This window comes from Strix uralensis, chromosome 7, assembly GCF_047716275.1.
Source record: "Strix uralensis isolate ZFMK-TIS-50842 chromosome 7, bStrUra1, whole genome shotgun sequence".
Lineage (NCBI taxonomy): Eukaryota > Metazoa > Chordata > Aves > Strigiformes > Strigidae > Strix > Strix uralensis.
Window position 1 is genome coordinate 15,201,051 of NC_133978.1, and position 445,047 is coordinate 15,646,097.

At 41.0% G+C, this 445,047-nt stretch overlaps 2 protein-coding genes across 14 annotated transcripts; both read right to left on the reverse strand.

The window, feature by feature from the left end:
- Window positions 1-27,590: 27,590 nt before the first annotated feature.
- PPIF (peptidylprolyl isomerase F) lies at window positions 27,591-35,530 on the reverse strand. 3 transcript variants are annotated; one of them, XM_074874524.1, is made up of 7 exons: window positions 33,792-33,822; window positions 32,852-32,940; window positions 32,046-32,181; window positions 31,405-31,507; window positions 30,594-30,690; window positions 29,717-29,792; window positions 27,591-29,296 (listed from the first exon to the last, which is right to left on the reverse strand). In XM_074874524.1, exons 4-7 carry the CDS (start codon window positions 31,468-31,470, stop codon window positions 29,161-29,163), a joined length of 375 nt encoding a protein of 124 aa, XP_074730625.1. In that variant the 5' UTR covers window positions 31,471-31,507; window positions 32,046-32,181; window positions 32,852-32,940; window positions 33,792-33,822; the 3' UTR covers window positions 27,591-29,160. The 3 variants fall into 3 exon arrangements, with proteins under 3 accessions (XP_074730625.1, XP_074730624.1, XP_074730626.1); XM_074874523.1 differs by lacking the exons at window positions 31,405-31,507; window positions 32,046-32,181 and adding an exon at window positions 35,263-35,530; XM_074874525.1 differs by lacking the exon at window positions 31,405-31,507 and having other exon boundaries at window positions 33,792-33,819.
- A 9,942-nt stretch (window positions 35,531-45,472) lies between these two features.
- Window positions 45,473-406,149, reverse strand: ZMIZ1 (zinc finger MIZ-type containing 1). 11 transcript variants are annotated; one of them, XR_012629622.1, is made up of 25 exons: window positions 405,516-405,629; window positions 354,918-355,045; window positions 282,692-282,774; window positions 256,410-256,590; window positions 211,706-211,815; window positions 191,656-191,769; window positions 178,566-178,671; window positions 98,695-98,839; window positions 82,903-83,017; window positions 80,448-80,665; window positions 78,837-79,035; window positions 77,557-77,847; window positions 75,228-75,410; window positions 72,864-73,038; window positions 71,391-71,577; window positions 67,830-68,040; window positions 66,504-66,609; window positions 65,780-65,940; window positions 65,397-65,464; window positions 63,525-63,593; window positions 62,748-62,995; window positions 59,583-59,746; window positions 53,544-53,792; window positions 46,972-49,914; window positions 45,473-46,149 (listed from the first exon to the last, which is right to left on the reverse strand). XR_012629622.1 is itself a non-coding variant. In XM_074874528.1 (24 exons), exons 5-24 carry the CDS (start codon window positions 211,763-211,765, stop codon window positions 49,807-49,809), a joined length of 3,177 nt encoding a protein of 1,058 aa, XP_074730629.1. In that variant the 5' UTR covers window positions 211,766-211,815; window positions 256,410-256,590; window positions 282,692-282,774; window positions 354,918-355,045; window positions 406,007-406,149; the 3' UTR covers window positions 45,473-49,806. The 11 variants fall into 11 exon arrangements, 10 of the variants coding, with proteins under 10 accessions (XP_074730629.1, XP_074730636.1, XP_074730631.1 ...); XM_074874528.1 differs by lacking the exon at window positions 405,516-405,629 and adding an exon at window positions 406,007-406,149 and having other exon boundaries at window positions 45,473-49,914; XM_074874535.1 differs by having other exon boundaries at window positions 45,473-49,914; window positions 71,391-71,532; window positions 77,557-77,829.
- Window positions 406,150-445,047: the final 38,898 nt, after the last annotated feature.

Below are 445,047 nucleotides of genomic sequence, written 5' to 3' on the forward strand. Positions count from 1 at the left end.
ATGAAATTAACTTTGGACTTTAGGTAGTCTGCCTCCAACATGAAAGATCCCCTTATTTAAAACAAACAGAAAATTTTTAATAGACACACCAGCACACAGTTCTTCTATGCCTGATCACCCATAGAAACATGGTGCATGTTTGCCACTTGGAGTTCTTTACCACAGTAACACCATTTATATCACATAGCAAGCTTGATTTCTGGGAAGATTTGAGTGCTCTTCTCATTCAGTCTTTATGAAAGAGCACAAGAACATGTGCATGCGTGTGTGCATGGGTATGCATTGAGGGGAGTGGTTGGCCAAGGAATTGTGCAATTCTGAAGTCTTGAAAAAAGAGACTATTTCATCAAATGATGAAAGGCATCCTCCCAGTTGTGCCCGATGGAAACAAAAAGCACATATTCAGAGCAAGTTGGTAAATTATTGTTTGAAAAACAAAACATACTGCTCTTCAATCTAAAGCTTGCCAATAGCACTGTTCCCGTATCAAACACGAGCCACAAAGCCAAACTCAAAACTGAAATACATCTTTCCACCAGAAGAACTGGGGGCTCCCCAAATGCCAACACCTCATATTTAGCACAGCACTGAGACCAGAAAAAATGCTGAGTAGACCAACTGCAAAGTCCTAGCTCCCTGTTAGCGAATTTTCTATGATTCCTCAAAGAAGTAACTTTTTCATATTTAAACCAAAATTAAATTAACACAAACAATATGGCATCAACAAAAGTGATCAAACTACTTTTCCTTCATTTCTCACTGCCAAGCACTTCACCTTCCTGCTCTACGTGAATGAGGTCAAGAGACAATGCCACACCCTGTTCATAACAGAAGGGCCAAATACTTCCTTTAAGAAAAATAATACATAGTCCATATAACATTGATACTTTGAAACAAAAAGCTGTTTCATTATTCTTCATGGAAAAACAAACAGTACACCAAGATTACTATTTTTAAAGTTAGTCACATCACATCAAAACTCCTATCTCAGATCCTCCCCATATATTAGCAGGCATAGAAACTATACCTTAAACACCAACCGGGAAGGACAAATAGTCTGCATGTTACATTTGTGTAGTCTTGCTCAGGGTCCCCATACATGGATCATTCACTGCTGTATAAAACAGTAAGTTAAAAAGGCTCCTCTTTTCTCCATAACCCTCTGAAGAAGGATGTACACGAGAGACATTGGCAAGAGAGGAACCGAAAACACCGAGGGCTGAATGCTGACAGTCAGGTCTTTCCACTAAGAAATCAAGAACCAACTCCTAACTGGAAGAACATATAAAAACCTTACTCTTGAAAAGCACGTAGTACATAGCTAGTTTGTGATCCTGAAAAAACAGGATACAATATTCAGCTTTGCTATTCTCTAGTATCCACCTCCTGAACTTCGAGAAACATCATTTGCAAACTCCTATCTCAGTAACACCAGCTATTGGGCCCACACACACTCACTGAGCACTTTTGTTTTACTGAAAATAATGCACTTGCTCTTCCTCACCATCCGTACCTCAAAAACGCTTCAGCCAATAACAAAACCCAGTAAACTGGCCTTGATACAACCTACCAAAACTGCAAAACCTCATTCAAACACCATAGATAAATAGCTCTTACATCCTTTTAGAAACTTAAGGAGACATTTTCAGTAACCGATCATGCTGAGAAACACTTACCTCAGTCAGCACTTACTGGATCTTTTTCCAAAGGACCAGAACTGAAGTTGAGGCAATCACGTTCATGAGGAGTGAGACGTCCCTGATTTGCAGCCTGGGTGAGCAGAGATGGCCAACACTGCTCTGTAAGAGAGCAGAACACCATCAGCCATCCCTGTTTAAAAGCACTGCCCAGGCATACGGCTCTGTGACTGGTGAGAAGACCACAGAGGCAGCAGCAACCCTGGGCATTCTTTGGAGACATTGCTTCTATGCCATGAACTTAGCTAAATAAAAATGCAGTAATCACTTTTTTTTCTTTTTTTAATAAAAGCTAAAAATGGAACTTGCATGCCCAGCTAACCCAACCAAAACCCATGCCTACAGGGAAGGCAAATCATAGCCAAAAACTTTATGGATGTTTTAAGTGGAGTAGGGTGCAAGCCAAAGACTTTCTTTTATTCTGTACTCTAGCCTCCTTTTCACCACCTGAGAATAGAAACTAGAATGCAGAACACCATAAGAAAGCTGTCTCTTACAAAATTTCTGAACACATCTAAGCAACAAGTATGGGAAAACTAACTCCAACCAGCTTTTCATAAGGTTTCCTTACAGATTTGCAATGTAACAAGAAGGTACAACTCAACTGACTTCCAAGGAGTCAGGCATATTTATGCTCCATTTGATTTCAGCCAGCAAAACTTAGAGAAGAAGCAATAATAAAAGAAAACACTGCAGAAGTAATAGGAAGTAAGACCTCAAAACTCACCATTTACAAATAAAACAGGGATAAACAGGCAAACACCACTACCACAAGAAAAAAAAAAAATCTTTGTTGAGTACCTTCAGATACAAATTCAGATAGCTGGCACCCACAGCCCCTGAAAAAGGCCTCATTTCCCTTCACCTCTCTTATATTGGCTGCTGGCCCTGATTGCTTGGGGCTCCAGCTGAGCTGGCCAGCTTGGGGGTGTGGGGCACCAACTTTCCCCAGGTGCAGGTGCTTCCCGCCTGACTGTGCCTGCTGCAGCACAAAACCCAACAGTACTACAAGAAAAAAGTGCAAAGACATAGGTGCCACCAACAGGAATCCTTATGGGCATCTGGGAGGCAAAGGACAGTTCAACTCACATCTAGGAGAGACATATAACTCATTTTAATATTCACAGTAACTGAACTCTCAACACGCTTAAAGTCTGAGGCAGCTGTAGAAATTTCATCAAGGAAATACTCAAAAGTAAGCTTCGCTGGACAGAAACTTGAATAACGCATGTTGAAATGAATCAATTCAAACTGCTTTCTAACATACCTTGCTAAAGTTTCTGAGTGTCTTGGACGATTGTTGAATACACAATGGTAATACCTTGCTCAGCTACTTGGTCTAAGGTGTGGTTACTTCTTTGGCCATTTGGCTACCCCATGTGTTTGCACTGCTTTAATTAACTGAGGTAAAAGTGTCTGAGTTAAATAAAGACAACCAGTACCCACTCGCACCAACATCTTTCAGGATTTGAAGGAACTGAACCAACTTCATTAAGCTAGTTTTCCATAGGGAGTTGAACAGCAATTCACTGATTCAGAGTAGCAAAAGCAAAACCAAACATGAGTAGTGGCTCACAGAGACCTTGACGCACAGTGAAAGACATTCAGAATAGTGCATATTCAATAAAAGATTTTAGCTGTAATAGTCAGGAATAAGCACATGGTGTGATCATAATCCATTAAAAAAAGGGTAAATTTGGAAGTAGGGACAGGAAACTAAAGAGAAAACATCATTATATGATCCTCATCACTCTAAAAGGATAAAACAGAAGTCAAAAAAATCAGGAGTGATGAAAGGAAAGAAACAGTTTCCCTGTGAAAGACACTTTGTGCACTGGGCATCTGTCTCCTGGAAAAGAGATCACTGAGACCGAATATGATAGTGGCCTATAACATAATAAATGACAGGAATAAGGGAGGAAATGCTCATTGCTTCTTACAATGCTTTCCTTCCAGAAGCAGTGAATTTTGGATAAAAATATCTGAGGTAACATAATTAAAACAAAAATTTCACACAGCAGACTGAAATTCATAGTCATAGGATATTCTAGCTGTCAAAAGAATAAATGAGATCAAAACCAATTACAAAAACCACATTAAAAAAAGAAAAATCCCGGAAGGGTTATTAACCACAAAGCTGCAACCCTGGCTTGGGAAGTCCCAAAGCACAGAAGTAGCCAGCAGCAAGAGACAACACCAACAGAAGGCTGATTGCCTATGTTTAGTACCTTTTCCCTCAGGAAAGAAGAAAGATTTCTCTCAGTTGTAGGAAAGAAGATACCAAAGTAGGTGCTGGTCTGACTGCTGGGTGGGTCTGAAAGGACTATTTTTTGCGTGACAGTAGGAGAGCTGCAATATATGAATATAAACATATTTTTAGCCCTGTATGTAAGGAAACACTTGCATGGCACTAATTAGGCACCTGATGACCATCAAGGCAGGCTCGGACAGACATGCCCAGAGAAATACCCATTAGTTCCCCAGCATTCATGCTTTGGAAGAAAACCTTATCACTCACCTACACTCACACTCAGCTGAGCTAATTGTCAGGAAACTAATTGAAACACCACCATAATTTGTAGTCTACAACTGAATATTGCACTACTGTAGCTAATTCAGTATCTTTTTTTTTTTTAATTCATTGCAGATATACTTTTGTTTGAAAAGCTGGTCCTAATTAGCTGTGTTTAAAGTTATTTTAAATGCATCCACGCACTACATTCCTCCTCACTGGGCCACACCACCCGCTCTTGCTCTCCAACTGGCAGAACAGGGTTTAGCCCTCGGTTAGCCTCACCATATGGTTTTCTGGGGTCTCAAAGGAATTTACTGAGTCAAGTAAAATTTCTAAGAGGTGTTTAAGCACCTCCTAGCATCCTAAAGGTCCAGTAAATGGGGCTCATATGGGTGAGGTCGTAGGCTCTGGCTGAGCCACGCACTGTGCTGCAATGAGAGGCGGTGAAGCCACACTGGGCTTCCACGATGGCTTTCAGCCATGCTATGCCATGCCCTTCTGCCCAGCACCAAGCCACAGTCGAGGACATCCCAAATTAACATGGTAGTTGGTTACCCCACACCCATGTTTCCCCATCTACTGATCTCAAATGATGTCTTTAACTCCAGAGGAACAGCTTCACACCCATGCTGTTCGGAGTCCTGAGGTGCTCTTGTACGAGTAAAAACACACAGGAGCTCTGGGAAAAGCACAAGATGTGCAGAGCTGGATTGAGAAACACTTTACAATTTATCTTTTCTGCCATAAGTATCTCTGCCCATCTCTCTACAAGGGAAGGAAATGTCAGTCTGAGGCAGACAGAAATATTCAGACCAAAGGAGTTACATCTGGAGGCTTTTGTGAAGTGAATGTAGCCAAGAGAAGAAAGTGAACTTTTTTCCCCTGATTTCCTTCCTACGTTGAGCCCTGTGCACTTCCTTGCAAGAATTTAGCACAACAAGAGGAGAAGGAGAGGCTCAAGTAAGGCTTTACAGTCCCAGGAAAGGTGAAGTTCAGTCTGAGGTATGTGTGGTTTGCTCCCTTAAGGACTGTACATGTGAAATATAGCTTAGATTTTTTTTTTTTTTTTTAAATGAGAATTTAATACACTTCATAAACCTGATCTTCTCTTCAACACCTTACCAGCAAACCTGGCAGATTTCAAACAGCTCTCTAAATAGGAAAAGTAGGGGAAACTTTTCACCTGAGTTCATTTTGTAAAGGTGGACAATACAGCTGGTAGTGTTTAACTTCTTTACAGTAATGGGCATATAAACCTGATTTTCACTACTAGCAGGTATTGTTTTCTTAACAGTTAAAAACTGCTTTTCTTTTAAGCCAAGTACTGCCTTGTCTATAGCATGTCACCAATCCCTTTCAGGGATACCCAAGGAAAAAAAGAAATCTGCTATTAATTCACTCCAAAGCTGTGCACTGTTCCCCAGGTCAAACAAGCAAACAAACAAAAATACCAATAACTAATCTTCTGAAAAACCCAGCTGGTTAAAATCTTTTCAGTGACTGGAATGAGACACATATGTTTAGATTATAAAGTTGATCAGCTTCAGCAGAGGCTTCTTCACCTATAGATTTAGTTTGTAAATGATTGTGCATGAAATAACAGGCACTGTAAACTTCAAGTCCCTAGCTGCCTCCTACCTCCTTGGTTTCTCTTGCCTTTCTCAACTCCCCCCTGTTGCCTGTATTTCACAGTTGTTGGTCTTTTGTGGCCTCTTTATTTCAAGCCTGAAGTTATATTACATGCTTTGCACCACTCCTGTTTTTTCAAAAGCAATATTTTGTATTACAATAACATGCTGTCCCCTCCCCACATCCTTAATAGCATTCTCATACACATCCCAACCAGCCCCTGCCCCACACCACCTGCAGCGTAGGCCAATGTCCTGGTGCTCTCAACTGCCAGGGGTACTTCTAAGAAAATTATTTCTTCTACAATGTTGAGTAATTTATTTCAACTTTTTTTAAAATGAGAAGCATTTATTCAGGAAGCATTGAAAGGGCCTTAAATTTGTTAGAAGGACATGGAGAAATAGCTAGGCCAACTACTCAGGCTTCAAGCAGTGCTGAACCCTGGCCACCTCCAGGTCAGGAGGGAGCAGGTGCATGACCACGGCTGTTTCACTGCCCTTGCAGGAAGCAAAGCAAGGTCTCTGTAATCAACCCATGATTGTGGTTTCTGATCTTTCTCACACAGTCCCGGTCACTGGGTCAGCAGAGAACCAAAAATGCCACATATGAGGCAGACAGCACTACTTTGCAAGGGGCAGGACCCGAGTTCTTCGTTGCCCTGTTAGTCTCCAGGCATGGCCACCTGCAGCTGGGTTACAGCCAAATAATCCTGACCTTTTCTTTTTCCCAGGGCTCCTTCTGTCGCTCCTCAGATAGCTCAATAGCTCTAGGAGGCCTTCTCATCAGGGATGAATCTGATTTTTCTACCCTGTGAATGGCCTGTTTGAAGTCCTCTTCATTTGTTTGGCCAGGTGGAGCCACTGAGTAGCTCTTCAGGTGGAAAGCACACTGATTAGGGGAGCACTTTGCTCCCCTGAACGTTAGGGGAGACAAGTGACATAGTGCAATGGTTTCGCAGTACAGCAAAAAAAAAATCCCAAACACAGTAAGCCGGGTGTGAAAATTATCTTCTTGATTTCTCCTTTTAGCACATTTGGTTGCCTAGTGAGAATGAGCCTGAGACGGAGTTAGCAGACGGGTCTGCAAGATCAGTGCTGGCAAATGTGGAAACTTTTGCAGCCTCTGGCTCTGGCCCCAACTCATCCCCACTTTCCATGAATGCCTAATTGAGACTGCCTGGCTTTTTCCGCAGAGGTGGGAGCCAGTTTCCAGGCAGGGCATATGGGTGTATTCTGTAAGTCTTTGCCTTGTAAAGTTTTAGTACCCAAAAAAGCCTCCCATCTCCAGTATGATTCAGTTGGCTGGCAAGGGAGTGGCTGACAGGCAGGGGTGATGGTTGTTGCTGTTGGCAGGAGAAACCAGAGGGGAGGAGTGGGGATGGAGAAGCTCACTTCTGAAGAAATTATGCCAACAGCAATCATCTCATTTTGTATGAGGCATGAAACCCTCTCAGGGAACTGTGCAAAAGTACCTGAAAGACAGAAAACTTACATGCAGATGCCACACAGGTACAACAGACAGAAGTGTAAGGGTGAGGGTGCAGCTGTTGTGGCTGTTCATCTCTCGATGATGCTTGGGCATTCATCATGGTGCAATCTGTGAGCAGGGCACCATCAACTACTCCATCCCCCAGCTAAGTGTGGGCCGGAGAGCACCTGCATCAGCCATGGGACTTACTGGGCACTCAGACCTTCCTCAGCCTCTGGACCACAGCAGCACTTGAGGCAGCCTCTGGCCACCTCTGCTCCCATTTCTGCAGCCATAGCACCGTGCTGTAGGTTCAGAGGGGCAGTTCCCAAAAGGAGAGGCATGCCTATGTACCACTGTGCCTGACAGTGGCTCCCACGCCAGCACTGGCCTGAGCTGCTGTTTCCATACACAGAACAGCAAAGAGCCATGCAAGGCCACGGTTCAGCATCCAGAGAAGGACGGGGCTGCCCACACCACGAGCTTTGCCCCACACTGATTTCCTGTAGGTGACTGAGTCAATATTAACTTACGCCCAGACTAGATAGGCAGCAATCAGATAGCACACAGCTAGGAAGCTGTCTGGGCTCCCCAACACGCCATGTTCACACTATTCCTTTCTCAGTGGGCCAGACCCTGCACCTGCCAAACATAATGTGAAGGACAGAGCATCCTGGCCTATCATAGGTGTTGGGGGTTTATATTAATCACATGGAAATCATTTTGGACAATTAATCATACAGATGAAAGGCCAACTGGCTGCACATGTTGTGTGGGGCATGACCTAAAAGCAATCCCAGTGACTGAGATGATGTAGTGTGAAAGCTGGATTAAACAGGTCAAGTAAATTTGGAGCAGCTAAAATAAACCAAACTCTCTTCCAAAACATATGTTGTGCTTGACACATAATATTGCTGTACTGTGGTAGCATGTCCCAAACATGCCAAAACTGTGATACGTTTGTTCCAGGGTCACAGTGCCAGAGGGAGAGAGCAAGGATGGTTACTTTGGAAAAAAGCCGGTCAGAAAGTAGTTCTGAGAAAGTCGCAAGCACTCCTGAATGAGCTGCCTGATAAGGCTTTGTGCATCTTCCCTGCAGCCAGCTTGCCCAAATACCCTGAGTCCTAGGAAGGGATCCTGGCTCACACTGAGCAATCAAACGTGAATGAATGTTCTGGGCTTTTGCTCCCCTCTATAAACATTTTCCAGCTAGTGGTAAGCTGTTTTGAAAGCCCCCAGCAGTTTGGCTGTAAGATGGAGACATTTTACAACATCTGGGAATGATTCACAAATCACTTCCCCACATACACCTGTATTGAAACCCATTTGCGGCCAGTTTGTTGTGGAAAGCCAGCCCGCACTGCCCATCCAGAGCCGGGGCAGGGAGGACATCACCACTGGCCAGGCTGGCCAGTTCCAGCCCAAGCGTGGTTTGCAGGAGTCTGCAGCATGGGAAGCAGGCATGGTTAACGGTGTGAAAAGCTCACCAGTCCTCTGTGCTGACCTCACTTTGAGCCATCATCAGTAACACACACAGTGCAAAATGCTTTATTGGAGTGATACAGCCATGTAGGAAAATAAAACAGCCCTCAACCACTGATGGGCTGATTATCCAGGCTGTGTATTAATCATGTTGGGAACACAGGGAGTCCAAAGTGAGTTGCAAAAGGGCTTGGATGAACTGCAGCTCTTTCCCATCACACAGTCCTCCGTGGCCACTCCTGCCCAGGTCGGTGCTGCTTGGTCTTCTATAGTGCTCTTATTTTATTTTCTTCCCATTTAATTGCCATATGCTTTGTATTATCTTTGTTTTTACTTTATCTTGGTCAACCCAATCCATCTGCTACACCAGATAATCAAGAGTTGTCAGCAGTAAGCCATTAGATAGTAAAACACAGCACTTGAAAGATAGGAAATGTTAAGGGTTGATGCTTCAAATTCTTCCTTGTATGGAGCCCTGCAACATGTAAAGGGTTTTATCCATCTTGAACTCATCAGTGGAAAAGTGTTTTTAGCTTGTGTGTGTGGTTTCAGCGTTGTCCTTTTGAACGGCTGTTTTTCAGTATCATTATTAATTGCCAAAGCCCTGCCTCATTTGCTGGGGCCACGATGGAACATGCATGTGGCATGAAGTTCCCAGAGCAAGAGAAAGTGGTAAGGGCACGCTGCCCAGAGATAGCTAGAAACACATTCCTTTTTTTCTTAATTTCTCCTTAAGAATTTGCAAAGGGACCAAAGTTCATGAGTTTGCAATTAATGTTCTATATATGAAGCATATAAATCCACGGAAAACTTTGTGAATGAAGGGCAAACTAACGGGCGTAGTTAGAAAAGCTGACTTAGACATGATTCCCACCTGACCACATGTGAGCTGAGGGAAGGAGAGTGTGTGGTACAACACGCTGTCACTGCTGGCATTTATGTTTGCCACACTGAGTGGCCGGTTGGGTACTCTTGGGTACCCAAGCAACCTGCTTGAAGGCAGAAGGGAGGGAAAAGGGAAAGTCAACAGATGGAGAAATTCTGAACCCCAACTTAGTGTGATTATTGCTGGAACTCACAGATATCCTCTGGAAATAGGGAAGAGAGGGTGTGAGTCTTTGAACTATAGATCCCTGGGACACCAAGCTGGAGAAACTGTACTTGGGTAAGAGGGGAAAGAAATCTACTGTTGATAATCAAAGTTTTGGGTTCTGTGCTTAATTTTCTATACCTGTCTTCTTCTATACTTATTTTCTAAAAAATCTTGACTTGAAGGCTTACTAAAAAACCATTTGCTTTGTTTTAGGGTCGGCCCCATTTACCTGGCAGCACAGTATAGAGCAAAGCAAGGCCTGCAGCCAGCCTGGTGACCATGGGGGTATTTGGGCTGTGCCTGGGAATGTGCCCTGATGGTCTGCAGAAGATCAGAAAGGAGTTTTTGCTAGCCTTTGGAGGCATGATCCTTGGCTGACACAGGCATCCTGGATGTAAAGAGTGGTGACAGTAAAGCATGACAGATAAAACCCAAAGCCTTGCCAGGTTTGTCATGCATTTCTTAATGATTTATAAAGCCAGTGTGGGGTTGACTGTAGCATAACAATCCACTGCTCTTCTAAAGTTACACATGTATTTGAAACCGTTCCTTAAAAATAAATGAGATGGTCAGCTTCAGTGCATCTAAAACCTCAGTACACCAAGCCTTGTTGGCCATCGACTGTGAAGGGCAGGTACAGCCCCTCTTTCTGAGCCCTGTGGACTGGTCATACACTGGAAAGGAGGCTGTGCAGGTTTCACCAACATCAGGGTGAACCCAGCCAGGCTGACTGCTCCTTGGGTATGCCATTGTGCATCCAGGATGAGATGGAAAGGACACAGTGAAATGCTGATGGCTTCCGAGAAACTCTGCCTGCCACCTCCATGACCAGTCCAGGGATTCATCTTCTGGCTTAGGAGCAACTCACTGGCATGCACGCACAGCAATTCCCACAAGTCCCAAACCCCCCAGACCCCAGGGTTGTGCCAGCAGCTTGTGCTGGTGCTGGGGGGCTCTGCCGCTCCCCAGCTGCCTTGTTCCAGTCACTGGTGCCACGGCATGCCCCACACCACTGACTGCAGCGTTCATTCACTACAGCGTGCATTACGCTGCAGCACCAACAGCAAGCCCTGCTACATGTGCATGTGCTCACCAGGGCCTCTTTTATTTATGTCCAGAAGTCTCTTTTATAAAATCAAACAACTGAACAATGTCCATGCTGCATGGTTATCTTCTCAAGGATGTGGCAGATTGTTTCTGTGCTGTCGTGTCTCTTGAGAAGACTTTTGCCAGACAGCTATAGACTGAGAGAGCTAAGTGAAGACCTGATGCAGACATCCCCTTAAAAATATTCGTGTATTTAGTTTGCCAGAAATATAATGATTTTCAAGCTGAACCAGAGTTTTAAATACAATTCTGAACTTTTCTAAAGATGTTAGAGCTTTTCATCTTTCTGAAAAACAAATGGGGGCTGGTGGCTGAATACTGCAATTACACTGACAAGCTGCCAGGCTTACGCCAGGATAACATCTATCATTTCGGTACGACCGACATGACCAGAGAAGGAACGCTGCAGAGGGAGGTCAGGCCAAGGCTGAGCATACCGGTTTCTCCATCCCATCAGCTGTCTGCTGGCCAAGGAAAGAGGTCCAGTGGGGGAGTCAGGGGATATTTTCAAGCTCTCCTGTGCTGTGGAGAGGAGAAGAGGGAAACCTGTATGCTGGAGACTGGCAGAGCACTGGGAATTACCTTTGATGGCCGTCTTGTCATCTGGTCACTTTCCCAGCGGTCGAGGCACCAGCAAGGGTGGCTGGAAGCACAGCATCCCTGACAGCGGGCGAGGGCTCCCCACACACTCCTGGGGGCTGCTGGGGTCCCTGCAGCCCAGGTCCCCGCACAGCAAGGGGTCACGTCCTCAGGGTGGTCTCTCCTCACAGGCACTGAGGTGAGGCTGGTGAGGGAGGACCCAGCTCTGGGCAGTCAGGCAAGACAAAATCCCCCCCAGTCCTGCTTCGGCTTCCCACTCCCTTTGGTAGATGATTCCCGCCCGACAGGCCTTATAAGAGATCACTGCTTTGTGCCTGAGCATCTACAGCACTGACAAAGACCAGATTGCCACCACAGTTATTTCCTCTTGTGAGTAAAAGGGGAAACTGTGGTATCTCACACACCCCTGGGCAGAAATAGCTGACAAATATCAATTTCTTCATGGCAAAGACTACTGCTAAGGGTATCTGGGCCCCACTTTGAGATGTTAAACTACTAATTTCAGATGCTGCCCTGTGATGTGAAATGTATTTATAGCTGGAGCAATCAGGGTGTTTTGGGATAACTTGCCTTCATAAATAACCCCCTGGCCTAGACACTGACATCAGTTTTAGAGCTGCCACCCAGCTCCCAGAGCTCAGGGATGAGACCAAACCACAGCCCTACTCACTGGCCGGCTACTTGTGCAACACAAACACGCACAAATTAACATCTCCGGACATCTCCAGGAGCAATGGAAAATAATAATTCTTTTGGACAGGATGGATTTCCTGCTGAATTTAATAACAACAGTTGGAGACAACCGTCTGGATACTTGCTGCTTTGAGATAACCAGCCAGTAAAATAACTGTGGTGATTTTCCTTGCAGAAAATTCATATGTGACAGCCAGACATGTACTCTCTTATTTCTAGTCATCGGTGTGTATATTTATAGAACCCCCACCAGAAAAATGCTTAAGATGAAGGAATAAAACTCAAGACAGCTCACTATCAGCAAACTTGCTCTTTATGAGGTTTTTCAAAGCTACACCAAATTTCAGGGCTCTGGGTTGAAGCTTTCACAAGATCTGTGTTTGGCACCCAGTTCCCTTTGAATTCAGATGAAGCTGGGAGTCTAACTCACTTCAGGACCTTCAAAAACTCCAGTTTTTGTTTGCAGTGGCATAATAAAAGGAGAAGAGAGAGAGAGTGTAACTCCTCCAAGAACAGACAGAACAAGAGTAGAAAGAAATGATAAGGAGTGCTGGGAAGCCAAGATTCACATCAGGAAAGAGGGGTTTTAATGCAGTTGGAGGCTGAAAGGGAGCATTAAAACATCTATTCTGACAGCCCATATGCTACAAGTCATTAAATGTCAGACAGTTACTCTCATATTTAGTCTAATAACTCTTCTGGCACATCTTTGAAGAGAGTCTTGACTGGAAGACCTGCATCAATTGGTGGCTTGGTCCAAAGCTAATCATCCTCACCGGTCAGACATTGATCCTCATTTCCTATATTAATTTACACACCTCAGATTGCAGGTGTTGAGTCTTTTTGTGCTTTCATATGCTAAATTAAGTACCTGGTATTTTTTCCCACATTCCACTTATATAGTGTAATTAAGTCACTTGCAGTCCTTTCCTTCCCCCCCTTCCCCTTTTTATTTTACTTTAAGCTAAAAAGTCTCTTTTTAGAAGGGATTTTCTTCCAGTCCAAATAATTTCTGTGACTCTTTTCTGCGACTTGCCTAGTTTTTCAATGTCTTCTGAAAATGGTCCTTGAATCACACAGAGCATGCCTTTGTTTGCCTCTCCTTTTTAAAGATAGAACTTCCCCCTCTTCTGCTTCCTAACCCCAGCAATCACAGCGTCCCCTTTGCCACTGCACCATATGGGAACCTCATGCTGAGTTTTACTTCCACTGCAGCCCTTAACTCCTTCAAACATGCAGGTTTTAGGATGCAATACTCTATCTATACATGCTCCCACCGTGTTCTCAGTAGTATAGCTTTGTAGTTGGCTATATAAAAACCACTTTTGTAGACATGAACCCATCATGTCACTCCCATTGCTGTGGCTGACTTTCCTGGTATCATCGTTACCTGTTTATCATCATTCTGTCCACAATTTTACCAGGAGTGATTTTATACTGGTATTGATGAAAAGGATTGATCAGGAATCTGTTTAGAAGTCCCAATCCTTGCAAAATGCCACTGACTGCATCCACCCACTCACCCCACACACACATTTGGTGACTACTTCGGGAGAGCTATCAAGTATCAAATTCCAATTCATCTCTCGGATGCTTTATTGATGTTACAATTACTTTCTTCTCAAATCAGAAAGCCATGCTGTCCTAAGTCACGTGCGGCACAGAAGGTAAAGCACATTATGTCATACCCTTGGTTTTATCAGCCAAATCTATAATACCTTCCAGGACTGCAGCCTGGGTTCACCAGGTTTTAGGTGCAGCAGTGGTAGTATGGATGGAGGAGCTCAGGGAAGGGTTCAGGAGTCATGCTGGGCTGCACAGCCCAAGCCGCCACATTTGCCACTTCTGACAGGAGGGCCTCTCCATATTCTATGCACACCAGGACTGCCTAGACATGACAGCTAGAGATTGCCCTGATGTGAAGGTTTCGTATCTCACAGGCATGTCAAAGGCCCCTCTCACAAAGCACTTCCTTCCACTTCTCCAGTGCTGCTCAGCCAGCCCAAGCAGGCTATTGCTGGAGGCACCGATGTTTCAGGCAAGCAAATCACGCTCTAAGGTTCAGCTTTGCCAGTTATATCATACTTCTGTCATTAATGAGCATTTCTAATTAATCTTACTTGTTATTTGCATAAGTATATCAGCTACTGGAAAAAAAAATCCTGTCTTTGGGATTCTGTCACAAGCTCCTGCCCCTCCTGCCTGCCTGCTCCACCAGGAGGAGAGACAGGCAGCTGCCTGCAGTAGCACACTCCCTGTATACTTCCCAGTGCAACCGCAGTCTCTGCTCCTTTGCGATTGTAGGAAAGGAAAGCTGAGCTGTTTCTGCTGTCCTGTATCACTTTCTGGCAGTGGTACCAGAGCCATACGTCCCAGCAGTCCCTGGGCAGGGATGCATCAGCCTGTGTGTACCTCAGCATCGCCTAGTCCTTGCGGGACTCAGGGTGGAGGTCATCTCCCTGGGACACAGCTATATTTTGGGTGGGTGCGAGGGGCAGACAAGCCCATCTAGTCCTGGATATGTGACAAGTATGAGTTCATTAGGAGCGACTGCAGTTACAGCCCAGCCTTCCTCCTCCACCGAGACAAAATCCAGCAGCACAATGTGCTCTAAGACAAATGAACTGGCTTCTCCTAGAAAAGCTTCTAAAAACTAATGGTGTTTGAGGGAAAGCATAGCTTGAAGGAATTAAACTTGATTCCAACCTGACCACAATCCAGAGAGAAAATTAATTTCATTTTAAATACTAGTTTTTTTAATTTTTTTTGGTTACTGAAGCAGTGTTTAAGCTGGATCGTCATCTCTTTGACTGGGCCCTCACCCACTAGCATCAGAATGATTGCTTTTACAGCACTTTGGGTTTTTTTCTTACAAGGGTTACTTTTCCCTTGAACTGTCCTACGGTGAACTGCTGGATCAGATTATGGGGAAGAAAAAAAAACCTCTAGCAGAGGCCAGCAGTGAACCCCAATAACAGACCAGCATGTTTCCCTCAAAACCAAGCACTTCGGCCAGACCATTTAGAGACACCTTGGGACCATAAATGCTCTTTGGTCCATCTTTGGTACAAACTGATATCACTAAATGAGGTCAAGAGAAAACACTATTCTTGCAAATCAAGTGTTATAGGTGTCATTTTAATCACTGCAAACTCTTCCCTTCATTTTACAAAACCCATGCAGCTATTCAGTTCTATCTGTCAGTAGCTGCTTTTAGTTGAAACCATTCATTTATCACCAGAGATTCCTATCTCTCCCCAAACTACGGCCGCACCAGTAGCCTACGCAAGTGATGAAGCCAGTGGTGGCTTATCTGCGGGAAGGGCTGGCCAGCCCCACTCACCCTGGGGCTGCGTCCTCCGAGCCTGAGACTTAGTCACCGGTGTCTTACCAAGGGAAAAAAATGACAACATATAAACAGTGGGGAGATGCATTACCTCTTCTTAAACAAACTCTCTCTGTGGCAGTTGTAATCATAAAAAGTGGCCATAACTATGCGTTGTCCCAGCTGACCGTCTCTATTCTAACAGTGAGGGTAAACTGCAGGGACCTGGTGTGAGCGGTGCTCCAGTGGGGGTAAGGGCTGCCACAGACCCCCTCCCAGATCTTGGTGACTGTGCCACTGACAGGAAGACTGTGGAGACAGTAGCCTGATGGCCCAAAGCTCCCAGCATGTTGTTATGGTTAACAGGGAACGCAGTGGCATAGGCAGCTCATGGTTTGGCCACATTGCAGCCCGGAGGCTTGCTAACCCCTGGCAGCTACAGCAGGAACACAAAGCACAAAATACAGCTCCCTAGAATGCCAAGTCAGCAGTTTTCTTATCGGAGGAGACTGAAAAACTGGAATCTGAAATACACTGGGAGAGTTTCCCACTAAACATCAACTACCAGGCCTTTATTTATAATTTATAAAACTAATCATATTTCAAGTCTGTCCAAGTGAAAGAGGGTCTGCTTTGGGTTTTTAAGCTATGAATTTTGTTACCAAAAAACTGCTGTATTAAGCATGAATGCTGATTATTAAAAAGCAAAGCCAATAAAAATGATCCAGAGGACAACATTCCTTAATGGAGACCATAAAACACAAGGACAAGGGAAGGACAATTTGGAATGAAGTGATAGGAAATTAATACCTTTTACTGCCAGTTAGTCTTACAAACAGAACAAATCACATCAATGGACTTAAAAAAAAATAAAAGTAATATACTTTCGAACTCATCATTGATCATATATGCTTGGGAAGAGTTTCAAACAGGATTGGGTTTTAATCCTCGGACACTGCTAACCACACTGGGCATTTTGCCTTTAACGTTATTGGCTAAGGAGTTACTCCATGAACCTAATAGCTTTGTACGTCCAGGTGCAAGGATTTTTGTTCAGGTTGGGAACCAAGGAAGGAGAAATGAGAAGTTGTTTACTGCTGTGTTGGGCTTGGGCTTGTTTTAAACATCAGAGACCAGTTTTCAAAAGCTGCAGGTTCTGGATGCAGCCATTCAGACATAGTCAGGCAGAGGTTTGGTCTAGGTCCATTTCCAGTTTTAATAAACCAGTGGCTGTAATAAAGGACAAGGAACTTGAAAATGTGCAGGGCTAAGATATAATATTTTATAGTTCATCCTGCAAGGCAGAAAGTTGATATCTCACTAATGCATATTAGAGGTTGTTGGAGACTTTCCAAAAATAAAGGACCTAGCTTATTTTTTTGTTTTTATTCATTCTGCTCTATAGTCTGCGGTTTTGTTTTTTTCCATCTTTCCATTAGTCTGTGCCAGGTAGTAAAAAAATATGTGTAAAATACTGTCTGTCCTCATTTATGCTGATGGTCTGCTGGTAGCAATGAAGCCACCTCAACACTGGGACCCTAATACTGAGATGTCCCAGCTATAAGATTATAGGGAAAAAAGCTAAGAAATAACTGGCTATAAATTAAGCATTTCCCCAGGAGAAAAGAGTCTTGTCCTAATAAATTACATGGGATTGGAACAGGGTAAAAATTTCACTGATTATTGAAGATCTATATCAGCTTGAGGATCGCACCACATGGGCACAGGTCATTTTTCCTGGTGTTTTTCCTCCTCTGGGACCACTACCATTTCCCAGCACATCCCTCTGTTGTGACTAAACAGCAAGGAATGAGCCAGAGACACGTGGGGTGGGGACAGAATCAGCCTCAGCATCCCAATCAGCAGGGAACCAGCTTGCCAGGTAAACCATGTCAAATACAGACAAGATCAGAACTAGTTTATCATCCAGACTCATATTTCTGCCAGATTTTGAGAGAGTGACTGGAGAATACATGTTGAAGCTACGACTTTAGAGATGGGAACACTGAAATAATAAAATAAGGCGAAATTCAGGATAACAAATGACATCAGTGGAACAGGAACAATTTGGGGTCTTGTTAAGTCCAGGACCTTAGTCAGCAATGACACGCTGGGGCAATATTATTTTAACCCTTTGACTTCTTGATACAGAGTTCAGTCTGCTCTTTGAGGGGCCCTGCTCTCAAAGAACAACAGGGAACAAACCTGTGTTATCTGAAGGCTGTTAGCAGCCATTGAAAAACCATCAGCTTCATTCCTGAGGAACTGGAGCAGCTTCTGGGCAGATGAAGCCCAAATGCCCCAAAAGGGGGAAAAAAAGGAACTGAGTGCTTTTAGGTGGGATAATAATGACTGCAGCTGCAAAGTCCTACTGAAATCAAGGCAGGGCCCTTAGGCTGTAAGTCTAAGTTATATTTAAAGGCTTAGGAGGCAACACTGCCACATGTTAACTATTTCTGCAGAAGCCTGTCAGCTGAACAGGAACCACCAGCCCAGCTCCTCAGCCCAGCTCCAGCCAGCAGGAGGGATGGAAAGGCTCCCATGTGCCAGGTCCGCAGAGCCTCTCACTGTGAGCAAATGGGACGGCTCAGGCTCAGGTGGTGTGAAGAAACCTCTGAGCCAGTGCTGGCAGGAGGAATGGGGACATGGGGACAGTAAACTCTGCAGCCCTGCAGCAGTTGCAGGTAGCTGTGTGCTCTGTCCGTATCTCCTCCCCAGCTGCAGGCTCAGATACACAGCTGATTTCCCAGCTAACATATCAGTGCTCACATCTTTCCAATTCTGCGGCTCCTAAAACACATTGGTTTACCTCTTTTTTTTTTTTTTTCTGAAAGACTGTATCGATTCGTCTCCTATTGATATAAAATATTCTTTTCATCTGTATTCTAATGTACTGCGTCCACACTGAGCTGTTCTGGATTCAGAGTTGGTTTTGTTTCACTGGCCCACATGGCACTTTGCTGCATGTTACTGTGGTTTTGTCTTTCTTCAATCTCACACCCTTGCTCTTTCACCTGTATTTTGAGTTTAGAAAGAAAAGAAAAAAGAAAGTCAAAGGAATATGTTATTCTGCCTCCATCATATGGGATGCTGCCGTCGCACCTCAGGTGTAACAATGGCAGCAGAGGACATCCCTTCCTCTCCTGCTGGTGGGTGGAGGTGCCCCCTGCCACCCTGCTCCTCAGATGCCCTCCAAAACAGCTATGAAAGAAGAGGATATAAACCTCATTAACTGAGGCAGTAATTAAATAGGAGTAAAAATATCATCAGCAGCTGGGAAATGCTGCTGTGCTGCCTGCAGGTGAAGGTAACCGGCCCCCAGCTTCCCCCATACCCACTGCCTCCTCCATCTTTCTTGGGAATCACACCTTAACAGCAGAGAGAAGCATTAGCTGCAAACTTCAAAGGTCGCATCTTTGAGCATGGCCAAGAAGCAGGGTTGTAAAATTAGGGGCTGGCCACAGCTTTTGGGTTTGCACGCAGCAGGACCCCACAGGAAGGGCATGTCATCCAGCCATCAGGGTACAGTTTGGCCGCCCTCTCTTGTGAATTGTGCGCTGAACCAGATGCAGTTTTATAACTCTGCTTAAGGCCATCTGGGCCAGGATGGTTTCTGGAAAATTATTTCGTATTATTGTGAAGAGAAAAAAGCATTTGCTTTTATTTCAGCATGAAGGGAATGGTGTTGAAAAGGTGGAGAAAAACAAGATGTAATTATTTACCCTACTGTTCCACACCAATTTCTATGCATTTTCTAACTAACCATCATATAATCCTCCAGTTCATCCCAGAAATGAAGTCATCCTTACAACTAAAAGAAGTATCTACTTTTCCTTCGTTATGCACTCCTGCATCTGTGAGCATGAATACTATTTTCCAAAATCCAGGGGCATCAAACCACTTTTCCAGTGTTTCAAAACAACAGGAAAAGAAACAAAATAAAATCACTGGAAAAATGAACTGCCTTGCCTTGACCCAACGTGACTCAGTCAGTTCTAACAAGCAGTTTGTAACAACAGCTACCCCAGAGGTGCCCAATCCACCAGTGATCTCTCCTTTTGCTGTTTTGAGCCCTCGAGCTCTGTGTGGTCCTGTTTACCCTACAGTCAAAGGAAAGCATTTAACAGAGAGTGGGGTTTTTTCCCAATATATTAAATCCTTGCACTTCTTTTAGCTTCAGCAATCTGGGATTGATGCTTTCAGACAGACAGGCCAAATTTCCCACAGAGGGATGAGCCTGCAACCCCAAAGGATGCGGGAGCACTGCTCTGAGCCAGGGCAGCTGTGTCCACCTTCACCCTCCAAAGGTGGGTCAGTGACAAGAGCCCAAGAGCTGCAGCTGTGCCAGGAGACCTCTGCTCTGCACAGGCAGGAGGGAGCAGCACAGGTTGAAGGCAGATGCCCTGAGCTCCCCCGTCCTCCCCTGCTGAAGGCATAGCTGCTGCATGAGGGACAGAAACTGGTGATGGTCAGCAAACACTGCACACACCTGGAGTTCGGTTTCCCAGTCAACATCTGCCTTTACTGGTAGGTTTACTGGAAAGAAGATAGTATTAAGGCATGATTTCAGGCAGGTGATTCACAGGCAGTCAAGGGAATGACATGCTCTCACTGCAGACTTGGGGAGATAGTTTAGTACAGGGCAAGATCCAGATGGACATTAGAAAAAGTGCACCCTCAGGCACCTGAATGCCTGTGTAAGGAAAGCAAAGCAGCAGCACGTGTGTTCACAGTGCCCTGTGACAACATGCCTGGCTGCACCCGCTCCCAGTGGCAGCAGTGCCATCATTGCCACCATCATGTCCCCCTGCCCGTGCCACACTGCCTGGCCTCACCACCAGCCCAGCAGCTGGGGAGGGAAAGCCAGCAACAGCCACAACCTCCATCTCACGTCACCCCACAGGGACCAACACCTGCAGGGCCACCAGCCTGCAGCCCTGAATCCCACCCTGCCTTCAGAACCTCATGGCTGCTGTTGCCACAGCTGCAAGCACGCTGCTGTATCAGGAGGGGGTGTGGGGGACAGCTGCACTTTTGGAGAGAGGATCTAACACCGGCAGCTCTGCCATGCAGGGGCTGAGCACGCTCCCTCCTCACAGGGCACGACAAAGCTCTGCCTGCACCCCGCCAACCCAGGGATGCCACAGTCACGGCCAAATCTTCTGGCAGTGGGCTAACTTGCAGCATCCTTCAGGCTTCCTCTGTAGGGTGGAGGGAGTAGGTATCTCAGGGGACTGAGCCGCACAGCCTCATATCAGGGGCCAAGGAAGAGGTCTTTCTGCAGCTCCCTCGCTCTGAACAATCTGTTGCTTTACATCACCGACTGTGCACAGAGGAGAGCAGGTGATGGGAAGAGCAAGAAGGGAGGCATCCAAGCCAAAGTACTACTTTTTTGGGCAGCTTTGGGCCAGAAGCTGCTTGACCTGGTGTACGTACACTGTGCCCTGCAAAGTCAGCCCCAGCTCTTGATCCGAGGTCCTGCCACAGACCCAACAGCAATCTTAAAGACCGCCCTTGTCAACCACGGGTAATTAATGCTTACGGCGCCTGTCAGGGCAGCAATCTGCATTGTTTCCCCATTGTGCAGGGCCAGCCTATTGTTTGCATACACCAGTGAGTCAAGGGGCCAAGGGTTAGTGGGTTAACAGCTATGTAATGTCATGCTGCGCTCAGGGTGGGGGACACGGGCTCTAGCTCTGCGTTTGGGTGTAACTGCGTGCTGGCCCCAAGCTATAACCCTTTCACCCCTGCCCAGCCAGCCTGCCTTGGCTCCACTGCACGCTCCTCCCACAAGTTGTACAACCCTGTACCAAAAAAGAATCAGACCAAAAAATGCAAAGCTTGAGCTTCTGCTGTTTAAGCAAGGAAACGTTCTTTAAGAAATGCAGCAAAAATGTTTATAGGATCCTGGCGACATAAGCAAAGCATGTGACAGGCTGCGAGGCCAAGACTGCGTGCTGGCATCCCCCAGTTTTTAATGTACAGAATCACGCAGCTTTCTCCAAGGACACTTTGCACTTTGTTTGGCCTTGGCAACCATCAAGTTAATAGCAACGCTGCTTCCAAAAAAATAAAATCCTAACCAAACACTGACTTTTGGCAGGAAAAAAAAAAAAAAACTAAGACACTGCATCATTTGGAGCGTGCACTGTTTAGTACTAATACAAATTTATTGCTCCGGCAAAGCCTAAACACTAGCAGCTGCCGCCTGCTCCTCACACTCCTCTGCATCTCTGAGGACCACCTCGTGTCAGCTGTGCCAGTGGTGGGGTCGGAGAAGGAGCCCTCAGAGAGCCACGTGTGGGAGCCCAGCCCAGGGCTCCTCCTCAGGGCCAGGGTCCCAGCAGAGGCTGGCGCTGCAGCTGCCACACATCACCAACAGATCGCCTTTGGCTTGGCTGGGACAGCGGTTGTTATTAGAGAGACACCAGCGACACAAAAGCCTCTCTGGAGGAAACTGCAGCGAGTGGAGGATGAGGTAGGAGTGGAGGGGAAGAGAGTGAGCAGGAAAACCACAAGACACTTGCGCCTGCTAAAAATGATTTCCACCTAGTAATTTTAGCAGCTGTTGTGTTCCTCTGCCTACCTTCCTGGATGAATTTTAAGTAGGAGGTGAGTGAAAATGAGAATGGTGACAGAGTTTTTTCCCCAAAAAACTCTGTCTCTGCACATTTTTAACTTCTCTCTGACCCCATCTTAAAGACACAGTCAGTCATTTTCCTCAGTTATGTGGTTTTTGTCCTGGCTGGTAAAAAGAACCGGGAATTCACACCATTTCTCAGGGGTGGTTAAAAATAGTGACCTGTTGGAGGGGCACAAAGTCACAGCAGCACCCCTGGTACAGCCCTGCACCGCAGCACACGTGGCTGGACCTGCCCGCCTCAGATCTCCAGGTCCGAGATATGGATGCAAAAAGAAATGCAGCTTCCTAATAAATAATAAATTATATGAAGCCATTGCTTCTTCCCACCTGGTGAGGGATGGTTTCTGTCTGGCATGGGCCAGGGTGGACCTCAGCAATGCCCTGCCTCTGGGTGTCCTGAGGAACAGCAGCACAGAATGGTTGCTGTGCCTGCCCCCTCACCCTACACCCGCTTGCTTGCAGCTGCAGCGGCCACGTTTGGTGAGGATGGGGCGGAGGACAACTGGAGAAACCCTCTCTAAGCCCTGCGGTTAAGCAGGTGCTCTGCTGACATGCACACACATTGGAGCACTCACAGCAAGGGCTGCTGTTTGGTTGGAGGTACACTGACATTTACACACAAGCTATAACCTGTGTTTTAATCCTGAAAAATATATATGCATAGTGAACACGGACTAAGGTCAAGCAAAGTGCATAGCATGCTATCAAACCAGGTGAAGAACTGTCCCCTCACTGGGGACAAGTAGACCAGAGCAGCAGTTTTAGAGTTCGAAGTCCAGTTACCTACTTGTTTATGCTGCTCTTTTCCGGGGCCTTTGGGACCTGAACGTTTTGCTGAATTCTTGAGAGATAATAAAGTGTGCTGCTGAGTGAGTTTGCCTCCATTCTTCTCAAACTTCATCAATCCGAATTTTAGGTTTTTGTTCACTTAATCAGTTAATAAATAATGAGCAATTTGGAGTCAGTGTTAACCTCTGATACGGTTGCACTGAACTCAAGTCAAAAACACCAGCAGCATTTTACCTCCAGCTATGTCCCAGGATATTTCCATAACCACCAACAGAACAGGCAGCAGGTACTGACAACCTTCTGCAGCGAGGTCCCTCAAACCTTTCTCCATTTAGGCACGACATCTGAAGTCGAACAAGCCGGTCCACACTCAGATCCCCTGTAACAGAATCACCTCCCTCTCCTGTCACAGGGAGCTCTCCTGTCTCACGCAATTGCCTCCAAGTCCCTTCATCTTCCGCCATTTATAGCTCACAGTGAAGGTCCTCCTGCATCCCAGCTTTTAAATCACGCTCTTGCCAGTCCCTGACACCCTTGGCCTCAGCTCTGACAAAAGAAAAAAACCACCTCTTTGCTCCCATTTGCCTCCCAAAGCAGTGAGTCACCCGCTTCCCCAGGTGCAGCCTTTCTGTCCCACAGCTCCTCCAAGCCCACCTCTCCACCGCGCCAGGGCAGGATGGGTGACCTTGTGCAGGAGCAGAAGTTCCTTCTCTTGGAGGTTTTGGGAAGAATTAGAAAACACCGCTAATCTCTGTCCGCCTCTCTGTCCTCACCCAGGCTGGTTACTGCTTGGAAAGCAGTTTTGCTCATATGAAGCAATCTACACAGTCCCCTTCCACGAGGATGGAAATGATGTATAGGGGAGCAAGGCAGGGGCTCGGCCAGCCTGTGGCACAGCACAGTGAGGCCCTGATGTGGGGCTCCCAGGCCTCAACCAGTGCAAGGGGAAAGAGGTTACATGGGAGAGGTACTTGTGCTTTCACGGTGCTGTGGCTCTGTTTTCGCCCACCATCTGGCAGTTCACCCATGGCTAACATAGGATGCAGGCTCTGGGTGGCCACAGCACCCTGTGCAGCATCCCCTGGCAGACACACGGACCACTTGGAGGCAGGAGGGCATGGAAAAGGCTTATCCAGAGCTGTATTGGAAAAATCAGAGCACTGATAACTGGAGAAGTAACATCAAGGCTCAGGGCAATTGTTGCCAAGGTCCAGTTTTTAGTTCAACAGTGCAATAAATTGATGTTTTGGGCTGTGAAGATTTTGGTCCGAAACTCACCTGTGATCAGCTGGTTCATACCATGTCTTTAAACAGAGTCAGACTCAATACAAAAACTTGCAGTTCAAGATTTAAAAGTTTTTCACTTGAAAGTCAATGTCTTTTTAGCCTGGTTACTTCTAAATGGGGTAGAAAGTGTCTGTCCAACTACAAATTCTCAGCTAGCAGCAGGACATCCAGATTGTCCTTGAAATGGCATGTAAAATTATTTGTACTCTAAGTAATTAACTTCTGTGAGGTTCTGATTGCTGATATATTGCTACCAGCAGAGTATACGGCATTACAAAAGAGAACAACATTTTGTACCTCCGATGTCTTGACTTCAAAGCATATAAACTTTATAAACAAAGAGACATAGCCTCAGTCTAGCACCAAAGAAAGCAATTTATGTAAGCAGAAAGTCTGGAACAAATAATTAAAACATGAGACTAAACAAAAACATTTGTGAGTTTGTTGAAACAACTTTGAAATATAAACTCATTTTTTCTGTGTATATTTATTTGCACTTTACCTAAGGGTGCCCTCTGAGTGTGTGATTTCTCACTTGTGTTGCCTTTGGAAGTATGTCAGCGGTGGCCACCGTGGAGCTGGCTCCGCAGGCCCTTTTCCCGGCGTGGCCGTGCCTCACCCCGGAGGCAGCCTGGACGTGCCAACCTCTCTGCTAGGGCGCGGGCTTTTACCTCTAAACATCCAGGTGAAAACCTGCAGTAGCACACCCGCCAGCCCTCAGCTCCCCTCCAAACCACAACTCCATAGCAAATACCTTCCTTTCTCTTCCATGACTAGCAGAGTGGCGCAGGATTTCTAATCAGAAGTCCCGCCCAACTGTTTCAGGCGCTATACTCCAACACCGCCCCTCAGTAGCCACAGCGCGGGGCACTGCGCGGCGGCGCTCGGGAAGGCCGTTACTTCACCGAGGAGCGCTGTGACGGCGCAGGAGCTGCCGCGGCCGCTGAGGGGGTCGCAGGGTTTGCACCCAGCGAGACCCGCAGCGGCCGCCCCGGCGCTCCGCAGCCGGCCGAGAGGCGGCCCCAGCCCGCCCCGCCGCGCCCGCCGGCCCCGCGCCGCCGCCCGTCCGCCGCCGGGGCTGCGCGGGAGGCGGCGCCGCGCAAGCGGGGGCCACTGCCGTCCCGGCGGCGTCCCGGCACGCCACGAGCGATCGCGTGGTGCCACCTCGTGGGCAGCGGGACGAGCGCGAGCTCCCGGCTGCGGGAGCCCGGGGCCGCGCACAAACGCGGGGGGACGCGGGGAGCGCCCGCGGCTGCGGCGGGCGGCTCTGGGCAGAGCTTAGGAAAGCGCTGGAAGTGCTGGGGAAGGCCCCGTCTGTGACCCGTGACAGCAGCCGAGGACCAAAGCGAAGCGGGCAGTTACAATCTAACGCACCGGAGGAAAAATCATTTCCACACTGCTCATTAGCGGGGAGATCTTTCTCATAACAGAAAAGCCAAGGTTTGATCTCATCCCCCGCTAGGCCTTAAGCGCAGAGTGCCCAGCACCGCCGGCCCCTCAGCCGAGCGCCAGCTCTGCCCGCAGCAGCAGCACCCAGGGAACAAAGCCCTGGGCAGGGGATGAAAATACCACACGGTGCTTCAACCTGTACGGCACCAACCTTCCACACTTCTAATATATACATGGATAATGTTAGTTACTCTAGGATCACTCAGCTGCTTTAAAATAAACCATGTCCTGAACTGCTTTAAGATCATGGCTTTTACCAGCAGAAGACAAGGAAAGCATATCCATTTAACATCTAAATGTATTTTAAAAATCATTTCAGGCAGTTTCCCATCTCACAGTTGAAGTGGATTAACTTTAGAAGTCAAAGTCCTTTTCTGTACACAACAGAGCTATGAGGCAGAGTTTATTGTCGTAACATACATCATTTTGCTATGAAGTGGTACAAAATCCTGGAGTAAGGAAGTCACAACTGGCGACACTAACTCTTCCTGTTCTAGCCCATGATTTTGAAGCTGACAAACCCATCAAGCAAGGTTGCAAAAGGAGAACTCTCTTCTAGTAGCTGTTTGTGATACATGAAGGCTAATAGGAAAGAGACGGGCACTTAAGAACCTGTACAAAATCAGATCTCAGCAGAGAATTACTAGCAAAGGCTGATCTCTGTGTACTTACCCATGAACTGCAATCCCGACTTGGAGTTGCGTATCAAAGCACACAAGCTACCCAAGACCAACAGCCACAGGACTACAGAGGGGTGGTGTCAGCCACACAGGTCCTGCAACCCTTGCTGTGGTGTTCTGGGATGTCACTACCAGCTCTTAAAAGTCACTCAGGTATACTTACTACCAGCTGTAGTTGTGTATTTTCAGTATAGGAACACTCTTGCAATGCTGCAGGGTGCAAGACTCGTACTGGAATAGAGCTCTGTGCCTTTTTAAATAAAGGGAAGGGAAAAAAAAAAAAAGAAAACCCAGGAAGAACAGAACCCCAGAAAAATCCATTTTGAGGAAGATACTTTATAGAAGAAAACTTTAAGAGATTGACCTGTTTGTCAAAACACTGACAACGTTACACTGCTCTAAGCACCCAGGGAGCAAAGACTTTCTTCTGGCAGACACAAGTATGCAGAGGAGTGATGTCTGGAAACCAAAGCCAGCCCCATCAAGACACTGCAACGAGTTACTAATCACAGTGATTCTGCAGGTCTTAATATTTATCCTCTAGTCAAGACTGTGAGCCTTGATGGAAAGTTTTTGGCTTTTACATTTCAGAAGTTAGGGCATAAATGTGTCTGTAAAAGCCACAGCCATATGTAATACATCATTATAACATGCATAATACTATTACTTATTTAAGGCTTAACACAGTTCTGAGAAAATGGACTGGTTTGTGGCAAAGCATCTTCCATTGCCTTTTCAATCCACACATACCACTGACACAGAGGAAGATGCTAAATTCTTAAGGTCATCTCTGATCACACAAGGAAGGAGCTTTCCCTCACTTGTCCAGCAAAAAGATGGAATTACCAACTTTTTTGAAAAGAAATTCAGAAATTAAAAACACCCAGTAAATTTACACTTTCCCCATTATCTCTGCAAATTGATGGAATAAATCAGGGAAGAGTCACAAAACTTGAACTTCTATCTGTATACCAGATATTTTAGATTCACTAGCGAGAGGCAAAGCACAGCTTCTGAATACCACCACATCAACCCGTCGCGGACAGAATAGAACGGCCTGAGTAAACACAACAGGTTTCAGCTCCTCACGCTCCTACTTTCAAGTAAGCATGCAAAGTACATTTAAGAACAGACTTCTTTTTTGTGGTAGAACTGTGTTTAATTATTTTTCATATACAAATTAAGAGAACTCAAAAAAAAATCATTGTTCTATCAAACTGAAATAATCCAAACTAGCACAAATTAATATTTCAAAAATACTACAAAGAAAGATGAAACAGGTATAGTGGAAAGAATAAAAAGCTTTTCAATTCCATTTTCTGTGAAATTACACTCTGAATACTACCTCATACACACAAGAATGCAGCCCTTGGTGAAAAGAAAATCCAGTGCAGACCAGTTTTAAACCCACATATTATCAGAATGTAATGGAAGTAAATTCACATTTGAAGAGAGCCATCACATTTTATCTTTTTCTTCAGTAACATGATTATTGCACAGAAACAGTCAAGTGATTTTTCTCCCACAAGCATTAATACTTTACAGCTTTAATGATTCTAAAAGCATGGTTCCAGTATTTGTTGCTGCACAAGCACTCCCCACAAAACATACCGGTTTATAAAAACGTGTTTATCTGATCAGCTGAGTTCTTTCCTTCTTGTGCATCCACTCCAACACTAATGATTTTGCCGCACCACTTAGGCCTTGTCATTTTGTGGTGACCAATTTCGACTTCTGATGATGCATGAGAAGAAATCATAATCCAAGTAATACCCAAGGTGGGCTGACTTTGCAGGACCAACAGGACAAAAAAGCAATGAAACCTATTTCTCACTCAAGCAAGCTCAATCTAGTCTGATTACATTCTCAAAGTGCAAAAACAGGCTGTATCTATTGAGAACTGTGCTGTATTCCTCACAGAACCAGATCACAGAGTAGAACTGCACTTCAAGTAAGTTCACAGTTGCATAATAAAAGTCCCATGATCTTTTGGCTAATCTGTGGTCTTATTGCCCAGGTAGAGCTCTAGTAGTACGCTAACTCAACCTAAAGCAATTTACTTAACCCAAGAGTCAAATTGCTCCATTGAAGGAAGGTAGAGTTCAGTTTTAAACAGTGGTCTGAGACTACCAAAAAAAAAAGAGAGATTAAAACAGAATTAATTTTTAAAAACCCACATTAATTCTACTGCATAGACTTAAATTGAGACATGGAAAGAAAATGTCTGACAGTTGTGTTGCAGACAGCCTTGAGAGCACTAGTTAGTATTATTTATTCAAAGTGCTGAGACAAACAACAGAATAGGCATTTATTAGCACCGAAGGAAACATGGTATTTCTCAATCTGTATCTAATCTGCAACTATAGAACACTTAAGTTGTCAACTCCACAACCGATTCTAACACCTGAAACATGTGAATAGTAAGAACAGTATCAACACTGGAGTCATATATGCTCTGGGTGACCGTACTACTTCTTTCAAAATGCAATGGGACTCTACCAAATCAGTGTGACTACCAAGGTAGCTCAGTTAAAACATGTTTCAGTTATCGTTTTATGCTTTTAATCAATATTACTCAATGTAAGTATAAAAGCTGGACCAAGTTAAATAGAAAACACGGTTCCATAGGTGCTACTCATGGGATCAGAAATGTTTGATTCATTTTTCACAGCGTTGAAGTTGTCCTGAATGGTAGGGCAAAAGGCTAGGACAGTTGTCCACAGTCAGTAATGACAATCTTTTTGGAGGTCTTTCCACTCTTGGAACCAAAGCTCTCGATTTTTTTCACAACATCCATTCCCTCCTTTACATGCCCAAAAACAACATGTTTTCCATCTAGCCTGTAAAACAAACAAACAAAGGCAGTTTTACTTACAACAACATAAAGACTGAACTACACTAAGCTCAGTGAAGGGGTGTTAGCAGATCTTCATTGCTTTCACCTGCTGATCAAACTCTACAGCAAAGGCAGAACTGCTCTCCAAGTGACATGAAATACTTTTAGCTTTGGACCTTAAAGCATTATAGGGGATAGCAGCCTTGTTACCCTCACAGCCCTTCCTCCCTCAAGTAGCACAAAACAATTTATTTTCCATTGTGAGTCAAGTAATTTGGAAATTAAAAACAAAACCCCCAAAACAAACCAACCAAACAAAAAAACAACTACTCACAAACAAAAAAAAAATCACCCTAAGAAAATCCCAAACCCTCCGAATCCAGGCATCAATTCATCAGGTTAATATGCAGGGCTGCGAACCTACCAGTCAGTTTTTGCAGTGCAAATGAAGAACTGAGATCCATTTGTATTGGGTCCTGCATTGGCCATTGAAAGAACACCTAGAACAGCAGTAGCAGTTTATTAGATTGGTATAACAAGTATGTTGTGGAGAAGACGGTTTTCCTCTGCACATTTAGACTGAAGATGGACAGACAGAAGATGTGATGGTCTCACATTGTCTCCAAGCGACTTCTAATGCCAACTTGTTGTCTTTGACTATTCCCTCGAGCCCAGCCTCCCTTCTTTCCACAGCAAGAATGTTAATAATTTAATTAGTTGTACATGTCCTGAATGTGATTAACATCAGGTAACCTCTACTGTGGTTCAACAGCAGCAGTAGTTTCCTGTGATGAGGAAGTAACAATCCGAAAAAGAGAGACTATGGAATTCAATCAGATGTTCTTATGTATGGCTTTTCCTTTATTTTTTCTCAATTTAATCTGAGCTTAAAAGGACATGCCTCTTATCTAGTAAATAAGAAATCCCAGATTGCTTTGTTTCACTTCTGCAGTAATCACCTAAGTAAAAATTCAAGTCTATGACTTACAAAAGAGTAATTTCACCTTTGTAGAATTTTTAAGTAAAATACAAAAAAATCATAATTTATTTTGCCCAGTCCCTTTTATAGTAAGAGCAAGAGTGGCAATATCACCCATTACAGGCTGACTTGTATTTGTACAGCAGTCTACACAAATAAACATGTCAGAGACAATACATTGTTAAACTTCCTTGATATTTGTGTAACTACCAAGTGCCCCACACATCTAAAAAAACATGTATTTTTTTTAAATACATCTTCATAAACAATGCTTCATTATAGGTTATAGTCATCAGAAGGTGGAACGAATATGTTTATTTACCAGGTCCTACATGCTTAAGTAGGAAATTTTCATCTGGAAACCTACTGCCGTAAATGGATTTTCCACCAGTTCCATTATGATTTGTAAAGTCACCACCCTGAAACAGAAATGGCTGTTACCTTTACTATCACATAAGCATTATTTTACATCAGAAGCGATGCTATTGAAAATATATTCACTTGCTCTAATTTAAAAACTAACATCAGCACATTTTCTTCAGGTTAAGAATGAGTATGGTCACATGAGGATTTAAAACCATGTAACTAGATGAAGATGCAATCAAACTAAAAGTAGCTCCAGATATTGCTGATACTCTGCAAGTGGCATCCATAACGCCAACAACCACCCTTCTGTGTTAGCCGCCTTGCTCCCAAATGTATCAAATCGCAGTACTTTTAAGAAACACCTGAAAGGCCTCAAAACAAAATCACCCAAATTCATCACCATAGGCAAGACTTAAGAACTTTTTTTTGTTCCCTTTCTTTCTTTCTCCCAATAGGTATAAATACTGGCCAGGATCTCCATTATTACTACTTGCTATGTCTAGGTTTTGTTTAAGTGTTACACCTGAGCTATTTTAAACCTCCCTCAGCTACATGCTGTTTGCTGGGACAGATGTAGCCACCTGTCTTCGGTTAGACACACAAAACCCAACAAACAAAACCACCCAGCCATGGCGACTCCCAAAGGTGGCTCCTAACACGGCTTTCAGCAGTCTGCCATCTCCTCTCCCACAGGCAACACCACCCATGCCGGCAAGGAACTCGTACCTAACAAGTATTTCATGTGATGTTCATCCTTCCATTCTCACCTTGAGCAATCTATTACAGGTGGTGTTATGGCTACTCCTACGCAGTCCCAGAAGTATGCTCTGCATGCTGCATGCCGTGGGGAGGCATCTGAATCGCCAAGTCCTGGGTGTGATGACCTCCAATTAGGCTATACCAATTGCCTGAATCATATTAACACTGCATCTCAACAAGTGGAAAGGCCTCTACTGTTTCCTCTCACTTTAAAATATTTGAAACCTCTGACAGTATTTCCACTTTGGTAATGACTACTAAGTGATTCCTAAACATCAATTCATCATCTCACCATACCACCATATCCTCATTTCAGGTCCATTTGCAGGGACAAAACAGAGAGGCAAGAACAACAGACTTACACAGAACTTTACAAATTAGTGGTACAACTAAGACTAGGATTTCCATTTTTTTTATATTTATGTATTTCTGACTCCAGCAAGACTTCTAAACTTTGTTCCTTTGTCAGTATCACAAAACCCTAGTTTGCATTTCAAAGGCAAGAAAATAGGTCCTTTACAGCACACTTGTCTCCTTTCATTTCTCAGAAATAGGTCATAAGACTGTTCTGACAGCTGTATTTTTAGCTTAAAAAAAGTGAGGAAGGGGGACCATGGCAGTCATCGGTTAATAAATAAAGCACGCTTACTATAATCTTCATCTCAGATTTATTACAGAGCTATTCTACGACGCAATGGTGTTGAAATGTAGCTTCTTTTAAGGGAAGAGAGGACCACCAGGAATCATACAATCCAGTGCACTACAGCTGCTGAATTCCTGCTCATCTGCCAAGCACAGCAAAAAAAAAAAAGGCTTTCAAAAAGCTTTTCTGTTTGGTTTTTTGTTGTTGTTGCTGTTTAAGAAAAAATTGCTAACATGCATGAACTTTGATTCAGAATTTTGAAAGATTCATCCTTTAAATCAAAACAAAATCCATTTCAGGTACGTCATCCCAAAAATTGACCCAAACCCCTTTTGGTTCCCTCCTCCACTCCGTATTAGGGAGATGTTCAGAAAAAAAAATATTTTTTTTTTTAAAAACACATTCTCTATTGTGAACAGATTATTCTACTAGGAATAAAGAATGGACATGTTGTTTTCTCAGCTCTCTTAGAACACAAGGTTGATTGTCATTCTACCCACAAATACTTCTCCCAAGCAAGTGCCATATGCCCCACACTGAAGTACACTGCTATACAAAAGCAGAAAGCCTTAAGCCAGGTTTTTTTTAAGACAGTCTACACATAATTTACATTTATTTGTACAAAGGATGTGCTAAGCAACAGCCATAGCAAAAAGATGACAAATGCAAGTCACAGTCACTTCTTTATTCTGTAGTTAGCAAAGGTTAGAGCAGAGCCACTTAAAATGTTACTAATAGTCTTACTGGTTCAAAAAATATATAAATAACGTACAAATAAATTTAATAGCAGAAGTGAAAAAAAAAACCATTACCTGGCACATAAATGAAGGAATCACTCTGTGAAAAGTGGATCCTTTATACCCAAATCCTTTTTCACCAGTACAAAGAGCTCTAAAGTTTTCTGTGAAAACAAAGTGTAAAGTATTATGTTGCCATATATGATACATAACATAATTAAACTCAAGTAGATTAACTGCGTCCCAAGTTTATACACTTCAAAAATTTTATAGTATCTTTAAGGTATGATTGACCTATTAGTTGTTTCCATCCTTTAAAAAACCCTCCATTATAAAGCTAAGGAAACAAAGCTTGTTTTGCCTCAGAAGAGGGTACAAACACAATCCTTTACCATCTCATCTCCCTTTTATTTTGCTGTTATATCTTAACTCCAATCCCCCTGCCACCCCCAAACCACCACTCTGGAGTCAGAAGTTTCATTTTCTGACTTAAGCCTTTGTTCTCTAAAGTAACTGCAAAGATGGGAGTTTTTTTTAAGGATATTCATCTACTGGAAACTGAAACAAAAGTATTTTTTCAGAACTGCTAAACAGATGAGGAAGGAAGCACGTGATAGCACACAAAAACTTTGTAACATGAGTGCACTAACCAGCTAGCGACCAGGAAAACAAAACCCTACATGGTCTCTGGAAACTCTAAGACACCATCCCTTTGGTTTACCCTTTCCCATTTGCAAATTAATGTATTTCTAATCATATTTATTCACCACGGATAACCCAACATGGGGGGTTGTACTGTTGGCACAAATTACAAAATGAAACTTTGGAACAGCGACAAATTATAACTCCTCACTAGCACTGTTCTGACAAAGTTTGTATCGTATTTCTCCATTTAATAAATGGGGATGGAACATGGAAATAAGTTTCCAAAAAGTAAAAGAATGTTCTTGTTCCTGCAAATCGCAATCTAAACCTTAAATATATAAAGTATGAAATTCTGGAGATGCTGCCTCACCTGCTGTCTTAGGAACCACATCAGCTTTTAGCTGTTAAAGAAAAATAATCAAATCAGTAAGTCAGCCTTTTCATACATACACAGAAAAACTACATGGGAGGATGGTACAACTGAACCCTCTTCCCAAGGTAACGAGCTATGTGACATCACAAGCCACCCAAAATTCCAAGAACACCATAAGACTTTCCAAGCATTTGGCTGGTAATTAAAAATATCCCCTCAATGTAACTCTTGGCCAGTTGATGAAGAGCAACTTGAGCAGTGTCTAATGATTTCATCGATCAACACAATAATTTAGCAATAGCTAAGAAGAATCTTTACAATGGACCCTAAGGATCAAAGCCAGTTTGGATATAACCAGAGAGATCAAACTCTCCCCAGCACAGAGCCATCTGTTGAAATGCATTTATTCAGAGGCACGTGCCCAGCCCTAAGGACACATGGTATACCGCAATTGAAGTCTTGGCACTTATCGTGCTTTTCGTAGGTGCAGCGTGTACTGCAATCTTCCTGTTCAGGCCTTCTTTAAATGGCTGGGTATTTCAGAGACCGAATTTTTAATGATAAGAGCCAGTTGCTCACTGGCTGTTGAGCTAGCTGCCAGTTCAAACAGAGCTGTGCTAACCTTTCAATACACACCAAGCAGGAAGCTCAAAGAGGCAGCACCTCAGAAAACTGGCAACTAAGAATCAAACAATAAGCACCCAGGGAAAAAAAAAAAAAAAAGGAAAAAACCAGGACGAAGCTGGAAGAGCGGCTGAAGACCCAGGAGTATGCCAACCCCTGGGCGGCAAGGTGGGGGCCCTGCCCTTCACTGGGCAGCACGGGACCCCAGAGCCGTGACGGGCCTTCGGGCGCTTTGCCGCTGCTGGAACCGTGCTTGCTCCGCTCAAGCCAGCAGTATGCTGCACCACCAAGTTTATTCTTGTTCAGTACTTCAGCTTCCATGCTATGGTTCAAAGTCTTCTGCTGAGGCTCCCTGCCACTGCACGGCCCGGCCCCCACCTCATGGGCCGCAGCCGCCCCCCAGCAGCCACCCCCACAGGCCCGTCCGGCGGGGACGATGCCTTCAGTTACCGGCTGCGGACACGGGCGAGCCTCGTCGCGACGAGCCGAAGGCAGGTGCCCCAGTTCGGGCTCTCCCGACCCCTGCTCGCCTCCCGCCTGGGAGGGAGCCGCCTCACCGCCCTCTCGCCCCGGGAGCAGCGCCCCGAGGGCGGCCGGGCAGCGGCTCCGGCAGCCCGGCGAGGGCCGCCATCCTCCGGGCCCCTCTCGCGCCCCACACCGGGGGCGGCTGCGCCTTGCCCGCGGCCCCGGGAGCCGGCACCGGCCGCCGCGCCAGCCACCCCCGCCCGCGCCGGCCTGCCCTGACCTTGCCGCTCACCGGCCGCCATGCCCGGGCGTCCTGCCGCCCTCGGCCTCCCGGGCACCGTTCGGTGGGCCCCGGCGCCAGATGAGCTGCCGCCCCTACCTCCAGCACGACGCGTCCCAGCGGCTGGTTATCGGCGCCCACGTCCAAGTACACCACCGGGTTCGGCGGGCCGGCGCCGGCCGCGCAGTAACCGCGGGCACCGGCCGCTCGCAGGCGGGCGAGCCCCGGCGGTGGCAGCAGGTCCCCGGGCGGGCGAAGCAGGCGGCGGGCAGCGCTCAGCGCCAGCATGCCGCGGGCGGGCGGGCAGGCAGGCAGGCAGGCAGGCAGGCAGGCGGCGCGGCACACACCGGCACACACAGACACGCGGGCGCTGCCGCCGAGGCCTTTTATGGGCTCCGTCGCAGCGCCACAGCGCCCACTGGGGGCGGCGGGCGGCGCGCACGGCAAAATGGCGGTGGGGGCGCTGAGGGGCTGCTGCTGCGCCCGCCGGCGGCCGTCGGGGCTCAGGCGCGAGGTGCCGGCAGCCGGCTCCGGGCGGGGCGCGGGGAGGGAGCCGGTGCTTCCCCCTGACAACGGGCCGCTGCGGGCTCCGGCTGCCTTCACGGCTACCGAAAGGGACCCGCACCATCCTCGCCGCCTGCCATTTCACAACGATTTTTAGGGGCTGTTGTTTGTTTGGGTGTTGGTGGGGGTTTTGGCACATGTCATCACAGTCCCTTACCTCAGGGATCAACAGTGATGGGAAGTTTCTAAAATCTTGTAATTCCACGCGACACCTTTGGGCTTGTCCCGCAGGGAAGGCTGGGCTGCCACCACCACGGGCGTGGGATCACTGGGTGCAGCGGAGAAATGGGAGTCATGGGCTGCCCACACAGTGTTGTTCACCAACAGCACCCAGGGAATTACCTCATGACACATGACGAAACAGGTGCACCTGAGCCTGTGGCATCACCCTGGCATCGCAGACCCCCAGGGGTGCCCATGACATTGTTTCATAGCCTGACCTTGGCTTTGCCAGGAAGCCTGCCTGAGGGATTACAAAAGTATAGTCTAGGTTAAATGGTTTATAATGGGGAATACTGTTCATGTTTTATATGAAAATAACATTTTAGTTCTCCCAATTTACTTACATAAAATACTTAGTATGTATTTTACTTACATCAAAATACTTAGTATGTATTTTAGTTATATTCAGATGTTATTTTGAAATCCTCTCCAGTTGCCATCCTGATTCTGTATTTAAGAACTTTCAAAAGTTTCTCAAATTCTTAATGCCACAAAATGTCTTTGCTTTGCTCTTGATCTGTGAAGTCAAAGAAAGCTCTTCCATTAGCATACTAGCATCACGACAACTCTCATAAGCCAGTATACATTGTCTCTAAAAAACTAGTCCTGTTAGGATATTTTACAGTCTGCATACATTTTATTTCATCCGAATAACCGATGGTGCAGTTCCACACTGCTAGGTGAACCACAACCTACCATTACCGTATCAGCGCTTCTTCAACCAGCAGTCATATCACTGATGCAAGCCCACTGGTATCAGAGGCCTTTTTTTTTTTTTCATTGAAAATAAACAGCAAAATAAGTTCTGTTCTCCACAACAAGCTCATGCAAGTGCGCTACACTTACAGTGTTCTGCCCCATTGTCATGGTTTGGGCTCAGAGAGCACCTGAGCACCATGCAGCCACTCACTCCCCCCTTCCCCCCCCCAGCACTGGGAAGGAGAAAGTAAAGCAAAAGGCTCAGGAATCAAGATAAGGACAGGAAAAAAAAAAAAAACAACACATAAATTTAATACAGACACTAACAACAGCAACACGTAACAGAGTAGGACCATGAGAAGCATTACCACATCCTGAAAACACCTTCCCCCATCCCTCACTTCTTCCCGGGCTCAGCTTTGCTCCTGATATCTCTACCTGCTCCCCGCCAGCAGCACAGGGGGCAGGGAATGGGGGGTGCGGTCAGTCCTGCAGCTTCTTCCACCTCAGGGAGGGGGAACTTCTGGCATTCCTCCCCTGCTCCAGCGTGGTCCCCCTCTCACAGGGGACAGTCCTCTGCAAACCAGCTCCGACATCAGTCGCTCCCATGGGTGTGTGGGTCACCCCCACACGATGCAATCCTCCCAGTGCTGAACTACAACAGTGGGGTTTCTTCCCACGGGGTCCCGGCCTCCTTTGGCCACAGTCACCTGGGTCAGCATGGGGCCTCCACAGGCCGCACATGGGCATCTGTCCCAGCACAGACCCCCATAGGTGGTGGTGGTGGGGGGCCCTGCTGTCTCACCATGGGATACAGGGGTGTTCGGCACCAGCGCACCTCCCCTCCTTCTCCTCTGTTCTTCCACTGACCTCGGTGTTCGCACAGATGTTCTCACAACTTCTCCTCACTAGTCCCAGGTTCCCCTTCTTAAATACGTTATCTCAGAGGCACAGCTAATTGGCCTGGCCTTGGTGCAAAGGTGGGTCCGCCTTGGAGCCGGGGGAGCTTCAAGAAGCTTCTCACAGGGGCCATTGCTGTAGCCTCCTCCGCTGCTACCAAAACCCCCACCACTCACTCAAACCCAGGATACCCATTACACCTGAAGGAAAGGACACACAGGACGCCTGATGCTTTTCACTTATGATAAACCTTGCAGTTAACGGGAAACAACTGGTCAGCTGAGACTCTGCAAAATGAACTCTGCACATACATGACATTCTGTCTGCCTGCTCTGCTCTTTCAGCTTCCCAGATGGAAACAGGATTTCTATTAAGACATTTCCAGAAAGGATGCACAGTTTTATACAGATTATTTTAAGACGGTAAGGCATCAAAACTAAATAAGCATTCATCTACAGTACTGCAGGCTACCCTTGTTAAAAATTATAGCCCTTGAATGTGGGAAAATAGCTCCTAAAGTGATTCTTAAAAAAAAAAAAAAGAAAACCAAGGGTGATTCTAGCAGTTATGTGCCTGTAACTTTCACGTTCCTTGTATTATAAATTAAGTTATTCTTATGAAGGTTAGAGTAATAAACCGTGTAATACAGTATGACAGAATCACACAAAGACAGCCCCAACGTGAGGAACAGCAAACTTTCAATCCTGCTTAAGTTCTGTGTTGTCAAGCATCTAGAAGTGACTTAATCAGTGACATTCACTGAATCATCTGAAAGCTGTCAATCAAGGCACTGCTCTGACCACAGAGTTCAGGGCAGAACTACACAATGTACAATTACAGACCACTGAGAAATCCTAGATGAACACCATTTTTCACGCACACGTTCCAGAAAGAACTTCATGCCCATACTTCATGCCCATTAACTGGAAGGACATCAGGGATAAATTTAGCAAGTTAGGAGTTTTCAGATAGCAATTAAACAGCCGGTGGTATTGTAGGGATGACTATAGCATGTACCATGCTTTATAACCACAGAACCATATTAGACTATGCCAAAGGATCCATCTTGTCCCAAATCCTGTCTCAAAGGAATGCCTAAGGAAGAGTGAAAACAGGGGAGGGGTGTGTTGTAGGCCAGTATGCTTTCAACCTCCTACTGCTTCCACTTCAGAGAACTTCCCAAGTTCTCTGAAAGCAAAAGAAAATACCATCTTATTTCACACTTGCAGAATAGCTTTGAACTGTTTTGCTAAGAGTTCACTGGCGTCATTGGTAGAGCAAATAGTGCACTTTTCCTCATTTGCAGGCCTTGGTGAGAAGACAAAACAACTCACTTTCTTTCACAGTGGTGACTTTTTTTATTTGGGAATATGGACTGAATTATTCTCTCTAAGCTACTGAATCACTCATTATGGTCTACTCCTGCAGAGTCAGGTGAATTAAAACTCAAGCAGATAGTATGACTAGGAACTTGTGAGTTACAGAGGTCACTTTCCAAGAAGGACCGAAAAAATGCTGCAAAAACTCTGTCAAAGACCACCATGGATCACTACCAAATGAGGCTTAAAGCTAGCTCAGCAAACTGAAATTATTTTAGATGTGCTTTGGACACATCCGTTTGAAGATATATTCATCGTTGAAATGCTGCAACATCTGGCTAGGAGATAAGTACATTTGGCTAGAAAACGTGTGCACCTGGCATCCCTGTGCTATACACGGTAGGCAACAGAGTGTGGCAGCACAGACAAAAGTGTAGATGCTTCAGCAGAGCCGGCAGCGAGGTGGGTACCCACCCCACAAATTTCATCATTCTCTCTCCCTTCCCCCAATTTCAAAAGCCAATATAGAAGTTAGAGATGGATAAACAAGGAGGATCCTTTTGATATAATAGGTATTTTTAGAAACACACCTATTAAAGGACCCTTCTTATGTCCTAGCAGAGAAATTCCTGCATAGGAAAAAGAACCTTAAATGACAGAGTAACAGTATTTCATATTGATACATTGCTTACAATTTAAGTCTTCATAAACAAGACTATGAAGTAACTGAATAAATATTACCACCAATGTGCCAAGACAGACAGGAAGCAACAACAGCAGTTAAGAGACTCTTCTAATGAAACAGAAGGAATAAATGCTTAAAACATGACCTAAATTTGGTGATTTTGATTTCAAGAGGCTTGAAATGGTGTTAACCTCCCAGCAGACAGACACTGCACTGGTAAAAAGGCAATACACATTCCTGATTCTAACTGTCCGACTTGTTTGTGACACAGGAATGTAGGTCAATTGTATTATTCAATCTTGGATTGCTGCTGTTGGATTGATCTTGGCAGCTGTAGCAAGATCACATTTTGCAGCCTACCACCTGCTAGAATGCAACTACATACAACTCATCTTTGTGGCACACTTTGATACGCTCTTCATGGGGCTGTATGCTTAGACCAAGCAAATAAAAACTCAGATATAGGCAAACTACTAAGTGGATTTCACATGAACATCACTTGATACTGTGATACAGGGAATTACCATAGTATTGAATTTAACATCGATTTTAAGAACCCTTGCACATCTGGGACCTAGTTATCTCAAGGACTCTGCTAATCTGGACTGTTAGTAGAGGGAGAGGTCATCCAGGGACTCAGCTTGATTTTAAGTGGGGAGAGCAGGAATTTGCAGTGGGCATTCTCACCCTCCACCTGCAAGGCCTGGATGTGCTGCACTTCAAAACACTCAGCATAATTTTTTCTTCAAGGTTTTGGCCAAGCTAGAAGATGAGTTGAGAGATGGAAAGGATTTCTGTGATCTGTATCTGAGATATGCATTTATTTATGAATGGGGACTAGAGTGGGGGAGGTGGTGAAAGGCCTTGCCATTATACAAAGTGATTGCAGTGTGAAATTAAGTCGTACAAGAGCTCAAAGGGCATAGAGTAGCCACACAGGTACATTTAGAGATAAAAAGAAAAAAATGCTAATAAACATTTCCCCCAATCAAGGTTTCCTCTTAGGAACTTGTAGTAACCCAGCTCACAACGTGAACCTTCTCTCCAGCACACGCTGTACATAAAGGAGGAGTTTCCCCCCATGACTTCATACTAATTACCTACAAATAGTCATACAAGAAAAACCTCAATCCACTCATGCTCTTTACAGCTGTGATTAGCATTTTCGTTTCAGAAGTTCTGAGTGACATTGCTTGCTTGGAATTCATTACTCAATCTCCCTGCATAATGTATAGAAACTCACTGCTAATACGTCAGGTTACACAGCGCCTTTACGCAGTGCCCAGGGCACCCTGCAGCTGCCTGCAGCTTCCCAGAAGGTTGTCCATACACCACTACAGCTGGTCCATGAATGTTTACGGATAGATCACAACAGCCTGGTGAGGCTGTGGGACATTTTGAATGTCTGGTTTTGGGCTACAAGAAAAATGCAGCTATTATTCCCAGTGGACACACAAAGCTTCAGGATGTCCAGATTTGTCTGTGGGTGGGTGGGGAGATGCTTTGCGTACTTATGAAACAGTATTAAGATACAACAAAAGTTATGGGAGCCTTTCTATCTTATAAAACACAAATTTCAATTATAACAGAGGGATCAGTTCAGTTTATTTACCTGTGAAGTACCACCTCTGGTCTGAGGAACAAGGAATAAGGTAATAGTATCAGAAATACTTGTAGAATTGGTTAGTCATGCTACTTCATCTGGTATGAGTAAGACGAGTCTGAAGCTTGGGATGATCTTACTGAAGATGGAACTGCGCAGGAATTACTCATCAGAGGAGACTCTTAGCAGCTCCTTCCCGGGGAGTGGAAGTCAGCACCCCATTGCCCCCCACTCCATCCCAAGAGGCTGTCGCAACAACTACTTGCATGGAAACCTACATCTCTTTTCTCACCACTACCAGCTCCTGCCATGCCTCGTCTTTTCTCTTGCTGTGTGACTGCATTGACCAGGTCTTGTTTCTGTGATATAGCAAATGTATAACTGATAAAACCAAAACCGGAGGAGTACCGACACTTCCTACAATCACTGTCAAGAACACTAGAAAATGCAGCCAGGTGAAAGAAAGGAGAAGAACAGCACACATTTAGCATTTTAAGACTGATGGGGTGGTAATACGACATTCTAGGTTGAGGTGCATTTTAGAAGTTAATTTTACTTGCAACTCAAGTGGGAAATGGTTGCAGTGTTCACAGAGGCACGGGGCTGTGCGGGACCCATGGTCCCATGCAGCACATCACCATCAGCACCCCAGATTCCCAACTATATGTTTTTCATTCTCCATCCCTGCTATAGTACTTGATTTTTTGGAATTATTTTCTCATGGGTCTTCGGTTCAATTTGGTCCCTTTTCTGATCTTTTCCCCTCCCCAGTACTTAGCAGCTTTCTACACAATTATTTGCCTTACATTGTCATGTCTTCATGACCTTTCTTCTCTACACTGTTTCTCAAGAGCTCTGCTTTAATCAGCTGTCTGGTAAAGCCTTGGGTTTTCCTTGAATTTGTCTTGTGTGTAAATCTGAACGATGACTCTTTGAGGTAACAGCTGCCTCTGTACCTTGCATAAGATTAATTATCCTGTCTGTGTTAAACTAATTTCAACTGTAATCATAGTTCTGAGACATGTTTTTCAGTTGTACTTCACAACTGGAGTTGAAAGCTAAAAATAGTCAGATAGCAGCAGTTTGAACAAGAATCACCCAGAACTTAAAGGTCCACAGATGTAACAAGACTAAAAAAATTCCACCAGTTTTTCTAATGAACAATTCTGCTGGAACCAACCTCACAATATAGAATCTCTCAGATTCCTTTCTGGTTTTTTGCCATTTCCCTACCGAAAGGATTCCTTACCATCAGCATACATCAGCATTACTGCATTAGCTACTATGGAACGTTACAACATACTTATATGACATAATGGCACATGACAATCATCCGAATACACAATATCCCACCAACTGAGCTAACAAGTTGTCAGTGTAAATTAAGGTGTGTCACATTTACAATCGAAGAACATCATTTTTGGATAATTAAGTGTTTGGTGAAATACTTAAAAGCTCAAGGTAAGAATTTCTATTAGCATTCAGAGGAGTTCAGAGTCTAGGTTTCCTTAACTTTTGATTCTGTCTCAGTGTCACTCCCGCACATTTTACCAACAGTTATCAGTGGCAATATGAAAGTAATGCTACTTCCCAGAGGGACCATCATTCGTAATTTAGAAAGGAAAACTGCTAGCCAAATAGCATTTCTTGTGAAGCAACATACTCTGCATAAGTTTATGAACTGGGTATTTTCACACCAAGCAGACATACTCAATAAAAAGGGGAAAGAGCTTAATCTCATCTAGTCCACACACTTAGAAAAGAGGTTTTTAACAGAAGGATAGACTTAAATAGCAGAAAACCAGTTATTAGGATTCAGGCGAGGAGTTTCTGCAAATGCAGATGAACTACGTAGCAAACAAACCAGTTAAATCCATCTGTACCATGCTGTTTGCTAACGCCTATAGGAGTCATAACGTTATTGCTGTCCGCTTGCTTTACAAATGAAATTGCATAATTGATTAGGGTCCTTGCCGACTATTTTTATGTTCCCCTGGAAAATTCTGTAGACTGCTGGAGACAAGATATCTCAGCAGATTTCGGAGGTCTGTCTGATACAAGAAAAATCCCGTGTTCCTTTGAGAGAGAACAAATGTGAATAGTGCACTGACACAAAGACAGACATTAGGAGTAATATCCTACATAGAGTCAGTAGGATTTCAGTGACACAGAAAGTGGAAAACTGTAATAAGGTTACACGCTCGTGATAATTCAAACTGTAAAAAAGAAAGGTTCACGACTGGAAGTTCACAATACAGGAAGATTTGTACAGACTTGGAATTTAGACAGGTAAGAGGGAAGTGGGTTCTGGTTAAAAATACATACAAATAAAAGACTAGGTACACAAATGTAAAAATACGTTGATTAGTTTTAAAGGGAAACAGAGAAGGATAACAAAGGAGAACATTATATATAGCATATTAGGTGAGAATTGTACAACCGTTTTATATGCTGTCTAGCTTACTTCTTTAAAGGAAAGCAAGCAGCTCTATTTACACAGAGGAGTCCCATCCCTACTGCCCAAGCAGAAAACAAATGGGGGGTCCTTCTTCCATGTTTCTAATTGTTTTCAGTCTCTTGCTCCCATAAAAGGCATGATAAAGTGCATGGCAACAGAATACGAAGTGCACAACCGAATAGCGTGATTCCAAGATCCATACCGATTAGGAAGAGTAGAGAAAAAGTGTAGGGAAATAAGAGTGTTGTGAAGTTGTTCAACAATTGCTAAGTGCATTGATAAGCAGCGAAGTCGCACACAGGTACTCCTGTAGGTGCTGCCTGGAAGCACACGCAGAGTGCACAACGCACAGAACACGCTGCCAGCACGCGAGACGGGAGACACCAACATCAGCGGGATACACACATCATACCTATCCTGGGTCCTCAGGTGACATCTGGGAGAAACTGCACTTTCAGAATTGTCGTAGCCTCCTCAGACTTCAAAGTAAGCTTGAAAAATGTACAGCGCTTAAGGACATCACTTGAGCTCTTCATACTTTTCTCCATTCGTACAGTGCCAAAGTGGGTTTGCACAGTGTCTCGCTGACGCTTCTTGGGAGCTTCCAGGGAAACAGAACACCAAGAACAAAATAGTCATTAATTATTGGCTGGAATGGATAAATATTTTTTCTGTTTCACTACTGAATGCACTGTAACTCAGTTTTATTTTGTTATCCCAAAAGCCCATTTTAATGGGTAGTGCCAGCAAGGAAGGCAGAAGTTGAGAGTCAGAAACAAATGATTTTTCCCAATTTTGAGAAAACAAATCTCTAGTCTAGATTTATCTGTACATATAATATATACCCATCTGTATATATACTTGCGTGTATCTCAATCAACAATAAGGACTTGTGTCCTTGTGGAGCAATTGCTGTATCTCAGTTACATACCTGTATAGATACTCACATTGTGAAATGGTTGTTCCTATGTATTTGAATGCATTTCAAAGGTGGGTTTAGACTAAACACTTCCACAAATGCCACATGGAGATACTCAGTAATTTTCTATTAAAACAAATTCTCAGATGCAAAGTGATGGGCAACTGTGGTCACGGCTAAGGTTGGGCATAGAACTCTGCTGGGACAGGACCTGTGCATGCCACGGCTGTTGTTGATATGACCCCGTGTGTATTCCTTGTGTCACAATTCCATCTGCTCACAGTTAAACAGGCAGATGAATTAAGCAGACTTTGTAACTCAAAGGCTGCATTTTGAAATAAAGTCCTTCAACTTTAAAGATGGGGATCCATTAAAAAAACCCATCTCATTTTAGTCATCTTCCAAGGTCACTAATTTCACTCCCTCCACACGTGCCGACACCTCCTTTCCTGTTACTCATATCATGCAAAGATTTCATTTCAAAGTAATTACTTGTATAGGTGATACACAGTGCCTCATGTACTGAACTGCAAGTCACCAACACCTTGCTCAGCAGGGACTTTTTTTCTATGTGATCCCATGCCTACCAGTAAACTTGCATTCATAGTCTTTTATCCTGCCTCTCTTCCAGGGCAGTTCATGCTTTTCCCCTCCTGCACCAAGTCCTGCTCCCTCACAAGGTACATCCTGTGCAACTGACTTCCACAGTAACACAAACCAGGAGGGCAAAGCGGAAGTTGGTAGTTTCAAAAAGAAACTCAGAATTTACAAAGCAGCTGCCAATTAGCCAGACCTTAATTTTGCAAATTTATTTAGGAAAAAAAAAAAATTAACATGAGCAAATGAGAATACTTCAGTGTTACAACAGAGTATATAAATGTCTAGCAATAGTCAAATAATTTGATCTTTAAATACAAAATAACCACATGAACACCTAATATACAGGTTTCATCTGAATACATATTTATTAGATAAATATTAGGTTGTCACATCATCTAACTACATACAGTTTTGCAAGACTAAAAATCACAATTATTTTTTCTGACCAGTTTAAAGTATGAAATGATTGCATTGTACTGTACATACAATGTACAAACAAAGACAATGGCCATTTTTGCATGTTACTTCAGATTGTACTTTTTTTTTTTAATTCTCCTCTGATCGTGATATCAAAAATTGTACAAAGTATGAATTTGGTTACAATTTTTTTTTTAATCCCCTTATTTTTCTTCATTATTTCTGTAGCACCCTAAAAATACACAGGTGATAGACTAGTACACGTAAGCTAAATATTACATGTAGATAAAACAAAACAAAGGATCAGAGTATATTACAGAAGTGAAAGTGAAACAAATGCCGAGACTCCACGAACGCTAACAAACAGGATTCATTTTCCACATAAGATGGAGCTTCAAGCTTTTTTTTTCCTGCGAAATAAAAACAATGCACATTCCAAGGAAAATGAATGCATTTCTGTTAACATGTCTCTATTTGTCATTTACATATGTACAGCTGTCCCTTGAGTCTCCGCTGCAGACATTGGCGTGTATCTGTCAGTCCTATAATAATGTCTTGGCAGCAGAACTGTAGATCTCTGTGGGTTCTTTCCCAGATGAACTTCCATAGGGAAACAATTAAAAAGTAAACAAAGAAAAAAAAGAAGAATAAAAATACTACTGGAATTTCATATAATAATTAAGCTTTAAAAGAAATGACTGTGATTACCCTATTTGCTAGGTTTTCTTCTCTAAACTTTAATACGGCAGTGAACAGATAAAAAAATAACTAAATTTTCATTTAGAAGCTTTTTCATATGAACTCCACTATACAGTACCTGATTTTAGCTGACAGGTAAGTTTTAAAACTGTCTCAAATGTCCAACATTTGGGTGATGGGTAAAAATCGTATTTTCTCTCTTACGTTCTGCTTAGAAACCAAGCGTTTCTGTAAGCTTAAAAATGTCAACCGTCCACTTTAATTCTCTATTACTGTACAAAGCAGATGCAAACACTGCTCCAAACATATTGCTAATATCTATGGGGTTTTTTTTCCCTTTATTCTTTCCAACAGGTACTTTTAAATGATACATTTTAAATACTACCAGTTAGCAAAAGGTCAATCCTTAACATACCTGGTTTAAAATACTAATGTGTTTAAGAGAAAAATCATTTTAGGTGACTAACTTAGCTGCTCAGGAATCAATGGAGGGCGGAACATTAAATAGAATCAATTAAAAAACTCTGAGCAACCAGTTCCAACTAATAGTGAAAAATCTTCTTTATTCCCAAACCTATGGCTTAAGAAACTTCCCCCCCAAACAAAAACCCCAAACTCTAAGGGCATAAAGTCAGTTTATTATTAGCCACCCCTGCAAATGACTTCAATAAACAATGCAGCAAAAATACAGGGGGAAAATACTACAGTAAAATGGCTACAAACCACATCTGTAACTGAAGAACGGTCTTTCCTAGGAATTGTGTGATAGCAGCACCACACCACAACCATATTACCATGTATTACACCAAGGTATCTTTAACATTCTGCAGAGATCCTCTACAGGTTGTCAAGCCTACATAACAAAAAAGACACTTCTAAGCAGAATAAAATATACTATACTGTTTCCCTCCCCCACCCACCAACATCCCTAAGTGTTACCGTGCCCCAGCTGCAGAGACCGGAGCACCAACATAGTGATATAAACATGGTACCTTACATACTTGCTGTTTGCCTTAGTGCATCTTTACCTGTTCAGACAGCTGGTCCTAGGCGTTCCGCTCACTTGGGCAAACAGACAAAATCTCTGCCATTACCAGTCCACAATCACCCACAGTCAATGAACATCGGTCGGTTAGTTGGGGGTTTTTTTGCCCTAGGCAATCACTTATTATTATGTTTCCATGACAGAGCTGGGCCCTGATTGTCCAGGTACTGCCTGATGTATCAATTCATTCATCACATAAATGGATATGAAATTTGCGCTAATTTATCAAAAGAAAACAGGGGGGAAAAAAAAAAAAGAAAAAAACCAATTCCCTTATTCTGTTAAAGAACCCTCAATTTTCTTTTTTAAAAAAGGACCCATATTTTTCTTCAGACAAGGTATTTAAAAACACCAGCAAAAGTATAACCAGATCATGAAAATGTTGAATATTATCAAAGACGATACTAAAATATTCACAAAGATATTTACAATAGCAATTCTTAAAATAATTGATTTTGCATAATGAACAGCGCCTTTCTTAAAAAAACTTGAAACAGGAAAAATATAAGTGTGGGACCATCTCTACATAATGTTTGACAGATTCAATACTCCTACTGGAAAATAAAAGAACTAAACCGCCATTTCCTTTAATATCTACAGCAAGGTGCTGCTGACTAGCATATATATATCATGACGCATGTACAGCAGTAGTGGGAAACATTAACAAAAAGAGCAAAATAAAACAAAAACTGCAAAGAATTTACAAACATGACTTTGGTGAGGAAAGCAAATCCAGAGTCGTAAGCACAGAGCATGCCATTTACAGCCACTGCAAACTAAACACAGAGGGCTAGGAAACTATCTAGTCAAACTGGCAGGAACAAACAAAATTTTGCCTGGCACTTCAGTTTAAAACGTATTGTGGTGAGCAAACAAAGGGTGTTTGATTGGATTTGGGATGAGGAAAAGGAGTAGGGGCAAATTTGCTTTAGTAACAAAAAGAAACAAAACCAATAACTACAGTGGGCAAAAGCTGAAATGTTGCACCACAAGGGCAAAGTTGGCACACATGCACTTCTTACACAGCTACTGTACATCATTTATAAGAGAGAGAAAGAGAGAGAGAGAGACGAAGAGCACAGAAATGGGCACAGAAGCAATAGGAAGCTCATGCAGGAGCAGCAACCACACGAGAAGCACAGATCACAGGGGCAAGACAGTGATTGTGGCAGCAGGGTCTCTTGAGGGCAGTAGCAATCCTCCGACAGTTACTTATTCTCCCCATGCCCAGTCCTTCAGGAGAAAGAGCTCATCCCAGCAGCCAAAGTTTAAAAAAAGAAACTGAAGGAGGAGAAAAGAAAAAGGCTGAACTATCTGTACCAGTCACAAAAACAGAACGCAAAGCAAAACAAAAATGAAGCTGTAAGATGTCTGTTCAATGTCAATGCCCCTTCTCAAGCCGATTATTAAAAATAATTATGCAGATAGTGATGTTGCTCTCCCTCCATCCTGCAATGATTTCCTGGCTGCCTTCAACCCAGCTTGTCTTACTATGTATTGTGCAGTACAGACAGTGACACAGACACTCGGGGCACCGAAGGCTGTAGGTAATAATCAGGAACAGTTTGGTTTGCATCCCCCCTCCCTCTCTTTTCCATTCCATATGGCATATATGGCAAAAAGATCTATTACAGCAATCTCAACAGCTGGATGTTAACGCAGCCACAAACAGTACTGATTTGAAACCAAAACCACAAAAAAATATCCCTAGACATTGCAAACACTATTTTTTTAATTTTTCCTGGGTGTTTCCAATCTGTGTGTTGGCCAGAGGAATCCTCCGCAAAGAGGTGGTTAAGATTCCTGCACCTGCAGAAATACCAACACCCATGGCTGCAGCCTGGAGATTCTCAGGACTCTGTTACTGAAGTTGCATTAGCTAAACTGCTGGCTCCCTCTGATGGGCCTGTATGTCTTCCCTATCTTTGCCACTTGACTGTAGGATTTGTGCTTTTTTGAGCTTTGTATGTGTTTTCATTTTTCGTGTGTGGCCAGGACAATCACTCCAACGCAAACCTGTGGTTGGAGAAGGGCAGAGGGGAGGTGGGGTGGAGGGAGATACAGTTTCAAAAAAAATGGAAGAACACACATTGGAAGGACACTCTGAGACGGGTCAATTAAAGACGGTTCCTTTTTGTTGCCTTTTCTTCCCTTGCCAAGATTCATTTTTGCCAAGATACTTCACACTATGTTTATCACAGAACTCTCTCTCTAGAGGATGAACAACAAATGGGGTTTCCAATAGCTGCACAACTGTCTATGCTTCTTTGTCACATGTAGCATGGCAGACTCGGAGATTACTGCATTTATTTATTTTTTTGTATTTTTTCTCCCGTCACTTTCGCAGTCTTTGAAGCTGACAAAAGCAGTTCTGAGATGAAGAAAGCAGGGAGTGCACCATTGGATCAAGTTGTGAGTTTTTTCTTCTCTTGTGGAAAAGGAGTGTTAAGATTCCTCGCTGTGCAGCCACACAAGTGTGAACAAGTGAAAGGGATGGGAGAATACATATGGTTTCAGTTGTTCTCAAAGAGAGACAGAAGGTCATCATTGCTATTGCTTGGCAAATCGGGAGGATCCAGGTACGAAAGCAGCTCATCTGGATTTGTGAGTTCTGGAAGCAGCTATAAAATATAAAGATAAAAGGGAAATTACAGATAACAGAAACACAACTGAGAAAAAAGGGATTAAATGCCACACATTCCTGGAAACTGGCTTTCATATGAATATAAACAAATAAATTGGAAGGCAGTGACACAAACCTAACACCCTAAGATGATGCAGTATCCACTTGTTTGTGAGTCTGCATTACTCAGTTTTCACCTGTGAGTTACATTACCATCTCAATTAGGGTTTCTCAATAAACCTCCCCATCACAAAGTTCATCAATAAACAAAGTATATTTCCTGGCTAGTGATGCTGACAAAAACTCAGTAAGTGCTTGTTACGTTATGTTAGTTTCATATAAAGCACTGAATGAAAACCTGAAACATGCAGTTTGAGCAATACCTATTTGAGCTTTAACGTAGATCAACACAGACTGGTCTATCTGACTCGCACATATCGGTGTGGTGATCACCCGAAGCCTGCATCCCTACAGAAAGAGGCAGCCCTGTCCTTTCCGCACTCCCCAGCCACCCCCCAACCCCTCTGTGCACTGATGTAAGCTCTTGGGCAGTGAGCTGGAGCAGGGAACTTGTCCAGGGTTAAAACCAGCCCAGAAAGGAAAAAAAACCCCAAACAAACAAACTAGAAAAAAAACAACTGAGAAGGAGTATGGGGAGAGGAGTGGCAAGGCAGGTGGGCAAGTCCCTGTCCTTTCTGTGGCAGTAAGTTTACAGTGGTTGGAAGTACCTACTCGACTACAGCATCACATGCAATTCCAGACATTTTAAAGGGCCAGGGGCATAACAACCCATCCAACAAGATGCACTAATCTCCACAATATTTTAAAGTATCAAAAGGAACAGTTGTGCAGGTTTTATTTACATTTTTATTAATATTGTGTTTCAAATAGAAAAATTTGTTTTCCCAAACATCAGATTCTTTTTCATCTGCAGATAACAAGCAAATTGTAACTCCTGGGTTGTGTACCAGGCAATGTTTTCTACTTTATTCTGCATCTCGCCATATCCTAGTCAAAAGTAGAAGTGTCATATATAAAAAATGGCAGGGAAGAGTTTGTAACAAACTCCCTTTATATTCAGTGTTGTGTTAAAGCAAAGACAGGAAAACATAGGACTGCTTTAACAAACTTAATAGTACGTATGAGAAATTAATTTTAAGTTGTTCTGTTTTCAAATAATATAAAACTAAAAGCTTGACTGCATCACATTTAGCATGCAAATACTTATATGCTTCTGTTACTCCTGTGCAAATGCAGCTTCATCTTCTAATGTTATATGGATGAACATATTTTTCAATAAGCTAAACATGAAATGCAGGAAGAAGTTTATTATTTCCTAAGCAGTTTGAAAAAAATGCAATGTCAAGTTTACATAAACAGAATCTCCCAGAATGAATGCTCTTCTTAAAATACTGCCTCCTTTTATTCATGGTAAAAATGCTATTGTCATAGTACTAGACTAAAGATATAAGGCTTTTAAATGTATTTCACCTGCTACCGCAATTTTTCATGAACACCTAGTACAGAAGCCCAAAAGAGAATTGCGGCCCCATCAAATGAGTAAAAAGTAAAAAATGGTTGAATTTGTCCTACAATTTTACAACCTAATTCTTAAAAATCTAACATAACATCTCTAGACTCATTCTTGTATACAGGGGATTTAAAAAAAATGCTTTTTTAGAAAGGTGAAAGTTTTAAACGATATGCTCAGTATCTCTGAAGAGGAAGTCTTCTAAGTTTTGAGGGTGACCTTGGCTTGCCTTGGTCACAAGCGCCAGGCAGCACAACCTGCCTCCTGCCCAGCTGGTGTGAAAGGACACGCTGGGTGGCGAGAGTGCTGCGCTGGAGCAGAGCTAAGAGATGGAGGAGCAACGGGGGCAGAAGCTATGGGAACATGCTAGACTTAGGGGCAGAATTTGGAGAGGTGCACCCAGTGCTCCTGAAGCGAGTATTTGAGAGGTCTAACCAGTCATTTGAGTCTTGTGCCTCTGCTGTCAGAGGGGCAAGTGCAGATGACCTGTATCTATAGCTGTATCTATACAAGATATAGCCTCTAACCCAGGTTAAACCTTAAGACTGCATCACACAGACGTCCTAAAGAATTAACATGATGTTGTCAGTAGGGAGCGGACCAAGCTGCCCATGGTATGGTCCCTTGTTTTAGTTTGCTGCATGGGACTTTATTCAGCCTGGTTCCACAACACAGCCACTGAAAGTTAAACCAATTAAAATAATCCACCTGAGGATGACTGAGCTCACAGATATTTCAAAGAACTATATTCCCCACACTGTAGAGCACTTGCCTTCTCACTCAGCTAGGATAATTTCGGCCTCCCATAAGAATCCAGCATGCCTCCATCAGTGATAACCATGGTACTGTGATAAATGTCCAGGTTTTTTTACTTTGCTTTTCATCGAGGAATGAGTGTCTGACCCGTAACAGCATACTTTTATGTTTCTTAAATATTTGAAGAAAAAAATGACATTTTTATTTCACCTATTAATATTGCTCATACTGGGTCCTTAAGGGTTCAGAACTCTAATTGCCACATGAACTATCGTTCCCGAAGGATGTGCACGTGACTGCGTTGTGTGAAACAGCAGCAGCCTGGTTCAGATAGAAGTTACTCCACTGAGCACTGTTCCTGCAACTGGAGCATCCATCCCTCCCCTAACCCCTTTCCTCTCTGTGAGGCTACCTCATGTGTGACACGGAAGACGTAACTATACAGCAACAGTAATTACAGATATAAATCCGAGGCACAGAGGTGAGCATTTCTCGAAGAAAATTACACTGTGCAGCAGCAGACTTTGGAACAGACAGAAGATACACATACGGGAATGCACAACAAACAAAAATCCAATCCTAGCGCTAAGGAATTTGTATTTTGGGAGGTAGGCGGTTAACCAGAGAGATACCTCAGGTAATTCAGTTCCAACTCCGCTGAATGGATGGTAGAAGATGGAAGATTACTTTTGTCCTTAAAACTAGGTTTATCTTTTAATTGTGAGCTGCCTTCCATAGTGGCTAAGGAGGCAGAAATGGTGTACTGTGAGGAAGAACTTGTGCTGCTGAGCTACCCGCACAAGCGGGTGTGGATGGGCACAGCCTGTTTTTGGCCACAGGGAGCAGGGAGAGTGCCATGGGGTGGGCTGGTACAGATCCCCCTTGCACTGGCCAGGGCATGCTGCAGGGCTCTGCGTGCAGCTTGCTTGGCACAGCTCCACCACAGTCAGAACCACACACACCTGCGTCCTTCCTCTTATTCAGGCACTGCGATGGCTTCAGGGTCTAGATGAGTACACAGGAGCCCCGTCCAGCGATCAGAGAGAAGAGAGGAGATGGCTCCTCACCTGGTGCCTGAACTGTCGCTTGAAGAAATGCCTGCCTTGCTGCTAGGAAGAGGCTGTGGCTCGCACGCCATGCAGCTGCTCAAACCAGAACCATTCTCCCAGCAAGCCAGGAGCACCCTGACACCTCGGCTGCAGCATCTGCACCCATGTACCAAAGCATGAAAGGATGGCATGTGCTGTGGAAGCGGCTCCCCGTCCCCGCAACCCCCACCCTCCCGCCGCGATGCGAAGCACACGCTATGGCAGGCAGATGATAGTATGACACAGACTTACATCCAGCGAGGGCTCCGGCATGTCGGGTGCTCCCTGTCCACCAGCCTGACCCTCTAAGGCTGAGGAGGGATTAAAGGTCAGGTCACTGTGTGGATGGTTGCTAGAAGCGGCCGGGGGCGGCTGCCGGGACTGCTGGGTAGGAGGCCCGCTGTGATGTAATGGCTGCCCTGACTGGCTGCTGGGGTGAGGGACGTGCAAACCTTGCTGCATGGAAGTATGGGACTGATCAGTGCTGCCGGGATGAGGGATCTGCGGAGGAGGAAAAAAGCAGGAAAAGAAAGTGAGGCCACAAGGTACAGTGCTCGCGGTGCCTGACTCTGTAACCGCATGTTACAAAAAGAAGTAACTTAAATAAATTAAAAAAAGACACACACAACAAAAACCAAAACAAAACCAAAAAAGAAATAAAAAAGTGCAATTGGAAAAGAAAACTCCATATCCCAATGCTGGAGGAAGTGTTTCAGCTTTTTGAAGGTTATCTGGAAGGGGGAGATAAATCCATTGGATTTGTGCTGTTGTTTTGCTTCCTTGTGATGTGGGAAACTGTGCTTGAAGATGCAAAATGACCAACCCCACAGAGGAGGGAAGGAGGCTTACGGGTGTTGCTCAGCATTAGCAAGGCGATGCTTTTGCCCCAAAAAATTCATGAATGAAGAATTTGTTGAATAAGGATCCCTACACCAGGAAACTGATTAACTGAGAAAATGCATCATTTCTGCTCATCTCCCTTATTGGGTAGCTTCCTGACACCGCCTGCCTATTCGTGTTCCAGCTCATTACAAACGCCTTGCAAAGACCAGGTCTTCCCCACTCCTCCCCTCCTTTTCAGAATGCAACACCCCTTTTTAAGGGCTGAAGATTTTTCTCGCTGATATTCATGGGTTCTGATGGTTGACAAAAAAAGAAGTCAGCTCAGCTAGTGAGCTCCCCACCCATCAGCAGAGCTGCTGTAGGTGGCTGCATACCTGCTGACTGTGAAGTACAATGCATTAGCCTTAAACTAAGCTAATGATCACAGTTCTATTTTGTATTCATGCCATGGGTAAGTTCTCTAGCAAAAGCTCAGTACTTTGTATGTTTTCCGTAGAGAATAAACTACCAAACCACATGCATCTTGCAAATCCCATTATGGAAGAAGGGGGAAAATGTCTTTCTCACATGACAGAGAAGCAACAAAAATGCACAAGCCCAATTCTTCCTTCTGCTGCATGTCACTTTTAATGCTAGTGGATTCTCTGGGGCTTGACCTTGGTGCCATGAGAAAGAAGCGTCTGAATCCTTCAGAATCACATGTCTCATATTAATTGGGTATATGGAGAAGCAAAAAATGTAAACATTTTTTGAGGAATGCTACAGATTGCCACAAAGTGGAGCTGAAATAACAGATACATACGACAACAGCATGAAATTCATCCAGCCAAGCCAACAGAAACCAGCAAAATGCTATGTCAGCATTGACCCTTTCATATCACAGTAAACTGCAAGGTTATTTTAATCTTAGTCTTCAGTTTTGGAAAGCAAAAGGGCGATTATTATGAAACTTAATTAAAATGTTCCCACAAAACTTAAAAAAAAATACAGAAACAAGCATTTAAAAAAATACATTTCACCACTTGTGTGAAAACTGAAACCTGAATACTGATCCACTGGGACAGTCATACTCAACTACATGGAGGTCCTTTCCAATGCTTTGGCAGCATGAAGGTTGGTGGAAACAAGCAGGATTCTATCTACAACATGGCATTTGGGCCTCTTTCCCATATGAGAGTTTAAACGAAGTGTTAAAAAGTACTGATACACACACTCTTCTCTCCATTAGGGTCACAGTCTGACTACTTGGAAAGTATTCTGCAACATTATTTTTGTTACTTAGGGGTAAACTTGTACAAAATCTGCGCACAGACCACACCTCAATGTAAATGAATCTGCAGCCTAAAAACTGCAGAAGTCCAAGTGAAAGTAGATGTCTATCCAAATAGTACTTTCCTTCTTCTTTCATTGAGGACACGTGCAACAGAACGTGTGGAAATTAAGAAAGCTTAATAATAACAAAAAGTAAAAAGCAATTTAAGATGGTGTTGCTGAAGTGGGAAAGCAGTTTCCGGAAAAAAACACAACAAACCAGGATTATCTTGAATAGCGTCTTAAATTTATCCCTGAATGTACAAAGCAAGAGTCATCCTGGCATGTTTATATCAATAATTATTTAAACGAAGAGGCATTCATATGTTCTCAGACATATTTCAGAACAAATAAGCAGGTTAGAAATTCTACATTATGTTTATATAGGCAAGCATTTTATATATATAAATATTTAGTTGATAAGGCAGTATCTTGGGCCCTGAGATGACTCTTGGATAGGGAGCCGTTATTCACTGTAAGTCTGAGGGCCACCATAACCTTAAACAGCCATCGCAGGTTCAAAATCCATCTGACTTGGGCCACAAACTCCACCAGCCTACCTGTGAGAAAGGAAAATGCTCAGGACTTCAACATTGTTCTATTTGCATTCAGCTAATGATAAATTTGCCATGGTGCAAAAACATTCTAAGCAATACAGTTTGTTTATGTTCAGTTTATGTCTGCAACTCCCATAAAAACACTAACCCACAATATAAATGTAGAGTCTGACAAAGTTGCCTTTGCCTACATAGCAACATAGTTCCAGAGTTGTTTTAGGAGCATAAACTTTGGCACTCTTAAAACATTTACAATCTCTAAAAGACAAGCTTACAGCAGACACAACTACATCTTCAGCTTAGTAGCACAAAACAACACAACTCTTTACAAGCCCAACAGTGACCTCCAGGAGTGCCAAAATGTACAGCTGTAGAGCAACAGGACCTGCCAGATGTAGACAATACTCCTTTTATCTCAGGAGAAAATTGATGGTGAAAAAAACAGATCAGCAGGTTAAGTCGATGGCTTATATCTCTTTCCATTACTGGCATCATAGCTTTACCAACTCTTTTGCTGGGTTAGCTGGCAGAACCACTCACTGAAAGATGCCATCCTGCCCTGCTGCTGTTCTCAATCACTTTTCCCATACATGCTTTTGTCATCAGGTGCATCCTTGCAGACATGCAGTGAACTCAACTGGGGAACCGACATGGATAAAAGCTAAACTTTTTTTTCCCCTTCGCTCTGAATTAAGTTTTCAATCACATCAGTACCCGGATCCAGATCACTTCATGGCTGCAGTAACACTTACACTGTTGTGAGAGAGAGGTAAAGTGAAAATAGAAATAAGAGCAATGACTTTTTACAGTGGCACCAGCTCATCTCACCTCACCGTGTATATGAAACTATGGTGTGATCATCCATTGCTCAGTCATGTACCACTCCTTACACTGCAATAAGCACTAAGCTAGAGCTAACGCTGAACTCACCTTTGTCTAAAACTTGTTTACAATTTCTGAAAACAAACATGATCCGATTGTGGCAGCTATTTTGTAGCAATCTTGCACTGACATAGAAGCATCTGCTCTATAGTTCTCACACCACTTTACACCGGGGAAGAGGTATTACTTCTAGCCACATCTCAGGTCTCGGTTTTTTCTTCTTCCACAGGAGCAGAACAGCAGTGTTGAGAGAAGGTAGCTCTGATGATCCAGCCGTGGTTACCCAGCCCTACCTACACTGGACAAACACATCTGCATTTCCTGGAGTGATCTATGGAATATGTCTGGAGGGATCAATTTTCTCTGCCTACCATTATATAAGGGCCATCACATAAAACCTCATAATAGGAAAACTTAGGAACTTCCTCAGCAGCATTCAGCTCCAGTTAGAGATACACCTTGGGTCTAAAAGCACCAAACATCTGATCCTGGCTCACTTTGTAAACACAAAACGGTCAAAGTGAATAGTAGATGAAAACAAAATACACCTTAAACGTGTAAAAAGGAAAGACAGAAAGCCAGAGAAGAGCACAGGCAACGTCTTAAAACCTTAGTTCAATTATGCAATGTGATTTATAGTTATTTTCGTACAGAGATGTCTGTCTAAAGACATTCAGCTACACAATTTAGGAATGTGTTAATGGCATGCATTTCTCTAAAAGCAGTAATTTAAAGCTGCCTTTCCTGAGTGTCTGCTACAGACAAACAGTTCATTTTTTGAGAGAGAAGAAAGGAAGAAGGAGAAAAGGAGAGAAAAGCAGAGACTTTGTAATATTGAAAAAGCTGTGTGGGAGCACTAACAGTCCTCAAGACTATATGACTATGTTGACAAGGTCAATATAATTCACCTGTGCTTATAGACCTGAAAACTGGTCCTCATTAGAGAAAACCAGCCATTGACATAAACTAGGCGGAACCTGCTTTAGCACTGCTCTCCCTTCCCAAACAGTACAGCTTGTGTATCGTGATAGATGAGGGAGAAGTGAGGCAAAGGTCTACTTTAATTGCGAGCTATCATAAGCAAGTATCAGATTTACTACAGACTGGCCCACAGAACCAAAAAATCTATTAACATTTGCCCAAATACCCTCTTATAGCTCTGGAACATGCATAGCCTTGAGCAACTTTCACCTTTGCTATCATCTGTAAGCAGTCTCATTTTCAGAAAGCCACAGATTCTTCACTTTCATATTCAACCACTTCACGTCCTACCACTTCAGAAATTCCACTGGGGCAACTACTATAGCAAAGGTATAGCAGTTAACTGATGAAGTCAAGAAGTAGGTGTCAGATAATGGCAGGCAAAGAGTAATTCCCTGGGGCTTTGATTCAAAGGAAAGCAGCTGTGAGTGGTTCAGGTTGGTAGTATTTCCCCCTCACTACTATATTCTAATACTGTATGGTTGGTTCTGATGCAGGTAATTCAGACTGCTCTTTAAGCTGGGTATGTGGAATTCGCCAATGTAAAATTAAGTTTACAGCATGTTTGTTCTGTCCTTTATTAGCCTGTAAAGTGGCAAAGTCGTTACGGTTCCTGGACTCTTCCTTTGCAGACAGTCTTGTTACTTGGGCTCTCTCCAAGCTATACTAAGAACTCTCTCTCCACTCTCTTCCTACTTCTCACCATCCTCCTTGGAAAATCCACTGCCAGCTAGAGGAGACATTGACTGAGTAGGCTTTTGCTGGGCATCTGCTACCACATTTCCTCATTACATTCTGAAATTGTACTTTCTAGTATTCACTAAAGACATGGCACAGATGACTTGTGAAGTTAAACATCCTTCCTGTGCAGTAACAGCACACTGTAAAGCCCCTGCCCTGTAACTTAAATGAACATAAAAGGATCTATACACCCCAGCCCCCACCCCCCTTGAGTTAAAATAGATGACTAGCCATGCCTCAGAGCTAAATGCTGCTGGTAGCTTTTCTATCACCTAGCTGCTGCAGTACTGCATTTTCTGGAGATATATAAAGTTCTGTATATAAAACTCAGTGCTCTGAGCAAGCTGTTTTTCCAACGCACATTTCTGCCTCTCTATCTGAGACCTGAGGAACCTCCATTTTTTAGTCTCTTACATTGAAACACTCTCAAACCAGTGGCAGCATCTCTCCTTGAAATCTACAGGTTTGCCTTATTCCCAACAGCTTAAAGGTGCCTTTCATGATACTTGGGTAGAATTCCCCCTCAAAATGCTTTGATGTAAATTTTGCCCTCAGGGACAAAGACAGGGAAGATACTGCCCCTGCTCTGAAGTCAGTCAATGTCTTGCTATAACAAGCTGTCTGCTGAAGATGGATATTCACAGACCCTGCCGGCCTAGGGAATGAAGTCTAGTTTTTCTCAGGTGTCAGAGCAAAGCACAATGATTAACACAAGCACACTGAGCCAGGTTGTCTCTTTCAGATAAACAACCTTAAATGACAATTCAAAAAGCTCAGAAATGCTTCTCCGAAAACTCAAAAAGGCCAGAAACTAAAAATGGCATTTTTGCATTTCTCAGGACTACTCTATTTCACAAACTTCCAAAGTGAGGAATCCACAAAAAGTAAAAGCAGTTCACAAGGCAAGTCCGTTAGCTGGATGAGAGCTCCTTACCCCCCACAAAGGAAAATCTACGTCCACAGCACCATTACTTACAGATTCCTGCATGGGGTGACTGAGAGGTTTGTCGAGAGCTGCCATGCTGCTCGGCATGTCTGGGGGATGTGACAGCTGTGGCCCATGCATGAAGTCATTCATAGATGTGCCACCGGGATTCCCGTGTGGGAAGTCAAAATTGCCATGACCTTGGTAACTGTTGCCTAAAAGAGAAACAGATGTGATATGAAAGAAATTATTTGTTTCCCAACATTGATCTCTCAGTGTATCTTGTAAAAGCTGTGCGGCATGGCATCCTCCCTGCACAGCACAGGGCAACTGCAACACTGGACCTGACAACACTGCGCTCCCCACTGCTGGCGCGAGCTGGAGGAATAGGGAGGAAAAAACGGCATTCAGGTTTCAAATACTGGCCACTGCAATAGCTCATGTACATGTTGAAACTAATTGAAAACTGCTGACATTTTGAAAAACTACTGTCAAGTCACCACATAAACTTCACCAAGTCGAGAAGTGAAAAGCGTATTAAATTCTATGGAATATTTGCATCTGGATGCATCTCGGTGCAACTGAGACTGACTGCCCAAGTCCAAAATTATTTATAGGACACTTGTGTTATTTATGTCTATGGTTCTACACACTCAGTACGACTGAGCATTACTCCAGTTTCTGATGAAGCTGACAGAACTGTTATCAGGAAGATGTCACAGTACCAGTTCATAGCACATCTATTTTACCTCTTCTTCTGCAGTATAAACAGGCAACTTCCATTAAGATACTGCAGAAGAGGTCTTCATGTCTAATTGGGGTTCGTGATGTAATTCTCCTTGCTACCACAAACCCTAATAAAATTCACTTGACTGACTGCAAACACATCAATTTTCCCCTCTTGGATCTATTTTTCTCATTTTCAGAGTTACAAACTGGTTGCCTGTAGCTTGTGTTTCAGCATGTGGATACACACGCTTATAATGAAAAGTTAGTGAATTTATGAAATCTGCTTAACTTCAGCTGAAACTATATTCTCCAAAGCACCAAAAATTTCACACCAATTTGGAATAAATGGTCTGGATTTACCCACACACATCTACCATCTAGCAACAAGCCTGGAGCCCCCTGCTGATCTGCAGGACAACTACTGTATGACCACTGTCGGTATGTTTTAATCCATCCCACCTCAGCTGAGTGATCACTTGAATACTAAAGCAAGCATGTTTCCCAATACAGGGATTTTATTTTCCATATTTTTTCCATCCAGATCCCTCTGTTAACACTTCCAACTGAGATACCAACTCTGGTGGCTTATTTGCTATGAGCAGCAAAAACTGAACTAAAGCCACTCAGCTATTTCACATAAGCTGCTGAATTGGATGATACTGAGCTCTGAAATAATAGAATAGCTTTGGAGCTTGCACGGAGAGCCTGCAGTTCATCAGCTGAAGTACAGCAGCTTTAAATGTTCAAGTCAAGAAGGGAGTTTGACAAACTGAAGTAGCTGCATCATTTGCTCTTTAGCACAGCTTCACAAACAGAAGTTTAATCTCAGAGGAATAGAAGTCATTAGCCATGTAAGAGTATTTCTCAAAGAAGTCAGGACTTTGATCTATCATGTAAATACTGCAGAGCCTGACTAATTCTCATTTTGTTAATCTGCAAACTGGATGAGTCTCACCGAGTATAGCTGGTCTTGCCTTGCTTCTCAGGAAAGATTTAATAGCAGGGAGTTGGAATAAGGTCTTGTATTACTGAGTACTTGTTATATTTGCAAATTAAACTTCAGTATTCTTACTGTCAAACCCAAATAAACAAACATAAACCACAGTAGTAACACTACTACTACTTTGCTCTAGAGTACTGTTAGTCAGACGACATTACCTAATTCTAAACACCAAGTTTCAGTGCACATATTGATGGAGAATGAAAATGCAAGGCAGTATGCCCAGGGAGTTACAGCTGTGCAGCAACATGCCCTTCTTTAGGGTAAGAGTTCTGCCATATGCTGAGGGACAGAACATTTAGGATCATGCGGTGCTCTGCATTGATACGCCTATTGCAGGGGAAATAGGAGAGCGTGGGTTTCACCTGCCAGTGATTAGTCAGGGCTCCAAGAAGCGATGACTACCTCTGCTACAGGATCCACAGGGAAAGGCAAGGAAGTAACAGTCTAGGCAGCAATTGTTGCACAAACCCTAAACCCCACTTTATGTGACTACCCTGTCCATTCCTGATTATGAGCTAGAAAGATGATGAAGAATAGATGGCTCTGTTCTCACGCTCTGCTGCACTTCACTCCTACTAAACGAGTGAAAAATTTGTGATTCAGTGCTCTTGGCTTTGTTATAGTAATCATTCATCTGTTTGAAAACCTGAAAAGTTTTATCATCTGCCATCAGTTTTGCAGTCATTGAAGCAAATTAACCATATTTTGCATGCAATCTATATTTTTCTTCAAACGCCTGCAAAAAGCACATATATCACCTTGTAATCAATTTGGGGATTCTGATGGTGTGAACAGTTGGTCTTTTCCCAGAGCTGAACTGAGTCATATCATATTACTTGCAAAAGAAACAGTCTCTGGTTTCATATTTTCAGAATTGTCACTATAATTGAGTTATACACAATATACCAGTCATTTGAAAACATTATCTCCACTGCCTGTATTTAGTTCCCTGTTTCTCAGTCTGGCAACACATGGGTAGAGGAACTCAGAAGTAATTTTCTAATGCAAAGGTGTTCGCAAAGCAGTTAAAAGCTCTTTAAAAGTCATCCACCTTCTGGGTGGCCTACCAAATGTCACCCACCTGGCCCAAGTATCAGGGTTCATACTTTGTAACTTCTATAGCACTAGGAGCCTTCACTTGAATAAGAGTGGAACAGAAGGAAAATGGACAGAAAAAATGGAAGAAAGATGTATACTATGGCAGGCCATGAATATATAAGGTTACATACAATGTTTGTTGATTCAGGGAGGGCTGCACAGCAGTAAATATGACAAGCACCAATTTCCTTACTAAAATATATTTTCTTCTAAACAGATGAATCTTAAATGAAAAGACTGATGCAGAATTTCAGAATTGCAGCCATATATTTTGCTTTCCTTATGCATCTCTCTGAGAAGATGCACTGACATACCTGAATCACAAAGCTGACTGAACCACTCACTTCTAGAGTGACCACCTGGGTGCACAAAGCTGTAAAACTAACCTTGGTTACCATACTCAGTGGAGTTGTTGCCTCCTGGAGGAGGGGGTAGGGATGGGTAAGGTGATGGGCCAGGACCCAAAGCTGCAATCATCTCCATCACATTTGGCATGATCATCTGGCTTGGACTCATGGTCTTAAATCTTTTTGAGGGAATGCCGTCTGGGTCATCTTTGATGTGAATATCTGACTTTATTGGGACCGGCCTCCAACTGCAAGTTGGATCAATGGTAACTTCTTCAAACTCTGAGCTGTAAAATAATGTGAAAATTTTATCACATTAATTGATTATTTTTTTCAAAAAAAGCAATTCTGCTGAAGTTTATGTAAGAATATGGTAACAAATGTTCTGAAATGCTCTAGACTAATACCACCTCAAGATCTTTTGCTCCTCAAGTGTGTGCCGAAAGCAAGTTTTAAAAGAGGCAACTGTGAAAACACATTTCTGTGTTTATCCACACAATGAAATCCAAACATATCTATATGGTCTGCCACATGTGCATCAGAGGAACTACTTGGAAACATGAGAAAGCATTTAATCCTCCATTCTCACTCTTCTCTTTGCTTCATTGGTGAGGCTGCCATCAAGAGATAACCCAAACAAGATCTATTAAGTAGATGGAAACTGATTCACTGTATCAGTAACTCCACCAAGGAGGCATGAAATAGAATATTCAAGTTCAATCACGAAGACCTACTTTGGCGTGACTATCTCAGTAGTCATTAACATATCTCCTAGTTGCTTAGTCTTGGATATCAGAAATGAATAAGTTCACTTACTTTTGTATAGCGTTCAGAATACCCCACATATACTGGTCAACCTCCAAGCCCTCCAGCAGAGCAGTTTTACTAGAAAGGAAAAAAAAAATCCAACCTCATGTTAGAATATTGCTATACATGTGTTAAAAGAGGGATGGAAGAAGGACAGGTTATTGATGAAGTCAGCGGACTGAGATCCACCAACTTACTATCTGTAACACATAATTCAGTAATGACTCGGGGCAAATAGTTTTAGTTCTACATCTTCATTACCAGGATAATAGTACTCTACATCAAATAGATGAGATAAGGACACATCTACCTGTGTGTGCCCACAAGCTGTTCATGTCCTTCAAACAATTTTTTTAGTGAAATACATTGTGAATTTAAAGGCTTTTCAAACATAGCAGGTCTCTCCTGTGAACACCAACTGGCACTATTTTTTTTCCAAATTGGAAAGATATTACACAGTAATATGGCTTCAAAGTAACTACATATTACAGCTATTTTACTTAAGATCAGCACAGATGGGGACAGCACAAAACAAAACCGGAAATGATTTAGTCATGTAGGCACTTAGATCTGAATGAACGTGCTCAGACTCAGAGAAACAGGACAAAAATTTTGGCCTGGATGTATGAATACATAAATCAAGAAGCAAGACACCCAATTCTTGTGATATTAACTTATAAGATAGAAAATATTCAGGTAGTTCAGAGAAAGCACCTGCACTTTAGGATACATATCAATCACGGATAGTCATCGAAACAGGCTCATCTCAAGCCTGCAATATCCACAGAAGCAGACAGAAGGGACAATCTCCACTCTTGTTTATACCTAACATTGGCTGGCGCAGCAGGGATTGAACCTGGAGAGTTGCAGAGATAAAGTACAAGCTGCTATGGCTACAGCTGCTTGACCTTAAGAGCTCTGGCTCCTCAGCTGAGGCTGGAACAACCTTGTAACCCTGTGGACTGAGCACAGTAGGCTACAGACACTGAACTGCTCTGCAGACCTTCTGAGATTCTTTCTGCCTAGTTAAACATAAGAATGGGCAGTCTGTAACCACTTCAAAGCTTTTTGTTTCATTTCTTCTGCAGTATACTAGCTCTCTGGTCAAAACATAAGGTTGAAAGTATGCCATGGTATCCGTCTTTTCCTTTAAGTAATCACTCAAACTTTTGCTCCTCGGAAATATTTTACCTTTTTTAAAATCAGCCTTATTCTGGACTAGAATCCTTCTTACTTTCTGCTCTCACTTTGATTTGCACTTGATGTTGACTTTGACTTTGGAGGATCCAACTTCATTGCCTACCAAATTAATGTGAAATGTTGCAGTCTCCGAAACTCCCCCTCTCCTTGAACACTGTCATTAACTGCATATCTATGCGACTCAAAGCACAGTACCTGAGACAGTTGTTTGGCACCCTTAACTTAATGTTCAGCTACTACTTGAAGTTCAGTAATTTGGGCATTACAACATTAAAATTATACAAAAATAACTCTAGAAAAGACTGATAGTTGCTTATACTTCATAATCTAGAGGAAGACAAACTCCCAGTTCATTTATTTATGTAGGTATCTGTCTTAATGTAAATATTTGAGCTTCTTTTAAACTCTACACAACCCATTGATAGCCTGTAATGAAAGCCTGCAGATGATGTATTTTGTGAGAAAATACCTCTTATTATCTGTTTTTAAATTTCTAATAATCCAGGTGTTCCCTCAATTTATGAAATATTGCAAGAATTCTCATTGGAATTTATGCTATTATGTAAATGTAATATATATGCCTTATTTCACTTCCTTTTTCTTCCCTCAATGACCTTAAATATGATCTGAATTCGGTCAACTCATGTACAACTGCATTTCATGTAGTATGCTTGCACTTACTTGCATACCGGACACCTCCAAGTTCCTCTTTCACAGTTCAGTTGCAAGTAAGATTCCAGATCAAAGCACTAGGTATCAGAAAGAAACAGAGAAGAAGGAAAAAAAAAAAAAGAGGAAATCAAGGGAAAATATTATATTAACTGAATCAGTTGGATAAAAGTAAAACTGCCATGAAAAAAAGCCTACTAGCACAGAAAACTAAACCAAATAGCTTACTTTCTCCCTCTACATTAAACATATATATATATATATATATAGTTATTTAGGTTGACAGACACAAAGAAATCCCATTTCATTCGGCTCTCTCATACGATAACCAAGCTAAAGGTACTGTAGTAACACATGACTGAGGGAATATGGCCAGGCCACTGGCATTTACTCACCTGTACATGCTTGCAATCATGACCCCTTGCTGGGAGCTGAATCCGCCGGAATGTGATCGGACACTTCAGAGACACTTTAATAGCAGTTTGCTCTACTCCATCTTCCCCATTTAGTGTCGCGTTGCCAGAGGAAGCTGCTACGCTACTGAAGTTCCTCTTTACTGTTTAGAAAGAAGGTATGTGTATGTGTGAGAAAAATCAAGTGTACTGTAAACTCTAACATAGAAATCTGAAAGACCAACACTTCAACCTTCAAGGGCCAATTTAATGAGACAATTTACCCACATAGTGTATTCTGTGTAATTTAGAACATTCCTGAACAGACAAACCATCACACACATGCGTATCAGCTATACCCTTAATCAAATAAAGTGCCATACAAGCACTTAAAGCAGCCCTAAATAAATAAAGAATAATGTTTCTAAACAGGGCTTTTAGGTAAGTCAAAAACAAAGATGGAAGAAAATCCTGAAAGGTTCTCCTGGAATGGGAGAGTTCTCATTGGGAACTAAGCTTGTGTCCTTGGTACTCTGTTATCCCCACCCAAATAGCCCTCAACATCTGAGGATACCAAGGATTTAATCTATGCACACGATGTTCTGGAAATTCCTGACAAGTCCAGCTTAAGGTTTTCAATAAGCAAGTAAATCTTGTGTAGAAATAGCTGATCACAACTGAACATAGCCATTCTGGAAAGTCATCCCCCATGCAGAATGAAACTCACTCTTAGTGATACAATGTTCTGCTGGGAGGAGGCGTTTCTTTAGTAGACCTTGAAGTACAGAGCGAACTGATGGCCGGTGTACTAACTGCAACACGAACAAGTGTGACTGAAAGAAAATGCATTTTGTTACCAAGAGAACCAAACACACAGGGTAAATAACAGTGCTGAACAAAGCTGCATTCTTCCCTTGGACACGTGGCTTCTGCAAGAGCCTGATGCTTAAATACAAAAGCTCTGCTCTGGTTCTGCTCTGCTGCACACATGTGCTCCCTTAGGGATATTCTGCACGCTGCACAGTATGATGTTCCGTGCTCCAGGAGCATAATGTATACAAGGGCTTTAAAAAAAGCAATGATTTTCTTCATTTTCTCCTTCCTTAATATTCAGAATACGCAGGGCTGACGTATTCATCTCTGACATCAGGGTTTATTTTTAAAACCCTGGATTCTTTGACACAGTCTAGCCTACCTGCCTGCCCTCAGACTACATTGGAAGTCGCAAAAACGATTTGCTACTGATGTGTCTGGAACCAAGTGAATCTCCTTCCCCAATACAGAGCTCGTTGTGGATTCACAGGATGCTGCCCCTGCTCCTAGCCACCAGATAAATGACATTATGCGGAGAAACATCAGTGTGAAGTAAAGCAAAATGGGTGGATGGCTTCTTGTCAAAGTGCCTCACACTGCAACCTTGGGAGAGGTAGCAGCTTGCTTTCTTGTCAGTGACAACAGAACAGTCAAAAGCTCAGACTGTATGTGTGCAACAGTCTGCATTAAAAATATAGTACTCGACCCTGAGAGGAACTAAATCATGGAAAAAGAGAAAGGGGAAAGTTGCATCGTCTAGACTGCATCATGGAATATGAGTTTTTCATCTGAAAAGCTATTTGAAAAATCATCACCACCACCAATGATGATATTGATGATGTTCTCATGTCAAACCAAACACGGTACTCTAAGTAAATGAAATTAGTATTGGACAACAGACTGCATCACAATAATCTACTTCTACATTAATACACTTTAGCTGCCTTGTTACGCAAGCACATGCTAAATAGGTAGGAGATCAAACTCCCTTCCTCCCCTAGACCACAAGCCTTTTCAGAGACACTGGAAGGACACCACTACATTCTGCAATAATTCAGCAGCAAAAAATTCCATATTAGCACTCTGACTGTGTCAACATCATCAAACAAGCACCTTACCAGAAAAATGCATGGAAAAAAAAAAAGAGAGTAAGGCTCTTTCAGCTAAGGCAACATTTCCAAACTGTACTAAATAGCAAACTCAGCATCAGCAGCTGCAGCCGTGAGCTCAATGTACTTACACAACAACATGCTGTGACTGTAATTTGAATCGTGTTTCTTCCTGGCTGGCAGACGTGCTTTAGGTGCAGAGGTTTATGAGATGTCTTGTTGTCGCCACGTTCGATGGTAAGTGGGGTTGCATTAACGCTGACCTGGACTGAAGCTGGCCAGTTTGTGTTCATTTGTCTGTCTTCATGGTGATAGCACTTGAACTGTAATTCCAAATCAGACCTGTACAACAACCAATAAATCTTCCTTTAACTTTGCTTTCACATTGCAGAGGGAGGTTGTTTTGATGCTAGGAATGCTTTTTCTTTATCAGATTATTTTTCTACAATTATTGCCAGTAAAGGGTATTAACACACTTTCTTCATAAAAGCCCTTAACAGAAGCAAGTCACAATGAATTAATGATGCAAGCATGCCACAAAGTTGTTGTTAATGTTTTACACTTATAAAGGACTTTCCAAGGGAACATCTCAAACCACTTTGCAAAACTAGACCATGGAATGATCCTGCACAAGGAAAAATGTTAACAGCAGGTAGGTCCTTCCTGTGTGTTAAGAGTTAAGAACAAGAAAGTGATAGGCTGCAGTGGGTTGTGCTGGAAGCCTATGGATTCTTCACTACTTCAGAGCATTTAAAAAAGCATTTGAATGAACACTTGTTGGATAAAATACAGGTACAGCTAGTCCTGCCTTGGAACAGGTAAATCAACTAAAATAAAATGACTGCTGTATCTCAGCCCCTGTGTTTCTGTTTCTGTGATTCCAAATTAACACTGCTGTGGATTAAATCTACCAAATTTAGACCTTCTTTCAGAGCATGAATTACTTCCACCCCTCCACTAGTAACTTTCACACACTATTTAGCTCCTCAAAAATTAGTTTTGTAACACCTCCAAAAAAGGAAGGCTGAGATTAAGTTAATCACAAATTAAGTGGGTAGAGAATATAACTTCAGTTTCATACATGGATGTTAACCTTGTGTTAGGAATGAGTAATTTGAAGAAGAAATTTAAAAGAACATGAAGAACTGAAATGAAATGTCAGGATTCTGCTGTTCATGACAGCAAAAGACAGCTGAATGCTTATCTTTTATGCTTGAAAATTTAGGTGCTCATTTCTTCATCTTGCCTGAAGGAAAATATCTTTGTAAGATCCATGAGCAACAGCTCATTCAGGAGATCATCACCTTAACTGCCATTTTCTTTATACAAAAACAGAGATTTCAATTCTGACAACATCATCTTTTCTGGATTTCAAAATATCAAGATTTAGCACTGGATAAAAACGTGGGTTTTTTCTAAAAAGAAAGGTATAGAATACAAACTACCCAACCTTTCAACATAATCCATCTACATTAAGTCTTTCCAGGCTTCTTTTTCAACATTTTATTAACAATTTTTTGAAAGCTCCCTCTGCAAGATCCACAGGAGGGTCTCACCTCATGAGAACACACTGCAGTCACCCAAACCTGGAGGGAAACAAGGCTTGGTACCTCTGATATAAAAACCATGCAGATTAAGTGTGTTCCCGAGGACTCTAAGCAGGCCTGCTGAACGTCACAGAGCGGTGACAGAGCGCAAGAGACCCTCATGTTCTTAGCAGACAGTGTCTCCACCATGGGACGTTATTAATAACTGAGCAGTGCTAAGACTGAACCAGCTTCAAGGCGACATTTTCCCAGCCTTCAACCTTTCTGTTTCTCATAACCATGAAAAGTTCCCAGCGGGGAGAAAAATAGTTGCATTGCTATTCATTATGTGTGTACACGTGAGAGGTTTTGCCAAATATTTTAACTGGCAGACAAATATTAAGAATTGGCTCGATTCCACCATTCTCTATAAAACCAAAATCCATCCACACATGTGACTAATTCATTTTTCTGGAATCCATCCAACCCTGAGTTAAATGTGAAATGACTTCATTACAGGACCATCCGTTCTCCCCACTATTAACAAGCTTTTCAAAACAGCAGACCTGAGCACAGTTTACCTATGAGTCTTCATTAAAATAAGTTTAAATAAAGGCTATGTGTTTGGTGAGCTAAGGAAGAAAGAAAGAAGATATTAAGAAACAGCCTCATGCCTCAGTGCAGCACTATAAATCTACTGAATGAGCCAGCACAATCCCCAGTAGTGATTACTTATTAATAAGAACCGGCAAATAACTGCCAAAACTCCCTCTGCTGCGAGTACTCCACGATAATGAAATGCAAGTAAGCAATAACTGACCTCAAAGTTAGGTGTTAATTATTGGATGTGGTCTGCCTGCAATCTCTCTCCCTCCCAACCCCCAGGCCACCTCAGGGTAGGGGGGCACCGTGGCAGCAAGGAGTCCTGCATCACACCTCAGCTTTAGAGTCAGAGTCCATCCCTGTGGCAGAGAACTGAGCATGCCTCTCTGCCCACATCACGCCCTCCTGAAAATAGAAGTCTCAAGTGGATTCCAGTGAATGGGAAGATGATCCTCACAGGGAAAAAAGCTGAAACTACATGTTATCACTTCCATTAAGGTCAGGGGGTTTGTGGTCCAGGCTCAGGAATAAACTGAAAGTGAGGCAGGTATAATGGAAAATGTGCTTAAGATGATGCATTTTACCATCTCAGCTGCTACATTTGCGAAACAATCCCTGTACAAGATCCTGAGCATCTAACCAGCCTCCACAGTGCACAGAGACAGGCTCAAACAATTTAATCAGCAGCTGAGATAAACACTGAGATGTTTTCTGAGAAAAACAGAACGAGAAGACAAAAATATTCCGTGTTACTTGAAAATATACAAATAAAAAAAAAAATTTAAGGCTCCACTTGTCATTTGATCTAAAGCCCTTTCATGAGCATGGTGGAATCAGGACATAGCCTGGAATCACTCATGCAGATCTACATTAAATGCAGGAAGGTACCACCCAGGAAAACTATTGCTCTGTGATGGAAAGTAGTACTCTCTGTAAGTGAAAACCAGAAGCCTTTGTACGTGGAAAGCTATGCTCCGATATTTCTAACCTGTCCTTACTTGTGGAGTCACAGGAGAGGGAGATTCTAGGAAGTTAGTTTCTAAAGTCAGGAGGATTTAAGCACTTGTCTTTCCAAATGATACCAAGCCTCTAAATCATGTCCTTCATTAGTGTGTTATTTTTATTATCAGATACCCTGCACCATTTAATTTATGTATAAACTATAACAGCCCTGCACAGTTACTCCTGCAACTAACACTTCACAAGCCACAAAGCACCTAGGACTTCAGAGTCTCCCAAATGGAAGTTTGTACTGGTGTTGATTGTGCATGTCCCACACCTGTTCCACCCAGAGCTGAAAGGATGGAACAGTTGCGGTGATTTTTCAAACACTGCGTGCGGTATGCTATCAGCAAGGAGATGCAATACAGATAAGGAAGCATTTTAGAACATGTTGTCTCTGGAAAGTGACAGGTGAGACTGCCTGTGAGTTTAAAGGGCATTTTTCCTATTTAGGTCACAAGTTTTAAAGTGAAATTCATGGCAAACCTAAGTGAAGTTCAGCTGGCCTGCCACTCCTCCATTACTGGGTGCAAGACTTCCTCACAACAAGGCTGAGCTTACCTCCACATCAGCGTCTGATGAACAGTTGGCCGTAAGTGAAAGACATGGTTACTGACTGCCAGGTTGTGTTCCAGCCGGAAAGGCTCCAGTACAACACCATCTCTCACAGGAAACGTCAGACGCAGCTCATCATTGTGGTTGGCTGGGATCGAAGAGGGAGAGAAAGCGTGAACTTTCCCTTTAGCATCTGCAGTGCAATAATAATGTGTATATTTATACAGAATAGTAACAAATGACATAGTGATCTGCTACTGGGTCTAACTTAGCAGGTTCATACACACAAAAAAGGAAGTCACAAGTAACTACATCATCTAACCGATATAAGTGACATGGCTCAAACTGATAGAAATGACAAACCAAATTCTTCTATTCTCTAACATTAGAGCCTTAGCATTCCGGCCACAAACAGAAACCAGGCATGGCAAGAATTCCTGTTTTTTATTACTGGACAGGTTCTGTGTCCAGGCTTACTTTGCTGGCAGAAGACTGACAACAAATCTCTTAATCATGGCAAACTGTGACAATGCTTATTTTCCCCACTTTGAACTGGTATCAACATTACCCAATTAGTTCCGACAGTTTCATCACATGAAACTATCCCATGACCAAAGACACGGTATTCAATTACTATTTGATCTCACAAAATGAGGTTTTGTGGTAACTTACTGCTAATCTATGAAGTCCAAATATCTTTAAATGCTGTGTTCTTGCCCAAATAATACTGCAGGCCACCTTTGTCTACTTCATTTTTCAGCTATCCTGAACTCCAAGTACCAGTTGCAAAGTGCTAATGCAGCAGCAGTTATTTTACAGAAAACATAAAGCGTCTCCCAGTTCCCTAATAAATGATATCTCCTATTGTTCATCAGTCACTTCAAAACCTCAAATATCTTGTGCTAGTATACAGCCAGAGAGATCTTGTTATTCCTGCCCTGTTCCCAGCCAAATGTAGCTGTGATGTTGACTGGCTTTGAAAGGAACATATATCAATTTTTGGCATACTGCTGAATATTCTTAAGAAGCCTGTATGGATCACAATAGAGACACTGCTATAAATATTCACATTATATGCTATTCTGCGGTGATGTTCAATGAACGGCTTTGCCCTTGAACAAAACAGACCACAATGAAAGTTCATACAATAAACAAGCCTACCAAGCACACAACGCAACACAAAATCATGTGTTTTATCATCAGGAAGGTATTAAAGGAATACCTCAGGAGTAAAATCCTTACAAGTTTAACTTGGAAGAACTTTTCTGATACTCTATTTTAGAAGGGGATAGCAATCTTTCTCTTTCCTGTCCTCCACTGGCTCTAGTGAGCCTGCACCGTGCTTGTCACCTATCACAACTTAGCAATTCGAGCCTCTCCCAGTGCAGCAATCAGAGCTAGTTTCCAGACTCTGAAATGTATGTGGCAGAGAAGAGAGGGACTATAAATGACTGTGGGGGTATTCTGTTTGCTACTCACTTGGAGGTGGTGGTAAAGCATTGATATTTGGTTTAATGTCAGGTGGGAATGGTGGTTTGACATCCTGGTTAGGTGACAGGTACGGAGGAATATTGCTCCCTGGAGTCATAGGTGGCGTGGGGTTTCCTGGAACAGGTGAATGAGGGTAATTTGCCACAGGTACAGGCCTTGATGGCTAGAAAATAAATAACATCACATTGTTATTGTGGTCTGAAAATAAGAATAATAAGCCTTGTGAACGTACGGCTATCAAACACCAAAGACTACAAACAAGGTAGGGAGGCCCCAGAAGAACAAGAAACCACAGGACATCCCATGAGGCCTTTGGGGAAGAGGCAGACCAGGAGAGCAAAGCAGGAACTGAAACCAGCAGACCAGCCAGCTTAATCCAGGCAATGACCAGATACAAGAAAGGCTGCCAAGAGGCTTATCACGTTCCTCTGAATGCTCTATTTCCTAAAACCAACCAGCCATTCGCTTCGGTTTTTCCACACCACCCCAACCCACCCAGCACTTTGTATCTCTTTGGCTTCCTCCCAGAATAGCCCCAGTGCGCAAAAGCCTACAGGAAAAATGAAATACAAAGACACACGATTAGAATGTCTGTGTCCCTTTTACTTCCATCTATCCTTCTACCCCTGTACAACTCATCTACTCAGAATGAAAGCTCTGGAGGTCAGGGGATGTCTTTCATTCTGTGTACCTACAATTTGATGGTAGCAGTTAACAGAATAAACCAGAAACAATAATGTGCAGGAAGCTGCCATTAACCAAAAACTGCAACTGCATGGCACTCTCTTGTAATAGCTCATGCACCATAAACACATACAACGAGAGTGTCAGAAGATGAAAATCTTTACAGACAGCCAAAGTATCAGGACTTCAAATCCGATTCTCTATATAAATGCTGCACAGCTAGCCTAGGATACTCTAAAGTACATAAGACAGCTGCATTCTGAAATCTTAAGCATTTACATTTCCAAACATCTTTGCTTTTTTCTTTAACACATACAGTTACTATCTCCACAATCACTACAATCCAAAGGTTCAGGTCCTGTCTGTGGCAAGCTCGAATTTTTCCCCTAGCCAGGATAATCTCCCTTCTTAACAAGGTCTCTTATTTTCTAACTGTTTCCAGAACGGTTGATATTTAAGTACAAAATAGGGGATGCACTGGAAAGACCACAAATTCCCTGTTAGAACTATCCTGTAAGCAAAGAACTTAAACCGCCACCTAAAACAAACACATGTAAAATGTATTTTAAAATCTTTTACTTAAAAACTTTACAGAGATCTTCTGCTGTTATTTTAGCATAAGTGACTCCACTGGAATTACAGTAGTTGAGGATCTGTCTCCTCCTCGTGTTCCTCCTGGCAGTGTACTGCAAAAGCTGCCACGATGCAACAGGCATTCCTTTGGGTACCACAGTGGACAGTTTGGTTGCACACAGAACAGATGCTCTATAGTAAAGGGGGGAGGTGGTGGGGGGCATGTTTCCACTTTTTTCAATGGTGTTTTCTGTGTGAATCACACCGGAACAATTCTGGTTCAAGACCAATGCACATCTTGGATTCTTCCAGCCTACATTCAAAATCAGAATGTAGTCCAGAGACTTCAACAGCTAATGCTTTAAGAGCAGGTCAGACCATTGATGGTCCTCCCTATTTTTATACTCACTGGAGTACTCGTGGGCAAAAGGTCACTTTTGTACGCACTTCAGAGATATCAAACATCAGCAGGCCCTCAGTACAAACTCAGTTTGGATAATACTAAATGCTCAACATATATCCATAAAACAGGTTTTAGGCAACATTTTAACAATTCTAATTCTTGCCCAAAACAAGCAATACAGAGGGAAAAGAAGGAGAAAAGAGGAGGGAGGGGTAGGAGGAAGTCACGTAAACTTCAGTTCAAAGATGAATTCTACAGCTGGAACAGCTTTTAAGTTTGGGCTGGGTTAATCCAACAGTGACGACTGCAGGTCTGAAATTGGGATGCTGCAATGCGAAACGTTTATTACAAATTTCCAAAGTTGTTTTCTTGCAGGGTGCCATGAATAGGTGAAAATATTACACCTGAACTTCATTAGGTACTTCTTTTTACATGCTATGTTTAAAGCAAAACCAACATTTTCTTGTAAAAGCCTCTAATGAGCTGCAGTAACATTCAATTTTCTTTATGAACTGCTCTGAAGTTCCTATGCAATTTGGCTGACTGACTTGATCCTGAGATCCACAACATAAGTAAAAACACTGTGGTTTTTTTCTCTTTAATTACACAAAAGCAGTATCTACGAAGTCATTAATGTGACTTCATTCATAAATGTCTACCAGAACGCAACAAGATAATCTAAAAATTCTTACCTTGTAATACTGCCCCATGTTGACCGTTGGAGGAGGGTACTGCCCTGTGTTTTGCTGGCTTGGCATCCTCTGTCCAGGATAGTTGGGAGACGTAAGGGGTCTTGGAGGGTTGGGAGTGGGGTACTGACCAGGCTGGTTTGGAAACTGGCTATTTGGTCCATACTGCTGGTTTCCATAATTCGGCTATTTCATAACAGAGATGAAAGGAGACAAAGATCTGTTTCATGCAAGCTGACCAGAATTGATTATTAGCACACATTCAATAGCGGAATCAAAGCTAACAAAAAAACCCTCCAGGTGAATACTCCTCAACTTAGTGCCACTTATGCCTAAACCAGGCCCTGATGGCTGGAGGTGAACACTCACTCAAAAGCATAAAAGTCCTGCAAACCAAAGTGGGATAAGAATAACCATGTACTTTAACACACACATACACTCAAGCCTTGCAGCGCTGTCAAAGGGCACTGTTTTTGAAGAAACCAGAATTACAACCAGATGCAATGCTCGCAAAATCTCTTGTGTTTTTGCAAGTGCTACCAGCCCCATCCCTGGGGCTCCTTTTTCAGATGGAGAATGAAAGTACAAAAAGGAAAGTAACAAAAAAAAATAATCCCAGAATGGGCAGAGAATAGAAGCTGTGTTGTCCATGTTTGTCTTCTCAACACAACTGCTATGCTGGCCCTGTGCTACAGTGTTCAGCAATACCCTAACAACTGAAGAGAAGCTATTCTTAGACATAAACACCTTGCCAGTGCTAGCTAGTACTGTGCTGCAGTTTTGGAGTCAAAGTCATAAAAACTGGAACTTTAAAGGTCATAAAATGTCAATTTGAAAAATTAACTGACTAATAAGTTTCCGTAAACAAAGCTTTCAAAAACCAAACAAGCAAATAGCATCTACAGGATCTGCAGAACTCCAGACCAGCAAGCATGTAACATTTAGGTCACTGTTCAGCACTGACTTCTTGGGAACATGATCATATTCACTTACAATGGAAAACCTGCTTCTGAAGCAGCAAGAAGTGATTTACAGTCTTCTTTCAAATATGAAATCTGAAGATAAGAATTATCTGAACAAGCCACATTCTGTGTTTTCTTAATTGTAGAGTAAGTGGCAGTATTTACAGAGTGAAAAGCCTTCCCAGAGAAGCAACTCCTGCAAAAGCACATAACTTTTATTTCTGATCTTTTTTTTTAAAAATTAAAAAAAAAAAAAAAGTTTGCAGATCAGGAAATAAAGGTAGCTCAGTAATAAATGTTTGCTACATTTTCTCCACACCATGGTACTCTCTGCTGTATGTTTTCTATAAAGTCTTACTACCATTATTATAGTCAGGGCAATAGCATAAAAAAAGCTCTATATCTGGAGTTATAGCTATCGTTGTGGTCTCAATTTAATACAGAATTTTACCAGGAAATTATCTCTGAAGTTAGTAACTGGTGGCTAGATTTGTAAAGACATTTAGGTGCATACAGATGCTGAGAAAGAGTTGGTGAGCCTCTCAAAAGCTTCTATTGCCCAATTCACACCAATTTGCATAGTAAAACACTTTAGTGCTTTTTAAAAATCCAAAAGCTTGTCTGTCTACATCTTTGGTTGTCTAATTTTCTTTAAAATTTTGACCCTAAGTGTTTTGTCCAAGGTCATAATACAAGTCAATGGCAATGTAATTTTGTCTACAAAGCCACTCAGTTCTCATAACAGCATGGGAACTTAGACAGAAATACCACATTCCAAATAAACTTCTATTAGATAAACGCTGACACAGAGGGGATTTGAGTTCAACATGATTTATATTCACCTCAGTGCTCATGAAAATCAAGCCTCAAGAAGTTTGGAAAGCAATTGGTCCTTAAAATAAATGTTATTACTATTGGTGTTTATACAACGTATCTCTTTAGAACAATAAAACCATCCAAGAAAATGCAGATCACATATGCATTGGGCTCAAATAAAGTATTTCACCTTCAACATCTCTTTTAAGTTGTCACATTAAATAAATCCACTCCTGTGAAGGAAGTCTGTTTAAAGTCTATGAATTCGCCATCTAGCATGAGAATCTCAAAGGGACATTTTGAGGGCTCCGTCAACTTTGGGCCTTTCTCGGTTTTAATGACCGTCATCTTGACTAACGTAGCAAGGGCCAAGCTGAATACTTTAGAAGTTAAAAAGGAAGAGCTGCTGCCGCTCATATTTTAATGGCAGTATTCGTACCAAGGCTGGAACAAAGATGTACCTATTGTACAGGGATGCACACCACATATTACCCAGCACGTTGCAACTTTCAGTCAAAATAACAGTGTGAACAAAATAGAATTTATTTTATTACCTCTCCTGGGTACGGTCTCTTTATGCCCTGTATAGGCAAAGACTGGGGGCGTGGGCCTGGGTAGGCTTGCTGAGGCATCCTTTGCCCATGGGTGCTGAAGGGACTCATTCCAGGAGGCCGAGGCTGGTTCATGCCCATGGGTGGCCCACTCATGCTGGAAGGCGTCATTCCGGCTCCCATGCTTGCTGGGTTCATGTTGCCTGGCATAGAAGCGGGGCCACGAGGACCAGGCTGGTTCATAAACTGGTTGTTGTAAGCCTGAGTTGGACCCATCTGGAAAGAGGAACAAACCTTCAACGGAAGAAGAAGAAAAAAAAAAAAGAATAAAATGCGACATGCATTTAAAACGGGAGGAGGGAGCTGAACATGCTTTTGGGGGAGGGAAGAGGGGAGGATTTATGTCGCATTTTCCTTCAATGTCCTCCAACATTTGATGGGCAGTGATGTAATTTATAATAAAAATTGAATTGGAATTGTAGAAGGCATCAGAGAGAAAGACAGAAGTCTAAGGTGCACAATTAAATCATTTAAATTGGCTAGTCTATTACTATAAGATAACAGGTTAGGAAGTTGGCTGTGTAAATACAGCACAAGACTACAATTTCTAAGACATGCTTCTTTACATCACCTGGCATAAAAGGCCATATACTTCAAAACTCAGAGAGGTAAAAAAGCTCAGGAGGAAAAAACCTGAATTGATCAAACCCTTTTATTTTAAGAAAAAATTACTACATGAAGTCATGACATGCTGGAGGGTATGGATCACCAGAAATGCATGTCTCACATAGCTGTTCTCATAGACAACATTATTAAAAAGCAAATCTCTTTTCTACTGTCATTTCCTTGTTTGAAGGGAAAAAAACAACCAACTAACTGTAGTTGGTAAAATAAACAATTACCCAAGTGATACAAAACCTATTCCAAGATTCTGGAACATTTCAGCAGGTACTCAAATTTAGAGGTTCACACGGCTGGCAAAGGCAACAATAATATATCACATCAGATGCAGCCATAATTTTGGGTAATTTTCAATTTTTTTAAGGGGCAATCTCCAAACTACAAAACACACTTAGGCAGGATTTGTCAGGAAAAACATGGGAGACTGACTCATACCTACATACACACATTCCAGCAGCTTCTCACAAGCATTTGTAACCATGCTCATGCACAAAAAAAAAAAGAGTAGGCACCCTAATAAACAGGGGAGTGAGAAGGACAGCCCAATTCCATGTAATGGTCCAGCTCAGGCAGGTACGAAGATATAAGGGTTACTCTCTTACCGGTCCATACTGGTTCATGTCCTTATTCTGTGTTTCCTGAAGGGCTGCCACAGTGGCTGTAGCTGTAGCTGTTGCTGTAGCAGCTGCAGCCGCAACTGCAGCAGCAGCAGCAGCTGCAGCTGGCTGGGTGAAATCAGCTGGTGGCCTCGTGTGGGGGGGGATCCCCATTCCTGCAGGGGTATTTGGGCCTCCAGGGTAACTAACAGGGAAGAAAAGAAAGAAAGAAAGAGAGAGAGAGAATTAAGACACGCCTGGTGGATTTTGTTTTGAACGTTGGTGTGATCCTCATCTGGAACTGTTCTAAAATTACATATCAGTGCCTAAAGCCAGCAGGACGGGGAATTAGGTGTGTATATGAGATACTAGTGTTGCTCAGGTGCTGTCACTGGGATTGCAAGGCACCACTGTCAGTTGTTTTGGGGGCAGTGAACTGCTTTGCAGCTCTGTAGCTTACTGCAAAGTTGAACTGAAATCCTGAAAGGTAATGCATGCTCCATTTCCCAATAGTGTAGGGGCAGATTGCACAGCAGCATGAACAGAGAGCTTCCTCCACTACAGTGCATTCATCTGCCTCACTGGTGAATTATGCCAAGTGTTCCCAATGTTGTAAAAGCATTCCTCCCTAAACCTTAGCAGAAAGGCCAGGAGAGATGCAATGCAATCAGCTCTACTGGATCCCACACAATGCATTTTGCAGTTCCTACCCAGCTCTCCTATTGATCATAAGATAAATTAAGCTGAACCATGACCATGCCTTTCCCACTCCAAGACATCAGCTATCTTTATAAATATGGGCCAGTCAGTCTACTATGCCCATTTTAGAGATGTTATTACAAAGCTAAAGAAACCTTCTGACTTGTTCAAGGTCACTCAGTAGATCAGTGGCAGAGATGAAAGTTCCCTCAGTCCCAGGCTTATATTCTTCACACTAGACTGACTATGCTAACAACCTTTTCAGCAAGCTTTGCAGAGGGACCATAAATAGTGGTTTCAGTTAAGTGCACTTATCACCCTTGTTTACAAAGCACAGACACAGAAAGTCAAAATGTAACAAAACCCAGGCTATTAGTTTTGGCTTATTTTGCTAATCCAGCATTTACTTCCCTGAAATAAATACACAGCTTGACCATCTCTCTGAACAAACATCTTCACTCCCAATTCTTTTCTAATTCCTGCTGTGGAGGAAGTCTTTGGGCAGAAATATCCCATTGCATAGGAGCCTACTTTGACTAATACTCAAGCTTATTCCTCCATACGCACGTAGAAATTATACCATCAATACCTTTCACATCCTGGCCTTATTAAATGTTAATCATTCCTAAGCCTGTGGTCTGTTTAACAATCTCTCTTAATTAAAACTTTATTTTGGGGGTTTATTAGAGCTAATTGATTGACCTAAGCCATTTCCATTTACTGTGATGAATTTCATTGCAGTTTAGGGTAGCTGATTTCCAAAGCTGTAAAAGCAGTATGCACTTCAGTTAACCAGCATAAAATAGCTACTGAGACTTTATATAATTAAAATAAGCCCATGACACTTCTGCCAGGTCACTAAAACAAGCTTCATCAACTACTTACATCCATTTTCCACCTCAGACAAGTAAATCTTACCTGCCACCAAAGCCTCCACTTCCAGGATAATTGGGTCGCCCATACATGCCCTGCTGTATGTACGGCTGAGTGGAGCCTGCCTTGGCTGAAAATTGTTGCTGCTGTCCAGCAAACTGAGGGGAATTGATTCCAGGGTTGCTGGTAGTCATCCCAGAAGCCATGGGATTTCCTGCTGGGTTCATAGGGTTGTTAGCATTTGCCATTGGATTTCCCAGCACCTGTGAGTAGGAACATGAGAATAAGGGGCTGTACCTTGAACTACATCAAGCAAATTAAGTTTTCCTGCAATCGATAGATTAAAATATAACCACCCTGTCCTCTGAACTCTAATGAGCATACACCTTGTTCATGTCTAGATATACCCTCCTGGAGATTTCTCCTTTTGCCATTACCAAATAAACAAGAGTTTCTGATCTCTAATTATCCTTCACAGGAGATTTTTAACTAGATGGAACCCAAACTAACACTAAAAAAGTTGTGATAAAGATCTGCTAGAACCATGCTCTGTAGGTGACAAATTCATCCAATTAAGTACATGCTTTTTCTTTTTTTTGGACGTAGGACTTTAAAATAACTTGCAAATATTCAGTTCCACTGGCATACTGCAAAGAGTACTACAGATACAAAAACTGTGAAAGAATGCATTTCAGTGGCTTAACCTGTTCTTGAATCTAACTCTCTCTAAAGTGTACAGAAGTCTGACAGTTATTTTTATGGCTTCTTAGAAGAATCCTGTGTTCTGTTTTTAAAATGACTTGGTTTGCTTGTTTGAAGCATTTTTTTTTTCAATTGAACCAAAACTGTTATGATTTCCATTGAGATGTAAGTATGGCTGTTCATGGATCACCTGCACAGAAACCTGTCTCCTACTTGGGAAGAGATTTAGTGGTCATTATTTTTGCAGAAGATCAAGTCATCAGCTTTGGGAATTTCTGAAAGGGAACCAGTGAGGCCAACTCACTCCTCTTGCTCGGGGAGCATGAAGACTTACGGTAAACCTTGTCATTCATTTAAATCTGCTTTGAACTGCTACAACCAAGCTTCATGTTCCAGAGTTTCACCCTTCCCTTGCAGTGGTTCTGAAGAAGCATTTTCTTCTACCAAAGCACTTTTTTTCTTTTATTGCACATTCTTCTGAAGTATCATGAAGCGTTCAATTAACATTACAGTGTTCTTATTACAAAACAAAACTCTGAGTCTTTTTTTTTTTTTTCTTCTCCTCCTTTTGCCTTTTTACGTGTGAAAGATTTCCACAAGAAACTGTACTTCCATTTTCTGGCCAATGTATAGATCTATGTGTTTACTCAGGTTTTTCTCTCCCAGAAGGGGATACCTTTTCTTTTAAGGTGTTAAAGAGAAATCAACAATAATAAATCATGTTATAGAACCCATAACTGTTTCCTCTCTTTATTTTTTGAGGAAAGATTTTGCGACAACCAGTGCTTACATAACTGCCATGTGAGCATCTATATGACTTAGCCCCTGAATAACTTCTTTTTCAAATGTTTCAAACTATAGTAATTTTGGTTTCAATCTTCTCACCAAAATTAAAATATTTTTTTTTAAAAATCCACACAAAATTTTGTATTGGATCTAATGTCACTTGATTTGAAAAAGGTAGAAAATACAGGTTAGATTTATGTACCATTAGCACTCATTAAAGATGGCGATGTGTTTAGAGCACTTCAACTAGAGTGTAAGAAAAGGCTAGACTGAGAGCTTGATTTGTGCCACATCCCTTGGAGAGCACACTATCACAAATAATTAGCATCTCCTTCATTAAAGCTGCTTCTTTTTGTATAGCATAATTCAATATACATTGCAGAAGAAAAAGAGAGGTAAGACCGGAGAGAACCAAATGAAAATCCAGAAAGCATGGCTCTCACTTGGAAGCCAGGAGCTCATGCTTTTGGTCCAATGCATATTGAAGTATTTTTGCTAAGTAAGGCAGTATTAACAGAAGAGGCTGAAAAAAGCACAGCCTACAGTTGGTAGTTAGCACCTCAGCGTGGGGGTAGACACGGCACTGGATTTCACCAGCCCACAAGTACGACACAACCCCAGGTAAAATCAACAATAACTGTCATTTGGTGAATCTAGCTAGAATTTTTATATTTAATAAACAACTCTTCAAATTCAATCTGAAATTCCCTAAAGGTTTGGGATTACCCCAAAATCATGCTTTTAGTGTTGAAAGCATACAGTGCAAAATACGTGCTAAACCCAAGATTGACATTTGCATGCAGCTAAAGGAGCTACTGACTCAAGCTCTCCGACACCTCCTTTCCAATGCCACCAAAGAGGACAGGATAGGGAAGAAAACGCACCACGTACAGCAAAGAGAACATCAGACACTGTTATGGATCCCGAGAGGATTTTCCAAAAAGCTTTTCATTTTGCAAACATTAGTGAAAACCCTTATCTAGAGGGGAGGAAGCATAAAAACCAAGCTTACCTGGCTTTGAGAGGTGTTAGTCACACCCCATACTGTGGTGACCACTGATAAAGAGCCTGGAGGCTGGTTGGTATTTTGCTGCCAGGGAACAGAATCGTAGGGGAAAGACCCATCACTGCAAAAACAAGTGTTGAGGGGAGTGAGATTTTGGAAGTTTAAACAGTGGCAAGTTGCTGGCAGGAACAAAAGGATTAACACCTGACATTACCTTAACTCTCCTCTCCTCCTTCCATTATTAGCCTGATACTCTCAGAGGCATAAAGTTTCTTTAATAGCAACATAATCATATCAAAACCACACAGAACTAATGAATTCCTTAACTGTACTGAAGCACAGGGCTTTTACCATAAAGGTCTGTTACCAATGAAAGTAAAAATAAACTCGGGGCAGAGTTTCAAACAAGGACACTAAGCAAGTTGCTCAGAAGCACTTATTTTTTGCAATCCATCTCAAGCTCTTCAACAACCACTGCTTCAGCTGCCTCGTATCAATTCAATTAGATTTTGAGACCAGACTGCAGCTCCACTGTCTGCACTGGGTCCCCAAATGGCCAGAAAAGCCTTTAAAGGAATAGCAGTTCAACATCATTTTGAAAAGGAAATTGAAATTCAGATAGCGTTCTCCCACACGATGGATAAGCTGCATGCCAAAACCAGTATTAGCTAATCAGCATTCTAGAAAATCAACCGCAGATATACAACACATCTTTCAGATAAATATGTGGATGAGAGGATTGGGTTTTTCCATTAGCTTTGTCCACAGATACAAGCAAGTATTTCTCACAGTTCTTTTCATACAAAAGCACTGGTGGTTTCAAAATTAACACAGGATAGGTACGCATCTAGAGTAATTAATGAAATATGTTAAATCCAGTGAAAGTAACTATTAATCCCATAACTGTAAAATATATGCCACTTGAAATTTGCTCGTTCTCATACTATTAACTTGCAAATTAGATTTCTATTTGCATATATGTACAGATACACACACATGATCTTTCCACATCTAGATATATATACCATTTAGTACACACACACACACATACTGCTCTTTCATTTTTCAAATGCCATTGACTTGTACTTTTTATCGAGAACTGCATTTTTGCCTGGACTACCAGCTATCACTGGAATTCTATACAGGGCTACCTTGCCTAAAGAATCTATACAGGCTCTATGAGCGCTTTGTCCATGTGCTCCAAAGCCTGCACCATGAAGTGCCACACAATTAACTCATACAAGACATGTTGAGACAACCAACCCGCCCAAGTCCTAAAAAGGGCTCTGTGGCAGACCAGGGAGCTGACTCTCCCATGTCCCCTGACAGTACACTCCAGGCTTGGACCACTTTTCCTTCCTTTCGTGCTGGGAGCCAAAATCAAGGACTACCTATGTGGTTCATTCTTTAGCCTGTTCATAACACCTTGTGTTAATAATTTAGGAACAGGAATTGCATTGCACAAAGAAGTGCACACACATGTGATAAAAATTGCCTATGTCCCAAGCAACAAATAATCTAGTAACAGCAACAGCAACTGTGTAAGGTCAAATGAAACAGTGAATACATTTTACAAACAAGTAGGAAATTTCAAACAAATTCCATAATGCTGTGCCAGCACAACAGCACTGTATTAGAACATAACTGTGAATTTGAACTGACCTACTTGTTTCGAAATACCCAAATTGAATTAAGCAGTAAAATCACCAAAAAAAAAAAAAAATAGTTAGGGAAAATAATTATTTCCCCTAATAAATAATTAAGGAAAATTAATGGAAAATAGTAATTCTTTATAAGATGCTTGACATGTAATATTTACATTCATGGCATCCATATAAAATGATGTGTGAATAAGGGCATATTTACCACCTTGCAATCAGTAAGTCCTCGTAGCCCATTTTTCTTTAAAGTATTTTCTCTTAGAAGGCTGAAAATCTTGCCCCTCTCATTCAGAGGCTCAGACAATGGCTTCAGTGACTAATATTTGCCAGTGACGCAATGCATCAGCAAGTCCCCTCTACCAGCATGGAGACAAATGATGACTAACCCAGAATTTGTGACTGCTATGAAGCCTTCCTCTTTCTTCCTGCTCTGAACAATGCCTCCTACTTTACTTCCCTCTCTGACTGGGTTTGATGATGTCTGCTCTGTGATTTGTTTGGATATTTATGGCACATATGAGTGTTTGTATACTTCAATGACTACAAAGAAGCTCTCTCCATGACATAAGCAGTGAAAGGACTCACTGCAGCCATTCCTCACTATTCCCCACTGATGTGCTGTGGACAGGTAATAAAACCTGAGGGACAAGGCAAATATTTTGCAGGTGCATGAGTAAATAGGAAGAGTAATGACAGGCAGGAATCAAACCACAGAGTCACTGAAGGTTCTTCTAATGCAAATATGCCATATGATTTGTATGCATACTCAAACTTTGAGCTAGCGATGCCTTGGCCTGCTGCTAAGAAGTTGTAACTATTTCTTCACTTTCTTTTCCTCCAAAGCATGTTTCTCTTACCCGTTTCTCTCCTTTACAGTACACAAAAGAGATTTCATGCATTACTCATCCCTAATTTCCAATGGTAGTCAGAGCATTTGTTTAGTGGAAGGCTGCACTGGGTTCTCAAAGACTATACAATCATTTAATCTAATTACAAAGAAGAGTAAATCACTCAATTTTTACTGTTTTACAGTTTAGATGGGTGACACCTCAAGAAACTATATTGTTGACATATGATGAAAGCCACCAGCATAACACATGAAAGCCAGAAAAAAAAACCCAGGTACAGATTTGTTGAGAAATATTCACTGCACACATTGAATCACATGACTATCACATTATCCAACACAGGACTTCGCTTTAAATTGCAGACGTTAACTTCAGAAATTATGGCGACACTGATAATAGTGGTAGATGTGCCTTGCAGAACATCAACTTATATACCTTAATATATACACTCACTGTGCTAGACCTCACTTCACTCAAACATCACTTTAGTTACCCCAATGAGAAATACATGGCATTCACGTGGTTTGCACTCCCCAGTGTGGTACTCTGGCCCATCACCAATTACGTGCATGTTCGAGTATGACTTTTGCCATACTGGATACAATACCCACCCTTCCTCCATCACATGAAGGCTTCTTTGGTTTCAAGCAGTAGGAGATGCTGAAACACGTGCCACTCAACTAAGGGATTACTTGTCCCTCCACTTTACTCTTTCAACTTTCATTTCTGTACTTAGACAACCCAAAGGAATACTCCCACCATCAAAGGAAAATCCATGTAAGTACTGTAATGAAACGTGACCAATCCAATTCTCATTTGCAAAAGAGCAGTGGCTTTTCGCTGTTATTATACAGAGCTGTGAATTATCCTGAAATCCCTTTCTTTAAACTTGAAAATGGCAGCCAATAGAGACAGAAGCTTCAACCTCTCCAGACACAGCGAAATGCTGCCCATGACATTGTTCCCGTTGAACAGTACAAGGGTAATTAAGTCTCTCACTACACCCTGGAGGGCAGTGAGTCAGTTTGGGCTCAGCTGGAGTCCACTAAAAGAGTATTGACTAAATTTATAATAGTGTTAATGAACCTATACATACTACTGGTCAGCATTAAAGGCCAAACAGCAGAGGAAGCCATAGAGCAAAGAGGAAGAGATGGAGAGAAATTACTTCTCAAACTATGATGTAGTGAAACTGCAATCAAGGAATAAGAAGGAAGGATTTCTTAGCTGCTGGTACATGTACAGAAATCACCAATAATACAACACTCACGTCGGAGAGGTACATCGGTACTTAGGTCTAAACAGGTTCTCTTAATCCCAGTTCTAGGAAAACAGAATCAGGCAGATATCCAGCCTCTTTGCAATAGTTACAGACTTCATGTCAGACACAGACTGTTAGTTAATTCTAATAGAAGTTGCTTAATAAAAAGTGAGCTCCATATAGTAAATTAATACTAGTGAATTACTGTAATTTATATATGATCTGTGGCATTATTTGAAAATACTGTATTTTAAATATGTTTATGTTGTCATTAAAGCAATTGTATGTGTATCTGATACTCTGTTTACATGTCTTCATTGATTGAGGAAGGAGAGATTCAGATGGTTTAGTGAAGTACGCATCCCTAGAGCATTAGTACTTTACGTGTTGTGGAGGAGGGTAAAAACTGGAATTATATCTTCCCAGTGATTTTCCACATCGCTTGTTGAGAATGCCAGGTGTCTAAAGCACTACCTTTATAAAGCATTTATCTCTGCTTTAAACACTGAAATCCATCAACTACTGCAGAAAAGCACCAGGTATTGGCTTTATCAAAAAACCTTTTCACTTCAACCACTGGCATCAGGCTTCCCACAACTGGGCTTTCAGTGGCTAGTTTCTGTTGCTTACCCTCAAGCTGGCTTTACAGTTTTGCAGGGGTCTTTAATGTTTCTGAAGCACAGTCATCCCACCTGACAGGTAGCTGACACACAGTGGACTCTAAATCTACTGACTCTATTGTAACTTCTTCAGCTGATGCCAAGATGAGCAGGTAATTGCCAGGGTAACACTGACTCATTTCTCTCATGTGTTCTTTTGTCACCCATAGACACCTAGAGAGGAGAGCATCTGACGACCAGGAGTGAGGTGTCGGATATCTACCCAGGCAGTTACACATGGCTACTCACTCCTTTGCAGTTACACATGGCCAAAAATCAGAATGGTCCAAATACAGTCCAGAACTGGGCCTCCTGATCTGTTCTTGCCTGCCGGCACCTGTCTGTGTCTGCACTTTGCTCCGCCTCTGCAACTACCTCTGGGCACGCGTGTGCTCAGGGTGCCCAGCACCCCTTGGCTGTATTCTTGGTTGGAGCCTCTAGGTGACACTACTTTAATGCAAACTAAAACATAACAACTTCCAAACAAGGCTCCTTGCTCCTGCCTCACCCCTCTTTTCCCCCTAAAACCTCATCCGTCTGCAGCGGAAAAATATGACAAATCCCATAATCAGAACAGGAAATAAAGCTCTGGGTAACTGTAGCACCAATACATGTGCTTCATGCCCATACTGTCTCACAAGTTAGGCAGCTTAGCTTCTTTCATTCAGGTTTAGTTTTTGTTTTACTTGGATTTCTCGAATGAACACCACGCACGTACCTTTGATTATTAACACGGATTCAGTTAGCAATCCTTCCTGATTAGGGCACCACCATAAACTTATTTTAAGCATACCCTTATTTAAGAAAAAGGCTGTCTTGCATGGGTGCAGTGCAAATACTGAATTTGAACTGCCTTTTTGGTGTGTTCATGTTATGGAACAGGCATGAATTTCACCACATTTTTATAATTTTTCATATCAGTATAAACAAAACCTAGTAACTTCTTTAAAAATAAAATCACAAGAACAGATGAAATACTATTAGCAATTTCCTGGAACGCTAAAATGCTCCAGGAAGGACTTCCGCGATCTTTTTTCCCAATTCGTTAACCTAGGAATCCCTAACAATCCATTAATAAATAACAGATCATATGGATTTATTTTTTTTTTATTATTGCTGGTGAAATTTCCACCAAAAATATCCTTGGCCTTGACTACCAATCTGAAAAAGACAATGTGACACCTGAAAGCCAAAATTTGTTTCCACTTACTGGCAATCAAAAATATTTCCGAGATCTGCTTTTGTTTTCTTTTTAAAAACCCCAGACATTTAGAAGGAAATAACTAACTTCTCATTTTTCATTGAGATTTTTTTGCAGGGGAACAAAACCAATGTCTCACCATCTGAGATACATGCACCATCTTCATACGGCTAAAGTGTCTGGCCAAAGTGTTTCAACTTTAAATACTTGTAATTAGTTTTTAGTCTAGTTAACAGATATTAAAACACATTACTGTTAAAAAATTTTCATAACACAAAATTTAACCAACTTATCCCTTGATCTTTTGTGCTGTGTTTTCCATAGACTGTAGAAACCACTCTATACAATCCATTCTCTGTTCACATGAAGGAATATGGCAGAGCAAGGAGACACCCGTGGAGAAAAGACACTAAGACCACTTTACAGTCACCAAGGAAATATGAAGGCATATTTTAAAGAAAACACAGAGTAACTACCGTACATCACACACTGACATAAAGCACACTAAAAGCCCATATTGTGTACAGGTATCCTAAGGTGTTTACATTAAAGATGAGGAAAAAAAGACGGTGGTGTAGTAAGTTTGTATACTAATAGTCGCTTTGGATGGCTACCAGTAATTTACTTTTGACTGATGCTGCCTATGTGATGCATACCTTCCTCAAATACATTCCTCTATTTAGTAGTATTATTTGAAGAAGTTTAATTTGTATAGACATCAGTTAAGTCTCCATCATGTATTTCACTAAACAAACACATCAGACAGAGTCCCATCCAAATCACTGGATGTTTTTATGTAATGCAAAAGTGAAAAAAGCCAATTTGGAAGCATCCTGCAAGACTTTATTTCCCTTTACTTCATGGCGTGACTCCAAACATTCAGATCTTACAGAGAAAATATACAGCTCCCAAAATTATCCCTCCATAATTTCAAGTCCATTGTTTCCCTCCACTCTTTCGAACTAGATGAATATGTTCTCTAACCCTTTGGAAAGCTTAGATTCTCCCAACTCCAAATGCACAGAGGATCCACACCTAGTCCCTCCCTATCAATAAAGAATTACCTCAAGTGTTGCTTCAGTACTGGATGTTGGCTGCACTGGGCTATGAGCAATGCAAACTGAAGAGGAAGACTGAAAGCGTTTAGAAATTTCATAATTCACTGTAAAAAGAAGGAAGGCTGTTTTTTGGCAAACCATTTGAAAACACAGAAGCGTTCTGAACCCTTTCTAGGTGAGCAGATGCAGGTGAAGCAGTCAAAAGGTGAAAGCAGCAAGCCATTTATCAGCTCGGTGGTTTGGATGGCACCTGCAGCTAGCAGGTGGCTATCACCCCTCCCTGCCTCTGCTCTTTTAAATATCAGCACACGCATTTACAATAACCATTCATGCAGCCGCACACATACGCACAATACAGCCGCCTGCGTGGAGACTGAGACGGCAGAATCAAGCCAGCAGTTCAGCAGGTGATATGAAGTACCTCTGGAAGCGGAAAGCCCTTAACTTTTTCTTTATAGTCCTGACAAGGCCTGTGAGGCCTGGATGACTTATGACTGCACCGGGTGGGAAAGCTGCCTTCCATTTCACATTGGGTTGCTACAGGTCAGGCTGTGACATGCTTGCTGCTGCTTCCTGGCGCCTTACTCTACACACAGCCTCATCAGTTAGAAAGCCATGCCTGCAAAGTACCATGCTGCTCAGCAAGAGTTAGTGCATCTGAATCTAACCCCTGATACGAGAAAAATGCATCAGGCCAAATAATTAGATTAATGCAGAAGTTTCTGAACCTGCAAACACCCACACCCCCCTGCATACACACATAGTCCTGCTACATTATAGATTTCATATATGTCCCTGCACACGTGTGTGCGCATGCACGCAAAGATACAGAGATAACACAACTTATTTCTGTCCATGGGAAAAAACCGATCACAGCTATGCAGGTAAGAGACAAGAACGCTACTGAGACCCGCTCCTGCCTGAGAAGCAGCAGAAGGGGTTACCATCGTCTGACATTATGGGAGTACAGCATCCATCCGATCAAAGGAAAAAAGATTAAAGCATCACACCCAGTTCTATTGTCACACAAGTCGACCATGCAACGCATTACTACAGCCCAGATTACAGTTACAAAATCCACCGGTAACAGCCCTGTTATTAACATGCCACCTGTTACCTTTTTCAAAATGCTGAAATTATCTTATGACCGTTTTCAGCTTGACAAATGCAGTTTAATCTTTATTGCATCTCAGAGCACAGACCTGCTTCATCCATGTCTTATTTATCTCACGTGTGTCGGAATGCAACCCCGAGCCCTCAGTCCCCCCCTGCCACCAGGCATGCCTTCTGCTCTGCTTTATCAATATACCTGGGTTTCCATATCCGACTGCTCCTTTACAATAAAAAACACACCCACCCAGTATTCTACCATTGCCTGTTGCCTTGGTAATCCAAATGCCTGGGTACTCGCTGATTATCGGCGAATGAGACTCGCATTGTTCACACCGCAGCGCGTCTGCTATGTTAATGTGAGATAATGGCAGCCAGAAGACTCCTTTTGTTCCCAGCTTTGCTGTTTATTCATAGTGCCTGGAGGTCAGCGACTGCTACAACAACCGGGGAAGGAACCGCTGAAAGCGTGAGCAGATTCCACTTCTGCTTTTGCCTCTGAGACAGGGGGAACCACGAGCAGCCCCGCACAGCGAGAAGGGCACCGGGAGCTCTGCAGTCTGACTCACGCAAGGTGTAGCAGGCGGCTAGGAGGAAGATTTGATGGACTCGCACTTCCGAGATTTTAGATGAAGCTGATTTACGCTCCCCGACAACAGAAAAAACCGCTTTCTTCAAGAGGCGCGGCGGGAAGGGAGGGAGGGCGGGGAGGGGGGCAGCGCAGCCCCACCGCGGCTCCCTGGAAGCGAGCGGGGCTGGGGGCTCCGGGGCCGAGCGGGGAGCGGGGGCGAGCCCTGCCCAGCCCTGCCCAGCCGCGCCGCCGGCCACCAGCCTGCCGCGGGCAGCCGCCGGGGCCGGGGCCGGGGCCGGGGCCGGGGCGGCAGCGGCTCCCGCAGCGCCGGGGGCGCGACCGGGCCGAAACCGACGGGACGGGGCGGGAGCCGGCTGGCGGGGGGTACCGGGGGGCAGCCGCCGGGCCAGGCCGGGCAGGGCAGGGGGAGCCCGGGCAAAAACGACTTCGCCGGTGAAGGACGGCTGCGCTCCGGGCACATACAGGGCAGGTCTGAGAAACGTCTCCCCGAGCCGTCCCCGACACTCTGCCTGTCAAAGTTGTTTGGAAATGCTGTTGCTGACACAGTGACACGGGCAAACAAACCATCACATCGTATCTCCCCTGACGTGGTAAGTGGGAACGGAGAGCATAAACAGACCGTGGTACCTTCCCCGCATTCTCAGCCTGGTGGAGATGAGGACATGCAAGAAGATGCCCCGGCTGGTGTGCTATTCCTCACTCCTGGAACAGCCCTTTCACGGGAAGGAACCACCGAGTCCTGCTAAAGGCACTGTCAGTATCTAATTAATGTCACCAACCCATCTGCACAGGTTGTTGATGTGCTCTGTCTGTTGAGCAGGCTTTGTTGTCATCTCTAGCGAAAACCAGTCAGGAATTCTTTAGCAAGAATTTCTAACCCATTTTATTTTAGGGGCACCATTAGAAAAGCCCTCCATGACTGCAAAGAGTAATGACTATTTCCTTTTCTTCCCATTGCGATACTAAAGAGACTTGAGAGCCCAAGTGTATAGGAATAACGAATAAAAAAATGAAAAAATCGTTTATCAGGAATTCATTCCTTTTGTAATCTATTTACAGGGAAATCCTGTGGAGGGTCACATTTTCATCTAACTGAATGAATGACAGATACATGCAAAGAAAAGGCATCAAGAAAAAGATGAGGTTTTAGACAAAATACACACCTGTGTTCCTCTTCTCAAATTACCCAAAAAGAACAGAAATCTTTTAAAAAGACAAGGTATTTGCCATCATTTATGCCGGTAATAATTTTTTTTTTCACTCCACTGAAAATTGAAAACGTCGCCAGACTGTAAAACTCCCACCCTGCTTAGAAGCCATGTCACCTCCTGGCAGGCAGGCTGGAGCGCGATGCTAACAGCGTGGGTACCCAGCAAACAGCTACTCACACCTAACTCACCCTGTGCTGAACCACGGGCTGTCCCTCCCCCAGCCCTTCTGTGCGTGGAGGGACTGCTAAACCTCCCGCGTGGACCTGAGGCTGCCGTGGTGGAAGGGCACTGACTCAGTTCTGATGTTCCCTACCCAAAGGTACTCAGTCCAGTTAAGACTCCAGATGATTTTAATGAGTTTCGCGTCAAAGAGCTAGGCAAAGTATAGCTTCCAGTGCCACCACACAGTTATCATGCTGACAGTCAAAATTGGTAAAAACTAGGGGTGTTGCCACAGCTGACTGATTTTTAACTGCAGTGCCGTCAGAAATGAGTCGGTTTCATTGAGAATAAGTGACAGAAGGAACCTTCACAACACACTGGAAGAGGAAAATCACCTAGACTCAGCACGATTATCTGCTTTTGAGAGCAGCCCTCATGTAAAGACCATGATACTATTGTGATGATCCCTAAACAGTAAATTCCAATCAATGAGACATTTTCAGGAATTGGATGTTCAATATGGCCCAAACGTAAGAACGACAGCTGTCTTTTCAAAGGTCTTGGTTATTGTATTTTAAAAATCAGCATAGACAGGGCAAAACCTGAAGTCAGATTTTGCCTCAGTCAGCAGACATACTCATAATATTTGCTTAGTCTTTATCAGGATTTTCAAAAATATCAACAGACACTTTTTAAATAAAAAAAAAAAATCACAAAACAAAACCCTAAAACTTTTTATCTAGTATATACAATGCTTAGAGGAAAAAATTTAAAGTATGTAACACTTACGTGTACTTATCAGAAAAAAAATCACAAAAGTATAGTAGTTGTGTTGCTACATACTCTTATTGCAATAGTGCTTACTTTGACTCTAATCAATACAGAAGCCCTATTTTCACATCTCTGCAAGGTGCTGTACACACAATGAAAGATGATCACTATCCTATAACCTTTTACCAAGCATGTGAAGAATATATATTTGACGAGAAGTTAAGCTGCCCATTTATTGTTTTCAGAGATCATGTCTCTCAGTCTTTCCTGTTACAAGAATTGATTACTTCTCTCACCTAAAATGAAATGCAGATTTTTCACATGAAAATAATATGTTTAATTATTAACAGCTAATAGTTACACATTATCAGTTTTCAACTAGAGAGCACTAACCATTTCCTTTTAGTTTCAACGTTGTTTCAAGGTTTTCTTCCCCATCCTCCCCATATCCCCATATGTGCTGAAACTAGTATCAGTGGTTTCACTTAGAGGACAAGATGAGCAAACAAGTCTTGGGACAGTACTTTCGAGCGATTAGTTTTGTCTTTACCATGCTTAGAGCATCAGGGGCCTTACTTAATACTGTTCTGAACGAATCCTGAGGTTTTTTTTTTTCTCTAAGAAATGGCACTTCTGCAGAAACACTTTTGGATTCTGAACTTTCCCCTTAATTTCTTCTGATGGTGGATTTTAACATTTCTTGACTGAAAAGAAGACAGAAGAAAAAGAGAGGCTGCTCTTGCAGAATCAGAAGTGATACAGGTTGGTTTACTGCGTATATTCTCTTATATTAGGATTTACCATCTGTTCAGTCCCTAATTATATTTATTTCACAACTTCAACAAACAGAAAGATGGAAAGGCTTTGAAACAATCTTATCTTTCACCTGAAGAGTTTTGAATTCTTTTGCAAAGGCTGTTCCTGTATGCCACAGCCACACGCAGTAACGAAGTGATCCCTAACTTCAAAATGATATATAAAACACGCACACTGTGCTTGTTTTCATGAAAGTGTGCATATGCTGCACCTGACCTTACACTTTAACCATTTCTCTCATCCAGACATTTTTAAAGTGACTATTCACAGTTGGTCAAAACTGCCTATCATGGCAAAATTGAAAAGGCAGGAACCTTAGCAGAAACTCTTGACACTTTTTCTACTGGTACATTATAGACAGATCACTCCTGATTCTCAACAAACAATGTAAAAGACAGTCCTAATCACCCAGTACAAATTCAGACACAGAATTGCCATTTTCTTCCAAGAGCTCCTACCAACGCCGAAAGTTCAGCTCTTGGAAAAATTCAAACTAGAAGAAAAAAATGACAAAACAAACACTAAAAATAAGCACCCTTCGTAAAGCAAGTCTAACCAATAAAAGGTATTTATGGCGGTTGCCTGAACATAAAACAGTAATGATAATAAATAAAGCACCTATCGTAATATTGAATCACTACTTAATTTGATCTACTGTTTAATTTTCTCAAAACCTCTAGTGCTAAGTAACTTGTGATAAAAATAATTTTATCTTCATATTTTTCATCAAGCTTGACTGCCCTATACAGACATCACTACCTTTTGGTCACTTAACTGCAAGACAGCTGGCAATACAGAAGACCAAAATTTGGAGCAAGAGAGAAGACAACAAGAACCCAACGATGCTCATGACAACATACCAAACTGCAACTAACAGTTGACTATTTTCACATGTTTTTGTTGACAAAGTAAGCTTTACTAGAAGCTATGCAAGAAATGTGAAGCCTTCTAAGGTTTGCATGTGTCAGATCCACCTTAAACTGAACCAGGGTGCAGCTCCTGCTGGGACTGATGGAAACTGTACCCATTTCAAGATTCAATTTGATTCACATGTAAAGGTCCACCACTTAATGCAATGAAGCATCAAGTAGGAACTTGATCAAAGCAAAGAAAGGTGCATAATGACAATAATTTGTACTTACACAACAGCATTTGTCAAAGACCTTAAATTCATTTAGAAGTAAACAATCAGTCACCTTGAGTAGTATCTGTTATTACAGACATTATGTCAGATTGGAAAACTACAATACGAAGAAGTTACATTACTCCCTGCAAGCATGAAATTTCACTCCTAGCAGAAGGGCCAGCCCAAAGACTACCAGCTCTCCTTAAGTCCCCCGTAAATGCTTTAAATAGGACTTAAATTAGAAGTTATACAGGATTAAAGAGGTGGATAGGTCTCATACTGGTGGTTTGAGTCCAGAAGTGAAGATTACCCACATGAATCAGTAAAAAAGTCGAAAAATAAAATTAAAAAAATAGAAATAAAAATCAATTAATTTCACATTCAAGTTTGACCTATTATTACACTGCACTGACTTAAAGCAAAAAATAAAAAAGATCAGGATTTTTTTGAGAATCCAGTGCTCATGCTGTTCATAAAGCAGAGGAGTTTGCAGTCCAACCAACCGCCCTACATTAGGAAGTATTTAGCTGAATTTTTGTTTATATGCAACACTTGATCATTCTGTTAATGAAAAACTAAATTTAGAAAGAAATTAGCACAATAGAGTCCCTACTCTGAAAGCGTTTGTTGCATGTGTGCACATCCTTGTATGGTTTATATTCTGCTCTCTGTAAGTGCATTTGACCAAGAGTATCACTATCAAAGCCCTCCTTGATCTGTCTACTTCAGTTTTTTTCCACAATTCGATTAACTTTTTAAAAATAAAAGGTTGTCCCTAAAAATAGGCCAGACCTGAATTCCCTCCAGTGTATGTGCCCACAGTTTCTTAAATACATTTAGATTCTTGTCATACATTCTTGAGTCAGAATTTATTTTAAATAGCTGAGCCCTATTTCAACTCTGAGACTAAGCAGCTGTGGTTCTGTAGTGCCAGGTACATGGGGATTCTAGTCCCTGACTAGAATTCTGGGTAATTTTGTTGCTAGTAAAAGCAACAGCAGAAAAAGCTCTGTGTGAAGTACTCAGTATAGTCCCATGACAGGGGAAGGATTTTTTTTTGTCTAGTGATATTCAGAGGCTGACATATATCCTATCCCATATAGCTCTGTTAAGCTATGTAAGGTTCTTGAATATGCTCTTTGTTGTTCTAATTTCATATCTAATTTTTTTTACAAAACTTGGAAGTAGCTGGCTACATTAATTTCTTGTAGAAAATGCAAAGTATACTTTTTTTTTTGGTTTGAATTCACATAAAAACCTTGTGAATTAGAGATAAGACACTGTGAACTTTAATACTAAGCTTCTGACCCAAACGTAATCTAATGCAAATACAAATGTTGCTTCATCAACAGCTTTATCACTGAGATTGTACTTAATGGCTTTTCAGCTTTTGTTTAATTCAAACAAACAGAAAACTCACTTCTTCACCCCATACTTCACTACTGTCCTATAGACTGATTATAAAACATCCATGAAAATAAACAGTTCCAGCTGGAAAAAGAAGTCGGAGCACAAGATGTCTCATTCTAATGTACCACCTGAGAGATTTTGAGCAGTCACGGTTATGGCTAAATTACAGACAAGACAACAGCACACACTGAAGCAGTGATGCAGGTAGTCCAAATCCCTAAGAGGCTGCTGCAACTATTATAGATAAGAAGTTATGCCACAGAAATAATGTTTCTAGAGGGGCATCTCATAGGTAAACAGCAGTAATTTAGAACTGATGCCCAGTGTCTTCCTCAGTAAAGCATTTTGAGGGCAATACTCAAGAGAAACTTATAGGGACTGTTTGATACTGGGCAGGATACTGCAGTTCTACTGTTAGGTAGAATATTGGGTAAGCTGGTACTGCCAGAAATGCTGGTATTAAGGTATAGCAGAAGAAAGTATTTATTTTTTGACATGTGGCAGAGTTTCAGTGGAAAACTGCCGTGAAAGAAAAGAGTTGTGCCTATCTTATCTAGTAACGCAGCACACAGCCCCTATGAGATACAACAGTGCTTTCATCTTTATGGACTCTAGGGGAACAGAGGCTAAAAGGTCGGACAAGAATCAGGCATCTAAAAACTACAAAACTACACCTAGGAGAGAGTATACACTGCACCAAGCTTTCTCTGCAGACTGGCCACTAATTTCACCTTGGCTTCTGCAAAGCTTCTCCCAAGTGTAAAAATAAGTTATTTTAGAACAGAAGGTTTTCTGTTTTTTCTTTTTAAGTGTGTTTACAATCGATCGTTTCATAAACAACTGAAAAAAGAGGCAATCCCGGTACTCCGAAGACAGTGATACTATGTTATACTACAAGAAAGGACTTTATTCACAAGGGCTATAATAAAAGGCATAGCGTTTGCATGGTTTTCCCATAAATACAACAAAAGCAAGGAAAATACCCCCAACCCAAAACCAAAAGTGGTTTCCAGAAGAATTCACACATGCAAATGCACTGGTACAAAGATATCCCTATGCACCATTTTAACACAAAAGTTCAAGTTACTTACGCTGCCATGGAATCTAGGTACAAGGAATTTACCCTCATCCACACTCTTATAATCCTTTACTAACAAAAGTACCCTACAGTAGAATAACTTATACTATTTGTGATTTCTTTAATGCGATGCTGAGGGAAAGGAAGCCTTGAAAAAAACTCCTAGAAACGTAAAGCACAAAATGAATGTTTAATCCTGTCTACACTCGTCTTCAGCTTTTGCCTTGACCTAGGCTCTGCAGACAAGAACCACAAATACTGCTCCTCCATGTAATGTGGTAATCAAAGGCTTCACACCTTTAGCTTCTTCTAGGATCCTCTAATGCTCACATTTTCTTCAAATTAACGCAAGTGCTTTGTGATCCTCAACTAATATAAGGTGGTACAGGACATTCTCCCACCTATGGCTACACCCACGATACAATTGCTTTGTATACATTTCCAAGGACACTTACAAAACAGAACATCAGTGAAATGTTGTCAACCTCAAGAAAAGCCAGTTGTATTTAAATAAACAATAGGAAAACGTCTGGTGAGAGACACATTGTAGAAGTTTATCTCTATGGCACAACTTGAAGTTTGAAAGCAAGCTCACCTGATCTGAGCACAGATTTGAAGATGGAAGAGTCACTTCACTATGCACCAGACAATAGCAAAGACAAAACCCAAGTTTTAGTACTTGCTATAATTACAGATCCCCTGTTGTCTGTAGTGCTGTTAGCACATGAAACAGTGTAGCTATCTCTGTCAATGGGAACAAGCATTTCAATTAACAGATCTGTCAGGGGTACATCTGTAGAGACTGCTGCTCCAGTGCACTGGGCTGAGACTCACCTATGAGAGAGGGTGGGTTTCATGGAGCTCATAGAGTTCATGGGGGGTTGCATGGGTAGCTTCCCTGGAGGATCGTTCTGCCGGCTTTTCTGGTGGCGAAGCAGCAAGAGCCGTCCCAGTTCCTCACACCACGATGAAAGCAGCGCTGTGCAAACAGAACACAGTGACAGTAAGCGCACAACTGAAGAACCAGCACAGCTGAGTAAAAACACAAGCTACTGTAATGGGGAGTCACAATCTGAACAGACAAACCCCAGGAGTGAAAGGCTTGTCCACAAACCACAACTCACATTACTATCCTACAAAATTGAGTCTGTAATTGCCCTACACTATCATTGTAATGTTTTTACACAAGTTACAAACATTTTGCGCAGCCCAAGAGAACTTGTCTGAGCGAGCGGTACAGAAATGAAGAATTGGTGAGGCCCAAGGACATGGGATAGCTGCTGTGAGCGAAAAAAGACACAGAAAAATTAATTTCACACTAATAGAAACGCAACAAAAACATACAGAAGACATCATTCACAGAGGGGAGCAAAGAACAACAAGATCTCTTTTCTGTTATGCTATTTTTGTGCAAAATATTAATTGGAGAGTCATGAAGAGACCCCCATGTGCAGGAATTCATTTCCAAACTGCTATCAGCTACCAGTCTTGAATACATAAACAGAAGAATATGGCCAAACTCATGTTATGGATACAAAGTTAGGCACTTAAATCTATATTTGACCCAGCACAACCCCTAAATGTGTATTTCCATTATGTGCCTAATCTTCTGGTCAATGAGGGTAATTCTGTGCTTACAGGAAAATCACGCTTATGAACTATGAAGATGCAGAGACTTCCTAGAGGGACGAAAAGCTTGCAACTCCCTCTGAAGACATGAAAGGGGTCATTATCTCTGAAAACATGACCTCTTCGTTACGCACCCACACTCAGAAAATATCAACCTCTGTTACAGAAACCACCTAACTTTGCAGTAAGCAGTGCCTCAGAAAGTGACTGCGGGTGAAACCTGGCTCCCACGAGCACACCCAGCCAAGACAACCCACTGAAGCCTCCAGCGACACCCGACAGAGCCTCAAAGCTGCCTGTTCAATTTCAGCATCGGAAGTGGCTCTGGTAAAAAGTCACCAAGGTATGACACAGTGAAGAGTTTCACTGGAACGAAGTGCAGAATAATTGCAAAATTCTGCAGTTGAAGAAACATTCTCAAGTGGAAGCGCTTGGGGTTTTTCCTTCTTTAAAGTACAGTTTACAAAACCCTCAGAACAAGAAAATGCTTCATATTTAATTTTTAACTAAGTGCTTTCCTGAGGTGTTATGAACCAAACACAAATCAACAGATTGCACAAGTAGGTGAGAACCCAAAGACTACTCAAAAGCCAAGCTGCCACAGTGGTTTAGAGGAGGAGAGCTCTACATGTAATTTTAAGTTTAAAAGAGACAAGTGCGGAATTCTCTAAAATTGAGGCTTTTATTTTTACTTCTTATTTTTCTAATGGATGTCTTTTCACTAAATAACATAATCATAAGCAGTAGCAAACTATCATTTCAGGGTACACCACCTTCATTTTCCAGTAGCTACTCACAGGCACTGTTAACACATACTTAGAACAAATTCCAAAGAGACTAATTGTTAAGTCATATTTGTAGGGGAAAAGAAGGAACCTGCTTTGCCAAGAACACCCACAGATATGATTTTTCAATACAAGAAACAATTGGGATTTCTCAAGTTTAACGGCCACACAAGAAAAATGCTTAAAGCCCGGGCCATTCCTATGAATTAATCACACATTTGGACAAAGGAGAGGTAGTAATTTCATTGCATTTGTCAAGTGGAAGGTCAAGAGCGGTGTTTAGGGAGGCATTTTAGAGCTCTGCTGTGACAAAAAGGGGACACCGCTTCTTCATGTAACTAAATATGGTCACTCGGAAATTGTCAGCCTCACATGTAGCTTACAGAAAGCATTCCCCCGAGCTCTGTGAAATGTTCCAGCAACGAGTGTCAGTCTAAGCTGCTTCTCTATTAGCCAAGGAATCTGTCAACAAGCATTTGATCAAATTATACTCACCTTTTATCCCTGGCATATCATTACTAATGTGTCAGCGACAAAGGCCCCCCTCCCCCTTTTCCAGCCACCTGGATACAAATCCCTGCCTTGCAGGGTTTCTTCCCGCACACCACGGCCACTTGAGCTCTGAGAAACACAAACAAAGTGTTCTGCCGAACGCTAAATGCAGCCGTAGCAGAGTAATACTGGATGCTGAGCACTTCCACAGCCGAGTGTAATTACTATGGCGTCAAATGGAAATCGTCCATCTTAAACAAGGCTTTGATGGGAGGAGGGACCTGCTCCTTCTGTGCACCTATATACACTTGACAAATAAGATAAAAAGCAACAACCTGATGGGTCTGAGGGCATGAATCTGCAAACAGATATCAAACCTGCTTGGAAAAAAAGCAGAGTAACTCCCAGAAAAGGAATACGCCAATGAGATGGCATTGCTTTGGTGAGGTGAAGAAAAGATCTTAATGAGTTATTATCAGCAATATCCAATACACACATTTATAAAGGTGAAATGTAAGCTGTCAAAGAACAAAGAGGTCCTCAAGATAAGCTGGACAGTTTCATTCTACAAGTTATCTGGAGAGGACTCATGTTTTTAGAAACTAAGAGACTGCAGGTATAAAACGCAGCAAATTTACTCATCCCTATCACAGCATTCATTATGGAGAGGTTTAACCTTTCCTCCCCTGGGACATTTCGACTCATGTACCATGTATAATTGCTCTCTTCTCTGCATTGGTGTTTGTGCACAGAATGAAAACAGAGCTGTTTGTAGCCACCTTAGGAGTTACCAGTCCGCCTCTATCCAGCTCAGCAGGAGCAAGAACCCTCTAAAGGAGTCTGCTCTCCTCTGCTGGAAATGCTGGGGTGGCCCCTCTTCTCCCCATCTACCTCCACTGCTCTGCTCTCCACTTGGTAAGATGAATATATACCCCCCACACACATCTGGTACAGCTGGCTTCTGGAGAACATCACTTCCTGGGCTATTCAAGCAAGATGAAACAAACTCAAAATGAATTTACAGATTACACTATTCATCTTTAGTGTACTTAGTTACTGCTTTTTATGCTGACAGTATTAGGCACATCTCAACTCATTTACACTCAAAGCACGAGAAATTCAGTATCATACTATAATGAACAGATAAAGCAGCAAGCACAAAGGACAGCTACAGATGGTGCCAACAGTCAGTCTCTCCCTCTCATAGCACAGCCAAGCAGCTGCTTTTTCTCCCCCCTCCGCCCCTCCTCCTTGTACAACAGGAGCACAGATTTTGCAGATGGACCATCCACACCGTCTCTTGCAGTCTCTTGCTGCGGCAGTTTAATGATCAGATTTAAATCGTGTTCCTGTGCTGCATTGCTACAATGCCCCTTGCATATAATGATGTGGCTTTGCTGCTTAAGTTGAAGTCAACTGTTGCAACGGGGAGAAAACAAAAATCCTTAAACGTACACCCCCCATGCCCCTGTACGCAGCCCAGGTGTAAAATACAACCTGGTTAATACACCAGATTTCATGTTTTCAACCCCTGTTCAGTCACAGAGGGCTCTGCCAGCTCATGCCAAAAGATGCATAATAATGGCAGTTAAATGACGTGCTGACAGTTTAAGTGTATTCACACATTTATTTGGCTTAAAGGGGCACACTCTGGGATGATTGGTGCAATATTTGACCTACTTTTCTCCATTTGCAAACCCTGTATCATTCTTAATGGGATTGTGTTTTACTTTAAGTGTTGATGTATTTTCATAGGAATAAATCAATACTGATTTGCTAATGACGACTGCGTTAAGAAACCAACACAGAAATGAGCAGCCTCAGCTTTCACATTTGTGAAATAGAGAAAAACAGAAAGATTTAAAAATAAGAGAAATTTCAATTACAAGTAGCCCAAGGGGTTTCCCTAAGGAAGCGAGAGAAAAAAACCATTCAGAGATACTCAGCTTGCTGCTATCCAGTCCCATTTTTGTTTCTCCTTTCTCGGAAGAGGACCAGACGTTGCAAGAGTGTGTCTCAGCACAGAATGTGACCAACCTCTCCTTAAAATACTCATAAATACTCCCACACACCCAGAGCTGGCCACACTTTATGTCCTTCTGGATGCCTCCAATCGTTTTAAACACTCATTGAAAAAATCGTAAGATATCACAGTGTATCCACACTGGGATCCTGGGGACAAGGAGAGGGAAGAGGGCTGGAAGGCAAAGATTTATTTTTTTTCCCTTCAGCCCAAGTGACATTTCAAGCATTTCTCTGCAACCACGGAGCTAAGCTTCGCTTGGAAGAGAAAGGAAGCAATTGTTATTTAATCCCCCACCTCTAGGAGCCAGGTCTTTAAGAATGTGCCAAATATCACAAGATTTGCGACACAATTATTAGGACTGGCCACATCCCCCAGTATTGTTCCTTTCCTGCGAAGGCCCTTTTGTGCCTAAAACCTGCCAAGCAGTATAGAAACAAAGGCCTCCGCTGCCCACTCTGTGGCCACTTCCCATCCCTTGGAGCCGTGTGTGCCCAGCACCCAGCAGTAGTATCACAACTGCTTTGGAAGCGCTGGGCCCTTTCATTGGGAAAACCCAGAAGCTCGAGCTGGGGGAAGCCACAGATCATGCCCAGGCTGCCTGCACCGCTTCTTACTTCTTGATGACAAACGATGCCACTGTACTTGCAACAATTATGTGATGGATGCTGATGACGCACCTCGAAGGATAGTTTATAGCGATGGCATCAAATACTGGTACAACCTATTACTATCCCTTTTGGGCCAGGGAACAGAAAGGGGAAGGAAAACAGGCTAAGCGATCAATGCCACCCCACAGATTCACTAATGCATTTCATTAGCTGCATCCACACCAGCACCGACAGCTGCAATCCTGTAACTGACTGATTTAACTTTGCAGTGCAAAGTGCCATAGTAAGCATCTCTGAGTGAATGAGCCAGTGGGCTCCCTAGAAAGCAAAATACAGAGAAGCACGGTGCTAATCTATTTACCTATTATGATACCCTAGTATTAGTTACAGCTTATCACCTCAGTAAATCGCTGCCTCTTGTTAGGGAACGGGCTTAAAGGTGCAGCGAACTGTTATTTACAGGCAGACACTATATTTACAGCCACAAAGACAGGTGAGGAGGGGATAGGACAACAGCTCAGTAATTTCAATGCTGTCTGCTTCCCGGGAGACTGCTGGAGGAGCACAATAGGATTACCGCTTCCTTGCTGCAGTTAAGCTGCAGCAGATAGTTCAATAGGCAGACTGGCAGACCCGTATTTCTTACTCACTGCAATGAAAATATTAGAAAAAAAGGAGGAGTTTGATTTGGAGAACTATCTGTTCAGCACTGTCTCGCTAGTTTGGTTTTGTGTCTCAGAAGGAAATGCATCTGACTGAAAAGATATTTACAGCATAAGTAAGAAAACACAGCATTTTTTTCACAATCATATCCATTAAGTTTATATTACTCCTAGAAACAAATTCATATTTCTTACATGGAGAATTCCAGATAAGTGGAATACAGAGCTACTGAGGTCATTCTAGCCTCTTCTGTATAGACTGCAATTTAAATACAGTTTTTATAAATCATCCAGTGAGATAATTTGGTGGGGTGCAAAGGGAAGCAGTGAAGAGAAGGAAAGGAGTGGAAATAACTATTGTCTTGGTTGTTTAAGAATGTTATTCTTTTTAGACAGAAAAATGGAGCCTATATACTGTTTAGAAAAATATATTAAAAATGTTAACTACCTAATGCTCAATGCACAGTAATATCAGAAAAATAACTTCAATTGCACTAAAAGAATGGAATCTTTGTCCACAATTTTGGGAATCAGTAAATCAGATGTTTTCCTCATGTTTTAAAAGCCATTTTGCTTTTAAAGAGCTGGGAAATGGAGAGAGAGGGAGAAACTGGTCATCCCAAACTATTTCAAGGATTGATTTTACTGCAGCTCTCCTCACACACTCCAGCATAGCCTGGCGATGGCTGGCTACCCGGTCAGACAGTCAGGGCAGGAAAGCAAGGCCACAAAGGAAATAGGATGTAACTATTCAGAGTACACGTGGTTTGTCCCTCCTCTTCAGTTCTTTCAAGGTACCGCTACATGTCCTAAGCCTGCGACAGACAAGCCCTACCCCTGTCATTACACCAGCTTCTGCTCTGTATCTGCCTCAATGCTGAGAGCACAAAAGCAGTATATATAATGCCAATTACAAAGCAGAAGTAGTCATTTCTCAGCAGTCTGGCTGTTCAACGTGGACTCGCAGCGGTTCCCAGGGAGTCCACCCCTCCCTCCCAGGCCTACTGCTCTGCTCTGCTTGCCTGCAGATGCCCACTCAGCACGCAGGGGCCCGCGGCACAGAGCCAGTCCTTGCTCCCAGGTGTTTGCTCCCACCTCACCCCAGGAGGCTTACACCCCAGCTGGCTGCTTTTTTGAAGCAGCTGAGGACTGTGTTTGCTGTTCTCCATCAGGCAAAATCAGTGATGTTAGCTTAAACAGTTCAAGTAAACAAGTTAGATCAAACTCACTGATTTTACCTGAAGTAGAAGTACCAACACCAGCCTGCTCTACTAGTAGTGAGGAGAGCAAGTTGTATCTTTGGTACCACCTCCAAACGTACACAGGTTTAAAAAGCTCTAGTCCCAGCAACTGCACAGCAAAGTGAGTGGAACTGAATTCCCCAGCAGAGCTAAGGGGGCAGCTGGCTCAAACCTTGCTTTGGGAGGCATGAACTGCCCTGCTAATCACCACAGGAACACAAAGTCAACAGCCACGGTTCAACATTGTGAAACGGGGTATGATACATGTTTCTACCACTAGTAATGTCTTTTATCACCTATGTGTCCTTTATCCCCAATGCCTCCTTCCTTACTATAGCTACAGCTGTGTCCTACAGAAATACCCAGCTTTGACTCAGTAGAATCTATAATGCAGTTATGTATTATCATTAAAAAACCAAACACCATGCAGGTTTGTAGCAAAATAGACAACGTGGGGAATGCCTAATTAAACTGAATGTAATATCAAAATAATTAACAGAGCTTTTATTCAACAAAACCCATACTGCAAACCTGAGAGTTACCTAGCATGTGCTTTCAAGGCTGCTGCATGACAGCAACACCATGTACAAGTCTGGTCTTGAATATGCGTCCAGCTTGCCTTGGCATATCTTTAGCTTTTCACAAATACCTCTTAAGACACATACATATATATAGGCTTCACCACAACCTCTTGCCAACTGCAACAGTACATGCTGGAGACACAGATTTGAATCCTGCTATCCTTATCCCATTACTTCAGTGGAACCGGGATTCCCCAATTTCATTCTACACTTGCCAAAACTTGGCAGAACATCTTACCAGATTCACTACATTAACTTTGAAGTAATACATTACAAAACATAGCAACAATGGCTCAATTTGGCAAGCACAAAACACTCTGCATGGATCCAGATAAAATACGTAAGCATCTCATTTAGGCTTAGCTGTACCCACGTTGCTACATCTGAAAACATGCCCCATTATAAAGAGAAGACAAAGTTGGTGAAAGGCCACCAGCAAGTGAATCTTGGATACAGCTTTCCAAAGGAAATGCACTCCAATAGCATTAGAGTGCTTGTTTTCTTACTCATCCAATTGTTGGTTTCACTGCTTAGATTTCAAACAACAGTGTCTTTCACTACTGCTGTACGCTTTTATTTTGTAATGCCAGTTCTAGTCATCAACAGATTTCACACATAATACAGACATCTGAAAAATGGAAGTGACTCACTTTTAACCCATCTTTGGCTAGATTCAAACTGGTGACCTGCAGGTGAGAGGCTCAGTTTCACTTAATTCATCTTGAGCCCTCCAATTATTACTGTAAACAACTCCTGATCTAACACTACCACTAATACCCAAACGTGCTAGAAAAAAAGACCAGAGGCATTTAACCAGTTTGAACATAGGGAACCCATGCACAAACAGCACAGCGACGTAAGTCTGTAAAAGGGAAAATGTAGTTGCTATCTTCAAAACAGGAAAAGGAATAACAGCAGAATTGGAGGTCCAGTTTCCAGCTGGGGAAAAATAACCCAAACTGTTCGAAAGGACCAAGAATAAAGTAAAAAATTAGTAACAACCAAAATGAATTTGTCAGGAACAGATCACACCACCTATCTGTACTTTCTTTACACTAGCAGACAGGAGACCTTGAGCACAGATTAGTTAGATTTTAGTGTGACTTCAGTGCTGCTTTATGTATCATTCTTACAAATAAACAAGGGAAATTAGGTCTAGCTGAACACCACAAAAAATGGCTGGAAACTCAAGCTTACTATTAAAACTATTAAACCAACGGTCAGTAACAGAAACGAGCATTATCAGATGACTTTTTGCACTAGTTTGTTCTGGGTTTGAAATTACTGAATGCTTCATTTATGGGTATCCATGACGCAGATGGATAAAGGGCTAGAACATGTTCTGGGTCAATTTACAGCTGGCACCAGCTGGAAAGAAGCATCACTTCACTGCAGAAATTTGGTGTTGGAATCATCTTGAAAAGCGGGAGAAGTGGTCTGAAATTATGTCCAACAGGGACAAGTATAAAGTACGACACTGTGTACCTTCCCAACAACAGGGTGAGAACTATCTCCAAAGGCAGGAGTTCTCTGAAGCAGAGCTGAAGGCAGCAGCCGTGCAGAGTCTGAGCCGAGCTGTGCTGCCGGAGAAAAGTCAACCAGCCTCCTTGGCTGCACGAGTGGAAGCCAAGTCTGAAGGATGCACAGTTCTCCTTTCTCTCTACCCCATCAGAACGTACAGCCACGGAGGGGGAGAAAAGCCATCAGAATGATTAGGAAAAAACCTACCAATATAACCTGCAAGAAAAGATTGCATGGACTAAGGGTTTTGGTTTGTTGTTCTCTTGTTTGGTTGGGTGGTTGGTTCTTGGGTTTTTTTTTTTTAGAAGAGAGGAGATCAACAGCAGTATTCCGATATACTGAGTAACAAAGCATTATCCATATCCACAGTAGAAACACCAAAATATAATATACAGAGAGACAGAAAAGACACAGGTTAGGTATTAGGAGTATCCTAATGCTCCTAAATACCCTAAGGTGAGGCATCTCCATGAATGGAGATGCTGAGGAAAGGTCAGATAAAGATCTAGCAAGAACGGTATTAGGGATTCTTCAGGCAAGGGAGCATGGCATAGATGTCTTTTTGAAGCTTTTTACAAACAAATGAATCTGTGATTGTCAACACAGGATTTTCACTCAAACATTGGAAAAATTTAAATCTGTCTTGTATTTATAAGTATACCAAAGAGACAAGAAATGTAAAAAATACTTAACATCTCAGTTACAGAGTGGAGAGTTCCTGCAGAGACTGCTGAAGTGGCCATCCAGCTACATGGCTTGCTGGCTAAGTTTTAAAGATGAAAGAAAATAAGAGCAGGTGATGTGCTGAAGGTCACACCATTTGTGACAGAACGAGTCCCAGAACAGAGAGGATCATACACCTTCCTCTCTTTGCAAGGAAAAACCACAACCACCACATCAAGAGGTTACTGCTCTGTGCCCACAGTCTCTGTGCCTGCCAGGGAACATTTTCAAACAGCAACTGTAAAACATCTGGAGAGGCTTTCAAGAGGAAAAAAAAAAATGCAGAAACCACACAACCAAAATTTATTGCAGAAGCGTGTTTCCAAAGCTAACAGTGTGCAGCCAGAACTTCTGAGGAGGACCAAAAGCTATTTTAGGAAATTTGCTTCTTGGTTCTGCAGGCTCGCTCTGCTTTAGTTTTTCATTATTTTACATTTTTATGGGAAAATAATGTTTTATCAGGTGTCCTCAGAATTTTTTTTTATTTTTGCACAATTAGCATAATACAACTTTTGCCAACTTCTCTTTAAGTGTTAAAGGAAAAAAATGTTAGTTTTCAAAGCTGGGGGTTCCAGGACCATTTTTCACACTATACAAACTCTGTACTTGAACAGAACTGAGCTGAAAGCACTCTGACCCTATCCTTGCATCTTGTTTTTAATTCTGAAAGAAAATTACAACTGTGTATAAAATAATCTACGTGCTCAACATGAAAACAGTTAAGGACATCAGCAAATAGAAACTCAGCCTACAGGAGTTTTTAACTTATTTATGTTCGAACAATACAGAGCAGACAAATGTGTGCATGCACTGCAATTTCAAGGCAGAGATGTTTCTCATCTCACTGCCCTGTTAATGCATTTTCTAACAAAGTCATTACTTCTCTTTTTCCATGTGTGTCCCACCATACCCGAAAAACCCTGTCATCTTCCCTTTACTAGCAACCTGCTCTGCTCCTCTGGTACTAATCACCTTTTCTTCAGAACCACCTAATTAATTAACATTCAATTAACATACCGAAGTTAAATGCCACATAATCATTCCCAAGCTGCACTGGGAACTTGGTAAACTAATCTGAGCAAGAGAAGGGCTTCTGTACCCTGAAAGTTTGTTTCTTCTAGTGTGTCCATTGGGCTAATGGACATGTCTCACCTCAAACATGGTTTTATTAATGGAGCAGACTTTGTGAGCCATGGATGGTCTTGTTAAATCATTCTAATACCCTTTAGGGCACAATGTGCACTGTGCTTTTTTATTTAATTTATTACCAATAAAGCAGATCTAGCAAATCATCTATGCTCTGTTATGATTAGGACCACATAGAAAACTCAAGTTGGCATAAAATAAGAAACATCTAAATAACGCTACCCTGATCTTCAGATTATTTTGATTGTATTTTCATGATACAAAGTGTTCCGCGGCAATACTGCCTTCAGGTAGCCCCATCTTCTGTTGTCTGTGCCCATGCCCTGCTGTGGCTTGCATGCACCCAGCTGTGCTGCAGCACCTCTCTGCATGACCACCCTGTGAACCTGACCAGGAATCTGATTTGACCGGTTTTGTTTGTTTGTTTGTTTTTCTTCCCCCCACACATTTATTTGGTTTTGTTTTGTGTTTTTCCCCCAGTTAGATGAAATTTCCTGCTGCATCTCAGAGTCTGGCCCCAGCACCAAGGCTACAGCACTCCGCAGAGGCAGAAATCAGCCAGCTGTTTCTCTGCACAGGCGGTATCCGAAGACACAGCTCCAGCGCACATGAACATGCCTCAGTTCAATTAGCTGAGCTACAAGCACACAGCGGTTTTGAACAGGAGACTGCTTCATTTAAAAACCTAAGTATGAACATTAGTTTTAGACAGATTAGAAATTGCTGTTTCCTTGTCTTCAGGGGAATGTTTATGGTTTTACATAGGTAGAAATAGGTTATCTATGGAATACGGGAGAGGTAAAAAACTGAACATGGCTAATTGCTTTTTACATGCATCTAGGGAAGAAGCCAGTAGAAATCACAGCCTGCACTGATTTTTGAATACCTTTCTTTTCCCTATGTGGAAAAAAAAAAAAAGGGGGGGGGGGGGAAGAGGGAAAGGGTTATTCATGACTATCTCATCCTATAGACATTTTCAGAAGAGCTGCCTGCCTAAATTCTCACAGAGGGCATCTGGCCCCCTCTCCCTGCACGAATGCTATAATTTCAGGACTGGAGTGCTATAAGATAATGCCATCACTGCTCTTGCCATCTATAAATAACAACTGCATTTGGATCCAGCCAAGTCACGTGGAAAAGCTGGCCAGCAATACGTACATGTGTGTGAGCATGCATTTGGAAACCCAAATAATTCTAATAATCTTGCACAAAATAAGCTTTAGCTTTCCAAATTTAGCTCTGGTCCATGCACTCTGCGGCTCACGGAGGACTGCTAATTTTTTTTTTTTTTTTTTTTCCCAATACTGTTCTTCCCTTGGAAGCTGCTGACTAGGGCATTAGTGGGGTATTGTGCAAAACCGTATCATGTGCTGCTGCGCAGACAGGCTGCTCGGAGAGGCAGACAAGAATCAATTCCTCCGGCAGCTCTGCTAACCCTCCCTCCCCTCTCATTGACATCTTATCTCAGCCACTGAAAAGGCGACTGGGCCCGAGCGAGGCAGCCGCGGGCGGGGGGGGGCGAGGAGGCGAGCCAGCCACCACAGCAGGATGCCGCCCGCTGGAGCAGTTTTCCGATCCTGCGCGGAACTGCCGCGTGAGTCTTCCCAGCCTCCTGTGAGCGTGCCAGGCGGAGGACTGGGACAACAGAAAAAATAATACAGTCCTAATGACACACGGAACCAGGTTTTAGCACCATTTTTCTACAGCAAATCTGTTAGGGCAGTGCAAAAGGATGATTTAAAAAAAAAAAAAAAAAAAGAAAAATATTGAGATGCTTAAACAACCCCACAGCATTAGTAACAAACACAAATAGGAAACCATTTCAGATGAGTTGTATGTGACTCCTCAGGGCATTTTCTGGGAACATGACTACAATACAACCTGACATGACCAATAGAGTCTACAAAAAATGTTGTTTATCCAAGACTATAATACCCACAAGACATTATCAGGGGTAAGATTTTCATCTTCGAAAGGTAAAACTGAAGAGAGCATACACTGAGGAGGAAAGGAGAAAGGAAGAGGGAGGGCAGTGAGGGACCCAGAGGATTTCCCAAGACTTTAAGCCCTGTTAATTCTGCAGAGCTTTTCACAGGGACAGCGTTTCTATTTCACAGTCTGTAGAAAAGCAGCAGTTTATACCAGCACTGAGCAAACATCCTATCTAAATAGCAACCACGTTTATTTTATGTTTCCAGAACATGTGGATAAGAAAAATCAAAATGGACATCAAAACACTAAATATTACTGTAAAGCACACAGTAAGACGCTGTCCAGGCAGACAGAAAATAAAATTCTCAGTTCTTTGTCAGAACCATTTTGGATTAGCTCCTGCTCCTACTGAAGTTGGTGGAAAATACCATAAGCAATTTTAACGGCAGGAAGGCTGAATCTCTTATACTACATTTACACATGCATTATCAATCTGATCTTTTTTTAAAAAAAAATACACCATTTTTAAGTGTACTTTACAAAACATAATTTCTCCTTTATATGCTGATAAGTAATTTCATGTTAGTCTAGCAGATGACAATTTTAATTCCAGCGAAGTAAACTAAGAGATTATGTGGGAAAGTGGCTAGAACAGAGGGTTAAAAATGAGAAATGAGAGCAAAAGATAAGATAATATGTTAAAGATAAGGTTTCTGAAAGGTTAGGGAGATGCATTTATTGCCTACAGACTGAGCCTGGCTACTTACTGTCTGGGGACTATATAAATGGCCTTTCACAAACACGTAAGAACTGGCTCCTTCCATAAGGAACTTGAAAGAAATGCAATAAAAGTTCAAAACCAAGATGGCATGGGCAAAAATTTCTCAGGGAAATTAACACAGGAATGTTTTCTGGAAGGAGCTGGTTACTTGAAGGGCTTGAAAGAAAGAAGGGGTTTGCAGCCAAGTATTAGGAAATTTTCTCTAAGGGAATAGACTGAAGTAATTTTGAAAACATGAGGGTGGGGGAAGAGATGAGGACAATCCTCAAGAGCAACAGAAAGGAAGGGAACAAGGACGGAGGGAACAAGGAACAGACCTGAGGGCACTGGCTGACTGTTTAATGAGAAGGGAGAATAGGTAATTACGTAGGCTCCAAGAAGGTGTGATTTTTTTTTTTTTTCCCCTCTGCATACTTTTGGTCCTGTATTTTACTTTGAGTTTCTACTACATTTTCCTCCTGCTTAGAGCCCATATATATACCTCTCCACGGAAGAAACCCCCCCAAAAGATAAATTGTCCAAATTTGGCCATATTCAAATAGTATCTTCATGCAATACCCCATCTAATCTTGCCTACTGAAATATAAATCAATCTGCATTAACAACCTGCAGTTTGGTGCTATGAAAAATAGAAATTACAGTATTTCAAGATTTCATGTTTTGGATCATTTCATTGACATTGGAGAAAAAGCTGTTCACTGGCATTGCTCCTGCTTGTATACTATACACACATTATCGTTCCACCTCTTTATTAGCACAACCCTCTTGAAAGAAAAAAAAATGACTGTTGAGAACATCTGGTTTGTTCTCTCTCGGATTTCACATTGATTATTAAGATCAATTCAGGATACCAGCTTCAGTTCCAAAGGCTGTCAAGAAGGGTGAGGGAGGGGGAAAAAAAAAAAGGGGGGAAAAAAAAGGCAGGCAGTGCAGCTTGACTGTGGTGTTGGCCAAAAAAAATGGTAAAAAAACCCTTTTTTTAACTTCCTACACAACATAGTTGTTCTCCCTCTGTCTTCTGAGTCATATCTGTTCATGTTACTAAGAAAGCCCCACAGAGCCAATATCACTAGGGAAGAACAAGATGTATTTTCAACAAGACTGTCAGCTGATTCCAGCTGCTGCAAAACCTTTATTTTCAGAAATGATAAAAGAAGCAGGAAAAACTCTGTGAATTTCAGGTTCCAGCTACTTTAATTCATGAACCAGGCATATTTGGTGTGTAAGGGTAACAGCAGACATTGTCTGTTTGTCTGCCTAGCAAGGTAACTCTTGAAGGATGGCATTGTGTTTCCTTCTACCCTTATACAGTACTTAGAGCCACTAGGCCAGAAATGTTATTGAAATTTCCAGCATGACCACAAAAATAATATGTATTAACATTAATACAAAAAAAAAATCAAAGGTAATAAAAAAAAAAGAGTTGGGCAGAGTATTTCCAAATTGCAAAATGCTTCAGTTTTCAGGAATCAGGATTCAATTCTAAAAATATGCACATCTTAATAACTGTCTGTAACAATTATTTTGTAGCAGTATCCTAAATCAGATGTTTTTCAAATGCAGAGTTGAGCACTGCCATGTGATCAAGACCGTGCAGTCTAAAAGATATCCGTGTAAACAAAGCACTTCTTTTATCTGCAAGTCGCTGATAAACACTAGCTAATCCTCACCTAATCCTGTGAAGAGAACATCATCCTAGTTTCACAAAGAGGGAAGCTAAGGTAGTGAACTAATCCTTTGGGGAAAATGCTCAGGTTCGAATGCCAGAGAGACTAGTTATTGTCTAAAGGTACAGTGAAATCACATCTAGCTACTGCTAGGGCGAGGGACTCTGAGGCTACTGACTGGTAGGTCTAAGTTAAAATTTCTGTCTGTTCTACACATTTCTGCTGCTGAGACTATCCCCGCTCCCTGAGGGACCTTTCAGGTAACTGCTGACAAAAAGACCAGGGAGAATGGGTTTGGACATCAGCACAGAAACAGGATCCTCACATCCACAGAGCAGGGTCTTGAAAAGAGAGAGAGGAACTGCTCTGGAGGAGGATAATGCCAGTCATTAAGGACATACATTCACAGTCATCCATAGCATCCTGAAGAGGAGAGGATCAATGCACTCAACATCAGATGTGGGATTAGAGCTCAGAGGCTCTTTTCCTAGCTTGGATGCAGACCACTAAACCATGCTAATCTGACAGAGGGAGTTCCTGCAAGGCAGCTGAAAAAAAAAGCACAGATTCATGTCGCAGAAAATAAAATGGGCATTCTAAAACCTCTTTGCAAATTCTTGCCCAAGCAAATATGCCACGAATGCTAGAGGATAAATAATAACAAAGTGGCAAAGGTTAAAAATCTTCTTTTTTAAGGGGGCTTCCAAGCATGTGCATGTGCTGGGAAAGTGCTCCACTCTGCAGCCTGTTTGACACCCGGAGCAACGACAGCAGAGAACTCCAGTACTAGTCCAGCAACTTGAGCCAGAACATTAAATAGAGAACAGAGGGTTCAAAGCTGAAGCCTAGGATCAAGCAATCAAAGCTTTAAAGTGAAATAGTCTAGTTCACTGCAGTATTTATAAAAGGTAGTATCTCAAAGCTTTCATGGAGTACAGACTAAGCCCCCGCTATTACAGACTAGAATAAACTAATAGGGAAGGTATGTTTAAGGAAGCCTTATAAAGCAAAAATGTATTTCATCCTGGAAAAATCTAGGAATCAAAAAGGACAGCAGAACACAACATGGCTAAGCCAACATGAACAGCTTTGTAAGGTAAAGGGATGCATTAAAAAAGGTATAAAGCCTTCATAAGGGAAGACTGGAAGAACGTTACATGATCTGCAACAAACACTACTGTAGGTATCATGATGAAACAAATGACAACCTTCTATCAGACAGGTTCTTGACTAACAAATTTCTGCAGATAGACACTGATTAAAAGAACAACCAGCAAAACCCACAACCTGGACCTCTGTGGACTAAGGTGAGGGAAAAAGAGTAGATATGAAGCACAGTCACTACACTAATGAGAGATAACAGAGCAATTAACAAGAGAGTTGTAATCTCTTGCAAGTGATGCTGCAACTCATACTGCTGTGTTTCAGACAGTCTATGACTGGAAATGATAAGGTCTTTACTAAAGACCTCTTTCAGTAAAGATGAGAAACTACAGTGGATCAAACCAATGGTCTCTTGAGTTCACAGAGTATTTTCATCCATCCTAGGCAACGGAGAAAGTATTTCCAATGTGCTAACTTTGTCAAATGCACCACCTTAGAGGAGTCAGAGAAGCCCTTTCCAGTGTTCAGACAGACAACATCAGCTCAGAAACTTGAGATTGAATAATCATCTTCCATACATGTAGACCTGAAAGTACAGCAATCTCAATCCTAACATACATGCAGGCAAGTTATAATTAATCCCCAATTCTAAACAAACCTTTAAAATACAGAAAACATTAATTTCTTAGAAAGGACCACCCCGAAGTGTTCCATTAGGCACTGGAGTCTTTCAAAGTCTTTGTCCACCAATTTGATGATACACTGGAATTTTTTTTTAATTCTTCGGGAACTTGCATTTGATCAAGATAAAAATTGGCTACCTAAATATCACTACTATAACTACAGAGGGGCACGAGTGACATACAGATCCACTAGATAAACCTAACTGAAGTGCAAAAAAAGCAGTATTAAGGTGTAAGAACTAAAGTATAAATCTGCTCCACTCTTTGAAGCAGAGTCTGTCTCCTCAAATGTGTTTGTACAGTGCTTAGCACAATGGGCATTCTGATTTAGATATGAGCACCAACCAAATAACTAATAATAGCAAATGCCTTAACCTCAATAAAACAGCACATCTGTAACTGGCACTTTTTAATGGTGGAAAGAATCAGGATCATAAAAAAAAATGCTGTCTAGTGAAATATTAAAGAGTGATAGTGCCTAAATCTGATGAAATCACATAGCATTTAAAATTACTATCAAAAACATCAAAAATATTACGTTATCATGTGCTGGCTCACAACTTGCACCATGGGGACTCAGCAGTTCTGGGTTTACCTTGTTCAGTTTAAAACTCCGTATTAAGGAATGCTTTGGCTAGTAGCAGTAAAGTACACTCAGAACAAGACGGAAGAAACCAGTGACACTGGCTACAAGAAAAATATTAACTGCTGTTACCTTGCTTAAGACATGGTAAACACAACTGGATAAGCAAAGACTTACACCAAAAACAATGTGCAAGAAACATAAAAAGTAAACAAGAGAAAGGACAGACACAGCAGGTGAAGGCACGATTCCCATGCACTAAAAAAACCCAGACTGAAATGGGCACAAGAAGTAGGAAGGCACTGCCTAACTTGTGTTTGGAAACAGTACACATGACAGACCTGCAGATCTGCTCTGGGAAGAATGGGAAAAAAGGGGAGGAAAAGGGGTAAAGAAATGGGGGTGGGTGAGCAGTGGAAAGTGAAACAATCTCATGTTTCATGAACTCCTCCATTACCCCCCTGCACACATGCCATGCCCCAATTTGAGAACCCCTTGTCTACCAAGGGCCAGAAAGGAGTGAGCTCCCAACAGGTCCTGGCACGGGAGGACACCCAATTCCTACATTGCTAACCCTAGCAGCAGGCTGCAGGCTGAAGAAAGGTTTGGGTTGACGGCAACAATTTGGGACATTAACTGCCCAGCTCCAAGGATTTTATTTTAATTAGCCCATGGTAGTGTAGAAGTTAGCTATGGTGATTTCTTCCTACAAAGAGTAATTACATTGAGTTTTTTGAGGATTTACAATTAACCCAAATCTTCAGTTGCAAACAAATTCAAGTCTAACTGGCGATGTCTGAACTTGAGAAGACTAATGTATAAAAGCACATAAATACTTTGGATATTCAGCCAAAAACTGATGATACAAGGCTTCCCCCCCGCCCCTTATTCTAACCAGTGACTGTCGTTCAGAAAGCAGATGGACCCCATCTATATTAGAATAAGCTGACACTTCAGTAACTGAAAGTCGAGCCAGAACACAGGTGTACCTGAGCTAATGCTTATTTCTTGTGTAACCAGCCAGAGCTGGACAGGGGACTGATGGAATAAATGGCCCCGCAAATTTTTGATCCTTAAAGGAAAAACTGAGATGTTGTTTCACATTATTCAAATCAATTCCAACATCTCTACTGCTATCAAAACTGTTTCAGGTTTTACAGCTTGCTCATACTAGAAAAATTAACTATGAAGAATAAAAAAATCATTTATCTGAACACTTAAACTGGGCATTACTCCACTACTTCCAAATTAGTATTCCATTTTGCACAGTTACAGTAAAGTAAGTTGCATTCAATTTATATTAGATCAATTCAACAGTAACAAATTCAAAATGGTCCATCTCAGCAATGACTCAGCTTCCACATTGTTTCAGGTGGGAATTACCTCATACTTTTGATAGCAGAACATGCAAATGTCCTGACAAGCACCACCACAGGACAAGGCATCTGCTAGTGTAAATGCTGTAATTTTTCCGATGGGTGTATTATGCAGCTGAAATCTAAGCTATTATGACTAGACACTGATAATATGACCTATTTCTGTTCTCAGTGTGATTCGTAATAGCTGCCAAAGAGGTCTGGCTTCACTAGTGCTGCCTGGCTATGCCTGCTCAGCTGGTAAGTCGGGCCGGCGCCTGAACATGCTGGTTAGCAGTCAAAGCTGGGAGCAGTTGAAACATGGTCAGCCATGAGGAGGTCTTCTGGGACTTTCTCTTCCAAAGCCAAGGAGGTCCCTTATGAGTACTTGCAAACCACAGCTATTCAGCTGCATATCAACTTAGCCAACTCTGGGTATTTTTTTTTTTTTTTAAATGGCAAAAAAACCCTGATGACTTTGCTACTCAAAGAGCAGCATCTTGCCAAATGGGAAACACATTATGTAGAAGGAAAAGGTCAATAGAAATTTTTTCCATAAACAATGGCCTAGCCTGTTCTCTGAAATACATACATAGTTTTATTATATATATATATATTCCTTCTTTCCTTCCTCTTTCTTTCCTTACCCTCTTTTTTTCCCCTTCAGATGCAGATGCCTACCTTTGTTAAAACCTAGCAAAAAGATAAGGACCCAAAACCAGTCTCATGATGGGAACAATGAGCCCTAACAATCCTGCCTTTATTAGAAATATACCTAAAATTGAGCTCCAATGTTACCACCTGCCCATGCAAGACTAATTAAAAAAATGCTCTGACAACCACTTTAAATCCACAAAGACCAAGTGGTGAAATTATCTTTGTACCTGCTGAAATCATTTTTGTACTACAATACTGCTTAGAGCATACGGCATAAAACCTTGATAAAGATTCCTGTCTGGCTATTTAATTTTGGTCTGTCCTTGGTCAAGTCAGCCGCTTCCTAACTACATTTAATTTGAAACAAAACAAAAAAACCCCACAAAACACCAACCTTCCCTGGATAAAATTTCCTAAGTAATGAAACTCCGCTACTGTAGGATGGGCTTCTTTTAAGGACTTTATTTCAAAATCCCTTTTCCTCGTCTCTTCATAGGTCTTATGAACCATTATGGTGTATCCCGTAATTCCAATTGATACAAAGTCCTGGGAGGCATTCTGTTGGTGGTGGCAGTGATGGGGTAAGTTCTGGTTGTGCCTGCAAGCACATTCCCACCAATCCTTACCAGTATGCAAAAAGCACTAATTGATTTTATTTTTATTTTTTTTAACAAGTGAAAGTTTAGGAATTCATGATAGTGATAGCAGAGACGTTCTTTGACATGACAACCTCTATGTAACTTTTGAGAGTTAAACAGAAAATCTACTTAGCTTTTCTATTTTTGAGAAAAGCTCAAAAAGAAAACCAAACCAACCAACCTCTCCCTCACAGGCTTCTCCTGCCTCATGCGATCACTAATCTACAAGCCTAGTTCACAGAGACTAGCAATTCTGGAGACCCTGAGGTTCTCCACACCCACTGAAGTCCAGTCCCCTTACTTGTGCACTAACAACGGTTCTCAGATGTTACAGCACATCAGGCAGAAAGCCATACACCCCCATCCACTACCAACGGGAACAAGGTCAGCATCTCATTTGAAAGGGGATATCAAACAGCTGCCCTAAGTCAACGGGCACATGAATGTGAAGCTTTTGTACTGTTAGTGTGCTAGTAATCTCCTCTCAGTACTTGACAAGTGACACAGAGAAGAGGTGGGACCATATTAAACGTCCAGGTAAGGATATTAAAAATACAGCTGTTAAAACAAGAATGTAAATTCACAAGCACTTTTAATAGCAGTGCTGTCTTGCAAACTCTCAGTAGTCTGCTCGTCCCACCACTTGCTGCCACCTCCATGACCAGTATAACTGTAAAGATACCCACTGAGCAGAGATTTTCTTTTTTACCTCTGCCAGTGATGCCACCAAAGAGACACTTCTTAAACTACTGTGCAAGAGGGGTCTCTTAATTGTAATAAAATGTATTTTACGTTGCCTCACCTTGTTGGATTGCTATTTTCACTTTTAACAAGTTATTTTAATTTTTTGTGAGATATCTTTTAATTTTTACAGCTCAGGAAACTGGACTTTGCAACGCAAGTGTCTTGAGAAATGATTGGCAAAGCTTGTAAAACCATACTGAAATTGATAAACACATACTTGTTTTAATAGCTATTAGAACACCCTGCAGTTAAAAACAGATTACATCAGAAGTGTTCTATAAAGGCCCATAAATTCTGTCATCTTATTAGATTTTACTGCACATGCTTTTTTAAAGTTAAAAACGAATTCTCACAAAATCTGCCAAAAAAATTGCTTTATTCCCACATGAAAGTTGGGTAGGCTAAACCACAAAAGTATGAATTCATACCTGGAATAAGTAGTAGGATGAAATACAATTGAAGCTAAGCAAGCTGGTACCCTCTACCAGATCTCCACTGGCTCCATATTTCAAATTAGGTCCTGAGGTCACAGAGGGCCACATAGTCAAAGGAGTTGAGTGTGTGTATTACATTAATGATCTTAATTCAGAAAGAAACCGTATCATTTTAGAGCATTATTTACAAGGTGCAGTAAAAGGTAAAGAACAACAGTCTGAAATTTGAATTTGATTCAGCTTTTGACTTTCTGTGTAAGCATGAGGCAGTGCTCAATAGGGAGATGAAAAGCCAGAGAATGAAATTTCCGCCAAAACAAAGAGGCTCTCTGCTTGAGAGGCTCAGTGGAGCCTCGCTGCCCAGGAAGATGATCTGCACTACTACTACAGACAAGACTAACTGGACGCTGGATATTTGACTCAGGCCCTCACATCACTTTCAGGCTGTCTATCATTATATTTTTAAAATAATAAAAATAAATAGAATAAGCACAGAAAGTGTGCTTTGGAGGAAAGCCAGTTGTAGCAAAAGTTGCTTTGTCTGCGAGTCCAAAAATACAGCCTCATTCACTCACAAGAGAAACTATTCATGGACAGAAAGAACACCGCATAATTTGTAGGTCTTTGCAGGGTTTTCCCCCCTCCCCAAGACTCCCTTTTCCTAGAAACAGCATGAGCCAGACAGAGCTTTCTGCCCCCCTACCAGTCTTGAATATTTTAGGTCTTGTATGGTGAATCGTAAAGAGCTGTGACACAAAGTTCAGTTTAACCAACTGCCAAACAGGAAAGCACTCATTACTCGTTTAAAAGCATCCTTTGTGCAAATGACTACAGTAGAGCATGATGAATTAAAAAAAAAATCCCACACAGGCAACATGACCAGAGTCCATCTATCCAGCATGGTGCAAACAGCAGGCAGACTATACTGTCTCCTTTATCTGCTTTCTCAAACTGACCTTGTTGATCCGCTGGATTGTGAGGCCATGTACCATATTTATAAAAACAGAGCGCAGGGGCAGACAGCTGACTTGCACTAGAATGTCAGCAAAATCCCTGCTTTTACTTTGCCTGAAAGGCTTTTATTGCCGACATGAAATCTGAGTCTTATGAACATGACATTTGAAAAGTTTGTTCAAGGAGAGGTGCACCAATTAATATTTGTTAATATGGACAGTTACAGCACCAGACAAGAGCTCCAAGAGTTCAATTTACCATGTGCCTTACAATTACAGAGGATATAAATTACTTAACACTCTGCATTGGCAACAGCACAAGCAACAGTAACAAGTAGTGCTGTCCTTCTTCATAGCGCACAGATTAGCTGGCCATTTAATCCTATTGCTTTCTTTAACAGTGAAGCATCTGAAGTGTGCCGAGTCCCAGTTTAAAGGGTTTCAGATCAGTTAACCTTAATTTAATACCCAGAGACATGTAAGTACACATGCAACAGAGGTAAACCAGGACAGTTCTTTGAAGGTGTCAGTGAAGACATGCCTGAAGTGAAGCTTGTTCATGTAACTCAACTGCCCTTTTGAAGAGCCTTGGACAAAGCCCCTGGCAACAGACTATCAAGAAACTCAGTAGTCAGTGTTGTCATCCGTTTGGAACTGCTTAACAGAAAGATGAACAGAATCAACGGGTCTCAATATGACAAACGATTAACATGCAAAGGGGATCAAAATCACATCAAAAATGAAAGGTGTTTAATGTATTCACCTGGTCTCTGGGAAAAGAGTTTGAAAATGAGGTGACAGAATTTGCAGATGGCACATTTCTGGGTTAGAAAAAGACAACATGGAGAAGACATAAAAAAGAAGGAGTACGTGGGTGCCACACTACATTTTGTTTTGATGAATATGACCATTTGCACCAGTTTAAAACATGAGTAGGTTCTAAACTTGTACAGCCTTTCAGGATAGGGGCATGCCACTGTAAAAAACTACATTAAATAATCAATACATGGTAAGAAATAGATGGAAGATAAGAAGGAAATGGCAGTAATACTTTAAGTATTGCTACTTAAGTCAAAGGCTTACCGTTCAATGGAATACTGTATATAGTTTTGGTTTCTTTGCCTTAAAAAGCTAAGCAAACAGTTAAAAGAACAGAGATCACCAAAAATGACTGAAGAAAGACGAAGACATGTGGATGAGTGAACAGTAAAAAACTATATTACTGATAAAAGGAGGAATATAGAAACATCAAGCTTCATGGAAAAGATATATTTGACGGAAAAGGTTTCAAAATTGTTACTAGTATTCAGAAATGAATACATATTTTTTACTACTGCTAGTTTTGTCTTTCACAAAGCTCAAACAATCAAGTTCATTGAAATCCCTATTACAATGTATTTATGAAGCCAACAACAGAGTTGAACCCAAAATAAAATTAAGCATTTATATGTACACATGCTCCCTGACATAAGAAAAGATAAATTGCATAAATGGACATTAAACATTACTTCTTGTTCTTAGAAGTATAGCAAGTTTCATACATTTATCACATGTGACGTCTAAGATCAAAAGTGGAAGAAAGAGTCATCTTTTCAACTGTAGGATTACTAACATCAAAAAAGACCCAGCAATTATTCTTACCTAATGATTCTATTCATTGTTTACATCCACAATGAAAGCAACACATACAAACTTCTTGTATTAGTTAAAAATGCAACAGTCTTAGCTCAAAAAAATGACAAGCTGAAAAATCAGGATTAGCAAACTGAAGACCAGAAAATAAGAACTGAATCATACAAGCCTGCTGCCTATACAAAGCACTGGAGCAGTGCATTTTAAATCAATCTGTTCATCCCAGGCAATATGTGTATTGGGACAATTATTTGTTTTCCTTTCTCCAGTGTTTAGTCACCATAAAAACCATCTACATGAAAACAGCTTGTGCTTTACAGTTCTGATGAAGCTCATAAAAAATTAATAGAATGTGAAGAAGGAAAGACGATGAAGCATAGAGATTATACGTCCAAAAGACAAGGGTATATGCAGGTCTCATTGATAATATGCTTAGTTCATTTTCACATCTGAGGCAGCACTTTAAACCTAAAGGTTGAATTATAAAATGTGTATCAGGAGTTGTTAGCTATCATGTCAAAACTAAAATGCCCATGAATTCAAGAGAGAGTATTTATTCAATAGTTTCTCTTTCATTTATGGGGAATGGAAGAAACAAGTACAGGAAAATGAACTCTTCTATCTGATAAAGTCTATCTCAGGAGAATGGCAAAACCTCATCAACTACCGCAAGGATGGGATTTTATCTGCTAGGTAGGATTCCAACTACTTTTCTAGGGCCAAGGATGCTGACACTACCCATCACAAAGCAACCCTTTGGTTTCTGGGAAGAGCAGAAGTACAGACTTTTGAGTCAGGCTTTCCTGACCCTTTCCTGCCCCCCTTTGCACCCCCAGTTTCACATGCGTATGCTTCCTACGGTGGGCACAAGGACTTGACTGGGCTGTTTAACTGCTGCAGCTCATTGAGAAGGATACACCAAGGTGCAGTGCTTATCTTCATGCTTCACCCTGGAAAGCCAAGTGGGATATTAAGCAGAGAATCCCATAGCAAATTCACTCAAGAGTTTTCTCGGCTCAACTGGGATTTCCCTACTTTCTCCCAGCAAACTTACACAGTATTGCTGTTTCAAAATTGTGTTGAATTGGGCCAGTGAAACTATTTTTCTATCTTCCTAGCAACTGATGCTAAGGTGTATACTAAATTGCCTTCTGATTTTATTTACGATACACTATTTCCTCCTAATACCTTAAGAAGTGTAAATACACAAACAGCAGCAACAAATCAGGTTAAAACCAGTCATGGAGCAAGTAATCTAGAACTGTGTTTGTGTCATAAATCCCTACCTTATGTTATCAATGTGGGAATCAAACTCTGATAAGCAACTATAAAACGGCCTTTTTAAGGTTCCTCATTTATCCTCCTTAATCTTAAAACTGCCTGTTCTAAAACAGAATAGGAGAATAGGAAACTATTGTGAACTAAGGCTCATTAACACCAAGGGTTGGGGAAGAAAGAGAAATCAAGTGCAGGTAGCAAATAATGAAAATCCCATTCATGTTTTAGAGCTGTATTTGTTCATAACTAGATGTGGTGATAGTAGCAGACAAGGAAAAGGAAGAAGAAGATCAGATTCATAATAGTAGACACTGTTTTCAAAGACACTCTTCTCTAAACAAAAATAACCTTCTAGACTTCAGAAATGAAGATAAACTAGAAATCCAAGAACAACTCCCTGAGAGAGGAAACTACACCTCTCCACTGCACACTTGAAGGGGGATGTCCTACCCCTCCCAATCTTCTGACACAGTCCTGGTATCCTTTTGTGTAAAATCTGTATAACTCAACAATATATCATGTAACTGCTTTTGGATTTCTTGCTATAAAGTAGCTGTCTACACGATTACATTTCCAGCTGCTGTTTCACTGTAATTTAATGCTAATTCCTTCATGTTTATATTTGATGCTTTTAATACCATTGTTTTCTAAGGCGTTTCAAGAAAGTATTTACCTCAATAAGTCTATACTGGTGAAATTAAATTAAACAAAACAAAAACAGTTGCATGAGCCTCTCTGCTGTGGAGACTGACTAGACCGTCTATAAAACTAATCTGCAACACTCCTGAAGCATATTAGCAAGCAATATACAAGCCACTAAGCTCAAAAAGGATGGAATTACAAACACTAATGAGTCATAAGCAGACAGATAGAAACTAAAATTACAAGTTGATTAAAGATTCCCTTCCATTGACAGCGACAGTGAAAGGAACCGTACAGAATGTACTAATTCAGTTCTATCATAAACTGGTTAAGACTACTGGTGTCAAGATTAATCATTTGAGTCTTGTTCCAAATCATTCCTCCGCTTACGCCATTTTGCTATTCACATCTGTCCTAACTATTATATACCTGTTTATTTAAAGAAAAAGAACATATGGCACTAGAGATACTGAGATAGCAAATTCAGACTAATGGGTACAGCTGTCATGCAGGGAAGTCAGGCAGGTACATACACCCATCTGCCTACACATACAGATCTACCATAACATTGGCCAGCCCCTTCCCTGAGCAAGAAAGAAATCTTGAAAACCTGTTCTCAAACTCAAGACAAAATTTTCCTATCACTTCATACTTCAATTCTTTGAAGGTTTTGTTAGCTGAACTTTTCAAAGTCATAAACACTCTTGCCAAGTATAAGCTTGTAAAGCAAAAAGCACATCTGAACTTCAATATTGCTATTAGACACTTGATTCTCCCCTCACCTGTACCTAATATCTTCTTTAATTTAGGGAGTTCTTTCTCACCCCGACTGATATCAGATTCAGGTGTATTGCCTACCAGGGTTTGTGTACTGGCATTTTATTATTCCTGTGTTTGTGGACTTAAGCTATTCTGCTTACATTTTGGATGTTCTAGATGTTTATTCAGCTGCCTTTTTTCTGGAATTAGATTACTAACAGCACCTTTAGTTACGCAGCCCAAAGAGACCACACAACTTTCTCTCCTCCTGACAGACCCAACCTTTCTGTGGAGAGAAAAGACATTATCTCCTCCAAGAAGGAGAATGAGAGACAGACAAGAGTGTGTCATTTCAGTGAAGCAGTGTGTGGAGATCAGGACCGCTATTGCTGGTTACTCACACACAGCAGGTCCTAGTCCTGAATGCATTTCACCTAATCTGAGCTTTTTGTAGGACTGCAGCTGTAAGGTTTTACCTGAACTTACATCCTCCCAGTTTTTCTGTTCGAATGAAAATAGAAACTTTTAATAGTCATTAAGAGAAATTAAAGAATTCAGTTTATGATAAACAGCTGAATTCTATAATTATTAAAACCAAAACAAATTACTGATTTGGTTTTACTCTAAATTGTTATTTCAAGTAACTAGCATGCAGGTGAAAACATGATTAATTTTCAAATGGAAAAACTACCTGCAGCAAAATAACCAAAGCAACTTGCATTGTGGCTCCCTGCCTGCACATGCACAGGCTTCCCCAGGTAGGGAAACTACACCACTCTGCAAACTGGCTCCACATGAGGACGAATTCTAGCCCCACCTTGGGTAGCAGGTTGGTCAATCACTGGATTATCGTTTTATGGGTTGGCTTCACTTAACTGTAACATCAATAATCCATTACTGGTGGTTTAACAAGGTATTTAAAGAGGCTAAATATGATAGTCCAGACAAGTGATTATCAAATGCTACAAATAATTATTACACTTAAATTGCCAGAATATGTAGAGAGGTTGTCCCATGTTTTTGTCATTTCATCCAAATACTGGTTCATTTGTCAAAACCTAAAAGGTAAGTAGAAAAATAAACGATCACATTTCTACAAAAGCAAACTGACACTGAAAAAACAAGACCAGCAGCAATACTTATCTTTGAACAGATCTTCCAAATACAGTTAAAGACCATTTGGCTGGAAAGAATGGACCACATCAATTTTGGTGTAAAAGACATAACTGCATCTTAATTCATTTACAAAAAAGCTCACAGATGTGGTTTAGACAGGAGTTGCTCAAGTTGCAAATATGCCTTGCTCTGGCAAGTCCCAATTTCTTTCCAAAGGGTAGGTCACTGCATGGAAGAGCAAAAAAACCCAAGCAGCCTTGGGAATATATGAAAAACAGTTTTCACTCAGAGCTAGAGTTGAGTATTTTTATACTGAAACTAGGCTAAACTGCTTCTTCAGGAAACACAGCTGAGGTTGCTCAAAGAGCAAGAGAGTTAGGGATGCATTTTGGTCAACAGTTTTAGGCAACTGCAAATTCAGTGAAGAATATGGAAGATGTTGCTGTCAATAAAGTCAAAGCCCACTTGAGTTCATAATTTCTTTGATAGCTCTTCGAACATGAAACTCAGGGTGGGATCAAGCCCTTACAGACTGAAGCCTCCAAATTACATATAGGGCTGCATCAGACTGGTCCTAAAAATGCCTCTCAAGGAGTAAAGCTTTATTTATGCATTTCCATAATGCCAAGAAGACGTTTATGAATTAGCATATAATGGTTTGGTGAGGTTCAACTGCTTACCAATCTTTAAAAGCCAGCCTTTTATTCCCCTACAGACTAGGCAGGTTGACTGTTACTCATGTTATCCATGACACAAAGTGATGCTATGGGGAAGAGGACTATTTCAGAGGGAGATATGGAAGAATATCCAGAATATCCAGTCTTTGGAAATAGATTTGCTAGAACACACACCTCAACTAACCTCATAAACTACCAATATGTTTTCATACTAACTACACTGACAAACTAAAGGCACAATCTGAGTTTGAATACACAGTATGAGATAGCAACAGAGCATTTCCCAGAAAATGGTGCTTAGTGAAAAGGTTGGAAACTTCATATAAGCAATAAGAGATGCAGCTACTTCCAGGAGTATGTTTCTTGCCTCTTCCATTCCTTGTTACCATTTCAATAAATATTCTGCCAGCACAACCACCCTCAAAAAGTTTGATATGTGTGCTTATTGCAAATACAATTTGTATCATCAAAGACAAGTGATCTTGCTAGTTTATAGCTTATACTAATTCCTTGAGTGAAACAAGCTGCATCAGCAAAAGGCGATTTTTGTTGTAGAAGTATACTTACACTAGCACTTTTGCCTGTATTGAGAGTTGTAAATAAGCAGTCTTTAATGACATTTCCATGCTCACACAAGTTTTATGTGTAGATCTCACTTCAGGTGATCTCATCCTCACTCCACAAAACTCCTTATCATAGCTTAATGCCTTTCTTCCAGGTTTCAGAGAAATCACTGAAACCAGGTAACAAACTATCTTCCAAAAGGTGCATGCCTTTCCCATCATGTAAAACTGAAGTTCAGTGGAGAGTAAGTAAATTTTCACAGCTCAGATTACCAAAAAAAGCATATGCAGCTCTGTGGGAAAATGTGAACGGGTTGTACAAGGTAGGCAGAAGTTACCAGTCTGATGGCTAATTTATAGCAGCTGAAGTTTAACTTAAATTTAAAATGTCAGCAATTCCACAATTGCCAGAGAATTGTTGGTTTGGTAACCTTTTCTTCTCCTCTCTCTTTTTTCTCTTTTCTCCCACTTACTTACAGTACTGTCAAACCAGAACACAGGCCTTTTCTATTTCCTACACAGGTAGAGCTATCTTCCATCTTTTAAGGGAGAAATTACAATAATTGGAGGAAATCTGATTATGGATTATTTTGCTGCTTGAGTCAATACTGGTATATGTAGATATTACTACTCATGCAGTATGTAACACAATCTTCAATCTTTAGTGTAATTAGGAAGAAAAAGGGGAGTTAAGGACAGGCCAAAAATATCTTAATTGTCAATGAAATCTGCAGCAGAAGCTTCTGGAGAGAGCCACTTAGATTATTTTTTTTTTTTCCCCCTAGGGTCCTTGATTGATGCAAAACTGATCTCAAAACAGATTAGACAAACAATGAAAATACATATGGGAAAACTCAACTGTAGACTCCTGTTTTAGATGGTGACAACTGGTAAAAAATTTAGAAATGTCTTAGTCTGTTAACAATCTAAAGTCCTCTGATGAAGGCTTTGAAAAATTTGCCAAATACTGAGGGAAACTGTACAATATCTTGAAATGGCATAAATTAGAAGGGTGGCTGATGGTGATTCCACTGATAGAAAACCAAGCACCACAATTAGCCTTCAGTTTAAGGTAACAAGCACTATTTAAAGTGAGATTTTTGAAAAATTATCAGCTGTTTGACATGCTTTGTGAAGATCAACAAATACAGACACATTAGAGTGTAAAGACAATGAATAATAAATATTACTTTCACACTAAGACATTAACTTTCATATTGCAGTCAGACAGACATTTTGACAGTCAGGGTACTGCACAAATGCAGGCACAGAAGCAAAACGTGCGGCAATGTTAGGGGAAAGTGCCATTACATATTGGACACAGTTGAAAGCAGTCAGAATTGAGCTGCAGAGGAAATAGTCAGGCTACTACCTAGGACTCCACTAAAACAAAGAGATGTTTAACTTGCATACAGTATTATTTTATGATCAGGCTCTGCCTCATTCAAATAAATTCCCTCATTTCAATCTGCTTTGGGTCACCCTGACACCTTTTGCAATTTGTACATCCTTAAACTGATTAAATGACTAGAAAAACAAATGCGTATTTCAAATAAAGTATCCATCACCCGGTATTTTGGATGACTTAGGCAAACTCAGTGTTAGGCACATGTGCTCTGGCTCAGGAGAGATACTTATAATTGAGAAGTAGGAAGCTCAAAGTAAACATACTGGTTACAGAAGCCATCACAACTGAGAATCAACACTGAGGATTAAATAACCTCAGCATTAGCAGAGGTCCTGTTTTCCAGTGATCTGCATCAGCTTTGCTTGACTTGACACTAAGAAGAATGCTGCAGAGAATCAGGACCGATGAATCTGGCCACTGTGGAAAGCTGCTTGCCTGACTGCTAAACTGCTTCTTCCTTGCTGTTTAATAAAAACCTATTAAAAAGTAGGTATCTGAGGTCTTTGTCATCCACCTAAATAAACAACAGTGAGTACTGAAAAGAGACATTCATTGCTCCCCATTTTTTCCAAGCTGTTATGTCTTTGCCATGAAAGCAGAAATAACAACAGTTCAGGTACTTCCTCTCAAGACAGCTATACAACCTTTAAAACATCCATTTCCCAGGAGCCAGAAAAAATCCTGAATTTTCACCAACGCACAGCTGCTGCCTGGGAGGGGTCCTCTCCTGTCCCTTCACTAAGCAATTAATTCTAATCTACTTTGAACCGTTATAAAATGCTGTGGACAATTTTATTCAAAAAGAAAACTGTTGATGACATGTCTGTCACTTGTATCCCAAGACAAGCACAGAAAACAGTGTAATGTCTGTCTTGCTACCACAAGCTCATAATTTTTGCATCTGCTAGAAACAGCTGATGAGATCATTCACTAGACTGTCATGAAGTAAAAATATTAGCCGTCAATATACTCAAGCTCTTGGATCAGAAGGGACAGCCAATCTCATGACACTCTCCAGGACTGCCTGATGACTGATTTTATTCCTATATCTCCACCTCTTCTTGCTTAGTGCAGTGGGGGCCCTGGGAGATTCTTGAGATTTGTACACCAAAGTAAAGAGCAGTACACCTATAACTGTAGCAGGGTCAGGATTTTGAAGCATTCCAGCTCAGGATTTACTATTGAGTGCAATTGTTCTAAAAAATAAAACAGGAATTAATTTTCCTGGAGGATGGGTATTTGTCTCAGAGGCCAATTTGTTGCAGCATCCATCCCAATTAATGTCATGTCAAACAACCCAAACTTTTTTTTTTCCCAATTATTTTAATTTATGGAACTAATGCCTACACAAGTTGAGTAGCAGGAACCACATTTTCTTTTACCTTGCTTGATTGTGCTATATGAGAACAATGGAAATGTAAAAAAATCTCTGTAATAGAAGGTCTTTTCCTTGCAAATGAAATGGCTGCAGTGCACTTCCCTCTATCGCTTATGTATAATGTCTCAAACAAGACATATTTTCGAACAGCAGCATTTTATTAGCTTTATTCTCTTTCCTCACCTTGCATCAACCTGCTGGTGGTAAGAAACTGAGTCAGCATGGCACTACTTCAGAAGCCAAAGTCAGATCACCCTTTAACTACAAAAAGCAGTATTAACAACTTGCAATAATTTGAAGCAAACAGCTCAGATGCAACAATCGGGAAACTGCTCTAAAGTGGGACTCAGGAAACAGGCTCAGATAAGGTGACTTGCCAAACTCAGCTAAAGGCTGTGCACGACATGGTCAAATCGCCTCCTCTACCGCATGTTTCAGTTTCTATTGGATATGACACATGTACTGTCTCTCAATTCAGAAACATTACAGAAACTCTCATGGTGTTAATGACCACCAGGCACTGTGTTATAACCACAGGGAGACCACCAAGGTGCTACAAAATTGCTTTCAGCATTTCCACAGGTAATTGAAAACTAACTAGCAAAAGGTAAATCATCTCACATCTCTAGTACTATCCTCTGCTCAGGATAAAACACAGAGGTGGTAAATATGAGTAACTGTGCAGTGTGTTACTTTCCTTCCCACACTCGCTCTGAAGAAGACATTTGTTTCCAGAGGTGTTGGTTCAGCACCTTCTGTGAGCACTACGTTGAGTCCAACCCCCCCGAGCAAGCCTGACATTCTCTCCTGACTTGTGTCAGCTGTCAGTGCACACTGACTGAATAATGCACATAATGAAGTGTCCCTATTCCCTTACGTAAGGGAACAAGTTCCCACTGCAATATCTGCAGAGCTTAATCTACAAGTGCAAGAGAGAAAGAAAAGAAGCCAAAAAATAAGACATCTGTAACAGAACTGAGAAGACTCCCCATAAAGATGCCAAGGAAACATATTTTTTTCTCCACCCTTTCCACCCTTCGAAAGTATTAACAGGAAGTAAAAACAAAACAAGCAAGAAAAAACACTTCAACCAGTTCAAATGTGTGTTCAAGTGGAGGTAAGAAACCACTTAAAGCTCTCACAGGATTATAAACCCCTTTGACAGGTCTGATAATTTTAAAGGCCTAATTCCATTACAGTATCTGGCAGCCTGCAAGGGCACATTTTACTAACCATAGGCCACCAGGTCATGATAGATGTTGACAGAAAACATTAAAGGTTAAGTAGATGTAAGACCATAAAACATTTCAAGATGCACAGTGCCAACAATGCTAACTAGCAATCATGGCACTGTTTGAGAGGAGAAAAAATAGTTTGGTCTTTCCACCAACTGCAATCCCAGGGAGCCCTAGCAGAATCAGGTGTCCAGGACGGCCAGCACTGGGCATGCTCACGTGACATGAAAATCCTCTTTGCAATATCAAAGTCCAAATTTCATATGTTACTTAAAATTCACCAAGTGCAAGATCGGATTAATTAAGGTTAGCAAAACATACCCACACAATAGATTTTTCACTAGTCCTCTTCAGCTGGAAAATACTGGCAGCTGCTGTGCGGCCAGTAGCCGCGGCAGTGCCACAGAGGAGCTGCAAGGCAGGACACATCCAGGCAGCTAAGGTCAGGCAACCTGCAATTGCCTCTGTGTAACAGTATAGCATTCTGACTTGGAAAAGCAGTACTCAGATCCTCATCGTGATAAGGATCTAAGCCAACAGTTAAAACAATTGAGCAAGACACAATAAATTTGTCTTAAATCCCCCGCAAAACTTATTCAAGAACGGTGGTGTAATCACTGCAGGTGGCAACCCGCACTTCAACTCTGCCTCAGTATTTATGCAACACATTTATGCAGTTGCAACTCCAACAATGTAATTTTGATTGCTCATTCCTTAAAGGTGTCAAGATACAAAGACAATGGCCATAATCACCGTTAACCTTATTCCAGTCATTATATATAAAACCTAATATTTCACATTCCAAACTATTTAATGGAAAGGAAGATATTGCACAGATCACTGTCTGTGTGTGTGGAAAAGGCTTGAAAGTTGCTCTGCATATTCTCTTCTATAAGGTACTATGAGAATAGTCACAAAAAAATCTTTAGGTTTTTTTCTTTTTTAAAAAGAACTCCTCTGAGTGACATCTATCTGGCTAATAAATTGCCAACACCACAAACAATTAAATTAAAAGCTGTTCAATATGTAAGGGGGAGGGAGTTGACTACTGACCAAATCTGACATACAAATAGCTTGCTAATTTGTCAGCAAGCCAAAATAAATGGAATGGGCTGGCCACAGGTGCAGGTAAATGCCTCAGAAATAGACATCAATAAATCATTTAGCTCTCTATAACATTTTAGATTACAGTCATTTAACAAGAAGGACATTTTTGTCTTTGCAACATGATTCGTGAGTGCTTTAAGTAAGCCATTTTAAGTCAACACTTAAGATGGGACTTTAAAACTTCCTTTTTCTGATCTCTTATACCCCACTCTTAACTTCGCAGAAATTATAAACTGTATCGTGTGTTCTGCTTATTGCAAAATACATAATCCAAGATTATGGGGTATTACACACTAATGATCAACTAACTCTCCAAGTCCAAATCTCTCTCTATGAGAGAATAAATCTCCCCTGATATTTTTTGTAGATGTAGAGACAAAGAAGAGGCTTGCTGAATGTCCAGCAAGCCAGAAAGCCAACTTCCTAGTCTCACTAAATGTAAAAATGTGTATGGAAGAGTGAAAACAGTGGGTCATCATGTATTAAACGTATTCCTTACAAGTAAAATCACTTGGGCCTCATAATTCTCGATCTCAAACACTTCTTCAAGAAGTCAGCCACTGGCTATCTCCTCTTTCTGCTCAAACACCATCTGCTGGGCCATTTTGCTGTGAAAACGATACAAGGAGCCACAAATAATAACAGACAGAAGCTTAACTGCATGTTCAAAAGAAGGTCATCCTCATATTCAAACCAGAAACACAAATACACAAGGCCCATCTATGCTTCTGTTTTTCAAAGAGCTTAAAAGTATATTCACAAGCCATAAAGTCATTTAGTAAAAAGATTAAAATCTCTTGTTTGTAATGGACTAAGATTACACGAATGTTTCTGGTTTTAACCTGATTCTAATGCGACTTTTGTCTAATGAAGCATGTTTCTTGACAGCCACAAATTACTTTAGATAGTCACTTTAAGGATCTTCCAGGTAAATCAGCCAATTAAGGAATTACAGTATTTCTACCCTGAGGAATAGTTAGAAAACATATATAGCCATTTGGAAAGCTGACTGGAACAGGACAATTTAACAGTGCCGGTCTATTTGCAAGAAGGCAACATGGTTTAGAAGTTTCTTCCAGACTAACCCCTCAATTGCCCTATTGCTAGAAAAACAGTAGGAATGTATATGGATGAAAAGATATGTAGGAACATGAACGACTGGTGCTTACTTCCAAAAATATGCCATTTTATTACACCTAGAATAGGAAGAGTTTTTACACACAACCAAACATGACTGCCAGGCACACTGTCAAACATGCATTATAAATCAGAGCTAACAGACAAATCTGGACAGAATCCCAGTTACAGCACCAAAGTTCACTAAGGTGTTACCAAATTTATCAAAAAACACAAAGGGTGTGACGCAACCCTGTGGCACATCTGTCTGAGCAGGAAGGCTGGAATTAAAACTATGGGCAGCAGCAAAACAAGAACGTTGAGAAGTACCCACAGTAGACCCCATGCGGTGGTTTAACCCCAGGCAGCAACCAAGCACCACCCAGCCGCTTGCTCATTCCTCCCCTCCTACTGGGATTAGGGACAGAATCGGAAGGGTAACAGTGAGAAAACTTGTGGGTTGTGATAAAGATAGTATAATAGGGAAAGCAAAAGCCACGCACGCAAGCAAAGCAAAACAAGGAATTCATTCACCATTTCCCACTGGCAGGCAGGGGTTCAGCCATCTCCAGGAAAGCCCGGCTCCATCACACATAACAGTGACTTGGGAAGACAAACGCCATTAACTCTGAATGTCCCCCTCTTTCTTCTTCTTCCCCCAGCTTTATCTGCTGAGCATGACACCATATGGTCTGGGATATCCCTGTGCTCAGCTGGTGTCAGCTGTCCTGGTTGTGTCCCCTCCCAGCTTCTTGTGCACCCTCAGCCTCCTCGCTGGTGGGCTGGGGTGAGAGGCAGGAAAGGCCTTGAGCTGTGTAAGCTCTGCTCAGCAGTAACTAAAACATCCCAGTGTTAATCAACAGTCTTCAGCACAAATTCAAAATATTGCCCCGTACCAGCTACTAGGAAGAAAATTAACTCCATCCCAGCCAAAACCAGCACACCCCATTAACAGAACCAGAGACCTACAAGCTGCTCAAGGCAGTCAAGTAACAGCCTGTGATCAACAGAAGCAAGTACTGCTGGCAGATCAAGCAGGATCAAGACTACATAAGCCACTGCAATCTGTATGAATAAGTAAATCATGACAGGCTCCTCTGAAAGCCATGGTGTTAGGGTGATGCTTAAAAAACTCAACTTTCTTAAACAGTTGGATAGTGTCAGTAGATAAGACAGTAAAAGCACTGTTAACACTCTTCTTTGAAGTCTGGCTAGAATATGGATAAGTACGTGGCAAAAAAATCTGCAATATTTTTTCTTTTCCTACTACTAATGCAGAAATAAGGTTGTCAATAAATTGTCAAATATATTAAACCAGTAAAACAAACAACAGGTCAGTAAAGCTGGTCAGCAGAGCTAGCTGAGTACTGAAAAGTCACATGATAGTCTCCTATTAGCTCACTCTGTTACCTTCTTGGGCTTGAAGTAAGAAAATATACCCAAAAATAAGTAAGGGAGTGATTTTATGAGCATCCCAGGTTGCCCTAGTTCTGCTTCTGCTGAAGCTCTACTTCCTTAATTTGTAACTAAGTTAGGTCAGAATGATTTTGAAAATCCAGTGCAAAAATAGTTTTAATGATAAGCATGTGAAAGAAGGAACCCATCCAGGTACTATAGCATTATATTCAAATAGCATTCTAACAGTCTTGTATTTACCAACAATTCTGGGTTTTTGTCTGCTTACAGGATGTCAAGACAGACAAGAGTCCAGCTTGCCTACCTCCTGAAATTTAAGGGATTTAAGAGGTGTAAGTGGAACTCAGGAGGTACAAAGAACACCAACTACTAATAAGAAAATTCAATTAAGAGGATTAGAAGTTGATAAACGTTAAAGGTTATTTGTCAAACTGGTGAGAGCTGTACTTCAGTTATAATAAGCAACAAGAATTAGAAGCTTCGCTGGGTGTCTGAACATTTTATTGGTACTAATAAAGACAACTGAGAACAAAATTAACTTTTTTTCCTGGAATAGGTAAAACTGCCATTGGTCACACTGGATTACTGTCAACAGAATGAGCCCCAGCAAGCTAAGAATCAGGATTAGTAACACACTCCAGAGAATGCAAGACATTGGAGAATGATCCAGGTCAAGAACTGGAGAAATGTGTAATATTTATTATAGGTAGGCTGAGTGGCAGCCTTCCACACTGCTGAAGTAACTACTGTCCCAGCGTCACTCATTTTGTAACTACACCTTGTCTTGATTTTAAGGAGAAAATTCTTTAGGGAACTTCCAATTAAAAATGGGGAAAATAACCTGTCTTGTGTTCTTTCTGGGCTTGTCTCTGTACTGAATCTTCAGTGGAAGAGCCTACGCGCATGCCAGACTGGCTGGCTGCTTTTTCATTGATGATGAACGGATATGCACTCTGCACCATGCCTTAAAAGCTATTACTGCTTTATCATGCATTGGTGTACCTCTGATAATTATTGAAACATCCGTTTCACTTGAAGGCTAGGTCATCCTTTTACATTCTAGTTTAAAAGGCTTTGTCAGTAACTTCAAATTGTTCCAATACTGAAGAAGTTGATTTTTAGTTACTTCTTGAACAACTGTTTTATATACCTAAACATCCTTTTGCTAAAGCATTTTAGAAGCAGGTATACCTGGTGGAACTTTTGTCCCTATCCTGCCGTTAGAAGAGTCAAGAGATATTAACACAATGTATTTTTTCCAGTGTGTTAACTTTTACCTCTTTCTATAAGGATCTGTTTGTTTTGGTCACTCCAAAGAAACGATCTGTAACTCCACACTACCGTGAAACAGATGCCACATCTAGTGTTTTTCACAGAACTTTCTGGTTTCTTCTGGAAAGGCAGTACAAGGAAAACCGCCCATAGCAAACTCTAGGAAATTCAGAGGACGGGCAGTGGGGTCATTTGTTACAGCAGTATTTTTAAAACCCCCAGGATACATCTATGCTGCACCATATGCTGTACCCTGCAAGGTATCGGAGGTAGTAAACCATCCACTCAGCCTGCGCTGCTATCCACATGGCCCAGCTAGGCTTCTGATACACAAATTAGATTGCCCAGCTCTAGGTTGGATAGCTCTGAACTACAATGCAGTAATAGCTGAGCAGCACAGGGAGGAAGCCACTTTTCACCACCTTTTTTTTCTTCTCCTTGAGCAAAAGGAAAGCAGCTTTCTGTCCAGCTGCTTACGAGCAGTTTCATGACAGTCTGTTAACAGCAGCTTCTTCTGCTTGTTCCACCCAAGACAAAACAGAAGTTCCACTTGCAAGAGCAGCCTCAGAGGAAGGTATTTCCTGTGGCAGTCTCTGTTCTCAAACTGAAAGGAACAAAACCAAAGAGCATCTTCATTGAGACCTCTGGAACATCATTTTAGCAATGTTCCACATGGTAAGGTCTTGGGTTTATTTGTGTTCCCCTGGCTAGCTCCTTCTCTGATTAGCTCTTTTGCCATTTAATATAATGTTCTGTCTTTTATTGTGAGAGAAAAAAAGAAATCACAATTGTAAAATCCCACAGAGTGAGTTTCCCGTTGGCTGCACTCTAGTAAGATTTTTCGCTGCTGTTGATCAGTAATATCCCTTTTGCTGGTGTCCTGGTCATGAGAAAGCAGCCTTGCGTTTTACATAGCCCCAGTGACAACTGAGGATGACATGGGAACTTCTGTGTCCTCGGCTAACGTTGTAACATAGAGAAACACTATTCTCTTGTCTTAGTTACACATCTTGTAACTGGGGGGTTTTGGGGGTTTAGATTGCTATATTAACCTTTACAGCAACAGAAGGCCTGTTTTGCTAGACCATTCTCTCTAAATTATCTCACTGTAATTAATACAGTACCTGTTACTACAACAACAAATTGTTTATTAATTGAGCCCAAAGTATCCTCTATTATTCTCTCATTGTTGGTTTGCACGCTCTTCTTCGCTTTGTAACCAACAGCTGGTCCCTGTGCACTACATGGAGACAAGCTTTCTCGGGTGTTCCTGGAGCAACCAGCATAAGGGTTCCAGGACTAAATGCTACTTTCAGCACAAGTAATACCTGTAAGAGTGTGTGTGTTTCACTAAGTATGAACACAGCAACATTGCTGCCAGGACCACTGAAACCCTGACGTGCACGGATTTGACATTTGCGCCCATTCTACTACAATCTGTCTAAGATTAAAGGTTTAAGACTAAGTTTCAAACCTCTCTTATGATCGTATTTTCAATTGCTACCATGACACTGTACCTTGCACATTCAGATGACTTCTTCACTAGTTTGCAGACATATTTCCCCAGAGATTTTCTGATGGCTCCTCTAGAAGGGTGTAAGTGGGGTGGGTGGGAATAAAATTAAGTGTTTTTTTACATCAAAATTTTAATCTTAAATTCAAAACTGAGCCTTTTGTAACACTGCTTAAACTCAAACTGAAGCATTACTGACCAAGTTCTTCTGAAGTAAATTTGCATAAAACCAAACACTTGCTTGCAAGTTCTACTGCACTTCAGCTGCCATCTTGATTTAAGTGCTAATCAAAAAGAGGAACAAAATCCTGCTAAGCGGATCGGTGACAGCACAGAGGAAACATGCTATTGCTTGACTGAGAGAAGCTTCTACTTTTATGCATGATTAGCTGCTGATAATTACTTTCTTTACCAATATAACTGTAATAAAGTTCTAACTTGAGGAAAAATTAAAGGAAATATTAGGCAACTTTGAGGAATTTTAGTTGGATCTTCATTTTACATACTTCCATTTCCAGGTAGTGTTTCAGCCATGCTAATTTTTTCATCCCAGACGAATGACCTGGTTAACTTAACTCGATTGAGACATGACTTCCTGAAAGAAACTGGTCTCCACAGTAACTTTTCTCTCCAAAATCTAGCAGATTTGCAGAACAAACATCATCATCTGTAGTTTTATGACCAAAGATAAGTTGTTGTCATAAACAGGGGTTCAAATTGGCCAGTTGACCCCATGTCTACAGAGAGCATTTATTTCATCAAAAGTTGACAGATACTAAGGGATTTTCAGCCAGATCTTATCATGGGCTCACCTGAGCTCAGGGGAAGTAGTTCGTATGACTGAAGTCAACACTTGTTTTGGCTTCAGTGGACACAGGATCACTGACACTACTTTAGGCAAAGTCTCTTTCACCTTACACAGGGATTTTACTGATCCAAGAGCTGCTATGTACAATAGCAAGTCTGTTCCCCCAACAAACCATGCTGTCAATGTCTGAGTTGCAAACACTGAAGCTGTATAGATTCCTTGCATTTCATTTTTACTGTACATTAATATATTTAATTTTATTCAGTTTTAAGTTAAAGCTATTATTTGCTTTAGTCTGTGTAACTAAACCAAAAAATAAACCAACATGCCAAGTTCCAGTCTGGCATCACTAGTTCAAAACTTTTTGAGAACTCCATAAATGATATGAAAATTAAACAATCTTTTTAGTTTTTACACCGGCAAAGAGATAAACAAGACACTTGTTAGTGCTCAACACAAGGGGAAAAAAACTTGTCAACCTGAATACCCGTGACTGCCATTGATACTAATACTTCTTCGGGATCTTCTTTGAAACCACTTGCCACAGATGTGAGTTCTGCATGGCAAGGTCTTTATAAAGAGAGCAGAAATGAAATGGTGGCAGCAGTATTGTCATTGCTGTTCGCAGAACAGCTCATCACGTTCTGACAGGGCCAGACAGGCTAAAGTTGGAGAAAATGCCACTGATAATTGCCGTTGCCTTTTGGCTTTATGATTGCAGATACAATAAGTAATATTCTTAAATTTAAACGGTTCACCCCCTAAAATAAAAATACGGTGAAGTCCAGCTAAATTAGCCAGCCGTGAATTCCCTTCTCGCCCCCCCGGCTCCGCTCCGGGGCAGCCCCTGCGCGGCATCCCCCCGCCGCGCCCCCCGCCCGCCGCACACCGCCTTACCCACAATGCACCCCCGCGCGGGCACACGCGCGCACACACACACACACGCGCGCACACACTCGCGCACATACTGCCAGGCAGGCTGACACACACACACACACACACACACAGAGACACAGGCGTTCCCACTTGCACACGTACGGCCCCCCCGCCCCCCAACTCACCCCCAAGTTACATGTCATTCAGGAAGGCCGGTCCGCCTCCGCGCCCCCTCCGCTGCCCGCCTGCCTCCCTCCGCGCCGGAGAGAGGCCACATATGTCTGCAAACACTTCTAGGCAGAAACCAGCCAGTGCAGAACAAAGACAGCCGGGGTTGCCTTCATCTCAGCACAAGGCAGCCAGTAGCTATTTCCAAGCTTGTTCGCTCTCCCCCCTCTGAGGGCACCCTGCTCTGTTTCTCCCTCTCTCTCTCCTCTTTGCCTGTCCAGCTACTGCACAACACACATCAATTATTCATTGCTTGTCTCCCGGTTTCCAGGCAAAACCAATCACAGATGGAGTCTTGCTAATGGGCTCATGCCGTACTTGCCAACAGGCTATTTGTGCTCAAGCTACAACCCTCTAGAGACAATAAAGAGAATCAGGTTAAGCTTTAAAACTTCACACGTACGCGAACAGACCTAAAACGGCAATATACATGTAAGCATCCCTGTGACATTGCTTAGGAGTACGTCTTCAGCATACAGCACGGCAGCAGGCTGCTTTAAATCTTCTGAAAGGGTTTTAAGAAAATCAAACACTCAGAAAAATCTCACCTCAGCTGCATGTTACTGATATTGATGGTTTTCTTTTCTGCCTCTAGTGATCCATTCTTGCTTTCCCATTACACCTCTCCCTCCTTCTCTCATACTCATGCACGCACGCACACGCGCGCGCACACACACACACACACACACACACGCACACACGCAGCCACTTTGCCAGAAGGAAGAGAGAGAAAGAGAGAGGAGGGAAAAAAAAACACCCAGGCAGCTCACATTTCAAACTTGCAAGGAGGGGTGGTGCTTAAAACGCTAGGACAAAGCCTCTGTCTCTGGCATCCAGCCAAAATACTAAAATAAATCCCCTCGATCAATTAATTGGAAGCAACACTTGTTCGAGTCCACATAACAGACCATTAAGGGCACCGGGGCTGAAAAGTCTTTAGATTTGGGAAATCTTACACACTTGTTTCCCCCCTACCCTGTTTGCTGAATGCTGTTGACTAAATCCATCAAACTAGTCATGCTAATTAGCGTCCAGAGCAGCCTCGGCGGCGGAGCAGCGCCCGGGGCGGGCGGCCCCCGCGGCCGGGAGTTTCCTTCCGGAGCGGCCGCCGCCCCGCGCCGGGCAGGAGGGGCCGGGCAGGAGAGGGGCCGGCGGGGCTCCGCCGGGCCGGGCCGGGCCCGAGGCGGCGGCCCTGGCTGCGGTCCGCCGGGCGAGCAGCCGGTAGCCACCGGCGCAGCGCTCCCGCTTGGCGGGGCGGGAGGCATCGCCCCTCCGCTGCGGGGGAAACTGAGGCACGCAGGAGGGGGTGGGCGCTGCCCGCTGCAGTCGCTGTCACCCGCGGGACAGCCTTGCTTGAGCTGTTGGCTTGGGAGTTTGGGTTTTGGTGTTTTTTGTTTGGTTTTTTTTGTTTGTGTTTTTTTTTTTTTTTTTTAAGAGTTCAAGCCCTTCACCTCCGCCGGCCGCCCACTGCTCTAGGCGCATCCCCCTTTCCCACGCCACTCCGAGTTCAGCGCTGCCCATCGAAGTTTTAAACAAGTTTCACGTATCAAACCATGGCACAACGCAGCCTTTGGTGGACAGCCCTTCAGCTGACAGTGTCACAGGATAAAAAAAAAAAAAAAAAAAACAACACCAAACAGGAAGCTACTGTGACAATTCTTTTCTCCCTCTCAGAGGGAAAACTGGCAGTTTAAGTTGTGGCCGGCCGAGCACCAGCCTTTTCCTGCCAGCCTCCTGCGGTGCGGAGCCACTTCCTTCCCCGGCACAACCTGCACAAAGGCACCTCCACCTCTTAAAGGCGCACCCGGCCCTTTAGCAGTGAGGCTAGCCTGCAGGTTCCAGCGAAAAACCAAACCAACAAAAAAGAAGGACTTAAAAAAAAATACGGGCTCTCCAGAAAAATTCGGTGAAAAAAATGGCCTCAGCTTTCCTTGCCATGCTTACAGTCACTTAACCACGGTTCGTAAACACCTTAGCAGAGAGAGTCTGCAACATGACAGATCGGAGCAGCAAACTATCACAGATATCAAAGAGCAGCTCTTCTCTGAAAAATGATTCCACAAAAAAGCATTGTCAGATTTCATGTTCATTTTTTTCCCAGGGAATCCACTTCAAACAAGTAAAAGGTGCGTGTGCTTTTTGCCTAACTTCCACTCCTGACTTACGAGCTCAAGGGCAGCCTGTCAGACAGGGTTATTGCTTTCTCAGCCATCAGACTAAGCAGTACTGCAAACCAAACCCTCCATAATACTTCTGCAATTTCAGAGATGCACAGGCCTGCCTGAAGGAATACTTCTTAACAACATGGCTGCTACAGGTGGTACAAAACACGGCGCTGGGCCAGTATCCACAGCAGATAGTCCGTAGAGCGCAGGCAAGCCTTCAGCTGGGTCCTCAGAGATCGAGGTGATCCCACCGGGCTGCTGGAACAAACACACACAAAATGCAGCTTCCACTGCAGGTGATCAAATCCGAGATTCAGTCACGCAAAAGAAAAGTACCACTGTTTTTATTTCCTTTCAGAGTGGACAGATGCTTTAAAGATCTGTAAGTTATACAGCTGTGCTGGCAGAATAGATAATAGCAAGCACGAGTTTTGGAGGACTGGCAAAGCAATAAGAGAAGTATGGCAAGAATCCCAAGCAAGGACCAAATTCCCTAACTGCACTGAGCTCAGACTTGGTGGATGTGAATGAAATTTATCATTGACCATAACTCTACATAAATTCTAGACAGACACAGAATGTACATTTTTGTGCTTGTTTCAGGTTTTACTGCATTTACAAATTTTTTTACACAGCTCATAAGCTATATCATGGTGTTATTTCATATTTCAGAAAAAAGCACAAAGCAACATGAAGAACGGATCAGGCAGTTGCAAGGTCCCAAATAGCGAGGCTGTCTTGTTCCTCATACAAGCCTCAATGAAATCTTATTTTTGGAGGGAAAAAAATGATTTTGTTATTTCTGTATAGAAAATTCATATTCCCCAGTATCCTTTGTTTTCCTAACTACCATCATAAGATTGCCTTTTTGCCCCCCTCTGCAATTAAATGCTCTTTCTAGTCTAGCAGCGTTTCTCTTTTAAGCTGCCTGTCTTTTCAGCGGAAGTGGTTTAGAGTAGACAAATCACTTATCTAAAAATTATGTACTTACTTCTCCTTTGACAAATCTTCAGCAGGTTTCTAATCCCACCCTGCCACTTGAAATATCACTTTCTGTGATGACATTTGAGTCACAGTTGTCAGAAGCATCAGGCTCTGTAGTTAAATGGATTAAATCACACTTCATAGCATGCAGTATTTTGAAAAAGGAGTGGTTTATCATTTGTAGAAATTAATCATAACAGTTTTTTCTCTAGGGCAAATTCCCAATCATTTTTAAAGATTACTATGTTTAAGTCCCACTGACAGCAGTATGTCAAATTACATCACAGCGAAGGTTATCTCAGGCAGTGATAACTATTAACGAGACTCACTGAAGACATCTACTACTGGGAGAAGCAGGTCTGTACTGGGAAGCACCTTTAACATGCAGGGGTGGGAGAGCAGACTCTTTGGCAGTGCTCTGTGTGGCTCTACTGAGGCCCCAGGGATCCCGCAGGGTGGTGGTGTGCCTGGCTGCTCGCACCCCTGCAGGGCCAGCCAGCCGCTCCCCCCCATAGGGAGGGGACACAGGGGGTCGGGACATCGTTCAGTCCTGCAGGGGGGAAAGAGGAGACGCTCATCTGGCCCACCTCTAGCTGATTAAGGCGAAGAGTTGAAATATTTTCAAGGAAGTCCCATTTACCTTGAAACAGCACTTGTCAGTTTACCGTTTGTTGTCAACGCCAAGCAATATTACTGATCAGAATCCTCCCAAATCTCAATCCTGCCAGTCACGCTTCGCACAGGAACAAATCACCACCAGCATCAACATGATGCTGCTCTTTGCTCTCTGCACCAAGACTCTCTCAAAGAGTGTATTTTTAAAAAGTCAGAAGAGTCCATCCTTAAGTCATAATGGTGCAACAGACCTGCATGCCCATGGAACACTGATTCTTACGGTGAACAAGATACTGATGTGGACAGATTTGTATGTTCAGATGCCTTTGACTGCTCAACATAAATGGCACGATGCTTATCTTCAACTAGTTCAAGTGAGGTGGCCTTTAGGTGTAATTTTTGCTTCTCTCCCTACTCACCCCTCTTTGGTGATATTGCAAAAATGAACCAAATACATGAACACCTGTAATAAAAACAGATCACCAAGACGAAAAGATGGAAAGGCTGCAGAGGGGCGGAGATCAAATCCCCCTTTTGGATGCTTCAGTATCAAGCAGACTGTACAAGGGAGGACATCATCATGTTCTACTGTAATTTCATTATGAGAGGTGTGCAGAGGAAAGAACAGAAAAGTTGTTCAGAGAAAGAAAATATAAGGGGTAAGGAAATTCTCTTCAAGTAGCTGTAATACCAGTTATTGCCCACTGAGTCATAATATAACCCTTTAGCAATGCAAATTTTCTATGACCAAAGATTTAAAGGTTTATCTTGGGGACCAATCTTTATTCATCAGAGTTTTGCTGCGCTGCTTAACACAGCAGGGTAGTTCCTTACAACATTTGTCTAGAGCAGGTTATTTGCCCAAGAATTAGTTCCCTGGATATGTATATATTGTACTATTGATTCAAAGGATTCAAAAAACTCTTTAGAAGGCTTACAATTACATAGTCGAAATACACAGAATACATGGATCAGTGGCCTTGTGGATTTTTCCTACTGTTTCACAGTAGGTTGAGTCAGCTGAAGCTGTTATAAATCACAGGGCTGCATCCCAGTCAGAAACCAACCATGTACTTGGAAAAAAATAAAAAAAAATAAAATCCTTTGACTCTGCATCAAGTGTCTTTCATGCATAACCCATTTTTCCAGAATCAAACCAACTCCATCCAGAGAGAGGTGTGAGAAGAAAACCCAGTGTAAAAAGCAAAGTAGAAAAGACTCTTTTATGTGGTTTAGTCCTGTCTTGTTTAAGTCAAGGATTACTACATTGCAGAGATTACTATGACTGAAGTACTTACCCTTCTGTCCCCTTCTTTGTCAAGCTTTATAAAACAAAGGTAGGAAAGTTACAAAATGTAACAACACAGCTTTTTCCTGTTGCCCATGACCACTGTTTGCATGTGCCCTTGGTAGCTAAATGCTTTGACAGTCCCTCTGATCCAGACTACACATCTGGAAGCACCAAATGCTGTTTTGGATGCACACAACAATTGGACTGAAACACTTAAAACCTTCTGAAAGAGAGTTACGCCCTGTTTAACTTCCAAGACCATGGAAATGCTCATGTTCTTTTTACCCCATCATGAAAAATTGTTCCTTCAAATCTATGCAGAGGCTTGGGATAGGCCTGTAGGCACCGCAATGAAAAACACATGTCAATTGCCCTACTCTTTGGTAAAGAAGGTCTACCTTAAATCCATCTAATAAAATGTAACATTGCAATTTTCTAATCTCTATTTCCTTCCTTCCTTCCTTCCTTCGATTAAATGTCTTTACCACATGCAGGAAAACAAAAAGATCTATAAAATTACAATGAAATATGGGGGGAAAATCCCCAGAATTACAGAGTGAAGCCACATTCATTATGTTCGTATCTTTGGTCCTCTTCACAGCTATATTTTTACAGAAAACTGAGAAGCAAAGGTAACCAAACCATGCAGAAATAAAAAATGAAGTACACTAAGGAAAAATCACATCTGTAATGTAGGATGACAGTCAGGAGAGAGGCTTTACAGAACTAAAAAAAAAAAAAAAAAAATCACTGTATAATGACAGCATCAGTTCAGAGTTGTCTCCGGGACTATTTCACCTGCAGCAGAGCTACTGCAGCTGCCTCTCTCACCCTGACTTGTCCATCAAGCAATTCTAAAGACAGGCAGAACATACCCCACCTGTGATTCTCTGCCCTTCTTTTACTGTATCTATTTTGCTACAAACACTAATAAATGTTTTAAAAACTGCTTTTTGTGACAGGGGAGCTTTATTGTTTTTCCAAATGTTAGAGATGTCTTAACTTCTAGATGCTTCCCTTCAAACTCCTTGGTAAATTGGAGCATGGCACAAAGGTCTTCACTGCTCATCTCCACTTTCAGAGTCTCTTTTGGCACCTGGGCTAGAGTTCATGACATCTCTTCTAGCAAATCAGACAGACATAGAAATTAACTGAAGCCCTTTCGATACTAAATCAAATTTTTCAGCACGATCAAGCGGATTTCTAGAACATCCATATTTTTCAGTAACTTTTGATTAAATATTTTATACCACATCTTGCAAACTGCCCAATTTTCCTCATCTAGTTTAGACATTTTTAGCCTGCTACCACTTTGGGGGAATGTCTGATCAGCTGTTTCTTTAGCCTTCAAACTAATCTTTTAGCGTTCATATGGTTCTACAAAGGACTAAAAACTTTGTTATACATGAAGCAAGACTTTCAAATGCAATGAGGACTTTCTAAGAAAGTTTTACTATGCACTTTAATAAAATTTTTTTTGCTGCTTTTTGAGATGCTCAAGATTGCTCTCAGTCAAAATATTTGTTTTTATCGAACACGTAGCTATTGGTAGCTGAAGCCCCACCTCTGGCAGGCTGTAGGTTAATTACAGCTAAGCTTCCTCTCTTCCTGCTTAACTGTTGAAGGGGATAAGGAGGCAGCTCTGAAGACAGCAACCTAATCAAGTCTCACTGAAAGAAGGCAGAGAACTATCAAAACAGCAGCTTGTGAGGCTGTGTAGGACTAAAGGGATGAGAAAGAGAAATGAAACTGAAGCTTGGAAAGTCCTGCTAGGGCTCCTGGGCTTTTCTTGGCATTGTAAACCAGTTTGTGCTGTTTTGCCTGTTAACATTATTTTTCAGAAATATAAATTGTATGAATATTCCTCATTAAGATCTCAAAAGAATAATCCCTCCATGAAAATACCCAATGCCAGTAACTATTTTCATTTATTTTTTCCTTCTAGGTCACACATGCATCTCCAGTTGACAGTTCTTACTCCAGCCCTGTCCTCGGAAGCAGTGCTGTCAGCAGGGCTGCTCGGGCTTTCTGAGGAGCGGCTCAATTTGAGTCATCCTCCCCTCTGCATAATCCTGTTGGCCCCATTTTACTGAGTGTCCCTAATCCAAAAATGGGCTTGAGAGGAAATCTAGGCTATTTGCTTGTATCCTTTTTTTATTATTACTTTTTTAAAATCAATCCACGAAAATATGGAAGGTATCAGTAGTGAGAAGGAATATGTGACACAAACATCCTGAGTGGGAAATAAATGGAATAAGAAAAGATGTAAAGAGAAGATATGTCCTTCATTAGCCACAGTTTTTACACCCTGTACATGGGAAAGTTAATGACAGAACCCTTTTTCTGTGTTGAGTGAACTGTGAGAGCATTCAAATGAGAAAGTTGAGATGCAGTGTATTTTTCGTAATTAAAAAAAAATAAAATCTATGAAAACAACACTGAATGTCACTTTATCCAAGACAACTGTAGAGTCTAGAAAACCATCAAAAGTTCACAAAGATTTTTAAGGATGCCATATCTAACATATGAGAGGTTAAATAAATAAACAAATAGATAAAATCCAAAGTTACAAATTAAAAGGAAAGTTACAAATTGGCACCACTGTCTTGGAAAGCTTCCATTCTGGAATACAGAGACATTCATCCTTTGGAGGCCAGCTCATGCTTCTAGCTTTGTATTTAAACAAATCCATGTACCATCATCATACACTTTTTCTATCAATCTGCCAGAAAGCCATACAGAGTTATTTTTAGCAAACTGTGAGATAAAGTACAGTTTAGCTTGCAAAGTAGCCTAATAAGGCAAAATGTTCTTGGTGAAGACCAAATGCAGTCACTGTCATACCCCGTACACTAATCAATCTCTAAGAGCGTCCCTTAATTTTCCCCACTTGCTGTGAAGGATTTACTGCATTAGCGACAACAAGAAAGAACGAGAGGGATCTTTATCGTTTTGTCTGTTTTGGTAATCAAATATACGGTGATTGCAGAAGAAAGGAAATGGTCTGAAAAGAAGGTGGGTTTGCTCAGATTCACCAAGGAAACATTTTGGTAGACAATCATTTTAAGAGAAACAACAGGTTGACAGCAGTTTTTGCTTTCAGAAACAGGCAAACTCTGGTCTCAGTCACCTCCAAATACTTCGGGCTTCATGCTTTTTCAGTGCCATGTTTCCTTCCACCATGTTGACAGTGGAACAAAGCTTTGAAGTGCATATAAAGGACTCTCAGGGAGTATATGTATGCTTTAATATTAGCAAGGATCTTCTTAAAACTAAAAATGTTCCAAAATCCACTAGATGACTTAGAATCTGAGAAAAATATTTATTTTGACATGTTGCGGGGGGGGGGGGGGGGGGGGGAACATAATTCTGTAACAATTTATGAGAACAAGATTAAAACCAGCAATTAACACAGACTTCTATCTTTAGTAATTATTCATATACCTGTTTAGCTGATTATAAGTAGTAGCTCCAGGCTGTCTGCCTGCATTGCTAGGACACAGACAGCAACCTTTGCTAAATTGACTCCACTGGCTATGCTCATGCTGCAAGAGCTGTTTTCAAGGACAGATGTACAATGTTATATGGGTAAAGAGATGAGCAAATTAAAGATGGGTATTCTGTCAGGAAAAGGACTGAAGAACTTGTGTCAGCATTTCCCTACATTAACAGAGCCTCAGATTTTTAACCCTTTATCACCTATTACTTAGATTTAAGAAGCACCTTCCTTATATAGATAGCACAATTGTGTCTTCTCAAATAAAATCATGAAAATGCAATAGCTCAGAACAAAATACAAGGGCGTGCACTATAGATAACCATATGTCTATATATAGATATGGAGGAATTCACAAAGAGCTTTTAATCCTTCTTAAACTCATTTTAAAGCATCATAGCCTGTAGGTTAAAGAAGCTGAGAACAGTAGAACATGAGTTACCAAACATATTATTGCCACACAACACAAAAGCCTCCCTCAATTTGAGATCATCAATAAACATCCAGCACATTCCTACCAAAAAGCTACACTCACATTTGGGATTTTTCTTTTTACCATCTTAATTCTGCATATTTCTGTTTAAAGCAGCACATGTATTTCTTTAAAGGATGTTGAAAGTCTTTTAGACCTACTCTGCTCTGAGAAATATTTAGCAGTACAACCATAGAAGAGAGCTACGCTGGCAGCTCCTACCCAAGCATAGACACAGTTCATACTGGCAAGAGGATATGTCTTACATTGCCTTTATTGGCTCCTCATTGAAATTAAGTTTACAATCAAGGGATTATGTGATCTCACTAAAAGAGGGCTTCTGGCATGTATATAAACACATCTTATTTTATTAGAGGACTTCCAGCATAAATCTAGTTTACTTTGATACTAAGAGCAAGTCTACACCTTGCAATGATGTGAACTACAAAGAGTCAGGAGCCGTTGATACGCTCCTGTGCAGCAAGCCTGTCCTGTACTTTGACATCGACTTCAGTCCCCAAAGCCATACAGGACACTATTATCATACCCAGGGACTGTAAACCCTTCTTCTTGGCAGGGATAATTAGCTTGGGAACCTCGCTATTGACTACCCCGTTTCTGAATCCAGAGCTAGGTTTGTTGCCACAGTCTCAGGGTCTACTGCACTGTGCTGTATCTCTACTGAACTACTTTCCTTCCCTTCAGAAGCTCCTCTCAGTAAAAGTTTCTTTTTGATTGAGAAGAATCACCAATTGTCACATGGGACCTGCTCCTTTTCATATAAAAGCAAAATTAAAGAGGTTTTTCAGAACTTCACTCTGGACATCTTTCCAGGAAACTGACTATAATCGAAAATAGCCCTTAATTCTCAGTGCAGTGATCACACAAAAGAACGGTGTATTTCCAACAACTATACCTATTACAAAATTTCCAATAACTAGGCAATGCAGGAGACAAAATTATAAGGTAACATATTATCAATGTTTTCTCTGAAATGAAATAATGTTTAATATGACTACTGAAAATCACCCCCACTCCCTGATGTGATTAAAAAATGCCATAGACAGCCATAAGAAATCTAACAAAAGGAACAATCCTACACAGGAAATTTGACAAAAGACCTAAGAAGCTTCTATTCTTTAATGTAGTGAATTTCTGCATTCATGACACAGCAAAGAAGCTTATTAGGGGCTTTAACCTCCACCCTTGTCCCCAAAACACACTTTTCCTATAACTGGAATCAGAGAAATACTAAAGTTCACACTTCAAGATTTTTTAATAACTTCATCCATCTGTTAAATAATTTACATTCTGTTAGAATATGCAGCAATAGTATAGCTATGAAAATATATATTTCCATAACCTGGAAACTATCCATCAGTATTTAACACCATTTCTTACTTCTCTCTGCAACATTGCATGGATAGTTTCACAAAGGTAGTGCTTTAATGATGTGCAGGCACCAAAAAGGAATCTTGTCTATAAGAGACACTTTGAAATAGCTTGATCAAGTCAAGAATCTTTCTACTTCCACTATGAGTGACAGGAACTGCCCTCTTTTTAATCGGTATGCATCAGATTAATCTTTCTGTCCACTATATACAACACATTACCTTGGTGGGCTGATTGTCCACAGCCAAAACATTGAACACTGAGAATTGAACAGTTAAAGACAAAAGCTTTAGGGTGAAAGGTCTGATGGTGACCTATTTTTAATGAAGCTTCAGAGTAAAAACAGAAGAATTTTGCATGTTCCCTCAAGCTGTAAATGTGGTTTTGCTTTTTGTTTCATATTTAAATCCACTGGAAAGTAAACATTAGAGCTGAACATATTCTTTGGAAGCTTAACCAGACAACCACATTTTTAATCATTTAATTTCTTAAAGTACTTTAACAACATGCACTGAAGCATCTCCCCTTTAACTACAAAAGCTGAAGTGAAAGTTCAGGTGTAGTGAGTGACTTAAATGAGAAAGTACAACCTGGAGAAGACACTCAAAAGAGATTAAAATTTTGGATACTTCAACTTGAGAAAGTATAATTGGGTCTGATTTTCTAAAAGTACTAAATCTCCTGCAGCTAGAACTTAAACATCTTCAACATATGTCCAGTTGAGCATCCAAGAACTGAGCTACCACAGGTCATTAATCTGATTTGGGAATTGTGGCCTGTATCACCACAGCTCTTAACTTTTAACCAAACAGTCACTGTCAGCTCTCCAAACTAGTTACTGACTACAGCACCTTTATCATCAACATTTTAAATTAAGTAGTGCTGGCAGGTTATTTAAATGAAGCTTAATACACGTTAGTGTTACTCTGCAGGCCAGTTATCTTGGCCTGGAGGACTGCTGCCTGGAAAACACTGTGCAGTCTTTAAAATGACTCACGCCAAAATCTTTCTTAAAAAGATGTAATATACTTTCATACCTGCAAAGAAAAATTAGTAGATTCAAAGCAAATTGCTTTTACCAGAGGTAGAAGAAATAAAGTTACAAAAATTTTCTTTTTACTTTGGGAAAGGTTATTTACAGAAATAAACAACAATGGAAAAAATAATTTGTCTGATGCTTAAAGATAGTTTCTGTGATGAGGGATCAGAGATACTAAACCTTCAGGAGGCAGGTACTTCCAAAAAGAAAAGACATCCTATAGCACCTCAGATCTCATCAAAACCATTTCTGTTTTCTCATGCATAGGATGTCCTCTCCAAACGGCCTTTCTCTGGCTTTGAATCACTATTACCTTCTCTGAAGACATTCTTCTGGGTGAAGGCCTATAATTTTAATATTTATAGCACCAAAAGAATTAGGGTTTATATTCTAGTACTATCTTCACTCTAATCTGCCATCTCTTTCTGGGATTTAATGGTAGCTCTTATCTCTGCTGGAGTGAGGTTCAGCAAACTACGTCTCCTGACTTCTATCAGATCAGAAGGGTCTGACATAAACTCCTGTATCAAAAATCACAGAAGGGGAAATGGAAGCCAGCTTTACAAAACTGGAACAGCAAAGTTAATGAGTACCCTTCAATACTGCTCCTCAACAGCTGCATCATTTAGGAGAGAGAAATGGCTGCTTCAGCAAGCGGAGAAGACTTATGTCTTCTAATGCTCTTGGACATCTTCTCACGCTTCTGGGAGTATGGGGGAGAAAGATAGAAGGAAACAGAAATTTGGTTCCTCAATTATTTTTTACATCGGTGGAAAAGGAAGGATGGGAGAGAGAGAATCCTGGTTTCTCAGTAACACTCAATATATCACCTCTGTGCTCCTAGTCCCATGCCAGACACATGCCACTGACTGCAAACCATCTCCTGGTACACTATAAGCACACTATTTCAAGTCCACAGTACAATTTTCTTTTTTCACATGAGGAGAACAGACTTCTTCTTGGGTTCTCCATGAAAGCACCAAGGATTTACTTCGGTTTTGGTAGAAATTTCTCTATGGAAAAGATTTTAGGAAGGATAGGAGTAGGTAATGACTCTTGCGCTTCCATTTTTTTATTGGTTTCCAGAGGAAACCACATATGATAACACTTATAACGCAGTTCACCTCTATTAACCTGTGCTCTCTCCACTGGCCTCAGTATGAAAAAAACCCAACACAGACACAGATATTCTTGTTTTTTCTGTTGCAACTTAATTTACATTACTGAATATGGTTTCCAAAATAAAGCAACAGATCAGTCAGAAAAAAAATGAAATGCCTTTAAATTTGGAGTTACTTAAAAAACTAAGAAAAAAGCCCATACAAGTAGTTTCTATACTCTGGGAGTAAGCATACAAATCCTGTCTATTTATGATGAGCAGAAAAAAAAGAACATTGATCAAATCAACATTTTTGTTTTTGTCTTAAGTATCACCACTGCCATAGGGAGACATTGTCTAGGCTGAAGATGTATGGGTCCAATATAATTAATATTCCTATGACTAATCACTGGAGTTACACTATTGCCCAGAGACCCAAGGAGGATTAGAATACAATCATAACAGACATGGACAGTACTATTTGTTAACTTTTAGCTTTAAAAATACAACTAAATTCTTAAGACACTGACATTGCCTCATGTAACAGCAAGAATGATTTATGGGCATTCAACAAGACAAAAAAAAAAAAAAAAAAAGTCATGAATTCCTCCAGAATGCCACAGGAAGGCAAGTAATAACCCTAAACCTACTAAAATGTAGAACATAATTTACATGATTCTAATAAAATATTTATGTTACTTTCAGACAAAGTATTGACTGAGATATCTGATTTTGTCAAAAACATGAAAACATTCTCTAAATAATTACATCAGATTAAAGAGCTGATATTTAAGTAACAATGCTTTTTGAGGGTAGTTGTCCTGCAGGCAGAGGAATGTAAAGGTAAGAAAGGCGTGGGAAGACAACTCTTCTGTACTATGGTTACCATTACTGAGAATGACTGTGTCAATCAACTGTAACGCAAGCTAGAAAGTAACCTCAAACACAGATTGCAAATCCATACATTCTTTTAACTCTTGCATTTAACTACCAGAGCAGCAAGTGGTGTCCTTGGAAGAGGCAATCAAGACAAGGGGAGCAGCCACTGGCACTGCTGCCTTCTGGGAGGGCAGAGCTGGGAAGCAGCAGCACGAGGAAGGAAAAGTTTTCAAAATTGAGGTGTGCTTTGAGGAGGCAGCCACACTGGGAATTCGTGCAAATTACACCAAATTCTCCCAAGTAACCAGTCACACTTTCCATTCTGTGTTTGTAAATGAAAAAAACAGAGACATAGAAAAGAAGGCACTTTTGCCCAGAAACTTATGAAATAAGAGCAGTACCCAACCCCCAGTACAATTGGTTCTATTTACAAAGACAGTATACCGAGAAGAGAAAAAGGAAAGAAGTCACTGTGTTGCCATTTGAGCCCTGTTTGGGAGGAATTCAACACATTAACATAATTGATTATACTAGTGCATAACAGTAAATCCACTGCTCATCTGCTATCCTCACTTCAGGGAACAAATGAGTGAGCGACAAGGGCTGTTGGTATATCCCACAGGCAGAAGGTGAGGAGGTCACCTTGCTCTGAGGGGTGCAGTGTTGGGTACTGATAGAGAGCCCTCAGTCCCCCGTGGCAAGACTGGCTCCCCTCTGTCACTGACTGTATTGCCCTGAGCCAGGTCTCATAAAACCACTATCCTTAAACTGAGATGCTTAGTTAAATCAGGTTTCTGACTGCTTTCAGACAAGGACTCACTGCGGTAAATTGCAATTAGTCCAAAAGCCCTTGTAATTGAGTTAACACTGTTCATCTCCACAGAGGGTTCATCACTTTTAAGAAGATTATGTCAAATCCAGGAGGAAGCCTCACAACTACAGCAAATTCTTTATCCTCTCTTTCCAAAATGGCAGTTGCAGAAGAACAACTGCATGATCAAGGCAGTTGGGAGACTCAAGTTCTCCCAGTTCTCTGACAGGGTTAACTCAGTTCCCACCTCTTCCTCTCCAACCCTGGCCTTTACCCTCTTTCCTGTCTATCTCTGTTACAAGTTCTTCAAAGAAGGGACCTTCAAACTGCGTGCAAAGTTTCTTAGTGCAGGTGGCCTTGATCTCATATGGGACCTTTCAGAGCACCAGTGAGTAACATCAACACCACAACCAAGCAACACTCTATCAGGGCACCAGAAAAGCCATACATCCGATCTTCTGAAAAAGTTCTGCACTTTCTTCTTTGGTGACTGTGGCAGACAAGGCTACCTTCTTAGGACAGACGACTTTGACTACAGCCAGTACTTGGTTTACCAAATAAGTAGCTATCTGATGAACAGATTAAGGCAGGTTTTTAATAACTTGTTAAACAAGAGAACATACATTTAAGAAGGCCAGGAGTGATATATTTTTTACTTTTAAAAAGACATATCAATTATAATCAAGGACACGACTATAACAACTGAGTTCCAGATTTTGTTAACTTGGTTAAGTGGCCTTTTGCTATGGTTTGGGTTGCGATATGGCCTGAGCTATTCTTGCTGCTATCAGGAGCTTGCTACTATTCAGCGGCATATACAAAATAAGCGCACTAGTCACAGTTAAGCTCACGTGCCTACATTGCCAGATTTGTTATCTTGAAGTCAGCCTCTCTGAAATCTATTTTGATTAAGATGTAAAGGACTTAAAACATACTGCCTGGTTAATTTGTTCAGACCTAAATTACTTTTCAAAGTTTGCTAATCTTTCGCTCATGTTGCAACTGTCCACAGTTCAAGAGAATTTCATACTTAGGGGTTCTGCTCTGAGAAATGTTACATTTTTTCAAAACATTTCACTTTACATCTGTCATCTAATGCTTAATAAGCTCTTAATCAGTAGGCTGCATCCCTTACCTGTAATTTGGAATATTTCTCATTTAGTGGTTTCTCTCTCCTACTAAAAATCCTTAAAATAGTTACTTAGCAGGACCGATGCAAAAAAGCACATTATTCTTTTACAACCCATTTTCACTCCTGCAGACTAAGATGTAACAAAAGAAATAACACACTACAGAATATTTTCTAACACCGGTGCAACAACATACACACACACACACAAACTCTCGCCATACATGTTTTGATTCAAGTTAATTTGCCATACATATTTTAATTCTAACTTAAATTGCTGAATTTCCATCAGCAAAGGTTTTTCTTTGCCACTGTTTGCTTTTTGTTGTTTTCTCCCCCACGGAATAAACCCAAGATTTTTCTCTGATGTCTTCAGAAACTCATTTCTTTTAGTCTTTTGTTACCTCTACCTAACATCATCAATATTCAATATTCTACCTCTGTCAACAACAACAAAAAGTTATACCATTTTTTCCATTCTTCTCGCAGATATAGTACCATTATTACCATTTATTCATGGTCACTGCTCCTCTTGCATACATCTACTCTGCTGCCATTCCAGGCAAAGACCACTAGGCACTGAGTGATCAAAGGATAAGACTGGCTAAATGAATCGTCATTTGGTACAACAGCCACACTACACCAAGCTTTAATAAAAAAATAGTTTTTTCATATTCCCTCCAACTAAATAGTAAAGTCATCAGATCAGCTCACATCACTACTTTTGATCTAGAAAGATCCCAAGCGGGACAGCAAATGACCCATAGATAGTAGAGCAAACTACATCCTTGAATAAGAGACATCCAAAGATTTACACAGAAGATCAACAAGAAGCGGCACATTTTTAAATGTGTACTTAAAACCAGCGCTCAGTCTCCCCCATGGAGTTGAATAAGCAGAGCAGTTTCCCACCGTCTGTGCATTAAAAGCCAAGGCAAGGGAAGAAGTTTCCGTTCTATCTACTAACAAAAACTGTTTGTGCATACATTGGCCTTTCAGACATATGTGGTCTTACACTTTGTCACTTCAGAGCAGATGTTTAATTGGAAGGAAGCGATTTTAAACATCTGTAGCCAACATCTGAGAAGCTGGATGAAGACCACACAGAGCCTTGAGGAAATTAAAAGTATATGCAATTATGTCACTTCCTAGACTGCGTATTTAGGACAATTAAAAAAAATAAACAAAACCAGAAGTTTCGATAGAGAACCTTCAAAATCTTTCCTCTCCCCTCATTTGCATTCCTCTGCCTTAGAAAAAAAATTGGTACTTCAGGAGATAAAAAGTCCATTAACTGAGTAACCAAGGTTTGACCAACAAGACACTGCATCCCCTGAACGAAAAAAAAAACCCAGGGAATAAAAACCAATTTAGTATCAAGCCTTTAATCCCTTAGGGAAACAAAGCAAAACAGAGTAAATATTTAGAAGATGAAACGTTACTCAGTCCTAGTGAGTCTCAGGTGTATTACAGTAACTCAGGTTTAGCGAATACACCTGCAGCATATATAACAGAAAAGTCTTCCACCGAGAAGAGCCAGGGGACAGTCTCTCCAGAATCCAAGCTTCTAACTTGCAACAGCATGGCTGATGGAAGCCCCCAGACTTGAGCAACTGGGCTGCCTCCTTATTTCTAGTTACATCTTTCAGAAGTCAGGTTCTTTATTTCACAGAAGAGCCTAGATAAGAAAGAGTGTTCACAGCTAAGCTTTTTCTACTCGGGTAGCTGCTACAGTGGGAGAGGAAAACAGAGAATGAGGTGGTCAAACAGATCAGTTCCCATGCACGTGGGGGGAGATGGCCATCAGATTCAGTTCCAGCGATCATTTGGTGAGACTTGCATTTTTCAAAACTGTTTTGCTTAAACAGAGCATCATCTACAGAAATCAGAGTTATTACATTTCTAAAATTCTAATTTAAAACTGCAAACCTTAACAAAATTAAGAGCATGTTTAAATAAAAATACAAATGCAGCTTGGTTTTGCTACCCTCCTTTTTAGAAGTCGTTTATTAGTGTGCTATACACAGTAGCATTTTATTTCCCAACCTGAATGTGAAAGTCAGGACTTTGTGCATTATCAAATATGTACAAATAAATGTTACTTCACTAGGAAGATTACTGTTTGAAAACTTTAAATTTACTTAGGATCAAGACAACAAATTGGTAATGGCTCAGCTCACGCAAGGTTTGTACAACAAGAGGATAATCACAAGGTTTCACAAAAATTATGTGACCAGTAAGTATTTTTCTAAGTTCACAAAATCAATCTCTCAAAATGTTCTTCAAGGAGATGCCAAACCTTTTGATCTACTCTCCGAGAGCAAAGAACCTCTGTGTAAAATACACTCTAAGTAGCACTAGTAAGCTATATCAAAAGAACTCATCAGAATTTGCAACCTACAAAGCTACCAGAGTGGCTCCATGGCAGAAGTGAGAGACTAGAGACCAGTGTGGTGTGGTCTACCATCATACATTCACTTATAGATCTGACATGCTTTGGCCCGATAGTAAAAATCTTCCTTTAAGCTAAACTACAGACTATTGCTTTCAAAAAAACCAGAAGGTAGCTGAAAAGAGGAAGATGCTGTTTCACAACATGCATTGGGGAAGATAAGACTCCATACTGTTTGCCAGTTCCCTGGTTTTAGGCCTTCTACAGAAGGCATCTGTTCCTCTCGAACAGCAGGGAGAGCACACCTGATGCTGACAGCTTTATGAGAGGTCTCCAGACCATGAGATTGTCTAGAAACTTCTCTGTACAAATTAATGTGTATAGATTGCCAAACTCGCACATCCTGAGCATCAAAAACACATACCATTTCAATGTACTGTGGTATCTTTATTCTCTAAGTACTATAATGCGAACATGGTCTTCCCCTCCAGAGAACAAACCCAAGTAGCAAGATTTCCAAGAAAAAAATATTGTTAAAAGTTCTGTGGAAAACTTCCATTTTTGTCCTGTATGAAAGTGATGTGTTACCTCAATTTACAGCACATACAGATATTTTTAAAAAAGTAAAAAAAAAAAAAACCCTTAAATGAATTAATTGCTATTAACGAGTAGCCAAAGACAGAGAAACAAGTATGCTCTCTCATCTCCAATGAGTTACGATGGCCCACTCAAAGCTGACTCAGGAACTAATGTAGTTGTTTCAAGAAACAAAATAGCAAAAGATTCAGTCTTTGGCAGCTTTTAAACCATCTGTTCCACACTATTTTAATCACTTCTGCTCAGTGCAGAGATTATGGGTTTCAGTTCATTTGTGGTGGAAAAACAAAGAATGCTGCATTTTTGGAGCATGCGGGGGGAAATCCAGAATCCTCCCAACTACTCTGAAATGGGGTATTTGAAGAAAGCAAAAGGCTTGCTGCTTGCAGGCTCGAGCGTGATAAAACCACCCTCCCCCTCCATGAGGGATTCCTCCTGTGCCTTGAAGCAAAAACAAATTGGAATGTGTCACACTGACCTGAAAAAAGGGGGTGTGTGGAAGGAGCTCCTATTAGCCATTTTATTATGGCAAAACAATTAGTTTCATTCTTTCCAGCGGAAGAACCCAAAAGTTCTCATTGCTATTTGTTGTGGGAAATTGCTTATTAATGCAAAGAATGTGTCTCCTCAGCTCAAAAGTTACAGACTTTCCATGACTTTATTGTAGTACTAAAAGATCAGTAGGGTAGAAGCAGTAGGTGGGTTTGGAGTGATGAGCATATCTTCTCTTGTAACACAGTGGTTTCTCCTCCTGTCTCTTCATCCCCAAAAGAAGAGCAAACAGTTCTCTGAGATGACGAACAGAGGTTAGTCCCACAGCTAATCTGAATAGATCTTCAACTAAGATTCCTCCATGCAGGTGACTGGTGTTTACCTGCCTGAGCTATATGAAGGACTATTTCCCTATACCGTTTTCAGCTGTCCCTGAGGAACTGTACTGTTATAGTTTCTACTTTCTACTGTGTCTTCTTAGCATTTCTAAAGAGATCTGATGCAGCTCTTTGTGCCGGTCTAAGCTGAAATGGCATGCCAGCTCTTTCCCAGGGCACTGAAGGGAAATACGTTTTCCCCAACATCAAAAGCCAATGCAGTCTTCTTGAAAACACTGAAAGACTTACCAGGACCTCAAATGATTTAGCCTGTGATCTGACTAAGATGTAGGTAGGCAAACAGATTTAGGGAGAGCGAACTTGATCTCTATCTAACCATGTCAATTTACCCAAGCTGAATGTCCCACCGAAAAAGAGTTTTTTCTGCTGTAAAGATTAATGATCAATAACTCCCATGTTATCATTTAATACTGGTATCAAAGGAGCAACTCAACTACATGAAGGTCAGCACAGATTTGGCTAAACAGGATTGGTACATTTGTTTGCATGGCCTTGGTTGACTAAAAGCATTCGTGGGAAAACAGATAAAATGCATTATGAAATTTTTCATTTTTGTTAACATTTTTCAACCAGACCAGTGTAGACTCACATTTAATGCCTTTTACAGTCATGAAAGCTAGCAGAAAATAGAATGTATTCATAAAAATGCTTGATTTTTGCATATAGACAAAGCATGCACAAGAATAAAAATCTAAATATACAAACCAGCTCATTTAAAGTATAAAAGACATCCAAAGAATATAAGTAGTATGAGTAAATATCTATTTTACATTATTAAAATACTGATAGTAAGTGCTATTAAACTACAACATTTCACAGAATTACAGAATTGTCTAGGTTGGAAAAGACCTTGAAGATCATCCAGTCCAACCATCAACCTAACACTGAGGATTCCCAACTACACCATATCCCTCAGCGCTATGTCAACCCGACTCTTAAACACCTCCAGGGATGGGGACTCCACCACCTCCCTGGGCAGCTCATTCCAAGGCCTAACAACCCGTTCTGGAAAGAAATGCTTCCTAATACCCAGTCTAAACCTTCCCTGGCACAACTTGAGGCCATTACCTCTTGTCCTATGGCTTATTACTTGGTTAAAGAGACTCATCCCCAGCTCTCTGCAACCTCCTTTCAGGTAGTTGTAGAGGGCGATGAGGTCTCCCCTCAGCCTCCTCTTCTCCAGACTAAACAACCCCAGTTCCCTCAGCCGTTCCTCGTACGACATGTGCTCCAGACCCTTCACCAGCTTCGTTGCCCTTCTCTGGACACGCTCGAGTAATTCAATGTCCTTTTTGTAGTGAGGGGCCCAAAACTGAACACAGTCATCGAGGTGCGGCCTCACCAGTGCCGAGTACAGGGAGAAGATCACTTCCCTGTCCCTGCTGGCCATGCTGTTTCTGACACAAGCCAGGATACCATTGGCCTTCTTGGCCACCTGGGCACACTGCTGGCTCATGTTCAGCCGGCTGTCAGTCAACACCCCCAGGTCCCTCTCTGACTGGCAGCTCTCCAGCCACTCCTCCCCAAGCCTGTAGCGCTGCTGGGGGTTGTTGTGGCCCAAGTGCAGCACCCGGCATTTGGCCTTATTGAAGCTCCTACAGTTGGCCTTAGCCCATCGCTCCAGCCTGTCCAGGTCTCTCTGCAGAGCCTCCCTACCCTCGAGCAGATCAACACTCCCACCCAACTTGGTGTCATCTGCAAATTTACTGAGGGTGCACCCGATCCCCTTGTCTAGGTCAACATTTGTTACAGTGCAGAATAAACCCATACGGTTGTAGCTAAGAACATAATGACTCTTAACTATGTAAATCGAGGGAAGAGAAAAGATTCCTTGGTTTACATAGATTTGTGCAGCCACTTTCCATTGCTGAGGAATCTACTAAGTGGATTAATCATCTCTGATCTCAGCACACTCAGATTAAGCTACAGATTTCCACAGGAAACATTTACAGAAAATGAAAACACAGCAAGGTATTTCCTTCCTCTTTTTTCACCTTGTTGGTCCAATCTGGGGGCTTTAGCATTCCATCTAGCATATCCAGCTACTCAAAACCTCTGAAAATCAGGACTTGAGTGAATATTATATACCCATAGAGGGTGCCAGGCTGAACCAGAAAGGGATTGTAGTGATCTATTTTTAGGACAGCAATGTCACAGTCAGTAGTGAGGCACATATCCTGCTCGACTATACCCTGAAGGTAACAGCTTTAAAGGTCAGAAAGCAATGCCTTCTGGAGATACTCCACTTTAGCTTTTTTAATAAGAACGTGCAATTAGCCTTTTGAATGAGTAAGTTATTTACCGATAGCGGGAGTACTGCACAGACTCTGCATGTATGTACACTTCGGATGGTTGTTTGCCACAAACACTTAAGAGATATGCATTGTTTCTTAGTAGTCCACAGGATGCCTCATGCTCTTGCTTCCTGCAATGTGAGTATGAAAGACAGATCATACTGCTTGTTCTCAACTGTCCCTTAACAGCAATCCCAGAAAAAGAAAGATGATAAAAGGAAAAGAATGGAAGAGTAGGAAATGGATTTGCTCCTCAAAGAACTCTCTCTAGTGGTCAGCAAATTACTGTTTTCTCTCTTCAATTGATTGTTTTTATCCATTCTCAAATATTTATATTTGAGATGCATCTAAACAAAGATTTCAAAGTCCCCATGCAAACAAGAGATAACATAATGGCTCTAACAGCCACCCACTCTCCCTCTGAAGCATCTAGGGTAACTGAGAATGGAAATCCAGATAGCCGTCTGTGAAGAAAAGAGAGACAAGTCTTTAGCGAAGCCCCACTTGCAACTCAAGACCTCCAGTAGCATGCTCTAATCATAACTAAATCTGCCCACTTAGGTGATTTTATTACAGGTTCTACTGTAATCTGTTATCCATTTAGACAACTTCTATGGATAAAATGACTATGCCCCCACCTTGATCCTTCTGTTATCATGATGAGTGTTTTGGATATAGTTTGACACTTTAATCCTGTTTAGTATGCAAAATATGGAGATATGACTGAAAAAAAAATCTAAGAAAATTGGTAAAGGAATATCCTGGTTTAAATTAAATCATCATCTTAGGGAGACACATGGGATGCAGTCAAGGAATCCTCTACAAAAATATGGTAAAAAAATCCATCATTCAGGCCTGAGTTTCTCTTCTACTTTGCTGGCTGAAATGACATCCAGCAAAAAAGACAATTTATAGTATATTCATGAGAAAGCTGCTTGCACGATGGGCTGCTTCCTTCCTCTAACTCCATGCACACAACTTCAGCAGTTGCAGTAGCTGCTCTGACTCTCTACAGATGATATTCTTGACCTGTGGCAGCATGATGAGCTGCTACAGGACAGAGGAGGATAATGTGGGAGATACCCAACCAAGGAAAGCTGGTGCTTTGTCACTGACAGTAGCCCAGCTCTCTTGTTAGAGAACTGTCTGTCGTTCACTGTTCAAACAGCTGCTCCCTCTCTCCTTACCTTACCTTACCCAGCAAAGGAAACCAAGTCAACCGAAGCTCTGACTTGACTTACAAGCCACCTGTTAGACCATGCTACTGTGGACTGCGAATATAGCTGCTAAATGGCATGAAATAATTTACAGGAAACAGACAAATACTGACTACAAGGTTGGTTACCCGTTCTCCATCAAGGCAGCCTGCACAGGTAATGGAGTACTTTTCCAAAAGCAACAGCTTTCAGTCACTACTGGTGAAACTGATGCAAAGTCATCAGGAGGGAAGGCAAAAGCATAATTTTTTTTGAAGCCACAAAGATATGAAGACATGTAATTTTCTGGTATCTAAAGGACGATGATTAAATTTAGGTTTTAGACTCACGCAATTACCAAGAAATAGTGATTAATAGATACCATACACATGACCAAAATGTTGAGTACCTTTTAAAACAGAAGTCTAGACTTATTTAGCTTTCTTACCTGCTTTTCTTTTTTGAACTTACTGCTGTTGATAACTTTATTAACTTCCTTTGCAGCCTCTAAGTCCCCATGGTGTGAATTTTACTAAGTGGAAGAAATCTGATCTTTTGCAGTGCACCTCCCTGATTAATCCCTTGCTAGCACATCAGGGCAACTTTACTGTGTTATTTAGGCAGGGAACATAGTTAAAAGCTCACAACCAGTCCCAGCTCATTTACGAAACGTGGCTGAAATTCCCCTATGTGTGTTTCTGTGTAGGAAGTATCATGTTGTCCTTCATATTTCTACAGGGGAAATTCTTATTAGGCCCTTAATGATTCAAGGCCAACAAATAATGGGTTATTTATTTATGACATCATAAAATAAGACATGAAACCAAAGGAATCAAACTTTCTTCTGTATGACACGCATTGCATTCTTCATTTAACACTTCTGTCTACATGCTTTCTTCGTTTCTGGTTTTGTTATGAAAATGAGTTAGTAATTTGGCTTTCAGAGACTGGACAAAGGGATTCATTTCATAAGAGTGGCATCAGGAAAAACAAAGCTGAAAAGATTACTGCACTGGGCACAGTCCTGCCATACTGCATAGCACATTGCATAGAGGAAAGGTGCCTTAAAAATACCAGAGATCCAACTCTCATGTTTGAGGTATTGTTAGCAAACACTCTAAGAAACTTTAACATACTGACACAAACCTTCACCATTGCGACTGAAATAAAATGCCAGCAGCCAGACCTCAGAAGAACTGATGGAGGGAAGGGGGAGTTTAAACTCCTTCCCATCCACAAAATCATGCTTTGGACCAGCAATGCTGTCCTATTATTCATTGGCTCAAAAATACTGATTCAGCAAAGAATTTAAGCATGTGCCTAAATTTAAGCAGTTTAATTAACTTTGACGTCAGTGAGCCTACTTGTGTGCTTATAATTAGATATGTGCTTGCTGAAGCAGAGCCCATCTGAATAGAATCTCGTTGATTTCAATTTGGCCCTTTGTCTTTGCCCCTCATTTATTCTTTGCAGTGACTGAAGGATTAGTGCTAAGGTTCTGATTCAGGAATGCACTTAAACAACCTATCTTCACTCACAACATGCAAAAAGAGGTTAAACACGTCTCAAAAAATAAGCATAGACCTAAGTGCTTTCCTGAATAATGACAATTTCATGACTGAAGAACAATGACACAGGACAGTTATTTCACTCATATTGTAAATTGAGTGGGGTCCAGTCTTTCTTTTTGTGAGTCAGATTTTTTTAAAAGATAGAAAATCTTTTCCATTTATGTAAATAAAGAGCAAAAGGTTGTGCTCCACATACTATAAATGAAAATTTATGAGGAAGCAGCTACTTCATAGAGAAATTAATTTTATATTGGAATCCTTTTTGTGACATGTTGTAGTTCTTGCAGTGTGGAGGAGACTGCTGTAAATGTCTTATATGTTCATCTGAATGATGGCTTTTAGATACCGATATCCAGCATATTTTAAAGTCATGTAAAAACAAACACAAAATAATAAAGCATTAAATTAAAAAAAAAAAAAAAAAAAAAAAGAAGAAGAAAACTGCATGAAGAAAGACAAGAAGAACAACACCACTCATCCAGACAACAGAAAGAACAGTTCAAGTCCCAGAGGTCAAAAGACAGCTAGGTGCCTCCACAGCACACACACCAGAGCAAAGAAGCAAGATCAAAGCCCCAACTCCTGCCAGACTGCTCTGCTAAACACCTCTAGAGGAAAATCCGATGTCTTTTAACATGCCCATGCAATTGTATTCAGCACACAGATAGCATCTTAAACAAGCCTTTTAACTCAGATACTTCAGGCCATTCTTCTGTGTTTATGGCCTTTTAAAACCTGGAATACATGACAGCCATTATTAACTGCAGGCACACCACAATTCAAGGTGGATTTAGAAGGATACAGCAGTGGAGGGGGAAGAGGAAAATAGAAGGAAAATCCAGAAGTGAGTTCACTATGGAAGACACTACAGAAAGAGTTACTCAAAATAAACAAGGAACCCCAAAAGAGGAGTACTTCTGAAGACTCTCTGCCGTCTATCCCAATCCTCAGCTACAAAGCTCACTGCGGGCTTCCCTGATCCTCTATACTGAGATGCTGCAACACAGGGTGGGACAAGTGTGCTGCACTGGGGTGCACTGCTGACGGAACGACTGTCAGGTGCCTGAGCTGCGCAAAGCAACTGGAACAGCCCAGGATTTGTTATGCACTTTGCATTAATTGTACTGGTAAACACACAGCTAAAATACCAACAGGATTTTGAAAAATATCCATCAGAAATCCCATTGATTTCGTGATTTTTCAGAAACCCCACTTCCAAGTGTGTGCATGCAGCAAGATGGCTAGTCCCTCATTTACTCAAAAACTTTTGGACATATCTAATGTTCTGCTTTCAAAAGAACACTGGAAAAAAGTTTTAAAAGGTCCAGCCTCAAATTACACTGAAGAGAAAGCTGATGATATAAAGAAATCAACTATCCATTTACTTCATGACTGCATTTGGAGACACAAAAACAGATTAAGAACGTACCAGTTGGATTATTAAAGCAATATGCTTTAAGTGACAGAACTAATACAATTATCTAAAGATTGCTAAGATAGGTTGACATATTGGGGTTGAAGGATATGTGGGAAAAAATTTATTTAGCTAGTAATTTTAGTTATGGTGGTATTATTTGCTTATTAACTTGCACATGCCATAATGAGAACCACTTTATTACCTGCAGATCTCATAAAAAACCCCTTCGTTATCCCATTCCCATTACTTTGGGTTTTGCATTACCATATGATTGGGTTCCCTGGACACATCCAGATTTTTCATCCTAAAATTTCTATTTTTACCCCAAGATTCAGGCTCTCCCACCCTAACTAATTTGTCTAGAATTTGCCAGCTTTGCAGGCAGAGCAGGCATACGCTGTCCTTTTCCTCTGCTCCCCTACTGTGACCTCTCCCCTCTTTGCTCCGCATCTTTTTGCTGCGTCAGTAAAAGGAATAGACCTATTTCAACTCTGTCATCTCTATTATTCCACTGCTTAAAAAACTTACAAACAGCTGCCAAAAGAACAGACACTTTTTTTTATGTGCAGGAGAGATGATGTTTGGTCTGGGCACACTGAAAACACTGAATCTACAATTTCTCACCATACTATGCAGCCAGCAATCCAAGGCTTTCTCTCCAGAGAAGGGGAGACTTAAAGTTCAGAAAAGGCATCACTAACAAATAATGCTTCTACACATGGAACCTTAAAAAGTAATTCCAGCATTGTTATAGAAGACAGCTATTGCTGCATACGTGAGCTTTCTCAAGCATAGTTTTATACTTTCCATCTCTCTGCGACCTTTATAGCTTTATTGACCTCATGATAAGTAAAGGGTTTTGGACAGAGATGAAAGGCAGATAAAAACATCACCTATGCAAACAAATACAACAATAGAACAGTGATCCTTTACAGACTTTTTTTTTCACTGTTGTAGACTGAATGGCACCTGCAGAATAAACGGTTTCCTTACATGGGCCAAATATATTATTAATATCTGACTATTACAAGTTTCCAGTATGTTTTCAAACCACAGTCCAACTATATTTACTTCACAATAGATGCACATATATGCTCAGATTCCTTCCAGATCCTCAGTTTAGTTTTATTTTCTTCACTACAAAATTCCCCTCCAGAATGATTTGTATCACACAGAGACTGCCAGCCATGTTAGCTTTTTGAAGACTATCCTTAGAGGTCACCATCATCCTTCTATAGAGTTTAAAACCATCTGATTGACCAGTTTAAGATTTAATTAAATGTGGGGCCAACGCATTTCCCATCCTCCCTTGATTTGAAAACATAACCCTCTCCGTGGCTCTTCCACTCTCTCTTGAGTGAAAGCATACATTTGTCACTGATGCAGGAAGATGTGAATTCTACCAGATCAAGAAAATACGAGAAACACAGAACATACTTTCAACTGTGGAAGTCTGGCAGTCTGTAGTGCTGACTGAACGAACGAAAGGGGACTGTGCCAAGTCAGACATGGCAGTTAGGATTTCCCCTCTGCTTTTCTAACATCACCTTCAATGTTTGCTACGCCACATATCACAGTCAAAGAAAAAAAGAAAAAATGCCGAAATACCTCTGCATACATAGCTGTTCTAAAGGGATGCTGGAAACCACTCTGCTGTCCTTCATAAGGACTGAGGTCTGTTTGAAACTTAGCTCCTAGCAAGGACTCCACAGGAAGCCTGGCTGCTGAACTCTGCTCAGCTGACTTCTTTGCACCGATGCATGGTTTGGATTCTCATATTAGCAATAAATTCACTCAGTTTTAACTGTATGAATTTTGGTGTGTGTCAGAGATATCATCAATAACCATTATTCCTATTTCCTATGAAGAAAGGCTGAGAGAGTTGGCGTTATTCAGCCTGGAAGAAGAGAAGGCTCCAGGGAGACCTTATTGTGGCCTTTCAATACTTAAAGGGGGCTTATAAGAAAGATGGGGACAAACTTTTTAGCAGGGCTTCTTGCAATAGCACAAGGGGTAATGGTTTTAAACTTAAAGAGGGTAGATTTAGATTAGATATAAGGAAGAAATTCTTTACTGTGAGGGTGGTGAGACACTGGAACAGGTTGCCCAGAGAAGTTATGGCTGCCCCCTCCCTGGAAACATTCAAGGTCAGGCTGGATGGGGCTTTGAGCAACCTCATCTAGTGGAATATGTCCCTGCTCATTACAGGGGGGTTGGACTAGATGACCTTTAATGTCCCTTCCAACCCATTCTATTCTATGATTCTATAGCCAAAGGATCCCATTGAACCTCCAGCAGTGGTTTGATGATCCACCAGCATTGTGTCACAGGCTTGAGGACTTTGCTCTCAGACATTATTCTTGTTATCACAGCTTTCTGCCCCTTTAGAGGCACTGAATGATTCTGCGTGGGGGCTGATCCCGCTTACACAAAACAGGCAACACAACACTTCTTTCAACTCCTCTATCAAGATTCCCTAAAAAGCGGATCAGTCCCCAGATCCCATGCCAAGCACACAGCTTCATACAATTGTTTGATATAACTGAGAGCAGGGCAGAGGCAAGAATTCCTTGAGCGGCAGCTGTCATACTGTACTGCCATTGCCTTGGCTGAGGAGCTTCTGCCTTCTTTCTCTATCACTGCAAGTTGGCAGCAATAACTGTCTGCAAAGAAACGAACACAGAATTTGCTCCAAACAAAGGCTGACTTTACCTATTAATTTTTCCACACACTGAAAGAAGAAAAAAGAATCTCTCTCTTTTGAAAGAACATTTTTTCTTTCTTCCATTCTGACAGTTGCTAGACCACCATGTCAGTCTAGCCCTTCTCCAGCTCACAATGATGCTCATCCTAGATATTGGATGTATATTTAGCTAAATTAAGTAAAATTTTATATCAGAATTTAAAAACTATTTACGGTCCTGTAAAGCCTGTTAGATGTTGTAACAGAACAGAAGAAGGAGGTTTACACAATTTTGATTCCAACAAAAACGTACCTGAAGTCTTTGCTTTTGCTCTCAAGACAGCACAACAGTGACACAACTCCAGTACCTTGTTGCTTTTCCTTTGGTCAAGTCACAGTTACTGTAGTTACTGCTAACTATTTCGAATGGACACATTTGGCTGTAATACTAGAAGACCTCTAAAGTAAAACTCCCTTACTGCTTGAAATGGTATCTGGCTTTTCAAGGACCACTAGGACAGCTCCAACATTCCCAGTGGGAGACAGCAACTGTTACAAATTTCCAACAATTTACATCTCCCAATCTCATTTTAGACCAGCAGTGAGTAATTTTTCACACTGCGAACCTAGAGGTCTCTCTGGTTCTTTGCCTTAATTGAAATTGCTTCTGTAGTAAATACACTAAATAATTTCATTTGTTTTTTCTATGATGGAAAGGCAATATCTTCCAGAGTGAGCAAGATTAATGTCATTTGGGTCTGACCAGACAATCATAGGGGAGACTATCACATGAGAAACAAATACCCTGCTTTGTACGCAGATGTTCAGTGTTCAATTTATCTCCTTGGGAGCAGCCTCTGTTCAGCCTTCCATTATTGAGTTCAAAGCCAAGTCAGTAATATTTGCCTTTTAAAACGTTTAAATTTATGTTTCCTGGGAGAGCTTGCTTTAGAAGATGCACGTTTTAAACCAGTCTGTGAACCTGAAATTAGGGATCGGTGTCTGTGGCTGCAGGTTTGAATCTACAGAGCCCTAAACAGGGCTTTGGGAAACAACAACACAGTCAAGCAGGATTTAAAAATCTGTAACTTGTTCTGTCCACTAAAATTAGTAGTCCCAGCACACTTTAAATGCAGGCATTTCTCCAAGAAATAAGAACTATATTGAAGGGGGTTGCATTTAGCCATTAGTTTGAACACATATTTCATAGAAGCTAGCTTTCTGTATGAAATGCTACAACTTCATGTTTTACTGAGAGTGAATTTCTCAAGTTGAGCAGATACTCAGTTCATACAAAACACAAAGAAACACTGGTTCTTTGTAACAGTGCACAGAAGAAATACATGTTCACAACAATAAAGCATAGGTACAACAGAGATACCTACTATATAGACATATAAAAGAGTCAGAGAGATTTGCTTAGGACTGCACAATATCCAGGCATCTTAACACTTGATAATTTTTCCCTTCAGCACATTAGGAAATCCTGTCTATGAACCCAGGCCCCAACAACTATGTGTCTGGAAACATCTTACAGGAGCAGAGACACATTCACCATCAAGCTTGTTTCTTGGACTTCACATCCAAACTTTGCTAAAAGCCTGGCTTAAATCACAGAAATAAGATTCAAAACAGCATAAGTTTCTAGTTTCAGATTCACACCTTTTGGGTTTTATTGCTGTTAAGCTACTAAACTTCATGAGAGAGAGGGGGTGTGTGCGTGTGTGATTTTATTTCTTCCATTTATTCCTCAAGTCAGGTGTTATTGGTAACTGCTACAAAACATGACTTAGCATATACAGATGTATCAGGAATAAATAAGAAAAAGTATGGGTTTCTTAGCATATTCATAAAATTTCACAACGAGACACAAATATCCTTGCAGTTTTATTCAGACTATCAAAAAATTAAAGGGGAGTATTTACCTCAGCATACAGAAAGCCTACAACAGAAATCCAATTTGATGGTTTTCTTTACATGTGTTATTGAAACTGAAGTTGAGACAAAAAGAATCCATAAAATGGAAACAATCCAGAAGCCTTATCAATCAGTAACATACTAACCTCTACAGAACTTCTCAGAAAAATAGCACACATTATAAGGAACAATACTGCATTTGTTTTGGAAATATATTATTTAATAGCTCTCTTCAAATCCATTTTCTATTATTCTGTGGTCTTTCTCCTTGAATTCCCTCTCATGAAGAGGCACAAAGACTAATACAAATTAGAACAATCTACAATGATCAATCCCTATGATTTTTTGATTATTCTTTAACTGATATTTAAATGAATGTATTTTATCACAAAGCACTTCTTTAAATACCTTGTTATCTGCATACTTGAACAGGTGTACTTGAACATAAGCATTAGAAAAGATGAAACATTAAAACACTTATTCGGTAGGACTTCAGTACGGAAATCTCTTTTTAAAGAGGAATACTACATATAACATCTTATCTACTAAGCAGTGTTTATCTTTAGAATATTCAGAGTAAAAACTTTTCTTAACAGGCTTACTACATGCTGTAGATGAAGCTGCAGAAATTAGGAATGGATCTGAAATTTTGACCAGTGGAATCTCAAGTGTATTTAGGAAGTGAACTTGCTGTCCTGAAGCTTGATGATCTGATCTGTTCACACAGTTCATGCTTTCAGTTGTTCAGCCCTCCAGCAGCAAAAAAGTTACCAATCCCCATGGAAGTTGCTATGTTACTGTTCTCATAGCTGGACTCTCATAAACTTCTTTGAATGCCTCCAAGACACACAGACTGATAAAAGAGCACTGGCAGTGAGGTATCTTTGGATGCACTGCAGCTCAAAAGGGAACATGTTCAGGACTGTATGCTGTAAGCTGAGAAAAGGTAACTTGTAAAGGGCAAATGCCATTCTGAAGAGTTTGCTTTCTTCTCTCTCATGAACATATGTTTTTTCAGAGCTGCCTCCCTTCTTACTTTCCCTTTGTGACTTACCTCATGTTCAGAGGGACAGATATGTTACTCAAAGCAACAACAGAAAATAAAACATCAAAATTCACACTGAGACCAAGCTCTAGCCTTTCTCTATCGCTAAATTTTCAGTTGCTCTCAGCACATATGGGATTTCTGAGGCAGAAGACAGAAAACAGTGATAGAAATCAACAGAAACCTTCTCTGGAGAATGCCAGTTCCAGTCCAAGTGGAAGTGTGTTGCGCTCATAGGAAAAGATACTGCCCAGGAATTGCATGATGAATTAATTCACTAAACGCTTCAAATCCACAGCAAAGTAAGCATTCAGGTAAATACCAGCCTCATGAAAGTCCAAGGCACAGACAACAACAGCAGAGCTAGGTTGTTGCTCTAGTTGAGTCTCTTCAATTTTCCTAAGTGCTACAGTAAAGGCATTAGTGCAAAAATGTTCCAAATTGGCAAGAGTTTTACTGCTACCTCCCTCAAAGTCAGAATTGGTACCATGGTAACAACAACCTGTCAAATGTCAAAAAAACCACTCCAGATAAACCACCTGATATTTTGGCTAGACAGAATAAAGAAGCAGCAGCTCAGCCTTGCAACCTCCTTTATAAACATAGGTGTTCAAGCGTACAACAGAGCAGTGAATACCAAAAAGGAAGTAAATTTCCATTCCAGCAAAATAATGCATATCTACACAGATATGTCATGAGGCCCTAAAACTCACATTAAAGATAAAGAGGAATTGCCAACCCGAGGATAATGGAAGTCTGACACAAGTATGATCGTGTTTCTTCTAAGAGTAGAAGGCAGATCAAATGCATCAGCATCAGACATCTCAGAGGAAGGGAACAGGAACAGCTCGAACAAGCAAGGCCCAGTGGAGAAGAGCATCTCTCATTCTGTGGGCTTTTCAGATGCTCCATCTCGAGATGTTTGAGAGCTGACTCCTTACAAGTCTGCCGCATGCCAAGCCAACCTGACAAAGGCTCAAGATACAGGAAGTAATTTTCCAAACTGCAGGTCTTTTAGAGTTTTGTTCTGAGTAAACTCATGAGCAAGACAAATAGGCAAAGTTCACAGTGTCTCCTCGTGATCCCCTTTTCTAAAGTCAACGTAAATGTGGCTGTCACAGACTACAGGCATGAATTAATGTTGCTTTCCACTAAGCAATAGTACTGACAGTGCCTCCCTTTGGCCAAGAGGAAGTGACAACTTCATAACAGAAACTAATGAAACTAACCCCATAATCTGAATGAATTAAGAATGAATTACTCATTTATTTGTAGTGCCCATACTACAAATCTTTAGGAAAGAGAGCCTTAGTTGCAACAAAGGTATATCTTGCCAATATATGTCCCAGAACAGAAGTATTTTATCTGTATGATAACAAAGCGTTAAGTGTCCCAGCTGAAACCATGGCTCCACTGCACTGGATACATACCTACAGAGGAAGAGAGAGTTTCTGTCCTGCATAATATTGAATTTAATTAAACCAGACAAATAAAAGTGAGATGGAAGGTGTATTATTATCCTATATATATATATATATATAAAACTACAAAACAGAGAGCAAAGTGGCCAAGGGCACACAGTGAGCTTCTGTGCTAAGAGCTGGGAAGTGAACCTAGAGATCACCTGAAACATAGTCAGTCTTCTGCATCAAAAGTTGTTTCAGAAGGTAACAGCTAAAAAGAGATGATGCCTTTATTTTAATGAAGTGTCAAGTGGACAGTTTTAGGACACTAACTCTAAGTACCAATGGATCAGACAGCTGCATGGAAATGTAACAAGAATTTAGGACTACACAGATAAAAGGTTCCTAACTAGCTTCCACCTATGTCAAGAACCACAATACAGTCAGTTTCATACATTTATTGAGTTTTAACTTTAAAAAGGCAGTTTGATTTTCCATTTTCCTTCCCTCTGCTCCCTCCCTCTCTGCTGTCATTCTGAAAACCTCTTCCAAATGCAACAGCCCTCATAGTTCAGAATTCCCCCCTTATTTCAATAATTTATTCAATTTATACCTATGTTTCTGTGCCAGCACTGTCCTGTAGCTTCATAGATCTTCTTGTTCCAGGTTGTTTATTTGTTAGTATTTACTTATATTTCATAACTCTGCTCAGCTTTCATTTCATGAACAACCCAAGCCAAGCTCTTCTACTCTGCTCTCATAAAGCAGCCTGCTCATTCTTCTTATCAGCCACTTTCCTAAGTACAGGTACAGCATTTGTATTTCTTCTCCAGTCACGAGAGACCATTTTGACTTGACTGATTTGCTGAAAATCTTTGGTGTGAGGCATGAGACTGACAATTCATATGCGATTTCTTTCCAAATGCAGGCATGTCGATCATTCAGTTCCTTCAAGCTGGAGGGATGCCATCAGCCTTGGCTGTAGTAATTTCCATTCTATACTTGTAATCCTTTTAGCTGCCTCACTTTGCCTTGTCTCCACAGATAATGTGAGTATTATTATTGGAAACTTAGGCAAAGCGTTCATCTAGTCTTATGGTTCCCCATAATCTAGAGGTTATCCTTACTTTCTACCTCTTCCTCATTCATATTGCAGTCTCATTTCTTCTCTCCTTTTCTCTCATTTCTATGTTTGATTTCATAATACACCAAAATACACTTTGCCCAGTCTATGCTATTGCTTTGAAACAAGGCAGTAAAGCATGTTAGATGATACACCCTGAGCAGGACACACCTTAGGTCTCAGTATCTTGTCCAGTGATGTTTTAACACTACCATCTGCCAGTATTCTCACTGCAAATACCTTTGTTAAAACCAAGGTCCAATTTATTCACAGCTTTGGTATCATATCCACTAAGAACAGCCCTATTATTTTACAGTTATATTACAATGATTAAAGCTAAAGAAATAAACAAAACATAATGTAAAATCCTCAAATACCATAAAGTTTTAGTTTATGCTTCATATAAAATTAATACTGCTCTTGAAAAGTAAAATCATGTCACACCAGGCAGAGCCTGAGGGACTGAAAACAAAGCAGTATCAAAAAGGGCTTGCTGTCTCTGCTATCAAACATCTAACACTTAGCTGCCCATCCAAGCTATCACAGCATTTGTTTGCCGTAGCTTCTCAGTGATTGCTGAAGTACCTTTTCTGCACAGTTCTGCCCTCAGGCTCCTTCCCCCCTCTCTCTCTTTATAGAGATACTGAACGCTGTCCTCTTCTGACAAAGCTCCCTGTATGATCTCATCCTGTCGTCCCCCTGTCTGGCCTCTGCTTGGCCTCCTGACAAAAGCAAAAGTAGCAACAAGAGCAATCAAGTTCAGGAGCTCGATAAAAGTATTTTTTGAAAAAATATTTCAGAACAGAAAATTATTCCCCCTTTTTTTTTCTTTTTCTTTTTTTTTTTTTTTTTAATAAGCACTGATCAGTCAACTCTCTTTTACTTGAATAGCAGACTTTAAAAATAAACCTACCAAATCACTTAAAATTTTCTACAGGAAAGACAAAAGCGGCAGATACCATGCTCAATAAAGGTCCAAGCAAGCACTATTCAGAAAGAAGGTCTTCTTCAGGCTTAAGGAAGAAAAAACAGAATATGCAAACACCCGTACTAAGAGAGACTGCGGTTGCTGCAGTTTGAAAGCAAATGAGCAGGCAGCTAACCTGCTGGGCCATTCCCTATAGGTGTCACAACAAGGCAGAGGAATTTGCCATGGAAGGTTCGGGGAGCAGCTGTCACCGAAAGAGACACGTATATTTTAAAGGCTTTGTCATTTGTCTTCGGGGTGGGAAACAGTGTATTTGACCTCCTGCTGAGGCAGCTGCCCAGATGCAGCAGCATGGCTAGAAGAATAAAAAGGAGGCACAGCTATTATTTCAGGTACAAACATCAGAAAGCAGAGACAAAAGGCACAGTCATTAAATCATCATTACTATTTAAAAGCACACATGACAACTTTTCAAAACTTTTCATGCCACACGGGTCTCCCCTCAAGGCATTCTCCCAAACAATTTGTATTAGCTAATTGTTAACTATCTCAATGGCCAAGTAAAACAAGACAAAAAAGCACAACATCAAACACTGTCTTGGCAACACCAAACTGTCCTGGATGGGAAATGCTATGGAGCTGACACAGCTCTTGGTCTGTTCCCCTTCCCCTCAGCTGAAGCTGTGCCATCTGAGAAGGCTGCTGTCCCACATGGTTCCAGGCTCTCATCTCTCCCTGCTTCCCCCCACACTTGCCTGTACTCTGATCCACCATCTACAGCACCTGTAATCACCCTTCAACCTCTTCACCTTAGCAGGGAGCGACCACCAAAACGGTTTAAACCAACTGGGATGAAACAGCATGGGGCCAACTGAATGAGCCAGGGGTGTGGGTTTCCCATAGAGTCGGGCCAGTTTGGCACCTGGCTGCTCTGCCCTCTACCCTCAGGCTCGAGCCCTCTTCCATCAGGGATAACTAAGACCCTCAGACACTGCCACTGGGACCCTCACTCTCCTGGGGCCCTGCAGAGAGCCAGCTCAAAAACAAACCGTACCAGCAAAAGCTCTACTGCCAGTACAGGTCCCTGAGAAAGCTCAGGCTGGGAATTGACAGAGAGCAGGAGCAGGACTACCAATTGCACTGGTTCAGCTGCTCCTGCAAACCAGTAGACCTGAGGGACATGAGGCTGGGGTGGCCCACCTGCTCCACAGAGCAGAGCCGCAAAGCCTGCCAGCCACTGCTGCCGGGCCACACCAGGCACCCCAGCTGGCACAGCATCGGTCAACAAGCCTCAACCTAAGCTGGGAAGAGGTACTAATAGTGGAGGGCCCTTGGAAGGATTTAGTGCAAATGTTCTCCTCAGTGTTCACCTTCTCAAATGTGTTTTAATTAGAAAAGGGTTTTTTCTCCTTACATTTCAGAATGTCAGACACTAAACAATAAGGATTAAAAATGTTTCCAGAGCGATCCCTTTGGCAGCATTAAATTCATACTTGAAGGAATGAATTCAAACCATTGTAAGTTCCCCTTAAGCCTGGAGGAAGGGAAAAACAAATGCTTATTCATTAAAAATAATGCCATTTGATATCTCCATCAGGGGACTTCTGTAGGAAAGTGACTGGAAGAAGTGTTGAAGGTGTCTTTCAATAGATGTAGCAGAAAAAAGAACATGTTACTCAAAACAACATGCAAGCATCCTTGACAACTGTTGTGGTTTAACCCCAGCCAGCAACTAAGCACCACATATCAAAATCATGAAAGGCAGCTTTCAGTGATGAACAATGTTTACAAAAAGCAGCAAAGGACAATCTCAACATTTTTACAAGAACTGAATGAGGGAACAGAGCCACTGCTGCTTTAGAAATCAGAAAATGTTAATGCACTCAGATGTGGAAATTAATCCTTTCAAAAAGTCAGGATGGTTTGAAATGACCTCACATTTGTAATCCCAGCCTCTCAGTCTTTCAAGTTGCCCATTCAACGATGTAGCTCTCGTATGTGAATGTGACATCCTTAGAGCAGTGACTACATGTGACATTTCACAAAATAGGTTACTGTATGCCCCAAAATATGAGTATTTAATATAGACAATAAGAGCACTAAAAACCACAGTGTAGATGGGCACTATGAAAACCCTGGAATAACTGGTGAAACAACTGTACACATGGTAAAACTAAAGTAGTTATGAAACCAAATATTTAAGATCATTGGAAATAAATCAGTTGTATATGCAACTCGGAAATAAGAAGCAAAGCATAGGACTGAGAAGGCTTTTAGAATACCCTGAGAGAAGAGCACATGATTTCATTACCAGCTTTCCCAGTACTGCATTAACTAACAACGGAAAGACTGAAATTGGTACAGATTGCTACGGTAATGAGTTGGAAAAAAAGCATATATTCCCAAAAAAAGTAATTACTGGTAGAAATCAAACACTGACACTGGGGTTTTCTAGGACATGATGACTGACCAGCGGTTTTCAAGACTATCCCCTCATCCAACGCCTAAAAGAAAAGGACTACAACATGAGACGATCCAAAGACTCACAACCTCACTTTCACTAACACACTGACAGACACACACCTCAGGAAGGATTAGGAAGAGAGGGGGTATGACTACTTTTAGTAGATATATTTTCAAAGGAAACAAAGTTTTAATGTCTGCACTCATAGCTGGAGAGCCTCATTTGACAAGCTTTTTAAAAAAAAAAACCCACATCAAGAAGAGATGTGATCACTAACTATTGGAGAAACTTACTAGAAATTCAGAAAAAAGGGACATGGCATCAGGTCAGCTTAATGTTTTATCTTCCACATAGTTTTTCCTGATGAAACATCACACAGTTTGTCCAACATTTAGTAAAATTAATGATCCCTTCCCATACAAAAAATAAATCAGTGAGTCCAGTGAATATGGCTTGATGTGAAAGCCACTTTTGCACAAGGAACTGCCTAGAGCACTTAGGACAATAGGTAGCCATGAGTAAAGAAGCTTGGGGCTGATAAAAACTGAAAAGGAACATGAAAATAAATGTTAACACCCAATCAGTTGACTACAAATTGCTGCTTTGGAAGAAGGTAACCTTTTCTGATGTTCTAAAATGGGGACTGCGTACCAGTTTAGTACTAAGCAGAAAACTTATCCATGTTCAGTCTGGAATGAAGAGTTACCTGCCTGTTTTCCAAGCCAGTGCACATTATGTTGACATTCATCAGCTAAGAAAAGGAGAACCAGAATCAAATGCTCCAGTTAAATCAAACATGTGAGAAGCAGAAAGACCCTGAAGTGCATTTTCTACCTTTACTATACAGAGAAGCAATGGCAATACATCATAATTAAATATTGCTACATGATCAGAGCCCTCTAACCGATTATTGACATAAAATACTGGAGAAATGGCTACTTAATACTATAGTAATAGCATTGCCACCTACTTGGCCCAAAATTCTAAAGCTGATGACTAGACGTACGAGAAACCATGGTACTTGTTTTCACAGATGTATGCAGTCAAGGAATAAATGTCTGGCAATAGATATATCAGGGAGTGCAGAATGAATGTGAAAGATCTAGAGGTTGACACATGACAGAAAATCAATGGTTTACCAAGATGGAGGGGCCTGAGTGTGTTCATTCCCAGCATGAAATTACTGAATATCCATGCTTCTGGAAGTAATATTTCACCTATAAGATCAAACAGGGCAAAGAACAGCACTAGTTGGGGAAAATATGAATTTCCAGAGTCACGTATCCTCAGAACAGCATACCACTGAAATGCTAAAAGCAGCAGCACTATTACCACCAAATATTTGGTTTTGGTTTCTAAAGAATGCAAGACAGTCACAGGTAGCATTTACTCAGAATATGACCATTCAGGAATCAGTAATACACCAAAGTAAGGCTTTTCCTACCAGCTGATTTTGGAGTGAATTTGTCCCTGTTGGCTGCACATACTGCCAGTAGCCTGTATCCAAGATCCAAGTCAAATCCTTGCTGAGCTGCCACTCGACTAACCACCTGCAAAGGGAAAAAGAGAAAGCTTCATTAGGGGTTACTTGAGCTCTTTGCAAAGTTACATTAGCCGGCTTATCAGCACTAATGTTAGGCAACTGAATCTGTGCGATAGCCACAGTACAAACATGGTATGAGGCATTGCTCTCCAGTAGTTCCCAGTGCAAGCACAGCAAACTGAACACAGAAGTCTTCTGGTGATCTGGTTATTCAACCACTCGCCAGAAGAAAGGCCTGGTAGTTCCATGAAAATTGGAGACAAAGCTTTTCCAGAAGAAATAATGCAAGAGAATTGTATGCAAAGATTGTACAGAACACATTTTACCGTACTTGAGACTCAGGATTGAGAAGTCCCTGAGTCTCTATCTCTGTGTCACAAGCAGTTCCCAGCCCTGCTCTCAAGAGCAGTGTCCAGGTCCTTTAGGTTAAAATGCCCTCCTCCACACTGATGGGCAGCGTTCTCCTACACTGTGATCAGTGTCACAGTTGCTGTATTTCAACAATACTGTACTGGGAAGCACATTTACTACAGTTTTAGAATAAAGAGGCCTGTGCAAGAAGTATTTGCTGAACACATTAAATAGGGAAAGAATTTTTTTTTTTTTTTTTATACTGATCTAGAAAGACTAGCAAAATTAGACAAATCAATGACTGGGGTTAAGGATGAAAAGCAGTCAACCGTTTCTCCAGGCCAGCAACTCAGCTATCAGCCAAGAATGCATCCTCATGAAAATCTGCACAGTGTAAACACAATACTGCAGTCATTCTGGCAAACTCTGCTAAGTTATACACAGCAGAGCTTTTATGTTGCCTTCTAGTGGCACAGGATGATTTCAGACTCAGAGGCATAGATAGAACAGATTATTCTTACCATTGCCATTACTGCTTTGCATTGAAACAATGGTGAAGGAACTCCACAAGAAACAGAACACCATTTCCTTGTGTGAAGCAAAAGAAAGTCCCTATCCTAAATAGCTTACAACACAGGAAAACAGCCTTTTCCCACCCCTATCTCCATCTGAAAGCTTCTTTCTAAATTAATGACACTGCAATTATCTGTGTCCAGGACTGGTTTCCTCCAAAAAGCAACAGTATAGAACAGACTGAAGAACCAATATACGTGATAACCTACAAATGGTAAATAAATGCACTATATTCTGCCCCACCTACTCAACACTATTACTTGAATCTCATTATTCTGAACTTTTTCAATATCCACTTTTCCTAATTAACAAATAAGAACCAAATTTCTTTCTTAAGAATGAACTAGAATGGATGAAGTTCCCAGCTAGATTTTTCTTGTTTCTGTTGTTCCTGTTAATCTAGAAATTAGATTCACATGACTTTATCATCAGGTGGGGGTGTCTCCTCCCTAAATTTCAATCTCAAAATTGAGTAGAGCATTTCAGGGAAATTAAATGAGAATTTGGGATAATCAGTAATATAATACACAACCCTAGAACATACCTACTGTTTTATCTCCTGTTCCTCTTTACAATTACAATTGTAAGTTTTAGATAGGAAGGAAAAAATAATTTCTGAGAAAGAATGCAATTATTTTTGATAAATCAAAAAACATTTCCGATTTGATAATCAGCCCTTAATCCTTTACACTTAAAAGTCTGATTGTTGTTAATATCCTGGCTAAGACCCTGGGTCCAAACTTTCAAAAATAAGGTAAAATTAAAAAACACAAGCAAAAGAACAGCAGCAGAACAACAAGGTATCTCATATTTCATGCTAAGTTAGCAATAGGAGTGAAGACTGGTGGACTGCTATGAGATCTGGAAGACACTTACACATTTGGAAATGTAACTGTTCCCCTTCCCTAGTTCCAATATCATCATAGTTCAGCCACTGACAGGTAGACATTAGGGAGGGGATCAGCAGGAAGTAGACAGAAAGCTCCTCTAAAAAACCCATCTTGTTAAAGGCTCCTGAGGGTAATGTCTCATTAATGTGTAAACATTATTTAAACTCCTTTAGGCCTTATCTACTGTACCATCACAAAGGAATGCATTTCAGAGTGCTAATCAGGTCTGTAAAATAAAGGAGAAAGGGTCCTCCCATGTTCTGTTTTGAAAAAAACACTTATCATTGAACTATTTATTTTGGAACTGGACAGGAACGAAGGCAGATACACCTGCTCATCAGTCTTAAGAAATGCATTGTCTGCTTATATGATTGGTTCATTTTAAAACATGAAGCTACAAATATTGAGAACCTCCTGGCCAGAGGCCAAATCACTCCTCTCAACTGACATCTTGCTAATTACAGAAAAAATTCTACAAGGTAACTCAGGAAATAGAGAATCATAAAACCTTGAGCCCCTGAAAGTTAATCTATGATTGCAATGTCTTCACTGAATAGATTGCGAAGTCTGGGTCAGTCCAAGTCCTAACAACAGGCTGAGGCCTAACCTGTTACACTCTCATTTGACATCAGTTTCCTTTTCTTAATTTCCTCTGCCAGAGAAAGCACTGCTCTGGTACCTCACGCCGTGGCCAAGAGCAGAGTTTCCAGATGTCAGGGTGTGCAGCTCCAACGCTGACGGCACCCTGTCGGCCACGGCATCATTCTGCTAAAGCCTACCTCGAAGCAGGTGAAGCTACACCTTAGCAAGCACTGCAAGCAGAAGACTAAGCATGAGAAGGCAGAATCTGAACTTGAGAGTCTAGAGAAGTCAGCCAGTCAAACTATTACTTATTACTCAAGTTTTTCATGAAAAATGTGAGGGAAAAGAAATTGCAATAAAAAAAAAATAATCTAAATTTGAAAGAAAGTGCTTCCACTGACAAACTGTACAAAAACCCTTTCTTCTTCTCAAAAGAACAAAACAAGCCTCAGCTACTTAATAGAAAACAGACATTTCTAATAAAATTTCCATTTTGCCAAGAGTCATTTTCCACCTAAATTTTTCTTCTATGCACTCCGCTAAATGCAGAAAGAGGCTCTGTAAAACAAACTGGTTGAACTGTGCTCAAGAGGGCTTTCTCTGGGCTGTTCTGCCCCAGCCCTTGGCTTCTGTACACTGCTCCTCAGCGATCCCCTTGGTCAATGCTAATAAGGCAGTGCACTTTTTATTTCCAGCTTCTTCATAGGCTTACGAATTTTTGCATTAACTGTATTTGAAGTTTTTATTTCAATTGTGACAGCTGAAGGCTTACTTTTATTTCAAAATGAAAGTTGATCAGAACAGAACTTATATCCTCCAAAGACCCTGTTTCAGGTTGCCTACAACTGAAGTCAGACATAGCTCGTGTGGTACTTGGAAGGCTCTCCTCTGGTGAACCTCTATGCAAGGGACCTCCTGGCCTTTTAAATAAACACTGAGATTTCTCAGAGATGAGACGACAAATGCGTCACAGGAATATGATCCAGAAAATGCAAAGAACTAACTACAAGACATTTGGTAAGTTTAATATATTCAAGTCAGCAGACCCTGCTGAAATTTACCTTAGAGTGCCTCAAAGGAACTACCCCGGGGAAACCTTGTAACTGCTAATGATTATCTTCAGGAATTCATTCAAGACAGAGACCATGGAGGCACATCAAATCTCTGGTTTTAAGATAGCGAAAAGGTGAATCTCAGAAATTACAGGTACCCAGACAGATAACAAAACAAATTACCAAACAAATATTAGGAGAGTAAAACAGAACATCGTGAATCCATCGGAACAGTGAAGTTTTCTTCTTTGGTGAGTTAACTTGCCTTGTAAGTTTAAGGAAGATATTGGCTGTAACATATGTTAACTCTAATATGCCTTTTGACATTGCCCTATGTTACACTGTCATAACAGAGGAACAAAGCCCAGATGACAGTAGCATAAATTTCACTCAGATTATTCATTAGTAGTCCTCTGTCAAATCATAACTTGTCCTGGGTACAGGTAATTTCTATGTATTCAGCCATGACTTGGATAATGAAACAGAGTAAATTGCAAAACTTGTAGATGAGAACAGGCAGAAGAGTTTGCAAACACTTAAAAGAGGACAGGATAAGAGTTTAAAATAATCTTTAAAAACTGGAAAAATATTTAAAAAAACAGGCCAAAGAGACATATGAAATACTCAGATGGGAAAGAAAAATCAAATGCCCAAATAGAAAATTAGGAGCATGCAGCAGAATTTATCTGCTCAGCGTACAACTGACTAAGGATAAATATTGGGAAGATGTTCTAGGTATTAAAGATCATCAAGCACTGGAACAGGCTACCTATCAATCCCTGGAGTTTGAGGAGTAAGGGGATTTACAGTAGACCAGACAATAGCTATATAACATCCCAGCTTGGGGAAAAAGAGTGGACACCATGCTTCCTCAGGTCCATCCCAAGCCGAATCTCATTGGTTTCAGATGCCTGTTGCTTACTGGAGCCATCCAGCTCAGCCTGAACCCTATCCCAGGAACTCTCCCAAGTTTGAAACCTCTTGTGATTTTGATCTTCCTCAGGTAACAATGCTGGTCAGATGGGATCAAGTCAACACAGCTTCAATTATCCATTCAGTGTTATGGCTAAGTGATATGATACTACTTGCAAACATACTCAGGCTTTCTGTAACTGATAATTCTCTAACTGCTGATTCAAGTTGAGCACATCTGCCAAAATTCAGACAACATGCAGGCAGCATCATGTGTTCACAGAATCACAGAATTGTCTAGGTTGGAAAAGACCTTGAAGATCATCCAGTCCAACCATCAAGCCAACATTGACAGTTCCCAACTACACCATATCCCTCAGCGCTATGTCGACCCTATTCTTAAACACCTCCAGGGATGGGGACTCCACCACCTCCCTGGGGAGCCCGTTCCAACGCCTAACAATCCGTTCTGTAAAGAACCGTGTTCAACCATGACTACATTCTGCAATGCTGTAAACATGTATCTTAGTTGACCTAAGCATACATGCCATAAAATTCCATTGAAAGTAGTGCATTTTGAAAAAAACAAAACAGGCAAGAGTTGCCAGTGATACAACAATCATAAAGTGAGATCATCATCCTTTATCATGGTTGAGAGAGGTGCTTGGCCAGCCCAAGGTACAACACTTAATATTTGTTATTTTACAATAATAGTTGAGACAGACCTTATAAAAGCTAGCCTATTTCCTACACATGCTTGTAACACCTAGCTTTTATTTTAGCTTAGATATGGTGCTAACAACTATTTCAAGGTGTGTCTTTAAAAGAACACGTACCTTATTTGCAGACAAACATTATTGTAACATTAACCGCCAATAAAAAAATCTGATCACCCCAAACCTTTGAAAACTTTAATCTGAATAATATTGTATTCATAACGGAGACATTGCATTCACCGCCTGTGACACAGCTCTGCAGAGTTCCAGATGCCTGAACTCTCAGGTTCATTGACAGTGAGGCGAAAACGGTGAGTGAGGTTTCAGTAACATGAAAATTAGAGAAATTCAGCTACCAACTTCTTTTCTCTTTGTTGAATTTAACCACAATAGTTCACACCCCTCCTCCTTCTCTTTCTTCTTTTTCCTTTTGCAAGGCTAAGAAGCTACACCACGGCAAGCTCCACTCCCTGCCCTTCTTGTCATCACACCACGAAGTACTGGAACAATGTACCTCTTAACCTAACAGGCCTGTTAATCAAGAGAGCTATATGACTGCTTATTACAAAACTCCCTTCCCATTATGTTGCACTTTCAATGAATCTCTTAACTAGCAGCAGTCAAGAGCACCCCCCCCTGCTGGCATCAGAATGAATTTTACCAATTCAATTTGCTGGCTGCTCAAAACTAAAAATGCCAGCTGATTGCTAGTTCAGACAGCTCTGTGTTCAGCCACTTGTGCATACTTGAAATTATCTGAATGCAGTTTGAAGACTACAGCAGAAATTTTGTAATTAGAATTCTGCAATGTAGATGGTAATTTTTCCCCCTCAGTAACACACAAAGATCAGATAAACAGGAAGCAAACTGAGGAATTCTGCGACATGAATAGTGATCTGCCTCAAACAGAAAAAAAAAAAGGGGGGGGGGGGGGGGGAGAAGAAATCTTTGTGATCTGATAGTCCTAGTCAGATGAGACTCTTACACTCCAGTTACAGAAGGGCTGCCTCAACAATACACACAACCAAAGCAGGTGAGTAAAGTTATATATCATTAACTAGTTTCTTGCCTTTGATGCTTGAAAACAGACATTAAGTAGGTTCTGCAAATGTAAGAGATTCTACAGAGCCCTTGTATTCAAACTAGAGATTTCTTAAAATATATTTCCCACCCCATTAGGTGGATAAGGACCATATGTTCAAAATAAAATAAATCATTATCCCTGCCATCTACTACTTTTCTTGACACTTCCTGCAACAGTGAAGTAAACCATGCAGAATAAGTCTATCTCCTCCTTTGCATCCTCTTCCTCTCCTCTGCAAGTCTCTAACAACCATAAACATAAAAGAGCAGGTCACTATACTCAACCCTCTCCATCTGAAATTTTCTCCCAGAGGGAAGGATGCAGGGATTTTGCTTTAATTAAACGAGCTGACCACTGGGTCACTCCAATCCTGTGGCCATCTGACTCCTGGCAGACTTTGAACAATGAAATGGATGAAACACACAGCCATCAGAAAGTGATAAAGGAATTCCAAAAGCATTTTAATTTGGACAGCAACACATCTCAAACAAGTATTTTAAAGTTGTAAAATAACCCATGTCTTGACCAATAACGAAACCAAGAAAAGGGCTTTAGGACACCATGAGGTCATACGACAGCCAGTAATACTGAGTTATTTGGTAGCATTATGAGCTGCTCTGAAGCAGAGTGTTCTGTGCCTGCTGGCTGTACTCTGATGGTACAGCACGTACAGAGCCCTGGAGCACTGTGATGCACTGCAAACACATAAAACTGTGTGCTTAACAAACACATGGAGAAGATGACAGAAGCAGAATTTCTTCCTTGTGAACTTTTTGCTCTGGAAGTATTGGATACTAAATGCAACGTTTCTAGGGCTCCAATGGGCAGCTGCATCCTGCCATTTTCTGGGTATAAATATGCTGAACCAACTCTTCCATCTGTGATTACTCACATTTGGATCCTAACCTGATTTGAAATCTGATTTTTTGAATGTCACATGTTGATTTCTGATTACATACTCTTCTGCATTAAACAGAATGAACCCAGCCAGATGTGAAGCCAATGTAGCAGCAGATACCTTGTGAACACATTAGCATTAGCTCAACTTTGTTGTTTTTGCTGAGGCATCCCGTTGTAGAAATTTGACATTATTCAAACATACTGTTCTTGCCTTTTTTAAAAAGATGTATTTTTTAATCTATTATATTTTTGATTACATATTGGATGAGTTAAAATAGATTTCTGTATTATAAAACTGAGAGCAGGTTTTTTTTCTTAAAATGACCTAAAAAATCTCAACAGTCTCAATTCCAGGATTTTTTGAAGAGAAAGGCATTTCAAAGGATTATTGATTCATGTATCAGTACCACTAAAACGTGAACCTATACCAGATACTTCCATCAGTTCAACACAGATGCTTGTTATTTCAGCAACTCTCTTCAGCAATACAGAGATCTCATAAGAGCTACAGGCAGCACAGATTTAAATGAAATCCATAATTTAATAATTAATAATTATAATACATAATTTCATATTAAATCAAATTTAAATGAAACAAAGATTTATATGGAATCCATAATCTTCAGAAAGAGTCCAACTAGGACTACCACTTTGTGTGCTGTTACTCTCTTAATTTAAAGAGAAACATTTCTAAAACAAACATGGGTGAGTTTCCCACCTCTGATGACTGTGGTAGACCCAACAGTTGGAGAAGAAATCTAGAACATTATGATACTGGGGGGAAAAAGGCATATTTAACGACTACTTCAGCATAGGCTTTTGTGGACAAACTGGGGTAGGAAGTACCACCTTTTGGATGGAAAGAGAGGCCCAGGTCCTAACCATGGTGATCAGAGACCCCAGTTTTCACCAGAGAAGCTCTATTACATTCAGTGCTTTGGCCAAGAGCCAGCCCAGGTAAGCACAGCCTGCTTACCTCAATTCCTCCTACTGTCCAAAACTGCTGGGGCAATGGATTTTAATTTCTTAGACTAAGCCTCTAGGTACAGTTACAGAGTAACTGCACACAGCTGTTGAGTTCAGAGCCCTGAAGAACAACAAACTTGGTGCTTTTTAACGCTGAAGCGCAGTAAGAGAACAAAGTAGCGCCTTTATTGTCCTCCACTGAAGATAAGTCTGTAAATCTGTCCATTTTGCTCTCAGCTGTCCCCTTCTTTCCATTTTTGCTGCAGCATCAACACAAAAGACAGCCAATGCCCTCATTAAGATCTTTACATGTTAAACTGCTTGGCAAGAGCAGACCTATGGGATAAGACTAGAGTGGATCTGAGAAAAGGCAGAAGAGAGTGAGACAACCTCATCCAACCAAACTAGGGTTATTTTTTTTTTAACTGTGTGTAGTAACCAAAGCGATTTCTTTCAGAAGACAGTAAGGTAATGCCACATACAGCACATTTTTAGAGAATTATATTCTTAAATTTATCAAGAATATTAGCCTTACAATAATATAATCTCATCCCAAAGTACTTTATAAACTATGAAGGCTAGAATCAGAAACTGTTTCATCATAATACAAACATAGCTATGTCTGGTTTGTGTAAAGTGGAGGTTATTTCAATCAGCTCCCTGTAACACTATGCAAGAAGTAATGTTACATACCAAAGAACACTGTATCCGTTGCAATTTCAGTAATTTATAGAATCAACGATTTCAATTCAGTTTCTGGCCTACAGACAGTTCTATTTGATTTGAAAATAACTACTGTTGAAAAATAACACCTAGGTTTCCTTGGCAAGTTAGAAGAGAGTTTATTGTATCTGAGAAAGATGATAATTCTTTTGCATGAGTTCCATCAAAGCTGTTTAAGGGAACTTTCATTTAGCCTGTAGCTTGAAAGAAAAAAAAATATTATTCAAAGCTTACCCCTCCCTCCTTGACCTTCTATTTATCTGTTGAAATGTATTTTCTTTATAAACTTGTATTGCCCACTCACTTTGGTGATTTTCTGTAATGGGTGAAGCACAAAAAGGTAAGGTCTAGAATCAGTGACTGTCAAAACTGTTTGAACATAATGGCAATACACGTGCTGTCACACACATTTTTGCCAGAAAGGGCACAGCTTTTAGGGCTTAGTTCATGAAAAAGTATTTTCTTTTTACAGCACAAGCTATAGCTTTACCTGTGTACCCTAAACCTTTTCTCCTTGACTGTTTGCACTTCACAGAATTATTCCAGTTTTATTCATAGGTCTTCACAGCATTAGCCTAAGTTTTTTATCACAAACAGAAGTTATTTCACCTCTAAAAGAGCAATCATTTAAAGTATTTAACTAGCTAAACAAAGCCTGTTTACATGTCTTATTAGACACCTCTCTGGTAAAATTTCAGCTTTTGTACCAAATCCTGAGTTTGTTCTTGAGATAAGAAAACCACTCCTATTATCCTGTATACAATGTCATTGAAGCCCACAGTAGCAATCGTAACTCCAGTAATATCAATTACTGCTGATACATAAAAATTATTATCTACTGCTAATAGCCAGTATGCATACTGTGCACATCTATTATTCTAAAAGAGAAAACAATCACCAAGGAAAACGAATGCTAGAAATGTGTTGACATTCAACAGGTGCTGTTTGGCTAACTCATGAAATTTTCAAGTCGTCAAGATTTCAGTAAGTGCTGGCATTACAATTTAAGCACAAAAAGCATTCCGTAACAGCTTATTCTATATATTATTATAAAAAACAGTAAGTGAAGCTGGAAGCTTTTCTCTTGATGCCCAAGCAGAGTATTTCTAAAACCATTCTTTTGTATCCATTCAGGGTCTGTTAGACTGGCAACAGGAGTAAAAACATACTGGTGTTATAAAGTGAATCTGAATTACTGACAGTGCCGACATGAAGATGGTGCACAGGATAAACAGAACTACTTTCTAACAACCACTTCTTAAATTAAAGCACAATTTCAAGAATTTGAGCATATTTTTTTTCCTTTTTATTAACAGGATTAAATCTAATTGGTTATTTTTTGCAAAAGTATTTTAGATAAGACTTAAACAATGCAAAGAATCTGTTACACCAGAGGTATGATTAAATTGGCTATTCATGAGATCTGGTTTGATGCTCTATCATTACATCTGATGCATTTAAAGTTTGCACTGTATGAATGGATGGTTTACTCATTCCTGAGAGTGCCTGTCCTCCTGTCCTTCTGCAGTCATGGCACATTAATATGTTTCAATTTGGATTAGTATATACTGTGTTATGCACTAGTAGGATAGGATGATTTCATATCCCTTGATGGTTTCAGAACAGTTTAGTATACCCCTTTTTCCCTGGTTAGAGAGGTAACAGAACAGAATGTCATAAAAGAAAAAATCCTTCTGTATACTATAGAGGAGGAGCCTTCTAAGCAAGCAAGCATTTTTACTATTTGTAGAATTTCAGAATGAAATGCACTTGCCTTGAGGAATCCACACAGCTCAAATGTTGTAATGATGGTAGAGACTACTTGCTTTAAAAAGCGTATCCAAAAGTACAGAACTTTTAAGGGAATTTGGTTTTGAAGGTAATTTTAAAGACTGGCAAAATAAAACAATAAGCCTGTTTCAGCGGTTGAACAGACTTTCATACTGATTTTTCATTTTTATTTTAGCATAATCTTCACAAAGAACAACATTGATAAACTTTGTGAGCATTAAGAAAAACTGACTCCTGATAGTACAGAACATGCAGCTAAGCAAGTTAATGTTAAATTTACTCATGATATTCCAGTATTTCAGCTGCCTTTCACTTATTTGCAACTTTCTGAATAATTTCCCTGGAAACAGACTGAAGTTCCATCATGTTTGTTAAACAAAGGTAGATAAACACATTTTCCTTTAAGAGGACAACAAGCCTCAACATCCACCTTTGCTAAATTTTGAAGAAAATATTATTTAGAAAGAAGTTATATATGAGCAAGCTCAAATAGAAAGAATTTTTGTAAGGAGGGAAAAAAAAAAAAAGGAAATCCTGCCCACTGTACTGCTACTTATTAGAAGATAGGGGAAGTGTCAACCTCTTGGGGTACAACCATGTAGTTAAGTCTGTTTAGTGGGGAGCAGGAATAAGGATGTACACAGTGAGAAATTAAAGAATACCTTCCTTAGAGGGATTTTAGGAAGAAGAAACACATATTCACTGCAGTTTATATGCATTCTGCAAATCCCGTGTATTTATCTAACACAGAACAAGCCAACTGGTTAAGTTCCCATGTTTTTTCCTTGTTAGAAATACAATGAGATTACAACATGTGATAAAGATGCTGCTGCCAGTCAGTCCTACAGTGCAGATAGTGCTCTCCCATAACAAGCCTGGGAAAGGGGGATTTCATGCCACCCTGTCCAAATTTCAGGGAGGAGTATGAAGCAAAGCAATACATGCTGTCCAAATCTTAACAGTACTTAGATGATAAGGATTTTTTTCCTTCCTTTCTCATCAGATGATAGTATTTTCATGTCAATAAACTCTGACAACCAGGTATTGTGTGTTTTACCTCACTATTTTTTATGGAGCATTTCCTTCCCGCTTTCCCTGCGCTCTATGAAGACAGTGAATCACTACCCGTCAGACCTTATTTTGACCCTGCACTTGGGCAAGACTGCAGATCTGCTTATGTAGAAAGAAAAGATTTAAACAGCAAGGAAGTCGTAGGTCAGATTTACAATGCTTTAGCAGAGGTCTGCAGAGAAATACTGTGCACAGGCTGCCTAAGTATACTTGAGCTGAACGTCTCCTTTCCCAAATGCTAACCTGAAAATGCTATTACAGTATTTAAAAAAGTATAAATAAAATATATTTATGATCACACCAGATCCTATGTACATTTTCTCATCACTGAGGTTATATATAACTTTTACTTCAAATGAAATTGTTAAATATATTATCTTAGGAGTTTTTTTTCCGATTGGAAGAATGATACGTACCTCCTTATACCACTGGATTTGTTCCAACTTTTTGACGTAGAAATCTGAGGGATGCTATACACTTGAGCACATTAAGATGGAGCCATTCCTTAACATTTGGATTTCTGGCAACTAAATCTCAGTCTCAGTGTCTGTTTTATATACATCAGCTACATAGTGCATGAAAATAATCCATGCACTTCTGACCCCCAACAAATACAACGATGGTCTCTTCATTAATAATTTTAAAATTTCTATCTCCTTTGTGATATTTATTTATATCAGTTTGTTCTGCAAATTGCAGTGAAGCTTTTGAGCACTCCTACTCCAGTCAGAATTCAATTCTTCTAACGTCTTGAATCCACATAACAATTTTGGACTGGATCCTGCTCCTGCGTGCATGGGACATAAAACTTTCAAAACAAAAAATGCTGTTGTGTACACACTAAAAAGTACTTTCAATGCATTATAGTGAAGTTGCTTTAGAAACTACAGTGGTCTTAATAAAGAGTGGATGGAAAGAAAAACAGTGAAGGTAATAAAACTGTTGGAATTAGTATGTCAGGATTAGACCTGCAGTCAGTATCTGTAATAAAGTAAGCCGAACAGGCATGTCAGAGACACTGTTTAGCTGAAAGTACAGCATACTTAGGATAGAAGACAGGTAGTCCTCCAGATCCAACAAAAATGAGCAAAAGAAAATAAATGCCTGAAAAGTCTGTCAACCGCGTAAGAACACAGCTTGCTTAGCAATTTCAAACCATGAAAATAAATACTGTATATGCATTTCAAGTAACCCAGCCTGTACATTTGTAAGTAAACTAAATATAAATGTTTTCCCCTTTTATGATTTAACTTCTTGTTACTGCATTTTGCTTCCTGTTAAGTAATGGAGTCAAACAGGATCTGGCTTCACGTGTCTAAGATAAAATGACATATATAAAACAGAGGATAGGAACCATCGCCACAGAGGGAGTGGACATACCGTCAAACAACCCATCAGGCTCTGCTCAAATGGTCTCTGGAAGGCTCTGGGGTCTCCACACCAGTCCAGGAGCTCTGTTGCTGCATTATGGAAGTTTGCAGGGTTCTGTAAGTGCTGGAAAGGGAAGACAAAGCAACATGGTAAGTAACATACACAAGGGCTGACATAGTCTTTTCTACATCACTTAATGCAAAGTTTGGAAACTAGGAACAGCATATAATTTGGAAGCAAGACCTTAAATTGTACAGTGAACACAGAAAATTCTACTTCATTCTTATTAATACTTAGGCACATTTTCTAATTTTCTGATATGAACACAGTAGTTAGAGGTGAGCTGTAGCTGAAATAGCAGAGCTCCCCTGAATTCCCTCCTCCATAACATCACCTCTCCCATCTGCAAATCGTAATGGATTCTACTCTGAAATCAAAACTGTCTGAGCCCAAACTGAGGGAAATTTCAGTCTTCTGTTCAAAGTCTTTGCCTTGGGCATATGCCCCATTGTTGGGATATGCCAGCACAGCAATGCTTTCCAACAATCAAGGTTTTAACCTTCGCCTGCCAGCCAGGAGGCAAACACGACAGTCTCAGGGAATACCAGTGACAGAGCAAAGCACACTTACTTTACTGATCCTTTCTAGGAGTTTTGGTTTCTGTTCATCATGATGTATCATCATGAGCAATTTGGGTGATCAATTTCAGGATTATGAAAAATGGAGGATTATTTCTTGACTGAAGTGTGGTGGGATACTGCCATGACCGAAAATGTTTTTACGTGCACAGAAAACACATAGAATCATAAAACCATTCAGGTTGGAAAAGACCCTTGGGATCATCGAGTCCAACCATCAGCCCTACTCTACAAAGTTCTCCCCTACACCATATCCCCCAACATCTCGTCCAGACGACCCTTAAACACATCCAGGGATGGTGACTCCACCGCCTCCCTGGGCAGCCTATTCCAGTGTCTGACCACTCTTTCTGTGAAAATTTTTTTCCTAATGTCCAGTCTAAACCTCCCCTGTTGGAGTTTAAAGCCATTCCCCCTTGTTCTGTCACTAATCACCTGTGAGAAGAGACCAGCACCAACCTCTCTACAGTGTCCTTTCAGGTAGCTGTAGAGAGTGATAAGGTCTCCCCTCAGCCTTCTCTTCCTCAAACTGAACAGCCCCAGCTCCTTCAATCGCTCCTCATAGGATTTGTTCTCCAGGCCCTTCACCAACTTCGTTGCCCTCCTCTGCACTCCCTCCAGCACCTCGATATCTCTCTCGTATTGAGGTGCCCAAAACTGGACACAATACTCAAGGTGTGGCCTCACCAGTGCAGAGTACAGGGGGACTATCACCTCCCTACTTCTGCTGGTCACACTATTTCTAATACAAGCCAGGATGCCGTTGGCTTTCTTGGCCACCTGGGCACACTGCTGGCTCATGTTCAGTTGCTTGTTAATTAGAACCCCCAGATCCTTCTGTTCCACACAGCTCTCCAGCCACACCTCCCCAAGCCTGTAGCGATGCATGGGGTTGCTGTGGCCCAAGTGCAGGACCTGGCACTTGGCCTTGTTGAAGCTCATCCCGTTAACGTTGGCCCACCGATCCAATCTATCCAAGTCTCTCTGTAGAGCCTCCCTATCCTCATGCAGATCGACACGCCTGCTTAACTTGGTGTCATCTGTGAACTTACTGATGATACACTCTATGTCCTTATCAAGATCATCAATAAAGATGTTGAACAGAAATGGTCCCAACACCAAGCCCCGAGGAACACCACTTGTGACTGGCCACCAGCTGGATTTAGCTCCATTGACCACCACTCTCTGGGATTGTCCATCCAGCCAGTTCTTGATCCAGCAGACCGTACGCTCATCCAGGCCATGGGCAGCCAGTTTTTCTATGAGAATCCTATGGGGAACTGTGTCGAATGCTTTTCGAAAATCCAGGTAGATAATATCCACAGCCTTTCCCTCGTCCAATAGTCGGGTCATCTTGTCGTAGAAGGAGATCAGGTTTGTCAGGCAGGACCTGCCTTTCATAAACCCATGCTGACTAGGCCTGATCCCCTGGTTGTCCATTATATGACTTTTAATGGCACTCAAGCTGATCTGCTCCATGACCTTCCCTGGCACCAAGGTCAGACTGACAAGTCTATAGTTTCCTGGATCGTCCTTTCTGCCTTTCTTGTAGATGGGTGTCACATTTGCCACCCTCCGGTCCAATGGGACCTCCCCAGTTAGCCATGACTTCAGGTAAATCATGTAAAGTGGCTTGGCGAGCACATCTGCCAACTCTTTCAGCACCCTTGGGTGTAACCCATCCGGTCCCACAGACTTGTGTGCATCCAAGTGGTGTAGCAGGTCTCTGACCACCTCCTCTTCAACTGTGCTGACCTCATTCTGCTTCCTCTCCCCATCTCCCAGCTCATGAGGCTGGATGTCCAGGGAACAGCCGGTTCCACTGCTAAAGACTGAGGCAAAGTACGCATTGAGCACCTCAGCCTTTTCCTCATCCTTAGTTACCATGTTTCCCTCTGCATCCAGTAAAGGAGGAAGATTTTCCCTAATCCTCCTTTTGCTGTTAATGAATTTATAGAAACATTTTTTATTATCCTTAACAGCTGTAGCCAGGTTGAGCTCTAGCTGCACTTTGGCTCTCCTAATGTTCTCTCTGCGTAGCTTCACTACATCTTTATAGTCTTCATGAGAGACCTGCCCCCTCTTCCAAAGGTCATAGATTCTCTTTTTGTCCTTGAGATCCAGCCAAAGGTCCCTGTTTAGCCAGCTGGTCTCCTTCCCCACCTGCTTGTCTTTCGACATGCGGGAACAGCCTGCTCCTGTGCCCTCTTGAAGTATGTCCAGCCTTCCTGGACTCCCATAAGCTTCAAGGCAGCCTCCCAAGGGATTTTGTTAATCAGTCTTTTGAACAGGTCAAAGTTTGCCCTCCGGAAGTCTAAGGTGGCAGTTTTACTAACCCCTCTCTTTGTTTCTCCAAGGATCAAAAACTCAATCATCTCATGATCACTGCACCCTAGACGGCCTCCAACCTTTACTTCCCCCACAAGCTCTTCCCTGTTCTCAAGAAGCAGGTCCAGGAGGGCACCTTCCCTGGTCGGCTCACTCACCAGCTGTGTGAGGAAGTTATCTTAGACACATTCCAGGAACCTCCTGGATTGTTCTCTCTCTGCTGTGCTGTGATGCCAGCAGATACCCAGGAGGTTGAAGTCTCCCACAAGAACAACAGCAAGTGACCACGACATTTCTCCCAACTGTTTATAGAAAGCTTCATCCACCTCACTGCTTTGGTTGGGAGGTCTATAGCAGACTCCCACAGCAAGATCCACTTTATTGGCCCTTAACCTAATCCAAACACTCTCAACCCCGTTATCACTATACTTGATTTCTGAGCTGTCATAGCATTCTCTTACATACAGGGCCACTCCACCACCTCTCCGTCCCTGTCTATCCCTCCTGAAGAGCTTTTAGCCATCGATTGCCGCACTCTAGTTGTGTGAGGCATCCCACCACGTTTCTGTTATAGCTACTATGTCATAGTTCTTGTGCTGCATCATGGCCTCAAGCTCCCCCTGTTTGTTGCTCATACTGAAATTTCAGAGTGGAATCCTACCTCTCCTGAAGAGGCTGGCACAGTTTTGGGGGAAAAAATCAAGTTTTTGTTTTGAAATTTGCATGGGCAACGCAATTTTTAAACTGTTACATTCATCTCTGCCTTTGTACTGAACACTCTGTAGTCCTGCTTTTAGAGGCATTTAGTAAACTTACCTGATACTATCATTCACACTGTCATCCCTCACGGTGCTACATTGCCAAAGTACTCCAACATTTTAGCAGGAGCAGAGGGAGGGCACAGGAAAGAAGGAATTCAATTTACATGAATAATATTGCTACTAAATTCTCCCATTCTGGTGATGCTAGATGTTTCAATGAAAACTCGAGAAACAAGAAGAAAGAAGTGTATTTAGGAATTGTTGGTATTTTTTTAAATAGTAATTTTATAATTCTTGGGATAGCTGAGAAAAACATGAAAATGAGATGAGCATTTTATCTGGAAGGCGCAAAACCCAAAGGCATCATTTAAAAAATACATTATTATTTTTGAATCAGCTGTATAATTTGGGAAAACATGACTGCTCATTTCTAAGCATCTGGATTAACAATAATGTTCACAACCTATTTCTTTCCCCTAGTCCCCTCACGCCTGAGAAGCCGCATATATTAACTCTACAACAGCTGAACAAAAAAAAATTCCTCCCATGCCAAGTTTTGAGGAGTTCCCAGTCTGTGAGCTTTTGGATAACATTACTGTAATTCTTATTCAATGAAGACGCTTGGTCAGAGGCCTTGTTTTTAACAAGAGGTGGCTGACGTGTGGGGGACAGCTTTTTAAAATAATAGCAGAATTTGAAAAAGCAGACAGGCATTGTGCAATGTGGTTTTCTTCCTCTGCTCTACAGACACGTACTCTAGCTCACGCTACCATCCAGTTTGATAGCTTTACCCGGGCTCCATTTCAGAACAACATTTCTTTGCCAGCTGATCATCTAGTTGGTGGAGGAGTTAAACTATTGTATATACAAATTAAAGAGAAGAATCCAAGTAAATAAACATAAGAAGCCATATTTTAAGGCTTTTTGTAAAAAAACATCCCATGAACAGAGCCAGCAGTTTGGGTTGCGAATCTTGTAAGTAAAAGGGAAAAGGATGCCTTTTTGAAGGCTTCATTTAATCCTCTAGAGAAGTGATTGCCTGACACTAAATCCCTCAGTGTATACTGCTCCTTCCGCATGCCACTTTCATCTGCAGGGGAAAAAGAAGTTGGTTCAAACCCCTCTACAATAGCACATGTAAGCTCTGCTATTATCAAATACACGATTTCCAAAAGGCAAGAAAGGCACGTAAGCTGGTGAACAAATCACACCATGCTGAACACATACTGCATCCGTAGGACACAGGTCACAGATCTCTCAGTAGGGAAAAAACCCCCAAAGCAAAAACCCCTTCCCCACAGAAACAACACAAGGGAAAATTCACTGAAAGCTACTCAGTTCTGTACTTGAAATAGTCTTTAATAATCCTTCCCTCCTTGTGAAATGAATTGAGATCCACTAATGTAAAGCCCTAAATAAGAGCTAGACACTATTTATTGTCACCAGTGTTGCTGTTTGCCAGTTACACACATGAGATCTTCCACTGACATTTACAACGAAATTTCCCTATTGAGAAACAGACATTATACTTGAATCAGAACAAGTTTTATAGGTTTAGGCTAACAAATAAAAAGCAGACCTTAGCCATATGCTTAATTTTCAGTTTAGCACTACATGATGCCGATTTCTACTTACCATGACACCACTGAAAAGCAGTATCCCTTCCTCAGAATAAAGGTCTAACATATTAAATTTGTACTTCCCTGTGGAACAAAAGGCTCTTTCTACTTGCCTGTGTCAAAGCAGGGGTGACCTCAATGACTTGATTTAAATGTTTATTCTGTAACCCTCCATCAAGTTCTTTCACTGAATTGGGACTGAGCACTGAGGCACGCTGTCATAACCCACTTCTTAAATACAAAGGGGATGCTGAAATCCTGACTTGTTAAATGCAACTACACAACTGAAACTAGTTTAGAAACTCATTGGGCAAGATAAGCAATTCTGTTAGTTCCATTATAGGATAAAAAGCCCCAAACAAACCATAAGAAAATGCTGTCAGAAAACCAGTGGTTTCCATCTCTGTGGAGTGGATTTGAGTAGTTTCTGGGACAAGAGAAAAGCTGGTCCTGTGGGGACACTTCTTGCATTGTCACACGCAGTTCTGTCTGGGACATACTTCGCACAGCTTTCTGACTTTCTTAATATTTTTAATTAAGGTTCTCTTCCAGTTTTGCTTTTTCAGATTACAGAGCACAAGGTTACTTTTGTGGAAAACAAGGAGAAGGTTCAGAACGAACCAAAGTGTGAAGGCAGGTGCAATTCCTTCCCTCAGTTACACAAGAAGACATTCCAAATTCCTACTGTGATTTTTTATTTATTGACAGCTTAAACACTGCACCCGGAGCAAAAAGCCCCAACATCATTCACATCCTCACAACAGAAAGCCTGCTTGAGAAGAATATTACATCTACTATACTCATCAAACAAGAAATTAATGAGATTTTCTTAGCTCTTCATCCAAGAACAGAAGTACAAAACAAAGCTTATGCCAGATCCATCCATCAGCTTTGTTGTGAAGCATTTCCCATGTATGGCTCCATCCTCTTCAACTGAAATTATTGGCAGCATTTTGACAGAAGCAAGGCGTGTGCCTGAAGAGTCTAGTCTGAAACTGTGCTTCATGTAAACAAGGAAAAAAAAAAAAAAGTCACCTCATTAGTAGATGGTTTTGAAAAAAGTGACAATGAACCAGATCTGGCTATGACACACCTTGGTGTATCTTCAAAGCTACTAGTGAAGGGCCACCTAACACCATCACGCTTGCAAGCAATGGTGTTTTCAACAAGTGGAGAGGATTTGTGTGAATAAAATCTGAAGCAGAGATTAACAAAGCCAATGAACTGAATGAATCGGTTATTTACCAGATTGCTTTCAGTACATCTGCTTTTTAGAAGGCTATTAGTGGAACATGACAATTTCTGTTACTTCAAAACCTAAAAAAATTTTCAGTGTAATTATTTATAACTCCAAAACCCTAATATTTCCTTAGTCTGAATTGAACAGAAATGACAGAAATACTTGATGTATGTGAGTGTATCATTACTGCAGGGATCACCAGGTGGTGCTTTGAAGAGACAGTCTCTCCAAGTCATTTATTTTTGGTCTTGGAAGGAATCTTGTGTTCTCTGTAGCACTCGAATTAACAGTCTGGTGTAGGGGGATGAAGAAAACAGCAAAGGACTTTGCTCTCCACTTGACTATGTCCAACCGATTGGACTGTACCAGCAAAGCCCCTTTCCTAGGACTGGGCTGACATTTGGGCTGGATTCCAGGGAAGACAGGAACATCTACCTGCTGCTTATGACCACCTCCCTGGCTTAAACATTTTATTTACATAAAGCACTGACCATCTTTGTAAATTAGAGTGGACACATGGACAGAGGATGCAAGTACCCTATGAACCAAGTTCACTGGCTTTCACAGCCACTGTTTGTGTGCCTGTCCCATGGTTTGCTGCTGTGTAGTTGCCTGGGGCGGGGGAGCGACAACATTCACAATGGGGAGTTACACACAACACCTGATATGTGGCAATTTTTGGTGCAAACATTTCAAAATACAGCCACTTCTTGAAATTGTTACTCCCTTCCAATTAAACAATGACCAAAAAGTCTTGATATGCAATAAAACTCTACAGTGCGCCCAAAAGTATAAACTTCATCCTACATAGGATTCAGGCCCCTATGAGTGGAATAGGTATAGGTACTAAGAAGCTTATTTTTTAGAAGGATACTAAAGCACAGTTGAGTACTTTCAGTCTACACACCCACACCAAAGTGAGTGCAAACCACTTCCTGCAACCAAAGACTCAATATGATTTTAGAGACAGAAACCACATTGAACCATGGCGAGGACTACAGCTTTATCTCTTTTAAATACAGAAGACTACAATCTAGATGTACACTCATATTTTAGACAGAACAGTCTAGTAAGTAATGGAAGAATAACAGTCAAAATTAAGAGCAATTACAGGATTAACGTTATCTCACACACACATCAAGAAATGCTAACATGACAGCAATGGTATGGAAAGTGAATCATTTAAACATGGAAACCATATGTTCCAGTTTGTTGCTATAGAAAACAAATGTAGAATTTCAATTTATAAATGACATCTCTCTGGTGGAGGATTTTTTTTACTCTTTTCTGTGGAATACATTAGACTGAAGGCACAGAGCTAATTTGCCACAACTTAACCTATTCAAAATCACATGTCATGCAAATAAGTTTTTGAGCAGCAAACTACTTAACTATGCTAAACAAGTTATTGCATTTATTTACGTGATGTCGCACCAAATTATGAAGGCTGAGTCAAGTTGTCTGTTTATTTTGCCGAGTTATGTCTGCTCTGTGTCTCACTCCTTGATTTAATTGAGCTGCTGAAGATAATATAACTTATCACACAGACACTATGCCATGTTGCTAGATTCTAGGTTAATTAACAGTAGCCTACAGTCACTGAATTTCTCACATGGTTAGCCACTTGGACCCTGTCTACTGTCTAGCTTCACTAATCAACGAGTCTGGGAATTTTAGGTTAGCGACAGAACACACTAGCAACACACAGAGCTTTTGACTGCATGGAAGAAGAAAACACAGCTAGATGGTAGGTAGCCTTTTCTTCACTCAGAAATTAACCCATTCCTACACACCATGTGGCAAGGCTGCATGCTTGGCAAAACTTCTGGCACACCAATTGGGGAAATTAAATCCAGGAGGCAGCTGCTCTCCTGCAGGACAGAAAGCTATGGCTGCTGTTCCACAAGCACTGCCAGCTAACGTAAGCACCGGTGGCTGCCAGCCCTGAAAGGCTCCTGCCTCCCACGGCTCTACCATCTCCTGCCAGCTCTCCTGCACAGCACAAGAGGACGCACGGCTGCGTGGTGAACTAGCCTGACCCTATACTAGTAATTTCAGCTGCACTGGCTCTCCAAAATCGCATACAGTGCAGCTCCTTGAACCTTGGCACTAGCAGGGGAGACAACAGCAGTGTGTGCCACTCCAGCTGCAAGCCACACAGGAGCTCATGGGAATGGTCACGGGTTACAGCACAGCACCTTTTTATGCCAATACTAGACTGAAGCTGACCCAAAACTAAGGATGTATTTTCTTGATATGCTTAGTCTCATGGCAGGCTGCGCCTGAGAGCTTCTTCTCCAAACCGTGTACTTCCACCACTTTTCAGTGCATCAGATCACGCTTGACGTTCTGACCATGAACTAACCTCCCAAATACTGATTTTCAGTCATCAGTTACAGTGAGATTCCCCATGGGACCACACAATCATTAGACCTGACTCAAAGAAGGTGGCAGTGAACAAAGGGTAGGGCTGGGAAGGTACCAGGACTCTGCTCTCAGCAGACCACACTTTGGATTAAACGCATCACGAAACTTCTCCCGAAGGTGGAGCTATACCATCAATATAAGAGGAAGATAAAGTTCACAGTACAAACACTCCTCCTGTCTCACAACACCCCCCTCTTTTAATAATAATGGCACTTTTGACTATTTCAACCTAAAGAAATATTTGTTTTTATCAATATTCCTCATTATTGTCCATAACACATGATATATACGAAGAGAGGTGCCAAAAGGAAATAATGATTTTTAGTCTTCTGATATTGTACATATTTACTCTGGGGTTAATCCTCAGAATTCAATCAACTTATTCCTAGTTTAGACAACAGGTTCATCTACAAGTTCTGCAAAACCTTGCAACAAGTCCAGAATTTCAAGTGATACAAAACCCATCTTTTCCAAATGATGAGACATATTCAGCATGCCATAAACTTTGCGTAGAGCTTGTGACATTTGAAATGCATGTATACAACTCTGAAGTTCACATGATCTGCTTGCTATTTTCAGCTGCTGGCATGCAGGTTTTCAAGCCTTTCTCCACAACAATGGAAGTTAAAATTCTCATACAGTTGTACAGAATTTAAAAGCAAAACAAAACATACAGTAGTTACCAAACTTTATATATAAAATAAGGATGCTCAAAACTATTAATGCAGAAGCGTTGTTCCTTTGGAACTGTCCTGGTTTGAGCACTCAGTTGCCCTCTGAGCTCAAACCACAACAGGAACTAAACCGACTGACACTGGTTGAGGATGGAGCTGATCCACTCTTTTCCATGTCTACATGACTTTTCTAACTCTGGTGCATATCCAGTCTGACCCTTGAGAGACAGGACTTGGTGTCCAGGTGGCTTTGGCAGATTGTGCCAGGCAATTCAGACTTTTTTTTGTCTATCTTAATATTCATCCAGACACACCTGCAATCACATGTAACGAAAATGCACTGTTGTGCTGAAGTGGGGACAAAGAGGGGAGTAGGAAAGAAAGGAACCTGGAAAGGGAAGGGACAGAGAGAACAGAAAGATTACATGCCCTTCAACTGAAACAACCCAGGAGCAGAAATACTGTGGTCCTGCATGTTGGGCATGGAAGTTGTTCAGCTCCCCAATGAAAACTAAACACTTATCTAAAGAATGTAAACAGGATTCCTGGTCAGACACCCTTGACGGAGTGTAACCAAGGGGAGACAAGGCTGATCTCTGTGTATTACTCAGTGCACAAGTATGTTCCCACTAGACCTAAATTTGATAGCTCACTCACCACCATAAGCAAGCAGCAGAGGACCTGCAAATCATCAAGGATCATTTGCTGTAACACATTAAATAGAGCCTTTATTACTTTAAAACCTGTGCAGGCTCCGTGCGCAAGCCCAACCATGAGCCCCTCTTCCCTTCCTATGCACAGCCCTCTACTTCAGATCTCCATCCATCACGAATTCCCTCTCTGCCTGGCATGCCCTCCACTGGCTGCCACAGAGCTCAGGGGCTGTTACAGAAATACAGGACATTAACTGAGGATATGCTTTAAATGTAGAAAATGCTGTAGCCTGAAATAGGTGGTTTCTCTGTTGTTACTTCTTTTTACAGTCAAGTGCGATTATACAAAGGCCTTATCCACAAGCAGCTATAGTCAGTATATTAAAAACTCATCTGCAATGAAGATTCAAAACAAACGGTCTTTTCCTTTTTCAAGAGCATAGAGGGGAGTATTGAGCTATTTTCTGTCTTTTGGGAGTGTGATTTTTGTTTATCTGGATATGGTTATATATAGTTCAATTCTCTACAGTCCCTTTCAATATCAAAGATTGTTTTATTTATCAAAAAATTAAAAGGCTCAAGCTGTGCATTTTGTATTCAGATAATCCCCCCTCCCCAATTTAGTGTTTGTGAGATTGAGAGATCCCTAATTAATAGAATTATCTTGCACTTACATGGCTCATTCCATCAGAGGCTTTATAAATATTTTATTAAGCTCACATTTTGAGACGCACTAGATATACTGAGAGAGAGTAAAACCGTGTTAGTCATCCCTACTTATAAAAAAAAGCATGAAAGGGAGTCACCTTTGCCCCATTTGTCCACTGCAGCTTCTTTTTCAAAGGAAAACAGTAAATACTGAGCAAAGACCAGCACCTCTTTATCGGATGTTTTAGCTACACGAAAATACTGAGTAAGTCGAGCAGGGGAGTCAACACTAAAGACAGAAGATCACATGCTAAACAAATGAGAAAAAGAACAAATAAAACACGCGAGCATCAATAACTGCAAAAAAGCAAGTTGTCCATTTGTAAGCTGTAAGGGAACGAAACCTGTACTAATGCAGATTTCCACGGATGCTTCTCTTACACACTTTTAGTGTAAAGTGTGGGTATAAATTGGTATTGGTTTCAGAAAAGCTGAATACCTGGTAATTGAATAGCCTTGTTCTCCTGCCTGGATCTCCTATACCATGAGCTCTGTGAGGAAGATCATGCATATGTGTGCATGTGCTGGAGGCAAGGAAAGACACTGCAAACTTGGCTTGTCCATTAGTTCTACATAAGTGTTAGAGATGGATTCAACATCCCAATCCTCAAGCACTATACACAGAAGCTAGAAGAGCTAAAACAAGAATCACTCCCTAGCTCTGCTGATCAGAATTTCATTGCTGTCTTTCTGCTCTGCATCTTTCATATCTACATAACTGCAGTATATTTATGATACACTTTGATATAACTTTGGGTTATATAAGGGAACATGCAAGCAAATTAAACTTCTTCTGTTGTAAACCCATCTACTGCTGTTCCACCCCACTCTTCCCTGCCCAAGAGGAAACCGTGACTTGGGACTCTGAAGGCTGTGATCCAGATGTGACTGAAGATGGAGATGGGGCACACTAGTGGCAATATGTCTTCTCGTTAATCTATCAATAGATGGAACAACAGTGCCCAGCCCAATCTTTGTACCCTTCTTACCACCAGCACCTGGACTGCTATTATGCCAGCTGAGAGCACTGAGAACAGTATGGTTTACAAAAGACTCAAAATAATCAGAGGGCTCTTAATTATATTTCCTTGGTCGCTCACAAAGACTGATTTTATGGGAAGAAAAGAGGTACAACTGTTTGTTCCTTCTCTAAGGCCACGCTCAGCAACGCAAGGCTCCAGTCTATCTTTAAATTTGCAATTACAGCTCAACTAAATTATGAAATCAGTTTGCCTAACCAGTTCACTCACTCTTCTTGGCAACTGAAACAAACCATTTTCCATTAGAATCTCCCTACCATAACGTGCTAGCATAAGATGTCTCTATAGGTGACTTCTTTAGCTTTATCACTCCAACAGACGATGTAACGATACAGGAGCTTTCTTCTCTAATGCCCTCATGATTTTCAGACAGTAGTTTCAGTCTGAAATATCTCAACATATCAAAGAGTTAATTTTCTCAAAGCAGTGGCCATGTTCCTTCTCTGAGAATACTGCACTATTAGAAAAACGTTCTAAATATTTACGTAAATTTTTCTTGGTTTTCATTGATGAAAATTTGTTCCAGACTTGTTTACCTGCCTTCTTTACAAAAAAATCTAGCTTCACAATGTCTTTTAGCAGAAGATTAAGTGAAGAATACAGGCAAAGTGGGTCATCTGCATAAATAATTCTGTGTTATGAACCATTTAATAATTTGAGGTGCATATCACAGCATTTTGAAAAGTTTGGCTCGGTGGGTTTTTTTGCAGTTCTTGCCATATCAAGGTGTTTTAAAGACATTAATGAAGTATTACAACATCCCTTTACTGGAAGATTATTCTCAATAGCACACCCTTTAAAAAGAAAATACGCTACTTAAAGAGTTGATGGCAAGGGGGAGAAAAAGCACCGACTCAAATTCCTCTGATTTATGTACTGAACCAACTTTTGAAACATGTATTTAAAATAAATACATTTATTCATTTTCTAAATTTCAGGAGAATAAATGTACTGATTTTGAAAAATAACCAGTAGTCTTCAGTATACCCAGTCAAACAGCAGCACATTTGTTGGACATATTTTGGTATTTAATTTTTTTGACTTGAGTAATTTACTTACTCACTGATTGTGCTTTTTATAGCACTTTTAATCAACTGACTTAATCTTTATTATTTTAATCTCTTAATCTATGCAGAGATAAAATCTCAGGGTGACTATTTAAAATGACCACCACATAAACTGATACCACTGTGGAAGATGTAAAATTCACATGACCTATTCTCATGGGTTCTACCAGCCACCTAGACATTACTGAGATACTTCAAAGTCAAAAGGAAAAATGCTTCCCCATACATCATCTTCATTTGCATGTGCTTACAAAACTGCCGGCAGTATGAAGCGCTTTGTGACCTGCCTATTAACGGCTCTTCCTGCTAGCCACAGAAGCAACAAGGAGCGGACAGTGAGGAGACTTTTCCTTCAGTAGATGATGGTAGAGGTCTGCGCAGCTGCAGGCTTTTGGTATTAACAGTACTATCACCACTTCACACAACTTTTTCAAAAATACCTTCTGCTTTTGCAAACAGGTACAACAGTGCTTCTGTGCAAATGCCATATAAATCACACCTGCTGTGGATTTGCTGTTGCACTAATGCACACAACAGAAGGAACTTGAGTAGCAAGTGCATACCTATGAAGAGCCAGAAATGGCATGACAGAAGCTAGAAACATGTTGCCAGCTATGTCACATGTTCACTGCAGAGTGTGACCCAGCTGCTAACTAAAAGGACTTCCTATACTCATCTGACCTCACTGAGGTGACACCATGGATCCAGCTTACAGATTTCTAGAACTTTCAAATGTTCATCCTTATTTACCAATAAGTAATTTTAAGCAATAGGCCAGATTAGTTAGTTGCATAGAAAATAATAAAATTATTCTAAATACTATGGGTACTAGAAGTCTTAAGTGTAAATTTAAAACATGTATATTTTCCTTTTCGAAAACAGTTAACAACACTAACATCCCAGTCCTTGAGCACTGCAGGTGCTGCAGTGAAACAATCAGCAGAATTGGGAAGGAGAGTAGTGTGCCCACACCAACTTTACCAGCTTGCCTCAAAAGATGATGGATTATATTCCACCCACTGGAATCTCATCAGATAAACAAACCAGCCAAATACTGCAATCATCAAGAAGTTGTCTTCTTCCCCCTCCCCACCAGAAGTGCTTCTAGCACTCTGCCTCTTTGCTCTTTCCCTTGTGTCTTCGCTGTCTGAGCCGGAGCAGTCCCTACCAGGATGCAGGATCTAACACAATGTTGATTGACAAGTCTCTAAGTGGACTAGAGGAGCCAGGAAAGCTGGTCTGCTGTCAGTTTTTCCTAAACATACTTAACTCTAGCAGGGGAATATTCCAACAGACTGAGCAGGAAAGCAGACAAAGAATTTGCAGCTATGGCTCTCAGAAAAAGAAAATAATGAAAAAAATATAGCTACTAAGATGGCATTGATGGACCACTCAACCAATAAGCTGTAACACTTGAGGCCCATCAAATGCCTTTTTATGGAAAAGAAAGGTCTTTTTCACCATTAGCCTTACTGCTATATGTTATTTTATATTTAGCTGCTAAAACACCCTGTAACACTTACATGGGCTATAACCAAATATATGTATTGTAAATAAATTCATCCATTCATAAGAATACTTCTCATTTTCAAAGTTCTTCAGGAATTAAATTTTCATGAAGCTTTATCAAAACCTTTTCAGCTGTAATTTCATACCAGTCCATATTAACCAGTCCAAAATATACTAAAAATGACATGTTTAGGACTGCTAAGCATTTACATGAGTCTGCAACAGTAACACTGAAGAGCAGAAGAATTAGTTCAAACATTTCACGGCTTAAATGCTAACAGTTATGTAAATATACAAAGAACTCTATTTTCCTCTGAATTGTAAGCGACCAAAAACTCAGTTGCTAGATGATGAAAGAGATGGGCATGGTTGTTTCCAATTTGAGCAAGAAAATATCAACAAAAACACCCAGCAATTACAACTTTTAGCCTATCTCTCTGAATGGCTGGATAGACATTACAAAGCATCACAACTGCAGCTATTCAGCAAGCTTGCTTGAAGGAAAGAGGGGAGAAATGCTAATCTGTTTCTAGAAATAAGCTATATGATGTGTGCCTCCAATTAATTGGGGTTCCCCAAGTGATCCAGCATCATTTGATGATATTGCTCAACGTGTCCTGACATACCATGACACAAGCAGCAGAAACAATCTTCTCTGTTCCCACCATGACCGAATACTTTTGACACCAGAGAGCCTTTTCATACTTCCCTTTAACCTGTTACTAAAATTTCAGTACACCTTTAGTATGTACCCTGACAACCATCCTCAGCACAGCAGGAAGATAACCATGCACCTACTCTGAAAGGAGTGGCCTCCTTGTAACTTAAATATAGAAAGAATTTCTCCATCTTCGTCTTTTCAAGAATTTCAGAAGAGACATATAGAAACCTTACAAACTGACTGACAGCAGAGACAACAAAATGTAGAAGTCCCTAGATTTAAAAATCGCTCTAAGTTTTTTAAGTGGACCCATCAGGGTGATAGTGGAGAGGAGATGCCATGCAACCCACTGATTTTGCCTGGTATTTGCTGGTATCACATAAGGAAAATAAGGAACAGTGTTTGATTAAAGCCATCCCTCTGGTCTATTAAGAAGAACGGTTTACAAAAACCAGTCAGTTCTCTGTCAGGACTTCCCATGCTGCAGGAGCCAAGCTGCCTCCTTCAGAAGGTTCTGCCTTGGCCCCACGTGCCAGGGATGCCCTCAAATTCAGCTCTGTGCCTGCCCAAGTCAGCTCCTGCTGCCCCAGAGCTCCATGGCGGACGGTACATCAGAGTCACCCGAGTTGTGAGTACTCGGCAGATAAACAGATTATTACTGCAGCCTTGAATAGAGCAGTTCTCAGGGGCTATCAGACCTTCGCTGAGCAGAAAATCATTTTGTGGTTTTGTCTGTATGGACAAAAACTTAAGGAAAAGGAGTCTGCACCCTGAAGATCCAGCCTCCTTCAATGTACCCTGAAGAGTCTCCTGTGTCATGACAAACTAATTGTATGTGTTAAGGGAAGCCTGTTACTTGGTCTTTTTCCACTGTACATCAAAAAAACTATGTGTGATTTTAAAGCACATACACTTACAAATACTGAGGGAATCAGCTACAAAGAGACCACACAAGCTGTTCCAGCCTTCCACAGAAGTCTGGGGTTTTTTTAAGCGTAAATACACAGCCACCTCTTCAGTTTGCCCTTTCATCTATTCTGAAACACTTCTTAACACACACTTCATTTCCTAACTAGCTGATCATATACAAGTTTTGGGTTTGTAGCTTTAAAGCACTAAAAAAGATGAAGGTAAAACACAACCTTGATCCTGGAACAGAAGTCAGCAAGGATATTGTGGGTGTCTCACAAGTCACAGAGCTGGGAAGAAAGAAGCCTGTCCTGACCCTGTGTTGAAACCTGATCTAGTTAAAGAGGCACATGGATTACCATTTATAGCATTTCTCAGGGGCTGGGGTGAGGGGCGAGGAGGGCGGCAGACAGCTCTCGGTCTGGCTGCATGAGCCACTAGCTGCCAGCAAGGTTATAAAACATGCAGATGCCAGGCGCCAAGGAAGGACGGTTTTCCTCCCCCTGTTGCAGTGCACCTTCCATGCCACTGCTGTGTTAGCCACCCCGAAAGCACACATCCCTTCAGGCCAACAGCAGTACTGTTTGTTCATGGGCTGGGAAGAAAGGATAAAAGAGTGGAGACCGGGGCGGGGGGGGGGGGGGGGCGCGGAGAAAAGGCAGGTAGATTTTTGTCTGACCCTGCAGTTAATCCCCCAAATCAGTGAAGATACATTGATACGGCCATCTAAAGTAGTGCTTTGCTCCCCAAACCAACGTGCACGTAACAGTGTGCAGTCCAGTTCTTTGTAGGTGAATTGGAGATTACTCTTTGTGGTACCATGTTAATTTTTCCAGCTAATGACCCCCCTCAAAGAACAAGGTAAATTTCTCCAAGCTGGAAATTCTGTGTGACAGAGAGGTGAGTCTCCTCCAAAAAGCTAATCAGAGTCAGTTTCTGTCTCTTTCTCCAATATGGCACAAGATTTTGAAACTACAGAAAAACAATGAGCAGCCTCTATGCTAAGTTCTTCAACAACAACAATAACAAAAAATCAGCCATTCCTCTCCAACAAAACTACAAGTATTGCCACTTTCACAAAAAAGCTTTCTGCTATGTATTTTTGGTGTTCAGCCACTGTCTTGGTTAACTACACTTTTCACGAGTTGAAAACAAAAGCATCCCTATTCTCTTATTCGGGCCTATACAGAACGCAGGCACCCTGAATTCATGCGCACGCCCAAGTAGGACACCTCCTTGTCAGGCACCCTTTGCTGTCTGACAGATGAGAGCAGCTATGCAAGCATGCCCCTGCCCACCAGAAAAACTCGAGTTTTCTTCCAGACAGGATCACACAAACCCAAGAATGCTTCATGAATGCTGGGAAGTCTGTCCTTCCTCCCCTCAGCCTTTATCACTGAAGAAATATCCTAGCTGCATATGTAAACCAGCACTATGTATAAATGAAGTTAAGTGTTTTAACTGACAGAGTACCCATTACATAGGCAAAAATACCTCTTTAATACTATAAGAAGTGTAATTTGATATTCTTTTATCTAATTACAATAATACAAATTCTTTATGTACAGAAACCAATAACTCTAGAAAAAGGATTCTCCATTTGTCTCCACTTGATCTTAAAGGTCTGTTCTCACACTTGGAAGGTTAAATTGTTCTGCAAGTCACTTCATTCTTCATCCTATGGGCTAGGATGGCCAAAAAGGACACCAATTTGTGCCAGTCAAGGGCATGTTTTTCCTGAATCAGATAGTTGTTCATAAGAAACAGGGATGAAATCCCAAAATTCATATTTCCCTCAGGCCTCTAAAGGGCCATGAATGCATTAACTTTCACCAGAGTGATGAAAGAGAGAGAGAGCCACCACAGACTAAGGCTGGATTATGACCAGCACTTCTGCAGGGACAGACTCCTATTTCTGCTCCTTGACCTATGAACTAGCTTTGTTTGATTTATCCTGAAATCCTCTCTTATAAAGGAAACATGGAGAGAAAATCAGCTGGTTTAGATATAAACTCTAGACTTTTTTTTATATCCCCCAAAGCATCTGCATGGCCAGACTTGCAAATAAATAATTTTCTGTTCTTTGCATTACTACACATTCTAGAAAACATAAATTTCTACTAATACCTAGGCAAACATGACAAAACATAATGATGGAGACTGCTGAAACTAAGAGAATGGAAACAAATAATTATAGAATCGTAGAATATTTCAAGTTGGAAGGGACCCAGTAAGGATCATTCAGTCCAATTCCCTGCTTCTCACAGGACTACCTAAAACTAAATCATATGACTAAGAGCATTGTCCAGATGCTCCTTGAACTCAGAGAGGCTTGGTGCCATGATCACTTCCCTGGGGAGCCTGTTCCGTGACCAACCACCCTCTCAGTGAAGAACATTTTCCTAATGTCCAGCCTGAACTTCCCCTGGTGCCACTTCATTCCATTTCCCTGTGTCTTATCGCTGGTCACCAGAGAAGGGAGATCAGCACCTTCCCCTCTGCTGCCCCTCTTGAAGAAGTTGTAGATAAAAGAAAGTTAAAAAATCTAGAGTGATCCAGTACGACCCCCATGATTATTTTTTATCAGTTCCTTTAATTTAAGGTGCTTGTGTCTACAATAGAAAGAAATCTGTGAACAGAGAAAAGCTGCGCTCCCTCAAGAAGCAATACACATGTCCCACAGCAAAAGTAGGCAGGTAGGTTTTTAACTTAGTTAATACAAATATAAAACTGAAACAGCAGGACTCTGGCCTCTAAACATGCTGTGGCCTGATCTGACAGAGAAAACTGCTCAGACAACAGGGAAAAATTATTTGGGAACATTATTTCATGGAATAGTGTCTTTCTGTTTTTCAATGTAATTCAGAAAATTTCAACCATGAATTTCGGAGCTCATCTCATGGATCCAGCTGGGATAACTAATCTTCAAAATACTGGTGTTCAGTCTGCATTTATGTACCTGTTCGCTGCATGCATGAATTGCTTCAGAGATAAAAACAGGAAACATCAACATGAGAAAGCATTTTCTTGTCCACCTCCTCTACACAAAGGACCATTGCTATGAATTTGCTGTAAGGATTCTTGCATGCAGAGAAGAATGTATGTGAGGGGAGAATACACGCTGCCTGCAATGCCAAAGAGCAAAGCTCGCTGAGAAGGGTAGAGCAGGGAAAGATGGCATCTGCTCATTCCATCCTTGCCTTTGTAGTTTCACTTGGTTATAAAAGCATTTGCAAACACAGTTACAGTGGGAAAATCTGTAAATGAGATTTAGATCCCACTGCCTTTCAGTGAATTATAAGGGCCCTTCATCTTCACAAACAGATGCTTCTGAAATTTCTACCTTGCAAACGCAAGTTTTCACATCTCTGTGCAAACCGATTAACCCGAGTGCTTGGAGGTATGCCAACTGTCCAAGTTCAAGTCTCCAAGCAGTGCAGGTCTCAGGTCAGATACTGGATTAGAATCAACCGGCCTGTCGAAATTTTGGATTACTACACTCAGAGCACAAGTACGATGGCTGCCCGCTGTGACAGCTTCAGGGCAGAGCTGGCAGAACTAGCACCACTCTGCTTTCAGCAAAAACAGAACTGCTCAGTCTCCAGGCTGAAGATTTCTTAGAAAGGTGAAAGGGAAGTTTGGCTTTTGAGGTTTATACACCAGCTCTTGTAGCAGATATTCTTCTCTTCAATGAGATTTTTAAAAGGTCTCATTTCTACCACTCTCCTCCCCTCTAAAAGGCAAGGATATTCATCAAGCAACAGGTAACCATAACCTACAACACACCTGCCACACAACACGTAACGGTCTCCACTTTCAGCTTACCTGTTTTATGCATTGCAGCCGGTCATTGGTCTGCTGTATGTGCCTGTCCATAGAATTCATTTTGATTGTCTCCACTTTCTTCTACCTGAAAGCCATTAAAATCCCTCGATCTGCAAGACAAAAAGAACAGTAAAGATCATTATGCACAGTCTGTGCACTTCTACCACCTGAGCAGAGATGCTTGTAAGAAACCCCATAGCACACTGCGAGATAAAATAATAATCTCAGTAACAATGATGGTCTGGCTTTTGCAGGGACAAGGGCATGGGGATTCTTCCTAATCTTCCTCTAAGAGAAAATACCTCCCATCAGTATTAAATGAATCAGATATGGCAGAGTATTATATGGCCAAAAATAATACCAAACATGTTATGAAGGCTCTGGATTTCTGTACTGAAAATAAAAGCAACAGGTATACTTTGGACTCTCCTCCAAGTAGCAGATCTATTTAACGAGCCCTTGATATGGTTAGATGACAGCAAGTGAAGGACTGGAATTCACAATTCAACCAAGACTTTTGAAATGACTAACGATTACAGATGCACAACCTAGCGTATATGGAAGAGGCCTGATGTTCACATCAAAGGGCTGAGCAGTTCCTGCCTTCTAGGAAAACTGGGCTCTTTAAGGTATCCACAGCTGAACAAACTACTTGTTACTTCTAGAAAAACGTGTTCTGCACTCTCTAGACCCATCTCTAACAAACTGTGTAACTTAAGGCAAATTAAAACTTCCCTGTGACTTCAAAAAATTTTAGAAAATGAAAATGAGGCTCAGAGTGGTGTTATGAGTTCTAATGCATGTTGCTACAGCTGTATCAAATCATCAAATGAAAACTGGCAACAAGTTACAATGATCTAAAGAGCAAACCTGCAGTCCCCTAAACCCACCACTGATGCTGGTCATGAGTTATTTTTGTGGATACAGTTTGGTACACACTGGTGCCATCAAGACAAGCCGTGCTCGGTGTATTCATTAACTCTTTCTCAGAGCCATGCTTTACATCATACTCCACAATCACACGTAAGTGGCTCTTTGTCAAGATAACGGTATGTGTCTGGAATCAAGAACAATGCCTGCAAGAGGGAAAACAGTAGGCGCTAAATCAGCACACACACATCATGCTGAATTCATTATTTACCTCTCCCTTAACCCTGTGTTCAGACTGGGGTGAAGGGTTAGCCACAGCATAAACAGCTCTACTGATCTGAAAGGCGGGAATGGCCAAAATGCCACTCAAACTTGGACCAAGAGAAAGACACTAAAAGCACAAGTAAGCCTCCTGGTGTGGGCACGGTTTGCATTTCCCTGGGCCCCTTCCACCCATTCATCCTCTCTGGCCTTGCCTTATAGTTTTCCTAAAGTGGCAGAACAGCAGATCATAAAGACAGAAGCCAACAACTAATCAACAGTTTCAATCCATAATTCATATTACCAAACTGCTTGCACTGTGACTTCTACTTATGTTTGAAGTAGAACTGCATGAGACTCCAGCCTGTACTTAATAAGCTGAGCAGTTTTTAAGTGCTTTTTTTCTAGAATTCACTTCTCAGTGGCCCAGAGATGTTTCACATATATATGTATACTCTGCTGATTCAATCACTTTCATGGCATCTAGAATGGCAATAAACCCATAGATACTGTGCATTGGAACAGGAAAACAGTCTTTGCCTACAAATTCCTGTATCCTTTTACTGCTACAGAGCAGTACAGTCCAAGGAGTTGTATCCTCATGCTCACAAACAGGGAGTGGGCACAGATTCAGATATATATACCCAAATGCTGTATTTATATAATACTTTATACTAGCACAAGCAAGGTTCTGGACTCACACAGAAACCTCTCCCTCTTGAACCTTTTCAGTGGCCACTGAGCAGTTGGTTATTCAGAGAGCTGCTGATGACAAAACTCCTTTCCACTCCCTGCATACACATAAGAGAAAGCAAATTTTTCAGACAGTTGTTTGGTTAGAGAAGCTGGCTGCTCACCACTCCTACTACATGTGACTCAACATCTCTTCAGTTAAAGCACCTGTACATATCCAACACTGTCCATACTCAACCCCCAGGAGAAGAGTCTTCCCCGTGGTGGGAACCCTGACTGCATGGCTGTCACGGCGAGACAGACTCCAGACCACAGCATCCGCGTGTGTCCCACACACCCAAAGTGCCTGAGATTTCTGTACCTCGCTGATAATGTTCTTCCATGGCTCCTACCGGATTAGACTCAGGGAAAGAAATCTTTTCTGCTAGACAGCTAAATGAGGTCTTATAACAGCAGCTCAAGCTCCTCATCTCCACACTCTAGACACAAGAGGGTTCAATAAAGCACTCCTGTCAATAAATTATAATACTTATGAAATGGAAAAGCCAGTTTCACATACAAGTATTATTGCTTGATTATGACACTGCCACCTTCTCAATAGAAAATGCCATCGAAAGGTCCTTTGGCAAATGTAAATTGATATATTTTTATTAGAAGTGGGTAACACAGTCTTATCTGCCTGTAAGACCCCCAAACAGACCTCAGGAGTCACGAAGTTTAATCTCTCAGTGGACAGCAGAGGTATTTATCAAGAGATAAGCTAGCCCAGACATGACACCATTTCAGCAGTGATCCATCTTACAAGCTGGGACACATTATCTGCATTTTAATTGAACATCAGGACAGACAGAGAAGGGCATGCTGAAAACAAATACAAACATATACATGCACACAGATTTTTGTTGAAATATTTGAAGAAATGAAAACTCAGGCTTTTTTTTAAGAAGTCAGGATTTTTGCTTAATGAACCAGTAAGCAACACACCATATTTCTAGTTGACTTTGTAACACAAATTTTGTCTATTTTGGCATTACCTATTTAACCTCCTCAGTGCTATAGAGCCACACAGAGAAATTGGGAGCCAAGCTGAAAAGAGTATCTATCCCAAGCAACAGATATATTGACATACTCTATACTTCCAGAAAACACAGTTTTTAAGTAAAGCCAGATACAGCAGTGCTCAGACTCATGGCTAGTGGCATCAGGAGCTGCCTCTGGTGTTACTGGCAATATACTTCAGGGCTGGGAGACCGAAGATAGATTTTACAGAGACAATGACTTGCATTCATGTACTGTCACTCATGCCAACAAACTATCCTGCACGTTGATTCATGAACTGTACATATGATACCACCCCAATTCTCTGCCTTCCAGTTAGCCATAACAAAATTGAAGGTTGCTATCAGCTACCTGAACTACAGCTTACTATTGTACTTGTTCAAATTGTTATTTCTCCCACACAGCATAGCTTCTCAAAGCCCATTTGGAAAAGCAGAGGGCAGAACGCACAGAACTAACTTGCACGACTGAGCAGGAGCCCGACAGGACTCCTGGAGGCAGGACTGGGAGCACAATCCCCTGTTCTCCTACACAGACATGTCATAAAATTTCAGTCATTAACTGATCAAATTCAGTCTCAGAAATAGTTCTGCTCTTAAAACCCAATGGCTCCCACTGAAAAGCACTCTCTGACTCTCACCCTTCCCCTAGTAGCTAGAAGTATTTTCACTTCCATCCTCAACTCCACTTGCTCTCACATCAGTAGTGCTCTCTGGCTAAAACAGTCTCTGCCCTGCCAGTCTCCCTCCACCTCTTCCCCCTCATTGCATGGACAGACACCCGCCAGCCCTTTACTGCCACCAGTTTGTCACTTTCACCAGCCCAAGCTCATTTATTCTATTCTGGTCCAGAGAAACCCCTCAGTCCACTAACTCCCTGGGGCAGTAAACATTTGTTGCATGAACCAGCCAAAACTGTACATATGAAGCCTCACCACATACAATGACACTAACACTTTACACTTGAAATAACCTGCCTCACCCCCACAAGACTCATTTTTACCTTTCTCTCAGATACCTCACAAAAGCATCAAACAGAATAAATTTTTCAGTAAGTATACTGGCTCTAAGTCATTTCTGCTATAAAAAACATGGAGCTCATTAGTGGGAAACCATTTTTATCTGAAAATTATTCTTTCACAGGCCTCAGCAAGAATTAAAAGATTAAATGTGGAAAGTGAAAATTATCATATGGATCTGAAGTTTTACCAAAGCAGAATACGGGTTTTGATACCAGACCATTTTGTGTGGGAAAAATACCAGCAGAATTAAATTTCCAGTAACTATACCTACTACAAGAAGTACTACTCTACGCTGGTCTGGTTCCCCACATGCACCCCCACGTCCTGAAATTTAAAAAAACACCCCTTCTGTCAATCTCATGCTGTTTTAAAAGTAGCAGCAAGATCACCTTACTTGAAAATAATGGTGCTTAAGTTACAGAAGGGCCGGCAGGGCCGAATAAGAGCATACTTCTATTCAGTTAAGTGCCGAGTGCTTATCAGGTCACAAGTGAAAATGACTTTGCAGGGTCTCTCGCTTGCCTCTGGTGTACCCGCATTAGAAACCATGCTAAGATTCAGGCACTGCGAGCAGCTCGACAGACAGCAGGGGATGTTGCTGATCAGGATTAAGGATACTGACAGAGTGGGATAGAGAAGGGAATTTTACCTGGTGGTTTGTATCAAATCCCCTCTCTTTGGTGCACACATTAGTCAGAAAGGTCGTACGCTACTGCTTTATATGCTAACTCCATCCAAAAGGATAAACAAAAAAAGAAATGTTCCCAGCACCTTCTGGTAATTCAGCAATAAAAAGCCCCATTCTTCTGCTGTCTTTTCTGAGGTAAAAACCCAATCTCTCTCTCTTTCTCAAAAAAAAAAAAAAAAAAAGAAAAAAATCATGTGAATTATTCTCTGCCTTCCTTCTTCCCTCCCCTCTAGCATGTGAGTTTATAGCCCTAGGCAGTAATTAAAAAGCCCTCATTTACATATTTATGATGTCTCAAAAATGGAGAATGTGTTTTTTTAAAGGAACAGATGTATCGACCTGTTAGACTTTTTTTGAATCTTTTTTCTTAAACCATTACTACAAAACCCTCTTCAATACTGAAAAAAATAAAATTAAATTATGTAGTAGCTGTAAGAAAGAGAATTTCACAAGTTTCTCCTACAGTCTGTGTTCATTGAAAGTTCAAATCAGGAGTTTGCAATTACTGTATCAGAAACGGGACTTTGAATAACTCACTTAAGAAGGACAATTTAGTAAAACATGGTCCCTACCAGTTCCTAATGCAGCCTAAGCAGCCTCCTAAAAAAAATTCCAATATTTCAGCACTGCTTCAAAACACTGCCATATCTAAAAACATACTACAGTTTGAAAGTAAGTGTGGTTTCAGTTCTGCTCTTGGATGAGCTCTCCTCATGGCCAGGGCTGCCATCCACAGCAAGAGCTCTGCCATCCCAGGACCAATGGACCGTGGAAACCTGCTCACCTGCGGTCATGGGAGTCCTGAATCACCCACTGAAACAGGCTCGACCTTCTTCCTAAGTTTAGAGACGTTTGTCACACGGTGCTTTTTTGCATTTCCTCCCCTCTCACACATTTTCTTCCGTCACTGCGGGGCAGACACAGAAGTAGGGCAGAGCTCAGTGGAAACATGTCACCTGCTGCCCGGCCGAGGGTGGTGCAGGCCCCACAGCCTGACCAAGCCTGAGCACTGCCACCCACCCCTCACCTGCGCAAGAGTGCGCCATTTCTTGAGAAATCAAGTATTTAGCAAATAATCTTTCCACCAGAAAGCTGTTCTGAAAGCAGAGAAAGAAAGACAGACCTTCCAAGGAGACAGGCGAGGCAGGGAAACGGCTGCTGTGAGAGGTGTTTGAGGGCCAGCAGCACCGAGTAACACTGGGTTTCCATTTCCAGAGGGGACGAGCACGCTGCCAGCCACCTTTGGGGAACTGCGGCTGCTATAATTAACAACATCTCATTTGGAGCCACTTCGAAGCACTCAATTGGAGGAAGGACACGAAAAAGACATACATAAAACCCTTATCACTTCAGAAATTTCCTTTTTAACAGTGAAAGGAAGAAAAAACCTGATCCCTAAGCAGGAATTCAACATAGCGGTTTTCAAATATCCCTCTTCCTCTCCCAGGCCCATCCCACCACAGAGAGAAGTTGGTTAATACTGTTTATTCAATCATCTAAGACTAATCATTTCCTGCACGTCTCCAGTGTGCTGAGGGTCATACGAGAGAGCAGACAATTTTTATCTAATAAGTGACTTTGATCAAGCAACAAGCCAAGCTAGAGTGAGGGCGGGAGAGGGCGGCGCTGGCTAACGACGCGGGGAGAGTGCGGGGCCGGGAGGCCGGGGCCAGAGGCCCGCGGCGCCGAGGCGGCGGGGGGGGGCCCGCAGCAGAGCTGCCGCCAGCTGGGCGGGAAGCACCAGGCGAGGCGCGGGCGGGCGGCGGGCGCTGCCGACCGGGCCCGGAGGGGAGGCCGGGGCCGCGGAGCCCGCTCCCCGCCGCGCCGGCAGAGGGCGCCGCAGGGCCGCGCCGCCCGCCCGCCGCGGGGCGCTGGGCCCGCCCGCCGCCGCCCTGAGGCAGCGCGGGGCCGGCGGAGGCCGCGCGGCGGGAAAGGCGCGTTCCGCCGCCTGGAAGCACGGATCCCCGAGGAGACGGGTCAGACACGGCCCCGCAGCGCTCAGGAGCCTGTCACCTCCAATGACAAATTTAAGAAACATCAGTTCCCTCAGCACCCGGTAAACGGGGCAGTCCAGCCACAAACCCCGTCCAATTCCATTGGACATTTTCCTTAACATTAAACATCTTTGAAAAAGTTGTTTCTTGAACTATCTGAACATACCTCTGTGTGTACACACGGATTAATGCTAATAATTGCATATAATTGCATTAATTCTCCTTTTCAGTATGAGGCTAGTGCACTCCTGCAGCATAGCAAAAAAACCTCAAAACACACAGACCTGTAGGCAGATCTCAAAAATGCAAAGGCAGAATGCAGCTCAGCACGTATGCATTCACACAGACACAGATGCACAGGTGTATGTCCTCACACAGTAGTAAAAGGTCTTTAAGTCTGCTTTTCATTAAGAGAATTTTCAAAGATGTGCTTAAAGATTATTCTCTGGAAAAAGTTTAATATCTATCCACGACAACTGTTTTATTTCCCCTGCTACACATAGTAGTAAAAAAAAGTGTATAAAATGTCAGGTGAAAGGCCATTTTAATCATTAAACACTTGAAAAAGGAAGTTGTTTTAATAACGCTTTATTTACCATAAGCTGCTAAATAGCTACTGCTGTTGGCTTTGAGCTATTAAAAAGGGCCAGATGTGAGACAAAGCAGCGTTTGTTATGCTGGGTGAGGAAGAATAGATATTTGTGCTGTGCTGCTTTCCATTGTTGCTCTACAAATGTGCAGTAATCCCCAGAAGACTTTCTATCATCTTTGACTGTGAGAGGGGGAAAGCGAGCGTGCGTGCACTGCCAGCAGGCACAGCTTCAGCGAGGTGGGAGCGGGTTCTTGTAATTTATGGTGGCTTGAGCTGCAAGGGCTGGCAGTTTTGTCGGGTTTAAGGAAGCTGTTTCCGCAGCCGTGTGCTTGGGAACATTTTTATATACAGAGCCTATTATATGCAGGCATGAACAGCCAGCCGGATACACACAAAAGCAAACCCACACATGCTTTTGAAAAAAGACAGCATGACAGCTTGCATAAGCAAGCCTGCTGGACTCCTCTGGGAGGAGGAGCGGCAGTGCGCAGAAGTTGTTCAATCATGAAGCACATCTGCAGTCTGATTACAAAAGCAAAGGTGGTAGAGGTAGCTGGAAGCACACACAGAGCACTGGGATATGACCTATGCTTACAGTATAGACATAAAAATATTTTAAAAACCCCTCTGAATAAGAGTGGTATCGCAGGGACGTAAAAACATCACATCTCTAGCTAAGGAGAGTGCTCCTTCAAGCCTGGGCAAGTTGGTCACCGGCCAGCACTAACCGTAAAGCACATGAACTGCCTCCTGCACTGGCAGCCCTCACCTCCAGCCCGCTGGCTGAAATGACTGGTTTCCTCAGACCGAGAGCAGCATCTGCAGATCCCAGGTTCGGGTAATTGCCCTGCTGCATGCTTATATTACAAGGTTGGTTTCCCTGCATTCCACCCAGCTCCTAGTGTCATCAGCTCTGTCAGCTTGTTATCTTTAGGGAGAGCATGGAGGGAAAAGGACACTGCAGTTTAAAACAGCAAGAGGTAATAACACAAAATTAAAGGCAAAAGTGCATAGAAGTGTGCTCCTGGGGAGCCAGGGCTGACAGACCTGCTGTAGTGCTCTCAGAGGCTTTGCACACTCCAATATAGACAGATCTGCTAGAACAAACATTGACAGTTCCACAGCAGAATCCACTGATCCAGTGGTTTATTAAATGTACTGTAGCTTGCAGGTAAGAAATGCTAATCCTCATCGGGACAGCTACAAGCAAATGAGCCATTCCTAAAAGCTTGCAGGGTTGCACTCAAATCATTTCATAACCAGTGTCCCTGATCACTCATACAACAATGCTATAAAAAAAGCCTTCCTGATAAATTGCAAATTCCTAAACCAAGACAGAATCTAACATCTCTTCCCACCTCTCAGGCTCAGTGGGAGGATTGCAGAGGAAATCAGGTGAGCCTAAGAACTCAGAAGGATTTGCATCCTGGCATGTGATGCTCGCTTATTTACCTAATGAAAGCTCTTTTCTTTCAGAGGTTCTGTGGCAGGATGTAAAGCATTTGTTGAAAATTCTTTGTGTTTGCCTACCGAATACTGCCATGCACAGTAAGTGTTGCTAGTATCATCTGGCTTACATGCATTTCGGGGGCTGAGCCTATAGAGTTGCTACAAAGAATGTGTGAACTGTAAACTTCTCCCTGCTCTTGCTAGACATTTACCAGCTACTAAAGAAAGCTAACTGGTCTAGACATATTCATCCAAGTTATTTGCTTAAAACCTGAAAGATGAGCTACAGAAGACAATCTAATATAGCACTTCTTAAAGGTACAAAGGTACAGAGTAACAACCCTATCAATCTGTACAAAGGTGGTCTCAGAAGCAGGAGAGAAGAAAGATAGAGGAGAGATGGCACTAGCAGAAAATATTTTTAAAAATTTAACAATAACCTACCTATCAAGAAGTGAAGACGCCGTTTTGTATTTGCTATGCTCTGATAACATCTCTTGTGAACCAGACAGTCTGCTATATAACAAACAGAGGTCAAAACCTCTTGGGCCAGCCCAAAGAAACGCTCCTAGCAAGAAACATCTCAAGTCCATTGTGAATTAGAAATGAGAAGGATTTGCATTCTGACACTGAATGCCCTCTTACTTATCTGATGAAACTAGGAATGTTTTGGAAGTTGAACTGCAGCATTTGAAGGAAATTGTCTGCTGATTTCTTCTTGTGATAGTGTATCATTACAACTTACGTTCTTCATTACTGGGTGGCAACAGAAGAACGTAACAGTCCCCCATCCCCAAACTATATTGCTCCCGATAAAGGAATGAGGATATATTTTGACTCCTTTTTTTCAGCAAGTTTAGCATTGTGAAGAAGGCATATAGTCAAAGTAGACAGTAATTTCTCTTTATGGTCCATAAACGTAAGATTTATTCACCTTTTCTTTCATCCCATGACAGCTAAGAAACTGCTCCCAAGACCAGTGATTCCTGGTAAGCCACTCCTTTGGAGAAGATCTCGCAGGGTGAGGGAAGGAGAAAGAAAAGCAGCATCACCTCAATCAACAAAGTCCCTAGAGTCTTTAGCACAACTGAATAGCTGCTCTGGGACACAGGCTCTAACAACTTTGGTATCTGTCATTATTCTGGCCTGTTCTGATGAAATTTAAGTAAAGATTTACCCAACTTCCCAGAACAGAAGCAAGATAAATTCCAGGAGGACCAGCAAAACCTGTAAACGCTAAACATAGCTGAAGAAACAAGGTAGAAATTGGATGGCTGTGAATTTTTGTATCCAGAGAAAGAGTAGTCACTGGCAGCCAAATTATATTCTCTGCACTGCTTTCAGCGGCTGCCCAAATATGGCTTCTCTCTGACTCTCCACTTACTCTGAATTAAGACAATTCGGTGGGGGGCTGGGGGGTGGGGTGGGGCGCGTGCATGTGCCATTTCTTTAAAATAATTTACACTAAAGATACTGGACATCTAGACACAACAAAACTACAGTTTTTGTGAGCTCTATGGTCTATTTTATCATCATCTTTTTAAGGCAACTGATTGGAGATCCATCCATATTAATCCTTCTGGACCTGTAGAATATACATTAAAAACCAAGGTGTTTGGTTTTATTGAATTGTCCTGCAGACAAACGTCCAATATTGCAAGTCACCACCAAATCCTAAGAAACCTTGCTGACAGCCTGGGTAAAATGATCCAGGATTGGACAAGCAAAACAAATGACTGTGCATCCCTCGAGGAAAACTTTTTTGTACACATGCAGCGAAGCACTGTGTGAACACAATATATTGGGAGGCTTGAAATGTGACTGCTATTTATGTTAGTCTCAACAGCTAATATTCAAGCACCTGAAACACAACCAAGTGACAGCTTCATTACTACTGAAACTTTATGAAGAAGCCCAGAAATATTTTTGACATCCTATAGTTGATTTTGAAAGCAATGTAATTTAAAAACTAGTTCCAACTGCAGAACCTTCATTTCAATAAAGTCAACGCTGCACACATCCCTATTATTTGACTGTCTATAATGTAGCTGTTGCTTTTCCTGTTTTCTAAGTGCCCATAATTCCAGTAAGGCGGAAATTCTTCTAGACACCTAGATCACAAAACACTGCAGGAGTTTCAGACAGCAAATTGTGCTGCCTTCAAGCAAGATTATAACTGAAACACCCGTGATCATCTGCACTGCCCCATTCTGTTTTCTCACTATCTTATCACTTCAGAGGACTTTTATATCTCAAAACCAGTCTTTGAGAATTACCAGTGTCCCAGACCTACTTTACAAGCAAATCAAGAGAGTTTTACACTTTCCATTACATAATTTTCATTTTACCAAGAATCTTAACAGACAGTTCAGTCTTCAAAGGTTTGACGAATTCCATGGTTAAAGATCCGTCACCTCCTCAGTTCACAAACCTCTTGGGATAATTAGGAACAGATTTCAGTAGCATTTCTGAGAGCACAGATCTCTCTTAGCTGTACCTTCACTAGGTCTCTCACCCTCAGGTGGTAGCACAAGCAAAGCTGAAATGGCATTTGGCAGAACACAAGTATCAAGCAGATGTTTAAAAATCCTCTCAAGTATTTGAAAGCAGCAACTATACAAATGCTAAACTAGGCCTGAACAACAGCTGTGGTGATGGGAAAGACGCGGAATCAACGTGGTTATCCCCTGTTCAGAAGAGGAGGGCACAGTTCCCATCATCACCACTGCTGTTTTGACTGGAACAGGCCAGGAGCAAGCCTGACAACTTATGAGTGACAACTATCTTACAAACTTAAACAGCCAGACTTCCCATTTTTATTACACACAATGTAAACAGAAACACTATTGCTAATGAATTATTTACAGTGCGTTGCCTAAATTAAGACACCTTAGGTTGTCTTGTGTTTTTCGTATCACCATCATTATCAGAAAGTATCTGCCCAGAAGCTTTTTCCCATAACCCCAGGGCAAAGTCAGTCATCCCTGTGAACAGATACCTGAGCTCTTCTCCTGATTAACCACCACCAAACACTTCACTTCTTCAGCTCCTCTGGCTTTCCAGTTACATCAAGAGTTCCTCAGGGTAGAAGCTATCTCCACCAAATACACATAAAGTGCCTAACACAAATCACAATTCAGACTGAGGCTACCACATGCCAGTTTAATATAAACAATGAAAACTGATATGATAAAATCTTTAATGTATGTACTACTATAAGTTAAGGACAAAACATCTAGTATTACCCTTCCTGCAATTTCTAAACAAAATTTCCAACATCCATCCAGACTTCCAAAATTAGAATTAAATTAACCTGATGAACTTACGCTGTGCATCCAGATGACATCTGGATAAAAGAAGTTTAAGTCCAGATGGCATTTTCTTTTCTTCTACTCATATCCTTGCTTTCTTATTTTTTGTTTAAACGGTTATTACGACACAGTGAAACAGACCTCAAAAAGCTACACACGTTTCTTCTTTGTTCCCAACAGCAACACTACAGGCTCTGGAGGTCAGCTTTATAGCCTTCAAGTTTTTCTGAAGCCCTGCCTGATTAGACGTACTCTGGAGCGACTTTCATTCTGATCAAACGTGACGTGCTGGTGACACGCATACAAAGCTGGCAGAGCAGCCATGCAGCAAAGCCTTCAGCAGGCAGGAGTACGTGTAACATCTTATTTGAAACAATGCACAGCTCCCCCGAAAAGGAAACAAGTATCCCCTTTGAAAAGGTTCCGATGAACTCAAGGAGAGACACTGTTGTTGTGACAATTTCAAACCTTGCAGAGAATAAAACTACTTCTATCCAACTTCTCCTTGTCCTTTGCTCTTGATTTTTGTCATCCTTGAGTGGCTGCATTTTGGCACCTTTTTCTCCTTGAGTAACTGGGGTTCAATAAATCTGAATTTTGGAGAGATATCTTTTGAAAGATTATTAGTTTTTTAAAAAAGTCTAGCTGTCCACTATGCCACATTACAGGATTAAAAAGGTTCCTGCCTATTCCATGGCTGATCCAAGCAGGGGTATGAAATGAAAAGGCGGGCTGGCAGAAAACAGGCAGCGCTGCAGGAGCAGTCCATTTGCTCCCGTCCCATCTCGGACAAGGGAACCAATTCAGGCAGTTAGTATACCAGATCTAAGAATTTTTATTTTTTCTGATTTTGCTTCTCTTCACATAAATCAAGCCATGAAGAAGGAGTTATGTAGTAAACAGCAGCTCTTCCTTCCCAAGAAAAAAAAAACATCTCACTAACTTGCACTACTTCAAATTAAGGACTACTTTAAGCTACCTTTTCCATAGGCACTTCATTTGTTTTCAAGTCTCTCAAGTATTGCTAAGGACATAAGTTAGTTATTGCTGCCACCCATTCAGACTCAGCGTCTCAGAGTTTCCATCTTCGCCCTCCCCCTTGTTTCAGATTCTGATTACAGACTTGTTCAAAACTCTAGATGCGACTTGTTTATATTACCTGCAACTCAAGTTTCTTTAAACCTCAGTATCAGAATGCAAGTACTTATAATACATCACACCTGTTCTAGAGTTGGAAATTACTAATGGACTGCATAGCAACTGCAATGCTATTATACAGCTTGGGAAGAAACCCTCTTGTGGGTCTAGGAAGCAAAGTTCCCGAGAGCTCTCTGACTGGCCTGTGAAAAATAATTCATCAGCATACAATTTTTTTCAGTAAGCCTCCTTCCTTATGAAAACCAACTGAGCTGCTATTTATAAGGCTTTGATTAAATTAACACACACAAAATACATACATAAGCACACGTGCACAGATATAACAGGATGAAATGCTAGGGAAGAAACAATTTATATATACACCAACACATGTAGATACTTTTTTGCAAGATTGAACAAATCCTAAGTTTTACCGAACACAGGAGAAAAGTTCACACAAGTGATATTTAGCAGATTTGTCCCAGAAACAGGGATTTTATTATGCAGTTTAATTCATCTATCATGCAGAACGTGCCTAGCTGTGGCCTAGGTTTTTATGAATCATCCCATGTACTAAATTATAAAGGAAAAATAATGGGAAATATGATACGTTTTGTATGATATTGCCACATCCCTACCTGCAAGAAACTGAATTTTTAAATTGGCTTAAAACATTCATTTAACAAAACATGCTCAAGAATTGAACAAGCAATTTAACACTCAACAGAATAAAGCAGCATTTAACACCGACGATGACCCAGTGGGCCTCCTTGCAGGTTCAGCGAAGCATGGGCTGCCTTGTCATCCTCTAAGAATGAAGTGGGGCTGGTACGTAGAAGGGAGCCATTTAGTACACACACTGGCAAGGAAAATATCAGAGTTGGAAGGTCATATAAATTGCTAGACATGGAGACAAGATCTGTCAAAAAGACAAACTACCTAACAATTTTAACCTATTGGCTAGAATTGTCCATGTCAGCATAATGTTAACATATATTATAACCTCATTGCAAAAAAATCCATGTAGATGGAAGAGAACTGCAGCAAAACTCCCTCTCTTCTGTTTAGTCAGGAACTCATTCTATCAGAGGCTTAAGGAAATACTTCTCTTTTTTGTCTGACCCCAGCATATTATATAAATTACAAGTGAGACTAAAATTGTTAATATGTTAAAAACACAGCTGTAGATTGGATTCCTCTACAGTTACGGAGCCTACTGAAGCATTCATCACAAGCACCTCTATTTTTGGACAACAAGTTCTTAAATTACTACTATTTTTATTTATTTTTAAATAAAAACTTTTCTGAATAGTCACTGAAATATTTAAAATAGTGCCCTGGTTTCGACCAGGATGGAGTTAATTTTCATGGGAGTATTTCATACCATGTGATGTCATGCCCAGGGATTTAGGTGGGCAGGCGCTCTCTCTCGGCTTTTCACTTGGGGCTTGCACACGCGCCGTCTGCTCGTTGGGTCAGTTGTTGCTGGGGGGGGGGGGGGGGGTGGTCGCCGAGCTCGGTAAGCCACTGCTGCGTTTTATCCGTTTTCTTTTTGGACTCACTATTGTTACTGTTGTTCTCTTGTTATATTTAGTAAATTCTTTCTTTTTATTCAACCCACGAATTGTCTTCTTTTTGTCCCTCCCCTATTTTACCAGAGGGGCAAGGGGGAGGTGAACGGCCGGCCACGTGGCGTCTGGCTGCCCACTGAGTTCAAACCTCCACAAATAGAAAGGTGGGCATTTGCTAGACAGGTAATTAACTTTTTTGTACTTTAAATCATCTGCATTTTTCCCAACTATTACAACTCAATCATAAGTATGGAGCTATGATTGTTCCTCTACCAGATGTTGATGACTCTCCATTTTTAATGTAAAATCATCTCATGATTTCACTTCTGTTGAGTCCACTGCAACTTTTTGAGGCCACATGATTTTTACTTGCCATCTCAAAGCTGCACTGCTTTGCAGTTTATTGCTCTTGTCATCTCTCCCCTGGACTTATTTGGATCAGCCTTAAGGAAGGCCTGGAAGTATTCATCAAGTTAGTAGGTGGGACGCTTCCCTGGGAGAGAGTATTAAGCTAAAGCTCCAGGAATACTTTCAGGGAATCCTGATATTGTTAATCCCCCAGGGTTTATGCATGAAATGTGACATTTGAGATTAGTTCAGAAGCATCTGTTCATAATGCCTAGAACTGAACCTCCAAGAATGTACCGCACATCATTTTCAGAAAAAAGACACCTCCCTAAAGCTTCATTGTCCTACTGAGCCACTAAAGCAAAAATCTGATGATTATAAAACTGACCCATTTCTCATATTATGACCCACTAAGTGACATATGAAACTCAAATGACAAAACTCCCTGAAAGTTCCATTAGGTTAGATTCCACTCATGGTGCATACCCTACTTCCAGTAATTTTTTTAATTCTTGGAGAGTAACTCAGGATACTTATTCTTACATGTCAATTTCCATAGTAATTAGCCTGTTGAGCAACTGACCAATGAAGAAAACCAAAGTCAGCAAACAGAAAAAAAATTCTGGATTTCTGGTTTTTTGTTTGGGTGGTTTTGCTTTTATTGTTTTGTTGTTGTTTTTTTTTTTCTAAACACAATACAAGCAGAAGCCAATATTCTGAAGGATTCTAAGAGCAGTGTATATTCCCTCCCAGCTATTCAAGCAGGCAGTAGGTATTTATGAGTACTGAGAGATGCACATAATTATGCCTGAATGATTATTTATCCAGAATGAAGAGCAACTGTGAAGCATCTATCACTCTCTGTTCCAGGTCAGAAGTTTCAGCTAGCCATTTAAAAAGAAAAAAATAGCATAACGTGGATGAAGCAACCAAAAATATACTGGACACCATGAACACTGAATACACAAATCAAAGTGTTTCAGAAACACAGAAGTTCTAAAGTTAGAGCGGTTTGTCATGTATTGCTGAACACAAAAAACTAGTTTGGTTCACAAAAGAGACATTAACAAACCATATTAATCCTTTTAAAAGATGCATTATATGCTTAGGGTAGCCATTTCCTACTTATTGTGATACATATCTTGTTGAATTTCTTTTAACCAGCCACTAAGCAGAATATATATACCCTGTAGATCAAGCCAACCAAGGAGAGTATGCTGAAGTACTGAATAGCATGCAACAGCATCTGACACACTTGCAAGGTGTAGTTCCTGTATTCCATCAGCTTCAGATGGTCAGAAAGGTGTTGAAGAGCTGTAACACTTAGTTTCCCATGGCCTCCGGGTACAGAGCTCTCCAACGTGTGTCTATTTCTATTTCTAAGCTGGCATAGTACAGAAAAGAGTAACCTTGAGGTCAGTCGGTATCTAAAACCCCTCCTGTGAATGCCACCTGGAGAAGACAGGGAACTAATTTCATCTGGTTTTATTCTATGCTAATGTTCCTAACAACACATATATTTATCAGGGCTGTTAAAGAAAGAGTATGTATTAATGCTGTGTGATATTTCATGAAAACAAATTGTGAAGATGCTTAAAAATTCCCATCACTTGAAAAAAATCAAACCCGTCAGCATACTACGTTTAGTACCATATTAAATGGTGTTTTCCATTGATCAAGCACAATCTGAACCAAGACAGTGTGGCCACACCTACACTGGGGATTTTGATTCCCTGCCATGGTCAACAGCATTTCAGGTGGAGACAGATGGAAAGGAAAAGTGTGTGGGAAAGGACAGAACTCCCGGCTACTACTTTGTAAACCTGCAGCAAGACATGCAATTTTACTGATGCATTGCTCTGGGTGCCTGTGGAAATGTGCAGTTTATTTGCATGAGGGCCTCTAGCATTAGCACCCCTGGTTGGAAATACTAGCTATTGTGGACAGCTACTGTAAAAATAGTTTGTCTGAAGTAACCAAACTCACACCTCATTCTTCTTTGGTGCCAACAGCACAGCACAAATCCTCATCTTCCTTAAAAACAAATCAGCAGGAGAAAGGATGGAGTTGGTTTGCCTAACTTTGTTTCACTGACTTAATGTGAAAAAAAACCCACTGCAGAAAGCTGGAATTAATTCAAAGTAAAAAGCAGTTGGTTTTATCCTACCCTTCTACACAGCAAGACAAGAACAGAATACTAACCGATTCCTAATCGCAACCAGGACAGTTTAAAGCTAAACAACTGCTCATTTTTAAATATGTCATCTAAGAAAACAATGAACCAGTTAGGCTTTAAACTTGTTCTTTCTTCAGGGAAAAGAAATAGCAAAGGTATTTAAAATTAAACAGGACATTCACAATTAATCTGCTTTTTAATTAACTTACTCCGCTGCTGTAAGTGATTCTGCATTTACTCTCATTCTTTTGAAAATTCCAAAGTGCTACTTCTGACCTGTGATTTACTGTTGCCGTACATCTTTATAAGCAGTACTTTAGTTTAAGTGGCAGTTGCATATTAATTACAAAGTTAATTATGTGCTATGTAATCATGCTGTAATTCATTAGTTTACTCCACAGTGTGAAAGGATAATGCTAAATGGAAGACCTGATGCAGAGTATTTTAGTAATTTACATTTTTGCATCAAATATTCAAAATATTAACCCAAAAACATTGTCTGCACTTAAGGGAGCCTACAAAAATGCTCACTGTTATTCTACTAACAATTATGCTTAAACTTTTCCTCCTTAAAAAAAAGTTGTAGCAGTTTTAGCAGGATAAAACATCTTCTCTAAAACCAAGTACAGATCCATCTGCTAATAGGACCAGGGCAAAATATCAGAAATACTGAATGAGTAATTATCAAAACTTGGTACTTGATATGACTCATCCTCAAAAGACAGGTGCTCTCTGCTTTCTGAAATCAGGCTTCTTCAAGATGTCTCAACTTGAAAACCCGAACGCTGAGGCATCCAGGCCTATAAACCACAGTTGAAGACATAAGCTACAGGCTTTTATGGTTTTTAATTACCGACACTTTGCATGAAGTACCTATAGCCAGATAATTTACTACTGGTTTCTGTCTGAAATTTGCAGGGGAATGCAATTCCTGTTTGCGCAGGTCTCAAAATAAGTCTGTTACTACAGATCTATGTTTCCCAACAGAAGTATTGAACACAAATGTAAATATTTATTTTTAAGATAATGATTTTTGGTGAAAAATGAACTAGGCACAATACCATAAAGCTGTCTCTCTGTCCCAGGTTTAATTATCCCTGGAACTATCCAGCTTACTCTGATCAATAGAAATACAAAACCTAATTTTTTACAAAGATGCTCTTAGTCATGAAGAATTCCTTCTCAGCTTTCAAGCCCCCCTGCCCTGGCTTTCAGAAGTATTCCAACATTTATTGTTCTTCATCAAGAACTGCTGTTTTTCAACGCTGATTCTTCACAATTTGTAATCTTTTTTCCTTCCATTAGCTATCACTGTGATGTAAAATGGTGCTCTTTGTGTGATATTTGAAAGTCAGAGATAGGAGTATCTCTTCCTAAACCTAACACCATGAAACTCATGATACAGAGCACTTTAAAACCTCTGATAAAAAGCAGCTCTGTCACTTAAAATTACAGATAGAAAAATTACTACGCAAAGGGTCTATATTTTTAGGGTACATATTTCATCCCTGGATGTTGGAGCTGTTTTAACTTTAAAAAACAAAAGCAAGGCTACTTTAACTATTGATAACTCTGCAAAAAATCAAGACGTATCATCAAGAGAGTTGTGAACTGTTGTGCAGTGTTTTGACTGCACAATCTTTATTATCAGGCAGACTGCATCAACAAAAAGAAGTCCTAACTCTCCAAACAAACATCAGTAGATTACCAACTCCATGACTGAGTTTGCAACACCCCTGGAATTTTGTCTCATGGACTGAGCATGTTTCCCTTTGAAGTCATTTGGGAAAAATAAAGAATCCATATTTTTACAGGAGAATTACGACAGTCAAACTACTAAGAGTTTTATACTCCTTAAAATTCTTGAAGCTTTGTTGATAAAATATCATAGGGGCCTTAAAATATAAATAAAATGCACACAGAGTAATTAAAGTTTCAGTGAAAAAGATGGAATTAATGATACGGTACTACTGAAAATTGAAATATAGCAAAATAGCATACCGTGTCATGCTACTGTAATTTGAATATTATATATAATTATGTAAGGTTTGAGCTGGTTACTTAAACTTTATAAAACAGCAATTAAAGAAAATGCACATGCACCAGTGGCTTTTTAAAAAACAAACCTGAAATCTATGTAAAAACCTTTTTGTGGTCTGTAGCCTCAGCTAAAAATAAATAGTTTTCTTTCTTCGAGCACTGTGGTCATGGATTTTGCACTAAGAAATGTAGTTAAAAAATTAATTTCAAGCTCTACTAGAAAAAGGAAACAATAAATATTTTGCCCAATATAAAAGGAAAAAGACAAATCAGTGGAAAAAGTAATTTTACTGTCAAACTTATACACAAGTAGCACAACAGATAAGAAAAATGAAAAGCATTTGCTCCCCCTTCAGAAACAGCCATAAGACATTTAACTTTGTATGTAAAGTTAGTATTTGCTGAGCTGTGCAATTAATTTAGGTCTGTAGGGACTGGGTTACAGATCATACAGATCTACTATCAACTTTGGCTTCTATTTTGGAACAGAAATACCAAAAACATTGTGTACTGTTAGAAAGCGTATGGTACAGAATAGATCCCTACATTTTGTTTTTATAGAAGTAAAAAAGCTTTTTTTTTTTTGATATATTATGATATGTCCAAAAATCCAACAACAATTAAAAAAAAAAAAACACAGCTCAAATTCTCCTCAACATTTTAGCCCATGATAGAAAGTACTAGTCTTCCAATTCTATGTGGTGGTGTAACAAACATTTTAAGAGCAAGGAAAGCTTTCAAAAAAATTAAAACAATTAATTTGATTTCAATAGAATATGGTTATATGGTTGACTCATCCTTTTAGGTTCTTTAGATTTCCACACCGCAAAAAAAAGAAAAAGGAGAAAAGAAACTTTTAGCTTGGTTAGTGACTCTTCTCCTACCTTAAGGTCCTACCAAAAGGACCAAACAACTCCACTTTCGCATTGTCAGAGATGACGTTGGTATAAATTCTTAATGTTAGCCATCTCATAGAGAGGCTATAGCCTAAGCTGATCATCCATGTTCCATCAATAGTCAATGGAGAGTGGTACTTTCAGAGGGCAATGTGTCCCTTGCTAAGGGAGATGTCAAAAATGGGTGGCACAAATTGCTGTCTGGAGATAGGCATTTCTATCCATTGATTATAGAGCAAGTCTAGATAATTTCTTAAGAAACCGGAGTCTTCAATGACTTGGAGGATGATCCAGACTCTTTAGTGCCCGCCTCATTTTTGAAAATGAAACTTCATTTCCTTGACACTTCTGAAATTGTGTGCTGATGTTATGAAGTGCATTAATTTTAATTTGGGTAGAATTAAAAGTATCTGAAAAGAGAGTCCTTAATTATTACATGACCATTGGTTTCTCACTACAAAAATTAGAAGTGTTTCTTACATAATTAATATTGTATGTAAATATGTTACTGTACATTCTACTTGCCCATTAGTGAAATATAAATATACTCAATTCCAAAAATCACTAAAAATAAATATGGTGAAGAGACCTTTTCAGAGGCTTGAGTTTTGTAAGACATTTTATGTAATATATTCAGTAGTTTATATAGGCTTCATTCTCTTCACTAACATGTGCAAACGTACATATTTTTCATAGATAATACAATGGGAGGAATTTATCCATTATTTCTAGCCCTAGTCAAGGGATCTGGGAAGCTGCATTCAACTCCTCTGTCATTCCTCCCATGGAAGCCTGGGCAAGTCATAGCGTCTTCCTATGTACTTGTTTAACAGCAGTGGAATAGGGATAATACATTCTTCCGGGGCTTTATGGGAATAGATACATAAAAATTATGAACTACTCAATTAGCCCAATCACACAGGTAATGTAAAAGTATCTAGATGAAGTATGTTGCAATACAAGTGTTTTCTGTAAAACAAATACATCTCTCAGCTACGCCCAAAGCCAAATTACAAAAGCTCACCTAGATGAATATCCTGAAAGAAAACAAGCCTAGAGTTCGGTATGCTGTATTACCACCGTGATTTATTAAAAAAAATTACAAGACTCTGAGATTACTTAGGCTCTTTGTCCTTATCAGGGAGTTTATTCTAGTGCAGATTTTTAAAGGGAGCACAAAGAACATGACACTTTGGGCAAGACCATTAGCACATTCTTGTTTGCCCTGGTATAGCCTTAATAGAGGAGAGTGCTACTGATTTACAACTTTGAAAGTAAACAGAATTGCAAATCTCTTGCACATATCTTCCTTATCACCCTTCTCGGGACATGCAGGCATGTCATGAATTCCCAGGAACAGACAGGCCACCACCTCATCTCACCTTCACTAACATAACGCTTGCGCTTCTCATTTGCTGGTGGCTGGCTGGTTAGCTCTCCTCGGGCATCTCTTCACATGGCTCACAGCTCCTGCAAAGGCAGCCTGTGACACACCAACTGCTGTTTACAAAGCAGTCTTCAGCTCTGCACTGATTACCCACCACTGGGCAATCAAGCTGATACACTGTTTTACCTAATTATTGACATCTGGATGAGCTGTGTTATTAAACAACAACAAAAAAAGGCTCCATTGTTTAGTAGTTCCCAGGGAGTTTGAAAGTTCAAAACTTGTTTCCAAAAAAATCATATATCCACTAATGGCACTCTAAACCCCCCGTTTTCCCTTTAGTCACAATTTAAGATGAACTACAAACCTGGGTCTGCTCCCTTCAGAATTTAGCAGCTTGGTCTTGTTCTTTAACATTAAATCCCTCATCAAACGTCATCTCTGCCCACTAAGACCAAGTTTTGGTTACTCCTGTTATCATTCAACTGTGTATAATAATTATTAAGGAAGTAGAAAGGCTGAGTCCTTGCTCAGTGCAAACATAACACTTCAGACAGCATGGTCAGTATGAAAAGTCAGCAAAAATTTCCTTACAACTTCCCTTAAGGCATCTATATCACAAATATAGTTAGTAACTCCAGATCTCAAATATTTTGGAAAAAACTGAATCACAAAATACAACATCCAAATCCTCCAGCTCACAATGTCTCCATACATTTACAATTACAATGTTTTAAGGTTCACAATTCTCTTCTTCCTATGAAAGCACCTCCTTTCTTGTTTGTAAGACAATTCTCTTTCAAAAGTTTATCAGTCTCCATAGTCATGGTGGAGTCTCCAAAGCCACTCCGGTAGCTTGCCCCAGTACCAGCAAAGAAAATAAAAGTTGGTAGAGAATCTTTTTAATGCTAAAACCAGGAGTGCCCTCTAGTGAGATTCCACAGGGAGCATGTACGACTAACATTTGTCAGCTAGCACTTTATCTTCATAGGTGGTCTGATCTGTTGGGAGTATAATTGCTATAACGTGCTTCCCATAATGCAACATCAAGTATGGGAAAGCAAGAGCAGACTGTGTGGGTTTATGCAACACTGATGGGCCAGAAAACTGGCACTGACTGGCTGGTTAGGGAAACCCCAGAACTAATGCACAGAAAGTCCCATCACGTACACACTGTAGCGCTACAGAAGGGCTATTTGCTCAGTAGCAGAGAATGCCTAGACTCAGACACAGTGTTAGTTAACATGAGTAAGACTAATAAACAGACATCAAACACGAACTCATCTAACAATATTTGCCCTTTTATTATATGCTTTGAAATGCTCGCCTCTAATCTTTCAACCTGCTTTATTCTATTGCTCATATTTATAAGACTAAAACTATTAAAACTGGAAATGATACCTAAATGAACAGATCCAGACACCACCTAAACTGATAAAATGCAGTGCACATGATCAAACAAGCAGATTGAGAGATTGTGCGTCCTGTTGTTTCATACTATAAAACTACTGATCCATCAGCAACTTCAGGCAACTGTGAATCTTGTAGCATGCCTGGTAGCAGTGCTTGCAGCGTAAGCCTCAGGGTACTTTCTAACTTATTAGAGACCTTTTCTTTGTCAGCTCATGATGGCAGTCCTTTGTAGGGCTAAATAACTTGCATATCCATCTTTGCTACATCTAAATAGAAACATATTCACACTTTAGAAGTCACGGATTAGTACCACTTTTTCTCCCCTCCCAACCTCTTTGACTGAGGTTTTCAAGAAAGAAGTGGAAAGCCATAATCTTTTGGCCTTCAAAAAAACGTACAGTGTTACAAATAAAGAGGAAAGAAACAGAGCAAATTATGTATTAGAGGTCACAGAATAATTAAAGTAGTGGCACAGTACTGGATATTGATAGTTATGCACACACTAAATTTAAAGAGACCAACAGGTGTAACAACACTGAAGTCATGTTGTGTTGTAGGTGGGCAAGCCAGAGAGTGCATAGCAAGAGAATTGCAGGGGTCGCTGTCTAATAGGAAAAACCATCTCTCAGAAAAACTGTTTAGTAATTATGTAAGCAAAAATGACAACAACAGTATGAAGAGTACAAAGAAGAGAGAGAGAGTGAGAAAGATTGTGCTTTACAATGGGAAAATGATGAATTGTTCCTGAGCTAGGATCTTGGAGGAGTGTGCTTTGTTGATAGTTAATTTTCACTAACAGGAGACACTCTTTAAGCAAGAGGCTGCTAACATGAAGAGTTGACAGAGTTAACTATAACATATAACACTAAAAGAAAGAACAGATGGAGGAGAAATGTCTTCCTTTCCTTCACGTATCTGTGAAGTGTTTGACTTCACACACATCCCAGGCTAGGTATCACAACTAAAACTAAATTTGATGGCTCATATTTCTAATAGAATACAGTGGCCTTCACCTTTAGGTCAAGAGTTCAAATGCAAGCCCAATCAGTGCTGACCAAATGTTGTCACCATCTGCCTGTTTAGTGGCCTAGATGAGAAAAGAAAGGTTGTCCAGCTCAGTCCCATTGTTAATGGGCAGGTGTCTCCATCACAGAAACAAACATCATGATTGTCACTAACTGGAAGTTGAGTCAGAGAGGTCAAGAACTGAATGGGCATAAAAACTGAATTAATAGATTAAAGAGTCCCTCTAGATAAGGGTCAAGGCAGTTGTGTGCTTGCTGTCTAGATAAAGAGCATTTCAGTCTTCAGGGCTTGCAGTCACATGCCTATCACTGAATCAAATTAATTTTTAAATGGAAACAGAATTGAATAAAATTATTTATAATTTGATTTAAATTTAGCTATTAGGCTGGCTCCCATTTTCTTTAGCATCAGCTGGAGGTACACAAAAGCATCTGCACATCTGGGGCTTATACAACTGTACTGCTAAATATCAGTAGCCTTCTGAATGTTCAGAGGTGGTCAGGTCCTCCAGCTTGACTGACAGCAGACATGGCCACCACCACACCATGACTATTTCACACAGTGCTAGTGTGTTTCATGCAATGGGCTTGAAAAGCCACCTGTGCTTTTGAGTGTTGAGACTGGTAGTGACAGCACTGAAAAGGTGCACTGATTTTTACTGATATTATCATAAAAAAAAGCAAACCGTATTTTTTTATTTTCTTGCAGAATTTGGTATTTGCAAATGAAGGGTGTTAGTAGAGCTACCTTAACTAAACTCTTTATATTGATACTCATGAGAAACTGTTTTTAGCTTTTATTCTGCTGCTTATTTTTAATTCCTGTATCTACACTCCTATATCTAACAGTATCTCAAAATGCTAAGACTTCACAGACAGTCCAAAATGTTTCTCTTTCCACTACACATACATGTATTTTTTAATTCTGAAATCAGATTATAATTACCTTGTTTTGATTCTCACAGTAAGTGTTGTGCTGGAGTCAACAATGAAGAAGGAAGATGTCAGATGCCCAGAGAAGATAGCTCGAAGCATGAGCTTTGAAAAATTCTGGACAGATAGTAACTTGGCTGTCCTCCCTACCAGGAGAGGTAATCTGAGCTCTATGCAATTTAGAACATGTACATGCATACGTATCTTTGGGAACATTAACATGAGCATGAGGCTCGTCCAAGGAGGAGGAGCTTATTCAGGCTTGCCCAACAATTTCCATATTACAACTGTCGTGAAGTGGAGCTTTTCGCAAATCAGATATTTCTCCTTGTCATAGTATATAACAACAGCTTTCAACACCACTTTGGGAAACATGAGAGTGCTCTCTTCTAACCCTGCAACTCCCACTGTTTCTCACTGCTATGTTATCTGGAACGTGCTTTTGGATGCTTTCTATAATTCATAAATATGAGTATTATTTAATATGAATATTTAAAACAAAAAGCAAAGAAAAAATTCTTATTCACAAAGTTGTGTTTGTTTTTTTTTAAAAAAGAAGTGTCAGTCTCTTTAAAAAGTCACAATAAATTGCAGCTTATAGAATTCTCACCCAACACTGACACACACCCAAGTAAACTATATTTTCTTAAGGTAGAAAGAAAACAAATTCTACTCCAACAATTTTCTTCCAACACACTTGAAGGCAGTAAAGCAATTCCTGGGAAATAACTGTCCTTCATAGATTATACCAGTGTTTGGCAAGGCACACACATGCATAACTGTATTGGGGGGGTGAAAGTATGAGTCAATATAACGTTAGAAGAGCACATAAGAAAACATTTTGGACAAGTATTTATCTCCAATTACTATCCACATTCCAAAGAGGACTGAGAAGTAGCAGCATGGGCAACGCCTTCATTCTGACAGTGTCAGTCTCCAGGATAAAATGCATCATTTCGAGAAAACGGATAACTCCTCTATTCATTGCTTGTCCAGATAACCACCAGTAGGTCAACTGTGGAATAAGAGCATATTCTCATTTATGCCCAGGCTACGCCTACCCCTCGGCCACCACGTAATTTTGTTTTCCCTTACTGAAAAGCTTCCTTTCCATTAGAAAAGAATTCCCATACCTTTACCCTTCATCTTGCATGATACAATCCACATGTCTAGTAGCTTCCTAATGCATTATGGTCTCCCAAGTTATTCACATTCACCACAGCTGAATGGCTATACTATGTTTCCAGCTTCATCTCCAGGCTACAATATAATCCTGGAGAAACACTTTTTTTTTTTTTTTTAGTCCTATACCTTGTTTATTCAAACTGCCCCTTTGGGAACAGGAACAGTCTGGTATTTCAAGACTGTCAAGACACATTCTGGCCACAAACTTTTGTGAAGCTTCCTATGCTCTACACATAAAACATATCCTAAGGTTCTCTGCTAATTTTTCTATTAGAAAATAAACTCACAAGTTACTGGGATACTATGCAAAGAGACTTGAAAAGTTCCTGCACGTTGATATCTTCAGTGTCTCCTAGAATCTAAGCCGTGAAACCATGAGCACTGTCACTATGCAGAGATAACAACAGTTGCTGGCTCCCATTTTCTGTGATGGATCAGACACGAGTACAATACATGAAGTAAATCCCCTGATGCCTATGTGTCAAGAATCACGATATGGCTGCCTGTTTCTGCAGAAGGCTAGATTCAATGATCCAGATTATCCCTTCCTACTACAAGTTCCTGAGGACTGGACATGGTAGACCTGTTTTGGAGAGTTAGGAGCAACTTTCTTCTATTTCAACCAAAGAAGTTTGGTGATGATGCTTTAGCAGGGCGCTCCTCTTTCAGAAAGGACTTCTCTCTGGACACTCCTCATGTCCTCAGGATTGAGCACGCTAGAATGTAACATGGAAGCTACCGAACTCTACTGAAGCAGTAAGGCAACAAATGAGACAGGATGTCACTGCAAGAAGGAAATAAAAGGGGTCTTACTGCCATGTTTTGGATTGTTTCGCTTGCTGTGCCTCTTAGAACACACTCAGCATGCCTTGCTAAAAAGAACCACTGACTTCATTCTACAGGTCACGTTTAGCAAAAGAAGGAGAAACTCTTAACGTTTAGAACTGCTCCAAGTTAACTATTCTTTTTACTATTCTTGCCGCTCATAACACAAAGCATTAAAACGTCCTAAAATCTCTTAACTAATTTGCTGCTAAAACATGAAAAAAGGAGACTACTCAAAAGCTGCCCATAACTATTTTATTTAATCAAGTAATTTTTCAGTGAAGTTACTGAATTACAAGCTCCATATCTAACCAAGATTCCACACAGAAAAATGAAATATCTTCCTAATGAGTGCTTCCAAAGCACACATGCATCACCTCATCCGGCTGCTCAACCTATAATGCTATTTTTCTTTGTACTCTGCCTTTGTATTAAATAAGGCTTAAGTTCACTGAGGTACTAACACCAGAAAACACACGTAGAAATTATGAACTGCTGGAGACACAGGAACCACATCCTGAGCCCTGTTAGTCATTTGTACAGAAGAGTGAGGAAAGCTTTAGGAAAGGCAGGCCCTAGCTATGCAGTATAAGCACCACTGTTGAGGAACCTTAAATGTTTCCAGTTTCCAAGCTCACATCATGAGCGATGGTGTGGCCTGCAACACAGGACAGCTGTCCCATGCATTTCACCAGTCTTCCACGGACTAAATGCATAACTTCTCCCAGAATGCGCAAGTGATGATGAAAGGGATTAGGTACACTGGTTCTCACTACAGCTTTGTCATAGGAGTAATACTTTGTGTGAGAGATGAGGAGAGAGGCCCAAACCAAACCCCCCCAGTTATGCTGGAAATATCTGAAAGCTATAACCCTGATCCAGTTATCACAACAGACTGAACCACAATCCTGTATGCACCAACTTGCATACCTTGCCTCTAGAACCTGTTAGTAACACACTTGTGTTTAAAACCAGCTTTTTCAGAGTAATTGTTAATTCCTTGGAAGTAGGAGAGAAACATGCTGTCAATCACACTCTAAACAAGATAGACGCACGAATGTCTGCTTTACATCTATGGTTTTTGATAAACACATCAAATCCATTCAAACTTCTCAAAAAACGTATCTGGAAGTACATGTCCAAACCGCCCATTATCAGTCCCCAAAAATTCTCACGAGACAATGCTCATCAGACTGCTAATTGATAAAACTGTAAAGACAGACAAATCCTGGTCTGTTTATATCACTGCACAGATAGCTGTGGATCACTCTCTGTGGTGGATAAAAAAGAGGGGATCCAAAGCCTTATAACACACTGCTTTCACAGAATGATAATAGTATCACCAACAAAAAAATAAAACCCCTCGTTTGTGTGTGCCTCTTGGCACCTTTCATAAACAAAAGCAGAAAGGAAGGTACTGCAGCATTGTATCTTCAGAGCAATCAGAGCCACACCTATCGAAGGCTACAGCTGACAATCTAGCAATAGTCTCCATTATAGAAGTGAGAAGTTTTTGCTATCTACAATTTAGACACAACTTCATTAATTTATGTGTTTTACTAAGGAAACAAATCTAATTAATGGAACTGATTTGGAAGCTTAAATTGGTGTGTATATATAAAATACAAAGACAGATATACACACAAATAAAATTAATTGCAATTTTCTGAATCTGCCCACCATCTCAGCCTTGCAATGACAGCATTCTCTGTGTTATTCATCTCTGTTAGATGTGTTTGCCTTTTGCCTTTCAGTTTCAGCAAATCCATCTTTGCTCTCATGCTACAAAGAGAGACTAAAATACATTTGATGACCTTCATACTATTCCTTACTTCATATTCCCCCCCACCTCCCATTTAGTTGTCTTCTAAACTCAATACGTTGGTCTTCAATGTTTCTTCATCCTTCTGACTAACAATTTTGTTACCAGGATTTAAATCTTGTCTATGCTGTCTATTCAAAACCAACCAGAAAATAAGTTTTTATTCAAGGTGAGATGACCTGTGTTTCATCTTACATTATTTTCAGCATCATCCTCTGAGTACTTCCTCAGTTCAAATTCATTTAAGTTCTAGGTGAAACAGCCTTGTATTTTAAGTATTTATCACCATTTTGAAAAAAAAAACAAACAAACCCAACCCATTATACTAACAGAAATTTCCTGGTGAGAAATTCATCTTGTTACACCATTCCCATTTTGTAAGAATGATTAACAGAGGAATATGCCTGAAAATACACTGTATTATCAGTGATACACATTGCCAGTTCACTGTTAAAGAGCTTGCTTGACATTTGCAACTGATCACTAATTATTATAACCCTTCCTTCACATACACAGTCTATATAAAATATGGTACTGAAAACAGGTGAAGTTTGACAGACTCTGTCTTTAAGACTAGTTTCCCAAGATAACAACTTCTCTGTTATTGGCAGGGGGTTTGATCTCTCTCTCACAAGGGCACCTTGGCTCCAACTCCCCAGCTGGTACAGCACACAGTTTCTATTACCACACTGACTAATGTGCCTCAATAGTAGCAAGTTGTGTGTCTTATGTATTGTTGCAACTTCCCTTTTCTTAAGTTACTCAACATACAAAAATAAATACATAGAAGAATTTCTCCAGGACCCTCCAGAGAGGGATTCAGCAATCCAGCTGAGCCTCCGACTTGGAGTGCTCACTTAGGTAAAAGATGACACAGCCTCCCATAAGCAATCCCATTCCTGAACCTGCTGCTGTCCTTTTCCTCCCATTGCTGCACTGGCTGCTTGCAATGCAGCCTCTGCACGTGACGGCTATTGTCAAATCCAATGCAGGGGCCAGGAGAGAGCTTTTCATCACCCCACTGCTCTCAAAAGACACCTTATAAGCACTCTGCCAACACAATACACAACCTGTGTATGCTCATTTTCTTGCCTCTGCCTCTTTGTGTCTCTACACGCTAGACAACACTGAGATCAGAAACAGTACTTTAGTCATAAAATTATTATTTAAATTTTTGTGTAGGACTAAGGAGAAAGAAAACACAGTTACACATACCAGACAAACACACAGACACGTGCCTCATCTCTAATTCAAGGCAAACATTTCACAGTCAGTTTCTTGGCATTTTATGTGAATATATATTAAGTCTAACCGCGTTTTATGTTGAATATGTCAACCATGTCATACATAAAGCTGCATATCAGTGTCTTTCAGGAGCAACAAAATGGTGAAACAAACATATCAGTGCTCCTGACTATCTTCAAGAGCTGTTGAGTAACCTGTGGAGGCTCATGACCAAAGTCATGTCATTTAGCTCTTCAGTAATAACCTCAGACACGCAAGATGCTCTTTCCCCCCTCAGCGTGAACTGCTGTGGCAGAGCCTGCCTCCTGAGCGGGGACACGGCCACCTCCGCCGTGGGCACTCCTGCCGTGCCAGCCCTGCCCCAGCCCACCCGTCCTTCGGGCATCGTCTGCACCGCTGGCGCTGCAAAGACTCTGCACATCAACTCCCAACGCTTACACTGCTGTGCCAGGCTGTGGGCAAATTGCGGTTTGTCTCTTCACCTCTCTCTAAATTTTTTTACCTTAAGAATCATCTTTCATGCTACACCACCAGGCAGAAAAGTTTAAGATTATGATAATTTTCTGTTATTCTTCTTTGGCCATGTCTGATACTTTCTTATCTGCATTTCTTTTGCTAAAGACATTTGCTGATCTTAAACCTGGCTTGAATGAATAGCAATTGTTCCCTTCTGGTTTTGAAGGTACTTTGTTTGTCTACCCCATTCACTGGCCTGAAATCAGCAAGGCCTCAGATGGCTGTTGCTATGGCAACTCTGTTCATTCAACACTGGCATATAATGAAGACAATGTGTTTTCCATTTAGATGAGTTTTAGAGCAAAAGAGAGAAGACTCCTGCTTAACAGTCCCTGAGAATGCCAGGGTAATATAATCAGGGTTTCTGTAGTACCAGTAAAACCATGATGTGCAACTAAAAGAGTTAAAGAAAGAAAGTTACATTGATATTTCACTTAATAATTACAGAACTGGGCAAATTAATCAACAGCATGACTGCATTTTGTTACTCTTTAAGGCCTTCTACACAAGGAATAAATCAGAAATAAATGTTTTGCTCATACTTTTTTCCTAGGAAAGTGGCAATCTGGACACTACTGACGTGCTAATAAGACACCTAACACCTTCTCTCTCTCTCCCCCTACTTTCTTAAGCAAATGGGCACTTTGAAAGCACAATTAAGATGTGTGGGTATGTGCTTGTTTTTAAAACAAGTTTTCATGAACACTGACAGGCAGAATTACCAATGCAACAACTTCCTCTGCCTCATCTGCTGGGTACTGGGCATGCAGGCTACATCTGCAAGGCAGAGAGGGTCCCTCTACAGCTGTGCTGTGGATCCCTGCTACTTGCAGAAACAAGGAACAGAGTTATTAAAAACAGGGTTCTTTGAATACAGGTACTTTTCACATCTACACCCTAAGTTTTTCTACCTACCTCAGTTACGTTCAAAATAAGTGTAACTAAGCATATGTCAGGAGCGAGGAAGCAGAAAGGGTTCCGCTCACCGGGAAAGGCCTCTTGCCCACTGGGGCTTGCTGAGCAATTTCTGCTGTGTATCATTACTGAAGGCCACTACTGAACAGTGTATTTTAAAGAGATTCTTACAAACACCAACATTTCCAAAAAGTAAGTACCACAGAAACTTGTTTACTCCTTTGATCCATGAAGTTCAGACATTTCCTCTCTCCCCCTCTTCTTCCTTCTCTCTGTCACTCCCACAAGCCTTTTTCTAACTTTTTATCTAATTACCTTGTAAGCTTCACTCAGGAAAAGAAAATAGAGATTTTTGAGATCCCCAGCAATAAAAACAACAAAGAGGTAAATGAAAACTAGGCATTTTAAGTTCTTCTATTTACAGTGGAAACAGTGACTTGAAAAGATTTCTCTTTTCCACTGTTTTCACAGAGCAGCAGGGAGCAAACACTTCCTGAAGGGAAAGCCAGTTTTCCAAACTCAAATGAAGTCCAATATTTTAAAATTCTTCAAAGAGGAAACATCATGTTTTCAGTTGATATGTCCTTCATTTAATCAGATTATCTCCTCCTTATTTCACTCCAAGGAGGTGAGTGCTTTGGAACAAAGTTTTTTTTTCTTTTAGGAATCACATTTATGTAATTTATTTTTTTTTAATAGCGAAGTAAAAAGGCTAACAAAGCTGGAGTAAAGATACAGGACCTTAAAGGTTTTTTCCCATTGCTGGAGTTAAGATCTCCAAGAGTAAGGAAATGGCCCATTCTAATACACAGGAGGCTCTCTTCACACATGGAAGGGCTGTGGAATCAAAGTAGAGAAAGCCTGGGTATTCTTGGTGATTTCAGCCTTTGCATAACAGCAGTTTGTGAAATGCACATTCCCTGAGACACGCAAACCGGCCCAGGATTTCAAATAGCTGTGCCACCAGCTTGCCTAACATTTCTGAAAACAAAACATAATATTCTCCACATAGATATCCACAGTAAGATGTCTGATATTTCTAATTATCTCCCAACTATAAGGTTTACACAGGTGGAGCCAACTAATATTTCTCTGTTATCCAAGTGAGCTGGGCTTCGATGGATTATAAAACAGGGTGACTACCCATATATTTTGTACACTATCTAAGGAGGAGGAAGATGTACGTCAAGATCAGTGTTTGTTCCTTTGCACTTCTACAGCTGAAGAAAGCAGTCATGTTTATGTCTGTCAGATCTGGCTCTTCACTTGTTCTGACAGCCTACAGCCTTGCTTCAGTTCCTACAAAGCTCAAAACCTGCAGCTGCACTAGCTGGCATGCCTTTTCTCATTCCTCCCCTCCACCCCTTATCTCCCCCCCTCCCCACTCCCCCTGTCTTTATTTCTAACTTTTTTTTTTTTCCCCCTAGATCAAAAGCATATAGTCACCAAACCTGACTGGGCTCCAAGAAGAGACAAAGACTGAATTTTAAGGCACGACTACAAATATGTTGTACATGCACTCACACACGCACGCTTTCCTCTTCTAATTTCAAACAACCAACCCCTATTCTGAAGACTATTGCACTGATCTCACTTATTGTCAGAATACCAAAAAACCTGCCATCATTTATGCAAGGAAGACAGCAATATAAATCAAGACAAGCCCAGAGTACTTGAATGTAGATTCATTGTCACTTCAGACCTTGAGACATAGCTCTTTGGCTCCTACCAGCTAAGTCAAGATTCAAGGTTACAATTCCCCAGATAAAACAACAGACAAATCCATTTTGTAGTGTCAGCCCAACTGAATGGTAGTTTTGTTTAAATCCAGTAACACAATATTTCTTAAAAATATTGTAAGAAATAACACTGGTTCTTACAAGTAACAAAACCACAACCTGCTTTTTAATTTCAGGGTCTGCACGAAGAACTGTATTGCAGAGTAATTGCACTAGCAAATAGTTATGTTGAAGCTTTTGAAGCATTAGAGGTAAACTTCACAATAACATTCAGGTCAAACTATTCAACTAAAGGATTAATTTGTTTTCTTTCCTCCTCTCTCCTTTGGAGAAACAGTGGTGAGTAGAACACAGCTGTAAAAGAGCAGGACACAAACCAAAAGAGCAGAGCATGCAACAGCAGAGGGTTCAGAAGGGAAAATTTCCCGTTCTTCCTAGATCTACAGTGTCCCAGTTAATCCACACAGACAAGACAGCAGCAGCAGGCACTACTCCCTCAGAAACAAAGGTGATTTCAACAAGATTCAGCAACGAATCTGCGGTGTACTTCAGTATCACTTGTCAGTGTTTGTACTACGCTGGCGTTTCAAGGCTCTCGGCACAGACCAGCGCACCAGCAGAGGAGGTGCTGCAGGGGCCTGACTGTGAATGGGAATAATCCCACGAACATCAAGGGATTATTCTCCATGGGTCAGCCATTTCAGTCTTTGCATGCAAAGGGAGAGAGGACAAAGTGGCTCTGCAGCCTGTAACACAACGTGTGCATACCCAGCTGTGCTACACAGGGATGGCACCAGCCTTCAGCAAGAACCATGTCCCCTGACAGTGTTACTTTAGGTGCAAGCAAGCCTAAATTAATTCATACATCCTTGTGTGCAGAGCACCCCTCCCTCTGGCAGCCAAGGACCCTGTGGCATGAGGCATAGCTGCTGAGCCAGTTAGGAGGTCAGGCTTTTGCGCCAGTGAGAGCTCCCCATGCCCGGCTGTCAGCAGGTGAGGGAAAGGGAAACGAATGGCAGTAAGATCTTCTGGGGTTATTAGCTGATGCCCTGCACAGGAAGGGGAATCACCGGAAGATGGGGCACAGTAGGGTTGCTGCTCTTTGAGATATTTCAGATTCCTCACTCTTTTTACCCCTCCTAATTCATAAGCTTGTGCCTTTCTCAGCAGTGATGCTGGTTCTATAAAAGGCCCAGCACGGGTGCAACCTCTGTGCTTAGGGGAGCGGTGATGGGAAGCCCCTGGTCCCAGGCTGGCAGCGGGAGACAAAGAGAGTAACAGTGGATCTGAATAAACAGAAGGCCAAGCCCCTTGCAGCCAAGGCAGGCACAGAGCAAAACATGGAAAGACAGAAAGCTGCTTATAAGGAGAAGTGACAGTGAACCCCTCAAAGATATGCTGGGAATTCCTGGTGTAGATGATACTAAAATTGAAAAATTCTTATTTATACAAACAAAAGGAAGCAATTTATCAGCTTACTTATACAAACAAAAGGAAGTAATTTATCAGCTGATGTTTATTGCCCATCTACTTCTATGACACTGTAATAATGTATATTGGCTTATAATCTGTCCCAAAGTAGCAGTAGTAGTTTTTTAATCTGCACTGAAACAGTGCAGGTTCTTGACAATGAAAATATTTTCTTTGTATTTTTAAAATTACTTTTCCTTTTATCATCTATTCATGTATAGTGGCTAGCAAACTGCAGCCAGGTCACAGGTGGGGTCCTTCCTAGTAATATCATAAATAACTGAAAGAATTGTTTCAGCACAAACAGTTTGAACAGTGAAAAGAAATTTGTTCTTTTCACTAATGCACTAATAAACAGCAACAACAACAGAAGCAGCAGCATACATTTGATGATTCAATGTCTATAAAACTACAGTGTTTGCAAAAATTGCCAGGAAACTTTTAAATTCAGATGAAAAAAAATGTTTTAATTTAAGAAGTTTCTACTGTCTCTAAGCAAGCTGATTAGCCCCCTAAATAACTGGATTTACCCTACACTGGTTTTGTTAGAATGCACTACTGAATACAGAACACTGTCCTACCGAATGTCCACTCATAATATGACATGTTCAAGTAAAATTAATTAGAAGTACTTTTTTCCCATCATATTCACAAACACAGATGTCATTTTCAAATCATAAATTCTTCCTCATCTCAGGAACAATTACTGAGCAAATTGAAAGCTGAGATTTTCAACCAAACAAAAATTTTCATTCAAATTGTATAGATACATACAGAAGTCACCAGGATCTAAGTCTTCATTAGGTAATTAAGTAATGTAAATATTAAGCACAAAGTTATTAATACTCTACATTCTTGCTAACCATAACATAAGAGTCACCACTATGACAACAATTTTGACCAAGGGATAATTTTTTTGTAGGGAATGGGATTTACTCAGGTAGATGTTCAGTAGCTCCATGTTATTCCTCCTGTGTTACAATACAGTGCACTAGCTCACAAGTGCTAGCTGATAGAGATATTACAACACTAGCAAACATCATGCCTAAACTAAATCCTAATGTAAACTACTGTTAGAGGGGTATTACATTGTTTTCTTTTGCTCTGCGAGTTGCAGACTTTAGTATAATAATACTGCTCGGTAATAGCAATAGCTTAATTTCATGTTGTAACACCCTAATGACTTTATTGTTTCACTCCCATACCAATTCCAATAGCTATTACCATTTAAACACCTGTATTATCAAAGTGTTGTGGTTGAGTACCTTCTGGATAATTTACTTATGTTACAAAAGACTAATTCAAAGGAAAGCTATATGTTTCTCTAACTGTTGCACCATTTATCTTTTTAGCATAAGCAGAATCCATCAGAAAAGCATGTGTTGATTAAAACAACCAACCTACAGTCATACTTCAGTTCATGCGCAAGATATATTTCCTTCAAGCTGATGAGGAGGCAGAGAGAGGGAGGGGGCAGGGGAGGGGAGGGCAGAGAGAGAAAAGAAGATCAATTTTTACTTTTGGAAGCATTTCTAAAAAATTTCCAGAGCAGCAAGCTCTTGTTAGACACAATTAAGAAATTAAAAGCTTCTCAGACAGAGATGTCCAAGTACTACATTTAGGTCAATGGTTTACCAACATAAGAATTAACTGCTTCCTCCACGGAGGTAGGCAACAGTATACAGATCTTAATTTCATGAGTGACTATTAAAAGTAAAATTCTTACAGACCTAGTGATTTAGACACCAATAGGATAAGCTATAAGAGTAATATACAACTTATCAGATAAAATATACCCTTATCAGCCTTCAGTGACACTAGATGACCAGACCTGCTCAAAAAATTCTACTCGTCACTGATAAATATATTATGATTCAGTTAAAATGTCTTATCTTCAACCTTTTTTTCAAAAAGGGGTTTAACAGTTTTATTTACTTCACCTTAAACAACAAATAATGTACCTCAAAGAAATGGTAAATCACTACTAAAAAAACATCAATGCTTAAAAAGCATTTTCAAAATCACCTATTTTCCAAACAATTAATTCACTGAAATTTCTTTCATCACAATCTACTTAATATGGACTCTCTCATGGGACTGATGAGAAAGTTTGAAACACTCACACATTAGTGACTTCTAAAAGCCAGCTGATAAACTGGGGATGCTTAGGGCTGGTGACCCCAATACAGGTAAATATCCCCTATATGGCAATAGGGGATGTTTAGAACTCAAACCTGATTTTTACAGTGTTATCCATATAAGTGAACAATTCGTAATTGCTTTAACTGCACATGTTATGTAAGAATACTATTCAAGATCTACAAGGTACCACAAGAAAGCTGTACACTGAGATCTAACAGTAAAAGAAAAAATAATTTTAGAAGTCTCTTTTCCAATCCAAAATATTCCAGGCAAGTCTGACAAAATACTGCTCTCTGCTGCTTTTCTGAAAAATTTTCCATATTGATATTTACCAACAAATATATACTATAGCTCTGTGAAGTTTTGCAGTTAGTATGGAATGCAGAGAAACACTTTTAAATTGGAAGTTTTCCCTGTGGAAATTTCCATTAAGGATATTTACCCACCTTCTGTATAGCATTTTTTTTTCCAGGTATATAATTAAATGAGTTTTTTAAAATATAAACAGAAAATATGTTTGTGCTGCATCATCATGAAATGTAAAGGCTAACCCTCCCTGGTTAAGAGGTGTCTGAACTGTGTCTCCAAATATTTGGATAAGCATGTAAATAAAGACCTCAACAGCCAACATTCAAGTTCATATTCTCTTTTTGCCAATTCCAGTAGGATCCAGTAGGATCCAGTAGGACTTTGCCAACCCATCCAGCTAAAATTGGTTCTGAATACATCCAGCAAACCACCTCCAACTAAAAGACTAAGGTCAGTGTTCGTAAAACATGTATTACTGACATACTCAGTCACTATGTGGATGCTTATCCTCATTCAACCAATATGGCAAGATTAAAAAAAGTTTATGTAATTTTTATTTCACATTTTTCATGTATTTAAGGAAAACACAGCTTTAAAAGACAAGTATATTTTGAGGTCCATCAGAAAAAGGTCATCCCCCTGACAGCTTTGTTGTAGAAGACAGGATAACTCAGAGCATTTATTACTTATTATTATACATTATTATTTATTAACTCAAGGACTCTTGAGTTTAGTATCTGTTTGTGGCACTGACTCACAAGCCTTACTTAAGTGGCCCAATTATTCTATGCCTTATTTCATCATGGGTGGAATCTTTTCTATTAGAAACATTGGAAAGAAATTTTTGAGATCCTTGGACCAAAATCCCTTCTGATAGAACTGAACGATAGGCTTGCAGTATCTGAACATAAGTTGCTTTCCACTTCCAATTAGATACAATTAAATTCTTCCTAACACAAAAGGGAAGATATTTATATTTTACTGAGCTATGTGCTCAAGAGTTTCATTTTTGGTTTTAATCTCTCACATGTGCTGTCATTCAAGTAATTTTCTTTGCTATCATCCACCAAATATGTTGGGAAAGGTCATAAAGAGGTTAGAAAGATGAAGAGAGGAAAAAGGAGAAAAAAAATCATAAGAAATTATTATTTCTATGCAATACTCAAACCTTTACATTGATTAGTAAGTCAGAATCAATAATAATTTCTCCCATATATATTATTATTGCCATAGTAAAAAGTATAGTCATTATTTCCATAGTCCAATACCCAGGCTTATTCTCAAAACAGAAAGATGTTTACATAACATTTTTGAAGGGAAAAAAGATTATTTAAGCCTCTTCTAATTAGTAGCATTGACCAAATTACGGTGGTTCATTTGTTCTCCTACACAGAGAACAACTGCCCTCTGGTTAAAAAAATAAAGTTATATTAGCTTTTAATTTCCATTTTCAAAGGTATGTTTATGGAATATTTAAATTTGTAGTAATTTTTCCTAGCACACATAATGACTAGTGTGCGTTCTCTTCTGTGCTCCCCATTTGCCCACTCCATCCACCCTCCACCCTGAACCTACATTATAATTATAAATTTACATTATAATTTAGGTATCTGTGTGAGTGTCCATGTATAATAACCAGAATCACTAACTTAATACAGAGAAAAAAATAACACTGAATTTCTTTGCTTGTCTTAAGAAATGCATGAACTTAGTTTGGACCATGTGAAAGGACCAGGATGTGGGATGCTGCCCAAAGCTCTAATTGGAAAAAAGGCTTTTAAAAATACTAGTTCTACTTTTATAGTAGAAAAAACAATATTGCATTTCTTAGGAAGAGAACTTGTTTAATAAGGATTTTGCATTTCATTGGAACATTACAAAGGTTCTGGAAGGGAATGCAAATAATTCCATTCATATGCATGGAATTAATTCATTGAAGTGACGAGCACTTAAGCAGGAAACTTCCTAAGGATGCAACAGCAAAGCATAAACACCGTGTTTAGTGTGACATGGAGTTAGGCACAAGCTCAGGCTCAAGAATTATACTAGAGCCTCCACATGCTGGAATAATTCACATCTTGAGAATAAATGTCCAAAGGGAGAGAAGGAGAAGGGGGAGGGGGGAGAAGCAAGCTTTGCTTAGGCTAAAAACCACTTACTTCTAAAAGGCAAAACATATGGTTACCAGCAAACATCCTCAACGTGAAACTCAAAATGTTTCTACTGAAACATTTCGGTGCAGAGGAAATCTACAAAACTCTGCATCAGTGGACTTTGGTAAACCAGTCTTGTTCTTTCTCTGTCTCAAATTCTTAACTTGCACTCCAACAGCAAAACTCCTCCATCTCAGCATCCAAAGATTCCCACCAGTTGTGACTCCCTAACCCAGTAGCAATCTGCTTAACATTCAGCTTTTGCCAACAACTGTGCAAGAAGAGAGCTGCCCTAAAAAAGCAAAACAAAAACCCCACCAAACAAACAAACAAATCACTAATTTAGTTCACTATTGTTTTCCCAAGGTCAGTTCTAATTATTTCCCAGCATGGCAACTTGAAGGAAACTAACACATACTGAATAGACTCCTACAAAGAAAAAACAGAATCAAATTTCAAGGCAGGCATCTCATCCAATTTTGTAGATTTCTGTTTCTCTCCAAGCCAACTCAAACTTCAGATATCAAAGTGCCATTGGTAGCTGGTTGGCACTGTGGCCACTGGGGACAACCCAGGGCTCAGTAGGCTTCCTCGGGGCAGGATGGTGGGATGATACACACCAGCACAGCCATCTCACCCACTGAAGAGGAAGCCCTTGGACACACCAGCACGAGCAGGAATTTTTGGCATCTGGAACACAGTTGTGATTCAAAAGATGCAAGTGCATATAAACATCTTCATTCTGATATAACTCTAATCGTGAGACCAAAACGCATGGTAAAAAACTAAGCCCGATTCATAAAAATACTTGCTGAAAGCGCACGGAATATTTTCCATTTCTCTCTCTTTGGAATAAACAGTAACACTACAGCACACGCCTGCAGAGGAATAGCACCAAAGACTTTGATTTTTGTCACTCTCACAAAGCTTCACAGCACTTCAGCTCTTGCATGGCTTTCTTCCTGGCTAGAGCCAGTTATTGCTGGAAGGGAGTTGATAACTTCTCATGCTTCTCAAAGCAAAGCAAGTTACCTAGCTCTCACTAGTAGCTAGCCTGGGATAAAGGCACTACTGAGGAAAATTACGTTCCTATTTAAAGTAGCAAGGCAGAAAATCTACCACATGTACACCGGCCAGAGAAGATTTTGGTACCTATTGGCAACACCCAAAGAACAGTTTAGTTTAAGATTCAGTGAAGTCTGGCCAGAGATGACAGACGCTTACAACACAACAGATAAATATGATTATTAATAAAGTTCAGCATAACCTCTGCAAACAGATAGGTTATTGCTTACCATGATGTAAAACAACACCGCGCGTTAGCCCAATAACATCTCACGCTATGGGCATGGCTGCACCCGGGGTGAGGGAGCACCTGTGCTGCCCTGCGTGTGGCATGGCCCACCGGCCAGGGACCCCCCAAGCAGCCTTAACCTGCACCTCCTTATCTCCCACTAACAGAAACCTTATTTGGGGGCCACCAGCCATAACAGAGTTCAAAACTCACTCATGAAGTATCCCATGGTTTCTTACAGAGAAAAAACAGTATTTAGGATATTCATTTCCCCTTGGTGCACCCAGAGTGTCACACAGATTAGTACCTTCAACTAAATGTTGCAGTTAAACACTTTCCAGTCCAGCTCAGTTTGTTCCAACCTGATTCTCTGAAAATCACATAGAGCGTTTTCAGCTGTAAGCACAGTTTCTTGCACTGTATTATTTAATTACTGTAAAGGAGTTGGTCACAGACCTGATAAAGCACTACAGTCCCTAATTCTTTTGACTCCTATCTGACCTTCCAAGGGAAAAGATAAATAAAGGAATCAGTCTCAGTGGCAATTTCCATGATGTTAACAGTTTTCCACAACTTGAGGAAGAAAAACATCACTTCGCGTAAGTGCACAACAATATGCAGCCAGCAACAGCATTCACTCATTACGATTTAACTTCAGACTGATTTTACCAAGTGAATCATGTAACAATGCAAAAGACTAAGACCTCTATTTGACTGAGACTTAAATTAAGATCCAGTAGCTTACCTAACTAAATTATAAGATAATTTTTTGCTGTTAGATATAGTGTTTGTTTACCATGAATCACAAAACTAAACAAAAAAGCATTAAACTTCTTTAATACTCCAAGTTTTCACTTAACCCTGGGCAGCAAAGTAATTTAATTTCTAGTGCCTGACAGTATTTCTGCAGGATATCCAACCCTTTACACATACAATCCAATAACTTTACACATAGCTCAAATTCTTTATTAATATTGCCAGAAATTGGGGGGGGATCAACCTTTTCTTATTAATTTCTCATTCCCAAAGAAGACGAGGTGAAGATAAATTGCATACCTGTTAGAACAACATGATTTAAAACTTTACAACAGAACAAAGCTCCTGTTGTACCATCTGGTTAATAAGCTGTCAGTTCATTTATTAAGAACTATAGAGATCTGATGGAATTTGGGGAAGCGGCTGACAGCTCATCATATTTCTAATTCTAAGGTACATCCTGTCTTTCAGTAAAGTTTGAATAAAACAATTCCACATGCCAGGTTTGCAAGTGAGCTATACGAAGAACAAAGGCACTTGGGAGGAAGCTTGTGAAGTTCTAAAGCTTTGTAGAGTATCTTGAGATATGTATAACCAGACACTGAATCAGTCTCATTTCCCCCCGCTACACTCCCCAGTGCATTTTCTCCCATCCCTCCTCCATCCCATATTACATTCTTCAGCACAAGGAGGTTTTGAAGCAGGTTTAGAGAAGGTAATCACCATTGGAGGGAGGGAAGAAGGGTAGGCGTTTTTCATCTCCAAGGCTAAACAGATGAAGCTGATCTTAATGGATAGCATCTGCAACTGTTCTCAGGCTGAGGAGGGAGTTTGGACCAGCTGAGGAAGAAAAACAAGTCTCAGCTTAAGCCTAAGGAAAAATGGTGGGGACAGAGGGAAGGAAAAAACCTTAGGAGTTGTGATTCTCAGCTGTCCAAAGTATCCTTTGGAAAAAAAGAGTTCTTACTTTACAGGAGCTGAAAGTAACAAAAATGTAACTTAGTACCCTTATTGGATGTTTTACTACATCCTCGCCAGAATCTTCATTAAAATCGTACTTAAGATTAAGTCAGTGGCTGGTTGCAATGGCAAAGTGGCACCCCTGGGATGTTGCCCAATGTGATTAAAAAGCACACAGAGCAGTGCCACAAATTGTAGCTTTTTCAACTTTGATATCCCTGTGGTTTTGTTTCCATTTTTAAGGAGACCGCAACAAACCTTACCGACTGTTAGGAAATATCTTCCGTTGGAAAAGGTGTGCAGCACTAGCCTGTGGGACCAGCACTAACACAAACAGCTCTTCTGCTTTGACAAAACAGCATCATTACCAACAAAGTGATAGCTGGGATCAGCGGAATCAGCTCTATTTCTGAATGTTCCAATTGCAACTGTAAACTTTTTTTGGAATGTAAAAAAGCATAACACAATCTTCCCTGTATTACACTGATGTTGGGAGACCACATTTGAATAACGTTCAGACATGTTTAAAAGGCCCAAGTTCGTTGGCTCCTGAAGTTTTTATAGGCCTCAGTTTTATTTTCAAGATTGTCAACCGGCAAGAGAGAAATAGTTTCACCTCTATTGGTAGGACAAACACTAAGTCACAGAACAATCCAGTGATTTCCCAAAACCATACAGGAGAGTCTGATAGAGCCAAAACTGAACCTACATATCCTGGTCAGAACAGGCCAATCAATCACGAAAATACCTACTTCTAACTCTTGTCACAAAAGAGAGTTTTGCCAAGATCCTTTGACTTACAGGTCTCCAACACCTGGAGTTCCTGGAGCTGGCGTAACATCCAGGGCACAACTAGTCCTTTTTTAGTTATTTGATTGACATTATAGCTCTGAGTCAGGACTGCACTACCATACATAATTATGTTCACACCAGAAAATAACATCAAGATTAAAGTTAAACATGTGTTCGTGTGCTTTTCTGAATTCCAGTCTTAACAGTGACACCAGTAAATATTTTTATAGCTCAAAAATCTCAAAACCTTTACCAGCTCTTTTAATCCCTACTGTTTCAGGCACTATTATTTAAATGCATAAAATTTAGTTATTTTATATAAAAACAGAGCATACCGATTTCTTTGTTATCATAAAGATACGAGTGTGTTTCCCTTTTCATAACTGTGGGTAATGCACAAGGGACTAGAACTTGCAGACATTTTATCACCGAGCATTATACGACAGCACTTGCCAAAATTGCAGTTTATTCTCTGCCTTAAAACCAGAACAAATGCTAATAGAACAAAAGGGAAGATACACCTGCTCTCCTTGAGCTGTAATGTTTCGAGGCTTTGTTTGTTTTCAAACGCAAGTTCCACAGAAGAACAAGCTAATTTGCAGAAACATACTACCTCTCAATGGTCTGAGCTTAAAAATAAACAAAATAACTGTAAAACATGGCATAACAGTTGGAACACTTCTTTTGGTGAGTTATTAGTAAAACTTTCTTAAAAATTCCTCAGCAATTACAAATTTTGCCAAAGCAAACAAGCTCCCGTTTCCCTCCTACCTGCTGGGATCTGCAGGACCCCCGCATGGAGAGCCCTTTCACAGCACAGTCAGGTCACACAACGCTGGTTTCCAGAACTAAAAAACAGTCCTGCAGATCCTTCACAGATCCAATAATTAGCAGAATCAAGACTTGCTCTTGAGTCAATGACTAAGATAGCCAGGGTCTTGGTCAGGACTACTACTGCAGCTTCTCAAGAGCTTGTGCAACAATGCAAGTACACTAATATTTTTGTTACAGAATGGTGTTGTAGACAATGCTACTGGGAAACTGGAGGATGACCGCATTCTGCTTCATTTAAGAGACACCAGTTTCAAAGCAATTTTCTTCTAAAACTTTTTTCTTCATAGGAAATTTGAAAGACTTTGGATTTCCAATTAATTTGAGATAGACTGCCTGAAAAATCCTATTTCTCATACATTTCTCAATTACAAAATAAGGAATTTTCAAGGTTTTAAACATACCGTGTGTTCTGTTATAAACACAGGATGACAACATATATGAGAATAATCAAAACATATAGAATTTTAAACATGTTACCACCATCTTTTATGATGTTGAGATGCTAGTGGGGTTAAATGTTCAAAGTAATGCTTCTTCAAATAAGAGAGCAAAATGCTGTTCAGAACCTTATGCTCAATATGTCTGCCATTCACATGGAAGCATGTTGGCCAGTCTTCTTGAATTACTTTCATAACTTCAGTGTTGCAGATTTATTTGGAATAGAAGTGGGGAGAGAGGGAAGACAGGGTAGAAGAAACCAAAATCATTCTTCAGCTCTCAAAATGCTTTAAAATGTGTTATGTTTTATATATCGCAGTAGGTTTTCCTTTTTCAAAACCCAAAATGTGCATCTTTTTCCAGGCATCATTAATTGCCACTAGCACTGTGCAAACTTCCAAACTCTCAGAGGTTTGGGCTGGCTTCCAGAAGTTGACATACTTACCAGCATCTCTTTGGTCTAAAAATCCTGGGAGAGTTTCAATTCTTCCTGGTTCCCAAATGGTCACAAATATTTCAAGAATAGCCTTTTCTGTGGTATTTTTCTTTCCTTTTCCAAACAAACCCAGCAGTTCAGAGGTATGTGAAAAATGCTGTAAAATGCCTCTTGTACCTTCCTGAACCACCTAAAAAGGATCAAAGCTTTAGATAAAGGTTTGCTTTTTTGAAGCAGGATACACAACGGTAACCCACCACAAGCTTTATGCATGCTCTTTGCAAAAGTTTGTCTCCAATCACAGCCCAAATGGGAGCATCTAAATCTCCTCCACCCATTGTCGCAAAATCTTGTTACACTTGTACATCTTACAGCAAAGGTCAGAATCTAGCAGTCACCCATTATGCTATCTCATTTACAAAGAGAGATATATTTTTTCATATTTCCCTCACAGGAGTTACTGGAGCCAATAGCCTACTTCTACCTTTAACCTTCTGATAACCTTGCAACTATACCACTGCCCTGCAAGCAACTGGGTCTTGCTGTTCATTGATTTCAGCAAGAAGCAGGTTTTGCACAAGGATACATTATCTTCCCAAGACTGAAAAAGATTTATATAATGAAACTTTGATAAAAATCAGCTCTTGAGAGCAGTTACAGGATAAACTCAAAGGTCTGAAAAACTCTAAGTGAGGCAACAAATAGGTTTAAAATCACTTTCAATATAATACCTACTGAGGCAAAAAAATTTCACTGTATCACGACTAATTACAGCAGTTATGTTCCTGTGCTTGGCCTCAACTATAAACCCCTTGTATTTGAAAAATTTGGTGATAACTTAAACTTTTCCTGACCTTGTAACAAAACAACAGTAAAGCAAGAACTTTATTTCCTGAAGAGAGGAAATTTCAACCAAAGTAGGTTGTTTTTTTTTTAAAAAAGTAGAGGTTTGTGCTGCCAATGATTCTTGGTATTTTTCTTCCTAAACCATCCACAAGTACTTCACAGCAGAATACAATTTAAGCCTTTGCTGAAACGTGTTCCCACTGAAAACCATCACTGCATCATCGTCCTTCTGTAGCAGTCTCAGCTCAAGGCTTAATGTATAAGGTATCTTAAACAGACCACTACCCCAAAGTCTATTCTGTCAGCAGCACTGCTTTTTGGTTTACCTTCATATGTCAGCCTGTCATTCACAGCAGGTCCGCAGCTGCTTGGTGAGCAGCTCTGCCAACCCTGCTGCAGCAGAGCAAGCTTCTGAGAAAGGGACCAGACAGCTTGAGGTGAAACCAGCTCAGCCGTCCCAAGACAAGCCATGCTTCCTCATGAATCACAGCCATTAGTCACACTTATACAACACAAACACTGCGTATTTGAAGGGCAGCGTGCTTTGCTGGGGACCAGCTGCATGATAACTTTTACAAAGGTGCTCATTAAAGCCTCCATTTCCTTTTGTCTTTCACATCTCATAGTGCTCCCATGCCAGCCTGCTTTTGAAAATTACACTTACTGCTTCCATGAAAGCTTTGGCTTCTGGAAGAATAAGGTGGGTTGTCTAAGCAACATTTGGGGCCTTTCCAAACAGCTGATCATAGCTGAAAGTCAGCCTAGTTGCAATATGGCATATCCTCACTAATACAGACAACCCACAAGGGTTTTGTTGCATAATGGCAAACACATTATTAAACCTGCCTGTATTACAGCAATGTTGTAAGCTAACGACCAACTTTCTCTTTATAAATATAGCAAAAAAGCCCACCTATGCTTACAATCTAAAAGACAAGAAATAAAGGTAGTGTTATTACTCCTCTTTCAGACAGTGAGACTGAGTGACTTGCCTAAGGTCCCACAGCTATTGAAGCAGTATTTTGCTACTGCCTTAAGCACAAAGCCCCCATCCCCACCACAGGACACCCAAGAAAGAAGACACATTACTGTCTTCGGCAATCTGATCAGCAGTCTCCACTCTTGAAGAACTGCTGCACCAAGTGCTCTTATCTAGTGATTCTGGGAAAGTGAAAAATCCCACATATGTTAGTAAGCCAATTAGCATCTTGCTAGCACCACCTTCATATTTAATTATATTTAGGAAGTAATTATCAACAAAGACCTTAGTCAATACCCTCACTGCTATTAGCAAAGTCACGCACAAGGAACAAACAGGGACAGCATAGGAATATTATTCAAAGCAATTTGAACCACGTGAACATTACATTGTATTCATGTCAGCTATGTTCTCTTTCTACTGTCTTAATTTTTTACTTTTTAAATTACTGCATCACATGACATCTTTTAAAAGCTTCAACAAATTAAATAGCTTGACAGAAATATTACTGGAAAGGAGACCCCTGGCTCTACACAGGAACATTGATTAGACTGACATATTTATCCTTTCTGACATTATAAAACAATTAAAAGTAATCTTTCTTATGTAATTTTAAATTAAAGTGTTATTTTGTAATTAAAGAGTCAAGTCCTACAATTAAGTGACTATCACCTGGAAATCTTATTCAAATTTTTCAAATTTGGTAGTCTGTTAGTAGCAAAAACCTTGAAAATGTAATTCCAGTGTTCTGAATACCACAAAAGAAGAAACCAAGCTCACAACGAAAGACACCCAAATCCAAAAACTCCTTAAATGAAAAAAAAAAAATTGCTCCTCCACATTTGTAAGCTCTTCCAGAGAAAAGCTGACAGAGTTGCAGTCAGAAGCAAGTAAGGCTTTCCTCCCAGTGACATGCAAGTCCACAAAAGTTCTAATATTAAACCCTGCAAAAGACAGAGCTGAATTCCCACAAATCAACTGCACTGCTAATCAAACAGCGTAGGGAAAGAGCTCAGTCTGTGGCCAACAGTACTGGCAAAACCCTTGTGACACGCTGCGTTACACAACAAGCTCTCCTTCCATGCGGACCAGCAGCTTCTTTGCACAGCAGCATCAGCAAGTGGCCTGGATGCAAATCAGTGAACTGGAAGGGAGAGTCTCCCATGTGAAGTTCCTTTCCAGTGTCAACACAAGCATGAAGGGTATCAGTTCAAAACAAGAGATGAACTGGAACAAGAGTTTCATCACATGGAATAAGCCAGTTACTTCCCTGAAGCAGCATGAGTTGTGCTTGTTAGCATGTACACGGGTAACAGTCATCACATCGATTGGCTACTTCTGAATGACAAGCCTTCCCCCAAGGAAGCATACATTGTGACCACAACTTAAATACACAATTTATACACCAATGACACAGAAAAATCTCAGGTTTAATCTAGGACAAAGTATTGCAAATAATCATACGTTGGTTTTCATATTTTAGAATGTGTTTGCAAAACTTTTCAAGGGCTACACAAACACAACAGTTATTTATCTGAATAAATAGCAAATTTCAAGTTATGGATTTTTCTTGCTGGCAAGAATCAGACTAGGACAACGACAGAGTGAAGAAACCTTTTTGCAGCTGAGTTGGGCACCAGAGCAGGAGACCAAGGTTAAAAAGAAGTTCCTATCTCCATCAAAGACTAGTGTTCCAGAAAAAAACCTGCTACCCTTATTTCTATTATTTGTTTTACAATAATATCTATAAGACCCTTTGCCAGATACAAAACTAAATTGCGACAAGCATTCTCCCAGCAGAGATTTATAATCTAATAACAGGATATGGCATAGGTGAAGAGACTTGTCCAAGGTCACATAGTAGATACACGACACAAATAAGGATGTCAATACTTCCTGTCACACTCTCTAGTCCCTTGCCACCTAATTCACATTGCCTCCCTACACCTTTGATGACAAACAAGCAAAGAACCTATTTAGGGTGGCAGGAGCAGGGGAATGATCCTACAGACAACTATGAGCCTATTTTACTGATGAAATAAAAAGTTTCCATTTATCTTTAAAGGGAATAGTTGCAGGTACAGCCTTTATTTTCTATTACCACAAAATCAGGACAAATTATATTAATAAAGTTAATTTTACATCATAAATTCAATTCCACAACAAATATATGTAAAAATCCTTTTACATGAAGACTGATACTCAAAAATAGCAAAATCTACACCGATCTTTTGTGATATTTGTTGCTGCAAATTTTCAACAGACATGTTTTAAGGAGATCTAAAGCATTAAGAAACATAAACTTAACTATCTTCCTTCCCTGCCTGCCTTTGTTTACCATGTAAATTGCCACCCACACACTTTTCCATATAGAGCACAGTGGGGTACTATTCACCAACACAGAGCTTCAGCAAATGCAGCTCCTGTCCCCAGCAGGAATAAGGTTATGCCTGGAGTCCACTCTTTAAGTCACATAAATTTATCTGGGGGTAACAGGAAAAAGAGGTCTGATAAGAGTCACTGAGCTAATCCGACTTACACCTAATGGACTTGAGGGTGGGGGAATGGAAGGAGACACAGAACAGAAAACAGGTCATTTCAGGGAAAGTAATTTTAACCTCATGAATTTGTATTTTACTGGGTTCCCTAACGACATATATAACCTACATGCTCTACAATCCATCCAAAAATGTGTTAAATCAAGAAACTAAGAAATAACCCAAAGATCCAGAACCATATAGGTTTAAACTCCTCAAAGCAACAGGAATTGACAAATATTTTAGGGGTCTTGCATTTTAGAATATTATTTTCTTCCTTTCAAAAGCCTTAACAAATGCTATGCAACAAAATCCATTTACGAAGTGCTGTCCTACCACTATACAGACACTCCATGAAGGCACACAATGTTGCTGACTTTCTCAGATAAGTGTCAACATTGATATTTTTATGCATTCAACACCCATCTGTGTGCCTGTGAGCCGGGGGTTTATCATACAGGAAAGGAGCTCCAGGAGCAGCATACTGCTCTCCACTTCCTGCGTGACCTGCAGGAGGGAGAGGGGGTAGGGAAACCTCGACATGACTCTGTTTTCCTTTGGTTAAAGTATTACCAACCTCAAGAGAATAAAAACTGGAAGAACTCTACATTGCTGTATACCACAGCCTATGGAGGAAAAAACAGAAACACACACACATCCCCCCACAAGCTTTGCACAAGGAATAATATTTTATTCCAAAACCTCAATGCAAGGATACTGCAGGAGGAGACAGGCACTAAAAAAAAACACAAGGAAAGGGCAGAGGGAAACAGAACCAAAACGTTCTATCATCCCTGTCTGTGATTTATCTCCTTTTAGAGGTCCACACATGTACAACCAAAACCTCTACTTTCAATCAGAAGACAAAAAAATGCACGTTGTACATACACATGTATCACTATGTGTGCACATTTACTAAATCTATGCTCTTATGCAAGGAAAAAAATACTGAATTAAAACATACAAAAACTTAACCCAAAGTGCATGTTTGAGGACTTTCAGGTATCACTTCTCCAGCTATTTCAGTAGTAACTTTTGTAATTTTGAATTTCCATGATGGGGGGTATCCCTTGCAGGTTTCAATTAGTAGCCTTTACTGTCTGAAAGTCTTTAATCTGATTTTTTTTCCTCCAGTGAAATGTTTTGCCATTAAGGAAAATGGGGGATTAGGAATAATCACAATTAATGGAGCAAATGTTTGTATAATGAAATCATGCTTCTATCAGGCAAAGTGAGAGTCTCAGGATAGCATTCTCTACTCTTGATTTTATACTGTGCAGACTCAGACGTTACAGGAAAAACATTTTAGAGCAAAAGATTATCCTCTGGCTCCTGACCTGGCATTGTGTTTACTAAGGAAAAACAGAAGTGATGTTATCCCAAGTGACATGTCAGGCAAGCTTAAAACTTACATTTTGTTCTGCCTCTTTCTTTCTCCCTCCCTTGATGAGGTTTGGGGGAATATGGATTTTTAAAAGGCCTGACTACCAAAGAGTTCTGTGTCTGAGGAATTAAGAAATTAAGTTTCCCATTGTCTAGATACCATATTCTTTCAGGGAGATTGCAGTGTGCCTTTAGGTGTCTTTCCTAAAATATCTTCTTTTAATACCAATTTCCGATTATTCTTTTCTCAAAATGTTTTATTCTAAATACCAGAATGGATCTACAGATTAGACTATGGGCTGACTGCATAGGGAAAGTTTCATAGACAGGATACAACAGTTAAGGGCCACCTTCTAACTTTGATGTAGACAGTTACATGGGAGATATGCAGTGAGACTGCAGCTGCTCAAAACCACTCCTTCAATTATTCCCAGGTTAGCTTTGCCCCCAAAGCGCTGTCCCCTGCGTACAATGTCTAAGCAGGAAGCTGGAGAGACTGATCAAATCCCCACAGGCAAAGAAATGAGGAAAGGTTGGTTCTCATTGAGAATTTAATGCTGTTCCTTTCATTAAAAATCAGTCCTTGCAGAATGGATGGAAAACAGCCTGTGCTGTAATGTTATCTAGTAAGAGTCTTGTTTGTGGTGTGGAGATAACCATCTCTATAGGGAAGAAGCTGTGCTTGGGAGTTTGACTGGTTGAACATTAAAATAAAGATACTAATTTTGAAGGGAAGGAAAAGTTAAGAAAAAGCTAATTCGGTAATCTTCAAAAGAATTCAGTGCATAGCTCAGAAAACACTGGCAGAAGGTAGATGCCTTTACTGCAATAGGAAGACAAATGAAAATATGTATTGGAAAAGGGAGCTTGCTTTCTAAGAGACTTTACTACGAGTCCTAGAGGCCTTTGTTGCCACCTAGTCAGAAGTTTGCAAGCTTTCATCCAGTCTGCTACCACTGAGGTTTAAAAACATACTCTAGCAGTCTTTCTTTAAGGTCTAAAGCTCAAATTGTTTTCCATACTTAAGCTCTGACAGCAACAATAGTAACATGCAACATTGTCATGACTGGCTAGAGTAGAAGTTCCAAGAATTCTGCTGGTTTACTTGTGAACAGCCTCTGATGTTTAATTTATATCCTCTCCCTGTGAGCAGGTGGGTAGCGTACCCAAACCACTTCATTCAAACTACATGAAGTGTGTGCACTTCGCTAAATTTGACTTCTCTGCCCAATTAAGCAAGACCACTAAACACCACTTTTACATAAATATTTGAGTGTACCACATTTAAAAAAAAATAACAAGGAAGGACTTCTGGGCAAAACACTCCCACTTCCTTTCTCTTACCTCCCAGGTGCCTGAATAATGGGTCACTATACAGTTTCTTCTTACTGTATTTGCCCTGGAGCTAGAAGGCATGGTGTACACTCAGGGCTGTATTTGTCACATGCTAAAAAATTCCAACTAATTTAAGATGTACACACACATTCATGCACTATGCTTTGTTGATTCTTTAAACTACTTTAAGTTATTTTTCTTTGGAGTCCCAAAGACACATCCAGATTTAGTTTAGTTCTGCCAGCACGTCTATACAATGTATTTATTGAAAGCAGTATGTCTTGTGAGATTAGAGTTTGTTTATGCTTTGACTTAAGATTGCTAACATTAGTATCACATAAAATGTACAGGAACGAGGACTGGTGATTCTGGGGATGGGTACTAGATTACACTGTGACTTTATTGGTAGAATTAGCTTGTTTCACTAAGGTAAGGCATAGATCTGCTCTCTCCCAGACAAATTTGCATCTGAAGCTTTGGTTTGGACCCAGTGTATTCTAATTAGTAGCAAAAAAAGTACAACCTGCACACTAGTATACTCACAGATGTTCAGCAGAAGATTTAAATGTGGACACATTGTCAAAAAGAGATCTGTGATTGCTCTGCATTTGGATTTACTCCGTAGCACATGCTGGAGGGCAGTAGTCCGCAACTGCCACCATCACTAACGTCTCTTGTGCACAACCCCTAGCAGGCATGCCAAACGTGGCAGCTGGCTTCTCCGAGTCCCTCGTCCCCAATGAAACCAACTGAGAAAAGCAGATAACCAGCTGCCACGAGCTCCTTCCACCAGCAAGGAAGCCTGGATGCAGACCACCTCATGGTCCCCATAATGACCTGGCGTACAAAGGTTTCTGTGCTAGCCTTCATACACTATGGTTCCCATGCAACTTCCATGACAAAGGACTTCAGAACGTTTAAAGGAAAACAAAGATGGCAACAGGGTCTCTAGGGACATAAGCTCCAAAATTGACTTGTCATAAAATTAGTTCTCTCAGCTATACACACAACAGTCTATCTTTGGCCAACGATGTGTGCCACAACCACATATTTTTATGGATGATTAGTGTTTTATAGTTCAAGTCTTCTGAACTACCCGCTGAGTCAAACTATTCAGTGCAAACAAGTTCTTTTACAAATTCCAGCCATGTTTTGGCTGCTTTTTCTTGAATGGTCCAACAAAAAGTTTCATCATTCATAAATACACACTGAAGAGGTTACAAATCCATTTCTGATGGCAGTTTGGGTATTGCTTACCTTTTCTATGTTCTATTTCCTTACTCAAGGTGTATGACTGGACACAAAACAAGCAGTACTGTTGTTACTCTAACTTCATAGCCAGCAGAGACAGAACAGTAACTATGCTGCCAACTCTCCTTCACCCTTCCTTCTCTCTCCCTCAAAAAAAGCCTCAAAACCAAAAATATGTTTCAATATACATTTTCAGGAAAACTACTTATGCTAGAATCTGTGGAACACCCTGATTCACTGACACTGTAACAAAGAAGCCCTGCTTATCCATGTAATTCATAAAGTATTATGACCCTAAGCATAATGTTATACTCTAGTTGAATATTTTTGTGTTACACAACAGCTTTTATCTAGAGCGTATTCTCAAGCATACATGCACAACATTGTATTGTTAATTACTCTGTCGGTGTGAAAGTCTGTCAGGATTCTTACCTTTTATTTTTAGCCACTTCCAAGTACTTTTTGTCCGAGTCTGAACCAGGGAGCAGGGAGCATAAATTTCTATTAATCAATCAATGATGGCAGTGGTGGTGCACTCTAGTTTTTCATTCTGACTGCAAAGCAAAATTAAAAGCTATATTTTGCAAATTTACGCATTATAGATTGTAGCGGCAGCTGGTGGACTGCTGCTGAGACAGACCGTCTTTTCCCTTCCAGTCCCCTGTGACCGAGATGGAAGAATTACAGGACAGCACTAGCAGCTGCTGCTGCTGCCCCAGAAGCAGCAAGCCAAGGTCTCTGGAAAAATAATTGGGGAGGCGGGGGAAGGGAAGAAGGGGGACAAAGAAGTTGGGGAGGGGAAGGCATTGCCAAGGCTGGCTGCACAAACAACACACTGCACCTTGCCCTCAAAAGAAACAATTGAGCTTCCTTCAGTAGATGCAAGACTCTTAAACCATTATGAGACTTTGAAACACTAACAATTTTTGATAAGGACTTTTAGAGATTAAACAAGAAGTGAGCAAAGGCAATATTACTTCCAGTCCGGTGACTGCAGCAGTTTGCTCTTGAATCCTCTAAAAATAAAGCGTAGCATAATGTGAAACACCCTTCCTTGTGGCTTTTGTAAAGCTTTAAGACAGAGTCATTCTACGAAGCGCTCTACCATAGTGCAGGCACAGTCTACAAGTCAATTCATGCCCTGTCTGTCTCCTGTAAACAAGGATAACCAAATCCCTTCTCACACACATGCAGTCATGAAGATAAATAATTAATGACTCCAAGACATCATGTGCAAACACAAAAGATCACTCATTTTATTAGATAGATATGAAAGTGGAACTAGCAGGAATTATGCCAGTTTGTGAAAAAACTGCTCAGTACAAAAATCAGCTCACGTATTTGGTCAACTAAGCTGTGGCTCAGTACAGGCAAGCAGTGCCCATTTATGCCACTCACAACACTAAACATAAAAAGCATCCCGACAGGGCTGAAAAACACAAATACACTGACTGACCAAACAACATCCAGCCACATCTCAAAACCTGAACTTCACCCCAAATCTTTCATGTTTCCCAGCGGATCGGTGGGGTTCAGCAGCTCTGTGCTAACAGCTGACCTCTGGGGCTCTAGTGCCCCACTGAATGGGACAGCAACAGGCCTCCCTCCACAAGCAGTCCTGTCAATGAAGGGCACCCTTTACAACAGTAACTTCTTGTTTAATAGAAGTAACCTATGAATGCTCACTTTCAAGAAATACAACCTATTATACACAAACCATGAGTCATGCATGTCTTGCTGCTCCTTCTACCAACAGACTTAAATGTAAGATACCAGTTGGTCCAGTGAACAGTGCCTCATTTCTACACTGGTGGCAAAGACTTCCAGATTAGCCACAAAACAGATTAATCGAAGAAAACATTCAGCTATTCTAAAAGAAAAAAACCAACACCGCCGCCACAGATGTAGTCTTCTATGCCCTGGACACAAAGATTTAATAGAAAGACATATATTCATAGTTTTATTCCAGTACAGGAGAATATGCTTCAGTTTAAATATATATCTTATCTTTTAATTGCAGGACCTGTTTTCATCCAGTATGTTTGGTTATTTAAAATTTAAAAAAAAAAGAAGAAAAAAACATCAAATGGTCTTTGAATTAATCTCATACACATAAACCAAGAAATGCTTAAGGTCAGAAGAAAGTACTGCTGGCTGAAACAGTTTTCATCGGTTTTGTTGTATGTCAGAATCCCTTTCAAGATAAGCCCAGAACTCTGTATACAAAACCCAGCACCATTATAAGCAGATACAGCTTTCTCTCAGTGTTCAGACTTCACATTCATTTTGGGAAGCTAAGCCAGTGATTGCTATCTGAAGAAACAGCTTTTGATATATCATCAATTTCCTGAAGAACATATCAGTTTATTGAGCAGGGATTTTCAGACTCTTGTATCTCATTTGATAGCATTACGCCTCACTTTTAAAAAATTTTTTTGAAAACTATACTTAAAATATTGAGATGCCTGCAAAAGACACACACTTCCTCAAAATCTAACCACAGGTGTCTGCTGCTAAGATTATCAAGAACTCAACCTGTTAAGAAGTTTTTTTAAAAAAAGATTAAATAAACCCTTCCTCCTTGGCATATTAGATCCTACCTTGTTTCTAAATCCACAGTATCTAGTCAAAGCACTTGTACATGTGTCTGAGATTAAACCCACCACCACTTTTATTTTTAATGCATATAAGAAAGAACGCTCAGCAACATTAAACTATTTCTGCTGCTACAAATGCTTCACAACTTACCACCCAATCCCCATTCTTCAGGCCACACTACCTACAAGGCTACCTTATGTCACAGCAAAAGTATTGGCCTCATGATGCTCACTGCAAATTCCCTCAGATTTCATTCTGTGGTAATCTTTCAAATTACCACATCCAAGTTCACTAAAACCCACACCTAGCTAACACAAAAATCCATTGTTTACCTCAGTCTAGGTCCTGGTGCATGAGAAACCACCTTACTGAAAACATGGCCAGAGTTACACAATCGCAGAACAGTCGAGGTGTGTGCCCACTGCCTCTTGTCCTGTCATTGGGCACCACTGAACAGAGCCTGGCTCCAACTTCTTTGCATCCTCCCTTCTGGTATTTATATATATTGATGAGACACCCCCCCCCAAGCCTTCTCTTCTCCACGCCAAATGGTCCCAGCTCTCTCAGCCTTTCCACATGTGCAAGATGCTCCAGGTCCCTTAATCATCCCCGTGGCCTCTTTGTTGGCCTCTCTCCAGTACGTCCATGTCTCACTTGTACCGAGGAACCCAGCACTGGGCACAGCACTCCAAGTGTGGCCTCACCAGTGCTGAGCAGAGGAGAAGGATCACCTCCTGTGACCTGCTGACAGTGCTCTGCCTGATGCAGTCTGGGATAGCATTAGTTTTCTTTGCAGCCAGGGCACATTGTTGGCTCATGTTTAACTTGGTGTCCATCAGGACCCCCAAGTCCTTTTCTGCAAAGCTGCTTTCCAGCTGGGTGGCCCCAGCAAATACTGGTGCCTGGGGCTGTTCCTCTCCCCAGGTGAAAGACTTTGCTTTTCCCTTTGTTGAACTTCATCAGGTTCCTGTCAGTCCATTTCTCCAGCCTGTCAAGGTCCTTCTGGATGACAGTACGACCCTCTGGTGTTTTCAGCTGCTTCTCCCTGTTTTGTGTCATCTGTAAGCTTGCTGAGGGTACACTCTGCTCCATCATCCAGATCGCTAATGAAGATGCTGAACAGTATTAGAGCCAGTATTGAACCCTGGGGTACACTGCTAGTTACTGGCCTCCAACTAGACTTTGTGTGACTGTACTAGCACTCCTTCTAGCAGGCAGAGCTGAGGGAGCCAAAAATAATGGCATAGAAATCAAATTACTCTTCTACTCCCACTAGGGGCTTTGCAGATCAAAGTCGAACAGTATAATAGGAAGGCACACCTGGAAATAGATGTTTCCTACTGGTCCCGTTCTATCAAAAAAAAACCCCTTACATAACTTCTAGTCCTAACAGCTGTCACACTGACATTTACCTCTAGGATATGCATTTCTAACAAGTTACCCAGGCTCTTACTCATCCTGTATTGGTAGTGCAAGGAAATTGCTAAGGTTCAGAGAAATGGTGCAAATACCTGCAGTAATACTGATACAGCCATATTTCCAAACCAAACGTTTTAGTCAAAACAAGTTTTTCTATTAGAAAAACTTGTTTTGACTTCAGTTTTCTGTACGGCTTGACTTGACATCTCTTGTACCCATGCATTACAAAAACAAAAGTTCAGTCATGATTTCAAGGTGATACAGTGGTGATAAGGATTAGAGCGTATGTTCAGCATTCATGCCATTGTATACCTTTGTAAGTGAGGACACAGTTGAGGACAAGTATAAGGCTTAAATTACACAAGAACCTTTACTGTCCTCCTAAAAATCTTAACCAGTTAAGCAACAGGACAGGTTTTTTCCTCCATAATTCATTAGGAAGGATTTATAGAATGGCTTGGCTTATGGCCACAAGACAACCAAGGCATGTGGTCTCAGAAGTCCCAGCATCACACACATGGAAAAAGAGGATCAACAAAGACCAGTAAATAGGGTATAATGACAACCTGCACCCAGAGCAGCCTATTTCAGGTATTGATTTCACATGGCTCTGTACTGAAAATACAAGCTAAGGCAGGCCTCTTCCCAAGTAACAGTTCTCTCAATGACATCTCAGACTCTCAAACATTATCTGAAGTTACTCATCTCAGTGACTATACTGACTCCCTCCCCTCCCTCCTTTTTGACCCAAAGCTATTTTTGAACTCAACCTTCTTTCAGTCTCTCCAGTAAGAATGAAGCCTTTGATTCTTCTAGGAGTTTGGGACCATGGTGGAGAGGTAGGCACCATCCACTGTTCGTTGTGTATGAGTGCTTTTTGCTCTCCCTCTATTATCTCTTTGCCATTCATGTTTATTTACCCACGATTCACTTGCTTCATTTATTTAACAGATCACTATACTCGCATGTTTCTTCCCCTCTTGGCTGGGAGGCCACCATTTCAAAACACAGGAACTTAAGAGAACCATCTACTTCATGAAATTTAATTCAGCAGATGTTTCTCCTTTGCAGTAAGTTAGCTCAGTGTAAGTGGTTTTACACTTACTAAATATAAACCCATACGGAGGTATTTAAGGTGTTCTGTCATTCACTCCACTTTTAAAGATTGAGAAGTCTAAAGTTCAAGAACATGAAAAGTTTGTTTTGAAGATAGCATGGCCTTACCACATGCACATTTTCATAAGACACTTGAAATCACAGACTGTGCCTGTACTTCATGTTTCAGAAACATACGTACAGTTTCTACACTTGAGCAATTATTTCACATTTCATGCAAAGGGCATTAGAAATATGACACCTGGGCTCACACATTTAGCCTGAAGCTTCAGGCTGATAATGCGCTTTGTGCGTGTATGCATGCACACACATTGCCAAAAAAAAAAAAAAAAATTAAAAAAAAAATCAACTGCAAGCTTGCAAAGAAAGCAGACATACTGCAAAGTACAGCATCTCCATCAGAGAACATTACATCTATAAATGTTACAACTCTGGTACCTTGCATAGTACACATTCATGTTACAAGTGGTAAATTGATTTGGCGTGTATTTACATCCAAAGAAATAAATTTACCAGCTACAGAAGACAAAGGCAAAACCTTCTCAAGAATGCTGGATGTTGTCACAGGAATATTCTTGACCAATATCAAAACTGAATCCCATCCACTAAACTGTTTGCAGAAGTCCAGCTACCTTTATGCAAAACAACGAGCAAATATGATCAGTTCCCTGGTTTTGTGTATGAACCATCATCACGTTAAGAAACAGAGTAGTTACTTGTTACCCAGAATTTTTAGTAAGGCATAGTTTGAGACTAATACCTACAATCCTGCACCACACTGGGGAGGAAGGGAATAGACATGGAAATGAAACTCCACAGCAGACCCTATTTCTAAAATACCTTCAACTCATCATTAAGGTTCATTCTGAGCAAAGACTTTTCATTCTACAAAGAACTGGAAAGTGAACTTGATATCAGTTCAACTTCAGATAAACACTGCTAACACTTAAAGCCCTTTGACAATGGCTATTAGAAGAAAAGTCCTATTTATGCCAGACCTATTATTGAGGTTCCCTACTTAAGAACGTAATAATTTGCTGGATTATTACTTTATTGTGTAATTATTCAGAGTTTATTATATACACATCATCCCATAAAAAAATGTGGATTGTCCTACAATCTTCATATCTCCCTGACCAGTCCTTAGAAGCAGCTAGAGGCACAAGTTGGTTTGACACGATTCTGGACCCAAACCATAGCTGGCAATGGTTCAAACTGATTGCATCCAAAAAATCACAATGGATGCAATGGCCAAGGGTAGTGAAGCCTGTGCTCCAGATGTTTGCCTTCAGTGAGTGGAGAGGAAAACAGGCTTTAGCTGTGTACCACAAGTGAGAGCAGCACAATTATTTTGTTTGAGAAAGGCAGATGCTAAACTATCTAAACCTTAGTGCAAAAAAGTGTTTCAGCCCTAGCAAATACATTGAAAAGGCAGTACAAGTGGCATGGTAACATTAAGTGCCAGGCCACTGTTTATTTCTAGTGTGTATAGACTACAGTAAATATCTGGTATACAGTACGCATTTGCTAAACAACAAAGATCTCTCCCATCCTGAACTTCATGGTATTGCTCACTGCTGCACTATGATAACGAACATGTGTCCCTTATTTAGGAAAAGGAGTCCCAGAAGATTTCCAGTGTTACTTCACTGGAATAAAGCTCTCTCCACAAGCTCACAGCCTTATGTTTTCATACATACTTCCTCAAGAGCAAAACTATTACTTGTCATGCCACATTAGAAGGAAAAATGTGATTTAAATCTATTTTTATCTACAAGCTTCTGGAGAGGTAGTATACAGATGTACATTTGTTGTACTTGCATATGTAATCAATATTTTACATTTTCTATTTTTACTTTAAAACGACAGATCACAGGAGTAATTGCTACCTGCACAGATCAGTAGAGACCCACTCTGGAGAGTTCTTTATCTATTAACTTTAACTTGAAAAAACACCCAGCAGAAATGGTGGGGCAGAACTGGCTTCCTGTTGTATGTTTTAAAACAAAAGCCAGTGACAACCAAAGCAACATCAAGATCAAGAGAGCACAGTCACCAAAATCTAAACTGAAAACTTTATCCTCTGTGAAAGTAGGCTATATAAAACCCACAAAAATATTAAGAGTTTAGTCTTTTCTCATGTAAAAAAAAGTAGAAGACTGAAGAATACCCTATGGTTTCTGCTGTTCTTGATGTAACTTAAAATACAGTGTGAATAATATTTTAAGTATTGTTATATACCTGAATGCAATAGGAACAGAAGACACGACATACTGGGTTAATCCAGTCATCCATCTAGCTCAGTACTCTGTCTCCAAGGATGACAGCAGAAGATACTGTGTAGGCAGCATACATGAGCCCAGCCATTATCCGCAGTTTAGTGCCTTTACTCCCCAGCATCCACAGTCAGATGTTAGTGGGAACATACGCTCCCTTTGGTGTCTGTTCATGGACCTGTTGTCCGCAGCTGTGTTTAACCTGCTGATCTGCCTCCACAACCTCCTACGGCAGCAGGTCTGCCAAGTAAGGCAATTCTCCCATTCGCATAGCCAATGCTTCTCTGCAAACATGAGTCTTGCAACATTGCCTGATAACAAGTTAAGGCTATTTTTGGAAAGATGACCTGTAAAAATAATTTCCAGTACCCTCAGCACTCCTTTCGAGCAGTAGTATGCAGCAGCCAAATACACCTCTTGCCCCTGAGATTTTCTAACAATTTCCCATCACATGGAGCGCAGCAAGAAGAAAACAGGAATTACCATATTGGAACTTAGCCCATATTCTAGGCTAGAGGAAAACAAACTCTTCAATAAGCAAACTGTTGTTGGGGTTCCCCCCTCAACCACTCTGAGCACAGAAAGGGCACAGCCATGTGTCCTATTCACATGATGGCCACTCTGATGGTTGAGAAGTCTATCAGGCCCTGACCAACTAGCATGTCACCATTGCCATTCTCACCACTGGAAGTCAGACATCACTTCAACTTCCCTTGCCTTAACCAATCCTCTTTTTTTTAATTGTTTTTATATTTTCCAAGGGTTCACATGACTGCAAAAGCTGTGGTTAAAACTCTGTGAAGGAAAGGGAGGACTCACATGGTGAAATTTACCGCCTATCAGCCAGCTAGGCTACTTCTGCGATGATTATCTGTTTCTTGCAGAAAGAATGATCCAAAGCTACTATTTACATGTTTAAACTAACCCAGCTCAGTTTGTCTCTAATGGTGCACAGAATAATCATGTGAACTATCTAGCTAGCAGATCTGAATAGCAGTAATTTCTGCCAGAGGCAGCAAGAAGCTGCTGAGAACACATGCTTTTCACAGCCTAATATCTCTCTCTAAATTCAACCAGAGCTGTCTGAATGATGAGTACATTTGAAAAAAGGTATCAAAACCATTATGATGGGCCACACACATGAATGTAGAAGGAATTTCTAAGGCACAAAGGGGAGAGAGGTGTCCGTCTCCCTTGGTATATTCAATTGCAGGAGTGTCCCTGCCTCTTCAGAAGGTTAGCGTTAGGGATCTGCTCTGGAAAACAGTCATCTTGGGGCTAAGCATTTTCCATCATTCTGGACACCCGCTGACACCTGCCACAAAAGCCAAATATTTGGGTTGATGCTTATCTATCAATTGCTCTGATTCATACAGGGGGAAAAAAAAACAACCAAACAATCCTCAGTACACTGTTTTCTCCACTTACAGCATCAGTCATTTAAGTCATCTATAGCTATTACTCCCCTTTCCTTAGGTTATGCTCTCTGTGGTTGTCGAGAGTGCAAGTGGTGCACAGGTGATACAGTGGGCTGAGACAGAGAAGGAACACTGGTGAGTTAGGTGTAATGTGTGGGTCTTTTAAACCCCTAATCTACATATTTGGAGAGGCAAAGAAACAGAGATTATACGATTCACCCTTGACATTCTGCCAGATAACTTCAATCCTGTAAAATGCCCCCTAGTGACCTGAATATAATACCATGGTGTTAGTGTCATTTAAATACTGCAGGGTTCTTCCACTGGCAGTGCAGTCTGCAGACTTAATATGTAATGTACAGGATTATACTGCCACTAAAATATTACTTAGTGCTGTTGAAATTTCAAATTAATTCTGGGAGCTAAATCATTATTCAGCTCTGCCTTTGTAGAGATACATTCCCCTGGTTGTTTTAATAACAGCAATTTTAGAACTAAAATGTTGGTACTGTCTCTTTGAGGCTTGCTCAAATAGAGAAGTGGCCTCTAAACTGTCAAGCAAATTAATGCAGCGATGCATGGATGTTTGTGACCAAGAAAATAATTTGAGAAAAATGGGCTCAAATATTAAGAGAGCTCATAGTGATGTGGCTGATGAATCATTTTATTATTTCACAATAAAATAAGAGACTAGGCCAGATTTCTCTGTATTTATATACATATACACTCATATGTTCCCATCCACCACCACACTCCTCCACAGACAGAAGATTTCTTAATGTTTGAGGGGAAAAATTCTTGCTGAAGTAAATAACACGACTGTTGGTGACTGATGAAACCAATCTATGCCAGCTGAGGATGTGGCTTTCAAGACCTCCTGAGCTCTAGTTTTCCAAACCTAAATAAAAAAACTTCAGCTTTTTACAGCTCTAGGTTTCTTCTTCCTATACAATTCCTCTTAGTAGTGAGTATTTTGTACTTTTAGGTAACACTAAGATGGGCAGATCCTTGACACTGTATTATAACCAATGTACAAACTACTTTGCTAACACATGAAGTAAGGAAGACAAAAACAGAGGATGGGCTAATCTTAAAGGCAAATTTCTCCCCTCTGAAATTTTGCCCATTTTTAACCTTGTGTTTAAATTAGTTTCCATTTCCCAGTTAAAGTACCAGGCTGCTCACTTCTACTATGAAGTTTCTTAAATCTGGGAAATGTTCCCAAGAAATATCGTTAAAAAAAAAAAAAAAAAAAACAACAAAACCAGCGGTAAATTAGGCACAAGATGGGGCCAAATATAGGCGCCGAAAACAACCTGTGGTCTATCCTTTCTCTTATTAAAATTGTTACCTACTTCCTCATTCATTAATATTGTCCTTGTTTATGCTTGCAGCCAGGCCAAAGATTTTCCCCTCCCTCCGAATATAATTTCCTGCTATTGACAGACACGTTCAAGTGCTGGATGTGTGTATGTCTACATGGCACACTGCAGGCAAAGGCAAGCCTTCTTGGCCACCATCCAAGCCAGCTGTAAATGAGCCAGCTCCAAACTGGAAGCTGTGTAAGCACAATTAGCACAGCAGTAAGCCTGATCTAACACATCCTGCCAAGAGACCGAGCTTATTAGCTCAAGCTCAACACAATGCTAACAATGGATATGGGGCTTCTGGTTTGACTCCACACAGAATGCGGCCAGCTGAAGATGAGCAGATCAAGCTCGTGTCTGCCCACGAGATGCGGTGTAGGTACATGTTCTCTCGGGCTATACCCCTCTACTGCAAGAACTATTTGTTTCCCTCTACATGAACTCCCAAAGTGATCTGACTGCAAACCAACAAAATCTGAGGGCTGCGAGCAGATGGAGGGGATGAGGGTCTACAGGTGAGAACTTCAGAGGCAACCTGAGAAAAAAGGGACCAGGCAGGTATTAGGCACCATGTAGGAGACAGGCACCAGAAACGCTGAAGATGTGAGGGAAGGGCAGGGCAAAGTACTACAAGACTCTACAAACTGATAAAGAGCACTCCATCTCTAATCTTCTCAGTTTCTATCAGGTCCAGGGCAATAATGGCCAAAAAAACCCCACATTACCATATAGATGATGTTAAATGGACTCTCTGCACAGGCAGGCATCTGTTCCACCAACCAATGAAGAATCCACTCCATTTGGTGGATTGTTTAAACAGTCCAAAAGAAGAATGTGCTCAGAGAAGGAAATCAGTTCTCAAACTGGGACCTGAGAAAACAGCACTCCTCTGATGACGTAGTTTATATTAGAGGCAGCGATAATCTGATGGTTGGCAATAGTTTGTAAGAGAAGCTTATGGATTCAGAGAAAAATGAGACAAAAATCAAAGGGTAGCAATGAAAATCATCAGGTGAAAAAAAAAGCATGCTGTAAGGAGAGCGCCCGAAGAGACTGGGAATGTTTACATTTAAAACAGCAGCACTAAAATGGTCATTGCTAAACTATATTAAACAGAAAACGGCCTACAGAATTTAGCGAGATTCTGCCCACCCAGTAAGAGAGCACATGAGCAAGAGGAAATTCCATTAAAGTGCCCCATTCAAAGGCAACAAAAGGAAACACCTTCTTATTCAACATGTAATTGTTTTGTTAAGTTCTCTGCCACCAGACTGTTGCTGTGCCAAACACTTAATAACTTTGAAAAGTGGTGTTCATGCCTCTTCTTCCTCCCACTCTATTTGTAAAGCAGTATTTTTAGTTTTCAGTTGTTTGAGCTTCCCACTGTATGGGACAGGTATAAGCAAGTGACAGAAGGGAACCCACACAGTGTTGCAGACACACTCCTCTGCAGATTCACATTCTGCAGCTCAATTAGGTTTATTTTCACTTGTGAGATTTTAGATTACATTGTGTATATGGAGGTTTTCCATGATTTATTAGCTCAAAATCTTTTATTTGAAAAGCCTTAGTTTGATCTGTGGTGCAGACTATACATTCTCAGCAGGGTACAACAACTTTAAATACTTGGCCCTGATCATCAGTTCGGGCAATACACCTGCTGGCATTTCATGAAGTATTTCCCGCACTCTGATAACACAGATCCTTAGTTATACGTATCTTTATGATTCAAGGCAGCATTTGAATCACTGATAGGTGCTTCAAAGGATTTCTTTTTCCTCCCTTTTCCCTGTCCTTTTATAAACTTCTAAAAACATGAACAAATTAAACCAGATTAATCATACCAGGTTAAGAGATGGACTTAGCCATAGACAAAAGAAAAACTGAGAGCTGAGATTACGCTTGCATTGTTCTTTTGTCTGGAGAAGGAAATAAATTTCTCTTTCTCTTTTCCCACTTGAAGGCCTGTAAAAGAAAGCTATGCTATCAGAAATATCAAGGCCTAATAAGATGTGTGAAAAACAGTTGTACTTTGAATTTTCTAACTTCACTAAGATTAAATAGAGGAATTTAGTTAAATACTGTTCAATATGAAACATATTTAAAAATCCACAACAGCATTATTATTGCAGGTTAATTTAACCTTATTTAAAATTTGTCATTTAAAAATACATTATAATGTATAATTGTCAACTGTTAACTCCTATTTTGAAACAAGATCAACTTACACATATCTAAAATATCTAAAATATGTTTAATATATACAATATACATATGCATAAGCTATACAAGTCAAATTAACCATTCAGACCCTTTCCTTACATATGCTTTCAGTGAAAAGATACAAATTCTTGACTTGTAAAGCAGCTGACCTGAAACAGCCTAGAAGAACACATTTCTAATAGTTGGAAGGAAACACTGAGGAGATAAACAAGATTAAGGGGGAAATGGGAGGGTAGAGAAGTAAAATATGTGCCAGATAGCTACAAATACTTTTGCTTTGAACAAAACCAAATATTCCATCAATGTATTATTTCTTTTGGAAATACTGCTTTGCACAAGAGGAATGCAAGCTAGCATCCTTTGTAAGGCTGTAAGAATCTTGTCCATATCACCATAAAATAGGTTTACTACAGGATACAGCAATCTCCCATGCAGTCACATGATAAACACAATACTTGAATACTGATTCTATTTTGCCTCCCTTCAAAGCAATACTTACTTTTAAATAAATAAATAAATCAGAAGCCATCTGCCAAGGGAAGTACCTCAGACTAAAAGGTCTGTCTACAGTAGGTACGTGTACATTCCTTTTTGTTTCGACAAAATAAAACTAGGATAAACTGCAGTGTGTCTGCAGAAGGTTCTTCTATTTTTAACCAATACTGTCCTGCCAGTATCAATTCACCCAGATAGAGAATCCTTCATTAAAAATATAATTTATTTTGGTTGATTTTCACTATGCTGAAGTGACATCTTTCCCAACCACTGTCAAAGGCAATTAAGAACATGGAGCTTTTGAGAATGAGCTTCAACCATGATTCCCGCTGGCCTGCCTAAACAAAGTTTCCTTATAAAGGCCCGGAAAGTCTTAGATGGCAAGGGGCAAAGCCAAAAGGCATGAAAGGTATTATTCAGATATACATATTACCATTGCAAAATTAACTGTAAAAAGTCTTTGCACATTCTCATAAAGGCACAGAAGCTACAAACCAGTGAGATATACTAAGGAACAAGATAAAAACACAAGAACATCTCAAAAAAAAAAAAGCAGCTCTTATACACTATTTCCACTACCTAAAGAGGTGGATTTGTGTCCCTTTTTCACCTGAAACTTAAGGTGCTACAGCATTTTACTAAAAAGCACAGCACTGAAGACACCTCAATTAAGAAGTTACCAACATTTTACTCAGTTATACTGTACAAGATTTCTTTGTTATTTCTCCACATTTCTGTGTGTTCACTTGTAAAAAAACATATACAAGCAGATAATGCTCAACTTAAAGCACAGTCTGCCTTTGAATCATGGCTTACTTTTACAAAAGGTAACTTATAAATACTAGAGCATTTATATTTACACTGATTGTTGGAACAGTATGTTTTTCCCCACATACAGCAGTTCAAAAGCTTCAGGTACACTTCTTAGCTCCATATCATTCCCTCTCAGACGACTGCTCTAGCTACAGACCAGTAGGTACCACCATTCTAGACTAGACCAATCCAGAAGACTTTGTCCAATTATCATAGTATGTCTTTCATGTCACAAGATCCAAGAGTTTTCTACCGATAACCACTGAAGTAAGCAGGGGGAAAACAGGACTCTCCATTCCCCAGTCCCCACCCCAAAACTGACATGACAAGGGGCAGAACACACAGAAAGCAGTGGGGACATTACCAGTTCAGCTGGTTACCTTCAGACTCAAAGCATGCCTCAACTCAGCTTTACAGATTAAAAATTGCAGAAATGCAAACAGATGAAGTGACTCAAACATCAGTGGCCTAGACAGCAATTGCTATACCCCACCTGCCTACCCCTACAGCATGGGAGCACTTCCAAAATTACCACTACAGCCACCTCAACCGGTTCTTCCCATCTTCTTTTAGATGGGAAGATGCCCATATTTTCCTTACATCTATTTCTGTCAACAGAGCTAGTCTGGGGAGGGACGATTTCCCTTCCTGAAATCTCCACCCTTTTTTCCTGCTGTGTCTTTGCCTTATTCTTCCTACCCTAAGACCTTCCCAGATATTCTATTCATTATTTTGCTCCTCTTCCTTCTTTCCCTTTTTCTGTTGTCCAACATTTGTGTTGCTGTGTTCACACAGGTGTGCAGGGGTACCCACAGGAATCAGACAATATGGCACCTGTGGCAATCAGGCATTACATATTTCATTAAAACATAAGTCTTATTGTAACATCTCCACACCAGGAGAATATCATTAAATAATCAGTCATACTTAAAGAACTTCAAAACTTCAACAAGTTTGATAGGGAAGAGGAAGAAGGAGCAAGAAAGCCCTGTCAATGTGCACAACCCAAGCTCTTGCTCAATTCCAGACCTACCGAGGCTCCTCTTTGGTATGCGAACTCAGGGCCTGAATTTGGGAAAAATCCAGTGGTTTATACTTTAAAGGAAATCTCTAAGACAAACTATGCTGCCTTTTTGCAAGTTCTGATGTAATTAATAATCTGACTCAGCAACAAGCACATCTTGATATGGTTATAAACCTTCCACGGACCATGCCCTGAGTAGAATAGACAGGCATGTTTGCTGGGGTAGTTTTTTGCCACGGCAAAGTGGGAACAAGCAGTTCCTACTTCTGGCTGCTTGTTACCAGTTCCCACTGCACTGCCTCTCTGCGCAGGGTTAGGACAGCTTTATGGTACTGTGCAGCTAATGGAGTTGATTAAGCTAAAAATAGTCCATTCATCCTCCCGCTCACTCCCCATTTTTGCCAGGTTATTTTAAAACGGATCATTTCTCTGCCCTTGTTCAACAGGCAGCTCGGCTCACCTGGAAGGGGAGGGGAGGAGAAGGAGAAGATGCAACTCTGCCAGCCCAGGGGTGCAAGAGGGGCTGCAGGGTCTCCTTCAGCCCACCTTGCCACTAACACATAACATATCTGTGACATTACAGATTTAACACAGAGGTCCTCACAATCCCAGTTCGAGCAGGCGTTTGCAAAGTCTCAAAAGGAGCACGTGCTAGAAAGAAGAGGTTTGCATAATCTTAACCCTCATATCCCAAGAGCCAGAACTAATTCCATGCTTTTCTGATTTGATGTGGGGATTCTATGCTGCCACAGCAGGACTTAGGAAATGGCTCTTCACTGTAACCTTGTTTGAGAGCTCATCTTTTGTTTGCATTACTCTAGCTTGCAAGATGACAGCTATCAAGTCAGATTACTGAATGCCACTCACAGTGACACATGCCAAAAGTAAACCATTAAGACTGACTAAATAGAGGAGTTAAGCTTAATATGTAGGTTGCCAGGTATTACATTAAGTAAGAAATAATCTAGACAAATTCAGCAATTAAAAATCTGCCAAATATCTTTTAACTTTTTTGTTTAAAAAACAGATGAATTCTTAAAATTCATGGGACTAATCAGATAAACACTTTTCTGAATTCCTAAAAATCCCATACCTGAAGTGTAATGCATTTAGGCTGCCAAAAGTAAGGATTAAAAAAAAAAAAAGGGGGGGGGGGGGGGGGGAGAGCAGGGAAGAATATAATAATTTTTTTAAAACCCTCCTAACCCCCCTGTTCTTTCTGTGTGTTTATGAAGCCTCCGGAAATACCATGGCAAACATTCCAGCTCTACAGCAGCGAGGCCATGTGACCCAAAGGCACAGCAAGGAACTTCTTTCCCAAGTTTCTTCATGGAACAGACAAGTGATTTTTATTTTAACCAGGATCCAAGTCTAGGGAAATCTCCAGGAAATTTTCAGGAACACAGTTCTAAAACAGGGTGGGTTTTGGTGTGGTGTTTGGGTTTTTTTAATTATTTGCTGCATTTCTATGCCTGCACACATTTTTATAATAAAAGGCCAAAGTCTTAGACCTATATTCAGGGGGTATAAAATACAGTATACTCTTTAAGACACCACTAAAAACTATTTCCCATGTCCTCTAAATCTCCCAATTAGAGTTACAATCAGTACTACTGTATTTCTTAATATAGCCAAGACTTTTTCCCAGCAAAAATTACAGCAGTTCAAACCTCTCCTCCTTCTAGTGTTCCAGTATGATTTCAGTTAGGACTATTAATGAAAGCTTTTATGCCCATGAGCTTTGCTAAACATTATGAAAAACTACTCAAAATGTGAACTTGAATAACAACCTTCCATTTTTACAAACAATCATGTGTAAGTACTTGTAAGTAATTGCTTAAAATGTAGGAGTATGGATGAATCAAAAAGTAGTAGTTGAGTATCAGTTGAAATTTGTGTTTTGTCTTAAAACAAAATAGAAGAAAGAATCACCACACAAAAAGGAAAACAGTCCTGCAGCACAAAACACAGCAAACGGCAGGCACACACCTCTAACTTGCTTTTGTAGCCATGTCAGAAATGCTTCTAATTATCAGAGCTAAAAGAGGGATGGCATTTCTGCTGGAAGCAAGTTTTACACTTTAGTCTTTCCTCTCCCCTCTCTTTCAGCCTATAAATATTAGTCTTACACATTTTTCTCCCATCCAGCTCTTGAAAAGGTTGAGTTTTTCAAGGCTGAGAGCAGACAGAAATGTTCATCAAGAAATCCCTTCAGGTCAACTGTCTGTAGCTCATCAAAGTGCAGCACTAAAAATATGGATGAGGGGGAGGAGGATTGTATGAGCACAGTAGGGCAGATTAAAAAATATAAAATCAAAAACTAAAAAAATTTATGTTCTGATGATCATTAACTTTTTTTCTTTTGGAAATGGGTTCAGTTATCATCCACGAACCCTCGGTGGTGATGGGCACAAGGGTACTGACGCCCCCCCCCCACTAATTTCAGCTGCATTCAAAACAACTACAATACATGAAAGTGTCTTTAATGCTATTCCCCAATATAAGGAAATGCCACAGGGATACGACAAGGAGTTAAAGTGGAGGTGACCCACATAACAGTGTAAGGAAAGGCAGCTGGTCCACAAGAAAATTAAGAAGTAGACCAAATTCTTGAGAAGCTCTGAGCTACACTGGAAATAAGGCAAAAATGAGATTACCTGTTGCTTTATAAAATACTTAAAATATCTTAAAAACCTCAAAACAACACAAAAGCAACAACAGAACAAGCTTGCAAAGATTATTTTTCTTAAGGGTGGGAGGCAACAGAAACCCTGTAGTGCCCACTCTTTTTTTAATTCTGTACAACAGCGGGACATGAGCTATTGAACACATTATTGAAACTACTGTTCATTTCTACTCAGGGATTTCTACTTTGTTTATTATAAATGCACATTTATTGGCAGCAAGTAGAACATATTATTGCTCTGTTTTATAGCTCGAATGGCTCATGCAAAGAGTAATTTGTTTGTATTCTGTATCAGGATCAATATTGTGCCAGGGATAGCCCGAGGAATGTTTGTGCTGAGGGGTTTGCTTGCAGTGTTTTGTTGTTGCAATCAATTGACCAAACAGGACTGCTTCTTAAAACAACAAATAAACTTTGATAGTGACCAGATCAGCTGTTAAAACATAAAACACAGTGCAGCGTCTGAAAAAAGACTGAAGGCCCACAAGTTTTTTTACCACCTGGTGGTCCATAAAGTTTTCCTACCTGTATATTTCCCAACGGCCTTTCTTCCTCTCTGTAGCAGGGGACTGTTTCCTCAATGCCCTCACATAACAAGATTCATTTTCCTGCAATCAAAATACAGACAGATCATGCTTCCATTCTCCTGCATAACACGTCAGCATTTGAAGAGGCTCACTGAAAAAACCTTAAATGAATGAAGAGCATTTAGGAGTCCCAGGACCAAGCCTGGAGGACCAGATCTGAGCCTGGGTTGCAGATCCAGCCCAGCTCTGCCACCCCCCCAAGCTTTTGAGACTCACTCCAGCAGTTTAAGTCTTACACGTTTTCTTGCCTGTAACAATGAGATGAGGAAAAGATAATAAGAATTCTGTTGAGGTTTCTATCAGAATTTTCTGAGCCAAATGGTAATTTTTATTTCAGTTAAAGGTCATGCTGAAGTCTCTTTTATTCTCTTTATAAAGGGTACTCGCTGACTGTTGCGAGCTAAGTGCCATTAAAAAAAAATAAACCAACCCCCAAACTCTGCTTAAACGAATATACCAAAATACCTCGAAACCACCATCCTGTCTATAGCAAAACAAAGCAAGTTTATGGATTACATTGGCACAGCACTGCGACTTCTAGGAAATGCTTTTTAACTATGAAGACTGCAAGGGGAGACGGGGGAACTTTTATGGGCAGTATGTATTTTGTTACACACTGTTTCAGCAGGCAGACAAGGTGTCCTTACAGCCTTACGCTACTAGGCTCCAAAACTCAGCAAATATTGAAGGAACATGACTGAAGGAACACATTTTGCTTCTCTTTTGAGTAACTTCCAAATAACTTTCATGCAAAAGAATTTTCCATCAAATATGAAAAAGTAAGTATTATGAAAAAAAAAGGAAGGTGCACAATTCATGGCCAGTCCAGGTTCCTCCCCAAGGACCAGCTGTGGGAGCAGACACTTCCATAACAACTTGTATGATGCAAAAGTCACAGGTGACTTAAAAAATGCAGAAGAAAAACCTTAAGCTTTTTATTACTAATAACTTGTTAGTCGCATTCAATTTTTGTTCTGCAGTCATATTTATTCTATGCACTGATAATTCACAAAGAATAAAAACACGTCTGAAAACCATATGTTAGAAACACTCATCCCACCCCAACACGTACAGTGCCACCAAGGGACCGTCTGCTTCAGACGGGAACTCTGCTGGTTTGCTTGTCTCACAACAAATGGCAATTTTGGAGAAGTTACATATTGACAGGCACCCTGGGTGAATGATTGGCTTTTAAGGCCTCATTGAACTGTGAATGTTTTCCCCCAGAACATATTTATTCTCATCCAGAAGTTTTCCCCAGTGCTTTTGTTCTGCTTATACAAGCCAGGAAAAACATGTTAATTGATTCAGATTTAGTATGTGTTAACATGACTTTCTCAGCTAATGTAGACTGGGTCTTTAATGAATCTGGAATTAGTTATTTATCCATCTTCTAAGTTTGTTCCTCCAAAGGATAAACTTCTGTTCTGTCTGCCCCAGGAGCTGGGTACCATTCCAGGTGCGATGGGATGGGACTTTGGCAAACTGGGCAGTAGCATTTACTTGGCAGCTTAAACTTTACCTCTCACTTCTCTCTCCTGGACGTTTGCTTCCAACCCTGCATTTGTGCAGCTGCATGGTTAGCTGGATTGGGGGAACTAATTTCCTTCAGCATGTTGTCTCGTAAACAGCTGTGCCAACACAACACAGGGAGCGGGCACAGGACAGGAGTGATCAGCCGTGATGGCAGAGGGTAAGAACAGAGGCTGCTTAAACCAGCTTAAACTGCACTGCTGCAACACACAAAGCCAACCTTCTCTCCCCTCCTCTGTGCTTTAGTTCTGCCCATCTGTAAAACTGGCACCACAATTCCTACTTTGTTTTATAAAGCACCTCTTAAAAGGGCTATCGCCATTAACATTTCTGTGAATTCACATTACGGACCACCCACTCCTTTCACAAATCAAGTCCAAGCTTATTCTAAGGACACTGGCACTGTCCCCACCAGCATCTGCTCCCTGGTTTCACCACACAACCTGCTCAGGGGCTACTATCTCCCCCACCGCCACCCCAGCTTGTTCCCGTGCCCTCACGCCAGCCCCAGCTCTGCCAGCACACTTTGCTCTGAACTAGAATCAGTTTCTAAAAACACAATTAGCTTTTTATTAAAGCCTGATCCATTCTCTCATCCTATTTCTAGGAAGATCTCCAAAACAGCCGCACTGGCACAGTTTCGGGGTAGCAGGCTACACCTGAAAATGAGAATAGATGTGTGCCAAAGAGGACACAACTGGAAACACCTTAAACCTGGCATCAGCCACCCTTTCCAGGTGTGAAACCGTGGCCTCACTGTGGCACAACTCGATGCTACACCATCTCCACCCTTTCACATTCACACCCGGTTCACATCCCATGAGGCAGATGCACGAGCAGACACTGGAAAGCCTCAAGTCCTTCCCGCAAGTACCCACCGGTGCCTGGTAAGGCAGGGGCCAGGTGCGAGTCAGGGCAGAGTGAGGTGGGAACCAGCCGCACTCAGGCCCAGGAGTGTTTCCTCCTCTTCCAGATCCAGCAGAGGGAGCACAAAAATGCAGGTTTTTTTGGCCAAATGCTTTTTTGGCTATGAACCACTCGATGCTTGAAAACCCAGGCACTTTGTATTAGATTATTTCTATAGTAATGTACATGTGGTGCATTACCAGTGCATAATAGATAAAACCCTTGCTCCGAGTAGATTACACCATAAAAATCAATACAGTGAAGGAGACAACCAACACAAGGAAAGAAGGCTGTAGAAGTTGAGAGGAGGAAGGAGAGGAAACACAGCAGGGCTGCCAACTCTGGCGATTTTATTGTGTCCTGTAATACTAAGAACTTTTCCTAAAGCCAGCTCTCCAAAGTGTCATTATCACATAAAAATTTCAACTGTCAGATTTTTGTTTATTTTAAAGGACATTATCTCTAGGCTTCCAAAGTTCAAAAGCAAAGCTGTAAAGGTGATTAAGGTAAACCCCAAAGACTCAAAAACTGGAAAAGTAGTACAAGAATCACCAAAATTTGTGGTCTCTACATCATGGGAAAAACAATCTCAGCTCAGGGAATTTTACATAATTTTACTTTATTTATTGCCAATTAACACACTTTTAATTACTGTTTCAGGAGTTGAGGGAAAAAAGGAGACTAAGCAGTTCAGCAAACACAGAGGGAAAATCTCTTCCTCCATCTTTCCAAGGCTCGACTTGAGTCAAACACCTTTTCTCCCCCCCTTTCCTAGAGGAACTTCCCTTGTTTCTGCCATGCCTTACACTCAGTTCAGCCCAGCACCTTCGGTGAGGCAACAGGCAGCACAGGAGGCTGTGGGTTGTGTGCAGTGGTTTCTGTCTGCTTCTCCTCACTTCTCATTTGTCCTTCTGCTGCTCCTTACTGCTTCACTGGGATTCCTCTGTCCCAGCCTGGACTCCCCCTCCACTGGTCCCAGTCCCCCAAGGATGTCCTTGCTCTGGCCTGGGGTGGCTGCAGTCCCACAGGAGTGCCCTCACTCCAGTCTGGTGCAGTCACGGTCCCTCAGGGGCATTCCTGAAGGGCAGCCCAGGCGATGCCCCCCACCCCTGCAGCCCCTCCATCAAACCCAGCAATTTAGGCCCAATATACCACACAGTTTCAACATTTTTCTTTTAACATGGCACTCTGGTTCTTAGTGATTTTACCAAGATGAATATACATCAGGAAAACACCCAGAGCAAACTGTGCATCACAGCAAGTCTTAAAGCATATAAGAAACACTGATGGGGGAACTGGAAGAAATCCAGCAGGGAAGCAACACAGAGTTCATCTTTAGGCTTCCTAAGTCACAGCCATATCATTGCAATGGAGTTGGGTCAAGCACAAGCAACCTTCCCTGCTTTCTCACCATGTCCTGGTCCCACCTGGTGGCTGCCAATTCCCAGAGCCCTGTGTCTCTTCCTCAGCCTTATCCTCTGAGGAAAGCAAGAGGGATCCCAGGATATCTCACAGTGTCTACACCCCAGCAGTCAGCCTGTGCTAGACTTAACTAACTGTAAAAAAAATTCTGAGGCTAACCAAGAGCAAACCCTTCAGTTTCCATACACTAAATACCACTTGGCTTCAACATACCCAAACAAAAATGAAAAGATAGCAAATACAAAACACACACTGGGAAATTCTTGGAAAACAGAAATACTGCAAAGATAGACAGTTAAGTGTGTTGTACAGCCTTCTTAGGGAAATATACAAGGCAGGTGCAGTTCAGGGTATTTTTCTATGTTCGCAAGTTATTTCCAAGTTCCAGCATTATTCTCCCTGAACTGCAGAATATGTTCAAACTCAAAATTCTGTAAAACCACAACATGTCGGCAATCCCAACTTCTCATTTATCCAGGGCTGTAACTGGGTCATAAGCAAAGAACACAAAGTGCTGCGCTTCCTAAATAAGCTTACTGGTCAACAAGTGTACTTCTGCTATGTGGGAAAATTACAAAGCTCTACAGAGTGTTTAAATATTATATGCAGTCCTTGTTAGGTATCATAATCCTCTATCAACTCAGGAGTTTCTAAAAACTTGGGCTTTTTTGAAATTTGAAAGCAACTCAAAATCAACACCATGTGTATGGCTGAAGAACATCGGATGCTGTCCCCTGCTGAAAAAGGGGTAGTCTGCTAGTTTTACATGAAAGAAAAGCATACAATGTTGCTAAACTAAGCAATGAAAAATAGGTGGGGGTTTTGGATAAGGAAAGAGGAGAAAGAGAGAGAGACTATGCTCAAAGCAGGTTGGTGTGCTCCTTTCCTGGGCAGAGATGGGGTAAGGAAGGAGATTAATGTTGGGAAGAAAAGATCTAGGGGGAAGAAAGCAGAAAGATGGGGGGCAGAGGGACTGCAGCTTCAAACTTTCAACTTTGCCTACACTTAGACTTGGTCCTCAATAACCCTTATTAAAACAAGAACCAAAAAGCACAAATCGCACCAAAACGCAGCAGCCACATGGCTGCAGAATGCAGACGTTCATCTGATAGAACAGAAAGGACAATCAGTCCTTCCAAACACAAGCAGCAGAAAGGAACAGAAAGCAGCCACCCTGCACTGAAACCTGCCATGTTCCTCGCCTGGCACCACTGAACACATCCTCCTCCCTGCCCCAGCAAGCCTGGTATCAGCCCCCTGCCTGCATCCCACCGGGGCTCCCCACACCCTGAAGTCCCATGCAAACCCTTAGCCAGCATTCCTACACTACAGCATTTCTTCCTGATACAGTTTGTTCCCAAAACAAGAGCAGGTCCCTGCAGGGCAGATCGCAGGGGGCCACGATGGTGAAGCTCGCTGTGCCGAATGCTGTAGCCACTCAAGACACACCATCAAACCTGTGGTTGCTGTATTGTATTTTTACTGCAACCAGTCACCAGTCCTCCTGGGAGGTTTTCCAGGCTCACCGTTAGGCAGAATGCTACCAGCATAGAGCAAAATGAGAAAGAATCTCAGTAATAAATATTTTAAGTTTTTACTTGGTTTTCTCCCCCCTATTTTTCACTGGGGTAAAAGCAAAAGTTTTATTTATTCAGTCACCATTTCCTTGGTTAGTTTTCCCAATTTTTAACAAAAATTTACCTTTAATTTTTTTCTCTGCATAAACAGAAATTAACTCAGTCTCAAAATTGTATTTCACGTTATCTAAAAAAATCAAAGCATAACTGGAGTACACTTTTGCTCTGCTACAGGAAGCCATGAAGTTGTAATTTCCTCACTTTGAGATGGAAGAGAACATTAGGGTTGTGTCATACCCTCCATATATAAGACCTAACAGCAGCAGTGAGCAATATCATAATCTTCAGTTTACGACAACAAAATCCTTTGCTCCTCCCAACTTGTTCCATAAAATTCTCATTACTGGAAGAACCACTTTTCCAACCCAGCTCTCTTTTCCATGCTGTATGTGAACTTAAGATGGGTCCAGCGCACCTAAAGCCACCAGGCCAACATCGCTGTTTTCCATGTCTCTGCTCTCCTGTCACAACCCTGGAAACCCGCAAGTTCCTGGGGGAGCACTGCACCCCACCTCCCTCCCAGCCCCACACCCCAGATTTAAGGGGCTGCACACGAGTCAGTAGGCTGGATCAGGAGATGCAGCACCAGGAGGGAGGAAGGGGTGTAAGCAGGCACAGGGAAATAGGACTGGGAGAACAGGCGCTTCGGTGCATTTTGTGAAGACACACGCCACAGCTTTGCTGTGAAACAACAACCTGATGCAGGTGGCTTTGGCCTGAGCTGAAACAAGAAAGATTTGGTGTGTCTACTCTGTGCAAGGGAGCCAGCCCAGAGGAGTTCCGCGCCCGCCCCAGCCAGCTGCTCCTCCTCCAGCCTCACAGCCGGCAACAGCAAAAATGAGCCCGGGGCAGATGAATCCAAAACAATTAAAGTTTGCAATTCATTATCATTTCGTAAGTGACCATGGTAGTAACAGCTCCTATCTAGTCCGCAGCAGACAGTAGCATGTTAGACTGCATGTGTTTGTAGCAGAGGACTGAGTTGCCAGCTCACAGGCATAGGATAAGGAGCACTATTAACCTTGGCTCAAACTGAACCATTGTTCTGAAGATTGGACATCTCTTGTAAAATCCCATTATTAGAGACCATTTGCCATCTATTTTTGTAGCAACTTTTTTAGTTTGTTTTGTTCTATTTTAGAAAAATTTTCCCCTTCCCTTTCCCTTATATCCTATTGTACTTACACAGCCTTAAACAATAACCCACTCAAGCACAGCCATGGAAGTGGTTTGAAGGAACAAAGGCTGCTTCTGGCACAGCCAGTGCATCTGACTCTCCCTATGTACAGCTGCCTGCCTACCCTCCACAGATTTGCAGAGCACCAGAAGCTACTGATTCCCCTTCTGCTTCTCCTGTGTGTTGGATACAAAATAAACTGTAGGCAAGAGGAGTCTACTAAAATTATACTTGAAGCACCGACTAAGGGTACAGGTGAGTCACAAGCAAGTTCTGCAGCTAATCTTGCTAAAGGAATAGGTAAAAGGCTGACCTGAAAAGAAAGCAGTAGGCATGAACAAGACAAATTATTTTAAAAAATAAAAATAAATCTAACTCCAGGGAGGCAGTACAGTGGAAGCAGAGTGTCTCAGGCTGTGCTAAAGAAGATTATTGCCACATCTAGCAGTTAGCACCCACCCAAGTAGTGTGCCATCAACTTAATTCTCAAATAAGACTAGCAGAACAGCAAGACAGGATTAGACATGCTTGTTTTTAACCATTCATTTCTCTCTCTGGTGGAATACTATCAGTACAGCTTTGGCATCAAAATTACTACCCTTCAAAATGCGCAGAGCGCATTTTTAATTTTACATGTAGCAGTTATGTCATATGGGGTTATTTGTTTTTTTAATTTACAGTGGTAAAACATATTTAATCTGTTTTGAGAAAAGAACAAATTGATTTAGCGAGCGGTTCAAGGCTCTCCCTGGAGACACTCAACCACACTCAGCAATCTGGATATAAGTTGAGACTTCACTAAAGTCATTTTAATTGTAGGTCATAAGAAATGTCACGATACAAAACACCAAGGAATACTAAAAATTAAGCCATCATCTCTGAGACTAACAAATGTCTTACATTTGGCAGTAGAATATTTTTTTAAATCTTTATGGCATTAGTACTTAAGCACCATAGCAAAGCAAACTGCTTAGAGCTGCATGTAATACACGTGCATTATCTTTGCTGGTGAGGGGAAAAAAAAAAAACAACACCCTACATTAAGGGAAAAACACTGGGGTGAAAGAAACTTAAACCACCACACTCGTGATGGTGGTGGTGTATCTTTTTGACTTTGTTTCAGTACACTAAACATCTTTTGTTTATAAACAAGAAGTTTTGTTTCATCTTGTCAGAAAACCTTCCCTAATGCAGTACAAAACAGGGTTGCGTATACAGCAATACACATATGCAGAAAAGGAGCACAAAAGTGAGGAAAAATGGTTTTTAAAGACAACTTTAAGAACAAGCAAAACCCACAAAGCTTTAAACACTTTCAGAGCTTTGTGCCCAGGTTTTATAAGGAAAAACTCTTCATTTCTTCTTAGCTAAAAGGTACTTTTAAACAATTTTTTCATGTGGAAAATACCGCCCTGACTTGTGTCCTGTAGTTTTGAGCTGGATCACCCATTTACTAAAACCCTTTTGTAGAATTTTATGAAATCCCCCAAATTTGCTTTTGTCTACTTGCCTAAATAACGATGACAAGATGGCTCTGACCTTAGCAGCAGAAAGCTAAAACCCCTCCAGTTTAACTTCTTGAAACAGAGGAAGTCAAGAATTAGCTGCATTCATTTTCAAAACTGAAGAACTGTATCTAAGAGCTCTTACTAAAGTATCTAAAGAAAACATATATAACCCATCTCCTTCTTCCACATTCTCCTATCTGAAATAAAGTTTAAAGATCAGCAATGTGAAATCAGGGGCACATTTTTTTTTTACCGTCCCTGCCTAATAACCTTTTAAACTTGATCAATATACAGATTTCCATTCCTGCCATTATCTTTCACTCATCAGAGTGGAGATGAGAAGGGTATTTCTTCCCTTTTAGTTAAATCAGAATGGAATTCACCAGTAAACAAGCATTTGAACAGAAAACAGTTCAAGTGATGTGCTAAAGACCCACATTAATGGAAACAAGTTCATGCCTGTGGAACAAAAAAAAAAAAAAGGTAATTTTAACATCCTATATTGCTGCCAGTCAACTCATTATTTTAAAATTACACACACTAATTTCATTGGTTTTAACCACTGTCCCTAGCAGGTATGCTAGGGATGAACACATATCTTCAAAAGTGAAGCTAAGCATTTCGCTCAAGTTCAAATCTATCTACTGCCAAGGCCTTTTTCTTCACAATCAGCTCACTGAGTACTACCATACTCTAACCACCTTCTGTAACATTAAGCATCACATACATGCACATGTGAACCTATGTCTGCACACGGTGTAGCGTGGGGGCTACTGCCTGCTTTGCCTGTGAGAGTGGTGCTATTGGCCAGGGAGGCGGATGGCAGGAAAGCTGCAACACTGCAAGCCAAGAAAAATGCAGGCAAAAACAATTTGAGAGATCCAAGCCTTTAATGCAAATTAACGTCATAGAAATAAAAGCACCAAAAGGAATAATAGCACAGATGCCTCAAAGGAAAAGTCATATCTTGGGATTTAATAGCTAGAAGAAGTCTTTCCCCCACTCTTCCCTTTAAGTCATTTGGTCACAGTAGATGAGCACTCCTTGCTGTCTGTCACACAAGCCCTTATGCAAGTACTCCCGAACTGGCAGCCCTGGATCCTGGTTTTCTGGTCCCCTGGAGGGCTGCAGGGCAGGGTCCAGGGCCTCCCCTCATGCCAAGCCCTGCCAGGCTGCCCACGCTGAAACTCGAGGTCATCTGCAGCTCACAGAGGCAGCCAAGAGAGGCAATGTTGCACAACCTGTGTTCTGTGCCGACATCTGAGCTGGCAAGACAGTCACTTCAAAACAAGATGAAGTTTGCCTCGGGATCTTCTAAGTTTTACTGCAGGCTGTTCTTAAACTGATAGCAGCTGTAAAACTCGGATTAATTTTCAGTGACACTGGAAGAGGGAGGGAGAGACCCTAAACAAAACCCCAGCCCTGCCTCACCAACTCCACTCCTTACATCCACATGAACATCCACTCACTTCTCCCCTGTCCTTGAAAGTCCTTTCTCTCCAACACACCAAAAGCTTTTAACCCGTATTAAAGCCACCAGCCTCCAGCCCCGGCTCGGAACAGTCACTGCTATGGCAAAGCCACTATTCTGTATGAGGCGAGCCCTGGAAAATCTTGCTCAGACACTTTGAGATGTGGCTGCCGCTGGCTGTCTGCCATGTCCCTCTAACAGAGGGGAGGCTCCCCGCAGCTGAGGGGGCCGGGGGGCTCGCACCCGCACCTCCGCTTTACGTGTGCGTGGGGTGGTTCGGTCAAGGAGAGTGAATTTTCGTGAAGAAAGCGGACGGAGAGTTTCAACAACTGAGGCAGAGGCAAACATTGCCTTCTGGCAGCTCCTCTCCGGGGGTGGGATGGACATCTGAGGAGGGGTGAATTAGAGGGAGAACAGCTGTTTGCTCAGTGAATGAGTCACAGGACTCAGCTATTAATTCTTCCTCTCAAGAGAATATGCCCCCATGCCAGCCCACCCACCATCCTATAAAACAAACAAACATATAATGGAGGTCAGGGAGGGGGAGCTCAGTAAGAGGAAAGTAAAAAAAGGGAAAAAAATACCCAAGCATTTAATATTTACATAAGAATGAAATGTTTCATTAATTACATACAGAATCAATTTGCAGCTATTTTCCTTAAATTTCTCAGTCAAACCCACAGATTTGAAGCACTTTGAACTGTGCTTCGCCAGTAATTGTGGATGAATATTTTAGATCAGTCTTGAATCACTGTACTGCACACACCAAATGAACTAATAAGCTGCTCATGTGTGGACTACTAATGTATTTTCTTTCTTTCCTAGACAGATGGAGTGCAGTCTAAAAATCAGTTGAATTGGCTACTGGGAAGCTTCAGAAAGGCTTAGAAAAATCTTTAGTTCTACTGTTTTATTAAAAATACCTCTCAACAGCCTGCATGCATTAAAAAGAAGCCAAGAAGATGCAGAAAAACCCAAACAAATTTACAAAGATACGAAGGAAGAGTTGGCCATTTCACATGATTATAGCAACCTTCCAGAGAGTGACAATGAATAGTGCGATGTGAAAATGTTATTACAGGACTATCAAAAAGACAGACATCCTTGCCATCTATATGATATTTATCACAATACGTCCATTTATGGGCAGTCATTTTAAATCACATATAGTGGCATATCAGTTCTGTAATCTGACAGATGTGTTCTAGTTTACAGAGGCATCTGTTGAGTCATCAGGACATCAGAGTAGTTAATTGCACTTTGGGGATGCTTTCAGAGATTAAAAGTTCCCTTATTTCAAGCAAATTTTAAGTGTCCTCATAGATTAAACTCCTTTTTCATATACAAAGTTAACATATGCACCCACACTCCAGAGAAATTAATGTATGAAATGTAAAGAAAAACTTCCCTGAGGGATTATCTGTTTTCTTCCGCCTCCTGTACACCCTGCCTCAGACTGTGCTCAGCAATGTGGAACAGAAACAAAGATACAACTTGAATCATGCGTAATTCTGAAATATAAACCAAGATATGGCCTACATTGGCTGGGCAAAGAATACAGAAGTAGCCGCCTTTGGTCAAGAACTTTTAAAAAATATGTAACAGCTGAAAACTGCTAGATGATATCTGCCATCTCTTTTTGGCAAAATGCTTATATTTCAGAAGCTTTTATTACTGTTTATTCTAAAAGAAACACTGTACAGGCTGTATCTTTCACCATCATGAGACAAGCTAGGAGACTCACCCACAAGATTAAACATGGACTGAATGACATTAAGCCATCCCCTCATCTGAAGTTGTAGCAATTGCTTCTTATATGCAACTTAGGAACTGGAAGCAATCTCCATTCATACACATAATTATCCAAATATTTGAATTAAAAAGATCAAAAAACCTTGTGGAAGACTCCTGTGAGTTTTCAACATGTATGAGCAGATTACATCTTTCCCATGCTTCCAACCTGAATTTCCTTGCAATGTTCTGCTCTCCATAGCAGTAGGAGGATTAAGAAAATGTATTTCTTAGGAAGAAGGATCCATCATATAAACTTTGATTTAAAACAATATAGCAGTGGAATTTTTTTTTTTGGTTGGTGTTTTACCAAAAAAAGCAACACAGCAAAAATCAACCAACCAAAAAAGTATAATTGACTGTTTCTCAGATGTGACTGAACCTGTCTGGTCTGTAGCTCACGAACTACAGGGTTCCCATGATTAATTCAATGAACTATTTGATTTCACTCAAGAAGCGACCATAAAGCTAAAGTACGAGTGCATAACCAAGAGCACCATACAAGACTACAGATACTAACACCACATCTGGGTTTTGCTTCCTATAAATCCTAAAGCGACAGCACACCTCAATCTAACAAGATTGTTATTCTTTAGTGTGGAGGGAATCAAACTTGAATTGAGAGCATAAAAGTTGAGACAAGCACTGCAAGCATGACCATGCTTTAAAAAGGTCCCATACTTTTGAAGTTACAGCATATTCCCTTGCTGCTAAACCGAACTGAGACTGCTGTCTCAGTTGCATTAAATTATTAGCTAATTAGCCCTGAGTAAGGACAACAGTGTGTTGATGCTGGCAAGCTGTGAAAAGAACACTTCAGCAAAGAAGATCAATAGCATTTTTGTCTGGTTTACAATAAGAAAACTGCTGGCCCAGGTTATGAGTTTAAGCCATTTTTCATTTGGCAGACAAGACAGCACTAGTGACAGATCAATACAGTAACTTTATGATAGGCTGCTGCTCCTGCAGATGGCAGGGCCATAAACAGGCATCATTTTTAAAGCCTGGAGCAATCCATTACTTAGACAGAAACCACCTGACCTTTTACAATATTTAGACATTCCTACACAAAAAGGAAAATCAGGAAACAAAACAGAGAGGATTAGCTGACCTGTAAGACACCGTAAGAAGGGAATATTAGCTGTTCGAAAGTCAGTGTGTAAAGCAGCAAGCTTCTGTGCTATTTGGGAGATCACACTAAAGCCAGAAGGTTGGCACCAGGTTAACTACTTAGCCCTTCAATGAGAAAATGGTATTGGGGATGAGTTCTTATTCAGTGAATTTTCCTATTCCTAGGTTATATGGGATACCAAGAGAGACTATTTATTAATATTAAAAAAAAACCCAAACAACAACCCACTAACTGCTTCAGTGTGTCCTTAAAACATTATACGAGTCACTTTAACACCTGCAATTAGTAAGCATTTAAGAGAATACAGTTACAAATGGGTGGCTATTTTTCCCATATTGCAATATACACACTGTAGCATTTGCACCTCTGGTTCATTATTCTGCGCCAGTATTAGGATCGCCTACAGTGTTCCACTATTTTAACAAAGGCAAAGGGAAACAAGAGGAAGGTTTTATAATTCTAGTGCTTTTATGGTAAGACCTCTAGATGAAGAGAATGTAAAGGATAGCACCTTAATAAATTATTCAGGCCAGATCTTCAGCTGAGGACACAGGTGGAGCATCTGGCCCTATATTTACAGTCTTCTCTTTACTATAAACATGAAATAACCACAGAACATAGGGAATTAATCATGCAACCAGTTTGCCTCTGCCCTCCCATCTGAGGCTGGTTTGTGTCAATTACTAGAGAAATATCTGCTTAAGCAGGAAACTAATTTTACAAAAGCACACTGGGTTCACGGGCTTTCATCAATACTTTTAGGTTCCTGCAAGTAACTAATTAACATTAATGTCAACATAAAGGATAGAAGAAGGAGGAAAATATTAATGAGAACGATATAAAAACTGAGCTGGCTGCTTCTTCCCCATACAGTACTGCCATGCAACTGACTTCCAGTCCATGGCTGAAAAATGAGTTGTTATTAATTTGGTCACTAATTTTACCTTGCATGATGTAAGCAAACAGCACTACATTTTACCCTTAACTAATGCCAATTATGTACGGCATTAGTTTAAAATACAGCAGAACAGCACACAAACCAGAAGTCTTTTGACTGGGCTCCACTCGTGCTAAGAATAACTTGGTGCACACGTACATGATGCTAAATCTGCCAATGATCTGCTTTGCTCCAAAACTACCTCTGCCCCGTGCCTTCTACAAGATCCTATATACATCAAGCTGTGTTAAAGCAGGAAAACTAGGTATTGAATCTATTTTTAAAACAAATTGAATTTCTTTAAACTCAAAAGATGAAGGATGGTTTCAACAGTTTCACATTTATAATCTCACCTCTTTTCAGCATGCACAAGGGCTCCTTATTCCCAACCGTGTTTAGACATGCTGGCTGCCACGCCTGCCAGCCACCAACACTTGGTTTCAACCCAGAGACACTGCCAGCCCACCGCAAAATCACTGGTGCAAACACACAAAACGGCAGTCCACAATTCTGATTTGCAGGACCTAAAATATCTATAGAGATGATTCCCCCATGATCAGGCTAAACAAGATGCTAAATAAACTCAATGACTGGGTTTTTGTCATTTGTTTTCTGGTTTTGCCATTCTGGGTTTTTTCCTTGTTGGTTTTTTTTTTTTTTTTTACATAATCTTACTAGGTTTTTGGTGGCAACCCCCCACCCCCCGTATTTTAAAAAAAATTTTAAAATGCAGCACTCAAATAATTACTGATGCTTCTTTCACAGTGCCTCAACAACACTGTTTCAATTTTAAGATAATCCAAAGCATTTCACTCACATCCAATGTGTATGGATGCAGGTAGCAACCCCAGACCGGCTGTTCCAAAACAGTGTCTCAGCCTCAGCATGCCTGGGACACACATCCCATTTCAGCTGACTGCCACCTCTGCGAAGAAGGGAAGGGGACTGGGTCTTCCAGAGCTTGGCTGCATGGGCTCTAGCTAAAAGCAGTGCTGGGAGGAGCAATCACATAACCTAGCATGGGACTACCCGAGGACTGCGTTCAAAGGGAGGCAAGAGCATCTGCTCAGAGTAAAGCGGAAGACTACCCCTTGCTCTCAAGAAGTAGTCACGCTCCTCCTGTGTCCAGAATGATTATTACTTGCGTTTTGGTGCAACGACTCCCTAAGTATGTATTCTCTTCAGAACTTCAGCCACTTTTATCCCAGTCCTCCACTGAGCATGCGCCAGTATTTGTGTTTCTTAAGCTTTTTTCTTCCTTACCCTACATCCTATTGGATCTAAGGTCCAATACGCTATTTCCTTCTCAGCAAGGTCCTCACCACAACTTTGACTTTTTCCTATTTTTCCTCTGTCCCTGGTAAGATCTAATCTACACACTTTGTCCCAGACCAGTCTCTGCAGATTGCTGTTCTGTTCCATCTTTGATCAAATTCCCTGGACTTTCTGTATTAAGAGAATTTTAGTTAATAGGTACATTAACTCTCCATACTGCTATTTTACTATTAAAATGACATGACCCTTGTCTGAAGATAGCACCATGTTAACAGCTTTACAGACTTTAATATGACCGCCAATCAATTGAGACTCCATTTAGGACCTCTACGATTTCTTGTTGAAGTGACAAGTGACAAATTCACAAATACAGAGGACCATGCAGAGACTTTGCCACTGTTTAAGAAGTTAATTAAGCTAAAGAAAACCAAAGACAGGCTTCCAAATCACACTAGACTTCCTGTAATTATGGTTCCAGACTCCAGATTAGCTACAAAAACCATACACAACACCTTATTATCTTTTTTTTTTCCCCTAGCAAAACCTTGCTTGAAAAGCTATGTCTTAACACTTGCTTCACATCAATCCAAAAAAGAATTGTATTTTGGATATTGCATTTGTGTGAGACACACCTATTTCAATGTAGACTTTGCCACTGCAATAAAACTGGTTATGGATAGTAAAGCATCGTGAAAGGCACCATCTCTTCATTATGTATAGTGCTGTGATCATATTTAACTCCTTGATGGTGACCAGAAGGCAAGATCATAATGCACATATTAATAACACGAATAAGGAAACTAAAATAAGTGTGTTCACATTACACATCGTTTGTACTACCATCCACCAGAGCTAATCCTTTTGAGTGTAATAAAGTGAAGGTATTATAATTAGAGAGTTCATAATGCCATTTAATCAAGTGTGGAGCTGGAGCACAGTGGGTTGTATACCAAAGATAAAACCACATGAAGCAGTACAATGCCGAGTGCAAGAAAGGGCACACGTATTCTTCAGGGAAAATAACAAGTTACTACAAAGCCATGTTTGTTTTCAAGTACTCAATCAAGAGAGTTTGCATACTCAGTAATTTTACATCATGAAAATAAGTTATTTCATAAACTGCAAATGTAATATGACCGCAAAAATGTCTTTTGATTCTTACAGACAGAAAACCCGATCTGAGTTCTCAATTTGTGAATTAATTCTTCATAGTTTTACTGGAAGAATTAATTACACTTCAACAATATTATAATTATTTTTCTACTACTGCTTATTATTTACAATGTGCTTTACAATACCTAACAAGTTTCTATGACACCTCTAGAAGTCTCCATGTAGTGAGGTTGAGACAGGAGTATCCTGAGCTAGCAGCAGTGAAACAGCAAGGGGCAAGTGAAATCAGGAGTAAAACCGAGAACTTTTCCATAATCAGGCTGTCTTCTCCGTGGGTCATGGTATCCTTGGCACATCTAGCATTAGATCCTTCTCACAATCAAGATCAATGTTAAAATAGCTCCTTCCTGTGTCTCAAAACCAGACTGAGAACTACCCTGATCCTCTCCCATGAAACAGAAAAATGTATGCTTAAAAAAAAGTTATTCATAAATCACCCTTGCAAATGAGAGGGATCAGACGCTCACTCACATGTTTTAGATTAGCCTCCTCACCAACCTGAAAGATCTTGCACATTTATCTGCTCAGGACTCATGTCGCTGGTTGGCAGGAGTGAACACACCACACAAGGATGGACCCTAATGACACAGTTGCAGCTACTACTCACTTTTGATACACCAAAGATGTCCAGCATTATTCCCTACAGAAACAGAGTAAAGGCTACTCCTGTCCTAAGTAGCCCTTGTTTTAACTGTACCATTACAGTTTTAGGAAAACATGAAAAATAGTTTCCATTTTATGTATGGAGAAACTTGCTTGACAAACACAGTAAGTCAGAAGCACAACCACTGAATGTTTCCCAAAAAAACATGCAGGATTTAGAGCACAAAATGTTATGGTATAACTGCTATTTATTTCACAGATAGAGCTAAGAAATCCTACAGACCTTAGCTTGATCTTGATTTGGGGCCTTCAGAGCCCAAATATGATTTTTCATTGTAATACATAAACACCAAGAAATATACCTAATGTATTGCAGCCAAGTTACCAGTTAAGTGTAACTTAACACACAAGTAACATCGGGAAAATTAAAGCAGAAAAAAGATGTAGCAGCACAGAGCTTCAGAAACTACTCTCAGGCAAGCAAGCGTCTTCAGACTGAAGTGTTATTTAAAGATTTGTTACGTCTATAACAGCGTTCTCAAATGACTGCAGATCAAGAAATAAAAAGGTCTGAATTAAAACAGGGTCTGATTTAACAGCCATTAAGGTTGCAAAAAAGACTCCCATTGGCTTTAGACAGCTTTTGGGTCATACCCTAGCCACACTGCTACGCAAGTTTCCTGTGCCTTTCAGCTTATTTGTTTGACAGTTACACAGCCAGTCGTTCCCAAAATAGCAAGATACGACCTTCCCTCTGCCTGGATATTCTTTATGGACAACAGCTTGACACTCCTAATGGCTAAAAAAAGGACTTTGCAAACTATAAGTCAATTTTACCATAACCTGTAGAGTCCAAGTCAGTCTTTGCCATCTGCAGAAAAGCACTGTGAGCCATTTATCTTACCTTATTTTCAAAGTTTTACAGACTGGTTTCTTCCTTCTCTGCCCATCGTGCTCAAGTCCTTTGTCATAATTGCATGTCCAAAGGAAGAAAGAGATCAGATGCTTTTATCACTTATTCCTGAATACCTCATTAATTTAAGAGCTTGTATTGATCTTGTTGGGTCATTTACACATTTAAAATACCTGGGTGCTTAAGTTCTGTAGCAACGAGCATCCCAAAACTTACTCCATTATCATGGAGGGGAAATGAGATGTTTGGTTTTTTCCTTCCTTTAAAGCATTAATTAATGTAAGATTTAGGAAAGCTTTCCCCACATCTGCACTCTAAAAATATTCCTTAAAATGTGAGAGAAGGCTCAATGTGCATAAAACAAATACAAATAAAGTACACCAAACAAATGGCAGGACAAATAGTTTAATCCTCACTCAAGAGGTGAACACCATAATTCACAGCTTTGAAATGGATGAAATACAAGTCTATTCTTTATTAGTGGAGATAAATGTTTGTCACCTTAATCTCCAATATGCTATTCTTCTGTAACTATGGGGTATATTCTCAGGTCAGTCTGTGGGAGATTTAGGCAGACAATGCTAATCCTAGCACAAAATTTAGCAACATGAATCAAGTTAAATTTTAGACTGCAGAACATTGAGCCATAAGTAGTAGCTCCCATCAAACAGGACACAGTCAAGATAAAAATCATGCTGTTCTAATATCCTTAGGGCTTTATCCTGCCAGCACTGATAGTGTTGCTTATGAGAGATACTGGCAGAACAGAGCAACAGTAAGGACAAAAGTGTGTCTCAAATCCTTTATTGAAGCGGGTAATTTTAATGAACACTTCATCTCGACTGCTTTTGACTGAAACTGTGCCACGATATTAAACGGTTTAGATTCTCACCCATTTCACTCTTACACGTGCAGTGTTGATTCTATAAACATCCTGCAGAACCATTTACACCAAAGAGTACGTTTACTGTACTGATTACTGACTTCAAATGCCATTAATGTCTGTCAGAAAGGCTGCAGCACCTTGGTTTTGAAAATCAAGCTTTAAGAGATGCAAACTGGCAAACTCAAAATTCAACACCCAAATCTAAACCTGGAGTTCCTATTTCCTGTACTTTTAATAGAAAAAATTTAATTTTATTAGTTTCTATTGCTCTACTGAATTTTTACTTAAAATATAAGCCCTTTATTTGCATCACAGTTCCTTGTTAATGCTTCAAAGTGAAAACCAGACACAGTTGTTTGACATGGACTAAAACTGTTTAACATCCATTTCAAAGAAATGTTTGTTACACACCTAAACGCATTGCATCACACCTCTTAATTTTTTTTTCAGTCATTCTAATTCTCCCTAAGGCAAGACACTAGAATAATCACTTTGTTACATTTAGTGACAATGACCCTCGAAGGTGATAACGTTTTGATCCCATTTGATTACATTAGTCTTAATAGATCCTAATGGAAACACAAGTAAATCCTCTTTCTTATCACTCATTCTCATTAATTTCAGCACTCACTATAACTTAACTGCTCAAAGGGCTTTAAAGCATACATGGAGTACAAATGAAAGAACTTGCACTGCCTTTCACTTACACCTTTAATGTTGTTCAGTGAAAAATTTAGGGTAACTAAAAATGGAGTCCCAAGCGTTCCAAGATACAGTTGTCACAGTGCCAGCAGGGGTTAACACTGCTAAAATGCTGACAACGTGGCAGCAGCCCATGGGAGACAAGACCCAAGAAGCTGCCCATCCAAAAGCTCACAGTCTAAGCAAAATCAAATAGATGTGGTGTACCTGGAAGTCCATAAAAGAAAATAAATATGACTCTTATTATTGGCTGACTTCTTGCCAACACTGCAGAAGTATTGAGTTGTTAGGCGGGATCTGAGCAGAGCAAGCAGGGAAAGAGGCATCTTATAAGGAACTGTGTCCTATGTGCAGAAGGTGATGCCAGCAAAGGTGTGAAGACTGTCATGGGAGAAGCAGGTGGCCAGAGCATCAAGCCTTACACTGCTGTAAGAGCAGCCTTCTGGCAAGGACAGTCACCTACAGGTGCTCACATCCACTATGCCCAAGATTGCTCTGGCAAGTGAGAGAGAAGTGCACAGCTTCAGTGGGTAGCAGTCATCTCTATTTCTCTACCTGATGCCACCTTTAGAAAACAGAAGTCCTGATGTGAGAAATCAGAGTAGCCCACAAATGAGCCAACTGTGCTGAAATCTGGTTTGACTGCAGAGGTCAGGACAGCTCATCAGCCAGCTGCTCTGCTATGTAAGTGTAACGAGACACTCGCAGCTTGCTGCCCCTCCAGTGTAATTGCGCATCTTGTTCTTTGTAATCATGCTTACCACTTATACGCTGCTGTAGAGACATAACTAATCCTCACAGATCCCACTGAGAGGCAGGCAGAAAAGTATTACCATCCCCATTTTACAGATGGAGAGAAATATATATTACCTACAGGAGTCAGTTAATGACTGCAATAACCTGATGCACTTCCACAGACCTGGGAGGATTCAGCCTCATTCGCGCCGGCAGCCAACTTGGCCAACAGAGGTCAAGTCATTTGTCAAAAGCCATAGGGTGTTATTGTGAGATACAGGATGAAAAGTCTTATGGCTCTGAAGCCACCTTTGTTCTCAGGCCACTGTACAAACCATACCCAGTAAATACCTGTGGTGGGTCGGTTAGGCCTTTTTTTTGGGTGGAGGATGGGTTGAGTTCTTTTGTTGTTGTCTTGGGGTTTGTTTCTTTTTTAAACCAGCCCATAAGGGAATCTAATTAAGAAGAAGCCCAAATAAAACTAAAACTTTTGCTACAATTCTCCAAATGGAAGGAAAGAAACTCACCACAATTTGATTAATTATGAAAATAATTACAATTATTGTTTTCTGCAGCATCCAGAAAATACCATGGTAACTGCTGCCAGACGAGAGCCAGTTACTTATAAATGGAATGCATAATATGTGAAAAACAGAGGACAGCAACATAGAAATGACGTGATGTATATACAGTAAATAATACAAGGAGACAGCACAATATATTTTTCTGGGTTTTGTTACTAGGCTCAAATGCCATGGTAGGTGGGAAAAAAGTTTCAATAGTAATTTTCTATTATCTTTAAGGTCTCGAAGTTAAAATCAAGCAAACATAACTAGCTATTTCTGTGTTTAAAACCACAAATGATGAATAATAATCAACCATCCAAACTTCCACAATAATCATGAAATTATGTTACTTGTTCTTTAAACTCTTCTGATATACTTAAAGTTACATTTTCCATCTTTCTTATAGATTTAGCATTGCCAGGAACTTTAGGAATGGAAAACGATCTTTTCAGTTTGGTTTAAACAATCATCTGACTCCAGAAAGCAGGGTTTTAAATAAAATTACCATCATGAGGCCAAGAGCCAGGTTGAGGAATTGACACCACTATTATTTTCAGATCCATTGCTATTGCTCAGTCCCTTTTCAGTGTACATTGCCCATCAAAACGGGAGTTAAACAGCTTACAGCCCTGCACTGAAGTTGCTTCTCATTCATTAGCAGGAAACATTCACAAAGTCACAGAGTGACATTTTAGCCAGGTTCACAGACAGAAACACCAATACAGTGGCTCACTAAATAAACTTTCCCCCCAACACCATCTTTATGCTGCTGTGAACACTCCCATCCTTTGGTAATGTTCGCTTTTTGAACTATATGCTTTAACAAGAAGCAGCAATGTTTTCATAATCCTAAAAGGAAACTCTCTAACCATTTTAGACTTGGGTGGGAGGTGAAAGGAGAGGTTTTACCTCAAAAACTAAGCTATTTGCTGTCAATCTGAGCAGCCAACCATTCCAACCAGGCCCTCCTCTGGTCAGGCACCTGCTAGAGCAGCTCATCTCCCTTCTCAGTGATGAATAAACAGTTCGATACCTGCTCATTTCATTCATCGGTATTAAAAAAATGCAGGATGCTTGCTTGTTGGTTGCTTATTTTCAGGATCTCTGCTGAAAGACACGCTAAGGTTTCATGTAAGGCACTACACTTCAGCTTATTTTCTGCTTGAAGATACCAGCAGGATTCATTACTGTTAACTGAATTTGCTCTACCTATATGTCAAGAAAATACTGTTTTCTTCAGCTTTGGAAGTGGATACAGGATTAAATATACCTTACATGACTGAACGTAGAAGACATGAAGGTGAATTATGTGACAATATATATCCCCAACCCAATATTAACATAAAAAAATAACTGGTTTAGATAATCTATCAAGTTTGTTTACTAAACTACTTGGCTAACAGCCAAAAGACAGCAATTTCAAGGGGGTTTATAGATTCACTCAGAAAATAAAAATCCATTTTCTCGAAGAGGACTCACAATTCACCAACTCCTTCAAAAGAAACATGGAGGAATTCTGCCATTTTCCAACCTTCTGTTCACAGCTTTACGGTCAAAACACACATCTCGGGATAAATCAACTCGTCTGTTTACACTACCTTTCATGTTTCCACATGCACAATTTGCCTACCAGTTTTTAGGGATTATGTAAATAGTTATTAACATCATGTGGTTTCAACTAGTAGGAGAAAATCCCAGATAAAATTGCTCACCAAACGACCTTTATAGCTTTCCTTTAGCACGCAAAATTAAGCAAGAAAGTCTTGTAATGATCATATGTGCTTTTTAAGTAACATTATTTAAAGAGGAAAAATGACCTATGAAAATTTTCTTTTTAAAGAAATGAAGCTGAATTTGCACAAACCATGAAGACACTCAACAGACAAACCAGAGGACTATCTCCAAACAATCTAGTATTGAAGTGCATAAACATAAAATACCTCAACACATTTTAAGGACCCAAAAGATTATAACTGCAGTCCTCTAAAATGACCTCTCCACTCCCACTAACAGTCATTCAGTGCTGCAGGGATCTCTGAGCCACAGTGCAGTAGGGTCACTCTTGGATTATATAGCGCATAGCAGATTTGATAAGCTTGTTACAGATACATGTATATGTATACTGTAGGTAATTAGAAGCCTACTAAAATGAGTTAAGAAATTTAGTCAGAAAATACAGTATTTTTGTTCTCTTTTACAACACTAAAGTATTTTTCTAGTGAAAAAATTCTGACTTCTCATTGGAGAACTGTAAACCAAAGTCATCAGTTATTTTTTTCAGCAAGCAGAACTATTTTGGGCCAAAAACTCAGGGAAAATAAATAAAATAAAATAAAATAAAGCAAAGCAAAAAAAACCAACCCAAACCCACACAGGTATCTTGAAACGGCCAATATGCAACCTAACATTTTCAAGCTCCAGCTACCATATAGCAGCAACACTGGAAGTTTTATGCTAACAGGATCTCAGACACAGCAGTACAGCAGTGAAAGGACCACACTTGTATCACATCAGGTAACTCTGCAGCTGTGTGGTGTGAGCCCAAGGAAGGCAGTAAGGCAGAGCAAAGCCTGCAGGTCAGCACCCAGCTGCAGCCACACAGGAGAACAGGACACACAAGCCTCCTGCCTCAGTTTCCCCACCTGAAGCAACAACATTTACCCATCTCACACCAGAGCACTGAAAAGGTTAACTCGTGTGCAAAGTGCTTTTAAAATGAAAGCATTCTTTATTTCTCTCCTTTCAGTGATGGCAGTCATCCTCACAGAAATCTGAGTAGCCAGGAGCTTCCTATTCAGCCAGTTATAAAAGTCACGGTTCTCTTGATAGCTCTGCATGACCCACTTCTCCACCTTGAGCCTGCTGCAGTAGTATTTAAATGTCGAGGAGTTTATCAGTATATAACTGAAATATTAAGGGGGGAAGTGTATTAGTGGGGACAGGAAAAGTCAAAATTTATGACACATAAAAAGCACTGCTTATTCAGATGAAATTTATTATAGCCCATTTGAGTTAAAATATCACATATGTGTGAGACCTTAATGAAACCGTAATCCAGACAGGAGTGGGGAGAAGACCAAGCAAGCTGTGTGCTTGTGCAGAAAGAATTTGCTCCTGAAGCCTGGCAGGCGTAACCAGCTGCATGTTTGCGTGTGTTTGGGGCAGCAGCAGCAGCATAAAAACAAAGATCCCTACGGCCCTAGAAATTAAGGGGAGGAAGTGAGCTGTGGAAACAAACCAACAAAGGAAGACGTATCAAAGGTTTCAAATCTATTCAATATTAGACGTTGTGGGGTAAAGGCACGATGAATCACAGCTGATGAGCACTAAGACTAGCTCTTACTGCCTGCGTGCACAGCAAGTAGCAAGACAGAAACCCAAACCCTGCAGGAAGCTTCAGGGGTTTCCAAGACAAAAACATGAAAACAACCATTTCCATAGAAAAGGGCTCTTCGGCAAATTGCTCAAAGTGGTTTTAGTCCATTCCACCCCTTACACAGAGCGGCTCCGCTTATCCTTCCTGTAACTGAGGCACTGCTACCTCGCTGCTTGTTTGCAGATGAAGGAGGAACAACAGCAACTGGATTCCTGTTTAGTTCCATTAAATATGTAGTGGTGTAAGCAGAGCGCAAGGAGTTTGGCCACTGGCCCTTTCCACTGAGGCTGCCAGTGACTCACTAGCCAAGATACATGTACACACACACAAGCCTGCAAAAGACTCACTGAAAGTGGATTGTTGTGCCTCCTTTTCAGAGACTTCTTCCTGCACTGCTGCCTCAATCCCCTCTCACCGATCTCAGACCAGCACAGGACTGTATGAGGGAAGTTTGCATTTACAGCTTGCTGCTGGCATCACAGTTTCAGAAGCAAAGACAGCAACATCAAGAGATATCAGCCTAGCTCATTTCACAAATTTTAAATTCCTTCAAAATCATCTTTCCCCTGTAGTTTACTTTGCAAACACAACATGTGCTATACACAGCTTTGGTTCAGTTCACCAATACTGCTACTGTGAGAAAAATCTGAAATAGTGAATTAAGGAAGTCATGGTTGAAAGCGTCTAGTATCAGTTGACTATGTCATCACGAAATAACATCACTGAATATTTATTCCCTAGATTAAATAAGGATCAAATATTTCTGGACAGCAACATAAACACCTTTAGCATCAGTTAACTAGGAAGCCTAAAGGCAGTGCGACAACAGATGTAGGAGCCGCTATTGTGACAACAGTTCACACACACGGTGCTATAGACAGCTGAAGCTCAGAGACCAGCAACAGCAATTGTCTTTGTGAGGACCACATCAACCTGCTCTCCTGGTAAGGCTTCTCCTAGAACTCACTGGTGTGCTCTCTCTCATCTCATAAAAAAAAAAAATTCTTCCTCTATTTCTTGTCTTTATTGAGAAAATAATTAAACCACAAAAAGTTATACTGATGCTAAAAGCTGGGACATAAAGCAGGAGATACATTACTGCAGAACACAAGACAGATGGTCAGGGACAGACAAACTTAACTCCAATTTCCTTCATTTTGAATGAAGTGGAAGACTTTCAGAAAATCTATGAAGAAGAATATTAGATCAATACACCGAGTATGTTCAGCTTATGTCCTTTTATGAGCCTCATACTTTATTAAAATTGTAAGCTGTTATTAACACTGCTACTTTTAAAATAAGTAAACCTATGCATTATTCTTCAAACAGTAAACACATAACATCCATAAACTAAGAAATAAATTTTTAAGTAGCATAAAAAATTCCTGGGGACATATTTCTGGGCATCCAACATGAACTCTCACTTCAGAAAGACTCACTTCTCCATACGTACACATACACATCATCACAGTATAGTTGGAGCTGTCTCTTACACACAGAACAGCATTAGCAACAATGGGCAGAATTCAGGAAAATCTTGAAATGAATACGCCATACAAAGAACAGTGTTGGCAGGTAATAAACCTTATTAAAACAGAAGTTAATACAGCTAAATTGTGTTTATGCTTTCACATTACTATTTTACGAAACATAGCATACGCATCCTGCACTGAAAACATGAACTCTTTGGAAAATAATGAAAATTCAGCTCAGTGTCAGTGAATATAGTCAAAGTACAAAAAATAAGATGGCTTAGCATGGGCAAATATTTAAAGAAAACAAACAAAAAAACCCCAAAGAAAAACACCAAACCGAAAAAACACCCCAAAAAACCAAACACATCCACCCACTGCCCAGCACTATCCTGTTTTCATCCTCCTTTAAGTTCCTTAATTCAGCATAATGTTGGTTATAGTCGCTTTGAATTATCATACTAAAAGTATAATTTCACCATGAGTTTCATCGTAAGCAATGTTTACATCTCCTGGAGTTTGGTGGTTATCTGAAAACTCCTTTCACTCTTTTTCAGTTTTAAGGCACATTTTTAGCCTTTCTATTTGCAGACAGTATCTATAATATGTGCCCAGACAGAGGATTCTCCTCTAGACATCTTGAGAAATTTCAATAGCTTGACTTGCTATATACAAACATCTTACACTGGTAATACTGTTTTGTAAGCAATGCTGCCTCTCTGAGTCTAGACGAGCACTACAGTACTATTTTAAAATGTCTACAAAGGGGCGAGATGTCCGATTCCTGGCCAGCCATGGGCTTGGTGGCACTGCCTTGAGCTCTACAGTACAATGAACAACTCATTACTGGTCTTTAGCATCCTTTTTCAACTCTCGCTCAAATAAGGAAGTGCCCCTAGATAAGCAAAGGAGCACACACACACACACACTCACAAAAAGTAGATGCTATGATTTGTGCTAACGAGACAGAAATAGCAGCATGACTGAGACCCAAGTACACGATATGACACGTGCAGCTGTCTAAATAGCTCTGCTGTCGGTGTCACTGTGTGCTAATGGCATTCCCTTCTGCTTGGCCTCGTCTCTCCACTTTACACAAGAGCTTAAAAATTCAGGCACTTGCAGCTCCACCTAGACTGAGCTACTCAAACAAATGAGAAAAAGGGTCACACAACTAGTTAAGATTTCACTCACTTTGGAAAGGATTCAAGAAAGCTTGGATCATATGGCAAGAACCCAAGTATCTCTCATTTCTGAAGTATTAAAAAAATGGTGGCAAATATTTATTTTCTTTCCATCTTTATGAAGGTCTTTTTCAAAGGAAAAGAAGTAGGAAATAAAAAGCATTTACATCTCCTGTACAGCAACAATTAGTGTAATATTATGAAAATACCAACAGAGGAATCTCTGTTTACCCATCATCTCCACAAGATGTTTTACTGGAGAAACTACTTTCTGAGGATGTACTGCATGCATTTTGTGTAGTTTTATGTTTGAAAAGCCCTGGAACAATTTCAAGCACGTGAACACGAATTAGAAATACCCCCAATGATGTACAAGTCCAGCAGAGATATGCCATGGTGTTGCAATGTCTCAATTTTACAAACCTTGCCTTAATTTCAAGGGAAGGAAAACATAAGTTTTCTTTATTTTGAGATTTATACTCTAATTGTGTTGTAATCCCAGCATAATGTGGTGGATCCAGCACTGTGGGAAAGAAGCAAGTTGACACCTGCCATTTCAGTTCCCTCCTCATAGCACCCATGCAACCAGTAAGGTATTAAGAGTTAAAAATACCTGCCAAAAGACTTTCCTTCTCTAAGCAATTATGTGTCTCTGCAAGAGAATCTACTCAATGCCAGCAAAATCCAGATCAAACAATTTTAGGAGTTTTTGGGAGCATGCATATTTTGTAAATTCTGGATGCTATCACATGAACTTGGATCTAGACTTCAGTTTCAGATGCTTAACTGGAACAGTTAGATAGACCAAGTCAGGGGGTGGGGGGAAGAGAAGCTTATTTTACTTGTGATTTAACTGTGGCACCAGAGTATTAGAAACTAGCTAAATACAGCAAAATACACACTACTTCTTTACTAACCAATAGGAAGGAAGCTAAAACAGAGAAGTATTTCTCTACCTTGTTAGCCTAAGCCATTTTTAGTGAAATACAGGTCTTTTTTGGGTCTGTTGCCCGCCAGATGGACTCTGCCATGCACAATGAACAGAAGAGCTCACACCACAGGCATCAGTGATCAGACACTCAGGGCAATCAGGCACTGCTGCACCTTCTCCTAAAATGTCTAGACAGCCAACAGAAAGGACCTTCTCACAACCACTATCATTTTGGGTGTAGTGAGGACTCCTGTGGGCTTCTGTGGACATGAAAGAAAATACAGACAATCAGCCCTGGACACTAGGGGTTTTTACCAGCTTTAAATCACCTTGAGAAAATACCCTTGTTTCAAAGGAAATTAAACCTAGACATCAAAAGCAATGCAGAAAAATCACTTACAAAAATCAAGCATCTCTTTGCCAACATACTGATAAAGCACCGAATGCATTCAGGGCCCACAGAAATCTAGCAGGTTAAGGGTTTACAGACACTTCTTTAAAAAAACCAAACTACCTTACGTGGGGCCTCAAAGAACTACCATCTATAGGTATGCCATTAAAGACTGAGCCATTCTAGCTCAGACAATTAGGAAAAATGTCATCTTTATGCCTGCCAGCCTAACACAAAGCTGAGAGCCCGAGATTTCTGCTTGGCCTCAGTGCAGGAAGAGTTTACACCCCATGCAAGGAGATCACGGTCACCTGGTGCATCACCCCACTGGGGCTGCTGGCAGTAGCAGACACCTGGGCAGAAAGGCCAGGTGAGGGTGGAGAAAGGCAAGTTTGATGGAAACACTCAACATCTGTGCAAATTAATGAGTTCAATTTAATTACCTCCCAACAGAAAGATTAAATAGGGTGCAACTGGTGATATGAAATCGTCCTAATGGGTTCCACTGCTTGAATCCACTGCTCATCAAGTTGAATTGATTTTTAAACAGTGAAAATTCAAACAACTCCCATGAGAAACTAACACAATTCCCATCTCAATCAAATGCTTTGTAATAGTTACATATAAAATGTGATTTTTGAGGAGGGAGAGTCAATTATTTCTTCCCCTTTCATTCCTATAGGAGACCTGGCAAATTGATAGTATTATCAGAACAATGCTAGAATACTAGCACAAACTGAGGATGAAAAGTGTACAAGCATACTATGAATAGTATTTTGCAAATAACTCAAAACCACATTTTTTAATAAAAGCGGTAGCTAAGTATCTTGAGTGCTTGAAATAGCAGGACAGTTAGGCTATTATTAAGTTCTTTATAATCCCAACCTTCCAGAAATAAATTTGCAAGTATGCAAATGCCCTGAAAGTAATTTAAGATAGCAATTAATTTATATTTTATAGTATGTTCCCAAAGCAAAGATTTCAAATTTTGCTGCTAATTTTCAGTATCCAACTGAGCTACTTCAAGTGTATCTGAATTCAGAATGTGCCATAAATCCTTTACATGGTTTCTACTTGGGCATGAACAATTTTTGAGCAAAAATCACTACTGAGTTCAAGGAAGTCCTGATTTCAGCAAAATGTGACTGTGTATTTTAATTTAAAAAAAGATAAACACTGTTGCACAATTCCCCATCTTTTCACACGTATATAAGATTTCTACATAAATACACAAAATATCATACAAGTTTTTGGAGAAGGCTTTTTACCATGACCTCTGAAGACAGACTCAACTTCAACTATTTCCACTTCATTTCATCAGAAAAAGACTTGAAAAACATGTATCTAAAGCTGAAAATATCTATCTAGAGCTGAGATGCTGCCTGACAAGTCCTATCTCACAAGTGATTAATGTGCTGACAATTTGCCCAAAAAAGGGTCCGTTTATCCACTCAGTGGGCAAGCAAACATGTGCAAGGACAATTGGTATCTATGCAAGGCGGCCACAGACTGAGTGGTCATCAGGTGTTAAATAGCAACTGACATTTTAAATTAAATCCAAGGGCTGTCAGCATCAAAGGTTCACTGAACTGGAGCAACTGAAAGAAAGGCGAAGGGAAGAGAGCAAACGAAATAGCTGGATGTCCTCTCAGTGGCAGTTCAGTCTGTTTAATTTTATTTTTGCTAATCAATATCGTAACAATAAAGCATTTCCAATATTGTTTTTGTGTAGTAATTCTTCATTAAATCATACTTGCATGAAAGGAAATCAAACTCGCCCAGCTTTAGAATGAGGCTCTATTCCAGGTGACATCAAAGACTAAAATGGGGGGGGGGGGGGGGGCATGGGGGAGAAGAAAAAAACACCCTGTGCAATGTTAAATACCTAACAGGAGATGACAAATCAAATGGGAATTACTGTGGTAAAAACATAATTAAAAACTTGATTGAAGTTAAACAGAATTTACATAACACTGCAAATTAACTTTACACTGAAAGTATTCACTGGGAAAGCAATAAAAAGGCATTTCATTAGCAATCTATATTTAAACAATATGTACAATAGAGTTGTTCTAATGAAAAACGTAGGGTTTTTAATAACAGCAGTTTCCAATAGCTGCCAAGAGACACCGCTATCACTGAGATTTCTGCATATAAACAAACAATCTTTGGCAATACCATGTGTGGACTGTAGCCATGAGACCAAGCACAGGTTAGTTCTCTATAGCTTCTTGTTATAAATTAATCACATTGAAAACACTAGTACACAGCCCTGGTCTACCCATTTAGCATGGGCCTTCTGACTTGTGTGAAGGTGTAGCCTGATTTCAGCGGAACCAGGATTTCTGTTTTTCTTGAAGCTTTCTTTCTTAAAGAATGTATTATTCTTAAAATTTTCAGAAACACACATCTGTCACAGTTTCTGGTAAAATAGTAATAATGAAAATAGTAATAACAGCACATTAAATATAAACTACCTAAACATGTACCATTCATGTCCAAATGCTAAAGTCAAAATACATACGTAAGAAATGCACTATTACAATCCCAAGACAGAAACTTCCTACAACACATGATGGAGAACAGAAATTCAATTTGTCCCAGATTTCGGAGTGAATCCAGAAAGATTCCATTCACTTAACGATTTCTCACTTATTCCTTATAGCAGATGAATATGTTTTGGTTTTTTTCAAACCACAGATTCTTCAAAATTCTGTTGAAAGTTTAACAAGCTTGCAGCAACAATCCTGCTTGGTCACCTTCTATAAATAATCCGGTCGCCACCTCAGGTGACCCAACCACAACCTTAAACCCATGTCACAAAACCAGTGGGGTACTTCAATATTGTCTCCATATTTTCACTTTTCAAACCAAGCAACAGAGTCCGTAATTTCAAAAAAAGGATTAAGCTGCCTTCAGGTGTAGGCAGCCACTCATTGTAATTTCTGACTAGAATTGGGTTTTCAACGCTTAGATGGCAGCTCGGTGCTACCTCTACCTTACTCTACTGAAAACACTTTAGAAAGTCCATCCCAGGCAACAGTGACTCTGAAAGAAAAATAATCACATCAAGAGAAATAAATTAATCAAAATCTTTGTTTACAAAAACAAAACACAGAAGTTTCTTCTGATAGACTTTTTGACCTAACACAAGTATTTTTATACCTTTCCTGTAGATATATGCTTGTGTTTGGGGTACTATAAAGTACTATCTAATAAAATAAAGTAAAACCAACAAAAGCAAGATTTGTTCTGTGTCTTGGAATGATAAACATCTGAGAGCTGCACATGAAAAGGGGCACTGGATACTATGAAACTATGATGTTGAAACCAATGCTACCTTAATTAACACACTCTAGGATATTCAGAGTAAAAGACTTGATTTCTCCGGTTGACATGTTTCCAGCTTATATGAAAGTATTTAAGTGAAATGCCTATAAGCCAAATGATTTATTTTCCAGAGTGACCCAAACACAAGCCCCAAGAGTAGGAACCAAGGGTGATGCTCTGCAGACTACCCTGAAGCCTGTAGAATTAAGGAGCTCTTCTGAGACATGGGAAACAAGGATCACAGGCTTTCTGCTTTCCGCAGGACTACTGCATTCACCGGGAGATGGCCTACATGCACATTCCCCAGTTCTGTGGATCTGTATTTTAGGAATCAATATTTTGGTTCTTCTATGCCATTAAAAAGAAAAATCTTTAAACAATATAAGCGTCTAAGACATGTTTTCTTACCAAATTAAGTTTGTTTTGGGTTTTATGTCAGTAAGAAACAAAACAAGCAAATGGTGTTTCATCCTGTTTTGGCTGCTGAACTGCATTAGAAAAATATATAGACAGAGATTAATTTCCTCACGTTTGTTGAAGATCTGGTAGATAACATTTGTCGAACATTTGTAGATCGTGCCAGTTTTTCTATCCAAAAAACCACAAGTTCTAGAATTACTTTTTTCTCTAAAACATGTATTTTTTTAAAAAAAAGCACAAAAAGCAAAACAAACCAGAACACTCTTATCTTGCCTAAGCACATGAATACTAATGTCATCTCCACAAATGGGAGTTTTTTGGACTAGAAAGGAGATGGCCAGCTTATAAAGCTGATGACACTTGCTAACCAATGCTAACTATGATGAAAGGCAACCTCAAATAAAATGCTGTGAAGATAAGAGAACTAACTCAAAGACAACCACATCACATTTACTCTGGCAGCCACTGAGGAAAAAGTGTGCATGACATTATTCCAACAGCTGTGCTACTGACCTAAATTGTCAAGTTATACGCTGTTCCTCTGCTAAAGGTTGCACACAACTTCCAGATTTAAAATATTTAATGCAAATTGTCGCATCCAAAAAAAATCTGACAGTATTCATGAGATGTGCATATCCCACAGGTTTTCCATGGAATTAAACAAATTAAGGTCATCTTCCTTCCCACCTCCTGAGACCTGCACCCATTCTGCTGCTACATAAAATTGTAGAAATTATCACAAACAGAGCTCCTTTAGAGGTGAGAGGGAAGAGAGCCCAAACCTCTCAAAGTAGATGGTAAGTCAGGTAAGATGTACAGCGAGTAACATGACAAACCTCATCAGAATCTCTCTCCTGGCAGAGAAGATCCTCCTATGGGGTCAGCTTGTTGTGCCAGGGCTGCATTTCTCCAACTGGCAGGGAAGGGCGGGAGAAGGCACATTGTCCTCGAGCTCACCCAGGAGCAATGAGCTCAGGAGAAAGGAATTGCCCCATCAGTTCCAAGAGCAGCATTGACAAACCAGAAAGCAAGCTGCAGTCAGTGCTTTTCTTTTTTTAACACGGTGTATTTATACTCAAGAGAATGCAGTTCACATGAAGCATCGACCCAGGTCGGAGAAACTACGCTTTCACCACAGAGGGCACGGAGAAGGCACGTGTTTCTAAAAGCCTTTTCTATGCTAGCATTATTCTGTACCCTGAGGACAATACACAGTCTAAAGGGGGTGCTGGATTTTGGGGCAGAAGGACATAACTAGAGCTTGTGGTGGAAAAAAAAAAATATTAAAAATTGTGTTGCAGTAAACACTACAGGCCCAGACAAGACGGCAAGTCCATTGTGCTACACGCTGTGCGAACACATGAACACGAACCGATCTTTATTTCAAAAAGGTTGAATTCAATGAACAAAGAGAGAAGACCCATAGCATTTTTAAGGCTACTTATAAAAATATGAATGCCCAGAAATATACCAAGAGATGGGTTTTGGTAAAGTTGTTGCAAGCTTTATTTTTTTTTTGGATGAAAGCTATGAAATTAATTATTCTTAGGCTGTTTGAAACTGAAGAAAGCTGTGACTTTACATACGTATATTTGGAAAAGGAATATTGCAGGAAAACAGAGCCAATGATGAGTGGGAAACTGTATACTTGAATATACCTCTTGGGATTACTGAATATAAATTATGGACATGGCAGAAAAAGTTTCCCAAAACCTCTAACACCTATACCACCCCACTGTCCACAGTGAAGGTCCATCCTCTTCTCCCCCTTCCAAGGGTGTGACATGCTGACCAGACAGGTAACTGCAGTAAAGTCATTAGCTTAGATATGAAAACAAGATAGCTGTGATGTACAGCAATACTAACCACTGGCTCAAGCCTGTAGAGTGCCAAGAGAGCTGTCTGTGTACCATAGTACATTTTATTTCTAAAGCTGTTCACACCAAACTAGCTTAGCTGCATCTGCAAAGATACGCTAGTAATCAGAAGCAAGCATCGCTCTTCCCCACATCAAATGTTCAAGACAGTTCTATTGTAAAATTTTCATTTCCAAATTTGAGCAACCAACACAAAACACTTGGTACCTAAATCCAAGAAGAGATAAGAACTATAAAATTGCTTCCTGAAGCAAATGGACAAGAGGACACGATGGGCTAGGTCCTACAACTGCCACCTTCCTTGAGGTAACCTTATTCAAGATAACTCTATTTTTCAGTGAGGACAATGGAAATTCAGGTCCAAATTTCATTGGAAATTCTATTTTCCAGATCAGACCAGCAAACCCAAATGACTAACAGAAGCCAAGTGTGGCCCAAACTTATTACTGGCACAAGCATTACTAAACACTGGCTTTTCATCCTCTTTCCTCTGTACTGGCAGAAAGTGAGAGGTGATCTAGAAAACCTTCTGCCATAAACACCTACCTGTGCACTTGACAATCTGGAACTATCTGCGGACCTGAGGAGGCCACGTGGCAGAAGAGACAAGACCTGGGCAGATTAAGAAATTTATGACTCTGAGAAGTTTCTTCAGCGTACACATTTTTTTATTCTCTTAAAGCTGTCCTGTCTGAAAAGGGGACAGGGATAGCAGCACAACTTCTACCGGAGGCTCCAGTGTAGCTGGACCTGCAGCAATACAGCAATAGCCACTACTGCAAATCCCTAAATAGAGAAGATAACAAAAATACAAAGAAGGTAAAATGAGTAAAGGTCTCATTCAGAGAACTGGGAAGAACCCAGGATATAAAGCACATCATACAAGTCCTCTGCTCTTACTGAGTCTGAGCACTGCTGCTGTCCTCTGACTCAGTTCAGTTCAAAAGAGTGAGCATCTCCAGCAACATGCCAAGTCATCTCAGCACCAACTGATTTCCAGAGGACCTCAGAGGAACTGCTCAGACTCTGTAGCAGTATCAGCAGTATCAGTGCTCACCCATTCCCCCTTTACCTTGCCTGTGACTCAGTTCACATGACCACTTCTCATCACTGCAGGTAGCACTTTACGCAAAGTTCTCTACAGACAGCAGCTTCCAACTAACTCCATGTGTACACAAGCAGCAGGGTTAGAACCAGCCCTCGCCTAGATACAGCTGTCTTTACAAGCCATAAGTCTGAAGGCAAAGGTAAGCTTTGCAGAAGTGTAGCAGAAATGAAAGTCTAGATTAAAGACCCCCCTGAACTAGACCCTGACTGAGACAGAGGAACTCTTCCCTGCAACACGGCCAAGCTCAGCATGGCATCCCAGAATGGAGCAAATGCTTCCCTCTTCCTCATAATCCAAGAGCTCAGCACTACTGCTGGAACACAGCAGCCATGGCAGTCACAGACACAATTTAGGTGGAAAACCAAAACACATAAAAATGCAAACCAAGTGCTTTTGTAATGTTTTCATAAGAAGAGGAAGAAGGCTTTACCTTTCAGCCCTGCCGCATTTAGAAATACACTACTTGTTTGTTTTAAGTCACTTGCTGGACACAGTTGGCAAAACAAGCAAGTATCTGTATCTTCATTTAATGATGTGTTGCACAGCTAATAATTTTTCATAAACTGAGGAAAATTGATTTGGCTGATTTTATATAAGAACAACAAAAAGTAATCTGTCATCTTTGAAGCTGCTAGTCACTGTCAGAGGGAAAGGCCAGTATTTTAGCTGAGCATACAAAACTTTTGCTGTCTCTTTCCCCAATCCAGCCTTAAAATCATCTCATGCCAACAGCCACCTCCAAAACTGTACTGATCTTCCATTAAGTTCTTTACTCATTATGAATTAGCTCTGAAACTTTTTTTAGTGATACTGTGTGTGCATCTATGTACATGAATGCATGCATATTGTGTGGATTTATTTTAGACAACATCTTCAAATACAAATATATGTTAATGATGTGGCAGAAACATTAATCACCAGCAAACAGCAACATTGCAGACTTTAACAGGGTACACTGGAAGCCATACAATATTTTTGCTAGTGTGCACACACTTTGGCCATTTTTCGATCATGTTATATATTTTTTTTAAAAGCCCCAAAATTCCAAACCTACCAACCTCTTTTAGTACTCTAAGTCAAAATAAGTGAGATCTAGTTGAAAAGCTGAATAATTTTCAGTTGTGAGAGAAGAGGAAGCGAGAACTGTAACTGAGGTTGCAAAAGAGTGACAGCCAACTAGAGCAACAACACAACGGGGCAGTTTGCATAAAAACTAAGACTGAGCCAAAAAACTCTTAAGAGGAATTACTACACAATTATATCACAACAGTGCACTGTCATGATCTAGTAAGAGGGCCTCAAGGTTTTAGTACGGCTGCAACAGAAGAAGGGGCTATTTATCCCATAATGATCCTGGTTTCCCTACCTCTCATCTGCAGGCCAGGCTGACAAACCAGAACTGACAGAAATGCCACACGAGATGAAGCAGATTGGGTGACTACTATGGGATAGACTACAAAAGGCTGTCTTGCTTATGAAAAGGGGAAGAAACACAAATAAAAAGCATGTTGCCATCATTGTTTAGACTGAAAAAAAGCTTGTGCCATTAAAAGGCAAGGCGTAAAGGAATACCTGGAGACCCAAGGATGCAAATTCACTTTAAAGCAAAAAAGATAAAAACCTATTGCCTCCCAGTCTCAAGCGTGTTTCAAACTTTGACCTCTGAGCTTAAAAAGTCATATCCAGATCCATTCGCATCTATGTTTTCACTGACAGGCTGAAAAAAGTATCTCCCTTCCCTCCCATTTGGCCTACCACTTAAATATTTAAAAGACCTAAAAAATGCATCCAACATCCACAAAATCATGCAACATTGATCTTAACCTTCTGGAAGCAGAAGAAAAAGTCCCCTAGCTGATAGACAAACAGCAAACTGAAACAGCATCCCACTAGCACAACACTGCCATATTTGCCTTGTTCCTGATGAAGCCGTCATGGAATTGAATTTAAAAAGAAACATGATATACCAAGCCACTGCTAGAAATGGTTTAATTTTCATGCAGGACAATTATAAAGAAAAAAAAGCTGATTTCATTCTGATTTCATTTTTTCCAGTTGCACAACAGTTGGATGGAAGGAAGACTCGGCCCCAGCAGAAGATGCATTTTCTTGCTGACCTCCCCAGGGCAATGGAGGGCACAGAAGGTGCACGTGGGCTGGGGGTGAGGGGACGGGGCAGGGGGGGCCTTTGGGAGCGGGGAGAACTCGACTTTCCCCCCACCCAGATGGGTTTACCACACAGTTCAGGCCCAGACGGCACAGCTGCAAGTTATAAATGTCAAGGCAGGCCAAGGCGAGTGGCATCCCCTCTGGGCTGTCAAATTCCAGGCAATTAGAGCCAGCAGCGCCCTCGGCTCCCTGGTGGGTGCCTGGCCAGAGGCGCAGCAGTGGGGCAGAGCCTGAGACAGGGTGGGGGGGAGCAGGGAGGGGAGGAGTGCTACTTTACAGCAGCATGGCAAATCAATTGCATTTTTTATTTCCACTGCTGAATATTATTACACTCTCTCCATGGCTTTTATGAATGTTTGCCCTACACCATAATGTATTTGCCAGAAATCCATAGTCTCTTATCCTTGCAAACTAGTAGCCGATGTCACCACCTTTCCAGCTTGCAGATCAAGTAGCGCTGCCCACTGCATCCAGAACAGGAAAAGTGGTTTCTTACTTGTCGCATTTCATACAAATCTTCAGCTAGGAAAGCGGAGATAAATACACCTATTTCACAAAGCAGCTGCCAACAGCTTTTAAATCAAAGCCTGTGTCTTAAAATATGCTTTTCCATTGAGCAAGTATGGAGGTACCATTACAGGCCCTCCATAAAGAAACAGCTCATACCAGGAATATAAGCATTTTGAATTGCCTCATCAGGATGTGCTAGGGATGGTTTACTCTCAAGAGAATTGGAAGGAAGAGAAAGATGCTCTTATACAATTCAAAGGACAGTAGCAAAAATTACTGTTCTAAACACAAGTAGTTTGTAGAGGACCAGTTGTGAAAGGTGCTGCACGTCTATGTAATGATTTTAAATATGACAATTTTTTAACTCACATAAGGAGAAAAAAAAAAAGGCAGAAGAAACACCATGTCTGTATTTAAGACATAAAAAAAAAAGACATGGTACTCTACATATCTCATAGCTTTCTCCAAAAACTTCCTTTCTTACTCTATCAGTCCTCTTGCTGAATCATCCAAATTCCAGTCTCCGGCCTTTGCTCCAAAGTTCAAGCCAAGTTTCCTAGAAATTCTTGTTCAGAATTTTTTTTAAAAAAAGCTTGTAATTGTTTCCTTCTTTGCTACAGAACCTCCAAAAGCAGGAATACCCTTTTAAGAAACATCTGTATATCCCCTTCACCTCCATACTCTCCAATTTTGCTTTTGCTTGGTTTAAAAATTTTCTCTGCTGTAAAGGGGTTAAGAGCTATCTTTTCACCTTCTCTAACTTATCTCCATTTACTCCATTTATTCCCCTATTCTGGCTCTCCCAGTGGGCAGCATCTGAAACTGGTCTTCTGCCCCCCCCTCAGCCCCAACTCAACTTGTCGGCAACTGTGGGGGTTGCACAGAGGAGCTCCACTGTGGCTGGCTTTCAGAGCTTCAGACTGCTCCCTCTGACCCTTACTGAAATAATAATTTAGTGTCCAGGTGATGGTGCCTCAAGGGCTGCCAGAAAAGCTTTAGCTCATCACCCAGAACAGAGAGTATCTGCTGCGGAAAATGGCAACCCTTACTGGGAAGTATGAGACTAGAGGAGGTCCCCTAGCCTACACATGCAAGTAAATCCCTCCTTCTTCCCATTGACATGGACTATATTTTCGGATAAGTTCCTACGACTACATCAACAGGTGCTAAAAAACCCGAAACTTAAAATAGTCAAGAAGTCCACACGTAGTGGAGTAAGTTAGACTGCTTTCCTCTCTGCAGCATTCACAAACAGACTGTGGATTTTATACACAACTTCATGTAAGTAGTGCAGCTACTGAACTTTTATCAGAGATGAGCTACAGTTCCTGCAGGCACGGCTGCGTATGCCCTCAGCTGCCTCACTGAAGAACACCAGACACGAACCCAGTACAGAGGTGATTGTACCCACCACCCACTGCCATGCTCACTGACCACATCGCATCCCCTCCTGAGAGCATCACTGAACTAGAGCAAAAACGATCACCTCTTGCTCTTGCCCAGCTCTGCGGTAGGTTAGAAGTCCATCTGTTTACAGGATTGCCTTTTCCTGTGACCCATCTCTGAGCACAAAGGGCAAATTGTAACCTCGCTACTGCACCAGACACACACAGGAGAGGAAGTACCCGCTTGCTGCTCTTGTGAGCAGCCCCATTTTCCCCGGAATGGACTCTCTGTTTTTGTCTAATACCCCTGCAAACGTGCAAATGTCAATTTCCACTCTGCTAGGACTAGTACATTTTATGTTTGTAATGCCTGGTTGGTGAAAAGGAAATAACAGGCTTGCTCATGAAAAGCCCAGGGTTGGTAGTGCAAAACAGCAAACCAGGAAGCCCCTTAGAGCAGAGCTGGATCCGTCAGCCCAGGCTCAGATTATACCTCTGCAAAGCCATAAAGCTGCTTCTGTGGGGGAGAGTCATCATTCAAACGACAGCCTGAGATAAACCACAATCTGATGACTGTCACAGTCCCTTTGACACCGACACTTACCATCTCCTAGTGTTTACAGACTAATCAGTTTAGCCTTCCCAACTGGCTGCGTACAAGGCAGCTGCTCATCATGACTTGCATTTTCTTAAAGCCTCACAGAACAGACACCCAGGGCTCTGTAATTTCCTCTGTTCCTCTGGCTCAGACTGCCCGAAAGGAGGAAGAAGAAAAAGACATCCGTTTTTACAATTCCTGCGTCGTGGAGAACCCTTACTCATTTCTAGCAAATGCTCAGGATTTGATAAGCTATTTTTAAAGAACAGCCTTTCATATAAACCTAAAATTTAACAGTTACTACAGTAATAATTCTGTTATTATTTCTTTTTTAAATCTTAAATTAAACAAAATATTTAAAAAATATTTATATTACCGAATTTTAGAAAGGTTTTCTCAGGCACTGAAGTTGATATACTTGTAATATACAGAGTCTTGTTTTATTTCTAACTTTTTTTAATAAATAAATTATATAAATAGGCTTCTTTGATTGCTCAGAGCATCCATCATTAAGTACTGGGGCACAGCTTTAGGCTTAATTGTACTACTGAATTCATCAGCTGCCTAATCATCATTCATTTTGCATCTATTTCTGCTAATTAAAAAGAAAAAAAAACTCCTAACAACTTTTACATAAATACTGTATTTGTTCTCCGCAAAGACACAAGGCTAATTTAGCAGTGATTAACTGATTATCTAATTTTATAGCTGTCACTCCACAAGGACCAGCACCAGAACCATCAGGAAAGGAAACGAAAAGGCCAAGCGAAGTCCATTACCCCGTACCTGCTGTCACCTCTGCTTGTCTGACTTGGGACAGCAAACACACTGGCTCTGCTGGCCCTACAGCTAGTGGGGGTCAGGGACAGGTCCTCAGTGGAAAACCTCTCTTAGCTTCTGCGAGTGCTCAGCCAGGTACTAAATAATGCAGTCAGGAGAGCAGAAACCTGCTGGCCACAAAAGGTCTGGCAGGGGCACTACATAGAGTGAGCGCTCAGGGTAGTTATGCAGCCTCATGAGACCCTCTGCCACAAGCCGGAAATTAACTTCACCGTGTTCCCTCTGCCCTCATCCCTTCACCTGAAGTCCAGTGCCCAGCGGGGCTGTGGATGCCCCCTCCCTGAAAGTGTTCAAAGGCCAGGCTGGACAGGGCTTTCAGCAACCTGATCATGGCAGGGGAGTTAGAACTACACAATCTTTAAGGTCCCTTCCAACTCAAACCATTCTATGATTCTATGACGATGCAGACTCTGCAGCAGCATCTCTGCTGCTTAGGCCCCTGCTAACACCAAAATCTTTCGCTTTCAAAGAACAGCTGTCAGCATTTAAAGATCTATCCTTTTCCGAGGGAGAAACTCACCCAGCTCTCAGAAGCAGAGGGAGGAATTGCCTCAGGTACCAGCTAGCCCCTCCAGGCACGTGTGCCATGCTGAGAGCAGAACCCAACCGCACTGCATCCCCAGCCACTGCGAAGACCCCCAGGGTGAGCTGAGAGCATGTGAACTGCAGCGCACAAGAGGTGGTGCAGGGCATCCCTACATGGAGCAGCTTTTTCTTCCTCATAACCCAATTATATTTAATTGAGAAATCAAATAACTTGAGGAAGGTAACTTTGACCCATGCAATTTTCATGAATTTTCATCAATTTCAATGCACAGCTGTTGCTAGCCTTGTCCTGGTTCCAGAGGTACGTGCAGCACAAGCAGCTGTTAAAGCAAGAATGAACAAGGGTGACACCACCAACATTAGTTTTGTAGGAAGTGCTGTTTAGCTTTCCATAAATTTTCTATTAGAACATTAATTAGAGACATTACCACTCCCAAACCCTCTGCTCCCCAGTTGGATGATAGCAGGACAGGCAAATTAGTTCCACAGGCAGAGATAGGCATTTAAGATCATTATGGCACCTTGGATTTTCATCACTACATATTTCAGAAGCAAAAGAGGAAAACCCAGAATAGTCATATTCGCTTTTGATAATAGATGAGGAATTGCTTTTAAATACTCCTTTTTTGACCAAACTTAGTAACACACTCAAATGGGAGAGGAGGTAGGAGAGAGAACGTGTTTCAGCTATGCAGAGACATGAAGTCATCTGCTTTTTTAATAAACTGGATAGAAAGAGATAACTGAGTATTTGGTGATGTGCAGGAGACGCTCATTTCACTATCAGCCTGATTCCTCGACTGAAAACTGCACTCTGTACACAGAATAATATGTTGTAGCATGTATACCAAAGCTTTAGCTGTCTATTTTTTGAAAACCTTTTTATTTCCCCAGTTACATAGCTCTTTCTTTTGAGAAACTCCAGGGAGAGAACCTAGACTTGACCTATCAGAAGAACTGATTCAGCTTTCAAGTCTATTCCTTCTTGTCATCCTTCCTGCAACAGAGACCCTGCAACAGGACGGACCTCTGCTTTTCTCTCCCAACGCTCCAAAACCTTTCTCTTGCTATTTGACTGGAAGCAATTCAAGTACAGCCTGCTCCCAGCACTTGACCAGGAGAGCACGTCCTGGGACACAGCATGTAAGCACCGTGCCTGAGGCATGGTTATACAGCTATCACCAGAAACATTTACTGCATGATAGTGGACCAAAAGACATTATGGTCATACAATAACCTTATTGTGTTTCACGACCAGTACTGAGTCATAAGATACAATCCTCTACTACTTTTCAAGGCATTACAGTGTCTGCCCCAATTGAAATTTTCATTACTATGGGCTAAATTACTCCCTCAGAAATACAATAGAGACAAAACAAATCATGTACCTTGGTAGACTTCTTTGTAAGTGGATAACAGAGCTGAGAGGATGATGTTGTTTGGGGAGTGGGAAAAGAGATATTTAACGTAAAAAGAAAAACCTATGAAGAATTGCATGTATAGACAACACTAACTTGCGGCATGAGAAAAGGTGCAACTCAGCATAACTCTCTGAGGAGGATCTGCCTAACAGTGCATAAAGTTAAGCGTAAGCACGAATGCATCCTTAGCGGACTAAGGAGAAAACACTATTTACAACAGCAATTTACTGTTCCATAGTTAATACAGTTGCTGAGAACAGTTTCACCCTGATAGGGAATAAAATCCACTGACACCCACCCCTCCTGTACATGAATACTGAGAATACTGAAAAGCACAGCACTAATTCTGAACTTGATTAAAAGATGGAATAAAGCAGCATGCTATTTATAAAAGCTGACTTCTTTGCCTCCAGTTGATACAGAAAGATTTTCAATGGAACTTTAAATATGCAAAATTAACTGTAACAAAAAGATTTTGGCAGCTACCATTTAGTTAACACCACACTGAAATGTGTTCAAAAAGACAAAAATGCAGAAGAATTAAGTACAGGTTTTCATTAATATTTACGGAAAAGACATGCCACAAACATTTTAGACAAGATGTATTTACAAAACATAGTACATTTAGCTGACTGCATAACCCAACTAAGTATAGATTACAATCTTACTTTAAAACTTGAATAATAGATAAAATCTTAGATATTAGCTTTTTCCAAAAAACACTCATAGAGGATATAGGAACAGTGTCAGTAAGGTTATGGCTGAATGACTAAATTCTCATCAAGTGAGAGCAGATTGCTTATAGATTTCAAATCAGATTTTCTCCACACAATTTATTCTACAAAAATTCAGTGCATTTTTGAAACTTTAATCTACAGACATAAAACAATAGGCACATTACTTCATAAGCTACAGCCATGCGCTGCATTTATAAGATGCTGATTTATCCAATGAGTGGTATATACACTTTTGCTCAAGTGGTTATACCACTTCATGCTGATTCGTGGGTTGCAGAGCCATGCAGAAGTGCTGGGCTGAAGCAGAGGAAGAACAGTTTTGGTACATGGATTAATGGAACTAAAATGTTCAGGGTTCAGTGATTTTTTTTTTCTAAATTTTAAAGTCAATGAACAGTCTGGATGCAGGAAATAGGGACATGAGGCTCCAGCTCTGCCATACATTATTACATAAATTACAGTGTGCTTTTGCACCTGCAGTATTCATCCGCAAAAGCACAATGAAATCACTGAATAGTCTTCCCAACTTTTTTTGATAGTAAACACTCCAGGCAAAGGCAGCCTGTTCCCAGGTACTAATACAGCCACTAGAATGAAAAAAAAAAAAAAAATCTTGAAGCTGTTGGAATATAAGCCACAGTGGTCAACCTAGGATTGTTTACATCAAAAATGCCTGAGAGATTGGCTTTACTGCCGTTTGGATTAGCTAAAATTTCTATTTCTAACTGGAAGCAGTTTAAAAAGGTATGAAATAAATACATTTTATCATTAGGCATCAGTTCAGACCCTAATTTCCAATCACAGTATTAAATACTGTGCCAATGACCTGACCCAGAAAACAGGAATTCGTGATAACAGAATACAAATTTTAAGTTTTGTCTGTTCCTCTTTTTCACAAACCTTGTAATAATGGCTAGTTTAAAAAAAAAGTCAGTAAAAAGATTCACGCTTATTGATGGTGTTAAAATTATATTTCAGAATTATAATGTGAGATATCTGAATATACACATAGCTGATCAGAAGTAATAATATTCATGAACATTTTATTATGATATTCCTTAATAGAAATAATTTCTATTTAATACCACTGTACAATTACAACTTGTATAATAGTATTGTTAGATATTATGATAGAGTGAAAAGAACAATTGAAACTTCAAGAATTTTTGCAGTAACATTTCATGTCACAGCATATCTCTTAATGTCCTCATTTTATTACAATGTTAAAACTATAGGGTTCCCCAACCCGTGTGAAATCAAAAAACTGTGAAAGGAATAAAACGCACAGTGAATATTGAGACAGTTTTCTCCTCTTTGCTACAGAAAAGTGAAACATACACAGCTGGAATATCTACCTCCTCTCATTTACTAAGCAGTCTTTTACACCTCTCCCTTCAACTCCTCAGAGGCGCTGACTGGATCTTCTTTTGAGTGTTAAATTTGTTAGTGACATCACTGATGGACTGAAGCCAGTGGCAAAATTCCTACAGCAACTTAATGGGGCCAGAAATTTGATTCTTAACATGCATAATCTCCTCTCTTAACTTCATAAGTGGCAAAGTCATTCCTAAGTATGAACTTCTTTTCAAAAGCAGTTGACATCCTCCCACCTCAGCTGCAATACAGCACACCACGTGCAATCACATATGGTGTTCAAACCTCCCTGCCATTTGAAATCCAACAATTAATAGTTACCATGGAACTGGTAGCGTTTTTGACAAGGCAACACTGCCGAAATGCATTATTAACTCAGATTTTATAATCCTTTGAAAGGCATGCTTGGATTGCGAAAGAAAGAGAGCCATCACAAATGCATACGTTTTCATGTCTCTATACCTCATGGTACATTTCAAATCCTTTACATCTAGTGGGAGAAAGCAATTAAAGAGATGCAGAGAATACAAGGATTAACATGTACACTATTTAAATGGACTGAGGCCCTGCAAGGGTTTTTTGCAGCAATTAGTTTTCCTCACGAAAGGCACAGACATCGATACCACATCTTCACATTCTCCTTGCCAAACCAGACACTGTATTCTGATCTCTTCATTTCTAAATCGAGTTCGCTTCCAAATATATCCCCTTCAACGTGCGCATGCAGAGGGCATACACCCGTAGTTCTTTACCACTGGCTAGCCCCATTCCTGTACCAGAGCAGGTTGGGGAAGGGTAGCTGCCAGTCTAGGTCCTGGCTGCACACAAACACTTCCAGTGATGGGGGCTCATTCCCAAACCTAGCCTGTGAAAAGCACAGTTTGTAGCAGATGGACAGAAAAGGCCCCTGCATGGGGCTATTCTTCAATCTGCCCACTGGCCTCAGCAAGAAGCCGCTTAGTGCTCCTTCCAGGCTGATGACACAAAGCTGCACCAGGCAGGAATAGCCCCCTCCCGCAGATCCCCGCGTCCACCTTTTCTTATGCACACCACCACCACATTGCAGGAGAGCCCTGCAGTAGCTGCGGACATCCAGGAAGGTTTCCTTCACACAGCGAGGAGGCATTACATGGGACCGCATGCAGATTGGGTTCTCCCTTCAACTGTGCAAGAGGAAAACAGAAAAGAGCCTTCAGACACATTTAGACTGGGCAATCCTGCTCCTGGAGGCCGCTCCATGCCTCAGGCAGATGGCAAAAACAGTTTCCAGCCCGCAGGTGCAGAAGCAGCAAGCCAGGACTCTCCAGACACTCAGCAGACAGCTAACATCCCCAAGTGGACTTTATGCTCTGACTGACTGCGTGCGCCTTCCCTGGGGCTCACTCTGCCATCCTCAGCGGCTTTCAGCTCAGCTGGTTGGAGATGCTGCTGCCCCTAGTTAATACAAGTCATCAGCTGGAGATCAGTGATCACGGATCCCCCCCACTCTTCTGTGGGAAGAGAAAATACAAGTACTGAGCCAGACATGCAAAATGAGACAAATTAGCTGAACACTGCTAGCAGCTTAAAATAACCTGTCTGCTTCTGGAAGGGATTTGGGAGCGTTCAGAGGACTCCCGCCACAGGCAGGCTGTGGGGAAGGCGATATGTAGTAAGAAGAGTGCTGTGCAAAGTGAGTTTCTCCATGTCCTCATCTGTGCTTCACTCTCCTGAAGACTTCACTTTGTGGTACGGCCAACCGTGCCTTTGAGGACCATAACACACATATGGGAAAATATGGAGAATGCATACTGTGAAGCTCCTGTTCTTAACACTGCATGCAAAATCAAGCTGAAAGAGTGAGGTTTTTGCAAATGAGATAATCGAATGGCTCACTGCTGTCCTTAAAGCTGGTTCCACTCCTGGCCATGCTCTTCTGCTGCCAACCTTGTGTTGGCTCTGGCACTCGACAGACTATAGAAACCTACCCACTTTAACTCAGCAAAGAACCAACTCAGTAGGGTGGGGTTTTCTGACAGTTTAGTGAGCTGATTCAGCTAAATACCTAATCAGTAAGTGTTAAGGGTGGGTAGCTAAATATTTACCTAAACAAGAGAATTGAACCTACTCAAGGGTAGTAGTGGAAACACAGGGACAGGAACTGAAACTTCCCCTTAGCTGGTGGCAAAGTTATACTGCTTCAGTTATCTTACAAAACTTCACTCATAAGTGCTAAGAGATCACCTTCCCACAACTCCTTCCTTTGCCCTGAGCTGAAGTACTTCCACTACCCAAAAAATAAGAACTGAAATGACCTAGGTTTGCTGCCCCCTTACCTGGTCCACCAAAGGGTAGATCTGTATTAGAACAACAACTAAGGTGTTTATATATCACCTTGCACAATAGTACCCTATTTTTAGTCACATAAAATGACTGACAATAGAGACGACAATATTTTTCCCACCATTAATATGTTATTTTGCAGTTATTTTAACCTCTTAACTCTGCTCCTGTAGACCAATACACTTAGGATAGCTAAAGCATTTTTGTACCCCATAGTTCCTAACCTGCAGTTCTTAAGCTCTGTCAAATTCTGCCTCTTTCCTATGTTGAAATGGCTGACATCTCCGCTGTTATCTTCTACATTTTTTTTTTTTCTTCTGTTCAAACAGCAGTCTAAACAAACTGGTCAAAAACTTACTCTTTCTACATCTTACAGATCACTGCACAGTCATCTTTTCTGCGTACTCAGACTGCAAAGGAGGATTGAACAAATGTCTCCTGCCAGATCCTCACGTTAATTCTTATGGGATTCCAATTTCTCTGAGTACACTGAAGCTCCTACTCTTGGGAACCCCATGTAGGCAGTGAGGGCAGGAGAAAAAAAGAATTATCACAAAAATCAGACCAAAATTCACATTTTCTGTAAACTTCCCTATGCTTTTATTGTTTTTGCATTGGAACTTTATGTCGTTGAACAAATTCAGAAAAACAGTTTCCATCTGGTCAGAATATAATCCTTTACATTTAAACTCAGTAGAAAAGCAAATCTTTCAAAAGCAAATACTCAAAATAATAAAAGGTGGCATTCTAACAGGCAGTCCAATGATTTTTAAAATTTTGTGGTATTCCAACAAATCTTTAGTTGAGAACAAGTACCGGTTTCAACAGTCCGCTATTGATCTTCCTATACTTCCACGACTATAGTTTTTCCTTGGACAACATACAACATTGCATGTCTTATTGCCAGTGACAGATTGTCTGTACCTAGAGTTTCCAGTATGGGTACACCAGGCTTCGAAGATATAGCCAGGCTCAGAAAATGTAGCACATAAAAAAACTCAGAGCATATAAAAGTTTGACATATGTGGATAATCGATAGTAGACAGAAAGCAGTGGCCAAAAGCGGCACAGGCTGTTGCCAGAAAGCGCACGGCAGCCCCACTACCGCTGCAGCAACTCTCCACATTGGCTAAACAAGAATAGTAGTATCAAGGGGAATGGCAGGCGAGGTGTGAAGTTTTCCAGAACCAGATTTACAATCCAGTTATTTAAATACACCTTGCATAAGAGTAGATGAAAAGGGGTCAGCACAGGGACAATACTCTGCCAGAATCAGCATGTAAAAATAAAGCAGACAGCTTGAACATGAAGTACAATTAACACACCGTTATAGAGAGAATCCTTGCTTTTCCAATACCGTGTGGTTTTCTGTCTTTTCTAGAAACCTATAGTTCACTTTCCCCCCTCTGCCCCTGGAAAGAGCTATAAAAGTCTGTAGCAGGGGAGGAAGAAAAAAAAGAAGAAAAAAAAAAAGGAGCAGGCAGTCTGTGATGCACCAATTATTCTGACTCTGAGTTTACAAAAGGTAAGCGGCAGGGTCAGGCTGTGAGCGGGCGTGCAGACAGCCCTGCTTTCTTGCCAGGCCCGCCACCCAGAGCGGGGCTCTCTGGCAGTTCTGGTGATGATCACACCGTGGCTGATGGGGCACCGCTGACCCCAGCAAGATTATTCTCTCTGTTACCAAGAGTGCTGCTCTTTCTCTGTCTTCGAGAGCTCACAGTCTCTCATGAGTATCACCAAATTTCCAGGCTTCTTCTAACCAAAGGCCAGGCTTAATAGGAAAGGCTTAGAGAAGCCGGCAAGAAAGGTGGGGAACAGCCTCAGCTACTCCCACCAGCCACAAAATGCGTGTCTCCTGAGTCCCTTCCAGTGCTATTCATCAACTCTTTTTTTTTTTTTCCACAGAGCTGTGAAAAAATCAATGAGATTTGTGCTGCAAACTGATCATTATGACAGGGAAAGCTCTGCAATGAAATTGATTTAAGTCAAGTCTAACATCACTACTTACACTCCCCCACAACTTTAGGGGGCAGACCCTCAAGATTTCAGACAAAAAAGTACAAGGGCTAAACCTCCTCACTATGCTAACTAAATGAGTCTTTTTCATTAAACAAAATTGGCTTCAGACCAGTTAAAATGAAGGCAAAGCAGCAGAGACAAGGAGTGCAAAATAGTTCAGTAAATGAATGAAACCAGATTAATACATTTTATAAATTACATGCAGCAGCAAAGATTAAAGATTCTGATCTGTCCCCTGTGTTTTGTCCTCATTTCACCTTCTCACAAGTGTAGCACTTGACTAGCAATATTTCCATAAAATCTCAAACACTAAATATGGAAAAAGTCTAACATGAATATGGAAAAGAGAGAACTATAATGAGGCACAAAAAAGCTGGCTGTCATTTTAACTCACAACTATTAGTTAAGCAGCTTGTCCCAAAAGAAACCCACCCTGTAAGCACCTTGGTGGGTTCAGCAGATGCACCAGACAATAGAGAGAGCACTGGAGCAGGAGTCGAGAGCTCTTTTCTGTACTTCATTCTTCTGTTTTCGGCATGACTTGGGACAAATCACGTCTCTCATGAACGTGCATTTCTCCTCCCACAGATGTCGACTCAAACCATGAAGTTTTGGGGCAGGGACTGCCTGTTGCTTTGAACGAGCAGAGTGATTACCATAGTGGGTGTCCACCTCCAAAAGATTAAGCACTATTGGAGTATCACCAGTAACAAATTAACTACAAGGGGGTTTTGTCATCTGGCTTGTCATCTAAAGCACTGGAGCTGTGATCTATCCTTCATACAACAATGTACTCAGGTTCCAGCTCTTTCAGGGGAACAACACATAGGTACCAGAACTCCATGGCTTTTAGTATCTGTATTTATAGGGGTATCAAAGATTAGACACCAACTAAGAGCACAGACACATTTGCATTTGGAAGCAGGACAGTACACACATCAAGTGTTGCACATGATTAACAGATACAGCATGCCTCTGAATGGCATCTACCTGTTTCACGCACAGGAACGAACAAGTACAGGTCCAGACACATGTGCCATTATAGGTACAAAAAGTCCTCAAAACATCACACAAGAATCAAATACCCATTTTACCCTCTTCCACTAACTGTATTACTAAATCCCCCCAAATCCTAACCTGAAGCAGTAGAAACTTTACTACATAGTAACATATTAAAGAATAACAGTTATTAGTTATACAATAAAAGATTAAAAAAAACCCAAACAAAACCCACCCAGTTTCATTAGGTTAAATGATCTTATTCACACAAGCTTTATCCACTACCATTAAGTAAGGAGATTCAGAGCATGTTTCAGTAACAAGGTGACCAAGCCCACCATAATGGTTTGATTTGCTCCCAGCCTGTTTAGCTGCCCTCAATTCTGGGTCAATTTGTAGTCATTCTTAGAGAAAAAACACAAAATAAAGTCAGAAGAGTGGATATTACCACAAGACACAAATGTCTTCACTATTATTTTTTCCTTCCTATTACCATACCAGTAGAGCTCAAAGATCGCACCCACCACTCCTCAAACATCAGGAACATATTGTGCAAATGTCATCAAGTGAAGAAGAGAGTTCAATTTCCCCAAGAGATACTTCCACAAGAGAAAATGATAGACTTCATAACAAGTTTGCAATGCAAATAAGCAAGTTAAAAGCCTTAATGGTATGACTCAACACCATTTTAAGTGGGCAAAAGTGTTCTGTTACATCCCATTGCTAATTTCTTTTTAAACATTAATTATGCTCTAGTGAGAGGATTTCTGTATGTGCAAGCAGGTATCAGTGGCCTATTGAAATAATTGTGCTGTGGTACTTTTCTTCACAAAAACAGAGGAATTCCTGTTCTATGAAGACCATATTCACTGGTACAAGCGCATACATATACATGTATTCATTAATACACAGAACATATCATATAGCCTCTTTGGTCAAGAAATTCAGGAACAAAAGAAGCTGCAGACATGCATGATAGTATTTAATTTCTGTGTTATGCATTATGTTTCTTTCAGCAGTGAGTGGATTAGTGGACCCCTATGCAAGAATACAGTTCATTTTCATGGAGAGCTTTTAAGCATACTTAAGAAAGAGAAGGTTTAAATACTGTGTTTGCAGCAGGTAAGAGTCATAGCAAGCAGCTTGGTGCCTACAGCTCAAGAACAGACTATAATGAGGAACAGAGTGCAAACACAGCTGAGCCTCAGAGGAAATGGAAGGAGCTTCTTAGGGACAGACAGGACTGCACAGAGTTTTATGCAACTCAGAAATTCACTGAGTTGGATAAAATCTGCTTTCGGGTTAAGACCCACCTGCAGAAAGACAGCAGAAAACAGCAAGTTGCTCATAAACTTTTTTTTTTTTCCCATTTTCCTTATCTAGCTGGTTTGCATTTTTTCTATTTAAAAAGTTAATTATTCCAGTACTTATTCAAATAAAATCTTGCTTTCAGAGATTAAAAGCTTTTGGATCTTTTGGGGGGATTTCACTATAGAAAAAGGTCTAAGCATATCCAAATCAAAACCCTGGGTAATTCACGGGTCCTGTTGGTTCCTTACAAAAAAAACCCAACAAACCCAAACCAGAAGTGGACCTAGAACCAAATTCCCAAATACACTGAAGCTGACAATTTTCTTCAATGATATAGTTGCCACACATGTATGTAACAAGTCCAAAATACTAACTCAAATAAATGCTTGAAATCATGACCTTGTCTTTTTTTCAGAAGTTAAAACTATTGTCAAACTGGGTTTTACAGCATTAAGGAAATGGATAACCCCGAGCAGGATCTCTGACCAGGAGAAGGGGTAGGTGGCAAACTCTATGCGATTCCACAGCTAAAACCAACACTTCAGTATGACCAAATTCCAAAGGCTCAGGACAAAGACATCATATCTTGCTTGTTGTTCTATATACTATCCTTAAAACATATGAACAAGGAGTTAGCTGCCCAGGTTCATGAGATGTACACGGGTCACATTAGGGAAGTGTGTTTACCTATGCTGTAAGAGCTGAAGTAGCAATACCAAACGCTGGCAGAAGCCAAGCAAGTTCTCCTTCCATAGACCTCAAGGTACATGGCTACACTGCTGTGACATGCCCATGTTATTCCCAGGACAATACTAATATTTCTGCAAAAGGTTGTGCTATGTGAATGTACCAGAGGAGGGTAGTATTTGCTTGGGCATCTCTCTGTGGCACTCCATTGTGTTGCTTAGGAATGCCCTAAAACAGCAGAGCAACTGCTGAACAATTTCACTAATCTGCCTGTCAATGATTTACTCAATCTGAGGAGAAGTGTTTTAGTCCCATCGAGTCTGGTATCATTTTTCAACCTTTTTTATCTCCAGATGCCACCCAGTTTGGAAGAGTACGTTGGGCAGTGAATATTCTTCAGTTCCCCCAACCCCAAACTTCTGATGAAAAGTTGATCTTTAATGTACTGCAGGATGTGTGGTCTCCCATTTTAATTTCAGGATATTTGAAGGCATCTTCAACTGCTAACTTCTCCCATTTGTGTGTTGGGGTTTTTTTTTCCCTGATACGTCCTTGAAAGTCTGTCACCTCTCACTGAAAGATTAGGAACAAAACACACCATTTGTACTTCTGTAGAACTCCCCTTTCCTTACTATGAAAGGACACTACTGCTTCTTATTCTCCTGCTTCCTCATTAAGAGGAAAGCTGGGTTTTTTTAAATCTCAGCAATTATGAAAGCAATCACAATTTACAATCAAAATAAGATAAAAACTGGTTAAACTAATTCACCACGCTATTTCCCTCAAACAGGCAAAAGCTAGTGGCATGCTGAAATACAGCATTCTCATCACAGCAGCAAATGTTCTTTGCTTTATGCTGCTCTAGCAGCTGCAGCCCATCTATTTGTTTTATTTGGCCTTTTGAACATCTGCATAACTTGCATTCTTCAGATACTAGGTTACTTCTTTCTCTGGGTGTGGGGGTGGAGAAAAGGGGAGGGGAGGCGGAGCCCTACAGTTTACCTGGTTTTGAAATCCACCATACCTGAAGTTAGACGCACAGATTAATGTGCTTTAGATATTTTGTCTCCATAAGAAAAATTAAGCAAAAAAAATTTTAAAAAGGAACACTTTTGAACATTCACTTGTAGGTATGTATTACAAAATTATTAGTAAGAAAAACACCCCAAAAAACATGCATCAACAGCTCCAAAAGCATTAATTCAGCCAACTCCTATGGCTTAATGGAAGTTATACTGTGTGAAGAGCTAGAAGAATAATGAATAGATTGTCTCTGACCTAAAGTCTAATTATTACAACTAAGTCCCTTAGCACAGTGATAGGACAGTAAACGGTCTTATATAAAACATGCAGAGCTTGCCACAGATACTGTTTAGGACCATTGCAACCACTTTTTTGGAGAAGAGTGGGGTCAACCACCATCACCTAATATTACTTGCTTTATTTTTTTATTCAGTCAGTACGCCACATAGGCTTCACTGCTTGCTCAAATGGTTTGTGACAGGTAAAGGAAACAAGAGAATAAGGATTAGTGACACCGGTGACAGAGGAAGCCAGGCAGTGAGAAGTTTGCAAGATAAAAATTTGCTAGTTATTTGCCTTGGTGTATGAACTAATACTGCACCAAATTGCACTAGTTCCTACCTACAGTCATTACAAAAACCAACAAAAAGATACTCTAACATGAAAGTCAGTATAATCTACTGAAGAAAAGCTCAAATGGATAAACTACATATCAGATTCAGAGCCACTATAAACAAACTTCTAGTTGATTCACATCAATTTATATCATTTGTCTTACAAGTTCAAATAATGGTAGCTTACCAAGCCCCTAACACAATCTAGTGAAAAGACTAGGAGAAAAGCCTGAAGTTAGAGTAGGCAGTCCCAGCTCTCCAGGAAAGAAAGACAGGCATACTGTAGAAAGGAAGAAATGGAGCTACAGCAACAGCCAGCGTTTTCAGAAGTAGCCATGATTAAATAATACATCAAATTAAAACACATGTTAAGAAAAAAAAAGTCATATTTCCCACTATGATTCTATCACATTCATTTACTTCAAAATTGGCTTTTACGATAGGCTTCAACTTCTTTCAAAGTTACACCTCCTTCCTAGTTAGTCATGAAGATCAGATTACACACTCTCTGGCCTTTTTACACACTGCAACACTCATTAAGAACCAATGACTCCTGACCTTGGATTAAGAATCTGAGGCAGGTCAGACTGTCGTCCTGAAATGAATGACACTTAGTTGCTCAATCAAAACATTAAATGTAAATCTGAAGAAACATTCACGTCCACAAAAGTTTATTTTTCAAACTACATCAGCTGTACTGATGCACTACTACCTAATTAAAAACCCTCTACCTACAAATCTTGTCCTGCCAATTAAACAGAAATCTATTTATTTTTACACTAAGTGCTAATTTTAAATTTCTAAAGCAGAGAAACATCAAACCAAAGTTGTTTCTTAAGGTGATTTATTTCTGTTTTCTTCTAGCGTTACTTTAATGAACAAATATAGCCCTCAAAAGAAGACAGAAACTGGATGGTGGCATTACAACTACTCCTGTCTTTTTATCTGGCAAGAAGGTAATGCTTCAAACATCTTTCATTTCCTATAGCCACAAGGGACTTTGAAGGAATCCAAGAGAAACTTGTAGACACTACTGAAAATCATCAATAATTGCAACAGTCTTCTGCTTTCATCCATATTTACCATTAGCATCTTCTGCCACATAGGAAGAGTGGTTGTATATGACATCAGGCACTTCAAAAACCATTTTGCATACCCACCCCTTTCCTCTGAGTAACTCGTCTCCATGCATGTAAGAGCTGGATAAAGTTTGAAGAACTCTTAAGTAAATGAAAAATATAAAACCAGGCCAAACTGCGATTCCCTGTGTCAAGGACATTTTGCTAGGGAACTGGGGAGGTAAAACCTATTATAACAATCTACGAAAGACTAAGAAAAGACTCAGTCTCAGGTAAACTGCTTGAAATTTCCTACAGTTATAATTAAAGAATTCTCTATCTGGGAGAGGTTATTAGGGGAGGGGAAAAGAAATACAGGAGAGAACAGATGGATATCTGACTACAGAAGGAATTGATTTGGACCATTTAGAGAACAAATCCAAAACCTGCAAGTGGGCTGCTGCCTTCATAATAGAAATGCCGGTTAAGTCTAGCTGTCCTCATCTGCAAAAAAAACTGCATCAATATACATCCAGCATGTATTTCGATGTTAGCACTAACACTTTTGTGCTACTCTACAATATATTACACTTTCCTCTTTCTAAAGAAACTATTTTTTAATCAACTACAATGTAATCTAGTTGTGATGTCCTGATGTACAAAATGTATGAAGGATTTTGATTCAATTAGTTTTATTTTCTACCTCTTTTAGCCTGTTTGATTATATGTAAAATACTGCTGAACTCATTTAACCAGTCCCTCACCACTCCATTGGGGAACATATTATCTACAATTCTGTTAAGCACAGGCACAAAGCAGTTTGATGAGCACCAGAGTGCTACAGCCATTGATGTTATAAATGTTGTTTTATTATCATGGCAGCAAGTCACACTACGAATTGCAATAAAATCTATTAACATTTTATTCAAATTCATGGTTGTATTAGGTCAAGTGCTTGTGAATAAACTCTAGAGGATGGAGGACTGGCTATAAGACTGTTGTTACCAATTGGTTACATTAACAGATTTATTTTTCAGCTCAAATTGTAGAGCTGTGACAATTTTATCAGGGACAAAATATTTGTAAGATAAGTTTGAAAAGAGCAAGAAGGAAAAAAATAAGTGTGCATCTATGTAAGTATCCTTAGTCATCAGCACCACATTAGATGAGGAGTGTCATACTGACAACAGCAATGCCACACTGTATGCACACCTTAAGCTACTTCATTAGTAACCACATTTTGCCACACAAAATGCAGACCAGTGTTACCGATTAAGTATTTACAGTCTTCAAATATAATAACCAAGAGCAGATACATTTGTTCCAGATAAAATTCTCGTAAATACCGTTTTTCCTCCATGATGTGGTACAAACACAGCGGGTGTATTTCTTGGATACTGAATTTTAAAAGATTGTCAGCTCCTCACAGGATAATCAATCCCCTGTTTTTCTGATCTTAATACTAGCCAGTTTGACAAAAGTGTTATTTAATCTAATTATGGAATATATCTCATAACATAAATATTCCAAGCTCTACAGCAGGATTCCATTTGTAACTCAAAGTAGTGTAAAAACAAGAGTTAATTGCCTGTACAAATATTTCAGGGTAGCGTTTACGTAATCTACAGTACATTAAGTACCAGAGTTGTGCTCTACTGATAGGTGAAAGAACAACTTTGAAAGGCAACAGTGTTGCCAATTAGCTTTCAACAAATATGTACACAAGCTGTGCTCACAGGCTTGTGCTCAGCTTCCTCATTCTCCCCAGATTGCCTGCTTTTATAATGGTGAACTCCTTTCTACTCAAATACCCAACTAACTTCCAACTGCTGAACAAGTGAGGACGGCATACTTTATTCAGCTGGAGTTGTAACCCACCCAAATTTCACAGTTTAAGATCGTGACCTTTGACCAAAGCCACACTCCAGTCACAAGGACTAAACACAAAACCCTTAGCTAGGTCTGAGCTGGGGGGTGGGGGGGGAGGGAAGTAGAAAATTTTTTTTATATCTACTATTACAGTTAGCCTGAAGAGGATGAGGTCTTGTCTGTATCAGTCAAACACATACAAACATCCCACAAGTCCCAGTTCCTGTGTGTCGGTCCTCCTCAAGGAGGCTGAGCCAAGAACATGTACACCCACGTGCATGCTCTCTGCGGCAACACCATGTTTTTGCCTAACAGAGCTGTACACAAATTAGGAAACAAACCCAAGTTCACAAAACCACATAAAGAGATTATTGTTTGCAGTCTTTGGGTATACCTGCATGGTGCTCCACCCAGAAAGCAGACTTTTTTTTTTTTTAAACTTGGGAAAGCTCATGACCTTGGGCTGAGCCCTGCGTCTACAACACTGCTGCTTTGCTTTGGGTACCCAGATTCTGCCACTCGATGCTAGTTTGGGTATCACTGGACAACAGTGTGCAAATCCTTTGTCTTCTCTTCATAATTTGTTTTGTAGATTATTGCTACCAGCCCTGTAATAGACTAGGTCTAAAAGAAATATTTTGCAATTAGCTTTCCAATAAATGTTAAAACAAAGCTTCCTGCAATGCTTCCAAGTTTCAGCCCTTTTCATAAAATATTTTTACACTCCCTCCCCCCCTGAGTTATTATTGCAGTTACTACAATAGAAACATTCTGCAGAAACAGGAGAGTTAAAACAATTCTGGAATTCTGCTTCATAAATTCCTTTAACTCACATAATTTATGTTATATAAATTGTAATTTTGATAATAAGGCAGCTGAAAATAAGTCTAGTCTTGTCAATTGTGTGGGTGTACGGTTTAGGTATCCACATTACTTTATAAGCATATGTTTAAGTATGCTTTCGTGGATATCTATGCTCTCTGTATGTACGTTTTGTTTCAGTATTTGGGAAAAATATCACTATGTCATATTGCATAAAGCTTGTGAAAGCTTTTTGTTAGGTAAAAGTGAACAAAGCCAGTTCTTGAGCTAGTACCCTCATGCAATTAAACTGGCTGAAGAGAGAGGAAAGAGACATGGTGAGGCACGAAAGTACAGCTGAGATCTGTGTGGCCTTGCTACTGGTGATTTAGAAAAGTAACTTCTCTTGCGTTTTCTATAAAGGGGTTACTATCTGGACTCTGTTACAACAGGAAGGATAGCCTAACGATCAGTCACAGAAAGCCTAAAGATACCAAAGAATAAACTGTTCCTTCAATTCATTTATGTGTGATGGACAGCTTAACATACTGAAAACCTGTTGGTCTTTTGTTTGCTAATGCAGTGTATGGCACAAATAAGCCCCCCACATTTTTTTTTTTTTTTTTTTTAAATTATCCTTTTGGAAATGCACTGGTCTCAGACACTGTATGTTACCAAGTTGGGATGTCCATTTCCCAGACTGGCTTATCTGTCCTACGTTTGCCTTCCTCCAAATGGGTATTTGAACTTCTGTTGAGGGGTAGAGGACATGACATGCATTTCACCAAAACGATAAGGTAAGCTTAAATTTACATTCAAATGCAGCAGTACTGAAAAACAACTCAGACCAGCTTGTATAGCTGAGTACGCATAAACGTACAGCTGAGCAAACGAACGCCTCCTTGCTCCTGGGTGTGACTGGCCACTGCCTCCAATGAGGGAGGATGAGCAACGGCAGTCTGGGCGCCGCCGAGCTCTCACAGTGCAGCAGCTTTCGGCACCCCTTCACTTGAGGAGAGCAAGCTGAATACAGTGAGATTTCCTCCAACCACATCGGTTCACGTGCCTTTACGGGGATCTTTCACAAAGGGCTCCAAAGCCCAAGTTCAACTGTACGTAAGGAAGGGGATTTGAAAACTAATTTCTGGTGCACTTCTCCCAGATTATGGAGGCCTTGGTAACAGTAACATACCCATACATATGGTGGGTTAAAGAAAAAAAAAAAACCAACCTGAATACTGCTTAGAATACAAGTGACTTGGAATGCTTTGCTACAGAATCAAAAGAAAAGATTGAAAATACGGTGACTATACTAAATTAATTACTAAAGGAGGCCCATATGGAGAAAAATAATTTGCAGGAAAAATACAAGCCTCATAAGAAGCTACATTATCTTTATACCATTTTTTAAGTTTCAAATTGTGTGTGTGTTTGTGTGTATATATACATATATAAACATACAGCTTCACACATCATACTGCAGTGTCTCTTAAGTAGTCAGATTTTTTATTATTTTCTCCAATTATTCACACAGTAAAATATGTTGCTCTGTTTTAGCTTACATTTAGATGTACATAACCATTATCTTCCATGACAGCACTTCAAAACTTCCTTGTCCTTCTCCATACACTATATACATTAGACCTTTCTAATTATATCAACTGCAGTTTTATTCCTATGTAATGGTGGCACAACTTGTAAATGATTTATATAGAACTAGCCATGCACCAAATTGTATTTCTTCCTCCTAGAAAAAGATCTGAAGATGAACAAAAGATTTAAGCTGCTGCTTTTAAATAAAGCACACTGGTATCCTTCAGTTTATATTTAGAATTAGAAGTATCTGTTTTCTTTAAGAAATGTATGCTTTCTAACTTATTTTAAAAATTTCATCTCCCTTTATGTTTGTGTACCTGTCATGTTTGCGATCTTTATTGTTATTATAGTGGGCAAAACAAAAAGGGGGAAAAAAATCAGACAAAAAAATATGTCAACATATCCAGTTCCCTGTCATTCCCTCTAATCATTTAGATTGATATAACTTCTGGTTAACACTAAATATCTAGTGATATCGTTGAAGGCAGTGCTTAGCCCTATCCGTATATCTTGACATTTTTAAGTGTTGCCAAATTTCTCTTCTTGCTACCACAGCTAAAGAAAATCCTCAAATAAACAAAAAAACAAGCAGGCAAAACTGATTTCAGAAAAGGACAGACTAGTTGTTTCCAGACCTAAGCCTCCATTTGCAATCCATCCCTACCTGGGAAAGGTCTGAGTACATACCAAATGTTAACCTTGTTCATCCTTGAACATTTTCCTTTATTATTCAACATATTTATTACATGGAGCCCACTGCCAGAAAAGATGGGCAGGATAACTGTCTATAATATAAGGGACCTTCCTAGCTTTGTATTTCAACTGTTTAGGATTTCACAGAGAAGTAACTATTCCTTGTTTTCTCACTGAGAAACAAAGTATTCCTATCATGATGCAGAAAGGGGAAAAGAAAAAATAGGAACCTTTGTTTGTAAAATGTAAATCCAACAGCAAGGGGAAAACACTGGAAAACTAGGTTCCAGTATAGTAAGTATGCCCACACACGTGAGGATCTCTAAACTCTTCAGAGCTGTGTCAAGTTTTACAGGCAACACAGTACCCTCCCAAATCCTTAACAGCCAGAAACGGTGCCAGTCACAGTAACCAAAGCTTTTTCCTGGTAGCTCACTGGCTGCCCAACAGCTCACCAACACAAGCCCTTGCAACCCCACACCACTCTCCCCGCACAGAGCCACAACCAACTTTTCAGGCAGCATCTCTGGCACTCTGCTGCTTCCACATTGATGACAAGGTGAATATGGTAGCATGCCCTCAAAAATCACTTTAAAAAACAAAACCACCCAAAACCACACAACTATGTGACTCATCATTTTGATAGCCTGCTCCAGATCAGAAATAAGCTTACATATATTGAAATACATTTAAGATGGCTGCTTGCAGATTAATGCCAGGGCTGCTTTGATTTGGCTGCCTGCTTCCCCACCCCACCACTGTGAAAGATGGAATTACCTCACTGTAAAAATATCAGCAGGGGGGATTTGCAACCAAAATGGAGGCTGCCCAGGCATACGCTGCCCCCTCTCTGATGTTGATGTGCATGTGGAATAATACTGGGCATGTTTTCTTCTTCCAAACCTTGCCCTGCCTCGATCCTGTGCTACCAGGATCCAAAGAGGAGCCTCCGTGGTATCACACAGAACAAGGCCCTGAAATGGGTCATCAGGTCTATCCCCAGCAGCTGCAATCCGCTGCTGTGGTGTGGGCTCAAGGCTGGGGCTTCAAGGCAGGAGCCTGGCTGCCAGAGCTGGGCTGCCACAAGGAACCAGAGCTGAATGGGCACCTCAGGGCTCTCTGCCTCTCATGGAGTGAGCCCAGTGGCTTCTTCGGCAGGACGCAGAGGGCAAAAACCCAAAGGAAAAAGAGCGAGTGGAAAGAACAGCAACTGTTGGTCACAAGGGTTTAGTGTTCTTTCTATGTGCAATTAGCATGTAGAGGGAATAGCTGATTTTAGCATCCTCAGTCCACCACTTTTAGTCGCATTTCTTTTCTCCTATTTAACGCCTCCCATCTTAATAATAGTAATAAAAAAAACAAACACAGATATCTGCCTTTATTTGTAAGCCAGGGAAACTGCTTTGCTTGAGTTCCAGGACCCAAAATTGCAGTAAGTTTGCTGAATTTTACCTAAATTTGTGATGCATCACATCATTTTTAGATTGTTAACATTTATATCTCGATAACACTCATCTCTATTTGTGCTAATTTTAGAACAGTTTGAGCCAGTTCTGAAAACAGAACAAAACTACTGAAGCACCATAGATAAAGCTCAGTTAAAACCTGGTGCTGGCTTTTCTAACCTGGTATTTGAAACCATACACCTCATCAATATTATGGATTAACATTGACTTTTACTCTTCAGTTCACAGTATTTCTCCAGCTGTATTTAATGGTTATTACTACAACTATCTGCATTTTAATTTTTCAGCATTCACATTTTTCTACTACCCTCTCCAACAGATTTCTTTTTTTAAATTTTTTTGGCCCACTGCCCTTCCTCACAGTGTCCATAATCTGTGGAGAAGAGATTGCTGATGGCGTTATCACAGGCAAACAGAATGAAGCTAATGGTAACAGGCACTCCTTGCTAGGTAATTATTATAGGAGAAAGAATGCAAATGAACCCTAATCTGTCTCACACAATGGCAGAGGTCTCAGATTTGCATTAAACCTTTTGCAGCACTCTCCCAGATCGGGGACTCTGCAGATAACAATGCATCTGCAGCACAGGCTGCTTCTTCCACTCGGCGCGGTTATTAAATTGTGTCCCCAGCAGGTACAGTTGTCCCTGAATGACTTTCCCCTCCCCCTTCATTGCTCCGGTCCCCTCCTCCTTCCCTCTTCCCTCCTCAGCTTTGCTGGAAAAAAAAGCTAATTGTGCATGCCATTTGGCTTGATTCATGTTTACAATGAAGAAGAAGAAAGCGCTGTTTGGTAATTATAAGAGGGGAGTGGACATCAGGAAATCTCAGTTCTATTCCCAGCTATGTCATTTACTTGCCAGGGGACTGCAGGGAAATAACTTTGCTTTTCTGTGCATCCATGTGTTCAGCTAGAAATATAGGGTTGACATTTCTAGTGGCCCAATAGACTCTTTCATTTTACAGTGGCATCTGCTGAACATTTTCAGGAAGCAAATGCTAGACTTTGCTTGAATCTAGGTTGAGCTTATGGTAAGCTGTGGTCCTTCAGAAGAACCACTGCCTAGATCTCAATTCCCCATCCCAGATGTAAAAAATTATATTCCTTTCCAGCACTCTGTCCTGATGAAAAAGGACCTAAACTAACACCTGCCAGCTGGGGCTATGCTCAGTGCCCACAAAGGTGTCTGCCCACAAGCAGAGCTTATAAGAAGGTGGCATAGGAATTATGTTTGAGATGCTCTGATCACCGGTCACATAGCATCAGGACAAAACGCCATTTTCTCAAACCTTATAATATCTAGTGTCTTCCATTATGGCTTGTTTGGATTAGTAGCATGAGACCCAAATGTACTGAACCCTTCGCGAGGAAGTCCCTAGTTTGAAGGCAAAACTCCTTACTAGGATGGGAGGTGGAGCAGACTTTTTCCCAACACAAGTGCCTTCTTGAACACTCATTTTCTCCTGAGACATTTTTGTCAAATGAGATAAAATACAATTATATCTTATTTTCAGAACTGATCTTCAGGAACCAGAAACTATCTGCTAGAAAAACAGGTTTTTTGTCTATTGACAGAAAATAGAAACTACCAAACTCTCTGTAAGTGGGTATATAAAGTAACTTCTCAGCACATTAAAAAAAAACCCAAACAAATAACCAAACCAAAACAAAAATCTAAATTCTGTGTGAAGAATGGTTTCAAAATCAAGATGAACCACCAAAATCAGCTGCACATCATCACTACTATTCCAATAGCACTTGTTTCATTTTGAATTTATACCTGAAATACAGTCTTCTATGTTAGGCCTAGAGTGAAACACTGAGGGAACCCCAAGAGCCAAAAAAATTCGAGCAGTCACCAAAAAGACAGTACAATGTCACATGACTAGATACCATCACTCTCAATTACGCATTAATCATCCGCTGTATTTGCTCTGGAGACAGCTACATGCTTTGTTCTTTCATCTATGAGGTTTTTTCTTCCTTTCTGAATTTACCAATGCCAATACTGGCAAACAGTTCCTCTGGAAATTGGCTGTGAGTATTTTTAAAGCCTCTGTAGCTGTCTAGATTGGGTAAATACTCTAAGTATAGTCCCTACTAAACTATTGCCAGAAATTAACAAATGGATTTTTTTTAAAAAACAATTGTTAAAAAAACACTGCTATAGAACAGGCTACATGTTTAATGTCATGTAACAAGTTATTTTTTCAATAATCGAAGTTTTGCTCATTTCTATCTCATGGAGCAGTAGGTGGGGCAGTGCTACTTCTTTATGCAATTACTGGATTATGCTATGCTTGTCTCTAAATCAGACTAATAGATTGCTGGGATCCTCAACCAACAGCAGTATTGGGCACAGGTACTATATGGTACAGTCATGACATCTAAAAAATCAGTAGCTACTTTAAAAAAAAGTACTTATTTTTAAATGATGTTTCGGCTCCATTATGATACTGAAGTTCCCTGAAAGGATCTTCTCCCATTTGCACTGAGTTTTAAGGCTCTTGCCACTTGGAAGGACTGAGGTGGTACAATGTCATGAACGAGCAAATCTTTACATCAGAAAAGCAAAAGTTGTCTTGCAATTATTAGTTCACATAAAACAAAGAAGGAGATTTTCATTCAACTTGTTCATAAAGCTGCAAACATTTTCCCATGTAATCTTTGTGCTAACTTTCCAAGGCTGGAAAGCATTTCATTTAGAATACTGCAGTGATAAAAGAGGGGGATACTTCTAAATCATCAAGGTATGACGGGTATCAGAACCTACAACTTCTTACATTTCTAACATGCTCAGGTCCAGATTTGTCACTGTTCTCTAGGCTGCCCCTCCCCAGTGACCAGTTACTAACAACTGCCTACTGGTGACATTTTCATATATACATAAAAACCTTCTTCCAAATCCAAATGTATTTATAGAGATCCTCAGGTGCTCCCCCACACTCTCAGAGCTAGACCAGCAAAAGCATCAGGGCCAAGAAAGTCAGAGAGGACAGCCCAAACCAATTTCACTGCCACCTGAACACACCCAACTGACTCTGTCTGGAGTGGACACGGCTATCTCACACCTCCTCCTGCCTGAAGATCTGTGAGGGTGGCAGTCCTGGAGGATGGAGAGCAGGGAGCACAGACGTCTTCGTGGCGAACTACTGCTCACCCCATGACCCTCGGCCCCATCACCTAAGCCGTGCACTTCAGGACCGCTCTCACATTAAGCATTAACTCAACCAGTTCAGTGTGTTGCCAAGTAGCCAGTCAAATATTTACAAGGTTTTTAGAAGGTGCTAGATTAACCTCATCCTTTCAGTATAAAGGTCCAAGATTTTGTACTCTGTTTTGCATACAGAGAAGTTACAATTCTGAAGCCTTGAGACTTGCAACACAAAGTTGTTAGAAAGAAAAATCCAAACAGGAAAACTAAGAGGGACTCAATGCATACTGTAGACAAAATATTGGCACCACATACAGTGCTGGCAAGTGGAGCAGCATGCTGTGTTTCCAAAGGGGACAGAAAGTAAAATCCAGTTCCTAGAGCTCGTGATTGCAACCTCACCTGAACTGCGGCTTTCCCTTTGTCAAGCTCGTCTCTGGGCCATTTTATGGTAAAGACAAAAATTGCCAGTGCACTTTCAAGGATCTCAACAGCTTCCCCCCCCCCCCCCCCGCCCCACGCCATTCTCACCAGCCTTTTGAGAGTTTCCCTCTATAGCAGCATTCTCCGTTTCAGGGATTCAACCTTTCAACTGAAGCATGCGAGATCACTTATACTCTTGAACCGGTGGAGCTGCCAGCCTCCCCTTTGTTGCAAAGGGATTTACACTTGAATGGCGGTGGGAAGCACGGTCTTTTAAGGAAAGGCTGGAGGGGGCAAGAGAATTTACTTGCCAGCATCCTATTCTCAAATCACGTTCATCTACCAGCTCAACTTCTCCAGTTCACAGAACTATAGTAACCTCGTCACATCGCTAGTCTGTAAGGAGTTTGCTGTGAGGTGACATTTATAAACAAACTGCTAATTTGAGTTTACTTAAGAAGCATCTTTGTACATAGTCATAAGTGAAGTTCATTTCAAGCCTAAATGTGGATGTTTACATTAATTTAATTTAGTCCAGAGTAAATGATTTCATCATTCCACAAAGCTTCCCTCTTTATACATGCACGTTCTGTTTGTCATTCACTTAATCTATGACTTTTTAGGTATTTCCTATTATTGCCCTGTATTGCCATGCACATCATAGCACATCTGATGGCTTCTACGGCTTGCTTCTCAAGAGAGACACTGGGGAACACCACAACACGGCACAGATGCACTGCTGAGGGCAGATCATTTCAACAAGAGTAAGCAAGTCTGCTCCAGTTTAATAGCCAGTGACATGCTGGCTTTGTCCTCCACCTAAACATATGCACAAGTAGCATCTCCCTGGTACATTTCTTTTCCTAAGTTGCAAATTGGTAGGTAACTACTGATTGGTTTCAGGCTACCTTAGCAGTTACCAGGCAGTATTGTACTGCTGCCTTTCAAACAGCGTCACTCTCTTGTAAATCCACACAGGGGTTTTGTTTGCTTGCTTGCTGTGTAAGCATAAAGCCTGCTATCTCAAAAGAAAAATAAAAGCATCCGAAGTATGAAAGTTGGCAAATGCTAGTCTCTGGCATAGAGAAAGATCCGTAAGGAACATTTCTTTTTCTTCTGTTTTTAAAAGGTTATACCTGCTTCTGATTTGATTCAATCTCCTGCATTGTGGTTTGGCCACAGAGTGCGACACACAGAGAGCACGGCCTGTGGAGTGCAGCAAGAAAAAGGCTAGCTCATTCCAAAGCTGGTGGCAAATCACAGTCCGCATGAAAACCACATGTGCCAGAGACCAAATATTTTGCATTTTGCTTACTGCTAATAAAGCTGCTTCTCTTCATTAAAAGCAGCTTATCATTTTATCTACTCACTCCGATTAATTAACCTCTGGTTAAAATGAATGAGCACTTGATTTGAGGATTCTATTAACGCGACACCAGTGAACCACCGCTTGCATACTTCTACATCCTTTTCCTTTTATTTTCCATTCTCCCTACACCCACAGTGTCTTATTAGGCCATTCGGATTGACACCCCCAGTACCCTTCAGGCATACCACAAACACTTTTATAGAGAGAGGTGAGGAAAGAAAAGTCCCGCAGTCCAAAACTCATCCACAGCTCAATTTCCCTGCTGGAACATACAGATGGATATCATCTACTTCTCACTGTAATTATGATCACAAGCTTGGAAAGAAACAGTATGGAAAGAAGAAAGAGCCAGGGAAATATATTGGGTTGCTGGGAACAAGGGTAAAATAACAGTACCATTAATACATACAACTCATTTGTCTTTCCAGAATAAAATAATTTTAAATATGAAGCACAAACAGCAGTCAGTTCCATCAGAAACCTGACTTTCTTAGAGAGCGAAGAACTTTCTCCCAAGCCAAATACCATGTGCTGTATATGAAGACAGCTTCTGCTACAGTATATGCCTACAGATTTCACAGTTGCATATTACCGCCAAAATCTCAATTTCTAGCAGCAAAAAACTTATGTTATCATTCTTTAGCCAAGCATCTGAAGACTGAAATATATCATAGCTGCTCATTTTGCTGGCAAACAGTGCTTCGCTTCATATACCCAATTTTCATCTCTATTCAATTGATTTTATGAATGCCACAAATACCTAAAGGTGTTTGGGAAGTTAAAAAAAAAACAAACAAAACCAAAACACCCTGACCCACCTTCCCTTTTTATTCCTTGAAAAGTTAAGCATCCATTTTTCGCAACAATGCCCACAGAGAGGATGGAAAGATCATTAGGCCTAAAATTGTAACAAATTCTTAGTTTGAGGAAAAGAAGGTGAGGGGAAGGGGAAATAAAAGTTCATGGGTCACCCTAACATTTAGGTCTAAATTCCTGTTCAATCAAGGTAAACCACAGGTAGAATATTACCAAAGTGACTGGAAACTTTGTATTTATGTCACAAGCAATTTAAGAGGTCTCTTTCAAGAGAAGAGCGTGTTTAGGTTATAGACTATAAGCACAAGCCTGAAATTCATGGTCCAGCCAGACAGGGTTGTATGTGGGAAGATCTGGTTTACATCACACAGCAGGGCAGTAAGTGACCATGAGTCACTGATGCACTTCATCTGGCTTTTAAGGCCATCAGCACCAGATCAAAATGTTTCAGACCACATGTTTCAAAGCACTTCCCAGTATAAATTTACCCATCCAGTTCAAATCAGCACATAATTTTCTAGACAAAATTTCTTTGTAACACAAGGCTTCCTGGAGGATCAAGTATCTTCTGTCCTGCAGCGGACAAGATGTTAGCACAGCGCTCTACTATAATATCTGTGCTAACTGAACAGGAGTCTTCCCATTGGGTAAACCCAAAAGGGATGAGACAGGATGAACGATCCCTGCCACCACCACCAGAGCTGTAAGTAGCACCTAGTCCTCCCAATGCCCCAGGCAGCACATTTTCTAGAGCTTAAAACATGTATATACCAGACACAGTAGAAAAGAGACAAAGAAAACTGGGAAACATGGTTTTGAAACATCAACTCGTGATTTTGGGTTCATACTTTAAAATACTTGGTGTAGGGAAGAAAAAGTCTGCTGGTTTAGTTTTTGGTTTGAGTTTGGGTTGTTTTTTTTTTTTAACAGGCAAATTGTTGAAACATACAAGGAATTCACAGGCATCTGTGCATAGCTGAAGATTGGAGTAGGATGCACCCAGATGGGTCATTCTCTAGCAGAAGAGAACAGTCATCACTTTTAAGGAAAACAGGCAACAAAACAGGTCTTTTTCCATTGCTAACTTCAACAACAACACTCAAATCTGATTTGGACCTTCCAGCTTTCTTTCTGATGGACTAACAGGTAATAGGAGCAAAAGCAAAATACCAAAACCTGCTACCTACACTAGTACTCACACATTACACTTTGTTCCTCTCAGCCACTAATTATGGATTAGCACCACAGGCTCTTTCCAAACACTCCTTCCTGCAGACCGTGGGTTTGTACTGCCAGCACTCTGCAGCAGCCACTGCAAGTCACTCAGGCCAGAACTCCCCCTAGCAGGCCTGCAAAGCTCCAGAGAGCATACAGAGCCACCTCAGTGCTCAGGACAATTACTTACATACCAGGGGTGATGGTGGGCAGACAAATGGCCTCCAGAAGCATCCCTTAAAACCCTGCAAGTGGATGCAAAGAGCAGTCGACCAATGACCCAACTGCAGTTCGTCGGGGTGATGGAGCAGGGAAGGAGGAGGCCCCAGCACAAGGCAACACACCACTCCATGTAGGACTTACTCCTAAATAAGTAAACTCAGTTTTGTATTCAGAAGTAGGTCTGTACACCTCAAACATGATGATCGTGAGGAGTACTGAAAACTCCACTGTATTAATGACAACTGAGGCAGGCAGGCAGGCCATAACTGCAGAAACTGGAGGAAAGCCAAGCAACCCAGAGCTAGCTCTGCTAACACCAAAGAACTGCAGGGTTTGCAACAGCAACAAGAAATGGTCATTGCCATAGCTACACTAACACGGGGAAGACAGTACCTTCTAGCCCTCCAGATAGATAACAGATGCCCTGAGGCAAGCAAGCCCTTGCATCTTTTTACCTCTCCCTCCAACCCTATTCACTTACTTCGTGGGACCTGTGAAGTCCGCCCTCAGAAAAGGGCTGACCCAAACAATTCAAAGGGTAAGAAAATTCAAAATCACAACTCTTACTAGCATTTAAACTTAGTTTCTTGTGCCAGATTTGTACTCTGCTTCATAATATTTCTTAGACTTTGTATATGAAAGAAATGATTTAAGAACAAGTTAGTTTCAGCTCTGAACTCTCCACTTTCTGTACATTTAAAGCAAAGATATTTAAAACTATCTTTCTGGAGGTACAAAATAAGCATCAGCTTTCTGATTTTTTATTTTTTTTTTAAACACACTACATAGTAAACAGATTCTAAACATACAAATGACCTGAAAAAAATGCACTGCTGGGATGGAAATTGTTTTTCTTCTCCAATAAAGTTTTGGAGATTTAAATCTTCCCCATATCAGAATAAAAAACTAAAACCTGCAACTTTCATGAAATGAAAATCAGAAAAATATCAAAGGTTTCATTAAAAAACAAGAGAGTACAGGCTCATTGTTAACATAAAGTTAATTAAGTACTTAAAGGCCTTAAGCAGTGGTAAAGCCCTGATTTAAACTGGAAGATGGTTAAGGCTTTGCAAACTGAAGACTCTGGAAGAACCTGTCATCCTCTCATAAAGTGCAATATAGCTTTGACAGACACTTCATTTTACTGAATACAGTCACTGAATGAGAAATCCTAATGCCAAACTTATCTCAAAGGATTTGAGGGGGAAAAAAGTCCAAGACTTGAAACAAATACCTTGTTGAAATTCTCTACAAATGCTCAAGAGCTATGAACTTGATTTATATATGAAAAGAGAAATACAAACAAACAGGGTAAGCTTCCCACTGACAGGGAAGTTATTACAGGCACGCTGCTTAACATACACAGTGTCACCCACCTGAAAGGTTAGTTAGCAGCAGTATCACCTTTCCTTTGGAGGTGGATAGTTCAGGTTGATACAAATAAGAGGAAAACGGGGAAATAACAGAGGGAAATAAAAGTTCTTTCAAAAATCAGTGCAAAATCATCATTCTAGATGTACTGATAAGAAACACAACTTCTGACACAATCTGAACAGAGTATGGTTGCTCTTTCAAGGAAAAACAAAAATTGAAAGTTATCTTTGCCCAAATTTAGTTAGAGGAAATGGGGGAGGAAAGCAGAGCATTAAAGGCAGCAAACAAAACACAGCAACCTGTGGGCCACTAGCCAGCCTGATCTTTTGTTGCCTTGTCCCTGCCCTGCCTCTCCCCTCCTTTCTGTTCCCCTTCAACATTTCCAGTCTGGGAAGGGGTATATGCTTCCCCATCCTCCACCTCTCCTGAACCTGCCCTAGTCCAAACACATGGGCAAGAATTTTCTTTTGCTTTTGTTCTCAAATTTCAGTATCATGTCCAGCCTCTCCTCCCAAAGCTTCTCACCCCGAGGAATACTATCTGCATGACTGCATTTGATAATACGGACTCTAGTACTTAAACACCATACATTTGCAGACAGTTAAAGTGTATTTTACAAAGGTACCATAAAGAGGTTTGGCAAAATGCATCTCCTGGGCGCCCAAGTCACTGCAGCAGTTGGAAAGGGATCCTGTCAAACACAGGGACAGCTTCCCTCTCCTCACGAGGATGGAATGGTGTGGACAGAGACAAGGTGTCTGTGCTGGAGCCGTTTCCCAAACCACAGCTTCGGAGGGACCATCCATCTGACATGTTGCAACTCGGGAAGCACATGCAGGGGGGCAGGGAAGAGGGCAAGGAGGAGGGGAGCAACAGGCAGGAAATCCCCTCCAAACTTCCAGTGCCCTGTGAGAGAGACAAACAGATGTGTCCAGCCAGAGGGAAGTGGCAGTGGACTGTGCACAGCCTCTCCGTTGACCCTATGAACTGAGCAGAGGCACTTGTCTCTGCTGCACATCACTGAGTAAGACGCGTGCAGGGAGGGAGACAATAACAACAACTGATGCCCAGAATCCTGCAAAACAGCTGTGCTTCCCTCAGCCCCCAACCCAGGGAGTTTGATGGCATTCAGGAACCATACAAAAACTCGGCTGGAGCTACAAATCTTAATAGCAGCTTTCCTCCACACCTGCAGCTCAGCCAAGCCTCCCACATCTCAGTGTGCCCCAAAATTCTGTGTTTCAAAGGAATGTTACAGAGCCTTCCCTTGTCTGGGAGGAGACAGGTTCAGAGGCCACAAGGCAGCTTCTGCAGGCTGCTCAGCATGCTGCAGCATCGTTGGCCAAGGCAATGCCTGCCTGCAACAGCACAGGCAGCTGCATTATTTAGTCTGGCACCAAGGAAAAAAGCTATCATCTATTTTTAAAAGTTAGATTCAGAGAACCAGCTGGGGACCAGCGATTGCCATTTTTGAAGTGCAAGAAGAGGAGTGTAACCAGCCTTTCCATAGTAACGAAGATTAGCGGCCTGGAGTCTGACACTCCTCCTGCATTAAAAGATAGGAGACAAAGAGATAGACAGGTAATTACACAGAAGGAGCCCTGGGGAAATTGCAAACTCCTTGAGAACCCTTTAGCTGGTCTGCATGTTACTCCTCGTCTCTGCTTCAGCTGAAGGTCTCCAAGAAACATTTGCCCATTAGGTCATTAGCTTTAATGCAGAAGGTAGCCAGGCAGCTGGTAGTGGCCATTCAATAAAGACTTAGCTTGCCCCTGCACCATCAAGAATGAGATGGAGAATGAGAAAGAGAACATCCCAAGGCACATTACCTGTCTGCAGCTTATCCTTGATAAGTTAGTGTACTTAGTCTGAGGGGTCTGACAAATGAACTCTGACAAATCTCACTGGGGCAATTTAAGACATTATTTGCATAGCGCTGTCTTCCCAAACCCTCCACAAAGGTTAGCACCACAGAGCAAATCTGGCAAAAAAAATTCAAATCCCACATTGACCTCCCCAATTCAGAGCCTACCAAGTTAGCATAAACCCCTTCTTGGAGCTGGTTTAAGTTAAGACATCAACTCTAAACTGGAATGGATGAGGTCTAGACAGAAGATATTCCCTCCACTACAAGAAGCATTAACATTTATCACAACGATGGAATGGAAAATGACATCTCAAAGCACTGCAGACAGTTCCTAAGCAAATACAAATCTAAACACTGAGTTTTGGTACTAATATAAATATGCAATTTGTCTAGCAACTGACTTGAGTCTACTCATGCAGCTCAGGATACTCTATGAATAACAGCACTAATTTTTTGTATTTTATATATCCTGACACATAAATTGAATGTCTTGAAGTGGAAAAACAGACATGGATTACACGTGGATCACATCACCAGGTAAGTTCAGGCACTGCATTTGAACTCTCACCCACCACATTTTGCACTTGCCCAAAACTAAAAAAAAAGTCTGAAGAGGTAAAGAATTGTTATCTGTTTCCAACTCTTCACAAAACACACCATTCAGAGCTAGAGCTGGGGTTCCAGCTGGTTCCTATCTTATCTGTCAGTGGTACAACCAGCCATGAAACCATGAAGGACCCCAGAGAAGACAATCAGGTTTAAAAAAAAAAAAGAATAACAAACCCCACACCAAAACCAACAAAACAAAACAGGTTAACAAACAAAAATATGTATTTATCTGATTAGATGTACATGTATGATAATGAAAGAAGCACTTTTTGAGACAGGGTTCTTCAACTTGGCTTCTCCAGTCTTTTCATCTAAGCTGGTATTCAGACAAAGATTTAATCAGCCTACAATACAACAGTTACATAATTTTCTTCTCTGCAAGCATTTAAAATGTATCTTGTCTTCTATTTTTTTCCCAGGGGACTGTATAGAAGTGGACATAGAAGTAAAGGGAGAAGCACATGAAGCTTCTGTTTGTATTGCACTGTTAGAAGAGCAATCAACATTAACCAGAAGACTTGTCTGAACTCTATGTAGACAAGCTTCTAACATCACTCTCCTTTCCAGAAGGAGCTGAGCAGGCAAGACACCTCGAAAAGCAGATAACAATTACCTCTTACCTTTCTGAAGAGGCCGCCGCCAATTAGCACATTCCTGGAGCTTCTAATTCAGACAAGAAGAAAGGAGGGGGGGGAGGGGGGATGGGGAAAGGAGCAGGGAGCCGTTTTCTTCAGCACAACAGTATTTCCTAAGGGGTGGAAAAAAGAAGAAAAAAGAAACAAATAAGTATTAGCTTTCATGTTTTTTGAAGAGGCTACAGATTATAATTCTTTGGAAGAGCTACTCTGCCTCTTCTCCTCCAGTTCCAAAATACTGACTGGAGCTGTCCTGTATCTTCTCCTTCTATTGTCACCTTATTAAAATAAGGAATATGAAGGTCAAGTCACCTACTACTAAGAAAAACAAAGAGGGATTCACATCAGAATGGGATAAAGTCCCATTCAAAAATATTCTTGAGCACTCATTCTATTAAGTAAATATGCTTCAGCCAAGCTCACACCCACTCCTGTAAAAATTCAAATGAGCCACATTTACTATCAAAATAGTTGGCAAAAGGCAAATTCCAACACGCATACTGAACATACAGGTATACTCTGACATTCAAGCGCTTATGTACTCTTCCCTGCAATCATGAGGTATGTGCAACTAATCATAACTTCTATTTCTTTTTAAGACAACTACTCTTTTTCTTAAGACAATCTATTTTCTTAAGACAACCTATTCCAGCTACATTGAATCTATCAGCAACACTAAGAGAAAAAATATTAAGTATCAGAACGAAGGAAAAGGGATACAAAAAAGCCTTTTTGTGACTGAAGATATCATTTAGAAATCCAGCTTCACTCCCATAAAACCATAATCCCTCACCTCAGAACATATCTCTCTGCCCTACTCCTAACATGAATTTAAAGAGATTTACAGACACCCAGATTTAATGGACCCCTCCCTACCTCCAGTACCTGCCTCTGATGAAAGGCAGGAAAATCAAGTGGAAAATTATTTTAAAGGGTGCATGCAAGACATTAATGTATTTGAGGAAATGGCAATCAAGGTTTTCCATGGGGAATGAGCAAAAGGAAACATGTCCAGTCTGTTCTCCGTCACATTTTATTGGCTTATATTCATACAGAAAACTCTACTCTTTTCTGTCCCATGAAAAATCTGAATGCAAGTTCTCAAAATAAGGAAAAAAGTCAATGCTACCTTACACTTCCCCTCACACCTCTATCATCCATCAAAAAGATAATTATCCTATCTGCTAACAGCACACAACTACATACAGATCCTAGTCTCCTGAAAGAGATTTTATACAAGGGGCCCCAACAGATAGGAAACAACATAAAAGGCAGCATTCCCATCACAGCATCTTCCCTCAAAGCCGACCATGTCCGCCCAATTCTAAATGGCCACAGTTCCTGCATTTCTCTAGGGGACAAAAGCTCTCTTCTTCTCTCCTCCTGTCAGCAAGACTTAGAGTTGAAAGAATAATTCTGTCCAGATTCCCCTCTAGATAGGCAATGATTTAAAGAATTCATGAAGTAACAGTGGCAGTGTAAATAAACAATGAAAAACTAAATAAAGACCAGAGAAGACAACACACAGAAAATGTGCACTAAGGAGAGAAAGAACAAGATCAGTGATTCAAAACCTCTTCTGCCTTGTTACGTTCACCCATAAATAGGCCTAGCAATAATCTGAAAATGCAAAAGAATAGATCCTGACACAAAAATGTACCTGCTCAAAAACCTGCCTCCCCAACCTCCTCCCTAAAGGCAAACCTTCCCACACTTTATTTCCAGTTTCTCGATGTTTTACACCCCTCAGTCTCATTTCTGCTTTCTGTCAGATATCAGCCCTCTTGTACTAATTGATGCAAAGCAACTTAAGCCAACACCTGGAATACTCAAATTGCTGTATGTTTTAAAAAGAGGGAAACGGTGCTACAGCCCTCACCCTGAGGAAGAAATGACCCTCAGTGAATTGCTCCTGACATGTGTATATCCCGAGGCTATGCGCTAATCAATACTTACTGAGCAGCTCAGCACAGACCAGGTTGCAAAATACAACGGGAAATAAGAAATTGGATCCCCTCCCCCCGCAACCACACACTAGTTTTGTATCGCTAAGTCAAATGCATCATTTGCTCTTCTTTTTCATTATTAAATCAAAAGGATGTTTTAGACATCATTTTTCTCCCTGACAAGAGAAACCCCCTACATGTCAGGTAAAGTCTCCTAAGAACTGACATACTGGTTACATTTCAAGGGCTTAAAAATTTTACACTTTCATCCAATTACTGGTAGGAGAAATAATTTAAAGCAGACATACAAGATTTGGAGGAAGCATATTTTTAATCAGACAAAATCAAGAGGTGGCAAAAAAGGCTAAGTGCAAAAAAATGAAGTTTTTTAGCAACATTCTCAGGGACAGAGAAATCTGTTGTAAGCACCACTTAGGGATGTAGCTTTGACTCAACATCACTTGCCCCAAAGAAGGTGAGATTGCTCTGTGCTCAAATCCTCAGGCAAGAAGAAAAAATAAAACAAAGTGAAATAATGCATTACTCAAAAGTCAAATTCTAAGTGGAGAAACCTATCGAAATGACTTACGATACCAAAAGACCTGACTAAATTTCTGGCAGGGTCAAAAAAATGTCAAAATGTTTTGGATATACAGCCACTACAGGAAGGAAACAAACAGAAACTGGGAAACACTGTATCAAAACCCAACAAATCGTTTACATCAACATTAGATAAATAAAGAGGCATATGTTAAGACAAACACCCTCAGATGGTGTGAGTCAACTTCTGCAGTGGATTTAGCCAAGTTGCTTTCCTGCATCAAGCTTAATAAATATAACGCACGATTCCACCAGCTAGAGCAGGGTTTTCATTAAATCTCACACTATGCATGCTGATCCTGGACAGTACCTGAGCTGAAGACTAAAACCTGGACCTGGGATTCTGAAATCTGATCTTGACTGAAAATTAACCTTTCTTTCTGAATGATGAGTGCCAGATTTATTCCTCCTGCTGCACAGTGTTTTTTTCAGGTATTACCCAAATCTAACCCACTTCCCACAGTTAAATGCAAAGATCCTGCATGATATTTGCCAGGATCTAGTTCTTAATTTAACTGATCTAGAGAGTTTTTAAAGTTCAGAAAATGAAGAGTTTTGGGAAAATAACTCCCCTCACTTCCAGTCTGCACTGCACAACTGGCAAAGAGCTTGCTCACTTTATTCTGTCTGACCCCTACCAGGAGCCCCCATCAGCCCTTTGGGGAACTACTCTGTTAAAGGGAGCCTCCATTATACAAAACCAACCTGGAAGATTTTCTAGTTCATTGGATTTTCTAGCTCTATGATGTTTATTACTTCCATTACACCAAGAACTACAGACAGGAATTAGATCAGAGCTCTGCTGTATGTAACAGCCCCCCCCCAAATCGTGTTCTTAACACAAGGCAAAGGGGAGGGGGGGGGGGCCGAAGTAAATCATCACCACCACCTCACACAATTTACAGGGGGGAAAGAAAAGTGTTCTCAAGGTTCTTCATTCTACATTTAACTAATGGCTACTTTACTTCAGGTGAATTATATATGCACTCAGTGTACACTAATACAAATAGGTCAAGTTTATATCATAGTAAAAACTTATTTTCCTTTTTTTCTGTTTATTTTTCAGCCTATTGATCTAGGAGAGGTAATAACTATTCCACTAATATCTATTAAAGGAAGAAGTAATCTCAATTTCTCACTGTAAAAAAACATCCAAGCAAGTTAAGAAAAAAAGGTTAAAATACCTACTCTTAACCACCATGATGAAGTTGAAAAAAAAAAAAAAAAAAAAGACCCTTTTCCATATACACTCTTGTACAACTTGTAGTTAAAATGTTTGTTAGAACAGTATCAGCAGCACCCCTCGCATACCTTAAGAAAATGTATTAGTCTAAAGTCTCTCTGCCACTAACGGCAGCAGCACCTCCCAGGTAATTTTGGGCACCCTCCCTTAACTCTTAGCGCAGGACTCTAAACCCCACATTTTGAGGCCAGGAACCTCACCTCCCCCTGCGGCATGTTCCTTCTCCAATCTATTTTTTAATATCTACAGTTGGGACAGAGTCAGTATGAAATGAAACTTGCATACAACCTAGTGCTTGCCTACAGCAACATAAAGAGAACAAGCTAGAAATTATCAAATTCTCATTTAATTTAGCATGAATTAAAAGCATATGGCTATTATCCATGCATATATGTGTCCATGCACATGTATATGTGTCTGTATACATGGAACAGGGTAAGCACTTCCATCATGAACACCTGTACTGGAGGTATTTGTGAAGAAACAAGCTTCTTCAAACATAAGTACTATATTCCCAGAACTGTACCTGCACAAAGACAGGCAGCTTTTCTCAAGTATATATTACAAATAGCCAAGAAAAAGTTGATCAAAATATTGCTGCAGAAGCACAAAGGACAAAAACATGGTAAGAGTGAATCAAAACAGATCTCCTAAATAAAGTTTCCTTTGATTTGACCAGGTCTTAGTGAACTCATGGGATCTACCCATCAATAGATGTCTAAATATAAGACTCTATGCTTTACTTATGTGAAATATAGCTCCTAAACAAGAAGTGTAATTTTTATTAATTTGAATCACCTTTAATTCAAATGCCAAATGTATTATATTTCTATGTCTTTATTTAGAGGTGTTCACACAATTCTTTTCTGCAGCTTAAATGTTATACCTATCTGTATTTTGCCATCTGCTTGCTTTGGATCCTGAAAGAAATCTCTTCCCAAAACGACATTTGCCCATGTGAAAATCTAAGTTTACAGAAGCACTATTCATATGCATGCATTTAGACAACATGCTTATTAAAACATACCAACCTATGCATGACATTCACTTACCAATCTAACTGCAACAACCACCAATAATGAAAAAAAGATTTAATTTTCTCTTAACCACCAAAAAAGGTACATAACTAGAACAAGTAAGATTTTACACTCCATATTTTATATGCAAAGCCTTGAGGACCAAATTCAGTGTACCCAAGCACAATGGAAGATGCTCATGACTTGAAAAATTTGGTCCCTCCCCAAAAAATGGGGTTGGGGGTGGGGAATAATTTTTCATAACATTTATTTCTCTCTTTTAAGCTAGATCTAGAAGGAAGCAATTCCTTCTCTAAAAGCCACACTCCTCAGCCTTTCTCAAGTGACTTAGGTGACCGGATGTTGATAAACCAGGTAAAATAACAGTGTTGTGTGGGACTTGGAACCTAGGACATAAGGGACAGGAAAATCAGGCGCATGGCCGCATCTTGGAGAGCAGCATCCTCCCAGGGCTCCCTGCTGGGGTGGTAGCATGGGCTCCTGCACGCCACTGTTGGTGGGCCACGTGCTGAAGTGACAACAACCCAAAGGATAAGGGGGGTGGAGAGGGGGCATGCAGAATCATTTCTTTCACAAGAACTATCTTCATCTTACAAGCCTGATTTAATTTTTTTTCTGTCTTATTCTTAATTAAAAAGAGGATACACTTCGTGTCGGAAATCTGTGTTTTCTGAAGCTTGAATCATTTAGCCTATTAAACCTAAGCCTGTAATATGGGTGTTATTTCTTAAAAACATACAGTAAATGCATTAAATTATTGATAGTCATTAAACAGGAAAAAAAATTTAAACAGCTTTCAGCTTTTATCAATCATTAATGCAGTTTCCACTTGCACATCTTACTGGGTTGCTATCACATAGCACAGAGCAAAGAGTACAAATCCTGAAGGCATGAATTCATTTTCTCTTGACGCAGAGTAAAAATATTCTTGGCAGCAGGAGAGAGGCTAAAACATGAAGCAGAATGGTTGAAAGGAGACTTCTGTCTTTTGCAGTAAACAGGTAGCAATACAAGGGAGTGGCAGTTTTAGGGACCAAGGCCCATCCACTTCCCCTCATGTCCTGTAAGGGCCAGTAATATCGTCAATCACCTCCAACACCCAGCAGCCTAAAGCAGTTACAACCACTCTGACAGTGTTTACAAATTTGACTTCTATTTGAAATATATGTTAATTCAGTGGCATATGGGGGAAAAAAGAAGCACTGAGGTCAGTAGTAAAGCATCCAGCAACTTAAGTGAGATGAAGATTTCACCCCAAGCTACTCGCCAGCTAGCAAGCCAGTAAAACAGATAATGTGCAGAAAACCCCAACTGTCAAGCTGACAGCCTCAGCTCAGAAAAATGACAGAGACTAAGATAGTCTCTTGAAGCTATTGTGAACCTTTACTGGAGCGAGTTATGACTAAACCTAATGTTTTTATCAGCTCTGAATGACTCATGTCAATATGGGGAATCTGGAGACAGATGCCAATTGGTGGCACCTTGCCTGGCTGTGATATGCTGGCTACCAGTGAAGGGAAGTTAAATCTCTTTTTTTTTTTTTTGTCCATTTTACACACAGACCGAAGACCTGTCTTACAAAGCTGTTCTCTCAACTTTCATCCCCTGCAATGTTACTGAAATTCACTAGTTTAAAATGGGGCAAAGAGGGAACACAATCTTCAACAACAAGCCAGGTATGATTGCAGAATGCAAGGACCTACCTGACCTACCTCTAAAGCAGCTACTGTAGGTGAGCCATGGCCATAAAACTATCAAAGTGAAACACACAGAAACACCAGCTCTGGCTAGATATTTAGCCAGTGAAACCTTAGCCCTGCAGCAGCCCTGCTACTGGAACCCAAATTAATTTGTTTTAAACTACCTTGTGTCTGTTTAAATGAGCTGTAATAATAGCTCTGGAGCACAGCGCAGACACATCCAAAGCTAAACACCATGCCGAGGACTGTCCAAAAGAGACGCATGCCCACACCCAGAGCCCACTTAGAAAGTACTATCAGGAAAAACTCCTCATAACCAGTGTCCCACTCCCCACGATGGCATAAATTCCTTCAAAGAACATTTCTGTTCATGCAGAAAGAAACCGAATGTTAAAGATTTAGAAAAAAGTACAGAAAGAATCTTTGTCTGCTCCCAAAATCTAAGTCCTATGGAGGTTTTTTTTTTCCTGAAAATGATTCAAGAATGCACTGAGACGAGCAACTAGATAATGCCAAATGTTGATACAAAAGTAGCCAGGAAAAGATGCTGTCACTGGAAAACATTTTCTAGCCTGATTGTTTACAGACAACTATGTTATAAAATAGATATTTATTTCTAACCACCATTAGTGCAAATCTACATCACATAAAGAAAAAAAAAAAACCCTTGTTTAAGACATGCTTATGTCTCAGTATACTGAATATCCCAAAGCAGGTAACACAGTATTTAAAGTAATAATACAAAAGCTATTACATCACTGAATTGATTTCATGATATATCAACAAACTAATTCACAATCAATTTCAGTGTAATATTAATCCTTATCTATATACAGAACTGTAAGAATAATAGCCGAGATTATTAATGTAACACACAATGACCACCAGCTTTCACACTGGTCCAGGAGCCAGCATCAAGCCCAGAGAGAAGTTGCTCACCTGCCCTTCAGGCCATAAGCAGTGTGCTGCTGCACTAACTGCAAAGGATAAGGGAATGGAAATCAAGGCACTGAGATGAGGCGCTGGGACCAGCTCCATGGCTGCTTGCACGAGGCCATTGCTGCAGCTGAACGAACCACAGGTTGAGCAGCCAACTATGCCAAGGCTGACATCACCTCCCCACCACCGTTGGCCTCTGACATGAGACAAGGAAAAGGGTCTGCTTTGGTTGGTGCTCTTCATTCCTCAAGATACACTTACAGAAAGTCCATGGAGTTCTGACACTGGTTTTAAGCACCTCCCTGTCAAATGTGTTGGAAATTATTTCTTTTTTTTTGGTCCAACCTGTAACACATCCTTCTTGCCAAACCTTTTTGTTTTTACTGAAGTACTTATTCAATTTTTTTTTTTTTAAAACCACTCAAGTTCACATTTCTTCCCTACCCCCCACCAAGAGTGCGCATTTCAAGCAGCTACAATTGCTGTTAAATTTTGCCTAGCCTGTAAAGCACATTAGTCTTCCACTAAATTACCTGGAATTTTTATTTTGATACCACAATCTGGATCTCTAGCTAAAAGCTGTGGTGGGAGTGTACAACTCCCTAGCATTTCCCCTTTCTAACCAAAAGCAAGGCTTGTACAAGAAGACATAAGCAAAGGCTGCAAAACGAACTTTCTCAGATCCCCAAATATAAGTCTCATAACAACTGCAGCTAAGTCTAATGGAAAGCAACACTGAACTAATAAAGCCTTTCAAATTCTCATCAGTGTTTGTAAGGGATATGTTATCAGAGAAGAGAGATGCATCTTCTAGTATAGCATTGCACGTTTAACTGAGTATTACAAATCCACACATAAGGCTTAACTACTTGACTTCTGTTAGCTTGAGAGACAGGACCTTTCTGTATTGGATGTTTGGGTCTTACACGGCAGTATCTGTGCATATGCACCACCTGCCCCCCTTTATTTTTATAAACTGATTCTGTGATAAAAGTCACTTAAAATAACAAAGCCAAACAACTGTCAAACCACCACTAATACGAGCTTTCAAACAGGTTTCCATTTCATAAATCATTTTGGTGATCTAGTTTCGCACCACCCCAGGGGAAGTTACATACATAACAGAGAAAATTCTTTATCAATATGCAGAGATCATTTGGCAACAATATTGCTACTAGTAAAGACTTGTGCAGTGGCACTACGATTTCAGCATATTACATATGCACTACAGTAGAGCTGTTTAAAACCAATGGATTAGCTCTAGGTTTGCAAAGTCAGCAAAAGACAACCAGTTCTGCTTCAGGTGCTCGATCATCCACTTCCCCCTGAACCAGCGTATGGTGGGTGTGAGGAAGAGAATAGAGCATTAGCGGTGCGTATTAACTCGCTTCTTTTGCTAGGAAAGTAATTTCAATCGTTTTCAGAAGATTTGCTAATGATCAAGGGTCTAGCAAGTTCAGAGCCCTCAAAAATGGAAGACATCCATTATTAGTCAAAATCTGTTCATGCGCCATGTTCAAAGAGTGCTAAGAACATCACTGTTATTTTCTACACTACACATGTTTTCAGGTATTTATTAATGCTTCATATTATTTTATAATAATAACCTAAATTTTAACTACTACTGATACTTTCTTTGCATCTTAAAAAAATGAATTCTCTTGTTCTGTTCGCCAGTTCTGATGTTACTTTACTTTGTGATGGGCTTCTGCTACCAGTGGTCAATGGTTGAGACCCTAAATATCAGTCTCCCAGAGAAGGAATTAAAATCAGTGAACTATAATCTGGGTGTGCATATATTTTTGGCTGTATTTCCCACCTCCAGCACATTTGCTTGTCCTGAAGCTCAGATGGTCACAGATACCTCTTAATCAATACTTTTCCTCTAGAAATTCATCCAACAGCTAATTTCTCATTACAAGAAATTCAGCCTCAGGAATTTGATCAGAAACCAAAGGTCCAAAGGACCCTTTACAAGGATCATCTCCTCAATGAAACTCTTATTACTGACAATTCTGCTATTTCTAACAGAAAAGTATACCTGCGCTATGTGGATGCCTGATACCGTATGACTTGGAGTATACACACACACACACTTCCCCCAACTTCAGAGGCTTTTCGACAGCTCATATTTCCCATATGAATTCTTTTCTCCTCTAATCAAAGAATTTGAAATACTTTAAAATACAATAGGAATAAGTTGAGTGTGAAGTATTTAGTAACTGTTTATCTGAAGTTATCAACTAAAATAAGTCTCTTCACAATAATTACAGCTATAGCTAATATGAAATGCAGAACTGGGATTCCAGTAAGAAGAGTTCAATCGAGCATTTTCTGTGAACAACAGCCAAAAATGCAGCAGTCAAGAGAGGAAATTCAGAATCAAGGACCGAAACAGGTAACCGACAGAGCACTCGGACCCCAAAGTGCGTACATAACATGTAACCAACCGTCTTTCAGACAGAGGCTCTGAGTCTGTAAATAGCACCACGGTAGGAATCGCTTGACTTCCCTGGGCTTTGTACGAGTCAGTTAGCAGAAACAAGGCTTACATGGCTGATCCTGCATCTCCCATTTGGCTCATCCTTACCTTCACATGTCACCAGTAATCTCTTACAAATATCAGCTGGAGTTTATACTCTTAAGAATTCCAATTAACACAGACCAGAACCATTGCATTTCTCTGAAACTTGCATACAAAATCCCTGGCTATTTTCTATGGTACCACCTGCTCCCTGGTCCCCCAGCCAGCATCCTGACATACCTGTCACGCACCCCACACTACTGCAAAGGTCTCGAGCAGGTGGGGCAGGGAGAGTTGATGGTTTTGTCACAAACATCTCAGAGACCAGTTTAGAATACAAAATTTAAAAGCTGCATTAGGTACAGGTGCTCCGTTTATGCTGTTTGTGTGAAGGGGTTGAATCAGTAGTAGAGAGTTTTCAGATAAAAATATGTGGGGAAATTTTTCAACACTACCTATGTGATTTAGAAGGCTAAATCTCACTGTGTCTAAATCATTTAGATATATCAAAAAGCTACTCCTAATAGAATAACAACAAAAGGCCAGATGTAACTACAAACTATTACCCTAAAATTTATGCACAAATATCACTTGTCAATAGTGCTTTAAGAAGAAGAAAAAAGGTGCAATTTTTACCAGTCGGACTGTGAGAGAATTTCCCATCACGCTGTGGCATATATGCAAAGCTTCTCAGCAGCTTGTTCCACGACAATGGATTTGCAAAGCAAGAACTGAGGGGATTATTTGATTCAGCATCTACTCAAGTGGCCAATTCCTTCAGCAATCAATACTAATCAACAAGCTAAAGCCTTGTAAGAAAAATCAGACAACATTTGAATCCTTCCTGCTGCAGCAAGCAGGGCTCTGGGGCCTTATGGTCCAACACAGACACCTCAAACACTGCAATTTTGGAAAATCAATTTTACCTTGGATTTAAAACACACCCTATGCTTTTTTCCAAATGCCAAAACACAAAGCTCACCTTTTCAATGAAATTCTGAGAAGAAAAATACATACATACAAACAACTTGGGTCTAAATATCATCTATTTGTTACTTCACCCTTCAGCTGTGCAGAAAAGACCTTAACATGAGCACAGGGGACAGGGATTAAAGTAAGAGTGATGCATTTTAGAGCAAAACACAGACCATTCTCACACACACAACTTTTGCATTGATAACAGCAGGAATTTTACTTTTTCCTATTATTCTTATCATTCAGGGCAAGTTCAGGGATTCTTAAGAGACATGAATAGATAGCTACAACAGTATACATGTGGAAAGCGGAATGTCAAAACTTTAAGAACTTAGGAAACAAACAAAAAATCCACACACAAGATTTAGGTTAGGTTTTTAAATGCCCCTTTTGTTCAGTTAAAGCCCATGTCTCATGCACTTCTATTTCCTTTGGTATCATTAAAACAGAAACGTTCAGATCATCAAGCAGACCCAGAGGGCCTTTAGCATCTGTTAAGACCCAATACTTCAGTTGTGTTTTAACAATCCTGTGAGTCCTCACTTATCTGTCTTTAAGAAACAGAAAGGACACAAATCTGTTTTCCCCTCCATTATATGGTCACTCCAAATCCTGTTGCAATTACTAAGTAATTCTTGGCATAGCTGTACAAGAATGACCAAACCCACATTCAAAGAGAATAAACTGGCAGGCAAGGCATGTTGACTAGGTGGAGGGGAGAGCTGGGAACACAGTGTTTCCAGGAGCGCCACACTCTTCGATGATAGGGCAGAAATTGGACGATGCAATGATCTGGTGTAACAGAAAGGCTCGTCCATGTTTATCAGGGGACGGCTCATTTGGATAACGGGAAGCATAATGACTTTGGGCTGTACGAGTAGCCAGATTCAGAAGGAAGAGTACTAGGGCTTGAGATTCCTAGAAAACAGCTGAAGGAAAACAGTGATCTGTAGCTGTCAACTGTTCTGCAGTGGTAAGTCTGGCAAGGAGGAACAGTTGGGCAAATCTGAAACAGAAATACCAGCTTTCACAGTAATTCACCTTCAGATCCAGCAAAGTTTGACCCACTCACAAAACCAGGTTTTTTGTATTTTAAATAAAGCTTAAGAGCAATTCAGACATACATTTAAGTTACTCTGAAAAATACATGACCAGACATTAAATCCTCTATGCTGAGCCACTGCTAGTCTGCTAGCACACCCAATGCTCAGTTCTGTGCGTTACTCTTCATCCATCAAAACATACAGAAATCATTCCCATCAGACAGGTAATTTCTTCTACAATCCTTTTAAGTCTGCACACAAGTGAATATAAATGTGTATACATTTTAGATATACCCATGTTTTTAAAAGTTTAATATATAGCTATACTTTGTACCTATTTACATGCACTTTCCATATACATTCACGCTTGTTTGTGCAGAATAAAAGCTCAGCATTTTAGAAACGACCAAGTTACAGTTTTTGCACTAGGCAATGATGATTAAAACCTGAATATTTCATAGTGGTGAATCACACTGCCAAGTCTCTAGGGACCAGAGCAATCTGAATTGGCATAAACGAACGTTTCCCAATCTTCTGCTGCTTCTGTAATGAGTTATGTTCCAGCCCTGCCAATCATTTCTCGGAAGGCAGACCCACTCTCCAGCTTTTTAGCTATATTCACCGCTCATGAGTGCTGGGAAGGTTGTGCTTGCTTCCACATGCGCAACTGCTGTTGTCTCACAACAGCAGCCCATCTGCACTTCGGACCTTTCGCTAAAGTCATCCATGTGCTTCCTCAGCACTCTCCTGACCCAGGTCTGCGTGGAGCCAAGGCAGGGAGAAGCCTCAATTCAACAGAGCCCATTCTCCCATCAGTTTTTATCTTCCCAAATCACCAAATAAAATAATGTCTAGATCAGCAAAGATGGAGAAGGAATGCAAACAAAGCAGTTCCAATCCCTGTACCCACATTTAAACTGGCTGCCCTCTAGACTCAGACTGTGAGCCTTTTCACGCCGGCAGCTCTGCCGAGCAAGTCTCTGGAAGCCTTCTGATCTCAAATGTTAACACATTCCCCCGCTGATACAAGTTTAACCTCAAGAGAAGAGAGGAAACAAGCTGCTACGCACAGATTAGAGCTGATGAGCAGTAGGTAATGACTGGAGCTGTGTCAAATTGCGGTTACAACAACTTTTTTTTTTTTACTTTTTTTTTTTTTTTTTTTTGAAGGTACATATGGGTTCACACACCGAAGTTTCCTTTTGAGCTTACTGTGCAAATACCTGAACTTCAACCAAAACTCTGCCAAAAAAGCACTTGTAGGGACTTGCCTGAACAGCCCAAGAACCTTCTGGCAAACATGGGCATAGTTTTGCTTGGGGGGTTCAAACAAGTACACTTGCAGATAACTAAAAGAAAGTTAAACTGTAGACTACTGAAATCAGACAATTTTTTCTTCCAAAAATTGACACGACATTGCCAAGCTGCTGTACAGTGATGTACTAATTCTACAGCTAATGAAGACATTAAAAATTTTGTTTCTACATGAACTAACAGAGCCAAGACAAATTTTGCTGACACCTAGCTTTGACTTTTTTTTTTTTTTTTAATCTCCCACAGGTCCTCAGCCTCTAGTTCTAGCAGAACAGTTTTACTTCTACCTTAAATGACCTTATTTCAAAGAGTATTAAAATTGCTGACAAGACACACTACTTCTAGCTGGCATTCTCACTCCTATTACCATCAGTGGATTTCTATTATCAGATTGACAGTAATTTTTTGTGTTTTAGCTTTGTATTTCTTAAGGGCTCCTAGCACAAAATCCAAGGTTCAAAGACTTTACGCCAAAGATCCCAAACAGTGATGAAAAGCACACAAGTGTATTGATTTAGTAAGATCTAATGGTGTCACTGCATTATAAATAGAGCAATTCTGAGTGTACGGCACATCCCAGCATGTTGGCTCCATCAGTTGCAATTAAAAAAAGATATCAAAATGACTTTTCACTCATTCTAATACCGCTAATGTCAGTCTGTAAAATCATTGTATCAAGCAGAGGAATTATCAGCAATTTAAGTTTTGTTCATGTACACAGAAACAAGAGAAAGGGGAACTTGCAACGGAAATTACTAGAGGTAATAACCTAGTAATAGAAAGTCAACAGCATTTTTCCTTTATGTCAGCTCCCAGCACCCCAAATGCTAACAGCTGCCCATTAATCCATCAGTCTTGAGGCCTCGTAAGCTACCTCTACTCCTTGCGACTCTAGCTGCGCGGAGAGTAACCATGGGTATATTTCCAAAGGATCCATGGCTCTAAAACTGTTTTCAACCCCCTAGGACTGGTGGTATTGCGCCAGTCCTTTTTATTGCTAATATTATTTTAAGAAGTCCAATACAGGATGGACTATTTCCTTGATCAAATTTTTAGAAGCTGAAACCTCAGCACCCTACAATAAAGCTTGAAATGCCTAAATAAATCAAAACCACACAGAACTTGCATTCAACTGAACTCTGTTGTCCGTTTCCCAATGGCTTCTACCCATCCAACAAATTACAACCAATTAAGTCTTTTGCAAGGAAAGTTTTTGTTTACAGCAATGCTGAAGAAGAAAAAAAAAATAAAAAGAGCTAGGAGGCATTACTCCTAATGTATTAAAATAATTAGTCCATCCACAAACACCACTGGAAATTGCCTCAGGTTTTTCCAAAGGACTTCAGTTTTGTTATTGTATGTAATTACAGTAATCAAGAGTTCCTAACCAGGTTCTGCAAACATTAGGTTGGTTAAAATAGAATACAATTCCTTAAATCTTCTCTTTCTTGCAACTCCTAGGTCCTTCCTTTCCATTTCACACTCAAAATACAAAAGCCGATTTTGCAGTCATACTTTTTTAATAAACAAAAAAAACCCCAAAACAGATCAGCTGTTTATTCCAAAATGTTTCCAACCTAAAAGCCTCACATATACCACAGAAAAACCAAGCTCACAACTCTATCAACATCTTAGTGCAAGAATGCTAGAGCCAAAGCACAGCTTCTGTATGGAAGCTAAAATTCATAGCCACATATCCAGAAAGGTGAGCAAAGTAAGTTTGCTTACCAGCCAGAGCTAACTGGACTAGCAACTCTAAAAAACTAATTTCAGAACTTACAATTTTGAAAATGTGAGCCTAGTAAGTACGTGGAACCTTTATCATGCTTTCCCAATTCCAGTATCTCCTCACTGCTAATCTAAAGCATTTTGCTTTCAAATGATGAAGACTTTATGTTCCTGAGAAAAACTTTAATTAAAAATACAGTTTTAATTGCACCTGATGATGCAAACAAGCTTTATTTTCCTTGCAAGGAAACTCTGTTGACGTTGTTGAATACACAGGCACTTTAATTAACACATCAGATCACAAGCAAAATCCTTGCTGTACTGGAGTCAACCACATTTTTGGCATTGACTTCACTAGAACCCAGATTGCAAGTGTTGGCTGCAGCAGATCGATAGTTTTCAGAGCCGCTACGTTCATTTTTTTTTTTATACCATTCTTTCAAAGCACAAGTAAGATGCCCTGACATTCACGTCTTTAAGAGAGAACAAGAACTGTTACTTTTAACACAGTGAAAACGTTAATCTAATGGTCAAATCGGAAAATACTTTCTGAAAAGTCTCACCATGATCACATGTGAATTGCCATTGATGAAAGCAGGTCACATAATTTTATAAAAGCCTTAATTCACATTATTCCACAACCCATCAAGCAACCGCATCTTTCTTGAAGAGATTTCAATTGAAAGAGAGGCACAGGAAAGAAGCAGAGACCTAATCATCACAACTTGCACTAGCACCCCAGAAGTCAGTAGCAGAATCAAGTACATACCTTATTGACCTGCCTACACTGCTTCCCTTCATATTGCACTCCACCATGCAATGTTAATGGCATAATACTTATTATCGACTGTCAGAATCCAGTGCTACATTTTATACTCTCACAGACAAAATGTAATAATCCCTTGGGTGTAAATACTGCATTTTCATACACATAACCCACCACTTGGGTAACCTCCACTGCTTTTCAGATTTTCCTGAAAGCAGATTCTCAGATAACCGTAACTGAATCAGGACTAGGGAGAAGGGCAGAAAACAGTAGCAGCACACCTTGCAGAACCAAGACAGGTGCTCCCAGGTAAAACTCCTTTTGTATTACCTGCGTGCTCCCTGCACTCTGTTTAATACAGGCATTTGTCTCTAGCCTACATTCAAGAAAGCACTGTAACGTATTAAAGAATATACTTTTAAAAATACTTTTTAAGTCCTCACAGGAACTTCTACAAATGTTATCTTACAGCACTTTAGCACCAGTAAACAGGTTGTGGGTCTCAAAGAAAAGCTAGCTTATTTACACAAAAGGACTACATATGATTTTGGATGACTCTTGATAAAGAATCCAGAAAACCATTCAGCCACAACAGTATTCCCTGAAATTAAGGGACAGCTGCAGAATTAAGCATTCATTGAAATGCTTTACTGGGTGGAACAATAGCTAAAGAATTACATATATTAAATTAAAAAAACAAAAACCAACAAAAAAAAAAACAAACCACACTGTCAATCTTTTTCGCTACAAGTATTTCTAAGTAGACCACCAGACTCCAATTCTTGACTTTCTGCCAGATAACTTTTTAGGAGAGAAGCATACTGCAAAAGCTATCTCTGAAGGTTAAAACAAGCTTGACAATAATAGTCAGATGGCATTTATCTGCACAACAAACTCAGTTACAAACCATCAATATTTATTAGATATAAATCTCAAGCCCTCTTGCAAGTTATAACAAGTTATATAAATTAATCTTGCTCAAGATACTCATCAACATATTTTCTAACTTTAACATCATTAAAACATCATTCACCAAGTACCCCTTGTCACAGTCAGCAGCTGTTTGCACTTAGCTTTCTGCACCTTAATCTTATATTTGGCTAAACTAACAAAATTAATATTCTAGCTTCCTTTCTCTTCTCACACTTAAGCTCCAGGGCAAAACTGTGTCAAGTATAAAAAATGTAAATAATAATTTATTACTAACATGTAGAACTGGCACAGATCTACGTGCCAGAGGAAAACAAAGCATTTGCAGCATAAAATGCACTGGAGGTTTTAAAAAAAAAAAAAGCAACAAATTTGGAAACGGCTTTCAATTACAATTTAAATCTTTGGATCTTCCAAAGAACAGCTGCACAAATATTTGAGAAAAACTACAGCAAGTAGTACCTTTAGAAAGAAAGGAGAGATTTTTATACTGCTCTTTAAAACTTCATTATTGCATTGTACAGTGATCTGATATTTTCGCCAGTAATTAAGTCACTACACGAAGAATGTCGAGCTGCAGACCAAGTTCCCTGGCTTCCCTTAAAGCCAAAATGAGACAGCATGATATACTTACAAATTTCTGCTCTGCTCCTAAAATTCTTATGCAACCAAAGATATTCCTATACCAACCTCCTGTTAGGAGATACAGAGGCTGCAATAAAAGCAAGCCAGCAGAACACCTGAGGGATTTCAGAGTTTAATTCAGCAGCTGATGATATTTAAGCATATGGTCAATGTAAGCAGTTTTCTGAATAAGGACAAAATTAACATGTGCTTGACTGAACTTTAGCTCAAACAGACTTAAAATTTTACTTAAAACTGACTGAATTAATAGTCACACAGAACAGACTTGAATACACTCCGCCTCTTTCTACATGCTTAGTTTTCAGAGTAAGCAAAACACTCTGTCCTGTCTTTTTATACATAACCATCAACATTCACCAATTGCCCCTACTGATATAGTGTAAAAATGTTTTTGAAGAGAAGCACACACACCCCCAGACAATCCAATATTGAGGATTTATCTCCAAGCAAATGGCTCAAAGACAACAATACTCACTTCATTCTTCCTACCCAACACAAAGGCTGCAATCTGTGAGAAATTCCTTCCACAGGAAACAAATCCAATCAAACAACTAAATTATTCTAAGCAGTTTTAAGACAAGTTAGGTAAGCTTTACCCGTTTAATATCACAGTAAACCTTATTAAAGAAATAAATTCTAAACTTTTGCCCAGTATATCTTCTGGCGCCTGTAACTGAAACACCCTTCATGCACTCCTCAGACTTCTGAAAATACACACACACACACATATGTTCTTTTAAAAATACAGTGTATGGGACTGCACAGTGGCTGGAGGGCAACAGCACCACTGTGCAGTGCCAGTAAGCACAGTGAAACAATTTTGACACCTAAGTGTTATCTTCTGCTTATCAAGAATGATCATTTAGTGGTGTTTCTCATTCCTGAAACACCTAGAGAAAACTAAAGCTAAGTTCCAAGAACAACAATTAAATGATGTATTTTCAAAAGAGAAACAAGACAAAGGCAACTTCATCTTGGTCCAGCCATTCTCCTTCTTGGACAAGTCAGAAGTTTTAAAAGCTCCATCTCTTTGCTTGTTACTACTTTCCATCTCAAAAAGATAGGAAAATCGGTTGTAATTCAAGGCTAATTCAGTCTCTAATTAGTTTGGAATCTTAATGGCCTTGATTCTATGTGTTAAAACTAATTTTTATCATGTCTGATACTTCACGGATGTGTCATGTTCTTGCTAATCTGGATCAGCACTTTTGGCAAAATTTTATTATGAGTGTAGTACGAAGGCAAGAAATTTCAAATATCAGATCATCTTGTGACAATCCACCAGAGAGCAAACAGATGGAAATAAAGCAGCTGAATTTATTCAAGGGATGAAAGCCTTCTTCCCAAAAGAGAATTTGGGCAAATCACCTCCAGTCCTTTCAGAATTCTGTGTATAGGTTGGCTTTTAACCTTAGAAAGGGACAGAAGCACTATTAATACAAAACTGTTCACTCTAACAGCTTTTCTTAGATGTTGCACTTGAGAACTATACAAAGTAAAATAGAACAGAGATCCTCTTTACTCTTATACCTTGTTTCTAATCAATTGCAATTTACAGAATAGTGCAGGTAGATTAAAAGAGCGAGAAATAAATGTTCTGTTGAGCAAGTTTAGTTTTCTTGACATGATGGGTCTATTTGTTATGGCTGTCTCACTGGTAGAGAATGCACTTAACCCAATAAGATGCAAAATTTTGTATTCACATCATATACTCATCAGCAACTACATGAAAAGCAGCTTCAAATTTTCTCTAGTCTGAGCAATTTGACTTGGATACATTTTAAGATGTAAGAACGTTCTCAACTGGTTGGTATTATCTCAGTGTAGCAGTGGGTCAGTGCAGTGGCAAACCACTTTGCTTCTAAAGAAAAGTTTCTTTCCAAGATGTGACTGGTGCAAGCCAGCTGAACAGCCAGCCACATGTTCATCAGTCCCATTACAAAACCACCACAAGGCTTGGCACCACGTGCAGTATTTCCAGGAAGGAAGCCAGATGTATATTAATATGGATAGAAGTAAACAGATGAAGCAACACAGGCCAAGGCAGTAGAGATACATGCTCTGCATCACCCCTCATTAGACCTACCTCAAAGGGATGATGTTCACCCCACCCTTCACATCACGCACTGAGAAACTGAGACCTGGATACAACCACTACAACTGAGGGTTGAAGCCTGGGTTCCTGTTTGCTGCTCTGCCCTGGCGTGCCTTGAACCCCATGAAAACATCCACTTCAAGTATTGTACAAGCCAGAGATTTGACTGGCAGGTTTTCTTTCCACTGAAATTATCATGCCATGCTAAGGCATAACTTCACATGGTCTGGGTCTACACCTCTGCAACAGACTGCATATGATTTTCTGCTTATCATCTAACCAAATCATTCATTTTTAAAAGAATGGTTCCACAAACTCCTATGAAGGAAAAGCAAGAGGACAAACACATATATTCAGTCTAAGCTGAATTTGTTATTATGAACTGGACTCCATGCTTTCTTTCATGCAACACTCAGCCAACTGTACGGTTTTATAAGGTGCTGGAGGAATGTATTTCCTGTTATCTGAAACACATCACTTCTAGAGCACATGAACGACAGTTTGTGTCGAGTTTCTACAATAAACTAAGAGGGCTGTCAAGTTTGATGGCATATTAGTTTGTCACTTGTAACAGGCAAAGCTGTGTGAGCAGATTAGACAATGCTACATAATTTAATAATTTTATCATCTATTCTACTTGACATTACCAGCTATTCCTCATGATTTCATCTGCCTATGAGACTATGTGCCAGATGCAGAGCCTTTTTACTAAAATGAATATTGTCTACCCATACACAAACACCACTGTTTAACCCACAAAAGGCAAGCTTGGCTTTCAACACCAAAAAAACCCCCTCCAACTTTAATTCCTAGTAACTCACATATACGAGTTCAGAGCAGCTCTTCTAAAGGGCTAATGGGGAATGAGATCTATTTAAGCAATTCTACTCACATTAAAATACGTAACATGTACTTATAGATCTTTAATAAATTCACAGAAGCAAAGCCTTAAACGCTGACCCTCTGCAGGGGGTGAAGTGTAGAGAAAAATTGAAAGGTTAGAGAGGAAGAAAAAGAGAAAAAAAAAATAGAATCATACCATACCAAAGAGCCTCAGACAGCATCACTTTAAGAAAGTCAAATACGCAGATGGTATCACAAGTACTATATATATATATATACACACACTCATGTGTCCAGTTATCCTGAATTAAGGAAATACTTATCAATGAGTAGAACAAGGGGAGGCACCTACATTTAAACCAGCAGTGGTGCCTAAACAACAAGTAGCAAATCAGCCACACGCATGTATTTGCAAGAAAAGTTTGGGCTTGCATTGTAGTTTCCTTTCTAAACACAGCTTCCAGTTCTAGGGCTCCAAGGAAAGCAGGAACAGATGAGAGTTAAACAGATAAGTTTAGGACCACAGGAGGAGTTAGAGACACACTGAGTAAACTTGTTACAACTGGAATTAAAATTTTCCCAGGAAATACTGTTTCCAGCATCCTTTACTCTGCATATTACTCATGTCAAACTGCAGAAGGGATAAAAATCAAAATCTTTTGCTCTGACTGTTGTGCGCTTGGCCTATTATCTAGGAAACAACTTTAGTAGCCAAATATCTGTGCTTTCATAAAATAGGGAAAAAAAATAATAATCTTGTGCATTCTTTTTTTTTGTCCACGAACCACAAACTTTCATCTTATGCTGTTGTGGGACACTCAGCACCAACATGCACTGCAAGTTCCTGGGACAGACAAATTACAAGATCATTTGAGGCATTCAACCCATGGCTTACAGATGCAGCAACTCTTCTCAGTGCTCAGAACCCATCCTCCGTTTGCCCTGCCCAAAACTGCCAGCATGCCTGAACAGTCTTAAGTATTCACAACCTACAGGAACACCACTAAGCCACACTGGGCATCAGTGAATCAGCAGGCATATTACCTCACCTTCTCTCCAGGTGTTCAGAACTAAAAACTACAGTTGTACAGATGCAAGCAATCCCAAGGGAGCAAAAATGGGCCAAAGACTTTTGCTCAAGCTTTTGCCAGTTGACCACAGATCAAAGAATCATCATAGTTAAAATGGCAGCAAATCCAGGAACGTGGATAAAGCATTAGCCAGCTTCGAACTACTGAAAAAGAGCTGGGTTACACTGAAAAAAATTCCTTTTTAACTCTGATATCTGCCCACAGAGAATCAGCTTATCAATTTTTTAAAGGGCATTTCTTTTAACTAAACTCCTGTACTGTATTTTACGCAGGGTTACATTACTAATAATTTCCATGGGATTTCAGGCGTGAGAAGTACCAGTTACATCCTCCCTGGAAGAATGTGTGGAGGTAGGACATGGGAGAAATCATTACGCTTTAGATGTTTATGTATAAAGCATCTGCATGCTCACTTTTTTCATGTCAAAAATCCAAACAACATTTTCCTCCAAAGTTTGCCGAGATCTGAAATTAACAACTCTGTGGAAGGGGGCATGCCCTCTCCTCCAACAGTGCAGCTCGAAGTGCACATACACTTGTCCCACGAGCTTTCAAGGAGTTACAACTGGGAAACTGTTTCAGTCAACTTTGGCCCAGAGCCACTCAAAGCTACTGCTAACTCGATGCAAAGCCACAATCTTATCCTTACAATGGGCAAGGGCTTGCTTTGTTTCTGGAGACCTCATTCTGTTGTAGGAGCCTGAAGAGAGAAAAACCTCACACCCCATCTTAGTGAATGGGTAAATCAGTGTAGCCCAGGACAAAAGCTTGTGTTCCTCACAACGAGTAAGTGGATGGTGTTCAAATTCAAATGTCCTTATCAGTATTTACTCTTAGCAAACTAGTTTGTTTATTTTTCCTTTATGTTGAAGATATTTGTGCCACTTTCCAGCAGTTTATGTAATTCTGACCTAAATCAACGTTGACAGTGATTTGCAACATATCCATTTGATTTTTTCAAGTAACTGCTCTAGGTCTAGGAAGTTTTTCAAATGGGTTAATCTAAAGATATGGAAAAATCCTGATTTACTACACAGTTTAAAATACAAACATCAAAAAACAGAGTCAGAAGGACTGGAAAAGCCACTCAACTGGTCCTCCTGATGCCTCCCTAGTACAGGTGCTTAATTAGGATACTAAACAACTGCTTTGCTGTTGTATTTGTGCAAGTTCCTTGATGACTAGTTCTGCTTCCAGTTTCCATCAGAAGTATTAATCATGGCTAATAAATCACTAACTGTATAATAGCCAATCACTGCAATACATTCCCAATGTGATGCCATCATAAACAGAACAATGTATTTAAAAGTGAAGTTGGCTCTTCTTTTAACCTCTATGACTGAACATTAAAAAGGTGCAGTTATTTCAGCCACCACCAGAAACTGCAAGGAAGACCACAGATGTAGTGAGCATAAGAGACAGAAGTGACAGAAATTGATAAAAACTTCATCACATGGCTGACACCCCATATATCAAAGCCCTAAATCTCATTCTCTGCTTGCCTCCAATTTCCATCAAAGCCTGCCAGCTGCACATTTATTGAGAAGTTTGTGATCTGACAGCCACTGTATTACCAACATTAATGATGCATCAGTCTCTAGAATTACTGGGGAAACAGTCCAATTGATTTTATTATTATACAGAGTTCCTCACATTTCATTTCAGGCAGCTTCCTACCACAAATTCTAGCAATAACTAAAAATGCTACACAGCTGATGCACAAAACGCTAGGGCAAAATATGGTTACCACAGCTTCATGCCACTCCGTTTTCCCTCCAGGAGAGCTTCAAATCACTCCAATACCACTGTGTAACCCATGAGTTATTGGTCATAACTAAAAGGGCTTACACATTATGGTGCGATAAACAGTGCACCACTAATATTCACTAATTTGGCCAAGAAGCTACAAACAGATACATGACGTCTTCAGCTCCCAAAAAAAGCAGTTTTCCCGAAGTCTTATAAATCCCTGCTGCTGACACTAGATAAAAATCACCCAGGGGGGCAGGAGGGGGGGAGAAGATCACTTAAAAATATATTGCCATATAGACTGAAATTGTTTCCACAGGTACCATAAAGAAAGAGTACACATTTTCTTTGCAGCAAATAGCCCACTTCAGTCTGTCCTTTTCATCCTAGAAGGCTTTCTTCACTTAAAAAAACAAACAAACTACTATCACAGCTACTAAAAAGATGTAATAATGCAATACAACAAACCAAGCTTGTAGGGTCTTTTAAAATCATAACCAAATATTTTAAATATATATGTAAGTTGAAATTCCCAGTATCAGTTGGGAAGGGATCTCCATGAAATATCGAGCATCTATTCCCAGAAGTCCCCGAAGTTAGTATACCTCTTTTTTCTTTCAGCAAGCCTGGCAATGACACCTAACAGAGAACTATTCCTGTCACTTTCTAGGTTTGAAAGAGAACACTTAAATGCTGTCACAGTTTTTAAAAAAGTCATTTTAAGGGTCCATATCTTCCACCCAAAAAGCAAGAGAGAAATACAGGTTTCCTTCTCTATTTTTAATCTCTTAACTTCAAGTTTTCATAAACAAAATATTTTCAAGCACTTGTATTAACAGTGGTTTACTCACTTACTTTGATTGACAAGGTCTGCAACATAGTGACAAAAGGAATACATCAGATGGAAGAAACAAGAAGTGCTGCAGAAGTAGAATGAGATCCTCTCCCATTTACCTTTTTTCTTTTTTTACTTGACAACAGCAATTTAGTGATTTTGAGTTTTCTAAGAAATGAATTTGAGTAATTAGAGGAGATAGATTTTCAAACTGATCAATATGAATGCTTAAAAAAACCTGCTACAGAACAAAGCACTGTATCTGCTTCTATAGAAACTTCTAACTCCATAGCAAGATCTCGAATTACAAGCACTACAGAAAAAAAAGCTAATCACTAGCGAACGCACCAAGAGTAGCAAGCTGCTTCCAGATGTGGTATGCAGCCCAGACCTTACACAAATAAGTGGTAGGAAACGCTGCTCCATTCTTCTTTCTTGTTTTCTTTCAGTCGACTATTTTAGAGGCATGCGATACATTCACCTTTGAGGAATATATATGAAGTTGGCTTAGCCACCATCCTACTGCCAGGCTCTGCTCCCCAAGCAAAGAGCAAACATATCTGGACAGAAGAATTACCTGTATTAATTATGGTTTCATCTAAAATGGATCCCAGCCTTAACTGTGCTCCAATTCACAATTTTAGAGGTAGAGCCCTGCTCCAGACTGTCCACCTGATGCGTGTTGGAGGGACAGTTCTGCTGCTACTAATCCCTTATAGATCACAGCCTGCAAACGTGAAGGGCAAACAAAACAGGTCCTGGTTCACTTCAGTACAGCAAACAGTTCAGCAGCTCCCGAACAGGAGCAGAAATGTTGGAGGAAGGGGCAGAGCAGACCGGCCCTTCTGAGCAGGAAATCGAACAGACAAGCCTAAAGAAGGAGGTTTAGTGTGGGTTGGTTTTTTGTTAGTATTTAAAAACAAAAAAAACACACCACCATCTAATTATCCACTTATACTTGTACAAAACTTTCACCCATACTTTTATCTGGCATCAGATGTAACAGGTACTTTGTTAGCATTCCCTTTTGTAGTATCCAAACGAACAAGGAAACCAGGCAGGAAAACACAATTGGTTTGAGGAAGCAGAACTTTCCAAGTATCTTCCTGATGGCAATGAGCATAAATTTAAATATCCACAGACAGTTTAGAGGACAGTCACAACCAAAACTTTTTTATACTCCAGTGGCACAGCTTACATTTACAATACACACATCAAAAAAACCAAAACATCACAATCGTTATTTTGCAATACATGTAAGAGATTGAATGCAGGCAACTCTTAATAGGGAATTCATTAACTTGGAAACAAACAGTTCCTATAATTAGTTACCAGAAAATATTCAACATGCATTTACAGGTTTATTCTTGATTCACTAAGTACAACTCTAGGCATTAAGGCTGAATAACTTGGGGGGTGGGGAGGTGGGGAACAAAAAACCCAAAGTATTTAAATTACCATCAGTTACTCCATTATTCCCTAGATCAAGAACCAAGTGACACTTACACTGTTTATTTGCGCATACAGCCGGTCCTGTTTGTTAGAAAGCTGTTTTCCAACATGCAAATTGACTACTTCTGTAGGTCGAACACTAGCATGAGCAAGCTGATAAAAATCATGTTAAACTGGGACTTTTATCTCTCTTATACAGCTGGTGTGGATGCAGGCAGTCATACCGCTATTAATGTTTCAGATTATTAAAAAGACTGCTTAAGTGGAAAGTACTTAATATTCATGAAGTCTCTTTAGCATCTGATTAGGTTCTTCCCCTTCCTCTGCCTCATGCTTCATTTATTACATTTTTACCTGGGCCAAAAATGCAACTATGAAGCCACCTTTATTCTGCATTTAGCAGACACTAAACACTGTTGAACAGAAGGGAATTTCTGTTCTGAAACTGGAAAGGAACATTTATTCAGCAGAGAAACATACCCACCTTTCAACTTAAACCAACAAACACTTTTAACATACATTGACTTACAGTAAAAGCAAGTTACACCAACATAATCTGGTCTGATAAGCCATTATTACATATTATTATATTAATAATTAGGCTCCTGGGAACAGGCAGGAAGTACATACTACTGGAAGATGGGCCCTGGGAGACTGCACCGACCAACAGGAGCTCTAGACCCTGCGTCCTCAAAGCAAGAGTTCATGACTACCACACGCAGATTACGTGATGCCAAATAAATCATACCTTATGCCAAGTAAATCCCCAGGGGGTGGGGAATGACGACAGGAAAAACCCATGCCTAACAATGAAGGCCATGATTTGACCAGCATGTAACAGCATGGTGAATTTTATTATGATAGTTCATGCAGCTTTCCAAGAGCTTAGTAAGTGCATACATGTCCTTAAAGTATTAAATTTATTTCCTAAAAAATCTTGTTCCATCAAAACTGCTCCTTAAACTGGGTCCCCAGTAGTGCCCCGGATGAAAATGGACTCGGTTTGTGAGAACCGCAAACCTAAGTTGCATCCCCCGTCACGTACCCCTTTGAAGGCCCTCTAGGCCTTCCCCTTGCTGAAGCTTAAAGGTTTCTGCTGTTTCACTTCATGAGGTGAATGCAGGGCTGTTCACACCCACGGGGCTGAGGCACCCCAAGCCACAAACACCCCACAAACATCGTCTGCCCAGTTCACCACAGCCAGCTGTGCACAAGACCAAGGCTTTGGCCAAGCCAGTCCCAAAACCCTGCCGCTGGCAGGAGGGCGAGTGCAGCCCAGCAGCCCGTGTCTCAAGAGAGCACAGTTCTCCTTCTTGGTTTTGATGTTCACGGGCCTCATTTTGACTTCCACATACGGCATCTGATCCTTCCATATGACTTTTTTAACTACCTCCACTGCTCTTGCTCTGGAGGCACCAGAGGGAGCCTCACGCCCTCACCACATGGCTCAGAGGGGTGTGGGGTGCCCTGGGGCGCCAGCAGCCATGCCACAGCCCCCACCACCCCCAAGCGTTGGCTCATCTTCATCATCCCTCCATTAAAAAATAAATAAACTTTAAGCTCTTAAAAAAAGAGGTCTTAATTTTAAGAGTTAACAAAAAAAAAAAAAAAAAAAGAGGTGAAGTAGCTTTAAGTTCATCTCCTCAGTGGTAATAAATAAGGCCGAAGCATGGAGGCAAAGTTAACCACAATCCTGGGACTTGATCCAAGTCTCCCATGACAATAGGAAAACATTAGAACTATAACATTCAAAATATTATTTAACTTTTAAAGTCTTAGCACAGTTCAAAGCCTCCTTTGTGGAACAGTGCTTTTGAAAATGTCGGTTGCCTTCCAGAGACCATTTCCTCCTAATCAGGCCCAGCGTTATTTAAATAGCGAGGAACACCAGCAAGAATAAGAATCGCTTGGCTGAGCCAGGGAAGGGGAAAGTCCTTAAAACGACTGCAGAATTCTTAAATGCTGGTAAAAGGCCTAATCCTATATAATGATTTACAAAGTGACAAGGAAAATAGATTTACTGTGACAGTTTGAAAGGAGACCAACATAAATAAAATTACTGCTCACATGGTTGCAGCCTCCCTGCCGCCCCCTCAGCAGCCGGCAGCAGCGACAACAGCAGCCCTTCACTGACCTGCCTGATGATTTTTTCCACCTACCCGGGCCTCCCTCAAAGCCAACACTGAGGAAAACACGACCGAGCAACTTAAAAAGCAAATTACTTGCTCCAAATTCAGAAATTCTTACCAAGGCACCAGTTTATCGATTACCAGCACAGCAATTCACACATAACTCCTCTTTGTATGGTAATCCTGGATTTAAAAGGACAACTCATTATCCTTCTCTCCCCCCACAAAAATAACAACAAAAAACCTGTACTCAAGGGCTCTGAGCTTTGGTTTTATTTGTTAAGTTCCCAACTGCAGCACCACAGCTGCAGTACGCAGAGGCAGAGCATGGCGCCAAGTATTTGCAGATCAAGCACGCTAAACATTTCTCTGGCCAGTAAGTGTGATGTGGGTCAGGAAGGCCTGGTACTACTTATTTACGGCTTTTTTGATATATAGAAGATGCACAGCCATGTTTAACCGTTTCTTCACTGAAGAGCAGCTGAGGCAGAAGAGCAGCTGAGGCAGCAGCAGGGCTGATGGCCCATGTCCTGTGTCTCACCCCTCTCAGGCCCCCCTTTGCTGTGTGGTGGTCTGCACAGCGCGGTTACAAGGGTGCTGAGGGGCAAGCTCTCCTCTGCTGAAGCGAAGCCATTCAGCTTCCAGCTGCGCAGCAAAAAGCACACCAGCACGCTGGCAAGGGACCAGCTGCTCTTCCCTGCCTCCACAGCATCAGGCAGCTGCATTACTACTGCCATCGTGCATGGATCCACCCAAAATCAAGCCCCCCCTAGCTTCTGCGTTGTGTGAATTGAGGAGGGGAACCCCCCTTCCAAAAATGGAAGCATCCTCCTCCTGGATGTGAGGTCTTTTTATACAGCTTTACTCGCTGCTTCCTCGCAGCCAGCGTCAAGCATCTCCTTCCGTAATGTGAAATCACTGAATAAACATGACAAATGCCCCCTCCCCACCAGAGCCATGCCAAAGACTGTAAGCAGGTCATTAACTGCCAAGGTCATCTTGTTTGTGAAAAAGAAAGGAAAACATTACCATTAAGACTCTAATACAGTAAAACAGCAATGACAGCAACAAGGAAACGTAAGCTTAATGTTTCCTTTAACCCTCACTTAAACACACATTTGAAGTCATCTGATTCAACCATATGACTTAGCAAATTACCATTCATTGAGAATCTTTTGGGTAGATTCAGCCCAGTATCACATTTACACCACACACATACCCCAATATTTTGTGCAGGATCTGTTGTTAAACCTTATCTCTAAAAAAAAGCAATGAATTAATCTGGCTTTTCAGAACTCGCCATCAGGAGAGCCACCCACCCCCTCTTGTCCATCAGCTTAGGGCACACTACTGCATCTGTGAATGGCCACGTGGGACCTGCCTGGGTGCAGCAGCAACACCCCTGCCTATCCCCAGCAGGTTCTCCAGCCCCGCCATTCGCTGAAGGGAGCATATAAATTTTTCTCCATCTGAGTCTTAACTACTGTTTGTCCGCAGACTTGTAAAATACACTAAGAAATGCCTAATGAGACACTGATCTGGCATCCAAATGTTCTCCCCCATCCATTTCCCCAGCGGGCCATTGCCTGAGCAGCACACGCATTGAGGCTGTAATTTGTTTGCCAGCTCTCCAAGGAAGGAAGGAAGGAAAGTGGGCGGGTGGGTGAGAGCTAGAGTCGGCGCAACATCAGCACATGGCTGGCTTGCACATGTTTTCAGTTGCTCACTACTAAGAAAATACATACGTATACACACACACAAAAAAAAATACTCCAGAAGGCCAAATGAAGACAGCAGGTTGCTAGGATAACATTGCTTCCTTCCCACCAGGAGCTAATAAGTAAAAACCACAGCTCTCAAGACAATAGACTGATATATGCTGATCTTTTGAGACCCTCAAAAATGCAATCCTTCTGAATTCCAGGTAGCCAAACACCTATACTTCCAGGGACCTCACAAATTACTCATCTTACAGTAGCACTGTGAAAGTGGCTTCTGCACAAAAACTGGGGAAGTCCAGGGAAGAGATGGAAGATTGCACAATTAACCCTGTTTTATTACTGGGATGCACAGGCACTCAGAGTCCAAGCAATCTGTTCAAAGTTACTTGAGAAGTCTGGAAGGGAAGAATTAGCTGAATCAGACAACTGCAGCCCCGAGTTCAGTGACCCAAAGCCAAGCCTCCTGCCCTCTAACTGAACACTTCATTCTGGCCAAGAGAGCCTGAACACATAGACAAAAGACTCCTGCAGGTCAGTAGGCCAGCTGTTACCTTGCCTGCTGCGGCCAGGAGGAGTTACCCATGTGGCCGGTTTTGCATTCTCTGAACACATCTTGTTGCGGCACGGGGCCCTGCAGTATTTATTAAAAAAAAAAAAAAAAGTATTTTTCAAAGTACTTTAAATATTTTAAAAACCTGAAATAGGTTCCAGACTGCAAATATTTACACACATTCTTAGCTTTATGTGCAAGGAGTTCAACTAAGTTTAAAAAACCATTTTCATGTCTAACCTTAACCATGTACATAAATATTTACAGGACTATGACTTTGATTTTCCTTCCTTATGCTCAGTATATCACCTGGTTCTTGAGTGGCTGGGATCAACAAAGCAAGCTGCTTTCTCAGTTTCATGCATTATCCCTATCCTGTGTTGCCTGGCTTGCAGAGGAGCAGCAATGTGGAAATTCAAAACCCAAAACCCCAAGCTGCTTTTAAGTGGTTAGCGTTCTGCAAAAACATTGTCAAAGAACTAGACTGAAACTTGAATAACTGTACGTATTTTGAAAGTCGCACACAGATTAATTTGAGCGGGGTACTAAATGGATGTTGCAAACCCATTTCACACTCTTCCTACAAAAGCTTATATAGGAGTCACTTACAAGGCAGCTCATGTGCCACAGTGGCAATTTCCCTGGTGCGCACATGGATAAATCCTTGAACTTTACAGACGGGGGGGTTTAAATGAGTTTCAGGATTAAAAAAAAAACAAAAAACCCCTAAAACCTAAAACTTTTTAATAGTCTAATCTAAGTTTTATTCACCATGATTGGAAATTTGGAAAGATACAAAAGCAGTTTTGGGAACACAAGCAGCAGCATTCCCTTCCCTGATCTCCAGAGTAGGGCACCGTGTGCCCAGGAAGCAGGGTTTAGCCTGCTCTTTGCCTTCCCCACCGCATCGCAGAATACAGGATGGGGGAAATAATTTACTGTATGCAGCTCAACTTTCCAGTGTTGAAACAACGTTCAATCAGTTTAAACATCATACTTTTTCTAGTTCTTCCTTCTTCAGCATCAGCCATAAGAAACATTTTAAAACAGTAAGTTAATGATGTTAATATGAATGTTACTTTTAGAGATTTGTTTATGCATTTGATAGCACTTGTGCTTTGCTACTTTAACTATTTCCTCCCATAGACCAGCTCACCTGCCAGTTTCCTCTATTTGTGTAGAGCCTTTGATAGTGAAATAGGAGAGAAAAAAAATGAAATGCTTTAAAGGATATGCATTCTGGCTTTAAAACCACAAAGCCTGGCAGAGTGATTCACCAACAGCCGAAATCCCCCAACAATTTTCTTTTTAAAAGAAAACTGAATATTTATTTTGTGCTTCAATATAAATAACTGTCTTGTATAACTTTTTATTCATTTGTAATACACTGAAGTCTCACCATTAACTTCTGAAATCTGTGCAGTTCTTGCAGCTACTAGAATACAGCATCCCGTCAAATTCTAGCCCAAACTTCCCTAACATGACATTAATGGCTGCAAACAATCTCTTGCCTTGAATAAGGCTAGAGAAGAAAAATCAAATGTCTGTATACAAACTGATTTCAATAATATGCTATGAGAGTTTAATATACTAATGAAAAGGATTTTAAACAATACAGTTTCACTAAATTCAATCAGTGCTGCTCAGCAGATACAATTACAAAATATCGCAATGAATATTAATGGAAGAGGCTTATGCTGTGTTACTCTAAATATCTTGACACACAGAAAGATTTTAGTATGGTGATTTGTTCGGAATATGATTAAAAGTACAAATCACGAAAGAAAAAAGCAAAACCCCTGCAAAAATGAGTACGTGCCCTTGATTTTTAGAAATGGTCTATAAACTTGAAAAACTTCAAAGACTTTTTGGATGCCTCATTTGATATTATTTGAAAATGTCAAATTTTCAGAAATAGCATGCACTGCATTTAATGGAATAGGGGCATGTTCCAGGCATTTTCAAGAATCAGTTGATTTATAAAAAGGAACATTTTTCAAGAATTCAGTTCTTATATAAAAACATTTTAACAGAAAATGAAGGCAAGGCATGAGGATACTCACAATTTCTGTTTTCAGCGATAAGTCATTTTATTTTTTGCTGAGGTCTGAGAATAATTTTTGATTTTTAAAAAATGCAGAAAAGTAATTTGAGCTATTAAAAGCTATTTTACAATAAAGGCTGGTGGTACAGAACATCTGCATACAAAGTTATCAGTTGTATTCTGATTTGAACGTGATTTTCTTCATCAAAATCTTTATGCTGTGTTGTACCCCAAACAGCAATCTACTCAAAATCTGTTCACAACATAGAGACAAAATCTAGACCCAGGTCACCTGTTAACTTCAGGTATTATGAATGTTTCAGGAGAATACTTCATTGAGATTGCTTGAAGTATCCACAGTAAAATGCATGCAAATACTGGCCAGGTTAAGCTCTCACTTGCTTTTATTATGGGGAAATTTTCTCCAAAATCTGAAGATGACTCTTTCATGCGTTTCTGTTCAACAGGTCTGTGACACCTCATTTGTGTAAGGCATAGAGAGAGAGAACATCCTTTAATAACTAACATGTGCCAATAATCAGGGAGAATATTTAATTCCATAGGACCATAAGGCACCCACAGATAGAACTCATCTACACCCACAAGCCAGCCAGAACGACTTATTCTACAGTCCCCAAGCTGATACAGCCACTTGCGGGCTGATCTGTTAACTCAATCCCCCACACTCGAGCAACAGAACAACACTAAAAACAGAGAGCAAAGAAACACAGCACACCATGGTCCTAAGGGAACATAAGGAAAAACACTTTAAAATCACAACTGGCATTTAGACAACACGCTTAGTTTAATAATAAGGGTTATTTGCATTATCGTGGTGCCCAGGAGCTCCAGCCACCAACCAGGGCTCCCCTCACGCCTGGCACCGCACAACGTGCGAAACGCACCATTTCGGCACAGCTTCTTCTGTGGCACTTCAGCCCCCAAATGAGGCTCTAAAGCTGCAAAAATTGAGCAGGGAGCGGGAGAGGCACAGAGCCAGGGGCTGCTGCCAGCTGGCCTCGGCAGAGGCCGCGACTCCCGGAAAGGAGCCGCCTGCGCTGGACCGCCTGCCCCATGCGGGCACCAAGAGGAGGTCGCCCACCAGCCGCTGGCTCCCTGCAGGAAGGGTGGGAAGAGCAGATGCTACTGGGAATACTTCAGCACTGCAATGGGCGCCTGGCTCCCCGTTCCAGGTTTTAGCCTTCGATCTTACCGTGCACCGACAATACACTGTGGCTTTTTCCACCACGGATGTGTGTGCTAGAGGTGTACCCTCTAGCCACACCACCCATCTGGGAGGATGGGCTTCAAGCTTAGTGCTACCTCCTGCCAGATTGTACAGTGTATAGTTCCCATGAGTTCCCATGACCTGGTTTGACAGAAAAGGAAATAATCCATTTCTGCTGAAACAGTCTGTTCAAAAAAACCCACCACAAAACAAAATGAAAAAAAGAGGAAGAAAAACAACGTGTCCTGTAAGATCCACATTAGGGCTTCCAGTCTGTGGAAACCAGAGTCACCTTCTACAAACATATCTAAGAGCCGCGTGGTGGGGGGAACTTTGTCTGAACTGGAGGAACTAACCAGTGGACGTACCACAGCTGGTTTCAGTGCCAGCTCACACACTACCTCCCACCTTGCGGCAGGTATGAGGGAGTTTTAAAAAGCTCAGGTTCTCCAGCAATCCCAAACTACCCATCCCAACCCTGGGAGAGCACTGGGCAGCACCAAAACAAGGATGCTCCTATGCAGTCTGGCCAGGCATGAGGAGGCACAAGGCTGCTGAGGAACTACTGTCTGTGGTGGGTAGCCCTGGCCCTGTCACACTTCCCCAGTACCCTCAACTGCAGACCAATGATACAGCTGGAAACTGAGCACTTCCAGCATTACTTCACTTCTCCAGGTCACGTCGCTGGAGATGGCAGATGCCTCCAGCCTCCCAAGCTCATACACTTGATGAAGAGCTTTAGGCAGAAACCAGCTGGAGTCAGGCACAATCCTGCCGAGCTAACCTCTCTTTGTTTAGTTCTTCTTTTCAGGGCTCCTGATCAGTTCCAGGGGCTGTGCTAACAGATAACAAGTGGTGCCCGATGTAGGGAAGGTTACATGCAATTTATGTTTTAATTTAGTGAGAATCTACCTGCCCCCAGCAACAGATGCTCTAGTACTAATACGAAAACAAGTTTATGCAAATCAAAATATTGTGGTTTTAATCACTTGATCCAATCTATTTACGAGCTGGGTTTATTATTTTCTGCTAATTGTGAGGCTGTGGATTCATCTGACTTTCCTAGGTAGGAGTGCCAGTTAAAGCACTCTTCCCCACCTCCACGCCTGCCACTCAGTTCAGCTTCCCAGTCCTCTGCTCCTGCCCACGCGGTGCCTGCATGGCGATTTGTGCGGCCACACAGGGAAGCAGACTGGGGAACTGATCCAGCGGGCTGGGAGCAAGAGGGAAGAACCTATACAGAAACACAAAAGGGTTTTTTGTATTCATCTTCATCAACTCACCAGTCTGATTCATCACGCACCTGCACAAACATTGATGCTAATGCAACGTAAGGGTGGGAATAACATGCAGCAGGGAACCAAGAGGCGTAAGTAGTCCTGACAGTGTGAAACCACAGCCTGAGGATGGAAACAGGGATTGTCCATCTTTCTCACAGACTAGCATGTTTATACTGGGCATCATGGTACAGCTCCCACAGTATTAATGGTATTGTTTATTCCTGGCCAGGAGAAGTGAATGAGGAAAACCATAAAAGATGCTGCCCCATACTCAAGCCACCCACCCTGGCGTAGTGATGGCCCCTTGCTGATGTCCCAGTGATGCCCCAGTGCCCATCAACCCCATGCCAGTGGCATGGCCAGCACCACGTCCAAGAGATGTAACTTCTCACCGTCTTCCAAAAGAGGAGACGAGTGGCACTGATGGGACCCAGCACACTGACACACCTTCCCCTCTGCAGCTCCTGTTGACAGAGGGGATGGCGGAAAGGGCAGGACCACGGCCACGCCAGGGACACCACAGTCAAAGCAAAGCTTGAGCAGCTGCATGTACTGCAGCTTATTTTCTAAAAATCACCATGCCACCAGCTGATGAATGGGACCCTTCATCAATTTCAGTAGTAAAACAAGTGAAGCTGGAAAGAGGTGTTCGATGCAACAGGACTTAGACAAAAATGCGCATGAACATGTGTTTGAACATATTAAATGTTACATAAATATCATAAAAACACAGAAAAATAACTTTTATCAGACACTTAGCAACTTCAGAAGACTATTCTATATAAAAAAAAAAAAGTGTTCCTGGAAAGCCAGGCTGGTGTACTGTTCTGAGATGTGTGCAAACACTTGCTGTTGTTTGGGGGAACAGCAAGGTGGCTGGAAACCCTGGGGGAAGCGTTACAGCCTGAAACCTGCTGAGCCAAGGCCAACTGGAGGCCCTGGTGCTCCCACCAGCCTGGCTGGGCTGCTCCCAACCATGCCTTTCATTGATACAGAGACTGGGCAGTCATGCAGTGATAGCAACCGTAGCTTATTCAGCTGAAGATGAACCTTAAGAAGAAAACAAACAAACAGCAACAACAATGACAACAAAAAACAGCCACACAAAGGAAAACTAAAAACATCCCAAAAAAACAAAAGCCTTTTCTCAGTCAGTGACCTGATCCTGCTGCCCAGTGGGGGTGGGCGTTTAAGTTATCCCATATTTAAATGATTCTGTTTAAAGGACTATTTCTTAGGAATGTTTTATTTGTATGATTTAAGTAAACAGTTTAAAGTACCAGAGGAAGACAACTGCAGTCTAACCATAAGCATAGTATAGCGAAACCAAAAACATCATCTCAACTCCTTGTAGATACACAAGTACAGCTTTTACAGTGGGGACAGGACGCCACTGCCAGGCACACTTCGCTGCCACCACGTCTACAGTAGCAGAAGAAGTGGCAGTGCTTGTTACGGCTCCTGGTGTGTACAAGATGGCTGCATTCTGAACGTGTGCACCCTCCAAGGCAGAGAGCCAGGTGGAGCCTCACACCCCCACCAGCCACCCAGCTCCCCACGCTGCAATCGCAACAAGCTCACATGTGTTAGCAACTTTTCTGCTGTCACAGACAAACTGAAAGTATATGAATTCAAACACGTAGTCTTCAAAGACTGCATATTAAAGCTACGAATGCCTGCCTACTGCAGTACCTTTCTGGAGTGTGGCATTGGTCTCGCACTCACTTGACTAAGGAAAGTGGCAGTAACTTCTGGTCATCAAAATTTCTAAGCCCAATCAACCAAAAAACAAAAGATAAAGGTTGAATTATATACAAAAAGGACTTCAACATTTTAAAACAAATTCTGTCATGTTATGCTTTAGCTGTAATTATAATATGGGACATGTGTTTGACACTTATTTTTTAGTGTTCAAAAAATATTTCAGTTGCTAGCTCTTTGCCATCTGTTTCCTATCATTATTTCATTAAAATAGTTTTCATTTCTCTCACAGTAGAAGAGTAAGATTGTTTTCTGGGTGACTAGATTGTTATCTCCTTTACTTAAACAGAATCATTCCAGCTTTTTTTTTTAATTTATTTTTTAAAGAGAAACATGCACCTTCTTCCCAACTCCCCCCAGCAAGGACTAACAAAGCAAGATAGTTTAAAACTAGCCAAATACATCCCCTTCTCTCCACCTGTCAAGAACACTTCTCCAAAGTCTCCAAGAAAACTAAATAAAAGAACTCATCAGCTGCAAAAAGCATGGGAATTTTCCTCCCAGAAAGAGAAAACTCGCACTTGGACGAAACCAAGGTCCAGCATACAATATGTAGCTTACACCACGCAAAACGCTTACCATTCCCAGTCAAAATACTAGAGCTCAATGGCTTACACCACCCTGACTACCCGTGCAGGGGCGAAGTCGCCCACATACAAGGAAGAGGTGGTTTCTGAGCAGTTATCAGGAGCGAGCACATAATTCTTACCTGGAAAATGCTGTTTGCAGCTGCTCACCGATTTGTCAGTGCACATGCTGCTCTCGCCTCATGATTTATGATGCTCTCTCCAGCACTGAGACTTCTATTACTGTCCTCGTTTATTGCCTGCAGCTGTCATTCTCACCAACAATTCTACAGTTGTTTGTAGGTGAGGTATCAAAGGTATTTAGTGTGCACCTAGAGATGTAATTTTAATCAAACCTACTCACAGGCAGTATTTAAATGTTAGAACAACTGCACAGAGTGCAGCAATTAGCGTAGACTTGACCAACCAAAATTATGACAGCCAGAAACATTTACTCATAAATGCCTTAAAAGGATGGATGTCCAACAGGCCTGTGAACACCTGCTGATTTGTAAATGAAGATAAAAATAGTATCCATAGATCACAAAACCTTACGACAGGTATTTGAATGCACAATATAATTAACACAAATTCAGCAATTTCACTTTCTATGGCCAAAATGTCAATAAGACAGTAAACCCAACTACACCTTTCTCACCAGATATTTTCCCCAGCCAACTGATTTTCCCTTAGACTAGCCAGGTTTTCCAGCATCTCCTAAAAATTTGCTGAATCTGCCCATTTTAGAATAACGGCAGTGGCAGGGGAAGCAGACTTTACGTCCAACAATTCCACTTTTAGAATATCTCAATGTGCTTTCTAGACATTAAAAATTTGCAAATCAAACAAGTTCTGAACCATTGCAGTCCTTACTGAACTTTTTGGGGAGCCACAAGATGCTTGATGGTTTGAAAAACAGGCGAGCAGTGTTACCAAGCATGACTACCAATTGCACCACCTTTCTCTGAGAAAGGGCAGCAAACAGCCTCCAGGTGCAAACTGGACCTACCACCACCGAACATGGCATGAAAATGCAACAGAAAATAAAAAAGGAGTCCAGGAGCTAAGCCTAATAACGACTTTCATGTGTACCCTAAAGCTCCAACTCCTTAAGTCAACTGATTATAACAGCATCTCTATTTAATGAGTTTCTAGTGCTTGTGATGCAGGACAAAACTTGAAAATATGAACCCTTAAACAAGCCCCAAAAGGCAGATTTTGTGAAAGAATGCAAGTTTATTATTATTTAAAATTATTCTATAGGCCTAGCTTCTGGTGGCCGAATATTTTAAGGCTGGCAATCTTAAATCAGTCTAATCAGTAAGCACCGAGACCCACTTTCTGTATTGTAAGTTCTTTTCTTCAGTGCCATCCACACTACACAGCTTGAAAACAGCACTCAAGGCAAAACCAACAATTGTGAACTTACAATCAAAAGGTAGCCTGAAGGCCATCACTATCACAGTCAAGCTTTATTTATAGCTGAACAGATAGTGTCAAAATATAAACTACAAATTAAACACATAACTCTAAGTGGAAAAAATTATGACATATTTTACTCTATCATGATAAAGTACCAAAGAACCTCTGGTGTTTGGAAGATGTTAATACTTGCAAGGTATGCAGATATTGATTAATCCTATTACCTGTTCCAGTTCCTTCAACCAAGATGATGGGGTCACATTGAGAGAAACGCACAGAAGTGAGCAGTCACCAACTGTGAGCCCACATTAAACCATTAGTTGGCATGCAACAGCCTGCTTTCAGGTTAAGAAACAAAATCTGCTTTTAAACAGAACACTAATTGAAGCACATTTCAGAGTTCAAGAATATATGACCTTCAAACTATTCTGAGGATGCACTTCAGTCATTTAAATCTACCATTTGTCTTCCCATAACATTTATTAGGAAAACAGGTCTCGTCATATACACTCCATTAGGAAAAAAAAAATAAAATTCTACCATGTAAAAGCCAAACTCACCTATGTTTTTATACTTTTTAAAAATATTTTTTTATTTAAGCTTCTACTCTACCCCCTGACCCCCTTCCTATATGTAACTGAAGAATGTGTATATTTGGGTGGAAGTAACTTATCTATAGAGAGTACACGCAGTATGAGCTTTACATATGTTAGCTTTGATCACAGAGAAAACATTTTCAATTTAACTAAGTCACTCCACTCCTCTGCTGTGAAAGGTCCATCCAAATGGAAAAGTTGGATCCAACTACCTGGCATTTCCCCTGATGTGACTGCAATGCACAGATGTCTAAGTCAGAGACAGAGGATCCTTACTGTTGAAAGCATCCCTGAGATTCCTCACTCCAGTCATTCAGGAATTGGGGAATTAAAACAAACAAACAACCCCCCACAACCACCACACAGAAAACCCCCATAAAACCAAAAACTTGAAACTCCCTCCATCAATCATTACCCCATTTTTCTTAACACCGGACAAGAGAATATTTTACTAGCAACAGGGGAAAAAAGAAGCCTTTTTTTTTTTTCTAAAACCTAACATAGCTGAGAGGACATTTAAACTATAATTGCTCTTAGATTCAAACACAGATTCACATACTGTCCTCAGATGATGTCTTTAGGATCTGATCACTCATGCATGTATGTATAGTTCTTCACTGACAAACAACCTGACTCCTCTACTTGTGCAACTTGCATTACTCATAGGAAATCCTTGGCAGAGGCAGACCAACATATGTTAATTACTGGGTTGCATTATAATAGGTCTAACATCTTGCTTCCCATCCAGGGTTTTAAAATAAATGGAAACAACAGTCTCTTTGGATACAAAAGTACGTATTTTTGTATCTCAAGCTAAAAATATTCTACGTTAAAAACACAAATAGATCAACTGCCAGAGAATTCCTGCCTCTTCAGTGCTTCTTTTGGGGGTTTTGTCCTTATTAAACAAAGAAGTCAGGCAATCTTTAAGAGGTTAGTGTACATGCGTTCACCTTTCATTTCCTACAAATTATCCCTAAGTTGGGTGTAATAGTGAAAAGGGAAGCTTCACTCCCCAGTTTTGTGCTTCTTCTATAAACAGTTTATCATCAGGTAAAGTTGGCTACCAGTTTCTACAGTAAAATAAAGCATAAATTCATGAATACTGAGCAGCATTAATAGAGCAGATATACTTAAAAATATATTTTTCATATGACAGGAGATATGTACTATGTTTCTTCATTTTATGATTTAATACACTGGGACATTGTTAGGACAAGATGCTGGCAACATTAAAGTATTTTTGATTTACATTTCTCTTTATTGAGGAAGAGGCATTGAGGGCCATAGATGCAATTTCAGACAAAGGACTAAGACTCTACAGTGACATGCTGTTTCTTTTTGGGTGACCAAATTCAAAGATTTAAACCTAAACTTCAAATCATATGACACCATAAGACTGCCAGAAACATCAGAAGTTTCACTGAAATTTTAAAGACACTAATATTCTAGAAATAGGGACTGGTACAAGACTTCCTTTCACAAAAGGTTTTGCAAAAAGTTCATGCATTGAATAAATAATTTATACATGCATTTAGGATGCAAAACCTTTTAGGATACAGTGAAAACGCTGCCTCAGAATTTTTATTTTTTATAGTGATTAAACAAATCTAATGACAGAACTATCACACCACTGTGACCAGAAACCTACTAGGCTCCAACCTCTTCTTGTTCCTTACCCAAAGGTCCCTGCGCGGGGTGGGCGCTGGTCCCTGCTCCCGAAGGCTGAGCGCCAGCCAAGAAGCACCAGCGAGGAGCAGACAGATGGTGGCCAATAAGGAAACCATCACGCTGTCTTAGTCACCGCGGCAGAGCCTGGGCGCCACACAATAGCAGCCCGACTATCGACTACTTTACTCCTCATTTCAGCTTGTTAATATGTTTACCTGCATATGCCTAGTGCTCCCAGCTATAGGGCAAACAGACACCAGGGCTGTATTAGGTGTACCAGTCCAGCGTCACAGGGCTTGCCAGGACCCACCACAGCCAAGGGCAGTGCTGAAGCCAGATAGCCAATACAAAATACTGCATTAAACCCAGCGTACTAACCACCGCTCACTGGGAGGGGTCATGCTTTGGGTTAGCCAAGAGGGAACACGCCAAACTCTTCAAAATGGATACTCAACATACCAATTAGTTAATAAAAGAAACTCCAACAGATGAATCCTAAATTTCACATATTTTTTGTATTTATTTAGAGACAAAACTACTTTGATATTTTACTTAAGGGTAAGACAAGCACAGTCTGGAATTCAAGGTGTTCATCTGCTTCCCCAACCTCAAACCCAGGCTCTGAACTCTCTGGCAGCCTTCTCCTCCTTCCCCGCAGAACCCACACCTCCCAGGTGGCTGTCAACCGATTCAAAAGAACAATCTGCTGTGAATAAAATGATCACAAACATTTTCAGAACCTGTTTTAATCAAAATGGGCCTAACTGCTAACCATCCACAGCACTATCCTTTGCAAAGCCTTTGCAGAGAGAACCACTGCTTCACCCAAGCCTGTGCAGCGCTGAGGACCATCTGGTCTATGCTTTGGGAGGGCCTTCCTGCTCTCTCAACTTGCACTGCTCCACTTAGTGCCACCAGCAGCAGTGCCCACCACCTCCACGCTCCCTGCTGCACAGACGTCAGAAGACAGGGCAACTTCATGTGAATGTTTTAAAATATTTATCTTGTGTCCTTTTGCCGATTCCTTCTGAAGTCTGAATGGCCTTCCCTTTATTTGTAATTCATACCCAAGAATCACTTGGTATGCAAGGTTTGGTCTTGAAGGGAAGCATTTACACCACAGTCCAAGTATCTTTGATGTGTAAGCTATACCTTTGTTAAACACTAAGTATTTGTTATTAACAAACATTTCAAAGGTTCCCCCAGATTTATTCTGCACTGTCGCTCACTGGTCACCAACAGCTGCTGTCATAGTTTTACCTGTCCTTTGGTGAAGAATAACAAGGCCAACTGAAACAGTGACTCCCAAGTTACACATAAACAAGTGGGTGCCTGCTGCAGAGGTGGGACTTTGTTTATCTGGGTCTGAAGCCCTCCTGGGTATCCACCTTACTACATAACTTCTGTCCCCCCACTGACACAGGAGCTGACACGGACCCCAGAGCAGCTGGGTCACAGAGCCCCCCAGTTCCTCCTTCCAGTCCCACCCCAAGCAGCTGGCGGGGTGAAAGCCAGTGCTGAGCAACGCTGAGCCTTCCCTCCGAGGGCTCCCCGTAGCACCGTAAATTGCTGCGGCAGAAACAGGTTCAGAGCCAATGCCATAGCCTGAGCAAAGTCGAGGGCAGACGAGTGGGAAAGGACACACCACCACCCACACGCTCATACCACCAAAAAGCTGCGGGAAAAGGACATGAGCCCAAGTGTTTTAACTCGCAAGGCTGCTTTAACGAAGTCTTAGAAGGCTCTGCTAGTGACCCAGAATAACTTCTCCTTACATAATACTGTTATGATTTTAATGTGCGAGATGTCAGAGTTTTACAGTGCCAAAAGCCAAAGCTACGCATTCAGTTGGAAAGCTAGTAGGCTCCCATGTCTAATGGTATCAAACTCCAGCTGGACTGCAATCCAATACTTTTTAAAACAGTGATGTAAATTTTGGGAGAAATCTCATACTTAAGAGGAGGACAGGAAAAGACTGTAGTTCCAGAAACAAATTTCTTACAAGAAGGACTGATAGCTGCTTTAAGTCTCACCAGGTGAGACGTATCAAAGTAGGTCTCTCAGAAGCAAGAATGAAGGGACCTGTGAATGGGATGAGGTTGAACACTAGTTTGTAGAGAAACAGCCTTGCTAATACAACACATGTTGAGTTCATGTTTTCGGTCACAGAATTGCTACCCACATTTGCATCTATGCAACTCAGTGTCTTGATTTTCTGTGAAATACAGAGTATCTGTACCTCAGTGGCAAGGTGGGACTTCATGGTTTTGTAAAGCACCTGAAGGACAGCAAACTGAACACACAGATAGTCAGGATCCCAAGAGCATGTGCGGGACGACACTTCACTGGCCTGGAGTCTTTTTAGAACAAGCATTCCAGTATTTTAAAAAAATTGTTTAATCAAATGTAAAGTGCATCAACCTGTGCTAAGTGGAAGAGGGAAGAAAAGCTTTCTTTGAAAAGGCTTGGGGGAAGCACTGGGTTGCTGTAAGGAAGGCCAACATACGCTGTATACCAGCTGTAAACAAGTTAACTTCTGTGATCCCACTGCTGGGAAAAGGGTTGTAAGAGCATTGAACAAACACAGAATTTACAAGAAAGACACCAAGAAATTGGGTAGACTGCTTGACAACCACATCATTCTTCTTCCCCCCTGCAAACCTGTGGGATAATAAACCCTTCTCTCTTTCGTATATAGATAGATATATAAACAAACTGCTCTTCCGAGAATTCAATGTCAACAAAGTCTGTAAAACCGCTTTTTAAAGCTTTTCTCCTGCTTTTTTTGTTGGGGGAGGGAGATAACCAAATGGGTCTTCCGTTGACCTATGAATACGTTATAGTTTAAAATCTTAAAATGAAAAGTGACAGTGTTTGTTGCCAAACTACTCTAGCTGAAGGAACTTCTATTTTTGCAATGTATCATAAGCAAAAACATTCTCTAAAAATTTTTCCTGTTTATAAGGCTTTTTTGTCATTTACAACAGACAAAATCATAGAGATATGTGCAATGCTAAGGAAAACTAAGGTTTATGTTAAAGCAGTGATACGTAAGGTATTTCTTATTTTCAAAGCATCTCTGAGGGCATCCCACCTTCTGGCTGCACAAACGAAAGTGCAGCTCAAACTGGGCACAGAGGCAGCAGGATGGCAGGTTGGCAAGTTTCTCTTGCTTCCTTGAGAACGGGGCTGTAGTTGGAGGGGTGGGGGTCCCACAACTGAAGACATGAGACTTTCCTCACTGTCACTCAACCCTTGTGGTTTTTTTTTTTTTCCCCCGTCACACTCCCACACCTCTAAAATAACCTCAAGCAGGTGGTAACCTTTGAGCTAGAGGATGCCCATCTACCATGCGGATGTTGGACAACAACCATACCCAAGAGAACAGCATAGGGTAAGAGTCTGAGCTGCAGGGATACACAAAAGAAAAGTTATAAAAACACCTTACAAGCTTAAGACAATTTCTACCTTTGACGAGGTAGAAATCATGATCAGACTAGGGAAACTCCCACTTCTCAGCATCAGTGTGAGACCAGACAATTTCCAGGGAAGTCCAAATTCAAACCTTTTCAGGCACCAGATGTCCAGCATTAAGTCTGCCTCGGCACTGCCCTGCACTGCTCCCCCACCCCATGATGCCCATATTTACACAGCAAGCCTGTATTTGATCATTTCATCTGCTTTTTGAATGGGTGTTCAAAAACAGGAGAGGAAAAGAAACCTGCACTTTGGAATTTACTGATGGAGATACAGGAGGTGTGTATTTCAGGGCAGCCTAAAAGGCTCCGCTGTTCTCAGAGGGAGTCAGGAATACAGCCAAGAAACAAGAAGATATTCATCAAGGGAACTGTTTTTGCTACTAAATGGCCAATTGAAGCCCCTACTATTCTGTCATATATCTATGTCACTGCAGCCCCAATAAATAAACCCTTCTGATTAGTTATGAGACTATCTAGAAATCTCTGAGAGATGGATACCATGTGCTTTGCCAGCTGGTCAGTCATTGCAGTCCTGAAGCCTCACAGGAATAATAAAAAAAAAAAAAAAAAAAAAATTCCAAAAGACAACACAAACTTGTTATCAACATATTTCTTTTTCTCTTAGTCCTCAAACATATATGTTTTTACCTAATCAGCGAAGATGGCAAACAGTATTTCACAGGTACAAAGAGCTGCAATATGAATGGGGCAGAGCGTATCCACATTTGTGCACTAGATCAACCAGTTAGTATTCTCTAGTTAATGCTATCCTGACCAAGCTGACTACTAAAAATAAGTCACCAGAACAGTTTACCAGTTACCAAAGAGCTGAGAACATCAGAACAAGAAAAAATTTGAAGACCACCAAATAAAGACAACAAACAATTCCCACACTGGTTTTGCATGACTCTGTCAGATGCGCAGTCTGTGGCTTTCATTCTCATGCTATCTTTGATGACACATATGCATTATCTATATGTTAGAGTTGTTCACCTTCCCAAAGTCAGACCCACAACGGTGCTGCTTTTCTCTGGCAAAAAAAAAGCTTCCAGCAACCACAGTCCCTCTGTGCTGGCAGCTAATACTGACTATCAAGAAACTGGAATAGGGGGAGGACAACACCACTATGCATCAGGCAGCCAAAGGATCGCCTGGGTAGGTTTCTCAGGACTGAAGAAGGGTGTCTTAGCATGAGGACATCAGTTTTATAAATCAGCTCTCCACCATCCACTGACATATAAATATTAAGTCAGGAAAAACAAAAAACACCCCCAAAAATCAAATAACAAAATCCTTATGAAGACAAACAATGAGCAGTAGAGGTAATCTAAATCTACCGTTTTATGAAACTTCCACAGGCTTGTAGTGTTGTGCATATTAACGGGTTTTGAGCAATTTCTTTTCCTCCCTCCCCCCCTGTGTTGAACCAATAGCATTCCTGTTTCACTTTGGGAATCAATTCAAAGCTACTCTGTAGAGTCAAAACAAACCCTGGATTACCAACCAGGGGATACGCTTCCCACATTTATCTTAATGGAATGTTAGCGTGATAGTTTGTATGTGACTACCTCAATATTAATACACTACACAAAATACAAACCAGCTCAATTTATTGAATTATCTGTGGAAACGACAGAAGTCTATTCTCGAGCTTAGATATTTCATTAGATCTTAAACCTTACTTTAAAAAGAGTCAACCACCACTCCTTCCCCATTGGAAGGGATTGTGTTTGGATGTTCCAGGATTCAATACAGGAGTACAAATTACTACTTCTACCTTCTGCTACAGGTCTAAAATATATAAGCAACTAGAGGAAACTATAGGTGACCCAGATGAAGTGATCACCTATGTAGGCCTTCAGAAGGGCAAGTTCTTTTAAGAATGAGTCACCCCCCTATGGAGTAACAATTTCTGTTGACACAGGAGAAATTAGATGGAAAGTGATTTTGTCTGCCTAAGAACAACTCTATCTTTTCTACTAGACACATAATACCCATACAAATTTGCCCTGCTCCATAAAGGGAAGGGTAGAGGCACTGTACTGAAGCTGGCAAACCTCACCTTTGCGGGCAATGTAAACTTCAGTGTATCTTAAACTATTAGAACCAAAAATAACATGTAACAAGTGTAAGACCATCTCCTGCTCTCATAATACACTACTGCCTCCAACAGTCGAGCTGTGGAGATCCATTACAACCCATTGCCTGGACATTTCTCTCACAGCCTGTATCACCTCTAAAATATTCTAACATTAACCAAGCTGGATGCTAATGATCATGTGAAACCCAATGGAAATAAAGACATTGAAAATTGCTTCATAAGAAGTTTTTGCTTTTAGAAAAAGAAGTGGGGGGAAAAAAATCAATATGACAAAGCAACATCTCAATTTACAAACCTTTTGTTTTTAAGCCAAACCATTTTAAAGCAGAAATGATTTCTAATACCACTGACAGCCTCAACTTATCATCAGCAGGAAAGCTTACATACACCTAAATTCTGTGAAAGGAAAACATACAATATCTGAGCAGGAGGTGTGTCAGTGCCCATCTGTGGTGGTCTGTATTGATGCACTGCTCACTGTGCTTTCCCATAAAACACACCTAAATGGATAAAGAGGGCTTGTGTTCCTCATCCCACAACAGTCAGTTGACAAGAACAAGCATAAAACAAACCCTAAACTCTTCAGCAATATTCTTGCCTCTTTGCTGTAATACAGGATAGCATTTCACAAAAATTGGTCTAACTAGGAGTGAACAAATCAGCCAATTGCATAGTGGTCAAATTTGTTACCACAGGCATTAAGTGCAGTCCTACTTATTTATGAGAACCAGGCTTGCCAGGTAAAGCCATAACAATCCCAGCTCACTCCCTCCGCAGCATCTGATCACCCACATTGTTGCAGCAGCACGGCAGGCACCACGAGCTCCTGGCCAGCCACTACATCCATTTCTCATAGTCACATTATCTTCTGTGTGACTGGAAAAAGGCTGGATGCACATCGTCTTGAAGCCTATCAACACCACTGTGGAAGGCAAAAGGAATTCCAACTTTGTTTCCTTTCTGGCATCTATTTTTCTTCCTTTTCAGGAGAGAAATCGGGCTTTCCAGGCTGCTAGTACAAACATCAAGTTGCTAAAAAACAGCCAACATTGTCTCCAACTATAGTATCAGTGACGTAACTGCCATCCCTGAGGTGGTGGGTTGGGTGGGTTTTTTTTGTCGACACAAAACCTTTGGAGCCTATAAAAGTGGAAGAGATTTGGGGTAAAGGGCAAGCAACTCCCAGGAAAAGTTATGAATGGAAACATGCTACAAAGCCTCCTCTCCTTTCCACCCCTTGTAACCACTGCCGATCAGGACAAACCTTTCAAATGCTACAGAAACTGATCTATTATCTTTTGTGGGTTTCTTAAAATATTCTAAAAACAGAATTGTATGCCGCATTAAGATTGCAGTTTTATTTCATCTCAGACAGCACAAAACACTCTCTGTATATATACACAGCAACTCACTTCTTTCCTGAAACAAAGTTTTCATTGATCCTTTGCCACAGACTCAATTATTGTTTCTAATCATGATCAACGTTTATTTAAGGTATTGTGGACTGTAAACAATGTAAACAATAAAAGCATCTGTCCATGTTGACATGAATGTCATTGGCAGGTTAGATACCTGTATCGACTGGTCCCAAGGGCGTTCTTTTTAAATTCTGAAAGCCCAAAGTAAATTTAAATTACAATTTACAGAATAATCTTTAAATCAGCCACCTTTTGAGGTAGTGTTACTTGGAGCAGGTAAAAACCACAATCTGTCAATTAAATCCCAGAAAATTTTTCATTGTTTTTTAAAACATGTTCTAAAAAGACATCTTTTTTTTTTAAAAAAAAAAAAAAAAAAAAGAGTTGTTTTGTTGGTTTTTTTTAATGTGGGAGATTCTGCAAAATTCCTGGTCCTCCTCACACCCATGAGAAAAAATAATACTCTTGTAATTTGGCAATTATAGATACATGTGTAAAAAAAAGCAGAAATCAGGACTTTTTAAGATTACATTTAAAAAGTAAAGATAAAAAGAAGAAACGTCCTTGACTGTGGGATATTTAGAGGACTTCAAGTCATGTTTTCCATAGCCTCATTTTAAAAATAAGTGGCCTTTTCTTTTTCCTCCCCCCCACCCCAAACTCCGAGGGGAACAGTCACCAAATGCACTCAACTAGCCTCAAAGTCACACGTGCTTCATTGCAGATCTTGCTTTCAATGTGTCTTTTGTTTGATGGCTGGTGTTTCAACATCCTCAACTTCAACAGAAAAAGGTCAGAGTGAGTCTTCTGGCATTCAGAGACCTGCACCAGGCCCCGCCAGGAGAAGATTGATGCCATAGTACATTTCCCCCAGTCGAGAGAAGGAAGTGGAGATTTGAATCTGAGACCAGCTATGTTTGTTAGAGGGATCCTTCTCCCAAAGACCATCAGCGGTGTTTAGTTTTACTATATTCCTCTGTGAAACTTTTCTGCTGGTGCTGGTAATACTTTGGAGTTAAGAGTTCTGCCACCGTGCCATGTTACTGCCCCAGTATCACAACCTGAACAGGTTCCCACCATTAAGAGGCTTTAGTCACGCATCCCAGCATAGAGCTTTTTTTTTTTTTTTCTTCTTTCCTCCCCCTCCTGGTTTTGCTTCACCTCTCGGTTACCCCTGGTGCCCTGACGCCTGCTGCCCTCGCCTGCGCTCCCCTGCCTGGGGAGGAGAGGCTGCACCATTAACCTCCCAGTGCACAAGGCCAAGGTCCATATTGCAGTTAGAGAGACGCTGTTGCTAAAGATTCCTTAAAAGCTTTGGCACTTCAAGGCAGTTGGAACTACTCAACCAGAGCTGGGAGCCAAGGCTTTGCCACAGCATTAATGGGCTTTTGCCCTTTTAAATTTTGTAAGCCTGTCGCCTTTCTGATGCGCTCAGTTTTATTCAGAGTCCTAAATGGCCATTTCATATTTAAAAGAAAGCTTGCATAGGTAGCACCCTAAAACTACCCCAGGTCATTCATCTCCCCCGCTCTCCTACTGTCTCTTAGGAAACCTTTGATAGAGCATTTGTTCAGGCTGCCAAGTTAAATCCTCTTCTCTCGTGTCAATGCATTGAAAAAAGCAGTCAGAACACCAGCTTCACTCAGGCCTGCTGAAGTAAATGGAGAAAACCAATTCCTCTGGCACTACAGAGCCATTAAGCCGCTTGCAGATTATTAACTGAAGCACAAAAATATACACCGTGCACAATCGGACGGCAATGCAGAGCTATTCCTTAAGTTAGCTTCAGTCTCAATAAACTGCCTATACGGCTGCAATTTGTAATCATTTGTGCAGCTGCCGTAACTGTGTAGCGGGACCCCGACAACCCCAGACAAAAGCCGTTTCGCGGCGATGCGGGGGTCACGCTTCCACCGCCGGGCGCGTTTCACCTTTAATAAATATGGTAATGGGGGCTGCACTCGGAGGAGACAGCCCGAGACGCCTCCCCACTCCGGTGCCCCTAATCGCAGCCTCCAAGGTGGCACCGAAATTAAACTTCACACGTGCAAAACAAAGTTTACAGTCTAAAAACCCGATTAGAGGAACAACTTCCTCCCCCCGCCCCAGGCTGCCTTACTCCTTTCCCCGCTACCGAGCCAGCCCAGAGCGCTATCCCGAGCCGCACGGGGGGAATAAAAGCGTGGCTGGATGGCTCCTATTTTTATGTTTACATTCCTGAAGTGTCTTTTAACTGACTGCCATTCCCCCCGTCCCCGCGGGCAGCTCCGCCAGCCGCCCCTGGCAGCGCTTCCCCCGCTCCCCTCGCACAAAGGCGGGCGGGCGGCGAGCGGCGGCCGGGCCGGGCCCCCCCGGCCCTCTGCCCCCACGCCCCCTCCCCTCCGCCCCGGCGGCTTCCTGGACAGATGCACCGAGGGGAGGGAGGGGAGAGAGACGGGGGGGGAAGGAGGGGGGGGGGGGGGGGGGGGAGGGAGAGGGCGGGGGGGGGCTGCTCCTTCCTCCTGCCCGGCGAGAGAGGCCCCGGTCCCAACTGCCTCTCCAAACCCAGACACAAGGAATTTACACCCAGGCAAGCTTCCCGGAGCCCGGAAAACAGGCGCAAGCTCCCCCGCGCGTCTCCTAAGCCCAACACGCGCGGCCGGGCACGCACACGCAGCCCGGCGGGCGGGCGGGCACGCACGCCCCGAGCCGCGGCTCCGCCGCGGGGCTCCGGCCCGGCCCGGCGGCGCTCGCCCCGGCCGGGGGCAGCCGCCGCCCCGGCCCCCTTTGTTTTTGCGGCGGCTCGGACGCCCGCCCGCCCTCGCGTCGTGGCTGCTGCAAGTTCGAGCCGGGCCGGGTCCCCCCGCGGCCCCGCGGCCCGGCCGGGAAGGGCATTTCCCGGGCAGAGCCGCCTCCCCGCCGCCGGGCCCGGCTCCGCGGCTCCCCGCCCGCCCGCGCCCCGCTCCCTTGGCGGGGACAGCCTGCCCCTTTAAGAAGTCTCCGCACATTTTCTCCCCTCGCAGAATAAATATGGTTGTTTTGTTTTGGTTTGGGTTTTTTTCCCCTATACACCTATTTCCCCAGCGTGGCCGCTCCATTGTTTCTGCTCCGCCGAGACGCAACCCCTGCCCGGCCGCGAACGGGGAGGTGCGAGCAGGGAGCGCAAATAGACGCGAAACTTACCTACAGATTGCAAAGCAGCCTTGCAGCAGCAAAATAATAAGGAAGAAGGCAGGCAAAATCCTCTCTCCCCAACTGATTTGCAGCTCTACTCGGGTATTTTTAAATAGATAATTTTGTTTATTCCCCCCCTTTCTTCCTTCTCCCCCCCCGCTTTCTTTTTTCTCTTTCTCCCCCCCTCCCCTTTTTTTTTTCCCTTGCCCACAGACAGTGAAAAGGAGCTCAATGTTAGTGGGTGAGTAAGTGAATCAACTAGCAGAGAGCACAGCAAGTTGAAGTGTCAAATTACATTGGCTATTCTATTACCAAAGGGCCATGCTTTGTGGCTGCTGGCAAAATCTGTCCCAGATTCCTATCTGAAAGGGAGCTGCCTCCTACAGGGATGTGCTTTCCTTCGCCCTCTCCCTTTCCCTCTCCCCCCCGCACCCCCCCCCCCCCCAATCACACAAAGTTGAAAATCTTAGATGCGAGTTAAAATACAAATATTGTCTTACAGTATATTTTAAGGCGGGGATTCTCGCTTTAATCTTCCCGAATACCAGGCACTCGGAAACCCTTCCACTCTGGAAACTGAAAGCAGGAGGTACCTATCCTCCCTTCTGTATTTGTGCACTATTAAATAGGCGAAAACCACCCCGGACCCACTACACTCTGAAGCATGCGGTGCCTCCGTCTGTATCGTCTTCACGGTGGAATTTTTACAGGGATGGGAGAAACTACCGGGCGGGGAGGGGGATTACACGGGAACGCCGAGATATCCCGCTGCTCCGTGTACTTCATTTCAGGCACCCCCCCCCCCCCCCCCATTTATTGCCACCATCGCCACCCTCGGGGCCGCTCTTATTTTCCGAGCCCGGAGCTCCCGCCACCCAGGTAGGAGCGGGGTTCTCCCGGGGGTCCCCGCCCGCCAGCGGGGCTCTGCTGCGGAGGCCGGGCGGGCGGGCGGCGGTGTCCGGCGGGGCGGGCCGGGGAGGCGGCCCCGCCGGAGGGGGGGGGGGGGGGCCGGGCCGGGGCGGTGGCGACCGGGCCCCCCCCGCCGCCCTCAGCGCGGCCCGCGGCGCTAACAATAGGGCGTGTGTTTTGGGGTTTTGTGTGGGTTTTGGTTTTTTTTTCCCCCCCCCCTCTCCTCCTCAGGAAATCCAGCCCGATTTCCAGGGAGAAAATAACAAGAAACCGTCCTTGTCTGACGAGCACCAATCTGTTAAAAAACATCTCCCTCGACTTCTCTTCCCCTTGATAAAACACTTCCAGGACAATCAATATTTTATGATGAGTTGTTAATAAGCCTAATATATTCATCCCTGCTCCAACGGGGCTTGTTAGATTATGCAATTAAGATAAGCAATTTAAACAGCCCTGCGCAGCTCTTCGCTGGTCACATTCGTCTTGTTGTTGAAGGAGGAGAACGATCTGGACTTTCAAGGGATGCCGGGTTACTCGGGGAAAGGGGATTTTTTTAAAAAAAAAAAAAGTGTGCAGCCGGAATCGCGCGTTACTGCCGCTCCCCCCGCCGGTAACCCCGCGGGCCTCCCCCGGGGCTCTCCCGCTCCCCCCGCCCCGACGGCTGCCGCCGCTGCACGTACTGATTTGCATGGGGCGGTTCAGGCGCGGGGACGGCGGCGAGCGGGGCTGCACCGCCCGCCCGCGCCCCCCCCGGGGCAGCGCCCCCGCCGCCCCGCTCATTTGCGCCTTCGCGGCTTCCCCAGAAAAGCAAAGCCGCCCGCTCCGCCTGCCGCTCTTCCCTGCCCTGCTAGCCGCCCCCCGTTCGCCGCGGGGGGTGCAGGGGGAGACCCCGCGGGCTCTGCGCCGCCCCCCCCCCCCCCCCCCCCACTCCGAGCGGGGAGGCCGAGCGGCGGCCCGCCCGCCCAGCTACCAGCCTGCGGGGGGAGCCCCGGGCAGGCGGCGCCCACCCCCGCGGGGGCGGCCAGCCGGGGGGCGGGTCGGCCAGCCTGCGCGTCCCGCCGCTCCGGCGCGGCTCCGGCTCCGCGTTTTGCGTGCGGCCGCGGTGTCAGCCGGGGAGCGCCGAATAACAAAGACAAGTTTGAGAGCAGCAGCCGCCGCCGCCGCGCAGGCTGCCAGTGACGTCAGGGAACAATGCTGCTGCCAGCCGGCCCGCCCCGCGCGCCCGCCGCCCCTTAAAGGCGCACGGCCGGGCCGCCGGGGGCCCGCGGCCGCAGAGGCAGCGAGGGAGGGGGCGGCCGGTACAGCGCCCCCCCCTTGCACACCCCCACGCCCCGCCGCGGGTCCCGCCGGCGCACTGCCCGCCCGGGTGGGGAGCGGCGCCGAGTCTTCGTGTCACAGCTCCCTCCCGCGCCGCCCGGCCTCCGCCGCTCCCCACGGCTGCCCCAGAGGCGCGGTGGCTGCCCGTCCCCTGTCCCCGTGTCCCGTCCCGTCCGCCCCCCCCCCCCGCCCCGGGGCGGCTGGCCGCGGCCGTGCGGGGAGCGGGGGGGGCGGTGGCAGCCGTGGCGGCGCGGCCTGAGGCCCAGGGGCAGGTGCGGGACCCGCAGGCCCCGCTCCCAGGCGCCGCCCTCGGAGCCCTGTTCCCCGTCAGGGGCGCGTCGTGCGCAGGGCCGGGCCCTTGGGGCTGCGCGCTGGCCGAGCCGCACGGCCCCGGGGCGAGGAGCGGGCGCTGCCACCCCCTGCACCTCCAGCAGCTACTCGCTCGCTGTGCGCTGCCCTCCTCCTCCGAGAGCCCCGCCAGCCCCTCTGACTTTAACCCGCAGTCCACAGATGAAAACAGTGGATAGTGTTCAGTCAACGCAGCCCATAAGTCATATTCCACTCCTGCGCAGCGTTTGATGTCCGTTATTAAAACAGTCGCTGAACAAACTCAGCCTTTTAAGTGACCGACAATGGCACTGTAGCAATATAGTCATTTCCTGATAATCACACAGATGTCATTGCATCATACCTTAATGGTAAATTAATTTGCAATTAATGTTTTTTAAGGCATCAGGTTGGTAAGGTGTCAAAAGTTCTGTCTTGGACACAGGCAAAGCCAAGCAGTAGATCTGATGCTTAATTGCTTCAAACCGTCTTACAGAAATACATTAGAAAACTAAACATATCTCAGTGCAGAAAAGCAATTACAAGAGCATAGCCTGTCCACTGTACTTAAGCATAACTTTCACTGATGTCATCCAGACAGAAAAAAGATTGGTAGTAACACATCTGCTTTTTGTAGTTTTGCTGTAGAATACTTCCTACATCACCACATCGTGCAGGATTTACCAGCCGCATCATCCTGCCATCTTTCTGAAACTAAGTTGCTTGATCAGTACATGGCTAGGAAAATAAAGGTCTTGCGGGAAATAAGTCTGGCGACTTAGCAGGTCCCATTGTGCCCCCTGAACCCGTCTGTACTAAATGGGTGTTGCCACACACTGTTCAGGGGCACCAAAGGGGCTGGCAGCAATACCCATCCAGAGGGGACATGCAACTGCAATAGCCTTGGCCACTTGCAGTCATTAGAGATCAGACAGCACTTGCAGTGACAGCCTTAACCAGCACGGCCAGATCCCAACTGCTACCCCTGCCTGTTCAGAGCCCTTTGTGGTCTCAGTTGCAGGAGACATTCCCGATTTCCCCCATAGGCTGCGTTAGTCACCCACTAGGTTTTGGCCCAAAAGTGGGTGCAGCAGTCAGTTTATCTAGTATATTTATCAGTTAGTCTGTAAATTAAGTTTAACTCCCTAAAGATTAGGAGGACCTTAGTTTTCTCTGACCTGTGCTGATATGATTCATGAAATTGGAAAGGTGCCTCTAACCCATGTCAATATGCTTTCTTTCAGCCAGGGACTGGGCTAATCCACAACAAAGAATAAAGCACTTTTATAGCTGCTCTAGGTTGCTGCCAGTTGCCTGCTGGGGCATAAAGGGCAGACTGGCCACTTGGACTGAAAAAAGGGTTTAGGAGTTTAGATGTATGGCAGGGCTGGTTTAGGTTGTTCAGTGGTCTCCCAAGAACATCCCTGCAAAGAAAGTTAGGCTGATGAGCCTCATTTTCCAACGCTGTTGCAATGTCAGAGCAAAGCAAAAGCACTAATTGCAACATGATCAAGGATTAGGGCCTTTTTGCTTGTTTTAAGAGACCAAGCTGCTTTTTGCAAATGAGCGCTCTTGACAATTTCAAGGTTGAGAGTTGTAACTAGCCTTTAAACCAGAAGCTCTGCAAACTTCAGTGCATGTTCTCGGATCCTGGCTTAACAGTCCTATGCTGTTGCAGTAGCAGAGCTGTCAGCGAGCAGGCAGTTATCCACATTATTCCACACTCTGTGGTGGGCCTGTCCACAAGGGATTAGACCAAATCTGTTAACCTCATTTCTGTTATATAACCTAAGACAGATCTGAACTCTTTTCTCCAGAGGATTGTATGTTAAACCAGAATATCACCACCCCCTAACCCTCTTCAGCTGCAGTTCAAATTAGGTTTTGCTGCTATCATAATTCATACTGTACCATAATGAAAATGGAATTGATTGAGATGGCATGTAGACATTGTGTCTAGACATACCCAGGTTACTTGTATACAAGTTTTATCAGGTAATTGCTATCAGTGCAGCTTTTTGCAGGTTAGGGTTTAGTGCAGACTGGGGAGACCAAAGGGAGTAAGTGCTTAGACCGCAAGTCCACACTGAGCTGTTGGGTGCTACAGCCATTAGTAACTAAACTGCCTAGTTTAAGAGCTAACTCGAGTAAGCTCAACATGGACTGCAGGTATACAATATGCGCAAAAGAACTGCCTGTGATCAGTGTGGATTTCATAATAGGGTCTGACATCAGCATTGCTTTTCTTGTAGCTGTTTGCAATAGTCATGTCACAGTCACACGCATGGCACCACTACACCTCGTGCTCCCTAGATACACATTTTGAAGTCTTCTGAGCCCTCACGGAACTGTTGATACATCAACACAGATATCTCATCTACTCTTCTGTCATAACCCATGGGCTTATCTCATGCAAATGCTTAGTTGGATCAATAATTACACTGAAGTTTAGCTAATATTCCCTCAAAATGAGGGAAAGCATGTCTTTTTTGACTTAGCAACAGCATGAGATGCCAGGAGTAATACTACTGGATGCAGTTAAATTACACCATTGTGAAAGTGAGATTAAGTTTAAGTGAGGCTGCAGTCAGGCTGTACACATTTTGCTATGCACAGTGAGAAATTGGTACAGTTTATTGAGGACTATGTCCATTTTTATCTTTTCCTTAATAGTATGGGAAAGAAAACAGAGTTTATTTGGATTGTTAAATTAGTGATGAAATTGCTATGCAAAGACATTAAGGAAATTTGTAGTTATGCAACTGGAGTCCTAGAGGAAAAAGTAAACAATTTTACTGAGAAAAACAAATTGGAAACAATTACGAGACATTAAGAGGGAGGTGGCTGGAGGTTTGGGCTTTTTCTTTTTTTTTTTTCCCCTTCCCTTTTCCTTTTGAAGCCTGAAAACATTTACATATTGTCTTAAATTTGATCCCTCTTTGGTCCTTCTCAACCTATACTGCCTAAGTCACATAGTCATTTGTGACTAAAATGAGGGACTGGATTCCTCCAAAGGACCTTCAGTGTGACAGGGAAGGAAAGGAACATCATCAAGGCATTTTTTAGTCACTAAGGAAACACATCTTTTGTGGGAATTTGCTCACCCTTCCTTTTACAGGCACTCTTTCGGAACCAAGCTGCTACTTATGCCAGTCTTCTGCAAATCGTTCCATGTACTCAGAAGTTTAAAACTCTTCTAGGGGCTCTTTGGGGTGCCACGATAAGGGAACATATACACCCAACAAGTCTCTAATCTTGCCGACACAAGACCCAAGTAACAATGACTCTTGAGTAACCACTGAGCAAATTCACACTCATGGCTCAGTTAAGCGTAGGGTATACTCTGAGAAGGATGAGAGCTGTAGTTTGCGGCATTGTACTCAGCCTTCAGATGCACACCATGCTGGATTAAGCAAGGTGATTTGATTAGTTTGGCAAAGAGAATAAAGCCTTTAAAAATATCATGTAGGAAGATAGCACTGAAATCCAGGATGTATGCCTTCAAGAGTCAAGGATACAGCTTAAAAACAAAAACAAAGAAAAGCTGAAAGGATAGGAAGAGAAGGCATGCCATGTGCTTATAACATACTGAAAAGGAACTTAACATATGTGAGCTGAGGAAATGCAGCATTGTAAACATGCTATTTATATAGTGCCAAAAGTATACTTTTATGAGGACATAAACATTAGTCACCCCAGCGCGTACAGTCTTTCCTTCTAAAAGGAGATAAAGACCCTGCCCTGTCAGAGCCAAATCAAAGTCCAATTTCAAGAACCAAGCACATCTCAACTTTGAGAAATCTCAGATCAAAATTTGATCTGGGGTGAAGTCACTTGACTCGTGCAAACCTTTCCCATAAAACAAATAGCTTCCAAACATTGCAACTGAGATTCGTCAATAGGGACTTTAGTCACTTCTGTTGTTATTAAACTATTTTCTAGCTACACCATACAGCTTCAGAAGGAAAAAGTGAAAAAGAAAACAAAACCTTATCCAAGTTTAAACTCAGGGGAATGTATTTAGGCGGAATATAATTAGCAAAGCTGGAAGATGGCCAGAGTGCTATGTGCAACATCATGCTCTTACAAAAAAAATACCCAAGGATTTTGAATGACCGCAAATGTCAGGACCTTATTTTTAATCTCCTCCAAATAATGCAATTGGATAACCTTACGTAAAGCCAGACATGCCTGTAACTACCTTGAGAGTATTTCACTTGGTATGCTAGCAGAGATACCCATGGTATGAATTCCTGTTTCATAGATGGTAGAGGAAATACTACTGTGCCTTTCTATCATTTGACTACCTACTGCCAGATTTTGACAGTAAGCAGGTCTTCTTTTAGCCTCAATGAATTTTAATGGAGAAAGGTAATGAGATTTAAAGAACGACAAATGCAGCCATGTGTCAGGCATGAATGTTGAATTCTGAATCCTACTTCTGTTTCTCCCCTTGTCTTCAGCTCATATCTGACCCAGTCAGGAGGCAGAGATGACAAGTAACACTAACACCAGCACCAAGTGGAGAACTCAGAGGTTGAACTCTGGTCTGAGTTTCTGTGAGAGGTTTTAGTCTAAACTAGCCAGCCCAGCAACATGAAAGGAGAGCAAACAACAGTAAAATAAGATGTTGTTGGAAGGACAGCGAGGACTGTTTTGTACCAGACAGAGCTTGCCAGAACATTATAATGCTTCGTAACACAGCTAATCATGCTAAATAAAATGTAGCCTTAAACACACTTAGGACTAGATTCTCAATGAGTCCTCCCGTTTAGCATGCAGCTTAATTTTTTTTTTCTCCCAACCAACTATTTTGCACCACAAAGGATGGTTAATACAATTTTGGAAAAAGAAAAAAATAAATTCATAAAATATGAATAAATAACCATAAGTTGTTTACACAAATAAACATTCTGGGGCATGGGATTTTATTCAGTAATTGCCATATTGGTCATAAAACATGCCTGAGAGCCCAAAGTATTACTTTATGGCATTTAGCAGCAACAATTAGCCTCTGAATTTTTCACTGCTTTAACAAACAGTATGGTTTTCTACTCTCAAAGAAGAGTTAAAAACCAAAACAAAACCCAAGCATTTCTGTGTGGCTGTACACTCCACAGGCATACATGCAAGTGACACAAAAGACCACTAAGGCTTAAACTGTGATTGGTAAAGTGTAGGGGGAAAAAAAAATGAAAAAAAAAAAAAGCAGCAGACAATTTTTCTTCCTGTTCTGTAGGGCAGAGGGAGCAGTGAAGAATTTAGTAATAAAGCTCTCTTGTGAAAGTACTACAGGCAACAAATTCCTTACAGCTGAATAGGAGAATAAGTGCAAAATTTAAGACAACAGGAAGAGGTGTGGTCCCTAATACATCATTTGCTCTATTTTATTGTCTGTGAGCCAAGAGAAGTAGAAGGCCACTGAAATTCCTAGAGAACAGAAGAGCCTGGAGAGCTACTGAATTATCAGGCTTCCTAGTGCTTGGGATTTTTACATTAAACGCTTTTCTTATAGAAAAGCAGCATATGTTTTGCAAGAAAGAGCATTCATGAGCTGAAACTTTCCCCCATCTTAATTCAAAGGTTAATTAAGAAAATAATTAAGTAATTTGGAAACACTTGTTTTTCCCCAGTAATAGACATTCACCTAAACATGGCAGCCAAGGGGCATGATGAGGACTCCAGCCATGCAGACACTTGTAACTGGAGGAAGAGTGCAGATGTGATAGAAATTTGGGAATTCTATTCAGGTGAACCACCAACGCAGCACAGCTACCTCACAATTTGGATAATTAACCCATGGGTAATCAAGAATTGATGGTATTGCGCTAACTGCAGAAGCTACTGCATTCTGGAAACATTGCTGGGAATATTTATCTTGTATTTTCATCTCACTAGAACTCTAATTTGGACAGCTTATTGACCTACTTTCAGTATGTCACTGCTTTCAGTGTGCTAACCCCCCATCCCCAAACACTCATAGCTATTCCAAATAAGTGCAAGAAAAAGGAAGGCAGAAGTACAGATGTCACTTGTGCATACAGTCAATGAATCCCTCCCCCACTAAAGTTTAATAAGGATTGTTAGTACATCATTGTAGCTGGTAATTGTGTAGGTACACATGGTAATTGCATGTATTTGCACTAATTATGTAAATGCACAATAATTAAAGCTCCAGGGTTTTCATGGTAAATTTTTAAGACACTCATGGATTTGTCATGGCAAAAGTGTCAGTCATGTAACCTAGTGGGAAAGGGGAGGAGGAGGAAGCTCAGGAGAACATGCTTCTTAAATAAAATACAGAGATTTTTACATAAATAAGGGGATAGAGGACACTACTTCATCATCAAGTACAGCTGTCATGCCTAGGCACTGTTTCAGAGTCTCATATCAGACTTAAAAAAAAAAAAAAATCTAGAAAAAACCCAAACCACATTGAGTTTTTCCTGGTAGGTTAAAACTAAAGATCAAGCGTTCCCCCACTTTCTCCACTTAACATCCCAGCTTTTCCCATTTAGGCAATGAAAGGCAGGAGGAGAAATGAATTTGTGCTCTCTTTTTGCTACTGTGGTGATCGCTTGCTAATACTACCAGTTTGCCCCCTCTCCCAGAGGCCTTCTCACACTCCACTGAATACATCAGTAGAAATATCCTGGCACTGCTTGGATTTCGATCGATCTCCCAGCATGGTGTGATGCCTTAGAGCAGGAGTCATACGCTGTAGATTCAAGGTGTTTTCATCTCGGGGTTTTCCCCCTTCTCTACCCTCCCCTAAAACTTCAGCCATTCCCTCCACCCTCAAATGTTCATAGGCAAACTTGCGTGTTTCCTCTGGGGAGCACCCAGACTTTCCTGCAAGCTCTTCCCCAGTGCGCCAGGCAGGAGCTACCCGTTCCTCCTCACCGCCCCACGCTACAGCCCAAGGCCGAGTGTGCCACAGCACAGCTGCTCATCAGAGCCTTTGCTGCTGTGCTCCAGGGACCTTGACTCCTTAACGACTTCAGGCATATGAAGAAAACGCAGCTTTAGAAACGCGCAGTGTTCGCCTCCTCATACCAAGACAGCAAATATGAACACCCATTGTCCAGCTGTTTAGCTGTTTTTAATCAGCTCTGACAGCAAACCTGAGCAGCTCCCTAGAACAATCCTGTTATCCTTATACCAGGAGCACAACAGGCTGTTCAAGAAGCACAGCAACTTAACATAAGGTGCTATGAATTCAGAACACTACTAAGCATTTCACACTGAAAAGCTTTCTGTTTCAAACACATTGTTTGAGACCTTAATCACTTAAGTGCTGTGTTTTTCAGTCACTGAAAGTTATCTATATTCACAAGTCCTAAACCACTTAGAAATCATCAGCTTGACTTGCACTTAATGCAGAAATATTGTTTACACCACCACCATCCCCATTTGATTTGGGGTGTGCTCATTTGTCCCCCTTACACAGCTACAATCAGACTTGTTTGTACACAGCTACCCATCTTCACTCATGGACACCTCAACAGATGGTCAACACAAGAGTTTTAAGCTACCAAGACCTAATAGCTTAAGCCAAGACACAAAAGAGAGCTTCCTCAGGATTTGCAACAAAGCTTTGAGAAGACTTATAGGATTTACAACCACACATTGTTACTTATTTAAAGCTAACCCTATATACAGGGATCAAAAAGCTCTGTGTTTGTAGCACCTACCTTTACTGCAACCCAGCACATCACCAGCCATGTTTCTTACCTATAGGACTGAAGACAGGCCGCTCTGGGACAACAGCGGGTATAAAACCATACTCTGACACACCAATAGACCTGCACTACACTGCAAACCTCCCAGCCCTTCCCTAAGGCTCCATGCAGGACACCCAGCTGCTAATTTCAGGCAGATTTTTAGTACAGCTGTTTCAAATTGGCTACTCAGCCACAGCTGGAGCAATAATTAGTTCTTTCTTTAATACTTCCTGGGCTGGAGGAGTTGTCAGGAACTACTTTTTTGTTGTTGTTTTTAAAACTTTTTTTTGAATGTGTTCAAAATGTGCTAAATGTTTTTGTCTTAAAAAAACCCCAAACCAAGCCAAACCCCAACCTTAACCCAAAAGCCCCTTCTCCCCTCAAATGTCCAAACCCCTGCTTCTGAGGATAGAACTAATAAACGTTTCTGCACTCACTTAAAACATAAGGGAAATAAATTACTAGAGCGACAGTGGAATTGAAATAGTGTATTTTTCCTAATGCTCTAAAGAAGTTTCATATGATTCAGGTGCTTTTTTTTTTTTCCCCCAAAAAATGTGGTTTTGAAGATACTCTTTCAATTTTAAAGCTAAAATTAAAGAAAAAATGTAGCTATGTGATAAAAATTGATCAAAGCTAGTACAAAATTATTTTAAAAGCAGCTTTTAATTGGTGGGGTTCAATCAAACAAGAGAAGCTGTCTAGGACAGACTATTTTCTACTTTGCTTCTAACAATAGACATATTTTCAAGGTTTTTATTTCTTATATTAATAAGAATGCCTATACTCATGCTTGATAGGGATTAAAGATGGTAAGGTGTCATTTTAAAATTTTCAATTTGCAGTAACATGCTTTTTAATTAATTGAGAATCTTGTAGGAGTACAGAGGATTTCACACAAATGCAGTCTTTCTGAGAAAAGAGAAGTATTGCTAAAACAGTGATCTGTTGTATTAATTTCCTTTAATTTTTCGGTAAATTCATCTGTTCTTCAGCTAATGGATGGTGGATGCCTAAAACCATAGAATATGGGGTTTGTGGGCACGAATGGAAAGCAAGCAAGTTGGGTTACAGCTGGTGCACGTGTTCTGTGTGTCTGTAGGGAATTTATTTCAGCTTGTCTTTGTTGTACAGCAGCATTGTGAGGCTAAGTTAGAGCTTTAACTTGTGTTAATGCAGGAGGAAAGGTCTCTCGGATGTTGATGTCTAGCGGCAACTTGTATGATAAACACTTGCTTGCAGCATTAGGACTATCCAAGCTGAGCAAGCATGCAATCTAGTAAGGTCCCTTGGACCTGATGCTCCTCCACACGCTGCCCAAATACATTTGCATAGGCAAGAAAAACCTAATACCTCTATTTGGGGGAAACTTACAGGTCACAAGGAGAAAAATGAATTTGTCTGGGCCCTAGGGATTTTTTAAAGGACTAGTGAATTGAAGGCATTTGTGATATCTACTAATATTATTCATATATATCCTTTTGGTATCTCATACTCCAGCTGTAAGCTGCAATGCTAGTGATGCCAGGCCTGGTGCAAACACACAGCTGTTCTCTTCATATTGCCTAAATGTCACTGTTGCTTTTCCAGTATGTTTCAAAGATCTTTTTATCAGTGAGGTCAGCACCAGCATCTCCATTTCACATGTGGGAAAACTATATCATCAAAAGGTGAAATGACCACAGTCACCTAGAAGAGCAGTAGAGGACAGCAATGTAGGTAATTTAGTGCTAGTCCTGCTCTCTCTTCACTGCTCCAGTGCAAACACCTTCTTCTGTGAAGCACCTCTCTGGTCAGTGCCTAATTTGATTAATCAGATTAGCAAAAGCAGTTTGCTGGTACAGCTGTTGTTCACATTCCTTAACAAGAAGAGTTGCATTGTTAACTTGTTTGAAAATCATGTCCACAGTGTCTCAGATTGATAGCTTGGACATGAAAATACCTGCAGTTAGCAAACAGTTTATTTAGAAAATAAACATCTGTGTGACTCTTTTGGCCTGCATGAAAAATATGAATAAATGTTGTTAAATACAAGTAGATCTAAGTAAATACAAATATATGCATATCAATGTACATCACAGATGGTGGTTGTGAAATGAACTGGTTTCTCTGAGATCCTCACACAAGAAATGCTGACACAGCAGGTTATTTCAGTAGGGACTGTTGGAATATATGAACTGTGGCTATTTCAGCCTGTCTGCAGTGACTATGTCCTTTCTTACATATTTGCAACCCAAACACCAAGCAACAGAAAATATTCTTGCAAATCTAGGCATCATGATTTACTCAAAAATCAGTGGCAGATGCATGACCAGAACCTGTACCTGAACCTGTTCCTGACAGGGAAACTGCATTGTCAAGTGCCTTGTTCCAACAAGTCAGCAACAGTGTCTGCATATTTTAAATCCCTGTGTGGAGTCATCGTCATTTAAATGGAATTTAAACCACCTGAGTGTGTCATCCTTACTAACCTGCTACAAACTCTCTATGGAGTTTTCCCTTTGCGGAGCAGGAACAGCCCCGTAAATTCATCCCTAGTGTGACCCAAAGCCGGGCAGTTATTTCTTAGTTGCTGTGTCACGATATATGGCTATGAAGGGAAGCATACTAACAGTTGTTTGTTTGCTGTGCTTGTTCTTTTAAAGAAGAATAATAATGCTATTGTTCCAAGCAGAATTACACTTGTTCCACTTTCTCTTGCCCTTGAAAATTTAAAAGCAGAAAAGTAATCATTTAAGCTATTTCTTTAGATGTGGGTTTTATTTTATTTAATCTCTGTACATACACATTTTTCCAGTATACATGCTGAAACAGCAACCATTTGATTTCCTGTTATTGTTAATGATTCTACATTTTTTGTCAGTGTTTTGTTTTAAACTGAGGCTCATGCAGCAAGTTTGACTTGAATTAATGTCTTCCTGACTTTTGATGAAATTCTTTTTACGAATGCTACTTTCCATATTTCCTTTGTGAAATTTTTTCTTTTCTTTTGACAGCTGGCATGCAGCAGTTAGATCCTATCTGATGAGTAGGGGACAAAATAGTCCCTTTAAGTGGCTTTAAGACCACTTACTACTACATAGACTTCACCTTTAAAAACCTGGAAAATCGCCAGACCCATCTGGAAGCACGTATAGCATACATTGTATGACTGCTTCTATTGTGTTTTGTTTAAATACTGAATAAAACTTGTAGATGGAAGCTAGAAACTAAAATTATTTCTGTTCAGACTCCATAATCTCATGTGATGGGGAGTGCAGAGGCTACCAGTGACACCTCCAACATTATGTCCTATACTGGCTTGGTAGGATTTGAAGATTAGATCAGTGGAGTACCAGGTAGCCTCATCAAAGTCCTGAAATCACAAGGCACCTTTGCTAAAAGAAATCTTAGTGAGGAGAAAGTACGAATTCTCAAGCTGCCTGTACTGCTCTATCATTTTCACAGGTGAGAGAAATCCCAGTTATGGGCAATCTGTGCTAATGCAGCCCACCCTCTCCTCAGTGTTGCCTCCTTGTATGATATTTTAGAATTAGTCCTTGGGGACCGAAGGGAGGCTTTGTCTGGCCCTACAGAGTGAGGAAGAGGCCAGCAGAACAACCAGCCTCTCAAATGGTACAGATGGAAAAAAGCAAAAAGTGATAAAAAAATTCCCTTAGCCTGATATTAAACATCCCTTCTGTCTTATTTTAAACCTATCTGAAAGAAAGGGTAGAGAGAAGTGACTCTGATCTTTACAAATATATGAACAATCTTTTTGCTATTTCATAGGTATGTGGAAGACACATCTTGCCAGAGCTGAATTCATGTAATCCATGTAATATTTAGACACCTGTAGTGAGATTATTTTTCCTGTTTTAATTTGAAGAGTCTGTGTTTCTCAGTCTTTTTGCTGTTGAGACTACTGAAGAACTTAGCTGTTTATCTGGGGAAAATGTATGCCAAAAACCTGGCAGTCTGGCCCAACGGTACTTATATTCCAAGTATATATATATATATTCTTTTCAGGGCAGCTGAACAATTGAATCCCGCAGGGCATCAGTGGGAGCAGAGTTAAACCTCCCTCCATTTCAGTGTTTTTTCTCTGCTTTTGTGACATGAAGTTAAGGCCCAAATTCTACAAAATGCTCAACAGGGATACTCATGAAGCCCAATGACTTCCCTGAGGCACCATTTACATACAATTTGTTACAAGATTAGGATCAGAGGCTCTTTTCTGCCTGGCTGTCTACATCCTCGAGTCTTATTTTTCCATTATTATGTCTTTTTTTTTAAAATTGTTTTGACTGAAGTCAAGTAAAAATTGTTGGTACCTTTTAAATCAGTGTCTGCTCTGCTAATTGTTGGGCTGCCAAAGATCAGCCATGGAGATTTTGACTTCAGAGCAAGATTCAGGCTCACAGAAAAAGTGACTATATTTTATGAGATGTGTAAGAACCCAGTTCTGCAAGACTGAATTAAGCCCTAAATGGTTTGACCAAGAGTACTGCAAGACTGAATTAAGCCCTAAATGGTTTGACCAAGAGTACAGCGAAGCCATGAGACATCCATGGTTAAAGTGTGGCATCCAACTTCAGCTGTCCTCCTTCTACAGAGGTCAGAGCATTTATGAATATCAGTCAAATGGAGTAAGGTCTGACTCTTCTAAATGGTCTATCACCATTGACAAATGCTTGATAACACAGAGAACATACTTCGGCTCTCCTGGAACAATGCTGCAAGTTAAAGCTACTCCTCTGAAGTCAGTGGAGTTGCTCTGAGTCTGACTGTCAAGTAGTATATGTCTAATCCAGCCACACATTTTAGTTTGATAGTAAGATTTCTACTTCAGAATTTGTTTTCATTTAGAATCTGAAGAAAAAAAAATTAAATTGGCACGTTGAAGATTTCTTGTGAAAATTTGAAAAACCATGCTTGTCATCAAAATATTAAACAGTAAAATCGATATTGCAATACTTAGTATACCATATCATTGGAAACAAAAGCAATTGAAATGAGTCAGCATGAAATGTTTTCCTCTTATCAAAACAAATGAGAGTGTTGAAATAATGCATTTCTGCTCTCTGCCTTTGAAAATGTCATTGAAATCAACACGTTCTCACAAAAGATTTGGATTTCACTCAAAGCGCATTTTTCAGCTGAAAAGTGTATGCTCTCCAGCAACCTAAACGGCTGCAGGAGGTAGAAGGAAATGATAAATCGGGCCCTCTGGATTTACACAGGAGTAAGTGAGAGTGGAAAGTGCTATACAATATGTGTTAATGGGTCTTAATTCACGTGTACCCGCTTGCAGAAATTTGTGGGCAGCTCTCAATATTGTGATATGTCCAATTTCTTTCTGTATGAATAAAGAAGAATATGAATACCTGGAAAGCTGAAGCCTGCTCTGGAGTAGAAAAGCCAGCCCTACTACAAAGAAATTCTTGTGCCTCTTTAATTACCCTTCTTCACCTATAGGTGGAATTTCCACTCCAACAGCTTTAGCAAGGAGCCTGTTAGCCTGGGAGGAGATTTCTGTTTGTCTTTGTACAGCAAACACTGGCTCTGTTGTGCAGTGCCAGTTTCTGATTCTAATGATTTCCTGAATTCATTCTCTTCTGTACCTCAGGGAAGGAAGAGGTGATCCTCTTGAAAATTCAGATAATTACTTTTATTTGATTTTTATTAAACCTCATTCAAGAATAATATGATGGCTTTTTTTATTACATTGTTCATCACTGTGGCATTTTTAAATTTGCTTTGCTAAAAGAAACAGTTTACTAAGCCAAAGATTTAATTTCAGGATTTTTGCGGGGAGAAAACTGGGAGCATTTTTTGAGGTTGTTTTGATTTCAAAGACTTTCGTAATATTGATATCTATCTATTATTATCTCCACTTTCTTTCTTTAATAGCCCAGGCTTCTTCCCCAGCCCCAGCAACCAGAGCGTGCTGCGGTTTATTGCGTATGCATCTGGAGCTGGCAGGGCCGGCTTCGCCCCAGCTGTACCTGGCTGCCTTGGAGGCAAGGCAGTGCAAGGGACGTGCTTTCTCCACTGCGCCAGCTATTGCATTGCCTGGGCAAAAACTGATACCCACTGTCATGCGCAGACAGCCGTGGGGAAACAGCAGGCTCCAGCTCCAGCGGGAGATAAGCCCGGGGTCAGACACAGAGCTGCCGCAGGGGTTATCCCACCGCACAGCTGGGGGAAAGCCAGCCCCTGCTTTTGGCCGAGTCATGGGCTCGGGTGGCAACTTGGTCTTCCCACTGGAAAGCAGAAATGTGTGGCAAGGCCCTGATCCATCCATCCATCCATCCATCCATCCATCCATCCATCCATCCATCCATCCATCCATCCATCCTTTAAAACTCTTCTGTGGCTGATATTACAGGTATTATTCCAATTGTACACATGGGGTGACTGATGCAGAGAAGCAAAATGTGTAATCTGCACTTAGCAGAAATAAAAGTAGCCAAGCAATTAAAATTCAGGACTGACAACTTTGTGTTGCTAACACTAAAGAATGTGGGTTTGGAAAATTTACTCTATTTACCTTTTTGCTGCCAGTGTGACATCATCTGCTGTCTATTAGTAAGTCACACACAGAGCTACTTGGATGTGCGGTTTTATGAGAGCTATTATTTTAAGAGTTGGTCATTTAAAGATAAGTGTTTAGGAACATGAGATTTTCATATACTTTTAGAGCAAGTTTTCCCCTTTTTCCATTTTATCACGGGAAATAACATCTCAAAACACTGTGAAGACTTTGTAAAAGGCTCTTTTTTATCTCAAAATGTTTTTAACAAGAATCCAGTCATCTTACTTAATCCTTTTAAACCATGTCAATATTTACTTTTAAGTAGAGTTTCAAATATTCAATCAGCTACATTCTCAGCTTAAGCGGGACAATTCCCACTGACTGGGAATTATGGCTGAATACTGTAGGGGTTTACCCTGAGTCCTCATACTTACAACTTGTGATGGCAGTAAGGATGATTGGATGTCTGTTGTGAACTTATGAATAAGTAGGTCCCCCAGGACTGTTTCTAGTCAGCTGCTGGGCCCCATGAGGTTTCCAGAAGGGCCCACAGTCCTTAAAATCAGTGTGGGATTTATAAAACAGCATGTTGACCCTTGTCTGTTCATCCATATCTTTTGGAAGAAATGTGGCAATTTGGCAACAGCTTGAACCCTGCTCAGAAGGGCTGGTCACAAACCCCACCACCCTGCAAGGGTTATGTGCCATGAATGAGCAGCTTGGATGTGCAGCTGATCCTAGGAACCACACACATCTCTGCAACACAGCTCTTGAGTCTCCAGCTAGTTACCTTTTTCCTTCCAGATTAATGCTCATTTTAGGACACCTCAGCTTTGGCTACTGTTGGATCTAAACTATTTATTTTCTGAGAGACTGACTTTCACATCATGTAATAAATTGCTGGGATATATATTGCATGCAGAGAACTTCTGGGTACATTTCAACTTAAAACCAGACTGGGTCAATCTCTCTGCATTGACATATTTATTTTTCTGGGAAAAAAAAAAAAAAAGGCAAAAAAAAAGTGCTATAGATGATTTTGTTAGGGTTTTTTCCCCACAAAAATAACTTCACAGAGAGAAAAAAAAAAAGTGGTAACACTCTCTCTGCTTTTCTTTTCCTTTCTGGTAGAGTTTTTCTAAAATCAAACATTTTCAAAATTATTTTAAGCTTAAATAACTTAAAAGTAGATCTGGAATTTGACTAAATCAGAAATGAAAGAAACCTTTTCTCATTGCTTCCCTCTGATGCTAAAGATTTTTCGTGTTACTGTGATGCAATACTTTGGGTTTGTGAGGTACCCCATAGAGTGACTCTGGAGCCGCCATCCGCTGTCACAGCTGTGGCAGTTCCTGCCATACTGAGAACTCTTCCATGTTCTAACTGCTTTGCAGTATAAATGGGCAACACCACTGCTTCTTTTCTTGGACTCTCTGGAATAACTCAAAAATAAACCAGCACATATCACATGAACCCTACAGGTTTTGTCTGTCTTAGATTCTTTGCCATCTGGAGCAGTTTCCTTAGGGTCAAGAGTCTTTTTCCTGAAGACCGCACCCCACCAGGCTACTGAAGCATGCATGTCTCTTCCTCTCTCCTCCCCAAAAACTTCCTTTTGAACATTATGAGTCAGTTATATGTTTCCTTATTATTGTCTGGTCTCATTGTTGGTCAGAAAATAGTCCCCTGTTAAGGTCTGTTGTCCCTTAACAGTCCTTGAATAGATGACAATCCATTTCAATGTACAGTGGATCCCCAGCCATGTTAACGTTCAGAACAGTAGAGCAGCTTTGCAGCAAATCTCTCCATCATCTCCATTTATGGTGCGCTGGTTTGATTTGCTGTTTTGGTGCATACAAATCATATTCCTTTTGGAGGAAACTAAACCAGAAATTCTGCTTCAGGTGCACACCAGTGATGCTTCAACCCCTAGCAGGGGTAAAAGAGATCCGTAGGGTACATTCAAACCACATGCATTTGGGATGTCCAGTCCAGTAAATCAAATTAAATATACTCTGGAGTAAAATGCCAAATCATATGCACTGTACACGTAGAGCCCTCACAGCCAGTTGCACTGTCCTACTGATCTGCTCTTACTGTGCCTATTGGCTTGCTAATGTAGATAAGTCAGAGGCACATAAAAGGTACAACAGTTTCATATCATCAGCTTCCTAAAATCAATGAGTTCATAAGTTTCTGAGATCATTTAAGCTCCTGACTTAAGTCTCTAGGCAGCTAGCAATATACAGATGTATATACATAGTCTACAGTACCTACAGAGCTGAATTTGGTAGATGCCGTAATTTGGTGTTACAATAATTAATGGAGTATGTGATAAAAAGATGGGGTGAGCAGAGAGATCATCTATCAATATTTCACCTATTGGGAGCTGTGATTAAGTCCTTGAAGCCTTGAGATGTGGTCAGGCTGTAGAGCAGTTTAGGATAACAAGTGAAGACTGTTATCAGGTCCAATTATTCTCCAAAGGAAATTAAGAGAGGCAGAATATAATTACTTGAATTGGAATGTAGCCAGGGTGTTGGGGTGATCATTTGCTATGTGGTCATTAATGACTGTGGTAGAAAACTGTGGATTTAATGCCACAAGGTAAATATTCACTCTCACCAAGGAGTATGCTCTTTAAGAATAATATGGATGCAGTCCTAAAAGAATGTTAATTGAATCCTGTCTATGGGTGAGCATTCATCTTCTGAAACCAAGTATCAGCTATAACATCACTCAAAGTAGATAGAAATGCTGCTTAACATCTAATGGGGATAGGGAATCGAAAAGGCTCTCTGTCATTTTTTTGGGCTCTGACGGTAAGGCATAAGATAAAATTTCTGTAGTTAGCACAGGCTGGCCTCTTTTGGATACCACAGAAGCAAACGTATAGGGATGCAAGCAAAACTGCTAAACAGTATGGATTTAAGGAAAAGAAGCTTTTGAGGTTTCATGGAAGCCAGAGTATTTAACAAATGATGTACTATCTACTCTTTTGTCCTTCTTCTGTCCTGAAAGAAATAGCAAGATTTTGTGTGTCAGTAGTGTCTTTCATGCATTTAGATTACCCTTCAATTGAGCTTCATAGTACTCCAAAACAGAAGGATAAACAATATATGATAATTGCTTTACCTTTTACTGCAGTGCAGCAGATACATAACCATATTATCAACAGAGGTGTGAAAAAGCATCAGTGCTTGACAATGCTTAAAGAATTTGAGAAGGTTAGAACCCAGTTTATACTTCTAACATTTGAGAATAAAAGCTTTAGTCCTATGACTATTTCTGTGCAATACTTAGGTCATCAGCTACCAGGATGGTTACACACATCTTTTATATCCAGCCTACCAGTTCATACTCAAATCCCATTAGGGTGCTGGGCACTACAGCAGCTGCCAGACTTTGAGGACTTTTAAAATACTTTGCTAGTGAGAGATTAATTAGTGCCCACAGTGGCCAGTGGCTTTGCTTCACAGCTCACCTGGAGAAGGGTATATCTAGCTGCACTACGTCTCTTACTTCACATAATGCACAGGCTCAGTCAGAAAGGTCCCTCTGCTGAAGTCTGAAAGCTGCATCCACAGATGATCCTAGAAGAAATATATTAGAAGGGGCATCTCTGAGTCCTTACCACCTAGAGGAGCACTTTTAAATGAAATGGCTACTGAGGAAGATCCTGAAATGGTGTCATTCAGGATAAAACTAAAACCTAGCATCCACTAATGTAGTTTATCACAAGTCTATTTCCTTTAGTAGAACTGAAGTTCCTCAAGAGACTCCTGCGTTTGCCAATGTTTTGCAAGGAAGTCTTGAGAGACTGGGAAAAACTTTAAATACAGCTTGTGAAGCTCACTGGTAAAGAACTGGCCACTTAAAATGCATGAGGCTTGATCCAGGTCTTGCTCAAGTCCATAATATAGTCTCTTTCACATATGGAGTCAGGTGAGACTTTCATTCAAACTGATGGTCTGGCAGGAAGGTTCATCCAAACCCACAGAAAATGGTAAAGACATTTGTGAATGAGATCAGGGGAGAGAGAGAAATAGCAGTCTCTCCTCTTACCGCTTTCCTGGAAGTCCCGCAAGACTTTTTGTGCTTCTGGAAGAGCGACAGGTAAGAGACCTGCTTGATTTGAATCAAAAGAATCTTGTTAAAAACATTCAAGCCTCTGAGAGAGTTGCTTACATTAGCGTGATTATTTAGTCTGGAAAAAAGGACTTCATTGCAGTCGTCTTTGGGCGGCCCAGAGTGCCAGCTGCAACTCCTGAAAAAGGAAATTCCAGCCAGCACAGAGAGCGCTCCTGTTCCCATTGCCCAGAAGTCGCCTGTGCACGGCCAAGGCTTCTGGAGGCTTCGAGACCCTCTCACTTACTACTTTTTTACAGAGTAAGAAGGCAGCTGTCATAAACAAGTGTCCTTTCTGAAAGAAAGGACCAGACCTACCTTCTGAGGCACCACTGACAATTTTAATAATCTATCGGGCAGAAGACAACCAGAAGAAACCAGATCTCGAACTGGCAAAGAGACCTTAAGGTCAGCCCTATTTCAGCACATCACATTTAGTAAGGGAACAGGTACAATAAATCCCATCATGTCTTTAATAGTTCAATAGTTTGTGTACTGGGGTAGGAGAAAATCTGTGGTGTAGTGCATCAAGTTTTATGTCATTCTTTTACTTCTGAGCCTGTAAAGGCAGGTAACAGCACACTTAACCTAATACTGCTGCTATTGATAAACAGGAAAACATTCATTAAACAGCATAACTCTGAGGAGAAATCTCTTAATTCACCAAAGCAAGTTCATCAAAGGGGGATCCTTTATAGCACCATTACATGAAGGGTACTTTCTTTTCCTTTTTAATTGAAACCATGACAGGTCAGTCCCTCAGGCACCTTGTAACAGTGGTAGCCATCCCACAGGTTGTGAAGGACCACTAGGCATTTCATACTGCTGCCTGGAATAAGAGGAATTTTATTCTAGCAGAAGTATACAGGATATAGTGAGCAAACATGGGAGCTGGAACATGCTGCCTTGTGCAGAACCGCCCCTTCCCATGACTCCACTGCAGTAACTGCTCCATGGACCATCTCTGATGTTTTGGGACATCAGATGCTGTGCATGGGCAGCTGACATGCAGATGCATGCTCCAGTGTTTGTTAGAATATAAGTCTATGAGAAGCAGGAAATGAAGTAAGACCTGGGCAGGTGGATTGGCTAGAGGGAAGAATTTGAAATGTCAATGTAGTTCCCAAATTTCATGGTCAGAGCAGCTGAGATGATTAAGAACAGAAAATGAGACATCTGACTTTGCTTACAGGTATGAGCTTATAGAAAATTACTTCTTCCACATCCTTCTCCTCTGAGCTTCCAAAGGTGCTCTGTTTTACTTCTACTGTATTGCAGCCGAGTACTCATACTGAGGCCTTGGACTAAAGCCACAGTCTAGCCTTTATTTCTAGCCTCATGGTATAGATCCATAAATAAAGAAAACCCCCCTTATGTCAGAGTAATCTTTGAGAATGCCTCAGCCTGAATAAACTTCTATAGAAAAACTGTAACCCTTTCCTTGCAAGTCAAACAAAGTTCATCTGATTTATATCTTTTGTTATAATCAGCGTGGACCACACTGAGAGTGACCAGGTTCCCCAGTTTTCTGGCAGATAAAACACCACATGTGCAAGGGAGAGTAAGGGGCAATTCAGTGGAAGTGACAGTGTTCTGGCAAAAGCCCTCCCGGCACGGGCAAACTCTTCGTCTGCCTGGTCGAGGCATGGTCATGGCCGCTTGGGATTTCTCCGCCGCCTGCCGAAGTCCGTGGCAAAACAAAGGGAAAATCAAATAGGAGGTAACATTTAAGTTTGGTTTTAAAATTAAGATGCAAATCTGCTACACAAATATCCTACAGCAGGCAAGTCCAAAGGGAGCATGTTTCATTTCGGATCAGCTTAAATTTCTTAAACTAACTTCACTGACATTTGTCTTGTGCCAGTTAATTTACTTATGTCTGCTTTACCATGATCACACTAAGCATAGATAAAGTTCTCCACATGCTAGCATGGCAAATCTTAAACTGTAACAAAAATGTTTTTTTGTCAAACTTGCCCTGTGCATCAGCAACAGCCACCACTGCACATGGTTATTTGTTCTTGGCGGAACATTTGCTGTGCCATGGGCAGACTGTGAGGAAAACAAGAATAACCCTTTTGCCAAGGAAAATGAGGAGCGGACTTAAACAGCTGAAGGGAGGAATGGAGGCAGTAGCCACCTTGCGGGTAATTTTTAGCCAACCCTGCCTATCTGTTTTTTACCATAAAATATTAGTTTATAATATTTTAATGAATATGGGTATTAAAAATATAGAAGGATTTCAATGCCCTTTGAAACTTTTAATGATTTTAGGAGCAGAAAGATAAAATTACTGTAGAAAATTAATCTAAAAAGTATTTTTTTTTCAGAATTATCCTTTTCTAATCAGTTCTAATCCTCTCTTTATAAAGCTGGAGGAAAAAATTAGTTTTGTAGAGTACTTTGAGGAAGGTATCAGTTCTCAGTCTTCATTTACCAATCCTCCCACACCCCAAACAATGCCCTTACTTGAAGAGTTATATAGCTCACATTATAAAAAGAAGTTTTAGAGTCTCCATTTGTGATACACACTTTCATCCGTAGTATCATGGTTCCTATCACTTCTTATGACAGCTTCTGCCTTTCACAACAGATATATAGATAAAAATCAGCATGTTCTAATTTCCCTTTCTAAACCATTAAAAATACACATAAACAGAACAATAACATCAAATAGCCCAATGATTTTTTCAGTGAGTTTACTCAACTCAGTTCTGTCATCAGAGAAGGCTTAGCAGATTGCTAACTTCTAACATGTCCCTCTTCAGGAGATGCAGTTTACTTTAAATAGCTAATCAACTCACTGGGAGTTAGACACCAAAACCATTTGTTACTTTAAATGCTACCAGGCATCAAGGTTTGTATCCCACTACCTTTGTAATTTTGGCCTAACTCTGCACTTGTCACTCATAATATCTACAGTTGTGGAAACTGTCAGTGTTACAGCAGTATAAAATTCAAACAAGCTCAGTGTGGTGGTGTCTGATAAGATAAGAAAAGTTATTTTGTGATTTCAAGATTGTCTCCTCTGACAGCCTTCATGTCAGTGTGAAGGAGTTTTTGCACAGCATTTGTCTGCATTTCTAGGAAACAAATGCAGTTTGGGAAACAGTTTCCTTGATTTTTTAAATCTAATGAAATAATACTGATTTTTAGAAGAAATTAGGATTCTCAAATAAAAAAATACTTAATATCCAAATATGTGCATTTTACTATTGAATTTCACTTTATTTCACTGAAAAATATTTCATCAGAGAAGAAAAAAAATCATATGATACAGCTTTCACAGAAGCACTGTTATTTTTGTGATTAGCCAAAATGTTGAGAAATGGTAGTGAGGAAGAATGTTTTGAAAATTTTAGGTTGCTTTCTTGGAGATCTGGTGTACTTGGGATGGTACAGAAAAAAATAAAATCCCCCAAATAAGGCTTTCATTCTGCAGTTTCATTCTGGCTAGCACTCATGTAAGGACATAATTTCCTACTCAGGAAAAGGCTCTACCTTCTCTTCAACAGAGATGGTCCTGTTCTCATTTTCTTTATTTTCTGTTTATTTTGGACTAGCACATCTAAGACTCCCATAGTGTGTTACAATTATGAGGATATAACATATGCATTACCTGCTGCAGGAGATGCCCCTCTGTTTTATCTGTATCTATTCCAGGATCAAAAGTTTTCATCTAATCAAGTTGAGTGCAGTTTGACCTTATAATGCCCTGTAAGACTATTGCAGAAGAAAACTTGGTTCATACTGTCATAGTTTGCATTCTTGAATGAATTCTTCAGTATCCAGTCATGCAGGAGGTCTCCTCCATGTCTATGCCATGAAGCGGTGCCTCCCTGAACTTTACTAAATGTGTTCTGGAGCACTCATCATATGTACGATGCCCTCTGTTCAGACAGCAGTGGTGGTCTCTGCTCTGCAGGGTTGTGCTTTTAAAAAATAAGTCTCCCAAGGAGTAGGGGTGTAATGAGCATGTAAGGCTGCAAGGTGATGCTTGGCCACGTTCTGGTAAAATAATAATGAAATCAATTGGAAGTCAATCTAAGTTTTACTTCTCATGTCAGTGCTAGAATTAAGCTAACGTTAAACACTTCTGAAATATTTGAATGCACAAAGCTTTACTTGGTTGCAAGAGAGCGCCACACAGAAATGAATTGTCCCACACAAATCTGTTACTGAGGTTGCTACACTCTCTGACACCACCATCCACTTCCACACGCTAATTCTCATTCTGCTTGATGATCACTTCTGGCAGTTCTTTTCCTCCTACTGCCCGTACAGCTGCAGTATAGCAGTTTGCTCTGCCCCAGATCCCTGCTAGCTTTCTGCCATTCCAGAAACCGTGCAAACAGACGTGTTAAAAGGCCACATCTCAGCATTATCCTGTGGGCCCAGAGCAATCCCCTCCGACTACCCGGTGCTAACCTGGCCCCAACACAGCAGCACATACTCAGACCACACTGCCTGCGGGAGCTAGGATGGGGGCTTTCCTAACTGCTAATGTCCTGGCTGTCATGGGGTGTTGGAGGTGTACTATAACCTTGAGGTACTCCTGAAAATTAAAGGAACTATGGTTAAAAAGATGAAGAAATTTGCTGTAGTCACGTCCCTTTCCAAGTTTTCTCTGTTAAAGAGAAGGTGATGTGTGTTTTTTTCTGAACAGGACACAGCGTTCTCTGTTCAGTGGTGTTCTCTGGAAACTAGGTTTACAAACTTTTGCTGGCAGCTTAGAAAAATATAACAGCATATTTACATTTCCTCGGTACGGGTCCTAACTTTGCACTTGGGCAGGTGAGTTTTGGAAATTTTAGACAGAAGTACTGAGGGCTGCTGGAATCCATTTTAACAGCTAATATGTTGAACTTCTAAGTAAGTGAGATTGTGTCAGTAAATCTTTTCAAAAGATTGAACTATTTTTTATTACATTGAAGATTTTTTCTTTATCAGAATGAGGAACTGAAGAGGTTTAATAAATGCTCTTCTCCCCAGAGTCCTTTCCCTTTGAAACTTTTACCTGTACTAACATCTAAGGGTCCAATTGACAGACCATGGACTTGGTAAAATGTTCTTGTTGAATACAAGGAGAGGTCTGACCCAGGCCCAGGGGAGAAGACCCAAAGCTGTCATTACATGCAATATTCATCAGCCGTAGGTACCACGTAGCAGACCATTTTAACAGGTTTTGTGCGTGGGGTTTTTGTCTTCAGTGTTGCTGTGGTGTGTGACTGAACTGAACTTTATAAATATCAAATAGACCTGTGGTCAGACTGCTGTGGCTGCAGCATGTACAAGGGAAAAAGAGAAAGGGGCTGTTTGAAACTTATAATTTTCCTCACTCTGTTTTCTGTGTATTGAACTTTTAACATTTTAATATCTGTGTCTATATTTAGAGGCAAGTGCCTGTCTCTTTAGTTGCAGCACTGCACAGAGGACAGCCGTACCACGCTGGCTCCGATGCACTGGTTTTGTCCTCTGCTTTTTTTGTCTCAGGTAACTTTTGCATGTAAACATATTTTGCTCCCTGTGCTGTAAAACTAAAGAACCACAGACTAGTCAAAAAGGGTGAAATAGCCTGCCAATAATAAGTAGATTTTTCAGAAATGTGATTTAAGAAGTCTTGACTGGAAATCAATTAAAGTCCATCATGGAATATTTGAACCTCAAGACATTTTAGTGTGAAGCTGAGGCAGGAGAAAACACCATCAGAGTCCTTTACAAAGAGATAAATGCAGGCTTTCCAAGGACAGAACACCACTCCCTCAGACTTTTGCACAAGATTCAGACTAAACAACCTGAAGTTAATCGAGATTTTTCTTTCTCTTTTCATTCTCATTTTCACTAAAACCATCAGTCATGCCATGCCAGATCTGTGTGGTTTGTGTAAACAGCAAAATCAAGGTGCTTTCTTACACTGCTAATAATACTTTTAACCTCTATGCTGCATATGTCCCAAGAGTGGGGACATATGTCCAACAGTACTGTAATTTGCTTGTCCCATCTATGTTATCTTTCCATATGCAACAGTACTTGTGATGTTTGATAAAAATTCAGTCTGTTAATTACCTGAAAAGGCTTATACCAAAGAACTAGTCATGTCAGTCACATCTTTGGCTTCCTCGCTCATCCTTATCCCACCATTCACAGTATAAGACTGTTTTGGCAGCATGGCCCGCTGTACATTTTAATACAGTCATCAAGGGCAGTACACAATCATAATTAAGAGACAAAGAAGCAGGAGTTGTATTTCAAATTACCACATGACTATACAATAGTTATTTGAAGTCATTTGTATATAATGTTTTGAAACTCTCTTGGAGATTTTTGAAGCATTTCAGAGGTGTTTTAAGGGGATTGCTTTAAAAGATTAGTGGTTAAAAATTAATAAATGCATTGATTTAGGGGCTTTTTTCCCCACTTGATTAACAAAAACCTGGATCAATTAATTTTAACATTTAATCACTGCTATTCTCTTTTTTTTTTTAAAAAAAAAGAAAGGCCATTATATATTCTATGGGGGTTCTGAAACACAGTGCCTATGTCAGACTGTCTCCTGTTATCTGCTCATGGACAGACATAGTGAAAATAATTCTTCCATTCTAGGGCTCTCTCTTCCATGCTTTACAGCCAAATATCTTTTCCCTGTGGCTTAATATCCTAATTCACTTAATGTGGACTCATCCTCAAGGTCCAAATCTTTCAAGTGGTTTGTAGGACATTATTTAGTGATAAATATAGAATACAAGTGACAGTGTATCACATCCACTGGCAAAGAGTACAAAGCATACACAATAGTAGGGTTTGCAGGAGAGTGATACCAGGCTGCAATACAAAACAAGAAGCAACACATGACACAGTTTTACAGTGAAACTTGAAATGATCAATGTTTATAGTATAGACTTTAAAAAAAAGATAAAAGAAATAAAGCCCGTTAGGGAAACAAACATCTGGTGGAAAAAAAGTGCGAGAATGGGGAAGACGGTTCTTTAGGAGGTATCAGATTGCACCCAGAGAACAGAGAAGCTAAATTTAACCAGCAAGGAGAAGTTTGCAACAATACAGCTTAACAGTGTGGTTAAGCAACATAAAAACACTGAAATCAGCCAGAGATTCAAATATTTAACGCCTCATGTCCCAGGAGCTGACTCAACAATAGCACAGTAATATTTCAAACATACATTTTACAACATATTTCCCTTGCCAATGTGCTTAGGACTATCTATAATTAGATATAATAATTAGGAGCACGGTAATATATTATTTGAGTTGAGTGAGTGTCTTGAAGTAGAGACACAATTCTTGCTTGTTGAATTTTTCTTAACCAAACTGAATCTTTCTTAGAGGTTGCCAGATATCTACTTTGATTACTGCTTTTCAGTTTTCTTGGATTGGAATGATTAATGTTTGTCTGGACTATTCTCCACTCTATCCAAATCTCAGTTGCCTACACTTCTGCAGCAGCTAATTCTTAGATAAACTAGACATACTGTTGCAGTTGAGAGTTTGAAATTTTGGTTTGTGTAGTCCTGTTACGTTACGGTTATTACACGTGTTGGGTTTTTTTTTTTTGAGGTTACAGCTCTAAGAAAGTGAGGTCAGATCTTTGTGCTGGGGCTATCATGTAGAAGTCGGCAGTAATTGTTCGCTTGCCATGTTTAGTAGGGGCCACATCACCTCCAAGTTTGTTATCTTCTGCTGGCCACACCATGGTCACTAACAGAGGAACTGCATATGGATACAAATAGTCCTGCTCTGCAGTTCAGGTCCTGCTGCCTCCTTTCTCAGATGCAACTGTGAAGAAGCCCTTTGGAGGGATGATGGCAGGGGATCTGCCCATGTTTATCAAAATGTGGCCAGTGTGATTCACCATTTTAATCTAGAGTTCTGGCTACCATGGTTAGGATTTCCAGGTTTTCCAAGCTGCCACAGAAACACATATGAAGATTTAGCAGGGAAAAAAAAAAAAGAAAAAGACAGAAATCTTGGAAAGGTAGTAGTGTTCAGGGGATAAAGTTTAATCCTCATTAGGTGGTTTAATGTTGAACATGATTTGCTGTACTGCAGCTTTGTTAGTCAGGTAACAGCTTGATTTTACAATTGTGCTCACATACAGTTCACATTTTTATTTAAGAAATCCCAATAAAGGTAATATGCCTTGTGCTGTGGCTATGGCTTGAAAAATAACGGAGTTAAAGCTTAGTTTCTTTATATGGCACTTAAACTTTAATAGTGTTTTTTCTTTTATTGATCTTTTGAACACTTCATTTGATACCTAGAAGCAAGCTGAATCACCCATTCCAAATCCTTAAGGCATGACTGGACAGTCCAAAGTCTAAACTGAAATCTGCATATTGAAAGATCACCTTTCAACTACAATGGGCTAAAACAAAACCTCTGTTTCGTCCCCATCTTCCTGAACTTTGCAGCGATCTGATCCTGTCAGCCTGTGTAGAGGCTGTGAAAAAGAACATCTGAACTCCAATGCCAAACGTTGGCTACAAATTGCCGCCTCTTCTAGACAAGAGCATTTTCTTCTATATATCACAGACCCTCGGCTTTTACTGTGGAATAATGAAAATGATGCAGTAGAATTCAAATAGCACAAATATCCTGTATCACTTCACCGCCTACACCAAGCATGGCTCTGGTGACAGTGGCACTGTCCTGTCAGGGAAACAAAAATGGCTTTGCTCTAAGTGCTGCTGTTCAGTCAAGACAGGCTTCTGATTTCTCACCCTGGCTAAACTACGCAATGTGATTAAATTAGATCTCTTACATTGTTCACTGACTTCTGGTAAATTACACCTTTGATTTCTGGTCCAATGAAAAGGTGCTAATTACCTTTTTAAGTGCTCATTTAATGTTCTGCAGTGACATAAAGCATGAGTGCAGCCGCCTGCATGCCTGAACCTTCCAGAGGTTTCTCCCTGGCTGCTTGGTCTTATCAGCCTTTTTCATTTTTCCCCTGCTCTTTCCTTCTGTCCCTCCAAGGCACCTGCTGTGTGCTAGTTCTTCTACAGCTGAATACATCTACAGCGTTGTTTGCAGCAACTGGCTCCATTTTAACCCATTAAAAAAAAACAAATCTGCATCCTGTCTAGGTCTGAAAGCCCAGCTTGCATTATGATTTTTCTCTTAGATGGAGTTTAGCAGATCTCAGTTTGCAAATGGCTTCCCCTACACTTCCCTTGAGAAGGGAGTTTATCTGGGGAAACAGTTCATGCAGGCCTTACGCAGCCTGCACCTCCCTGCTTTATAAATGCTTTATAAATGCTCTCTGCTGTCACCTGTGCTTATGGGGCTAGTGGCACTCAGAGGTGAAGGTGTCCCAACCCTCCCCCCCCAGGACTTGCACACACAGATCACCAGGAAGTAGCTGGAGCCAGGGGCTGTTCTCCCCTTGCAAGTAGCACACAGCCTCGGCTCCGCATCTCCAAAGCGGTGGGACCCTGGCACAGCCCGTGGCTGTCCCTCGCTCTGTGATGGCTAGGACACAGTCCTGCCTTCAGACTTCTCAATTCAGTCCAGGCACCCCAGACCTCGACACTGGTGACTCAGAGCTCCACATCTCAGCTGAGGCACGCCAAAGCCGAGGCTGCTCCCCGGCCTCATGCCAGTTCAGATAGGGACACTGGAGGGGTCCTGCAGAGGGATTTTAACAGCTGATCTGTGACAGCACCCATCTCCCCTCTCCAGGGAGCAGCTCCTCCCCATGGCTGGGCCAAGGCGCAGCTCCTTCTGTACTGGTTCTGAACTCAAGTTTTCAGGTATGGCTTACTGCAACAAAAGTGAAGGCTTAAGATGCAGTTGTAACTTAAGCGCTTGTAACTGCATTCTGTAAAAAACCTGCCAGATTCTAATTGCTTGTGTTTAATTAGGGGAAAAAAACCAAAACATGCGTTTTCTTTTGCTAACCACCAGCCCTGCTGATCCTCTCTAGGGGTTCTCCTGTGCTCAGGTGCAGCAGTAAGCAGCCGCATTGCTGCGCCTTGCAAGGTGGGTGCCCCCAGAGCTGGACAGGGTCTGCTCAAGGCTCAGGGTAGCCCTGTCCCTAGCAGGTCTCAGGCTCATGCAAAGCCGATAGCCAAAAATGTTTCCGTTTTCTTTAGTTCTATAAACGGGAAAAATTCAGTGTGGAATGGTGGTGGCACAGGGCCTTGCCTCCATGGGACATGCCTGCTGATGAATCCACACTTGTATTAGGGATGGACCAGGCTGAGATTGTTTTAGAGATTTTTTTCCCTTCCCAGTTTAAACATTGTTAAGCCTTTTTCACGTTAGCTTTGTTTGCTGCAACCTGTTGGTTATGGCTCGGCAGGGCCTCTGCTCACAAGGAACATGCACAGCTGTGCTCCTGACAGCTCTCCCAGGACAAAACGCATTCATGGGGCACAGCCGTGGTTGGGGTTCAAGCAGGGCTGTCTGGCCTGTGCTCATCTACTTCTATTAGATTTCTCTCTAAAAGCACACTGTCTTGTTTTTTTGTTACTTGCAAAGAAGATTAAATAAGCCGTAATTTGAACTTGAAGAATTATTTTGCTTTCACTCAAACATCCAGCTATGCTATATGAAACCCAGGCTTGTGAGGCTGTTGCACGAAAACTGAATTGCCCCCACCTCCCTCCTGCAGAATCCTACTGCCAGAGGTTTTATTCCCTAATCATTAGCAGAACAAATATTCCCAGGTGCTATGGTGAAGCTCAGTTATTAAAAAAAAGAAAGGGGGGGAAAAAAAAAAAAAGCAGCCATGAATCAGAGATTTCAAACAGCAGGTAACTTGCTTAAGCATCACTTGGTTGCTAAATGCCAGGGATTCTGTAGACATTTATGGGAGGCAACCCACCACAGTGAAGCTGCTCCAGCTGAATGAGCGTGCACCTATAGCATGGCCTTACTTGGCTCTCTTTTGTTCCTAGAGCCTGTTTCTCCAGTCGTCCCCACCACGACACATGCCATTCACTGCTGTACTCCTCTGTGGAGATGAAGCCCATACAGAGTGGACAGCATGCTTCACTCCCAGGCACCACACCAGAAACAAAAGGACTTGCATTATGTCAAAGTTTGTCTCCCAACCTGAGGCTGGGCAAACAGCACCTCGGTGGGGTTTGTGCCCTCAAATGCCTCCACATTTCATCATGCCGCACAACACACTTCCATGAAAGCAAACTGTATTTGTACCATGCTGGTGGCTGTCAGTGTGGTTTCTCATCATTGTGGGCACTTTGAACCAAAACATCTCTTTTATATATGTGTGCTGAAGTCACTGATGTTGTCACCAGACAGCCCAGTGAGGCTCACAAGTATGTATTTTGACCCGGCTAATCCGCTCCAAAGGGCTGAAGCCCAGAGCATTGTGGATTCTATTCAGCACAATTCAGTTAACTTGTGGTCCTGGCTTCCCTCTCTGGTGTGGTCACCTGGGATTGGGGGTGAGAGCATTTGCCTTCTTGGTGTGATTGATTCTTCCAACCTAGATCTCCCTGAGCCCTTTCCTGCACTCAGCCCCTGCACATTGAAATAGTGTTTCCAGACATATTCTAATGAGGTCAGGAGGATGTAAGGACATCTAAGAACCAAAGTAAAAAGATTTTTTCTGGACCAGCACTTCTTTCCAACCTCTTTTGATATGTCTGCATTGAACAATAAAACAATGCTGACCTAACCACAGTAGTCTTCAGAATTGAGTCTTGACCAAAACTTTATACAGTCCTTTATAGCTTGCATATCTCTTCACAGCTCTGAAATATGCAGGACCGATCATAAATAAGACTATGTCAAGAATGGAGAAGTCGAGCCAGATATTAAGAAAGATTATTCTATACATAGATCTACAGAAAATGATTCAGACTGATTTTTTTTGTTTAGATGTGAATTGTGAAGAGTTGGTAGGTAGCCGTGATGTTTATGAGCTATTTATGGCCAACTTGTGAGGTGTTTTGTTGTTTTATTTAAAAGGAAAGCCTCAATGCATTAAAATATGGCAGTGTAGGTGAAATTGTCTTAGGCATAATTTTTGTCACTGAAAATGTATTCTTACGTTTCAACTACTGTAATGTGGTTCAAAGGAATACTGAAAAGGTAAGTCATTCTTTCAGAGTAATTATTTTTGTCCTGAGAAGCTGTGAGGGTTAAATTGTTAACATACAAGTTTTTTGAAATATGCATGTGATATATTAATGAACCAATCCATTCCCCCAAGGAGCCATTTGAGTTTTAGCTTTTTAACTACTTTTTTTTTAATTTATATTGAGGAAACAATCAAACTCTCATCTGGGACTTTTTTCATTGACATCAGTATGATTGCTTTGGGCTTTTATAAAGGAGAATTAATTAAGGGCACTGATTCATGATTGAATTGGATTCAACTTTAGTGGCTAAAGATGTTACTGCTGAGGTGATAACCTCAGCTCTTCTGAACCTGAGAGGAGTCATGAACCAGAGACCCCTCCTGGAGCAGCTCACAGCCTAGCATGTTAACATAAATTGAAATCAATGGCTGTTGGAGTTAATACACCGTGCTATGAGCTGTGATGGCCCACGAGCAGAGAAACTACCTCTTCTGCCTACCCTGCCACAGTAACTTCTGCCAGAGGGGTGGGATGGCCATCAGGAAGTAATAGTTTTTCAGTGGTCCAGACCCTTCTGTGTCTTACCATCTAACTACAGTGTGAAAAGCTGGATATTAAATATCAGGCCGAGTTGGATTTTTGTTAGACTTCAGCATCCACTAGGCCTGGCTAGCACAACTAGTCCGGTTGATCTCAGGAGGAGTTTTGTGGAGGTTTATGGCTCTACAAAACAATAAGCTAAATTCTGTATAATTTTACTTTGAAATAACCAGGCAAAAGATACTCTTCCCAGCTCACATCACCATTCCCTGCACAATAACTATTTTACGCATGATTTTAACTCAGAGGTGGGAAAAGAGCCAAGAATGAGTTCCCAAGGCATACAAAACCTTTCTAAATTGGAGCATAATACTAGGAAAAAAGTGCACATGCAGATGTGGATTCAACTGATCTTCAAGGGGACGTTTGCTTTTGCAATCCTATTCTCATTTCTACAGCTGCTGGTGATTAAAGCCTAGACCATTGTAGCTACTGCCAGTAAAAGAAAAGCCTAAATTTAAGTAGTGTCTCCAACAGGGGCAAAATTGAAAACAAGGTGCTAGTGTCTGGTTGTTAACACCTTAGACAAAGACCAGAAATACAGCTGAAGAATTTTTTGAAGTGAAGAAGACACTTTTCATCACAGAAGAACATTAAAAGCACAGTTCAATGTCAGTTTAAGTTAATTGTGAATTTGTCAAAGTTCAGTGAAGTAGGTTCTGCAGATTTGCTTGGAAGAAAACAACATGTGATTATGTTTTTCAAATGTTTCTATTTTTGTTTAAAACTCAAGTTAAATATCTTCATAATGAAGCAGGAAAAAGACATCCAAAATAAACTAGATGTTTTAGGTACTTTTGAAGGGGAGCAGACAGAGATAGGGACCTTTTTTCAACTGCTTTTGTTTTTAGACCCTGACTTGTACACATATGAAGTACCAAGTTGCTGCAAGTTGTGCCCCTTTGCCATTTGTCTCAATTTCTGACAGTTTTATGATACATACACAGCTATTTATTATCTTAGCTGAATTTGGCCCAGAAACTTCTACAGGAGATTTCACCTGATATCTGCAGACTGCATTTGATCTCATACCTGCCATGTAGTCATTTCAGTAAGAATATGTGATGGCAAAAATGTACAATGTTCTTATAATTAGGCATCATAAAACATTCGTAACCACTAGTGAGCTGTAATTTAAGAACCTTATCACAAAACTCACCCAGGAAAGCATCCTCCATCATTCTTCCTAGCTCACACCAATTTCTGTCAGGGATTCAGATCAGGTGTGGGACTGATTTGCCATTATCTTATTACCAAGGGCAACTCTACCTCCGCTCATTTTACAGGGAAGAGTGAAGTGGATGAGACACAATTTAGTTCTAACTCATGAATGACCAAACCACCACAAGTCTGTTTTTGACAGCTTTCTCAAGACTGCAGTTAAGGACTGTTCCCTGGGTAGTCTTGCATGACTTGCCAAACTTAATACCACTCAGGCCATGGGATTAATTTTAATTTAAGAAATCTTTAACGTTTTACTGTTTACAGAGGACTGCACCCATAGCAATCATGTTTATATCTGCAATGAGTGATGATGCAATTCTTATTGCTTTCCTAGCAAATGAGGAGAGGTACAAGGAGTGGCACTTCATTTCTTATTTTGGTTATGAGTCATCAGCTCTTGCCTTAAATACTAAGGCAAGGTCTCCCCATCGAAGAAAAATTTGCTGTAATTGGGAAGGTAGTCAAGCCTGAAGAGAAGGCTTAAATTGATAGTTATGAGGGGTTTAAATAACCCCCATGTTTATGAAGCCAAAACTCCTAGAGGAGATTATATTTTCCTTCTCTACAGCAAGTGTGAAGTTTGTTGAAAAAAGCAGGGACTCTACTGGCTGAGAAAGGCCATTGGGACCACACACACACCTGTGACCCTGTGATATCTCAAGGGATCAGAAAACTTCTTGGTTTAAGCTGAAAAATCAAGACTTCTGTTTCTCTCCTCCATCACCTAAATTACAAAAAATTATAGCAGTTACTTCTAGAGCTGCTAATTCCCAGGCTTCTGGAAATAAGCTACCACTATTCTGAAGCAGAGAGTATACTTTGGCTTGACAGACAGAAGCCCTGTAGGATCCGGTGCTTGTGCAGAGCTGTAGACTAGAGCCAATGAACCAGCTCATCCACAGTGCAAACCCATACTAAGCTGTGAGAAAGGCAGGCAGGATTGCTGATTCTGATTTATACCATCTGAAGAGCTGACCCAGAAGCTGGGGTAAATGGGCTTGATCTAGCAATTCCCAACATCCTCACACTCCAGCAGTATTAACGATCAATTAGGAGGCACTTTGTTTCCATACCGCAGCAGCAATAGCTTTAGCCCTCCCTTGAAAGGGCACAAGAGGGCAGAGGGCAATAGTAGAGCAGAGAGATGACAAAATAAAGTGGGGAGAAACCAGGGACTTTTAGGAACCTAACTGCAAATCTTGTAACAAAAAGCAATTGGACAGAAGGGACTTGGTTTCAGATGTAAAGTAAGCTAAATAGGTGAAAGAGTTCTCTTTAAACTGTCATCATTAATTTAAGCCAAACTTAATTAAAAAAATAAACTGAAACAGCTGGGTGTAGGAAGTGGCTGGCTGACCTCAGTGCTGGGGCCGTTTTCCTTTTCTCCTTTTAAACTATTGTTCATCAGCTTCTACTTAAAGCAAACCAGAACCATCAGACTAACCACAATCAAAACCATAGGGCTTACTTGCATCTAATATTTCTCTCTCTGTTACGACATCCATTAAAAGAAAGAAAAGAGTATCATCAGAAAATCCCTCTTACACATTCACATGGTTACCTGAATGAGAGGACCAGTGGAATATTTAAAGCCTCGACAGCATCTTCTATTCCAAAGGATCCTTGAATGTGTTATGATATTTGGAAAACCCAATTTTTACTCCTTGTAAAGTTCTGAACAAAAGCAAAAATACTGCTTCATCTCTGCCTTTTACCCTAGCCATCCTTTGTCAGATTGAGATACGTAGTGAGCTTTTTGGGATAGGTACCATCTTACGTTGTGAATTTTCAGAGCTTCTCCCCCTACATTTCTACCTGGTTTATTCATGGAAAAATGCAGTACAAATACATGCTAACAACTGAAAGGCAGTGTCCTTCAGTTCCAGATGGAAAACAGTACACCATTCCTCTGGAGGGTAAAGAGCATCATACAAAGCATCCAATTTACCTGATCCCAAATAGTGGGAATCTGATAAGCCTGCCACAAAAACTTTTTAGTCTTAATGTCACTCTGCTAGTCCAGCCCAATGCTGAGTTCATTCCTGTGCAGCTATCACAGTGGACCCCTCTCAGAGGGAAGGTCTACTTATGGCTCACCTACTATTGATTTTCTGTTGTAGGATGTCCAACAGAACATCTGTTTCTATTTGAAAATACTACAGTGTTATTGAAACTCATCAATTCTGTAGTAGGAGGAGATTACTAACATAAAGCTCACTCTTATACACTTCAAATACAGATCAAGTGATAGTTTCTGAGAAGTTATTCCACAGGTAATAAATTACCCTTGTGAAGGAAACAAGTCTCTCAGCTTTTTTCTTAGCTGATAGTCATCAGTGCCCTAAAACACATCCTTTCTACCTCAGTGGGACTTACTAATATGCCTGAAGTTAATACACTTAGACCCATATTTTGAGAGTCTGAAAGACTTATAGAATCATAAGATAATCATCCTACCTTTGCAGGGCTTGTCTTAGCTTAGTTGGAGCAGGTATCAGAAAGCCAGTCAGGAGCAGTTATGTTTTACCCCACAGAGACCAGAACTTGAAAAACCATATAACACCACACACAAAAAGCAGGATGGACTGATGTAATTTTTTGTGGTAGAGAGAAACCTTAGACTCATTCATCATGGTAACAAAATGGTGGTTACATCACAGCTCCTGCTGCAGAGGGGAACGCTGTGCATACACAGATGCCCTGTACAGACAACAGATTACAACATTTTTGCCGTATCTTGGTAACATATTGCCACACTTTGGAATTTCTGAAGACAATTCAAACCAAATATCCTAATTTGCCCAACTTTGATTTAATTTCAAAGTTGGATTTTTTTTTTTTTTTTTGTTCACTTATGTCTAGATTCCTAGTACCACTGTAGCAAAGCACGATTTTTCTGGTGGTTTTGTGCAAGTTCTCCATCCCTTTTAAATTAGTCTAGTTAATATATTTTTATCTCAGTGACACTCATCCTCCCAGCCCACTGCCATGAGCTACCTGAGTTGTCTAATGGCTTTGAAAAACCTACTGTCATATCTGGATCATTTCACACATTTAAAAGGACCATCTATCAATTCACTGTTAAAAAAACCCACATCAAATTCAAACCCATGATAGTTCCATCTGTAGAAAGGAAATGGTGATCTGCCCATCCACAGGATTAAAGTTACCCCATTTCTTTCTGTATTTAACTCCTAAATATCAGCTGTAATCATTGTGGATGCACTCAGAAATGTGCAAGCCATGGCAACGGGTCATGGTGATGGAAACAGGAGTTTATGTTGTAAAGGGCAAAGTGTTCCTCACTGCAGCACCTGGGAATGTCCCACTGTGGGTTGAGGGAGCACTTATCTGGTGAAATTGCTGGGTTGGATCACCACTGGACAAGTCCCAGAGCTTCTGTCCCCTCAATGGCAGAGGGCAAGAGCTGGGATTTGAGCCACCTGAAAACCTTGGTTTTGCCTGGTCCTTGCAGCAGGGGAGCCTAGGAACCATGAGATTAGTGTCATGAGCTGCCTTCCCAGACTCTGCAGCACCTAGCTTAGTTGAAGCAGTGGCAGAAGAAGCAACCGTGGAATTTTTCTCTAAGAAGCTTTGAAATCAATATTCTAGTAAGTCATTGGAGTCTAAAGACTAAACATTGTCCTGGGAAGAAGCAATTTTTTTTTTTTTTTTTTTTTTTTAACTCTTTGACATGTTAAAATGCAAAAACTGCAGTGGAATTTACTCTGTGGTGACACATTCTAGCAATGAAGCAGTCTCCATTAATGCTAGTGTTTTTCTAATTACAGCTATAAGTAAGAGTTAACCTCCATCTGGATTCAAAATGGATTCCATGGACTATCAGGTGCATAGGTGATGTAATGCAGAGAGATGAATGCAGCATTATTTGCTTCATCATACTGACTTACAACTTGGGGATTAATTATTGCATTTTTTTTTGCCATGTATGGGAGCAGCCATTTTCAGTCATTTCCAAAATGCTAAAAAGAAACTTGACAGCTTCTCTTTAGATTAGAATAGACAAGCTGCTTGAATCAACAATGAAATTTTATTAGGGATGCTCAAGTATAAAAACAAGAGCTTTTCATTTTGATATTGTATACTTTACACAGTATTGATTTTCTTTTATTGGTTTTTAATAAAAAAGTGTAAGTGTTTTTCCAAATAGTGTAAATTAATTGTTATTGTGCCACAGAAAACAGAAGACTGCACCACAGTAATTAACATTTCCTGGCAAGGAATCTAAGCAAGCTTGCTGCTGAAATGGGCTTTAAAGCATATTTTGACAGTACCAGAAATGCTAGCATATGTCTGCGAGGTGGCGATGTGGCAGGCATGGCAATCACTTTAACGACTCAGATAGAAGCAGATGCCCTCCTGGGTATACAAGGCCCCATGTCCATAAGCTCAGCTAGGGAATGAACAGGCTACCAGCCCTCCTCAGAGGATCTTTCCACAGCTGTCTGATGGCAGCTGTGTGGATGAAAGATTGAGTGTACCATTCATGTACCAGCTACTTTGGGAACTACTTTCACCAAAGTGTGGCAGTACAGCCACTATACCTTTCTGTTGCCTTGAGTTCTTGGCATCCACCCATTATCTTTCGTCATATCTGAGTTGCCCTCTTTAGGCAAAGGGGGCTTCTTGGCTGCTTGGCACACACAGAGGTCCTCATGCCTGGCTGGAACTGCTAGGCACTGTCATGAACTAAGGAGCTTGGTCCT

Bases quoted from the DNA above. Each gene is read 5' to 3' on its own strand.
- ZMIZ1 (XM_074874528.1), bottom strand. From the start codon at position 211,765: ATGAATTCTATGGACAGGCACATACAGCAGACCAATGACCGGCTGCAA. The intron at 80,666-82,902 runs GTAAGCTTGGTT...TCCTACTCACAG, and splicing joins CTAACACCTCTCAAAGCCAG to GTGCTGGGAAATCCAATGGC. The intron at 75,411-77,556 runs GTAATAAAATAA...GTTATGAAATAG, and splicing joins AGAGACCGTACCCAGGAGAG to CCGAATTATGGAAACCAGCA.
- PPIF (XM_074874523.1), bottom strand. From the start codon at position 35,451: ATGCTGGCGCTGAGCGCTGCCCGCCGCCTGCTTCGCCCGCCCGGGGAC. The intron at 33,823-35,262 runs GTAGGGGCGGCA...TTTCTTTAACAG, and splicing joins TGGGACGCGTCGTGCTGGAG to CTAAAAGCTGATGTGGTTCC. The intron at 32,941-33,791 runs GTGAGGCAGCAT...TTGTTTTCACAG, and splicing joins TGTGGTTCCTAAGACAGCAG to AAAACTTTAGAGCTCTTTGT.